The sequence below is a fragment of the Chiloscyllium punctatum genome, chromosome 26 (genome assembly GCF_047496795.1).
Source record: "Chiloscyllium punctatum isolate Juve2018m chromosome 26, sChiPun1.3, whole genome shotgun sequence".
Lineage (NCBI taxonomy): Eukaryota > Metazoa > Chordata > Chondrichthyes > Orectolobiformes > Hemiscylliidae > Chiloscyllium > Chiloscyllium punctatum.
Genome location: NC_092764.1, coordinates 64431572 through 65008287, shown reverse-complemented (window position 1 = coordinate 65008287; position 576716 = coordinate 64431572). Strand labels below are relative to the sequence as shown.

The 576716-nt window shown below is 44.1% G+C and overlaps 8 protein-coding genes across 12 annotated transcripts; 5 read left to right on the top strand and 3 right to left on the bottom strand.

Annotated features, from left to right (window-relative positions):
• Positions 1 to 126761: 126761 nt before the first annotated feature.
• LOC140453143 (glutathione S-transferase A-like) lies at positions 126762 to 143293 on the bottom strand. The gene is made up of 6 exons (XM_072547565.1): positions 143043 to 143293; positions 142763 to 142828; positions 138244 to 138349; positions 135441 to 135559; positions 133544 to 133632; positions 126762 to 127092 (listed from the first exon to the last, which is right to left on the bottom strand). Exons 1-6 carry the CDS (start codon positions 143208 to 143210, stop codon positions 126960 to 126962), a joined length of 681 nt encoding a protein of 226 aa, XP_072403666.1. The 5' UTR covers positions 143211 to 143293; the 3' UTR covers positions 126762 to 126959.
• A 1843-nt stretch (positions 143294 to 145136) lies between these two features.
• dnaaf1 (dynein axonemal assembly factor 1) lies at positions 145137 to 272095 on the top strand. 5 transcript variants are annotated; one of them, XM_072547560.1, is made up of 19 exons: positions 145137 to 145219; positions 164101 to 164178; positions 170773 to 170941; positions 178303 to 178370; positions 179199 to 179367; positions 181322 to 181395; positions 185197 to 185368; positions 186117 to 186190; positions 196799 to 196970; positions 213635 to 213726; positions 216771 to 216992; positions 218630 to 218796; positions 226445 to 226566; positions 237962 to 238128; positions 249186 to 249524; positions 252507 to 252616; positions 253781 to 253843; positions 258066 to 258453; positions 271800 to 272095. In XM_072547560.1, exons 1-19 carry the CDS (start codon positions 145204 to 145206, stop codon positions 271904 to 271906), a joined length of 2769 nt encoding a protein of 922 aa, XP_072403661.1. In that variant the 5' UTR covers positions 145137 to 145203; the 3' UTR covers positions 271907 to 272095. The 5 variants fall into 5 exon arrangements, with proteins under 5 accessions (XP_072403661.1, XP_072403662.1, XP_072403663.1 ...); XM_072547561.1 differs by lacking the exon at positions 145137 to 145219 and adding an exon at positions 158729 to 158756; XM_072547562.1 differs by lacking the exon at positions 145137 to 145219 and adding an exon at positions 159631 to 159668 and having other exon boundaries at positions 258066 to 258135.
• A 4375-nt stretch (positions 272096 to 276470) lies between these two features.
• On the top strand, positions 276471 to 369695 carry LOC140453140 (septin-7-like). Its single transcript, XM_072547558.1, has 13 exons — positions 276471 to 276629; positions 284730 to 284832; positions 318967 to 319073; positions 325439 to 325539; positions 329497 to 329631; positions 331426 to 331543; positions 341242 to 341334; positions 345640 to 345736; positions 359028 to 359079; positions 362689 to 362814; positions 363546 to 363681; positions 364520 to 364665; positions 368223 to 369695. Exons 1-13 carry the CDS (start codon positions 276594 to 276596, stop codon positions 368260 to 368262), a joined length of 1290 nt encoding a protein of 429 aa, XP_072403659.1. The 5' UTR covers positions 276471 to 276593; the 3' UTR covers positions 368263 to 369695.
• Positions 369696 to 395292: 25597 nt separating this feature from the next.
• Positions 395293 to 396330, bottom strand: LOC140496201 (monocyte chemotactic protein 1B-like). Its single transcript, XM_072595701.1, has 3 exons — positions 396261 to 396330; positions 395645 to 395768; positions 395293 to 395492 (listed from the first exon to the last, which is right to left on the bottom strand). Exons 1-3 carry the CDS (start codon positions 396328 to 396330, stop codon positions 395390 to 395392), a joined length of 297 nt encoding a protein of 98 aa, XP_072451802.1. The 3' UTR covers positions 395293 to 395389.
• Positions 396331 to 405199: 8869 nt separating this feature from the next.
• Positions 405200 to 405837, top strand: LOC140496200 (monocyte chemotactic protein 1B-like). The gene is made up of 3 exons (XM_072595700.1): positions 405200 to 405269; positions 405424 to 405547; positions 405700 to 405837. The coding sequence occupies exons 1-3, from the start codon at positions 405200 to 405202 to the stop codon at positions 405800 to 405802; spliced, it is 297 nt and encodes a 98-aa protein (XP_072451801.1). The 3' UTR covers positions 405803 to 405837.
• A 101025-nt stretch (positions 405838 to 506862) lies between these two features.
• On the bottom strand, positions 506863 to 509143 carry LOC140496199 (eotaxin-like). The gene is made up of 3 exons (XM_072595699.1): positions 508790 to 509143; positions 507913 to 508021; positions 506863 to 507810 (listed from the first exon to the last, which is right to left on the bottom strand). The coding sequence occupies exons 1-3, from the start codon at positions 508872 to 508874 to the stop codon at positions 507597 to 507599; spliced, it is 408 nt and encodes a 135-aa protein (XP_072451800.1). The 5' UTR covers positions 508875 to 509143; the 3' UTR covers positions 506863 to 507596.
• Positions 509144 to 533593: 24450 nt separating this feature from the next.
• LOC140453137 (C-C motif chemokine 3-like) lies at positions 533594 to 535862 on the top strand. The gene is made up of 3 exons (XM_072547554.1): positions 533594 to 533910; positions 534695 to 534803; positions 534906 to 535862. The coding sequence occupies exons 1-3, from the start codon at positions 533826 to 533828 to the stop codon at positions 535000 to 535002; spliced, it is 291 nt and encodes a 96-aa protein (XP_072403655.1). The 5' UTR covers positions 533594 to 533825; the 3' UTR covers positions 535003 to 535862.
• Positions 535863 to 555761: 19899 nt separating this feature from the next.
• LOC140453139 (eotaxin-like) lies at positions 555762 to 559155 on the top strand. Its single transcript, XM_072547557.1, has 3 exons — positions 555762 to 556148; positions 557946 to 558054; positions 558157 to 559155. Exons 1-3 carry the CDS (start codon positions 556064 to 556066, stop codon positions 558251 to 558253), a joined length of 291 nt encoding a protein of 96 aa, XP_072403658.1. The 5' UTR covers positions 555762 to 556063; the 3' UTR covers positions 558254 to 559155.
• The last annotated feature ends 17561 nt before the right edge of the window (positions 559156 to 576716 follow it).

The following is a 576716-nucleotide window of genomic DNA, read 5'->3' as shown; positions in this document are numbered from 1 at the left end:
ATGTCTCTGTCTGCCTCATATTTCTGTGATCCCAATCCACATTATGTGTTTTGGCACCTATTTTCATTTCAAGGTTCAGGTCTGTTTGTTCAAAGGACTGAAAGTAATATCAATCTAATTATGTCCTTGGAGGATTTGCTTGCTATGTATAAAGACTCCTTGAGTTGGTGATGGCTTTAAGTAAAGGTTGGATGATTTTACACAAAAAATGAAGTATCCTTTCAATCTGGTACCAACACTCGCTGATGTTGAGTTCATTTACTGCCCTGTGCTTGTAGCTATTGGCATATCCGGTAAGTAACATCTGTCCACATTTGTGTAACTAATCAACTGTTTTTGTTTTGAACATGATGAATAATCTAAGCACTCAAAATATTACCATTTATGAGAAGTGTTTCTCTTCCTAAACTGTTCATTCAACATTACTTCACCATCTTTTTCAAACTCAGCTATGAACCAATTGGGAACCCTGCCAACTGGAGTGATACTTTTAAAAAAAATCCTTCATGATATTCTTTCACATCCTTATGAGTGATATTCATTTGCACTTTGATTAAAAGAACAAAACCTAACATGCTGATGTCAAATTATCTAATGTGCTTGCTGTGCGTAATCCTATTTTAGATAATTTACTAAACGTTCAAATAATGAAAACACTCAATAGTGATTGATTAGACATGGAAACTTGCGGCTTTGTGAACAAAGTCAACATATTGCATATTTCTTTACCAATTGAAAACAAAAGACTTAGGGGCTTGAATGATAAAGGAAAATAATTTAAGTTTACAATTCACAGTCCATTGACACTGCTTCATTGTTGGTGGAAAAGCCATTTCCACTGATTACAAATTCATGCCTTTGGATCAAACAGGTAAGTGATATTCAGACCACAGCCTCGTCAGCCATGATCCGATCCAATGTCTTTTGACTCAAGTGCTGAATGGACAACTTACGCTCCTTTGTACTTTGGTGTCAGACAAAGAATTTACCATTTCATTATTCTCTCTTGGGATGTGGGCATTGTTGGGTGGCCAGCATTTATTGCCTATCCTGGGTTGCACTTGAACCACTGTTGATTTGCCCACAATTGGCAATTCCAGGATTTTGACCCAACGACAGTGAAGGAAGTGTGATATATTTCCAAGTCAAGACGGTGTGTGGCTTGATGGAGAACTTGCAGGTGCTGGCATTCTTATGTATCTGTTGTCCTCATAAGAATTAATGGAAGTAGTTCTGATTTTTTCGGTATTGTGTAAGAATCTTGGACAATCTTCTGCAGTGCATCTTGTAGATAATACACAGGGTAGCGACAAAACTTTAGTGGTGGTGACAGTGAATGCATATCGATGGCACCAAATTTGCAGACTGTTTTGTCCTGGATGGTGTCAAGTTTCTTGAGTGTTGCTGGAGCTGCAACCACCCAGGCAAACGGAGAGTATTACATCATGCTCCTGAATTATGCATTGTACATTGGCAACTAGCTTCGGGAGTCAGAAGCTTTAAGTTACCCACTGCAGTATTCCAAGCCTCTTATTTACTCAATTAACCATTATTTACTCAATTTCCATGGTAAGTCCAATTGAGATTTTGGTCAACAGTAACTCGAAAAATATTGCTAATAAAGAATTTTGTGATTGAATGTCAAGGTTTGGTGGTTTAATTTTCTCTTATTGGAGATGGACATTTCTGGTGCAAAGTTACATTTTCACTTGTCAGCCCAAGCCTAGATATTGTTCAGCTCTTGTTGCATTTGAACATGGACCACTTCAGTATCTGAGGAGTAATGAATGGTGATGAACATTGTACAGGCATCAGATTAACTACCTTGTGATGGAGGGAAGGTCATTGATGAAGAAGCTGAATTTGCTGAGCATGTGATCTTAATAGAACTGTTGATGACAGCTTCTTTCATTTTATTGAAGATCGATAGTGGACTGCCTGGGCCATAATTGGCCAGGTTCAATCTGTCCTGCTTCTTATATGCAGGACATACTTGGCCAATTTTCCATATTGTCGTGTAGGTACTAGTGTTTTGATTGAACTGGAACAGCTTGGCTGAAGTTCTGAAGCACAAGTCTTTTGTGCAACTATTGGAATGTTGTCAGGACTTTGCAGTATCCAGTGTCTCCAACTGTTTCTTGATATTAAGTGCACTGAATCAAATTGTCTGAAGACTGGAATCTGTGGTGTTAGGCACCACTGCAGCAAGCCAAGATAGATTGTATGCTTAGCATTTCTGGTGAAAGGTTGTTGTGAATGCTTCAGGCGTATCTTTGAATATCTGGGCTCTTCCATAATTGAGGATATTTCTGTAGGCTCCAACTGCTCCAGTGAATTTTTTAACTTGTCCAGCACAATGCATTTCTGGAAATGGTAGATTTGGCCCATTGACTGTGGGATCACTTAGCTGTTTCTCTCACTTGCTGCTTATGTTGTTTGGCATGCAAGTAATCCTGCTTGGTAGCTTTTCCAGGTTGACAACTCCTTTTTTGGTGCGCTTGGTGCTGCTCCTGCACTGTCCACTGGATTTGGGCTGAACATCTGGCATGATGGGAATGGTCGAGAGGGAGACTTATGTCTGATTCTGACGCTGCTGGTGGCCAAGAGCAACTCATGAATGACCATCTTGAGTTGCTTGATCTTTTGAAAGTCTGTCCCATGCAGCACAAAGACAATGGTCTGCAGCACGATGGAAGGTATTCTCAATGTCAAGATGGGATATTGTATCCACAAGGACTGTGCGGTGGTCACTCTTACAGGTACTGCCATGGACCGATGTACCTGCAGCAAGCAGATTGGTAAGGATAAGATCAAATAGATTTTTCCCTTTTGGTTCCTTCACCACTTACCACAGAGACAGTCTAACAACAGTATTAATTAGGACAAAAACAGGTCAGTCAGTAGTGCTGAGCCACTCGTGGTGGTGAACATTTAATTTCCCTGCCAGGATACAAATTGAGCTCTTTTCACCCTCAATGCTTCCTCTCAATGTTATTCAAGAGGAGGAGAAAGTGAGGACTGCAGATGTTGGAGACCAGAGTCGAAGAGTGTGATGCTGGAAAAGCACAGCCAGTCAGGCAGCATCTGAGGAGCAGGAGAATTGATACTTCAAGCTTATGCCTGAAACATTGACTCTCCTGCTTCTCAGATGCTGCCTTACCATTTGTGCTTTCCCAGCACCACACACTTTGACTTATTCAAGAAGAGATATATTAATTCATCAGATGAGTGAGAACAGCAGGAGGTTAGCTTACCCATGTTTAATCTAATTCTTTGCGATGTCATGATATCCAGAGTCAATGTTGAGCATTTCCAGGGAAACTCCCTCCTGACTGCATACCAGAGTGTCACCACCTCTATTGGGTCCTGTATTATTGGTTACAGGACATATCCAGGGATAGTGATAGTAATGTCTGCAACATTCTCTGCAATGAAATATCTGGGGACTATTCAACCATGTTTTTAAAAATGATCTTTTTCAATTTTTGACAACTGTGTAAAAAAATCTTTTTTTCAAAACATTGCCTGTGAAAAACACCTGTAGAATCAGATTTAATTATCAAATATTTGATGCAGAAAATTCAACAGAACATCTGCTCAAACTCATGTATTAAACCTATCCACCTAGTTTTATTTTGTTTTTGCAGTTAATGTGTGATCCTCTCTCGGAGAGCATGCGGTCTCACTAAGTGTATGACACAGTACCTGATAGCAAAGGCGACAGCAGACATCCTCGTTGTCATCGCTGAAGTGATGCTGAGGTGGCTTATAATGTATTTCCCAGTATCTTTCTTGGATATTACTCATGTCTGTAGTTTTGTGATGGTGCTCATTCCTGCAACAACAATACATTCTGTCTGGTTGACTGTTGCTTTCACCATTGATCGATTTGTGGCTATTTGCTGTCCGACACTGAAAACCAAATACTGCACTGAGAAAACTGCAGCTGTGATTATTGGAACAGTGAGTGTGCTGAGCTATTTGGAATGCATTCCCTGGTTTTTCAAATTCAAATCCAAATATATCTTCAATAACCTGCCATGGTTTTGCATCACAAAACAAGAGTATTACACTTCAATCTTTTGGACAGTATATGAAATGTTCCTTCTAGCCCCTTTCTTGCCATTTGTTTTTATTCTTCTTTTGAACACTCTGACAGTCAGGCATATTGTCGTAGTAAGCAAAGCCCGCAGGAGACTCCAGAAGGACAGGGACAGGGAGATGCCCAGTGACCCAGGGATGGACAAACGCAGAAAATCCATTGTTTTACTCTTTGCTATCGCAGGCAGCTTCATTACTTTATGGACCCCTTCTGTGGTGTGTTTCCTATATCGACGAATTGCAGTAATGCATGATTATTCTCCACTTTCCCCAACTGCAGGTACCATCGCATACCTGCTCCAGCTCCTCAGCACATGGACTAACACTTGTATATACACCGTGACCCAGAGCCAGTTCCGAGAGCAGCTGAAAACTGTTGTGAAGCTCCCTTTCAGTCTGATTCTCAGATCCATCTAACAGTAAATGCCATAGTTTCCACGCATTTCATTTAAATTCCATCCCATATATCATCTTACAGCCGAGCTGAGTACCTCTGAGCCCACAACAGAGGTAATCAGGGTTTTGATCACTGCACAGAGATCAGAAAAAATCTTATTCATTTTTCTTAGTAATGTGGAGGAGCAGAGGGATCTTGGGGTCTATGTTCATAGATCTTTGAAAGTTGCCACTCAGGTGGATAGAGCTTGTAAGAAGGCCTATGGTGTATTAGCGTTCATTAGCAGAGGGATTGAATTCAAGAGTCGTGAAGTGATGTTGCAGCTGTACAGGACCTTGGTTAGGCCACATTTAGAGTACTGTGTGCAGTTCTGGTTGCCTCATTTAGGAAAGATGTGGCGGCTTTGGAGAGGGTGCAGAGAAGATTTACCAGGATGTTGCCTGGAATGGAGAATAGGTCGTACAAGGATAGGTTTCAATATGACCCGCATCAGCCTTGGGTGACTGTGTGGATTTTGTACATTCTCCCCGTGTCTGCGTGGGTTTCCTCTGGGCAGCCCAGTTTCCTCTCACAGTCCAGTGATGTGCGGGCCAGATGAAGTGGCCATGCTAAATTGCCCATAGTGTTAAGTACATTAGTCAGGAGTTAATATAGGGTAAGGAAATGGGGTTTGGTGTGTTAGTCTTTGAAGGGTTAGTGTGGACCTGTTGGGCAGAAGGATCTTTTTCCATACTGTAGGGAATCTAATCTAATGTAATCATTATCTGAGGAGTTGCCAATCTGTTGGCAATATGCAAACATCAGCAATCATCCCCACTTCGAATGGAGGAAGCGTCCTTCGTGAAAAATTACTACTGCATGTACATGTTTGCAGGTGATGGTTAGCATAGAGAGAGGATGTCAAATGAACAGTCAGCACACTTGAGACAAACTGTTCCTTTCCAATCTGGCAAGGCTGTGCCATAGGGCTTCATGATTATCATTCAAGTTCAACAATTTCTTATCGATATTAATGACTTGGATGAAGTGACCAAGTGCTTTGTCATCAGATTTGATACACATACTGGTTGGTTAGAAAATACTTTGTAAAGATACAGAGTCTGCAGGGTGATAGAGATAGGTAAAGTGGCTGGATGAAATTTGTGAGATAGAGCTCAATATGGGAAAACGTGCAGTAGTCAACAATGACAAGAAGAATTAAGGAACAAAACATTAATTAAAAGAGCATTTTCTAACAGAATGCTGCTGTACAGAGGGACCTGATGCAATGTAAAAGAATGACAAAAAATAAAGCATTCCAATACATCATGTATTTGCTTCAGAATGCAAATGGTATATTGGCTGTTATTGCACAGGATAAAGGGTACAAAAATTGGGAGATCTTGCTACAATTGTACAGAGCATTGGTGAGACAACAACTATAGTATTAATAGAGTTTTAATATCTCTAATTAAGGTGGGATATACTTATGTGGCAAGCAGTTCAGAAGATGTTCAGTCAGCTGATTCTTGCAGGTTATGTATTGCATTATGTGGGGAGAAAATTCAAGAGTTCTTCCATGAAATGGTGACATCACTCTTATGGTCAGTATATATTACCTTCACAAATTGCTTTGGAGAGGTCAATGGTGATCTGGCTTCGTTAATGACTGCATGGGCCACAGAAGTGTCGGTTAGTCAGTCCCAGGATTTGACAGAGTGACATTGAACACAGTCATATAATTCCATATCAGAGTGATGTTCCTATATATCTGCTCCCCATATCCCTCATCGTGGTCACATATTTTGAAGGTGTTGTTGAGGAAACCACCATGAATTGTTACAGTGCATCTTGTCAATGGTGCACACTGCTGCTAATGTGTTGCTCTGTGAGACTGAGTGAATATTAAAAAGATATTCATCAGAGTTCAGAGAAAATGAAGAAACAAGACTAAATTTGTTGAAATAAAGAAAGCTATTTTTAATATATTCACTTTGAGATGTGGGCATCAATGGCTGGGCCAATAATTATTACCTGTTCATTCTTGCCCTTGAGAAGGTGTGGTGAGCTTCCTTCTTGCATTGCTGCAGCCTGTGTTCTGTAAGTAGATCCACAAATGTTAATAGGAGCTATGACAATGACAATGAAGGAACAGCTATGTATTGCCAAGTCAGGGTGTTTAAGGGCTTCGAGAAGAACTTCTAGGTTCCCATATAACTGGTACACCCATCTCTCTGGAAACAAGTGATTATGGGTTTGAAAGATGCTGACTAAGCATCTGTCATGAATTTCTGCAGTGCTCTTGTAGAAAATATCTCATTGCTGCTACTGAGCATCAGTGGTGGAGGGAGCGAACCAATCAAAGTGTTCAACAAGGCACCTCATGGGAGACTGGTTAGCAACATTAGATCTCATGAAATACAGGAAGAACTAACCATTTGGATACAGTACTGGCTCAAAGGTAGAAGACAGATAGGGGTGGTAGAGGGTTGCTTTTCTGACTGGATGCCTGTGACACCAGGATCGGTGCTGAGTCCATTTCTTTTCATCATTTATTTAAATGATTTGAATGTGAACATAGGAGGTACAGTTGGTAAATTTGTAGATGATACCAAAATTATAGGTGTAATGGATAGTGAAGAAGATTACCTCAGATTACAACGGGATGTTGACCAGATGGGCCAATGGGCTGAGAAGTGGCAGATGATGTTTCATTCAGATAAATGCGAGGTGCTACATTTTGGGAAAGCAAATCAGAGCAGGACTTCTACACTTAATGGTCAGGTCCTATGGAGTGTTGCTGAACAAAGAGACCTTGGAGTACAGGTTCATAGTTTTTTGAAAGTAGATTTGCAGGTAGATAGGATAGTGAAGAAGGCATTTAGTACGCTTTCCTTTATTGGTCAGAGCATGTTGTCGTTGTACAGGACATTGGTTTGGCAGTTTTAATCTCCTTCCTATCAAAAGGATGTTGTGAAACTTGAAAGGGTCCAGAAAAGATTCACAAGGATGTTCCAGGGTTGGAGGATTTGAGCTATTGAGAGAGGCTGAATAGGCTGGGACTATTTTCCCTGGAGCGTCGGAGGCTGAGGGATGACCTTATAGAGATTTACAAAAATCATGAAGGGCATGGATTGGATAATAGACAAAGTCTCTTGCCTGAGGTGAGGGAGTTAACAATTAGGGTTTTAGGGTGAGAGGGGAAAGATATAAAAGGGATCTATGGGGTAACTTTTTTAATGCAAAGAGTGTACGTGTATAGAATGAGCTGCCAGAGGAAGTGGTAGAGGCTGGTTCACTTATAGCATTTAAAAGATATCTGGATGGGTATATGAATAGGACAGGTTTAGAGGGATACAGGCCGAGTGCTGGAAAATGCGTCTAAATTAGTTTCAGATATCTGATAGCGTGGATGAGTTGGACTGAATGGTCTGTTTCTGTGCTATACATCTCTATGACTCGAAGTGGGCTGCTTTATCCTTCATTGTGTCGAACGTCTTGAGTGCTGTTGGAGCTGCACTCATCCAGACAAGTGGGAATTCTATCACAATCCTGACTTTTGCATTGTAGTTGGTGGACAGGCTTTGTAGAGTCAGGAGGTAAGTTACTCTGCAGTATTTCTAGCCCCTGCCCTCCTGTTGTAACCACTGTATTGAAGTGACTAGCCCAGTTCAGTCTTTGGTCAGGTGTAAACTCCAGGAGTTTGATTGCAGAGAATTTAGTGTTGATAATGCTATTGAGTGTGAAGTGCAAGTGATTCGATTTTCTCTTGTTACAGATGGTCATTGCCTTGCAAATGTCATTTCATTTTTCAGTAAAATCCAGATATTGACCAGTCTTCATCCATGTCTTTGTGCGCTGCAAACAGTGTGGGAAGTAAAGTTTACATACCACTAGGAAATAAATGGCCTCAGCAGTCTGTTAGATCCTTGCGGTGGACTCATCTATGTGGTGCAAACAGGTTCCTCTCAGTGTAACAGTGGTGGATCAATTGTAAAATCACTAGGTCACTATGTCTCAGAGTATGAGTATTGAGGTTTGAATTTGAAGAAATAGGCTATGTCACATTTGGATTAGTAGGAGAAACAAGTGTGCATTCGGTAGCCTTGTAACATAATCTGAATGTGGTGTAAACATTTCAATAGACTGTAACAATGTAATATTGTTGGATCAATGGAATAATTGATGACACCAATTGTAACACCATCAGATTGCAGAAAGCATCGAGATTGTCTCAGGTTAATCGTTTCCACTTAATAGTCTGAAAACCAGGGTGGACTGTCTTAGTGGAGAGACATCGGAAGATCAGAATGCAGGGAGCTATTTCATCCATTGAATATGCCCCATCATTTGATTAGAAAGCTTCCTGTCCAGATGCATCACATATAACTGTGTAAGGCAACCGTTTTAATGTGATCATAAGAAACTGCAGAGTGTTGTAAACACAGCCCAGTCCACCACAAAAACCAGCTATCATTTGACTGACTCCGTCTACATTTCTTGCTGCCTCAGGAAAGCAGCCAACATAATCACAGACCCTGCCTTATACTGTCATGCACCATCTTCTATTGGGTAGAAGATATAAAAGTTTGAAAGCAATAACCAACAGATTTAAGAGCAGCTTCTTCACTGCTGTTATTAGACTTATGAATGGACCTTTCACAAATTAGAGCTGATCCTTCTACACACCTTCTCTGTAGCTGGAACACTATATTCAGAATTCTGTTCTATTACGATGTATTTGTTATGTTATAATTTGCCTGTTTGGCACTTAAACAATACTTTTCACTGTACCTCGGTACATGTGGCAATAATAAATCAAATCAAATCAGATCATGACTGGTCATTGGTATTACTGTCCAAATCATGTTCCATACACAAATACCTTGCTCTCATTAGGGGAATGAGAACATATGAGTAAATATAGTACTACTTTTAAAGGCACACAGATGACAGACAAAATTGTAATGGACAAGAGACCTGAGTATTTGCTTACAAGGTGCATTGTCGGTACAGGATATATGAAGCAAGTTGGTAAAAAGAGAAATTGAGTACCTGTAGATTTATAAATCAAAGCACACCTAGTTTATTGTTACAGGTCTTTTTTTTATCACCTTCCTTATCTAAGTAAAGGTGTGACATTGGTAGTTTTCCAACCCTGTATGACTTTTCGTGGATCTCAGGATTCTTTGAAGATTGCTATCAATACATCTATGATTTCTGTGGTGAATTTTCTTAGTATCCCAGGATGCAGTATTCAATGCTACGTTGGGTATAAGTTTAAGGACTCTGTGAGGTTGTGGAAGAGATTTACTGCTTATACGCGGGATGAGGAACTTCAGTGAAATGATGAGACTGCAGAAGTAGGGCCTGTTTTTCAGAGTCTCTTCAGAGGAATTGGATGGAACTAGTCAAGACCATTGTATAATCAAGTGGGTGAAAGTGAGGACTGCAGATGCTGGAGATCAGAGTCGAGAGTGTGGTGTTGGAAAAGCAGAGAAGGTCAAGTAGCATCTGACGTTTCAGGCATAAGCCCTTCATCAGGATTCCTGATTGTATAAGCAATAAGAAGGAAATGTTCAGACTGTAGTAGCCAGAAAACCCAGGGGAATGTAATTGAAGTGAAAGGGAGCTAGAGATCAATATATTTACTCACTGAGTTGTTGCATTGTGGACTGACTGGATGGTGGAGACTGGCATGACTAACTTCCTGAGGGGAAATGGATAAGTCCTTGAAAAGAACATAGAACATAGAACATAGAATAATACAGCACAGAACAGGCCCTTCTGCCCATGATGTTGTGCCGAACATTTGGCCTAGCTTAAGCACCCATCCATGTACCTATCCAATTGCCGCTTAAAGGTCGCCAATGATTCTGACTCTGCCACTCCCATAGGCAGCACATTCCATGCCCCCACCACTCTCTGGGTAAAGAACCTACCCCTGACATCCCCCCATACCTTCCACCCTTCACCTTAAATTTATGTCCCCTTGTAACACTCGTTGTACCCGGGGAAAAAGTTTCTGACTGTCTACTCTATCTATTCCTCTGATCATCTTATCAAACTCTATCAAGTCACCCCTCATCCTTCACCGTTCCAATGAGAAAAGGCCTAGTAATATGTTCTGACAAATATCCAGGCTGGAGCTGAAAAGTAACGAGAAAAATCATTCCACACAAGTAGCATGCTTTCCTTCATCTGACAGGGTATTGAGTATAAGAGTTGGCAGGTCATGTTACATTTGTGTAGGACTTTGTTTCGACCATATTTGGAATATTGCATACAGTTCTGGTCGCCACATTGCCAAAAGGATGTGGATGCTTTGGAGAGGTGTTAAACAGGTTCATTAGGATGTTGCCTGGTATGGAGGGCACTAACTATGAAGAGAGGTTGAGTAGATTATGATTACTTTTATTAGAAAAAACAAAGTTTGAGGTAGGACCTGATTGAGGTCTACAAAACCATGAGAGGTAGAGACAGGGTGGATAATAAGAAGCTTTTTACCAAGAGTGGGGGATTCAATTACTAGGGGTCATGAGTTCAAGATGAATGGGGAAACGTTTAAAGAAGATATGCATAGAAAGTTCTTTACGCAGATGGTGGTAGGTTCCTGGAATGCATTACCAGTGGAGGTGGTAGAGGCAGGCACGATTGCATCATTTAAGATGTATCTAGGTCGCTACATGAATGGGCAGAGAGCAGAGGGATACAGGTCCTTAGAAAGTAGGCAACAGGTTTAGATGGAGCATTTGAATTGGTGCAGGCTTCGAGGGTCAAAGGTAATTGTCTTTGGTCTTTGTTCTTTGAATAGTGTGACAAGTAACTCACTCCCAAATCCTCAGAGCCTGCCCACCATCTACTGGTACAAGTCAGAAGTCTGATAGAAATTTCCCCACTAGTCTGGATGAGTGCAGCTCCACCAACACACGAGAAGCATGACACCATCGAGGAGAAAGCAAATTGGTTAATTGGCACCATATCCACAAGCATTAACTCCCTCCATCACCGATGTTCAGAAGCTGCAGTATGCACTATGTATAAGATTTAAAGAAGACATTCACCAAAATACCTGAAACTACATCTTCCAAACCCATGACTACATCCATCTAGAAGGACAAGGGAATCATATATATTGGCAACATCACAACCTGCAAGTTCCCCTCTCAGTCAATCAACATCCTGACTTGAAAATATATCTTTACTATTGCTGGGTTAAAATCCTGGACTTTCCTCCCTAAGGTCATTGTGGGTTGACCTACAGCATATGATCTGCAATTGTTCAATAAACCCTCTCACCACCATTTCTCAAGGGCAACAAGGAACAGGTAACTAATGTTGATCATCCACATCCCAGAAGTGAATTTAAAAAGTGAAATCCACATATTCTACATTTACTATTACCCTTTCACTCCTTGTTAAACTGATTGTATTATGACTTTTCTAAATGTTCTGCTCCTATGTCCTGAACAATGGATTCAAACATTTTCTGATGTTAGACTAACTAGCCTATCGTTCACTGCTGTCTGTCTCTCTCCTGTCTTGAGCAGAAGTGTACATTTTGTACTTGTCTAATCCATTGGGTCTTTTCAAACATCTAGAAAATTCTGTAAAATTGTAACAAACACATTAGATATTTCTAAAGCCATTTCATTTAAGCCTGTTTTCAGACCCAGGAAACTTGTCGGTATTTAAGTTGATTAACTATTTCCAAGTTTGTTTGTTCAGTTGATTTATGATTCTTTGGAATTCAACTCCATATTACACACTTTTTTCAACTATTCTAAGGATACCCTTTGCACCTTCTGTTGGGGAGACATTGATTGCACTGTCGCACAATCAGAGGATGAATGTTATCTTTAGCTGCTATTTTCAATTGTATAAACCTGTAGATATTTTAACATCTGTCTATGGTCCTTACTATTTCCTGACATTCTAATTTCCCATAATTCATTATTATTTTAGTCATTTTCCACCATTCAATGGGATCATGGCTGAACTCTGACCAGGTTGATTTCTGTCCCATATGAACAGATAAATTTGGGTAACAACAGTACATCAATGTCAACTTTAATCTGGTCAAATGTGAGGTATAGCGTTTTGGAAGGTTTACTGTATGAAGGAAGTCTACAGTAAATGGCAGAACACTTAGAAGCATTAATATACAGAGGGATGAAGAAGATGGCAACAGAAGTAGATAGTGCAGTCAAGAAGGTGTGTAGCGTGCTTGCCTTTATTGGTTGGTACATGGAGTATAAAAATTAGTAAACGATGTTGCAGCTGTAGAAACTTTTGTGAGGCCACATGTGGAATATTGACAGTTCTGGTCTCCACACTGCCAGAACAATAGAACCATTCAGCACAACACTGACCATTCTGATGAAAGCAGATAACAGGCAGGAAGCTGTGAAATCAGCAACACAGATGTCAAAGGCAGAAATTGGTGCTCATTTTTTTCAGCAATTCAACATGATTCTGATTTTGAGAATGATATTCACTCTGGGTGAAGCGGCAACAAGATATTAGCGTTGGTTCAGTAGGTCCTCCTGTTTCAACCTTGTTCTCATCAGAAAGGGAAAGGAGTACTGACATCACAGTGATAACAACTGATGATTAAAGGAAAATATTTTACAGCTTTTACTAGAGCACCATTGGCTTCGAAAATGTGCAAAAATCTCCAAACTTTTCAAATTGTTCAGGGTTAGTGCTTATAAAAATGGAAAATGTTGGAAACGCTTTGAGAAGTCATTAAACTGAAATCTTAAGTATTTCTCTCTCCATGCAATATAACTGACCTCAAGAGTGATTTTGACTAATTTCTGATTCGATTTCAGATGTCCAGCATCTGCTGTATTCCACTTTTGTGTTAGGCTTAGAGCTTTTTGCTTTGGGAGTTCAACAAAATATCCAAAAGTCGATTGGATGAACAACATTCTGGAATAAAAGCCACTCCCATTGTTCATCCAAACTGGTAAGTTCCAGTCCATAAGCCGATTAACTAAAGTTTGTTCAAAAATTCTGATGAAGTTGCACTATGGCATGAATGTCCTGTCAATAACGTGGTCACTAAAATTGCAAAGTAACAGTTACTCCATTACTCTTGAACTCTTAAATACAACATATAAAGTCAGAAGTGTTCTTACAATCATTTCTCTTGATCGATATCTGTCTCTTTTGTTTTCAGTTTAATGTTTCTCTTGTATTTCCTGTGTTAAACTTGGTTCTGTAATGTGTTTAGAACTGATTTTTTATCGTGTTAATTCTTTTTTTTCATGATAATCTCTAAATGTTTATTTATTCACAGAACTCCAACTTAAAATAACCCTGTTTTCTGCTTCATGGAATATCTCTGCTTTCCTCTGTGACTGTCCCTTCCTTCGAGGAGTTTAATTGTACCCTCACTCTTCATTGGCTCGTTTGTTCATTTTGGTAATGGTGAGAATGACAATAAGAAATCAATGAGCCATCTGACATTGAGATGCTGTTGAGTTGTAGAGGTTAAATCAAAGAAAGGATCACAATTTTTCACACACCCCCACTCTGTTACTCATGACCTCAGTGTGCTCAATCTTCAAGTAATCTTTCTTTCTCTCAATCATTAAATCCTTCTAAGTCAGAATTAATGTTTATTCTGATGCAAGTTGTCTCTCACAGATATGTTTGTTAAAAGAACTGTAACTAATATCAATAATCATCCATCCAAATTCTTCCCCCGGAGGGCATCTTTTATATATATAAATGATGATCACAATTCCAGATAAGCTTGGTCTTATCGCTTTCCTCTGAGTATGAAGTATCCATTCAATCTGTTTCCAACACTCGCTGATGTTGAATTCATTTATTGCCCTGTACTTGGGGCTATTGGAATACCCAGTAAGTTACTAATACCTCTTCAGCCTTGTGTAATTAGGCAAATATTTCTGCTTTGACTGCAATGTATAACACAGAAGCAAATTGTGCTCTAAACTGTGTCAGAATATAAAATGGCATCGTGTTTTGAAGCAAAATTATTTGCTTCTCTCTTGAATATAAAATCTGTAATGAGCCAGTAATATGTTGATTTTTAAGAATGTACATCCTTGGTAAATTTATTGCTGACCATTGTGTTATATTTACGAATATAAAACCATGATGTTTTATTTTAACAGGTTAATATTGTGCTAATCACAAAATATAATTATTGGAATGTTAATTGACTCATTCACTGCCTGTGGACAACCTTGTTTCAAATAATTGAAAATTATTTAAAATACTATGACTAAACTATTTACCAGTTAAGCTGACATTCATGACAGCAGTGTATCAGTGGCTGTGAGAGAACAGAGAAAGATGATGTATGAATGTTTTAGTTTCAGGCTGGGCTAGATATACAACTGCTTGTGATTAATATCACAATGTTCCTCTAAATAAATTCAATTCAAATTAAGTAGAAAATATGGGATCAGTTAAGTGGAAACAAATTGTACAATGTTAGAATCATCCTGGATGGTGAGAAATTAATGGAAATACAAAATATATTTTAAAGATGGGAAACAAACTGAGAAGAGTGTTAATAAGGCACTTGATTTTCTTGGCTTGGTTGTAGCAGATTAGGGTTAATAAGTGATGAAGGTTTACTAAATAACAACAATAATTGAAAAGCACTGATAAAGACCTGCTGTCAGATATGCTGGTTTACTTAACATTTATTAATCGCTAAGATCAGTTCAAATGGATCCAGGTCAGTCAGTGAAATAAGGTTGATGACTACTCAGTTAATGGCCAAGTGTTCTCAATTTTCTTTAAATATACATTTGGTACCAGAGGACTGATAGGTCCAGGAATTGGACCAATGCTGTTGGCATTACACCTGCATTGAAAACCAGCCCGACAGACAACATTAGCTAACTGACTTTCAACCTGAGAGGGAGATAAAGTATATTCCAGCCTCATTGATTAGATTGTGATGGTAATCCAAGAAACTACAAGCCATGCTGTTAGTTTATGATGCAATCAAAAATGGTGGTGAAATTGTCACGAATAATTGCAGATATTCAGTGGACGCAACAGGTAGTTGTCCATCACTGTTGAGTAATGCACATCACAACAAATTGAAAGACTGAAGCAAGTTATTGCCACATCAAAAAGAGAGGACACAGCCATTAAACTGAGTATTGATCATATTCCCATAGATATTCCTTCAGAGGATGGTCTGATGTTCTGAAGAAAAACTGGAAAAAGCAAATTATGTTTGACAGCTTTGAATGGAGTAAATGAGTAAATCACTGATGCAAGATGCTTATTACCATGTACATAATAGTTTAATACAAAACAACAATGCACATATTAGACACAGTTTCTGACCAAACCAAGAGAGAACAGTGACAGATCCAGACTTGAGAACACGGGTAAGGTAGGTATCAAGTGAAGAGGATGTAGGTTCCCAGGTAGGTAAAGTTTTAGATAGATATAGGGGAAAGGTGCCAAGTAAGAAGGGTGCAAAGAAGATTTACAAGGCATTGTCAGAACCAGGAGGCCTGAGTTATAGGGAGAAGTTGGCCAGGATAGGACTTTATTCCTTGGAACATAGCAGGATGAGGGGGTGACCTTATTGAGGCGCATAAAATCATGAGGGGCATAGTTGGATGAATGCATATAGTCTTTTCTCCAGGGATCGGGAATTGAAAACTAGAGGACATAGGTTTAAGGTGCGAGGGAAAGATTTAAGAAGGACCTGAGGGGCAACTTCTTCACACACAGTGTGGTGTATATATGGAAGGGGCTGCCAGACAAAGTGGTTGAAACTGACACAATAGCAACATTTAAAAATCATTCGGACAGGTCCATGTACAGGAAGGTTAAAGAAGGTTATGGACCAAATGCTGGCAATTGGAACCAGCAGAGTGGGCACCTTGGTCAGCATGGACCACATTGGGCTGAAGGGCCTGTTTTAATACTGTATTACTCTATGATTCTATGTGCACAGGGCAGGGTGCCAGGTAGGCGAATTGTCAGGAACATGAGGTAGGTGCCAGGTGGGGTGCAAGGTAGGTAGTGTGTCAGGTACATCAGGTGCCGAGAGTTAAAATGAACAGGGTTGTGAACGATAGTTGGGAAGCATTTTTTTAAAGATGGTAAGGAAGGAGATTCCGATAACTGATGGAGTGGTGTGGTGACGTCAGGTCTGGAGCAAGAGCCTGTTAGTTCTGGCTGTCAGAGATTGTTAAGTCTCAAGTATGGTGTGGCATACAGTGGGATCAGGGAGATAATGCACCACACATCCGTGGGAAGTATGGGAGATATTGGAGAAGGCAGCAGGGGAGGGTAGGGGTCAGATCTCGTGGGATGCGGGAGCTGTGTCTTGAAGTATGCTGGATCCCAGAGTTAAGAGAGTAGATGTAGACTCAGGCTCTCAGGTTTCTGTAGGGTGTATGTACATGTCAGTCTGTCACCATGTGCATGTGGTGGACACACACACGTATGGAGATGGGGCAGTTGTGAATGCATGTTGTAATTTGTGAATTCAGTTGATTAGTTTGCTCAGGATTTGGATTAGGTATTCAACAGCCTAATGTTTCTTGAGTTATTATTTCCTTAACTACAGGTGGACCCCCTAAAGTCTCCAAGATAAACAAAGGTTTTAAGAGATTCCAGGCTTATGGGAATTTCCAGTGGAATCATCAATCTCTAAGTCTGTGATCCTGGGGACTCAACAAGGTCTCAAACTGAATCTCTATCCACACTTTAGAAAGAATTCTCTGACCTGTGAAAAATCCAGGAAAAAATGTGGTATTTCTCTCGGTAATGGCATTAAGTTGGTCAACTGAACATTCCTATTTTCATCTGTCTGATATCTGAACCACTGAACAATGTACATCTATTTCTAAAGATTAACTTTTCGTGGTTTTTTTTGTGATTAAATATAAGCATTTTAATTTTTCCGACTAAGGACACATATGCAATAAAAAGGTATTTTCACATATCATGTGCACAAAATTAACACTTCTGTTGTAAAACTAAAGCATTGCACTTCTGGAGTAATTTTAACCTTTTATTTAACAGTTAACTTGTTGGCAATCACAATCCTCTCACACAAAACCTGTGGACTCTCCAAAAGTGTCAGTCATTACCTGGTGGCAATGGCTGCGGCAGATCTTCTGGTCGTCATCACTGACGTAATGTTGAGATGGTTTATCATTTACTTTCCAGTTTCTTTCCTGGATATTACTCCTGTCTGTAGTTTGGTAGAAGTCCTTATGTTTGTCACCACAGTCTGTTCAGTTTGGCTCACAGTTGCTTTCACCTTTGATCGATTTGTGGTTATTTGTTGTAAGAAGCTAAGAACAAAATACTGTACTGAGAGAACAGCACTTATGGTTATTGGAACAGTGAGTGTGCTGGGCTGTTTGGAAAGTATTCCCTGGTTCTTCAAATACAGAGCTAAATACACCTTCAATAACATGGAGTGGTTTTGCATCACAAAACCAGAATATTACACTTCAATCTTTTGGACTGCATATGTACTTCTCCATCGCTTTCTAACACCTTTAGTGCCATTCCTTTTGATAGTTCTCTTTAACATTCTGACAGTCAGACACATCTTCATGGCAAGTAAAGCCCGCAGGAGACTCCGGGTGGAAACGGAGAGAGAGGGTCCCCATGACCCAGAGATGGAAAGGCGCAGAAAGTCCATCATTTTACTCTTCGCTATCTCAGGCAGTTTCATCCTGTTATGGATGGGCAATGTTGCATGTTTCATCCATCAGCGAATTGCATTTGTGTACAATTTATCTCAACCTTCAGCCTCTATGGGTACAGCTGCATACCTGCTCCAGCTCCTCAGTACCTGCACAAACACTTGCATCTACACAGTGACCCAGAGTCAGTTCCGAGAGCAGTTAAAGATAGTTGTGAAATACCCTTTCAGTTTGATTTTCAAAGCTATCAAACTATGAAGACTTCTTTGACTATTGTTACTTTCAGAATTCATTTTGATCTTCTCATAAAAGATTTATTAAATTTTATTGCAAGCATGGAAAAGGCAGTGAATTATGGCAGCAATTAAGAGGAAGATCCAGAGACAGAAAGCATGAGTTAGAGGAGAAAGTGAGAATATTACCTAAAGAAAGTCAGGTCTGCAAAAAAAAAGTTCTGGACACAGGCTGCATTTATTAGAGCAGGAGTACGGGAGCAATCCCTGTTGGTTCTAACAGCGAGCAAAAAGGGAATCCATAGAGTCATAGAGGTCTGCAACACAGTGTGTGTCTGTGTAGTTCAAAAACAACCACCTATTCGAATCCTACTTTCCAGCAATAGGCCATGGCCTTCTGTGACTTGCCATATAACTATTTCCGAAATGTTCAGAAGGTTTCTGCTTCTATCATGCTTACAAATAGTCAGTCAATGTCAGTTGGAGGGTCAAGTGAATGGAAAACCAGAGGCAGTCAGCATCACTCAGTACAGCTGACCCACCCAGTGTCACCAGGAGCAGATCAGGTGTGTTCTGAGAGAAAGCAAAGACTGACATCTTAGGAAAGCAAAGCAATAATTCATTGGTGGATCTTTTGCTCGAGGATATTCAAATTGTTTTAGAAAATATGCATGAAAGTTATTCAGAATAAGGTTCACAAGCAATAATAATGACGATTGATCATAGTGCTTTATCTTGATAAATAATAAATTGTATGTTTATCTTATTCAAAAGAAATAAAGGCTTTGGAGATTTAAGGTGTAATGTTAATAATTCTGATAACAGGCATTAATTCATAAATTATGTCATTGCAAACTTAATTAGTGTGCAAAGCATGAGGCATGTTGTGATTGTGGAATGTGGGATTCACTGGACAACAATGTGATCCAGGACACCCATCATTGCAATAGGGTTTAAAACTGGCATAGTTTCAAATCAGGCTTTATGGCCTGGTGGCCAAACTACAATTGCTGGGACATAGAGTTAGAAGGTTACTTGCGCACCTTTTGCAATGAGGTGGGTACATTTCTTTTCAGATCGTGACTTGTTCTTTGGCTTATCTGGGAAGTGATTGTGTGACTGCAGCGAGGCAGTTGAACAGGAGTGGGACAGGAGTGTAAGATACTCACCCTCTGCAACTATCCAACAGCTTCCAGTTAGTTACAGATTGTTTGAATGAGAGCAAGAGGTGCTGTGTGGATTAGATAATTGACCATTACACCATGATACAGGAAGTCATTCAAGTTGGGATAGCGAATGCTTATGTTATGTTGACTGCAGACAATGGAGTGATGGTGGGGACGGGCTGTTGATGCAATAACTTGCAGCAAAGGAAGCTGCCCAAAAAAGGTCACTTGCCCGTCCTGCCTCAGGGATGAGGACATCTACTCAGAACTGAAGACACACAAAGTGGGAGGATGGGGATCCAGTCATTGTGATCGTGGAGATAACAAGGATATAGGCAGAATAAAGGAAAAACATTCAGCATTGTGAGAACAAGAAGGTGGGCACCAAATTAAAGGAATGTTTTAGTTAATAATTTCTGGAATATTACCTGAGCCACATGCATATTGGAACAACGCTAGTAAATTAAAGAAGTGAACGCAAATCCCAAATACTATGAAATGTAAGTATGTTTTGTTTCTTGGAGCACTGTCACGAATATTGATGAAAGAAGGGTCCATGCCACAAGGATGGTTTAAAACTGAACAAAGATGGGAACAGTGCTATCACAAGCCACATAATTAGCGCCACGGAGAGAGCTTTAAAGCAAACAGTGAGGCAAGGAAAGCAACTTGGAGGGATATTGCAAACCAAAGAACAGGGACAAGGCTGCAGAGAATGGCATTAAATGGGAAATTGTAAATGGACCATGGCAAGGTGGAGATCAAAGTACAAGTCTAAGAGTACATCAACAGACAAGGATAGACATTCTAAAGCATTGAAAGGAAATCTAAAGGTTATGTATCTGAAAGCACAATAGCGTTCAAAACAGATGAGCTAATATTACTGTTATGAACATGTGGATGTACTATACCTTGAAGAGAATTAAAAGCTAGCAAAAACTACATGACAGCACCAAATGATCTGAAAAAAAATGTAATGTAACATTGATTAGCTGTTTACCTGAAGATAAAAACAAAATCAAATTGGCCAATCAGTTTAAATTATACCCCAAAACACCCACCCCCAATCAAGTTTGAATTGAGTATATTGACATTCTTAAAAGCCAATGACACAATCTGATATTTTGAGGGTCTAAGACCAGGGAAAATTAAACAGTTGAGAGGAGAACTGCCAAGCTACCAGCATGTAAAATCTGCCTGAAAAATAGCTCTCTTAAATGTACCTTTATAAAACAGTGAAGCAGAATTCCCAAGAAGAAGAAAAAGAGACAGAAATACAAAGAAGAAAGAAATGCTGTCTAGTTTTGAGTTCAGAAGTTTTGTTTTCTAAATCTTAATTAGGAGATTTATCGGACTAGTATTGTGGAGAGGTAAGGTAAAAGATAAGTTAGAGGAAGGAGTTGTAAATAATTGTTCATTGATTATTCTCTGTTATACTTTAAGAAATAAAGTTGTTAATTTTTACTTTAAATAGTTCTTGGCCTCTTGAATTTTGACAAATTACTGCACGGGATAGGTCTTTTCTGTGTTGCTCATTTAAATTAAGCAGATGAGTTTACCCCGTGTCGTAATAATTACAAACACAATAAATTATAATCAGATCATCATAATTATTATTACAACTTATAAATACTATCTTATATACCACACTATTTTAAATAAAATATCTTAACAACTGTCTTGCCACATTCAATATACACAAGAACTATTCACCCATAATCCAATGACAGAATACTCAATTCTATGTCAATGCATCACAGTACTTTAAATGATGAATATCATTCTTCCCCAGTGCAATTAGACCATTTGGCCCATTGTGTCTGCTCCATCATTCGACAATAGATGACATGTTTCTCAACTCCATTGCCCCACCCACTACCAGTAACCTTTAATCCGCTTACCAATTTAAAAAAAAACAAGCTATTGCTGTCTTAAAGATACTCAATAGCGTGGCCTCTACAGCCTTCTATGGAAATCAGTGCCACAGATTCAGCACCCTCTGGCTGAAGAAGTGTCTCCTCATCACAGTTCTGAATGGTCATCGCTTCACTCTGTGCCTTTGGGTCTTAGTCTCTCTGACGAAGGGAAATATCTTCGACACATCCATTCTATCCAGGCCGATAGTGCTCGAGCTGTATTGGTATCATGTTATTGTTTGCTCTTAAATTAATCATTTTTACAAGATTAAAATGTTGGAGACAACACAGAAACTTCAAACTGAGCAATTTGTCATGAGGCCAGTGGCAGACAATATTGCAGTGAAAATTGGTAAAATTATTTATAACTGACACATGCCTCTGTCTGGGTTTTCTGCCAAACTTGTATCTGAGGGTTGGGCCATTAATTTCTCCTGGATTAATCCCCATTAATTCATAAATCATTGGAATGGTGTGCAGTTTTCCTCTGTGGGAGAGCATTCCAGGAGATTTAGCTACTTGCACCACTTGCTATCAGAGGCATTAGGAGGATTTGCAGTTTGACAATCAATTTGTCTCACTACATTACAAACAAGTTTTCCAGGGCTAATAGTCCATAAAACCATCAGATACAGTCGTATAATTCAGCCAACAGGCTGATCCAGTCTCTTACACTACTTGATCATGGCTGAAATGTTCCTCAATCCTATCCTCCTGCCTTATCCCTGTAAATTTTGACTGCCTGACTAATCAAGTACCTTTGTCTTAAATATACTCAGTGTTTTGGCTTCCATAGCCTTCAATGGCAATGAGTTCCATAGGTTCACCACATTCTAGCTGAAGGGTTTCAAGGTGATATTTTGTTAATTGAATTTAAATGGCAATAGCCCTGTTGGAATTTAAACTTGTGTCCATGAGCATGGCCTCTAGCATTATACTGCCAGCTATGCCTTCGCCAAGGTACTATGGTTCCTTTACAGGGCTAAGTAGAAACAGCATGATTGGATTAATTGCATAGCTTGACCAAGGAGCTACAATGGATCCAAAGATTCAAATAGCATCCTTTATGTTGCCAAACAAAAGGATATGGAAATTTCACTGGACAATGAGTTTCCACAGGGGCAATGTGAACTGGACATCATATGAGCATACCATCCCTCCAGCCTGCACCGCTATTCAAGAAGATCACAACTGATTAGTTTCTGATTCAAGTTCCATACCTACATGCACCCTTGATTCATTTGTCTAACAAGAATCTATCTACTTACATTCTAAAAATACTCAGTGACCCCTCTTTCATCGCCTTCTGAGACTTCCAAGACTGTATTATCTCCTGAGAGAAAATTCTTCACCTCACATCTCCTTCCTGAAAGTCTAACCCCCAATATTAAAACAATGCCCCCTAATTCTGAATTGATCCACATACTTTCCACAACCACCTTATTAACATTTACTGTGTTCAATGTTGCAATCATTGTTTACAGACAGACAGAATAAAGCCATGTGAGGTACATTTCACCACAGGTATGGAACCGATTTCTGTAGTTTCATACATTTCTCTATTATACCGTCTGCTGCCTGTTGCTAGATATGGAAGGGGTTGAAAGTGTGATCTCTACTTCATTGTACATGGTATAAAGATGGTACAGGTTTAAACAATGGCATACAATCATCCGTTATGTTATCACTTTACTGTTGAGAGAGCTGGGGGTAGTTGAAAAAGTATAAGATACTTCATTCTGTAAGTTTAAGGCAAGAATTGGTGTAGCACGGTGGCTCACAACACCAGAGACCCAGGTTTGATACCAGCCTGTCTGTGTGGAGTTCGCGCATTCTCCCCATGTCTGCGTGGGTTTCCTCTGGGTCCCTCTCAAAGTCCAAACTTGTGCAGGTTAGGTGAATTGGCCACACTGTTTGGCTCTGATCTGTTGTCCACATTTTCCCGTTATCAGTGACTGTCACATTCAGCAGAAGATCAAAAATAGCAGGAGTCAGCTCTGCGCTTGCATACCAACTAGCCGACTAGAATGGCACAAAGTGCACACATGTAATAGCAGGGGGCGTGAGTCTTTGACAGAGCCACACATCACAACCTATTTTCACTGGTATTTTGTGTTTATTTTCTGACAAAGTGTTGGAAGAGCTTCCTCAGTCAGATTATTACTACCCAGTTCGACAAGATTTTAAGGGGTGCCCTTCCTACCCAATGCTCAGCTGCTGGGAAACATCTCTATTGTTTGTGGCAGCTCCTCGACAGCTGAACATTGGGAGAGCGGCAGAGTGGACCAGTGGAAATCTTCCTTGACGGCCATCAATATTGATGCTTGGAGTTTGGATCAAATTGCTACACGGTGGAAGATCACCCGGCTCATGTCACCGTGTTGTGCCTTCCAGCAGCCAGAGACTTTGCTCCTGTACCAAGATGACTTGGATCACATTGTTGACTTGATTGACTGCTGAGGTCAGGTGACGAATGCTGAAAGATTGGAACCAATCTTCCTGGTTCCAAGTTCCCCTTCCACTGACACTAATCCTAAATCTCATGCAGAATATATTCATTGTCAGTAATGGAAGATGTTGCAGATCCACAGCCTTTAAATAGGTAAAGAATAAGAGTCATATAATAGGAAAACAGACACTTTGGCCCAAAACATCCACACTGAAAAATGTTCCCAATGTAGGAGAAAGTGAGGACTGCAGATGCTGGAGATCAGAGTCAAGAAGTGTGGCATTGAAAAGGGCATTCCTGTTGAAGGACTTATGCCCAAAACTTTGATTCTCTTGCTTCTTGGAATCTGCCTGGCCTGCTGTGCTTTTCCAGCACTACACTTTTTGAACATGTCCCCAGTGTAAACTAGTTCCTACTGACTGCTCTTGGCACATATCATTCTAAACCTTCCTGTTCATGAACCTATCCAAATGTCTTTTTAACATTCTAACTGGATCCATCACTTTCTCTGCCAGTTCATTCCACACATGAACTACCCTGTGTAAAAACATTGCCGCTCATGTCATTTTAAATCTTTCTTCTCTCACTTTAAAAATATGCCCGCTAAGTTTTGAAACCCCCACCCGAAGAAAATATCCTTGTCATCCAACTTATAAAACCATGAGTAGGATAGATAAACCCCATTAAGGTAACCCCACAACCAGCTGAAAAAAGCCTTTCCAGTTTATATCTCAGACTCTCCCTTCGCAGCAACGTCCTGGTAAAACCTTTCAGAGCCCACCCCAGTTTAACAATATCCTTCTTAAAACAGTGCCACCGGAACTGCCAGCAGTACTCCAAAAGAAGCCTCACGAACATCTTGTAAAACTTCAACAGGACATCCAAATTCATATACCATAAGGTCTGAGCAATGAGGGCAAGCGTACTAAACAAGATTTAACTATCCTGTCGAACTGCAATGCAAATTTCAAAAATAATGCACCTGAATCCTTAGGTCTCTCTGTTCTACATCAGTACCCAGAGAATAGCGAGGACTGCAGATGCTGGAGAGGCAGAAACAATAGGGTGTGTTGCTGGAAAAAGCACAATAGGTCAAGCATCATCCAAGGAGCAGGAGAATCGATGTTTCAGGCAGGGATGAAGGGCTCTGCCTGAAATGTCCTCTCTCCTGCCAAATGTCATCACTACCCAGGGCCCAACCATTCGTTGTATAAGTCCTGCCCTTGTTTGTATTATCTCACATTTATTCAAGTAGACTCCATCTGCTGCTCCTTGGTTCATTAACCCAATTGATGCAGATCTCTTTGTAATTTTGTAATCTTAGATAATCTTATTCATTGTCCAGTAAACCACAAATTTTCATGTCATCTCCAAACTTATTAACTATGCTTCCTATATTCTTATCCAAATCATTTATATAAATGACAGACAAAAGTGGACCCTGTGGAACACAGGCCTCCAGTCTGAAAAACAACTCTCCACCACCACCCTCCTACCAGAAACCCAATTTTGTATCTAATTAACAAGTTCACCATGAATTTGATGTGATTTAATGTCACTAATTTGTCGATTATGCGATGATACAAATATTCCTGCCAAGAGCCCTGCAATTTCCTGCCTCCCTTCCTGCAAGTTCCTGGGATACATTTGATTGGGTCCCTGAGATATATCTATTGTTATGTTTTCTAAGATCTCTGGCAATTCTTCTATCATGTAAACTGCTTTCAAAACATCATTATTGAATTTTCTGAGTTCTCTCACCTCCACATCTTTCTCGACAGTCATTCATTCAATATCTCTCCCATCTCCTGGGTTTCAATACAAAGATGACCGTGTTGATCTTTAAGGAGTCCTCTTCTCTCTCTAGTTTCTTTTGTGCTCTTAATATACTTGCGGAATCTTTTTAGATTATCTTCAATCTTATCTGCCAAGGCTATCTCATATATCCTCTTTGCGTTCCTAATTAAGAATGGTCCTGTACTCTTTATATGTGTGAAAAGATTCAGTTGATCCTAGTGTCTGTATTTAATATGTGATTCTTCTTTATTCTTGACTAGAACTTCAGTACCTTTGTTCATGCATTGTTCCCTAATCTTACCAACCTTGTCTTTCACCCCAACAGGAACATGCCTCTGAACCTTTGTTAAGGCACTTTGATGGCCTCCCACTTGTCACAGAGCAAAGACATATAAAGGAGAAAAGGCAGGAGATGGTAAAATGGTTGTTGCTGCCTGACAGAAGCGGAGAAAAATTGGTTTGCATTTGAAAGACAGGGAACACCCTGTTGTGAGAGAACTCAGAATCCAATGATCTCTGATTAAACATCAGGAGTCATCTCTTTAGGACCAAGATGAGGCAAGTTTGTTCAGAGGGTCATGAGCTTTTGGAACTCTGGTTCCACCAGCGTTTGGCAAAGTGACACTTTGAATCTTTTGCCAACAGAGTTAAGTTAGATTGTTGCTCAGTAAGGTGATGAAAGGGAATTGTGGTTAGTTGGGAGGGTGGAGTAATTATATCAGCTGTGATCATATTGATGAAAGATTAGGTTTGAGTGGTTAATGGACCGACTGCTACTCCGAGTTTACATGTTTGCAGTAAATGAGATAAAGACTATGTTTTCTTTCAAGATTGATTCTGGAATAATGAACACTTTGAGCAAAGGAGAATGTGACCTGATAGCGTCCTGTCTATCACTTTGTTTCAAGTGTGTTGTCTTGAATTTAAGGGAGTGGAGGTGAGGATATACCAGGGAATAGACAGAGTAATGGTCTTAATGTGTTCTGGGTTAACTGAACAAATCAGCAGCTACAGATTTGTATGAGATGTTGAGGCAGATGATCAAAATTGACCAAACAAACAGATTTTAAGGAGCATCTTTTAAGGGAAAAAGGCAAGGGAGAGGATTGGGGACATCGAGGAAGGAACTTGGAAATTAAGGTAGAACAGAACTTGCTGGAAAAAAGCAGCAAGTCTGGCAGTATCGTTGGAGAGAAAGCAACTGAACCTGATATATTGATTTTGCTTTCTCTCCACACATGTTGCCAGACCTTCTCCAGCCATTTCTGTTTTTATTCCAGATTTGTTCTGTTTTAGTATATTGAAGCTTAGGGTTTTGGCAATGGCCAGTAGTGTGCTGTATATAGTGAGTCAGAAAGTAAAATCCAGGGTTGAATAAGTTGGAGACATTATACTGTGGGAGTTTAAAGAAGTATGTTAAATACAAGTATAAGCTGAGTTGAAATGGACAACAGTTCAGGATAAGGCAGTGATAAATGCAGTATCTGAGGGTGGAAATGCAGTAACTGAGGAGTTAATGGAGGAAGAGAAGAATTGGAGGTGCACAGGAGTGAATAAATAAGGAGAGGTATGCTAACAAAAGGAATGCAACGTAAACAGGCATCAGACTGTGTGATAACAATGACAATGGTGGTTATTTGGGGAAGGGCACCATTGGTTGTTGGTTTGAGCGTGTGCTGCCATTCTACATCATGGCTGATCATCTCCTCAATAGCATTTTCTCACACTATCTCCATTTTCCTTTCTGCCATTAGTCTTCTGAAACTCATTGAATTCTGATTATAACAGGCTCACTGACTGAGCTTCCACAACCCTCTGGGATAGGGTGTTCCAAAGATTCATCTGAGATTTCAAAGACGGCCTCATCGATTCTACTGCTCCTCAGCTGCTGCCTGACCGTCTGTGCTTTTCCAGCACCACACTCTGACCGAGTTCCAAAGATTCATCAGTCTTTATGTGAAAAAGTTTTAATGCCTTCCACTAGTGTTACAAACCAGGGCAAACATCCTATCAATGTTCAATGAGTAGAACATGCATCGAACATAAACAGTACAGCACAATACAGGCCCCTCGGCACATAATAATCTAAGATCAACCTAACCTACACACCCCTCAATTTACTGCCATCCATATGCTTGTCCAGCAGTCACTTAAATGTCCCTAATGTCTCTGACTCTACTACCACCGCTGGCAGTGCATTCCACGCACCCACTACTCTCCGTGTAAAGAATCTATCTCTGACATCTCCCCTTACCTTCCTCCAATAACGCTAAAATGATGGCCATTCATGTGATAGCCATTTCTGCCCTGAGGAAAAGCCTGGCTATCTACTCTATCTAGGCCTCTCATTACTTTATACAACTCGATCACGTCACCTGTCTTCCTTCTTCTCTCCAGTGTGAAAAGCCCGAGCTCACTCCACCTCTCTTCATAAGACATACCCTCCAGTCCAGGCAGCAACCGAATAAATTACCACTGTATTCTCTAAAGCATCTACATTCTTCCGAAAATGAGGTGACCAGAACTGGATACAAGTGTGGTCTATACAGAGGTGTATAGAGCTGCAGCAAAACCTCACGGCTCTTAAAATAAATCCCCCTGTTATTTAAAGACAAAACAGCATACACCTTTTTAACAACCCAATTACATTGGGTGACAACTTTGAGGGATCTATGGATGTTGATCCCAAGATGCTGGTCTTCCTCCATGCTGCCAAGTATCCTGTCTTTATCCTGTATTCAGCATTCAAATTCGACCTTCCAAAATTAATCACTTTGCATTTATTCAGGTTGAATGCCATCTGCCACTTCACAGCCCAGCTTTGTATCCTGTCAACATCTTGGTATGATGGTTGAAACATCTTGTTTCAACATCTTGAAACAGCCCTCAGCACCATCTACAACACCACCAACATTTGTGTCATTGGCAAACTTACTAACCATTTCTTCATCCAAGTCATTTAGGAAAACTACAAAGAGCAGAGGCCCAAGAACAGATCTCTGCAGGACACCACAGGTCACCGACCTCCAAGTGGAGGACTTTCCATCCAAAACCACTCACTGTCTTCTCTTGCCCAGCCAATTCTGTATCCAAACAGCCAAATTTTCCTGTACCCCGTACTTTCTAACTTTCTGAATGAACGTACCGTGGGGAACCTTATCAATTCCAATCCTCAGACTTGTATTTTTCTTGGCCAATCTGTATGTTTCTTTCTTAGATTGGATTCTTTCTCTAATTTCTTTTGTAAACTACAGATTGGCTGTCTTACCCATTTTTGCTTTTGTGCTGCATAGTAACAAACAGCTGTTGCAGTTCTTCCATGTATTCTTTGAATGTGTGCCATTGCCTATCCACAATCATTCCTTTAAGCAATTCTCTTCAATCTACCAAGACCAAATCACATCTCATATTCTAATAGTTTCTTTATTAAGATTCAACATCCTAATCTCTGAATCAACTATCTCACTCTCTACCTTAATTAAATGAAATCAGTTGCATCAGTCTCCATGAAGTTTCCTTTGAAAGGAAATGTAAAAAGGAATCTCCTGGAAAGGGAGAGAGAGATAGTCAGCCACAGATTAGAGGCCATTCTACAGATGGACAATCACAAAGGAATGCTGCTGGGTCATGTAATACATTTGTAGGTGCAGCATTAGGAGAAAAAACATTAATGACCTATGAGGATATCACACGTACGCCCGAAGTATAAACGATAACATTGTTGCTCAGAAATTAGCAAGTGACAATTCTTATTTATATTAAATGAAATTTAGACACTTTGAATAATTTCGTCAATGGGAAAAGAGAATAAGAAGAACAAAGAAAAAAACAAAGAAAATTTACAACCCAGGAACAGGCCCTTCGGCCCTTCAAGCCTAAGCCGACCCAAATGTACTGTATAAACCTGTCGGTCAATTCCTAAGCATTTGTATCCCTCTGCTCTCCACCCACTCATGCATTTGTCTAGATGCATCTTAAATGAATCTACCGTGCCTGCCTCTACCACCTCTGCTGGCAACTCGTTCCAAATGCGCACCACCCTCTGTGTGAAGTACTTGCCACGTGTAAACTTTCCACCTCTCACCTTGAAAGCATGACTCTCATTATTGAATCCTTCACCCTGGGAAAAAGCTTTTCTCTATCCACCCTGTCTATACCCTTCATGATTTTGTAAACCTCAATCAGGTCCCCCCTCTATCTCCTTTTTTCTAATGAAAATAAACCTAACCTACTCAACGTCTTTCATAGCTAGCACCTTCCATACCAGGAAGGTTTAATTGAATTCATTCCACAAATTTCAAAAGTGTGTTTGGGAAGGGGTTGTCAAACAACCCTATGGGAGCTGTCGCAGTGCTGAGAGAAGCAGACATCTGATGGGGTCAGGTGTGGAGCAAGACAATCGCTTTGGCCTGGATGGTGTCACACATTTTGAGAGCAGTTGAAGATGCACTCGTTTAGGCAAATGGGAAATTGAACACACATAAAGATAGTCATTTGGCAATACAAGACCTGAACATCGCTGAAGAAACATCCATGTCCTGGTAGGTTTTATTTTGCACTTATCAGGACAACTCACAAGACATCTCAACGGAAAGTGTAAAGAATATTTCAACTGCATCAGAGGAGATTGATAAAGTATTGGGGAATCAATAGCTAAAAGTGTCTATTTGCCTCTAAGGTTTGAACTGGGTGCCACAGACATGGCAGACCAAAGGTTGCAGTGACTTTGGGAATCACAAGTTAAAAGATTGCAGGTGCCGTTACCTAACCTTGGAGTTGTTCTTGTCTCATCTTCTCCCGTGTATTTGAACTGGCCTGTTTTCTTCGAATTAATAGAACATTGTTAACTGCTTTGCTTATCTGATTTTGACTATGTGAACATGACTAGATGCAGTAACATTAAATCATGTGGGGCTTGGGAAATGTATACTAGTCACGCACATGAGGTGCTATTAAATGTACTGCTTTTAAGCTCAAGACAGAGATCTGCTGAGAATTCCCCAAGAGATAGCTTGAAGGCTCTAGCTCTCTCACCGACTGAGCTGAAATAAAGAGTATGTTGAAACTGAAACTTTTGTGTGGTCTGGAATGTTTTAAGTCAACATTTTGAAGCTGTGGGTGGCATGGTGGCACAGTGGTTAGCACTGCTGCCTCACAGCGCCAGAGACCCGGGTTCAATTCCCTCCTCAGGTGACTGACTGTGTGGAGTTTGCACATTCTTCCCGTGTCTACATGGGTTTGCTCCGGTTTCCTCCCACAGTCCAAAAATGTGCAGGTTAGGTGAATTGGCCACGCTAAATTGTCCAGGGGCAGGGGTAAATGTAGAGGGATGGGTGGTGTGGACTTGTTGAACCAAAGGGCCTGTTTCCACACTGTATGTAATCTAATCTCAACATAGGGAACGTTACTCTGGGCTGAATGAGTGACCGAGAGTTAGAATCGAGCCAAATAAATTGTAGACGCCTCGAAGTGTTTTACCTCAGATCACTCTTTGTTTTCGGACAGACGATCTGCCCCTCACCCAGTAAGACTGGTATTATAATTATAATCACCTTTTTACACCTCAATTTGGATTGACAAAAATAGTTTCACTGAAATTTCTGTTTTGCTTTGCAATTCCTTGTGGATTTTACCCAGAAGGGTTGAATTCTTATTTTAAATTACAGAGTGAAGTACTTCAACAGTAAACTGATTACATAATGGACAATGATATGTCATTGTTTAAACCTATACCATCTTTATATCACGTAAACAGTGAAGTCGAGGTCACATGTTCAATCCATCCTATATCTGGAAAAGTAAATAGACTGTATAATAGAGAAATGTATAATACTGTAGAAATCAGTTCCATATCTGGTAAAATGCATCTCACATTGATTTATTCTGTGTCTCTGTCTGTAAACAACAATCGCAGCTTTGAAGGCAGTAAATGTTAACAAGGTGGATGTGGAAAAGTATGTGGATCAGTTCAGAAATTAGTGCCACTGTTTTAATGTTAGAGGAACCCTTTCAGGAAGGAGATGTGAGGAGAAGAATTTTCTATCAGAAGGTAATGCAGCTTTAGTGTCTCAGAAGGCAATGAAAGAGGAGTTACTGAATATTTTTAGAATCGAAGTAGATAGTGTTATGACACAGAAGATTTAATTAAACCAAACATCCAGAAAAGCTTGTCTTGCCTCATAATCTGTTAAAAATGCGAGTGATAGAGAACGCCCAAATTCCACTCTTTAAAGAAAAAAAATCGCAATTTATGTTTCAAACTCTAATAGCGAACATTAAACCAAAATAACCTATTCTCAAATCCAAGCCACCCCCCTTCTCTTAACAACTTACAATCTAACTCCAACTCTGTAAAAATTATTCCAATAAGACACTAATTAAAATTACATTAACATAGTCTCAAAACCACACAGGCTCTTTCTCCTTCTGTGTCTTCACTCTTCAGGCTGCTGGTCTCTACTTGGTCATCGTTTTTCTTTTTACTGCGAATGTGTTTTACATGCTTTAGGGCAGCACAGTGGCTCAGTGGTTAGCACCGCTCCCTCATAGCACTAGAGACCCGGGTTCGCTTCCAACCTCTCTGTATGGAGTTTACACATTCCCCCAGTATCTGTGTGAGTTTCCTCCAGATGCTCTGGTTTCCTCCCAGAGTACAAAGATGTGTAGATTATGTGAATTAGATTAGATTACTTACAGTGTGGAAACAGGCCCTTCGGCCCAACAAGTCCACACCGACCCGCCGAAGTGCACCCACCTATACCCATTCCCCTACATTTACCCCTGCATCTAACACTACAGCGTGGCCAATTCACCTGACCTGCACTGCCCCGCCGAAGCGCAACCCACCCATACCCCTACATCTACCCCTTACCTAACACTACAGGCAATTTAGCATAGCCAATTCACCTGACCTGCACATCTTAGGACTGTGGGAGGAAACCGGAGCACCCGGAGGAAACCCACGCAGACACGGGGAGAATGTGCAAACTCCACACAGTCAGTCGCCTGAGGCGGGAATTGAACCCAGGTCTCTGGCGCTGTGAGGCATTGACCATGCTAAATTGCCCATAGTGTTAGGAAAGCACAGTTTAGGTGCATTAGTCAGGGGAAATGTTGAGAATGTAATAGGGGAATGGATCTGGGTGGGCTTGTTAAGCCAAATGACCTGTTTCCACACTGTAGTGATTCTAATTCTCATTCACATGAAAGGCATCTTCGATAGAGTGTGTTTTCTGATTTCTTTCAGAGCAAGACATTCGATCGGCGGTGAGCTCTCTGGCAGTTTCTCTGTCTACAGCGTTAAAAATCACACAACACCAGGTTATAGTCCAACAGGTTTAATTGGAAGCACACAAGCTTTCAGAGCGTCGCTTCTTCATCAGGTGATATCTGATTATACTTTATTTGTGGTTGTAATATCAGCTAATCTGTTTTGAATGCTATGTGCTTTTAGATACATAGTCTTTAGATTTCCTTTCACTGGGTTGGAATGTCTATCCCTATCTATTGATGTACACTTAGACTTATATTTTGATCTCATTCTGTCATGGTGCATTTATAATTTTTTCATTTAATGCCATTCTCTGCAGCCTTGTCCCTGTTCTTTGATTTGCAATATCTTTCCAAGTTGCTTTCCTTGCCTCACTGTTTGCTTTAAAGATCTCTCCGTGTCCCTAATTATGTGGCTTGTGATAGCACTGTTCCCATCTTTGTTCAGTTTTAAACCATCCTTGTGGCATGGACCCTTCTTTCATCAATATTCGTGCCAGTGCTCTAAGAAACAAAACATACTTACATTTCATAGTATTTGGGACTTGTGATCACTTCTTTAATATTATTTACCTTGTTCCATCTTGCATGTGGCTCAGGAAATATTCCAGGAACTATTAACTAAAATGATCTGATAATTTGCCTAGTTTCTTATTTGTACAATGCATCATGCTTTTCCTTTATTCTGCCTATATCCTTGTTATCTCCACTATCACAATGACTGGATCCCCATCCTCCCACTCTGTGTGTCTTCAGTTCTGAGCAGATGTCCTCATCCCTGAGGCAGGACGGGCAAGTGACCTTTCTTGGGCAGTCTCCTTTGCTGCAGGTTATTGCATCAACAGCCGGTCCCCACCATCACTCCATTGTCTGCAAACACTGCAACATAAGCATTTACTACCCAACTTGATTGACTTCAGGTATCATGGACACAATGGTCAATTATCTAATCCAAACAGCACCTCTCGCTCTCATTCAAACAATCTGTAACTCGCTGTTGCATAGTTGCAGAGGGTGTGTATCTTACACTTCTGTCCACTCCTGTTCAACAGCCTTTCTCACAGTCTTACAGTCATTTCCCTGAGATGCCAAAGCACAAGACACTATCTTAAGGAATGTACCCACCATATTGCAAAGGTGCCCAGGTAACTTTCTAACTCTGTCTCCCAGTAATTGTAGTTTGGCCACCAGGCCATAAAACCTGATCTGAAACTATTCCAGTTTTTAATCCTATTGCAGTGGTGGTTGTCCTGGATCACACTGTTGTCTAGGAGATCCCACATTCCACAATCACAACATGCCTCATGCGTCTCAACCCAATTAAGTTTGCAATTTATGAATTATTGTCCATTATCAGAACTACTTACATTACAACTTAGATCTCCAATGCCAATAAACTGTATTGCTTTTCAATAAGATAAACATTCAAAGTATTATTGATCATGATGAAACACTGCAATCAATCATCATTACTATTGTTGTAAACTTTATTTTGAACAACATTTATTCATATATTCTAAGATATTTGAATGTCTTCAAGCAAAATATCCAATAACGAATTATTGCTTTGCTTTCACAAGATGTCAGTCTTTGCTTTCTCTCAGAACACACCTGATCTGCTCCTGGTGACACTGGGTGGGTCAGCTGTGCGGAATGATGCTGGCTGCCTCTGGTTTTCCATTAACCTGAACCTCCAACTGACATTGACTGACTATCTGAAGCATGTTAGAAGCAGAAACCTTCCGACCATTTAAGAAATAGTTAAGTGTGCACTTGCGATGCCAAATCATAGAAGGCCATGGTCAATTGCTGGAAAATAGGATTAGAATAGGTGGCTGTTTTTGAACTGCACAGACACACACTCTGCTGCAGATCTCTACAACTCTCTGGATGCCCTTTTTACTCACTGTTACAACTGATAGGGATTGCACTCGTACTCCTTCCATCGGCCACCCTAACAAATGCAGCCTGTCTCCAGAACTTGTTTTTGCAGACTTTACTAACTGATACTGACTTTCTTCTGGTCCAAATCTCACAGGTTCCTCAAACTAACACTGACTGTGAGCAAATGCAAATATCTTTCAATGTGAGCAAATGCGAGGTCTTGCACTTTGGAAAAAAGAATACAAGCATGGACTACTTTCTAAACGGTGAGAAAATTCGGAAAGCCAAAGTACAGAGGGATCTGGGAGTGCTAGTTGAGGATTCTCTAAAGGTAAACATGCAGGTTGAGTCCGTGATTAAGAAAGCGAATGCAATATTGTCATTTATCACAAGAAGGTTGGAATATAAAAGTACCGTTGTGCTACTGAGACTTTATAAAGCTCTGGTTAGGCCACATTTGGAGTACTGTGTCCAGTTTTGGTCCCCACACCTCAGGAAGGACATACTGGAACTGGAGCATGTCCAACAGAGATTCACACGGATGATTCCTGGAATGGTAGGTCTAACATACGAGGAATGGCTGAGGATCCTGGGATTGGAAGCATTGGAGTTTAGAAGATTAAGGGGAGATCTAATAGAAACTTACAAGATAATACATGGCTTGGAGAGGGTGGACGCTAGGAAATTGTTTTCTTTAGGTGTGGAGACCAGGACCCGTGGACACAGCCTTAGAATTAGAGGGGGTCAATTCAGAACAGAAATGCGGAGACATTTCTTCAGCCAGAGAGTGGTGGGCCTGTGGAATTCATTGCCGCAGAGTGCAGTGGAGGCTGGGACGCTAAATGTCTTCAAGGCAGAGATTGATAAATTCTTGATGTCACAAGGAATTAAGGGCTACGGGGAGAATGCGGGTAAGTGAAGTTGAAATGCCCATCAGCCATGATTGAATGGCAGAGTGGACTCGATGGGCCGAATGGCCTTACTTCCGCTCCTACGTCTTATGGTCTTATGGACTGCTGCTGTATCTTCCTTTAACTTGCTGCCATAATTCATTACCTTTTCCCTGCTTGCAATAACTTTTAATAAATCTTTTCCCATCAGATCAAAATGAATTCAGATAATAACAAAAATCAAAGAAGTCTTCATAGTTTGATAGCTTTCATAACTGTCTTTAACTGCTTTCGGAACTGACTCTGGGTCACTGTGTAGATGCAAGTGTTTGTGCAGGTACTGAGGAGCTGCAGCAGGTATGCAGCTGTACCCATAGAGGCTGAAGGTCGAGATAAATCATACAGAAATGCAATTCGCTGATGGATGAAACATGTAACATTGCCCATCCATAACAGGATGAAACTGCCTGAGATAGCGAAGAGTAAAATGATGGACTTTCTGCACCTTTCCATCTCTGGGCCATGGGGACCCTCTCTCTCCGTTTCCACCCGGAGTCTCCTGCGGGCTTTACTTGCCATGAAGATGTGTCTGACTGTCAGAATGTTAAAGAGAACTATCAAAAGGAATGGCACTAAAGGTGTTAGAAAGCGATGGAGAAGTACATATGCAGTCCAGAAGATTGGAGTGTAATATTCTGGTTTTGTGATGCAAAACCACTCCATGTTATTGAAGGTGTATTTAGCTCTGTATTTGAAGAACCAGGGAATGCTTTCCAAACAACCCAGTACATTCACTGTTGCAATAACCACAACTGCCATTTTCTCAGTGCAGTATTTTGTTCTTAGCTTCTTACAACAAATCGCCACAAATTGATTAAAGGTGAAAGCAAACTGAACAGACTGTGGTGCCAATAATAAGCACTGCAACCAAACTACATACAGGAGTAATATCCAGGAAAGAATCTGGCAAGTAAATGGTAAACCATCTCAACATTACATTGGTGATGACAACCAGAAGATCTGCTGCAGCCATGGCCACCAGGTAATGATTGATACTTTGGAGAGCCCACAGGTTCTGCGAGATAGGATTGCGATCGCCAACAAATTAACTGTTAAATAAAAGGTTAAAATTACTGCATGAGTACAATGCTTCAGTTTCATAACAAAAGTGCTAATTTTATGCACATGATATCTGAAAACCTCATTTTATTGGTAGGAGAAATGAAAATGCTTATAGTTTATTACAAATAAGAAGAGAAAAGTAAATCTTTAGAAATTGATGTACATTGTACAGTGGTGCAGATATCAAACTGATGAAGATAAGAATGTTCATTTGACCAATTTAATTCCTTTCCCGACAGAAATACCACATTTTTTCCTTGATTTTTCACCGGTCAGAATACTCTTTCTGAAGTGTGGATAGAGATTCAGTCTGAGACCTTGTTGAGTCCCCAGGATCACAGACTTAGAGATTGAAGATTCCACTGGAAATTATCATAAGCCTGGAATCTCTTAAAACTTAGTTTATTTTGGAGAATTTATGGGATCCTGTTGCAGTTAAGTAAATAATGATTCAAGAAACATTAGGCTATTGAATACCTAACCTGATTCCTGAGCAAACTAGTCACCTGAGTTCACAAATTACAACATGCATCCAGAACAGCCCCATCTCCTTGCGTGTGCGTGTCCACCACATGCACATGGGGACATACTGACATGTGCACACACCCTACAGAAACCTGAGAGCCTGAGTCTACATCTACTCTCTTAACTCTAGGATCCAGCATACTTCCTACTTCAAGACACAGCTCCCGCATCCTCCGAGATCTGACCCCTACCCTCCCCTGCTGCCTCTCCAATATCTCCCATACTTCCCACGGACGTGTAGTACATTATCACCCCGATCCAAATATACCCCACACTATGTTTGAGACTTAACCATCTCTGACCACCAGAACTAACAGGCACTTGCTCCAGACCTGACGTCATCACACCATTCCATCAGTTTCCGGCATCTCCTTCCTTACCATCTTTAAAAAAATGCTTCCCAACTATCATTCACAACGCTGTTCTCATTAACTCTGGGCACCTGATGTACCGGGCACACTACCTACCTTGCATCCCATTTGGCACCCTACCCCATGTTCCTGACAATTTGCCTACCTGGCACCCTGCCCTGTGCACATAGAATCATAGAGTAATACAGTACAAAAACAGGCCCTTCAGCCCAGTGTGGTCCATGCTGACCAAGGTGCCCACTCTGTTAGTTCCAATTGCCAGCATCTGGTCCATTCCTTCTTTAACCTTCCTGTACATGGACCTGTCCAAATGATTTTTAAATGTTGCTATTGTGTCAGTTTCAACCACTTTGTCTGGCAGCCCCTTCCATATATGCACCACTCTCTGCGTCCTCAGCAGATCCTTCTTAAATCTTTCCCCTCACACCTCTAGTTTTCAAACCCCCATCCCTGGAAAAAGACTATATGCATTCATCCAAATATGCCCCTCATGATTATATGCACCTCAATAATGTCACCTTATCCTGCTATGTTCCAAGGAATAAAGTCCTTTCCTGGCCAACCTCTCTCTGTAACTCAGGTCTCCTACTCCTGACAATGCCTTGTGAATCTTCTTTGCACTCTACTTACTTGGCACCTTACCCCTGCACCGATCTAAAACTTTACCTACCTGGGAACTATCTCCCCCTCACCAGGTTCTCACATTGGCTTGGTCAGAAACTGTCCAGTATGTGCATTGTTATTTTGTACTAGAATATTATGTACATGGTAATACGTACCTTGCATCAGTGATTTTTCATTCACCCCACTCAAAGCTGTAAAACACAAGCTTCCTTTTCCAGTTTTTCTTCAGAATATCAGGCTCTACTCTGAAGGAATATCTATGGGAACTATGAGGAATACTCAGTTTGATGACTGTGGCCTCTCTTTTTGATTGGCAAATACATGCTTCAGTCTTTCAATTAGTTGTGATGTGCATTGCTCAACATTGATGGATAACTAACTGCTGTGTCCTTTATTAATCTACAATTATTCATCACAATTTCACTACCACTTGATCCCATAAAAAGCTCACAGCATGGATTGTAGTTTATTGGATTAATATCATAATTTACTCAATGAGCGTGGAATATACTTTACTTTTCTCTTATGTTGGAAGTCAGTTAGCTAAGTTGGCTGGAGGGCTGGTTTTCAATGCAGGTGTAATGCCAACAGCATTGGTCCGATTCCTGGACCCATCAGTTCTCTGGTGCCAAATGGATATTTAAGGGAGATTGAGAACGTTTGGCTATTTACTGAGTCGTCATCATCCTTATTTCTCTGACAGACCTGGACCCATTTGAACTGATCTTAGAGATTAATAAACTTTAAGTAAACCAGCGTATCTGACAGCAGTTCTTTATCAAAAAGAGAAAATGCTGGAAAATCTCAGCATCTGTAAGGAGAGAAAAGAGCTGACGTTTCGAGTCTCACTGACCTTTGTCATAGCAGTTCCTTATCAGTGCTTTTCACTGATTGCTGTTTATTATTAAACCTTCTTCACTTATTAACCTGAATCTGCTACAAGTAAGCCAATTGCCTTATTAACAGTCTCCTCAGTTTGTTTCCCACCTTCAAAATATATTTTATGTTTATTTTCAGTTCTCACCATCCAGTGGTGATTCCAAAATTGTAAATTTGCTTCCAATTAACTGACCGCAGCTTTTCTAACTAAGACCATTTGAATTGAATTTGTTTAGAGGGAGCAATGTGATACTAATCACAAGCTGTTCTATATCTTGCCCAGCCTGAAACTAAAACAATTATACATCATCTCTCTCTGTGTTCTCACAACCACTGATGCATAGCTGTCATGAATGCCAGCTGAACTCGTAAATAGACATAGATATAGAAAAGTACAGCAGAGAACAGGCCCTTTGGCCCACGATGTTGTGCTGAGATATAATCATAATGTAAAATACAGTAACAACCTACGCACCCCTCAACTCACTGTTATCCATGTGCATGTCCAGAAGTTGCTTAAATGTCCCCAATGACTCTGCTTCCACTACCACCGCTGGTCCACTACCATGCATTCACAACACTCTGTGTAAAACTCCTACCTCTAACGTCTCCTTTATACCTTCCTCCTAATATCTTCAAACTATGACCTCTCGTACCAGTCAATTCTGGACTGGAGAAAGGTCTCTGGCTATTGACTCCATCTATACCTCTCATTATTTTGTGCACCTATATCAGGCCTCCTCTCTTCCTCTTTCTCTCCCGAGAGAAAAGTCTGAGCCTAAGATTTGTCATAGTAATTTAAATAATTTTCACTTATTTGAAACAGAACTGTCCACAGGCAATGAATGAGTCAAATAATATTCCAATAATTATATTTTGTGATAAGCACAATATTAACTTATTAAAATAAAACATTATGATTTTATCGACTTAAATATCACACGATGGTCAACAATAAATTTACCATGGGCAGTGCATTCTTAAAATCAACATAATACTGACTCATAACAGATCTTGTACTCAAGAGAAAATCAAGTAATTTTGCTTAAAAACATGATACCGTTTTATATTCTGACACAGTTTTGAGCACAATTTGCTGCTATGTTATGCATTGCAGTCAAAGCAGAAATATTTGTCTAATTACACAATGCTGAGGAGGTATTAGTAACTTACTGGGTATTCCAATAGCCCCAAGTACAGGGCAATAAATGAATTCAACATCAGTGAGTGTTGGAAACACATTGTACTCCGGATACTTCATACTCAGAGGAAAGCGATTAGTCCGAGCTTATCTGGAAATGTGATCATCATTTATACATAGAAAAGATGTCCTCCAGGTGTACAATTTGGCTGGATGGTTATTGATATTAGTTACAGTTCTTTTAACAAACATATCTGAGAGAGACATGTTGCATCAGCATAAACATTAATTGTGAAGTAGAAGGGTTGAAAGATTGAGAAAAATAAAGTGAACTTGAAAATTGGGTACTTTGAGGTCATGAGTAACAGAGTGGGGGTGTGAAAATTAGTGATCCCTTCTTTGGTTTAACCTCTGCAACCCCAACAGCATCTCAATATCAGATGGCTCATTTATTTCTTATTGTTATTATCACCATTACCAAAATGAACAAGTGAGCCCAATAAAGAGTGAGGGTACAATTAAACTCCATGAAAGAAAGGACAGTAGCAAAATAAAGCAGAGATATTCCATGAAGCAGAAAACAGGGTTACTGAAAGATGGAGTTCTGCGAATGAATAAACATTTAGAGATTATCATGAAAAAAATATAGGATTCACACTTTAAAAAATCAGTTCTAAACACAAGAAGTACAAAAGAAACATGAAACTGGGAACAAAAGAGACAAATATAGATCAAGAGAAATAATCGTAAGAACACTTCAGTCTTTATATGGCAGATTTAAGAATTGAGGCATAATGGAGTAACTGTTAGTTTGCAATTTTAGTGACCTTGTATTGACAGAATGTCCACGCCATAGTGTGAATTCATCAGAGCGTTTGAACAAACTTTATTTGTTTAATCAGCTTGTAGACTTGAATGTACCAGTTTGGACAAACACTGGGAATGGCTTTTAGTGCAGAACCGGGTTGATTACCGAATCAACCCTCGCACATTTTGTTGAACTTCTGACCCTAACACTAAAGTGGAATACAGCAGATGTTGGAATCTGAATTTGTATCAGAAAATAATCAAAATCACTCTTGAGGTCAATTATGTTGTGTGGAGAGAGAAATATTTAAGATTTCAGCATAATGACTTTTCAAAGTGTTTCCAGCATTTTCTATTTTTATGAATCATAACGCTGAACAGCTGAAACGTTTGGACATATTTTTTAAACATTGTTGAAGGCAATAGAGCCTGGTAAAAGCTGTAAAATATTATCCTTTAACCAACAGCTGTTATCATTGAGACTTAAATGCTGCTTTCCCTTTCTGATGAGAACAAGACATTGGGTTGAAGCAAAATGCCCTTCTTGCCAACCCAACCAGAGTGAAGACCACTCTCAAAATCAGAATCATGTTATTAGATTACTTACAGTGTGGAAACAGGCCCTTCGGCCCAACAAGTCCACACCAACCCGCCGAAGCACACCCAACCAGACCCATTCCCCTACACCTCGCACTACGGGCAATTTAGCATGGTCAATTCACCTAATCGGCACACATTTGGACTGTGGGAGGAAGCTGGAGCACCCAGAAGAAACCCACGCAGACACGGGGAGAACGTGCAAACACCACACAGTCAGTCGCCTGAGGCAGGAATTGAACCCGGGTCTCTGACGGTGTTCTGTAGCTGAAAAAACCAGCACAAATTTCTTTCACCAGCCGTTGATACTGACTGTGCTGCTGATTTCACAGCTTCTTGCCCATGATCTGCTTTCATTAGATCTTTCAGATTTTGCTGCAGCTGGTTGCTGGAAATAATGTTTGGAGGCACCAATTGATTTAATTATTGCAGGAAAAAAATAAGTGAATGTAATTTTGCGAATCTCCCTGCCACAGATTAAATGTTAATTTTACCACTATTTTTGGAGGCCTTAACATATTGAGCATTCATGGTTTGGATACATTAATTGAATGTAAAAAATAGTATGAGGAGGTTAGCTATTAAAACAAGAAACTCATCTCTGAATGAGCAGCCCACACCGAAATTCAGGATAAAGTAATGGAATAAAGTGTATGTAAAGTCAGAAACCACTGAACACCCTGCAGGGATGATGGTCCATATTCCTCTCTCTCTATACAATTCCTTGGGTCTTCCTTCAGTGGGAGGATTACCTGGTGAATTCCCCTATCACAAGGTTTATACCATCATCAAACTTCAAACAACTGTTTCAGCACAGAATCTAGGATTTAAACTGAGATGCATAGTCAGTGATTTAAATAGTTTCTTCTGCAGGATCACAGCTTTTAAACTTTCATATAAACAGTGCATGATCTTTTCAACACTGCCTAGACTTCCATCAGGTCACCCCTCAGCCTCCAATGTTCAAGGGAAATCAATTCAAGTTTTGTCGAATCTCTCCTCATAGCTAATACCCTCCAAAGCGTAATATCCTGGTAAATATTTTCTGTAGCCTTGGGACTTTTTCCACTGAAGCGTAGGAGTTTGAAGGGTGACCTTATGGAGGTTTTTAAAATCATGAGGGGCAGAGATAAGGTGAAAAGCAAAGATCTTTTCTTGAGGGTAGGAGAACTCAAAGTTAGACGGCATTTTTTTAAGCTGAAAGAAGAAAGATTTAAAAGGAATGTGTGGGGGAATTTTTCTTCACACACAAGCGGATTTGTATGTGGAATGAATTATCAGAGGAAGTTATAGATGTGGGTACAGTAACATTTGAAAGACGTTTGAACGGGAAAGCTTGGGAGGGATATGCGACAAATATAGGAAGTGGGACGAATTTAGTTTGGAAAATCTTGTTCGGCTTGAGAGAGTTGGACCAAAGGGTCGGTTTTGTGCTGTATGATTCTATCCTTCTGGTAGTGTGGTGAGCAGAACTGTCAATATTTCACATGTGGCCCAGCAAAGGTTTTCTACAGCGGCAACATGGTCTGCCAATTTTTATACTCCATGCAATAAATGACAAAAGCAAGCATAGAACATAGAACATAGAAAACTACAGTGCAGTAAAGGCCCTTTGGCCCTCGATGTTGCGCCGATCCAAGCCCACCTAACCTACACTAGCCCACTGTCCTCCATATGCCTATCTAATGCCCGTTTAAATGCCCATAAAGAGGGAGAGTCCACCACTGCTACAGGCAGGGCATTCCATGAACTCACAACTCGCTGAGTAAAGAATCTACCACCCCTTAATTTAAAGCTATGCCCCCTCGTAATAGCTGACTCCATACGTGGAAAAAGGTTCTCATGGTCAACCTTATCTAAACCCCTAATCATCTTGTACACCTCTATCAAGTCACCCCAAACCTTCTTTTCTCCAATGAAAACAGCCCCAAGTGCCTCAGCCTTTCCTCATACGATCTTCCCACCATACCAGGCAACATCCTGGTAAACCTCCTCTGCACCCTTTCCAGTGCCTCCACATCCTTCCTATAGTTTGGCGACCAAAACTGCACACAATACTCCAGATGCGGATGCACCAGAGTCTTATACAACTGCAACATAACCTCAGAACTCCAGAACTCAATTCCTCTACCAATAAAAGCCAGTACGCCATATGCCTTCTTCACAGCACTATTTACCTGGGTGGCAACTTTCTGAGATCTGTGTACATGGACACCAAGATCCCTCTGCTCATCCACACTACCAAGTATCCGACCATTAGCCCAGTACCCCATCTTTTTGTTACTCATACCAAAGTGAATCACCTCACACTTACCCACATTGAACTCCATTTGCCACCTTTCTGCCCAGCTCTGCAGCTTATCTATATCCCGCTGTAACCTGCCACATCCTTCCTCACTGTCAACAACTCCACCGACTTTCGTATCATCCGCAAACTTGCTCACTCAACCTTCTAGCCCCTCCTCCAGGTCATTTACATGTCTTCTTGACCACGATATCTACTTCTGTTGCCACTTTCAGGGAAGTGTGTACCTCTATCTCTTAATCTGCTTCATAGAATAGAAATTGTAGAATCCCTACAGTATGGAAACAGGCGTTTAGCCCAACAATTCCACACTGACCCTCTGAAGAATAACCCACTCAGACCCATTCCCCTACCCTATAACTCTACATTTACCCCTGACTAATACACCTTACCTGTACATCTTTAGACTGTAGGATGACACCTACGCAGACACAGGGAAAATATGTAAACTGGGTTTGCCCAACCAACCAGGCTTCTGCTCAACTCTGAGTCACTGTGCCACCCATGAGTTCATGGATGCTATGTGACTTCACCTTTTGTAAGAGCCTTCCTTGAGGAACCTGTCCAAAGGCCTTGCGCTGAAGTCTATGTTGACATCTACTGTCCTGCCCTTAACAATCAGCTTTGTTACTTCCTCAAAATATTCAATCAAATTTGTGATACATGAATGCCGGCTGACCACCCCCCTCCCCCCTGCCCATCCCGCCAACTAAAAGTCATGCTATTACTAATAATTCCACACTTTTCAAAAATGGAGAAAATGTTTCAAACTCTACTCTACATAGAGTAATCACTGATTTTGTTTTGCACTAAATTTAACATTGATGTCTTGTTTTTATCCAAGGTTATTTGGTCATATGGGATAAATGTGCATATATCAACCTGTGGTCAGAATTCACCCATGATCTCGTTGAATGGTGGAAAATGACTAAAATAATATAGAATTGTGAGAAATTGGAATATCAGGTAAACAGGAAGGACCATAACCAGGCTTTAAAAATATCTACAAGGTTTATACAAGTGAAAATAGCAGCTAAATATAACATTCATCCTCAGATTGTGCGACATTGCAATTTATCTTTCCCCAGTCGAAGGTGTATAGGGTATCCTTAGATTAGTTGAAAAAAGGGTATAATATGAAGTTGAATTCCAAACAGTCATAAATCTACTGAGCCAACAAACTTGGAAATAGTTAATCAAATTAAATATAAGCAAATCCACTGGGCCTGATAACGGGATTAAATGAAATGTATTTGTTGCAATCTTACAGAATTTTCTAGATGTTTGAAAAGCCTCAATGGATTGGAAAAGTACACACCTAACACGTCTGCTCAAGGCAGTAGAGAGACAGACATTAGGGAACGATAGGCTAGTCAGTCTAACATCAGAAAATGCTTGGCTCCGTTTTCCAGGACAATGTAGCAGGACATCAGTTTAACAAGGGGGATTAATGAAGGGGTAGTAGTAAATGCAGAATATGTGGATTTCACTTTTTTTATTTACTTCTGGGATGTGGACATTGCTGTTTGGCCAACATTAGTTACCTGTTCCTTGTTGTCCTTGAGAAATAGTGGTGAGAGGGTTTATTGAATCATTGCAGTTCATATGCTGTAGGTCAACCTTATGGAGGAATTTCCAGGATTTTAACCCAGCAACAGGAAAGATATATTTTCAAGTCAGGATGTTGAGTGGCTTAGAGGGAAGCTTGCAGGTTGTGCTGTTGCCAATGTATATGATTCCATTGTCCTTCTAAATAGATGTAGTCATGGTTTTGGAAAATGTAGTTTAAGAGTTTTGGGTGAATTTCTGCTTTGCATCTAACACATTGTACACACTGCAACTACTGAGCATCGGTGGTGGAGGGAGTTAATGCTTGTGGATGTGGTGCCAATTAACCAATTTGCTTTGTCCTGGATGATGTCAAGCTTCTCGTGTGTTGGTGGAGCTGCACTCATCCAGGCCAGTGGAGCACATTCTTTGTGACTTGTATCAGTAGATGGTGGGTGGCACAGTGGCACAGTGGTTAGCACGGCTGCCTCGCAGCGCCAGAGACCCAGGTTCAATTCCCACCTCGGCAACTGTCTGGGTGGAGTTTGCACATTCTCCCTGTGTATGTGTAGGTTTCCTTGGGTGCTCCAGTTTCCTCCCACAGTCCAAGGATGTGTAGGTTAGGTGAATTGGCCACGCTAAATTGCCTGTAGAGTATGGTAAAGGGGTAAATGTAAGAGAATGGGTCTGGGTGGATTGCTCTTCAGTGGGTCAGTGTGGACTTGTTGGGCTAAAGGGCCTGTTTCCACACTGTAAGTAATCTAATCTAATGGTGGGCAGTCTCTGGAGATTTTAGGGTGAGTTACTTGTCACACTATTCAAAGAACAAAGAGCAAATAAAATTACAGCACAGAAACAGGCCCTTCAGCCCTCCAAGCCTGCGCTGATCCAGATCCTCTATCTAAACCTGTTGCCTATTTTCTAAGGATCTGTATCACTCTGCTCCCTGCCCATTCACGTATCAGTCTAATACATCTTAAATAATGCTATCGTGCCCAACTCTGAATTGTCTGCTGGCAATTCAGGCCCCCACCACCATCTGCATAAAGAACTTTCCACACATATCTCCCCTAAACTTTTCCCTCTCACTTTAAACTCATGAACCCTCGTCATTGAGTCCCCCACTCTGGGAAAAAGCTTCTCCATTTCTCTCACAGGTCTCACTTTGAGAAACACCTTTCCACTGCTTCTCTCTGTCTCCTGTTGCCCAGCCAGCTCTCCATCCATCTACCTAGTACACCCTGGACCCCATGCGACTTCACTTTCTCCATCAGCTTACCAGGGGGAACCTTACCAAACACTTTACTGAAGTCCATGAATATGATATCTACAGCCATTCCTTCATCAATCAATTTTGTCACTTCCTCAAGGAATTTTATTAAGTTGGTAAGACATGACCTTCCCTGCACAAAACCATGTTGCCTATCACTGATAACAGCATTTTCATCCAAAAGGGAATACACGACTGACGTCTACCACTGACATCAGGATCTGTTTACAGGCTTGTAAATCTATCTCACGCTCACTGTTGGGAGGCCAGTAGTATGACCCCAACATTGTTACTGCACCCTTCCGATATCTGTGCTCTGTCTATATTGTCTCACTCCTCAAGTCCTCCATGGTGCCCTCCTTCAGTAAATGTGTTATCCTCTCTTACTAGTAATGCAATTTCTCCACCCCTTTTACCACCCTCTCTATCCCAATTCAAGCATCTATACTCTGGGATATTTAGTTGCCAATCATACCCGTCCCTCAATCAAGTCTCAGTAATTGCAAAAACATCACACTCCCAGGTTCTACTCCAAGCTCTAAGTTCACTTCCCTTACCGACTACACTTCTTACATGTAAACAAATGCACCTCAGACCACGTGTCCCTTTGTGTTCATCGTCTGCTCCCTGCCGACTCTTACCCATAGTCACGCTGACTTCATTATCTAATTCCATACAGGCTTCAGTTACTACCTCATTACTGTCCACTAGCCTCCTCATTTGGCTCCCATCTCCCTCCCCAACAGTGTTAGCAAAAGCATCCTCAAGGACATTGATTCCAGTCCGGCCCTGGCATAGACCATCCGATTTGTAATAGTACTACCTTTCCCAGAACTGCTCCCTAAGTCCCAAAAATCTGAACCCCTCCCTCTTGCACCATCGCTCAAGCCACACATTCATCTTGCCTTTTGTTTCATTTCTACTCTAACTAGCACATGGCTAAGTCCAGTTGAATTTCTAGTCAATGATAACCCCCAGGATGTTGATAGTGGGGGATTCAGTGATGGTGACACAATTGAATGTCAAGGGGTTTTGCTTAGATTGTCTTATTGGTGATGGTCATTGCCTGTGACTCTACTTTCAAGAAGCTATGAATCTGCACTCTAAGATCTCTTTGTTCAGCAGCACTCCCTCGGTCCTTACCATATGTCAGAGGATAAGTTCAACCACTGGAGTGTTTGCCCCCTGATACCCGTTGATTCCAGTTTGTTCGGGCTCCTTGATGTCACACTCAGTTGAATGCAGCCTTGATGTCAAGGACTAGTCACTTTCACCTCACCACTAGAATTCTGATTTGGAGATGCTGGTGTTGGACTGGGCTGTACAAAGTTAAAAATCACACAACACCAGGTTATAGTCCAACAGGTTTAATTGGAAGCACACTAGCTTTCGGAGTGACGCTCCTTCGTCAGGTGATAGAGGAGGGCTCAATCGTAACACAGAATGTTACGATTGAGCCCTCCACTATCACCTGATGAAGGAGCGTCGCTCCGAAAGCTAGTGTGCTTCCAATTAAACCTGTTGGACTATAACCTGGTGTTGTGTGATTTTTAACTAGAATTCTGCTCTTTTATCCATTCTTGAATCAAGGTTGTAATGAGGTCAGGAGCTGAATGATCCTGGAGGAACCCAAACTGGGCATCAGTGAGAAGGTTATTGCTGAGCAGGTGCTGCTTGAAGTTGCTGCAAGTTGTGGAATATGAGTGTTCAATCCTATTGCCGGAATGATATCAGGGCCTGGAGCCTTTGCAGTATCTGGTATCTCCAACCATTTCTTAATATCACATGGAGTGAATCGAATTGGCTGAATATTTGTATCTGTAATGCTAGGGACCACTGGAGGAGGCCAAGATGGATCATCTACTCAGCACTTGGGGCTGAAGGTTGTTGCATACGCTCCAGTCTCATCTTTTGCGCTGACCTTCCATCATTGTGGATGGGGACATTGCAGTGATTAAAGAAGGCAGCTCACCACCACCTTCTCAAGGGCAAATAGGGATGGCCTATCAATGCTGGCCAGCCAGCGATGCCCAAGTCCTACTAATGAATTTTTTAAAAATAATAATTTGTGGAACCTCCTTCTCCCATGAGTCATTTAATTGTCCATCACCATTCATGATTGAATGTGGCAGGACTGCAGAGTTTAGATCAGATCCGTTAGTGGTGAGATCACTTTGTTCTGTCTCTCACTTGCTGCTTCTGTTCTTTGGCAAGCAAGTATTCCTGTTTGGTGGCTTCACCAGGTTGACACCTCATCTTCAGGAATGCCCAATGCTGCTCTTGGCATGCCCTGCTGCACTCTCCATTGAACCTGGGTTGATCCCCTGGCTTAATGGGAATGGTTGAATGGGGAATATACTGGCCATGAGGTTACAGGTTATGCTATAGTGCAAAACTGATACTGTTGATGGCCCACGGCACCTCATGGATGTCCAGTCGAGTTGCTAGATCTGTTGGCAGTCTGTCCCATTTAGCACCGTGATGAAGGTTATTCTCAATGTGAAAGTAGGACTTCATCTCCACAAGGACTGTGCGGTGTACGCTCTTAGCGATGCTGTCTTGGACAGAGGCATCTCCAGCTAGGAGGTTGCTAAGGATGACATCAAGTATGTTTACCCCTCTTTATGGTTCCCTCACTACTTCTCACAGATCCAGTCTAGCAGGTATCTCCTTGAGGACACAACCAACTTGAACTGTGGTACTGCTGCTGAAAAACTGTTAATGGTGGATATTAACATCCCCCAAGGGGGATGTGCCCTTGCATCTTCAGTGCTTTCTCAAGGGTTGTTCAACATGGAGGAGACTGATTGATCAGCTGAGGGAGGATGGTTCATGGTAATCAGCAGGTGGTTTCCTTGCCCATGTTTAACCTGAAGTCATGAGACGTCATGGGATCTGGAGTCAATGTTGAGGAATCCCAGAGCAACTCCCTCCAGACTGTATTCCACTGAACCATCACGTCTGTTGGGTCTATTGTAGAGTCATAGAGTCATAGAGATGTACAGCATGAAAACAGACCCTTCGATCCAACTCATCCATGCTGACCAGATATCCTAACCTAATCTCGCCACATTTATCAGTACCTGGCTAATATCCCTCTAAGCCTTTCCAAATAAGATACCTTTTAAATGCTGTAATGGTATCAGCACCGACCACTTCCTCTGGAGCTCATTCCATACATGCACCACTTTGTGTATGAAAAAGTTGTCCCTAGGTCCCTTTTATATCTTCCCCCTCTCATCCTAAACCTATGCTCTCTAGTTCTGGATTCCCCCAATTCAGGGAAAGGACCTTGTCTATTTATCCTATCCATGTTCCTCACCCCTCAGCTTCTGACACTCCAGAGAAAACAACCCCAGTCTATTCAGCCTCTCCCTCTGGCTCAAACAATCTAACTCTGTCAACGTCCTTGTAAATCTTTTCTGAACCCTTTCAAGTTTCACAACATCTTTCTGATAGGTAGGAGAACAGAATTGTATACAACATTCCAAAAGTGGCCTAACCAATGTCGTGTACAACTGCAACATGACCTCCCAACTTCTGTACTCAATGCTCTGACCAATAAAAGAAAGCATACCAAATGCCTTCTTCGCTATCCTATCTACCTGTGATTCCACTTTCAAGGAACTATTAACCTGCACTCCAAGGTCTCTTTGTTCAGCAACACTCCTCAGGACCTTATCATTAAGTGTATAAGTCCAGCTCTGGTCTGCTTTTCCAAACTGTAGCACCTCACATTTATCTAAATTAAACTCCATCTGCCACTCCTCAGGCCATTGGCCCATCTGATCAAGATCCTGTTGTATACTGAGGTAATCTTCTCTGCAGTTGACTACATCTCCAATTTTGGTGTCATTTCAAAAGTACTAACTATACTTCCTATGTTCGCATCCAAATCATTTATATAAATGACGAAAAGCAGTGGACTCAGCACCGATCCTTGTGGCACCCCACTGATCACAGGCCTCTCCTCTAAAAAGCAACCCTCCACCACCACCCTCTGGTTTCTACCTTCAAGCCAAAAGGCTAGTGCTCCCTGTATTCCATAAGATCCAACTTTCATGACCAGTCTCCCATGAGGAACTTTGTCAACTGCCTTACTAAAGTCCATATTGATCACGTATACTGCTCTGCCCTCATCAATCCACTTTGTTACTTCTTCAAAAAAACTCGATCAAACTCAAGAGACATTATTTCCCACACACAAAACCATACTGACTATCCCTAATCAGTCCTTGCCTTTCAAGTACATATAAATCCTATACCTCAGGATTCCCTCCAACAACTTGACCATCCCCAATGTCATGCTCACCAGTCTGTAGTTCCCTGGCTTGTCCTTACCACCTTTCTTAAATAGTGGCACCACATTAGCCAACCTCCAGTTTTCTGGCACCTCACCTGTGACTATCAATGATACAACCATCTCGGCAAGAGGCCCAGCAACCACTTCCCTAGCTTCCCCCAAAGTTTAAGAGTACACCTGATCAAATCTTGGGGATTTAACCACTTTTCTGCACATCAAGACATCCAGCACTTCCTCCTCTGTAATATAAACATTTTTCAATATGTCACCATCTATTTCCCCAGATTCTATATCTTCCATGTCCTTTTCCACAGTAAACACTAATACAAAATACTCGTTTAGCATCTCTCCATCTCCTACAGCTCCACAGCTGCCTTGATGATCTTTGAGGTGTAATTTCATGAGTATGTTTATATCACACTGTTGTTTGACTAGTTTCTGAGCCAGTTCTCCCAACTTTGCCACTAACTCCCAGGAGCACTTTACAAGATTGTCTTTTCCAGTCCCTACGTCAACACCAGGTGATCCATCGGATTTCCTTTCTTTGAGACTTTATCATGATTGGTACATCGGCAGGGCTTGCAAGGTGATTTCAGAGGGCAATTAGGCAGGCCAGGTGAGGATAACAAATTTCCTTCCTTGAAAGGCACTAGTGAACTAGATGGGTTTTTCTGACAGTCAACAATGATTTCATGGTTATCAGTAAATACTTCCTGATTTTGTTTTTACTGAGTTCAAATTCTATCATCTGCCATTAGCTGGATTCAAACCCAATCTTCATGGCCCAGAAGATTAACTGAGTTTCTACATTAATAGTCTACTTGAGGCCATCACCTTCCCTGATTTGGAATATGTGCAAAAAATTGAGAATTACCTCTCTTTTAGTGGTAGCTATGTTGGTGCAGACTCCATGAGCTGAAGAACCCTTTCTGCACTGTCTGAATCTATGAATCTATAAACCTTACGAATGTGAGAGAATACATCCCAGCTTATAAAACCTCTGTTATGAAATCTGCAGAATGAGTCTTTGTCTTTGCTTCTCATACTGTCCATATTCAGGTATCTGCCTCCATGTGATCACACAGCACAGGGCTGGACATCAGTTTTCATTTGCTATGAATGTGTGTGATTATTCTACCCATTGTCAGGGCAATATCAATCCAGTTCCAACTGATAACAGCGTCCAGAAATCTGTCCTGATGTGATAACACTACATAGATCTGAAGGTCATTCTCAAGTTGAGAACACAATTGATATAGGAGAAAGTGAAGATTGCAGATGCTGGGAATCAGAGTCAAAGAGTGTAGTGGTTGGAAAAGCATAGCCACTCAGGCAGTATCTGAGGAGCAGGAGAATCGACATTTTGAGGTTAAGCTCTTCATCAGGAAAGTTATTCATTTCTGATGAAAGCTTATACTCGAAACATCGACTCTCCTGCTCCTCAGATGCTACCTGACCAGCTGTGCTTTTCCAGCACTACACTCTTCAAGCACAATTGATATGTTACAGACCATTTAATAAAGATGTCTTTTTTCAGAGAACAGAATCACTTTGAAAACACTGTTCAGTTCTAAACATGGTACATTGTTAACAATGTCCTGCTCAGTGAATAAATCTGATGATGATACTGTCCAGGTCCTGAGAACACTTTGCATTTGTTAACACTGTCCATCCCTGAAACTCAGCTCAGTAATGAGAGAGGTATCCATTTGATAACACACTCAATGCCTAAAAATGACACTCTGTTGGATAGCACTGACAATTAAACACTGTTTGAAGCACCGACAGGTATGAATGTCTCTCTACTATGGTTAGAACAGCCCAGTGGTGGCTATCGGTCTCTCTTTGAAAGCACTATGAAGCTACAGATGTGACTGTATCTGAATGCAATGTCCAAATCCTGCGATAAGTCATCATTAGAATTCCCAGGACAGAATTCTCCAAAATTAGAATTCCTACAGTGTGGAAACAGGTCATTTGGCCCAACAAGTCCACGCCAACCCTCCAAAGAATATCCCACCCATTCCCCTACGCCTATTACTCTAAATTTCCCCTCATTAATGCACCTGGCCTACACATCCCTGAACAATATGGACTGTGGGAAGAAACCAGAGCACCTGGAGAAAACCCATGCAGACACAGGGAGAATGTGCAAACTCCACCCAGTCACCCATGGCTGGAATCAAACCCGGATCCCTGGTGCTGTGAGGCAGCAATGCTAACCACTGAGCCACCATGCCATAATTCTTGTAAAACTTCTCATCTATGTCACTTTGTAACAGTCAAAACTTTTTTAAAAATTAAATATGGAGATTGTTCATTATTTCCACAGTTCATTGGGAGAATTTCCAATACTGTTTCTCAGTTTTATTATCTAAGCTGTCCATTAATAACAAGTAGCAAGCAGAGAAGTATGTACCATGTCCAGTGTAAAAACAAAATGTTTAAAAAGAAGCAATGAAGTTCTTTTTATCTATATATCTCCAAATGAAGAGAACAACCTCCTTTTCGTAACACTCTTTAGGTCAGAGATTTCAAACTCCATTTGCTTGGAATGTCAGTCCTATCAATGAGTCTCTGTTTGGCCAGTTTGGGACATCAATTGTCATCTGACAGGAATGATGAGGTCTGGAAATAGGTCACTCCAATGTGGCAGTGGCCATTTCCAGACTGCAGGCTCCTTTAGCATCAACCTTCAGTTGATTGTTCTGTCCAGCTTTGGGATTCAGTCACTATTCATGAGCACAGCAAATATCTGTGATGAATAACTATTTTATGAATACAGTATTCTACAGCTAGTCCCCAAGTCAGCTTCCCCAATTTGTTATTCTTCCAAATAGGGTATCTCAAACCATTACACTCCTGCATGAGGAAGGATGAACTGACTCCCTCAGGTTATTCACCTATGCCTCTTGATTTGTCACAATGAAGGGTAATTTTAAAAGAATCCCTTCCATTTTGGATACCTTTCTCTCAGAACAAAATGAACTTATATTTTAAAAGGAGCAATTTAGCAAGGCTTTCTTGAACGAACAAAAAATGCAACCCTCCCGAAATGGAGAACAACAGGAAATATAGCACTGGGTTTCATACCGACCCCAGTCACTCACCTCAGCTAGCTGTTGTCTATAATAACAGGTGCCTGGCTGTGAGTTACAGACCGGAATCTAATCTAGGAGCTTGGGATGGTTGGTCCATTGAGTCTACACTAACCTTCCAAAGAAATACCACCCAGACCCACATTTCCCAGTGAGGCAAAAAGGGAATGGACAACCATCCGGCAAAATGAAAGTTTCAGGAGAGAAGTATGGGAGTCATTCCTCTCTCAAACAGTTATACCACCTCTGAGGGAGTTGCTTTCTGGGAAAATCTGTACATCTCTATGAATCCATGACTCTGTAAATGATGGACCAAGGAAAGGGGTTAGATTCTTGAGGCATTGCGTCACTTTCAGGAGAGGTTGAGGCCTATCTAAGCCTTATGGGCAGACCTAGGACAAATATTCTTGCCCGGGTTTTTGTTAGTTCTGTTGGTGACAAGTATGGCAGGCTGATGGGAACCAAAGTGCTTATATGGGGCAGATTCAGACCAGGAAACGAGAGATAGAACATTAGTTAGTGACATGGCCAGTGATTCGGAAAGACCAAAGAAATAAGGGTTAAAAAGCATCTAACAAAGTTAATTGATGGGGTTGAGCTGCTTATATTTCAATGCAAGGAGTATTACAAAGCAGATGAACTAATGCCACCGGTAGACACGTCAGGATAATGTTGTTACCATAGCAGAAACCTGGCTCAAGGAGGGGCAAATTTGGCAGGTCAATTTCCCTGGTTATAGAGCTTTCAGGCAGAGTAGAGCGGGTGACAAAAAAAGGAGGGGGTGCAGCAGTATTGGTTGAAGAATCAATTACAGTTTTGTAATTCTATACTAAACATGAACAAATGAGGTTTTATGGATTGAATTCAGGAATTAAAAAAGGACAGTCACACTACTGGGAGTTTACTACAGACTCCCAAATAGTGACAAGGAGCTTGAAGAAGCTATATAAGACAAATTATTGCCTGTAAAAGTAAGAGGGCAATAAGGCAATAATACCAGGAGAGTTTAACCATCTCAATATCACCGATATTTCAAAAAACATAAGGGGCATTGAGGGTGAAAAATTTCTGTACTGTGTGCAAGAATGTTTAATCAATATGTGACAAGCCCAATGAGATGAGATGTAATTCTAGATTTAGTTTTGGGAAATAAAAGATGAGCAAGTAGGTGAACTGACAGTGGGGTGAACGCATCAGGGATAGATGCCACACTTCAATTAGATTTAGTTTTATTATGAAAAATAGCAGAAATAAATTAGAAGTAAATGTTTTTAACTGGGGGAAGGTAAATTCTACACAATTAAGGTGTGATTTGGCTGAGGTGATCTGAGTAGGACTGCTCAAGGATAAATTGCGGTAAATGTTATGAAGGTGTAGGTGTGTACTGTACCTTTAAGAGAGAGAGGAAGCCAGCAAAGACTGATTGAAAGCACACACTGTCCTGAACAAGGTAAAAATGTAACACTTGGTTAAAACAAATAGCTGGTGCTGTGTTGCAATGGAGCAAAACCAAATTGAAATTTGGCCAATCAGTTTAAATTATGCCTCAGATACCAATATCCAATCGAATTTTCACTTTACTGTTTGGGATGACATCAAACCAATGAAATGATTTGATGTTTTGGGGTATAAAACTGGACATTTTGACCTGTTAAAGAGAGAACTGCAAAGAGTGCCTACAAGTTTAGGATGCTAGCTGAATTGGTCTCTGAAAGGTACCTGTCCATACGAAAAGTTATGCAGCAGAGGACCAAAGAAAATATGACCCAGGAAAGTTGACCATGCTGGCTGGTTTTGACATGTAATGTTTTTTGTAAATCTTAATTTTATTTTGTGTTGGAGTAGTATTGTAGAGTAGGAGGTAACAGATAGGTATCTTTTTAAAAGAAAGGAGTTGCTTTAATGCCTTCTGTTGACTCAAAGGATAAAATGGTTAACTTTTTTTTTTAAATTTAAATAGTGAAATCTTGGGTAGTTCCTTGCCTCTGAAACTTATCAGATTATGGTGCAAATTGAGCTTTTGTGTCTGGTTTAAATTAGCAGAGGGGTTTACCTTGTGTTGTAACAGTTTGGGAGCTCTTGTCTGTGATTTGGATAAGTTTAGACAGATCCAGTCTGAGATTTGAATAGATTTGGGGTGTGAAGAAGCCCAGTAGACTAGAATACTTGCAGGTTAGTGTCCTACCTACCTAAACAAAATGTAGGTGAGACCACTTGTTTAATTTTGGTTACTTGTAGTTGGTTCAATTAAAACTGAGAAATGGCTCTTAAAATGCCAAAGAGGTTTTGGGGTTTGATGATTCCTAATTTTTCCTAAAGTTTTAGAATTAGCAAAGAAGTAAGAATTGGGTTTAACTGAGGACAAAAAGCAGAAATTTGTAAGGGAATTACTCCCTCATTTAGGTGTGTTAGAGAAACAGATGAGCAGTAGAGTTTTTAAAAATTACAATTGAAGACAATGGAGTTGGAACACAAGGTTCTGAGCTGAGCAAAAGAGTTTGAACTTGACTAGTTGTGACTTAGTCAGCAAAGTCAACAGGATGGAGATTAAAAGAGAAAGCAAAGTCAAAACTCTGCCACATTTTGAAATGTTGAAGTTTTTTTAATCTGAAATGGCTAGGCAGATGGAGTAGTCTGAGGTATTGTGGGTAATGCTAGTTCACACTAAACTGGTAGGCTGAGCTAGTGAGGTACTTGCTGTGCTGTCAGATAAAGGATCAAGAGATTATGAAGTGGTCAAACAGGCCATTTTAAGTGCTTATGAGTTGGTACCAGAAGTGTATAGACAGTACAGAAACAAAGAAGGAACCAGCTCAGACTTGTGTTGCGTTTGAAAGAATAAAACATCTTGATAGATGGGTGCAGGCCTAAAGATGGATAAGACTTGAGGCTCAGATTATTCTGCTTGGAGTTTTAAAACTTTCAGAGATGGTAGGAATTGACCGGGAGGAACTGTAAGTTCAGGAAGTGAGTAGCAGAGCTTGCAGATGAATACATCTTGGTGCGTGAGACAAGCTTCTGGCCAGAATGTCATCCTGTGAGGGATAGAAGTTAAGAGACGGGGGGAGATCCTATGCTACGAAAGTGTAGTAAACACTTAGTGTTCTCCACAGGATTAAAAAAACCCAAGGAGGAAAGTCTTGGGTGTTTTTACTGTGGTAAAGCAGTAAATTTAATGTCAGTGCTGGTCATTAAAGAAACCAATGGGGGGGGAAAGGAGGAGAATGTGGTAGAAGAAGCTAAGCCAGTGGCATTCATGAAGTTAGTAAAGGAGACTCAAGGCACTGCAAGAGAGTGCAAGGCCTAAGCAGGGCCTGGGTATGAAGTTAGGACCTGATCTCTACAAAGAATTTACCTCTGGGTAAAGGTTACTAAAAGAACAGGGAGAAGGGCAGGAAGTTATAATTTTGATACAGGATCTAACCACTTGCTGATAATAAGGGATGAGCAAATGTGCACTTTCTGATCTGTTTACCAAGAGTGTGGTAATTTGTGGGATAGATTGGACAAATTTAGCCTTCTCCTATGTAAGGTAGTGTTTGAGTGCCAACTCGAGACTGGGGAAAGTACAGTGGGAGTGATTTGACAGTCAGTTCCAGGAATTCTGTTTGTTCTTGGGAATGACTGGCAGGATCCAAGCTGGGAGTGACACCCCTTGTTGTAGAGAAGCCCAAGCAACACCAAGAATGAGGAAACAAAAGAAAAACACTGGTATTTTCCCAGACTATAGTAACAAGCTCCACTATGCTAAATCTCAGCACAAAGCAAAAACTAGAGAGAAAGATGGAGTTGAGGTTCAGTTAGCAGACACCCTGTTTGACATAATGGTGCAGAAAACACCTGAACAGGCAGAGTTAGACAGAAGTGTTTAGTCCTGAAAGGCTGATGGACTTGCAGCAGCACAATGAAATGATAAAAGATATGTGGATGCATACTCCAAAAAGGAGAAGAATATTCTGGAGGGTTATTTTCTGAAAGATAGAATCCTAAGATGAAAATGGAGAGCACTGCAGGTTAGTGCAGAGAAGAAATGGGTCCAAGTGCACCAGGCTGTTGCCAATAACATACAGAAAAGATGTGTTCAGGTCTTCTATGAACGACTTGTAGGAGGCCACCTAGGAGCACAGAAGACTCTGGCTAAGGTACAAAAACATTTCTAGTGGCCTAGAATGCAGTGTGGATAACTCTTGCTGTACATGTCATCCATGCCAAATGGTTGGTAAGCCATAGGTGGTAAAAAACCAGCACTTTGTTGCCAATTCCTGCATTCAAGAATCTCTCACGTCAATTATAATTGATTGTGTAGATCCCCCTCCTAAGAACTAAAAATGGGAACCAGTACTTGACCATAACAGATGTGCCTACCAGACTTCTGGAGGCAATTCTGTAATGGGATATCAAGGTTAAACCTCTGGTAGAGGAGTGAGTAGCTTTCTTTATGTAGTATGGGTTACCCACTGAAATTCAGTTGGACCAAGGGTCAAACTTTACTGCTAAGCTATTTAAGGAGGTTATGGATAGTTTAGGTATACAGCACTTGATCCAGTAAGGATCATCCTGAATCCCAGGGAGCTTTAGGAAGGTGGCATCAGACAATGTATACTGTCAGGATTACCAGAATGATTGGGATAAATATATCCTGTTCATATTGTTTGCCTTCAGAGATGCCACAAACAAATCTACTGTTTTACTCCCTTCAAGTAAATATTCAGTATGGAGTGAATGGCCCTTTGAAATTAAAGAAAGCGACACGTGCAAAGTCTGGGGTCTCTCTTCCCTTGTGCATTAGAGGTAAGGGAGAGACTAAATCAAGTAGGTGAGTTAGGTACAGTGCCTAAAGGGGTTCAGCATAAAATGAAGCCAGTGGCAGATAAAAACTTGGCTGTTTTCCCATGGGGGTAATGTGAGTTATTGTAACCAGTGGTGGGAGATCCCTTCAAGTCACGTTTAATGGTCCCTGTCAAATTGAACTAACAGGTATGGCAAGTGAATATGCTGACACCTTATTCTCAGAACTGGGGCAACAGGTGTTAGTTACTGCCCCCAGAGTCTGGAATCAAATCCAGAATATATTTTTAAAAATGAAAAGTGCTCTGAGTGAGATGAGTGAACTATCTGTCTCAGGAGCAAAGAATGCAGTTGAAAACTCATACTGCAGTATGAGGACATATGTAGGGATCAGATGGGGAGGACAAATGCTATTCTACATGAAGTAGATATAGGGGTATTGTTATTGCAACAGCATCCCCTATTGGTTTAATCCTTTCAAAGCCAGCCCAGACAGGAGGAGGCCATCCTCAATGAGGGCATCGAACCAAGTCAGAGTGAGTGCAGCTCACTGAGCATAGTTCCCAACCCAGATGGGTCTCAATAATTTTGCATAGATTATGAGAAGGTCAATGCTGTTACAAAATTGGACTTGTAATCAATTCCTAGGTTGGAGGACTGCATCAAGAAAGTTAGACAAGCCAGTTACATCAAGTTGGACTTGCTGTGTGGTTACTGGCCGTACTTTTAGCAGAGATGGCACAAGGAACTTCTGCATTTGTAAGCCCAAATAGGCTATATCGATTCAGTGATGCCCTTTGGAATGAAGAACGCACCCACCACATTTTGAAGACTCATCTACAGAGCTGTAGATGGGTTAACAAACTGTCCAGTCTATTGGATGATGTAGTGATCTTTAAGTCTTGGAAAGTCACATGGTACACAGAAGCAAAACTGGTGATAAACTTAAAGCAGAATTTGCAAAAGCAGGTGATGTTCTTGGGGCATAGCATCAGTCATGGAATGCAAAGACAAAGGCCACTGAAGAATTTCCATGACCAACCTTGAAGAGGTGCTTTGATTCTTAAGACTCAACAAAAATTCTAAGTTTGTTCCAAACTTCAGCAGTGTAGTGACACTGTTAAATGAAGCAGAACATTGTTTCAGTGGACAGAACAATGCCAAGAGTTTAGATCAGAATGGTACTGGAAAAGCACAGCAGGTCAGGCAGCATCTGAGTAGGAAAATTGTTTTGTGCAAAAGCCCTTCTCCTGATGAAGGGCCTCTGCCTGAAATGTCAATTTTCCTGCTTCTCAGATGCTGCCTGACCTCCTGTGCTTTTCCAGCACCATTCTGATCTGAACTCTGGTCTCCACTGTCGGCAGTCCTCACTTTTGCCTAGCACAATGCCAAGAGGTATTCAACCACTTAAAAGCAATATTAGTCATCACTAGTTTTAGCTACCCCAACAAAGTTGCTATCTGTGACTCCAACAGGAGTTGGAGCTGTACTGCTACAGAAAGATGATGGTATTGAACTGCAAGTTGGTTACTTGTTTGGAGAAACTCAACATCTACCAGAGGAAATACTCCATGTTCAATAAAACTATTGAGTTTGATACTGGCTTTGCAACATTGTTACCGATACACACATTAAAATGTGTCAGGGATAGTTGTGCATAAGGGTCATTATCCTCTTACATGCTTGGAATGCTTTAAAGACAACACAGACTATTACATTGAAGTCTTGAATCAGATTTCTAATATCCAAATTGTATATATTACAGGTTGTAAGAATGTAATTACAGATGTGTTATTGTGGATTTAACTGCATAACATCTCATCTATACTTTCAATGTTTTGTGTATGTGGGAAGAAGTTAATATTAACTTAGATTAGTCATATGTATGACATGGTATTGTGGTTAAAGAATAGAGGGGAAAAAATGAAGTCATTTTTCATTATGATGGCCCCTTTTTTATAAGGGGGAGGGGTTATGAAGGTGTAGGTATGTACTCTACCTCTAAGAGAAGAAGCTAGCAAAGACTGACCAAAATGTAACATTTGGTTGAAAAGAAATCGCTGGAGTTGTGTTGCCATGGGACAAAAACAAATTGAAATTTGGTCAATCAGTTTAAATTATGCCTCCGATACCACCATCCTATTGAATTTTACTGTTCAGGATGACATCAAACCAATGAAATAATCCAATGTTTTGGGGTATAAAAACTGGACAATTTGAACAGTTGGGGGAGAACTGCAACCATAAGAAAGTTGTGCACCAGAAGGCAAAAAGTTGAGAGGAGGATTGACTTAAACATGTTTGTTTTTGGTAAATCTTAATCAGGGTTTTGTTATTGGACCAGTATTGTAGAATGGGAGGTAAAAGATAGGTTTAAGATAAAGGAGTTTGCCTCCCTCCTCCTGACATAAAGAACAGAATGGTTAAATTTTACTTCAAATAGTGAAATCTGGGTAGTTCTTTGCCCCTCAATTTAATTTGTCGGGTTTATATTAACAGAGGGGTTTGCTCTGTCATAACAACAAACTTGTGGGAGGCACTAAAGTGAGATCCTCAGGGCACAAAGCAGACATCCCCTCCAAAAATAAGAATGTTGCTGCTCTGTCTCGACCCCCATGGTTATCTACAAAAATACTCAACACTACAGACAGCCTTGAAGAATATAGAAAGTATAGGGATCAAGTGGAAAAAAGGAAATCAGAGGGTATGAGAAACATTAGCAAACAGAATAAAGAGCGAAATTGTAGTTACAGGAAAAAGTGGGACCTGTCGGAGATGAAGGAAACGTGTGAAGACAAGGATGTGGGAAGAATTTTAAATGAATTTTTGTCTCTATTCACGCATGAAAGGGGTGATGTGGATATAGTAATCCATGAGTAGCAGTATGAAAGATTGGACAAAACAATCATCATGAGAGAGGACGTGTTCGAGATGGAATCCTTCAAAGTGGATAAATCAAGGTCAGATGGATTACTTCCTAGGTTGATAAAGGAGGAAATAATAGATGCTCTGAGGATTACTTTCTAATCATCACAAGCTGGAAAGTGGTTTCAAGTAGTGTTGGGATCCATGCCGTTTGTTTTATGTATGAACAATTTAGACTTGAATGTAGGGGGCACAATTACGAAACTTGCAGATGACAGAAATTGGCTGTGTAGTGACTAGAGGATAGTTGTAAGCTTCAAAATGATACAGATGGGTTGGTGGTTGGGCAGGAAAGTGGCAGATAGAGTTCAACTCTATATGTGAAAACACATTAAGGAGGTCAAACAGTAAAAGGGAATAAACAATAAATGGGAATATACTGAGAGGGGAAGATGAAGTGATAGATTGCGCTTCTATGGCACATAAGCTCTAAATGTAGCAGTACAGGTAGATAAGGTTGTGAAGAAGGCATATGGAATGCAGAGATATAGAATACAATAGGCCTACCTTTGTATCAGACATGACTAATGCTGCAACTATTGTGTGCAGTTCTGATCACCAACTTATGAAAAGGATGTAATTGCTGTGGACAGAGTGCAGAGATTTACTGCAACATTGCCAAGGCTGGAAATGTAGTTACAAGGAGAGATTGGAAAGTTTAGAGTTGTTTGTCTTGTAACAGAGAAGACTGAGGGGTGACATGATTTAAGGTATACAAAATTGGGAGGATTGAGTAGACAGCAGGAACCTGTTTCCCTTGCAGAGTTCAGAAACCGGGGTCACAGATTCAAGCTAAGTGACAGAAGGGTTAGAGGGGATATGAGGGAAAATATATTTAATGCAACATATGGGTATCTGGAATTCACTGCCTGAATTAGTGGTGGAGGAAAAGACCCTAAACTCCTTCAAAAGGTGCTTGGATCTGCACCTTGAAGCTCTACGCTGCAGGGATGTGTGCTGTGTGCAGCAAGCTGGCACTAGAAAGGGCATCTGGGTATCTTTAGGTCAGCAGAGATTAGTTGAATCAAACGGCCTCATTCAGTGCTGAATCACTTTTCTTATGTTCTAAAGGCAGTGGATGATGGATCACTTGTTAAATTAATCTCCTATTTAAAATTTTGTCAGAAAAAAGGTATTAAGGAGTATGTGTCTTGAGATATAACTTACATAATTTACCTTAGCAGGTATGTGGTGTTAATCCACAGATCAGCCACAATCTGATTGCATGGGGAAACAGGCTTGAGGGGCTGAATCACCTATTCCTATGTTCTAAAATGGGTGACCCTTTACTCTGAGATTATGCTGTCTGGTTTTAGACTCTCCTACAAGAGGAATCAAATTCTCATCAGCAATTGTCCTGTCAATTAATCTTATTGAAACATAAGATTGCCAGTCATTCTTCTGATCTCCAATGAGGACAAACTCCAGCATGGACACAATGGGCTGAAGGATGTTTTTTTCAACTTGGAGTATTCCAGGACTCTCAGAATTCACATGTAGAGTGCCTGATCATTGTATAAAGAATCCAAGTGGCTTTCTCTTCCTCATGTGTTGTAGTGTCTGTAGTTCAGTTTCCAGTTCAACCAACTTTGGCTCAGAATTTATGAACATCAAAGATTTGCTGCTGTGTTTGGTCTAGAACAATTGGGATCCAGGAGTTCCCACATACTGCAATTATGACACATCGCCCACCCTAATGTGTTCTAAGAAACTACAAACTTTTTTTGTATTCAATTGTATGTACTTTTTTACATTGTATAGGAACATTCAGTGACATGTTTGAGTTTAGTACATAAGGGTGTGGACTATGATTTGGTTTGTGGGTCAACTGTTTTGTTTGGTTTAGGTCAGTGCATTTTTCTGAGCTGGATGTGTACAGTGTCACCAATCAGTAATAAAGCTGTGTTGAATATTAACAATGCAGGCTAGATCAATGTTGTCACTACACAAATATACAAGGGTCCCCAGTTTACAAACATCAAACTTACAAATACTCATATTAACTCATACTTACAATGAGTCTAAGGAAGGGTGAAGTTTAAAGACTAGACATAGGAATATTTCCTGTGCTTATGCATAACTGCTTTACCTTGATCTGCATTGTGTTCCAACCTGCGTACGGATCAACTTGTGAACGGTCTCTAGAAAGTAACACAGGAACAGCCTGCAGTTAAGATTGGAAAATGAAATATCTGTGCTGAGTGCTGACAGCTTAGTACAGGTGAATGATTATTTTTGGTGAGGCCCTGATGGTTTTCCATGTAATCTCCAAGCTTGGCTCGGAGAGGTTAGTTAATTTCAAACTTGACACAAGACCACAAAGTGTGGGGGAGGGTAGTCAACTATGTACCCTTGAGCTTACCACATTTGTCAGCAACATGAATGACCCAATAGTGTTTTTAAAGACACACTTTTCTTTTTTCTTGATTCCCACTCCAATGCTTCCCTTTACTCCCTTATAAATCAAAAAAGCTACCAAACCCGATCTTGACCATGTTCAATAACACAGCCTCGACTGCTTTCTAACAGCAAAGAATTCCTAAGCTGAATGATCCTCAAAAGTATTATCCTCCTATTCATCTTAAATGGGAAATCCCTTATCTTTAAACATTGTGACCTTGTCCCAGATTCTTTCTGAGAGAAAGCATCTAGTCAACATCCAGCTGCCAAACCCCATGGAATTATTATTTCAATAAGATCACCTCTCATTCTTCTCAATCGTCATGAGAATTGATCTAACCTCTTCAAAATAATCCAAAAAAAAACCTGTTGATTCCAGGAGTCCATCTTGTGAAGCTTCTCCAAGGCAAGTCTACCCCTCCTTAATAAGGAGACCAAATTTGTGTGACATATTCTATATATCTTATAGAGAGGCCTTTCATATTCCATCCTGGTTTCAATAAATCCCCAACATTCCATTTGGAATCCTAATGACTTGTACTTGCATGCTACTTAATTTGCATGCACCAAGAGATCAACAGATCCCTCTGCAGTCTCTCTCTGAAAGAAACTTACAAACTTGAATCTACAAATTTGTTTTGTATTTCTGCCAACAAAATTATTGCCCACTTGGCTTTACCAGAAAATGTCCAACTGAACCTCTGAGACAGGAGCTGTCATAGCCGAAGGAGTTCATTAGGCAGCAGCGGAATGGATCAGTCCTCAACAGTGCCCACATTTAACTGCAGTAGCTGATGGGCCACATGGTTTAAAGGTTCTAGCACCTTACTGACCGCTACTGAGAGAAGGTAGATGGGTAAAGTTAATAAGGTGGTAAAGTGACAGTTAGGTGGGGTTAGAATATCAGTGGGATGTAGCATCCAGGTGCCAAGTAAAGGGAAGTGGAGAGTAAGGTGGCAGGTGAATAAAGGGGTAGGACAGAGGAGTGGAGATGGGTGAGAGAGAAAGCTGGTCGGTGAAAAAGGGGCTAGTGTAGCAGGTGAATAGAGATTAGGGTGGCAGGTGTGCTGGGAGAAATTATACAAGTTAGGAATGGGTATTGTTTCCCAGCTCTGCAGCTTATCATTGTCCCTCTAGAACCTACAACATCCTTCAGCACTATCCACAACTCCGCTGACCTTAGTGTCATCCACAAATTTATTTACCCATCCTTCTATGCCCTCATTTAGGTCATTTATAAAAATGATAAATAGCAGTGGCCCAAAACTGATCCTTGCTGTACACCACTAGTAACTGAACTTAAGGATGAACATTTTCCATCAACAACCACCTTTCAGTTAGCCAACTTCTGATCCAGATTGCTAAATCACCCTCAATCCCATGCCATCATATTTTGTGCAAAGCCTACATGGGAAACATTATCAAATGCCTTGCTGAAATCCATATACACCACATCAACCACTTTATCATCATCCACCTGTTTGCTCACCATCTCAAAGAACTCAATAAGTTTTGAGACCTGATCTACCCTTCACAAAATCATGTTACTGTCCCGAATTAACTTATTCCTCTCTAGATGATGATAAATCCTATCTCTCATAACCTTTTCCAACATTTTACTGTTGTGAAGGTGTAGAGATGTACTGTACCTTTAAGAGAGTTGAAAAATCCGCAAGGACTGACAAAGCACAGAGTCCTGAACAAAGTAAGAATGTAACACTCAGTTGAAGCAAATAGCTGCAGCTGAGTTGCCATGAAAAAAAAATCAAATCCGGCCAATCAGTTTATGCCCCAAGATACCAAAATCCAATCAAATTTGATTTTAGTATTTTGATAGTATTAAAACCAATGAAATAATCCAATGTTTTGGGGTATTAAACTCAACATTTTAAACAGTTAGAGGAAGAACCACCAAGGGGACTCATCTATTTGCACACTTTCCAGAGTTGCTAAGACTTCTTCCTTGTGAACGTCAATCCCGTGTAGTCTAGCCTGTATCTCAGTATTTTCCTCTACAACGTTGTCTTTTTCCAAGGTGAATACTTACAAAAAATATTCAGTTAGTCTTCCCCTATCTCCTCGGACTCTACATGCAGCTATCCTTGATTGGCCCTAATCTTTCTTGAGTCATTCTTTTATTCCTGATGTACCGATATAAAGCTTTAGGGTTTTCATTGATGTTACTGCCAATGACTTCTCCTGTCCCCTCCTGGCTCTTCTTAGCCCTTATCAAGGGTATACAATAGCTGTTAATTGAAAACACTCCACATTTCAATTGTGCCCATCCCCTGTAGTTTCCTTTCCTATCCTATGCATCCTAAATCTTGCCTAATCATGTCATAATTGCCTTTCCCCCAGCTATACCCCATGTCCTGTGTGTGGTATATACCTATCCCTCTCCGCTAAAGTAAACATAACTGAATTGTAGTCGCAATCACCAAAGTGCTCACCACCCTCCAAATCTATCACCTGGCCAGGTTTATTACCCAATACCAAATCCAATGTTGCCTTGCCTGTTGTTGGCTTGTCTACATACTGTGTCAGGAAACCATTGTGCACATCATTCTGACCTATCCAATGGACTAAAGTAGTGATCGTAATATGATTTTCTAAATGCCCTGCTTGGTATTTCCTTGGTAATGGATTTCAGCATTTTCCCAATGGCAGAAGTTGGAACAACAAGAATATATAGTTTCCTGCTCTCTGTTTCCTTTATTTCTTGAACAGGGATATTGGCAGTTTTTCAAAATCTAATGAAAGTTAAAAGATTATAATCTTTGAATCTACTATCTATCTGGCTACTTTTTGGGGGAACAAATCCTTGATGCAGGTCCAAAGGATTTGTTGCAGTTTAGTTCCTTTATTTTCCCCAATGCATTTTTCTCACGAATGTCAAACGAAAGAGCAGATAGCAGTTTCACCCATAGAGAACAGTGGAAACCAAGGTCAAAGAGGTCATAAAGGTTCAGAAGGAAAGTGTTACAACCAACCCAAGAGTTGTGTATTGGAGAAGTATTAATCAGACTTTCTGGTAACTTGACTTTCAGCCTGTGCCTGAGGATGTGCTGTTTATACCTCTCTGATATGGCAACAGTGAAGGGTCTTGGTGCAACCCCATTGGATGTCTTGAACTCAGCTCATGACCCCATTGGCCAATGGCTACAGAATTTTAAAGGAAGTTCTGGAGCAAGAGGATAAAAACACATCAGAAATCTACCTGCTCAGTGCAGACTCACAGCAAGACACATAACAGAAGACTTGCAACAACCCAAAAAGGTCTGGAATAAATGTGTCCCTGATCTGCGAGAGCCATTTTTGTGAAAGAGAGCTAGCTCTCTGTCAGGGAGGAAGGAGATTCTAACAAACATGTGGACTGTTGTGAGTAATGTCTGTTCTCAGATGTTTAGTGCTAGATAAAGAGTACATATTGTGGGAATTTGGGAAGTGATCATATGGTCTTTTTAATAAAGAATATTTTGCCATTAAATCAAATTGAACCACAAACCGAATTCTGTATCCCTTTGCCCACCTCACCAACAAGAACACTTGTGTAAAAGAAAATTGATTGAAAGCATGAACAGCAATATCATTTTGATAACTACCTTTAGTTAACTTTAAGATACTAGTTTTTGACCAAACAGTCTCATCTTTATTCTGAATATTATTATGATCCCATTTTATGATATTACTGGATAGGTCAGAGTCAATAATGAAACCTAGCTTGCTAGATCATAAATATAATTTTTGTGGTTGGTTACTGTGCTGGTAAGTCCCTGAACATGTACACATTGGGCTGTAAATGTTCTTTCACAACAGAATATTTCCAATGAGATCATTATTTATACATTCTGGATTAGTGGTGCTGGAAGAGCACAGCAGTTCAGGCAGCATCCGAGGAGTAGTAAAATCAACGTTTCAGGCAAAAGTCCTTCATCAGGAATACATTATTTATACATTCTGAGAAAATATCATACATAAACTCTATGAATTGAGCTTTGCATATTGGCATTGCTGCTTTAAGTGATATTATCTGTGAGATGCATATTGACATGTCATTTAGTGAAAGAGAATATTGGATTTCAAATGACAGTACGGGTAGTTTTAAATATGGGTTTACCTTGTATATAATGCAGCTAAGCAGTATTTCTGTGCTATAGGATGAAGTCAAAGTCAATTATTTGTTTAGTTTGAATTTTAACAGTACAGGCTATATCACTGAAATGAATGTGTTGGATTCTGACTGTCCAGTTGAGATCACTGATCTCTAATGGGTTGTTTTTTGTGTGTAGGTCAAATGGGTCATGGCATTGGGTTCAATGAAATCGGTTCTGTGCCTGGATTAGATATTGACCATGTATGTAGATTCAATGAAGTGTCTGTGCTGGATCTTGGTGATGAATGTAAAATTCACTGGGTGTCTTGTTTGATACTGACAGTATACATAAATTCTGGGTTTATTGCTAATGGTGATATACTGGATCAGTGTTAGGTATTGTCAGTGTAGATTTGAACAATGATGTATCTGGATTAAAGATGATTGAATAAAATAGGACAAGGTTTGATTCGGTGACAGAGAAGAACAAGGAACACTTCAAAATGCAACTTCTAAATTAATACAAGACTTAACTTAGAACAATATGGTTCAGTGACATCCAGTTTGGGTTTCGCCAGGATCACTCATCTCCTGATCTCATTACAGCCTCGGTTTAAACAAGGACAAAAGAGCTGAATTCCAGAGGTGAGAGTGACAGCCCTTGACATCAAGGCCACATTTGACTGAGTGTGGCATCAAGGAGCCCGAACAAAACTGGAATCAATAGGTATCACAGGGCAAACACTCTGCTGGTTAGAGAGATACCTGACACAAAGGAAGATGGTTGTTGTTGTGGAGGAACATCTCCAGGATATCTCTGCAGGAGATCCTCAGGGTAGTGTCCCAGGCCCAACAATCTTCAGATGCTTCAATGAACTTCCCTGTGTCATAAGTGGGGATGTTCGCCGATGATTGCACAGTGTTCAGCACCATTCGTGACTCCTCAGATACTCAAGCAGTGCATGCTCAAATGCAATAAGATCTTGGGCTGACAAGTAGCAAGTAACATTTGTGCCACACACATGTCAGATAATGACCATCACCAATAAGAGACACTAACTACCGTCCCTTGACATTCAATGGTATTACCATGGCTGAATTTTCTACTGTCAACATCCTTGGGGTTACCATTGACCAGAAACTCCACTGGACTCACCACATAAACACCGTGGCTCCAAGATTTAAGGATACTGTGATGAGTAACTCACCTCCTGACACCCCAAAGTCTATCCACCATCTCCCAATACACAAGTCAGGAGTCTGATGGAATATGCCCCACATGCCTGGATGGGTGTAGCCCCAACAACACTCAAGTTGCTTGACACATTCCAGGAAAAAGCAACCTGCTTGATTGGCACCACACTCACAACATTCAATCGCTTCACCACTGCAGCTCAGTGGCAGCACTGTGCACTACAAGACACAATGCAGAAATTCACCAAAGACAGCACCTTCCAAACCCACGATCACTTCCATTGAGAAGGACAAGGGCATCAGGTACTTGGGAACACCAACACCTGCAAGTTCCCCTCTAAACCACTCTCAACCCTGACTTAGAAATATACTGGCATTCCTGCATAGTTGTTGTGTCAAAATCCTGGAATTCCCTCCCTGCCAGCATTGTGGGTCAAACAGCAACAATTCAAGAAGGCAGCTCACCGCCACCTTGTCAAGGGCAAATAGGGATGGGCTATCAATGCTGGCCAGCCAGCGTCATCCAAGCCCCACAAATGAATAAAAAAAAGCTTGCTGAAAAACAAGCAGAATTGAATGCAAAATATTCATGGCTATAAATTATTCTGGAAAAAGGGAGCAAAGAAATGAAGGAATCATGCCCATTTTGATTAAGGAGGACATATTATTCTGGAAAGAGAAGATCTTTTGAAAGCTTAAAGGCAGAATCCATTTGGTTAAAGCTAGAACAATCAGTGTACCATTATCCAACTGAGTATGTTTCATTGGTCATCATTCAGAAAAAAAACTATATCAGACAGGAAAATATGGGAAGAATGTGCAAACTTGTAGTTATAATGGAGAACTTAATCTGTTGTCAATGGATAGTAATAGCAAAATAAGGGGTTGATTAGCTGAATTGGCTGGACAGCTGGGTTGTAATGCAGAGGAACACTAACAACATTGGTTCAATTCCCACACTGGTTGGCTTACTGTGAAGGGGTCTCTTTCCCAACACCTCCAGAGGTTGCCCGAGGCACCTCAGGTTAAAGTACCACCAATACTCTCCCTAATGAAAGAGCAGCCAAGTCTGGTAAAACTATGGTGAGTTTATCTTTAATAGTGAAGTGTCAGAGGAGGAGAAGACTTTCTGATGAATTTTATAAATTAATACATCTCTGGCTTAACAAGAGAGAAGAAAATGCTGAAATTGATTCTGGTAAAGGGGGTAGATCAAATCCATCAATGTTCAGGACCGAGTTATTTAGAACAGAGTTATTTAGAAGAACTATACTATTATCAAGTTTTTTGGCTGGTCATGGCTATGCAGACAATAGACAATCCAGAGTAGGAATAATAAATGGAAGATGGACCATCATTAGTGGGATCAGGAATGACAGTCAAAATCTAATAGATCTAATGGCACCGTTAAAGTGGATTTAGTTCAAGTTCAATCAGGGCACATTCCCGTATCAGGAAAAGTAGAATCAATATTATGCTGAGGTCCGGTATGGACTATGTAGCCACTCTCATACGCACATTGCCCATCCACCTCTCACTATATCTCATACATCTCCTACTCTGTCCCCTCCTGCCTCTCTCTCTCTTTCTCTTTGTTGTCTCACTAACTTCATTACTTATTTTAAAAATTCAATGAAAAGTAATGAAACAGAGCAGTGAACATGATTTATATGGATGTCAATAAGGCATTTGACAAGGTTCCTCATGGTAGACAGGTTAGCAAGGTTAGATTGCATGGAATACAGGGAGAACTAGCCATCAGGATACAGAACTGGCTCGAAGGTAGAAGGTGGTGGTAGAGGGTTGCTTTTCAGACTGGGGGAGCCTGTGACCAGTGGTGTATCACAAGTATCGGTAATGGGTCCACTGCTTTTCATCATTTATATAAATGATTTGGATGTGAAAATAGGACGTATAGTTAGTAAGTTTGCAGATAATACCAAAATTGAAGATGCAGTGGATAGCAAAGAAGGTTACCTCAGGGTACAACGGGATCTTGATCAGATGGGCCAATGGGCTGAGGAGTGGCAGATGGAGTTTAATTTAGATAAATGTGAGTTGCTGCATTTTGGAAAGGCAAATCAGGGCAGGAATTATACATATAATGGTAAGGTCCTAGACAGTGTTGCTGAACAAAGAGACCTTGGAGCACAGGTTCATAGTTCCTTGAAAGTGGAGTCGCAGGTAGATAGGATAGTGAAGAAGGCATTTGGTATGCTTGTCTTTACTGATCAGTGCAAGGAGTATAAGAGTTGGAAGGCATTTTGTGGCTATACAGGACATTGGTTGAGCCACTTTTGGAATATTGCATGTAGTTCTCATCTCTCTGCTACAGGAAAACTGTTGTGAAGTGTGAAAGGGTTTAGAAAAGATTTAGAAGGGTGTTGCCAGGATTGGAGGGTTTGAGCTATAGGGAGAGGCTGAATAGGATGGGGCTATTTTCCTTGCAGTATCGGAGGCTGAAAGTTGATCTTATAGAGGATTATAAAATCATGAGGGGCGTGGATAGGGTGAATAGACAAGGTCTTTTCCGGTGGAGGGAAATTCCAAAACTAGAGGGCATAAGTTTAAGGTGAGAGGGGAAAGATTTAAAAAGGACCTAAGAGGCAATGTTTTCAGGCAGAGGATAGTGCGTGTATGGAATGAGATGCTGGAGGAAGTGGTGGAAGCTGGTACAATTACAGCATTTAAAAGATATCTGGATGGGTATATGATAGGAAGTGTTCAAGGGAAATGGGCTAAATGTCGGCAAATGTGACTAGATTTATTTTAGATATCTGGTCGGCGTGGGTGAGTGGGACCAAAGGGTCTGTTTCCATGCTGTACCTGTCTATGACTCTCTAACTCTGACTCCATCACAAATCTCTCTCTCCCCAGTTTGTTATGGTCCTTCTGTGATACCAGTTCCTGCCTGTCTGGATGTACATGTTTCCCTGTTCTCTGTGATCAAATGCTGTTTCCTCACTGGAAGACTTGTTGACTTGGAACAGATACTGACTAGATTCGTCGCTAGTTTTATAAGTCAGGTTGCATGTGAACAATATTTACAATCCTGTCTCTTGCCCCTGTGTGGATCTCCCTGGCATTGACAACTAAAATCGATATTCAAGATCTAATTCCATTCCAAATTTTCCCATCAACTGGTCATCTCAGTGATAAATATTGGTAATTTATGGTTTCATTGATAGAAATTGCATGGCTGAGTTTTAAGAGATTTCTCCCATCTGTTCTGCACACATTTAAACAACAGATTATATCATCCCCTGACAGCAGTTGTCAGTGGGTTGTGTGTAACTGACTGTCAGTAATATGAAGGATGATGTAAGATTCCTCTCTCTCCTTGTCCCAGTAGGGTTTTCCTCTCTTTTACAAATAGCAGCTCCCTCAGTGCATCACCAGAGAAGAACTAGGAATATGATGAGACTGAGACTGGAGTTTAGTCTTAAAGTGTAAATGACTGACTGCAACAGCAATCCACATGGACAATGGAGCTCACACAAACCCGAATGATTTTCTATCCAATTCTTGCTACTGTTGCTGTGCCAGGTCAGTGACTGTGTTCTTGCTCTTCCTGATTGTGTAAGGTTATTATATTCACCTGTATGTCAGTGTGCCATTTATGAGACCCAGCTTAAGGATTTTCCTGTTACGTTTGCTCAACCCCTTTACGCTAGTAGTGGCAATGGCAGTCTCCAAGGTAAGACTGCTGCCTAGTGAAATTTTTGGGAGTTTGGGATACAGATCAGCTACGGGCCGCACATAACCAAGAGAAAGTAGTTATGCTGTGTGTGTTACCGTGATGTGGAGTGCTCTGTCTGATGGGTCTGTTGGAGACAGATTCAATAATAATGTTGAAGGGAGATTTGCATAAATATTTGGAAGAGACATTTTGTGCTTTATCATTCTGTACTTCAAGTATTAATAATTAATGGATACAATGTAGAAATTTTAGAAATCAGGGCAGGAGAAATGACTTCAAAGAGAACGTGCGGGCTGTGGAATTCACTTCCAGAGTCAGTGACTGAGGCAGAAATTAGCTCAATATTTTGAACTAGATTCTGAGGTGAACAAATGAGATAGGGCTAAAAACAGATTAGAGCCTACCATTAAATTTGTCTTTATTAGTTGAAGCCTAGAGATTGAGAGCAGGCAGGTAACGCTGAAACTGGTGTAAAATAATGGTGAGAGTACAGCTAAATTATTGTGTGCAATTCTGGAATCTGCATTGTAGGAGAAATGTGATAGCACTGGAGAGGGTGCAGGGGAGATTTACCAGGATGTTGGCTGGGCTGGAGTGTTCTAATTATGAAGAGAGATTAGACATACTGGAGTTGTCTTCATTCCAGCAGAAGAGATTGAGAGGGGACATGATTGAGATATATAAAATTATGTGGAGAATAGATAGGGTAGACAGAAAGCAATGTTCCCCTTGATGGAAGGATCAGTGACCACGCGGCACAGATTTAATGAAAGGAACAGAAGGTTTAGAGGAGATGTGAGGAAAAGCTTTTTCACCCAGTGGGTGGTAAGAATTTGGAGCTCACGCCATCTAAGCATGATTGAATCAGAAACCCTCAGAACATTTCAGAAGTATTTACAAGTGCACTTGTAGTACCAAGGCATACAAAGCAATGGGCCAAGTGCTGGAAAATGGGAATAGGGAAGTGATTGTTTTGGACGGGTTCAGATGCTGTTCTGTAAATCTCTATTACAGTCTATGGCTAATAAAGTGTGCAATTCGGAATGTTTCCTTGAGTGCGAGGTAAGGCTGGCCTTGTGTGGAAGGGCTGCTTTGTCTGAATTCTTGAATCACAAAAACACACTTTATTTTATTCACTTACGGGAAATGAGCATCGCTGAGTGAACCAGTATTTATTATCCATCCCTAGTAGCACTTGAGGTGGTGCTTGGAAGCTGCCTTCCCACACCACTATTGTTCCTTGTGCTGTGTGTATACCCACAATCCCCTTCTAGGGACAGAATTCCAGGATTTTGACTCAACAGCAGAGAAGGAATGATGATATATTTCCAAGTCAGGATGGTGAGTGGCTTGGAGGGAAACTTGCAGATTGTGGCATTCCCATGTATCTGCTCCTCTTGCATTAGTGAATGGAAGTTATCATGGATATGGAAGGTGCTGTCTAAAGTATTTTAGTGAATTTCAGCAGTGCCTTTTGTAGAGAGTACATACTGCTGCTACTGAGAGTCAGTAGTGGATGTTTCTGGATATGCTGTCAGTCAGTGGGTTGCTTTGCCTTGGATAGTGTCAAGCTTCTTGAGTGTTGTCAGAGCTGTACTTGCCCAGGCAAGAGGGGACTATTCCATCATAATCCTGATGCGTGCCTTATAGCTGGTGGACAGATTCTGGGGAGTTAGGAGGTGAGTTACTCTTGGTAGTATTCCGAGCATCTGACCTGTTCTTGTAGTGATTGTGTTTCTATGGTGAATCCAGTTCAGTTTCTGGTCAATGGCAACCTCAAAGATGTTGGTAGTGGAGGATTCAGTGATGATAACACCATTGAATATGAAGGGGAGGTAGTTAGATTGTCTCTTATTGGAGATAGTACTTGACTGGCATTTGTGTCGCACAAATGATACTTGCCACTTGTCAGCCCAACCCTAGATATTGTCCAGACCCTGTGGCATTTCAACATGTATCTGAATATCCTCAGTATCTGAGGAATCACTAATGATGCTGAACATTGTGCAATCATCAGCAAACATCTCCACTTCTGACTTTGTGATGGAGGGAGGGTGATGAAGCAGCTGAAAATGGTTGGACCTCAGAAATTATCCTGAGGAATTCCAGCAGAGATATTCCAGAGGTGAGAACCAATAACCATAACCATCTTCCACTGTGCCAGGCATGACTCCAACCAGTGAAGAGTTTGCCTCCTAATACTCATTGATTCCAGTTTTGTTAGGGGCCCTTGTTGTCACATTCAGTCGAATTTGGCTTTGATGTCAAGAACTGTTAGTCTAACCTCACCTCTGGAATTCAGTGCTTTTGTCCATGTTTGAGCCAAGACTGTAATAAGGTCAGAGGCTGAGAGCCCTGCTGAACCCAAACTGGGTGTCAGTGAGCAGGTTATTGCTGGCAGGTACTGTTTGATAGACTGTTGATGACACCTTCCATCACTTTATTGACAATCAAGAGTAGACTGATAGGACAGTAAGTGGGTTTGGATTTGTCTTGCTTTTTGTATACAGAACAAATATGGACAAATTTCCATGTTGTTGGTGTTATTTCTGTACTGGAAGAGCTTGGCGAGGGGAGCAGCAAGTTCTGTAGCACCAGTCTTTAGTCTAACTGCTAGAACATTGTCAGGAACTATATCCTATCCAATGCCTCCAACAATTCTTTGATATCATGGGGAGTGAATTGGCTGAAGAACCGCATCTATGATGTTGGGGACTGCTTGAGGAGGCCAAAATGGACCATCCATTCGGCAGATTACTGCAGATGCTTCAGCTTTATCTTTTACACTGATATGGTGGGGTCTTCCATCATTGAGGATGGAGAAATTTGTAGAGCCTCCTCCTTCAGTGAGTGTTTTAATTGTCCACCACCATTCCCAATAGGACTGCAGAGCTTAAGTCTGATGCTTTGATTGTGGGATTGCTTAGCTGTCTTTCAATTGCTGCTTATGCTGTTTGGCATGCAGTAATCCTATTTGGTAGCCTCACCAGGTTGACATCTCATTTTTAGGTAGGCCAAGTGCTGCTCCTGGCATGTCTTCCTACACTGAGTGGGGAATATGCCAGGCCATGAATTTGCAAATTGTGCTGGAGTACAATTGATGGCGCACAGTCCCTCCTAGATGCCCAGTCTTGAATTGCTAGATCTGTTGAAAGTCTGCACTGAAAATGTGTTGCTGGAAAAGCGCAGCATGTCAGGCAGCATCCAAGGAGCAGGAGAATCGACGTTTCGGGCATGAGCCCTTCTTGAACGTCTTTCCCATTTATCATGATGATAGTGTCACCCAACTTGATGGAAGGTATTCTTACTGTGAAGACATGTCTTCGACTCCAAAGGTTGTCACTTTTACTGATACTGTCATGGACATTTGCATCTGCAGCTGGCAGATTGGTCAGGGTGAGGTCAAGAATATGTTTTTGCCTTTTGTTGGCTCCTCCACCACCTCCACCACCTCCACAGACCCAATTTAGCAACTATGTACTTTAGCACGTGACCAGCATGATGAGTCGTGCTGCTGCCAAGACACTCTTGGTGGTGGACATTGAAATTGTCCACTCAGTGTACATTCTGCATCCTGCCACTCAAAATGCTTCCTCCAAGAGTTGATCAACCTGGAGGAATACTGATTCATCAGTCAAGGGAGGACAGTGCATAGCAAACAGCAGGAAGTTTCCTTGCCCATGTTGAACTTGAATCCCTGAGACAATACATCTCTCAATACAAATTCAGAAAATATTTTCCCAACATTCTTGACTAGCATGAAGTGACAGTAAGAATTATGACAGCATGTTTTGTATTTAAAATAAAATAAAATCTCTAATTTCAGTTACTTATCCCTTCATGGCATGTATGCCGGCATTTATTGACCGTGCTTAATTGCCCTTGAGAAGATAGTGGTAAGTTGCCTTCTTGACCCATTATAGTCCATGTATCATAGGTTGACCCACAATGCCCTTAGAGAGGGAATTCCAGGACTTTGAGCCAGTAATATTGAAGGAATTATGATATATTTCCAAGTCAGGATGAAGAGTAAATTATTTCCATGTATGGAGTCAGCTATTACGAGGGGGCATAGCTTTAAATTAAGGGGTGGTAGGTAGAGGACAGATGTTAGGGGTAGATTCTTTACTCAGCGAGTCGTGAGTTCATGGAATGTCCTGCTAGTAGCAGTGGTGGACTGTCCCTCTTTATGGGCATTTAAACGGGCATTGGATAGGCATATGGAGGATAATGGGCTAGTGTAGGTTTGGTTGGCTTGGACCGGTGCAGCATCGAGTGCCAAAGGGCCTGTACTGCACTGTATTTTTCTATGTTCTATGTTTAAATTGGAGGGGAACTTGTAGTTTGTAGTGTTCCCACGTATCTGCTGACCACGTATCCTCAAGATGGCAGTGATTGTGGGTTTGGAAGACAATGTCTCAGAATCTTTGGTCAATTTCTGTAGATAGTACATACTGCTGCTCGTGCATGTTGGTAGTGAAGGGAGAGAATGTGATGGATATAGTGTTAATCAAGCAAGCTGCTTTGTTCTGGATGGTGTTGTGCTCCTGGAGTGTTGCTGGAGCTGCACCTTTTCAGGCTCCTGACTTGTGCACTGTAAATAGTGGACAGAAACTGGGGAGTCAGGAGATAATTTACTCAGTATGAAATTTCCAATCTTTGTATGCAAACTCCTGGTCCAGTTAAGTTCCTGGTCACTGGTCATGCCCAGCATGTTCCCAGTGGGAATAGAATATCAGGGGGAAATGATGTGTTTTTCTCTTGATGACGACGCCCATTACCCCACATTCACTTGCAGCTTATCAGTGCAATCTTGAATATTCTCTATGCCAGAACACGTGAATAAAGACTGATTCAGTGTCTGAGGAGTTGTGAAGAGTAATAAGTATTTAAGTCATTAGCAGTTTCTAATCAAAGGTCACTGAAGCAGCAGCTGAAGATGAGGAATGAACCCAAAAAACACATTGTTTATTGTGATTGGAAACTAAGGCTAACTTTGCTGCTTGCATGACAGTTCTGGAATTTTCTAGACAGCTTTTTCCCACCTGTGACAGGACTGTAATGTCAGGACCAAGGGGAGTGCTGAGCTCACACTTGCCCACAGTGAAATTGGTGACACAATCTTTCAGGCGATGGTCTCCAAACTGGCACCATCCGAGTTAAGAAGTTTTTTCCATTATTCTCATTGAGTCCAGTTTTGCTAGGGCTCCTTGAGGTCATGAATTGTTATAGACCATAGACAGAAGGAAGCCATTCAGCCTATTGTATCCATGCCAGTCAACCAAGATCTGATTACACAAAACCAGTTTTCCAATTCTTGGCCCATAGTCCTGAAGGGTATGGCAATCCAAGTGCATGTCTAAATACTGCTTAAATGTTTCAAGAGTTATTGATTCAAACACTCTTTTAGACAGTTCTTTCCAGTCTCCCACCACCTTCTAAGTGAAAAAATATATTGTCAGCTCCCCTCTGAGCCTTCTTTTTTTTAATCTCAAATCTATGGCTCTGGTTATTGACCAGAATACTCATGAGAAAAGTGCCTTACAATCCACCCAATCCATTCCCCTTGTAATCTTACATACCTCTATTAGGTCTCTAATTTAAAGTTTATTGCTAGGAGGAAGATCACCCCATAGCTCAGACCTCCAGCTCAGGCAGTACACTGTCTTGATATTAAGGGTGAAAGTGAGGGCTGCAGATGCTGGAGATCAGAGTCAAGATTAGAGTAGTGCTGGAAAAGCACAGCAGGTCAGGCAGCATCCGAGGAGCAGGAAAATCGATGTTTTGGGCAGATTCCTGACGAAGGGGTCCTACCCAAAACATCGATTTTTCCTATTTCTCGGATGCTGCCTGACCTGCTGTGCTTTTCCAGCATCATTCTAATCTTGATATTAAGGGTGGTCACTGTCCCCTTCTTCTGGAGTTTATCGCCTTTCTTCTTTTAGATTAGATATGTAATGAGATGTGGAACTGAGTGAACTGAGCCAAACCAAACTGGGCATTGCTGAGAACACTATTGCAGAGTGAGTCCTTGTTGATAACACTGTCAAAACAATCCTCCACGACCGTCCTGATTGAATGAAAACAATTTAATATCTATTTGGCATTCTTTTTACGGGAAGGATATAACTACACAACACTTCACTTTTTGGGTAAATGCTATTAATTTAGCTGTAAGGAGCATCTTATCTCACTCTGGAGCAGAAGTCTCCAGTACTGTTATTGTGCATCATACTCTTTGCCAAAGTCCCTGTACTCAATCATTTCTTAATATCATGTGCAGGGAATTGAGTTGGTGACACACCGACAGCTTCATTTTGGCACCTCAGAGGGAGGTCAAGATGAATCTTCCACTCAGCATTTCTGGCTGAAGATGTTTTTAAAAGCTTCAGACTTCAATACCATTGTCTCCTTGGGAAATGAATCACCTTTTGACTAAATTGTCAAGTTTGGTAATCAATCTCTAGTGAATATTGTAAGAATGATCTCTGTTCTCATTAAAAAGTCTTGTCCAATTTTCATCACCAGTCTGATAAATAATTCTATTGATTCTGTTTCTGTTTCCTTCCAGCTAACCTATTAGTGATTCTGATCCTACTGCGTGGAAAGTGTGGTCTCGCCCTATGTATCACCTGCTATCTGGTGGCTATGGCATCAGCTGATTTAACCGTTATTCTTACTGATGTGATCCTGAAGCAGATTATTCCACTTTATTCAACAGATCCAATTGCAGAAAACATCACCCTGTGTGGTCTCATTGACTGCCTCACTCATGCAGCCACAGACCTTACTGTCTGGTTCACAGTAGCTTTTACCTTTGATCGATTTGTAGCCATTTGTTGTCGGAAGCTGAAAACTAAATATTGTACCTGGAGAACTGCAGTGGTGATTATCGGAACAGTGACTGCCCTGAGCTGTCTGAAGAATATCCCTTGGTATTATCGGTATGATCCTGTTTATCTATTTTTCATACCTCTGTTTTGTATGGTTAAATTCAGCTACTACACCTCACCCCTATGGAAAACATTCAGTTTATTTCACAGTTTGACTACCCCATTGCTCCCATTTGTTCTGATTGCGTTCCTCAATGCTCTGACTGTCCGGAATATTTTGCTGGCGAGTAAAGCTCGCAGGAGGTTGCGGGGTCAGGAGAACCAGTATGATCCAGAAATGGAGAACCGCAGGAAGTCTATCCTCCTTCTCTTCAGTATCTCTGCCAGCTTCATATTGCTGTGGATGACACAAGCTGTGTACAGCATTCATGAGCGAATTACATTAAACCACATCATTGATCGGCTTCTCAAAAACCGCCTTCCATTTGTTATTGGATACATTGGGCCAATGCTTCAGCTCCTCAGCTCCTGCAGCAACACCTGTATTTATGTCGTGACCCAGAGCAAATTCAGAGAGGATTTGAAGAATGTGCTCATTTATCCCTTTCTCCTTGTTCAGTCGCTACTGAAATAACAACTGGAGCTGGCCATTCTCCTGATTCCACTTCACGTTCCATTCCCAAAGGCCTCACACTCTCTGCTAAAGCAAAACATCACTGGAACAATGAGAATCATGTGCCAATTTACAAATTGTGCAATATTTGACTTGGTACCTACAGAATGCTGATTGATGCAAATTTCTTCACTTTCATCTTTATTATCAAACAGCTGAAACAAAATGAAACTCGGTAAAATTATACAGAAAGAGACGTTCAACCTTTATCTTCGTATCACTGTAAGTGGGTCAACACTTGTCCTCTTGTTCTCCCAGCTGGCTATAATTTCTGATGCTGCATTCATTTTACTTGCCCCCCTTTAGACATTTTGAGTCAAAAAGTGTGGTGCTGGAAAAGCAAAACCAGTCAGGCAGCATTCAATGAGCAGGAGAATCAAATGATGAAGGGCTTATGCCTGAAAGTTCAACTCTCCTGCTCCTCAGATGCTGCCTGACCTGCTGTGCTTTTCCAGCTCCACAATTTTCGACTCTGACTCTCCAGCATCTGCAGTCCTCACTTTCTCCTAGTCCTTTACACATTTGACAGTCTGTGGTTAAGACTCATTTCTGCAGCAGTCTATTGCACCAGCTGACTCTGTACTTCTGCCTATAGTGACAACTGACAGCGACGGTAAGCCATTTGTATTAACAGCAGACATTATATTTGTCTGTAGTGACTGATGACATTGTATAACTGCCTGCAGTGAGGGATGACATTGTACGACTGCCTATAATGGCAGATGACAATGTATTGCTCCTTAGTGACAGATGACACTGTACAGCTGCCTGTATTATTGACCTTCATTCTTCAATGACAAACTTCACAGAATCAAGGAGATGTGCACCACAGAAGGAGACAGTTCAATGATCATACTACTTTCAGCTGAAAAAATTTCTCTAGTCAACCTAGCAGTGAAGGTAGGTAGTGGTTTAATGGTAATGTCACTGGCTTAGTCATCCAGCACTCCAACTTAATGTCCTGGAGACACGGGTAGATGGTGAAGTTTGAATTCAATGGAAATCTGGAATATAGACATAACCACTGTTGATTATCATCAAAGCCCATCTGGTTCAATAGTATCTTTTAGGAAAGAAAATCTGCCATCTTTACGTTTTCAGGCCTACATGTCACTCCAGAATCACAGCAAAGCGGTCAGCTTTTAATTGCCCCTTTGGACAATTAGGGATGACCTAGCCACTGCTATCCACATCCCATGAATGAATAAAAGAAAATTCTTGCTTTTGGCTATCGCCTTGTAGGCTATGTATTCAAAGGAGTATCTCAGCACCTTTTGAAATGTGCAGAGGAATTCTGCTTCAAGCACCATTTCAGACATTGAGTTCCATATTCCTCACCATAAGTTTGCTATGAACATTCTAAACTGCTCCATAATTCAACTACTTTCAACTTTATGTCTATGACCCTTGATCATCAAACTCTCTGCTGAGGGAAAAAGAGTTCCTGTCCACTCAACCTCACTTCCACCTAGTTTTACAGACCTTTTTCTAAAGAAAGAAACTCTATCTATTTAAACTTCCCTCATTGTTGCAATTTTTTCAATTTTGGTAGTGTCCTCTGAAATCTCCTCCTCGAACTGTGCAGTGTGGTCATGGTATGTTTCCATGCACTGACCAGAAATTAACACAGTGCACTTACGGAGTCACAACTCAGGTCTTTTCTGGTTTGAGTGTACCAACCGTCCTTACATTCCACATCAGATTTCCAAAGTGAGGGCTGGGCCCCTGAGGACCACTGTAAGCTGAAAATATGGATTTGTGATGCAGTGGCAACGTCCAACACCCCCACCTCCACCCCATGCTCTCGTTATTTCTCTCCACCAATCCTCCCAGTACTCCCCATCCACCACTCCCTCATGCTGCTCACTGAGTGGTTGAAACAATTATCAAGCCTCTTAATGCTGTTCCAATGGGGAAAAGGTGTGGGTAGCTCTCTTCTACACTGAGAAGGTAGAAGTAGAAGTAGGCCATCTGGCCCTTCAATCCTGTTCTTTCATTCTATATGACTTATCATCCACCTATTCTCACTTTTCCCCCATATCCTTTGATCCCTTTATCCCTAAAAACTATACCTAATCCCTTCTTGAAACCATTCAATGTTATGGCCTGAGCTACAGAGGCCCTAACCACCCGACACCTGGAGGAAGAACACCTCATCTTCCACCTTGAGCCCCTCCAACACACGGGATCAATGTGGATTTCACCAGTTTCCCCATTTCCTCTCCTCCCACTTTATCCCAGTCCCAACCTTCCAATTTGGCACCACCCTCTTGAACTGTTCTACCTGTCCATCTTCCTTCCCATCTATCTGCTCCACACTCCTCTCTGACTTATCACTCTCACCACCCCCCACCTTCATCTATCATAATTCCAGCTGCTTTCCATCCAGCCTCACCCCCCGCCCCCCTCCCTACAAGCCCCTGGCCCACAAGCCTAATTCATAATAAAGGACTTATGCCTGAAACACCTGAATTCCCAGGATTATCCTTATTTCCTTTCTCGAACAAGGGAAGAACATTTGCCACCTTTCAATCATCTGACACTACTTCAGTAGATAGAGAGGAAGCAAGATAATCACCAAAAGCACAGCAATCCTTTCTATCACTTCCTGTAGTAACCAAGAGTATATTCCATCTGGCCCAGTGAATTTATCTATCCTTATGTTTTTCAAAACTTTCAGCACATTCTTCTTCTTAATATCAACCTGTTTCCTGCTGTCCTGAGAAACATCAAGGTCCCTCTCTCGAGTGAATACTGGAGCAAAGTATTCATTAAGGACCTCCTCTGACTCCAGGCGCAAGTTCCCTTCACTATCCCTGACCATTCCTACCCTGTTCAGGGGACCCAGGTTCAAATCCCACAACAGATGGTGGGACTTGAATTCAATTTTTAAAAATCTGGAACTAAGAGCCTACTGATGACCATGAAACCATTGCCGATTATCAGAAAAGTCCATCGAGTTCACTAATATCCCTCAGGGAAAGAAATGCCATCCTTACCTCATCTGGCCTACATGTGAGTCCAGGCCCATAGCAATGTGGATGACTCTAATCTGCGGTCCAGGTAATTAGGGATAGTCTAGCCAGCAATGCCCACATCCCATGAATGTATTAATTTTAAAGAAACTGACTAAATGTTACCTTGCATAACTAACCATTCGTCCCAAATTCTCATCCAAATTATTTACATAAATGATGATTAATAATGGACACAGCACTGATTCCAGAGGTACACCACTGGACACAGGCCTCTAGTCTGAAAACCAATCTTCTTCCACCCACGCCAGTCGAGCCAATTTTATATCCAGCTGGCTATCTCTCCCTGGATCCAATGAGATTTAAACTTGTTCAACAACCTACCATGTGGTACCTTGTCAAAGGTCTTGCTAAAGTATATGTAAACAATGTCTACCTCACTGCCCTAATCTACTTTCTTGGTCAATTAAAAAAGTCAATCGAATTCATGAGACATGATTTCACATATACAAAGCCATGCTGACTATCCCAAATGAGTCCTTGCCTCTTCAAATGCCTGTCAGTCCAGTCTGTCAGAGTCCTGTTGAACGACTTACCCACCAAGGACATTAGGCTCACTGGTCTGTAGTTCTCAGGCATTGTCCTGCAGTCTTTCTTAAATAATGACACAACATTAGCTACCTTCCAATCTTCAGGCACTTCACCCACGGCTGTCAATGATACAAATATCTCATAGAGTCATAGAGGTGTACAGCATGGAAATAGACTCCTCAGTCCAACCCATCCACGCCGGCCAGACGTTTCAAAATAATCTAGTCCCACCTGCCAGCACCCGGCCCATATCCCTCGAAACCCTTAGGGTTAGCACTGCTGCCTCACAGCAACAGGGACCTGGATTCGATTCCTGTCTCCGGCGACTGTCTGTGTGGAGTTTGCACATTCTCCCCGTGTCTGTGTTGGTTTCCTCCTGGTGCTCCGGTTTCCTCCCACAGTCACAAAGATGTGCAGGCCAGGTGATTTGGCCATGCTAAATTGCCCAGTGTTAGGTGCATTAGTCAGACGGAAAATGGGTCTGGGTAGGTTACTCTTCAGAGGTTCGGTGTGGACTTGTTGGGCCAAAGGGCCTGGTTTCACACTGTAGGGAATCTAATCTATTCATATACCCATCCAAACGCCTCTTAAATGTTGCAATTCTACCAGCCTCCACCACTTCCTCTGGCAGCTCACTCCATACATGTACCACCCTCTGTATCCAAATGGCTAGTTCTCCCTGTATTCCATGAGACCCAAACTTGCTAATCAGTCTCCCATGGGGAACTTTGTCGAACGCCTTACTGAAGTCCATATAGATCACATCTACCACTCTGCCCTCATCAATCTTCTCTGTTACTTCCTCAAAAAACTCAATCAAGTTTGTGAGACATGATTTCCCACGCACAAAGCATGTTGACTTTCCCTAATCAGTCCTTCCAAATACATGTACATCCTGTCCCTCAGGATTCCCTACAACAACTTGCCCACCACTGGTGTCAGGCTCATTGGCCAAAGCTCCCTGGCTTGTCCTTACCATCCTTCTTAAATAGTGGCACCATGTTAGTCAACCTCTAGTCTTCCGGCACCTCACCTGTGACTATTGATGATACTAATATCTCAGCAAAAGGCCCAGCAATCACTTCTCTAGCTTCCCACAGAGTTCTCGGGTACACCTGATCAGATCCTGGGGATTTATCCACCTTTACCCGTTTCAAGATATCCAGCACTTCCTCCTCTGCAATATGGACATTTTGCAAGATGTCACCATCTATTTCCCTACATTCTATATCTTCCATATCCTTTTCCACAGTAAACACTGATGCAAAATACTCATTTAGTATCTCCCCCATTTACTGCGGCTCCACACAAATTACCTCCGCTAATATGAAACTTGAAAGGGTTCAAAAAAGATTTACAAGGATGGTGCCAGGGTTGGAGGCCTTTAGCTATAGGAATAGGCTGGGGCTGTTTTCCCTGGAGCATCAATCCTGATGGGTGACCGTATAGAAGTTTATGAAATCATGAGGGGCATGGTTAGGGTAAATAGTGAAGTTCTTTTCCCTGGGGTGATAGTGTCCAAACCTGGAGGGTGTAGGTTTAGGGTGAGAGGGGAAAAGATTTAAAAGGGACCTAAAGGGCAATTTTTCATACGGAGGGTGGTGTGTGTATGGAATGAACTGCAATAGGAAGTGGTGGGGCCGGTACAATTACAACACTTAAAAGGTAGTTGGATGGGTATATGAATAAGAAGAGTTTGGAGGGATATGGGACAAAGCTGGCAAATAGGACAAGATTAATTTAGCATATCTGGTTGGCATGGACAAGTTGGACTGAAGGATCTGTTTCTGTGCTGTACAGCTCTCTGGTTCTATGTCTCTACAGTGGACCATGTAAAGCTGGCAATCATTAATAAATAATGGCTTTTGTTCAGTTTGTTTTCTCAGATTGATAATTATCTCAAGATTATTTTCAGTCTTTCTGCATGCACTCAACTTTGTACGAGATTCTGTCAATGATTGCCACTTGTCATTATGTCCCTCCAGTCACTAATTGTGTGAGATTTGTATACTGTGTAAACTGAGTATTATTCACTGACTATTATGGTTGTATTTACAGATTGCCCAGAATATGAAGTGTTAGGACTGAGACAAATGGTGCTGCCAATTTGAGAATATTTACTGAAATACCTGATCGTGCTGAATCAATAAAGCAAATAATACAGACTAGCTCCTATCTCTTCAAATCATTTCATATGCTGCTCAAACATATTTTTCCAAAAGCTGGTTGTACGTTACATCACTCGGGAAGGCAAGGTGAGAAAAAAACTACCGGAAATTGGATAGATATCGAAGGAATAGATAATTGAGATGGATTAAAATTCTACATGGCACAGTTGGGTTAAACAGTGAGACAACTCACAAGGAGTCAGTGAGTCTTATAGCACGGAAACTGACCCTCGGTTCAACACATCCATGCCAAGCAAGTTTCATAGAACATTGAACATTACAGCGCAGCACAGGCCCTTTGGCCCTTAATGTTGCACCACCTGTGGAACCAATCTGAAGCCCATCTAACTTACACTATTCCAATCTCAGCCATATGCCTATCCAATGACCATTTTAATGCCTTTAAACTTGGCGAGTCTAGAACGATTGCAGGAAGTGTGTTCCACACCCCTGCTACTGTCTGAGTAAATAAACTACTTTGACATCTGTCCTATATCTAACACCCCTCAATTTAAAGCTATGTCCCCTCATACTAGTCATTGCCATCCGAGGAAAAAGGCTCTCCCTGTCCACCCTATCTAACCCTATGATTATCTTGTATGTCTCAATTAAATCACCTCTCAACTTTCTCTCTACCGAAAGCAGCCTCAAGTCTCTCAACCTTTCTTTGTAAAACTTTCCTTCCATACCAAACAACATCTGAATAAATCTCCTCTGAATCCTTTCCAAAGCTTCCACATCCTTCCTATAATGCGGTGACCAGAACTGTATGCAATACTCCAAGTGCGGCTGCACCAGAGTTTTGTACAAATGCAGCATGACCTCTTGGTTCTGAAACTCAATCCCTCTACTAATACAAGCTAACATACCATATGCCTTGATAACAACCCTATCCACCTGTGTGGCAACTTTTATGGATCTATGTACATGGACACTGAGACCTCTCTGCTCATCTACACTACCATGAACCTTATCATTAGCCCAGTATTCTGCATTCCTGTTACTCCTTCCAAAGTGAATCACCTCACACTTTTCTGCATTAAACTCCATTTGCCACCTCTCAGTCCACACTAAGTTAGTGACATTTACCTGCATTTGGCCCGTATTCTTCTAAACCTTTGCTATTCATGTACTTAATCCAAATGTCTTTTTTACATTGTAACTGTACCTGCATCTTCCAATTCCTCTGGCAAGTCATTCCACATATGAAGCATCCACTGAGTGAAAAGGTTGTCCCTCAGGACCCTTCACATCTTTATCCTCTCATCTTAAAATTATGCCCTCTAGTTTTGATCTCCCCAACCCTCGGGAAAAGACCTTTGCCATTCACCTTGTTTTATGTCCATCATGACTTTATAAACCTCTGTAAGGTCACTTCTCAACTTCCTGCACTCCAGTGAAAACATTCCCAGCTTATCCAACCTTTCCTTCTAACTCAAACCTTCCAATCCCTGTAAATCTTTTCTGCACCCTCTCCAATTTAATAATATCCTTCCTATAGCAGGGTGACCAGAATTGTACACAATACTCCAAAAAAGTGGCCTCATCAACATCCTGTACAACTGTGACATGACATTTCAACTCTTAAATGTAATGGTCTGAACAATTAAGGCAAACATTCCAAACTTTTTTTTTAACCAGTATGTCTGCCAATGACACAACTTTTAATGAACTATGTACCTGAACCCCTCAATCTCTTTGTTCTACAAAACTCCCCGGGGCCCTCCCATTTATTGTGGTCTTTACATGTGCATGCAATTAACAGAACAGCATTGTGGTTCAATCAGCAAGCTGTCCGAGGTAGTCTTAGGCTCTGCCACTTCACCTGATCCACAGGAACACAGAAATCACCTTCACATGACTGCAGCACGGTAAGTGATCAGCAAGGATCCGCCTTTGACCAGAGATCTCTACAGGAAGAATTTGAGGGATATGTCACTTAAACATCTTAAAATGACCAATGATGCAAGAAATGGATCAATAAATAACTTGGAAAAGATACAGATGGCTGTAGACAGAGGTAGAAAGAAAGGCCACGATAGAGAAGGAATGTCTGTACCTATTCAGAGCTGCCTGATTCCTCCTGTCCCATTGCTGCTGATGGATGATTTTGTTTCAGATTCTCCTGTCACCATCTCTGGGACAGACTTTATTCACCTTCACCAGGTCCTGGATTATCACAATTAGCTGGTATCTTCCCTGTTCTTACAAATCCATCCATACATCAGGATTTTTTCCAGGATACAGTGGATACATGACCCACCCCCTACTCTTGGAAAGCTGCCCTACCAGTGCTTGACTAGACATGTATATATTTGAATAGGTTTCCAACCCACTTGGTGACCCACTCCAAAATCATTCTGACATTTAGTGAAAATTCAAGACCCATAGACATCTCCACGCCCTCATCCTCAGGCCTGGCATTTCAAATTCATCGGAAGATTCTGACATGATTAAATATTCCCAGAAGGTTAAACTGAAACTCAATCCAGGCATATCTGAGATCAACTCAAACAACCAAATCCCTGTAGCCCCCAACTGACCCATTCTAGGCGAGGTCCTATCTTCATTTACCATTTTCCCCCATGCCCATTGCAACCCCCTCTGGAATCCCACTTGCAAGTCCTACACACTTTTCCCTGGACACCTCATTTCTAAGCAAAGATCAACTCTCCCTGTGTTTCAAACTTTGTGCCCTTCTCCCTGCATGCTTTGCCACACGTGTACCCCAAATACCCACTCTGTAGTGTCCCTCCACATGACTGAACACTCAGTGTGGGTCCCTCCCCATGCATGATTGCGATCCATGTAAGACCGCACTCACATGCTCCATGCACCTCTTACATTGGCTCCCACATTCTGCATTCCTCTGTCTTCCATGCCCATGTGCCCGTCTTGCACAATGCAGCCACTTGATGACACACAAGACAGCAATAAAGACTTAAAGAAGGCTAGTAAGATGTCAGCTACCTTTCAACTTCGATACAGATGAGCAGGGCCAGATCAACCTGTTTCCAGAGCAGCAAGTCGATGCAATGAGCTTTAAGTAAAGCTTCCAATAAGTTTGATGTACAGGTCTTGGTGAGAGATGAAGCAATACAGATGCATTATGTCATTGACCCCAGCTAACAGTACCAATGGACAAGTCAGTTCCCAGAATGAAACCTGGCTTAGTAGATCAGCTACTTAATTCTTCCGGCTCATTAATGTAGTGTTAGTGACTGAAACATAATCACAAAGGCTTCAAAAGTACTTTAACAATGGAACACAAGCTTCTTGCACAAGAAAGACAACATCATTCTTACAACAATACACAAATATATGTAGCTATATGTACATATGAGTTAGAAAAATCTTAATGCAAATATCAAAACAAAATTTCAAACTGTTGCCACCTGTATTGTTAGGCTAAAGATGCCAAATGGATTCTTTAAGGTTTCATCAAAATGAAAGAACAAACACATGCACTTTGTTACAAGGCAAATTTATTAGCTTAATCTAGTTTAGATATATGTAAACTAATGAACAAATCTATGAGCTTAAACTACTTTAGACATGTTCAACAAGCAAGTCTCACTGCCTTCTGCCCACTGGGGAACTCTTGGGTGACACTGATACTTGGAGCTCTATCTCAGTTTCCAGGGCATTGGTCCTCAAACCTCAGTCTGATGGTGAAGGTCCAGGGTCCTGGTCCAATACTGAAAGCCCCACAAGTGGAACGCTGTCCCTGACATTAATACTATTCTGGTTATGTGTTGTATCACCTTTTCATAATACCTTCAGTACTTTTCCATCCCTCAAAGATAGGTGTAAAAACAAATCCAGGTGGCCGCGTGTAGGCTGCACAAATGGACAATCCTGTCTGCCCCTCAAGTTTCCCCCCGTTAGGCCAGGCTGTTTCTTCATTAGGTCTATTTTTCACGTACTTCTTCACTTTACTTCAATTGCTCATTGTCATGTCCAATCAACTCTTAATGTTTAACCCTTAATCATCTGATTTGCTGATATCATTTTTTATCCTAATACTACATCATTCTTTATAGAAACTCAAGTCCAGAGTAATGACATAGCCAGTCATAAACTCAGGAGTATAAATATCTTTAGCTAACACCACGGTCACATACTTTTTGAGCAATGTTGGATTTAGATGATTCTTCCAAAATGATTTGCTGACAGTGTCATAGAGTCATAGAGTCAGACAGAATGGTCTAAACAGTCCATGCTGAATGTAATCCCAAATTAAACCAGTCTGGACCATGGTAGACAAGCAGGAGGCTGAAAGAACACAGCAAGCCAGGCAGCATCAGGAGGTGGAGAAGTCAACGTTATTGGTGTAACCCTTCTTCAGGACCGGGCGTGGGTGTAAGGGGAGCTGCAGATAAAGGGAGGACGAGAAGTGAGGGGAGGGGGCAGAGTGGTGAGGTAGGCAAAGGTGAACACGGGTAGAGGGTATGACCTGGTTGGTCAATGAATCCAGTTGGTAGCTGGAAGGAAGGGTAGGTCAGAGGAATAGAAGGGAGGGAGAAGGGCTGGAAAGGGGGATGGGAAGGAAGGTTATTTAACATTGGAGAACTCAAAGTTAAGTCCTCTCGGCTGCGGGCTGCCCAGGCAGAAGATGATGTGTTGTTTCTCCAATTTGGAGTCTCAGTCTCCTCGATGGAGAGAAGACCACATCGGGAGCACTAGATACCGTAAACCAGGTTGGAGGAGAGGCAAGGGAAGCTCTGTCTCATCTGGAAGAACTGTTTGGGACCCTGGATGGAGGTGAGGTGGGTGATATGCCAGTAGGTTTTGCATATTTTACTGTTGCAGGGGAAGGTACCTGGGGGTTTGAGAGGGGGTTGGTGGGGAGAGTGGCACAAACCAAGGATTGGCGAAGGGACCAGTCCTTGCAAAAGACAGAGAGGGATGGGGAGGGGAAGATGTTCTTGGTGGTGGGGTCTAGTTGGAGTTGGCAGAAGTGCTCAAGGATGATATGTTGGATGCAGAGACTTGGGATGATAGGTGAGGACAAGGGGGACTCTGTCTTGACTACATTTAGAGGAGTGGGGTGGTTCAGAACAGTAGAGTGGGGAATGGAGGAGGTGCAGTGGAGGGCTAAGTGGATGATAGAGGGGGGAAAAGTACATTGTTCAAAATAGGGAGACATATGGGATGCTTGAGAGTGGAATGTCTCCTCGTTCGAGCAGATGTGGCAGAGGCAGAGAATTGGGAGAATGGGATGGAGTTCTTGCAGGATGCTGGGTAGGATAAGGTGTAGTCCAGGTAGTTATGGAAGTCTGTGGGTTTAAAATAAACATCCTTCTGGAGACTGTTGCCGGAGATGGAAATGGTGAGGTCAAGAAAAGGGAGAGAGTGTTCGAGATGGAGCAAGTGAATTTGAGGGCAGGGCAAAAGTTTTAGATTATCTACAGTGTGGAAACAGGCCTTTGGCCCAACAAGTCCACACCAACCCACCCAGACCCATTCCCCTACATTTACCCCTTCACCTAACACCATGGGCAATTTAGCATGGCCAATTCACCTAATCTACACATTTTTGGACTGTGGGAGGAAGCCCACGCAGACACGGGGAGAATGTGCAAACTCCACACAGTCAGTCACCTTAGGTGAGAATTGAACCTGGATCTCTGGCACTCTGAGGCAGCAGTGCTAACCACCGTGCCACTGTGCCACCCACTTTGTTTAAAAAAATATTTTCTGAACCCTTTCAACAACACCTTTCCTACAGTAGGGAGGCCAAAATTTTTAGAAGTTGTGGGTGAAGCCGATGAACTGTTCCAGTTCAGCCTCGGTGCACGACGCTGAACCGATGCAGTCATCGATGTAACAGTGGAAGAGTTGGAGCATTTTGCCTATGTAGGTACCAACGGGGGACTGTTTAATGTAGCCAACAAAGAGTCAGGTGTAGCTAGGGCCCATCCGAGTGCCATATCCCTCCAAGCCTTTCCTATTTCATCCATGCACATATCTTTGAAAACTTGTAATTGACCTGCACACAACACTTCCTTAGGAAGTTCATTCCACACACAAACAGCCTGTGTAAAAAATTTGCTTTGTGTCTTTTTAAATCGCTCTTTTGCCTAAAGATGTGTCCCCTAGTCTTGAATTCCCCCATCCTTGGGAAAAGCTAACTACCATTAACTCTATCTATATCCCTCATTATTTTATAAACTTCCTTCAACTCACCTCTCAACCTTCTACACTCCAGTGAAAAAGTCTCAGCCTACCCTGTGTTTCTTTACAACTCAAACCTTTTACACCTGGCGACATCATAGTAAATATCTTCTGAATCCTCTCCAGCCTAATAATATCCACCCTATAACTCAGCAACTAGAACTGGACACAGTATTCCAGAAGAGGCCTCACAAAATGTCCTGTGCAACCTCAAATGACATCCCAATTTTAAAAAAACCTTCAGAGAACAAGACCAACATCAATCAGCTTCACTTTAAAAAGTAATCCAAATTTCAAAATGGATCATGCCATATATTACACACTTTTCATTACAAAAGAATGACCCTGAGATTTAAAAAGTTCAGCTCTGAGCATTGACAAATCCTGGGAGTGCTCAAGCGTAGAAAATCATGGGATGATCTGAGCACAGTGAGGATTTGGGATTTATACGTGTATATGAAATGGGAGGAATAGTAGACCTTTCAGCCTCTCAAGCTTAAAAATGTGTTACTGGAAAAGTGGAGCAGGTCAGGCAGCATCAAAGGAGAAGGAGAATCGACGTTTCGGGCATGAGCCTGAAGAAAGGCTTATGCCCGAAACATCGATTCTCCTGCTCCTTTGATGCTGCCTGACCTGCTGCGCTTTTCCAGCAACATATTTTTAAGCTCTGATCTCCATCATCTGCAGTCCTCACTTTCTCCTTTCAGCCTCTCAAGCCTGCTCTGCCATTCAGTACATTCATGGCTGATCTGTTCGTGTTTCAAATACTATATTCCTGTCTATCTCCAATAATCTATGATTCTGCTGCCTTAAAAAAAATTAATGGTCCCCAACTCCACTGCCTTCTGAGGCAGACAATGGTGCACAAGCATTTGGGAAAGAAAAAAAATCTTTTCATCTCTGCCCTGAAAGGGCTAGCCCTAATTTTATATAGTGGACCCTAATTCTGGAGTGACCCAGAAGAGGGAACATCCTTTTCAAATCCACCTTGTCAAGACTGTTCATGATCTTACAAACTTCAATCAATCTCTCCTCACTCTTCTAAATGCCAGAGGAGACAAGCACAGTCTGACCATATAAGACAACCCAGTCAGCGTGGTTTTGTGCGTAGGAGAAAATGCCTCAACAAATTTGTTAGAGTTCTTTGATGAAGTGACCAGGAAGGTTGACGAGGCTAAGAAATGGCAAATAGAGTTTAATATAGATAAGTGTGAGGTATTGTGTTTTGGAAGGTCAGGTCAAGGTCAGAGTTTCATGGTGAATCGTAGGGCTTTAAGGAATGTACTGGAACAGAGGGCCCTTGGAGTTCAGGTGCACAGTTCTCTAAAAGTGGAGTACAGGTAGACAGGGCAGTGAAGAAGGCTATTGGCACACTGGCCTTCATCAGTCAGGGCACTGAGTATAGAAGTTGGAAAGTTACATTGCGGTTGTACAGGACTTTGGTGAGGCCGCACTTGGAATATTGTGTTCAGTTTTGATCACCTTACTACAAGAAGGATGTTATTAAACTGGAAAGGGTGCAGAAGAAATTTACAAAGATGTTGCCAGGATTCAACAGTCTGAATTACAGGGAGAGGTCGGTCAAGCTAAGACTTCTTTTCTTTAGAGCAAACGAGACTAAGATAGGATCTTATAAAAGTGTATAAGATCATAAGAGGCACTCAGTCTTTTTCCCAGAGTTGGGGAATCAAGGACTAGGGGACATCAGTTTAAGGTTAGAGGGGAAAGAATAAAAGGGAACCTGAAGAGCAACTTTTTTTCACACAGAGGGCAGTACCCATATGGAATGAGCTGCCAGCAGAAGTGTTGAGGTGGGTACATTAACAACATTTAAAAGGCGTTTGGACAAATATATGGATAGTAAAAATTTCAAAACCAGACTTAGTGACTTCAGCCTGCAGCATCCCTTTCATTGTAATTTTGCTAAGTTCCTTCCTCCCTTCTGCCTTCTGATTTCTTGGGTTTTTTGTTTTGCATTCTCAATGGTGAAGACAGAAGTGATTTTTTTGTTCACTTTATCCACCATTTCTTTCTTGTCTATTATGAGCTCCCAATTCTCATTCACGGGGTAACTGACACTCATTTTGCTCACTCATTTCCTTTTAAACTACTCATTGAAAGAAGGCTATCCACTCTTACATTTCTGGCTAACTTGCTCTCATGCTCTTATACCTTCTTCCTGATTAACCTTTCATTCTCTATGTTCTTTATAATCTGACCAATCATCTGAACTTTCACTCATCTTTACACTGTTATATGCTCCTTCCTTAAGTTTAATGCTTTCTCTAATTTCTGAAGTTAACCAAGGGTCCTCCCTTTTGAATTTCTTTTTCAAATTTGAGTATTGAATATTGACAGGGTAACTGAAGAGTGTGATGCGTTTTTCTCAGATGTTGACTGCATATCAGGGCAATGATGTTTTTGTGTTGAATATCAACAGTGTAATGAGCAAAGTGATGAGTTTGTATCAAATATTGTCACTGTAGCTGACAACAGTGTTATGTTTTTGTCAAATATTGTCACTGTAACTGGCAGGGATGTGTTCATATTTGATGTTGACAGTGCAAATGTGAACAGTAATTTGATTGCTTCTGATTTTGTCAGTGAATCTGAAGACTAGTGATGTGTTTGTGTTGGACATTGACAATATAACTGAGGACATTGATGTGTCTGTCAGATAATGACGATACAACTGACGACATTAATGTGCTTGCGTTGGGTACTGAGAATGTAACTGAGAAAAGTGAAGAGCTTATGCTATATGCTGATCGTGTAATTGAGGACAATGGTATGTTTGTGTCAGATATTAACACTGTAACGGAACAATAATATGTTTGTGCTGGATATCGAGAGTGTTGCTGAGAACAATGATGTGTTTTTCTTGGATATTGACTGTGTAACTGAGGACATTAATTCCTTTATGTTGCATATTGACAGTGTACTTGAGCACAGTGATGTGTTTGTGTAGGATATTGACAATTTAACTGCTGATAATGATGTGTTTCTGTCAGGATATTGGCACACTAACAAAGGACAGTGATGTGTTTGTGTTGGGTTTTGTCATAGTAACAGAGGACAGTCATAAGGTTGTATTTTATATCGAGTCTAACTGAGAACAGTAATGTGTTTTTGATAGATATTGACTGTGTAACTGAGGACAGTGATTCATTTATGTTGGATATTGACAGTGTGCTTGAGCACAATGTTGTGTTTGTGTTGGATATTGACAAAATTACTGCTGATAATGATGTGTTTTTTTTCAGATATTGGCACATTAATGAAGGACAGTAATGTGTTTATGTTGGGTTTTGAAATAGTAACAGAGTACAGTAATGTGATTGATTCTGAGGGTATAACTGAGGACCAGAAAAGAGTTTGTGTGGGATATTCACAGTGTAACTGAATACAGTGATGTGCTTTGTCAGATACTGACAGTGTAACTGAGGACAGTGTCTAAAAGTGTGCTGGAAAAGCATAGCTGATCAGGCAGCATCTAAGGAGCAGGAGAGTCGACGCTTTGAGCAGAAGCTTTTCATCAGGAATGTACAGGCTGACTCTCCTGCTCCTCGGATGCTGCCTGACCAGCTGTGCTTTCCTAGCACCACACATTTCGACTGATTTCCAGCATCTGCAGCCTCACTTTCTCTGAAGTGAGGAAAGTGACGTGTTTTTATTAGGTATTGACAGTTTAACTGAACATAGTGATGTATTTGTTTCAGATATTAACTACAACTGAGGACAATGATGTGTTTGAGTCAGATACTGACAGTGCAGCTGACAACATTGTGTTTGTGTCAGATATTAACAGTGTAACTTGGCACAGATAATGTGTTTGTGCTGTATGTTGACAGTGCAAATGTACATAGTAATTTGATTGTGTCAGACTTTCACTGTGACTCTGAACACTAATGATGTGTTTATGTAGGATATTGCCAATTTGACTGAGGACAGTGATGTATTTGTGCCAGATTCTGACAGTGTAATTGAGAACAATAATGTGTTTGTTTTTGATACCGACTGTAACTGAGAATAGTGATGTGTTTGTGCTGGATATGAGGGACAGTGATGGGTTTGTGTTGGATATTGGCAGTGTACCTGAGGACATTGATGTGTTTTTGTTGGATATTAACAATGTAGCATGAGATCTTTAATGTTTTTTTGCAGATATTGACAATGTAACTGAGGATAAGTGATTTGTTTATATTGGGTAATGACAGTCCATTTGAAGATAGTGATAATTGTATTGGAAATTGATAGTTTAACTGAGGACAGTGAAAAGTGTTTGCCTGATATTGACAATGTAATTGAGTACAGTGATACATTTGTGTTGGACATTACAAAGCAACTGCAAATAGTGATGTTTGTGTTGGACACTTGCACAGTAACTAAAGACAGTGTTACATTTGTTTTGGATATTGACAGTGTCACTGAATACTGTGATGTATGTGTCAAGTTGTGACAGAATATCAGAGGAGAATGATATGATTATGTTGGATATTGATCATGTAGTTAAGGATCATGATGTATTTGTGTCAGACATTGAAAGTATAACAGAAGACACTGTTGAGTTTGTGTACTTGAGGACAGTGATGTTTTGGAAACCTTTTCTGTGAATGATGAATTTTGTTACATGTGGCTGAGTCAGTCTGTCACTCCCAGTTTTGATATCTGTCTTTACCTGTCTCTTCTATTTTTGCTCTCCCTCCATATTCCTTTCACGTCTTAGATTCCTGGTCTCTCTCTGCAGTAAGATCAAACTTTTTTTAGTCCAAAATTCCTCCTTCTCTAACTAAACATGTGGTTATACACCTCAACGTTAAATATCATCAATTTGTGATTTCATGGAAAGGAATTACATGGCCGAATTTTGCAAGATTTCTCCACCTGTTCTACACTCACTTAAAAAGCAGATGATATAATCCCTTGATAGCAGTTGCCAGGCTGCAGTGTGTAACTGACTGTCAGTAATATGAAGACTGATGTAAGATTCATCTCTGTCTTTCTCCCTGTCCCAGTAGAGCTTTACTCACCTTTAGAAATAGCAATTCCTCCATACATCACCAGACCGGGACTAGGAGTCGAAATGAGATTGGGACTGATTTTGGGTGTCAGAGTGTGAGTGACTGACTCAACCCACATTGACAATGGAGCTCACACAGATTCGGAAGATTTTCTATCCTATTCTCGTTGCTATTGCTATCCCAGGTCAGTGATTCTGTTCCTGTTCTTCCTAATTGTACATAGTTATTGTCTTTACCTGTCTGTCAGTGTGCTGCCGATGAGACCAGCTCAAGGATTGTCCCATTATGTTCACCTAACTCCCTTTCACAAATGATATTGCTGCTTGGACCCATCTGTTAATGTAATCAGAGGGTTTGGAAGCCATGGGGCCCTTGTGTTCTTTTATCAATTTTGAATGGAGCTGAAAATGACTTGTGGACTTTGGATAGCTTGTGCTGAAAGGAAAAGACTAAAAAAATGTTGTTTGTTTGTGAGGCCAGGCCTGGAGGCTAATTTCAGTTTGAGCTTTGATTAAGAACGTTCTAACAGACACAATGAGCCCCCCAAAAGAGCATTGTGTTTAAACAGACATCTGAAGTTAACCACTTGGGAATTATTTCCAGTACGTCAGGAGAGACTCTATGTTCAAGGAGATGGCAGTAATTGAATGGTAATTGAGATCTCGGCAAGTCAATCAGTTAGGGTGGAGCTGGAATTAAAGTTGTTTTTTGAATTATGTTTTCTGAGATGCTGCTAAGGCAGAATGAAGATTTGAAAGCTCCCTGCCTAATCTGATATACCAGCTTCTAGAAGCCCATACAGTAAAAAGCTGAGTTAGAAATATTGGTGCCTTTGTCTGGGTGAACTGAGAAGTTGACTCTGATCAACCTTTCACAAGAAAACATCAATGCCCAGAGTATTAGATTAGATTACTTACAGTGTGGAAACAGGCCCTTCGGCCCAACAAGTCCACACCGCCCCGCCGAAGCGCAACCCACCCATACCCCTACATCTACCCCTTACCTAACACTACGGGCAATTTAGCATGGCCAATTCACCTGACCTGCACATCTTTGGACTGTGGGAGGAAACCGGAGCACCCGGAGGAAACCCACGCAGACACGGGGAGAATGTGCAAACTCCACACAGTCAGTCGCCTGAGGCGGGAATTGAACCCAGGTCCCTGGCGCTGTGAGGCAGCAGTTCTAACCACTGTGCCACCGTGCAATAGGGATTGAATATAAAAGGGATGTTTTATTCCAGTTGTAAAGCTTATTGGTTAACCACACCTATTTGCATTAATATGTCATTATGAATCCAGTTCAGATTCACACTCAGAGTGATTCAGTTTTGGATTCAGATTAATTCAGATTCAGTTGGGGATCTGGTACTGAGGAAAAGGACACATTGGTGTTTGTTCTGTTTGTTTTACCTGCAATAGCTGCTGAAGGTTCTGTTGATGACTTTGTGGATATTGAAACTCCTGTAACTTTAATTATCTAAATTAGTGACTGTCATAAAGCTAAGGTTGACCCCTCTATGAGAAATAAAACTGAAACACCCAAAGAGGAGTTCCTCACCCTGTAGTCTGTAAAAAGAGTGTGAAAAGTGGTGTAGCCTGCTTTTCAACAACTTCTAGTGGTTAAATAAAAGAAATCCCTGGCACTCACTTCAAAATCAACAAATAGCAATTTATTTATCTAACTCTAACAAATTAACTAAACTATTAACAAACTGAATAATTCCCTTCTAACTACTAACTATTGCCAAATAAAACAGGATTCTAATGGTATGATGTTCCAATAAATTTAAGTCCCACTCATATACAAAATAAACCGAATTTGAATTTAGTCTCTCAAAATTACAGCCAGGTTGTATGTCATTTGGAATATTCTGTGCATCCTCTCTTGATTCTTCTGTCAGGAACACCTCCTCCATCAATTCTACCATCAGGAACACCTGCTACATCATTGGTATTGTTCTTATTTAGATGGTGCTTTCTCCAATACATAAGATGACTGTGAGAGTCAGCGATTCTCCCTCGAAAACTGAGGGCTGTTAGTTCTGGCAGATGGCAGTCAATTCTGGGGTCTTCGTCCAACTGTCTCCTTCTTTTATATCCTTGATGAGTATCAATATTTCTTACAATAGGATTCATCCTATGTTGTCCAAACCATCAAATTTAAATTTAATAGGTTTTTTGGTTTCTAAGTGCCTGGTTCAAATTGATTGGCTCAATTCAAAAACCTGTTGTCTTGGTAAAAACTGCTTGACCTGTTAACTGTATGGCCTTTTGATACAAATGTTTCAGTTCAGGTTTTCCATGAACTAGACATCCACTTTAACTGTAAGCACTGAAAAAAAACCACATCTTTTAAAGGATCCATTAAATGCTTTCCCCCACCAATTCACACATTTTACATTTTTAAAAATACCAAATTCTAACTTCCTGCCTCCGAATCTATAAATACTCTACGCAACGTCTCCTTCGCAACACTGATCAGCCAATCATGAAATTATTAAATATGACTCACCACTTGCCTCCCCAGGGCCATTAGAGATGGGCATTAATGCTCACAAACCATGAAAGAATAATAAATATGGCCACTGCTATTGTCCTTCTGGGAAGATCTGGTGTATTGCTACAATACATGTTGTGGATGGAATCTACTGCATACTGATTGAAAATTTAAGGTGGTGGATTAACTGCTTTGTTCCAGATCCTGTCAGTCTCTCCCTCTCTCTGTCTCCCTCTCCACCACCACCGCCCCCCTCCTCCCCTCCCCCCCCCCCCCCACCAACACGCTCCTCCTTTCCCTGTTTCCCCATCTAACCCCCCACTGTCTGTTCCTCTTCTTCTTTAACCCAACCTGCTTCTTTATATTCATCCAGGGCAAAGCAGTCCACTTCAATGGCGCCACATCCACAAGTATCCACTTCCTCCAACACCAAAATTCAGTTACAGTAGTGTGTATTATCTCCAAGATGCACTGCAGAAATTCACCAAAGGTCCTTAAAAAGCACCTTACAAACCCATGACCATTTCTATCTAAAAAGATAAGTGCAGCACCACCTGCAAGTTTCCCTCCAAGCCATTCACCATTCTGACTTGGAAATATATCATAATTTCTTCATTGTCACTGGGTCAAAATCCTGGAGTTCCCTCTCTAAGGCAATATGGATCTACCTACAGCATATGGACTGCAGCGATTTAAGAAGGCAGATCACCCCCACCTCCTCAAGGGCAACAAGGGACAAACAATAAATACAGCCAGCAATACCCTATGTCTCACAAGTGAATAAAAAAGATAATCATTCACACCTCTTGGTCTAAAATACATCTAATTATACCTGAAGAATTTAATTGAAATTGAACATAAATGCAGTGCCAAACCCTGGAGTCACCAGCTCCCTTTTATATAACCATGGAAAGTTTTAGAAACTACAGCAGAGGGGTCAGCTTTTCTGAAAGTCCTCGCAAATTGTATCATATCCCCAGCTTGGATTCATGTCTCTCATACCCATAACCAACACCTAAACTATCAATTACAATTTTGAAAGTTGCCCCATCGAACCATTGTGGGGGGCACGGTGGCACAGTGGTTAGCACGGGTTCAATTCCCTCCTCAGGCGACTGACTGTGTGGAGCTTGCACATTCTCCCCGTGTCTGCGTGGGTTTGCTCCGGTTTCCTCCCACAGTCCAAAAATGTGCAGGTCAGGTAAATTGGCCACGCTAAATTGCCCGTAGTGTTAGGTAAGGAGTAGATGTAGGGGTATGGGTGGGTTGCGCTTCGGCGGGGCGGTGTGGACTTGTTGGGCCGAAGGGCCTGTTTCCACACTGTAAGTAATCTAATCTAATTGTTTTTTCAGCGTAAGATACATCATGATTTCAATCCTGGATAACCAGCTTGAGCTTTCCATCCTTTGTTCCCTTTTACAGAAACCCCATCAATAAAATACTTTCTCTACATCTATCTCACGAAATGTTTTGATCATTTGAAAGAACTTGAAAGAATCTTGTCCTCCAGAGGTGATCTGACCAAGCCTCTGTGCAATGTCATTATTAATCTCTCTGCTTCATCTCTGTCCCCCTGAAAACATTCCATCAACCTTTTAGATTACTTTTTGCATCCATCATACATTTTTCTGGTATGCATAATCATAAATTTCTCTGCTCCTAACTGCTGACCATTAAAGCAAACATTTCATTTCAACTGACATGAAATTGATAGCCCCCAAATTTCACATAGTGATCTCGTTGTGTTGCCCACTGTGATTAGTTTCCTTTTTTCTGTTGTGTGCAATTTGTGCTATGAACCAGCACTTGGTAATCATGGTAACATTCAATGGATATAGCACTGTAAGTGTTTGCTGCATTTGATTATTCCAAAACATTAGTTACATTCAATTCTGTTTCGAAATAGGGCAGATCCAGTTGAAATGGTTCAAAAAGGTCACTTAGTGTTGTTGTTCATTGTGCTGTTAGAATCAACTGAGCATGAGTTATGTAAAGTTGGGGCTGTTAAACAGTTCTGTACAGCGAGAGATCAGGGATGTCTGAGGAGTTGTGACGGGGTTGAAAGAAGCCAATTCACTAAAAGTGCAGTCATTCAGAAAGTGTGGTTTGAAACTGCAGAAGCAATTTTCACTTTGTACATCTGAGTCAGGTAGAGATCAGGGGAATTAAATCCAATGTAGTACCAACTGAATGAAGTTTGGTGATAAGCTTGAGTTGTACCTGTGAGTAAAGTGCAAATTCCAAGAAGCTAAGGGAGCCATAGCCCCAGGAAAGTCCCAGAATATGGTTAAAAATCACACAACAACAGGTTTATTTGGAAGTACAAGCTTTCAGAGTGCTGTACCTCCATCAGGTAGCTAGTGGGGCAGGATAATAGGACACAGAATTTATAGTAAGAGGTCAAAATGATTTGATGTATTGAACAAACTAGGTTGCCAATAAGTCTTTAAACACTTAGAATGATTTGCAGATTTCAATTCATTCATATGTAAATCCCAGAACTTCTTTCAAGTCACATTCCCAAGATAACTTAAGATTTTACAAAAAAAGTGACGTCTCAGCTCAGACAATGCAATAAAGATCTGAGCTTAGAGTCTGTCTGTATTCCAACCTTGAGTCAGACCGGTTCTATTTTCCAAAGTAAGAATTTATAAAATATCATATGGACTGACTAACTGCAGATTATGTGCTTTTTGAATAAAATAGAATGTATCTGCAAATGCAAATTTACCCCAAAGACTCTTATATGTGTATGAATGTGTGTGAATGACTGAGAGAAAGCAAGAGAGAGAGAGAGAAAGAGAAGAGAGTCTGTTTGTGTGTGTACGTGTGTGTGTGCCCGTGCACACGTGTGCATGTATAAAGCATATGCCTGTGAGAGGGTGTGCGCATGAGATGGGATCTACGCGAGTGTGTAAGAGTGTGTGTTTGTTTATGTGTGGTGTATATGTATAGTGTAGTGGAGTCACCTGTAGTGTGACATGAACCCAAGATCATGCTTGAGGCCAGTCTCATGGCTACAGAACTTGGCTATTAGTCTCTGCTTGGTGACTCTGTGCTTTGTGTATCCTGAAGTCTGTCTTGGAGGATGGTCACCCAAAGATCCAATGCGAATGTCCCTGACCGCTGAAGTGTTCTCTGACTGGGAGGGAACATCCCTGTCTGGCAATTCTTGCACAATGTCCATTTGTCCATTGTTGTAGCTTCTGCCTGGTCTCGCCAATATACCATGCCTCAGGGCATCCTTGCCAGCAGTGTATGAGATAGACATTGGCCAAGTTACATGAATACCTGCCGCGTACATGGTGGGTGGTGTCCCCACGTGTAATTGTCAATACTCTGACACGTCTTGCAGTGGTTGCCGTAACAGGGTTGTATGGTATTATGTTCAATGTTGTCCTGAAGGCTGGTAAGTTTGCTGTGGTCTATTATGATTTGGCGGTTGTTTAAAGGTGAGGCATGGAGGCATAGGGAAGGTATTGGCAAGGTGCTCAGCCTCATTCATAATGTGTTGCAGACTGCGAAGAGCATGACGTAGTTGCTCTGCTCCTAGGAAGTACTGAACAATGAAGAGTACCCTATTGACCATATCCCATGTCTGTCTCCTGAGGAGATCATATTTTTTCTCACTGTGGCATGTCAGAACTGGCAATTGATGAGAACAGGATATGATGCCCAACTCATCTATCGCTGTTCTAATGTGCCACAGCAGTCAGTCCATGTGACATTTTATAAATTCCTACTTTGGAAATGGAATCGGTTTGACTCAAGGTTGGAATACCTCAGAAGACTCTAACCTCACATCTTTAATACATTGGCTGAGCTGAGGTGTCACCTTTTTTGTAAAACCTTAAGTTATCTCGGGAATGTGAAATGAAAGAAGTTCTCAGATATACATACTAAGGAAGTAGCAGTGCTCTGAAAGCTTGTACTTCCATATACACCTGTTGGACTATAACCTGGTGTTGTGATTTTTAGCTTGGTTTACTTCACCTTAAAACTTGAATATCCAACTCTCGGTCTCTAGTTAAGTAATTCCTGTAACTAGGTAACCATGACCAATTGGGGGAAACAGGTCTTTTGTCCACAATCTATGTCATCACACTCAATAAACAATACATTTCATAATATTATCATCAGTTTGTTTTACTAATTATCATTGTTACAGGACCATATCAAACACCATCACGGAAACAAAATTCATAGAAGCTCTGCTGTCCTCCACGCAAACAATCTCCTCAACAAAATCAACAAGTTTACCCAGGTATTATCAAACCTCTGCAAAGCCACGTTGACTCATGTTGATCATATTATACTTGTAGACATCGGGGCAGCCTCCCTGACATTTCTAGTAACTTTCCAAGACAGTTGCTTTCCCTCCTGTACTTCTTAAATGTGACATTAGTCATTTTCCAATCCAGGGAGCTCTGTAACATTATGACTCACTCATCTGTAATTTTGTGGTCTTCTTTTTAATTCCATAGTTTGAACAGAGCATGGATACTTGTTTGTGCCAAGGACCTTTAGTTTTCTATTACATTTTTAAAATGCAAGTTAAATACATTGACAAAGTGTAATATCAAGGAACTGTAGAAAAACTGGACTCAATGAAAATCAAGGGATTTCCAGTCAAAGCTGACATGTAGGAAGATGGTTGTGATTATTGGAGGTCAATCACCTCAGCTCCAGGATATCACTGCATTCGTTGCTTAGTGGAGTGACAGAAATGTGAATATTTGCCAATAATTGCACAATATCCAGCACCATTTGAAACTCTTCAGATACCGAAGCAGTCTATGTTCAAATGCAGCAAAATCTGGACAACACTAAGGCTTGTGCCAAAAAAATGGCAAATGATATTTGTACCAGACAAATGCCAATGAATTATCCCCGAAAAGAGAACATCAGCAACTCTTGACATTGACATCACTGAATCCCTCACTATTAACATCCTGGGGGTTACTATTAAGTAAAAACAATGACTGCAGATGCTGGAAACCAGATTCTGGATTAGTGGTGCTGGAAAAGCACAACAGTTCAGGCAGCATCTGAGGAGCAGTAAAATCGATGTTTTGGGCAAAAGCCCTTCATCAGGAATACAGGTGAAGGGCTTTTGCCCGAAATGTCAATTTTACTGCTCCTCGGATGCTGCCTGAACTGCTGTGCTTTTCCAGCACCACTAATCCAGAATGGGGGTTACCATTGACAAGAAACTCAACTGGACTAACCAAATTAATACAGTGCCAACAAGAGCAGGCCAGAGGCTAGGAATCCTGCAGCAAGTAACTCAGCTCCTGATTTCCCAAAGCCTGTAAAAGATATATAGAGTCCCTATAGTTTGGAAGCAGGCCATTTGGAGGCCATCCCACCCAGAACCTAGTCCTGTAACCTTGCACTTCTCAAGGCCAATCCAGCTAAACTGCACATCTTTGGAGTGTGGGAGGAAACCAGAGCACCTGGAGGAAACCCATGCACAACACAGGAAGAATGGGTGACTATCTTATGTGTTGTTTGCACAATGGTGGAATAAAACCAGGGACCCTGGCACTGTGAGGTGGCAGAGCTAATCACTGACTTACTGTGCCACGCTATGTCAGAAGTGTGATGGAATACTCCCTACTTGTCTGGATGGGTGCAGTTGCAGAAGCTAAATACCATCCAAGACAAAGCAGCCCCTTTCCTGACGTCCATTCCACAGACTTCAGCATTGACTGATTGGTTAGGCCACTTTTCGAACATCGTGTGCAATTCTGGTCTTTTTCCTATCGGAAGGATGTTGTAAAACTTGAAAGGGTTCAGAAAAGATTTACAAGGGTGTTGCCAGGGTTGGAGGATTTGAGCTATAGGGAGAGGCTGAACAGGCTGGGGCTGTTTTCCCTGGAGAGCCATAGGCTGAGGGGTGGCCTTATAGAGGTTTACAAAATCATGAGGGGCATGGATAGGATAAATACACAAAGTATTTTCTCTGGGGTGGGGGAGTCCAGAACTAGAGAGCATAGGTTTAGGGTGAGAGGGGAAAGATGCATAAGGAACCTAAGGGGAAACTTTTCTCGCAAAGGGATGTGATGACAGAGGAGGTGGTGTACCATGGTTCAATTACAACATTAGGATGGGTATATGAAAAGGAATAGTTTAGAGAGATATGGGCCAAGTGCTGGCAAATGGGTCTAGATTTATTTAGGCTATCTGGTTGGCATGGATGAGTCAGACTGAAGTGTCTGTTTCCATGCTGTACTTCTTTCTGACTCTATAACTCTATGACTTGCTTCACCAGTGTCATACCATAGCCACAGTGTGTACCATTTACAAGAAACACTATAATAATTCAGCCAAGTTCCTTAGACAACATCTTCCAAACATACAACCTCCATCATCTAAAAGGACAAGGGAAGCAGATAAATGGCAAAACCATCAACAGCAGTTCCCCTCTGAATAGCACACCATCCTGATGTAATACTATAGATATAATTGTTCCAATTCAAGTCCACAAGTTCTATAGGCAAGGCAATGGCCTAGTGGTTTTATCACTGGACAGTTAATCCAACAACCCAGGTAACGTTCTGGGGACTCAGGTTCAAGTCCTAGTACGGTAGATGGTGGAATTTGAATTTAATAAAAATCAGGAATTGAGAGTCTAACGATGACCAAGAATCAATTGTCGGAAAAACCTATCTGGTTGACGAATGCCCTTTAGGGAATGAAACTGCCATCCTTAACTGGTTTGGACTGCATGTGACTCTAGACCCACAGCAATGTGGTTGACTCTTAACTGCCCTCTGGGCACTTAGGGCTGGATAATAAATGTTGTCTAGCCAGCGATGCCCTCATCCCATGAATGAACAAAAATACATTCATTACCCACTCATTAACTTATGTCCAGGCATGTATAGGTGAATTTGGTTAGCTATGGTAAATGCAGGATAATAGGAATAGGATAGGGCGTGGGTCTGTGTAGGATGCTCCTCAGAAGGTCAAAGTGGATTTGATGGGCTGAATGGCCTACTTCCACATTGTAGTGATCCCATGATATCCATCACTATTCCACTAGGACCCTGGCATTCCTTAAGACTATATTGCATTACAAGACACGGCTAGGCTCCATGCCATTATTCCTCAGTGTCACTGGTTCAAATCCTGGAACTCGAATCTTAATGGAATTGTGGGTATCAGTGCACCATGAAGACTGCTGTGGATCAAGATGGCAGCTCATTTTCACCTTTCCAAAGGCAATTATTATTCTTGCATCATTCCACATTCTCAAGTCTAATCTAACCCGTTCCCTGGTTGATTCCAGAAAGTACTGTTTGATGAAAATGTCCTAACTCACCCTCTAGCCTACTTTATCAATTTGATTTATCCCGATTTGACTTTCCTGATGAAGGGCTTATGCCCAAAATGTCGATTCTCCTGCTCCCCGGATGCTGCCTGACCTGCTGTGCTTTTCCAGCAACATACTCTCGAATTTGACTTGTCCAGTCAATATGAAAATTTCAATTCCCCCGATTATTGTAACTTTTTTTAAAAGACCCTAGTGTTGGAACAAAGAAAATTTACAGCCCAGGAACAGGCCCTTCAGCCCTCCAAGCCTGAGCCAATCCAAATGTACTGTCTAATCCTGTCGGTCAATTCCTAAGCATCTGTATCCCTCTGCTCCCCACCTACTCATGCATCTGTCCAGATGCATCTTAAATGAATCTACCGTGCCTGCCTCTACTGCCCCTGCTGGCAACGCATTCCAAACGCCCACTACCCTCTGTGTGAAGTACTTACCACATGTATCTCCCTTAAACTTTCCACCTCTCACCTTGAAAGCATGACGTCTCGTTATTGAATCCTTCACCCTGGAAAAAAGCTTATCTCCATCCACCCTGTCTATACCCTTCATGATTTTATAAATCTCAATCAGGTCCCCCCTCAATTTCCTTTTTTCTATTGAAAATAAACCTAACCTACTCAACATCTCCATAGCTAGCACCTTCCATACCAGGCAATATCCTCGTAAACCTTCTCTGCACCCTCTCCAAAATGTCCACATCTTTTTGGTAATGTGGCGACCAGAACTGTACATAGTATTCTAAATGTGGGCCGAAGCAATGTCTTATACAATTTTAACATGACTTGCCAGCTCTTATGCTATATGCCTTCTTGACTACTCTATCTACCTGTGCAGCAACCTTCAGATACAATGGACCAGCACTCCCAGATCTCTCTGCCCATCAACTTTTCCCAAGGCTATTCCATTCATTGTATGATTCGCCCCAGAATTAGACTTGTCTAAATGCATCACCTCACATTTGTCTGGATTGAAAGCCATCTGCCATTTTTCTGCTCAACTCTCCAGTCTATATCCTCCTGTATTCTCTGACAGTCCCTTATGCTTTCTGCCACTCCACCAATCTTTGTGTCATCAATGTTCATTGAGGTATACTCAGTGTAGCTGCTCAGAGGACAAAACCAATTTCTACTCTATTCCTTTGCTTTTCTCATCCACAAACTGATTCTACGTTTTGATGCATCAAAGTAAACTAATTTCTCACTCCAGAATTGATAACATCCTTCATTAACAGCCCCAACCTTTTCATGTGTGTATACTCTGTCCCTTTCTGTCACAATTGGTTAACAATAACCTGCATCATGCCTTGTCCTTTATTTTTAACATTCCAATGTTTTGCTTATATTCTAACAGTGATTGAATAAACGAGCTTGATCTGAAGCTCGTTCCATACCTCTTGTTTGACCAGAGCGTCATTAGTTTTGATATTATGTGAAATAAATCAAATTGACTGCGCACTGGTGAAGTTAATTGCGTGATCCAAGGTGAATTATTCCCTCAACATTTCTGATTGGTTTTAGTTGTGAAGGATTCAGGCATTGGCAGCACAAATGTATACAGATAAGCCTGATTTCATAGCATTGATGGATTTAAAGATTTGTTAATTCTGTATGTGAACGCAGCAGAGGAAATTGTTGATTCCTTTGAATGCAATATCTAATTTTTGTTACTACTCTGATCATTTTTTCTTGCTATTATTCTGATTTCTCACAGTCAACCTGCTGGTGATTTTGATCCTATTGCGAGGAAAGTGTGGTCTGTCCCGATGTATCACCTGCTACCTTTTGGCTATGGCATCAGCTGATCTAACCGTTATTCTCACTGATGTGATAATGAATCAGATCATTCCACTTTATTCCACGGTACTATTTTCAAATGACATCACCCTGTGTGGTCTCATTGACTGCCTCACTCATGCAGCCACAGACCTTTCTGTCTGGTTCACAGTGGCCTTTACTTTTGACCGATTTGTAGCCATTTGTTGTCAGAAGCTGAAAACTAAATATTGTACCTGGAGAACTGCAGTGGATTATCGGAACAGTGACTATCCTGAGCTGTCTGAAGAACATCCCTTGGTATTATCGATATGATCCTGTTTATCTCTTTATCATACCTTTGTTTTGTATGGTTAAATTCAGTTACTACAGCTCACCCCAATGGAAGGCCTTTGACCTCTTACATCGCATCACTACCCCATTGCTCCCATTCGTTCTGATTGCGTTCCTCAATGCTCTGACTGTCCGGAATATTTTGCTGGCGACTAAAGCTCGCAGGAGGTTGCGGGGTCAGGGTGATAAGGAGAATCAGAAAGATCCAGAAATGGAGAACCGCAGGAAGTCTATCCTCCTTCTCTTCAGTATCTCTGCCAGCTTCATATTGCTGTGGATGACACAAGCTGTGTACACCATTCACGAGCGAATTACATTAAACCACATCATTGATCGGCTTCTCAAAAACCGCCTTCCATTTGTTATTGGATACATTGGGCCGATGCTGCAGCTCCTCAGCTCCTGCAGCAACACCTGTATTTATGTCGTGACCCAGAGCAAATTCAGAGAGGATTTGAAGAATGTGCTCATTTATCCCTTTCTCCTTGTTCAGCCGCTAGTGAAATAACAGCTGGAGCTGGCCATTCTCCTGCATTGGAACTGATTCCATTTCACGTTCCATTCCCAAAGGCCTCACACTCTCTGCTAAAGCAAAATATCACTGGAACAAGCAATTTTAAAGTCAGTCTAATCAGACCTCGCTTTGAGCTTGCACAATGCTGACTGGCACAGTTGAGAAGATTTGGAAAACAGAATTCATTGCTTTAATATAAAATTAAACCAAGCCGAAAGCAATGAGCAAAGAAGAAAAGTACATTTCATGTCATTATTACCCTAAATGACAGTTCCTGGCTTTTCTGCACCCAACTGTTTCATGCCGCTTTGAATTATGTTTAATTCCTTTCAAACATTTGGAAATGTGTGCAGAGACCTGCCAGTCCCTCAGTGTCCTGCCGTTAGCAGCTTCAGCCCACCAATCCACCCTCCACTCCTGACACCTTCCCTTGCAGCCGCAAGAGCTGTCAAACCTGCACCCACACCTCCATCCAAGATCCCAGAGGATCCTTCAACATCCAGCAGAGATTTTCCTGCACACCCAAACACCTCATCTGCGGTGTCCATTGCTCTTGATGTGGTGAGACAGGACACCAATTTGTGGAACATTTCAGTGAACATCTCTGGAACACACGCACCAAACAAATACACCACCGTCTGGCCGACTACTTCAACTCCCCATCCCACTCCACCAAGGACTACAAGTCCTGGGCCTCCTCCACTGCCAAATCCAAGCCACCCAAAGCCTGAAGGAAGAACACCTCATCCTCCACATTGGGACCTTCCAACCATACAACATCAACATCAACATCACCAGTTTTGCATCTCTCCTCCACGAAATCCCAAATCCAACCCTCCAACTCGATACTGCCCTTTTGAACTGTCCTATCTGTCCATCTTCCTTCCCACCTATCCACTCCACCCTCCCCTCTGACCTACCACCTTCACACCCCACCTGCATCTACCAATCACCTTCCCAGCTGCCTTACCTACAGCCTCATCCCCACCCCTCTATTTATATTAGCCCTCCCATCCCCCCATTCCTGTTGAAATACTTATGACGAAAACGTCGATTCTCCTGCTCCTTGGATGCTGCCTGACCTGCTGTGCTTTTCCAGAGCCACACTTTTCGACAGCTTCATCCATTGTCAGCTTATGCTTTATGATGTGTTTTCCAGTTAATGTTTTGCCTTAACTCACATATTAGTATTTGAAAATCTAAAAGTACCCTATGCATTGTGACTGTACTAATGAATAGAACTCCTAATTGAGGCAGAATCGAGATAATAGTGAAATATGCGCTGCAGCCTGATCAATGTGAGACACACCTCACTTTAGGCTCCTACAGAGTAAAAGCACAAGACTACAAAGCACACGTTATCAATAATCATACTGTCAATCATTGTTGATGCCTGCTTGCAGTAGTGTGGGTGTTATACTGTGGGCATCCCCTGGAAACCAAGAATGAATTTCTTGCACCAGAAAGTTGATCAGTGAGATAAAGATACTCAAAAAGGTGCAGAGGAAGTTTATCATAATATTACCAGGGTTGACTGAGTTCAGTTATGAAGAAAGATTGTATTAGTTCAGACTCCTGTGATGACCAGAGATGATTTTGAGGTCACCTCAGATATATTTTCAAGACTCTGAGGAGTTTTGAAATGGAGAATTATTTTCTCTGGTAAGGTGATCAGATCTTGAGTGGAGATTATGTGGATTTGGAATGTTAGATGGAAAAGGGGTAAAATAGGCTCTCGAAATAATGTTAAAAGGGATTGGGCAAATATTAGAGGATGAGAAAATAACAGATAGAAATAATAACAGATTCAGACTTTTCTATAAGTTTCTATGATTCTGTTTGAGTAATCAATGTATTTGACTCTAAATTCCTTTCTGTCTTTCTGTGTGGACAGATTTTTTAAATGAATGTTTGCCAACTATTAACACTGATATGTGAGATTGGTATGTCTTACAAAGATGAGTATTAGTTTGCTCATTAGAATTTATATTTACTGATTGGTCAGAATGGAAAGTATTGGAACTGGAATAAAAGGTGCTGCCAATCTGATTGTAATATTAAATCATATTATTGTACAGGACCAATAAAACTCAACTACAACCTAGCTCTGTAGCATTTTATATTCAGATAGTGGTCATTACTCATTATACTGCATTGAAACCAGTCTTCCTATACCCAACACAAGCCCTGATCATTGTGTGGCTTCCTTCCTTTGCTCCTTTAAGTTCTGCCTGGCTCATGTCAACTCTAAATGATACCTCTTGATTCTGTCTCAGCTCTCTCAGCCAATGTCTGGTGTTCTTTATTTCAATCTGATTATTGTTCTACTTTTATAAAATAAAGAGTGTTGGAAATCTAAAACAAAAACAGAAACTGTTGGAGCCTGGCAGTATCTGTGGACAAAAAAATAGAGGTAATGTTTCGAATCCAGTGCCCCTTCTTCAGAATTATTCTGTGGCTACTTTGGTCATTGCAAGTCTATCTGAAACCTATTGTTTCTCCAACCGTGGGATATAGGTAAATTAATGTTACTTCTGCAATTCTGCAATTCCATTTTACAAAGTAAATGAGCTCACACCAGTGTGTAATTGTTTTGGCCAAGAGCTGAGTCAACAAGAATGGAAAAGATGTGGAGGAAATATATAATTGTTTTTGTATTAGCTAAAATTGTATGCCAGAATGAAACGTGACTACAAAACAATGGTAGATATTACGGGCAAATAGATAAGATGTTGTGAGGGGATGAAGTTAAGCTAGATACGCCTGTACAAACAGTAGGTATAAACATCTGTTTCCCACTTTTACAGAGACAGAGGAACAAACCCCAATTAAAAGGGTCATAGGGATCAGAACGGCCTCGGGAAAGGCACAGATGGAGGGGGTAGATAATGATGAAGAAAGAATATGCCTAACAATGACCAATAGCGGGATGAGGTCAAACGGCCTTGTGAGGCCAGAAATAAGCATTTTGTCACAGACAAGGCCGGATAAGGCAAGAGATAAACAGGAGTAATGGGTGCCGGTCTTAGGGAAGTGGAAGATATAAACAGGGGAGGAGCAATGTAAAACAAAAGAGACCAAATTATATAAATATTGTGTATGAATTGAATTTGGGGTGTGCATGTCCTCTGCCTTATAGGCACTGGATATCACACCCACTTGCAAGTGTGAAATAAATGACACTACTGATTCAGATCTTGTCTCGGACTAAAATTATTGAAGTGTGTGAGCTTTGTTTCTCACAATTGGGAGCTTGTCCAGGATGTTCTTCCATCGCCGGGGGGAGTGGCTGGCCCTGGACACTGGGAAGACGTATCCCGTTCCCCATTGAGGAGCGGTCTCATGTCCCGGTTTGGTCCGCTCCCTTGGGCGACTGGTACAGGTCCCACAGGACAGACATCTGAATCAGACAGTGATAGGAGCTCGATAGAAAATATGGCGAAAAGAGGCCAGGCAACTCTGTGCACAGACCAAGGTAAGAAAATTGACTTTTAAGTTTTGCCTTGGTGGCTGGGATTGAGTTTTAGTAGTTAATAAGGGACTAATGAAGGAACTCAATATGGGTTGTGCCATGGGTAAGGAAAAAGCCTCCGGGAAAACAAAAGAAGAAAAAGGCAATGGAAATGGAGGCGGGGTCCCTTACAACATACCTCCAGAAAGTCCTTTGGGCAGGATGTTGTGGAATTGGAAAAATAATACTTGTACAAGGGAAAAAGATGATTAAATATTGTTGCTTTGTATGGGCTAAGGAATCCATTCTTCGTCCCACCGTCTTCTGGCCAAAATACAGGTCGGACGAAGACTGGGTTTGTAAATATCTGAATTTATTTATCAATGAGTGAGAGAGAGAGAGAATGAAAAGGGCTGTACAGCTGGTAGAAAGTTTAACCCTTTGTGATTCGGTTTGAATGCACATTTGTTTGTTGGTGATTGAATGTTTGCGTTTTATTCCCTGGAGCTTGAGTTCCAGGACTGTTTTGAATCTGATTTTTATTATGGAAACTTAACATGATTTCTTTAAAGGTTAAGGATTCTGTAGAGATTATGAAAAAAAGAATGATAACTCCTGTTCGTTTTGCAGATCATGACTGCCTTACTGTCAGTTTCTAACTAATCTCTTTTATCTTTACATAAAAGCGATTTACGGAGGACAGTTGAAGTTTCAGTTCAACATTAGATTGTAGTAAAAACAAAATTCTATGGTTAATATCTGTGACCTTGGATTCGGCCATTGTTCATGCATTAGACGTTTTTTTTAACTTGAATAGACAAATTAGTTAAAGGCAGCTCTGATTATTTCACGACCTATAGTATTGTAATTGAGCAATGATTGGTCAGGACTACTTAAGAAAACTAATTTTTGATTTAAATTAAGGGACTAAAACTGGGTGATTACAGTGGATTTCAAAATTGGGAAATGTATGCATTTTACATTTTAAATATTAAATACTGAATAAATGAACGTAAATATATAAATATATTTACAAGTTTGGAACAGGCTTTAAAGTTAGTCAAGCATGAATTGATGAATTGGTGTTTGTAGTTATGGGGAGCTAGAAATATTGCAATATTTCTTTAAGAAAGAAAAAGGGTACTTATACGGGGAGCAGCCATTAAAATATGGGACAGGGAACACCCGATTGGAGATGGGGATGCTGGCCAGGGAGAGACGAAGTTTCCCCTCAGAGACCCCCAGTGGGAAGATCAAAACCCGGAGCATTAAGAAAGAATGAGGGAATTGAAAGACCTGGTTCTAAAAGGAATAAGAGAGGCAGTTCCGAAGTCACAGAATTTGACTAAAGTCTTTGAAGTTAGACAGGAGAAAGATGAGACTCCCTCAGCTTTCTTGCAGAGATTAAGAGACTCAATGCGGAAATATTCTGGAATGAACCCTGAGGACCCAGTGGCACAGGGTCTTTTGAAAGTACATTTTGTGACAAAGGCATGGCCAGACATACAGAGAAAGATACAGAAGATAGAAGGGTGGAGTGAAAAGCCATTAGATGGATTGTTAAGAGAGGCACAGAAAGTGTTTGTAAAGAGAGAGGATGAGAGACAAAAACAGAAGGTGAAAATGATGGTAGCTACGGTTGGTGAGGTTGTTAAGAAAAGAATAGAACCAATATTAGGCAACCAGAGCGGCGGGTGGCAGCATGTAGGACAGAGAGGAAGAGGGAGAGGGAGAGGACAAGGGGGAACATTTGACAGAGGGTTTGAGCAACAGGGGCAGAAATGGCAGTCTCCACAGGCAGGATGCTATTATTGCGGAAAGATAGGGCATTTTAGGCGGGGGTGTCCTGATCTACAAAGGGAAGAAAGGGCAATTCCGCTTATGAATTTTGATGAAGAATAGGGGTGTCAGGGGTTCCTGCCCTCGGAGTCCCACCAAGAACCCTTGATAAACCTGAAGGTCGGACCCTGTAGGAAAGAGATAGTCTTCCTATTGGATACGGGGGCAGCATGGTCATCACTGAATTTTAAACCAAAGAAAGTAGAAATGTCAACACGGTCAATTACTGTTTCGGGGGTAAAAGGGGAAGGCGTTACTGTTCCAGTATTTGAACCTATGATGATAGAAGGTCCTAAGGATAGGGTCACAGGGGAATTGTTGGATATCCCTGATATAGGAAGTAACTTACTAGGGAGAGACTTAAGAGTCCTAAGAGACTCTTAGGACTTGGGATTGGAATTCAGGAAAAAGAATTAGTTGTACAAATGGCGATGTTGACAGTGGATGTGGAGAGAGAAATAGACCCTATTGTATGGGCTAGGGAAGGGAATCGTGGCAAACTACAGATCCCTCCCCTTCTAATAAATTTAAAAAGGAAAGGGGACATTGTCTGTGAGCGACAATATCCCATTTCCATAGAAGGTAAACGAGGACTGCAGCCAGTAATTGAGGGACTGATTAGAGATTAAGTAAGATCCCCCATGACCACAAATGGTTTAGTGTGATAGATTTAAGGGATTCCTTTTGGGCTTGTCCCTTGGCGGAGGAAAGATTTAGGACTATCCCCCTATGAAATCTTATTTGGATTACCTTACTTGGGAACGAATGGAGAATTGCCAATTCCCGAAACTAAAGGTTTGTTCTTAAAGAAGTATATACTGGGCTTGTCCTCCTCTTTGTCTTTCCTCAGGAAACAGGGTTTATTGGCACAGACTCCACCCCTTGAATTCACCGTTTATCCCATCCAGCCGGGCGATTGGATCTTAGTAAAATCATGGACAGAGACTAAATTGCAGCCGGACTGGGAAGGGCCGTACCAGTCTCTTTTGACCACCGAAACAATAACGAGGGCAGAGAAAGGCTGGATTCACTACACTCGGATCAAAGGGCCAGTGGACCATCCAGTTGAGGAAGAAGTCTGGACAGCCGAATCAATGCAAGACCCACTGAAACTCAGACTAAAGAGACTTTGAGTAACTGATTATACAGTGGTGACGCGAGCGCGGGATTACTTCTGTAGGATTGTATATTAAGTCCTTTTAAGTTTCAGCATGATGTTTTAAGTACTGGGAATGCTTAGAGTTACGATGCTAGCCCTCTTAGTATTGGGATTTTGTCAAATATCATTTTCATATGTATTATTAACAGTTCCTGAGTCTGATAATCCACAAGTAATAAACGCTGATGTATGCAGCTTAGTAAATTGTGGTGATGTAGATAATCAGGGACAGTACCACAGCTTTGAGATACATCTTAAGTCCTATGGGGATGGCCTTGGGGATGGTTCTTGGTATAATGGTCTCGTCACAGTACACCAGACCCCCTTCCGACCAGCTCGCGATTGTTCCGATAAAAAGCGTAACCCAATATACCTGACAATAAGGAAAACCAGCTGGCACGAAGCGGTTCTGGGGGGGGGGTGGGGCACCTATGAGATACAATGAAATGAAATGTTTGGGATAGAAATGAAAGTAAATGGGAAGGATTTCTTGGGCTGTTGTTTTCAAATTAGTGTAGGACAGGGAAAACGGGTAGAACTACTGGGTAAGAAGATACAACCTTTCACCCCTCCCGATGATCCTAAAGTAGTAAAAATTGTAGAGGTAAAGGACTTGAAACAGACCATTGAAATAGAAACTGGGTACGGGGGTGCAAATGCCTGGGTTGAATGGGTAAAGTATACTGTAAAAAGTCTGAACAAGAGCATTTGCTATGCATGTGCCTCCGGTCGGACAGTGGCCCAGGTGGTTCCCTTTCCGCTCGGGTGGAAGCGAGACAGGAAGGGCATGAAATGTATGATAGCCCTGTATCAGGATGAGACTGCATGGAATGATAGGAATTGTACCTCCCTATCTCTGATGTTCCCTCCCTTGGAGAAGAAAGATACAAAAGTCCCCCTCACATTTTCCGCCGCAGTTGGAAAGCACATGTTGTGTGTGCGTAGATGAGGTACAAGTTGGTCGAGAGATTTGGGGAGCTGAAATTATGTACAGAGATTAAGAATGTTACCGAAACGGAGAAAGGAGGGAACTACTCAGCACTGAAGGTTCCCCGAGCGGATCTGTGGTGGTACTGTGGAGGCAAAATATTTCCTCCACAGTACCACCGGATTGCCTCTGGATTGGAGAGGGATATGTGCAATTGTACAATTGGCAATTCCATTTACCCTGGTATTTGAGAAGGAAAAGATAGTAGTGACAAAGGGAAGGGGTAAGAGATTACTGTTAGACACTTCTTTCGATGGCAGGATTTATCTAGACTCTGTAGGAGTCCCTAGAGGGGTACCTGACGAATTCAAGGCTCGTAACCAGATTGCAGCAAGCTTTGAGTCAGTCCTTTTTTGGTGGGTAACAATTAATAAAAATGTAGATTGGATAAATTACATTTTCTATAATCAACAGTGATTTATAAATTATACAAGAGATGTGGTTAAAGGAATATCAGAACAGCTTGATGTGACAAGTAGGATGGCATGGGAAAACAGAATGGCCCTTGATATGATTTTAGCAGAAAAAGGGTGTGTGATGTTAGGAAGACGCTGTTGTACCTTTATTCCTAATAACACTGCGCCTGATGGTTCAATTACTCGGGCCTTAAGGGGATTGACTACCTTAGCAGAGGAACTGGCTGAGAATTCAGGAGTAGACACATCTCTCACGGGATGGCTTGAATCCTGGTTTGGAAGGTAGAAGGGGGTGGTGGTTTCCATCCTTATTTCCCTGATAGTAGTAGTCGGGGTGACCATTGGCTGTTGTATCATACCCTGTATACGAGGGCTCACCCAAAGACTGATTGAAACAGCCTTGATGAAACAGGTGCCCCTAAAAGAAAAAGGCAGAAGAACTTTATCGACTAAATAATGAGGAGATGAGTGAGACCAAGATGGATGAAATCTCCGGAATGATGCTTGCGAATTTCGGGGGCGATGCTTAAAAGAAAAATGCAGAAGATAACAAATGATAATTAAAGAAAAAGGGGAAATTGTGGGATATAGGTAAATTAATGTTACTTCTGCAATTCTGCAATTCCATTTTACAAAGTAAATGAGCTCACACCAGTGTGTAATTGTTTTAGCCAAGAGCTGAGTCAACAAGAATGGAAACGATGTGGAGGAAATATATAATTGTTTTTTGTATTAGCTAAAATTGTATGCCAGAACGAAACGTGACTACAAAACAATGGTAGATATTACGGGCAAATAGATAAGATGTTGTGAGGGGATGAAGTTAAGCTAGATACGCCTGTACAAACAGTAGGTATAAACATCTGTTTCCCACTTTTACAGAGACAGAGGAACAAACCCCAATTAAAAGGGTCATAGGGATCAGAACGGCCTCGGGAAAGGCACAGATGGAGGGGGTAGATAATGATGAAGAAAGAATATACCCAACAATGACCAATAGCGGATGAGGTCAAACGGCCTTGTGAGGCCAGATTTAAGCATTTTGTCACAGACAAGGCCGGATAAGGCAAGAGATAAACAGGAGTAATGGGTGCCGGTCTTAGGGAAGTGGAAGATGTAAACAGGGGAGGAGCAATGTAAAACAAAAGAGACCAAATTATATAAATATTGTGTATGAATTGAATTTGGGGTGTGTATGTCCTCTGCCTTATAGGCACTGGACATCACACCCACTTGCAAGTGTGAAATAAATGACACTACTGATTCAGATCTTGTCTCGGACTGAAATTATTGAAGTGTGTGAGCTTTGTTTCTCACACCAACAAAAAAACAAAATGTTAAAGATGTAAAAATCGAAAGACATAAAATGTTGATGAGATTTGACAGGTCAGGCAGCACTTATGCAGCCAGAACAATAGTTAACAAGTCAGATTGATGACATTTCTTCAGCACTGCTGCTTCTTTCCATCTGCTGATTTGGTCTGCCTCCTGTTCCTTAACCCTACCTCCTGTTCTTTAACCCGGCCTCCTGTTCCTCATCCCTGCCTCTTGTTCCTTAACCCGGCCTCCTGTTCTTTAACCCTACCTCCTGTTCCTTAACCCTGCCTCCTGTTCTTTAACCCAGCCTCCTGTTCTTTAACCCGGCCTCCTGTTCTTTAACCCTGCCTCCTGTTCTTTAACCCGGCCTCCTGTTCTTTAACCCGGCCTCCTGTTGCTTCAACCTGCCACATTTTGCTTCAATCTGCCTCTTGTTGTCTCAGTCTGCCTCGTTTGGGTTTATCCACATCTTATTCCTTCAGTCTGCTTTCTATTGGACCAATATAATCTTACTGGTTTAATCTGCTTCCTATTGAGTCACTGTGCCTCCTGTTGGTTCAGACAGGTATCTGTTGGATGAATCTGCCAGCTGTTGGTCCATTCTGCATCCTGTTTATTCACTCTGGCCTCCTTTTACTGCACTCTGCCTCCTATTGGATCAGTCTAATTCCTATTGTTTTAGTTTGCTTCCAGTTGATTCTGATAAGGGCAACCCATTCAAAACATTATCTCCGTTTGCCTTTTACAGATGGGGCAAGACGTGTTATGTTTCTCTGTCAAATTCTGTTTTAGTTACAGATCTTCAGCATTTATAGTTCTTTATTTAATTCGATGCTCAATTCCTTCAGTCTGATTCCTGTCAGTTCATTCTGCCTCCTTGTTGCTTCAGCTGATTTCTTGTTGACTCAGTCGCCTTCTGTTGGTTTAGTCAGCCACCTGTTTGATAAAAAAAACCCAAAGAACTGCAGAGGCTGGAAATCAGAAACAATAAAAAACAAAAAGAACAAAGAACTGTGGAATTTCTGGAAAACCTCAACAAATCTGGCAGCATTTGTGGAGAGAAAGCAGAGTTAAAATTTCGGGTCCAGTGAGCCTTCATCAGAAGGATCAGTCTGTTGGCTCACTCTGCCTCCTGTTGATTTGGAGATGCCAGTGTTGGAGTGGAGTGGACAAAGTTAAAGTGCTTCAAAAACTAGTGCTTCCAAATAAACCTGTTGGACTATAACTTGGTGTTGCGCAATTTTTAACTTTGTCTCTTGTTGGTTCACTCTGTCTTTGTATTGGTTCATTCTGTCTCCTGTTGGTTCCGTTAGCCACCTCTGCCCACTGTTTGTTTAGGAACTAAGAGAAAGGAAGGACTGCAGATGCTGGTTTCTCGAAAGTGGAATCACAGGTAGACAGGATAGTGAAAAAGGAGTTGGGAAGTCTTGTTGCAGCTGTACAGGACATTGGTTCGGCCACTTATGGAATATTGCATTCAAATCTGGGCTCCAAAGTATACAAAAGATTTGTAAAACTTGAAAGGGTTCAGAAAAGAATATTGCTGGGATTTTTTTTAAGATTAGATTAGATTCCCTTCAGCCCAACAAGTCCACACCCACTGTCCAAAGACTAACCCACCCAGACACCAACACACCTAACACTATGGGCAATTTAGCATGGCTAATTCACCTGCCCTGCACATCGTTGGACAGTGGGATGAATCTAGAGCAAGCAAAGGGAACCCATACAGACATAGGGAGAATGTGCAAACTCCACCCATTGAGGGAATTGATCCCAGGTCCTTGGTGCTGTGAGGCAGCAGTGCTAACCATTGAGTCATCATGCCACCCTGTTTGGAAGGTTTGAGCTATAGGGAGAGGCTAAATAGGCTGGAACTATTTTCCCTGGAGAGTCAGAGGCTGAGGGGTGACCTTATAGAGGTTTATAAATCCATGAGGGGCATGGATAGGATAAGTAGTCAGTGTCTTTTTCCCAAAGTAGAGGAGTCCAAAACTAAAGGCCATAGGTTTAAGGTGAGAGGGGAAACAGTTAAAAGTGACCTAAGGGGCAACTTTTTCATGGAGAAAATGTGTGTATGGAATGAGCTGCTAAAGGAAGAGGTGGAAGCTGGAACAAATACAGCATTTGACATTATTGTGAAGATCTGTAGCTCGAGTTGGTGGTTGGAGTCATTGGCTGGTTTGCTGAGCTGGTTGATTTTTTGGAAATGTTTTGTTCCCCTTTTAGGTGCTGTGTAGCCTTTATATGAAGCACTATTCTGAATATCCACGGTTCTGTCTCTTATGGTGGGCGGTCCTATTTCCAGATTTATACTGTAGTGGTCTGTAGATGGGGTCTCTTTTATTCCTGATGAAGGACTTTTGCCCGAAACGTCGATTTCGAAGCTACTTGGATGCTGCCTGAACTGCTGTGCTCTTCCAGCACCACTAATCCAGAATCTGATTTCCAGCATCTGCAGTCATTGTTTTAACCAGGGAATGAATATCAGGCCTCCAGGAACTCCTGAGCTTGTCTGTGTTTTGCCTGTCCCTGTTGAATTGGTGTCCTTCATTATCGGTGTGTATTGATATGAGGAAGACCTGGTTGTGTCATTTTGTTGCAAGTATTGCTCATGTATTCTGATGGTGAATTTCCTGCCTGTTTGTCTTATATAATATTTCTTGCACTTACTGTATGTAGTGGGTATGGAGTCTCTTGTCTTGGATGATAGCTGGTGAGGTGTGACTGTTGGTTTGTGGGCTGTCATTATTCCCAGAAGATGTAAGAGTCTTGTAGTCAGTTCTGAGATGTTTCTAATATAGCATTGGGTGGTCAGTGTGTTGGGGCGCAGAGTCTTCCTGTATGCTTGGCATCGGTGGATGAAACTGTTAAGGTACACATTATTCACAGCGACTTTTTAAAAGGTGTTCCTCTTTTTTGTGAAGCTCTGGGGTGTTGCAGTGTGTTATAGCCCATTAAACAGAGTCATGACACAGCTCTGTTTGTGGACATTATGGTAGTTACTGTTGTAATTAAGAATCTGGTCTGCGTTTGTAGCCTTTCTATACACCCTGGTAAGGAATCCATTGGTCGTTCATTCCACCAGTATGTCACAGAACAGGAGCTGGTTGTGGTTCTCTTCTCTGGCAAACTTGATCCCCGCAAATGTGCTATTAATAAGGTGGTGTGTGCTTTCCAACTTGGACTGTTTGATGATAACAAAGGTACTATCCACATATCTGATCCATAGTTTGGGCTGGACCTTGGGAAAGTCTGTGCTTTCTAGTCTTTGCATTACTGATTCAGCAATAAGCCCAGACTTGGTGAGCCCATGGGTATCCCATTGATTTGTTCGTACACCTGGTCATTAAAGACAATATGCTGACCATGCACTATCGTTGCTGATGGTTTCACTGGCAGTCTGGGTTGTGGATTTGTATAGAAGTGTGGCCAGTATTTACTTCACCAGTGTAATGTTAGTAGAGGTGAACAGCACTGTAATGTTGAATGAGACCATCATTTCATCCTTATTGATTTTTATATCTCTGTTGAGGAATCCCTGTTTTGAGTGGATGGAGTGTGTTGAACCCGCGACAAGATAGTTCAGTCTGTGGTGTAGCACTTTGTTGGTGTGCCTGCGTCACCAGTGTCTGAGGGGGAGGTCTGGTTTGTGCACCTGGGGAGTCTGTAAGAGCCGGGTGTTTGAACCTTCAGGCTTGCTGTGAGTTTAGTCCAATTGCTGCTGGTTCTAGTTTACTTACTGTTGCTTTTGTTTACTTCCTTTTGGTTCCATCTATTTTCTGTTGGTTCAGTTTGACTCCCATTATTTCACTCTACCTCTTGGTTCATCCTATTTCCTGATTCTTCAGTCTACCTCCTATTTGACCAATCTGCCTCCTACTAGTTCAGATTGTTTCCTTTTGGCCCAGTCTCCTTCTGATTAGAGGGTTAAATGTAGTGAGGAGAAGATGACAGAGGCATGTTGGTTAGTGAGTAGAGGGTGATAGGGGAATGTAGGTCAATGAATAGAGGGTGATACAGGAATGTAGATTAGTAGTGGAGTTTGATAGTGAAATGTAGTTCATTGCATAGAGGTTATAGACTAACACAGTACAGAGTTACAGAATAATGTAGATCATTTAATACAATGTGATAGAGGAATGTAGGTCAGTGAGTATACAGTGATGAGGGTATATAGGTCACAGAATAGCGGATAGGAGAATGTGGGTCAGTGAGTAATGGGTAATAAAGTAAGTCAGTGAGTAGAGGGTGTAAGGGGAATGTAGGTCAATGAGTAGAAAGTGATACTGTAATATAGTTAGTAAAAGGTGATCGAATAATATAGTTCAGTGGGTAGAGGTTATTGAGTAATGCAGGTCCGTGAGTAGAAGGTTAGAGAATGTAGATCAATGAGTAGACTGTGAATAAGAAGTGCTGATCAGTGAGTAAAAGGTGATTTGATTTGATTTATTATTATCACATGTACCTAGGTACAGAGAAAAGTGTTTTATGTGCAGTGCAGGTTGTACCATACAAAGTGTACATGATAGTAGAAAAGGGCGAGGAATACAATGTTACGTTTGCAGAAAAGGTATACCGAGAGTGGGATCAACATTAAATTTAAGGCTTATTCAAAAGTCAAATAACAGCAGGGAAGAAGCTGTTCTTGAATCTGGTTGTACATGTATACAAACTTTTGTACCTTGGAAGAGGGTGGAAGAGAGTGTAATTGGGGTGGGAGGGACTTTACATTCGTTCCTTTCCCGAGGCAGTTGGAAGTGATAGGTAGGATGAATGGATGGAAGGCTGGTTTGCATGATGGACTGGGGCTATGTTCACGACTCTCTGTAGTTTCTTGCAGTCTTGGGAAGAGCAGTTGCCAAACCACGTTGTGATGCATCTAGATAGAATGCTTTCTATGATGCACATATAAAAATTGGTAAGAGAGTAGGGGAATAAACCTCAGTAAGTTAAAGATGACAAAGGAATGTCAGTCAGTGAGCAGATAGAGATAGGAGAATGCAGGTCAGCAAGTAGATGTTGTTACAGTCACCTAGGTGAGGGGTAATATAAGTCAGAGATTAGAGACTGATACATTAAGGTAGGTCAATGACTAGATGGTGTTACGATAATGATGGTCAGTGAGCAAAGGGTGACTGATGAATACAGGTTAGTGAGTAGAGGGTAATAAGGGAATCTGTCCACGAGAAGAGGGTAACAAGAATATCAGTCAATGAATAAAGAGGGTTAGGGGAATGTAGGTCAGTGAGTAGAGGGTGAGTAAAGGAAAATGTAGGTCATTAAGCTAAAGATGTTTAGGGATAATGTATAGAAGGTGATAATGGAATGTAGATCAACGATTACAGAGTGATAAACTGATGTGCATCAGTGAGTAGATGATAAAAGAATGTAGTGAGTGAGTAGACAGTGATACAGTAACGTAGATTCAATGAGTAGACAGTGAAAGAGGAATGTGGGTCAGTGAGTAGAGAGTGACACAGTAATGTTGATTCAGTGAGTAAAGGTAAATAGAGAAATGTAGGTCAGTGCGTTGAGAGCACTTGGTGAATATAGGTCAGTGAGTAGATGGTGTTGAGGATTGTAGCTCAGTAACTAGAGGTGATATGGGAATATCAGTCAGTGAGTATAGGGTGTCTGGGGAAAGTGAGTACATGAGTTAAGTGATAGACTAATGTAATTCAGTGAGTAGAGGGTGATATGGGAATGTAATTCAGTGAATAGAACATGACAGAGGATATATAATCACAGATAATAGGCTGATAGAGGAATGTACGTCAGTGACTGAAGAGGGTGTTTAGAGATAGACTAATGTAGGTCAGTGAGTAGAAGGTAATAGAGAAATGTCATTCAGTGAGTACAGGATTACAGACTGATCTACATCTGTGAACAGGTGATAGAGGAATGTTGGTCAGTGAGTAGACAGTAATACAGTAATGTAGATTCAATGTGTAGATGAAGAGAAACTACGTCAGTGAGTAGAAAATGCCACAGTAAAGTCGATTCAGTGGGTAGGGGGGTGATAGAGAAATAAAAGTCAGTGACTAGCAGGTGATACAGAAATGTAGGTCAGTGAGCAGTGCATGTCAGTGATTCATGGGTGTTGCAGTAATGTAGATTTGTGAATACAGGTTGATAAAATAATCTAGTTCAATGTGTAGAGGGTGATAGAGTAGAGTAATGTAGGTCAGTGAATAGAGGGTACATTTTTTGTACTCATGACACATAAACATTGGTTGGCCAGATAACTATTGCCTGTCCCAGGTCAGCTGCGTCCTTGAACCACTACAGTCCGTATATTGACTCAGAATGCCATTAGTGAGAGAAATCCAGGATTTTAACACAGCGACAGTGAAGGAGTGGCAAGATATTTCCAAGTCAGGGTGCTGATTGGCTTGGAGGGGAACTTGCCCAGGCAGTGCTTTTCCCACGTGTCTGCTGCCCTTGTCTTTCTGGCTGGTAGTGGCCTTGCATTTGGAAAGTGCTGGCGAAGTATCTTCAGGGAATTTGCAACAGTGCTGTAGAATTACAAAGTCCATCAACAACTTGGAAAGCTGCATTCTGATAATGGTATTGCATTCAGTCAGCACTGTCACAGAAAATGATGTAACTATTGGGTTACTCCAAGTTAGACCAACAAAATGGCAGCAGAGAATTCAATGCAAGGGAATCCGTACTGGAACAGCACATTCCATTGGCATTTTGGGGGTGAAGTCCCAATTAACAGCTCTTATTTTGTAAGAATGATGTATATGACTGGGTAAACTATTAATTCTCCTGTAGTAATTGTCTCTGCTAGAAATGGCTGTTGGAATGGTGTTATTAAGTTCCTCAGTGGCACTTTGCTGATTTACTGTGTGGGACTAGATTGTTAAAATGGGCTTCATCGTAGTCTCTCATCATGTGAAAATGAAACAGAAATCAAGAACATTAAACAACAGGTTAACTATCAGCCAGGAAGGACCTCCCACCATTACAGATTTATCACCATCCTTACTGTAAAAGGCACCCTGGAGAGGAGGGAGTGACTTCCAATGGGCTCTCTGACTGGCCCCCTGTAATGTCAATGGAACATTCCCAGAAAACAGTCTTGACTTTGGTAGTGCATTAGAGTGTGGGAAGATAATATTTCTCACCACAAATATACCTGTGAAGGAAAAGTATATCATTCAACACATTTCATATCAAGTCTGTATTTTTGCTACAAAGTACCTTTTCTTATTAACAATGATTGTACCTTGACACCCAGATATTGAAATGTATATAGCTCATCCGTCTGATATGTTTAATAAAACCAACAGTCCCAGGAGTAAACAAGACAAATTAGAATTTGCCTCTCTGTGAAACAGCATGTACTGTATCAAAAACAGTATAATAAATGGTATGATGACCACTCTGTTCATAGGGGATATGTCATTTTAGTCAGAACAGGACAGTGCTAGATGGCAGCTCAGACCTCTTTCAAGGGGTCCAGAGTTGGAGGAGTGTCCTTCCAGTGAGGGGGCCAGGTCGCCTGGATACTGGGTCGCTCCTTCACTCGATTGTAATAATCAAGCAGGTATGGATATCTCTTCTGCGACAGTCTACAATCCAAAGTTCATAAACAAGCGTTAAGAGTTTTAGCATTACAGGTTTTAAATCAAGTCATCTTGTCTTCAGAATTAAGACACCACTTTCCAGGCACCCACCGTGCTGAATGTAGAAAACTTTCCTTGCAAACCTTCTTTAAACATCTTGCCCTCTCACCTTAAACCTATGCACTCTCGTATCTGACATTTCCACCCTGGGAAGAAAGAAACTCTTGACTATCAACCCAAACTATGCCACACAATTTTATAATCTTCAATCAGGTCAACCCTTGGCCTTCACAGCTCGACCAAAAACAATCCAGGTTTGTTCAACCTTTCTTATAGCTAATACACTCTTATCCAGGCAACATTCTGATGGACTTCTTTTGCAATCACTCCAAAGCCTCCATATCCTTCTGGTAGCAATTGTAATGAGGTCAACCAGATGGATCTCAGAGTATGAGTTCCCTGTTTGGAACAGATTAATATCCCCAGTTAGGGAACCCTGGCTGAAAAATAAAAACAGGAGTGGCAGACATCCTGTTTACTCTGACAGCGTGTTCAGAGGGAGCTGGATTAGTGTCATGTATTGTGCATATGTGAATAAAGAGTGGCTTGGTGACACGATAGCCTCCTCTGTGGAGTTATTTCAATAGCAACAAGAGTAAAGCATGCTCTGGAAGGGATTTGCTTGCAACAGCCATCTTTGAGTTGGGGGTAAGCCTTTCTGGCATCATGCCAAGTTTGGGAAACTTGACTCATTTGATCCTGCCAAAGATTGACCCAGTATGTGGAAAGAAAGTGCTACTTTTGCCAGAGAAATCAGAGGCAGGTGAAAAGTAACAAATACAGCTGACAACTTTTTCCATTATTAGAAGCCTAACTTTCCAAGGCATCAGATATTAAAACCTTTCAAGAGTTGACAGATTTAGTTAAGGAATATTATGATCCCAAACCTCCTCTAATTCTGAAATATTATCAGTTTTACTCGGCAATTCCAGAAGAACTAAATCAGTCAGGACTTCTGACGAGGTTAAAATCGACTGGCAGAGGCATATGACTTTGGTTTAACCCTTAATGAGATGCTGACAGACTGTCTGGTATGTAGGATTAATGATGTAACCATGCAAAAGCGCCTACTAATCCAACTGGACTTCGAAACAGGCATGAAAACTGGTTTTACCATTGGAAAAATACAGGAAAAGGAGTATATGAGTTGCAGGGTTTTCCAATGGAAGTAGACACCCTCGCAAATCCAACTGAGCTTGGGGAATACTATTTATGTGAAGGCAATTGCATAATCTCAGTTAGCATATATCCTGAACAGAGGGACTCTAGGTCAACCGCAGCAAAACCAAGCCTCGTCTAAATGTTAAAATTTGGATCCAGTCTGGCAAGACATTGTGGTTGCTGCAGGTAAATAGACTCAAGACAGCAAAAGAGTCCCACTAGACTTGAGTGGAGTAACGGAACTCATAACCATGCAGGAGAGTGCACACCTTGGAAAATCCAACTACATCTGGGATGGAACAGTTAAATGGCTCAATAACATTCAAATCAGAACCAAACAAAATAAACATGGGGTTAAACAGACACCTGGTTCTACTGGAGAACCGTTTCAGTGATTGCAGAACCAATCTTCAACAAAATTCTCTCTGGACTCCAACCCTCAAGTTTGTGCAAGGCCTTGTCAGACTGAGAACCAATTCCAGGGAACCTATATAGATAGAGGGTAGGACTTTGCTCCTGGTCTCTTATGATTGTAGTAAGAGGTTCAGGCTCGACCTTGATGGGGCAAATTTAGTTGAGAAAGAGTCACCGAGTGCAGGACAGTGACTTAGAGGTCAGCACTGCCCCAGCCCCTTGCTCACAGCACTAGGGTCCCAAGTTTGATTCTAATCTGGGTAACTGTGCAAATTCCACACACATTCTCCCAGTGTCTGTATTTCCTCCCACAGTCAAAAAATGTGCAGGTTAGGTGGATTGACTATTGGAAATGCAGAGTTACAAGGATAGGATGCAGGGAGTCTGGATGGTATGTGCTGCAGAGGATCAGTGTGGACTCAATGAGCTGAATAGCCTGGTTCCACACTCTATGCATGCGAGTGGCTGCCTGAATAAAGTCCTAAATAATTTCCCTAATGTTTTTCAGGAAGGTTTAGGGACTACCAAAGGAACCAAGTCCACTTGCATGTTGAATGGAAGTAATTCTATGATTCTGCAAGGCCCCACCCACTATCATTTGCCAGAGGCAGAAATCAGAAGGCTGGAAAGCAAAAGAATCATCAAACCAGTCAGTCTGCAAAATGGCGAGCATCCATCATATAGATTGTGAAACCTAATGGCTCAGTTCACCTTTGTGTGATTTTAAACATAGCAAACAGCTTTTTGCAGCTAGGTAAATAGCCAATCCCTTGTACAGAGGATTTATACACAATGCTTGTGGGGGGGTGGGGGTGGAGAAAGTGTTGTCTGTGATGAAGCTGGACATGGGCCATGCGTACTTGTGATTCTGATTAGATGAAGATTCTATGAAGTATGCTACAACTAATATCCATAAGGGTTTGTTCCAATATACAAGGCAGCCATTTGGGGTATGGTCAAACTGTGCCATTTTATAGCAGACAATGGAGAACATTTTACAATGTCTACCACAGATCACAATTTATCTAGATGACTTGCTAATTAGAGGGAGGACTAATAAGGACGACTTAGACAATTTGGACCTTGTCCTTAGATGTTTCGCTCACATGGGTGTACGCCTTAGAAAGGAAAAGGTGTGCTCAAGACACCCCAAGTAACCCACTTAGGTAATAGATTGGACAAAACCAGGTTACATCCATTGGAAGATAAAGTGAGGGCAATCAAAGGTACCCCGGCCCCCGCGTCTTTCCTTTGGCTGGTGAATTATTAAAGAAAGTTCATACATAATCTAGCCTCCATCCCAGCACCTTTACATGAACTTTTAAAAAGAGTAAGTCTTGGAAATGGTCACAAAGCCAAGCCATGGCTTTCAAGGAAGTGAAGAAGCTACTATCATCCTCTAAAGTGTTCACACCCTATGATCCCAAGCGAGATCTGGTAATAACATGCGCTGCCTCCCTGTACAGCATCAGGGAAGTATTAGCTCATAGGTGGCCCAATGGAAAGGAATGGCCAGTCGCAAATGGATCCAGGACTTTGGCTAATGCAGACCGTAAATACCTCCAGATAGAAAAGAAAGGTTTGGTGGTCATTTTTGGAGTCAAAGTGCCAACAATACCTCTAACAGACATATATTTGTAATAATAGTAAACAACAAAGCCTTTGCTAGACCTACTGAAAGAGGACAAGGTTGTGCTGCCCGTTGCTTCAGGTCAAATCCAGCAGTGGGCTCTACTAGCAAATGCATATAATTACAAGTTGGAACACTGTCTGGGAGGCCAAGTAGTAAATGTGGGTGCATGAGCTGCACCCCCCCTGGCAGATACACCATCAGTGGTATTGCCATCGGAAAGTCTGTAATCATTTTAAATTTTCTGGACACACTTCCAGTCCACAGCTGCCAATATCACACTTTTACTGACCTGGTCCTAGCAAAATTGAAACAGTTGGTAGTGATATGGAAAACAAAGGAGCCATCACAACCAGAACTAAAACCTTTTTTAGACCCAGAGGGACCAGATCACAGTACAGGCATACTATTATGTGGAGCAAGAGTGATTGTGCTGAGCAGAGTTTGCTTACAGATACTGGCTCAACTCCACCAGGGTATCCAGGGGTTTTCAAAAGGAAAGTGTTGGTGAGAAGTTATGTCTAATGGCCAGGATTAGATGAGGCATTAGTGTCCAAAGTGCCAACAAGGACAAAACTTACCACCAGCAGCTCCTCCAGATAAACCCTGGACTCGATTACACATTGACTATGCATGGGCTCAATGTTCATAGTCATTGTGGATGCCCACCCAAAGTGGCTGGACATGCACAGAGTCCATTCGCCAAACACAAGGATGCTGACAGAAAAACTGCGGGCATCGTTTACAATACACGGACTTCAGAAGTGTTGATCACAGATAACAGGTGATCATTTACCAGCAGGGAACTGGAGTATTTCCTAAAATCAAATGGTAGTCATTAAGAGAGGACAGCTCCAAACCATCCATCATCCAATGGTCTGACAGAAAGAGCAGTTAAAAACTTCAAAGGCAGGCTTAAAGTAACAATTTATGGTGTCATTAGAAACGATACAGTCTTGGTTCCTCCTATTTGATTATAGGACCACTCCTAAAGCATCTATAGGGACAGCTCCAGCACAGTTGCCAACAGGCAGAAAACCCAAACTTGAGTTTTTTTTGCAGAAACAACAAGATTGATGAAAGTAGAGCAATGGACTATATGGACCTCAGTAAGCTGTTCAACAAGGTTCCGTATTGCGGACTGTTCAGCAAGGTTAGAAGTACAGGGAGACCAGCCATTTGGATACAGAACTAGCTCAAAAGGTGGGTGACAAGGCAGGTTGTAGAGGGTGGTTTTCCAAACTTGAGGCCCGTGACCAGTGGTGTGCCACATGGATCAGTGCTGGGTCCATTTTTGTCATTTACATAAATGATTTGGATATGAACATAGGAGGTATGTTTAGTAAGTTTGCGTGACAGCAAAATCGGTGGCATAGTGGACAGTGAAGAAGGTTACCTCAGAGTACAGTAGGACTTTGATCAGGTGGGCTGATGGGCTACAGAGTGGCAGTTAAAGTTTAATTTAGAAAAAATGTGAAGTGTTGCATTTTGGAAAGGCAAATCAGGGCAGGACTTAAAACACTAAGTGGGGAGTGTGGTTGATCAATGAGACCTTGGAGTGCAAATTCATAGTTCCTTGAAAGTAGAGTTGCAGGTAGATCGGATAGTGAAGGCAGCGTTTGGTATGTTTGCCTTTACTGGTCAGTGCATTAAGTATAGGAGTTGAGCATCATGCTGCGGCTGTACTGGACATTGGTTCGGCAATTTCTGGAATACTGCATTCAATTCTGGTCTCCCTGCTAGGAAAATTATTATGAAAGGGTTGAAAAGATTTACAAGGATGTTGCCAGGATTGGAGGGTTTGAGTTATAGGAAGAGGCTAAATAGACTGAAGCTATTTTCCCTAGAGCATCAGAGGCCAAGAGGTGACCTTAGAGAGGTGTATAAAATCATGAGAGTCATAGATAGGGTAAACAGACAAGGTATTTTCTCCTCCCAGGGTAGCAGAATCCAAAACTAAAGGGTTTAAAGGTGAGTGTGGAAAGATTTAAAAGGGACCTAAGGGCCAACGTTTTCATGAGAGGGTGGTGCACATATAGAATGAAGTGCCAGAAGAAATGGTAGAGGTTGGTACAGTTAATTAAGTTAAATCTGATCTTCCCAGACATGGTGGTGGAAGCTGAAATCAAAACAAGAATACCAATGCCGGAGAGAAGACTCTGCTAAGTGAGAGAGAGTTTACTTCAGTTTGGTGTAGGAACCAAGGGAATAGCATGATTAAGAGACATGGTCGACACAAAGTCAGGTTCAGTGACATATAGAGTTCAGGTAGGTCCGACAGTCCTAAGCAAGCCATAAACCATATGAAAGCTGCAAACTTACAAATGGTGTCCAGCTCCTCGACAGCCTTTCTAACTGTTCCAAAATGCATGGGGTCTCCCTCTCTGTCAAGCATTGAAGATACCTCAGAATCGGAGATAGACACGGCAGATGCCATCGCCTTGACTAAAGAGGACACAAAGGTCTCAGACAAGGCCCTAGCAATCTTCTCTTTTGTCTCCCTCAGTATCCTGGGATAGATTTCATCAGGCCAGGGAGACTTATCTACCTTACTGTTTTTCAAGGCAATCAACTTCCTTCTTAATATCGACATCCCCAGAATATCAACATACATATCCCTAACCTCACCATTATCTCTATCCTTGTCTTTGATGAATGTCAATGTGAAGTACTCATTTAGGACCTCACCCATTTCCTCTGGTTTGCTATGAATCTACCCTTTCCACAGTTATTCTCTTACCCCTAATAAGCATGTAAAATGCCTGGGCATTCTCCTTAATCCTACTTGCCTCAGTTAAAAATGACACAACAACAGGTTATAGTCCAACAGGTTTATTTGGAGGTACAACTTTTCGGAGGGCTGCTCCTTCATCACCTGATGAAAGGAGCAGCACTCTGAAAGTTTGTACCTCCAAATAAACCTGTTGGATTATAACTTGGTGTTGTGTGATTTTTAACTTTGTCCAGCCCAGTCCAACACTGGCACCTCCATATCATGGCTACATGCCAAGGACATTTCACTACCCCTTCTAGTCTTCTTAATTTCTAGTTTAAAATTATTTTCTGCTTCCTTTATCCTCCCTGAGGGCCTTGCAGGAATGAGTACTGTACCTAACCCTTGAGATATTGAACCAAGACAGAGGTTTCTATAGAGATATTTCACATTCAACAATAAAACTGTCAGTAACTTACCCAAATCGGACACACAGGGCCAGCTGTGGGAACAGCATGACATCAGCCATGGTGAAGTTTTTCCCCGCTATATATGATTGGGGTCCCATCTGAAGACAATAAAAAGGGAGAGATTATATCTGTTCACTGATAAACCAAAAGCATTAGCTCTCTCTGTCAGACAGTTCCAATTCTAAGTGCTGAGGATCTACTGCCACCAGTTCTGCCTGGAACTGCTATAGAATGGCCCCAGCATAGGGAGATGGAATTGGATACAATGGACAGTAACAGAAATCCAATTTTGCCAACAACTAGATTAAAATCAATTCCTATTCCCTCTGCAGTTGAATACAAAGGGGAAACAGGAGTGTCTGCACAGTTTTACCCAACACAGAAAATGATAAGAATCATAGAATCCCCAGTGTGAAAACAGGCCATTTGGCCCAACAAGTACACACTGACCCTCTGAAGAGTGACCCACCCTTACCCTATTACTCTATATGTACCCCTGACCTAACCTACACATCCTTGAACGTTATGGACAATTTAGCATGGCCAATTCACCCAACCTGCACATCTTTGGGCTGTTGGAAGAAACTGGAGCACCTAGATGTAACCCACGCAGATACGAGGAGAATGTGCAAACTTCACACAGCGAGTCGCCCAAGGCTAGAAATAAACCCAGGTCTCTGGTGCTGTGAGGCAGCAGTGCTAACCACTGAGTCATCATGCTGCCATGAAAACACTCAGAAGATCCCATTCATTTATGTCCAGCCATACTTAGATACACCCATCAGTAAAAAGAAAATGAAGGCAATTATAAATTTTGACATGAACATCACATTAAAGTTGGAAGCCATTTGCCATCAGATTACTGAACATGATGATTCATACTCCAATTGCACACTGTGCTGCCAAGGCTCAAACTGCAAACTATAGAAGAATTTTGGGTTCGATTATGGAAATATCACAGCACACGTATCTGAATGGCACATATTTTACTCTCATTAGTTTGGCCACATTTGGAATGTTGCATGCAGTTCTGGTCATCACATTACCTGAAGGATGTGGATGCTTTGGAGAGGATGCAGAGAAGGTTTACCAGGATGTTGCCTGGTCAGGAGGGCTTTAGTTACGAGAGGCTGGATAAACTCAGATTGTTTTCATGGAAAGACAGAGGCTGGGGCGGGGCCATCCTGATGGAGGTCTACAAAATTATGAGAGACAGAGATAGAGTGGATAGTCAGAGGTTTTTGACCAGGGTGGAAAGGTCAACTACAAGAGCATAGGTTCAAGGTGAGAGGGAAAAGTTTAAAGAAGTGCAGATAAAATTTTTTTACACAGTGCTCAGAATGCACTGCCAGTGGAGGTGGTGGAAGCAGATACATTAGCAATGTTTAAGGCGCATCTTAATAGACACATTAACAGGAGGTGAACAGAGGCATAGCAACCATATATAGACAGTTAGTAGCAGGTCTAAGTAAGGATTAGGAATTGATGCAGGTTTGGTGGGCCGAAGGATCTGTTCCTGTGCTACGTTGTATTGTATTATATTACATTATGCCAATCATATCCAAGGCATGGTTTTGAAGTCAGTCCAGGCCAACAGGATGCAAATCTCCTGCTAACTGACCGCAGGAAACTTAGTCAAACAGGACTGGTCAGTTTCAATCCCATTCCACTTGCGACGTGAAACAGGATTGGTCAATCTCAAACCCTCCCCCTCATTGAGGACAAATGATCAGTCCTCAGCAAAGACCTTACCTTCATCCCCCTCCTCCAAAGCTCATGTATCATCCCAAAGGTGGGGTGTGTCGAACTGAATACAATGCTACAGGTTGTTTATAACCCCCACTCTATACTGAAGCATCACTTGCTGCTCATTGTATTGCAGTTCCCTTTGAGATAAGAAACCTACCTTCCCTAGATATCCTTCCCAGAGGGTAAACTCAGATGTCAAGGCAGCTTTATTTCTTGCCAGGGCACTTTCATGTCGCTCAGGTTCTGGAACCCTCCAATTGTAGAAAGCATAATCAGCTGCAGATACAATAACAATTCAATTAGAATGGATTCTGCTCCCCAGTACATCCAGAAACCCAATCCCTACTGGATACTGTTCCATTCTCACTGTTAATCAGATGAGTTACTCACTGCTAACTATCAATTTGGAACAATTCTTGCAACATAAACAAGGAAAAACAACTCTCTTGCCTTTCCAAATAATCAGCTCCCAACTGGGAAAGCAGTGTACATGAAAATATAATTGTCTGGACCAGAGGTGTTTGCTGGGTGTTGCTAAGGAAGATTGTAAGAGGGACTTCTGAGGCCACAGATTGGCAGGAGTTGGGTCCAGCTTCAGGGAAATGGTGAAGACAGGACTGTGTCTGGTAAACCATTTCACAGATTCATATAGCGCAGAAAAGGCCCTGCACCAACATATCTACCACTAAAAAGGTACTAAGTAAGGACTGCAGATGCTAGAGGTCAGAGTAGAGTGTGCGGTGCTGGAAAAGTACAGCAGGCCAGGCAGAGAATCTCCTGCTCCTCGGATGCTGCCTAACCTGTGCTCTCAACTACCACTAAAGGTGCGCTAAAGTGTTATGATACTTGAAGTACTCATCCAGTACCTTCCCAGGCAGTACATTCCAGATTCCCACTGAGTGAAGAAGTTCATTCCCCAAATCCCCTCCGAATCTCCTGCCCCTTACCCTATCGTGATTGACCCCGCAACTAAGGGGTACAGCTGCTGTCTGCTCACCCTGTGCATATCCCGCATAACCTTATATAGCTCAATCATGTGTCCCCTCAGTCTTCTCTGCTCATTAAAAAAAAATCCATGCCTATCTAGGTTCTCCTTATAGCTCAATTTTCCCATTCCAGCTAACATCCTGGTGAACCTCCTTTGTAGCCCATCTAATGCTATCATAACCTTCCCGTAGCGAGGTGAACAGAACTGCACACAGTACTCCAGCTGTAGCCTGACCAATGCTGTATATATTTCCAACATTACCTCCTTGTTCTTATACTGAATTACTCTATTTGGATCCTTAACCCACGGAAGCTCTTCCTGTTTTTATTCTAAACAAAGTGTGTTGTGTGCAGCGACTGTGCAAGTGGGTTTCTGAATATTCCTTTACCATGTTCATAAACTTTTGACAAAGTTTCACACATGAGCTTTAATTTTGCTGACTAATCTCATGGTATCTTATTGTACTGACACGGATAGAACACTGGTTGGCAGACAGGAAGCAGAGACTTGGAATAAACGGGTTCTTCTCAGAGAGGCAGGCAATGGTAAAGCAGGATGCCACAGCTAGGACCTCAGCTATTCATGATATACATTAATGATTTGTATGAAGGAATAGAATGCCAGATCTCCAAATTTGCAGATGACACTAAGCTGGGCAATAGTGTGTGCTGTGAGGACGGTGTCAAGAGGCTGCAGGGTTATTTGGATAGACTGGCTGAGTGGGCAAATACAATATAATGTGGATAAAGGTGAGGTTCTCTAATCACAAATTCAGATTTTCATCTGTATGGTGGCAGTTTAGGAAAACGTGAGGTGCAACGAGACCTGAGTGACATGGTGGAACAGTTAATGAAGATTGGCACGCAGGTGCAGCAGGCAGTGTGGAAAGCTAATGACATGCTTCCTTCATAACAAGAGGATTTGCGTATCAGAGTAGGGATGTCTTGCTACAGTTATGCAGGGCCTTGGTGAGGCCACACCTTGAGTGTTTTATGCAGTTTTGGTCTCCTAGTCTGAGGAAGGACATTCCGTCTATTGAGGGGGTCCAGCGAAGGTTCACCAGACTGATTCCCAGGATGGCAAGACTGACATATAAAAAAATACTAGGTCGACTGGGCTTGTATTCACTGGAATTTAGAAGAATGAGGAGGATCTCACAGAAACATAAAATCCTGATGGGACTGGACAGGCTAGTTGCAGGAAGAATGTTCCTAATGCTGGGGAAGTCCAGAAAAAGGAGTCACAGTCTAAGAATCGGGGTAAGCCATTCAGAACTGAGATGGGGAAGAACATCTTCACTCAGAGTTGTGAAGCTGTGGAATTCTCTCCCACAGGAAGCTGTTGGGGCCAGTTCATTAGATAGGTTCAAGTGGGAGCTGGACGTGGCCCTTGCAGTTAAAGGTATCAAGAGACAGAGGGAATGGGATACAGAGATTGCATGATCAGCCATGGTCATATTGAATGGTAGTGCAGGCCCAAACGGGCCTACTCCTGTACATATTTTCTATGTTCTTATCCTCCCTTTCCTTCTACCTTGTTCCACCTCAACCATCACCAAATTTACCGTCCCTCAGCATCCTATGCTCCCTCTCCCTATACACTTATTTGCCATCTTACCCTCTTTTCCTTCTGGACTACTCTAAATTTTGTACCCCCCACTTTCCTCAGTCCCCTCTACCTCCTTCCTGTCTCACTCTCTCATTTCCCTCTCACCTGCCTCTTCTCCATCACTCCTCTGTCCCTCTACTCCATACTTTCCTTTCCCCTCATTCCAACAATATCCAGCATCACCCAACCTCCCACCACATGTTCCTTCCACTTCACTCTCCCCAACAATATCTAGGATCCAACAACAACCCTAACCCTACTCTAGTCTGTCCACCTCCTGAAATCCACTGCACAGAACACGAGTGAGTTGCCCAGGCTGAATGAACTGGAACAGTGATAAAATGGTTCAGAATGAGGAACTTACCCATCTTCTGATGCAGAGTTAGAACCTCAAACATTCTCTGGTAAACCAGAGCCTGTTCTGCTGGTGCGTCTGGGATCAGTTGGTTGCCTTGGGATTTATACTGACTCTGTAAGACGAGGAGGAGAGAAATGGGAAAGAAAGACCAGATAAACATGCAAAGCAATCCTGAGGAATATTTTGTTGAGAGCTATTTGAATACATTTGCTTTCCTGTTCATGTAGTTAGCTAGGGCACAAACTCCCAGACATCTGGTCATTTCTGCACCAGGACCTGGTTTATCTGGCAGTAATGGTTAAATTGGCAGAGATAAGGTTGCTAACGCCACAAGATATATTTCACAATGTATCTGATATTTCACTGGTCTAATGGCTTTAACAATGGTCGAAACTCAATTATATCACATGGCATGAATAATTCCTTATATAAGCACAAGAATATTCCAGCCAGTTTTAATTGAGTTTTGAAATTAATTTGGATGTTGGTGTACGATTTGATGGAACATAAGAAAAGCAACCAATTTAGGAATTGATTTACGCCTAACTGGTGTTGGCTTGGTTAATACAGCGATGCACTTTACCAGTCCTGAGAATATTGCTGGGGGAGAGGAAAAGAATACTTTACCTACCATTTGAGAAAAAGTACTAGGGAAATTAATTGGGCTAAAGGCCAATGAATTCCCTGGGCCTGATGCATTGCATCCTAGGACTGTAGAGGAAGCAGTGATAGTGAATGTAATGATAGTAATAATGGTGGTAATCTTCCGAGAGTCCTTGGATTCTGGAAATGTTCCAGAGGATTGGAAAAATGCCAACATAACACATTTAATCAACAAGGGAGGCAGACAAAAACATAACTGTAACTTCATGTCAACTCAGATGAAGAGTCATCTAGACTCGAATGTTGGCTTACTGTCTCCAATGGATGCTGCTTGACCCACTGTGACCTCCAGTATTTGTTGTTTTCAGAACAGATAACTATAGCTCAGTTAGATTAACATTTGTCACAACCTTTATAAAGGATGCAATAACATTTAGAAAAATGTAATATGATCAGAGTCAGCATGACTTTATGAAGGAGAAATCATCCTTGACAAATTCATTACTTATTTGAGGTGGGAACAATCAGGACAGATAAAGGTGAACTAGTAGATGATTATTTGGATTTCCAAAAGGCATTCAATAAAGGGCGACACAGTGGCTCAGTGGCTAGCACTACTGCGACCTGGGTTCAATTCCAGCCTTGGGCGACTGTCTTTGAGGAGTACATGCATTCTCCCTGTGTCTGCATAGGTTTCCCCCGAATGCTCCCACAATCCAAAGATGTGCAGGTCAGCTGAATTGGCCATGCTAAATTGTCCACAGTGTTCAGGTTAGGTGCAGTAGTCAGGGGTAAATGTAGAGTAATAGAGTAGGAGAATAGGTTTGGTGGTATACTCTTCAGAGGGTCAGTGTGGACTTGTTGGGCCGATGGCCTGTTTCCATTCTGTAGGGATTCTATTATTCTACTGCATATAAGGTTACTTAATATGATTAGAACTTATGGTGTTGGGGATAATAGATGAGTATGGATAGATAATTAGCTAACTAATTGAAAACAGATTTGGGATAGAGTGGGCAGATTTAGGCTGGCAACCTGTAATTAGTGGGGTCACAGGGATAGGGTGGGACAGAATGGTTTACGATGTGCTAATGATTTGGAAGAGGGAAGCAAATGAACGGTTGTCAAGTTTGTAGGTGGCACAAAAAGTAGGTGGGAAAACAAGCAGTACACCACAAATAGTTTACATGGGGCTATTGATAGCTAAGGTGAGTGGGCAAATTCTTGGCAGGTGAAATATTGGATGGGAAAATATGAGGTTATGCACTTTGGCAGAAAGAATTTTTTAAAAAGCGGATTATTATTTTAAATGGAGACTGACTGTAGAAAGGTTTCACACAAAAGGATTTAGGGATCCTCATGAATGAATCACAAAAAGCTAGTATCCACGTTCAGCAGGTAACAGGGAAGGCAAATGGAATTTTGGCCTTTAGTGGAAAGGAAATGGAATATAAAAATAAATCTTACTAAAACTTCACAACACATTAGTCAGGCAAAATCTAGAAAAATGGGAACAGTGTTTGATCCCCTTATCTAGTAGGGATATGCTGGCATTTGAGGCATTCTAGAGAAAGCTCAGTAGGCCTTTAGTTATGGAAGAATTTTCTTTATGAAGAGAGATTAAGTTGGGTTTGTATTCATTGGAGTACAGAAGAATGAGAGGCAAACTTATTGAAACTTGAAATATTCTTAGAGGGTACAGACAGGGTAGATGTAGAGAGGTTTCTTTCCCTTTATAAGTGTCCAGGACCAGAGGGAATAATTTTTGACCAAGCCCATTTAAGACACAAATGAGAAGGAATGGCTTCTCACAGAAGGCAGTGGAATCTGTGGAATTCTTCACTGCTGAGGGGTGTTGAGGCTGGGCCGCTAAGTATGTTCAAAGCTGAGACAGACAGACTTTTAATCAATAGGATAACAGAAGGAAGTGGAGTTGAGGATTACCAAGTCAGCCATGATCTCGCTGAATGAAAAACAGACTTGATGTACCAAATGGCTTAGTTCTGTTTCACCAAAGTTGACAAACATCTGAACCTGATTTTGAAACTCTATAAAGACTGTAAAAGACTCCAAATTCAGACTGCTACCTGTAACTTCATACATGCCTTTAATTTGGACCTGCGATACAACATAAACACCCTCCATGTAGGTCACTCACCAGGAGCTTGCACCGGCACCATAGTACAAAACTCAGTCCCATTGGGCTACCAATGCAGTCCAACAGCAGAAAACATCAGAAATAGTCAGCAGGTTAGGAAACGTCTTCAGGAAGAGAAAGACAGAAACACAGTTCAGGGTTCAGGTCATCAGGATGATCAAAAGTTAGTAAATGACCAGGTTTAAACCATGCACAGAAGCAGGGAAAGGAGAGGATGAAACATAAAGGAAGGTCAGAGATAGATGGGAGGCTGGAAAGATTAAATAATAGAAGGAATGATGGAAGCAGACAAAAGACAGACAAGGTGAGGGTTTCCACTGGATGGTCCCGTTTCCTCCCACAGTCCAAAGATGAAGAGCTCATTCCTGATGAAGGGTGTATGCTCGAAACATTGACTTTCCTACTCCTCAGAAGCTGCCTGACTGGCTGTGCTTTTCCAGCATCACACTTTTTGACTCTGATCTCCTGCATCTGCCATCCTCACTTTCCCACAGACAAAGATGTGTAAGTTAGGTGGACTGGCCATATCAAATTGCCCATAGTGTTCAGGGATGTGTAGATTAGGTGTGTTAGCCATGGGAAATGCAGGGTTACAGAAATAGGGTCATGGGACAGGTCTGGGTGTGATGCTCTTCGGAGGGTTGGTGTGGACTTGTTGGGCCGAATGACCTGTTTCCGCACTATGTGGAACAGGAGTAAATGGGAAAACAGAATACTTGTCAGGAGCTGCAATGACATGTCTCAGGTGAGGGGTGAGGTTGAGAAGTTGGGTGACCGCAGCCAGGATGGTAATTGAACTTGCACTTTAGAGCTGGTGTCACTCAATTACAAAACACCATCCAGCTGATTGAGTTAACTCAATCCCTTATTATTTCCGGAGAACGGTCAGTGCTCTCATCTCCTGTGGTTATCTGCCTCCAATACAACTTACCCTAATCTCACTTCAACCTTTTTCCCCCAAGGTCATGAACAAGATAGGTGTGGTACTCCAAACCTTTCAACCTGTTCCTGTTGGGACACATTCTTTCCTACCTCAACTCCCACATTACTTCCTGTCCAGTCTCACCCTGCCAATATCCGAGGATGTTCTGAAATCTTTTGTTTGTTCCCAATCTACTGGAACACCCCTCTTCCCCACCCCCCTCCACACACACACCCACCCAATGGGACCCCCCTCTCTCACCTCTGTCCCCTCTCTCACCTCTGTCCCCAGTCCACTGACCGTGTCAGCGCCACTTCTCACCATGAGCTGGAAAAATTTATCAAATTTGATTCCAGTTTAGGAGACAGAAGTATAAAAACTGGGAAGTGACATGCTGGCTTTGGGTTAGGGATTCAAAAGGAGCTCCAGCAGCATGTTCTAGAAACAAAGAACTGCGGATACTGGAAATCGAAACAGAAATGGCTGGCGACTCTCAGCAGCTCTGGCAGCATTTGGAAGGAGAAAGCAGAGTTAACGTTTCGGGTCCCTTCACGCTTTCTCTACAGAGACGCTGCCAGACCTGCTGACTCCTTCCAGCAGTGTGTCATTCCACTGTTCCTCCCTAGCTCGGAGGTAGCTCAGTGACTGCCTTAGCTACTCCCACATGGGAGGCTTTACAGCAATTCTCCATTTTCAACAATCTGCGCATTTTACTTCGGTGCAGGTTTGGCACTTCCGTGAACCAGCAGGGAGAGCCCTGTGGGGTCTCAAATCCCAGACTGCCTAAACTTGAGAGGACTGGAACTTGACGCTGTGTCTTGTTTCGATCCGCTGATTCTTACCTCCAGGTACATGCAGGCTGCGAAAGACTCGTTCACAATGTTCCCGTTGTGCTTGAAGCTTGGGAGCTGCAATATATTTTTAAAAAGAGGGCTAATTACTCCACAAGGTCGAAAATCCCGCACAGGTTTCACCTCCAGAATGACTTGAAAGTGGTGGCTTCCGAAGTAAAGTTTCACAACAGCGAGCTGGGCACTTGTACTGGACTAAAACCGACTACATTTGATTACAGGCTCCGAATCGATTAGAGAATCCTGTTGAGATTATTAAAACCCGCCTTACCTGTCCTCTGGGGTTCAGAGCCAGCACCTCCGGTGACTTGTGTTCCTGCTTGTCAAAACACAGCAATTTCTGCGGGATCCCAAATAGTTTCTTCTCTTGCAAGGCGATCATGATTCTCCAGCAGGGAGGGGAGCCCGAACCCCAGTACAAGATAGTGTTGTCGGCCATTGTGCAGCTCACTCACTCACGAACTAACTAGTTACTTAGCTAACACGCCGTCTCCACGCCGAGCCCTTTTCTGCAAAGTCATCACCCCACCCACCGTTTTATGAATTTATGGTCAGCTGATCAGCAACAATATCGCAATTCAGGAAATGACATTGCAAAAATAAATTCAATAAAAAATTGTGCGTCCATTCACCTGGATTAAAAAGTGCAAAGGACTTTCACTTCCATTGATAAGGTTATTTTGCTGACAGCGACTCAGTGAGAGAGAACGGGGCTACCTGGTGGTTTATTAGAAACGCACTACAGTATAACACCTCGGAGCAGGAGCCCATCGAGTCTGATCCGCAATTCAATGAGATAATGGTTGATCTGATAAGCCTGGGCTGCACTTTCCTGTCTTTTCTCCCCAACCCTTGATTTAATTACTTATTAAAAATCTCTCAGCTATGAAAATACCTCACCTCAACAGCCCTGTAATGACTTCCACAGCTTCACAATCCTTGGAGAAGAATTTCTCTGTTTAAATGGGCAATCCCTTATCTGGGATTATACCCTCTGGTCCTACACTCTCCTAAAAAAACCAAACAACTTTTCCACGTCTACCCTGTCAAATCCTCCAACAACATTGTATGTTTCAACAAGGTTGCCTTTCATTCTTCTAAATCCCAATGAACACAGGCTTGATCTTCGTAATCTCTCTTTATAGAACAATCTGTCCTAGTGAACCTTCTCTGGGTGCCTTCCATTGCCAGTATTTCTTTCTTGAGGTAAAGGGCCCAAAACTATTCACAGTATTCCAGCTGTGGTCTGACTAGTGCTTGGTGTGGTTTGGGCAAAACAGCCCTATTTTCATACTCCATTCCCCTTGCAATCAAGATGCATATTCCATTTGACTTCCCTATTACCTGTTGAACTCGCACAGTATATATGCTGAAGATTTTACAATTAAACAAAATGTTTGACCATAAATATCATGCAGTGATCAATTATCACTTTCTGTTATTGAAACATAGGGACACTCTGCATGTGCCATAAGACCCATGAACCTGCTCAGACTTGTTACAACACATCTCTGGGACCTGAACCTAGACCTTCTGGGCTCAGAGAAATGGAGATTACGACTGCATCACAAAACCATCCACCAGCTCCCGCTCCTCTCTCCCAACCCTAAAGAACTGACGCAGGAGTACAGCATGGTTCTGCATGATCACTTGCTAGTGGTACCTAGTGAAAATAAACCAGAATGGTCTCACACGGGCAAAGAATTACACAGGTCACTACGAGTTTTGGCAAATGGTGTTAGGACCAACGTTTTGAGAAGAGGCATTCTGTCTGTCCCCATACCAACTGAGTGCTTGAAGGTTGCTCCAGACTTTCCGATGGTAACAGAAATGCATTCCAGCCTGTACATTAGTGTTCAGTTAGCTATGAGGGGAACAGTGGGATAATGCATCAATGAGGAAACTGAAACCCAAGGAAATAAATCAAACCAATGTGACTGAAAAGACACATATCATCTAAATAATAAGTGTTATCAAAGTAACATGCAGCAATTACTCTGTGGCTTAAGGAGGATCTGCAGAAAAAGAAACAAAGTTCACATTTCAGGTCAATGACTTTTTATCAGATTGGAAAAGTTAAATAGGTTTTATAACACAACAGGAGAAATGGGAGGGGAGAAAGGAGGAAGACATTAAATCGTAAACAAGCAAGGCAAAAGGAGATGGTAACAGAATAAGTAAAGGTGTTAATGGAAAAAATACAGAGTTGTTGCTAAACGCTGTGGAAGAAATTGTACAATCCCAATTGAATTTTCATTAACTTTCTGCATCAATCAATGTGGAGTCAGCAAACCATTTTTAAACTTCTTGCAGGGGATGTGAGTTATGTTGGCAAACTAGCATTTGTTGCCCATACCTAACTACCCTAGAACTGATTGGCCATGTCAGAGGTCAGTCATCAGTCAATTACATCACTGTGAGGCTGGAGTGAAATGGAGGCCAGACCAGGTAAGGACGGTAATTTTTTTTCCTTAATGGATGTTAGTGAATCCGATGGATTGTGACAATATTTGACAATGGTAATATGGTCCTCATTCGATATTCTTTACTTTGAATTCCAGATTTTTAAATCAAATTCAAATTTCACCATCTGCCATGGTAGGGTTCAAACCCATATCCCCAGAACCTTACATTTGGGTTACCATAAGACATGGGAGCAGAAATGATAGCATTCGGCCCCTTGAGTCTGCTCTGCCATTCAATCATGGCTGATAAGTATCTCAACCCCATTCCTCCGCTTTCTCCCCACAAACCTTGATCCCCTTGACAATAAAGAACCTATCTATCTCTATCTTAAATATACATAATGACCTGGCCTCCACAGCCTTCTGTGGCAGTGAATTCCACAGATTCCCCACTCTCTGGCTGAAGAAGTTTCTCCTTATCTCCATTCTAAAAGGTCTTCTCTTTACTTTAAGGCTGTGCTGTTTTGGTCCTAGTCTCGCCTACCAATGGAAACATCTTACCAACATTCACTTTGTCCAGGCTGTGCAGTATTCTGTAAGTTTCAATTACATCCCCCCTCAATCTTCTAAATTTGATCAGGGATAGAGTCATAGAGATGTACAGCATGGAAACAGACCCTTTGGTCCAACCCGTCCATGCAGACCAGATATCCCAACCCAATCTAGTCCCACCTGCCAGCACCTGGCCCATATCCATCCAAACCCTTCCTATTCGTATACCCATCCAAATGCCTCTTAAATGTTGCAATTGTACCAGCCTCCACCACATCCTCTGGCAGCTCATTCCATACACGTACCATCCTCTGCATAAAAAAGTGCCCCTTAGGTCTCTTTTATATCTTTCCCCTCTCACCCTAAACCTATGCCCTCTAGTTCTGGACTCCCCGGCCCCAGGGAAAAGACTTTGTCTATTTATCCTATCCATAAGCCCTCAAACGTTCCTCGGGCGTTAAGCCTTTCATTCCTGGGATCATTTTCATGAACCTCCTATGGTCCCAATCCAGGGCCAGTACATCCTTACTGAGGTATGGGGCCCAAAGTTGCTCACAATGATCTATATGTGTTCTGAACAAAGCTTTACAAAGCCTCAGAAGTAGATCCTGCTTTTATATTCTAGTCCTCTTAAAATAAATTGACAGGATGGGCTGAGAGGTGGCAGATGGAGTTCAACCTGGATAAATGCGAGGTGTTGCATTTTGGAAGGTCGAATTTGATAGCTGAGGACAGGATTAAGGATAGGATTCTTGGTAGTGTGGAGGAACAGAGGGATCTTTGGATGCAGGTACATAGATCCCTTAAAATGGTCACCCAAGTGGACAGGGTTGTTAAGAAACCATATGGTGTTTTGGCTTTCATTAACAGGGGTATTGAGTTTAAGAATCGTGAGATCTTGTTGCAGCTCTATAAAACTTTGGTTAGACCGCACTTGGAATACTGCATCCAGTTCTGGTCGCCTTATTATAAGAAAGATGTGGATGCTTTGGAGCAGGTTCAGAGGAGGTTTACCAGGATGCTGCCTGGACTGGAGGGCTTCTCTTGTAAGGAAAGGTTGACTGAGCTCGGACTTTTTTCATTGGAGAAAAGGAGGAGGAGAGAGGACCTAATTGAGGTATACAAGGTAATGAGAGGTATAGATAGAGTCGATAGCCAAAGACTATTTCCCAGGGCAGAAATGACTAACACGAGGGGTCATAGTTTTAAGCTGGTTGGAGGAAAGTATAGAGGGGATGTCAGAGGCAGGTTCTTTACACAGAGAGTTGGGAGAACATGGAATGAGTTGCCAGCAGCAGTTGTGGAGGCAGGATCATTGGGGACATTTAAGAGACTGCTGGACATGCATATGGTCACAGAAATTTGAAGGTGCATACATGAGGATCAATGGTCGGCACAACATCGTGGGCTGAAGGGCATGTTCTGTGCTGTACTGTTCTATGTTCTATATTCTATGTTCTAAATGCCAGCATTGTATGGTTTAAAGAATGAATCAAACATTGTATTTGCCTTCCTAACTACTGACTCAATCTGCAAGTTTACCTTCAGAGAATCCTGGACTAGAACTCTCAAGTCTCTTCACATTTCAGCTTTCTGAATATTCCCTCCATTTAGAAAATAATCCATGCCATTAGTCAGGACTTGTCCAGTGACTTAACCATGTTGCCACTGCTTCCCTAAACTAAAACACATGAAACGTGCTGCCTTTTAAAGCTGCACAACTGAAACTTTAAAAAAAACCCACAACCATAAAAGATAGCGAATAAATGTTTAGGAATAAATCACTGTGTCAGGAACCAGTGCACACTCCAGTCCCTGACATACCTACAGCTCATGGAAGGTGTGAAATGTAATGAGAGACACAGACATTGCAACTGGACTTTAGAAGACGCAGGCAACCAGAGGAGTCCCTCCACTTCCCACTAGGCCTGTCCAATATGAACTTGGAAGTGGACATGTTGCTTATGCTCAGCTTCGTGATCCCCACTCCACAAAAGGTTGCTAACTGAAAAACTGGAAACATTGACTTCTCCACCTCCTGATGTTACTTGGCGTACTCTGTTCTTCCACCCTCCTGCTTGTCTCCCTTGGGTTCCAGCATCTTCAATTTTTTTTGTCTCTAGCTATATGGAGACCAGGGGGTGCTGTTGAAATCTGGTGTGCCAGCCTCTACCTTGCAGTGGTTTAGTGTCAACCCTCGCCACCAGAGAACATTAAGCTGTTTATTCCAGGACTTTCACTGACTTCACCTTCTCTGCAGATTTTACTTTTGTAGCTTCCCACATCATTGTCCTCCAAGCCTGCGTAGCCTGCTTCTACCTCCTTACCAAAATCCATAAACAGGATTGTGGCACACCCATCATTTCAACTGGTTTCTGCTTCACTGAATTTATTTCGAGGTGTACAAACTAATGAGAGCAATAGATAGAGTCAATAGCCAGAGACTTTTCCCAGGGCAGGATTGACTGGTATAAGAAATCATAGTTTGAAGATATTAGGAGGAAGGTATAAAGGAGAATCAGAGGTAGGTTCTTTACACAGAGAGTTGTGAATGCATGGAATACATTGCCAGTTGAGGTGGTGGAAGCGACGTCATTGGGCAAATGTAAGCGACTGCTGGACATGCACATGGATAGCGGTGAGTTGAGGGGTGCGTAGGTTGTTACTATATTTTACATTAGGATTAAGTCTCGGCACAACATCATGGGCCTAAGTGCCTGTTCTGTGCTGCACTTCTATGTTCTATTTCTTCCTCCAAGACTATTCTTGTTCTCACCTCATCCAGACTTTTCCTACTTACGTTCATGACTGTTCTGACACTTTACATTGCAAATTGTGAAACTGGTTTCCTGGCTCCAGCCACCTCGCCATTACCCTTTTCATGCAATCCTTCAATAAGCCCTGCTTCATCAGCATTTTTGACAAGCTTAGAAATAAATTGCACACCTACCTTGAAGTATTTAGAATATCAGCTTTTGGATGAGTGCACAATACTTCTTAACAGATCAAATGTGTAAGTGGGGAGAACATTGTCAGTGCAATTGAATACAGTTGAGTATCAAGGGCCACACATACAAAAAAGAACTGGGCATGAGACTAACTCCTGAAATGATTGTGCATGAATCTAAAGAACTGAACCCCAAAAAATATCCAACTACAGATCGGAATAATCAACAAGTCCACAGAGATACTTGTGGTGAAGGGGGTATAATGGAAATCAGATCAAATACTGTTAAAAATAGTCAGGACTCTGTTCAGACTAGACATTAAATAAGGTGTTTACACCAGTGAATATTCAATGTGGTTGATAAAGAGATAACCACATGCTAAATCAGCCAGTAGAAAACTTACACAGATTTACAACTCTTTTATTGTTAAACTATAATTCAGTACAAACACCCATTTCTCCTCTTTTCTACTGGATCCTCTAACAATCCAGACACCAACTCCCCGGTTGGGAAAAATCCAACCACTTTATTTATCGACAGAGAGATGTGAGAGATATAAAGTCTGTTATCAGTAGTTTTTAATGTGTCAATGATACAGAGAGAGTCCCGCAGAGGGCACTGTGTGAAAGCAATTGAGAAGAGAGCATCTAGCCTATCACTGAGCAGTAACTGAACAACTGAAACAAGTCCAAAGTTAAAAATCATACAACACCAGGTTATAGTCTAACAGGTTTAATTAGGAGCACTAGCTTTCGGAGTGCTGCTCCTTCATCAAATGGTTCATCACAACCACCTGATGAAGGAGCGGCACTCTGAAAGCTGGTGGACTATAACCAGGTGTTGTATGATTTTTAACTTTGTACACCCCAATCCAACTCCGGCATCTCTAAATCAAAACAAGTCCAGGTTGTTAGGGTCATACAATTCGGGTCCCATTAGTTTAAACAGTGCTGCTATTATGCAGTTTCATTATAATACCGGGTTGCACTAGAATGGAACTACTGCGTTATTGCAGAGCTGACTGTCCATGGTAGTCATTGTTGATGAGATGTAGCCTTACAAAGGTGGCATTGTACAAGATAATGCAGCAATCGATCTAAAGAAGGGTCACTGGATTCAAAATGATAACTCTGCTTTTTCTCCACAGATGCTGTCAGACCTGCTGAGATTTCTCAGCAAATTCTGTTTTTGTTTTGGATCTTCAGGATCTACAGTTATTTATTGCTTTTTTGTTCAGCAATCAATCAAGTTGATTTTAACAGTTTTGAAGGAAGACAAGTCACTTCTGACTTTAACCAAGATAGCATCAATGCTTTGGGGGTGGTCTGAATGTAGACTGCGTTTAATGTGCTGTTACCCACTCGGTGAATCAGGCAGAAGACAAAATATTTCAATGCAAACATCAATTCCTATTCTTCCTAAGAGGTCCTTTCCCTATCTAGAAGCCAACTGCCACACTGGGGAAAAACCTTGCTTTTTAGTACAAACACCATTCAGCTTCACGTGCTCTCAATCAATCTGGAGTTGTTCTGATTTGCTCATAAAGTGACCTGCATTTCTTATTGTCAATGTAGCCAGATCCATCTTGAGATAAACAATCGAGGCTTTCAATGCTGGGGAGTTTCACTCTGTCTGAGATGCCTAGTGATGGATGAAATGTCAAAGAAAGCCTCATCTGCCCCATCAGTAGGATGTTAAAGATCCCATAGCAATAAAAGCAGGGGATTTCACCCTAGTGTTCTGGACACTATTAATGCAACTTAACAATCACACAGATTTTTTGATCACAACTGTTGCTGCTCACGGGAGTTTTCTGTGCTCATTGAAGTTGTCAGATTTCCTACATCACAACAATAATTCATTGTGAAATTTTGATCATATTCACCAAGTGAAATGTGTCCACCTCTGGTCACACTGCACCTTACGTACCATGTTCAGTTCTGGTCAGACCCCTTCAATGACCAGTTTCCTTCAGAATCATACCAGAATTTAATACCCATTTTACCTAGTGTACAAAACTCCCAACTGTCAGTATTATTACCAATTTCATATTGCCCAGCTTTTTTAGGCTGATGATGATACTGTGATCTGGATGCAATAACAGAATAATTAGAATATGGTGACTGGTGGATGTTACCATTGTCTGATTCATTCTCCTGTTCCTCTCATGGGCAGCTGAATATATTGTCCAGGATGTAGGTAAGTGTTATTTTCAACATTCACAGTCAGCATTTCCCATTCATGATGATGACCTGCTTGTAACAATATTAACTCTGATCCCACCAGTCATATTGTAAAGCTCCTTAGAATTGTAGTACACTTTTTATTGTGTCTAGTGTCCCATCTCCTCCCCAATTTTACATCAATCAGCACAAATGTATCACCTATCATCATTACCTCGAAAAGTCCGTGCTAGAAGCTGTCTTGTGGCATGCGAGTAGTGTCCCTGTCCTTAATTTTGGAAGCCTAGGCTCAAGTTCCAGCAGCACCAGAAATATGTAATAATATCTCTGAACAGGTTGATTAGAAAATAGGCCAAATAAAAAATTTAAATTGATGCCAACATGATCCTTGGTATCTGTCATTTTCAAACTGTTGATCTTGTTCCATGTCTTTAACTGCCTGCCCATACTTGAATTCATTCCAAAACAGGTGTAACTGTTTATTCAAGTCCCTGACGCATCCATAGATTTTACTGTTAAGTGGTCACCATATTCTAATTATTCTGTTATTGCATCCAGATCACAGCATCAGTCTTACTGGCAATTATTCATTCTAGCAATTAAATGGCTTGACCAATTATTACTTCCAAGGGTGTGAGTCCCATATTCTTATTTAGAATTACTGGAAAGAGTATCAAGATACATAGCGAGAATGTTACCCACTTTTCCCAACTCCTGTATCATCTCTGTTGTGGAGTTTTAATGTTCGATTCACGGTTTAAATCATGCAAGAGCTCTATGGATATGGTACGTGAAATTTTTGTTGAATTTCTATTTGCTTGCATACTTTCTTAATGACCTTACCTGTGAAATGGATCCTTTGGCCTGAATCCATTTGGGTGGGAAATCCGACTTGGATATGAGTTCCTCTGCTAATATTTTTGCTACATATAACTCAGAACATAAAGTGTTGGAATTTTCCATCTACCAGGTAAACCAAACTATGTTGTTTGTAAAGTAGGTGCACATGATACTCATTTTTTAGCCCAATTTTTCCCATTCCGAAACTCAATTCCTCTATCAATACAAGCTACACATTGTATGCCTTCTTAACAACTCTATCAACCCGGGTGTCAACCTTCAGGGATCTATGTGCATAAACATAGAGATCTGTCTGCTCATCTACACGACTAAGGATTTTACCATTAGCCCAGTTCTCTCTATTCCTGTTGCTCCTTCCAAAGTGAATCACCTCACAATTTTCTGCATTAAACTCCAATTGCCACTTCTCAGCCCAGCTCTGCAGCTTATCAATGTCCTCTTGTAACCCACAACATCCTTTGGCACTATCCACAACTCCACTGACCTTAGTATCATCTGAAATTTACTAACCCATCCTTATGCACACTCATCTCGGTCATTTATAAAAATGACAAACAGCAGTGGCCACAAAACAGATCCTTGTGGTATACCACTAGTAAATGAACTCCAGGATGAACATTTTCCATTAACCACCACCCTCTGTCTTCTTTCAGCTAGCTAATTTCTGCTTCAAATCGCTAAATCACCCTCAATGCCATGCCTAGGTAGGCAATAGCCTACTGTGGGGAACCTTATCAAATGGTGTGATGCTGGATGTGGTTCTGGAGAAAGAAGCTTGACAAGTTTTGATGTGACATCTTCAGACTGTTGCACCATTTCGACAACAGCGACCACATGATATAGTTCAAATCTGTTGGTGACAAGAATAAAGTTGGCCTGCAAAAGCTGGCTTTGGATTGGGGGGAGGGCAGATTTTATTTTATAAAGCAGAATCTGGCCACACTAGACTGGGACAATTCCTTGAGGGCACATCTGCATTGGAGCAATTGGGGGCATTCAAAAAGGAGCTGGGAAGAGCTGGTCAAACATGTGTACTTTAGAGGGAGATGGAGGAGCAGTAAGTTCAGAGAATCCTGGATGGCTGGGACAATCCATGACTGGACAAAGACTTTTAGCAAGTCCAAAGGTAGCAATTCAGCTGTTGAATACATGAGTACAAGTAGTGCAGGAGGGAACTTATGAAAGCAATTAGAAGCGCAAACAGACGCATGAGAAAGGACTTGTGAACAGGATTAGGGAGAATCCTAAGATACTTTCTCAATACATTAAAGGGAAGAAGTTAAGCAGAAAAAAAGTAGGGCCCATGACGGACTAAGGTGGCAACCTGTGTGTGAAGCCACAGGATATTGGAAGGGTATTGAGTGAATACTGCTCTTCATCTTCAGACTGGTAAAGAAAAAGGGTAGGTGTGGAATTTAAGAAAGGGGATAATGAAAAACCTACACAGTTTGGAAATGGGAGCTATTGCAGTATCTGTTCATCTTAAAAACAGACAAATCCTCTGACCTGATGAACTGCATGCCATGCTGCTGTAGGAGACAAGGTAGGAAAGTGCAGGGGCTCTGATACAAATTTTTAATTCCTCTCTAGCCATGGGGCAAGTGCCAGAGGACTGGAGGATGGCTAATCTCGTTCATCTTTTTAAGAGGGCTGGTAGAGCTCAACCAGGAAATTATAGACTGGTGAGTCTCACATTAGTGGAATTGGAGAAAATACTGAATGAGCACATTGATACCCACTTGGAAAGGCATGGGTTAATTAGGGAAAATTTGCTTGGCTTTGTCAGAGGAAGGTCATGCCTGACAAATGTGTGACAATTTTTTTGAAAATGTGATGAAGTGTGTCAATGGGGAAAGTTCAGTTAATCAAGTTAATTTGAATTTCAGCAAGGCTTTTGACAAAGTCTCACAATGGAGGCTGATTGAGAAGGTTAGAACACATGGAATCAAGGGAAACTTAGCAAGATGGATCAGAAACTAGCTTAATAATAGGACACAAGGGTAGTGATAGAAGGCTGGGGGTTTAAGTGTCTGAGGGCTAGTATACAACAATGTACTGCAAGTAATGGTACCATAATATAATTACTTTCGTATCCAGGCTTTGTACTTTTAAAATACCTGATACTCAATATACTCCAAATTTTCACAGTAGTGTCTTATACTGAGGTACATTATTAATAAACAGCTTGGTCGCTTCACAATCATTTATTTTCAAAGGGATATCTTGTTTTTAGCCCATCATTGTGCTGTGACACTGACAGAGAGATTCAGGAGTTCTTGAAGGTGCCATGCTGTATCCGAGAAACAAAATTAAAATTCCTACATCCTGCTTCAGGAAGAATGGGTTAATTAATCCTAATGTCTCCCAAATTCAGAAACCCCAAATTTATAATCTATTGAGCATTATAAATTCTCAAGTCTTTTTAAGTAAATTCTCTGATTTAAATGGGGTGAGGCAAAAGTATTGGATGTTATTACATGATCACCCTCATCCTTCCTTCCGTGGGCGGCACGGTGGCACAGTGGTTAGCACTGGTGCCTTACAGCTTCAGAGTTCAAATCCCGTCTCAGGCGACTCTGTGTGGAGTTTGCACATTCTCCCCATGTCTTCGTGGGTTTCTTCCGGTGCTCCAGTTTCCTCCCACAATCCAAAAAAGTGCAGGTTAGGTGAATTGGCCATGCTAAATTGCCCATAGTGTTAGGTGAAGGGGTAAATGTGGGGGGGGGGGGGGGGGGTCTGGGTGGGTTGCGCTCCGGCGGGTCGGTGTAGACTTGTTGGGCCGAAGGGCCTCTTTCCACACTGTAAGTAATCTGAAAAAAAACAAGATTGGAGCCATGTGTACTCGTTTTCAGAACAAGGGGAAAACTACACTCCTTGTAATTTCGAATTTTACTTTCAAATTCTTTGACAGACGTTTTCAAAGAAAATTATACTTCAAATGTTTCAAAATTCCAGTTTTTTTCTCTAAAGAATCGATTCACACCAATTGATATTTAAGAAGAGCAAATTTTACTATCCAGAGTTAAAGATTCTCGCGGGCAACCAGGGACAGGTGATTAATTCTGGTCAGCCAGCAATACCCACACCCCACAAGTAAAGTAATATTAAAATGAAATTTGGATGGAAGTTCACTCTGACAAGAGAATGAAATTACAGAATTGCCAATTCAATTTTAATAATTCTGAAGTTTTTTTTATTTAGAACATTTTTTATTAAACTAAATAGCACAGAATTGTAAGGGAAAGAGGAAATAAATTGGTGTCATTTGTTGAATCTGCTTTCTTCAATTGGCTTTATACAAATGTAATTAAGGAAGAAATTTCTCACCAGAAACCTTTAACATTCTGACTCCAAATAAACATTTTGCAGTTATTGTTTTAAAGACCGCTATTAGCTCTTTCAAGGGACCATAAGGCCATAAGAAATAGGAGTGGAAGTGTGAGAAACAAAGCCCACTCACTTCAATAATTTCAGTCCGAGACAAGATCTGAATCAGTAGTGTCTTTTATTTTACCCTTGTAAGAGGGTGTGATGTCCACTGTCTACAAGGCAGGGACACACACACACACACACACACACACACTGAATTCAACGAATACACGATATTTATGTAAGTTGGTTCCTTTTTTTATCCCGTTGCTCCTCCCGTTTACATCTTCCACTTCTCTAAGACCGGCACCCATTACTCCTGTTTATCTCTTGCCTTATCCAGCCTTATCTGTGACAAAATGCTTATTTCTGGCCTCACAAGGCCGTTTGACCACATCCTGCTGTGACCCATTGTTAGGTATATCCTTTCTTCACCATTATCTACTCCCTCCATCTGTGCTTTCCCCAACCATACTGACCCTTATGACCTTTTAATTGGGGTTTGTTCCTGTGTTTCTGTAAAAGTGGGAAACAGATGCTTATAACTACTGCTTGTACAAGCATATCTGGCTTAACCTACATCCTCACAGCACCTTATCTATTTGTCTGTAACATCTACCATTGTTTTACAGTCACGTTTCACTCTTGCATACAATTTTAGCTAATACAAAAACAATTAGGTATTTCCTCCACATAGTTTGCATTCTAGTTGACTCAGCTCTTAGTTGATACAATTACACACTGGTGTGAGTTCATTTACCTTGCAGAAGTAATTATAATTGCAGAAGTAACACTACCACAGAAGTAAGGTCATTCGGCTCATCGAGTCTACTCAAAGGGACATATCACCACAACCTCAAAATTTTAATCAATTTGCTTTGCACCACAATTCTTCTTTTTATCTTGGAGAATCATAATAACATGTTAAAATCCCATCACTGAATATTTCACTTAAGTCTGCCTTCATAGGTTTTTTTTTAAACTGACACGCCTGTATAACACAATCACAGCCACACTTTCCTAACTCCATTTCCCATCGAGATATGAATTCTGATAAGTTACAAAACTTATCTCCAGAAAAAAAGCAGAAGCTATATATAAAACATTTAAAAAGCAAAGAACAAAAATACACAAAACCTGATCACACAGGGTTAACATTTAGTTCAGTGACTTCAGGCACTCAAGATATTCATACTTACTATCCCAATGAAATTTAAGAACATTCTTGCAACTTTTCTTTTACACAATGAAGCCTTCTAATCACTTTCCTCCAATCTCAGATCTTAACTTTATGCCTCAAACTTTGTTGTTGCAGGAAAGGGACAGAAATGTTTATATTTATGATTAGATATGCCAACCAAAGCAGAAGTTTCCCTCCTCCATTTTGGCTGTAGCAGTCAATTGGAGCAGCAGGAATTAGAATTTCAAGATAAGAGAAGGTAAAGCAAAGAGCAAAAGAGGGGATGAGAGAGACAGGATGGGGAAGAATGTGGACAAGAAACAGAAAATAGAGAGAATTTCAGGAAAAACAGCAGAAATGGGAGCTTGAGCCAAGACAGCTTGACCTTATGATAGACTCCTACTATGTATCTTGATCATATTAATATCACAAATTTAAGGCAATTTTCTCATTTAGTTCTTAAATTTGGTGAGAGAGAGATGAAAATTTTCAACTCTTTCAAGTGGGTAGCACAACAGTCCAGCACTTGCCGTTACTGTGGAGATAGTCTCCATTTCATCCTTGAGGATAGTATCACTGATTAGGAGGCCGCAAAGAATGATATCCTTCTTTGGCCAGTTTGTGCCAAAGGCATACCATCAAAAATTCCATACCATCAGAAAATGATCTAATCAGGTATAACTGGAATTTGAAAGGCTTAAGCAACTTGCTTTTGACCAGTAAGTATGACACTTAAAATCGAGCCTCTTACAAAACAAAACTCCCCAAAATGGTAGAGCACTGGAGAGTGTTGTTGAACAAAGACCTAGCAGTGCAGGTGCATAGTTCTTTGCAAGTAGTAGACAGGATGGTGAAGGAGGCATTTGGCACACTTGCCTTCATTGGTCAGTGCACTGAGTATAGGAATTTAGATGTCATACTGCAGCAGTTGTTTAGTGAGGCCACTTTTGGAATACTACATTCAATTGTGGTCTCTCTGCTATAGGAAAGATATTGTTAAATTTGCCAGGGTTCAGAAAAGATTTACAAGGATGTTGCCAGGGTTGGAGGATTTGAGCTATAGGGAGTGGCTGAATAGGCTGGGGCCATCTTTCCCTGCAGAGTCAGAGACTGAGGGGTGATCTTGCAGAGGTTTATAAAATTATGACATCATGGGTAGGGTGAATAGCCAAGGTATTTTTGTCCCCCAAGTAGGGGAGTTCAAAACAAGAGGGCAGAGGTTTAAGGTGAGAGGCAAAGATTTAAAAGGGATATCAGGGGCAACTTTTCCACACAGCAGATGGTGCATGTATGGAAATGAACTGCCAGAGGAAACAGTGGCCACAGGTACGATAGCATTTATATGGATATATGAATAAGAAGGGTTTAAAGGATCATGGGCCAAATGAGATTAGATTAATTTAGGACATATGGTTGACATGGATGAGTTGGACCAAAAGGTTTGCTATATGACTCAATAAATGATTAGGTTGTCAGTTTGCTCGATGAGCTGGTGGGTTTGTTCTCAGACATTTTGTGACCATGCTAGGTAACATCATCAGTGAGTCTACAGCAAAGCACTGGTGTTTTGTCCCATTTGCCATTTATGTGTCTTGGTTTGTTGTGGTGGGTGATATCACTTCTGTTTCTGAAAGGTTGGTAAACAGGGTCCAAAGCTATATGTTTGTTAATGGAGATCCGGTTTGAATGCCGGGCCGGTAGGAATTCCCGTGCGTGTTTTTATTTGGCCTGTCCCAGAATGGACGCACTGTCTAAAAATGATTTTCACTGAGTAGTTTAAAATCTCTCCCCCCCCCCCCCCGCCATTAAAAAAAAGAGGAACAGTGAGTGAGTGGTCCAGGCAGAGAACCACATTTGCTGATGATTATGAGTCGATCCACAAACCCCTGTTCTAGAAGACATCCTCCCCAGTCACCCCAAACCAACTGGAGAAGGTAGAGATGGAGGCAGTGACAGAAAACTGAGCGATGGCCTTGCAGTCAGTGACAAGGGGCTGGTAAAGAAGGTTAAAGGAGAGGAGAATGCACAGACCTGTATGTGACATGGATAAATTCGAATCTGTGTTTGTAAATGTGGACATATGTATGGCATGACCAAATGTACAGACCATCAAATCATTTTATGAATAAAGTATATTTTTGAAATAAAAAAAATAAAGGAGAGGAGACTCTTTACCTGTGGGTCTACCTGCAGTACAACCTGCACTGTGAGGATTCACTGACCTACTCCTAGGCAGTAACCAGTAGTCTCCGAGAAGCCTAATGATGTTAATAAAAGGTCAAAGTAACCTAGAAACAGAAACCCCTTACTAGAAGCTGCCTGCCCGTCCCGGCACTGCGCGTGCGTACAGTTGGCAACGGGGGAGGGGGCGGGGCCAGAACGGGCTGGTGCCGGGGGCGGGGCGGGTGCCGCGGGGTGTTGTGGGATGTTTGACGGTTTGTTTCCTTGGCAACCAGTGGCGTCCTGAACTCGAGAGCGAGGAAGAGAGTGAGTGTGAGAGGGGGGACGAAAGAAGAGGGCAGGAGGGGATGGATGGGGTTGTAATGGACGGCGTGGAGGGAGGACATTGCGAGGACAGGCGTGTAATGACAAAGACAAGGGTGTGATAGAGAGGGGAGAGCAATGGGGAGGTGGCTAATGGGAAGGGGTGGGCTGATGGGGGGGGGGTAATGGGAAGTGGGAGGAAAGGAGGAGCAGGCAGATAAAGGTGAGGAGGGTAGGGTGTAATGGAATTGTAACCGGGTAGGAGGTTAGAATATGAGGTTAATGGGAGGGGTGTAATGTGGAGGAGGGTGGGGGCGAATGGGGAGGAGGGAGGGAGGGTATAATGAGAAGGAGGGATGGGTGATAATTGGGAGGGGTTAATAGATGGTAGGGAGGCCTTTAATATGGAGCTAGGGAGGACCAGGTGGGTAATAAGGAGAAGAAAAGTGGGGCAATGAGGAAGAGGAATGTGGAGGGGATAATGTGATAGTTAGGAGGAGGGTAAGGGATTCTGTTAATGGAGAAGAAAGCAAGAGGATGAAAAGGTATGGGGATGGACTGGTAACAGAGGAATGAAATTAGATTACTTACAGTGTGGAAACAGGCTTTTAGGCCCAACTAGTCCACACCGCCCCGCCGAAGCGCAACCCACCCATACCCCTACATCTACCCCTTACCTAACACTACAGGCAATTTAGCATGGCCAATTCACCTGACCTGCACATCTTTGGACTGTGGGAGGAAACCGGAGCACCCGGAGGAAACCCACGCAGACACGGGGAGAACGTGCAAACTCCACACAGTCAGTCGCCTGAGGCGGGAATTGAACCCGGGTCTCTGGCGCTGTGAGGCAGCAGTGCTAACCACTGTGCCACTGTGCTGCCCACAAAATGGAAGATTGGTTGGTGTGGAGGGGTGGGTGGTAATGGAAAGGTTGGGAGGGATGATTATAAGAAGGTGGGGAGTAGTGTGTAATGAGGAGGGGAGGGAACAGGTTAATTGGGTAGATGGGAGTGGGTTATGGGGAGGAGGAGAGAAGAGTCATGGTAATGGTGAGGAAGGGAGAGGAGAGGATGAATTGGGAGTAATGAGGTGAGGGTGGTAACAGGGAGGTGGATGATGGGGAGGAGGGAGTAATGAGTAACATTGAGGGAAGATGCAGAGATAGGAACAAAGTGAGGAAGTGTGGGGGACAGCTGGAAGGAGATAGATTGTCAAAAGGAATAGAGTGAGGGACAGGGACATGGATGGAATTGAGGAAGGGGCATGAGCTAAGTAAGGGAGGATATGAGGCCAGAGGTAAGAAGGGTGTGGGGCAAGGTTAGGAAGGAGGGCGTCAGAGGAAGGAATAGAGTGAAGGAGAGAGGAGAGCCATACAAGGATGGGAGAGAGGGAGCAGAGATCAGAATATTCAAGAAGACTGATTCAGCCTCCAGCATTAGCTATGGAGTAGGCAAAGTTGGTGATCAGGAAACTGAGCAGGGAATGAAGGCAGCAGTTTCAGTCTTCCAAGTGTTTAGTTGAATATCATTTCTTCTGTATTATGACCGTATGAGTTATAAGTGGTTGTTCGTTCCTCTGCACCATTGTTTGATAAGATCACAATTGATCTGGTGGTGTTTTCTACTTTCAACCTTTTCTTTTATGTCTGTCGCTTATGATGTTTGATTCCCACTTCAATCAATAATGTATCAAATTTGACCCTGAAAGTATTCAGTACCCAACCTCCTCTATGCCCTTTTTTCTCCCCTAAATATCCACCCCACAATGTTGTGCTGAGCATAAACCCAAATTAAACAAATCCCTTTTGCCTGCCCTTGGTCCATATCCCTCCATTCCTTGCAAATTCATGTGCTTGTCTAAACATCTTTTGAAAGCCCCTGTTGTATTTGCCTTCAGCGTTGCTGCTGGCAGCGTGTTTCAGGAACCTACCTATCTCTAAAGTAAACTTTTCCTTCATATCTCTTTTGAACTTTTCTCCCCCTTAGCTTAAATACATGCCGACTTGTGTTAGACTTTTCAGTCCTGACTGTCAACCCTATCTATGCCTCTCATAATTTTATAAACCTCTGTTGTGTCTTCCCTCAGCCTCCATGACTCCAGAGGAAACAATCTTAGTTTGTCCAGCCTCTCCGTGTTCTGTTTAGTAAGATCACTGCTGAGTCATCTAAACTCAATTGGATATTGGCAACCTTTGTGAACTGAGAGAAGGACAGCGTGTTACTTCAAAGGGACATTTACAAGTTGGTGGTGATAGTGAGAGTCAATGCAAAGAAGTGAGAGGTGATGCAATTTGATTGGAATAACATTAAAGGACAACATAAAGTAAGGGTATAAATGTAAAGGGAGTGCAGAAGTAGAGGGGTGAGGGTGTATATGTGCGTGGCTTGCAGGACAGCACAGTAATCGTTTAGTAAAGCAGACACTGTTCTCAAATTTAATACTAGAGGCACGGAGTACAAGAGCAAGGAGGTGATGTTGAACTTGTACAAGACACTTGTTAGACTACAGCTGAAGTGTTGTGTATAATTCTGGGTGCCAAATTATGGGGAGGGTGCAGAAGTGATATGCAAGAATGGTTCTAGGAATGGGATACATCAGTTGTGAGGCTTGATTGAAGACATTGGGGCTGTTCTCTGTGGAAAAATGCTGAGAGGAGATTTGATAGAGCTTTTCAAAATCAGGATCAAACTGGATAGAGTAGGTTGAGAGAAACTGCTCCCACTCGTGAAAGGAAAGAGAAAGACTGGGCATAGATTTAAAGTAAAATGCAAATAAAGCAAGGGTGATGTGAGGAAAAATCTGAATACACCAAGTCTGGAATGCACTACCTGTAAATGTAATGGAGTGAAGTTTGGTTTAGGCATTCAAGTGGGCACTGTATGGTTGTTTGAATAGAAACAGTATGTATGGATGTGGGAAAAGCAAGAGATTGCACTCGGTAATATAACACGTGCAGGCATAGAACAAAGAACAGTACAGCACAGCACAGAACAGGCCCACCAGCCCACGATGTTGTGCCGACCATTGATCCTCATGTGTGCACCCTCAAATTTCTGTGACCATATGTATGTCCAGCAGTCTCTTAAATGTCCCCAATGACCTTGCTTCCACAACTGCTGCTGGCAACGCATTCTGTGCTCTCTCAACTCTGTGTACGTAACCTCTATACTTTCCTCCAACCAGCTTAAAAAATGACCCCTCGTGTTAGCCATTTCTGCCCTGGGAAATAGTCTCTGGCTATCGACTCTATCTATACCTCTCATTATCTTGTATACCTCAATTAGGTCCCCTCTCCTCCTCCTTTTCTCCAATGAAAAAAGTCCGAGCTCAGTCAACCTCTCTTCATAAGATAAGCCCTCCAGTCCAGGCAGCATCCTGGTAAACCTCCTCTGAACCCTCTCCAAAGCATCCACATCTTTCCTATAATAGGGCGACCAGATCTGGACGCAGTATTCCAAGTGTAGTCGAACCAAAATTTTATAGAGCTGCAACAAGATCTCATGACTCTTAAACTCAATACCTCTGTTAATGAAAGCCAAAACACCACATGCTTTCTTAACAACCCTGTCCACTTGGGTGGCAATTTTAAGGGATCTATGTACCTGTACACCAAGATCCCTCTGTTCCTCCACGCTGCCAAGAGTCCTATCCTTAATCCTGTACTCAGCTTTCAAATTCGACCTTCCAAAATGCATCACCTCGCATTTATCCAGGTTGAACTCTATCTGCCACCTCTCAGCCCATCTCTGCATCCTGTCAATGTCCCGCTGCAGCCTACAAAGCCCTCTATACTGTCAACGACACCTCCAACCTTTGTGTCGTCTGCAACTTGCTGACCCATCCTTCAAACCCCTCATCCAAATTATTAATAAAAATTACAAACAGTAGTGGCCCAAGGACAGAGCCCTGTGGAACACACCACTCACCACTGACTTTCAGGCAGAATGTTTTCCTTCTACTACCACTCGCTGTCTTCTGTTGGCCAGCCAATTCTGTATCCAGACAGCTAAGTTCACCTGTATCCCATTCCTCCTGATGTTCTGAATGAGCCTACCATGGAGAACCTTATCAAATGTCCATATACACCACATCCACAGCTCGACCCTCATCAACCTTTCTAGTCACATCCTCAAAGAACTCTAAGGTTTGTGAGGCATGACCTGCCCCTCACAAAACCATGTTGACTGTATTTAATCAAGCCATGCTCTTCCAGATGGTCATAAATCCTATCCCTCAGAATTCATTCTAACGCCTTGCAGACGACAGACGTGAAACTTACTTACTCTGGCATGATGGGCCAAATAGCCATCTCCTGCACTGTAAGAATTCTGTGATAAGACAACTTCTTTATTACTCCTGAAAGTAGTCAAGTAAACCTCTGAACAGCTGTGTATTTGTTTGGCTTTGCAATGTATCTGATTGCTGGCATTGCAATATTAGTGAATCTGCCTGCCTTTTCACTACTGCTGAATCTGACTGCATCCTTTTCATATTGGTGATTCTGTCTCCAGTCTTTTTGTCATATGGGTGTATTTGACTGCTGCCTCAGCAGTATTGATATATTTGATTGCAGTCTTTGCAATACTGGTGTATCTGACTGCTACCTTTACAATATTGGTGTATCTAATTGCAGCCTTGGTTGATTTGACTGCTCCTTTGCAATATTGGTGTGTGCAGTTATAATGCAGCATGGGTGGATCTGACTGCAGCCTTTGCAGTCTTGGTGGATCTGACAGGCCACTCCATTTGCGACATTGGAGCATCTAGGAGGAGGCTCTCTTTGTGGTGTCAATATGTCTAGTTATTGTTCTTGCAGTATTGTATGATTTTAGTTGTGTGGCCACAATTGTAATTGTGGTGTTATCTGTGCTGAATCAGTTTATTACTCTGGCAATATTCCCTGTATTGAGTAATTATTTGTGCCTTATCGCCCATATAGTGTTGCGAGCCACTTATGGTCTCGCTATCAATGGGCGATCCCATAATTGTTTTTCTACTTTGCCAATGTGAACGATTATTTTACAGTAGTATATCAATGGGCTTTTCCAAACCATGTTGGTGTCCATGGGTTACTATCTTCATTCCCCTGCTACCCAGTTTACAGATGTTCTTCTCACTTGCTGCTGTCCACATAGACAACTAGAACACCACTGATCTCCTATCATGTGTTCTGATTGTAAGAGAGCATTTTTGAGGTCTTTGTGCACAAAGCGAACATAGTTAAAACATCTCAATGTTTTATTTGATAAAAGGTACACCACTGATTTTGAAGGAAAGAATATTACTTCATAATAAAACATTATTTGAAAATCAACTTAATGCTCCTTTTTTGTTGTTGATTCAGTTACAGATCATTTATTGATGCTAATATCTTCAACAATGGGAGACAGCACAGAACAAACAGAGTTTGAGGGTCACCAGGGTGAGTAAAAGGGAGCAGCTTTTAGAAATGATGGACACCTTTGGACCTAAACAGCTACCACACAGTAGTTTGTGTCAAAGGCACAAGTGTCTCCATTGAAATTTTTGCCCCACTCATTACAATAATGTGACTGTGATGTGGGTGGAGCATTCCCAATAGACCTAAAAGCAAAGTGCTGAAGAAGCTGCACCAAGGTAGCAGAATTTGTGGAGAGAGAAACAGTTCTGAATCCAGAAACTACAGAGAATAACAATCGATCCATCACAACCTAGAATAATATTTAAAATTTTCTTAATGCTCTTAATTTAGAACATAAATTTGTAAATGTGTGCTATATTCGATCACAGAGTATATCCAAGTTTTTTTTACGGATTTAGTTAAGAGAAAGTTCGGCAACGGTAATTTGCTTAAATGTGGATGTGTATTAATAATGTGTATAATAATGATAAGAGTAATAAATGAAAAGAAAAGAGAAAAAGCAACAAGTCTCATGCCTTTTTGCCCATCGATGGCTGGTTTGGAGATTGAGTTTGCTCCTGGTCCAAGGTGATGTCCCTGTCTCAGAATGAAGCTGTCTCTCATATAATCTCAAAAACACAGTGCTGACACAGTAACGGAACAAAAACAAGTTGCTGTACCATCTTCAGCCTGTAAAAGGAATATTCACAGGACTCGTTCAATGTTGTGTAACTGTTGACTATCACAAACAATTTTAACCTTTCAGCCTCGACAATCAATTTTTCATCCAGCTGTCATCGAGTCATAGAGGTGTGCAGCATGGAATCAGACTCATCAGTCCAACTCGTCCATGCTGAATAGATTTTCCTGACCTAATCTAACCATTTGCCAGCACTTGGCCCATATCCTTCCAAACCCTTTCTATTCATATACCCATCCAGGTGCATTTTAAATGCTGTAATTGTACTGGCCTCTAGCAGCTCATGGCATACACAACCCACCCTCTGAGGGAAAAAGTTGCCCCTTAGGCCCCTTTTATATCTTTCCCCTCTCACCCTAAACCTATGCCGTGTAGTTCTGGACTCCAACACCCAGGGAAAAGACCTTGTCTATTTATCCTATCTATGGCCCTCATGATTTTATAAATCTCTATAAGGTCACCCTTCAGCCTCTGAAGGTCTAGAGAAAACAGTCCCAGCCTATTCAGCCTTTCCATCTAGCTCAAACCCTCCAAACTTAGCAACATCCTTGTTAATCTTTTCTGAAACTTTTCAAATTTCACAACATCCTTCCAATAAGAATTGCATACAATATTCCAAAAGTGGCCTCACTAATATCCTGTACAGCTGCAACATGACCGCCCAACTCCTATACTCAATGCTCTGACCAATAAAGTTAAAAATCTCACAACACCAGCTTATAGTCCAACAGGTTTATTTGGAAGCACTAGCTTTCAGAGTGCCGCTCCTACATCAGATGGTTGTGGAGAATAAGATTGTAAGACACAGAATGTATAGCAAAAGTTTACAGTGTGATGTAACTGAAATTATATGTTGAAAAAGACCTGGATTGTTAAGTCTCTCATCCTTTAGAATGTGCATGTTGGTTTCAGTTCTTTCATATGTAAACCACAGAACTTTTTTTAAAAGTTACATTTTCAAGTGAATTTTAACAATTGGTGTCATGTTGGCCCAGATAATGTATTGAAAGTGTTAACACCCTGTGTGAGGCTGCCTGTGCCACAATGGTCAGACTGATTCTAATATAAATAAGGATTTATAGAATCTTACATGGATTCTTGCAATTTTTGAGCAAAGTAAAATGTGGGGTGAATTTGCACTTGCAGAATTACATTTTATTTTGCTCAAACACTTCCTGAAATCTCCTCTAAGCCTTCTACCTCTTATCTTAAATCTAAATACCCCATTTATTGGCTCCTCTGCTAATGAAAAAGTGCCTTCCTGTGCTCCTCATAATCTTATATATCTCTATTATGTCACTTCTCAACCTGAGGTACTCCAAGAAAAACAGCCTTAATTTTTCTTCATAGCGCAGGCTATCTACTGAGGCAATATCCTGGTACATCTCCTTAGCACCCTCTCCACTGCAATCACATTTTTCTTAGAATGTGGTGACCAGGACTGCACATAGTATGGCCGTTGTGGCCTAACCAGCATGTTACATAGTTTATAACCCTAAGTCTAACCTCCTTGCTTTTGTATTCAATGTGTTGGCTAATAAAGGCAAGGAGTCAAGAGTGTGGTGCTGGAAAAGCATAAGGGCTTACGCCCAAAACATCAATCCTCCTGCTTTTCAGATGCTGCCTGATCTGCACTTTTCCAGCACCACACTCTCAACTCTGATCTCCAGCATCTGCAGTCCTCACCTTCTACTACTGAAGGCAAGGATGCTATCTATATGCCTTCCTACCCACATCTACCTGCAACCTTTGGGGATTTGTGTAGGTCTGTCTAATCTTCAGTACTTTCCAGAATTCTTCCAGTAATGGGCTAATCCCTTGCCTTGATAGTTTTCCCCAAGTACATTACCTCACACTTTCCTGGGTTGAATTCCATTCATCACTGCTTTGCCCACCTGAGCAGTATATTACTTTCCTTTTGCAGTTTACAGATATTCTTCTCACTATTTACTGACCTGCCAGTTTTTGTGTCATTGGCAAACTCTTTGATTATACCACTTAAAATTTAGTCCAAATCATTAATGAATACAAACAGCAAAAAGTCCAGCTTTCAGCACCAAACCCTGCTGAATCACACCAGTAACAGATGTCCAGTCACAGAAACATAAGCCAATTTTGGATCCTATGTACCACTTTGCCTTGAATCCCATGGGCTCTTACTTCCTCAACCAGTCTATCATGAGAGACATTATCAAAAACCTTGCTAAATAAAAAAACATGTAAACCATATCAAATGTATTATCTTCATTAACGGTCTGTTACCTTCTCAAAAACTTTAATCAAATTTGTCAAACACTGATCTTGCCAGGTGTAGAAAGTTTGAGTTATTGATATGGGCCAGGCCAGACCCCCCTCAAACTATTTTGAGAAGTTAGCCTCGATCCTAATGTTTTCTTATTTTAAAGGCAGATGTGAAGTGGGTGTTCCGGATGTGATACAGCTGGTCAAACCACTCGGATTTAAGCAAATAGAATTTATTGAAGCATGAACAAAAAAAATAGAAATTTAGAATAACTTAACTGTTGGAAAACCTAACTGACCCGATACAGTAATGATTACTAATGAACTGTTCTAATACAGTAACTCTGATAAACACACCTCTTGGAAAAAAGGTAAATTCAAACACAGATTCTTACAGGTAGGAGGGAACAACGTCCAGATAGAGATTTCAGAAGAAAGTCAGAAGAATTCTTTACTGAAGCTTGAAACATTCCTGGGCTGTCACGTCTTGTCATTTGTCCAAGTGCATTTTAAATGTTGTTAATGTACTCCCTCAACCACTTCTGCTGGCAGCTCATTCCATATGCATACCTCCCTCAGATTCCCTTTTATTCTTTCCGCTCTAACCTTAAACTGATGCCCTCTAATCCTCAATTCCCCAACACTGGGAAAAAGACTGAGTGCATTCACCCTATCCATGCCTCTCATGATCTTTAATAGCTCCATAAGGTCCTCCCCTCAGTCTCCTACGTTCTAAAGAAAAAATGTCCTAGATTCTCCCTACAACGCAGACCATTTAATCCAGGCAACGTCTTTGTAAATTTCTTCTGCACTCTTTCCAGTTTAAAAACATCCTCCTTATAGTAAGGTGACCAAAACTGAACGCAATACTCCAAGTGCAGCCTCACCAGTGTCCTGTACAATTGCAACATAACTTCCCAACTTCTATACTCAATGCCCTGACTAATGAAGGCCAGTGTGCCAAAAGCCACCTTCACTGCCCTGTCTACCTGTGATTCTGCTTTCGGAGAACTGTGAATCTGAACTCCAAGGGCCCTCTGTTCCTCAACATTCCTTAAGGCCCCACCATTCACCATGAAACTCCTGCCTTGATTTGACTTTCCAAGTTGCAAGACCTCACACTTAATATATATTAAACTCCATTTGTCATTTCTCGGCCTACTTCGCCAGCTGATTAAGGCCCTGCTGCAATTTTTGATAACCTTTCTCACTGTCCATGATACCACCTATTTAAGTGTCCTCCCCAAACTTCGCAATCATGCTATTCTACATTCTCATCCAAATCATTGGTATAGATAACAAACCGCAATGGACCCAGCACTGACCCCTGAGGCACTCCACTAGTCACAGACCTCCAGTCCGACAAGCATACATCCACTAATACCCTCTGCTTCCTACTATCAAGCCAATCTTAAATCCAATTTGCCAGCTTGCCCTGGATTCCATGCGATCTAACCTTCGAGAGCAGTCTGTCATGTGGAACCTTGTCAAAGAGATTTTAAAAGAGTTAATATTTTTACACAGAGGGTGGCTTGCATGTGGAATGAACTTCCTGAGGAAGTGGTGGATGTGTGTATCATTACAATGTTTAAAAAATATTTAGATGGATGCATGAATAGGAAAGGTTTGGAGGGATTTAGGCCAGGTGCAGGCAAATAGGATTAGGTTGGGATTATGTTTGGCATGAACTGGTGGGGCCAAAGGGTCTGTTTCTATGCTGTATGACTATTTGTCTATGACCTTCACTTAACATTCTGACATATCCCTTACTCAAGTTTGTGAGAAGGTTTGTAGCTCGGGTGCTCGTTGTTGTGGTTCTGTTTGCCGAGCTGGGAATTTATGTTGCAGGCATTTCGTCCCCTGTCTAGGTGACATCCTCAGTGCATGGGAGCCTCCTGTGAAGCGCTTCTGTGTTGTTTCCTCCAGCATTTGTAGTGGTTTGCCTCTGCCGCTTCCGGTTGTCAGTTCCAGCTGTCCGCTGCAGTGGCAGGTATATTGGGTCCAGGTCGATGTGTTTATTAATAGAATCTGTGGATGAGTGCCATGCCTCTAGGAATTCCCTGGCTGTTCTCAGTTTGGCTTGTCCTATAAAGTAGTGTTGTCACAGTCAAACTCATGTTGCTTGTCATCTGCATTTGTGGCTACTAAGGAAAGCTGGTCGTGTTGTTTCGTGGCTAGTTGGTGTGCCACAGTAGCCACACACGCAGATGACAAGCAACATGAGTTCGACTGGGACAACACTACTATTATAGGACAAGCCAAACTGAGAACAGCCAGGGAATTCCTAGAGGCAGGGTAATCATCCACAGATTCTATTAACAAATACATTGACCTGGACCCAATATACTGGCCACTGCAGCAGACAGCTGGAACTGACAACCCGGAAGCAGCAGAGACAAACCACTATAAATGCCGGAGGAAACAATACAGAAGCGTTTCACAGGAGGCTCCCAAGCACTGAGGATGTCACCTAGACAGGACAAAATGTTTGCAACACAAGTTCCCAGCTCGGTGAACAGAACCCCACAACACTATCCCTTACTTTCGCAAAATTTGATAATGTGTTGCATTTCTTTCCCAGGGAGACACTCCACCTCATGCCTGTCGCAATAACCCTATAATATACACCACAATCCTGTACAATAACATTCTTTAATATATCTCGCACACATTATTGAAATGTTGTATGATAGATGTTAGAGAGCACTATAACATTAGTGGGCGGCACAGTGGTTAGCACTGCTGCCTCACAGAATCAGAGACCCGAGTTCAATTCCAGCCTCAGGCAACTCTCCCCATGTCTGCATGGGTTTCCTCCGGGTGCTCCAGTTTCCTCCCACAGTCCAAAAATGTGCAGGTTAAGTGAATTGGCCATGCTAAATTGCCCGTAGTGTGAGGTGTAGGGGAATAGGTCTGAGTGGGTTGCTCTTCGGAGGGTCAATGTAGACTTGTTGGGCCAAAGGGCCTGTTTCCACACTGTAAGTAATCTAATCTAACTAACAGTAAATAAGACATGCCTGACACTCTGTTTCAGGAAAACAACCAACATACTCCTTGGCTCTGAATGTAATGCACAACACACTCTGAGTAATATTTGCTGCTACAACCTAATCCTGTCTCAATACCATTTTGTGATCTAGCAGCCAATTCTATGAGTCATGTGAACAAAGTTTTCTGATATATCGCACACCCTCTCAATAAAGAATGCTGTTCCTTCATTAAAATAGTTACCTCTCACTTTTGTCAGCAGTAGAAATGTGAGCAAGTTAACAGATATTCTGTCTATTTTATTCATTCAGACTTTGGCAGCATGGTGGCTCAGTGATTATAGCACTGCTGCCTCACACCGCCAGGGGACATGGGTTCAATTCCCCCTTAGTTGAGTGTCTGTGTGGAGCTTGTACATTCTCTCCATGTCTACATGGGTTTCCTCCCACAGTGCAAAGATTAGGTGGATTGGCCATGCTAAATTGCCCATAGTGTTCAGGGATGTGCAGGCTAGGTGGGTTAGCCATGGAAAATATAGGGTATGGGAGTTGGGCCTGGCTGTGATGCTCTTTGAAGGGTCGGTGTGGACCAGTTAGGCCGAATGACCTGTTTCCACATGCTTGGGATGCTATTCTATGATCCAGCACTTATTCTGATTGAGAAGAGCACAACTCACAAAACCCAGTTTCATGTTAATATATTTTTAGTAAATGAGCAACTCACCTGCAGTGAAGAAACCGAGACTTTGAGAAGTGAAGGAGAATGTAAACTGCAGAAAGGTGACCAGTTGCATGATCAGAAAGGAGCAGATTGTCTGGGGGTACATGAACTCAACTCTACAAAACCTCAGGAGAAAGCCAAGGACTCAGGATCCAGGTGAGGAATTTGTCCTATATTACAATAATGTCCTGTAGTTGAAAATGGATAAGATTATTATTTAACTTCAAAAGCCTTATTGATTGTTCATCTTAACACATACTTTACATTAAATTATTGATGGTATAGTTCATTATATTAGAGAATCATTTCCCACAGAAACAGATATTGTGTCTATTGTGCCACTTTGAAAGTGATATTCAAAGTTGTCCCATTTTCCTTGTAACTGTCTTGCATGTTAGTATTTATGCAATTATGCAAGAATGTAAGAAATAGAAGCAGTAGGTCTCCTTGCCCCTTGAATCTAATTCATCATTTAATAAAATCACAGCTGATCTGATTGTGGTCCCAACTCTACTTTCCTTCTTGGTCCTCAATGACTTTTGACTGCCCTGTTGATTTAAAATCTAACTCCGCCTTTGAACATTTTCAATGAATGGAGAATTCCAAAGTCTGATGATCCTCTGACAGAAGAAATTCCTCCCCAGTTCCACTGTAAATGGGAGTTCCCCTCTTTTAAAATTGCTTCTTAGTTCTCTATTTCTCCATAAAAAGAAACAACCTCTCAGCATCAACCCTGATGGATCCCTTCAAAGATCTTACACATTTCATGAAACTCCTCTGGGCCTAACCTGCTGAAGTTTTCCTCGTAAAATATCCCTCTATCTCAGGGATCAGCCTAATGATTCTTCTCTAAACTGCTTCCAATGCATGTATACCCTTCTTTAAGTAAGGAGACCAAAGTGGCACTTAACACTGCAGCCATCATCTCCCATTCCCTGTATGGTTGAGCAAGCTATCCCTGCTTCTATACCTTATTCCTCTTACAATAATGACAAACATTCCATTTGCTTTTATAATTACTTGCTTTAGCCGCATGGCCAAATTTTTGTGATTCATATATAAGGACACCCAGATTTGTCTGCACTGCATTATTCAAAAGGTTTCTCGCTATTTAAATAATGTGTTGCTTTTCTATTCTCCCTGTAAAAGTGGGCAACATTATATTACTGCATATTACTCTTCATCTATCCAATGCTGCTCATTCACTTTAAATTTTCAAAATCCATCTGCAGACTTGTGGCTTCCACACATTACTTTCTTAGTAATATTTATACAAACAAATGTGGCCACAATATACCTGAATTCTTTAATCAAAGTCAGTAGTATAGATGATAAAAAGTTTGGGGACTCCCCCCCCCCCCCCCCCCCCCCCGCACCAATCTCTGTGACATTCGTAGTTACAACTATCCAATTAAAATTAATTAATTTACCCTCACCCTGCTTCCTGTTGGGAAGCTGAACTTCACTCTTGCTAATATTGTCCTCCACGAAAGTGAGGACTGCAGATGCTGGAGATTAGAGTCAAGATTAGAGTGGTGCATAGAAATGCACAGCAGGTCAGGCAGCATCCAAGAGCAGGAAAATTAATGTTTCGGGCAGGAGCCCTTCCTGATGAAGGGCTCCTGCCCAAAACGTCGATTTTCCTGCTCTCAGATGCTGTCTGACTTGCTGTGCATTTCCAGCACCACTCTAATCTTGACTAATATCCTACTCCCAATACCATGTGTTGTTAAATTGTGCACCAACCTTTAATTAGGCACCTTATTGAATGCTTTTTTGGAACATCCAAGCACACTGTACATACCTACTTGTTTCTCGTTATCCATCCTGTTTGTTTTATCCTCAATGAGCTATATTAAATTTGTCAAACAAGATTTACATTTCATAAAATCATGCAAAATAATATCGATCTGATCTTTTTAAAATGATCTTCTAAATGACCTGCTCCTGCTCCTTTCGTTTCAAAATGGGAAGAGCTGAAATTTCTGGATTCAACGTTAATTCTATCTCTCACTCACCACAAATGCTGCCAGACCTGCTGAGTTTGTCTAACATTTACTGTTTTTATTTCAGATTTCCAGCATCTACAGTATCTTCCTTTTAGTTTAGTGCTTCCTTTATAATAGATTCCAACATTTTTCCCAATGACAAGACGTTAGACTAACTGACCTATGGTTTACTGCTTGCTGTCTCCCTCACTTCTAAAAGTGTTCCATCGTTGGGGGGTGTTCCATTGGTACTTTTCCAAACCACTGGAATATTACAAGAATTTTTTTGTTCAGCCTGTTTCTCAGTATTAATTCCCCAGTCTTGTTTTCTAAGAGACCAACAAATCTTTTCCGTTTTGATGTTTTTGCTGTAATTTTTTATATTTCTTGCTACTTTACTCTTATACTGTAATTTTGCATTCTTGGTCATTTTTGGTCATCCTTTGCTGCTTTCTAAATTTTGCCTAGTCTTCTTTTTATCATTAATCTTTGCAGCATTGTTTACCTTTACTTTCAATATGATGCCATCATAATCATGGACGTTGCATGCATCTCACACTGTTTATTTATCAATGGAAAATGTCTTTGTTGCATTTAATGAAATATTGGCTCGATGGCTCAGTGGTTGGCACTGCTGCCTCACAGTGCCAGGGACCCGGATTCAATTCTCGCTTCGGGCAACTGTCTGTGGAGTTTGCACATTCTCCCCATGTCTGCGTGAGTTTCCTCCGGGTGCTCCAGTTTCCTCCCACAGTCCAAAGATGTGCAGGTTAGGTGAATTGGTCATTCCAAATGCACATGGTGTTAGGTGCAGGAATAAATGTAGGGGAATGGGTCTGGGTGGGTTGCTCTTCGGAGGGTCGGTGTGGACTTGTCGGGCCGAAGGGCCTGTTTCCACACTGTAGGGAATCTAATCAATCTCTTTGTATGTCTCTCACTGATTTACTACAGAGCTGTCTTTTAACCTATTTCCCTTCCACTTTAGTCAATGCTTTCTTTATACCCTTGTAATTGCTTGCTGGTTTTAGACACCAGCTTCAAATCTGAATTTCCCATGCTAAAACTGAATATGAATTTCAAGCATGTTATCACTCCTACTTGGGTGTTTTTTTACAATGAGGTACTGAATTAATCCAAATTCATCTCACATGTCTCAAATGGTCTGTTCCCTGATTGGTTCCAGTACGTATTGTCCCAAAAAGACTTTCTCAAATACCTTCCCCAATTGATTCGTCAAATCTATATGAAAATTTAAATTGCCAACTATCATTGTGGGGCAGTATCTTTTTTACAAGACCCATGATTTCTTCATTTATTATTTACCATGTGATGTAGTTGCTGTTTCACAATTTAGAAGCCACTCTTACTAGTGACTTCTTTCCTTTACAATTTCTTAACTCAGCTCAAACAAATTCTGTCCTTTGTCCTTCTGAGCCAAGATAATTTCTTACCATTTTGCTGATCCCACTTCAAAAAATTCCCTTTTGTGAGTTGCTATTCCGTAGGACCATAGAATGGTTGCAGCATCAAAAGAGGCCTGTTGTCATTGTCAGCCTTCTGCAGACAAAAGTGCAGCTCCATCCCTGCATTTGTGTCGTAGAGTCATAGAGATGTACGGTACGGAAACGGACCCTTTGGTACAACTCATTCATGCCGAGCAGATATTCCAATCCAATCTAGTCCCACCTGCCAGCACCCAACCCATATCCCTCCAAGCCATTCCTATTCATATACCCAAGCAGGTGCCTTTTAAATGTTGCAATTGTACTAGCCTCCACCACTTCCTCTGGCAGCTCATTCCATAGATGTACCACCCTCTGTATGAAAAGGTTGCCCCTTAGGTCTCTTTTATATCTCATCCCCTCTCACCTTAAACTTATGCCCTCTAGTTCTTGACCCACCCACCCCAGGGGAAAGGCTTTGTCTATTTATCCTATCCATACCCTTCATGATTTTATAAACCTTTATAAGGTCACCCCTCAGACTCTGACGCTCCAGGGAAAACAGCCCCAGCCTGTTAAGCTTCTCCCTATAGCTCAAAACCTCCAACCCTGGCAACATCCTTGTAAGTCCTTTCTGAACCCTTTGACGTTTCACAATATCTTTCCGATAGGAAGGAGACCAGCATTGCACGCAATATTCTAAAAGTCGCCTAACCAATGTCCTGTAGAGCCACAACATGACCTCCCAACTCCTGTACTCAATACTCTGACCAATAAAGGAAAGCATACTAAACGCCTTCTTCACTATCCTATCTACCTGCAACTCTACTTTCAAGGAGCTATGAACCTGCACTCCAAGGTCTCTTTGTTCAGCCGCACTCCCTAGGACCTTACCATTAAGTGTATAATTCCTGCTAAGATTTGCTTTCCCAAAATGCAGCACCTCGCATTTATCTAAATTAAACTCCATCTGCCACTCCTCAGCCAATTGGCCCATCTGATTAAGATTCAATTGCAATCTGAGGTAACCTTCTTCACTGTCTACTGCACCTCTAATTTTGGTGACATCTGCAAATTTACTAGCTATATCTCTTGAGCTCACATCCAAATTATTTATTTATATAAAAATGATGAAAAGTAGTGGACTCAACACTGATCCATGGGGCACTCCACTGGTCACAGGCCTCCAGTGTGAAAAAAACAACCCTCCACCACCACTCTCTATCTTCTACCTTTGAGCCAGTTCTGTATCTAAATGGCTAGTTCTCCCTGTATTCCATGAGATCTAACCTTGCTAACCAGTTTCCCGCGGGGAACTTGTCGAATGCCTTACTGAAGTCCATATAGATCACATCTACCACTCTGCTCTCATCAATGCTCTTTGTTACTTCTTCAAAAAAACTCAATCAAGTTTGAAACATGATTTCTCATGTACAAAGCCATGTTGACTATCCCCAATCAGTCTTTGCCTTTCCAAATACTTGTACATCCTGATCCTCAGGATTCCCTCCAACAACTTGTCCACCACTGTTGTCAGGCTAACTGGTCTATAGTTCCCTGGCTTGTCTTTCCCGCCCTTCTTAAACAGTGGCACCACGTTAGCCAATCTTCAGTCTTCTAGCACCTCACCTGTGACTATTGATGATACAAATACGTCAGTAAGAGGCCCAGCAATCACTTCTCTAGCTTCCCACAGAGTTCTCGGGTACACCTGATCAGGTCAGGGGGATTTATCCACTTTTATGTGTTTTAAGACATCCAGCAGTTCCTCCTCTGTACTATGGACAGTTTTCAAAATGTCACCATCTATTTCCCTACATTCTATATCTTCCATATCCTTTTCTACAGTAAACACTGATGCAAAATACTCATTTAGTATCTCCCACATCTCTTGTGGCCCTACACTCTTGCTGATCTTTGAGGGATCCTATTCTTTCCCTAGTTACCCTTTTTTGTCCTTAAAGTATTTGTAAAAACCCTTTGGATTCTCCTTAACTTCTCCTTAACTCTATTTGCCAAAACTGTCTCACGTCCACTTTTTGTCCTCCTGATTTCCCTCTTAAGTATACTCCTACTGCCTCTATACCCTTCTAAGGAATCACTCGATCTATCCTGTCTATATCTGACATATGCTTCCTTTTTTTTCTTAACCAAATCCTCAATTTCTTTAGTCATCCAGCATTCCCTACACGTACCACCCTTTCCTTTCACCCTAACAGGAACATACTGTCTCTTGACTCACTTTATCTCATTTCTGAAGGCTTTCCATTTTCCAGCCGTCCCTTTACCTGTGAACATCTGTCACAGTTAGCTTTTGGAAGATCTTGCCTAGTGCAGTCAAAATTAGCCTTTCTCCAATTTAGCACTTGAACTTTTAGATCTGGTCTATCCTTTTCCATCACTATTTTAAAACTAATAGAATTATGGCCGCTGGCCCCAAAATGCTCCCCCACTGACACCTCAGTCACCTGCCCTGCCTTATTTCCCAAGAGTAGGTCACGTTTTGCACCTTCTCCAGTAAGTACATCCACATACTGAATCAGAAAATTTTCTTGTACATACTTAACAAATTCCTCTCCATCTAAAACCTTAACACTACGGCAGTCCCAGTCTATGTTTAGAAAGTTAAAATCCCCTACCATAACCATCCTACTATTCTTACAGATTACCAAGACCTCCTTACAAATTTGTTTCTTAATTTCCCGCTGACTATTAAGGGATCTATAATACAATCCCAATAAGGTGATCATCCATTTCTTATTTTTCAGTTCCACCCAAATAATTTCCTGGATGTATTTCCGGGAATATCCTTCCTCAGTACAGCTGTACTGCTATTCCTTATCAAAAATGCCACTCCCTGTCCTCTCTTGCCTCCCTTTCTGTCCTTCCTGTAGCATTTGTATCCTGGAACATTAAGCTGCCAGTTCTGTCCATCCTGAGCCACGTTTCTGTAATTGTTATGATATCCCAGTCCCCATGTTCCTAACCATGCCCTGAGTTTATCTGTCTTCCCTGTTAGCCGTCTTGCATTGAAATAAATGCATCTTCCCGACTCCCTAATTTTCTTTTCTACTTAGATAATTATCCTATTCTCAAAGTTCAAGGCTGAAACTACTTTCACTAACTCTTGGGCAATGCATTCCAGTTCCCAGCTACTTACAATGTAAATAAATGTTCCCTTGTGTTACCTTTTGCCAATCACTTTAAATTGGTGTCTTTGGATTCGGAGGTCTTCCACAAACGGGAACATATTTTCCTTTGTTCTAATTTCAGATCGCTAGTGATTTTAAATACCTCTAACAAATCTCGATACAATCTTGTATTCAGTAATTTGCACACATAAAGCTTAAGATTCTTCTTGCTCTGGTAATCTCATAAGAATAATATCTTTTGTAAAAAAAAATTGCCTCATCTTGTTCTACCTACCAAAATTTATCACTTTGCAGTTCTCTGCAATAATTTATCTCTTATTTTTCTGCCCATTCCACCATCCTGTTCATGCCTTGCCTAAAGGACGAGTGAATCAGATGATTTTCACAACAATCAGTAATGGTTACACAGTCACTATTTAGCCAGTTTATAATTTCAAACTTTTATTCAATTTTTGCCATGTGCCATGGTGAGATTTGAATCCATGCTACCAGAATATTACTTTGAGGTCCTGGATTATTAGTCTAGTAATGTTACCACTCTGTGACTGCCTACCAGTTGGGATGATGAAGGCATCAGAGGTGGATGACATGCGCTGCACTTAGCAAGGATGTTGGATGAATTGAGCTTTGTGAAGAATGATTGAGTCTGAGAGGTCAGTATAAGGGCATTTGAAATGAAAGCCTTCAATTGATGAAGGGGTTAATCAATTTATTAAAAACAGAAAACAAAGTTCAGAGCAGATGAGGTTAATTCAGATAGTCTGAATAAAATGTTTTGATAACAGCAGTGTCATTTATGTTATTAATCAACCACATAGATCACGAGCATTACTGATCATTATTTAGTTCAAAGATGGTAGATTGTTGGTGATGAAGAGGAAACATCTAGTTCATGATGAAGCATTGTAATATTCCTTTTGCTGTTTAAATCACAGCTCAATTATTCCAGCACTCACCTTGTCAGCAATGGGAGATGGGGCAGTGCAAACCGAGAATCACCAGGGTGAGTAAGAGGACACTGCTTTTAGAAGTGATGGTCACATCTCTGGATTTAAGTGGCATAATGAGGATGCAGTTTTAAATATTCTTTCATGGATGTGAGTGTCCTGGCAAGGCCAGCATTTGTTGCCTTGAACTGGGGGGGTTTGTTAGGCCATTTCAGATGACAGTTAAGCGTCAACGACCTTGCTGTGTATCTGGAGTCACAGGTAGGCCAGACCAAGTAAGGATGGCAGAGATGCCACCTGTTAAAATCTTCTCCCATTCATTCATTTGTGATTTTGGCACAAGATTTGTGTTTGACAATCCATTATTTACCCAATCATTCTTTAACCTTGATTGTGGTGTATTGTGAGTATTATCTCTTCCTTGGTTCTGAATAAAATGGAAACATTTTCTACAAAAACTGCCAGGAATATGAATTGGTAATTGAGCGATGGCTGTGAGGCTGAAGCAGCGACAGAAAACATTTTCAACTTTGCATCATGGGCTAAACACCAAGATTGCAGTCAAGAAAATGCCAAAGCCATAGCTAAGTTTCAGAAATTTCTATTTACTAAGTCAGTGAATATTACAGTAACACTTTGAGGTATGTCCCATAGTTCTCTTCATATTGAGCCCTAACATATCTGTCAACACTCTGGATAAAATCGCATAATATATGCCACTTATCTTCCTTATTCTGTCTGATCTGTCCTACCCTGCTCTTATTATTATTGATGTGGTTTCCATCACTTTCTTATACTTTGACACCAGCACGTTATCTGTCAGGAAGCTGAGAACAATCCCAAAAGCCCAGCTTTCTATCAGCCTCATGACAATGTATTTTCAGGAACTGATCAGCTGTCCTGCAATGAAGAAACAAAACCTGTGAGAAGTGTAGGAGAAAGTAAACTGCAGAAAGGTGAGCAGCTATATGATCAGGAAGGAATGGAGAGTCTGGAAATACATGAACCTAACTTCAGAAAAGCTCAGGAAAAACGAAAGGACTCAGAATACAGGTGAGAAGCTGTTTCCATGAAGTAGAGAGTAGATATTAATTGGTTTTAAATGGGTTTTGCAAGATGTAATAGTGTACTGCAGGAGTCAGTACTAAGGCCTCAAGTGTTTAAAATTTATGCAAATTACTTGGATGACGGGACTGAAGATGTGGTTACTAAATTTGTTAAGTACAAAAGTAGACAAAAGGAGGCTACAAAAGGATATAGACAACTTAAGTGAGTGGTAAAGATCTGGAAAATGTGAGAAAATGTGACAATATTGATTTTGACAGACCAATAGAAAATAAGCATTTTATTTAAATGGTGAGAGGTTGCAGAACTCTAAGATTCATAGGATCTGGGTGTTCTAGTGCATAAATTACAAAAGGCTGGAATGAATATTTAACATGTAATTAGAAAAACAATACAATATCATTTTATGAGAGAGGAATTAAATATAATAGGGAGTTCTTCACTGGTACAGGACACTGTTGAGACCACATCTGGAGTACTGTGCAATATTTCTGTCCTTGTTGAAGGAAGGATGTAAATGTGTTAATTGCAACTCTGAGAAGACCTATTAGACTATTTCTTGGAATGTGTGAATTATCTTATGACAAAAGATTGGACAGGTTAGGCTTGTTTTCATTGGAGTTTACAAGTGGAAAAGTTGACTTAATTTAAACTGTAAGATCCCAAGGTGCCTTGATTGGGTGTACATGATGAGGATGTTTCCACTTGTAGGAAAAGTCTAGAACTAAGTGGTAAGCATTTAAGACAGATGAAGCCAAATGTTTCTCTCAGCGGATTGTGACCTTTTGGGACACTCTTTCTCAGAGCCAGTGGAAGGAGAATCTTTTTTAAGGCAGGGGTGACAAGGGGGTGAACGTTGATACTTTTAGATATTCAAAGCTTCAAGGTGTATGGAGAGAAAGTGAGAATATATTGAGATAGATGATCAGACATAATCATCATATATGGTGGAGCAGGCTCAAAGGGATGAATGGCCTACTCCTGCTTCTAGTTTCTCTGCATCTATATAGGTAGGAATGTGGATTTGAAGTTACAATCAGGTCAACCGTGACCTTATTAAGTGGTGAGCAGAGTCAAGGGTCCAAATGGCCTATTCCTTAATCCTAACTCCCATGTTCATCTGTGTTGGTCTCAGATTCCAACAGTATCCTGTTACGGGGGAGAGACTAACCTTGTTGATTGCCTTGTTAGGCACTTAATCTTCAGTTGAACGATTTTCCCTTTGCCTTGCATTTTGGCATTTCTTTCCAATTCCTATGTGTAACCTACTATTCACCTGTAAGTTATGAAAGATAAGGAATGCTGTAGTGATAGCGATGGTCACATAGAGTAGAGTAAGGGTGGGTGGAATGAGCCTCTAATATTAGTTTTGAATGGACTGTGAACAGCAGCAGTGAAGAAATCAGGATAAGAAATGGGTGTGCTGAAGTTAAAAAGGATATTGGATTTAGATTAGTTTTAGATGAGTTGAGGATTGTAGGCATCACTTAATGAGATTGTGGCTAATCCACTAATCCTTAATTTCACTTTCTTGCCTTTTCTCCATGACTCTTTATTCTCTTAGTGATTTAAAATTGTCTATTTCAACCATTGATATACTTAATGACCCAGCCTCTACAGCCATCTTGAATAAGTAATTTCATAGAGTCATGGTTGAGCTAGGGAGGCTAGTTTCAAGAAGTTGATGAAGGGATTTATCAAGCTTTAAAAATAGAAGAGAGTTCAGATCGGACACGATGAATTTACACAGTCTGATAAAATTGTTTCTCATAACAGCAGTGCAATTGGTGTCACGCCTGAGAAATCCTTGTAAAATTGTCCTGAAATTAGAATCACTGATCCTTCTTTAGTTCAGAGATGTTAGACTGTCAAGAATAAAGACCAAAGACCAAGCTTGTCATGAAATATTTTAATATACCTGTTCTTACTGTTCAAATCACAGCTCAGTTATTCCAGCAGTCCTGGTGTCAGCAATGGGAGATGGTACCGTGCAAACAAACACCGAGGATCATCACGGTGAGTAAGAGTGAGCAGAATTTAGCTGCTAGTCACACATTTAGTCACATTTAAGTGCTTCCAAGGAAGGCATGGCATGCCTCCCATTGACACAGTCTCTCACCCCAATCATTTGTGTTGTTGGCAGAGCATTTGTGATAGACATTCCATTGTGACAGACCCAACCAATAAAAGACACTCTAAACACCACCCTTCACATATTACTCTCACTGAATCCCCCACTGTCAACATCCTTGGGGTTACCATTGACCAGAAACTCAACTGAACTCACAACATAGACACAGTGGCTGGAAGAGCAGGTCAGAGACTAGGTATACTGCAGTGAGTAATTCACCTCCAGACACCCCAAAGTCTATCCACCATCTACAAGGCACAAGTCGGATGTGCAATGGAATACTCCCCACTTGCCTGGATGGGTGCAGCTTCAACGACACTCAAGAAGATTGACATCATCCAGGACAAAGCAACCTGCTTGATTGACACCACAGCTACAAACATTCAATCCCTCCACCACCGGCGCTCGGTAGCAGCAGTGTGCACTATCTACAAGATGTACTGCAGAAGTTCACCAAAGATCCTTAGACAACACCTTCCAAACCCACGATCACTTCCATCTAGAAGGGCAAGGGCAGCAGGTACTCGGGAACACCATCACCTGCAAGTTCCCCTCCAAGCCACTCACCACCCTGACTTGGAAATATACTGCCATTCTTTCACAGTCATTGGGTCAAAATCCTGGAATTTCCTCCATACCAGCATTGTGGGTCAACCCACAGCAAGTGTATTGCAGCGATTCAAGAAGGCAGCTCACCACCAACTTCTCAAGGGCAAGGAGGGATGGGCTATCAATGCTGGCCAGCCAGCAATCCCCAAGTCCCAGAAATTAATAATAAAAAGTCTTTCTTTAACCTTGACCAGTGTGTAAGTGTGGGCATCAGCACTTCTGGATTTCCAAACAGAAGGGAAATATTGTTGATTAAAAACTTCAGGGAACATGAATTGAGAATTGACTGACTGTTTTCAGGCTGCATCAGTTACAGACAAAACTCCATCCATGGAGCAAAATTACGAGTTGCACATATCCAAAACAAGAAATACTGTAGCAATGTCTACTGGGCAAATAAATATCCCTAACCCCTCACAATACTACTCCAGTATATATTACACTTCCAAGGAACACATATTAATACACACTATATACCTTCACAATAACTTTGTATAATCTATGTTGTACTTCTGCACAGTAACATTTGTACATCCAGCACCTATCCTCAGAATGCTGTCTGACAGACTACATTTATTATGGTAGCATGTTCTGGTGTATCTTACATTTCTCTTAGTAAAAGGCACAAACATACCCCCCCGATTACCTTGTAAAAGATCCAAGGGATTTACCACACCTCAGTAATATGCTTCCTGATACACCTGATTCCTGCCACATTCGTCCTTATTTTCATTTGTTGGAGAGAATCCTGAGGGACAGGATTTACATGTTTTAGAAAGGCAAGAACTGATTAGGAATAGTCATCATGGCTTTGTGTGTGGGAAATCATGTCTCACAAACTTGATTGAGTTTTTTGAAGAAGTAACAAAGAGAATTCATGAGGGCAGAGTGGTGGATGTGATCTATACGGACTTCAGTAAGGTGTTTGACGAGGTTCCCCATGGGAGACTGGTTAGCAAGGTTAATTCTCATGGAATACAAGGAGAACTAGCCATATGGATGCAGAACTGGCTTGAAGGTAGAAAACAGATGGTGGTGGAGGGTTGCTTTTCAGACTTGAGGCCTGTGACCAGTGGAGTGCCGCAAGAATCGGTGCTGGGTCCACATTTAAATAAATAATTTGGATGTGAACATAGGAGGTATAATAGTGAGTTTGCAGATGACACTGAAATTGGAGGTGTAGTGGACAGTGAAGAAGGTTATCTCAAAGTACAATGGAGGTACTCAGTTGGGCCAATGAGCTGAAGTGTGGCAGATGTAGTTTAATTGAGATAAATGTGAGGTGCTGCATTTTAGAAAAGCAAATCAGAGCAGGACTTACACACTTAATGGTAAGGTCTGAGGGAGTATTGCTGGGCAGCACGGTGGCACAGTGGTTAGCACTGCTGCCTCACAGCGCCAGAGACCCGGGTTGAATTCCCGCCTCAGGCAACTCTCTGTGTGGAGTTTGCACATTCTCCCTGTGTCTGCATGGGTTTCCTCCGGGTGCTCCGGTTTCCTCCCACAATCCAAAAATGTGCAGGTTAGGTGAATTGGCCATGCTAAATTGTCTGTAGTGTTGGGTGAAGGGGTAAATGTAGGAGTATGGGTCTGGGTGGTATACGCTTCGGCGGGTCGGTGTGGACTTGTTGGACTGAAGGGCCTGTTTCCACACTGTAAGTAATCTAATCTAATCTAATGAACAAAGAGACCTTGGAGTGCAGATTCATATTTAGGCCACTTTTGGAATATTACTTGCAATTCTGGTCTTCTTCCTATTGGAAGGATGTTGTGAAACTTGAAAGAAGTCAGATAAGATCTACAAGGATGTTGCCAGGGTTGGAGGATTTGAGCCATAGGGAGAGGCTGAATAAGATGGGACTGTTTTCCCTGGAGCGTTGGAGGCTGAGGGGTGACCTTACAGAGGTTTATAAAATCATGGGGAGCATAGATAGGATAAATAGACAAAGTCTTTTCCCTGGGGTGGGGGAGTCCAGAACTAGAGAGCATAGGTTTAGGGTTACAGGGGAAAGATATAAAAGGGACCTAAGGGGCAACTTTTTCTCAAAGAGGGTGGTGCTGAGCTATGGAATGAGCTACCAGAGGAAGTGGTGGAGGCTGGTACAGTTACAGCATTTAAAAGGCATGTAGATGTGTATATGAATAGGAAAGGTTTAGAGGGATATGGGACAAGTGCTGGCAAATGGGATGAGATTAAGTTAGGATAGCTGGTTGGCATGGACGAGGTGGACCAAATAGTCTGTTTCTGTGCTGTACATTTCTATGACTCTATAACTGATTTATATGGAGAGGTTGGACAAGCTAGTCTCCTAACCTCTTTTTCTCTTTAGAGGTGAGGAGACTGAGAGGGCATCTGATAGAAGTGTTTAAGATCATGAGAGGCATGGATAGGGTGAATGCATTGTGTTTTTCCCAGCGTTGCGGAACGGAGGACTAGATGGCATCAGAAAGTCATAGAGATAAACAGCACAGGAACAGACCCTTTGATCCAACTCATCCATGCCACAGTTTAAGGTTAGAGGGAAAAGAATACATTGGAACCTATAGGGCAACCTTTTTACAGAGTTGTATGCATATGAAATGAGATGCCAGCAGAAGATGTTGAGGCAGGTACATTATCAACATGTAAAAGGCATTTGGACAAATACATGGATAGGAAAGGTTTAGAAGGATATGGGCCAAGTGTAGGGAAATGGGATTAACCTGGATCGACATATTGGTCAACTTGGACCAGTTTGGACCAAAGGGCCTGTCTCCGTGCTGTAGGATTCTATGACTCTACCCGCTGATATAGCCCAGTTTTAACTTAGTATCTTTGGTAATGTACATCACCTTAGTCTGTAGGCTTCTGTAAATAACCTACTTGTCTCTCAATAGCACTATCATAACGCATAACTGCTCAGTAACACAGTTTCATCCCAGGCCTTCTCACATTAAGACTGTCATGTCTCACTCTTCCTAGCAGTACTCACACTACACTGTGTGCCCATCTCATTTCATCTCCAGCACATGTATTGGATGGGGAGAGCACAACACAAAGCTCAGCATCTGTTAGCCTTGTGCTAATCTATTTTCAGAAAATAAGCAACTCTCAAGTGGTGAAGAAGCAGAGCCTGTGAGAAGTGAAAGTGAAAATAAACTGCAGAAAGGTGACCAGTTGCATCATCAGGAGGGAATGGACAGTGGAGAGGTGCATGAACTCAACTCCAGAAAACCTGAGGAGAAAGCCAAGAAGGACTCAGAATCCAGGTAATGAGTTTGTCCTGGTAAACCTGAGTCAGTAATGGATTGAATAATGTCCTGCAGTTGGGATGATTCATTAATTTCAAAAACTTTGTTGATTTTTCTTTAGGACACCTATTTTTACTTAATTCTTGACAGTATATTTCATTATTCAAAGGATCATCACCACAGAAGCGATCCGTTCTTTTTACACTGGTTCTTTGAAAGAAATATTCAAAGTCGTTCTATTTCCTTATTGTCTCCCTATAGTTTTCCATTTTTGTGTTTGCATTTTAGGACTTAAGCAACATTTTTTGTAAATTATGATTTCAGTGTAAAGTATGAATGGTGAGAAGTGATTTGGAAGAGAGGCTGGAAGGAGTTGAAATGAATTTTGAGCTAAATACAGACAGTCACTGAGGGACAATGGCAAAAAAAGAGATTAGGAGTGAGTAATGGGTGCACTGAATTTGGTAAAGATATTAAATGTAGAGTTTGAAATGACTGAATTTGGAATTGAGAGTATTTAGAAGTTGCTGAGTGAAATGAGCACAGTTACAAGTAGAGAATGAGTGAGATTAATTTGAGTGGCTGAGGAAAGTGTTTATAATTGGTGTTAACCAATGAAACCAAACAGGCCTGGGAAACTCTGTAAAAGTGTTCTGAGATTAGCATCACTGATCATACTTTAGTTCAGAAGGGTTTGACTATTTGTAATGAAAGTAGCTTATCATTAAATGTTTTAATATTTCTTTTGTTGCTGTTTAAATCACAGCTCAGTTATTCCAGCAGTTGCCTTGTCAGCAATCAGAGATGGAACAGTGCAAACAGAGTCTGAGAATCCCCACGGTGAGTAAAGGGAGGAGCTTTTAAAAGCAATGGTCGCACCTTTGGAATTAAGTGGCTGCTACACATCTTTTGTCAAGGGTACAAAGGCTTCAGTTGACACCATCACTCACTGAATTTCTTTATCATGTAAGCAGAGTATTTACAAAAGATACTCTATCATTTACCCAGTCTTTCTTTTAATCTTGATTGTGTGTGTGTAATGTGGGTATCGATTTTATGAATCTAAAAACAATACTATTGCTAATGCTAGAAATTGACTCATTTTTGGGACTATAATGAGTTATGAAGTCATCTTCAATCTTGCATCGTGTGAAGAGAAGTAGACCAGGAGAAAGTGAGGACCATTTGACAGACATTAGCCATTTGGCTCCTCCAGCCTGCTCTGCCATTCAGTAAGATGATGATTGATCGCTTGGTGTTTCAATTCCATATTCCACACACCCCCAATAATTTTTGATTCCATTACCTAACACAAATCTATCTATCTTCATCTTGGAAATGTTCAATGACGTCATCTCCTTCTGAGACAGTGTTCCAATATTGCACAACCCTGTGAATGAAAAATAAACTTCATCTCTGCCCTAAAAATGGAACCCCTGATTTAAAACAGTGCCCCCTAATCCTCGTCTCTCATACAAGAGGAAACATACTTTCCACCTCCACTTCGTCAAGACTCCTTTGAAACATGATTAAGTCATCCTTCACTCCAGTGGAAACAAATCTAATCCGTCCAATTTATCTCAAGGAGACGACTGATGCTTCCAGGTATCAATCTAGCAAATTTTTCGGAAGTGTCTACAATGTATTTGCATCATGTCTTCCCACATTATACTCCATCTGACAGATGGAGTATAAATATCTATTACAAGCAACATAGGAACTTTTTACAACAGATTTTCTGACATATCTTTTCATCATCTGCAAATTTTGCTACCATGCCTTCCTTCCCGCAGGTAAGTCATTGATGTAAATTATAAAAGGTTGAGGCCCTAGAAAAGACAACTGTAGAACTCAACACATTACACCTTGCCCATCAGACGAGGACCCATTTATGTGTAAGCTCTATTTTCTGAGAGTCATGCAATCATCTATCCAAAAATAGAAGAAATTGCTGGAAAAACTCACCAAGTCTGCGAGCATCTGTGGAGACAAAGCAGAGTTAACGCTTCTGATCCAGTGACCTTTCTTCAGAATCATCTACCCATATTGATCAGTTAACCCAAAGACCATGAGCTTTTATACCCCACTTTCCTCAGCCACTCAAATTAATCTCACTCATCCTCTTCTTGTAACTGTGCTCATTTCACTCAGCAACTTCTAAATACTCTCAATTCCAAATTCAGTCATTTCAAACTCTACATTTAATATCTTTACCAAATTCAGTGCACCCATTACTCACTCCTAATCTCTTTTTTTGCCATTGTCCCTCAGTGACTGTCTGTATTTAGCTCAAAATTCATTTCAACTCCTTCCAGCCTCTCTTCCAAATCACTTCTCACCAGTCATACGCTGTAGGAGCAGACATAAGCCATTCAGCTCATCAAATGTGCTCGGCCATTTAATGGCTGATCTGATAATCCTCAACTCCACTCTCCTGCCTTTTTGCCAAAATATGAATCAAGGAGTAGCAATAAGGAGGGCTGATATCTTGGAAGGGTCATCAAATGATGCTTTGTGGGTAGAATTTCAAATTAAAAAGGGTGCAATCTCACTGGTTGGTGTGTATTTAGACCCCCAAAGAGTCAGTTGTAAATTGAGGAGGGGATATGTAGTCAGTTCACTAAGGAATGTGAAAATAATAAAAGGATACTTCTATTAATGGATTTTGGCTATCCTAATATTAATTGGGATAACCATAGTATAAGGGTTTAGAGGGGGAAAATTTTTTGAAACGTATATTGGAGAGCTTTTTTTGTCAACATTTGGATTATCGTACAAGGGATGGTGCAGTGCGGAGTCAAATTCAGGGGAATGATGCTGGACAGGTGTTCAAAGTGATGGTGGAGACCAATTTATGATGGCGACCACAACACCTTATGTTTTAAGTTTGTTATGCAAAAGGAGACAGACAGTCTGCAAGAAAGGGTATTGGATTTGGGTAAAGCAGGACCTGTCCAAAACATACTGAGCAACTATATGAGACTAAATTTATAGCAGTAGAATGGGAAGCATTCAGAAAGAAATGGGGAGGTTACAGGTCCAATATGTTCCTTTTATGGTGAAATGTAGGAGCAACAAGCCCAAAAAATCCTGCATGTCTAGAAATATTCAAAACTGGATAAAAAAGAAACCAGAGATGTGTAACAGGGAGCAAAGCACAATGGAGGCCCTACAGGAGCAGTGGAATAAATAAAAAACAATTTGGGGAGCAAAATGGAGGAATGAGAAAATGTTGACAGGCTACATTAGGGAGAACCCCAAAACATTCCACAAGTATAACAAGGGGAAGAGAATAACTGGGGAAAATGTAAGGTCTATTAAGAATCAGAGGGGCAATCTGTGTATGAAGCTGAAGCAAGCTGGTAGATGTTAAATATAAGTACTTCACATTTGTCTTGCTCAGGAGGAAGAGGATGCTCATACAGAATTCCAGAAGATTGAATGTGCAGTTCCTGGGCACTGACCTTCCCACAGTGCGGCCCTCCCTCAGCATTGACCCTCCGACAGTGCTGCACTCTCTCAGCACTCACCCTCTGACAGTGTGGCAGTCCCTAAGCACTGAACCTTCCACAGTGCGGCACTGCCTCAGCATTGACCCTCTGACAGTGCAGTTCCCCCTGTTTCCTGATCCTCTGACAGTGCACCATTCCCTCTGTACTGACCCTCCCACAGTGTGGCACCCCCTCTGTACTGACCCTCCCACAGTGCAGCACTTCCTTAGCACTGACCCTCCCACAGTGTGACGCTCCCTCAGCACTGACCCTTCCACAGTGCAGCGCTCCCTCTGCACTGACCCTTCCACAGTGTGGCGCTCCCTCAGCACTGACCCTTCCACAGTGCGGCGCTCCCTCAGCATGACCCTTCCACAGTGCGGTGCTCCCTCAGCACTGACCATCCGACAATGCAGCTCTCAGTACTGACCCTTGGATAGTGCAACACTCCCTCAGCACTAACCCTCCCACAGTGTGGCACTCCCTTAGCACTAACCCTCCCACAGTGTGGCACTCCCTAAGCACTATCCCTCCAACAATGCTGCACTCCCTCTGTACTGACCCTCAGACAGTGTGGCACTACATCAGTAATGACTATCCAACAGTGCAGCACCTTGTGATCAAACCTGTTTGAAGTTCACGCTGATATCTCCTGCAGTGAGACCTGAATGTACAATCTTTAGTCTGAAGGTATGACCCATACCCCGCTGCACTGTTACAGGGATTGGGGGTTACCTAGAACCTGTAGATGGATCGCTTTTATAAAAGTGTGATCTTTGAATCCCTCCTCATCCACATGAAAGTAATAGTTGTCATTGTCTTCAGCTCTGAGGTTATCAATCTTCAAGGAGCAATTCTTCTGCTCCAAGCCCCCAGTTATATTTGTACGTCCAACAAAAGTGGACATCCTATAATTGGGATCTTTGCTGTAGGCGATAGTGTATTTACAGTAGTACTAGTATTTAAACCAAGCTCCTTTCACGGCCTTGTAAGGGTGGGATGAAAACTCAAAGATGCAGGTTATAACCACACATGTCGAGAGTCTGTGGTGCTGGAAAAGCACATCAGGTCATGCAGCATCTGAGGAGCAGGAGAATCAACGTTTCCGGTTGGAGCCCTTCATCAGGACCACACACGGCCCACTGACAGCCCTCCGATCTACAGTTGGCATTATCCATTCTTCTGTCGTTACACCTGAATGAGAGAGAGAGAGAGAAAAAACAGAGAGAGGTATAGGACATTACAGAACCAATTACAATTATGTTGGGAAACAGTGCATAGAGGAACCTGACGGACATATTACATGGATATTAGCACATTAGATTTAGATTACCTACAGTGCGGAAACAGGCCCTTCGGCCCAACAAGCTCACACCGATCCTCCGAAGAGTAACCCACCGAGACCCATTCCCCTACTCATGCACCTATCACTATGGGCAATTTAGCATGACCAATTCACCTGACCTGCTCATCTTTGGACAGTGGGAGGAAGCCGGAGCACCCAGAGGAAACACGCAGACGCAAGGAAAATGTGCAAACTCCACACAGACATCGCCCGAGGCTGGAATCGAACCCGGGTCCCGAGCGCTGCTAGGCATCTGAATCTGGAACAGAAGTTGGCCATTTACGCCCTTGTTTATATTTCAGCATCCAATAAGGTCATGACTGATCTGTTTATGTTTAGAATTCCACATTCCCATCTGTCCTATCTATCCAATAACCTCTGATTTCCCCAGCCCAACAAGAATTTATCCCATCCTTTACAATATTCATTGTTCCCAACTCCTCCACTGTCTGAGGCAATGAGTCCCAAAGTCACACACACACACACACACTGTTTTAAAAAGATGACCTGTAATTTTAACACAGAGCCAAAGAAGTGGATAAAGCTCCAAGATCTGATCTAGTGTATTCTAGGATGCTGTGGGAAGTTAGGGAGGAATGGTCAGTGACCTACAGACCTGTGAATCTGACTTCGGTGCTGGGTAAGTTGTTGGAGGTGATTCTGAAAGATAGGATTTACACACTTTTAGAGAGGCAAGGAATGATTTCGGATAGTATGGTTTTGTGCGAGGAAGTTTTTTGAGGAAGTAACGAAAAAGTTGATGACAGCACAGCAGTAGACATTGTTTACTTGGACTTTAGTAAAGCCTTTGACAAAGTTCTGCATGGTAGACTAATTAGTAAAGTTGGATCACATGAGATTCAGGTTGAGTTTGCCAATGGGGAAAAAAAAGGCTGAACAGCAGGAGACAGAGTGGTGGTCGACAGTTGTTTTTCGGGCTGGAGGCCTGTCGCTAGTGGCGCTCCACAGGGATTGGCGTTGGATCCACTTTTGTTTATAATTTATAATAATGATTTAGATGAGAAAATAATATGGTTAGCAACTTTGTGTTGACACCAACGTTGGTGGCATCGTGGACAGTGAAGAAGGTTTTCGAAGATTCTAAAGAGATCTTGATCGATTGGGTCAATGGGCTAAAGTGTGACAGGTGGATTTTAATTTGGCCAGATGTGAGGTATTGCATTTTGATAAAACGAATAAGTGAAAGTCTCGTACAATTAATGGTAGGCCCTTGGGTAGAGTTGTAGAACAGAGGGACCTGCTGGTTCAGGTACATATTTCTTTGAAGTTTGTATACAAGGTGGATAAGAAGTGCTCATAGTATGCTTGCCTTCATTGCTCAGACCTTTGAGTATAGGAGTTAGAAATTCATGTTTACGTCGTACAGTGTCAGTACATCCAGCAAGGAAACTAAAACTGTTCACAGTTCTCCAGGTATGGCCTCACCAGCATGCTATACAACTGCAGAATAATATCCCTGTTATAAACTCCATCCCTCTGGCAATGAAGGACAATATTCCATTTGCCGCCTTAATTACCTGCTGCACCTGCAAACCAACCTCTTTATGATTCATGTATAAGGACACCTAGATCCTTCTGCACAGCAGCTTGCTGCAATTTTTCACCATTTAAATAATAGTCCATTTTGTTGTTATTCCCACCAAAATGGATGACTTCACATTTGCCAATATTGTACTCCATCCGCCACACCATTGTCCACTCATTTATCCATATCCCACTGCAGCCTTTCAATGTCCTCTGTGCACTTTGCTATACTACTTACCTTAGTGTCATCTGCAAACTTTGACATACTACACTTGGTCCCCAAATCTAAATCATTTTTGTAAGTTGTAAAGAATTGTGGTCTCAACATTGATCCTGAGGCACACTACTAGCCACTGATCTCCACCAGAAAAAACATTCATTTATCTAGGGAAGAATATTATAAACGTGGAAGACACTGTTCTAGGTTGCAACAAGACATTGATAGGATGCAGAGCTGGGCTGAGAAGTGGCAGATGGAGTTCATCCTGGAAAAGTGTGAAGTCATTCACTTTGGAAAGTCAAGTTTGAATGCAGAATACAGGGTTAAAGAAAGGATTCTTGGCAGTGTGGAGGAAGAGGGATCTTGAGGTCCATATTCACAGATGCCTCAGAGTTGCTACGCAGGTTGATAGGGTTGTTAAGAAGGTGTATGGTGAGTTGGTTTTCATTAGATGAAGGATTGAGTTTAAGAGCCACGAGGTTATGCTGCAGCACTATTAAGTCCTGGTTAGACCACAATTGGAATATCGTGTTCAGTTCATTATAGGAATAATGTGGAAGCTTTAGAGAGGGTGCAGAGGAGATTTACAGTATGCTGCCTGAGCTGGAGGGAACATCTTGTGAAGAAAGGTTGAGGGAGCTAGGGCATTTCTCATTGGACCGAAGAAGGATGAGAGGTGATTTGATAGAGGTGAACAAGATGATGAAAGGTATAGAGTGGATAGCTAGAGACCTCTTCTCAGGGCGGAAATTGCTATCACAAGGGGGTATAATTCTAAGGTGCTTGAAGACTTAGGGGAGATGTCAGAGGTAGGTACTTTACACAGAGAGTGGTTGGTGCGTGGACGGCAGTGACAATGGAGTCAGGTACATTAAGGGCATTTAAGCAAATCTTGGATAGGCACATGGATGATAGTAAAATGAGGGGTATGTAGGTTAGTTTGATGTTAGAATAGGATAAGAGGTCAGCACAAAATGGAGGACCGAAGGGCCTTATTGTGCTGTATTGTTTAATGTTCTTAATGTCAAACATGGAGGTGTGGCAATCAGAAATTATGATAGCAATCAGCTGCAACAGGACACTGTGTAGTAGAATGAGTAAATAGATGGCAGATAGGATTTAATACTGCAAAGTATTATCGAGTTATTGATAACAAACCTTATCGAGTTCTTTGAGGATGTGACTAGAAAAGTTGATGAGGGTCGAGCTGTGGATGTGGTGTATATGGATTTCAGCAAGGCATTTGATAAGGTTCCCCATAGTAGGCTCATTCAGAACGTCAGGAGGAATGGGATACAGGTGAACATAGCTGTCTGGATACAGAATTGGCTGGCCAACAGAAGACAGCGAGTGGTAGTAGAAGGAAAATATTCTGCCTGGAAGTCAGTGGTGAGTGGTGTCTTCCACAGGGCTCTGTCCTTGGGCCTCTACTGTTTGTAATTTTTATTAATTACTTGGATGAGGGGATTGAAGGATGGGTCAGCAAGTTTGCAGATGACACAGAGGTTGGAGATGTCGTTGACAGTATAGAGGGCTGTTGTAGGCTGCAGTAGGACATTGACAGGATGCAGAGATGAGCTGAGAGGTGGCAGATGGAGTTCAACCTGGATAAATGCGAGGTGATGCATTTTGGAAGGTCGAATTTGAAATCTGAGTACAGCATTAAGGATAGAATTCTTGGTAGTGTGGAGGAACAGAGGGATCTTGGTGTGCAGGTACATAGATCCCTTAAAATGGCCACCCAAGTGGGCAGGGTTGTTAAGAAAGCATATGGTGTTTTGGCTTTCATTAACAGGGGGATTGAGTTTAAGAATCGTGAGATCTTGTTGCAGCTCTATAAAACTTTGGTTAGACCGCACTTGGAATACTGCGTCCAGTTCTGGTCGCCCTATTAAAAGAAGGATGTGGATGCTTTGGAGCGGGTTCAGAGGAGGTTTACCAGGATGCTGCCTGGACTGGAGGGCTTATCTTGTAAGGAGAGGTTGACTGAGCTCGGACTTTTTTCATTGGAGAAAAGGAGGAGGAGAGAGGACCTAATTGAGGTATACAAGATAATGAGAGGCATAAATAGACTCGATAGCCAGAGACTATTTCCCAGGGCAGAAATGGCTAACATAAGGGGTCACAGTTTTAAGCTGGTTGGAGGAAAGTATAGAGGGGATGTTAGAGGCGGGTTCTTTACACAGAGTGTTGTGAGAGCATGGAATGCGTTGCCAGAAGCAGTTGTGGAAACAAGGTCATTGGGGACATTTAAGAGACTGCTGGACATGCATATGGTCACAGAAATTTGAAGGTGCATACATGAGGATCAATGGTCGGCACAACATCGTGGGCTGAAGGGCCTGTTCTGTGCTGTACTGTTCTATGTTCTAAAGTGTGAGGATGTGCATTTTAGCAGAGAGATGGGGAGAGGCCATATATTTTTATTAGCGCAGCTCTGAAGAGTATGCAAGGACAGATATCTGGAGTTCATTTGCATCGATATTTGAAGATGGCAGGACATATTGACAATGCATATTGACAGCCTTGCCTTTAATAAATAATTTGGTCACAACACTTTTTAGGCAGGATGTGAAGATTCCTAAGAAGGTACAGATGAGAGAGCAACATGGGACTCAAGAACAGGAGTAAGTCATCCAACACAAGGTTATGGCTAATTTAATTGTGGTCTGACTCCACTTGCCTGCCTCAATAATCCTTAGCTACCTTGTCAAACACACATCTTTCTAACTCAGCTTGAATAAATTGAATGATTCAACCCTCACTAAGTCAGTTGAGGAAAATTCCAAAGATCAGCTTTCCTTTGGATAAAAATTTCTCCTTTTCTCTATTTAGAAAGTGAGACCTCTTATTTTTAAACTGTGGTCTCCACCACAAGATGAAACATTTTCCAAGTAACAACCTTTTAAGCTTCCTCATTATCTTTGACCTTTCAATGATTTGGAAGTGCTGATGTTGGACTGGGATGGACAAAGTTAAAAATCAGAGCTGAAAATGTGTTGCTGGAAAAGCGCAGCAGGTCAGGCAGCATCCAAGGAACAGGAGAATCGACGTTTCTTCTTCAGGAAACTAAAGAAGGGCTGATGCCCAAAAGGTCGATTCTCCTGCTGCTCTTTTCCAGCAACACATTTTCAGCTCTGATCTCCAGCATCTGCAGTCCTCACTTTCTCCTTAAAGTTAAAAATCACTCAACATTAGGCTATAGTCCAGCAGGCATATTTGGAGGCACTAACTTTCAAAGTGCTGCTTCTTCATCAGGTGGTTGTACTGTATAAGATTATTAGACACAGAATTGAAAGCAGAAAGGTTACAGTGTCATGGAGCTGTAATGATGTATTAAACAAATTTGGATTAAGTCTTTTATCTTTTAGAATGTGATATGCTAGTTTCAGTTCTTTAATATGTAACTTCCAGAACTCCTTTTAAGTTACATTCTCAAGAAAGCTTTAGCTTTTCTAATAATAGGTGCCATCTCAGCACAGACAATGCATTGAAGGTGTGAGGTTAAAGTCTGTCTGTGTCTCAATGTTGTCGCAAACTGGTTCTATTTCTAAAGTGGGACTTACAGAATCTTATATGAATTTATGCAGTTTTTGAGCAAAATAAAATGCAATTCTGCAAATACAAATTCACCCCATAAACTTTTATGCATGTGCATGCAGGAGAGACAGAGTCAGTGTGGGTGTGAGTTCATGTGCACTTAAAATTCACAAACCTGACTCCCCAGTCAACCCATCGTCTCCGCCTGCTCCTACCCCACCAGACTTATTTCCTCATATCTTGACACTGTCATGTTCCCCTTGGTCCAGAAACTCCCCACATATTTTCAGGACACCACTCACACCCTCCACCTCTTCAATGACTTTTGTTTTCCCAGCCCCCAACGCCTCATCTTCACCATGGACATCCACCTCCAAGCCCTTTGATTCTTCTCCCCCTGCCAATCCAACAAGTAGCACAGCACCGACACACTCATTCATTTGGCGGAACTGGTGCTCACCCTCAACAACTTGTCCTCCAAATCCTCCCACTTCCTTCAGACCAAAGGAGTAGCCTTGGGCATCCAAATGGGTCTCAGGTATGCCTGCCTTTTTTTCAGATACATGGAACATCTTCTGCAGTTACACTAGCACCATCCTCCACCTTTTCCGCCGCTACATTAATGACAGTATCAACACCATCTTGTGCTCCCAAGAGGAGGGTGAGCAGTTCATTAACTTCCTAAACACCTTCCACCCTGACCTCAAGTTCACCTGGACCATATCAAACACCTCCCTCCCCTTCCTGGCCCTTTACATTTCTAGCAACCAACTCAACACGGACATTTAGTTCAAACCCACTAACTCCTGTAGCTACCTGGATTATACCTCCCACAGCTACCTGAATTATACTTCCTGCCACGCTCTCCCCTCCTTCGGTAAAACAACTATCCCTTCCTCCCAATTGCTCCGCCTCTTCTGTATCTGCTCCCATGAGGAGCAATTCCAAACCAGGACATCCCAGATGGCCTCCTATTTTAAGGACCACAATTTCACCATTCAAGTAATCAACTATGCCTTCCGCACATCTCCTCCACTTTCCACACATCCGCCCTCGAACCCCATCCCTCTCACTGCAACAAGGATAGAAACCCCCAGTTGTCACCTTCCACCTGACTAACCTCTGGACACAGTCCATTAATAGTATGAAACCCCTCACAACTCTTTGTCATATCAATACATCTTTGACCCCTCTATAATTATTTGGAATTGCTCACACACTGTGTCCATCCCATTTCAGCGAGGTGCCAGCACACTGAGTGGGGAAAGAGCGTTCACCTTGTAAGTTTTTTGCTAATGTATTTTCAGTGACTGAGCAAAGCTACTTCAGTGAAGGAACAGTCCCAGTCAGAAGTGAAGAACAAAATAAACTGCAGAAAGATGACAAACTGCATGATCAGGAAGGAACTAAAAGTCCAGAGCTACATGAACTCAACTCCAGGAGACCTCAGGAAAAAGTCAAGAAGGACTCAGGACCGAGGTGAGAAGCTTGTTCTGGAAAATTTGACCAATTGTGTTATGATTGATTGAGGTAACATTTTTTTTTAAACTTGCAAACACGTGTTGACACTTCTGTTTCCACACAATTTTAGTTGTCAGTTTCTTTTACAATATCATTGAATATTTCTATAAAGATAGTGGCTGCTGAGCCCAATCTGTTCTGTTGACTTTATTAAAGAACTGACCAATTCATGCTTTCCTGACAGCTTTAGTGTTTCAAGTGTCTATCCCACTCTGTCTTAGAAGTTCTTCAGATGGTATGATTTAAAGGAGTAATGGATGTGTGCAGTTCTGAGAGGAGTGGGGGCTTAAAATTTTGATTTTCTAGGTTGTTCAGCCACTGATAGTTGTTTCTTGACCTTCTGTGGAGAAAAGTGCCTCATTTTCACTTCTCGTATACCTTCTGCATGGTCACCACTGTCTGTTACTAGAATTGTAGAAATGGTGAAGAGGAGGTATTGATTGAGAACCTGGATATACATATGTAATAAGCAGTATGGCCAGTGTTTGCTGGGAGTTCTGAAAAAAGAACAGAAGGTGCTGGATAAACTCCACAGGTCTGGCAGATTCTGTGGAGTAGGAAACTGTGTTAACACTTCCAAACACACACTCTCTCTCTCCACAGATTTTGCCAGAATGATGGGTCTCTCCAATACTTTGTTTTTATTTCAGTATTTCCTTCAGTTACTTCCCTAATGATGTGCATTATAAGAATTTAATTAGCCACCTCCACAATGATTATCCTCCAGTTAGATATTGGAAGGGTTGAAGCTGTTATTTTGGACATGATTTAACTTCGTTTCTAGCCACCGATTCTATCATGCTTGATCCTGGGAACAATCTTTGATTATGTCAGTCTGTTCACAACCTTGGTGCCACATTTGAGCCTAAGAGAAGTTTCTGACTTCATGATTGTACCTTCATTAAAACTGTGTATTTCCACCACCAATGACTTTTGTCTCAGTTCATCTGCTATGGAAATTATCATCCATGCTTTTGATGTCTAAACTCAATTATTCCAATGCATTCTTGGCTGGTCTTACCAATACTACCTTCCGTAACCTTGACGCAATCCAAACTTCTGCTGCATGAACCTTAAATCAATAAGTTAGCAAGACTAGTTCCTTATCATCTCTGTCCTCATTGAACTACTTTAGCTCTCAGTCAAGCAGATTCTTGATTTTAAAATTGTCATCCTTATTTTCAGATCTATCCTAATGCTACCTTGCCACATCCATAAACACATTCAACCCCATAACTCTGAGATATCTACTCTGAATCTGGGCTGTAGTATTTCTGGTCTCTGAAGTTACACCTTCAGTTGCATCGACCCCAAGCTCTCGAATTCCCTACTTACATTTCTCAATTGCTTTCCTCCTTCAAGACTGCTCTTAAAACCTACCTCTGCTTGTCTAAGCTTTTAGTCATTTCCCCTAATAATACCACATGTAGCTTTGTATTTTATTTGTTTTGCAGTACTTTGTGAAGTAACCATGGTTGCTTTATTACATTAAAGATGATAAATAAATCAAAGTTGTTGTTGCCCTTTGATGAAACAGTAGTTCAGCATGTGGCATTACAAATTGTAGATATTACTGAAAGCTGGCATTGTTAATAATGAGCTTTTTGCCAGCTTCTACCAACTTGGCACCATTTGACATACAGTTTTGTCATTAGATTAGATTAGGTTACTTACAGTGTGGAAACAGGCCCTTCGGCCAAACAAGTCCACACCGAGCCACCAAAGCGCAACCCACCCACACCCATTCCCCTCCATTTACCCCTTCATCTAACACTACGGGCAATTTAGCATGGCCAATTCACCTAACTTGCACATTTTTTTTATTTGTGGGAGGAAACCGGAACACCCACGGTCATCTTCCATAATCTGTTGTTTGAACCTACTCATGTCCACATGTACTCGAGATCATCTATGATGGCACGCTTCTTCCTCAGTTGTGTTTCCCTGATTCTAGGGAACTATAGATAATCATTTCCTTTTGAGGGAAGTAAGGGAATTTTGGATTTTTGAATGACATGGGACTTCTTGCCATATGAGCACTTGCATTCTATAAAGATGAATGATTGAAAAGAGGACCATTTAGTACCATTAAATGTGAGATAAACCTCTTGAGGTAGGCAATGTAATTTACTAGAGTGGTATTGTCTGTAAGCAGTACATTGAGAAGGACTTTCCCTGATCTTGAGGTACGACCAGAGAAATGGTATAAATGGTTATAAGTTTTTCAAAAGCTGTCCGAGTGGAAAGAATGTGGATTGGAAACAATGCGTTGGTTTAGTTCCTTTTTGAATAGTGTGACAGTTGTTTAGGTGGGAGAGGTTTCATTAAAAGCTCCTGCCTTCCCCAGACATATTGAACAAACCTAAGAACACCTATCTTCAATGCCTGGGTCTATCCAGTCTAACCCTGAATGCAGCCTAGCAACACTTCACTAATGCATCATGAATTTTGGAAGCTAATGCTACTGCGAATTTATTCCCTCCCTAGCGGGTGCAGCTCCTTCAGATACGTTGCATACTATACTACTCAAAAGTCTGCATTCCCAACGCCCTTCAACTGCTGGCTTGTTTACAGAGGCTATAGATAAACTGAAGCTCCTTGCTCCAAACTGGATCTTCCTTTTTAATGAAATGTGTAGGAGGTGTGGTCAGTGAATGAACTTTGAGAGAAGAACATCTACCATACCACGTGTCCTGGGAACCTGCTAAAAGTTGTATTCATCATTTTCTTTCATAACTGGGCGGATTAAAATATAATGTGGAAAATTGGGGGGATATGCACTTTGGTAGGAAAAATAGAGGAGCTGAATAATATTTAATTGGAAAAGGCTGCAGGAAACTACACCATGGAGGGATTTAAGAGTCACTGCATGTAAATCACAAAAAAGCTCGCACACAAGTTCAGCAAGTACTCGGGAAGACAGATGAATGTTGGCCTTTGTTTCAAATGGAATGTAGTGTAAAAATTGGGAGATCTTGCTAAAACCATACAAGTTCACGTGTACTAGTTAGAACGCAGCTTGACCACTGTGAACAACTTTGGCCCCTAAGAAATGGTGTACTGGCATTAGAGGCAGTCCAGGGTTTAATCTTAGATCTGGAGGGGCTATCTTTAAGTAGTTTGGTCTTGTACCCGTTGGAGATTAGAATTTTTAGGGGACTTGAGGAAATAGATGTAGAGAGACTGTCTTCCCAGCTGGAGAATCCAGGACCAGAGGACATAATCTGAGTTAGGGGACCTTTAGAACAGAAATGAGGAAAGATTTCTTTTCCCCAAAGATAGTGAATCTGTGGAATACTTTACTGCAGAGGGCCACTGAGGCTTTGATATTAAATATGTTTAAGACAGATTTTTAATCAATAACAGAACCACGTGTTATAGGGCAAAGACAAGGACATTGAGTTGAGGGTTATCAAATCAGCCATGATCTTACTGAATAACAGGAAAGAATGAATGGGCATCTTCTCCTCCTGTATGATCTTTTCCATATTCACCTGAGGCTGGATTTTGTATGGTTGATGACATTCAAAACATGATAGCATTGCATAGTCTGACATTCAAAACATGATAGCATTGCATAGTCTGACATCATTATGAAGGCTCCCATGGTATTATTTGAAGAACAGATTGCTCTACTGATGTTCTGTACTTCTACATGAGCCAAGATTACTAAAACAAAATATCTGACACTTATCCAGTTGCTCTTTGTGGACACTCACCTTATACAATTTAAGAAAAAAGAAATAAGAGCAACAATAGCACATTTCATTACTTGAACTGCTCCCCTATTCAATATGATCATGTCTGTTCTTACTGCATGAGTCAATTTGTCCCCCTCCTCCCCATATCGCTCATTCTTTGCAAATTCAAAAATATATCTGTTTCAGCCTTAAATGTAGTCAGAGTTGTGGTCATCCAAACTCTTTGGAGTAGATAGTTCTATAGTTTCAGAACCCTCTAGTTGAAGCAATTTCTCTTCATCTCAATCCGAAATAATCATCCCTTATCTTGACGCTGCATCCTTGTGTTTTAGATGCTCCAGTTAAGGGGAACAAAATGTGTCTAATCTGTCAACTGCATCACAATCATCTATGTTTCAATAAGATAACCTCATGAGTGAAAGTTATTTGCCTTCTTTTCGTAGGAATTTATCTAGTGATTTTTTTCCCATTACTCTATTGCCTCCGTTATAAATATAACCTTTCTTAGATAGGGAAGTCAAATGTGTGCACAGTGCTCCAAATGTCATATCATTAAAGTTATGTACAATTGTATCAAAATTTCCTTTTCTTGCACTTCAATCAACTTGCAATAAAGTCCAACAGGCTATTTGTCTTCCTGTAATAAAACAAAGAACTGTGGATGCTGGGAATCTGAAACAAAAACAGAAAATACTGGAGAAACTCAGCAAATCTGGCAGCATCTGTAGAGAGAAATGCAGTGTTATCACTTTAAGCCCGGTGGCCCTTGTCAGAATTGAATGAAGAGGCACTGGACTTGAAACGTTAACTGTTTTTCTTTCTACTGATACTGCCAGACCCCTGTTGGGTTGATCTAGCATTTTGTTTTTATTTGTCTCTTTGACTTGTTGTATTTGCAAGATAATAATTAATGTTCTGTCATATTCAAAACTTATTGAATATTGACATTTAAAAGTTTCCCACCTTTTTAAAAACATATCCTGCTTTGCTGTTATTCTGAACAAAATGAGTAGTCTCACACATTGTTTTCCACCCAGTCACAGTTTTGATTTTCCAATCAAATAAGGATGTACCTGCATTGGAGACACTACAAAAAGCATGATTAAATTCACAAAACTATACCTTCTCAACCAAGTGGAGCATTAAGGATCACCACCACCTGCAAGTTCCTCACCAAGCCACTTACCACTCAGTCTTGGAAATATATTGCTGTGCCTTTGATGACACTGTGAAATTCTGGACCTTTCTCCTTAACAGGAGAAAGTATTGTAAGTTCCCACACCAAATAGACAACAACGGTTCAAGAAGGCAGTTCACCACCACCACCTCAGGAGCAGCTGGGGATGGGCAATCAAGATAGCTAAGCTAATGAAGTCCAAGTCCCATAAATCAATTCAAAGGTGTCCTACTGCAGCCTTTTACCATTCCTGCTCTGTTTAAAACTCAATGAAGTTTCAAAGTGCACACCAAACCATTATTGCTGTGACTGTCACTTTAGATTTCTGAATCTCCCTTTCACCTGATTCCTTCCTTCATAATAGTTAAAAACTTTGCTCTATTTGTACAATTCACCAAAACACTGATCGTATTCCAGTTTTAAATAGAAAACATCTCCATGGAACAGCTCTTTTATCACTGGTGCCAATGCCCCATGAATCAAAGCCATCTGAGCCATTTTAAATGATCTGATCTGACTTATCCCTATGCTAATCAGAATGTGGCTCATGCAACAATCCAGAAATTATTATCTTTGTGGTTCTGTATTTAATTGGAACCTAATTCCTTAAACTCTCTCAGTAAAACATTATTCATAGTTCTACCTATGTCAGTGTTTCCAATGTGGACCACAGGGAGCAGTTCCTTTCCCTGCTTTCTCCAGTCACAAGGATATGTTACTAATACTAGCATAGAGCAAGTGTCACAAACTTTGATATGCCTAGATATGATTGCAGAGAACAGTATCTGCCCATCAATCTATCTACCTCATCTATTCACTTAACGGATAGGAAGCAGTGAGAGGGTGTAAATGGGTCATTTTCAAATTGGCGGGCAATTAGAGTGCTGGTCTCAGCTATGTGCAATCCATATTAATGACTTGGATGAAGAGTCAGTCAGTAATGTATCTAAGTTTGCTAATGATATGCAGCTGGATGGAGAGGTAAGCTGTAGAAGAAATACATGGAGGTTGCAAGGAGATATGGACAGGTTCAGTGAGTGAGCAGGTGGGAACTGTGAGGTAGTTAATATTGGTCATAAAAATAAAATAAGAGTGTAGTCACACTTGCAATTGTTGATGCTCAAACGATGTGCTTGTACAGGGAGCATTGAATGTTATTATCTAGGTCCAGCAAGCAACTAGGGAAGATGAATGACGTGGTGTCCTTTATTGCAAGATTGGAGTATCTGAAATAAAGCAGCCTTGTTATAATTGTATGGGGCTTTGATAAGACCACATTTGGAATACTGTGTGCTGTTGTGATCTCCGTGATTGAAGAAGGATGTACTTCCATTGGAAACAGTACAGCGAAGGGTCACTAGATTGGTCTTTGGGATGAGATAGTTGTTTTATGTTGATAAGCTATGTAAATTGGGCTGCTACTCTGAAGTTTAGAAGACTTAGAGACAATCTCATTGAAACATACAATATTCTGACAGGGTTTAACAAATTAGATGCTGAGTCATTGTTTCTACTGGTTGTACAGTCTGAAACATTGGCACAGTGACAGGATAAGAGATGATCACTGAGGACAGAGACAAGGAGAAATTTCTTCACTCTTCCAAAGCTTTCCAAAAAACCCTGGATTGTCGAATAGTCCCTAGCAAGTTGTATGCATAGCACTCCTGTTCAAAGAAGGATGCAATCAAAAATGAGGAAATTGTTGACCAGTTAAAAACTAGACTACATTATTAACGAAGCGGTCGCAGAACATTTAGAAAATCATTCAGGCAGAGTCAACATAGTTTTGTGGAAAAGAAATTGTGTTTGACAAATTTAATAAGGTGCTTTAAGACGTAACAAACAAGGTGGATAAAGGAGTGCCAATAGATTTAGTATATTTGGATTTCCAAAAAGAAAGAAATAAGTAGTACATCAAAACTTAAATTAAGAGGTAAAAGCTCATACTGATAGCATAGATAAGGATTGGCTAACTACCAGGAAACAAAGTTGGATAAATGTGTTATTTTGAGGATGTTAGACTTTAGTGGATTGCCCAGGGACTAGAAATCTTCAATTATTTACAATTTACATTAATGACTTAGAAGAGACTAATCTACCCAAATTTGCTGGCGATACAAGAATACGAGGAAGTACAGAGGATCAGGGGACCTTGGTGTTGGAAGGATAGGGAGGGAAGGTGGTCAAGATGGTGTATGGGATTCTTGCATTTATTAGTCAAGACAATGAATACAAAAGCAAGGGGATTAAAATGGAGCTGTATAGTACATTAGTTAGGTCACAGCATGTGTACTGTGTGCCGCTCTGGTCGCCACTCTAAAGAAAGGATGTGATTACTGGAGAGGGTGCAGAAGAGATTAACCCAGGATGTTGCCTGGGCTAAAGTGAAGAGAGACTTGATAGGCTGGGGTTGTTTTCCTTGGAGCAGAGAATGCTGAGATGTACAGAGGTCTGAGGGCATAGCTGCAGCTCTATAAAACCCTGGTTAGACCAGACTTGTAATTATGTATCCAGTTCTGGTAGTCTCATTATAGGAGGGATGTAGATCCTTTAGTGATGGTGCAGAGGAGATTTACCAAGGTTTGTGAGAAGATTTGTAGCTCGGGTGCTCGTTATTGTGGTTCTGTTCGTCGAGCTGGGAATTTGTGTTGCAGACGTGTCGTCCCCTGTCTAGGTGACATCCTCAGTACTTGGGACCCTCCTGTGAAGCGCTTCTGTGATGTTTCCTCCGGCATTTATAGTGGTTTGTCTCTGCCGCTTCCGGTTGTCAGTTCCAGCTGTCCGCTGCAGTGGCCGGTATATTGAGTCCAGGTCGATGTGTTTGTTGATAGAATCTGTGGATGAGTACCATGCCTGTAGGAATTCCCTGGCTGTTCTCTGTTTGCCTTGTCCTATGATAGTACTGTTGTCCCAGTCGAATTCATGTTGCTTGTCATCTGCCTGTGTGGCTACTAAGGATAGCTGGTCGTGTCGTTTCGTGGCCAGTTGGTGTTCATGGATACGGATCGTTAGATGTCTTCCTGTTTGTCCTATGCAGTGTTTTGTGCAGTCCTTGCATGGGATTTTGTACACTACTTTGGTTTTGCTCATGCTGGGTATCAGGTCCTTTGTCCTGGTGAGTTGTTGTCTGAGAGTGGCTGTTGGTTTGTGTGCTGTTATGAGTCCTAGCGGTTGTAGTAGTCTGGCTGTCAGTTCAGAAATGTTCTTGATGTATGGTAACGTGGCTAGTCCTTTGGGTTGTGGCATGTCCTCATTCCGTTGTTTTTCCTTTCGGCATCTGTTGATGAAATTGTGGGGATATCCGTTTTTGGCGAATACATTGTAGAGGTAGTGTTCTTCATCTTTTTGCAGTTCTGGTGTACTGCAGTGTGTTGTGGTCCTTTTGAACAGTGTCTTGATGCATCAAGCACACAAACCAACAGCCACTCTCAGACAACAACTCACCAGGACAAAGGACCCGATACCCAGCATGAGCAAAACCAACGTAGTGTACAAAGTCCCATGCAAGGACTGCACAAAACACTACCCAATATACCAGCCACTGCAGCGGACAGCTGGAACTGACAACGGGAAGCGGCAGAGACAAACCACTATAAATGCCGGAGGAAACCTCACAGAAGCGACACGGTGGCACAGTGGTTAGCACTGCTGCCTCATAGTGCCAGAGACCAGATGACTGACTGTGTGGAGTTTGCACGTTCTCCCCGTGTCTGCGTAGGTTTCCTCCGGGTGCTCTGGTTTCCTCCCACAGTCCAAAAATGTGCAGGTTAGGTGAATTGGCCATGCTAAATTGCCCGTAGCGTTAGGTAAAGGGGCAAATGTAGGGGCATGGGCGGGTTGCGCTTCGGCGGGTCAGTGTGGACTTGTTGGGCCGAAGGGCCTGTTTCCACACTGTAAGTAATCTAATCTAATCTAAGCGCTTCACAGGAGGCTCCCAAGCACTGAGGATGTCACCTAGACAGGGGATGAAACGTCTACAACACAAATTCCCAGCTCGGCGAACAGAACCACAACAGATTTAGCAAGATTCTGCCTGGATTGGAGGGCATGTCTTATGAAGAGAGGTTGAGTGAACTAGAGCTTTTCACACTGGAGAGAAGATAGAAGTGTACAATGTAATGATACGCAGAGATAGAGTAGGTGGCCAGAGACTTTTCCCCAGGGCAGAAATGGCTATCACGAGGGGTCATAATTATAAGGTGATTGGAGGAAGGTATGGGGGAGATGTCAGAGGTATGTTCTTTACACAGAGAGTGGTGGGTGCATGGAATGCACTGCTAGTGGTGGTGGTAGAGTCAGAGATCAGGGATATTTAAGCAACTGTTGGAAAAACACATGGAGAGCAATAAATTGAGGGGTGTGTTGGTTAGCTTTATCTTAGATTAAAATAAATGCTTGGCACAACATCGTGGGCGGAAAGGCCTGTACTGTGCTGTACAGTCCTATATTCTATAAGGTAGATAGGGAGACACCATTGTGGGCTGAAGGGCCTGTTTCCACACTGTGGGGAATCTAATTAAACATTTTTGCCTTAGCAAAATGACCAATAACCAGAGCACACAGTTTTAAGGAGAAAAAGATTTTCAGGTGATTTGATGAAAATATTTTTCATGCACAGGGTTTCAGGTATCTGGAACTTGCTACCAAAAAGGGTGGTAGAGGCAAGAAATCTCAAAACATGTAAGAACTATTTCGATGAAATGCTCAAAATGCAATACTAGACAAGGATACAGGTGAAGTGCTGGAAAATGGGGTTACAATAGGTGGATGTTTGATGACCAGCACAGATAGGATGGACTATAGAAACATTTGCTCTGCTTTATGACTCTGAGTTCAGAGAAGTTTGTCGGGCTAAATCCTATGATAAAATCCCACAAGGAAAGATTGAGTAGATTGGCATATATTCATTGGGGTTTCGCTGATTGAGAGGTGATCTTATTGAAACATCAGATTTTAAGGGGGCAGAACAGGTTGGATGCTGAGATGAAATTTCCCTTCATGCATGATTATATAGTTAGGAAGTACAGTATTTAAAAATAAGGTCTCTCGTTTAAGGTGGAGATGAGTAGACATTTCTCCTCGTTGTGGTTCTGTTCGCCGAGCTGGGAATTTGTCTTGCAAACGTTTCGTCCCCTGTCTAGATGACATCCTCAGTGCTTGGGAGCCTCCTGTGAAGCGCTTCTGTGCTGTTTCCTCCGGCATTTATAATGGCCTGTCTCTGCCGCTTCCGGTTGTCAGTTCCAGCTGTCCGCTGTAGTGGCCGGTATATAGGGTCCAGGTCGATGTGTTTGTTGATAGAGTCTGTGGATGAGTGCCATGCCTCTAGGAATTCCCTGGCTGTTCTCTGTTTGGCTTGCCCTATAATGGTAGTGTTGTCCCAGTCGAATTCATGTTGCTTGTCATCTGTGTATGTGGCTACTAAGGATAGCTGGTCGTGTCGTTTCGTGGCTAGTTGGTGTTCATGGATACGGATCGTTAGCTGTCTTCCTCTTTGTCCTATGTAGTGTTTTGTGCAGTCCTTGCATGGGATCTTGTACACTACATTGGTTTTGCTCATGTTGGGTATTGGGTCCTTTGTTCTGGTGAGTTGTTGTCTGAGAGTGGCTGTTGGTTTGTGTGCTGTTATGAGTCCTAGTGGTTCCAGTAGTCTGGCTGTCAGTTCGGAAATGCTCCTGATGTATGGTAGTGTGGCTAGTCCTTTGGGTTGCGGCATGTCCTCGTTCCGTTGTCTTTCCCTTAGGCATCTGTTGATGAAATTGCGAGGGTATCCGTTTTTGGCGAATACCTTGTATAGGTGTTCCTCTTCCTCTTTTTGCAGTTCTGGTGTGCTGCAGTGTGTTGTGGCCCTTTTGAATAGTGTCCTGATGCAACTTCATTTGTGTGTGTTGGGGTGGTTGCTTTCATAGTTTAGGACTTGGTCTGTGTGTGTGGCTTTCCTGTAAACCTTTGTGGTGAATTCTCCGTTCGGTGTTCTCTGTACCATCACGTCTAGGAATGGGAGTTGGTTGTCCTTTTCTTCCTCTCTAGTGAATCGGATTCCTGTGAGTGTGGCGTTGATGATCTGGTGTGTGTTCTCTATTTCTGTGTTTTTAATTATTACAAAGGTGTCATCCACATATCTGACCCAGAGTTTGGGTTGAATTTGCGGTAAGACTGTTTGTTCTAACTTTTGCATTACTGCTTCTGCTATGAGTCCAGAGATTGGTGAGCCCATGGGTGTTCCATTGATTTGTTCGTATATCTGGTTGTTGAATGTGAAGTGTGTTGAGAAGCACAAGTTCAGTAGTTTAAGTATGCCGTCTTTGTTGATAGGTTCAACGTCCTGTTGTCTGTTATGTCTGTCCAGCAGGTTGGCTATTGTTTCCCTGGCTAGGGTTTTGTCGATAGAGGTGAACAGTGCCGTTACATCGATTGAGACCATAGTTTCTTCCTTGTCTATGTGCATATTTCGGATGACACCTTTGTAATAATTAAAAACACAGAAATAGAGAACACACACCAGATCATCAACGCCACACTCACAGGAATCCGATTCACTAGAGAGGAAGAAAAGGACAACCAACTCCCATTCCTAGACGTGATGGTACAGAGAACACCGAACGGAGAATTCACCACAAAGGTTTACAGGAAAGCCACACACACAGACCAAGTCCTAAACTATGAAAGCAACCACCCCAACACACACAAATGAAGTTGCATCAGGACACTATTCAAAAGGGCCACAACACACTGCAGCACACCAGAACTGCAAAAAGAGGAAGAGGAACACCTATACAAGGTATTCGCCAAAAACGGATACCCTCGCAATTTCATCAACAGATGCCTAAGGGAAAGACAACGGAACGAGGACATGCCGCAACCCAAAGGACTAGCCACACTACCATACATCAGGAGCATTTCCGAACTGACAGCCAGACTACTGGAACCACTAGGACTCATAACAGCACACAATCTAACAGCCACTCTCAGACAACAACTCACCAGAACAAAGGACCCAATACCCAACATGAGCAAAACCAATGTAGTGTACAAGATCCCATGCAAGGACTGCACAAAACACTACATAGGACAAAGAGGAAGACAGCTAACGATCCGTATCCATGAACACCAACTAGCCACGAAACGACACGACCAGCTATCCTTAGGGGGTAGCCACATACACAGATGACAAGCAACATGAATTCGACTGGGACAACACTACTATCATAGGACAAGGCAAACAGAGAACAGCCAGGGAATTCCTAGAGGCACGGCACTCATCCACAGACTCTATCAACAAACACATCGACCTGGACCCAATATACCGGCCACTACAGCGGACAGCTGGAACTGACAACCGGAAGCGGCAGAGACAGGCCACTATAAATGCCGGAGGAAACAGCACAGAAGCGCTTCACAGGAGGCTCCCAAGCACTGAGGATGTCACCTAGACAGGGGACGAAATGTTTGCAAGACAAATTCCCAGCTCGGCGAACAGAACCACAACAACGAGCACCCGAGCTACAAATCTTCTCCCAAACTTTGAATTTCTCCTCTCAAAGAAATCCAAGTGTGGGCTAAATTTTTTAAGTAAGTAATTGATGTACTCAAGGCTGAATTAGACAGATTTTTGAATTACAAAAGAGTCAAAACATATGATTGCGGCTTTTTACTGTCTCTATATCAGCCATATTCTTGAAAGACTGGTCGAACAGACTGAAGGCTGAATAGCTTAATACTGTTTCCATTCCTGATGATCTGATGACATTTTGCTGTCTTATATTGAAATCCACCTCTGACTTGTTCAGATTTCTTTTACATTATAAAGGACTTCTTCCAATCTTATCATTTTGAACTCTAATTTGTTGAAATGGGACACACCTTTCTACGTCAATGAAAGTTACCCCAAAAATATCCAACTTTACTTCTATTCTTACTTTACATGCTTACATTTCAAAAATACTTCAGTACCTATGAATTGCTCTGAGACATCTGTGGTTATGGACATGTTTTATTTTCTTTGGTTTTAAGGTACAGCAAATCCTCGATCCACAAAATTGCAAACTGCGAATTCACCTAACTGTGCCAAAAATAAGTAACAACAAAATTAACATTGGTGGGCCAGAAGTTACATATCTGCGATTTTTAACCTATTTTTACCAAGCTCCATATCACAAATTTCATCATTTGTGGGGTTTCTCAGGAACGGAGCCCTCACGGATATGGAGGAATGATTGTATAATATTTTGGATTAGTGGTGCTGGAAAAGCATAGCAGTTCAGGCAGCATCCAAGGAGCAGTAAAATCGACATTTCGGGCAAAAGCCCTTCATCAGGAATACAGGCAGAGTGCCTAAAGGGTGGAGAGATAAATGAGAGGAGGTTGGGGGTCCGATAAAAGTAGCATAGAGTACAATAGGTGAATGGGGTTGGGGATGGGGATGAAGGTGATAGGTCAGAGAGGAGGGGGGAAAGCCATGCGGCTGGTGCAGCCCTCATCCCCACGCTGATTAATAATGTCACTTCCGCCCCCATCATGGCTGCTTCCACAGCCACTTCCACCCCTCACAATTCCTCATGCACCACACATGACATCATTTCCACTCCTCACATCATTGCTGATGTCACACGCTCAGTGACTTCTGCACCCACCGATGCCACTCACCTGCGTTCTGCTGACATGCCCCCCACAGATCCCACTGTCACCATCCCTGCTCCCCAGAACCCTGAGGGAACACCACCCCTGCTCTTGACTCTACCCCCATTCCCCCCACCACCACACCCACTTCAGTTACAGGCTCCGCCCCCACTCCAAGCTCCATACCCACACCAGATCCCAGCTCCCAGCCCAGCCGAGTTTTCACCATCCCTCCAGACCTCCCCCTCACTGAGGACGAACAATCAGTCCTCAGCAAAGGACTCACCTTCATCCCCCTCTACCCACATATCAATGAATTTAATACATGCTGTGACGTCGGACACTTATTCCGCCGCCTCTGCCTCCGAGCTTAGTTTCACAATCAGGACTCCCGCTCACCTTCCAAGGACCCCTTCGCCCGCCTCCAACACACTCCATCCACCTGGACACCCCATGCTGGCCTGTTACCAGCCCTCAATCTCTTCATTTCCAACTGCTGTCAGGACATTAACTGCCTCAACCTGTCTACCCCCCCCTCCCCCACTCCAACCTCTCGCCCTCACAACGCACTGCCCTCCACTCCCTCTGCTCCAATCCCGACCTTACCATCAAGCCAACAGATAAAGGGGGTGCAGTGGTAGTCTGGCGCACTGACCTCTACACCGCTGAAGCCAGATGCCAACTCGAGGACACCTCCTACCGCCCCCTCGACCATGACCCCACCCCCATCACCAAACCATCATCTCTCAGATCATACAGAACCTCATCACCTCAGGAGATCTCCTCCTCACAGCTTCCAACCTCATAGTCCGGGAACCCCGCACTGCCCGGTTCTACCTCCTTCCCAAGATCCACAAGTCTGACCACCCTGGCCGACCCATTGTCTCAGCATGCTCCTGCCCCACTGAACTCATTTCTACTGACCTCGACACTATCCTATCCCCCCTAGCCCAGGAACTCCCCACATACGTTCGAGACACCACCCATGCCCTCCAACTCCTCCAAGACTTCCTGGGGGACTTCCCCGGCCCCCAATGCCTCATCTTCACCATGGATATCCAGTCCCTCTACACCTCCATCCGCCATGACCAGGGCCTCCAAACCCTCCACTTCTTCCTCTCCCGACACTCTCATTCATTTGGCCGAACTGGTCCTCACCCTTCACAATTTCTCCTTCGAATCCTCCCACTTCTTCCATACTAAAGGGGTAGCCATGGGCACCCGTATGGGCCCCAGCTATGCCTGTCTCTTTGTTGGCTATGTAGAACAGTCCATCTTCCGTAATTACACCGGCACCACTCCCTACTCTTCCTCCGCTACATTGATGACTGCATTGGCGCCACCTCGTGCTCCCGCAAGGAGGTTGAGCAATTCATCAGCTTCACCAACACATTCTACCCTGACCTTAAATGTACCTGGACCACCTCTGACACCTCCCTCCCCTTCCTGGACCTTACCATCTCCATTAATGATGACCGACTTGACACCGACAGTTTTTACAAACCCACCGACTCCCACAACTACCTGGATTACACCTCTTCCCACCCTACCTCCTGCAAAAATGCTGTCCCGTATTCCCAATTCCTCCGCCTCTGTCGTATCTGCTCCCAGGAGGACCAGTTCCACCACACAACACACCAGATGGCCTCCTTCTTTAGAATCTGCAATTTCCCTTCTCATGTGGTTAAAGATGCCCTCCAATGCATCTCGTCCACATTCCGTGCCTCCGCCCTCAGACCCCAACTGTAACAAGGACAGAACCCCCCTGGTGCTCACCTTCCACCTCACCAACCTTTGCATAAACCAAGTCATCCGACGACATTTCTGTCACCTCCAAACGGACCCCACCACCAGGGATATATTTCCCTCCCCACCCCTTTCCGCCTTCCGCAAAGAACGTTCCCTCCACGCCCCCCTACAACCCACCCTCCTGTCCTGGCGCCTTCCCCTGCCACCGCAGAAATTGCAAAACCTGCGCCCACACCTCCCTCACCTCCATCCAAGGTCCTAAAGGAGCCTTCCACATCCATCAATGTTTTACCTGCACATCCACCAATATCATTTATTGTATCCGTTGCTCCCGATGTGGTCTCCTCTACATTGGGGAGACTAGATGCCTCCTAGCAGAGCGCTTTAGGGAACATCTCTGGGACACCCGGACCAATCGACCACACCCTATGGCCGAACATTTCAACTCCCCCTCCCACTCTGCCGAGGACATGGAGATCCTGGGCCTCCTTCACCACCGCTCCCACACCATCCGGCACCTGGAGGAAGAATGCCTCATCTTCTGTCTCGGAACACTTCAACCCCAAGGCATCAATGTGGACTTTAACAGTTTCCTCATTTCCTCTTCCCCCACCTCACCCCAGTTCCAAACTTCCAGCTCAGCACTGTCCCCATGAGTTGTCCTACCTGCCTATCTTCTTTTCCACCTATCCACTCCACCCTCCTCTCTGACCTATCACCTTCATCCCACCCCACTCACCTATTGTACTCTATACTACTTTCTCCGTACCCCCACCCTTCTCTCATTTATCTCTCCACCCTTCAGGCACTCTGCCTGTATTCCTGATGAAGGGCTTTTGCCCGAAACGTCGATTTTACTGCTCCTTGGATGCTGCCTGAACCGCTGTGCTTTTCCAGCACCACTAATCCAGACTCTGGTTTCCAGCATCTGCAGTCATTGTTTTTACCCTGTATAATATTTTGATTAAGTTCCACTGACTGTTTTGCATGACTCCTCAATTTGTTTCTCTGAACTCTTGCACCAAAATCTTTCTGGTTTGCATTCAACGTTCACTATATTAAATCTTGCTTTGTGGTACTCACCATGCTTCCCAACCTCAAACATGAAGCCAACTCTGATGAATTGCTCAATACAAAAGAGACTCTGCTGTCATGGCTTCACTAACATTTCTGTGAGAAGTAATTCCTGCTGGTATCAGCATTTTCTCTCCTCACCAGCACAACGCACAAAAAATTTAAAATATTGTATTTTAACATGAAGAAGCTGCCCAAAACAGTAAAACGTGCACAGGACATTGGTTACATTCTCTCCTTCCTGTTTGACCTGTAAATCAAGACTTTGGTGAGAACCTGAAATATTTTTATCCTTAACTCGACAGAATGACAAAGCAGTTCCTGCGACGGCACTGTAAGGAGCAGAAGCTCTACCAGACACCTTACCTGAATGACACACTCTATTTGCACTTTAAAGGTTAGTGGAATTTTCATTTTTTCCAAACATTCTTAGCTACTAACTTCACAGCCTTGAGTTTCTTTTGTGTGCACAGCCTGGAGATTGGACCCAGAAACAAATTGAGGGGTCATGCAAAACAGTCTGTGAAAAGTAATCATTTACCAATCACAGTAAATCTCTGCCCATTTTAATTGTGACTGCTTGAAGTCTCATTGTGATTGTATCTGACAAAATGTATTGAAAATGAAAGCTCACAAATTCTCCTTCAATGGCCAAGTTTGATATGAATGTGCTTTCAATACTTAAGAAATTTAAATGGTCAAGTTCAAAACTGATCTGAAATGGATGTTTAGGGAAAGGACATCATAACCGTGTTATCGTTTGATAAAATTTATGTGATTGATGTGGTGGTTCAATTACAATCTTGTTTCCATCAAAATGGAGGCCAATATGAAACATTTAGAAATTAATTTTGATGTATTTAAAACAGTGCCTCCGAAGACAGCTGAAACAAAATATCTTGAAAAGAGTATAATCACAAACCATGGGGGGCTCTTGTGGTGCAGTAGTAGTATCCCTACGTATATTCAGGAGGCCGGATTTCAAGACCCACTCTGCTCCAAAGATGTATAATAATATTTCTGAATAAGTTGATCAGCCAAAAAAATGTAATCACAAATGAGGGGTCTTTGGTGGTGCAATTGTAGTGTCCCTACCTCTGGACCAAGAATCTCAGATTCAAATCCCACCTGCTGTAGAGGTGTATAATAACATCCCTGAATAGGTTTGTTAGAAAATATCTGCAGTCGCAAAGGACTATCAAGTTACTAGGCCTTGATTATGGTGTGTATAATGTCCTAGAACATAATAATAATCAGAATCAGTAAGCAGTGAAAGTGAATTCTCAACTGTTTATGTTTATTTAACTTTTTCAGTAAGTGGCCTTTTTTGATAGCATGTTAATTCAGATAATTATAAAGGGATATAATTCAAATTTTGCTTATTTCATATTTTTGCATGATGACCTGAATGACCATTTCTGTTCTAATAAGTCTTATATTTTAATCACAAATTTCGAGAAATTTATTTAAAAAAAAAGAAAGTCTGGCTCTGTTCTCTCTCAGGTTATCCATTCCTCCTTCCTGCTGTTATTATGAAGTTATTGGAGAATTAACAGCAGATGGTGGGATTTGAATTCAATAAAAACAATTCTGGAATTAAGAGTGAAATGATGACCATGAATCCATTATTGATTGTCGAGAAAATCCCATCTGGTTCACCAGTGTTCTTTAGGGAAGGAAATCTGCCATCCTTACCTGATCTGGCCTAAATGTGACTCCAAATCCAGAGCAATGTGGTTGACTCTTAACTGCCCTGTGGGCAATTGGGCATGGACAATAAATGTTGGCCCAGCCAGCAACACCCTAAATGAATAAATTGGAAAAAATAAATAAAGCTCTTGCCTGTTTGTTTTAATAAACTTGAGCTGAAGGAAGGTGTAGTGGAGTGAGGTAATGGAGTTCCCAGTGGTCAGTATTGGGATCCTTGCTTTTCCTGATATTTATTGATGGTCTAAACCTTGGTGTACAGGGAACAATTTCAAAGTTGTTCAAATTTCAAAATAAAACTTGGAAGCACCGTAAACTGTGAATTTCAAAAGGGTGTTGACAAGTTGGTGGAGTCAGCAGATAGTTGGCAGATAAAGTTCAGCTCAATGGTTAGCACTACTGCCTCACAGCACCAAGGTCCCAGGTTCGATTCCAGCCTTGGGCGACTGTCTGTGTGGAGTTTGCACATTCTCCCCGTGTCTGCATGGGTTTCCTCTGGGTGCTCCAGTTTCTTCCCATAGTCCAAAGATGTGCAGGTCAGGTGAATCGGCCATGCTAAATTGCCCATAGTGTTAGGTGCATTAATCAAAGGGAAATGGGTCTGGGTAGGTTACTCTTCAGACGGTCGGTGTGGACTGGTTGGGCCAAAGGGCCAGTTTCCACATTGAAGGGAATCTAATCTAATCTAATGCAAACAAGTATGAAATGATATATTTTGCTAGAAAGATTATGAAGAGAAAATACAAAAGAAAGGTACTACTCCAAAGGAGCAGAGAAATCTGGGAGAATATGTGCAGAGGTCGTTACTATTGGCCAGGCAGGTCGTAGAGTAGTTAATAATACATAAAGTAGCCCAGGCCTTATTAAGAAGGAGGTGGAGTACCACAACAAAGAGATCATGCTGAAGTTGGATTAGATGTATTTAGACCTCAGCTACAGAATTATATGTATTTCGGGCATCGGATATCAGGAATGATATGAATGCATTGGTGAGAATGTGGAAGAGGTGTAATAAGAATGGTGCTGAGGATCAGGAATGTTAGTTATAGTGTCAGAGATCTACGGCACAAAATGAGACTTCAGCCTATCACATAATGCAGGTCAAAAAGAACCAGTTAACCTGACTGTTCTAATCCCTTTTGCCAGCCTTCTTGCAAAGATGAATTGGAGAGGTCGGACTGTTCCTTGGAGAGGAAAAGGTTAAGAGGAAACTTTCTAGAAGTTTTTTCCAAGATATGGACAAAATAGATATGGTAAAACTATTCCTGCTCGTGAAAAGATTGAGTATGAGAGGGAACAATTTTGCAAAAGAAGCAAATGCAAACTTTTTTTGCATGGCAAGTAGTTAGGATCTGGAATACAACACTTTGAATCTTAATGGAACCGGGTTCAGTCTCCTCATTTAGGAGGGCATTGGATGCTTGTAAATTACTCATTTATTTTCCATTCACTCTGAATATTGAGGCTGGAGAAAGTTAGTAATTCAAGGAAAGAGCAGCTGGTCAGAAGATGCCTGAGCTAACTGAAGTTTTTAGGATAGATTTCTCTTTCGCTTAACAGCAATAATAAATTTTAATTTACACAGTTAGAGGTTAACTACATGTTTAAGGTGTGACAGAAGCCATTGCTACACTCTGTGCAATTCAGCTTTTAATCTGCATCCAATGTTAACTTCTCATACTAGATTTGAGTTTGATGAGCACTCGTCTTGTTTTTCTATACTGCCTGTTGTAGGCTTCTCCTGCATTGAGAATCTGGAGGAGTACACCGGCCTGAGGTGTCTGTGGCTGGAGAGTAATGGATTGTTACGGATTGAGAACTTGGATGCTCAGACCGAGCTGCGTTGCCTCTTCCTGCATCAAAACCTCATTCATAAAATAGAGAACCTGGAGCCACTGCAGAAGCTGGACTCCCTGAACCTGAGCAATAACTACATCAAAAGCATTGAAAATCTGTGTAAGTAAAGGGCTTGACTGTTCTGTCCCCATAAACATGAAATGCTCACAATATAAAGTGGGTGTTCACTTCTTATTACCACACTGTTCCTTGTCACACAGACTGACTCATTCTGAAGCCAGAGGAGAAAAACTAAATGGAAGTGATTGTCATTCTCACTGTAACTTGTGGTAGAGTTTCCATCACAGTTGTGCAAGTGACAATGCAAGTAAAAATAGTTTCCAAACTATTTTTCTCAGTATTCAGTTGTATAGAAGGGAAACTATGTTGGAGTGCAAGACAAATGATGTCCATTCTGTTGGGAGAGGCATAAGGAAAGTGGGCATTGTGCATGGGACAGAGGACAGGCTGAAGTACACATGGTTGGGAACAGGCAGGGATAGAGAGGGAAGCCATGATGTGTTTGCAGGTGAGCAGGAGAGTTGGTGCCAGATAGGAAGTGGCAGGGATAGGAGTGCATGGTGGTAATGTCAAGGAGGATGATTAAAGGCGCATGCAGTGGGGAGTGGAATATAAGGAATGGGTGAAATGTGAGCACCCAAGTAAACCTTACAAATTGCTTCCTATGTGTGTATTTCCTTTTTGTAATCTTTTAGCTCAGCTGATCACATGCAGTTTCTCTTCCAGCCTTAAATATTCAGTTAAAGACAGTGAGTGAACTGTGTCAGTTTCACACATTTACTCTCTTTCTCTCTCACACATACTCAGTCATTTACTCATTCACTCTATCTTGTTCCTTACCAAAGATTTCTATTTGACTCTCTCCCTTTCATCATTTTACAAAAGAATATTAAAAACAAAAGGTAGGAGTGGACCATGCAAATCCTCCAGCTACCTGAATTCCACTTTCCTATGCACTCTCCACAGACTGTTATTCCAAAATCTGTCTATGTTAACTTTTTAAAAATGGAGAATAGACAACTTTATGGATTTGACTGTTTCAAAGATCCACTACCCTTTGAGTGAAGAAGTGTCTCCTCAACGCAGTCCTAAGTAATCAACACTATATCCTGAGGCCATGGCCCCTTGTTTTAAATTCTCTTTGGCTAAGCTTCTAACTTGCAAAATTGGAAAGCTTTTCTATGTTTAGAAGTGCATATTGTTGCTGTAATTCTGCATATGTCAAGAGGAATAGCAACTATCTTATCTGTTTCCCAGGCAGGGATTAAGATTAGATTACTTACAGTGTGGAAACAGGTCCTTCGGCCCAACAAGTCCACACCGATCCTCCGAAGAGCAACCACCCAGACCCATTCCCCTACACTTACTGTTCACCTAACACTACAGGAAATTTAGCATGGCCAATTCACCTGACCTGCACATTTTTGAATTGTGGGAGGAAACCGGAGCACCCGGAGGAAACCCAGGCAGACACTGGGAGAATGTGCAAACTCTACAAAGACAGTTGCCTGAGGCGGGAATTGAACCCGGGTCTCTGGCGCTGTGAGGTAGCAGTGCTAACCACTGTGCCACAGTGCCACCCACAATGTTGACTACTGTGCTTTAATATCAGAGAGGGCAATTGGTCGTTGGTAAGTTGATGCATATCATCTGGTACTGCTTTCCCTGTGGTGTTTCATGGACGATTGTAACCAGTCTCCTTAATTCAAATCTATCATGATCTTTTGCCTTCTTAGCTTGCCTGCCAGCTCTCAAAACACTGCAGCTAGCTCACAATCGCTTGTCCACAGTGAAGGACATTGAACATCTGAAAGAGTGCCCCAGCCTGAGTGTCCTTGACCTTTCGCACAACAAGCTGACCGACCCTGACATCATCACTGTCTTTGAGGCGATGCCTGATTTGGTAAGTGAAGCTTATCTGTTTGTCCTGTAAATGTTAAATGCATTGTACTTTAACAATGCAATGTGCAGCACAAGCATCATCAATGTGGATTGAGTTTTATTCATGCTGAACGCAGACTTTAAATTTTCAATAGCATTTTAAAATTCGGAAGAATACGGATGCTGAGCTGGTATCCTCTAGGTGACAAGATGGTATGATATGTGAGAACCCTTTCAGTAAAGGATCTCAAGTTTAATTTAGATCATCCTGTTAATATTAAGTTATCATAGAATCCCTACTGTATGGAAACAGGCCATTAGGCCCAGCAAGTTCACACCGACCCTCCGAAGAGTAACCCACCCCTGACTAATGCACCTAATCCACACATCCTCGGAGTACATTTTTTTTATTATTCACCAGCTAACTCCGATTGACAATTAACAGTTTCTGTTGCATCTCCATGCCAATCCTGGTCCAATCAGTCAACACCTTCTCATACTGTATAAACTAGTGTTCCCTTGCAAAGTTTGCTATCAGTCCAATTTGTGCAAGATAAAAAGCTTTGACTTTGTGTCTCCTTGTAGCAAATGTTCCGTTTTAAGATGCAAAATACCACAAATAGACCAAACAGCATTTTAGCAGATTTCTGAGCAGATTTTTAAAAAGTAACAAAATCATGTAGCAAGATATTCAATCAGTAATTAATATTGAAGTCTGTCTACACAGGAAAGTTTAGCAAAAAGTAATGACAGAAGGAAGCGAAAAGTGAGAGAGATGAACAAAAGGTCTGATTGAATCTGGTATGTGTATGTAGACCTAAAGCCTATACCTATGCACACGATTCTGTGCAGCACAGAAGATCTGTACCTATTATTTCTAGGAGATATGCAGTCAGTCCTATCACGATCCATTTTTGCCTTTCCAAGTATTTATCTAATTTCCTTTTGATCAGCAATCTGAATTTGTATCCACCACAATATAAGGAAAGAGTGCTTCAGTGAAATAATTTCCTCATGTTGCCTCTGGTTCTTTTTCCAATCAATTTCACTGGAAGTTAAATCTGGTTGTGTGATTATCAATTCTTCAGTCGTTAGAAACATATACTATTTCTTATATTTAACCCGTAATAATTTTATACACTTCCATCAAATCCCCTCTAGTGTCTTGGCTATAAAAATAAATTATGCTTCCCTTCAACCCTTCATCCCCAGAGTAATAATACTATATTTCTTTTGAACCCCTTCTCCTCCTTCTGATACCCAGAATTGGAAACCATAGTCACATTGCGTGGAACTATTTTATGTAGGGCAGCAAACTTTCTTCATTTTTGCTTGCTGACCTCCTTTTATGAAGCTGGAAGTGTTGAGGTTTCAGTGTGATACGTGTCTGACTACAGTTTTGTCAGACAAATACATGCAAATTTGTTGTTGGCATTTTGCAGATAGCTCTGCTTCTTTGAACTTGTCTCTATGTCAAAATACTGCTTTACGTTGGGCTCTCCTTGAAGTTTTCATGAAAGGTACATTCTGATTTTAGAACAGAGTTCACAATCTGATGTTTTTAAACTCTGTTTTGAGTCCAGAGGCTGTAAAATACCTCATAGGAAGCTGAGAAACTGTTCCCTCAGCTTATGTTGGGCATAATTGATGTGGAGGTGCCAATGTTGGACTGGGGTGGACAAAGTCAGAAGTCACACAACACCAGGTTATAATCAAATAGGATTATTTAAAATCAGAAGTTTGCAGAGCGCTGCTCCTTCTTCAGCTGATGTCTTCACCAACTTTGAGCTTAATTGATATACCTGTAGCAGGCCTTGGACAGAAATGTGTGTGTGAGAGCAAGATAGCGAATTAAAATGGGAACCAACCAGAAGGTCAGAATCATTCTTGGAGACTGAAGAGAGGTGATCCACAAAGTGGTCCTCTACTGTGTTGGGCCACCAGTCTCTGCTTCACCTGGAAGGCATGTACAGAGCCTTTGAAGATGATCATATGAGTTAGAGTATGCTGATGGAAGTGGACACCCTCACCAGGTCAACTGAGGTTGGGGTATACCATGAGTGAAGGCAATTGCAAAGCCTCACTCAGGAAGTATCCTGAATAAAAGGACTCTGGGTCAGCCCACAGCAAATCCAAGATAAGTCACAGCCAAAGGATCGGGGCCTGCAGGCCATTGTAAGTGCTGTTGGTATATAGACTCAAGACAGCAAAAGAGTCCCGCTAATCCTGAACTGGTTAAGAGAACTCTAGGCTAGTATCCGGGAGAATGCACACCCTGGAAAGCTTAGAATAGTTAAACTGCTTAGCAACATCCAAATCAGAACCAATCAAAATAAACATCTGGTTAAATGGTCACCCAGTTCCAATGGAGATTGACATCAGTGTGGCTGTATCACTTATTGCAGAACCAGTCTTTTAATAAAATTCACTCTGTATTCCAACCTTTAAGGTAAAAACAATGACTGCAGATGCTGGAAACCAGATTCTGGATTAGTGGTGCTGGAAGACCACAGCAGTTAAACCTGCTTAAGACCATGGCTTGATGGAGAACCTGTACCGGAGAGCCTTTACAACTCCAGATCCGGTTTCTTGTGAGATGGAGCTAGTTTAGTTACCATTGATTGTAGTAACAGGCTCGGGCCCAAGCCAGATGAGCCTTTATTAACTCAACATTTTTTGAGAAAGATTCACCTTCATTAACTCAACATTTTTTGATTAGAAAATAGCTGCCTAGTAAAGTCCTAATGAAATACCTGGAGGATTTTCAGGAAGATCTTGCGATTATCAAAGGAGCCAAGGCCCCATTGCATGTTGACCAGGAATCAATTCCACAATTCTGCATGACCTGCCCAGTTCCATTTGCCTTGCATGTAAAAGTGGAGGCAGAAATCAGGAGGCTGCAAAGCAAAGAAGTCATCAAATCAGGACAGTTTGCGGAAGGGGTAACACTGAGTGTCCTGATTGTGAGGTTCGATAGGTGGGTTCACATTCTGGGGACTTAAAACAAATGACAAACTGCTTCTCACAGCTGGATAAATACCCAATCTCTCACAGATAGGACTTAAATGCAAAGTTGGCAGAGAGGAGCAGTCCTTCACAAAGCTGGACATCAGGCATGCCAACCTGCCATTGCAGTTAGGTGATGATTCCCAGAAATATGCTATAATTAATTTCCATAAGGGTTTATACCAATATATGAGACTGCCTTTTGGGGTATTGTCAGACTGTGTCATTTTTCAACAGACAATGGAGAACATTTTACAAGGACTGCTAATAACAGGGGGGACCTATGAAGAGCATTTACAGAGCTTGGATATAGCTTTAGATGTTTTTCCATGTTGGGCATACACTTTTGAAGGGAAAAGTGTGTTCTAGGCACCCCAAGTGACCTACTTTGGCTACAAGCTTGGACCAGGTTCCTTGACCTGGGGGAGAAGAGTGAAATAGCATCAGAAACGCTAATGCCGGACACAAGACTCCTCTAAACAAGAGGGGCAATTTATTTTAGGGGATGAAGTCGTCAAAGAAACCTCAGAGTCTAAGATGGATACAGTGGATATCGCAGTACCGATGCCTTCAATGCCTGAAGATGATGGTAATTTTTTTCCAAAACAGTCCAGGCACAGAAGGCAGTCTGTAGTCCAGTACACATGCCCCCCTGTATCCAAGGTTGAGTCAGAGATACTGGATCTGGTGCAAAAATGCCCCAGGAGAGGCTACAAGGGAAAGAACAGTCAACAGCCCAGGATTTAGAGATGGAGGGCTATAGTGATTGTTGCAAGGTCAGTTGGATCTTGCTGAATATGAGTTCCCTGATTGGGACTGTTAACCTAAGCAAATCGGGGGCCTTAGCTGACAGATACAAATGGGAACGTTTGGGGCACTCTTTGGCACCTTTCGCCTGGACTGGGAGGCCTGGGTTCAAGTCTCACCTGCTCCATAGGTGAATAACAGCATCTCTGAACAGGTTGATTGGGAAAAACAGGTTAAAAAAATAAAAACTTAAACTGAAGTGTGACAATTCTGTTCACTCTGAGAGCTGGATCGGAGGAAGCCAGACCGTTATCAAGTACTGTGCATATGTAAATAAAGTGTGAGTTGGTGAGGGAATGCCAGCCTCTTGTGTTATTTCAATTTCAATTTCAATTTAACTACCCCTTCCTATCTCTCTATTCTCCAACTCCACATTCCTTAGATCTCTGAGCTCCTCTAATTCTAGCCTCCTGAACATGATTTCAGTCATTTTTCCATTGGTAAGTGTGTTATCGGTTGCCTGGGCCCTAAACTCTGGAATTCCTCACCTACACGTTTACAACTTTCACCTTTGCCTTCCTTTTTTAACACCCTGTGTAAGCCTGACTTATTGATCAAACTTTTGAACTTTTGGTTGTATCATCTTCTCTGCCAAGGTGTATTTTTTTTAATGTAAGGTCTCTCCAAAAGCATCTTGGAACATAGGCATAGATTTCAGTGAGATCTTTGATAAGGTTCCACATGGTAGCTGCTCTGGAAGGTTAGATCACATGGACACCAGGGGGAACTGGCAAATTGGATGCATAATTGGCTTGATGGTAGGAAGGACAGTGTAATAGTGGAAGGATGCTTGTTGGACTGGAGGTCTGTGACTAGTGGAGCACCTCAGGAGTCAGTGCTGAGCCCATTACTGTTTTGTTATCAATGTCAATGATTTGGATGAGAATGTACAAGACACGATTAGTCAGCTTGCAGATGACACTAAAATAGGCGATATCATGGACAGCAAGGAAGGTTCTCAGAAATTGCAGCAGGACGTTGGTGAGCTAGGAAAATGGGCCAAGAAATGGCAAGTGGAGTTTAATATAGATAAGTTTGAAGTCTTACATTTTGGAAAGTCAAATCAAGGTAGGAGTTTCATGGTGAATGGTAGGGCATTAAAGAGTGTCAGCAAACAGAGGGACCTTGGAGTTCAGATGCATGATTCTCTGAAATCACAGGTAGGTAGGGCAATGAAGTTGGGAAGTCATGTTGCAGTTTTACAAGACGTTTGTGAGGCCAGACTTGGAGTATTGTGTTCAGTTTTGATCACCTTGCTATAGGAAGGATGTTATTAAACTGGAAAGAGTGCAGAAGGAATTTATGAAGATGTTGGCAGGACTCAACAATCAAAGCTATAGAGAAAGGTTGGACAAGCTAGGACTTCTTCCTTTAGGGTGTAGGAAACTGGGGTGGGGGATCTTATAGAAGTGTATAAGATCTTGAGAGGCATGGTTAGAGTGAATCCACCCAGGGTTGGGGCAAGGACAAGAGGGCATCAGTTTAAGGTTAGAGGGGAAAGAATAAATGGGAACCTGAATGGCAACTTTTGTATACAGAGGGTGGTACACATATGGAATGAACTACCAGCAGAAGTGGTTGAGGTGAGTACATTAACAACATTTAAAAGGCATTTGGACAAATTCATGAATAGGAAAGGTTAGAAAAATAGTGGCCCAGTGCAGGAAAAGGGGTTAGCATGAATGGACACTTTGGTCAGCATGGACCAATTTGGGTCAAAGGGCCTGTCTCTGTGCTATAGGTGTCTCTGACTCCATAAATGCAAGTTGAAGTTTCTAACTTAAATGCTTCCTGTTCTTTGTTCCTTCATTTTCTGCTCCATTTTGTTTCATTCCCACTTGAGTTCCTTCCATCTGTTGCCAACATGAAAAAAGGAAACAAGAGATGGTGAGCTTGTTGGAAGGAAAGAGAATGAAGAAAAAAGAAACAGGGTTAACAACATGCAGATGTGACATACCAGCAAACAAATTATCATGCATTTAATGTTTGAAACTGCCCCAAAGTTCTTTATAGGAGTGAGTTACATAAGATACAAAGACAGATTCTGCCCAAAGCTGTAAGTTCTGAAAGAGTATTTCAAAGGAAACGAGAGAGAGAGAGAGAGAGAGCAAGGTGGTGATGTTTGTAGGGGGATGGAGGGGGAGGTGGTGGTGGTGGGGTGGCATTTCAGGCTTTGGTGACCTCGTCAGCTGGAGACACAGCCACCAAAGGTTAAGGAGATGAAAATCAGAGTCAGTATTCCAAAGGAATCTCAGAGAGCTCGAGCAGGTTACCGAGATGGCTAGTGACCAGATCACGGAATGATTCATACTACAGAATAACAATTTTTAAATTTGCCAAAGTTAGAGCCATTGTGAATCAACAAATTGGTCAACTGGACAAGGAACAAGAAATAAGCTGATGTGATGGCTAAAGGTTAGAAAACAAGATAGACTAGACAGGAGGAGAAGGGAACTGCATTCTCTACATCTTTGACCACAAAATGTGGTACATATCATCTCTCCCTGATTAACCACATTGCTTTCCTCCTTTAACACACTGGAGGAGGGAGAGAGAGAAAGAGTATATAGATGCAAGGAATTTGGAAAACTCAAGAGGTTGGCAGAGAAGAAAGAAAAACTGGAGGAATTAAAAAAAGAGAGACTGAATAATAGCCTCACTGTGAAGACAGAGCACAAGAAAGGAGAGGAATACTTTGATTGAAATGCTGAGCAGATTGATCTGTCAGCATCTGTGGTTAGAGAAATAGAGTTAAGGTCACAAGTCAAATATGACTCTTTTACAGCTTCATGTTGTCTAATTTATCATGCCTTGTACCAAAAAGATCATCCATGTTCAATAGCTGTACTTTTGTATGAAGTTGAAGGTATGTACTGTACATTTAAGAGACAGTGAATGCTGTTCTGAACTGAGACCTTACAAACACCTGTTATGTGACTAGATTGCAGTCTCAGAGTGCACTGGAAAATTGAAAATATGTAACATTTGGCTGTGGAATAAGTGTGAATACCTGAGCTGGGTGCTGTGTTGATGGTTAAATTTGAATTGTCAATCAGTTTAAATTGTGCTCCAGGATACCAAAACCCAATTGAGTTTGAATTTATTGTTTTGCCAACATCGAACCAATGAGACAATTCAATGTTGGGGATGTAAAAATGCAGGTATTTTGCAAATTGGAGAAAGAGCAACTGCCTTCAAGAGAGACCCAAGAAATTAGGAAACACTCTATCAAAGGTGTCTTTTCATATGAAACATATTCACAATAAAAATAAAGAAAACAGCCCAGGGAGATCTTGAGCCGGAAGAAGACAGACACCAAAGATGACAGCCGCTGTGTGGTTTTGATATTAAGTCGATGTAATTTTAATAAGTGTCTAATAGGACAGCATATTGTAACAGAGTTGGAGGCAGACAATAAGCGGTTAAGAGAAAGGGGGCTTAGACTTGTGAATAGTTGTTTAATGTTCACTTTTAGAGTTAAAGAATAAATTTATATTATTTTCTTTAAATAGTGGAATTTGGGAGTTCTCTATCACTCATATTTTAACAGATTACGAGGCAAAGTGAGTTTTTCTGGGTGTTTGGTTTAATTAACCGAAGAGTTCACTGCTGTGTTGTAACACTTTCAAAACACTGAACGCATTCATAACTTGGTATTGTGTGTCTGAAGAGATGCTAGAAGATTTGTTATATAATGTTTATTTAATGACCTCGCTAAAAACTCTGCCTGCTGATTATGTTCCCTAGCTACAATGTTTCCATTCATTTCAGATGTGCGACAAGTAATGAGGTGTTGTGCAGGCTGATGTGTTGCCAGGCTCCTCTTTAAATCCTGTTTTTCATTCTGTTTTCTACAGCATGTGTTGAACCTTATGGGCAATGAAGTCATTAAGAAAATCTCAAACTACAGGAAAGTAGTGACTGTGCGCCTGCATCATCTGACCTACCTGGATGACAGACCAGTCTTCCCGAAAGACAGGTAGATGTCTGAAAGGCACTTGAGTTGGCTAAAGCCATGTGTATTCACTGCAAGAGTTAGCAGGAGGATCAAAAGAATGAACATAGGTCAGGTTAATGAGGACCCCATAGCTATATAATTGTAATCAGACTGAGTCATAAATAGCTGTAGCACAGATCCCTTATGTTTAAATACTTCTATCAAATCTCTTCTCAACCTTCTTTAAGAACACCAGCTTTACTGATCTATCCTCGTTTCTGGGACTGTTCTGGTGAATCTTTTCCGCACTGTCTTTGACTTTATTTCTAAAGTGTGGTGCCCAGAACAATCCTCCAATTTGTGAGCCAAACCAGTATTATACAAAGTTCAATCATAACTAGGAGAAAGTGAGGACTACAGATGCTGGAGATCAGAGCTGAAAAATGTGTTCCTGGAAAAGCGCAGCAGGTCAGGCAGCATCCAAGGAGCAGGAGAATCGATGTTTCAGGCATAAGCCCATCTTCCACAGCTACACTGGCACCACCCCCCACCTTGTCCTCCGCTACATCGATGACTGTATCGGCACTACCTCATTCTCCCACAAAGAGGTTGAACATCCACTTTACTAACACCTTCCACCCTGATCTCAAATTTACCTGGACTGTCTCAGACTCCTCCCTCCCCTTCCTAGACCTCTCCATTTCTATCTCGGGCAACCGACTCAACACGGACATTTACTATAAACCGACCGACTCCCACAGCTACCTAGATTACACTTCCTCCCACCCTGCCCCCTGTAAAAACGCCATCCCATATTCCCAATTCCTTCGTCTCCGCCATATCTGCTCCCAGGAGGACCAATTCCAAAACCGAACAACCCAGATGGCCTCCTCCTTCAAAGACCACAATTTCCCCTCAGACGTGGTTGACAATGCTATCCACCGCATCTCCTCCACTTCCCGCTCCTCCAAACTTGAACCACGCCCCTCCAATCGCCACCAGGACAGAACCCCACTGGTCCTCACCTACCACCCCACCAATCTCCAGATACATCATATCATTCTTTGTCATTTCCGCCACCTCCAAACAGACCCCACAACCAAGGATATATTTCCCTCCCCTCCCCTATCAGCCACTCCCTCCGCGACTCCCTCGTCAGGTCCACACCCCCACCAACCCAACCTCCACTCCTGGCACCTTCCCCTGCAACCACAAGAAATGCAAAACTTGCATTCACACCTCCCCCCTCACTTCCCTCCAAGGCCCCAAGGGGTCCTTCCATATCCGTCACAAATTCACCTGCACCTCCACACACATCATTTACTGCATCCGCTGCACCCAATGTGGTGTCCTCTACATTGGGGAGACAGGCCGCCTACTTGCGGAACGTTTCAGAGAACACCTCTGGGACACCCGCACCAACCAACCCAACCACCCTGTGGCTGAACACTTTAACTCCCCCTCCCACTCTGCCAAGGACATGGCGCCTCCACCACCAGACCATGGCAACATGACACCTGGAGGAAGAGCATCTCATCCTCCGCCTAGGAACCCTCCAACCACAAGGGATGAATGCAGATTTCTCCAGCTTCCTCATTTCCCCTCTTTTCCCCCCCCCCACCTTATCTCAGTCCCAACCCTCAGATTCATCACCGCCTTCTTGACCTGCAATCATCTTCCTGACCTCTCCGCCCCCACCCCCTCTCTGGCCTATCACCCTCACCTTAACCTCCTTCCACCTATTGCATTCCCGACGCCCCTCCCCCAAGTCCCTCCTCCCTACCTTTTATCTTAGCCTGCTTGGCACACCTTCCTCATTCCTGAAGAAGGGCTTATGCCCGAAACATCGATTCTCCTGCTCCTTGGATGCTGCTTGACCTGCTGCGCTTTTCTAGCAACACATTTTTCAGCTTTAATCATAACTTTCTGTCTCATTTTATAGAGCTGATGATCGCAGCCTTTCCATGCCTTCTTCAAAGTTTTTCACATGTACCCCAGATTTCTCTGTTCTTGCAGCTCCTTTTAAATTGTATTCTTTCATTTAGGTTGCGTCTTATTTCTCCTCCTAGCAAGAGGTATTGTTTCACATTTTTGTACAATAAATTTCAACTACCATGTCTTCCAATTTTACTAAGCTGTCTATGGCCTTCTGAACTCCACATCTATCCTTCTTTTAATGCACTATACTTCCAGGTTCTGTAGCATCTGCACATTTCAAATTTGAGCATCCAAGTTTAGATAATCAATATGAATCCATAAAAAGTGGTACTGAACCTGATTCCAGACTAACAATTGCACCCATCCTAACTGCTAACAATGGTACCCATTCTGACTCCTAATAGTAGTTCCCATCCTGACCCCAAACAATGGCATCCATCCTGACCCCTAACAGTGGTACACATGCTGACCCCTCACAGTGATACCCACCCCGAACCATTTTGGTTACAAACAACTGTTGATGATGATTCTGTTTCCCATTACTTAGCAAAATTGTCACTGCCTCACCTATTCATTGGTCTTAAATTTCCTGAAATGCTCACTTATTTGGCAGCTTGTCACTTTATCACCCACATTACTTGCACTATCCTTATCATTCTCTTCAGTACTTCATGCAAAGCTCAACAACTTGCCTGTAAAAGATCACTGCCAGCTTTCTTTATAGTTTCCATCTTTGATCAGGTGACTATTAATTTTGTTCTAAATCACCATTTCTGATAGCTTTCCCACCACTGAGGATAAACTGACAAGGCTATAATTGATGGGATTATATTTATATTCTTTTTGAACAAGGGTGTGACATTTTCAATTTGAGCCTTATACAAAAGGAGAACTGGAAATGTTTGGCCAATACCTCAGCAATTTCCTTCCTTTGCTCCTTCATTATTCTCAGGCCACCATAGCCAAATCAGATTTCACCTATCAGCTTTAAGGACATCCAGCCAATCAGTCTGTTGCTGAGACCTCTCCAATCTCACTGCTCCTTTTAACCTCAACTACATAGTGTCTCTCAGGTACAGCAATGGTCTGTCTGCTTATGGGATAGCTCCACTTTTGTTGTTCCTTTTAACCTCACTGCTACAGTTGCAGAGTCCTGCACAGATCCATCGTTGTCTGTCTGCTTCTTCGATCTTACTGCTGGCGTGGCTCCTTTTAAATTCACTGGGACCATTCCAGAATCCCACACAGGTTTCTTATCTATCTTGGAGCTTTAATCATTATAAGACTTCAAAAAAAAGCATCTGACCTAACTGGAGCAGCCAGTTGCCCAGTAAGATGTTTCTGCCAGTTCAGTTTTGAAAGCTGCTGCATCTTTTTGCAGCTCCAACGTTGCTTGAGTTACAAACACCTGCTACCATTGTTTTCCCTCTGTATCACCTTGGTGTCCAGCAGCTCCTACATGTTCCAGCTGCAACATATCACCTGACCTTCATCTCTGTTGTATTTCATTTAATTTATTAAGTAATCACTCTAGTATCTGTACTTTTTGTACTGTTTTGCTGGGGTCTCCAAATGTTTTAAGCACCGGATCACTTTTTGAATTTAAGTGCAGCCCTGGGTCTATCTTTAAGAAAATATCAAATAAACGGTTTATTTCTATAGTGACATGAATCTGAAATCACACATATAGAAATGTTCATTTTGTCCCCTACTATCAAATCTCAGTATACAGCCACAGGTGTGATACTATCTGGAGTGGATATGTTTCTCTGTTTAGATGTCCTTTGACCTGAGTTTCATATCAACATTATTTTGCACTGTAATTATTTCCATATGATCTCTATTACTTTGTAAATCAATTTGTAGATTCTGATAGAATTCGATAGCCAATCCACCAATATCTGCTTGGAGGAATGTATCAGAGACAAGTATATCATTACATCCATTTCTTGAAATTGTTAAATTCCTCTGCTAACTTTCTCAAATGTGCACAGGAGTTTTCTCGTGAAATTATTTTTCTTTATCTTTGATTATTTCTACTACTTTTTCTCCAGACTTGAGAAGGTAGGAGTATGTTATTTTTAACAGGGAGGACCCAGTTTCAATTTGAATGTGTTCAGAACACTAATGATATGTACTAAGTCGCTTTCCTTTCATGCAGTTTACACCTATTGTGGAACTGTTTTAACATTATGGCTATAAGGAACTCAAAAATGAGCAACCACTAATTTTTTGACAGCTCACTGCATACTTCATTCCTGGATTTTGGGAAAGTGATGAATTTGGGCATTAGATCTAAAAATCTTTGTAGAACTTTCCCTCGACTTAATTACCTCACAACAGGCTGGAGAGCTATTACTGTCAGCAGCATTGTAAGGATTTGAACAAGTGGTGCTGAAGGGCTCTTACTTGAATTGAGCTTATAATCTTAACAAGAACTTTTTTTAAATGAGAAAAGCCCATAATTTTACTCACTCAGACTTGCTGGTACAGTCTACATTGGTAATTGACAAAAGAAGGGAAATCAGTCTGATTTCTGAAAACTGCAATTCAGCCCTCATTGGGGCCAAAAATATACTATCAGCTGTGATGAAAACTAGTGTCTTAGTTAAAATGTTTTTCTCAACTACATACCTTTTGAATTTGTTGTAAACCTCTTGTTCTCTCTTCAAGGGCAAAAGATCCTAACAATCACATTTAGTTGTCATCTCCTTAAAAACCATGTACACAAAAACAATAAACTGGACTGTTAGTCATGTCAATGGATTGATCAAACTACATGAGAACCATTCACAGTCCTTCGGGTCCTGCTGTAGTTGCTGAAAGACATTTTCAGACAATGATCCAACATGGTATGCTATTGTGGAAGCACAAATGACATGCTGTGGAGAGTGCCTTATTATTTCTTTGCCCTTAAGGTGTTTGATAAAGAGTCAATAACAACAGTCATTTATTCTTTACTATCTGAGAAGGATTTCTTGTGGCTTGCCAGATGTTTGCTAGACATGAGGAGTGGCATTGCTAATCAGGGATAGTATCACAGGAAGGTTGTCAAGGAGGGTTTGAGTACTGAGTCAATATGGGTGGAAGTCAGAAACAGAAAAGGTGCAGTCACTTTTTTGGGAGTTTTCTACAGACCTCCCAATAGTAACAGAGACACAGAGGAGCAGATTGGGAGGCAGATTTTGGAAAGGAGCAGAAGTAACAAGGTTATTGTCATGGGTGACTGCAACTTCCCTCATTGATTGGAACCTTCCTCGTTCAAATAGTTTGGATGAAGCAGTTTTTGTCAGATGTGTCCAGGAAGGATTCCTAATTCAATATGTAGATAGGCCACTGTTGGATTTGGTGCTTGGCAACGAACTAGGCCAGGTGTCAGATCTCTCGTGGGAGAGTATTTCCCACAACTCCCTGAGCTTTACTATAGTCATGGAGAGGGATAGCAGCAGACAGTATGGGAAAGCATTTAATTGCACGAGAGGGAATTACAATGCTGTTAGGCAGGAACTGGGGCACCGGAATTGGGAACAGATGTTCTCAGGAAAATACATGATAGAAATAGGGAGGTTGTTTTGGGAGTGATAGTGTTAGATAGGTTTGTCATACTGAGGCATAGAAGGGTGACAAGGGATGCAGAACATCTAGTCAAGAGGAAGAAGGAAGCCTACTTAAGGTTGAGGAGGCAATGATCAGACAGGGCTCGAGTGGGTTATAAGGTAGCCAGGAAGGAACTGAAGAATGGACATAGGAGAACGAGAAGGGTGCATGAATAAGCTTTAGCAGGGAGGATTAAGGAAACCCTAAGGCATTCTGCACTTATGTAAGGAGCAAAAGGATGGCCAGAGTGAGGATAGGGCCAATCAGGGATAGTGGAGGGAACTTGTGCCTGAAGTTGGAAGTGGGGGGAAGTCCTTAATGAATACTTTGCTAGCAGTATTCAAGATTGAGAGGGACCTTTAATGTTTCTGATGACAGCATGAAACAGACAGGTTGATACTCAAACAGGTTGATGTTAAGAAGGGTGATGTGCTGAAAAGTTTGAAAAACGTAAGCAAGGCATTTGATAAGGTTCCCCATGGTAGGCTTATTTAGGAGGAATGGGATTCAGGGGAACATAGCTGTCTGGATACAGAATTGGCTGGCCAACAGAAGACAGCGAGTGGTAGTAGAAGGAAAATATTCTGACTGGACGTCTGTGGTGAGTGGTGTTCCACAGGGCTCTGTCCTTGGGCCTCTGTTGTTTGTAATTTTTATTAATGACTTGGATGAGGGGATTGAAGAATGGGTCAGCAAGTTTGCAGATGACACAAAGGTTGGAGGTGTCGTTGACAGTATAGAGGGCTTTGTAAGATGTAGCGGGACATTGACAGGATGCAGAGATGGGCTGAGAGGTGGCAGATGGAGTTTAACCTGGATAAATGCGAGGTGATGCATTTTGGAAGGTCGAATTTGAAACCTGAGTACAGGATTAAGGATAGGATTCTTGGCAGTGTGGAGGAACAGAAGGATCTTGGCCTTAAAATGGCCACCCAAGTGGACAGGGTTGTTAAGAAAGCATATGGTGTTTTGGCTTTCATTAACAGGGGGATTGAGTTTAAGAATCGTGAGATCTTGTTGCAGCTCTATAAAACTTTGGTTAGACTGCACTTGGAATACTGCGTCTAGTTCTGGTCGCCCTATTATAGGAAAGATGTGGATGCTTTGGAGTGGGTTCAGAGGAGGTTTACCAGGATGCTGCCTGGACTGGAGGGCTTATCTTATGAAGAGAGGTTGACTGAGCTCGGACTTTTTTCATTGGAGAAAAGGAGGAGAAGAGGGGACCTAATTGAGGTATACAAGATAATGAGAGGCATAGATAGACTCGATAGCCAGAGACTATTTCCCAGGGCAGAAATGACTAACACAAGGGTTCATAGTTTTAAGCTGGTTGGAGGAAAGTATAGAAGGAATTAGATTACATTACATTACATTACAGTGTGGAAACAGGCCCTTCCGCCCAACAAGTCCACACCGCCCCGCCGAAGCGCAACCCACCCATACCCATGTACTTCCAGCAGTGGTGGTAGAGTCAGATATATTAGGGACATTTAAGTGACTCTTAGATAGGCACATAGATGACAGTAAATTGAAGGGTATGTAGATTAGTTTCATATTAGATCAGGATAAAAGGTCAGCACAACATCAAGGACCAAAGGGTCTCTATTGTGTTGTACTGTTCTATGTTCTGGACGATTGATCCAAAAACTCAGCTATATTCTGGGGACCCGTGTTCAAATCCCACCACAGCAGATGGTGGAATTTGAGTTCAGTAAAAAATTATCAGGACTTAAGAATCTGCTGATGACCTTTGTCAATTGTCAGAAAAATACAGCTGGCTCTCTAATGTCTTTCAGCGATGGAACTCTGCCATCTTCACCTGCTCTACATTTGACTCCAGACTCACAGCAATGCGGTTGACTCTCAATCGCCCTCCGAAAAGATCCAGCAAGCCACTCAGTTGTATTAATCGATATAAAGTCTCAATAAAGGAATGATACCTGATGGATCACCTGGCATCAACGTAGGCACTAGAAAAAACAAAGCAGAAATATCCATGTCAACCCTGCAAAGTCCTCTTTACTAACTTCCAGGGGGCTCCTGCTAAAATCATGAGGACTAGTAAAACACTGGCCTGATATATTTACACTCACAGAATCATACAGACAATCTCTCCGACCCCACCATCACCATCCCTGGATATTCCTGTCAAAACCCAGCAGAGGTGGCAACACAGTGGTATACAATTTGCAGGCAGTTGCCCTGGGAGTCTTCAACATTGACTTGAGATCCAGTGAAGTCTGATGGCTTCAGGTTAACATGGGCAAAGAAACCTCCTGCTCATTATCATGTACTGCCCTCCATCAGCTTATGAATCAGCCCTCCATATTGAGCAACACTTTGAGGAAGCATGAAGAGTAGCAAGGGCACAAATGTACTCCGGCTGGGGATTTCAATGTCCATCACTGTGAGTGGCTCAGCAGCAGCACTAATGATCAAGCTGGTCAGTTCCTAAAGAATATTGCTGCTAGACTGGACCTGTAGCAGGTGGTGAGGGAGTCCACAAGAGGGAAAAACATACTAGACCTCATCCTAACCAATCTACTGGCTGCAGATGCATTTATCCATAACGGTGTAAGTAAGAGTGACCACCGCACAATCCTTGTGGAGACTAAGTTCCACTTCACACTTATTATATTGTATAACACTATCACTGTCCTAAATGGGACAGACCTCAAAAAGATCTAGCATCTCAAGTCTGGCCAAGTATGACGTGCTAGATCAGGTGGCATGGTAGTACAATGGTTAGCACTGCAGCCTCACAGTGCCAGGAACCTGGGCTCGATTATAGCCTTGGGTGACTCGGTGGAGTTTGCTCATTCTCTCTGTGTCTACGTGGGTTTTCACTGGGTGCGGCCAGTTTCCTCCCACAATCCAAAAATGTGCAGGTTAGCTGGATTAGCCATGGTAAATGTGGGGTTATTGAGATGGTGTGGGCCTCGGTGGGATGCACCTTGGAGGGTTGATGTAGACTTTATGTGCCAAAATGGCCTCTTTTTGCAGTGTAGTGGTCCTGTGCTATGAGCCATCAACTGCAGCAGAATTGTACTCCAGTACCTAATGGCCCAGCATATCCCTCACTTGATGATTGGCATCAGGCTAGGAGATCAACCCTGAGCTGCAAAAGAGCTGAATTCCAGAAGTCAAGTGATAGTGACAGCCCTCGACATAAAAGCTGTGTGTGGCACCAAGATGCCCCAGAAAAACTGGAATCAATGGATGTCAGGGACAAACTTTGTTCTCACTGCAGTCATTTCTGACATGTAGAAAGATGGTTGTGTTGGTTGAAGGTCAGTCATCTCAACTCGAGGACACCTCTGCAGGAGTTCCTCAGGATACTGTCTTAGGTTCAATCATCTTCACCAATGACCATCCCTCGATCATAAGTTTAGAAGTGGGGATGCTCACCAATGATTGCACAATGTTCAGCACCATTCTCTACTCCTCAAATGTTCAAGCAGTTCATATTGAAATGCAACAAGAACTAGACAATATCCAGGCAGTCACACTTGCAACAGACAAACGCCAGGCAATGATCATCTCCAATAATCTGGTTAAAAATAACACTACACCAGGTTATAGTCCAATACATTTACTTAAAAGTATAAGCTTTTAGAGCACTGCTCCTTTGTCAGGTAGCTAATGGGGCAGGATACATAGGACATAAAATTAAAAGTAAAAGATCAAATTTTATACAATTGTTGCGATGTATTAGACAAACCTAGATGGCTGTTAAGTCTTTAATCACTTTGACTAGGGATGCATTAACCTCCAGACAGGAATAATCCCTCCCTGTGGGGGAGCACTTCAGTGGTCAAGGACATTCGGCCTCAGATCTTTGGGTGAACCTCCTCTAAGGTAGACTTTCGGATGCAGAACAGTGCAGAGTCACCAAACTGAGGCTGATTGCTATGAGGAACCCATGAGGACAGCCTCTACTGGGATCTTGGCTTCATGTCAGGTGACCCCACCACACTATACACTCTCTCTCACACACTCACAGACATATTCTCTGTCAAACTCACACAAGCACACACACTCAACTCAAATTATATGGTATTGAAACTGCCAAGGTCTTGTTTCTTCTTTGGCAAAGTAGTACCGTAGTCCACAGGGTTTGATTAGATGACTTAGTGTGGAAACAGGCCCTTCGGCCCAACAAGTCCACACTGACCTGCCGAAGCGCAACCCACCCATACCCCTATATTTACCCCTTACCTAACACTGTGGGAGGAAACCGGAGCACCTGGAGGAAACCCACGCAGACACTGGGAGAATGTGCAAACTCCACATAGTCAGTCGCCTGAGGCAGGAATTGAACCCGGGTCTCTGGCGCTGTGAGGCAGCAGTGCGAACCACTGTGCCACCATGCCGCCCACTTTGCTTTAGGAATCCGGCATGGATAATCATACTCTGCTACTTTGTGTTTATATTGAGTCTAAAGATTTCCATAATGTCCTCGATGGCATGGTGGCACAGTGGTTAGTATTGCTGCTTCACAGCGCCAGAGACCCTGGTTCAATTCCTGCCTCAGGCAACTGTCTTTGTGGAGTTTGCACATTCTCCCCGTGTCTGGGTGGGTTTCCTCCCACAGTCCAAAAATGTGCAGGTTAGGTGAATTGGCCATGCTAAAAAATTGCCCGTAGTGTTAGATGAAGGGGTAAATGTAGGAGAATGGGTCTGGGTGGGTTGCGCTTCGGCGGGTCGGTGTGGACTTGTTGAGCCAAAGGGCCTGTTTTCACACTGTAAGTAATCTAATCTAATCTAGTGTGTAGGGATATATGCGATAAGTGGATTAGCCATGGAAAATGCAGGATTATAGGAATTGGTAGGGGTTGGGTCTGGGTGGGATGCTCTTTGAAAGGTCTGTGCAGACTAAATGGGCCAAATAGTCTGCTTCCACACTATAGGGATTTTATGATACTTTGAGTAGAGTCCTCCTTAATTTTCAATTCTTGATTTACATCTTCTTTTACTATTGATAAATACCAGAAGTTAAAATGCTGCTTAGATGAGTTCAGTCATATACTTTTCTCGTCAAAATCACAGACTACAAATGCCAACACCACTGATTCCATGTTCCCCACATGGTGCACTCAATCAAATTCTCATCAGATTCCCCTGAATTAAAGTATAACCATTATCTGTTTTCTAGTTGCATCAAACTCTATTAGATGGTAGCATTGAGTCAGAGTAGTGGGTTCTCTTCTGCAAAGGCTATTACAGAATAAGGTGGACTTTTATAATTGTTCAAGCAGTTTATGTATTCCTTCTATGTAGCGCCAGGTCATAAATCACAAGGTATCTGTTTCAATATTTAGCCACATAAAAGGGCAAAGACAGCAAGTATGTGGGAACACTAGTACCTCCAAATTCTTTTCCAAGTCAAGTTTCATCCTGAATTGGTACTATATTGTTATTCTTTCAATTGTCAAAGTAGGTGAAATCTTTAAAAATGTGTAAATAAACACCGTGAGACAACTTTCATTATACAGACCGCAGCAATTTGAGATGGCAGGAGCATCTAGGGATGAATAATAAATGCTGGACACCTCTTTAATGTACTTTATTAAAAATCTGTCGGAATGAGACAGAATCACACTGGATAAGGGGGGGAGGTGGAGAAGAGGGAGAGAGAGAGAGAAAGTGGCAAGTGGGGAAAGGTAGAAACAGGAACATAAAGTAAACTCTTGTCAGCCTGTGGTGTGCACTCTTGTGAAAAAAAATTGTCACGGTAGAAATTGAACTCTTGATCTCTTGACTTTGTGATATTCTGTTTGCATTTATGTAGAAATACTGAGAAGTTACAACATAAGAGCCGTTTGGCCCAACTAGCATCTGCCAGTCTTCACCATCTGCATGCTCAAATGGGCCTAAAAACTGTGCCGTTGATTTCTGACAGGGCATGTGCAGAGGCCTGGGCTCGAGGAGGATGGAAAGCCGAGAAGGAAGAAAGAATGCAGTGGGAAACGAGTGAGCGTAAAAAGATTCAGGACAGTCTCGATGCTTTATCAGTGATCAAGAGGAAGGCTGAGGAGAAACGTAGACTACAAGAAATGGAAGAACGAGGTAGAATCTGGCTTGATGTTGTCTGAGTTTCTTTAAAGGAGTTGCATAATTTTCACTCTTCATACTTTACACATGAAAACATTAAAGTCTAAGGTATTAATTGTTGTGTCCATTCTACAGCAGATGCATATTTCATGAATTAGATCACTGAGACCGGTGAGCTCTGAATGGTTTCCAACCTTCATGAATATTTGAAGCATCATTTACAATGTGCTTACCTTAAGCGCAAGTTCCTGTCATATAATGCACTCCCTAGGATAGTAACTGTAAAAGATCCAGTCCACCTCTTGAGCTAAAGGTAAAGTCAACACAGTCTTAACAGCCTAGCAATTTGTTCTAAATAGAAAGAGAGATAACTGGTGATGGTTGAGCTAAGAGTCACCATGCCTCAGGCAAAGGAATAGGTTGAGAATAAGAATCCTTCATGGCCTCAGCCAGTGTGGGAATTGAACTGAAACTGTTGGTATCACTCTACATCACAAACCAGCTAGCTAGCCAACAGAGCTAACTGGATCCCATACCATTTCGAAACATCTTTGTTTCTGTCAATTTCATTATGTCCAACAGGTACCACACTTGATCTCTCTCCATCTCATCCTTTCAAGTCCAAGGACCCATTACAATGACTCATTTCTCTCCTATGAAAAGCTGTGCTCTCTTTTTGCATTGTTTATTTGGTTTTGGAATTCCATCTACCTTGTACATTAGATTGGAGTCTTGAGATGGTGCTGATAGCACTTTCACGCTTCTATTCCATTTCAAATTGTCCAGCCCTTTGGGCTGGGTGTGAGATTTTACACCAGGTTTGTTCCATAAGGAAATAGGTCACTGACTCAGGGAAAACTATCACAGTCATAAAGGAGCCTTCCAATAACAGCCTTGTGGGCACTCTGTTGGTATATCAATCTTATCCTTTGCCATTCCACCAAAAGTGCCAGTAGAAATTGTATCTTACTGTCCTGCAAAAAAACACTATCCTATCATTCCTTTTGCAAAGAAAGCTGTTTTAGCCTACCCTCCCTGCCAATCACCCATCCTACATCAGGGATTCCAGGTGAGCCCTACTCTCCTGTGCTGCAGGTCCAGTGTGAAACACAGTTTTGGTAATTCAAATGAGTCCTACTCTCCAGTGTCCAGGTGAGTCCCTCCATTCAGTGTTGGGAATCTGGGAGAAGCCCACTTCCAGTGTTCGAATTCAAATGAGCCCTGTGGGATCTCTACCACAAAACGTATATCTGATGTCCTTTGGACAGATGCTTATAGCTCCCTTTTGTGTTTGGATGAGATGAAAACATGGTTGCAAGCAGGACTTGGTGTTTGTTTACAGCCACATAGCCAACCAATTTTCAACAACAGTCAAGGTTCCTATTTCAGAATCCCAACATTATCAATACAAATAAAAGAGCTCTATTATGGTCGCTTCTCACTTGATACTTCTTGGTCAATGTTTAACTTCAATAAAGTGACTTAGAAGAGGAATTTCAACTCAATTTTGTACACTGCTATTACAGGCCTCTCTCTCTTTCTCCATAAAATTAGGATATGTTTGTAGAGATGTTGAAAACTTCTAGAAATAACATTCCCTCAAGATTTTGTTTTATTTATTCACAGGCCGTGGGCATCGCTGGCTGGGCCAGCATTTATTGCCCAACTCCAGTTGCCTATAAGAGGGTGATGGTGAGATGCATTCTTGAATGCTTGCAGTCCATTTCCTGTTGACCCACAATGCCAAGAGAGGGAATTGCAGAATTTTCATCCAGAGACACTAAAGGAACAGTGATATATTTTCCAAGTCTGAATGGTAGGTGGCTTGGAGAGGACTTGTAGGCGGTATCACATGTATCTGCTGCCTATGTCCTTCTAGAAGTGAGTAATCATGGGTTCAGAAGTTGTTGAATAAGAAACCTAGATGAATTTCTGCAGTGTGTCCTGTAGATGGCACATACTGTTGCTACTGAGTGTCAGTGATGGAGTGAGTATATGTTTGTAGATGTTGTCACGGTGGCTCAGTTGTTAGCACTGCTGCCTCACAGCGCCAGGGACCCGGGTTCAATTCCCGCCTTGGGCAACTGTCTGTGTGGAGTTTGCACATTCTCCCCGTGTCTGCATGGGTGTCCTCCAAGTGCCCCGGTTTTCTCCCACAGTCTCAAAAATGTGCAGGTTAGGTGAATCGGCCATGCTAAATTGCCCATAGTGTTAGGTGCATTCGTCAGGGTTGAATATAGAGGAATGGGTCTGGGTGCTCTTCGGAGAGTTGGTGTGAACTTGTTGGGCCAAAGGGAATCTAATCTAATCTAATCTACTTGAATAATTGGGGCTCTTTCTGGGGTAGGTGGGACCTCTATAAGCAGGATGGTCTTAATCTGAACCAGAGGGGTACCAATATCCTGGGGGGGGAATTCGCGAAGGCTATTGGGGTGGGTTTAAACTAATCCTGCAGGGGAATGGGAACCAAAATTGTAGGGAGGTCCGAAATCAAGTTTCAGAAATGCAAGATGGCACTGGCAAGCAAGAAGTTGGTTTGAAGTGTGTCTACTTCAACACCAGGAGCATCTGGAATAAGGTGGGTGAATTTGCAGCATGGGTTGGTACCTGTGACTTCGGTGTTGTGGCCATTTCAGAGACATGGATAGAGCAGGAACAGGAATGGTTGTTGTAGGTTCCAGGATTTAGATGTTTCACGAAGAACAGAGAAGATGGTAAAAGAGGGGGAGGTGTGGCATTGTTACTCAAGGACAGTATTACAATTGCAGAAAGGATGTTTGGGGACTCATCAACTGAGGTAGTATGGGCTGAGGTTAGAAACAGGAAAGGAGAGGTCACCCTGTTGGGAGTTTTCTATAGGCCTCCGAATAGTTCCAGAGATGTAGAGGAAAGGATAGCAAAGATGATTCTCAACAGGAGTGAGAGAGGCAGAGTAGTTGTCATGGGGGACCTCAACTTTCCAAATATTGACTGGGAACACTATAGTACGAGTACTATAGATGGGTCAGATTTGTCCAGTTTGTGCAGGAGGGCTTCCTGACACAGGATGTAGACAGGTCAACAAGGGGCGAAGTCACGTTAGATTTGGTACTGGGTAATGAGCCCGGCCAGGTGTTAGACTTGGAAGTAGGTGAGCACTTTGGTGATAGCAATCACAATTCCATTGTGTTTACTTTAGTAATAGAAAGGGATAGGTGTATACCACTGGGCAGGAGTTACAGCTGGGGGAAAAGCAATTACGATGCGATTAGGCAAGATTTAGGAAGCATAGGATGGGGAAGGAAACTGCAGGGGATGGGCACATTAGAAATATGGAGCTTATTCAAGGAAAAGCTCCTGTGTGTCTTAGACAAGTATGTACCTGTCAGGCAGGGAGGAAGCTGTAGAGTGCGGGAACCGTGGTTTACGAAGGAAGTGGAATTTCTGGTCACGAGGAAGAAGAAGGCTTATGTTAGGATGAGATGTGAAGGCTCAGTTAGGGCGCTTGAGGGTTACAAGGTAGTCAGGAAAGACCTAAAGAGATAGCTCAGAAGAGCCAGGAGGATACATGAGAAAATTTTGGCATATAGAATCAGGGTAAACCCCAAGGCTTTCTATAGGTATTTAAGGAATAAAAGAATAATGAGAGTAAGATTAGGGCCAATCAAGGATAGTAGTGGGAAGTTGTAAGTGGAGTCAGAGGAGCTAGGGGAAGCAATTAATGAATATTTTTCAACAGTATTCACTCTAGAAAAGGACAATGTTGTCGAGGAGAATACTGAGATACAGGATACTAGACTAGGTGGGATTAAGGTTCACAAGGAAGAGGTATTAGAAATCCTGCAGAGTGTGAAAATAGATAAGTCCCCTGGGCTGGATGGGATTTATCCTAGGATCCTCTGGGAAGCCAGGGAGGAGATTGCTGAGTCTTTGGAATTGATCCTTAAATCTTCATTGTCTACAGGAATAGTGCCAGAAGACTGGAGGATAGCAAATGTGTTTCCCCGTTCAAGAAGGGGAATAGAGACAACCCTGGTAATTATAGACCAGTGAGCCTTACTTCAGATGTTGGTAAAATATTGGAAAAGGCTACAAGAGATAGGATTTATAATTATCTAGAAAATAATAATTTGGTTAGGGATAGTCAGCGCAGTTTTGTGAAGGGTAGGTCGTGCCTCTCAAACCTTATTGAGTTCTTTGAGAAGGTGACCAAACAGGTAGATGAGAGTAAACCGGTTGATGTGGTGTATATGGATTTCAGGTAAAAACAATGACTGCAGATGCTGAAAACCAGATTCCAGAATAGAGTGGTGCTGGAAAAGCACACCATTCAGGCAGCATCCGAGGAGCAGGAAAATCGACGTTTCGGGCAAAAGCCCTTCATCAGGAATACAGGCAGAGTGCCTGAAGGTTGGAGAGATAAATGAGAGGAGGGTGGGGGTGGGGAGAAAGTAGCATAGAGTACAATAGGTGAGTTGGGGTGGGGATGAAGGTGATAGGTCAGGAGGAGGGTGGGTGAAGGTAGCAAAGAGTACACTGGGTGGATGGGGGTGGGATAAAGGTGATAGATCAGAGAGGAGGGTGGAGTGGATAGGTGGAAAAGAAGATAGGCAGGTTGGACAAGTCATGGGGATAGTGCTGAGCTGGAAGTTTGGAACTGGGGTGAGGAGGGGGAAGGGGAAATTAGGAAACTGGTGAAGTCCACATTGATGCCCTAGGGTTGAAGTGTTCAGAGGCAGAAGATGAGGCGTTCTTCCTCCAGGCATTGGGTGGTGAGGGAGCGGCGGTGAAGGAGGCCCAGGACCTCCATGTCCTCGGCAGAGTGGGAGGGGGGAGTTGAAATGTTCGGCCATAGGGCGGTGTGGTTGATTGGTGCGAGTGTCCCGGAGATGTTCCCTAAAGCATTCTGCTCAGAGGCGTCCAGTCTCTTCAATGTAGAGGAGACCGCATCGGGTGCAATGGACACAATAAATGACATTGGTGGATGTGCAGGTAAAACGTTGATGGATGTGGAAGGCTCCTTTAGGGCCTTGGATGGAGGTGAGGGAGAAGGTGTGAGCGCAGGTTTTGCAATTCCTGAGGTGGCAGGGGAAGGTGTCAGGACGGGAGGGTGGATTGTAGGGGGGCGTGGACCTGACCAAGTAATCACAGAGGGAACGGTCTTTGCGGAAGGCGGAAAGGGGTGGGAAGGGAAGTATATCCCTGGTGGTAGGGTCAGTTTGGAGGTGGCGGAAATGTTGGTGAATGATTTGGTTTATGCGAAGGTTGGTAGGGTGGAAGGTGAGTACCGGGGGGTTCTGTTCTTGTTATGGTTGGAGGGGTGGGGTTTGAGGGCGGAGGTGCGGGATGTGGATGAGATGAATTGGAGGGCATCTTTAACCACGTGGAAAGGGAAATTGCAGTCTCTAAAGAAGGAGGCCATCGGGTGTGTTCTGTGGTGGAACTAGGCCTCCTGTGAGCAGATACGTCGGAGCTGGAGGAATTGGGAATACGGGATGGCATTTTTGCAGGAGTAGGGCGGGAAGAGGTGTAATCCAGGTAGCTGTGGGAGTCGGTGGATTTGTAAAAAATGTTGATGTCAAGTCGGTCATCATTAATGGAGATGGAGAGGTCCAGGAAGGGGAGGGAGGTGTCAGAGATGGTCCAGATAAATTTAAGGTCAGGGTGGAATGTGTTGGTGAAGTTGATGAATTGCTCAATCTCCTCGCGAGAGCACGAGGTGGCGCCAATGCAGTCATCAATGTAGCAGAGGAAGAGGTGGGGAGTGGAGCCGGTGTAATTACGGAAGATGGACTGTTCTACGTAGCCAACAAAGAGACAGGCATAGCTGGGGCCCATACGGGGTGCCCATGGCTACCCTTTTGGTCTGGAGGAAGTGGGAGGATTCGAAGGAGAAATTGTTAAGGGTGAGGACCAATTCAGCCAAGGGGTTCGATAAAGTTCCTCACAGTAGGCTATTGTACAAAATGCAGAGGATTGGGATCGTGGAAGATATAGCAGTTTGGATTAGTAATTGGCTTGCTGAAAGAAAACAGAGGGTGGTGGTTGATGGGAAATGTTCATCCTGGAGTCCAGTTACGAGTGGTGTACCGCAAGGGTCGGTGTTGGGTCCACTGCTGTTCGTCATTTTTGTAAATGACCTGAATGAGGGCGTTGAAGGGTGGGTTAGTAAATTTGCAGACGACAGTAAGGTCGGTGGAGTTGTGGATAGTGACGAGGGATGTTGTAGATTACAGAGAGACTGCAGAGCTGGGCTGAGAGGTGGCGAATGGAGTTTAATGCGGACAAGTGTGAGGTGATTCACTTTGGTCGGAGTAACCGGAATGCAAAGTACTGGGCTAATGGTAAGATTCTTGATTTGGAGATGCCGGTGTTGGACTGGGGTGTACAAAGTTAAAAATCACACAACACCAGGTTATAGTCCAACAGGTTTACTTGGAAGCACACTAGCTTTGGAGCGTCGCTCCTTCATCAGGTGGTAGTGGAGGGCTCAATCCTAACACACAGAATTCATAGCTGAAAATGTGTTGCTGGAAAAGTGCAGCAGGTCAGGCAGCATCCAAGGAACAGGACAATCGACGTTTCGGGCATAAGCCATTCTTCAGGAATGCTCCTATTCCTTGGATGCTGCCTGACCTGTGCTTTTCCAGCAACACATTTTCAGCTCTGATCTCCAGCATCTGCAGTCCTCACTTTCTCCACACAGAATTTATAGGTAAGATTTTTGGTATTGTAGATGAGCAGAGAGATCTCGTTGTCCAGGTGCACAGACCCTTGAAAGTTGCCACCCAGGTTGACAGGGTTGTTAAGAAGGCATACAGTGTTTTAGCTTTTCTTAATAGAGGGATCGAGTTCCAGAACAGCTGTACAAACTCTGGTGCGGCCGCACTTGGAGTATTGTGTACAGTTCTGGTCACCGCATTGTAAGAAGGATGTGGAAGCTTTGGAAAGGGTGCCAGAGGAGATTTACTAGGACGTTGCCTGGTATGGAGGGAAGGTCTTACAAGGAAAGGCTGAGGAACTTGAGGCTGTTTTCGTTAGAGAGAAGAAGGTTGAGAGGTGACTTAATAGAGACATATAAGATAATCAGAGGGTTAGATAGGGTGGACAGGGAGAGCCTTTTTCCAAGTATGGTGATGGCGAGCACGAGGGGGTATATCTTTAAATTGAGGGGTGATAGATATAAGACAGAGGTAGTTTCTTTACTCAGAGAGTAGTAAGGGTATGGAATGCTTTACCTGCAACGGTAGTAGATTCGCCAACTTTAAGTACATTTAAGTCGTCATTGGACAAGCATATGGACATACATGGAATAGTGTAGGTCAAATTGGTATGACAGGTCAGCGCAACATCGAGGGCCGAAGGGCCTGTACTGCGCTGTTATGTTCTATGTACTTTGTCCGTTATGATGTAAAGCTTCTTGAATGTTGCTGGAGCTGCGTTCATCCATGCAAGTGAGTAATATTCCATCATACTTCTGACTTTTAGACAGTGGACAGGCTTTAAGAAAGCATGAGGTGAGTTACTCACTGCAAGAATCCTGCTTTGTAGCCAATATCTTTATATATGGCTATTCCAGTTCGGTTTCTGGTCAATGATAACCCCCAGGATGCTGATAATGGGGGATTCAGCGTTAGTGATCCATTGAATGTCAAAGAACAATGTTAGATACTCCTTCATTGGAGACAGCCATTGTGTGGTGTTCATTTTACTTTGTCACTTGTCAGCTGAACCCAGGTCTCGCTGCATTTGGACACCGAATGTTTCAGCATCTGAGGAGTCGCAAATGGTGTTGAACACCGGGCAATCATTGGCAAACATCCCCAGTTATGACCTGAAGATGGTTGGACCATGAAAACTATCCTGAGGAACTCTTGCAGAGATGTCCTGGAACTGAGATGACTGACCTCCAATAACCACCGCCATCTTCCTTTGTGCCACGTATGATTCCCATGCTAGATAAACTACATCCCAAGTCCATCAGAGAATATTGAAGATCTCAATGAAACTTAACTCAACTGTTTCCAAACACATCCATTTTAAAATTACACTCTACAAGCTGAAAGAAGGTTTGTAGATTCCATATCAGAAAAGAGACAAATAAAGTAGCAGGAAATATTGATATTTCAACAGGAAAGCATAGAAAATTATAATGTTACTAAGAAGTGATTTCACTAAGTTACAACACACAATAGAAGGTCAAATCATTCCTCTTGAGTAGGCAGGGAAACCCAATTTACCATCCCAGTTGTACTAAGTGTCCAAAATGACAAAGCAGATGGACCTGGTATATTAGATGAACAAATCAGTACCATTCACAATTCATCAACTACTGAGGCAGACAATGTTCAAATGCAACAAGCTCTGGACAATATCCCGGCTTGAGATGACTAGTGGCCAGTAACATTCGTGCCACACAAGGAACAATGACCATCTCCATTAAGAGACAGTTTAATTACTGCCCCTTGACATTCAGTGGTGTTGTCATCACTCAATCCCTTACTGTCAACATCCTTGCAGTTACCATTGACCTGAAACTCAGGTGGACTCACCACATCCACAAATGGCTACAAGATCAGGTGAGAGGCTCCGAAAACAATGATGAATAACTCCTCTCCTGACTCCCCAAATCCTGTCCACTATCTACAAGGCATTGTAGTGTGATGGAATACACCCCAGTTACCTGGAAGGGTGCAGCTGCTGCAACATTCAAGAAGTTTAACACCATCCTGGACAAAGCAACCCACTTGATTGGCACTGAATCTACAAAGATCCAATCCCTCTACCACCAAGTAGTAGAGTGGTCGATCTACAGGATGCACTGCAGGAATATACCAAAAATCCTTAGACTGCACCTTCTAAATCCATTGTCACTTCCATCAAGAAGATTAAGGACAGCAGATATATGAGAACATAACAACCTGCAAATTCATTCCAAGCCAATCACCATTCTGACTTGGAAATCTATTCATTGTTGCTGGGTCAAAATCTTGGTATTCCCTCCCTTACTGCATTATCGGTCAACCTACAACATGTGATCTGCAGTGATTCAAGAAGGCAGCTTACCATCACCTTCTCAAGAGCATCTAGGGACAGGAAATAAATGCTGACCAGATAGCCATGCCCACATCCTACCAGTGAATCTTAAAAAAAATTGGACCTTTGGCTGTATAGGCTGTACAATATGTCCAACAATTGCTTCGCAGCTCACAAACTTCAGACTGTAGAAGTGACCAAGATACTGGTTGTTCGTTTGCTCGCTGAGCTGGTAGATTTGTTCTCAGATGTTTCGTCACTGATCAGTGAACCTCCAATGAAGCGCTGGTGTTCTGCCCTGCTTGCTATTTATGTGTCTTAGTCTGTTGTGATTGGTGATATCACTTATGTTTCTTTATCTGACAGGTTGGTAAATGAGGTCCAAATCGATGTGTTTATTAATGGCATTCCGGTTTGAATGTCATGCCTCTTGGAATTCCTGTGCGTGTTTTTGTTTAGCCTAACCCAGGATGGATGTATTGTCCCAGTCAAACTGGTGCCCCTCTTCGTCTGAGTGTATGGATACTAGTGATAATTGGTCATGTCTTTTGGTGCTCATGTATCCTGATGGCTAGTTTCCTGCCCGTCTGTCCTATGTGATGATCAGTGACAGAATCAGCCTTTGTGACTTATCCATGGTATATAACAGGATCACTCATCTCATTCTTGCACAAAACTTATTCCATATAACCAAAGGTACTAGATTAACTGAGCTGATAAGCAACATGCTAGCCATCAGGTATTTATTTTTTAATTGAAATGGGAAGAGAAGCAAATGACACTGAAAAATATTTCACCTTCATGTAATATTCTCAAACTGTGCTGTTCAATGTGTATTACGAACATCATGTCTATTCCTTCAGCTGAAAGAAAACACAGAAATTGCTGGTGAAATACAGCAGACCTGGCAAATTCTATGTAAAGAAAGCAGAGTTAACGTTTTGACTCTTCATCAGAGCTGTTCACAGCTGGGAATATTAATTCAGCTACCAGAAGACCTCCTCAGCAGTTGCAGAGCTTTTACTGGCTGTCTGAAACCTACTAGACTGAATAATCTATACCTGGAACATTGCTGCACCTGTTGTAAGGAGACAAGTTACATTAAGAGTAGAACAGACAAAGCAGACTAATGACTTTCATCAACCTCTCTTCCAGAAAAATGTTTAACTCCAGGACACAACTTCTTACATATTGTCCAGCCCCTAGATTGTAACCCTTACAACTATTATCTTCTCATTGGATAAGGCCTCTACAAAAAAAGGCACATAAATTGCGTCCCAACAGCAGCCAGTGAAATATAACTTGACTGTGCCACAGTCACTTTGGGACTGGTGTGAGCCTTTGCAAGGCCTCATGTACTGATGTGAGGATGCAGCCAAATTAATTCTGTCAACTGTGACTGTGGGAAGCTGTCAGCTCCAAGAATATCTTCTACGGGCAGAGATGTTTGCACATCTGCAAGGCATCAATTCTCAAGCTAAAGCCTATACACAATATTGGTGAGAGAGGGTTTAGCAATGTGACAAAAAAAAATCCACCATACTTATACTTGCTGACCAGGAAATGCATCCATTTTAAAAGTTATCATCAGTGTACTTGAACTCCTCCATTACCTTGCTTCTCCCCATCCCTGCAATCTACTTTAGATCTATGATCTTTAAGAACACTGCGGTTCTGGTTTCATGTATTTTTCCTAATTGCCTAGTCACCACTTTTAGCAACTGTGTCTTTGGCTGTCAAAGCTCTAAGTTCCCTCCCTAAACCTCTGCATCTAGGTCTGTCCTCTTCTCAGTTATTCCTTAAAACTTACCCTGTTTGACCAAGCTTTTAGTAACCTGTGTTAATATCATTTTATATGTCTTATTGTCCATTTTTGTCTGATTAATCTCTCATTAGGGTATCGTGGAATGTTTGATCATACAAAATGGTGCTATATGAATCCAAGTATTACAATGAGACATACACAGGGCGCCTCCACTTTTACTTGGAATTCAAAAATTCACAATTCTCCGAAAGCTTGTTTTTTTCACCCTATAATTCCACTTTTTAAATTCCAGGTGAAGATTCTAATTCCAAGTCCAATGATCCTGAGATAATTCCGTGTTATTCAAGTTTTGAAAGCCAGCAAAAGATCGAAACGTTTGTGAATGATGTTGTGAAAATCCAGGAGGAGATTCTGGAAGACCAGCAGCAATTGGCTGAAAGAAAAACTGAGACAGCTACTGAGAACCAGCCAAAAGGATCCAGTACAAGGATAGTAGACCAAGCTGCTTTAACTTGCAGTTTGGACAGAGGGAATAGTACTGAGTTCGCGCAATCAGAAGAACAGGTTTTCTCACCATCACTGGATCCTTCTGACCAGTTGCAGAGCACAGTCTTCAACAGTAATATTGCAGGTTAAAGTATTTTCAACTTACTTCTTAGAGTCATGGAGATGTACTGCATGGGAAACAGACCCTTCAGTCCAACTCGTCCATGCTGACCAGATATCCTAAATGAATCTGGTCCCATTTGCCAGCACTTGGTCCATATCCCTCTAATCCCTTCCTATTCATACACCTATCCAGATGCCTTTAAATGTTGTAAATGTACCAACCTACACCACTTTGTCTGGCAGTTCAATCCATCCACACAGCACCCTCTGCATGAAAAAGTTACCCCATAGGTTCCTTTTAAGTCCTTCCCCTCTAACCCTAAACCGATGCCCTCTAGTTCTTGACTCCCCCAACCCAGGGAAAAGACCTTGTCTATCTATTTGTCCTATTCATGCCCCTCATGATTTTAGAAACCTCCAAAAGATCATCCATCAGCCTTCAACGCTCGAGGAAAAACATCCCCAGCCTGTTCAGCCTCTCCCAATACCTCAAATCCTCCAACTTTGGCAACATCCTTGTAAGTCTTTTCTGAGCCCTTTCAAGTTTCACAACATCTATCCTATAGGAGGGAGACCAGAATTACACACAATATTCCAAATTGGCCTAACCAATATGCTGTATAGCTCCCAACTCCTATACTCAATGCACTGAACACTAAAGGAAAGCATGCCAAATGTCTACTTCACTAAACTATCTATCTGAGACTCCATTTTCAAGGAAATATGAACCTGCACTCCTAGGTCTTTGTTCAGCAACACTACTTACCATTAAATGTAAAAGTCCTGCCCTGATTTCCCTTTTCAAAATGCAGTTTCTCTCACTTATCTAAATTAAATTCCATCTGCCGCTCCTCCGTCCATTGGCCCATCTGATCAAGATACTGTTATACGGTGAGGTAACCTTCTTTACTCAGAGAAAGTGAGGACTGCAGGTTTTGGAGATCAGAGTCAAAAGGTGTGGTGGTGTAAAAGCACAGCAGGTCCGGCAGCATCCGAAGAGCAGGAGAGTTGACGTTTCGGGCATTCTTGATGAAGGGCTTATGCCCGAAACGTCGATTCTCCTACTCCTCAGATGCTGCTTGATCTGCAGTGCTTTTCCAGCACCACACGTTGCAACTCCAACCTTATTCACTGTCCGCTACACCTCCAGTTTTGGTGTCATTTGCAAAGTTACAAACTATACCTCCTATGGTCACATCCAATTCATTTATATAAATGACAAAAAGCAGTGGACCCAGCGCCAATCCTTGTGGCACATCACTGGTCGCAGGTCTCCAGTCTGAAAAGTAACCCTCCTTCATCACTCTTTGTGTTCATATCTTCAAGCCAGTTCTTTATCCAAATGGCTAGTTCTCCTTGTATTCCGTGACCAAACTTGCTAACCAGGTGTTTTAAAAACTTAATAGTGTTTTAAAAATAGTGAAACATGCAAACGTTTGATTAACAGCAAAAATCAAATTATTTAAGGTATTAAAGGTTGATATTAATGAAGATGACATACAGCATAGGAAGGAATATTTACTTAGCTATCCTTTGTAACTGGGCAAAAGTGAGGACTGCAGGTGCTGGAGATTATAATCTAGAGTGTGGTGCTGGAAAAGCACAGCAGGCCAGGCAGCATCTGAGGAGCAGGAGAATTGATGTTTTGGGCAAAAGCCCCTCAACAGGAATGAGGGCTTTTGCCAGTCCTCAGTTTCTCCTAGTGAAAAAGGTTACCTTACAGTACAATGGTATCTGGATTAGATGGGCTAATGGGCGGAGGACTGGCAGATGGAATTTAATTTAGGTAAATGCGAGGTGCTGCATTTTGAAAAGGCAAATCAGGGCAGGACTTATACACTGAGTTGTAAGGTCTTTTGTCCTCATTCCTGATGAAGGGCTTTTACCCAAAACATTGATGCTCCTGCTCCTCAGATGCTGCCTGACCTGCTGTGCTTTTCCAGCACCACACAATCCTTTGTAATTGGGACAATGTAGGTCGGCAAGCACAAAGGTGGTAGATGAACAGAATTCAATGTAAGGATATTGATGACAGAGTTTGAATGATCTGAGATTTATGGAGACGAGAAAATGGAATGCTGCCACAGAATGCACTGGAGTCATCAGAGCAAGAGATAACAAAAGAAGGGATGTGGATTCAGCACTAGAGTGAGAAACAAGCAGTGTAAAGCACAGATATTGAATTTGCAAGGGTTGCATGTTGCCCTTTTTTTTAAACCAGTGGCATGTTGTTCCACCAATGTAGATGTCACTTGAGAAATTGCAAATGATCGTATCTGTGTGGCAGTATCTATGGAAGTGAAACAGAGTTAACTTTTTGAGTCTGATATGAGTCATATCAGGTTTGAAACAATAATCCTGTTTCTTGCTCTGCAGATGCTGTGTGACTTAGAATCATAGAGTGATACAGATATACAGCATGGAAACAAGACTCATCAGTTCACCTCGTCCATGCCAACCAGATATTCTAACCTAGTCTAGTCCCATCTCCCAGCACTTGGCCCATATCCATGTAAACCCTTCCTATTCATATACCCATCTAGATGCCTTTTAAATGCTATTAATTGTAGCAGCCTCCACCACTTCCTCTGGCAGCTCATTCCATACACATACCATCCTGTGAGTGAAAAAGTTGCCCCTTAGGTCCCTTTTATATCTTTCCTCTCTCACCCTAAATCTATGCCCTCTAGTTCTGGACTCCCCCACCTCAGGGAAAAGACCTTGTCTATTTATCCTATCTATGCCTCTCATGATTTTAGAAACCTCTGTAAGATCACCCCTCAGCCTCTGATGCTCCAGGGAAAACAGACCCAGCCCATTCAGCCTTATTGCGTTTCTCTAGCACTTTCTGTTTTAATTCAAATTTCCAGCATCTGCAGCATTTTGCTTTTATTTGACTGTACCTGTGTGACTGTTTTAAATTTGTGACAACCATTACACTTGTTCCAGTCTGTAATTTTACATTACTAGGGGGCTCATGTGTCTTTTTCATCCCTGTTCTCAGACTCATCATCAAACAAGATGCCTGCTGAGAGGGTTCTAGTGACTGAACTGGCAAAGACAAACACCATAGAGACCATTTGCTTAGAAGAGGACAGGAAATTGTATATTGACGTGAGTCAAGCGCAAATGCAGAAATGATCAAAGCTAACAAAATTTAAATAGTTCTTTGGAAACGTTTTCGGATACGATCCAAGACCTACTGCAGAAGCACAAAATCACGGATAGGTGCGAACCCTTGGTGCCTGGTTGCCAAAGGTTTCCGAATATATGCTCGGGCCGCTGTAAACTGTGGGTAACTGAAACTGGCGGTCGACCTGTATTGCAGAACAGAAGGCTCTGAAGGATTGTTTCCTAATTTCACTCCTTAATGTCTATGATTAATATCTAATGGAATGCATTGGTTGTGTTTTAGTGGCAGTTCAACAGCTTCATAGGTACATCTAATTTTGTTAGTTTATTTTTATTTTTAAATGTTTTAAGATTGAATACAGTTTCTAAAACTAATACAATTTAAAATGGAATTCTCAACACTGTTAGTACAGTACAAGTAAAAAGTTGAAAAAGATTTTTTAACATACAAATCTTGAATCCGCTGATGGGTGAGTGCCAAACCGGAGGACACAGCTTAAAAATATGGGGTAGACCATTTAGGACAGAGATGAGGAGAAACTTCTTCACCCAGAGAGTGGTGGCTGTGTGGAATGCTCTGCTCCAGAGGGCAGTGGAAGCCCAGTCTCTGGATTCATTTAAGAAAGAGTTGGATAGAGCTCTCAAGGATAGTGGAATCAAGGGTTATGAAGATAAGGCAGGAACAGGATACTGATTAAGGATGATCAGCCATGATCATATTGAATGATGGTGCAGGCTCGAAGGGCAGAATGGCCTACTCCTGCACCTATTGTCTATTAATGTTCAAATCTGGAGATGCAAAGACTTTCTACAGTGAAGTGTGGTAGGTTTGGCAGCATGCACTATTATTAATGATGGAGATAAGCCCAATAAAGAAGTGTGGTGTCTAATATCCAATTTGTATAAAATCAAACAAGCAGAAAACTTGTCCTTCACAATGCCTTGTGTGATTAACAGCATTTTAAAAAATGTATTACTATTCTTTGATTTTAATCAATTTGTGTGTCCGGCGATGTTCCATGCATTTAAAATCCTCTTCCTGAATTTCTTGTATGATTGTAAATAACATATTTAAAAATCATATGTTTATCCAAATTCACATATCTGTTCAATTTTAATAGTCTACAGCTTCCTACTTCTTTATAGGATCTACCTGACCTAGAAGAACTGAGTGACTCATCAGAACCTGATCAGGCCTCAAGCTACAAGGTAAACTATTGCATTCTCTCCATTTTGCTTCAATTTGAGTTTTTCTAAATAATGGAATTTAGTAAGCTTACTATATTTTTCGATGATCTGCCTGTACAGCCATCAAATTAAAAATGTGACAAGCAAATTTAGTTCCTCTAGCATGTTCCACCAATCAGTGAGATTATAGCTGTTCCATGACCTAATGTGCTCCACATCCATTAATTTCTTAGCTGTCCAGAGTTGTGGCACATGCCTGCAGATATCAAATAACAAATTCAGAAACATGGATTTTAGCAGTGTGCTTCCAGCATATATTAGAGAATAAGGTTCAACAGCTCCAAATGGTTGAAGCAGTCTTCCGGCTGGCCTACAGCAGCCTGGTAGAAAAAAAATGCAAGGTCCCACACTCCAGGGAGCGTTTAGACTGCATCAGTAGAATGTAAATGTAGGGGTGTACAGGCTAGGTAGATTAGCCATGGGAAATGTACGGTTACAGGGATAGACTGGGTCTGGGTGGGATGCTCAGTGTGGACTTGATGGACCAAATGGCCTGCTTCCACACTATTCTATTCTATGATTCTATGACTCTGATATCTATCCCAGAATACTCTATCAGAAGGAGGCAAGGAAAGAGACTGCTGTGACCTTGTCAGAAATCTTTCATATCCTATTTCACCACAGGAGAGGTTCCAAAAGACTAGAGAATAACCAATTGTTCCGTTATTTAAGTAGGGCAATAGGGATAATCCAAGAAACTATTGGGCAGCGAGCCTTACGTCAGTGTCGGGAAATTATTGGAGAAGATTCTGAGGGACAGGATTTATTTGCATTTGCAACATAGATGGAAGCATTCACCTTTTGAAAGATCTATCCAATTATTGCCACTTCCCCCCTCGTTCCCTATATTCCTGCACATTCTCCCCCCTTCATGTATATATCCAATCTCTTTCAAATCAGTTTCTACTGCACGTTCAGATTATTAGAATATTCTGAGTAAAAAGACTCATCACCCTTGAGTGCTTTTGTCAATTATCTTAATGCATTCTAATTTCATAATAGATTTAATTTACTGCTATTAAATCTACAATGTCCTGTTTGCTATGAATTACTTAAATTATTTTCTCTATATTGAATAAATTTGTGTTGCAGACGTTTTGTCCCCTGTCCAGGTGACATCCTCAGTGCTTGGGAGCCTCCTGTGAAGCGCTTCTGTGATGTTTCCTCCGGCATTTATAGTGGTTTGCCACACACGCAGATGACAAGCAACATGAGTTTGACTGGGACAACACTACTATTATAGGACAAGCCAAACAGAGAACAGCCAAGGAATTACTAGAGGCACGGCACTCATCCACAGATTCTATCAACAAACACATCGACCTGGACCCAATATATCGGCCATTGCAGCGGACAGCTGGAACTGACAACCGGAAGCGGCAGAGACAGGCCACTATAAAAGCCGGAGGAAACAACACAGAAGCGTTTCACAGGAGGCTCCCAAGCACTGAGGATGTCACCTAGACGGGACGAAATGTTTGCAACACAAATTCCCAGCTCGGTGAACAGAACCACAACAACGCGCACCCGAGCTACAAATCTTCTCACAAATATTGAACAAAGCTACACATCCAGTTGATCTTTGTTTTGTTGTGTTTAAAGCTACAGCTTTTGTTTAGATATTTTAGGTTCGCATTTCTAATCTTTATCTTGATCTTTTTACTTATAATTGACTATATTCTCCTTTGCTTTTACCTTTGTTTTACATGCTGTTTTTTATTGATGTATGTTCATCTATTTCTACCTTCCGTACCAAGTTTTTATTACTTAAATTCTTGCTATTCACCACCCCACAGCTTTGCCCCCAACTTCTATTAAACTGTTCCACCTGTTCTTTAGTTTCCTTATGATTCAAATGCATTGCTCCCAACTTCACCAGAGCTGGTGCCAGTGTTCTTAAAACTGAATCCCCCCTTTCCTCCCCCATCCCTTCTCCACTACCTCACTTTGTGCCCACCAAATCCTTTAGCCAAATTGTGGCTTCAATTTCTACGTAGATTATTTACCACCAATACCTCCACTTCTGCTGTCTCCTAGACACCTCTAACTTGCAAGCAAGGAGTGTGGTTTAATGGTTATGTTCTGATCATTTAGGATGTAGGTTTGCTCGCTGAGCTGTAGGTTTGCATAGGGATAGTATAGGGAACTTGTGTGTGGAGTCTGAGGAGGTAGGTGAAGCCCTAACTGAGTTTTTTGCTTCTGTCTTTACGAAAGAAACAAACTTTGTAGTGAATGAAACCTTTGAAGAGCAGGTGTGCATGCTGGAATGGATAGAGATAGAGGAAGCTGATGTGCTGAAAGTTTTGTCTAACATTGAGATTGACAAGTCGCCAGGCCCAGACCAGATTTGTCCTCGGCTGCTTTGGGAAACGTGAAATGCAATTGCTTCGCCACTTGTGAAGATCTTTGCATCCTCGCTCTCTACTGGAGTCATACCTGAGGAGTGGAGACAGGCAAATGTAATTCCTCTCTTCAAGAAAGGAAATAGGGAAATCCCCAGCAATTACAGACCAGTAAGTCTCACATCTGTCGTCTGCAAGGTGTTAGAAAGGATTCTGAGGGATAGCATTTATGACCATCTGGAAGAGCATGGCTTGATTAAATGCAGTCAACACTGCTCTGTGAGGGGCAGGTCATGCCTCACAAACCTTATCAAGTTCTTTGAGGATGTGACTAGAAAAGTTGATGAGGGTCGAGCTGTGGATGTGGTGTATATGGACTTCAGCAAGGCATGTGATAAGGTTCCCCATGGTAGGCTCATTCAGGAGGTCAGGAGGAATGGGATACAGGGGAACTTAGCTGTCTGGATACACAATTGGCTGGCCAACAGAAGACAGCGAGTGGTAGTAGAAGGAAAATAGTCTGCCTGGAAGTCAGTGGTGAGTGGTGTGTTCCAAAGGGCTCTGTCCTTGGGCCTCTACTGTTTGTAATTTTTATTAATGACTTGAATGAGGGGATTGAAGGATGGGTCAACAAGTTTGCAAATGACACAAAGGTTGGAGGTGTCATTGACAGTATAGAGGGCTGTTGTAGGCTGCAGCAGGACATTGACAGGATGCAGAGATGGGCTGAGAGGTGACAGATGGAGTTCAATCTGGATAAATGCGAGGTGATGCATTTTGGAAGGTCGAATTTGAAATCTGAGTACAGGATTAAGGATAGGATTCTTGGCAGTGTGGAGGAACAGAGGGATCTTGGGGTGCAGGTACATAGATCCCTTAAAATGGCTACCCAGGTGGACAGGGTTGTTAAGAAAGCATATGGTGTTTTGGCTTTCATTAACAGGGGGATTGAGTTTAAGAGTTGTGAGATCTTGTTGCAGCTCTATAAAACTTTGGTTAGACCGCACTTGGAATACTGCGTCCAGTTCTGGTCGCCCTATTATAGGAAAGATGTGGATGCTTTGTAGAGGGTTCAAAGGAGGTTTACCAGGATGCTGCCTGGACTGGAGGGCTTATCTTATGAAGAGAGGTTGACTGAGCTCGGACTTTTTTCATTGGAGAAAAGGAGGAGGCAAGGGGATGTAATTGAGGTATACAAGATAATGAGAGGCATAGATAGACTCGATAGCCAGAGACTATTTCCCAGGGCAAAAATGGCTAACACGACGGGTCATAGTTTTAAGCTGGTTGGAGGAAAGTATAAAGGGGATGTCAGAGGCGGTTTCTTTACACAGAGAGTTGTGAGAGCATGGAATGTGTTGCCAGCAGCAGTTGTGGAAGCAAGGTCACTGGGGACATTTAAGAGACTACTGGACAAGCATATGGTCACAAAAATTTGAGGGTGCATACATGAGGATCAATGGTCGGCACAACATCGTGGGCTGAAGGGCCTGTTCTGTGCTGTACTGTTCTATGTTCTATGTTTGATATCCAGACGTTTCATTACCAGGCTAGGTAAAATCATCAGTGGCGACCTCCAAGTGAAGCAAAGCTGTTGTCTCCTGCTTTCAGGAAACTTCTGGATATCAAACCTACAGCTCAGCGAGCATACCTACACCCTAAACCTCAACCTGAGCTACAAACCTTCACAAGTTCTGATCATTGTTTCACTTAATGTGGCAGTAATGGCCATTTTGGTCAAAGTGAGATAAAGGGTCCCTGTGGTGAACAGGTACATCCGGGAAACAATAATTTTCTCAAATGTGTAACATAAAATTGAAATATTTCCCCTCTTCTTTCAGACTGTCTATCGGCCAAAGATTGAGATCATTGCTGCTGAATATGACAATAGTGAGTTGGACACGGGGGAAGGTATGGAAGGTCTCATTTGGAACATCACAGATGAAATAAATGAAGAAAGTTCAGCAGATCTAAAAGAGAATGAATGTGGAGATAAAACTAGCCAAAAGGAACTAAGTGAAATTTCAGAAGAAAAGTCTGCGACACAACTAACTACCAGCAAAATAGGAAACATGTTAACAAGTGAGAGAAATGTAGAGATAACAACACTTGAACTGAGTACTCCACCAGGGATACCTGAGGAAGACCAACCTACAAGAATACTCATAGGGGAAATCTCTAGCCAATCTGTAACTGAGAGCACTGATCAAATTAAACTACTGACTGAAGGTAAAAATACTGAGAGCAGGTAATGCTTTACCCCTGTATTATTTTTCCATGAGTGTTCTCTGGATCAGCCATTTATGTAACCAATGGCTGTTAGAGCAGACCAAAGGCAAGTGAATCTGTAACCAATCTGCTGCTTCCAATGCCTCAATCTTCCATCAACTTCCCAGACAACCATAAGTCAGGAATGTCTCGGAATGCTGTCTACTTGCAATTACAACAACTCTCAAACTTGACACTAATTAGCATAAAGTAGTCTAGGAGTAGTCAACTTGGCACCGCCCTCTTGACCTGTCCATCTTCCTTGAGAAAGTGAGGACTGCAGATGCTGGAGATCAGAGCTGAAAATGTGTTGCTAGAAAAGCGCAGCAGGTCAGGCAGCATCCAAAGAGCAGAAGAATCAACGTTTCGGGCAAGAGCCCTTCTTCAGGAAGGGTTCATGCCCGAAACGTCGATTCTCCTGCTCCTTGGATGCTGCCTGACCTGCTGCGCTGTTCCAGCAACACATTTTCAGCTCCGTCCGTCTTCCTTCCCAACTATCCACTCCACCCTCCTTTCCAACCTATCACCTTCACCCTCACCTTCATGTACTTCTCGCATTTCCAGCTACCTACCCCCGTCCCCACCCCCCTCCCATTTAACTCTCAGCCCCCTTGGGCCACAAGCCTCATTCTTGATGAAGGGTTTAAGCTCAAAACATTGATTCTCCTGCACCTCAGATGCTGTCTGACTGGCTGTGCTTTCCCAGCTCCACACTCTTCAGCTATAGTCTACCTGATTGGCACCTGACCTGAAACAAAATATTCCCTCCACCACTGATGCACAACAGCTTTTGTATGTGCTACCAAAAGTGTATAGCAATTCGCCAAGGCTTCATGAGCAAATTTCAAATTTCCCACCACTGTACAACAGTTGGAACAGCTGATGCATTTGAATAGAATCCTTCATTACTTCCTATCAAACCACACTATTATAACTTGGATATATACTCATCATTCATTCAGTATCATTGGGCTATGAACCTCGAACTAACTTGGCTGACCATATTGTAAAATTAATTCACTACACTGATGGAAATCACCAAATCATCTGTGGTACCTTTCACCTCTTACTTACCACCACTAAATCATCCATGTTTCTAATTAGTCTATTTGCAAAGCCCACTAATGGCAATGCAGTAACACTAAAGGTGTGGGAAAGGTAGAACAAGAGGAAAGGGATCAAATCAAAATGGACTTCGAAGGAAAAATAAGGCATTCCACCTCCTGCAATGGCCACCTGTCTCTAAGCATATTGAGTAGTGGTGGACACGGCCTGTTACATTTCCAAGACACCCATGCAAAAAGGTAGCTGCAGAAGAGGGGCAGACATTGGCAAGTGTGACCCCCTCCTGCTGCCTGGTCCTATTAATGGTCAACATGAGCTGGCCTAGGGGCAGGTCATAGAGTCCCACAACACAGAAATTGTATGCAAACCCTTCGGTTCCTCCAACTTCTCCACGCCCCTCCATACCAGATGCCCAAAGATCAGTTGTATGGGGCTTTAGGTGGACCTGAAAACACAACAAAGATTTTTCAACTAACTAAAAAGGGGTTGCAACCACCTACAACCAAAATGTACATGGCCCTGACTCCACAGCTCTGTAAAATAAATTGGTGAGAAGGTAGCAAAGAGTACAATAAGTGAATGGGGGTGGGGATGGAGGTGATAGGTCAGAGAGGAGGGTGGGGGAAGGTAGCAAAGAGTACAATGGGTGAATGGGGGTGGAGATGGTGGTGATAGGTCAGAGGGGAAGGTGGGAGAAGGTAGCAGAGAGTACTATAGGTGAAGGGGGATGGGGATGGAGGTGATAGGTCAGAGAGGAGGGTGGGGAAAGGTAGCAAAAGTATAATAGGCGAATAGAGGTGATAGGTCAGAGGGGAGGATGGAGCGGATAGGTGGGAAGGGAGATTGGCAAGTGGGACAGGTCATAAGGACAGTGCTGAGCTGGAAGGTTGGAACGGAGGTAAGGTGGTGGGGAGGAGAAATGAGAAAACTGTTGAAGTCCACATTGATGCCTTGGGATTGAAGTGTTCTGAGGCGGAAGATGAGGCATTCTTTCTCCAGGGAGCGACGGTGGAGGAGGCCCAGGACCAGGAATGCAAAATCCTAGAGATTACTTGGGAGAAAGAACTCTGCTTACTCCCAGAAATTTCAAGATTTGCAATATCAAAAGAATAGACGATCCTTTAATTAAGAGATTTCAGAACTGTAGCAGTGGACTAAAAACCCTTTGTTGCAACAGTAACCACTAACTAATGTTGATGATGTATGTTGCCCAAAATGTGGTATGTATGGACCACCCTGGAACTGATTTGTTCATGTAGAGAGAGAGACAATTTTCAGATTTCCTTCTCTGCAATATTAATGTAGTAGATATGGTGAGACAGCTCAACCAGCTAACTCAGTGTAAAGAGATTAACAGGTATCCTCAATTGAAATAATAGGATGTTATAAAATTTATACAACCGTATAAACTATGAGTCTGCAACTACAGAGCCACATGTAGCTCCTTAGTATATTATTTCTGGCTCCCAAACTTTAACAGCTGGATTGTTTTGATATACAATTGCTGATTTAAAAAAAAATTAAGTCAAGTACCAGAGGGTAAAAGACTAATCACTGTGTTGAAGTTTATGGTTTCAAGTGATTATGTACAGATTTAGGATTTTTTTGATTAAGGTAAATCCTGATCCTCAATCCTGAAAATTTCATTAATGCACAGTAGATGCAGAAAGATGTTCCCAATGACAGGGGAGTCCAGAACCAGGGATCACCATCTAGGATATGGGGTAAATCTTTTAGGACTCAACTGAGGAGAAATGTCTTCACTCAGAAAGCAATGAGTCTGTGGAATTTACTACCACAGAAAGCTGTCAAGGCCAAAACATTTTATGATTTCAGTAATGAGTTGGATATTAGCATTTGACTGAAAAGGATCAAAAGATATGAGGGGGGGAAGAGACCAGGAACACACTGCTGAGTTGGATGATCAACAATGATCATAACAGCAGAGCATACTGGAAGGGGTGAATTTCTTCTACTGTTCCTATTTTCTATGTTTCTATAACTATAGGGTAGCTATACTATTGGAACAAGTTGAGAACATAGAACAGTTCGAACCTCGATGTTGCGCCGACCTGTGAAACCGATCTGAAGCCCACCTAACCTACACTATTCCATTATCATCCATATATTTATCCAATGACCATTTAAATGCCCTTAAAGTTGGCAAGCCTACTATTGGTGCAGGCAGGGCATTCCACGCCCTTACTTCTCTCTAAGTAAAAAAACCTACCTCTGACATCTCTTCTATGTCTATCACCCCTCAGTTTAGAGCCATGTCCCCTCATGCTAGCCATCACCATCTGAGGAAAAAGGCTCTCACTGTCCAACCTATCTAATCCTCTGATCATCTTGTATGTCTCTATTAAGTCATCTCTTAACCTTCTTCTCTTTAACAAAAACAGCCTCAAGTCCCTCAGCTTTTCATCACAACACCTTTCCTCCATACTAGGCAACATTCTAGTAAATCTCCTCTGAACCCTTTCCAATGCTTCCACATCCTTCCTATAATGAGGTGACCAAAACTGTACGCAATACTCCAAGTATGGCCACATCAGCGTTTTGTACAGCTGCAACATGACCTCTTGGCTCTGAAACTCAATCCCTCTACCAATAAAACCTAATACACCAAACACCACTTTAACAACTCTATCAACCTGGGTGGCAACTCTCAGGGATATATGTACATGGACACAGAGATTTTTCCACTCATCCACACTACAGAGAATCTTACCATTAGCCCAGTACTCTGTATTCCTGTTACTCCTTCCAAAGCAAATCACCTCTCACTTTTCCGCATTAACCTCCATTTGCCACCTGTCGGCCCAGCTCTGCACCTTATCTATGCCCCTCTCTAACCTGCAACATCCTAACGCACTGTCCACCTACTTCAGTGTCATCTGCAAAGTTACTAACCCATCCTTGTATGCCCTTGTCCAGGTCATAGAGTCATAGAGATGTACAGCATGGAAACAGACCCTTTGGTCCAACTCGTCCATGCCGACCAGATTTCCCAACCCAATCTAGTCCTACCTGCCAGCACCCATCCCATACCCCTCCAAACCCTTCCTATTCATCTCCCAATCCAGATGCCTTTTAATGTTGCAATCATACTAGCCTCCACCACTTCCTTTGGCAGCTCATTCCATACACTTACCACCCTCTGCGTGAAAAAGTTGCCCCTCAGGTCTCTTTTATATCTTTTTCCTCTAGTTCTGGACTCCTCCACGTTAAGGAAGGGACTCTGTCTATTTATCCCATCCATGTCCCTCATGATTTTATAAACCTCTATAAGGTCACCCCTCCACCTTCGACGCTGCAGGGAAAACAGCCTCAGCCTATTCAACCTCTCCCTATAGCTCAAATCCTCCAACCCTGGCATCATCCTTCTAATTCTTTTCTGAACTCTTTCAAGGTTCACAACATCCTTCCAATTTGCACGCAATATTCCAAAAATGGGCTAAACAATGTCCTGTACAGCCGCAACACGTCCTCCCAACTCCTGTACTCACTGCTCTGGCCAATAAAGGAAAGCATACCAAATACCGCCTTCACTATCCTATCTACCAGCGACTCCACTTTCAAGGAGCTATGAACCTGCACTTCAAGGTGTCTGTTCAGCAACACTCCCCAGGAACTTACCATTAAGTGTAAAGATCCTGCTAAGATATGCTTTCCAAAAACGCACACCTCACATTTATCTAAAATAAACTTCTTCTGCCACTTCTCAGCCCATTGGCCCATCTGATTAAGATTCAGTTGTAATCTGAGGTAACCTTCTTCACTGTCCACTACACCTCCAAATTTGGTGTCATCTGCAAACTTACTAACTATTACCACTTCTAAATCATTTATATAAATGACAAAAAGTAGTGGACCCAGCATTAATCCTTGTGGCACTCCACTTGTCATCATCTCCAGTCTGAAAAACAACCCTCCACCATTACCCTCTGTCTTCTACCTTTGAGCCAGTTCTGTATCCAAATGGCGAGTTCTCCCTGTATTCCATGAGATCTAACCTTAATAACCAGTCTCCCATGGGGAACCTTGTCGAACGCCTTACTGAAGTCCATATAGATCACGTCAACCGCTCTGCCCTCTTCAATCCTCTTTGTTACTTCTTCAAAAAACCCAATCAAGTTTATGAGACATGATTTCCCACACACAAAATCATGTTGACAATCCCTAATCAGTCCTTGCCTTTCCAAATACATGTACATCCTGTCCCTCAGGATTCCCTCCAACAACTTGCCCACCACTGAGGTCAGGCTCACCGGTCTATAGTTCCCTGGCTTGTCCATGCCACCCTTCTTAAACAGTGGCACCATGTTTGCCAACCTCCAGTCTTCCGGCACCTCACCTGTGACTATCGATGATACAAATATCTCAGCAAGAGGCCCAGCAATCACTTCCCTCGCTTCACACAGAGTTTGAGGGTACCACTGATCAGGTCCTGGGGATTTATCTACTTTTCTGTATTTCAAGCATCCAACACTTCCTCCTCTGTAATATGGACATTTTTCAAGATATCACCATCTATTTCCCTACATTCTATACCTTCCATGTCCTTTTCCACAGTAAACACTGATTCAAAATACTCGTTTACTATCTCCCCCATCGCGTGCGGTTCCACACAAAGTCCGCCTTGCTAATCCTTGAGGGGCTTATTCTCTCCCTTTTGCCCTTTACGTATTTGTAAAAACCCTTTGGATTCTCTTTAACTCTATTTGCCAAAGTTATCTTGTGAGCCTTTTTTGCCTTCTGATTTCCCTCTTCAGTATACTCCTACTGCCATTATACTCTTCTAAGGATTCACTCTATCTATTCTGTCCATACCTGACATATGCTTCCTTCTTTTTCAGAACCAAACCCTCAATTTCTTTAGTCATCCAGCATTCCCTATACCTGCCAAGCTTTCCTTTCACCCTAACAGGAATATGTTGTCTCTGGACTCACTTTATCTCATTTCTGAAGGCTTCCCATTTTCAAGCCGTCCCTTTACCTGTGAACATCTGCCCTCAATCAGCTTTTGAATGTTCTTGCCTAATACCGTCAAAATTAGCCTTCCTCCAATTTAGAACTTCAATTTTTAGATCCGGTCTATCCTCTTCCATCACTATTTTAAAACTAATAGAATTATGGTCGCTGGCCCCAAAGTGCTCCCCCACTGACACATCAGTCACCTGCCCTGCCTTATTTCCCAACAGTAAGTCAAGTTTTGCACCTTCTCTAGTAGGTACATCCACGGATTGAATCAGAAAACTTTCATGTACAGGCTTAGCAAATTTTTCTCTATCTATACCCTTAGCACTATGGCAGCTCCAGTCTATGTTTGGAAAGTTAAAATCCCCTACCATAACCACCCTGTTATTCTTACAAATAACTGAGATCTCCTTACAAATCTGTTTCTCAATTTCTCTCTGACTATTAGGGGGTCTATAGTACAATCCCAATAAGGAGATCATCCCTTTCTTATTTCTCAGTTCAACCCAAATAACTTCCCTTGGTGTATTTCCGGGAACATCCTTCAGTATAGCTGTAATGCTATCCCTTATCAAAATCGCCACTCCCCCTCTTTCTTGCCTCCCTTCCTGTCCTTCCTGTAGCATTTGTATCCCGGAACATTAAGCTGCCAGTCCTGCCCATCCCTGAGCCACATTTCTGTAATTGCTATGATATCCCAGTCCCATGTCCCTAACCATGCCCTGAGTTCATTTGCCTTCCCTGTTAGGCCCCTTGCATTGAAATAAATGCAGGTTATCAGTCCTACCTTGTTCTCTGCTTTGTCCCTGCCTGCCCTGACACACTTTTTTTCTCAACTGTAGTAGTCTCAGATTGATCTCTTTCCTCACTATTTCCGTTGATCCCACCCTCTCCCCGCCCCCCCCACCTTACTAGTTTAAATCCTCCCGAGCAGCTCTAGCATATCACCCTGCCAGTATATTAGTCCCCATCCAATTCATGTGCAGTCCGTCCTTCTTGTACAGGTCACTTCTACCCCAGAAGAGATTCCAATAATCCAAAAATGTGAATTCTTCTCCCATACACAGCTCGTCATTTATAAAAATGTCAAACAGCAGTGGCCCCAAAATGGATCCTTGCAGTACACCACTAGTAACTTGCCAATTTCTGATCCATACTGCTAAATCACCCTCAATCCCATCCCTCTATTTTCTTCAGCAGCCTATCATGGGGAAACTTATCAAATGCTTTACTGAAATCCATCTACACCACATCACCGCTTTATCATTATCCACCTGTTTAGTCACCTTCTCAAAGAACTCAACAAGGTTTGTGAGGCATAACCTTCCCTTCACAAAACCATGTTGAGTATCCCAAATCAAATTATTCCTTTTTCGATGATTATAAATCCTATCTCTTATAATCCTTTCCAACACTTTACCCATAACCAAAGTCCGGCTCACTGGTCTATAATTACTAGGGTTGGTCTCTACTCCCCTTCTGGAATAAGAGCTCAACATTTGCTATCATCCAGTCTTGTAGACAATGACGACATAAAGATCAAAGCCAAAGGCTCGGCAATCTCCTCCCTGGCTTCCCAGAGAATCCTAGGATAAATTCCATCTGGCTAAGGGGACTTATCTATTTTCATACTTTCCAGAATTGCTAACACCTCCTTCTTATGAACCTCAATCTTGTCTAGTCTAATAGCTTGTACCTCAGTATTTTCCTCAACAATATTGGCTCTTTTCCATGTGAATACTGACAAAAAATACTTATTTAGCATCTGTCCTATCTCTTCGGACTCCATGTGCAGCTTCCCACGTCTATCCTTGACAGGCCCTAATTTTCCTCTCATCATTCTTTTGAATATACCTATAGAAATCTTTAGAGTTTTCCCTGATCCTACGTGCCAAAGACTTCTCATGACCCCTCCTGGCTCTTCTTAGCTCTCCCTTTACATCTTCCTGGCTAACTTCTAACATTTAAGCACCTGAACTGAGTCTTCACATCTCATCTTTACATAAGCCTCCTTCTTCCTCTTGACAAGAGCTTCAATTTTTTGCGTAAACTATGGTTCCCTCACTCGACCACTTCCTCCCTACCTGGCAGGTACATACGTATCAAGGACACGCAGTAGCTGTACCTTGAACAAGCTCCAAGTTTCAATTGTGCCCATCCCCTGCAGCTTCATTTCCCATCCTGTGCATCCTAAACCTTGCCTAATTGCATCATAATTGCCTTTCCTCCAGCTGCAACTCTTATCCTGCGTTATACACCTGTCCCTTTCCATCACTAAAGTAAAACTTAACTGAATTGTGGTCACTATCACCAAAGTGTTCACCTACCTGCAAATCTAACACTTGGCTCGGTTCATTGCTTAGTACCAAATCCAATGTGGCCTCACCTATTGTTGGCCTGTCTACATACTGTGTCAGGATATATCCTGTACACGCTGGACAAAAACTGACCTATCTAAGGTACAAAGAACAAAGAAAATTTACAGCCCAGGAACAGGCCCTTCGGCACTCCAAGCCTGAGCTGATCCAACCGTACTGTCTAAACCTGTCGGTCAATTCCTAAGCATTTGTATCCCTCTGCTCCCCACCTAATCATGCATCTGTCCATGGTACTCAAATCATAGCATTTCCAGTCAATATTAGTAAAGTTAAAGCCTCCATAACTATTACCCTGTTATTTTCGCTCCTATCCAGAATCATCTTTGCAATCCTTTCCTCTACAACTCTGGTTGTTTTCTATACTCCGAAAAGTTCCAAACAGGATGACCTCTCCTTTCCTGTTTTTAACCTTAGCCTATACTACCTCAGCAGACGAGTCCTGATTATGACCATTTATACATACTCTGTTTTCTGCCGGTCAGCACAAACTTCTGTCCAGGCTAATATGTAACCCCCCCATCATGAGCTTTTATTTTCTACAATAACCTTTCATGTGCCACCATGTGAAAGACTTTCCAGAAATCCAAGTGGAGAAGATCTTCAGGATTCTGTTTATCCACAGCATGTTACTCCTTCAAAGAATGCTGATAAATTAGTTAAACATTCTTTGCCTTTGAAAACACCATGCCTTCTCTTCTCGAATCTTTGAGATCTTTGAATTGTGCTTGCATAATTTTTTTAATGGTGAATTCTAATATATTCCCACAACAGGCATAAAGCTAACTGGCCTCCAGTTTTCTGCTTCTCTCTTCCTTAGATAAAGGGATATTTGCTAATTTCCAGTCTAGATTAGATTCACTACAGTTCTTGTGGTTCTTTTCGCCGAGCTGGGAATTTCTGGTGCAGACATTTCGTCCCCTGTCGAGGTGACATCCTCAGTGCTTGGGAGCCTCCTGTGAAGTGCTTCTGTGATCTTTCCTCCGGCATTTGTAGTGGTTTGTCTCTGCCGCTTCCGGTTGTCAGTTCCAGCTGTCCGCTGCAGTGGTCAGTATATAGTGTCCAGGTCAATGTGCTTATTGATTGAATCTGTCGATGAGTGCCAAGCCTCTAGGAATTCCCTGGCTGTTCTCTGTTTGGCTTGGCCTATACTAGTAGTGTTGTCCCAGTCGAACTCATGGTGCTTGTCCTCTGCGTGTGTGGATACTAAGGATAGCTGGTCGTGTCGTTTCATGGCTAGTTGGTGTTCATGGATGCGGATCATTAGCTATCTTCCTGTTTGTCCTATGTAGTGTTTTGTGCAGTCCTTGCATGGGATTTTGTACACTACGTTGGTTTTGTTCATGCTGGGTATCGGGTCCTTTGTCCTGGTGAGTTGTTGTCTGAGTGTGGTTGTTGGTTTGTGTGCTGTTATGAGTCCTAGTGGTCGCAGTAGTCTGGCTGTCAGTTCAGAAATGCTCCTGATGTATGGTAGTGTGGCTAGTCCTTTGGGTTGTGGTATGTCCTCATTCCTTTGTCTTTCCCTTAGGCATCTGTTGATGAAATTGCAGGGGTATCCGTTTTTGGCAAATACATTGTATAGGTGTTCTTCTTCCTCTTTTTGCATTTCTGGTGTACTGCAGTGTGTTGTGGTCCTTTTGAACAGTGTTTTTCGTATCCTCTCGTGAAGGCAGAAACAAAATGCACATCTTGTTCATTTCATCTACCATTTCCTTATTTTCTACGATTAACTCACCATTCTCACTCTCTAGAAGATCAACATTCTCTTTACTTCCTACCTGTAGAAACACTTGGCATCTCTTTTTATGGATTAGTGGTGCTGGAAGAGCACAGCAGTTCAGGCAGCATCCTTTTTATGGTTTTAGTTCAATTTTTTTTCATAATCTAGTCTCTTCCTTAATTCTGACCAACGATCTTACATACTACTCATCTTGGTGAAGTTACATGCTTCTTTCTTAATTTGAAAGGTTTCTGTAATTTCCATAATTAACCACAGACTGTGGGTCCACCCTTTAGAAAGTTTATTTAGAGTCAGAATATACATATTCTGATTATTTTGAAATATCCCCTAAAATGTCTGCCACTGTGTCTCTATTTATCTGTCACCCTAGGCTTGTATCCCACGTCACAGCCAGATCAGTTATCACACCAGCATCGTTGCCTAAATCATAACCTATACCTTCTCCCCTTGAAACAGGATGTAAAATTCATATTGTGGTCACAGCTATCTACACTGCTTTAAATTTTGAGGTAATTAAATAAGCATAAAAATTCTTTTATTCTTTTTATTTTTAATGAGCATTAGAAACTTGTTATCATGAGAGCCTATTGCTTAAAAATGTGTAGAACTAAGTTAAAGTTCATCTTTTAGGTTATTTCATTGACAAAATTATAGTAAAACAGAATCACCAAATTACAATGGTACAGAAGGAGGCCATTCAGCCTATCATGCCTGGCCCGGCTCTATTATCTCGTGCTAATCTCCTCTGTTTTCCCCATGTCCCTGCACACTATCTAAATAAGCATCCAATGCCTTCTTTAATGCTTCAACTGATAGGACCATTGCTGAATCAAGGGAGTTTTGAAAATGAAAATCAACACATCAACTATCTTACTGGGCACTTTTTTAAGACCCTAGATTGAGGTCCAATCTTTGATGATTGTGATTTTCCTGAATTCCTCCCTCCCTTCTTTCAATTTCCTAACTTATTGCTGCTTCTTTGTTACTGTGTACTCTTTAGCAAAAAACGATGCAAGATGCATGTATAATTAATCTATTTCCTTATTTTTCATATTCATTCTGCAGTCTTATCTTCTATAGGACTAATGTTACTTTGTTAACTTTCTTTAAATACTTAGAAACTTTTTTTAATATTTCTGACTAGCTTTTTTGTGCTCCAATTTTTTCCTCCTTTTTCATTTTTAGTAATTTACTTTTTTTTTATGTTCCAAGCAATCTTCTGACCTGTCTCCTGTCTTTGCACAGTTATATGCTTTTTCTTTTAGTTTGATATGACCGTTAATGTGAGAAATGAAGCTCACTCACTTCAATAATTTCAGTCCGAGACAAGATCTGAAGCAATCAGTATGTTTATTATACGCTTGCAAGCGTGGTACCTAAAATAGACACGCAGAGTTTAGCGAGTACATATCTTATATAGGGTTCACTACTCCAAACCCGGTGCCCATTACTGTTGTTTATCTCCTGCCTTATCCGGCCTTGTGCAGAACAAAGTACAAGTTTTATTTGGCCATTTCACCACATCCTGCTGTGGTCCATTGTTAGATATATCCTCCTTCACTGCCATCTATTTCCCCCCCTTGTGACATTTCCTCCCATTCCTCAACCATATTGAACCTTATGACCTTTTAATTGGGGTTTTTAAAATTTTTTTCAGAAGTGGGAAACAGATGCTTATAACTACTGTTTGTCCAAACATATCTGGCTTAACCTACATCCTCACAGCACCTTATCTATTTGTCTGTAATATCTACCATTGTTTCATTCTTATATGCACACTTTAGATAATACAAAAACAATTATATATTTCCTTCACAGTTTTCATTCTTGTTGACTCAGCTCTTGGTTGAAACAATTATACACTGGTGTGAGTTCATTTATCTTGCATAAGAAATTATGATTGCAGAAGTAACACTACTTTACCTATATCCCACAGTTAACATTTCTAGTTAACCATGGGACCATCCTTTGGAATTTCTTTTACTTGCTTGAGACATATCTATTCTCTGCATATTGAACTTTCCCCTTTAAATGTCTGCCACTGCATCTTCATTGACTTAGCCTTTAACTTAATTTGCCAACTCAGTTTGGCCAGTTCTGGTTTCACACACTCATAATAACCCTTATTTGATTTTTTAAAAAATAGTCTTGCAACCTCTTTCAGTACTCAAACTGAATGTAAAATTCAATGTCAGTATGGTCACTGTTACCTCAGGGTGACTTGACTCTAAGATAATTAGTTAATCCTATCGCATTGCAACTGGACCAGGCTTAGTATAACCTTCTCTCTGGTCGGTTCCTTGAAGTACTGTTGAAAGATATTAGTCAGAAATCATTTAGGTTACCTTTGTCCATATGTCTTTTCCAGTCTATATGTAGATATGGGGCTCATTTAGCTCAAATGATTGGATGGCTTGTGTGTGTTCTTTTCCAGCACAACTCTCTCCACTGTGATGCAGCATGACTCCAATAGTCTGGGTTCAATTCCTGCACCAACTGAGGTTACCATGACTGTCAATCTCAACCCCCCACGCCCCCTCCTCCGTCTTGCCTGAAGTGGCTTGACCCTCAGGTTAAATTACCACTAGCCATACCTCTCGAATGAGAAAGTGAGACTATGGCAACTTTACTACTTTTAGTTTCATTTAAAGCAACTTTTTTTTAAAAGGAAGGTGATGCTTATACTCCATTGTCGGAATTTCATATTAGTGTGAGCTATCCCTCAAATTAAAGATGACATCAGCATTGTGGTTTCTCAGTGATGCATCTTTATGTGACTGAATATGTGGATTCTCAACACATAGACCTTTGGATAAAAGGGGCAGGACATACCATGAGGTACTAAGCTCCTTCCAATCATAAACATCATTGCTGTCATGCTTGAGGGAGAACTTCAAAGTATCTTTGTAGCATTTGCTTTGCCCTCCCCTAGAATGCTGCCATTTGGCAATCTTTAAAATCAGTTCTGTTTTCTCAACTCCCAAACATGATTTTACTGAGTGTTGGGAAAGGCTGTGTACATTGATGCTATGCTGTCGAGCAAAGGTTGTACAGCAAAATGCTGAGAGTTATTATTTAACTAGGCTGTGAAACAATAGTCAATGAGGTGTTTCCTTTCCTGATCAAATTTGTTAATATTTTCTAAGGAAATTTCACTCATCGTGGTCCTGAAGGAGAAAAAATTAAAGAAGAATTAGCAATTTTGGAGCTTGATCATATCCACACTGAAGACATTGAGTTTGGCCTGGATTGAAGAGCCCCAATATTTTATTGGTGATATCAACCAAAGAGAAAATACTCCAGTTTCAGGAAGATTTATTTAATGGCTGTAGGTTAAATGATAATTAATTTGCTTTGTTAAATGACAGTGTTTTGGGATGTTTTAAAATGTGCTGTTAAGTCTATTTTTGATTGTTATTTCAATAAATAAGTTTATTCCTTTAGAGGCCTGCAATATAACTTGGTGAAAACTCATTTCGCTCCCCTTATATCTGCTGATCAACCCTTGCTCGTTGACTGCTGCTGCCTCCAACCATCAGGTACACTGCCTACCCAAGTCTCAGTGTATACACCATGTTTGCCAGATTCTGCAAACTGAATCAATCAGGACAATGAGGCAGGAAAAGCCGCATTTGTTAATTTGAGATTATTTAATTTTACTGCAGCATTAAGAATAGTCAGGGGTTAACAGGAGAGAAGTATGAACTCTTCCTGTGAGCATTGAAAGTGCATGACAAACCATTGCAGCCTCTCCAACAACGATTTCCAACAAGTTACTTTTGTGTTGATTATTCATGATCGCTCGCCTCCCCAGCCCAGCCTCTCCGACCATGTCGCCATCTCAGTCGCCACCGAAGACACCGCTTCTGCGAACATCACACGGAACGTCAGTTTTGCTTCCCCTCCCCCGTGAGTGCCACTGTTAAAGTAAATTTTGGATGACACCAGCTTCAGATCCCAGACACTTTATTTCTGAAAACCGCGGGAGAGATCTAGAATGCCACCAAAGGAGTCTGGCAGTCTTCCTATGGAAGCAATCCCTGATGAATCTCTGAACATTAAGTTTTTTTAGATTAGATTAGATTCCCTACAGTGTGGAAACAGGCCCTTCGGGCCAACAAGTCCAAACCGACCCTCCGAAGAGCAACCCACCCAGACCCATTCCCCTACATCTAACACTACGGGCAATTTAGCATGGCCAATTACCTAACCTGCACATTTTTGGACTGTGGGAGGAAACCAGAGCACCCGGAGGAAACCCACGCAGACACTGGGAGAATGTGCAAACTCCACACAGACAGTTGCCCAAGGTGGGAATTGAACCCAGGTCTCTGGTGCTGTGAGGCAGCAGTGCTAACCACTGCACTACCGTGATTTTTTACATCTTGTTCGAGTATGTATCACTGATACAAAGGATTCTGACATCACAGTGCAGAATACAAATCTCGTTAACAATATGGGTTTTTCACTCTCAATAGCTACAGATCGCTGCCTTCCTGTGATAATATTAAACCGCTCACAGCAACTTGTGACTGTACTGTTCTCAATCTCATGCTAATTGATAAAGGGGTAGATGATAGGTTTTAGTATCAGTAGTGTGGTTAGTCTTCACATATACTTCCTTGCCAGCTAACAAGAGTATGAATGGAAACAGAAGGTAGTTAATGGGATGTCTGTTCAGGGCTGACAGATCTAGGGGATGGGAGCAAAATACACATACTCCAGGCGGCTTTAGTGTTTCAGGAGCAGCCAGACCCCTGCTGTGATCTCTGGTCTCTGCTTGAGACTGGACAGGCATACAGTCGAATACATAAAGAATCATTCCAATAGGGGACCTTTAACCCTTGAATTCCCGCTGCCTCTAAGCACTAGGATAAGCCAGTGAAACAGAACATTTCACATTTCGGGGTTCACAAACTTCATCACCACTGAATACACTGCTTCTGCCTCTGTGACCACCCCTGTTTATATCACTTCCTCTGGTGACGTTGCCCATGACATCACCAATTATCCCATGACTACACCCACTCCAGAGACAAGTCTGCACCCCAACTCCCAACTCCAGCTCTATTTCTGGGCTGAGCTCCCACCTCTACTAGGTTTTTACAATCCCCTCAGAATGCCCCCTCACTGAATAATCAGTCCTCAGTAAAGGTCCCCCCCTTCATCCCACTACGCATCCAGCTAAACAAATTCCATACATGTTGCAACATCAAACGTTTCTTCCACCACCTCTGCGCTTTTTCCATCAACTCTTGTTCGTCCACTGCTGCTGCCTCCAATCATCAGGTACACTTCCTATCCAAGTCTCACTTCATGTGCCATGTTTTCCAGACACTGCCAACTGAATCAGTACCTCCCTTCAGAGAACCCCTTCTCCTGCCTCCAACATACTCCATCCATTTGGACACCCCGCCCTTGTCTGTGACACACCTTCTATCTCTTTATCTCCAACTGTGGCTGTGACATTGACCGCCTCAACTTGTCCACCCCTCTCACCTACTCCAACCTCTCACCCTCACAAAGCACAGCCCCCACTCCCTCTGCTCCAATCCCAATCTCACCATTAAACCAGCAGACAAGAGGGGAGCAGTGGTAGTTTGGCACACTGACCTCTACAACATTGAAGCCAAGCGCCAATTCACAGACACCTCCTCCTACTGCCCCCTCAACCATGACCTCATCTCCCATCACCAAACCATCATCTCCTAGACCATCCATAACTCATCACCGCAAGTGATCTCCCATCCACAGCCTCCAACCTAATGGTCCCAGAAACCCGCACTGCCTGGTTCTACCTCTTTCCCAAAATCCACAAACCTGACTGCTCTGGTCAACCCATAGTCTCTACCTGCTCCTGCTCCACTGAACCTATCTCCTCATATGTTGACAATGTCCTGACCCCTTGGTCCAGGAACTAACCACATACATTGAGGACACCACTCACGCACTCCACTTTCTGCATGACTTTTGTTACCCCGATCCCAATGCCTCACCATCACCATGGACATCCAGTCCCTATACACATCCATTATTTATGGCGAAAGTCTCCAAGCCTTCCATTTCTTCCTCTCCCAATGACCCAACTGGTACCCCTCCACCGATATACTCATTTGATTGGCAAAATGGGTTCTCATTCTCAACAAACTCTCCTTCGAATCCTCCCACTTCCTTCAGACCAAAGGGGTAGCCACAGGCACCTGCATGGGCCCCAGCTCAGCCTGTCTCTTCATCGAGTACATGGAACATTTCATCTTCTGCAGTTACACTGGCACCATCCCACACTTTTTCCTCTGTGACATTGATGACTGTATTGACGCCACGTCATGCTCCCACGAGGGGGTTGACTAGTTCATCAACTTCACAAGAACCTTCCACCCTGACCTTATGTTCACCTGGACTATCTCGGCCACCTCCCTCCCTCCCCTACTTGGACCTCTCTGTCTCCATATCTGGCCACCGACTCAACATGGATATCTACTTCAAACCCACCGATTCCCACAGCTATCTGGATGACACCACCCTCCTACAAAAATGCTATCCCTTATTCCCAATTCCTCCACCTCCGCCATATCTGCTCTGAGGAGGAGCAATTCCACTCCAGTACATGCCAAGTTGGTCTCCTATTTCAAGGACTGCAATTTCCCCACCCACGTGATAAACAATGCCCTCCAGTGCATCTTATCCACTTTCCAAACCTCTGCCCTTGAATCTCATCCCTCCAACTGCAACAAGGATAGAGCTCCTCCGGTATTCATATTCCACCCCACTAATCTCCAGATACAGCGTGTTATCCTCCAACATTTCTGCCATCTACAATCAGACACCACCACCAGGGATATATTTCCCACCCCACTCCTATCTGCGTTCCGCAGAGACCATTCCATGCGACTCCCTTGTTAGGTTCACGCCCCCCACCAACCCACCCTCCACTTGCCACCACAAGAAACCTGCACCCACCGCTTCCCCCCCCTCACCTCCATCCAAGGCCCTAAAAGATTCTTTCACATCTGGCAGAGATTTTCTTGCACATCCACACACCTCACCTACTGTGTTTGTTGCTCCCTATGTGGTCTCCTCTTCATTGGGGAAACAGGATGCCAACTCATGGAATGTTTCAGGAAACATCTCTGGAAATACAAGCAGCAAACAACCCCACCACCCTGTGAGCAACCACTTCAATTCCCCGTCTCACTCTGCCAAGTCCTGGGCCTTCTCCACTGCCAAATCCAAGCCACCCAACGACTGGAGGAAAAACACCTTGGGATTCCCCCAAGCACAGTACATCAACATCGACTTCACCAGTTTCCCCAACTCCCATCCATTCCCCCCATTCCCAGATCCAACCCTCCAACTCAGTACTGTCCTACCTATCTATTCCACCGTCCTTCATTTACACACTGACCACTCCATCTCATTGTCTAGTCCCTAAATTACATACTGACCACTCCATTTTGTTGTCTAATCCCTGGGTTACACACTGACCACTCCATGTTATTGTCCAGTCCCTCAAGTACACACTGACCACTCCATGTTATTGTCCAGTCCCTCAAGTACACACTGACCACTCCATGTTATTATCTAGTCCCTCAAGTACACACTGACCACTCCATGTTATTATCTAGTCCCTCGGGTATATTGTCCAGTCCCTCAAGTACACACTGACCACTTGCCGTGTCTCTAATGACTGTTTCAGTGGACTCTTGAGTGTTTCAGTGTACCCGCCGTGCCTGGTGCCGGTTGTGAGACGTGGTCCGTGAACCAATGAGGTGGCGGATCTGTGTGTGCGGGGCCCGCGCGGACTGGGTGTGGTTGGAGCGGGAGCGCGCCGAATTCTCGGGGAGAACGTGTCGCGGGTTTGGCCGCGAGAGCGCGCAGAGGCCGGAGCAGGAGCAGGCGCGGTGTGAGCGGCGGTGTCCGGGAGACCGAGCCCGAGGAGGATGATCGAGCGGCCCGAGGCTGGGGGAGGTGTCCCGGTGAGTGAGTGGGGGAGGGGCAGCGGAGGGCCCGTACCGTCAGGAACCCCCCCAACCACCGCGGGACACACCCAGAGCCAGCACAGCCACACACAGGGCACACCTACACCCAGGGTCACTCACAACCGCCCTCCCACCGTCTCCCCTACCCGGGGGGAGACTGTACACAACCCCCCAACACCCAACACCCGGGGGGAGACTGTACACAACCCCCCAACACCCAACACCCGGGGGGAGACTGTCCCCAACCCCCTCAGCACCCAAAACCTGGGGGAGGGGAAGGAGACTGTACACAACACCCAGGGGAGACTGTACACAACACCAGGGGGGGGAGACTGTCCCCAACCCCCAACACCAGGTGAGGGGGGGGGAACTGTACACAACCCCCCAACACCCAAGGGGAGACTGTCCCCAACATCCGGGGGAGACTGTCCCCAACTCTTCTCCCCCCCCCTCCATCCCCCAACACCCAGGGGGAGACTGTACCCAGACCCCCCCTCGATGTCTCATGCACATACCTGGGCACTACCCTAATCCCCCACCCAGAGGCAGTTCGTATGAAAATCTGACACTCTCACACAGCCTAAACCCCACACCCACAGCCAGAGCCAGACCTTATCAAAGCCCCACACCCACAGCCAAAACCAGACCGTATCCAAACCCCACAGCCAGAGTCAGACCGTACCAAAACCCACACACCCAGACTGTACCCAAACCCCACTCCCACACCCACAGCCAAAGTCAGACCGTACCCAAACTCTGCACCCACACCCAGACCGTACACAAACCCCACACCCACAGCCAGAACCAGACCGTACCCAAACCCCAATGTCATAGTCGGAGTCAGACCATACCAAAACCCCGCACCAACACCCAGACTCAGACGGAACCAAAAGCACAGACCCATTCCCAAACCCCACACCCAGAGGCAGAGCCAGACGGTACCCAAAGCCCACTCCCAGACCGTACCCAAACCCCACATCTACACCCAGAGCCAGGCCATACCCAAACCCTGCACCCACACCCAGACCTTACCAAACCACACACCCACACCCAGAGCCAGACCGTACACAAACCGCACGCCCAGAGCCAGATGGTACCCAACACTCACACCCAGAGCCAGACCGTACCCAAACCCTGCACCCACACCCAGAGCCAAATGGTTTCCAAACCCCACACCCACAGCCAGAACCTGACCATACCCAAACCCCAGACCGACAGCCAGAACCAGACCTTATCCAAATCCCACTCCCACACCCACAGCCAGAACCAGCCTGTGCCCAAACCCCACACCACACCCAGAGCCAGACCGTATCCAAATCCCAGACACAGCCACAACCAGACCACATCCATACCCCACAGCCACACCGTACCCAAACCCCACACCCAGAGCCAAACAGTACCCAAACCTCACTCCCAAACCCCACACCCAGAGCCAGACGGTACCCAAACCACGCACCCAAACCCAGAGCCAGACCGTATCCAAACCCCACACCCACAGTCAGAGTCGGACCATACCAAAATCCCGCACCCACACCCAGACACAGACGGTACCCAAAGCACATACTCACTCCCAGAGGTAGACCATAACCAAACCACGCTCCTACACACAGCCAGACCGTACCCAAATACCAGTTCCTACACCTAGAGCCAGACGGTTCCCAAACCCCACACCCAGAGTCAGATGGTACCCAAAGCATATACCCACACCAGAGCCAGACCGTAACCAAACCCCACACCCGCACCCAGAGCCAGACCGTGCCCAAATCCCACTCCCACATCCACACCGTATCCAAATCCCACTCCCACACCCACAGCCAGAACCAGACAGTATCCAAACCCCACACCCACAGCCAGAACCAGACTGTATCCAAACCCCACTCCACACCCAGAGCCCGACAGTACCCAAATCACGCACCCACTCCCGGAACCAGACCGTATTCAAACCACGCACCCATACCCAGAGCCAAACTGTATCCAAGCCCCACGCCCACAGCGAGAACCAGACCATACCCAAACCCCACACCCCACAGTCAGTCAGATCATACCAAAACCCCGCACATACTCCCAGAGCCAGACTGTACCCAAACCCCACACCCACACCCAGAGCCAGACCGTATCCAAACTCCACACCCACAGCCAGAACTAGACCATAGCCAAACCCCACACCCACAGACAGAACCAGACCGTATCCAAACCCCACAGACAGAACCAGACCGTATCCAAACCCAACCCCACAGTCAGAGTCAGACCATACCAGAACCGCGCACCCGCATCCAGACTCAGACGGTACCCAAAGCACATAGCCACAGCCAGAACCAGACCGTATCCAAACCCCACTTCCACACCCAGAACCACACCGTACAAAACCCCACACCCAGAGCCAGACGGTACCCAAACCATGCACCCAGAGCCAGACGGTACCCAAACCATGCACCCAGAGCCAGACCGTATACAAACCCCACACCCACAGCCAGAACCAGACCGTATTCAAACCCCACACCCACACCCAGAACCAGACCATACCCAAACCCCACACCCAGACCGTACCCAAACCCCACACCCACAGCAAGGACCAGACCGTACCCAAACCCTAGACCGACAGCCAGAACCAGACCGTATCCAAACTCCACCCCTACACCCAGACCGTATCCAAACCCCACAGCCAGAACCCAGACCGTACCCAACCCCACAGTCAGAGTCAGACCATACCAGAACTGCGCACACAGACTCAGATGGTACCCAAAGCACATACCCACAGCCAGAGCCAGACCGTACCCAAAACCCCACTCCCATACCCAGAACCACACCGTACCAATCCCCACATCCAGAGCTAGACGGTACCCAGAACCAGATCGTACCCAAACCCCACACCCAGAGACAGACGGTACCCCAACCCCACACCTACATCCAGAGTCAGACCGCACCCAGAGTCGGACCATACCCAAACCCCACTACCACACCCACACCCAGAGCCAGAGCCAGAACCAGACCGTATTCAAACCCCACAGCCAGAACCAGACCGTATCCAAACCCCACTCCCACACCCAGAGCCCGACAGTACCCAAACCACGCACCAACACCCAGAGCCAGACCGTATCCAAACCTCACGCCCACATCCAGAACCAGACCATACCCAAACCCCACAGTCAGAGTCAGACCATACCAAAACCCCGCACCCACACCCAGACTCAGATGGTACCCAAAGCACATAACTACTCCCAGAACCAGACCATACCCAAACCCCACAGCCAGAACCAGACCGTAACCAAACCCCACAGCCAGAGCCAGGGCAAGACCCCACAATCAGAGCCACACCGGAGCCAGACTGTAGCCAATCCCCATACCCAGAGCCAGACCGTACCCAAAGCACATAACCACTCCCGGAGCCAGACTGTAGCCAAACCCCACTCCCACAGGCAGAGCCAGACCATACCCAAACCCCACACCCAGAACCAAGCCATACCCATAACCCACACCCAGAGCCACACAGTATCCAAACCACACAGCCAGTGTCGGATTGTAGCCAAACCCCACACCCACACCCAGAGCCAGACTGTACCCAAACCCTATACCCACACCCGAGCCAGACAGTACCCAATCCCCACTCCCACACCCTGAGCCAGACAATACCCAAACCCAGCACCCACTCCTGGAGCCAGACCATACCCAAACCCCACACCCACACCCAGAGTCAGACCATACCCATACCCGGACCGTACCCAAACCGCACACCCATACCCACAGCCAGAACCAGACCTTACCAAAACCCCACATCCACACCCAGAGTCAGACTGTACCCAAACCCCATAGCCAGAATCAGACCGTACCCAAAACCCATTTCCACACCCAGAGCCAGACCGTACCCAAATCCCACACCCAGAACCAGATCCTGCCCAAAACCCACACCCACATCCAGAGCCACACAGTAGCCAAACCCCACGCCCAGAGCCAGAGCCAGACCGTACCCAAAGCACATGCCCACTCCCGGAGCCAGACCGCTGCCAAACCCTGTACCCACACCCAGAGCCGTAAGTAGACTGAATCCAAACTCCACACCCACAGCCAGAGCTAGACTGTACCCAAACCCCACACCCAGAGCCAGAGCCAGACCCAGACCATATCCAAACCCCACACCCACAGCCAGAACCAGACCATATCCAAACCCCACACCCACAGCCAGAACCAGACCATATCCAAACCCCACACCCACAGCCAGAACTAGACCATAGCCAAACCCCACACCCACAGCCAGAACCAGACCGTATCCATAACCCACACCCACAGCCAGAACTAGACCAAATCCAAACCCCACACCCACAGCCAGAACCAGACCATGACCATACCCAAACCCCAGACCGACAGCCAGAACGAGACCATATCCAAGCCCCACACCCACGCCCAGAGCCAGACCGTATCCAAACCCAACCCCACAGTCAGAGTCAGACCATACCAGAACCGCGCACCCGCATCCAGATTCAGACGGTACCCAAACCCCAGACCGACAGCCAGAACCAGACCGTATCCAAACTCCACCCCCACACCCAGACCGTATCCAAACCCCACAGCCAGAACCAGACCATACCCAACCCCACAGTCAGAGTCAGACCATACCAGAACCGCGCACACAGACTCAGATGGTACCCAAAGCACATACCCACAGCCAGAGCCAGACCGTACCCAAAACCCCACTCCCACACCCAGAACCACACCGTACCAAACCCCACACCCAGAGCCAGACAGTTCCCAAACCCCACACCCAGAGCCAGACCGTATCCAAACCCCATACCCACAGCCGGAACCAGACCGTACCCAAACCCCACACCCACACCCAGAACCAGGTCGTACCCAAACCCTCTCCCGGAGCCAGACCATATCCAAACCCACAGCCAGAACCAGACCATACCCACAGCCAGAACCAGACTGTATCCAAACCCCACACCCACAGTCAGTCAGACCGTACCAAAACCCCACACCCAGACTCAGATCGTACCCAAAGCACATACTCACTCCCAGAGCCAGATCATACCCAAACCCCACTCCTACACCCAGAGCCAGACCATACCCAAACCCCACACCCAAAGCCCATACCCACAGCTAGAGTCAGACCGCACCCAGAATCGGACCACACCAAAACCCCACTACCACACCCAGAGCCAGAACCAGACTGTATCCAAACCCCACACCCACTGCCAGAACCAGACCATACCCAAACCCCACACCCACAGTCAGAACCAGACTGTGTCCACTCCCCACACCCACGCCCTGAGCCAGACCATACCCATATTCAGTCAGACTGTACTCAATTTCCAAACCCTACACCCAGACAGTACCCAAACGCTATGCCCACAGCCAATCCCACACAGATTACCACTCCCAGTGAGAGACCTGCACCTAGAGCCAGGGGCCACATGTCCAGACTCTCAAAAAGAGCCTTAGCCTACTCCTCCAATACTATTCTACACAGGCAGATTTGTCCCCATGGTTACCATATTTCAGTGTTATACAGTGATGTGCAGTTTTGTTCAATACTGTGTCCCAGTGTTTTATAATGACACACTGCGTACAACAGTAGTGTCCCAGTGTTATACAGTGGCCAACTGCGTACAACAATACTGTGTCTCCGTGTTAGGTAGTGATTGACTTGTCTCCCTCTAGCAATGGATCCTAACTATAACATCATGACCATCCTGTCTCCACCATCACTGTGCCCCAAACCTTTACACAGATTGTTTCCACCTGGTGATACTCAGTCGCAAATTACTTCCCACGATTCATGTGCCCTTGAATGATAGTGACAAGGACTCCAACCACAAACCCCCACCCCTCCCCACCACCACCAGGCATTAGTGTACTCTGTGCTGATAGACCTGTCCCCACTATTACTGCACCCTCAGTAATATATAATGACACTTGTATTCCCAGCAGCACTTGATTCCAGTGTTACACAGCAATAGTCCTGACCCTTTCCAGTAGTGTACCCAAGTGTTATTGACAGACCTGTCCCTGTCATAAAATCATAAATTATTGCAGAGGCCTTTCAACCCATTGCCTACACAGAACCTACACTAAATCTGCTCTAATCTCACTTTCCAGCACTTGGTCCATAACCTATGTACTTTGAAAATGGTTGACAGGATTCCTACCTCAATTACCATCCCGGGCAGCTCATTACAAATTCCCACGATCCTCTGGAAGGAAATCCTTTCCTCCAGTACCCTGTAAACCACCTGGCTTTCTTCTTAAAATTATTCCCCCTTGTTCTTGACCCTTCATCTGAGGAGAACAGCTGCTTCTAATCACCCTATTCATAAGATGTTCATCATCTTATACAGGCAGTCTCCAGGTTGCAAGTAGTTTCCATTCTGAGTCTGCAAGTCAATTTGTACACAAGATAGCCATCATCCCGGGCAATGTAAATTTGTTAGGAAATGTTCATATGTTGGATCTTTAAAATTACACTCCATATAGGATCATGTTCATAAGTTGGAAATCCCCTTTACATCCTAATCAGGTACACTCTCTGCCTTCTCGGCTCTAAAGAAAACAACTTGAGCTTATCCAGGCTCTCTCCATTGTTGAAGTGCTCCATCCCAGGCAACATTCTGGTGAATCTCATCTGCACCTCCTCCAGTGAAATCCTATCCTTCCTGTCGCCCAGTGGCCAAAACTGTGCACAGTACCTAAACTGTGGTCTGACCAAAGTCCTGTACAGCTCTAACATAACCTCCTGGCTTTTATAATCTATGCCACAACTTAGCCTTATTGACCTGCCATGCCACCTTCAGGAATTTGTGAATAAGCACCCTAAGATCAGAGTTTCCTAGTGTCATGCCATTCATTGAGTATTCTCTTGTTCTGTTACTCCTTCCAATGTGCATTACTTTGTACTCAGGCTTACATTTGATGTGCCACTGAACTGCCCCTCTGACCAAACCGCCTTTATCCTCCTGGAATGTAAGACCTTCTTCATCAATATGGCCACCCAGCCAATATTTGTCATCTGCATGCTCATGCTCACTTATCACTGCTCCCCCCCCCCCTCCATTCTCATCTATATCCTTAGTGAATCCTCCCCCGTTCTCATCTATATCCCTAGTGAATGTCACAAACAGTACGGGACCCAGCGTTGATCCCTGTGGTAAATTGTTGGACACTGGCCTCCTGTCACCTGAATAGCCTTCTACGGTCACCCTGTAACTCTGGTCACCAAACCAATTTTAGATCCAACTTAATAAAAATTCAAAGAACTGTGGCTGCTATAAATCAGAAACAAAACAGAAATTGCTGTAGAAGCTCAGCAAATGTGGCAGCATCTGTGGAGAGAAATCGGAGTTAACATTTCATGTGGAGTGACCGTTCCTCAAGTTCTAACCGAAAACATTAACTATAACTTTTCTCCATAGATCTTGTCAGACTTGCTGAGCTTTTCCAGCAATTTTTATTTTTGTTTAGGTCCAACTTGTCAAGTAATCACAAATCTGATGTGCTTTGATCTTCTTTATCAGTCTACTGTGTGTGACCTTGTGAAAGGCTTTGCTGAAAACGAGATAAACTACAAAACTGAATTACCCTGATCTACACACTTGGTAACTTCCTCAAAATTCAGCACTATACTCTATTGTTAAAGAGAGAGAGATCACTTCCCCTCTGTATACCATTGTTATACAGTGGCAGACCTGTTCCAACTGGTACTGTGCCCCAGTGTCCTACAGTGTTAGATATGATTCTACCATTTCTATACTCTGTATATACTGTAGATCAGTGCAATTCATTGTCAGCCATGATCCCACCAGTACTGTACCTCATCGTTTTACAGTGAGAGATTTATTCTCACGAATACCATGCCCCATTCTTACATACTGACTTTGTCCCCACCAGTACTGTGTTCCAGTGTAATAGAGTACCAGAGTTGTTCCCACCAGCACTGTACACCAAAGTTATACAATGGAATGTCTCCCCACCAGGACTGTACTCCAGTGTTTTTCAGTGACAGATCGATCCTAACAGAGACCCATCAGCCCTGTTGGTTTTGAAAAGCTCATGTCTTCTCCTTTTTCTACATTGGTCTGAGAGAGGACTCTGTTCTTTTTCTGTTAGCATCCCCGTTCTCTGGAGGGATATGTTGGATTCGCAAATCTCCCGAATCAAGTATACCGCAAGTCAGTGAAACGGGGATTTGAGTTCACGCTCATGGTTGTGGGTGAGTCTTGGGACTGGTATTTGGAAATTACACCAGCTACACTGTGTGAAATAGAGTATTGTCAGAATCAGAAGCAGTACACACTCACTAAATATCAGGGTGAAGGGCGTGTGTGTTGTGTGAGGGGTGAGGGTGGGAGTAATTAAAGATAAAGATCCTCTGTGAGTGAGCAAGTGTATCCGGTTTCTGTGAGAATGCAGATGTTGGGGTTTGGGGGGTGCTCTTGGTTTGAGGGAGCACTCAAGATATGGAGTGAATGGGCCAGGAGAGCAAACTCCTGTTATGTGGTGGGGAATGTTGGGTTCGGGAGCTAATGTCTTGGTGAAGCTAACATCACAAGGGGCAACAGAATGTGGGTATTGCTGGAGTTTTTGGATCACGGGGGTGTGATTGGGTATGAGTGTCATAGAGGCTGAAATGGCAGTGACGTCCAGAAAAGATGATTTCAGTATAGCTGAAAAGCTGCATTGATATCTTTTAAAGGACAATGTGGAGGGCTTCAGAAAGTGGGGCTCGACCAAGGTATGTTTTGATGCAGGACGGTTGCAGACATTTGGTTATGAGGATGACAGAGGACACAAAGAATGCTACTGTCCTAGCAGGAGTTACTGCAGGCAGCAGCTGGAATGCCTTTGGCATTTATCATCAGAGATGTCAGGGGTGGATTCTTTACCCAGAGAGTAGTGGGGGCATGGAATGCGCTGCCCGTGGGAGTGGTAGAGTCAGAATAATTGGCGACCTTTAAGCGGCATTTGGATAGGTACATGGATGGGTGCTTAATCTAGGTTAGAAGTTCGGCACAACATCGTGGGCCGAAGGGCCTGTTCTGTGCTGTATTATTCTATGTTCTATGTTCTATCATGTTTGATGTGGCATTTTGTCAAATGCCTTCTAGAAATCTAAGCACAGAGCATCCACTGGTTTCCCTTCACCTATGTTTCTTGTTACTTCCTTAAAGAACTGTAATAAATCAGTCAAACAGATTTCCATTTCACAAAACCATGCAGACTCTGTCTACTTGTATGAACATTGTCTCAGTGTTGTGCTGCAACTTATAATAGAGTCCAGCATTTTTCCTTTGACCAATGTTCAACTAATTGGTCTGATTGTTGCCCATTTTCTGTCATCTTCCTTTTTTTCTTTAATTGAGAAGTAACATTCATTATTTTTAAATCTAGATGTTTGATAGAATAGAATTTGAGGAAAAAGATATATTTTGGCACTTTTTTGTCTTGCACTCATCAAGACAATTTGCAAGAAATATCAATTCATGGAGAAAACGTGCTGTGTGAGAGAAGAGTACTTATTGGTTGGCAAGTGAACTCTGGTAAACTCTAGTATTTGATCCACTCTTCAAACTGAATCAGAAATTCAATTGTTGTATGATGACTGTTAGCTTGCCTTAACTAAGAAGTCATAAATGAATCTATCTCCTTGAACATTGTATATCTATTATAGACTACTCTCTGGTTCACTGAGGAGCATGCTGCTCTAAGAAATTCCTAAAACTCTTCTTGAATCTGTTATCTAAGCTGCTTTGCCAGTCTGATTCATCCATTATATGTATTGATTAAAATCACCCATGATTATTGTCATGTCTTTCTCAGAAGTCTCTATCATTTCTTATGTATCCCATTTTACAGTATGGTTGTTGTTAAAGGATGGCAAGTGACTTCAAATTTACTTATTCTTCTGTCTGTCCAAACTGATTCTAAACCCTGATCTTCAGAATGAAATAGTTTCTCTATACTACCAATGCCAGCCTTAATTAACAGAGCCATCCTCTTCCAACTTTTCCCTACTTCCTTTCCTTTCTGAATGTCACATAGCCTTGAGTAGTTATTTCACTGGTTTTGTTCTCTTGCAGCCATGTCTCTAAAGGCTATTAAATCATATATATTTATTTCAAGTTGCACTGTCAGTTCATTTAATGAATGCTACACACATTCAAGTACAGATCCTTTAGTCCTGTCTCTTTACTACTTTTGGAATCTCTAGCCCTATCTACTGTCACGCTCTTAGGTTTGGATGCTTGTCCATTTCCATCCCACTCTGATTACCGTTTCACTTATTTCTCTAGTCTCGTCATCTCTATTTCATTTCCCAAATTTGAACCCTTAAACCCTCTTGTTAAAAACCTGACCAGGATACTGATCTCATAATGGTTCATATAGACTGATCCAGTTTCATCTTTTCCCAGTGTTGCTACCTACGCCCTACAAATTGAAACTTGCCTGTGAGTCATGCAAAAGAGAGTTTGGCAAGCTCAGTGCAGGAGAGTCTAGGAGTAGGGGGTCATAATCTCAGTCACCCATTTTACAACAGAGCTGAAGAATTTCTTCCATCAGAGGATAGTGTATTTGTGGCATTCTTTACCACAGACGGCTGTTGAGGCTGACATTTTGTATATTCAAGGCTAGGACAGACAGATTTTTAGTAAAGTGTATTGGAAAAATGGCAGGAATGTGGAGTTGAAGATTATCATTGACTGTCGTGGAGAAAATGTAGAGAATCACCAGGAGACACGGAGAGTTCTTCAAGGAGTAGGTCTTTTTTCAAACAAAAAACTGTGACACTCAGCAAATTCTCAGGGGCCGTGGCTCTTTATACCTTGGTTTTATCATGTTTTTGTTAGCTTATCAGCATGCCCAACTGTGTTAATCAGAATTACCTCACTCCAGCTATACAATAAACCAATGATGTTAGTTCCCATTATCTCTCTACTTCTGCCACTAAAGTTTTTCCTACATTCTACTTAATATTGTTCTAATGTCATGATTAGATATTTCACTTCAAGGGTCTTAAGCAGGCTGACTCTACTAACTATTAATTAAATATTTAATGTCATGTCCTAAATATTTATTGTCACAACCTGTCCCAACCTGTCATGATGATATTTAGCAGGCAAGGTTGTTGTTATCTCATCCTGCCATAGTGACCTTTCAGCACCAACTTTACTCTGCTCCTTGGTGTAGGAGCATTCGAGTATTCTTATCCCATCCTGCCACAATGACCTTTTGACTAGTGTAGCATTCCACAGACTCCTTGCAACAGATTGCCAGTGGTCTTCATGCTTTAACCCTTCCCATTGCTTTTATGCTCTTTATTTTCCATAACTGGCAGAGCCTTGTGTCTTACTCCTGTAGTTTTACGAAAGGGATTCTGTCAGTTCTGTTCCGTTACAGAAACCAGATTCAACCACTTCCTTAATAAATTCTTTTCAAGCATTGTCTGGCAGAGCTAAATCCTGAAGAAAATCATAATTTAAACAGTACATTTCAATTAAATGGTAAATGCAGCGAAAGTTAGATTTTAAAAAGGCATTGGCCTGGATTTTCCAATGATCTAATGCCTGAGTAAGTATTCAACTTTAGCTCGTACAGTCCAAGTTACACTCCCCCCAGGTATCCAATAACTGTCAGATTCTGACCTGACTGCCAGGATGTGAGCCTTGCCACATCCTTACCTTTCTCCTCACTCTCCCCATTCCAAAACCTGAACACAACAGTCTTCCCTCGCCTGCACTGGTCCCATCCCTTCCCCACCCCCTCTGCCAGACTTGATTTCTCCTACCCAACCCAAACAACACTTGACTCTGTGTGAATCACATTTCAGTAGTAGGGTATCCCAATCCCATGTTGTCAACCATGCGTTGAGTTCATCTGCCTAGCTCACTAAACGTAAAGTCCGCCTTCCCCCCCCCCTCACCAAACTCTTATTCTATCATGAGCCACGCTCCTTGTCCATCGTTCCCATCGCTATGGCTTATGAGGAAAGACTGAACAGGCTGGCGTAGTAACCGCTAGAGTTTAAAAGAGTAAGAAATTACTTGCTTGAAACATTGAAGATTCTAAGGGATCTTGACAGGGTAGATAAAGAATGAATGTCTCTTGTGGGAGAATCTAGAATTAGGGGTCACAATTGATAATGAGACATGAAAACAAATGAGAGTTTTTTTCCCTTAAAGGTTGAGTCTCTTTGGAACTCTTCATGCAGAAGAATTTTGAATATTTTTAAGGTAGAGGTGAATAGTTTCTTGTTGAGAAAGGGGGTGAAAAGTTAATTGGTTTAGGTCGAAATGTGGATTTGGGTTTACAATCAGATCAGCCATTATCTTATTGAATGAAGGAGCAGGAGAAGTCATAGAAGCAGATATGACAGCAAGATTTAGAAGGTATTTAGACATATGAACAGGTAGGGAATAGAGGGATGCAGGCAGATAGGGTTAGTCTAGAATGGCATCATGGCACAGAGATGTGTCTGTTCCTGTGCTGTGCTGTTCTAAGTACTATATTAGCACATTTTTATGTAAACTACTATATCGTCAATGACCCTGAATGTTGGCAGGTCCTTGAAAACTCAACATCTGCTGTATTTCCCTTAGTTTGCTGAAACTTTGCCAAAATTTAAATCAGTGAGTCAAGCATAAACTGCCTCCAATATTCATAAACCCCAGACATTGTTTTCACTCACATTTAACTTAAATTTCACCAAGTTGACTTAATCGCCTGTTACTTCCTGAGAGATTGTTTTCCCCCTTTCTTTAACAATTCTTGTCTGTCAGTCTTTTGGCACAATTCCCAGTTCCAAACATTTTTGGAAAATTTATGATTACCATTTCTATAATTTTCCCTTAAACCAAATAGGGAGGGATTGACAATCTTGTGTTTAAATAGTATCTTTCACCACAACAGACCGTGCCCAAGCACTTTACAGCTGAAGAAGGGGTTTTCCCCCGGGTGCTCCGGTTTCCTCCCACAGTCCAAGGATGTGCAGGTTAGGTGAATTGGCCATGCTAAATTGCCCATCGTGTCCAGGGATGTATATCTGGGCACATTACTCTGGGGAAATGTAGAGCAATGGAGCAATGGAGTAAGGGGGAATGGGTGTGGGTGGGATACTCTTTGCAGAGTCGATGGAGATTTGATGGGCCAAATAGCCTGTTTTAGTGTTTTTACGATTGTAGTCATTATTGTAATGTTCGAACCTCGGCAGGGTGTTTGCACACAGCAAGAGCCTACAACAGTGACATGTATTCATTATAACACTCAGTGATAATGCTACTTATTCAGATTTTAGTGATGCTGGCTGTAGGATAAATATACACCAGAACACCATTCTGAGATTAATATTTTTAAAGACAGGCTGTTTTCTTGTTGTTAGTTTCATTGTTTTTATGCAAATCTTCAACTTCTCTGGCAGGTTTCCTAAAAACCTTGTTCACTCCATCCTGTGTAAACGGGAGCCAAGTATTTAAGAACTGTTCCTCAGACAGTACAAGATGGGCCAATCGACGAAGCCCTTTTTAGCTTTCCTTTTCTTTTGAAAAAAAGTCAGCATTTCCCTCTATGATGCCAACAATGCATTCATCTTCTATATTTTAGTCTTTCCAATCTCCTTGCTGCCTTTATTTTCCACGAGTTCCTTTTGTCATTGTTTTTAGTACGGCACAATGGTTCAGTGGTTCGCCCTGCTGCCTCACAGCGCCAGAGTTTGATTCCACCCTCAGGCAATTGTCTGTGTGGAGTTTGCACGTTCTCCCTGTGTCTGCGTGGGTTTCCTCCCACAGTCCAAAGATGTGCATGTTAGGTGGATTGGCCATGTGAAAAGCCCCCATGGTGTCCAGGCTAACTGTGGTAAATGTTGAGTGTGAATAGACTGCTGTGCAGAAGGTCGGAGTAGACTCGATGGGCCATGTGCCCTCTTTCTGCACTGTGAGGAATCTATGCTCTACATGCTGTGGAGCCCATGCCATTTATGATTCTCAGTACTCCTTACTGTAGGAGTACATTTAAACTGTGCATCATCTGTCTAGTATTCAAATATCTCCTGCTTGCCCTGTTTTATTTTTCCAATTCATCTAGGTATAATCCCTCTGAGTAACGGTTCAGTTGCCTGACTTCCTGCTCACCTTATCATTGAATTCCTCAATTCAATTTGATTCTTGCATACTTTAGTCATATTTAGGGGAAGTGATGCTGTAGTGATAATGTCACTTGACTGGTCATCCAGGACCCCTGGCTAATTTTCTGGGAGCTAGGGTTCAAATCCTACCAGGACATGTGTGAAATTTGAATTCAGTAAGAACTTGGACTATTGTAATTAGTATCAATTGTCATAAAGACCCTTCTTCTTCAGGAAAGTTCTTCAGGGAAAGAAATCTGCCACCACCCTTGTCTGATATGGTGTACATGTGACTTCAGACTCAGTGTGGCTGACTTTTAACTGCTCTCTGCCAATTTCTAATTGTCCAATAAATGCTGACCTAGCCAAAGATGCCCATGTCCAATAACTTTTGAAAAAATTGTCTCCTCTTATCTCGCCTTAATTAAAATCGACAAGCAGGTCCAGCAACTTCCTCCTCAAAAAGAAAGTACTGCACCTGAAATTAAACGGAGTGCTGGAGAAATTCTGGAGTTCTGATAGCATCTCTAGAAGGGGAGGTGGAGTTCACATTTCAATATGAGTGACTTCTTCAGATCTGGACTCAAGTAGAAATGTGACAGGATTCATGCTGTTGAAAGTGAGGTGGTGGGGGCGAGTGAGGAATAACAAAAGAGAAGGACTGGAATACAAAAGAGGGTGGGATAAATAAATTAACAAAGATGTCCATAAGACCAAAGAGTCATCGAAACAGAAATAGCCCATTCAGCCACCATTCAATGAGATCGTCGCTGGTCTGATCACCCTCAACTCAACTTTCTTGCCTTTTCCCCAAAACCTTTGATTCTGTTACTGCTTAAAAGTCTGTCTAACTGAACCTTAAAATGTTTAACCACCCAGCCTCGACAGCCTTTTGATGGCCCACAGATTCGCAACCTTCTAACAGAAGAAATGCCTTATCTACATCATAAATGTGTGACCGGTTATTCTGAGATTATATCCTCTAGTCCGCGACTGTCCCAGGAGTGAAAACAATCTTTACATGTCTACCCTGTCAAGTATCTTGTACATTTCAATAAGATCACTCATTCTTCAAATTTCAACAAGTACAGGTTCAATCTACTCAGCCTCTCCTCAGAAGAATGCCAGTTCATACCAGGTATCAGCCTAGTGAACCTTCTCTGGACTGCCTCCAATATAAGCGTCACGGTGGCTCAGTGGTTAGCACTGGTGCCTCACAGCACCAGGCACCTGGGTTCAATTCCCACCTCAGGCAGCTGTATGGAGTTTGCACATTCTCCTCGTGTCTGCATGAGTTTCCTCTGGTGCTCAGGTTTCCTCCCACAGTCCAAAGATGTACAGGTCAGGTGAATTGGCAATGAGAAATTAGTCAGGAAGCATTAGTCAGGGGAAATATTGGGTAGGGTAATGGGTCTGGGTGGGCTACTCTTCAGAGGGTTGGTGTGGACTTGTTGGGCCAAATGGGCTGTTTCCACACTATAGGTAAGGGGCCCAAAACTGTTCACAGTATTGCAGCTGTACCTTGTATAATTTTAGCAAAGCCTCCCCTACCTTTATGCTCCATTCACTTTGGAATAATGGCTAATGTTCCATTTGCCTTCCCAATGACCTTGGATGCTAGCTTTTTGTGATTCCTGCCTAAGGACTGCCAAATTCGTTTGTTCTGTTGCTTTGTCATTTGAATGGTACTCGCTCCTCTCATCTTCTTGTTAACATTGGATAACCTCACATTTCCCCACATTATCTGTTATCTGCCAAGTTTTTGCTCACTCACTGAACCACCGCATATTTCTCTGAAGACACTTTGTGCTATCCTTTCCACTTGCCTTCCCACCTATTTTTGTGTCATCTGTAAAACTTGGCTCCGGTACATTCACTTTTTTTATCCAAGTCATTTATATGTTCTAAATAGCTGGAGCTCTAGCATCCCTGTGACACACCAACAGTTATTCGTTGCCATCACAAAGTGACCATTCAGCTTCCAACTGTATTTTATTAACTAGCCAAGTCTATATCCATGCTACTATAGTACCTCCAATGCCATGGGCTCTTATTCTGTAGTATAATGAATGGTACCTTATGAAAAACCTTTTGAAAATCCAAATATATTACATATACTGCTTTTCTTTATCTATTCTATTACTACTTCAAAGAATTCTAGTAAATTTGTCGGGCATGCTTGAAGCCATGCTGACTACTCTTCATGTTATGTATTTCTAAATGCTTTGCTATACATGCTTTACAATAGTCTAAAATTTTCTCAGTATCAAGCATTAACTGCTCTCTAGTTTAATTTATTTTGTCACCTATCCTTTATTAAATAAAGGTGTTACTTTGTCATGATATGAAGGGCCAAGGCAATGGAAGTGATCATAAAGATACAAAGCATTGGTTCAGAGGGAAAGTGAATGACCAAATAACACATCGCTCCATCCACAAGAAAAATCATGAGACACAAGTTTAAGACCAGCATGTAGCAAAAAAATAGCAGCATTGAAAAGGTGGAAAGAGTTTTTTTTGTCTGATGTTGAGTCCAGGAGCTAAAAATGTCCAAACAGAAGATGAGGTTCTGTTCATGGGCCTGATGTTGGGCTTTGCTGAAACTCTGCATCTGACCGTGACCAAAAATTTGAGCCTGAGAGCAAACTGGAGAATCGCGTTCACAAACAACTGGAAGGTCAGCATGATGCTTGCAGATTGGGTGGAGGTCTCTGAAGGCAATCACCCAGTCTGCGATTGGTCTCCCCAGTGTCCTGGTGACAACATTGTGAACACAGGAAACTAGATTGAATAATGCCCAAGTAAATCATTGTTTGGGACTTTGGACTGTGAGGTGGAAGAAAGGTAAGTGTTATACTGCAGAGGAAAGAGAAGAGAAGAATCCCTTCGGAATGCTGATGTCTTTGGTAGTGACATCGTGCTGGAGCTGTTAGAAATGATGGAGGATAATCCTTTAAATACAAAGCTGTTGGGATGGAAAGTGAAGGGTAGGGGAACCTAATTTCACTTCTGGGAGGGATGGTAAGCTGTGAAAGCAGAAATGGCAACTTCATCTTTCAATGTACAACTTACTATTTAAGCCACAGACATATTCCGTGATGTCTTGACATTCTGACTAAAGCCCTTTTCTGAGCCCAGTTTGAATCCCCAATATTACAATTTAGTTTCTGCAAGGGATCTCTGTAACTGTTTTTGTCGTGTGGTTATAATTAATCAGACTGCCTGTGCCACCTTTTTCTTTCTCACTCTCTCCTCTGGTACTGATATTTAGGTGTCAGTTCAGCTTGGTTGGAGCCAAGCTTCCATCAAAATGGCATGGTGATGTATTAGTGTCATTCTAAAGTTCCACCACTTACTTCAGTGACATTCCATAGTTCTATCACTTACTTCTAATCCTTTACCAATTCATAAATGATCTATTCTTCCTTTCATAAGTTAGAATGCCTTTTGATGCTTGACTCATCATAACTGCAGCTGACTGGCTAATCACAGTCCTTTACTCTGTCCCCCAGTATGCATAATTTTCTTTTTTTTGATCTAGTTCCTGTTTAAATGTTGGAATATCTGCATCAATGCTGAAATATTGTTTGCTTTTTGAAGATTCCTCTCGATTTACCCAGGTTTTGCATTATGGTTTAGGGGAATAACTGGTTTTGTTCTCATCACCTCAGTTAGTGGGTGATGCTGTCATAGTAATAATAGCTTTGGCATTTATATTTATATGTCAAGTGTTACAACGTGCACAGAAGCAGAGTTAGAAATAGTCATCAGTTTACATAATAATTGACAAAATCATAAAGATTAAATTTAATGTCAAAAAGACAAGAAAAGTATTGAATTCCTAGACACCGCAGTATTTAAATTGATACAAGATAATAATCACAGCTTTACAAAATTTATTTTCTAAACTACTGATACATTTTTTTGACATGTGAAAAGCTATCACCATTAGTGCACTTTCTGCAAACTGCTGAGGTCACAGCTGATGTATTTCCATTGCACATGCATAAAGTTGGATCATTTTACAACCCCATTTGTTTTTCTGATCTAAATTTGACAATTCAGTGTTTATTGCATTTGGATCAACTATACCTTTGTAAATGTTGTAGCTCGTGAACTGACACAACCTTAAACTGGAGATATCGTATTCATTTACAAGGCATTCATCATCCAAACAAGTTTAGGTTTTCTTAGAGCCCAGTTGGTGAGGATGTCCTCACCTCGCAGCCTCCTCCTCCTCCGTCTTGCCTCTCGCTGCCAGCTCCTCCCCACTTTGTCTCTTGCAGCCTCCTCCCTTGTCATGTTTCTCGCCACTTCCCTTGCACCTTACAGCTTATTTTTCCTCAATAACCCCTTCCTTTTGCTTCCTCCTCTTCCCCCATCCCACCTAATAGCCTCCTCCTCTCTTAAACCTTCTTGCAGCCACCTCCTCCTGCCCTCCCTCTCTTTCCGTCAAGCCCACCCTCCCTTTAACTCTCATCTTGGAGACAAAATTCATGGATCAATAAAAGTGAAAGTCCCCATGAGAATGTGTATCTGGTATGAGCAGGTCGCGAAAGAGTTAAGTTTTGGGTTTTGTGAAACGAGGTTCAGCTGAGCATGGCTCAGATCAGATAAGAACTTGCAGTTAACACTGGGGTGCTGAAGGCAAGAGCAATGGGTTAACAAGGTGGAAAAGCATTCATTATGTAAAGCCATTTATCAAGATGAGGTAATATTCACTATGTGAGGTCAGTTTAACAAGGTGGGAAGTATTCATTATGTGAAGCCAGTTATTCATTGTATGACAGCAGATGGCTTAATCTTTTCTATTGACACTCTCTGATTTTAATGGTAACCTAATCAATGTGTGTTGCCTTATCTGGATGCTCCTCCCTATAAAATGACTATATAGTTCATTGAGAAATTGCTCTTTCAGAGAAGACTCATGTCTCTGTGCACATGGGCGATCGTCTCTGTCCCTCCAGGACCGGAATAAAAATGGTAGTAAAACTACTGTGTCTCTGAGCGTTTTGCTTCGACTGAGGGGGGGAAACGGGGCGATACCCATGTACTAACAAAAGGTTGGTCCTTGCCACACCCTGGCCCCCAGTGTGAGATACACCAGTGACTCCCCAAATGTTTGTTTGGATATTGTATTCCTGAGGTAGTTAATGTGGGTTTTTCACTTAAAGTGCAGGAGGAGTTGTTCCTCTGATTCCTTTCATCCAGTGAATAGGGTTGGCATTTCTCTGTTTGGTTATCCCTGAATAAATTTTCCCAAATCATTTGGGGATGGGGATTTTCAGGGTCAGACCTTGCCCCCATTCTGCATGTATGTTGAGCATTGCTACCAATTAGTCATTAATGTCTACAGTACAGAAAATTTCCCTTCAGCCCATCATGCCTGTGTCATTCAAAAGCAACCATCTAACTGTTCTAATCCCAATTCTAAACCACCTTCCCTCGTCATGCAATTTACTCCTGTTCCATATCTGCCAAGTGTGGTTTCCTCCTAAAGTGTTGATTCGCTCTGTAGACTTATAGACCCTTTGAGCTGAAAGAATCCCATCAATCAAGATCCCCAGTTTGAGTTGTCCAAATTGGAAAGCGTTCTTGCCACAATGTCCCGTTCGTCCCAGGTTGATGTAACCTCTACATACTTTAATCTGATCTCCAGTCCACTGCCCTTGATCAATGTGAATCATTGACCATCTGGTCTTTCTATTCATCCCATTATGTCTCATTTGATTGGCTGACACTGTTTGAGAATTTTAATTCTGTTATTTGCTGAATCCTGCAATAGTTGTTAGCCCTGCATATGCTGGAATTGTCACATGAGCCAAAATGACACAGGGTGGTGTGTGTATGGAATGTCAAAGTGATAGATGCTATTTAAAAAGCATCTGGATGGGTAAATGAATATGAAGGGTTTAGAGCAATATGGGACTAGATTCATTCAGGATATCTGCTTGTCATGTACAACTCTGTTTCCGTGCTTATATTACTTTGACTTAGATTTAATGCACTTCCTCGTTATTGTATTTGAAGAGGAAGATTGGCAAGTTCTTGGTTTAAAAATTCATTGGAAAAAGCGCAGCCTCGGGCAGTTGGCTACAAATGTCTAGAGTGAGACTTGAACCCACAGCCTTCTGATTCAACAGCAAGAATATTCTTTGGGAGAGGAGATGGCCTCGTAGTATTTTTACTGAACTATTCATTCAAAAGACCCAGGTGATGTTCTGACCTTGGTATGTGGTGGAGTTTGAATTCAACTAAAATTCAAGATCTCAACATGATCATGAAGCCATTGTCAATTGGCAGAAAAACCCATCTGGTTCATAATGCCCTTTACAGTATTAAATCTGTTGTTCTTATTTGGTCTGGTCTATATGTGACTCCAGACCGACAGTAACGTGGTTGGTTCTGGGTAATTAAGGGTGGATGATAGCCTAGTCAGTCGCGCCCGCATTCTGGCAATGCAAATTCACAGGGCAGACACAGGTCTGCAGGAGCAACTGTATCAAGAAGTGAATTGGTCTCCCTCAGTCTTAGCTGACACAGATCTTACTGAACAATCTGATGTAGCAGATTGCAGAAGCTATCACCTTCATAGGGAGCTGATATCCACAGATCTGAGTGACTAGACAGCATTGAAACATATTTTGTGCAGCTCATCCTGCGGGGACACAGCTTCCAAATACCAAGTATGTTGATCCAGTGAGTCACAGCTTTGCAAATAGTGTATAATAAGTGACTTGGTGTTCCTGAGATAAAATGCACAATAAACACAGTGTCACAGTGTACTAAGCAATCTTCTCCCTCTGTAGCCTCCAATGCTGTTTGTTTTCTGTTGTTCAGACCTCTTCATTCCTCCTGTTTGGCCGGAAGGTTTTTCTTGGATGCATGTGCTGGAAAATTTGTGTTTCAGTTCCAGGAATACAGCAAGCAACACTGGTAGGAGTGTAACCTCAGTTGTGTGCTCTTGGATCTCAATCATCGAATAGAATCCTTAGTGTGGAAACAGGCCATTTGGCCCAACAAGTTCACACCAACCCTCCAAAGAGTATCCCACTCACACCCATTCCCCTACCATTCTGTGTACAGATTTAGTAAGGTTACTAGGTTTTTTTTCAGTAGTCTCTTTGGAAATTCAGAACAGTGGGAATGGATGTTAGGACAGTTGGATGCTCCTCCTGTAGAATGTGGGAGGCACTGTGTCCCTGCTGACTTCATCTGCAGGAAGTACACCCAACTCTAACTCCTTGGAAACCAAGTTAGGGAACTGGAGCTGGATGAACTTTGGATCATTTGGGAGGCTGAGGGGGAAATTGAGAGGAGTTACAGGAAGGTACAAGAAGAAGGTAGATTGCTTGCTGTGCAGGGATCCCCTGTGTTCATTCCCCTCAGCAATAAGTGTACCATTCATGGTGTACAGCTCTCTGGCACAGAGTCTGTCCCTGTTGCTCAGAAGGGAAGGGGTGGGGGGGAGAAGAGTCAAGCGTTGGTCATTGGTTGGGGGGGTGGGGGGGGAGGGGAGACTCCATAATTAAGGGGTCAGATAGGAGGTTCTTTGGGAACGAGAAAGACTCACGGTTGGTGTGATGTCTCTGATCATGTTTTCAGGATCCTTGAGGGGGAAGGGGAATAGCCCCAAGTTATTGTCCACATAGGCACCAACGACATGGGTAGGAAAAGGGATGGGGATTTAAGGCAGAAATTCAGGGAGCTAGGGTGGAAGCTGTGAGCTAGAATGAACAGAGTTGCTATCTCTAGTTTGTTACCTGAAGCAAGGAGTAGGGAGAGAGAGGAGTTGAACACGTGGCAACAGGGATGATGCAGGACGGTGGGATTCAGATACCTAGATAATTGGGGCTCGTTCAGTCGTAGGTGGTATCAGTATCCTGGGGAGGAGGGGCGGATTTGCTAATGCGTTTTGGAAGGGTTTAAACTAATTCAGCACGGGAATGGGAACTTGAATTGGAGCTCCAGCCTACGAGATGTTGAGAGTAGTGAGGTCTTAAATAAGGTTTCTAGGTCGCAGGAGTGTACCGGTAGGCAAGACGGTAGTTCAAAGTGTGTCTACTTCAACGCCAGCAGCATCCGGAATAAAGTGGGCGAACTTGCAGCATGGGCTCGTACCTGGAACTTCGATGTTGTAGCCGTTTCAGAGACGTGGGTAGAGCAGGGACAGGAATTGTTTTTGCAGGTTCTGGGGTTTAGAAGTTTCTGTAAGAACAGGGAGGATGGTAAAAGAGAAGGAGGTGTAGTACTGTTAGTCAAGTACAGTATTACGGTGGCTGAAAGGACATTTGAGGGCCCATCTACTGAGGTAGCATGGGCTGAGGTTAGAAACAGGAAAGGAAAGGTCACCCTATTGGGAATTTTCTATAGGCCTCTGAAAAGTTCCAGAGATGTAGAGGAAAGGATTGCAAAGATGAATCTGGATAGGAGTGAAAGGAACATGGTAGATGTTATGGGGGCCTTTAACTTTCTTAATATTGACGAGAAGCACTATAGTTCAAGTACCTTAGACAAGTCAGTTTTTGTCCAGTGTATGCAGGCTGGTTTCTTGACCTTATGGAGACAGGCCAACAAGGGGCGAAGCACATTGGATTTGGTACTAGGTAATGAACCAGACCAGGTGTTAGATTTGGAGGTAGGTGAGCACTTTAGTGATAGTGACCACAATCTGTTACGTTTATTTTAGCGATGGAAAGGGGTAGATATATACTGCAGGCCAAGAGTATAGCTGGGGGAAAGGCAATCATGATGTAATTAGGCAAGATTTAGGATGCATAGGATGGAAAAGGTAACAATAGGGGATGGGCGCAATTGAAGTATGGAGCTTGTTCAAGGAACACCTACTGTGTGTCCTTGATAAGTATATACCTGTCAGGCAGGGGGTAAGTGGCTGAGCGAGGGAATAGCGGTTTAATAAAGAAATTGAAGCTCTTGTCAAGAGGAAGATGGAGGCTTATGTAAAGATGAGACATGAAGGCTTAGTTAGGGCATTAGAGAGTTACATGTTAGCCAGAAAAGACCTAAAGAAAGAGCTAAGAAGAGCCAGGAGTGGGCATAAGTCTTTGGCAGGTAGGATCAAGGAAAACCCTAAAGCTTTCTATAGCTATGTCAGGAATAAAATAATGACTAGAGTTAAGTTTTGAGTTTTGTGAAACAAGAGGATCAGCTGAGCATGACTCAGATCAGATAGGAACTTACAGTTAACACTGGGGTGCTGGAGGCAAGAGCAAAAGGTTAACAAGGTGGAAAAACATTCATTACGTAGAGCCATTTAACAAGATGAGGTAACAGTCACTATGTGAGGTCAGTTTAACAAGGTGGGAAGTATTCATTATGTGAAGCCAGTTATTCATTGTGTGACAGCAGATGGCTTAATCTTTACTATTGACACTTGCTGATTATAATGGTCACCTAATCAATATGTATAGGAGAAAGTGAGGACTGCAGATGCTGGAGATCAGAGCTGAAAAATGTGTTGCTGTAAAAGCGCAGAAGGTCAGGCAGCATCCAAGGAGCAGGAGAATTGACATTTCAGGCATAAGCCCTTCTTCAGGAATCAATGTGTATGTTGCCTTATCTGGATGCTCCTCCCTGTAAAATGGCTATATAACTCATTGAGAAACTGCTGTTTCAGAGAAGACTGTGAACTTGTGTCTCTGTGCACATGGGCGATCATTCTTGTCCCTCCAAGTTCCAGAATAAAGATGAAGGAGGTAAAATTATACTGTGTCTCTGAAAGTTTTGCTTTGACTGAGGTGGGGGAAAACTGGATGACAGAGTAAGATTAGGGCCTGTTGAGGACAGTAGTGGGAAGTTGAGTGTGGAGTCCGAAGAGATGAGAGACATTAAATGAATATGTTTCATCAGTATTCACCCAGGAAAAAGGCAATGTTGTCGAAGAGAATACAGACTATTAGACTAGACGGGATTGAGGTTCATGAGGACGTGTTAGCAATTCTGGAAAGTGTGAAAATAGCTAAGTCCCCTGGGCCGGATGGGATTTATTTTAGGATTCTATGGGATGCTAGGGAGGAGATTGCAGAGCATTTGGCTTTGATCTTTGTCATCATTGTCTACAGGAGTAGTGCCAAAAGACTGGAGGATAGCAAATGTTGTCCCCTTGTTCAAGAAGGGGAGTAGAGACAACTCTGGTACTTATAGACCAGTGAGCCTTACTTCGATTTTGGGTAAAGTGTTGGAAAGGATTATAAAAGATAGGGTTTATAATCATCTATTAGATGGAAACAGGCTATTTGGCCCAGCAAGTCCACACCAACCCTGTGAAGAGTAACCCATCCAGACCATTTCCCTACCTTATATTTACCCCTAACTACTGCACCTAATACTATGGGCAATTTGGCATGGCCAATTCATCAAGCCTGCACATCTTTGGACTGTGGGAGGAAACAGCAATACCTGGAGGAAACCCACACAGACGCAAGAAGAATTTCGCCCGAGGTGGATTCGAACCTGGGTTCCTGGCGCTGTGAGGCAACAGTGCTAACCACTGAGCCACCGTGCTGCCTCAGAAAGGAACAGTATGATTAGGGATAGTCAACACGGTTTTGTGAAGGTCGTGCCTCACAAACCTTATTGAGTTCTTTGAGAAGGTGTCTAAACTGGTAGATGAGGGTAAAGCGGTTGATGTATATATGGATCTCAGTAAAGCATACGATAAGATTCCCAATGGAGAAAATAGAGGGATGGGATTGAGGGTGATTTAGCGGTATGGATCAGAAATTGGCTAGCTGAAAGAAGACAGGGTGTTGGTTGATGAGAAATGTTCACCCTGGAGTTCAGTTACTAGTGGTGTACTGCAAGGATCTGTTTTGGGGCCACTGCTGTTGTCATTTTTATAAATGACCTCTATGAGAGCGTAGAAGGATGGGTTAGTAAATTTGCGGATGACACTAAAGTCAATGGAGTTGTGGATAGTGCGGAAGGATGTTGCAGGTTACAGAGAGACATAGATAAGCTGGAGAACTGGGCAGAGAGTTAAAATGGAGTTTAATGTGGAAAAGTGTGAGGTGATTCACTTTGGAAGGCATAACATGAATACAGAGTACAGGGCTAATGGTAAGATTCTTGGTAGTGGGATGACCAGAGAGATCTGTGTCCATGTGCATAGATCCCTAAAAGTTGCCACCCAGGTTGGAAGGTTTGTCAAGAAGGTGTATGTGTGAGAATTTTTATTAATAGAGGGAGAGTGTTTTGGAGCCATGAGGTTATGCTGCAGCTGTACAAAACTCTGGTGCGGCCGCACTTGAAATATTGTGTACAGTTCTGGTCACTGCATCATAGGAAGGATGTGAAGCATTGGAAGGGTTCAGAGGAGATTTACTCGGATGTTGCCTGGTATAGAAGGAAAGCCTTATGAGGAAAGGCTGAGGGACTTAAGGCTGCTTTTGTTAGAGAGGAGGTGGTTCAGAAGTGATTTAATAGAGACATACAAGATGATTAGAGGGTTAGATAGCGTGGACGATGAGAGCCTTTTTCCTCAGATGGTGGTGACTAACATGAGGGGACATAGCTTTAAATTGAGGGGGAGTATACAGATTCTTAGAGTAGTAAGGGCATGGAATGCCCTGCCTGAAACACAAGTGGATTTGCCAACTTTAAGGGCATTTAAATGGTCGATGGATAAATATATGGATGATAATGGAATAGTGTAGGTTAGATGGGCTTCAGACCGGCTTCCCAGGTCGGTGCAACATTGAGGGCCGAAAGGCCTCTACTGTGCTATATTGTTTTACGTTCTGCCCTTTTACTCTACACTTTCCCCTGACCACTACACCTAACCTACACATCCCTGAATACTACGGGCAATTTAGCATGGCCAATTCACCTAACCTGCACATCTTTGGATTGTGGGTGGAAACTGGAGCACCCAGAGGAAACCCACGTAGACACAAGGAGGATGGGCAATCTCCACACAGACAGTAGGCCAAGGCTGGAATCGAACCCAGTTCCTGGCACTGAGGCAGCAGGGCTAACCACTGAGCCACCATGCTGCCCCACGTATATTTGGCTGGTATTTAGTAAATCTTGTGATACAGACAGGAAGAGACTGCACTGCTCCCCATGTCTCATTTGACTGAGACTGGAACGGTCTAAAACAGGGTCGGAACAGTGACTGGTTCTGATAAATTACATGGTGTTTGAGATGGGGACATTCCAGAATAAGAACATGTATTGCCAACTTGTTGTAAACATACCACTAACATTGATCGCTGTCATTGCATTGCAATATTATTGAAAGCATTCTTCCTTTTAAGTAGTAGTTTCTAATATGTTTTCAGTTTGTTTTCCTCTAATTTGATAACCACTTCATCTGCGCCTGATTGGATTAGAGGTAATATTTGTAGCTGCCTAGAATATTTAGACTGATTTAATTGGAAGCACTAGCTTTCGGAGCGCTGTTCCTTCATCAGGTGGTTGTCACCTGATGAAGGAGCAACGCTCTGAAAGCTAGTGCTTCCAATTAAACCTGTTGGACAATAACCTGGTGTTGTGTGATTTTTAACTTTATACACCCCAGTCCAACACTGGCATCTTCAAATCTAGAATATTTGGCAATGGCTTCTGTTCCTTTCCAGCTCCTGCATGTTACCTTCAGAGTGCCCAATATCACCCTCTGCACCTTGCTGCTCTCCCAGGGGTTTACCACCTGGGTACCCTCACTGAGTGAGAGGTGAGCACATGAACCCATATCCTTCTAGTAAACCAAGACTGCCTTTTTTAAAAAAAAAAATGGTCCTACTGGACTCGAAGCATTAACTCTGTTTCTCTTTGCATAGGTACTGCCAGACCAGCTGACTTTTTCCAGCACTTTGATTTTATTACTGCCTACTTCCTTGATGTTACAATGTACCAACTTTGAGTAGTACCAGAGTGTATTTTATATTCATCTAAAAAAGTAGACCATGTTTAGTGCCTTCTCTGAATAACAGTACCTACAACAGTGTGGCATCTCCTCGGTGCTGCACTGTACTGTTCACCTGCACGATACATTCATTTGTCTCTCAAAATAATACTTGAAACCATGACACACTGAATCACACGAGGTAACACACAGTAGGCAATGTATTATATGTAGCATAAGGGACAGGAGGCGGAGTGTTATGTTTAAGATCAGGGTGTAATGGAGCAGAGCAGAACTCTCAAAATATTTTAAAAAGGTAGCCTCAACCCTAACATTTTCTTCTTTTAAAGGCAGATGGTGTGATGCAGCTGGTCAAAACAACTCAGCTTTAAGCAAAGCACAATTTATTTAAACACTACAGTTGCAACATAAACAGAAGAAAATGGAATTTAGACGAACCTAACTATTGGATGCAGCAACTTAATTAAGGAACTGTTCCAATTCAGTAACATCCCATGAACACACCCCTTGGCATAAAGGTAATTTGAAACACAGATTCTTACAGGCAGGAGGGAACAACATCCAAAGAGATTTCAGAGAGAAAGATTTTTAAAAAAGGCTGTCGGGAAACATTACTGAAGTTTGCAACCTTCCCTGGACTCTAGCTACTTGTGACTGCCACAGCTAAATCAAACTAACAAAAAGCCTGAACTGGGAGAACTGGCCACTGCTAAAATGAGCTCTTGCTAAGCCTCTTGCACATCTGCCTTTACAACCTCCCTTTTAAAAAAAACTGACAAAATAATCTTGTTTAAGTGGCAGCATTGTCACAAGGGACATATATAGGATAAAGAATATATCAGGTAACAGGATGACTTGAGACATTTTACATACCATTGTGTATTTTTAAATGTAATCACCATTACTTTTTGAAAACACGGCGACCAATTTGTACAAAGCTGAGTTCAGAACCAATATCTGAGAGATAATTTCCGATATCAGCATCCCAGGGAAGTAACTCTGGAGAAATACTGAATGGGTCGCCAACAGGGAAATTGAAGGTTGACTTTTCCTGAACTTGCAAATGATGAGGGCAAGTTGTTTTTGGAAATGCAGAACAGTCTGATTGTACATTCAGGGAGATATTGGAAAGCTGCCATATTGACAGTTGAGTACATATGAGGAATTGAACCTGCTCAGTATCTAGGTATAGACTGTGAACATCCACTCTCTGGTTGTTGGAATATGTCTTTGGAGACCCGTATCTTCTACAAAAGCTGGACCTTGGTAAAATTCAGTTCACTTGAAATCTCTGGGTAAAGTAACTTATTGTCCATGCAAAACATTCTTCCAAAAACTGCATGGCATACTGCCTTCTACAGAGATGTATTTTAACCCTTTATGAGCTGACTCTTCATATTAATAAGTATTGTGAAAGTATTTTACTGTGACTTCAGTGCGCATATTGTACTGTAAGTGAATTAATTATCTTCAGTTCGAACATCACAGTTTGACAGTGTGATATATGTTGGCTATCTGGATTAGACAAGACAAACTGATGTGTGTGTGAGGAATAGGGGAAAGCCATTCAACACTTGGAGTCTATTCAGCCTTTAATTAGATTATGGTTGACCTGTCAGAGGGAGTTATAAATCCAAAGAGACGCTGCCACCTTCACAGCAAGTTTGAGAAGACAGTCTTTATCACAAAGATAGGTAAGAGAAGTAAGTTGTGAACAGGACAGAAGGAAGCTACAAAAATAGGTTGGGAATCGGCAAGTATTTAGCCAGTGGAATGTAATATGGGAAAGTGTAATGTCATTTGTATTTGGCAGGCAAAATAGGTATCCTCCATGGACAGCACGGTGGCTCAGTGGTTAACACTGCTGCCTCACAGCACCAGGGACTCAGGTTCAATTCCAGTCTCGGGCAACTGACTGTGTGAAGTTTACACACTCTCCTCTTGTCTGCGTGGGTTTCCTCCAGGTGCTCCGGTTTCCTCCCACAGCCAAAAGATTTTGCAGGTTAGGTGAATTGGCCATGCTAAAATTCCACATAGTGTTCAGGGGTAGTGTAGGGTAGTGTAGTTAGGTGCATTAGTCAGAAGTAAGCATAGTGAAGGGAAAATGGGTCTGGGTGGGTTTCTATTCAGAGGGTCGATGTGGACTTGTTGGGCTGAAGGGCCTGTTTCCATACTGGAGGAATTCTAATTCTCATGAATGAATCACAAACAGTGTGCAGGTATAGAAAGTATTCCAGAAAGCAAAGATAACATTGTCATTAATCATGAAGGGAATTGAATACAAAAATACTTGTGCAAAGTTCACTGTTTATGTATTAGATTAGATTACTTAGTGTGGAAACAGGCCCTTCGGCCCAACAAGTCCACACCAACCCGCCAAAGTGCAACCCACCCAGACCCATTCCCCTACATTTACCCCTTCACTATGGGCAATTTAGCATGGCCAATTCACCTAACCTGCACATCTTTGTAACTGTGGGAGAAAACCGGAACACCTGGAGGAAACCCACACAGACACGGGGAGAATGTGCAAACTTCGCACAGTCAGCCGCCTGAGGCGGGAATTGAACCTTGGGTCTCTGGCGCTGTGAGGCAGCAGTGCTACATATGTTTCAGTTATCCAAGACATTGATGTTGCCACGTGTGGAATTCTGTGTGCAGTCTTGGTCATCTTATTTAGAGAAGGTTTTCTAGACTAATAGCGAGAATGGGCAAGTTAACATTGCTACTTTAGATGCAGTTTAGAAGAGTAAGCGGTGACTTGACTGAAACGTAAGATTCTGAGGGGACCTGACAGTGCAAATGTGGCGGGGATGTTTCCACTTGTCTAATATTTTAGAACTAGTGATCACTTTAAAAGTAAGGGATTGCACATTTAAACAGATGAGAATGTTTTTCTCATGGAAGGCTGAGCATTTTGTTTCTAAGCTCTGCTTCCATCACCTTTTGAGGAAAGAGAATGTTTTGAATATTTTTAAGGCAGAGGTGGATAAATTGTTCAAGGGAGTGGAAGGTTATCGGGGGTAACTGAGAATGTGGAGTAATCAGATCAGCCTTGTTCATAAATGGCAGAGTAAGTTCAAAGGCTGAGGGGCCAACTCCTGCTTCTAAGCTGATTTTATTTTAAATGATATTTTACATCTTTCAGACTTGATTCCAAGACGGTTTTAATTGAAATCTCATCTCCCACTCTTTCCCCAAGTTCTCTTCTCATGTCAATTCCTTTGGGTGAACTTTATAAAGTTGTTAGCTGCAGAATCATGGCCTGGTGATTTTATTGTCTCCAGTGAGAAAGCTTGTCAAGGCCGCAAGAGTTTCAGTGGAATGAAACTTTCAACACCGATGTACTCCTTCCCTCCCTCTCCCACCCTTCACCTCTCTGGCTCCGTTTCACTTGAGAGCTATTGCAAAGTGAGATGGTTTTATTGATTAAACAGAGCTCACTGATAGTTTTGGACTGTCCAACTCATAATACAAGTCCGCTACCCACTCTTTTCTGCTGAGCGATGTTACAGTAGTTTCAGACTGAGCTGCTGATTTGTATCTCCAAAAACAAAGAAAATTTACAGCCCAGAAACTGGCCCTTCGGCCCTCCAAGCCTGAGCCGATCCAAATGTACTGTCTAATTCTCATAGAGTCATAGAGATGTACAGCATGGAAGCAGACCCTTCGGTCCAACCAGTCCATGCCGACCAGATATCCCAACCCAATCTAGTCCCATCTGCCAGCACCTGGCCCGTATCCCTCCAAACCCTTCCAATTCATATACCCATCCAAATGCCTCTTAAATGTTGCAATTGTACCAGCGTACACCACTTCCTCTGGCAGCTCATTCCAGACATGTACCACCCTCTGCATGAAAAGATTGCCCCTTAGGTCTCTTTTATATCTTTCTCCTCTCACCCTAAATCTATGCCGTCCAGTTCTGGACTCCCCAACCCCAGGGAAAAGACTTTGTCTATTTATCCTATCCATGCCCCTCATAATTTTGTAAACCTCTATAAGGTCACCCCTCAGCCTCCAACGCTTCAGGGAAAACAGCCCCAGCCTGTTCAGCCTCTCCCTGTAGCTCAGATCCTCCAACCCTGGCAACATCCTTGTCAATCTTTTCTGAACCCTTTCAAGTTTCACAACATCTTTCCGATAGAAAGGAGACAAGAATTGCACGCAATATTCCAACAGTGGCCTAACCAATGTCCTGTACAGCCGCAACATGACCTCCCAACTCCTGTACTCAATACTCTGAACAATAAAAGAAAGCATACCAAATGGCTTCTTCACTATCCTATCTACCTGCTACTCCACTTTCAAGGAGCTATGAACCTGCACTCCATGGTCTCTTTGTTCAGCAACACTCCCTAGGACCTTACCATTAAGTGTATAAGTCCTGCTAAGATTTGCTTTCCCAAAATGCAGCACCTCGCATTTATCTGAATTAAAGTCCATCTGCAACTTCTCAGCCCATTGGCCCATCTGGTCCAGATCCTGTTGTAATCTGAGGTAACCCTCTTTGCTATCCACTACACCTCCAATTTTGGTGTCATCTGCAAGCTTAATAACTGTACCTGTTATGCTCGCATCCAAATCATTTATGTTATTGACAAAGAGTCATTTATGTTAATGACAAAGAGGGCCCAGCACCGATCCTTGTGGCACTCCACTGGTCACAGGCCTCCAGTCTCAAAAATAACCTTCCACCACCACCCTCTGTCTTCTACTTTTGAGCCAGTTCTGTATCCAAATGGCTAGTTCTCCCTGTATTCCATGAGATCTAGTCTTGCTAATCAGTCTCCCATTGGGAACCTTGTTGAATGCCTTACTGAAGTCCACATAGACTGCTCTACTGCTCTCCCCTCATCAATCTTCTTTGTTACTTCCTCAAAAAACCCAATCAAGTTTGTGAGACATGGTTCCCATGCACAAAGCCATGTTGACTGTCCCGAATCAGTCCTTTCCTTTCCAAATACATGTACATCCTGTCCCTCAGGATTCCCTCTAACAACTTGCCCACCACCAGCATCAGGCTCACTGGTCTATAGTTCGCTGACTTGTCTTTACTGTCCTTCTTAAACAGTGGCACCACGTTAGCCAACCTCCAGTCTTCCGGCACCTCACCTGTGACTATCGATGATACAAATATCTCAGCAAGAGGCCCAGCAATCACTTCTCTAGCCTCCCACAGAGTTCTCGGGTACACCTGATCAGGTCCTGGGGATGTATCCACCTTTAACCGTTTCAAGACATCCAGCACTTCCTCCTCTGTAATCTGGACGTTTTGCAAGATGTCACCATCTATTTCCCTACAGTCTATATCTTCCATATCCTTTTCCACAGTAAATACTGATGCAAAATATTCATTTAGTATCTCCCCCATTTTCTGTGGCTCCACTCAAAGGCCGCCTTGCTGCTCTTCGAAGGGCCCTGTACTGTCCCTAGTTACCCTTTTGTCCTTAATATATTTGTAAAAACCCTTTGGATTCTCCTTAATTCTATTTGCCAAAACTATCTCATGTCCCCGATTTGCCCTCCTGATTTCCTCCTTAAGTATACTCCTACTTCATTTATACTCTTCTAAGGATTCACTCGATCTATCCTGTCTATATCTGACATATGCTTCCTTCTTTTTCTTAACCAAACCCTCAATTTCTTTAGTCATCCAGGATTCCCTATACCTACCAGCCTTCCCTTTCACCCTGATAGGAATATACTTTCTCTGGATTCTTGTTATCTCATTTCAGAAGCCTTCCCATTTTCCAGCCGTCCCCTTATCTGCGAACATATGCCTCCAATCAGCTTTCGAAAGTTGTTGCCTAATACCATCAAAATTGGCCTTTCTCCAATTTAGAACTTCAACTTTTAGATCTGGTCTATCCTTTTCCATCACTATTTTAAAATGAATAGAATTATGGTCGTTGGCCCCAAAGTGCTCCCCACTGACACCTCAGTCACCTGCTCTGCCTTATTTCCCAAGAGTAGGTTAAGGTTTGCACCTTCTCTAGTAGGTACATCCACATACTGAATCAGAAAATTGTCTTGTACATACTTGAGAAATTCCTCTCCATCTAAACCTTTAACACTATGGCAGTCCCAGTCGATGTTTGGAAAGTTAAAATCCCCTACCATAGCTACCCTATTATTCTTACAAGGCGATCTCCTTACAAGTTTGTTTCTCAATTTCCCTCTGACTATTGGGGGGTCTATAATACAATCCCAATAAGGTGATCATCCCTTTCTTATTTCTCAGTTCCACCCAAATAAATTCCCTGGATGTATTTCCGGGAATATCCTCCCTCAGCACAGCTGTAATGCTATCCCTTATCAAAAATGCCACTCCCCGTCCTCTCTCGCCTCCCTTTCTATCTTTCCTGTAGCATTTGTATCCTGGAACATGAAGCTGCCAGTTCTGCCCATCCCTGAGCCATATTTCCGTAATTGCTATGATATCCCAGTCCCATGTTCCTAACCATGCCCTGAGTTCATCTGGCTTCCCTGTTAGGCCCCTTGCATTGAAATAAATGCAGTTTAATTTATTAGTCCTACCTTGTCCCTGCCTGCCCTGATTGTTTGACTCACTTCTGTTCTCAGCTGTACCTGTTTCAGATCAATCTCTTTCCTCGTTATCTCTCTGGGTCCCACCACCCCACCTTACTAGTTTAAATCCTCCCAAGCAGTTCTAGCAAATTTCCCTGCCAGTATATTAGTCCTCTTCCAATTTAGGTGCAATCCGTCCTCCTTGTACAGGTCACTTATACCCCGAAAGAGATTCCAATGATCCAAAAATGTGAATCGTTCTCCCATACACTAGCTCCTCAGCCATGCATTCATCTGCTCTATCCTTCTATTCCTGCCCTCACTAGCTCATAGCACTGGGAGTAATCCAGATATTACTACCCTTGAGGACCTCCTTTTTAAATTTCTGCCTAACTCTCTGTAATCTCCCTTCAGAGTCTGAACCTTCCAATGTGTACAATGATCTTCTGCTGGCCCCTCTCCCCTGTAAGAACATCCTGCACCCTCTTTGAGACATCCTTGATCCTGGCACCAGGGAAACAAAACGCCATTCTGTTTTTTCTCTGCTGGCCACAGAAACGTCTGTCTGTACTTCTGACTACAGAATCCCCTTACACAATTGATCTCTTGAAAGCCGACTTACCCCTCGTTGCATTCGAGCCAGTCTCAATACCAGAAACTTGGTTGTTCGTGCTACGTTCCCCTGAGAATCTATCACCCCCTACATTTTCCAAAACATCATACCTGTTTGAAATGGGTATATCCACAAAAGACTCCTGCACTAGCTGGCTTACCTCTCTTACCCTTCCTGGAGTTAACCCATCTATGTGACTGTATCTAAGACATCCCCCCCCCCCTTCCTATAACTGCCATCCGTCACATACTGTTGCTGTTGCAAATTCCTCATCGCTTCTATCTGTCTCTCCAACCAATCCACTTGATCTGATAAGATTTGCATCCAACAGCATTTATGGCTGATATAATCCGCAGTAACCCTTAAACTCTCTTTAAACTCCCACATCTGACAAGAAGTACATCTCACTGCAAAGGCCATTTTTGCTCCTTCACAATCTACAGACCCAGAAAATAACACCATCTTATTCCTCTACAAACACTGCCCCAGGTTAAATTAATAGCTATGGTTTATATTTTAAGTTTAATCAAGAGACTTGTCTCCAATAACATATCATCAAGAAAAGACCCACTGTACTCACTACTACCTGTTGGTCAATTCCTAAGCATCTGTATCCCTCTGCTCCCCACCTACTCATGCATTTGTCCAGACACATCTTAAATGAATCTACCATGCATGCCTCTACCACCTCTGCTGGCAATGCATTCCAAATGTGAAATACTTACCGCATGTATCCCCCTTAAACTTTCCATCCCTCACCTTGAAAGCGTGACCTCTCATTATTGAATCCTTCACCCTGGGAAAAAGCTTGTCTCTATCCACCCTGTCTATACCCTTCATGTAAACCTTAATCAGGTTTCCCCCTCAATTTCCTTTCTTCGAATGAAAATGAACCTAACCTACTCAACCTTTCTTCATAGCTAGCACCTTCCATAGCAGTCCTCCCCCTGCCTCTTTAATGAGGAGCCTCTGGGTCAGCATTCAGGGATGAGAATTTGGAAGCGCTGGGGGGTGGTGACGGTGCTGTATTAATTCTCCTCAGCAATGACAGTGTTCCTGTCCATTTTGTGCAGGTGGATTCACATTGCCCTTTCATGATATTCATTGAGGTACAATTGATTTAACGGCTGATTACCAAGCCTGGAAATTATTAAAAGTGGACATTGCGGTACTGCATGACATTCAATTTCCACTTATATTGAAACACATCTACCTTTAGCCTGACCACAAGTGTTGTAACTTGTGTTTTGGTTTTGGAATAGTAAGCAAATTAACTGCCACATCAAAAACCAGGAATAAGCAAATGTTCAGGAGGTGCAACAGAGACTTGACAGGTTCAGCAATATCTTTTGTGATAATAATAGCAGAGGTGATGTGAATTAAATGGGACCATCTCTGAGGTTCGGGAACAGAGAAACCTAAAGATTCCCAAATCTAACTCATTGAGGGTGGCAGGTCAAGTTGAGACACTGTTAAAAAGCATAACAAGAGTTTAGAAGACTGAGAGGAGATCTGATTGAGACATATAAGATTATTAAGGGATTGGACACTCTGGAAGCAGGAAACATATTTCCGCTAATGGGTGAGTGCCGAACCAGAGGGCACAGCTTAAAAATACGGGGTAGACCATTTAGGACAGAGATGAGGAGAAACCTCTTCACCCAGAGAGTGGTGGGTGTGTGGAATGCTCTGCCCCAGAGGGCAGTGGAGGCCCAGTCTCTGGATTCATTTAAGAAAGAGTTGGATAGAGCTCTCAAGGATAGTGGAATCAAGGGTTATGAAGATAAGGCAGGAACAGGATACTGATTAAGGATGATCAGCCATGATCATATTGAATGATGGTGCAGGCTCAAAGGACAGAATGGCCTACTCCTGCACCTATTGTCTATAAGGAATTCTTGGCTTCATGAAAAAGGCAAAGAGCACCGCAACAAAGTAATTGATGCAGAACCTTTGTAAGCCACTGTCTAGTTGCCATTCCTGATGAAGGGCTTTTGCCCGGAACATCGATTCTCCTGCCCCTCGGATGCTGCCTGACCAGCTGTGCTTTTCCAGCACCACACTCTCGACTCTAATCTCCAGTACGTGCAGTCCTCACTTTTGCCTAGCTGTACTATCATGGCCAATTGTAATACTCACCAATAAGGAAGGACGTTACAGCCTTGGAAAAGTTTATGCAGGAGATATTTCAGGGATGAGAGCTGTCACTCCTGCAGAGAGACTGGTGATATCTGATTTGGCTTTGCTCAGAGCTGAGGGGCATCAGAGGAGATTTAGTGCAGGTGTTGAATACCGTATACCAACATACAAATCAGCGCAGAAGTAAGCCTTTCAACCCCTTGAGCTTGCTCCACCATTCAAGAAGATCACGCTCATTGACCTTAAATCTGCATTCTTGCATATCACTGATCGCTCTTAACCCCTATGAGCCCTTTTACCCCTCTATTATAAAAATTATTCAATAGCTCTGCTTCCAACTCCTTTTTCAAGAAGGGAGCTGCAAAGACTGGTGACCCTCAGAAAATTGCCTCATCCTTGTTTTTAATAGGTGATCTGTAGTTCTAGATTCTCCAGTAGAGGAAGTATCCTCTCCACATCTGCCCTATCCAGTCCTGTGGATGAATCAAATCCCCCGTTACTCTTCTAAACCGCATCAGATACAAACCTAGCCTGTCCAATTCTTCCTCATCAGACATACCTCTCATTCCAGGTTCCAGGCCTATAGGAACCCTTCTCTGAATTAACCCCAGTGCATTTTGCATCCTGCCATCCTTCCAGCTCAATATTTCTCTGGGAGAAGGTGGTGCTTTTGATTGGGTAGTTAAAGATAAACTCTTATCAGTGGCAAAAGTTGCTACAAACTAGAAAACCCAGAATGAAGGTAATTGGTAAGAGAACCCAACCAGGAAGGCCCTGCCTGAAAGGGTTTTTTTTTGTATCCGCTTTGGGTATCATCAGCTGGACCAGCATTTGTTACCTATCTCTAGTTGCCCTTGAGACGATGGTGGCAAGCTGCCTTCTTGAACATCTGCACTCCTGGGCAGTTTATCACATTGTCGGGTAGACGCCAATAAATATTGTGGCTGTACTAGAACAGCTTGACTGGGAGATACACCTGGTTCTGGAATAAAAGCCCAGAAAATAGAAGTAGGCCATGATCATGTTGAATGATAGAGTGAGGATCATGGCCTGTTATCTATCTTAGTGCTGCATTCCTGCTCGCTCCTTGTATTTCTTGACACTGTTTGTGTCCAGAAACTTATCCATTTGTCTTTTTAAATATATTCAGTGACAGTCTCCTCCACCTTTTGTATTTGCTGGAGAATTCCACAAGTTGACCACTCTCCGAATGGCGAACGTCCTCCTCCTCCTCCATTTGAAATGGCTTTCCTTGTATCCTAAGACCTTGTCCCCTTGTTCTGGGCCCCTGACTGGGGAAAATATCTTTTTGCTTCAAGTCTTGCCTGTTTGTTTAGAATTTCTGTGCATTCCAGTAATATCCCTTGAACATTCCAAAACTCCAGTGAATGCAGACCAGTTTAGATTAGATTACTTAGTGTGGAAACAGGCCCCCTCAGCCCAACAAGTCCACACGGACCCTCCGAAGAGGGACCCACCCAGACCCATTTCCCTCTGACTGATGCACCCAACACTACAGGCAATTTAGCCAGGCCAATTCACCTAACCTGCGCATCTTTGGACTGTGGGAGGAAACCGGAGCATCCAGAGGAAACCCACGCAGATGCAAGGAGAATGTGCAAACTCCACACAGAGTTGCCCGAGGCAAGAATTGAACCCAGGTCTCTGGCGCTGTGAGGCAGCAGTGCTAACCACTGTGCCACCGTGCCGCCCATTTGACCCCATCTTCTCATAACAAACCTGCCAAATCAGGGATCGGTCTGGTCAACTTTCATGGCACTCCCTGAATGGCAGATACATCCTTTCAGATAGAGACAAAAACTGCACACACTATTCCAGCTGTGGGCACACGAAGACCAATGTTTAACCTCAGCTTGCTCTTGTATTGAAATTTAGCCATGATCATATTGAATGGAAGAGCAGACTTGAGGGGTCAAATGGCCTATTCATACTCATGTCTTCTAACAAACCATCTTGCAATGAAGGTCACATATCATTTGTTTTCCTAACTCTATGCTTGCGGTCCGTTAAATGAAACCAGCAGATGTGATGTATTCACGTGACAATACAAATCAAAATCTAAATTCTGATTTCCACAAGATGTTTAAGCTACCCTGCAAGGCTATTTAGTGCATTAAGAGCCCATGAAGTTGGGGATTTGGTATGGATGAGAATTGACTAACAAATTGAAGCAAGTTGGGAATAGGGGGATGTTCTCAGGATAGGAACCTTTTACCTAGTGGAGTGCAACAGAGGTCAGCTAGGACCACTGTTATTTACACTACATATAAATAATGAATGATGAAATTAAACTTAACATACCATTGCCAAGTTTGTAGCTGACTGAAATAGATGGGAAGGTTAATGCAAAGGTTGGTAGGGTGGAAAGTGAGGACCTGGGGGAGTTCTGTCCTTGTTACAGTTGGAGGGGTGGGGTTTGAGGGCAGAGGTACGGGATGTGGATGAGATGCGTTGGAGGGCATCTTCAACCATGTGAGAAGGGAAATTGCAATCTCTAAAGAAGGAGGCCATCTGGTATGTTCTGTGGTGGAACTGGTCCTCCTGGGAGCAGATACGGCGGAGGCGGAGGAATTCGGAATACAAGATGGCATTTTTGCAGGAGGTAGGGTGGGAAGAGGTGGGAGTCGGTGGATTTGTAAAAAATGTCAGTGCCAAGTCGGTCATCATTAATGGAGATGGAGAGGTCCAGGAAGGGGAGGGAGGTGTCAGATGGTCCAGGTGAATTTAAGGTCAGGGTGGAATGTGTTGGTGAAGTTGATGAACTGGTCAACCACCTCGCGGAGCACGAGGTAGCGCCGATGCAGTCATCAATGTGGCGGAGGCAGAGGTGGGGAATGGTGCCGGTGTAACTACGGAAGATGGACTGTTCTACGTAGCCAACAAAGAGGCAGGCATAGCTGGGGCCCATACGGGTGCCCATGGCTACCCCCTTTGCTCTGGAGGAAGTGGGAGGATTCAAAGGAAAAATTGTTAAGGGTGAGGACCAGTTCAGCCAAACTAATGAGCGTGTCAGTGGAAGGGTACTGTTGGGGATGTCGGGACCCTCTATTCCTGATGAAAGGCTTTTGCCCGAAACATCGATTTTCCTCCTCGGATGCTGCCTGACCTGCTGTGCTTTTCCAGCACCACTCTGATCTAAACTCTGGTTTCCAGCATCTGCAGTCCTCATTTTTGCCTATAAGTAGATGAGAAGGCAAGTGTGAGGATGACTCAAATCTACAGAGGAATATAGACAGGCTGAGCGAGTATGCAGAATTTTGGCAGTTGAATATAATGCAGGAAAATATGAGGCTATGCATTTTGGCAGGAGAATAGAAGAGCTGAGTATTATTTAAATGCAGAAAAACTGTAGAAAACTACAGTGTATAGGGATTTGAGGATCCCTGTCCATGAATCTCAAACTAGCATCCAAGTTCAGTGGCTGATGTGGACAGCAGATGGAATGTTGGCTTTTATTTCAAATGAGGTATAAAATAGGGAGGTCTTGCTAGAACTAGACAAGGGCATTAGTTAGGCCACAGCTAGAATACTGTGAACAGTTTTGGTCCCCTTATCTAAGGAATGGCATGAGAGGCAGCCCAGAGAAGATTCACTGGATTGATTTCAAATCTGGGTGGATTTTCCTGTGAGGAGTGGTTGGGTAGGTTTGACTTCTGTTCATGGATGTTCAGTAGAATGAGGGATAATCTTACTGAAACATAAAAGATGATGAGGGTACTTGACAGACTAGATGCTGAGAGGTTGTTTCCCCTGCATCGGTGAGTCTAGGACCAAAGAGCAGCATTTCGGGTAAGGCGTCACTTGTTTAAGGTAGAGATAAGGAAGATGATCATCTTGTGAAAATCTTTACCACAGAGGGCTGTTGAAGATGGATCATTAAATACATTCAAGACAGATTTTTAATCAATAAGGGAATCAAGGGTCATGGGGATAAGACAGGAATGTGGAGTTGGAGATTTGCCTTGATCTCATTGAATGTTTAAGGTAGTGATTCATAGATTTCTGAATACCTGTGGCTTAGATGATGATCGGAATGGGGTAGGTAAAAGACTTGAAATATTTGATCAATCCCAATTGTTTTGAATGGCTAGGCAAACTCAATGTGCTGAATAAACTGAATTGCCAATCTTATTCCTCAACCCTCCCTACCTTACCATCATTCCACATGGCCAGTTAATCAGTCCAGTTCACTCTGACTTCATCAGTCAAACTCAGTAAATGTTAGTCTCTAACATCAATATCTAAGACCCCCTATTTAGCACCTATATTTGGACACTATATCAGATTATGTAAGAAGCCAAGTAATAAGCGTGGAAGTAGACCATTTGGCCCTTCAAACATACTCTGTCATTCAGTGTTATCAAGACCAATCTTAGGTTTCAACAAAGCATTTTCCAGTCCGTTCCCCATATCCCTGCTTCCCTTGAAGACCAAAAATCTGTCTAGTTTATCTATGATCTCTTTTATTTAGTAATGAATTACCACAATCCAAAGAGTTACAGTTCTCTAGGTAATTAGATTTCTCTTCATCTCAGCCTTAATTATGAGCCCCTTATCACAATCCTGTGCCTTCCCCACCCGCTGCTGTAGATCCCTGAGTCATTGGAAGCAATCTCGTAGTAACCACCTTGTCACACCACTTCAGGTTTGTGTGCTTTAGTCGGGTCACTTCTCTGTCTTCAAAATTCAAAATAATATCGACCCAAGTCCATTCAACTTGTCATAATAGGACAGCTCATTCCAGTGACCATTTTAATAAAGTCTGTGCCTTCAGTGCAATTCTTACCTTCTAAAACATATTGAGATGACACCTGCGGACAGTCCAGCTGATAGGTCTCACCAGTACTGATCTCTGGCCTGGCACACTGTCAGCTCCTTGCTACTGTTATTTACTGCTTTGCATCTACTGTGACTTCTTTATTGATACCAGAGTAAATGCAAATACGTTGTTCTTAATAATTGGGACTCCAGTGAAGCTGGCTGACAGCATTTGAATTCTTAGAGGTAGCATTCTTGGTAATATTATAAATTTTGAAGGTCATCCAGATCTTCAAAAGGATATGGAGAAGTTGGTGGGATGAGTGGATAGGTGTCAGGTGCATTTCAATGTAGAGAAATGTGAGTGATTTCTTTTCCTATACATGCAGACAATGTATAATGAAAGATCCAACACTAAAGGGAGTGAAGGAGAAGAGGGTCACATGTAGATAAGTCATTGAAGGTGGCAGTGCAGGTAGAGAGAGTGATTAATAAAGCCTACTGTGTTCTGGGCTCTATTCATAGGAGTACAGAGTACAAGAGCAAACAGGTTATGTGTCTTATCCAAAAATAACATGTTCAGCCTCAGCTGGAGTAGTTCTGGACACCATCTTTAAGAAAGATAGAATGCAGAAAGGATTCATGAAAATAGTTTCAGGGATGAGGAAGATACAAAAATAGATTGGTGAATTTGTGCTTGTTTTTCTTGGAGAAGAGAAGGTTGAGAGGAGATTAATTGAGATGTGTAAAAATCATATGGAGCATGTACAGAGTGGATGGGAAGAAACTTCCCACTTGTGAAATGATTGAGAATGAAGTTCAAGGTAGTTAGTAAAAGAAATAAAGAAAACAGTTTCACACTGAGTGGTTCAGATCTGGAATGTACAGTCTTGAGAGTGGGGAGGCATTTGGGAAAGAGCTAGACTGTTACTTCAAAAGAAACAATATGCAGAGTTGTGGTAAGAAGGCAGGACAGTGGCAGCAAGTGAGATTCTCATTGGACAGTTGATGCAGAATGGCCTGTTGTGATGTAATCCATTCTGTTGACTGGATGTGCTTCCCACATTGTCTGAACTCATTATGTTATGGGAAGCTTACAGCAGGGAGAGTTTTTACTTCAGAACAAACACTGTTCTTGTAGCTTCCTGAAGCACCCTGCCATAAACTCTATTTTCTGCTGCAGGAACTAAAGGTCTGGATGCTAAGTGCCATATCTTGATGATGAGCTCATTCTCATTGGGTTGTTGTTGACTGATCTTCACCTTTTTATCTTCCCTAATAGGGGAATCAGGACTTGGCAAATCAACTTTGATCAATTCGCTCTTCCTGTCAGACTTGTACTCCAAGGAATACCCTGGGCCCTCCCTCAGGATCAAGAAGACTGTCCAGGTGAATGATGTTTTCATGTGCAGGTGTGCACCTGTGTGTTCGTGGGCATGTGTTCACGTGGGTTTGTACAGATTGGTTTGTGCACATGTGTGTGTGTGTGTGTGTCCACGTGTATAATTGTTGGCTTTCTGAGCAGGCTGAGACCAATCAGCTCCTCTGGCCCATTCATCCATTCAATGATAGAACAAAGTAAAATACAGTACATGAACAGCTCCTTCGGCCTTCCAAGCCTGCACCGATCCAGATCCTCTATCTAAATCTGTCGCCTATTTTCCAAGGATTTGTATCCCTCTGTTCCCAGCCCATTTATGTATCTGTCCAGATATGTCTTAAATTATGCCATCATTTAAATGGGCGGCACAGTGGTTAGCACTGCTGCCTCACAGCGACAGAGACCTGGGTTCAGTTCCTGCCTCAGGCGACTGACTGTGTGGAGTTTGCACATTCTCCCCGTGTCTGCGTGGGTTTCCTCCGGGTGCTCCGGTTTCCTCCCACACTCCAAAAATATGCAGGTCAGGTGAATTGGCCATGTAGTGTTCGGTGAAGGGGTGAATGTAGGGGAATGGGTTTGGGTGGGGTTGCTCTTCGGAGGGTCGGTGTGGACTTGTTGGGACGAAGGGTCTGTTTCCACACTGTAAGTAATCTAATCATGCCTGTCTCTGCCATTTCCTCTGGTCTCAGTTCCAGGTACCCACCACCGTCTGCATAAAGAACTTTCCACACACATTTCCTTTAAGTGTTCCCTCTTTCACCTTGAACTCGTGACCCCTAGTAATTGAGTCCCTCACTCGGGTGGGGTGGGGGCGGGGGGGAGGTGGGAAGCTTCTTACTATCCACCCTGTCTATACCTTTCATGATTTTGTAGACCCCAGTCAGGTCCACCCAAAATCTTTCTTATGAAACTAATGCTAATCTACTCAACCTCTCTTCATAGCTAACGCTGTCCATACCAGGCAACATCCTATGAGGTCATAGTTGATCTGAACCTATCATTCTTGGAATGATACACGTTTACCACCAACTGAGTGAAAAGCGTATCCTAAATGGCCTACCATCTATCCTGATACTGTGGGCTGTGGTTCTTGATTCCCTCAATCAGGGCAATCATTGTTCCTGCACCTAATGTGTCCATTTCTGGTGGAATTTTATAGTTTTGATCAGTTCCTCTCATTCTTAAATCCAACAAATACAGGCTCAATCCAACCAAAAGAGAAAATGCTGGAAAATCTCAGCAGGTCTGGCAGCATCTGTAAGGCGAGAAAAGAGCTGACGTTTCGAGTCTTACTGACCCTTTTTCTCTTTTGGTCTCAGTCCAACCAATCTCTTCTGATCAGATAGTCCTACAAAGCCCCTGTACTCCTACTATGGCAGATATATCCTCTGTTCGGTGGGGAGACGAAAACTATGCAATCCTCCGGGAACAAAAACAGAAATTGCTGGAAAATCTCAACAGATCTGGCAGCATCTGTGGAGAGAAATCATAGTTTTAGGTCAGTTGACCCTTCACAGCACTAATGGTAGTGAGGAAAATGTTGTTTTAATGCTAAAGATAGTGTGGAGGGAGGGGGTCAGCAGTAAACAATGGGCAGAGATCAAGCCCAAAGAGATGGAAGAACAGTTGGACAGACAAACGAGTGGAGAGCCGCCAGTTTAGGAGAATGAATGGCTGCTAATGGAGACTATTAGTGCTTTGTGTGAATAATGGGTTGTGTATAATAGCAGCTGAAAATGTGTTGCTGGAAAAGCGCAGCTTGTCAGGCAGCATCCAAGGAGCAGGAGAATCCTGAAGAAGGGCTCATGCCCAAAACGTCGATTCTCCTGCTCCTTGGATGCTGCCTGACCTGCACTTTTCCAGCAACACATTTTCAGCTCTGATCTCCAGCATCTGCAGTCCTCACTTTCTCCTGTGTGTAATAGCAGACCATGTGATAACGAGGTGAAAGTGAGTACTGCAGATGCTGGAAATTAGAGTCAAGAGTGTGGTGCTCCTTGGATGCTGCCTTACCTGCTGTGCTTGTCCAGCACCACACAAGTGATAACAAGACCTGGTGTGTCGGGGTTGGTGTAAGGATATGGAGAAGGTACCTCATGCCCTAACATTGTTGAACTTGCTGTTAAGTCCAGAAGGCTGTAGAGTTCCCAAGTGGAAAATGAAGTGCTGTTCTTTCAGTTTGTGCAGAGCTTCACTGAAGCATTGCAGCAAGTCTGAGACAAAGATTTTGGCCAGGGAACAAGGTGGCATGTTGAAATGGCAAGCATCTGGAAGCTAGTGGGTTTTTGTTCCTGGACAGAACATTAATGTTCTGTGAAGCAGTCAGCCTGTATTTCATTCCTCTAGTATAGAGGAGACCTCATTATGAGACGCGAATACTCACCAGAGTAGAATGAGTGAAGTGCACCTGGAAGGTGTGTTTGGGTCTTTGGATATTGAGGAAGAAGGGAGTAAATGTGCCAATGTTACAATTTCTGCGGTTGCAGGGGAAGGGGCTGTGGAGTTTTGGATGGTGGTGTGAAAGAGGAGTGGACCAAGGTGATCCAGAGATAAGGGTCCTTGTGAAAGGCTGACATGATGGGAGGGGAATGTGTATCTGGGCATGGCAAAAATGGCAGCAAATGATCCTGTTTGCGTGGATGCTGGTGGGCTGATAGGTGAAAACAAAAGGTACCTTTCACTGTTGTGCACATCGAACCCGGCTGAGGGTCCTGTCAACTACGGTGCTGGAGAATTCTCGGCTAAGGAAGAAGGCGGACTTGGAAAATCAGGTGGGTTGATGGTGCTAAATTGCCCGTGGTGTCCAGGAGTCTACAGACTAGGTGGTTTATCTGTGGAAAATAGTGTTACAGGTTGCGGGCTGGGTCTGAGTGGGATGGTCAGTGTGGAATTGATGGGCAAAATGGCCTGCTTCCATGCTGTAAAGATTTTGATTTCAGAGGCCCCTTTATCTATGTTGGCATCAAGACAAAAGATAAAAGAGAGGAACTGGGAGAAGGGAATACTCTTTACAGGAAGTAGGATGTGAGGATGTGTAGTCAAGATAACTGGGGGTGTCAGTTGGTTTTTCGTGAATTTCTTTTTTGCAATCTTCCAGGTGTGACCTCACCAAGGCCTTCTGTAATTTCAGTAAGACATCCCTACTTCTAAACTCAAATCCTCTTGCAATGAAGACTAACATACCATTTGTCTTCCTAATGTCTTGCTGTAGCTGCCAATTTGGTGGGCAAGGACACCCAGATCCAGACTCCCCAATATATCACCATTTCAATAATACTTTATCTTTTGCTTTTCACACTTCAGCGTAGAACTGACATAGCCACAGAGACCAGCAGCCCACTGACAGAGATTATTTAATTTTGATAAATGTGAGGTGCTGCATTTTGGGAAGGCAAATCAGGGCAGAACTTATACACTTCATGGTAAGGTCCGAGGGAATGTTGCTGAACAAAGAGACCTCATAGCCCCTTGAAAGTGGAGTCAAAGGTCGAAAGAAGAGTGAAAAAGGCAGTTGATATGCTTGCCTTCATTGTTCAGTGCATTGAGTATCGAAGTTGGGAGGTCATGTTACAGCTGGAGAGGTTAGGCTACTTTTAAAATACTGTATTCAGTTCTGCTCTCCCTGCTATAGGAAAAATGTTGTGGAACTTGTAAGGGTTCAGAAAAGACTTAAAAGTATGTTGCCAGTGTTGGAAGCTTTGAGCTACAGGGAGAGGCTGAATTTTCTGGGGCTATTTTGCCTGGAATGTCGGTGGCGTGATAAAAGTTTATAAAATCATGAGGAGCATAGACAGGATGAATAGCCAAGGTCTTTTCCCTAGGGTGCGGGAGTCCAGAACTAGAGGACATAGCTTTAAGTTGAGAGGGACCTCGGGCAACCTTTTCTGAGTGGTGCATGTATAGAACGAGCTGCCAGACGAAATGTGGAGGCTGGTGTAATTGCAACATGTAAAAGGCACCTGAATTGGTATAAGAATAGGAAGGGTTTAAGAGGGATATGGGCCAAATGTTGGCAAATGGAACTAGATTAATTTAGGATATCTAGTCGGCATAGACGAGTTGGACTGAAGGGTCTGTTTACGTGCGGCACAGCTCTATGACATTATGTGAGAAACCAAGATATAATTGTACATAGGGAGAGACAGACTAGCACCCCATAGGCAGACAAAGAAGGAGACATCGAGAGCAGCAGTTCCACACACAGTCAGAAACAGACTGACACTCCGCCGAGAGAGACAGAAGCAGAAATGAATGTAATACAGCCAGGTTTGCGGATGACACAAAAATAGGTGAGAAAGCAAGTGGTCAGGAAGACGCACAGAATCTACAGTGGGATACACGGGGGAAGCACGATTATCCGAACAAGATGGGCAGGCACTATTTCGTTCGGATAATCGATTGTTCAATTAATCGATTAAATGCCATTCCTCTGGGGGCTCGGAGTTTTTAAAGTCTGCTCCCCATTCAGGAGACGAGGTAGTAGCACAGCGCGTGCGAGACCCCACCCCCAATTCCACTCCCCAACCCTGTCCGACGCTGCCCCCATGCCCCCCCAACACCGTCCTACACCACCCCCCACAGTGCCCCCAACACCCACCCCTCCCAGCCCATCAAATGCTGCTCCCCCCAGCCCCGTCCAACACTGACCCCCCGCCCCCTCTCCGGGACAGCCGGACTGTACACCAACAACAAGACTGCTGCTCTTGGAGTTGCCTTTGTGTGGTAAGTCTCCAAATAGCGCGTGCATGTACGCGCACATAAGTTTTTACTGCAACGTTTTGACAGGTTCCACCTTTGCCCCGTACAGGACAATGTTGGAGAGATTATGTGGGGATGGGGAGAGGAGGGGAGGTGGTTTAGGGTATACCCCTCTGCAGAAACTCCAGGGAAAGTTTAGGGAGAGAGAGAGGGTAGACAGACAGTCATTTGGAGACAGTGCCTATCTAATCACCTTAAACAAAAGACACGATGACTGTTGGAAACCAGTCTTTGATGTAATGTTTCCATTGGGACCTTGAGATCTCCTTCGGATAATCTGGTTTTTGGATAATTGGTATTTGAGTAATCGAGGTTCCCCTGTAGACAGGTTAAGTGAGTGGGCAAAAACAAAATGAGTAGGACGGAATATAATGTGGGAGAATGTGAGGTTATGCACTTTGGCAGGACAAGTAAAAGCTGAATATTATTTAAGTGAAGAAAGCTGCAGCACAATGATTTTGGAGTCCTCTTGCTTGAATCACAAGAAACTAACATCCAAGTTCAGCTGATAATGGGGAAGACAAATGAAGTGCTGACCTTTATTTCAAAGGAAATGGAGTAAAAAAGAAGAGCATTGTTACAATATTGATAGGTCTGTTGAGGTAGGCAACAATCAGGTAAAGGAGAAAGTGAGGACTGCAGATGCTGGAGGAATTCTTCAGGAATGAGGGCTGATGCCCGAAGTGTCGATTCTCCTTCTCCTTGGATGCTGCCTGACCTGCTGCGCTTTTCCAGCAACACATTTTCAGCAACAATCAGGTAAATGCAGTGTAACGCGGGCAAATGTGAAATTGACCATTCTGGCAGGAAGAATAAAAAAGGAACATATCAACTAAATGATGAGAGATTGCAGAACTCTGAGATGCAGAGGGATCCGGATGTTCTAGTGCATGAATCAGTATGCAGGAACCGCAAGTAATCAGGAAAGTAAGTAGAATGTTATGGTTTATTGCAAAGGGAATTGAATAACGGCTTAAATCTGGGCAGATGGATTTAAAACAAAAACCTACAAAAATAGATTATCTTCAAGTTTAAGAGCTCTATGGTGAGATCACCTCTGTGTGTACAGTTTTGTGCCTCTTACTTGAGTAAGGATCTAAGTGCTTTGGAAGCAGTTCAGTGAATATTTGCCAGATTAATAACTAGAGTGGGCAAGTTGATTTATAAGGAAAGGCTGGATAGACGAGGCTTGTAACTCCTGGCATTTAGAAGGATAAGATTTGACTCGATTGAAACACAAGATCCTGAGGGATTTGACGTAGTAAATGTGGTGAGGACGTTGTCGCTGTGCAAGAATCAGGAACTAAAGGTCACCATTTAAATTCAGTACAGAGATGAGACTTTTATTTCCTCAAAGGTCATGAACGAAGGGATGGAAGGTTATCGGGTAGAATGTAGATTTCTGTTTATGATCAGATCTGCAATGATCTTGATTGGTAGGTAGGGTACGCTCAAGGCCTACTTGAATGGCCTACTTCTCATCGGTATGTTTGTAAACCAAGGAGGCAGGGTCTCCATGAATTACTGGTTGGCAGCATTCTGCATCGTGCTCACACCACTATAATAGCTGATGCTTTTCTTAATGGTGACCTCAATGCAGTTTCTTTATTTCCAGGTTGAACAGGTAAAGGTTCTGGTTAAAGAAGGTGGTGTGCAACTCACACTGACTATTGTTGATACCCCAGGATTTGGAGATGCAGTGGACAACAGTAACTGGTAAGTTTGTAACCCTGACAGAAGGTAAAGTATCGAGCATTTCATCTTGCTCCACCCTCACCTCAGTGAGAATCACTGTCTTTCTCACCACCTTTGGAATATCCAAATAAGCATGGCTGCATCCAACAAACCAGATCTTCAGAAGAAGATCTGAAGAAATATAATTTCTGATCTTTTCTATGTCTGTAACTAATTTGTCATAAGTCATATTGAAAAGATCCTGTGCTGGCATCAAAGTTCTGCTTTCATATATTAGATTAGATTAGATTAGATTACTTACAGTGTGGAAACAGGCCCTTCGGCCCAACAAGTCCACACCGCCACGCCAAAGCGTAACCCACCCATACCCCTACATCTATATCTACATCTACCCCTTACCTAACACTACGGACAATTTAGCATGACCAATTCACCTGACCTGCACATCTTTGGACTGTGGGAGGAAACCGGAGTACCCGGAGGAAACCCACGCAGACACGGGGAGAACGTGCAAACTCCACACAGTCAGTCGCCTGAGGCGGGAATTGAACCTGGGTCTCCGGCGCTGCGAGGCAGCAGTGCTAACCACTGTGCCACCGTGCCGCCCACTGCTGTGCATCCTGGGTGGACATCATTTGTATCTTTTCCCATGCCTTAATTTTTAAGATTTGGAGATGCCGGTGTTGGACTGGGGTGTACAAAGTTAAAAATCACACAACACCAGGTTATAGTCCAACAGGTTTAATTGGAAGCACACTAGCTTTCGGAGTGACGCTCCTTCATCAGGTGATAGTGGAGGGCTCGATCGTAACACAGAATTTATAGCAAAAATTTGCAGTGTGATGTAACTGAAATCATACATTGAAAAATTGATTGTCTGTTATGCCTTTCATCTGTTAGAATACAGTGATAGTTTCACTTCTTTCATGTGTAAAACACAAAACCTTTTATTAAAAGTTGCATTCTCGGGTTAGCTGTTAACAATGGTGATAGCGAGACAATGTGTTCAAGGTGTTAGTCCCCTGTGTTCTCTGTCTATGACCTGATGTTTAGATTGATTCTAGTCTAAAAAGTGAGATAACAGAATTTTACATAAATTCAAGCAGTTTTTGAGCAAAGTGCAATGTAACTCTGCAACTACAAATTCACCCCACAAAATATATGTGTGTGTGTGTGTGTGTGTGTGTACGTGTCTGTCTGGGGTGGGGCTTGTGAGTGTGAGAAAGTGTGTGTGTAGTGAGTGCAGAGTGTCTTAAGTCTGTGTGGGGGTGCATGTGGGAGTGTGGGTGTCTGTGTGCGCGTCTGTGTGTGTGTGTAACACACTTTCAAGGAACTATGAGCCTGCACTCCGACGTCTCTTCGTTTAGGTAGTGTTCTGGGGACCTGAGTTCAGATCCTCCTTTGGCAGATGATAGCATTTGAATTCAGTACAAATCTGGAATTAAGAGTTGTTGATTGTTGGGAAGAACCCATCTGGTTCGCTATTTTATTTTAGGAAAGAAACATAGAACATTACAGTACAGTACACGGCCTTCGGCCCTCAATGTTTTGCCAAACTGTGGACCCAATCTGAAGTCCATCAATCCTACACTATTCCATTCTCATCCACATGCCTAATCAACGACCACTTAAATGCCCTTAAAGTTGGCAGTCTACTACTGTGCAGGCAGTGTGTTCCACACCCCCTACTACTCTGAGTAAAGAAACTACATCTGACACCTGTCCTATATCTATCACCCCTCAATTTAAAGCGATGTCCCCTCGTGCTAGCCATTATCATCCAAGGGATGATCCACCCTGTCTATCCTTCTGATTATCTTACATGTCTCAATTAAGTCAGCTCTCAGCCGCCTTCTCTCTAATAAAAACAGTCTCAAGTCCATCAGCCTTTCCTCGTAAGACCTTCCCTCCATACCAGGCAACTTCTAAGTAAATCTCCTCTGAACCCTTTCTAAAGCGTCCACAACCAATCTAATCCTTCCTATAATGCAGTGACCAGAACTGTGTGCAATACTCCAAGAACCAGATATTTGTATCATCGAAATGCATAGTAAAATTAACGCTATTCTGGATAAAGCAATGAAAAATTAGACAAGGTCTGAACTTGGATCAGTGGCAAAATCTCTAACTAATGAATGTTGGGAGGCAGGGGAATTGACGATGATGAATTCAGAGACATATGTTTCAATATGAGCAAAATAGTGATGAATATGGCAATACCATTTGTAACTTTGCTGACAGTTGACATAATAGGCCCAGCGAAGGTTATTGGTATAGATGGAAAAATGATCATTGCACAAAGGGAATTAAACTGGTCAAGATGCTTGGCATGGATTATAAATTTGCAGGTTCCGAAGTAGTTATAGAATATAGTGAGGAGTCAGGTACTACCTATAAGCCAATGTTACACAACTATAAGATTTAGACTGCCACAATTTATGGTTTATCTCATGATGGACAGACTATTTCTGATGTACTGGATGAGGGTCAGGGGCTTAGGATCATGGGGTTAGCAGGGGGGGAAGTGGGGGGATCAAGGAGGAGGAGTAATACCTCAATAACAATTCATTGTTGGATAATGTAAAATGAAAGAAATTTGGGAATGGAAAAAGATTTGAAAGTATTCTAAAAATAAAAAAGGTGATCTGTCCTCATTTAATAGGGTCTGAAGGAGTACCTGAGGCCTAATGAACTGAGGGAATCGGTGATGGATTTTTAAAAATTCACTCATCAGATCTGGGCATGGCTGGCTGGCCAATGTTTATTGATCAACCCTAGTTGCCCTTGAGATGGTTGTCGTGAGCTGCCTCCTTGAATTGCTGCAGTCCACAGGTACATACTGTTGATCTGCAGTGCCCCTAGGGAGGGAATTCCAGGATTTTGACCCAGTGATAGCGAAGGAGCGACAATATGGTTGTGAAGACGGTGAGTGGCTTGGAGGAGAACTTGCAGGGGTGCCGTCCCATGTATCTGCAACAATTATCCTTCCAGTGGTCATGGGTTTGGAAGGTGCTGTCTATAGATCTTTGATGAATTTCTGAAATGTATTTTGTAGATAGTTGTGACAGTGTGCACTGAGCATTGGTAGTGGAGGGAGTGAGTGCTTGTGTACGTGATGCCATTCAAGTGGTCTGCTTTGTCCTTCGTGGTGTCAAGCTGCTTGAGTTGGTGTTACAAACATCCAGGAAAGTTGGAAGTATATTATTGGTTAATTAAGTTTGAATTGGTTGTACAAATATGGCAAGCTAGTAATCAGTGGGCTGAGAATTTTATGGGGTTTGGCTAATTGAAATAAAGTTCTCACTAAAAATGTGGACTTGAATTCTGTTTAAAGTTTTTACTTTTTGGAATGTGACATGAACTAATCGTAGATGTCCCTCTTGTCTAGCTGTTGACAGCCATTCATCAGACTTTTGTGTGACATGTGGATAGCTGCTAGATCTTGTCAAGGACTCAGCCTGTTCGAACACCAGAAACCTTTATCTAAATAAATGTGTGTAACACTCCCTAGGCTTTAATTTCCATTTCTCCCCTTGTGTTACTCCACATCTTCCATCCTAGCGTCCAACCTCCCAGTATCTTGACTTGATTTTCTTTTCAACGTTTTGGGAGAAGATTTGAAGCTCGGGTGCTCATTGTTGTGGTTCTGTTCGCCGAGCTGGGAATTTGTGTTGCAGACGTTTCGTCCCCTCTCTAGGATTTTCTTTCCTGCCTCCTTCCTTTACTCAAATGATTCCAAGCACAAGAGTAAGAGATTTCTTCTCAATGTACTGGTCACTATCTCTCTGCCAGCATCACAGACCTGTCTTCTGGTATTTATCTGCATCCTGTTTGAGCAAGTTCTTTGCCTCAGCCAGCCAAATGTCATTTAGTGGATTTGGTCACAGTTTTTGAGAGTGAGCACAGGTCCTGGGGTGTGCTATTCACACAGTGGTCCTTCCACTGAATGTTTCATTGCTTCTCTCTGTTCTTGTGCAGTTGGCAGCCAGTCATCAATTACATTGACAGCAAGTTTGAAGATTTCCTCAATTCTGAGTCACGAGTTAACCGCCGCCAAATGGCTGACACCCGTGTTCATTGCTGTTTATACTTCATTGCTCCATCTGGGCATGGGTGAGTGCTGCATCTGGGAAGGAGTAGGAGGAGTGGGAGGGGGGGTGCGGGAGCGGAGTGGGGCGGGGGTGGGGGGGGCGGAGCGGAGGGGAGGGGAGGGGAGGGGAGGGGAGGTGGGTTGGGGGGGGAGGGGGAGCGTCTTCTTTGTCAACTGCACGATGGTTGGGGAGGAGAATTCTCATCCAGAAACACAGGAATGGCTGGTTTTGATCAATCTGACCCTACTGCAAAGGGCTAGTATAGGTAGGAAGAACCAAAGTGTCCCTCTAGAAACGTATATTCCTCTGGCCAGTGAATTTGTGAAATATGAATGCTGTAAAAATAGAAGTTGCTTTTTGCCATGATCCACGATTATTTAATCACTGAGAAGCCAATGTACTAATGGTCATGAGGGTGGTTTGGGTAGAGAATGGGCTGATGCATAGAGTTATTAAATCAAGAGTTTTTGACCTAACAGATATGAAGACAGTTTTAATCCTTATCCAATCCGGTGCCACTCCTGTTACAGGAGTGTTTGATGGGACCACTCTGGAGGCAGCTTTACTTTTGACCTACAAGAGGAAAGGGAGATTTACTGAATCTAATCCCTTGCTGCACTTCTCCAGGGAGTGTTTGGATACAGTGTAGAAGGAGATTTGCATAAATATGAAACTTTAAGAGTTAAGCAAACTTCAATAATCATATCTGCTGCTTTATTCATTTTTGTGCCAGTTACAGAGATATGAATATATTTTAAAAAGTTTAATTGTTTGTTTAGCATGGGCTTTGCTGGCTAGGCCATCCTTTGTTGCCCATTCTCGAATACCCCTTGGGAAGGTGGTGGTGAAATAAAATGGGGTCACATTTGAATACCCTTTCTGAAGCACTGCCACAGAGATCTGCTCTGTATGTGCATGAGTCAGCAAGATGATATTCACTTGTTAGTGTGCACTTGATCTTCTATTACTAACTGCATTGAATGCTGAACTCATTTTGGTGATTTGATGCAGATATATTGGTCCACTATCTTCACAGTTAAAGAAATAAACAAAGTGCTCCTCACTTGAAATCTAATAATTCCACATGTTTCAAATGACCTACAGGTATTTGAATTTCATTAGATATTATCAAGAGAGCACTAGCACTCCACAATGCCCTATCAGAAATAAAAGATTACTTTTGCCTTTGATGACTCTGTTCCCTGTAGCCATATAAATTCTGTGGCTACAGATGCAGGCCAGAGGCAAGGAATCCTGCAGCAAGTAATTCACCTTCTGATTTCCAAGAGCTTGTGCACTATTGTCAGTAGTGTGATGGAGTATGCAGATTTGCCTGGACAGGTGCAGCTCCAACAATACTCCAACTTGACACCATCACACAAAGCAGCTATCTTGATTGTCACCACCTCCACTGGCGTCTAGTCCCTCCACCACCAATGCTCAGTAGCAACAGTGTGTACCATCTACAAACTACACTCCAGAAATTCATCAGAGCTTCTTGAATAGCATTTTCCAACCCCATGTAGAAGTCCAAATGCAACAGATAGATGGGGACACCACCATCTGCAAGTGCCTCTCCAAGCCATTCACTATTGTCTCTCTCTCTCTCACACGCACACTTTCTTTGGTGTTACCAAGGTAGAAATCTGAACTGCCTCCCTGACAGCACTGAGGGTGTACCCACGCCACATTTGTGAGTTGCAGAAGTTTAAATGCAAGTAGATGCTGGCAGTCAGTTAGAGGAGAATAGTGTTTGTTATACTTTGCTACTGTATCCTGTTGTAGCTCTCACTTAAATGCTGGTGCTGTCTTCCAGGCTGAAGCCTTTGGACATTGAATTTATGAAGCGTTTACATGACAAGGTGAATATTATTCCACTCATAGCTAAAGCAGACACCCTCACCCCTGAGGAGTGCCAACACTTCAAGAAGCAGGTAATTACGACAAGTCATCTTTATATCGTGTGTCTTTAATGTGGTTAAGCTTCTCGATAAACTAATAAGGTGGGGATGTGGGACCCAGGGAGATAGTGAGGAAAGAGCGTGGTTAGGAACATAGGACTGGGATATCACAGCAATTACGGAAACATGGCTCAGGGATGGGCAGAACTGGCAGCTTCATGTTCCAGGATGCAAATGCTACAGGAAAGATAGAAAGGGAGACAAGAGAGGAGGGGGAGTGGCATTTTTGATAAGGGATAGCATTACAGCTGTGCTGAGGGAGGATATTCCCGGACATACATCCAGGGAAGTTATTTGGGTAGAACTGAGAAATAAGAAAGGGGTGATCACCTTATTGGGATTGTATTATAGACCCTGCAATAGTCAGAGGGAAATTGAGAAACAAACTTGTAAGGAGATAGAACATAGAACATAGAAGAATACAGCGCAGTACAGGCCCTTCAGCCCTCGATGTTGCGCCGATCAAAGCCCACCTAACCTATCTGTAAGAATAATAGGGTAGTTATGGGAGGGGATTTTAACTTTGCAAACATCGACTGGGACTGCCATAGTGTTAAAGGTTTAGATGGAGAGGAATTTCTTAAGTGCGTACAGGACAATTTTCTGATCCAGTATGTGGATGTACCTACTAGAGAAGGTGCAAAACTTGACCTACTCTTGGGAAATAAGGCAGAGCAGGTGACTGAGGTGTCAGTGGGGGAGCACTTTGGGGCTAGTGACCATAATTCTATTCGTTTTAAAATAGTGATGGAAAAGGGTAGACCAGATCTAAAAGTTGAAGTTCTAAATTGGAGAAAGGCCAATTTTGATGGTATTAGGCAAGAACTTTCGAAAGCTGATTGGAGACAGATGTTCGCAGGTAAAGGGATGGCTGGAAAATGGGAAGCCTTCAGAAATGAGATAACAAGAATCAGACATTCCTGTCAGGGTGAAAGGAAAGGCTGGTAGGTATAGGGAATGCTGGAAGACTAAAAAAATTGAGGGCTTGGTTAACAAAAAGGAGGAAGCATATGTCAGGTATAGACAGGATAGATTGAGTGAATCCTTAGAAGAGTATAAAGAAAGTAGGAGTATACTTAAGAGTGAAATCAGGAGGGCAAAATGGGGACATGAGATAGCTTTGGCAAATAGAATTAAGGAGAATCCAAAGGGTTTTTACAAATATATTAAGGACAAAAGGGTAACTAGGGAGAGAATAGGGCCTCTCAAAGATGAAAGTGAGGACTGCAGATGCTGCAGATCAGAGCTGAAAATGTGTTGCTGGAAAAGCGCAGCAGGTCAGGCAGCATCCAAGGAGCAGGAGAATCAACGTTTTGGGCATGAGCCCTTCTTCAGGAAGAAGGGCTTATGCCCGAAACGTCGATTTTCCTGCTCCTTGGATGCTGCCTGACCTGCGCTTTTCCAGCAACAGATTTTCACCTCTCAAAGATCAGCAAGGCAGCCTTTGTGTGGAGCCAGAGATACTAAATGAATATTTTGCATCAGTATTTACTGTGGAAAAGGATATGGAAGATATAGACTGTAGGGAAATAGATGGCGACATCTTGCAAAATGTCCAGATTACAGAGGAGGAAGTGCTGGATGTCTTGAAACGGTTAAAAGTGGATAAATCCCCAGGACCTGATCAGGTGTACCCGAGAACTCTGTGGGAAGCTAGGATTGCTGGGCCTCTTGCTGAGATATTTGTATCATTGATAGTCACAGGCGAGGTGCCGGAAGACTGGAGGTTGGCAAACGTGGTGCCACTGTTTAAGGAGGGCAGTAAAGACAAGCCAGGGAACTGTAGACCGGTGAGCCTGACCTCGGTGGTGGGCAAGTTGTTGGAGAGTATCCTGAGGGACAGGATGTACATGTATTTGGAAAGGCAAGGACTGATTCGGGATAGTCAACATGGCTTTGTGCTTGGGAAATGATGTCTCTCAAACTTGATTGCGTTTTTTGAAGAAGTAACAAAGAGGATTGATGAGGGCAGAGCAGTAGATGTGATCTATATAGACTTCAGCAAGGCATTTGACAAGATTCCCCATGGGAGACTGATTAGCAAGGTTAGATCTCATGGAATACAGGGAGGACTAGCCACTTGGATTCAGAACTGGCTCAAAGGTAAAAGACAGAAGGTGGTGGTGGAGGGTTGTTTTTCAGACTGGAGGCCTGTGACCAGTGGAATGCCACAAGGATCGGTGCTGGGCCCTCTACTTTTTGTCATTTACATAAATGATTTGGATGCGAGCATAAGAGGTACAGTTAGTAAATTTGCAAATGACACCAAAATTGGAGGTGTAGTGGACAGCAAAGAGGGTTACCTCAGATTACAACAGGATCTGGACCAGATGGGCCAATGGGCTGAGAAGTTGCAGATGGAGTTTAATTCAGATAAATGCGAGGTGCTGCATTTTGGGAAAGCAAATCTTAGCAGGACTTATACACTTAATGGTACGGTCCTAGGGAGTGTTGCTGAGCAAAGAGACCTTGGAGTGCAGGTTCATAGCTCCTTGAAAGTGGAGTCGCAGGTTGATAGGATAGTGAAGAAGCGTTTGGTATGCTTTCTTTTATTAGTCAGCATATTGAGTACAGGAGTTGGGAGGTCATGTTGCGGCTGTACAGGACATTGGTTAGGCCACTGTTGGAATATTGCGTGCAATTCTGGTCTCCTTCCTATCAGAAAAATGTTGTGAAACTTGAAAGGGTTAAGAAAAGATTGACAAGGATGTTGCCAGGGTTGGAGGATCTGAGCTGCAGGGAGAGGCTGAACAGGCTAGGGCTGTTTTCCCTGGAGTGTCGGAGGCTGAGGGGTGACCTTATAGAGGTTTACAAAATGATGAGGGGCATGGATAGGGTAAATAGGCAAAGTCTTTTCCCTGGGGTTGGGGAGTCCAGAACTAGGGGGCATAGGTTTAGGGTGAGACGGGAAAGATATAAAAGAGACCTAAGGGGCAACTTTTTCACACAGAGGATGGTGCATGTATGGAATGAACTGCCAGAAGATGTGGTGGAGGCTGGTACAATTGCAACATTTAAGAGGCATTTGGATGGGTATATGAATAGGAAGAGTTTGGTGGGATATGGGCCGGGTGCTGGCAGGTGGGACTAAATTGGGTTGGGATATCTGGTCAGCATGGGTAGGTTGGACCGAAGGGTTTGTTTCCATGCTGTACATCTCTATGACTCTATGCTGTGCTTCTTACTAACACCATCGGGCCATATAGGGCGATGGGTTCATCAATCAAAAGTGCAGTTTAACAACTTCTAACAAGTATGTTAAAGGAAGGTGGTGAGGTGCGGGCAGAGTGCTGCAGAGCTTGGGCAAGACAGTGAAGGCCAGCTGCCAAACATGAGAGAATGGCAGCTCAATGTTCCAGGATACAGGACCTTCAGGTGAGACCAGGATGGAGCTAAAAGAGGAGGTGGTGACACAATTTTGGTCATGGAATCTACTACAGCAGTAAGAAGTGATGACATCTTAGGAGGCCCTCAAATGAAGCAATATTGGTTGAACGTAAAAACCAGAAAGGAACAATCACATATCAGGAAGTGTACAATAGGCCCCCTAACAGTCCAAGAGGCTGAGGAGAGCAGAGATCTTGGCAAATTTCATGCAAGTGATGAAAGTAATACATTAGTTCAGCGAAGAGATTCATTTTGGAAGGTCGAGTTTGAATGCTGAATACAGGATTAAAGACTGGATTCTTAGCAGTGTGGAGGAACAGCAAAATGTTGGGGTCCATGTACATAGATCCCTCAAAGTTGCCACTCAAGTTGATAGGGTTGTTAAAAAGGCATATGGTGTTTTGGCTTTCATTAACAGGGGGATTAAGTTGAAGAGCAGTGAGGTTTTGCTGCAGCTCTATAAAACCCTGGTTAGACCACACTGGGAATATGTTCTGGCTGCATATTATAAGAAGGATGTAGATACTTTAGAGAGGGTGCAGAGGAGATTTAGCAGGATGCTATCTGGATTGGAGAGCATGTCTTATGAAGAGAGGTTGAGGGAGTTAGGCGAGTTGATAGCAGTGTACAAGGTAATGAGGAGAATGGATAGAGTTGATGGCCAGAGATTTTTCGCAAGAGCAGAAATGGCTATCATGAGTCATCATTTTAAAGTGATTGGAATGAGGTACAGGGGAGATGTCAGGAGTAGGTTCTTTACGCAGAGAGTGGTGGGTACGTTGGATGCACTGCCAGCGGTTGTAGTAGAGTCAGAGACATTAGGGACATTTAAGCGACTGCTGGACAAACACATGGATGGCAGTAAATTGAGGGGTGTGTAGGTTAGGTTGATCTTAGATTGAGATAAATGCTTAGCACAGCATTGTGGGCCAAAGGGCCTGTACTGTACTGTGCTGTACTGTTCAATGTTCTATGTAATGCAGATACAATTATTGTCTGCAAAAGTCTCTGGCTATCTACTCTATCTGTGCCTCTCATTACCTTGTACACCTCCATCAAGTCACCTCTCTTCCTTCTCTCCGCGTGAAAAGCCTGAGCTCACTCAACTTCTGTTGATAAGACATGCCCTCCAAACCAGGCAGCATTGTGGTAAATCTCCTCTGCACCCTCTCTAAAGCAACTACATCCTTCCGATAATGAGGTGACCAGAACTGGACACAATATTCCAAGTATGGTCTAACCAGGGTTTTATAGAGCTGCATCAAAACCTCGTGCTACTTAAACTCAAAATCAATCCCCCTGTTAATGAAAGTCAAGACCAGCAACTTGGGTGGCAACTTTGAGGGATCTATGTACGTGGATCCCAAGATCAGGTTGTTTCCTCCAAACTGCCAAGAATTCTGTCTTTAACGCTGTACTCCGCATTCAAATTCGACCTTCCAGAATGAATCACTTCACATTCATCCAGGTTGAACTCCATCTGCCACTTCTCAGCCCAGCTTTGCATCCTGTCAATGTCTTGTCTTAGCCTGCAACAGACCTCAACACTATCTACAACACCGCCGACCTTTGTGTCATCGGCAAACTTACTAACCCACCTTTCCACTACTTCAACCAAGTCATTTATGAAAATTACAAAGAGCAGGATACCACTGGTCACCGACCACCAGGTGGAATACGTTCCATCCACTACTACTCAGTCTTCTTTCAGCCAGCCAATTCTGTATCCAGATAGCCAAATTTCCCTGTATCCCATACCTCCTAATTTTCTGAGTGAGCCTACCATGGGGAACCTTACCAGATGCCTTACTGATCTCCATATACAGCACATTTGCTGCTCAACTTCCGTCAACTTGTCACATCCTCAAAAAACTCGATAAGGCTTGTGAGGCGTGACCTGCTGACTATCTTTAATCAAAGTATGTTTTTCCAAATTGTCATAAATCCTATCTCTCAGAATCCTTTCCGGTATCTTGCTTTCCATAGACGTTAGACTGACAGGTCTGTAATTCTCAGGGATTTCCCTATTCCCTTTCTTGGAACAGAGGAACACCATTTGCCTACCTCCAATTAGCCGGTACTACTCCCATGGAGAGTGAGAATGCAAAGATCGTCGCCACAGCCGCAACAATCTCACTTCTCGCTTCTTGTAGTAACCTTGATTATATTGGGTCTGGCCCTGGGAACTTATCTACTTTGATGCTTCCCAGAATTTCCAGTGCATCCATTTTCTTAATATCAATCTGGTCCACAATGTTCTCACTATCAACAAGGCCCCTCTCATGAATACTGAAGCAAAACTCATTACATTCATAATTGTTCTGGAAAAGGACAAAGATGGCCCGAAATCATACTAAAGTGGAAGAAGTCTGCTTTTAATAAGTTCAGATATGATTTGGCCGTAGTGGACCTGGAAGTAAACCTGTCACAGAACAGTGGAAAGGTGGAGCCATCAAATCCTGTGAACTCTGGATGTTGAGGGATATACAGTGTTGGATTGACAAAGAAGGAGAAACCTTTGAAAGGTACCAAGGGCTCAGAGCAGCACAACTCCGGAGGAGTATTGAATATGCAAGAGGAAGCTTGAAAGGAAGATTAGGAGAGCTAAAAGTGGACATGAAAGGATACTGGCAGGCAAAATAAATGAAAGTCCTAAGTTGTTTTACAGGTACATTAAGGATAAAAGGGAATTGAGGGAAAGAATAGGGTCTATTAAAGGACCACGGTGGTAACTTATACCTGGAGCCAGAGGATGTAGGTAGGCTTCTAACTGAACATGTGTTGGTATTCACAAGTGCAAGGGATAGCTATAGAAATCAGGGAAATAGTCTGTGGTACAACTAAAGAGATTAGCATCAACGGAGAAGGTGTTCTGAGTGGCCTGACAGGCTTAAAACTAGTTAGATCTCCAAGTTATTGAGTGAGGCAAGAGAGGAAATAGCAGGAATGCTTGCAAACAATTTCAATTCCTGTCTCACCAATGAAGTGCCGTTATACAAGAAGGGAGCAAGGGATAAACCAGGAAACTAGGCACACTGTCTAACTCTATGGTGAGGAAACTATTGGAAGCAATTCTGAGCGACAGAATTAATCTCCATTTTGAAAGGCAGTGATTAATTAAGAACAGTCAGCACGGTTTTGTTAAGAGGGAGTGATTTCTGACCAATCTGACTGAGTTTGATGTAGTCTACTTGGACTCCAGCAAGGCTTTTGAAAAAGTCCCACATGAAACTGATTGTGAAGGTAAGAGCCCTTGGGTTGCAAGGAGATTTGAAAAATGGATGTACAATTGACTGAGTAGCAGAGTGGAATGGTTCAGGAGTCATCTTTGATTGCAGGTGTGTCTCCAGTCAGGCCCCACAGGGATCAGTGTTGGTGCTCTTGCTGTTTCTGCTTTACATAAATGATTTAGGCTTGAACATAGAAGAGTTGATCGTAAGTTTGCAGATTCTACAAAATTTGTGTGGGTGTAAATAGTGAGGTGATCCTTAGACTACAAGAGGATATAGACAGGCTGCTCAGCAGAAAATGGAATGCAGTTTGGATAAATGTGAAGTGATGCCCTTGAGAATGACAAGCAAGGCAAGAGAATACATGAGCGGTGGGGCCCTGGGAAGCACCAAAGTTTACAGGGACCTTGCTGTGCATATCCGGTGGTCCTTTAAGGTATAAGGACAAGTGGATAATGTGATTAAGAAGTTACATGATATATTTATCTTTATTAATTGAGGTAGAGTGTTTAAGAACAAGGGGGTTATGCTGGAATTACATAAGACTTGGTTAGACAATAATTGTGTGCAATTCTGAATCCACATTATACAGGAGGAATGTGATAGTGCGAGAGAAAATGCAGCGGAGATTTACCAGCATGTTGCCTAGGCTGTAAAGTTTGTTATGAAGAGAGATTGGAGAGTGTGGGTTGTTTCCTTAGAGAAGAGGAGATTGAGAGGGGTCATGACTGAACTGTGAAAACTAAGAAGGAGAAACTTTCTCCTTGTTGGAGGGATCAGTGACCAAGGGGAAGAGGTTAAAGGTAAGGGGGCAGAATGCGCTTAGAGGAGATGAGAGGAAAACCTTTGTCACCTAAGAGGGTGGTGAGAATCTTGAACTCTCTGCCTGTAGGAATGGTAGTATCAGTGACCTTTGTAACATTTAAGAAGTCTTTAGGTGTGCACCTGTGATGCCACTACAAGTGTATGGGCAAGTACTGGAAAACGGGATTATAATTATGCAAGTTAGCTCGCTGAGCTTGAAGTTTTGTTTTCAGATGTTTCGTCAGCATGTCTAGGTAACATCATCAGAGAGTCTCCGGTGAAGTGTTGATGATATGTCCCGTTTTTCATTTATAGATCTTGGTTTCTTATGGTGGGTGATGTCATTTCCAGTTTTCCTTTCAAGGGAAGGTAGATAGGATTGAAATCGATGTGTTTATTGATGGACTGCTGGTAAGAAAGCCATGCCTCTAAGAATTCCCATGTACATCTTTGTTTCACCTGTCCTAGGATGTGTGTTGCCCCAGTCAAAGTGGTGTTCTCCTTTGTCTGTATTTAAAGAAACTAGTGAGAGTGGGTTGTGTCTTTTGATGGCCAGTTAATATTCATGTATCCTGGTGGCAAATTTCCTGCTAGTTTATCCGACGTAATGTTTTTTTTTACAGTTCTTGCATGGTATCTTGTAAATGACATTAATTTTGCTGTTAGTATCTAATGGATCCTTTAGGTACATTAGTCCCTGTTTAAGTGCATTGGTAGGTTTGTGGGCTACCATGATGCCAAGAGGTCTGAGTAGTCTGGAAGTCATTTCTGGTATATCTTTGATGTAAGGTAATGTGGCTAGAGTTTTTGGTTGCGTTGTGTCTGCTTGTTTATGTTTGTTTAAGAAATTGGTGTAGGCAAAAGTGAGGACTGCAGATGCTGGAAACCAGAGTTTAGATCAGAGTGGTGCTAGAAAAGCACAGCAGGTCAGGCAGCATCCGAGGAACAGGAAAATGGACGTTTCAGGCAAAAGCCCTTCATCAGGAATAGAGGCAGGGTGGAGAGAGTTTCCTGTCTGACCTGCTGTGCTTTTCCAGCACCACTGTTTATTGGGTACCCATTTTTCTTGAAATATTGTATTGATATTTTTTAGATTAGATTACGTACAGTGTGGAAACTGGCCCTTAAACCCAACAAGTCCACACCGACCCGCCGAAGCGTAACCCACCCAGACCCATTCCCCTCCATTTACCTCTTCACCTAACACTACGGACTATTTAGCATGGTCAATTCACCTAACCTACACATTTTTCGATTGTGGGAGGAAACCAAAGCACCCGGAGGAAACCCACGCAGACACGGGGAGAATGTGCAGACTCCACACAGTCGCCTGAGGCGGGAATTGAACCCGGGTCTCTGGCGCTGTGAGGCAGCAGTGCTAACCACTATGCTACCATGCCACCCGGTTCTTTTTTTCTTCTGCTTTTTGTAGTTCTTGAGTGCTGCTCATTGAAATAATGTCTTGATGCAGCTCTGTTTGTAAATGTTGGGATGATTGCATCCAAAGCTAAGTATTTGGTCTGTGTTTGTTGTTTTTCTGTAGACGCTGGTTTTGAAGCTTTCCATTAGCTGTACGTTCAACTGTCACGTCTAGGAATGGGAGTCTGCTGTCGTTCTCCTCTTTTGTGAATTTTATGCCTGTCAGGATATTGTTGATGGTGTTGTATGGTTTCTCTAATTTGTTCCGTTTTGTGATTACAAAGGTGGCAAAAGCAGAGTTTGAGTTGGATAAATGGGAGGGCAGTTTGTTCAGGTTACTGTATTACTGCTTGCACTATGAACCCTGATCTTGGTGATCCCATAGGTGTTCTCTTAACATGTCAATGGGTGAGAATTCTTAGAGGCATGGCCTTCTAACCAGAACTCTATCAATAAACACATCGATTTAGATCCTATCTACCTTCCCATGGAAAAAAGAACCGGAAATGACATCACCCACCTTAAGAAACCAAGCCCTATAAATAGAGAGGCAGGACATACCACCTGCGCTTCACCAGAAACACTCACTGGTGACGTTTCCTAGTGTGGTGATGAAACGTCTGAATACAAACCTTCAAGCTCAGTGAGCTAGCTTACAGAATTATCATCAACATGAGCTACAAAATTTCTCAAAAATTGCTATTATAATACTTGGATGGTTGTTTTTGACTGGCACAGATGCGATAGGCCAATGGACCTTTCTCTGTGTTGTAGATCTTCATGGTTCTATGACTCCATGTCAAGGTTTGAGATGTTGTTCTCTTTGAACAGGTAATGAAAGAGATCAAGGAGCAGAACATTAAGATTTATGAATTTCCAGTTACTGAAGATGATGAAGATAATAAATTGATAAAGAAGTTTAAGGTAAGTTGGTTTTCTCATCATGTGCAGAAATCCATAGCTCACTGTGAGTGGTTGTCAGTCTCCACACAGCACTGACTAACCCACACACCTCACTCAGAGCATGCTACTCTGCACAGCACTGACTAAACCACACACCTCATTTAGAGTATGCTACTGTCTGCACAGCACTGACTAAACCACACTCCGAAGTGACAGCTTGTCAGTCTCCACATAGCACTGACTAAACCCCACACACACTGAGAACATGCCACTCTCTGCACAGCAATCTATTTCTAAGATGAATCCTTTTTCTGATCAATTAATCCCTCTTCTCCTATTTATACTGTTTACTATGTCACCTTACTAATAGTTCCTCCCTTCTCAACCATGTTAGTTACCCTAAACATTCAGTGAGGTTTGTTGATATAACCTATACTTTTCCTGTCTCTGATCTGCTTATTCTTGTCCAGTCAGTCAGTTATTCCAGACACGCTTTTCAAGGTTGGTCTGATCACAACTGCTGTCAGCCTCAATATGATAACATCAATTGTGGCCTCACCAGCATCTTACATAGTTGTAGCATAGCCTTCCTGCTGTTGAATTCTATGCCTCAGCTAATAAGGATATCCCAAATGCCACCTTAACAACCTAGTCTACATGTCCTGCCACCTTCAAGGATCTGTGCAATACGCCTAAAGGTCCCTCTAATCTTCAGTACTTTGAAGGGTCATACCTTTCATCATATAATCTCTGACCTTGATAGCCCATGTTAAGGCATTGACGTGCTCAGAAAATGCGGAGTTCATGGTAGTTTCCTCCCAAGATGGGGATGATTATTCATGTCCAAAGGATTTTTGGATTTCACCTAACAAGCATTGATATGGACTGTAGCCCCCAACAATTTATTGTCAGTTCTTCATTCTGTCCACGCCACTGTTAGTTTTGAAAAAGCACAGCAGGTCAGGCAACATCCGAGGAGCAGGAGAATCAATGTTTCGGGCATAAGCCCTTCATCTGGAATGAGGTTTGTGGACCGAGGGGAAGGTAGGTAAGAATGCAATAGGTAGATGAAGGTCGCGGAGAAGGTGATATGTTGGAGAGGAAGGTGGAGCCAATAGATGGGAGAGACGAAGGACTGATCAAGAGGGCAGTGCTGAATTGGAGGTTTGGGACTGGGTTAAAGTAGCGGGAGGGGCAATGAGGAAACTGGTGAAATCCACATTAATCACGTGGGGGATGCAGGGTCCAAGCCAGAAGCTGAGAACATCTCTGGGACATCCGGACCAACCAATCCCCCACACCCCTAGAGCTGAACACCAACTGCCCCTCCCACTCCATCTAGGCCCAGATTCTGGGCCTCTTCCATCGTTAAACCCTAACCAACCAATGCCAGGAGGAAGGACACCTCATCTACCATCTTGGGCCCTGCCACATCTACCACACAGGACCAATGTGGATTTCCTCTCCCCTCACCTTGTCCCAATGCCAAGCTTCCAAGTCTGCACCACCCTCTTGACCTGTCCATTATCTTCCCGATCTATCTGCTCCATCCTCCTCTCTGACCTATCACCTTCTCCCCCACCTTTAAATATCTATTGCATTCTCAACGACCTCCCCCCACCGCCCCCCCAACACACACACACACCCATCCCCCTCCCATTCCAATTTATCTCACAAGCCTCATTCCTGATGAAGAGCTTATGCCCAAAACGTCAATTCTCCTGCTCCTTGGATGCTGCCTGACCTGTTGTGCTTTTCCAGCACCACACTCTCGATTCTGATCTCCAGTATCTGCAGTTTTCACTTTCTCCACTGTTAGTTTTGCTAAAACTTACTGAGGTATTGATTAGATTAGATTTCCTACAATATGGAAACAGGCCCTTCGGCCCAACATATCCACACTTACTCTTCGAAGTGTAACCCGCCCAGACCCATTCCCCTACCCTATATTTACCTCATGCACCTAACACTATGGCTAGTTTACCTGACCTGCACATCTTTGGATTGTGGGAGGAACCCGGAGCACCTGGAGGAAACTCTCACAGACACAGAGAGAATGTGCAAACTCCACACAGACAGTCACCCGAGGTGAGAATCGAACCCGGGTCCCTGGTGCAGTGAGGCAGCAGTGCTAGCCACTGAGCCAGCGTGCCACGCTGTATCTTGTCTATTGTTCATCAATTTCTGATAAACTTCATTACAGAAGGGGTATTCTGCTGCTGTGTTCATTACCACAAAGTTCACATCTTTTCATGGATCTTGAAATTGCTCATTCAGTTGGGAATTTAGCCAGTGCCTCCACTGCAGTCCCTATCCATTGTTTCATTATGTTTTCCACAATCCCTTTTTATTCTTTGCTATGTTATTGCAGATTGATGCACTCAGTTGATATGTCTATGAAGTATACGGTGTAATTTTCTTTGAGGTAAAAACAATGACTGCAGACGCTGGAAACCAGTTTCTGGATTAGTGGTGCTGGAAGAGCACAGTAGTTCAGGCAGCATCCAAGGAGTTCTGGATTAGTGGTGCTGGAATTTTCTTTGTCAGTTTAGCTCGTACCTTCAAATCCATTGCTACAACTTCATTGGAGTCTGTTGCTCATGAGAGATTCATTATGGGACAGGATGTTCTTTTTTTTTAACCCCCACAATTATCACATTTAATTCTGATCTCTTCAAAAAATTTAGTTAGTTTAAATCTCTTATTCCTACACATTTTAGTGTTTTTAACTTTTGAGAAGATGACTGGGCCAACTGTTGGTGAAGTTTTAAGATCATTTCTTTTTGTCCCCTTCAACTCCTAAGCTCAGTGCCAATGACATTTCTTTGCTATTTTGATTAGAAAAGTTAGGCCTTACTAAAGGAATAATTATAGATTGTGTAAGCTGAAAATCTACTGACCTCCCAAAATCAATTGCTTTGCCACTGCTATTTTACATACAGTTATCGTGTTTTCATTGAGTTAAGTGTGTTGTGATTCCCAACCTTGAAGCAGGTAGAACTCTCAAACTCTTGATGTTTCTTTCGTCCTTATTAACTACAGAATTTTGATAATGCTCTAACCAATGCACTCCACACCTTGGGCATGTATTCACTGACAAGCAGCATTTTTATAATTTGAGCATTCATCTCCTTGTGGCCAGTACAATGCCTTCAGTTTGATTGATATCACCCCTCCCCCCCTTTTCCTGCAGCTTCATTTTGAAACCCTCGCTGTTCCATTCAGGAAATGATTGCATCGTAATGTCTCGAGCTACAGCCAAAAACTCTTCACCATTCCCATGCATTCCTGGGCTTCATTCTTCCCTTGTAGTTTCCTGATTCCTGCCTTATGTCCTAACTGCCAAAGTTGTGTTTATCTTTGCTGCTTTTAGTTATGATCCTTCTTTGCTGTTGACGCTTGTGTTCAGTGTATGGGCAGGCTCAAAATGCAGCTACAATTGAATCCCTTTTTTTGTGTTGCCATTTGTGTCAAGAAGGTTGCTAAAAATTAGTGTTTTCCCAGGAGTTTTTGTAAAGCCTCTGATATCTGTTCTGAAGCATCTTTCTTTCTGAAAATCTAACTGAAGTTAATATTCTGGACCCACTTATGTTCCACACCTTAGCACAGTCAAATAATTTAAAGATAAAAATTGAGTTAGGAGATTTTGTAATCACTCAAACTCTTGTTAAATTTCATTATATATTCTATGAAGTATCTCTCCAGCTTTATAAATTTATTCAAGTCTGACTATGACTAGTTCATTTACCAAGTCATTAGAAATTTTTCCGTAATTTTTAATAAATTTCCAAACCTTGGTGAAAGGTCGTGCCCCGACACATGACACTTGGCTTTAACTATTTTCTGTAATTCATACATTGTCATGTTATGTCTCGATGATATCTTAATTTCCAATCACCACCTGTAGGGAACCATCCTATGCTACCACTATACATAGATTGCAACACAGCTAATGAGAAATCAAGGCACATTTTTTCTTTGGAGCGAGGCACAGTTTTTTTTTCTCTTGCTGCATCTCTCTGCTTTCATCCCACAGCAGTGTCGCAGCTGGCCCCGATCTGTATGTGCTCATAGACAGTTAATATTCACCAGCTGTTCCTCTTGACCTTAACAGTGACATGAATAAATCTTAATATTGTGACTGAGCAGGCATGTTTTCAGAGATGTGGATCTGACTATGACTGGAAGCCATGTTGAAATGGATCTTCCACAGCTGGAGCCAGGATTTGATTTTGAGAGCAGTGTTCTCTGCCCCATTGCCCCTGCTGCGGATTCTGCTGTAACCAAGTAGAGATTGAGGGTAATGATGATCTTTGCTCTCTGTAGGACCATGTACCACTGGCAGTCGTTGGAAGTACTCTCGTCTTTGAGGTCAATGGGCGAAAGGTTAGAGGTCGCCAGTATCCATGGGGAGTTGCAGAAGGTAAATGTTCTGTTGGTTTCAGCTTTGGAATTTACGCATTTTATATAATTATGTCCAAGAACCAACCAGCAATCAAGCCCATGGGCCATCTCCAGACAGCACCACTCTTCCAGATGTGACTTCAGGACCAGACCTTCAGTTATGACACTCCCCACCCCACCTTTTACTTCCCCCTCAGCACCAGGCCATCAGTCAGGGGTAGGCAATGGCCTACAGGTATTATTGTTACATTATTAATCTCGAGACCCAGGTAATGTTCTGAGGATCTGGGTTCGAATCCCACCTTTGCAGATGGTCAAATTTGGATTCAGTAATAATCTGGAATTAAAGTCTAATTATGACCATGAAACCATTGCTGGATTGTCAGGAAAAACCTGTCTGGTTCACTAATGTCCTTAAGGGAAGGAAATCTGCCATCCTTCCCTGGTTTGGCCTACATGTGATTCCAGACCACTCATTGAATGATTGATTCTTAATTGTCCTATGGGCAGTTTGGGGATGGATAATAAATGGTCTAGCCAGTGACACATTTGTCCCATGAATCAATATTTTAAAAAAGTCACGACCCTCCTTCCTTTCTCAGGGTCAGGCCTCCATTCATGATTACTCCCTTCCTTCTCACTCCCGAGTGGCTGTTATATCCTAAGCAGTTGTTTCCAACTGAGTTCTGTACCTGTTTCCTTCTCCGTTTTGATTTTACATGCCTGTAAGTTTCATCAGAGCGTCCTGCAAATCATACTTTCAAACAGCTTTTGTAAGCTCCTCCTTGGCCTCCACACCAGAGCATCTGCACGTTAAGACTCCAAGCTGACATCTTCCAGTCAATACCAACATTTTTCCAAGCTGGGTCCCCCCTCTATTTTATGGTTACTATCAGGATTTTTGAAGTCTTGCTGGGCAGTCCTGGCTATAGGCATATGCAAACTCAAATTACATTCAAGAATTCATTTTGACTGTCTGTATGGACCCCAGTACAGTATTGCTATTTCTATGCTTTCTGTAGACCCACAATGCCAGTATTGAGGAAGTTCCAGAATTTGACCCACAGTGCTAAATTTCTAAGTCAGAATGCTGTGGGGATTGGAGGGGAACTTGCATGTGTATTCCTAAATGGAAGTGTTCATGGGTTTGGAAGGTGTTCGCTGAGGTGCCATGGTGAATTTCTGCAGTGAATCTTGTAAATAATACATGTTCCTATTACTGAGCATCAATGGCAGAGAGAGTGGATGTTGAACATGGTGGCTGGGGTGACAGTCAAGTCAGCTGCTTTATCTTAGGTGAAGATTAAGTCCAGTATTGCTGCTGATGCTCATCAGCTCATCATGGATACCTTGTTTTGAGTTGATACATCTGTTTGAAATCTATCCCACTCCGCTCAGGCATGGACAGTCTACCTCTGTGACAGATAAGACTGGTGAAGTCAAACTTATGTGGGTTTGCCCTCTTGCTACTTTGTTCCCTGCCACTGACTCAGTCTACCAGCTGTGGTCAGCACAGTCAATAATGGTGCTGAACCACACTTGTGATGGTGAGCAATGAAATCAATTGAAAACATGAAATGTAATGTGGAAGATGTGAGATTATCTACTTGGAAGAGGCTGACAGTGTCGATGTACAAAGGTGTCCTTGTCGATAAGTCATTGAGGGCTAATATGCAGGTGCATCAATCTATTAGAAAGGCTAATGGTATTTTGGTTTTTATCACAAGAGGATTTGAATGGAGAGGTAATTGCATCGATTGTGTTGTAGCTTAGTTGCACATAGCCCCTGAAATACTATGTGCAGTTTTGGCTTGCATAGAGTAATGCAATGAAGGTTCACCAGACTTGTTCTCGGGCTGGCAGTGCTGTTCAGAGTAGAAATTGGGCAAACTGGGTCTTTGGTCTTGTGAAACCCACGTAATATTTAAAGGGCTACATAGGGTGGATGCAGATAGATGTTTCCTGTTTTGGGGGTCTAAAACTAGGGGCCAGAATTTAAAAGTAAGGGGGAGACCACTAGGAACACAAAGTATTTGTTTTACTCAGAGGATAGTGAAACCTTTGGAATTCTCCAGCAGAGGGGGCTGTGGAAGCTCAGGTGTAGAGTATGTTACGTTTGAGATTGGTGTTTACTAATCCGTCGGTGGTACAAAGGAATAAATTCTTTGGATTATGTGGAGAAAAGGCACTGAAGTGCTCGATCAACTAGGATCGTATTGATTGCAAAGAAGACTTACGAGAAAATACGAACAGTTAACATCAAGAGAAATCCCAAAGTGTTCTACAGGCATATGCATAGTAAGAGTTGTTACAACAGGAGCAGAGCTGATGAACAACCACAAAAAAGGGATTTGCTAAGGTGTCAAATAAATACATTTTGCATCTGACTTTACAAAAGAGGCAAATACTACTAAGGCCATTGTGACAAAGGAGGAAACTCTATCTGTAAAAAGAATGAGGCCATAGATTTCGAATAACATGCAAATGTTATGACCAAAAAAAACATTTTCACACAAGTAATTAGGTAAATGGAGTACAGTCAGTTCTGCTATAACGTGGTGGTTATGTTTTTGTGCAATTCTGTGTTATAAGAAAATTACATAATACCATTTAGACTAATGGGACCATGATCCCATTATAACCAATACATGTTTTAAAACTTCGCGCTTTAGAAACAGTGCCCTCAATTTGTCAACCGTGTTATAGCAAATTCATGTTAGCGAAATGTGCATTATAGCAGAACGACCTGTACACTGCCTGGAAGTATGCTGGAGGCAAGCTCAGCTGAGGCATTCAAGAGGGCATTGGGTGTGTCTTTGGATAGAAATAGTGTACAGGGATATGGGGGCAAGGATCTAGGTAATAGAACTGGTGTATGCACGAATGGACTGAATGGCCTCTTTCTGCACCTTACCGATTCTGTTTGTTCAGGTGTGTTTGATTTACAGCCAAGATACCAGGACACTGCTGTGCTTGTCTAATGTGTTATCATAATTATTTGGATAGAAGTAGTGGTTGTAAGTATGGGGAAAATGCAGGAGATTGGCGTTAAGTAATGATGCCCATTTTAAGAGTGCACCTTCTGCACTGTAACAAGTTTGTAATTCAGTGAAGAATGGAGCAAATCTGATTGGCTGGATGGCTGATTCCTTTCCTCATGACAAAAGAGCAGAATTCCAGAAGTGAGGCGAGAGTGACTGCCTTGATATCAAAGCTATCTTTAATCAAGTGTGGCATCATGGAACCCTATGAAAACTGCAGTCAGTGGGAATTGGGGGATAATTTTGTGAATGTTTGTTAAACAAAGGGATTGTGGGTCAAAAGCAGGTATACCGAGTTAGGCCACAGATCAGCCATAATTTCATTGAATGGCAAAATGGGTTCAAGGGCTGAATGGCTTACACCTGTTGCTATTAATTCTTTGCACAACTGATGATCAGTAGCAACAGTATATATCATCTACAACGTGTGCCACAGAAATTCACTGTCGCTGCTGAGACAGCACCTTCCAAACCCACAACCACTACCATCTCTAAGGACAATGGCAACTGATACATGGAAAACCACCTCCTGTTTCCCTTCAAGCCATCCAAACTTGGAAATATATTGCTGTTCTTTTGTTGCTTAGTCAAAATCCTGGAATTCCCTTCCGAGCAGCATCGTGGTCTAGGCTGTGGTTCCAGAAAACAGTTCACCACCTTCTCAGGGCCAACTACAGATGGGTAATAAATGGCACATCCCATTTTAACAAAAAGACCAATATGTTTATCAGTGTACAGAGATCAGAGGTGAATGAAGGGATTAAAATGTGGCCTTTGTGTGGAGCCGCAGAAAATGGGGGCGATATTAAATGAGTACTTTGCATCAGTATTTACTGTGGAAAAGGATATGGAAGATGTAGGGAAATAGATGGTGACATCTTGCAAGATGTCTATATCACACAGGAGGAAGTGCTGGATGTCTTGAAACAGGTAAAGGTGGATAAATCCCCAGGACCTGATCGGGTGTACCCTAGAACTCTCTGGGAAGCTAGAGACGTGATTGCTGGGCCTCTTGCTGAGATATTTGTATCATAGGTAGTCACAGGTGAGGTGCTAGAAGTCTGGAGGTTGGCTAAGGTGGTGCCACTGTTTAAGGAGGGTGGAAAGGACAAGCCAGGGAGCTATAGACTGGTGAGCCTGACGCCAGTGATGGGCAAGTTGTTGGATGGAATCCTGAGGGACAGGATGTACATGTATTTGGAAAGGCAAGGACTAATTAGGGATAGTCAACAAGGCTATGTGTGTGGGAAATCATGTCTCACAAACTTGATTGAGTTTTTTGAGGACGTAACAAAGAGGATTGAGAGCAGAGCGGTAGATGTGATGTATATGGACTTCAGTAAGGTGTTCAACAAGGTTCCCCATGAGAGACTGGTAAGCAAGGTTAGATCTCATGGAATACAGGGAGAACTAGCCATTTGGATACAGAACTGGCTCAAAGGTAGAAGACAGAGGGTGCTGGTGGAGGGTTGTTTTTCAGACTGGAGGCCTGTGACCAGTGGAGTGCCACAAGGATCGGTGCTGGGCCCTCTACTTTTTGTCATTTACATAAATGATTTGGATGCGAGCATAAGAGGTACAGTTAGTAAGTTTGCAGATGACACCAAAATTGGAGATGTAGTGGACAGTGAAGAGGGTTACCTCAGATTACAACAGGATCTGGACCAGATGGGCCAATGGGCTGAGAAGTGGCAGATGGAGTTTAATTAGATAAATGCGAGGTGCTGCGTTTTGGGAAAGCACATCTTAGAAGGACTTAAACACTTAATGGTAAGGTCCTAGGGAGTGTGGCTGAACAAAGAGACCTTTGAGTGCAGGTTCATAACTCCTTGAAAGTGGATTAGATTATTAGATTAGATTAGATTACCTACAGTGTGGAAACAGGCCCTTCGGCCCAAGAAGTCTACACCAACCCGCCGAAGCGCAACCCCGCCTACCCCTTCACCTAACACTACGGGCAATTTAGCATGGCCAGTGCACCTGACCTGCAGGTCTTTGGACTGTGGGAGGAAACCGGAGCACCCGGTGGAAACCCACGCAGACACGGGGAGAATGTGCAAACTCCACACAGTCAGTAGCCTGAGGCAGGAATTGAACCCAGGACTCTGGCGCTGTGAGGCAGCAGTGCTAACCACTGTGCCACCGTGCCGCCGGTAGTCGCAGGTAGATAGGATAGTGAAGAAAGTGTTTGGTATGCTTTCCTTTATTGGTCAGAGTATTGCGTACAGGAGTTGGGAGGTCATGTTGCGGCTGTACAGAACATTGGTTAAGCCACTGTTGGAATATTGCGTGCATTTCTGGTCTCCTTCCTATCGGAAAGGTGATGTGAAACTTGAAAGGGTTCAGAAAAGATTTACAAGGGTGTTGCCAGGGTTGGAGGATTTGAGATACAGGGAGAGGCTGAACAGGCTGGGGCTATTTTCCCTGCAGCATCGGAGGCTAAGGGCTGACCTTATAGAGGTGTACAAAATTACGAGGAGCATGGATAGGGTAAATAGGCAAAGTCTTTTCCCTGGGGTTGGGGAGTCCAGAACTAGAGGGCATAGGTTTAGGGTGAGAGGGGAAAGATATAAAAGAGACCTTCGAGGCATCTTTTTCATGCAGAGGGTGGCACGTGTATGGAATAAGCTGCCAGAGGAAATGGTGGAGGCTGGTATAATTGCAATATTTATTTGGATGGGTATATGAATAGGAAGGGTTTGGAGGGATATGGGCTGTGTGCTGGCAGGTGGGACTAGATTGGGTTGGAATATCTGGACGGCATGGACAGGTTGGACCGAAGGGTCTGTTTCCATGCTGTACATCTCCATGACTCTATAACTGAATGATAGTATCTTGCACTTATTTTCTGTGATTGATTATTGTCACGTGTACCAAGATACAATGAGCATTGTTTCATGTGCTATACAGGCAGGTCATATCATACAAACTGCATCAGGGTAGCAGAACAGAGTGCAGAATGCAGTAATACAGCTGCAGAGAGAGATCAGAATTAACAGCAGAAAAGAAGCTGTTCTTGAATCTGTTTACATGTATATTCATTTTTTTCCTACCTTCTGCCTAATGGAAATGTTGAAAGAGTATAAATGGGTGGTGAGGGTGTGTTTGATTATATAAGTTGCTTTTCTGAGGCAGCAAAAAGTGTGGACCGAATCAGTGGCTGATTTGCATGATGGACTCAGTTGTGTTCATGACTGTATGTAGTTTCTTGTCTTGGAAGAACAGTTGCCATACCATGGTGTGATGCACCTGGTTAGGATACTTTTTATGGTGCATCTGTAATAATTGGTAAGAATCTTTGTGCACATGCTGAATTTTCTTAGCCTTCTGAGGAAGTTGAGACACTGTGCTTTCTTGACCATCGTGTTGACTTGGGTGAACCAGGAGAGATTGTTGGTGGTCATCCCTTCAAGGAACTCGACGCTCTCGACCCTTTCCATCTCAGCATCACTGATTTTTGCAGAAGGAGCATGCCCTGCACTCTGCCTCCTGAAGTCAATGACCAGTTCTTTTGTTTTGCTGACGTTGACGGACAGCTTGTTGTCTTTATACCTTGTCGCTAAAGGTTCCATCTCTTTCCTACATTCTGTCTCCTCATTGTTTGGGTCCCAACCTACAGTAGTGGTGTTGTCAGCAAATTTGTAAATGGAGCAGGAGTAGAATTTGGCCAGTCATGAGTGTGTAAGGATTATAGTAGGTAGCTGAGTGCATAGTCTTCCAGGCCTGTGGTGTTGAGAATTATAGAACATAGAAAAATACAGCGCAGTACAGGCCCTTTGGCCCTCGATGTTGCGCCGATCCAAGCCCACCGAACCTACACTAGCCCACTATCCTCCATATCTATCCAATGCCCGTTTAAATGCCCATAAAGAGGGAGAGTCCACCACTGCTACTGGCAGGGCATTCCATGAACTCACGACTCGCTGAGTAAAGAATCTACCCTAACATCTGTCCTATACCTACCACCCCTTAATTTAAAGCTATGCCCCCTCGTAATAGCTGACTCCATACGTGGAAAAAGGTTCTCATGGTCAACCCTATCTAAACCCCTAATCATCTTATACACCTCTATCAAGTCACCCCTAAACCATCTTTTCTCCAATGAAAACAGCCCCAAGTGCCTCAGCCTTTCCTCATACGATCTTCCCGCCATACCTGGCAACATCCTGGTAAACCTCCTCTGCACCCGTTCCAGTGCCTCCACATCCTTCCTATAGTATGTCGTCCAAAACTGCACACAATATTCCAGATGCAGCCGCACCAGAGTCTTATACAACTGCAACATGACCTCAGGACTCCGGAACTCAATTCCTCTACCAATAAAAGCCAGTACGCCATATGCCTTCTTCACAGCACTATTTACCTGGGTGGCAACTTTCAAAGATCTGTGTACATGGACACCAAGATCCCTCTGCTCATCCACACTACCAAGTATCCGACCATTAGCCCAGTATCCCATCTTTTTGTTACTCATACCAAAGTGAATCACCTCATACTTACCCACATTGAACTGCATTTGCCACCTTTCTGCCCAGCTCTGCAGCTTATCTATATCCCGCTGTAACCTGCCACATCCTTCCTCGCTGTCAACAACTCCACCAACTTTCGTATAATCCGCAAACTTGCTCATCCAACCTTCTAGCCCCTCCTCCAGGTCATTTATAAAAATGACAAACAGCAATGGTCCCAAAACAGATCCTTGCAGAACACCGCTAGTAACTGCACTCCAAGATAAACCTTTACCATCAACTACTACCCTCTGTCTTCTTCCAGCCAGCTAATTCCTAATCCAAACCTCCAACTCACTCTCAATGCCATACCTCCGTATTTTTTGCAGTAGCCTACCATGGGGATCCTTACCAAACGCTTTACCAAAATCCATATACACCACATCTACCACTTTACCCTCATCCACCTCCTTAGTCACCTTCTCAAAGAATTCAATAAGGTTTGTGAGGCACGATCTGCCCTTCACAAAACCATGCTGACTATCCTTGATCACATTATTCCTATCCAGATGTTCATAAATCCTATCCCTTACAATTCTCTCTAAGACTTTGCCCACAGCAGAAGTGAGGCTCACCGGCCTATAGTTACTAGGGTTATCCCTACTCCCCTCCTTGAACAAGGGAACCACATTTGCTATCCTCCAGTCTTCTGGCACTATTCCTGTAGACAACGAGGACATAAAAATCAAGGCCAATGACTCTGCAATCTCCTCCTTTGCTTCCCAGAGAATCCTAGGATAAATGCCATCAGGCCCAGGGGACTTATCTATTTTCACCCTTTCCAGAGTTTCCAACACCCCTTCCCTACATACCTCAAAGCCATCCATTCTAATTAATTGTGACTCAGTATTCACATCGGCAACAATGTCCTGTTCCTGAGTGAATACTGACAAAAAGTATTCATTCAGTGTCTCCCCAATCTCTTCAGCCTCCACACGCAACTTCCCACTACTATCCTTGACTGGACCTATTCCTACCCTAGTCATTCTTTTATTCCTGATATACCTATAGAAAGCCTTTGGGTTTTCCCTAATCCTACCAACTAAGGACTTTTCGTGTCCCCTCCTTGCTGCTCTTAGCTCTCTCTTCAGATCCTTCCTGGCTACCTTATAACTCTCAATCGCCCCAATTGAATCTTCACGCCTCATCTTTACATAGGCCGCCCTGTTCCCTTTAACAAGGGATTCCAATTCCTTATTAAACCACGGCTGCCTCACACGACCCTTTCCTCCCTGCCTGACAGGTACATACTTATCAAGGACACTCAATAGTTGCTCCTTGAACAAACTCCACATATCGATTGCGCCCTTCCCTTGAAGCCTACTTTTCCAAGGCACGCATCCTAAGTCGTGCCTCACCGCATCATAATTTCCTTGCCCCCAGCTATAACTCTTGCCCTGCAATGCACACTTATCCCTCTCCATCACTAGAGTAAAAGTCACTGAATTGTGGTCACTGTCCCCAAAGTGCTCACCTACCTCCAATTCTAACACCTGGCCTGGTTCGTTACCCAGAACCAAATCCAGTATGGCCTCACCTCTTGTTGGCCTGTCTACATATTGTGTCAGGAAACCCTCCTGCACACATTGGACAAACACCGACCCATCTAACGAACTCGAGCTATAGCTTTCCCAGTCAATATCAGGAAAGTTAAAGTCCCCCATAACAACCACCCTATTACTTTCACTCTTTTCCTGAATCATCCTCGCAATCCTTTCTTCTACGTCTCTAGGACTATTAGGAGGCCTGTAGAAAACTCCTAACAGGTTGACCTCACCTTTCCTATTCCTAACCTCAGCCCAAACTACCTCAGATGGCGAGTCTTCATCCATCGTCCTTTCCACCGCTGTAATACTATCCTTGACAAGCAATGCCACACCTCCCCCTCTTTTACCCCCATCTCTGACCCTACTAAAACATTTAAACCCTGGAACCTGCAACAGCCAATCGTGTCCCTGTTCTACCCATGTCTCCGTAATAGCCACAACATTGAAATCCCAGGTACCAACCCACGCTGCAAGTTCACCTACCTTATTTCGTATACTTCTTGCATTGAAGTATACACACTTCAAGCCACTTTCCTGTTTACAGGCACCCTCCTTTGAGATTGATGCCATGTTTCTAACCTCCCTACACTCCAGGTCCTGCACCCTAAAGCTACAGTCAAGGTTCCCATGTCCCTGCAGAGTTAGTTTAAACCCCCCCAAGAGCACTAGCAAACCTCCCCCCGCCCCCCCCCCCCCCCCCCCCCAGGATACTGGTGCCCCTCAGGTTCAGGTGTAGACCATCCTGTTTATAGAGGTCCCACCTTCCCCAGAAAGAACCCCAGTTATCCAGATACCGGAATCCCTCCCTCCTGCACCATCCCTGTAGCCACGCATTTAACTGTTCTCTTTCCCTATTCCTCGACTCTCTATCACGTGGCACGGGTAACAGACCAGAGACAACAACTCTGTTCCTCCTAACTCTGAGCTTCCAACCTAGCTCCCTGAAAGCCTGCCTAACATCCTCAGCCCCCCTCCTACCTATATCGTTGGTGCCAGTGTGGACCACGACTTCGGGCTGCTTCCCCTCCCCCTTAAGGACCTGAAAACATGATCAGAGACGTCACATACCTTTGCACCTGGGAGGCAACATACCAAACGTGAGTCTCTCTCGCCCCCACAAAACCGCCTATCTGTACCCTGAACTATCGAGTCCCCAATTAGTATTGCTCTGCTCTTCTCCACCCTTCCCTTCTGAGCAACGGGGACAGGCTCCGTGCCAGAGGCCTGAACCCCATTGCTTACCCCTGGTAAGTCGTTCCCCCCCCACAAGTACCCAAAACGGAATACTTGTTCTTGAGGGGAATGGCCGCAGGGGGTCCCTGCACTGGCTGCTTCCTCCCAGTCCCCCTCACTGTCACCCATCTGTCTGCAATCTTTGGAGTTATTACTTCCCTAAAGCTTCGATCTATGACCCCCTCTGCCTCCCGAACGATCCTAAGTTCATCCAACTCCAGCTCAAGTTCCCTAACACGGTCTTGGAGGAGCAAAGTTATGTTGGAGGAGGTGTTGTCGTCTAATGCTGATTATGATTGGTGAGTCAGGAAGTTAAGGATCCATTTACAGAGACAGGCGCTGAGACCTAGGTCTCTGAGTTTGGAGATTAATTTGTTTAGAATTATGGTGTTGAAGGAGGAACTGTAGTCAATAAGTAGGAGTCTGACCGATATCCTTGTGATCCAGATGTTCCAAGGATGAGTGTAGAACCAGCGAGGTGGCATCTGCTGTGGACCTGTTGCATTTATAGGTGAGTTGCAAAAGATCAAGGCAATTTGGTGGGCTGGAATTGATGTGATCCATGACTAATCTCTTCATAATTATGGAGGTCAGAGTCATCAGGCGGTATTTATTGAGACAACTGCATGGTTTTTCTTTGACACTGGGATAATGGTGATCTTCTTGAAGCAAGCGGGGACTTCAGACAGTCGTAAGAACAGATTAAAAATATCTGCGAATAATCCCGCAAGCTGGTCCGCACAGGATCCAAATGCACAGCTGGGTACTCCAATTGGACCAGCTGCGACGTGCTCAGTGAGGCAGAGGAAAATGGTGCCAGATGGTGGAGACTCGTCATGCTTCCATTGGAAAGACGGGAGCTCTTATACTATCCTTGGAGGTAGGTATGGTGGTATTAGGTCTACAGGCCAGCCTCAGAAAGCTGTCAGTGTTACTTCAGAAAAGAAGTTTACAATCTTGTATGTCAGTGCCACTTGTCTTATACATTGGTCTGATTAACATCCACCAAAGTTAAAAATCACCCAACACCAGGTTATAGTCCAACAGGTTTATTTGAAAGCACGAGCTTTCAAAGTGCTGCTTCAACCACCTGATGAAGGAGCAGCACTTCGAAAGCTAGTGCTTCCATATAAACCTGTTGGACCTGGTGTTGGGTGATTTTTAACTTTGACAACCCCATCCAACACCAGCTCCTCCAAATCATAACATCCATCAAACAGTGAATATAAGCAAAGTACTGAAGATGCTAGAGATTCGAAACAAAAGCAGAGAATTTTGGACAAACTCAGCAGGTCTGGCAGCTGTGGAGACCGAAAGAATTAATATTTTGAGTCTGACATGACTCTTCATTTATATTATAGAATCCTTACAGTGTGGAAACAGGCCAGTTGGCCCAACAAGTCCACACCGACCCTCCAAAAAGTACCCCACCCAAGTCCATTCCCCTACCCTATTACTCTACATTTCCTCTGACTATTGCGCCTAGCTTATGCATCCCTGAACACTATGGGACAATTTAGCATGGCTGATTCGCTTACCCTGCATGTCTTTGGATGTGGGAGGAAACCGGAGCGTGCACAGGAAACCAAGGCTGGAATCGAATCCAAGTTCCTTGTGCTGTGAGGTAGCAGTGCTAACCACTGTGCCACTCTAAATTTACTTTACCTTCCTCCACAGATGCAGACTGACTGAGTTTCTCCAGCGTTCTCTGTATATAATCAGTGTACAGAGATCTGGTTTGACATTGATGAATAGTTGCTTAATAATTGCAATCCTGTGCATTCAGTGTTTTGCCCCCTTCAGAACCAGATTGTTGAACCCTTGTGAACTGTTGTTACAATTCAAAAAAGCTGCAACGTAACCAGCTAACTGTATACATCAGCTACTCCCACTGAACTGTTTTTAATAAGTTCACACCTGTCTATCTGTGTGAGATCTCCACAAAAATGTCTCATACAGGCAACCTGGAATCTGTTTGACTAAGTTTGATGACACCACAACTGTAGACGTTGAACTTCCCAAACGTGGTGCAGCCCAGAATGTCAGAAACATGTCCATAAATGGCAAAGATTCAATTTCAAAGTTGCTACCTGAGTGCTGAATCAAGTGCAATTTCCATTTCAGCATTGAAGAACAGTGACTGGCTGAAAACCACATACCATTTCAAATGAGAGATAAAAATGGTAATCTTGTTTTGCTGGCACATGGTTTTATTTTTCCTGTTTGTTTTTGCATCTCATTTCAAAATGACTCATGTCAGGCTTACTGAGTGTTTACAGAGTCAGTTTAAGAGACTACAACAACATATGTTTATCTTGTCCTAACTGAGCAGTAATCTGAGCTTTACAGCCTCTTGTCATTTTCCACACAGTGCAATAGTATTTCTGTCTCAGCTGTCATGTGATAACACATGCATCTTTGAATGTCCAGTTGGATGTAGTTAGTTGTAGAGAAATTGCTATTGCAGAGAAAGCCAGCGACGAGTCAGGAAGGAGGGCTGGTGTCAGCTCAGGTGAGAACTCTGAGCAGCTGTGAGCAGAGAGTCGCAAAGGAGTGAAGGGGGTTAGAGAGAGCTCAGGACAGGGTGTGGGATCCAAGAGAGCCTGTAGTGGGAGCATACATAGAGACTCTTAGGATGGTCCTGTGTGCAAAGACTGGTGCACAGATGGTGATTGAGGGGTTCTGAAGGGGTGATTGGCAGGGCAGTGGGGAGGATGTGGTTTGAGGTTGGTAGTGAAAGATAAGGTGCGAGCCACTATTGGCATCAGATGAAGGGCACGCACCTTTGAAGAGAGCGATTGCAGCAAAACAGTAGATGTACTCCAAGCTAAAGTATTTGTGTCCATGGTTGATTCTCGCCAGCTACTGCAGTCTCTCGGGGTGGAGTGGATGTGTTGTGGAGGCGTTTGGTGTCCTGATGTATGAGGCTTTCTCTGGACTGAGGTTGTTAACATTTACTCTTTTTTTCCAATCTTTTCCAGTTGAAAATGGAGAGCACTGTGACTTCTCTCTTCTGCGCAACATGCTGATCAGGTAAACCCTCTCGCTGACCAATGACAAACCTTGCTTTTTCTGTCTGATTCTTCTATCTCAAGAAGTAAGAGTGGGAGCACACGGAAGAACTTGTCAATCCTGCTCCCCATTTCTGTCCTAAATGATTGTCTCCTTATCCTTAGATTCTGCCCCCATGTTCTAGATTCACCAACAAAATGAAAGCAATCTCTTTGTGTGTCCCATCAGTACACTTCCTGTGGGTTTCTGTGTTGCCCCTCACTCTTCTAAACATCAGAGAAAATATCTGTTTACTTGGCCTCTCCTGTGGGGCAACCGTCTTATCCTAAGGGCCAATCAAGGGAACCTTCATTGAAATATATTCTTCCTTAAACATGCAAACGTGTGGTCTCTCCAAAGGTCCATACAATTTGAAGAAAACTTCTTTATTCTGGGTGCACCGATTTCTTTGCCATAAACACCAATGTGCCATTTATTTTTCTGCTTGCTGTACCTGCATGCTGACTTTCCAAGTTCCTTGAATGAGTACACCCAAGTCCTGAAACTTCCAAGCCTTTAAGTATTCTATGTTTCTGATCTCCCCAGATTATATTTCCAACAGCTACCTTGTTGCCGACTAAGTCAACCTTCCTATGTCCTCCTCAGAGCTTCCCTTCACAGTAAACATTGAAACATTGCTTTCAGATTCTTCTTTGAAATCATTAATATAGATTGTATAAAGCTGAAGTCTGAGCACTGACTGTGTTGATACTCCATTACTTAACAACCAATTTGAAAATGCTCCATTTGTCTCAATTCTCTGTTGCCTCTCTGTTAATTAGTCTCCATCCTGAATAATATGCTCAAACTCCCAGGGCCCTTACCATCCGGTTGTGCAGCACCCCTTTGAATACCTTTTAGAAAACCACATATGCCACATCCACTGGATCCCCATTGTCGCTAATCGGTTTTTTACTTCCCATTTACTAATATGGTTGTATCTATCATAGGTTGCATCTATCATAGACTTGTGCAATAAAGTCTTCATTTTGCCTAGTTCTGTATCTCTGGGTGGTTGGTGGTGGTGGGTGGGGAAGCTCCTGCCTCTGGGTGGTTGGTGGTGGTGAGTGGGGAAGCTCCTGTCTCTGGGTGGTTGGTGGTGGTGGGTGGGGAAGCTCCTGTCTCTGGGTGGTTGTTGGTGGTGGGTGGGGAAGCTCCTGTCTCTGGGTAGGTGGTGGTGGTGAGTGGGGAAGCTCCTGTCTCTGGGTAGGTGGTGGTGGGTGGGGAAGCTCCTGTCTCTGGGTAGGTGGTGGTGGTGAGTGGGGAAGCTCCTGTCTCTGGGTGGTTGGTGGTGGTGAGTGGGGAAGCTCCTGTCTCTGGGTAGGTGGTGGTGGTGAGTGGGGAAGCTCCTGTCTCTGGGTGGTTGGTGGTGGTGAGTGGGGAAGCTCCTGTCTCTGGGTGGTTGGTGGTGGTGAGTGGGGAAGCTCCTGTCTCTGGGTGGTTGGTGGTGGTGGGTGGGGAAGCTCCTGTCTCTGGGTGGTTGGTGGTGGTGAGTGGGGAAGCTCCTGTCTCTGGGTGGTTGGTGGTGGTGGGTGGGGAAGCTCCTGTCTCTGGGTAGGTGGTGGTGGTGAGTGGGGAAGCTCCTGTCTCTGGGTGGTTGGTGGTGGTGAGTGGGGAAGCTCCTGTCTCTGGGTGGTTGGTGGTGAGTGGGGAAGCTCCTGTCTCTGGGTGGTTGGAGGTGGTGAGTGGGGAAGCTCCTGTCTCTGGGTGGTTGGTGGTGGTGGGTGGGGAAGCTCCTGTCTCTGGGTAGGTGGTGGTGGTGAGTGGGGAAGCTCCTGTCTCTGGGTGGCTTTTTTATAAGTGCTTTGGATGTGAATGTTGGAGGTATGGTTAGAAAGTTTGCCATAACATCAAAGTTTTTGGTGTGGTGGACAGCCAAGAAGGTTACATCAGAGTTGCTGATGAAGTTTAATTTAGATAAATGTGAGTTGCTAAATTTTGGCAAGGTCAATCAGGTTAGGACTTCATAGATGAATCCCTACAGTGTGGAAACAGGCCATAATCCCAACAAATCCACACCGACCCTCCGAAAAGTAACCCACCCAGACTCTACATTCACCCCTGACTAATGCACCTAACCGACACATCCCTGAACACTATGGGTAATTTACCATCGCCAATTCATCTAGCCTGCACATCTTTTGTGATTGTGGGAGGAAACCGGAGCACCTGGTGGAAACCCACGTACACATGGGGCGAATGTGCAAACATTACACAGAGACATATGCCCGATGCTGGAATGAAACTCAAGTCCCTAGTGCTGTGAGACAGCAGTGCTAACCACTGAGCCACCGTGCCACCTCTGCACTTAATGGTAAGATCCTATGGTGTTTTGCTGAACAATGAGACCTTGGAGTGCAGGCTCAGAGCTCCTTGAAAGTGGCGTCGCAGGTTGGCAGGGTAGTGAAGGTGGTGTTGGGTCCATTTGCCTTTATTGGTCAGTGCATTGAGTATAGGATAAAAACAACGACTGCAGATGCTGAAAATCAAATACTGGATTAGTGGTGCTGGAAGAGCACAGTAGTTCAGGCAGCATCCAATGAGCAGCGAAATCAACGTTTCAGGCAAAAGCCCTTCCTGATGAAGGGCTTTTACCCGAAACGTTGATTTCGCTGCTCTTTGGATGCTGCCTGAACTGCATTGAGTATAGGAGTTGGGTGGTGACATTGTGGCTGTACAGGACTACATTTAGAATACTGCATTCAGTTCTAGTCTCCTAGCTATAAGAAAGATGTTGTTAAACTCGAAAGGGTTCAGAAAAGACTTACAAAGATTTTGCCACGTTTGGAGAGTTTGAGCTGTAAGGAGAGGCTGAATAGGCTGTGGCTGTTTTCCCTGGAACTTGATTGCTGAGGGATGACCTTACAGAGGGGCATGGATAGGGTGAATAGTCATGGTCTATTCCCATGGTAGGGGAGTCCAGAACTAGAGGTTTAAGGTGAGAGATGAAAGATTTTAAAGGGAACTAAGGGGAAACCTTTTCATGCAGAGGGTGGTGCTTGTATGGGATGAACTGCCAGAGAAAGTGGTGGGGCCTGGTACAATTACAACATTTAATAGGTATTTAGATGGGTATATGAATAGGAAGAGTTCAGAGGGATATGGACCAAATGCTGGTAAATGGCCTCAGTGGCTAGCACTGCTGCCTCACAGCACCAGGGACCTGAGTTGAATTCAGGCCTCAGGCAACTGTGTGGAGTTTGCACATTATCCCCGTGTCTGCGTGGGTTTCCTCTGGGTGCTCCAGTTTCCTCCCACAGTCCATAGATGTACACATTTGGTGGATTGTCCATACTAAATTGCCCATAGTGTTCTGGGATTTGTAGGCTAGCTAGATTAACCATGGGGAAAAGAGATGCAAGATTACAGGAATAGGGTGTGGATGGAATGCTGATTGGAGGAAAGGTGTGGACTCAATAGGCCAATATAGCTTGCTTCCACACTGTAGGGGTTCTATGATTCTAAATGGGACTAGATTAATTTAGGACATCTGGCAGGCATGGATGAGCTGGACCCAAGAGTCTTTTTCCATGCTGTACATCTCTATAAATCTCTGTAATCTGAATAATGTGCTTTTATTTTTAATCACAGGACACACATGCAAGATCTGAAAGATATCACCAACAATGTCCACTATGAGAATTACCGGAGTCGCAAGTTGGCTGCAGTGACTGGTAATGGGATCGATGCCAGTAAGACGAAGGGACCCCTCACTAGGTCAGTCTTATAATGGACCTTTGTGAGCTCATGTCCTTCCAGAGGTGAGCTGCTAACACAGTCTATCACTAAATCTAACTGGGTGCACAGTAAAGCAAATTGAGGTATTAGCAACTCTTCAACTTCCGCAAAGCCACCAGCAGAGCATGTCGCACATTTCCTTGTATCTGCTGTCATCTTGGCAAGCAATTCAGCAGACCAACACGTTCCCTGGCCCAGTGCAATGTTGACTTTTAACTGCTCTCTGAAATGGCTGCAACAAGCTACTCCATTGTCATGAGCAGCTCTCGAAAATTCAGCAAAGGTATGAAGCAGGCACACTACCTGACAGTAGAAATTGCAGAGGCACAGCCAACCCGGGCAACCTCCACACTATCCCCCAGAGGCTTGGACTAGAATTGGGAGGTTAGCACATGGTCCAGTCAAACAACAGCCAGACAGCCAATCGGATTTTACAGCACTATGAATATCCCCTGGGGAATTACAGTGCAAGGGGAGTGTTTGGGCTGGGTTTCCTGTGGACTGTGCAAGGGGACTATTTGGAGGATGCTTCCTGTGGACTTTTGGGAGGAGGCCTGTATCCTGTGGACTGTGTGTGGCGTGGGGTTCCTGTGGACTGTGTGAGGGGAGTATTGGGGGATGTTTCCTGTGGACTGTGCAAAGGGAGTATTGGGTGGTTTTCTGTGCATTGTGTGGGTGAACTCACCCTAACATGCCATGTTGAATGGCAGGAGTCCATTGGCTGAAATGGAGGATGAACGTCGGGAGCATGTGGCCAAAATGAAGAAAATGGAGACAGAGATGGAGCAGGTCTTCGAGATGAAGGTTAAAGAGAAAAAGCAGAAGCTTAAGGACTCTGAAAATGAGGTACGACATTGCACCCGTCTTTGACTCGACCTCACTTCTATTCTCTCTCTCTCTCCTCAGTCTCTTTCTCTCTCTCTCTCTCTCTCTCTCTCTCTCTCTCTCTCTCTCTCTCTCCCCTCCAGTCTCTCTCTCTCTCCTCAGTCTCTCTCGCACTAGTGACTCGCCCTCTTACGTGCACGTCTCCGCCCGCCCCCTCGCCCGTCCCCACAAATCCGCGACCCACATCTCGCCTGCCACCCCTACCCGCCCCCCCCTCGCCCGTGAGCGTCTGTCATCTCTCTCTCTCACTCGTGTTGTCTGTCCCTCGTGTGTGAGTCTCTCTCATTCGCGCGCGTCGCTCTCTCTCTGTCTCTCTCTATCGCTCTCTCTCTCTCTCTCGCGCGCGCCCGGTCGTCTCACCTTCCCCCTACGCCCTCCATGCTTGCGTCTCTCTCCCCTTGCCCTCAGGTCTTTGCACTCCTGCCCTCGCCTCTTTGCCCTTCCCTCCCCTCCCTCGGGTCTCCCTCTCTGCCTCTCCTCTCTCCACTCGCTTCCTTGTGCTTGTCTCCTCGTGCATTCCATCTTGTCCCTTCCTCCCACTCATTTCTTCGCTCCTGTCACTCCATTTCCTCCTCCCATCTTCCTATTCCCTACCCTGGTACCCAGCCCCAATATCATCCTCCTCCCCGCCAATGTGCACACCCTTTTTATTTTCTCTCTCTGATTTCACTGTGAACCAACTGTATTTGTGTCTGCCCCCTCAATATGTGCTGAGTCTGTGCTTGGACTCTGGATTACTGTGTGCCTGTATTGTGCTCAGGCTCAGTCTGTCATGCTGTTCTCTGACTCCTAACTGTAGCTGCAGCGTCGGCATGAGCAGATGAAGAAAAATTTGGAGGCACAATACAAGGAGCTTGAAGAAAAACGTAAGCAGTTTGAGGAGGAGAAAGCAGCCTGGGAGATGGAGCAGCGTGTATTGGAACAGCAGAGGCTCGATTCATCAAAGTGAGTGCAACTGAGCATGTGCTAGAGACAGGGGCGAGTGTGGGAGAAAATACGTAGGATGGGGAGAGCATGTGCATCCTGGTCAAAGTAGAGTGTGTGTGAGGGTCAGAGAGGGGGACATGGACAGAATTCGTGAGACAGCAAAAACATGAGCAAGCAAGCAGCTGTGGAGAACTTTTTCATTGACTACCTCTCGCTCAGCTCTCCAACCTTGCCCTCCCTCACCCCCTTGCTCACCCCCTCACACTGTTGTGGAGCAGTTATGTGGTCAATTGGCTTTGACACGATTCCATACCAGAGGTTAGTAAGGAAAATTAAAGCTCAATATATTGGAGGTAATGTATTGACATGGTTTGCAACTGGTTGGCAGACCAGAAGCAGAGAGTTGGAATAAACCAGTCCTTTTCAGAGTGGCAGGCAGTGATGAGTGGGGTGCTGTAGGGTTTGTTGCAGGGATCACAGCTGTTCACAATATACGTTATATATTTGGGCAAAGGAATTGAATGCCTTACCTACAAATTTGCAGATGACACTAAGTTGGGTGACTGTGTGTGCTGTGAGGAGGATGCTAAGAGGCTGCAAGCTGTCTTGGACAGACTGGCTGAGTGGGTAAATACTTAGCAAATACATTATAATAAAGCTCCGCTTTGGTCACAAAATGGCAAGACAGATTATTATCGGAATGGTAGTAGTTTAGGAAAAGCTGAGGTGTAGAAAGACGGGGGGGGGGCGGTGTCATAATGGAACAGTTAATAAAGGTTGGTATGCAGGTGCAGCAGGCAGTGAGGAAAGCTAATGATGCGCTGTCCTTCATAGCGAGAGGATTTGAGTATCAGAGTAAGGATGTCTTGCTACAGTTATACACAGGACTTTGAGGCCACACTTGAGTAATGCGTGCAGTTTTGGTCTCCTAGACTGAGGAAGGATAGACTTGCTATTGAGGGAGTTCAGTGAAGGGTCACCAGACTGATTCCCAGGATGGCAGCACTGACGTGATGAAAGACTGGATCAGCTAGGTTTGTATTAGCAGGAATTTAAAAGAATGAGAGCAGATCTCATAGAAACAGAAGAAAAACATACAGGAACAAAATCCTGACGGGACTAGAACAGGGTAGATGTCAAAAGAATGTTCCCAATGTTGAGGAAGTCCAGAACAAGGGGTCACAGTCTAAAAATCAGGGGCAAGCCATTCAGGGCTAAGATAGGGAAGAATTTCTTCACTCGGTTATGATGCTGTGGAATTCTCTCCCAAAGGAAGCTGTTGGGGCCAGTTCATTCAATAGATTCAAGAGGGATGTGGCCCTAGTGTCTAACAGGATTCAGGGGTATGGGGAGAGGGCAGGAGTGGGATACTCAGGTTACGTGATCAGCCACGAATAGTGGTGCAGGCTTGAAAGGCCAAATGGCCTACCCCTGCAGCTATTGTCAATGTTTCAATGGTTCAAGTTCACCAAGGTGTGTTAAAACAACAACTGGGTGTAATTATATTCAGGGTCTTAATTACTCGGATATTTATTGGGGTGACGATCATATAAAGGATTTATAAGGGATAGATTTCTTGAAAATGTCAGTATGTAGATACTGCTACAAGGGACAGTGCGCTACTGAACCAAATTCTGGGGAATGAAGCCAGAGGTGACAGTGGGGGCATCATTGAGTGATAGCGACCCATGCTGTATGTTTTAAATTGCTTCTGGAAAAAGAGAAAGGGATTTGGATTTGGATTAGGCAGATTTTGTTAAAATAAGGCAGGACCTGGCCAAAATAGACTGGGAACAGCTACCTGAGGATAAATGTACAGCAGAACAGTGGGAGGCGTTCAAAAAGGTGGGGGAGGCAGTGAAGTACAGACCCAACATGTTCCCTTTAGAGTGAAATGTTTAGCAATAAGCCCAGAGAACCCTGGATATATCGGAATATTCAGGACCGGATAAAAAAGAAAAGGGAGATGTGTATCTGGTACAAAGGGAACAAAAGGAGCTCAAGAAAGTAATTAGGAGGAAGCATTAAAAAATACCGACGACATGATTAGAGAGAATCCCAAGATATTCTATCAATGTAGCAAAGGGAAGAGAATAAGCAAGGGAAGAGTATAACCATTTGGGTCTAAGGGGGAAATATGTGTGAAGCTGGAGGATATTGGGAGGGTGTTAAATAAGTGCATCACATTATGCTTCATTCAGGAGGAGGGTGATGTAGTTACAGAATTCCAGATGATGAACTGAGATTCTTGAGCAGAAGTGAGGAGGTCTTGAAGGTTTTGCTAGATTTACAATGATCAAATCCCTAGGTCCAGGTAAGTTAGAATATAGTACATAGAATAATACAGCACAGGAACAGACCCTTCAGCCCATCATGTGTGCTAACCATGATGCCATTCTAAATTAATCCCATCTGCCTAGACATGGTCCATATCCCTCGTTTCCTGTTAGTTCGTGAGTCTGTCAAAATACCTCTTAAACTTTGCTAATATATCTGCTTCTATCACGTCCCCTGGCAATGCGTTCCAGACATCTACCATCCTCTGTGTTCCATTTAATTAAAAAATTGCCTTGCACGTCTCCTTTTAACTTGCCCTCTTGTCTTAAACATGTGCTCTGTGGTATTTAAAATTTTCACCCTGGGAAAAAGTTTCTCACTTACCACCTTCTCTGTGCCACTCACAATTCTATATACTTCTTAAAGGTTGCCCTCATCCTCCGATGCTCTAGTTAAAGCATTCCAAGTTTGTCCAACTTCTCTTTCTAGCTAATACATTCCAATGCAGGTAATATCCTGGTAAGCTGCTTCTGCACCGTGTCCAAAGCCTCCTCATCCTTCCTACAGTGCAGCAACCAGAACTGCATCCACTACTTCAAAGTAAAGTTTTGTACAGCTGCGACATGACTTATCAACTTTTATACCTAATGCTCCAACTGACCCATGCTAGCCTTACGCCCTTATCCACTTGTGTTGCCACTTTCACGGAGCTGTGGATTTCGACCCCGAGATCTCTCTGTATTTCTTTGCTGTTAAGGGATTGGCCATTTACTGTATGCTTTCCTCTTGCATTCCTCACTATCTGTGACTCCACTAATTCATCAGCAAATTTGCTAATCAGACCATTGAAAAATTCATTCAAATAATTTGCATTGCAATGGACATTGATAGGGTAAATAGAAAGTAGCGGTTCTCCCAAAGGATCAATGACAAGGGGGCATAAGTGAAAGGCGGAAGGTTTGGAGGGGTTTTGAGGAAGTTTTGCTTTCACTCAGAGGATAGTCAAGTTCTTGAATGTGCTGCCTGGAGGTGGGAAACTTCAAAATCTTTAAAAAGTACTTGGATCACCATTTGAAATGTTGTAACATTGAAGGCTATGGGGCTAGTGCAGGGAAGTAAAGTAGATAGGAGTATGTTTTTGGCAGTACAGACTCAATGGACAGAAGGGCATTTCCTGGTCTGTGTGATTCTATGAATCCCCTCTACCCTTGTGTACCCCTCCTTCCCTAGCCCTCGCATGTGTCTGCATTCAGTGTCTGAGTGAATTAAGCTGACAGCTTTCTCTTTAATCCCCTCAGAACAATGGAGAAAAACAAAAAGAAAGGCAAGATTTTCTGAGGTTTATTGTCCGAATATTTCTGGCTGACATCATTATCCACCCTGCAGCTTCTGGGCGTCAATAAATGCCACTGATCACACATTTCCAGAACTGTCTTTGTCCTACCGGACTGCTGATGAAATGGTGAATATACACCAGATCAAGACCACACGCTTCTTCACTGAGCCTCTTGATGTAGTTAAACTCCATGCTGTTTGGTGTCTTGCAGGGTGAGGAGGATTGTTTGTGTCTGCCAACACTATAATCTTGCTCACACTAGCCTGCCTCTAATCAGAGTCAAGTTTTAGCTTCCAAATTCCTGTCTGCTTGCTGTGCTCTGACACCTTCCTCACTTTCAGCACGTAACTCATAGCAAGGCCTGGGCAACTCCAGTTGCTGCTTTCCCTGAATCCTCAGACATTGCCAGGAGTTCATCTGGTTGGTGTGCGATGAAGGGGTTCGCAGTGTTTGGGGATGGAGATTGCTAGCATTTCTTCCCCGCTCATACGGATTGGGGATGGGACTTAACCGTCTACAGTTCAATCACTGAGCTGTTACTGAGAGAGAGGGTGGAGCCCATACAGTCACCGTACACGTTGACCAATCCACAGAGCAACTGTGATCAATTCCTATTTGTGGTCAGGTTTTAGTGAGTAAGCCCAAGATCTTGTATTTACACTTGAGCGCATGAGAATTACTCGTGATTCTCTCTGTGTAAGCTCTTTGCCTCTTGTTTCCCAGTGACTCTGTGAGGGTTTTGATGCTGTGCATGATTGATGTTGTGTAACTGCTCCCTCGCCCTCCTGCTGAACTCTTGTCAGGTTTTCTATAAGCTTAAACAGCATGGGACAATGTGCTTTGTCACTGGCCTGGTGTTCCTACCCAGTGCAATGGTGTGATTGTGCTGCAGCTACAGACCACCTTGGAAATCCTGTTTCACCTATTACTGAAGGTTTGTGATGTTTTACTGTCCTTTTCATCAGTTTATTCAACATGGAGAGTCTGCAGCCATGGCTTTTCACATCACAGCTTGGAGGACACTTCCTTTCTTTTTCCTTTCCTTCTCCCTTATTCCTTGCCCATTCCTTCCTTTGCCGTTCCCTCCCCATCTCTCCCTCATTGCGCCCTTACCACCCTGACATCCCCATTTCCTGCAGGATTCCTGCCCCGTTCCCTTTCACGCACTGGCCAGAGCATGTTGCTGAGGGTGCCGTTGCTCTTCTTGGAGACAGGCTGGAACTGACTGGGATTGATCAGTGTACGCCCCACCCTTGGGCTCCTACCCACCCCCCAGTGTTTGGGGGTTTTGAAGGAGTGATTGAAATATTGACTCAGACTCTTCCCCCTTTTGAGGCATTTATTATAAGTTTTAAAATGTAAGCTTCACTTTGATATTTTGTAACCATCACTGCCATGTATGTAAAGCAATGATTAAAGTCTCCAGTATCAACTAGTCATATTTCCAGCTGAGTGACATGTCTCTGTTATTGTATTTTACAGCACAGGACTGTACACATGCAGTCACACTTACATGCAAGGTCACACACTGTTGCTCTTGCACACGTGGTCATACAGTTTTGCTTTCTCACACATGCACACAGACATCTATTTGCACTTGCACAAGGTGGGTAGTAATGCAATACTACTGCAGAAGTAATGAAGGAACCCAGGTAAGCCCAACATACTTCTCCTTACTAGCGTTTGGGAATGAGTGCCAAAGTTAGGAGAGCTGTCTTGCAGATTAACATAGAAAATAGGAGCTGTTGTAGGCCTTTTGACTCCTTGAGCCTGCTTTGCCATTCAACACAAACATAGTTGATCATTGAGCTCAATACCCTAACCCTGCCCACCCCTGTATCTCTTGATATTTTTATAGCCACATGAGCTATATTTACATTCTTGAAAACGCAGTGTTTTGGTTTCAACCATTTCCTGTGGTAGACGGTCCCCACTTTCTGGGTGGAAAAAATTCTCCTCATCTCAGCCCTAAAAGGTTTGTCCCTTATCTTAAACTATGACCCTTGGTTCTGGACGACTCACCACCAGAGCATCCTTCTTGCATCTAACCTCTGTAGTCATGTACGAATTTTAAAGGTTTCAATGAGACCTCCTTCATTCTTTTAAACTCCGGTGAATATAATCCTAACCGACTCAAACCCCTCTTCATGCATCAATCCTGACGTTGCAGGAATCGAGTTTTAATCCTTCACTGCTCTCCCTCTGTAGAAAGAGTCCTCGAGTAAGGAGACTAAACTACATGCAATATTTCGGGTGTGGCCTCACCAATGCCCTGTTTAATAGCAGCAAGATATCTTTGTTCCTACTGGAATCTTCTCACTATGAAGGCCAGCATGCAGTTTGTTGTCTTTACTGCCTGCTGCAATTGCATGCTTACTTTCAGTAGCTGGTGCATGATTAGATTAGATTAGATTAGATTACTTACAGTGTGGAAACAGGCCCTTCGGCCCAACAAGTCCAAACCGCCCTGCCGAAGCGCAACCCACCCATACCCCTACATCTACCCCTTACCTAACACTATGGGCAATTTAGCATATCCAATCCACCTGACCTGCACATCTTTGGACTGTGGGAGGAAACCGGAGTACCCGGAGGAAACCCACGCAGACACGGGGAGAACGTGCAAACTCCACACAGTCAGTCGCCAGGTCTCATTGAATATTCCCATCTCTCAATTTACAGCCATTCAAATAATAATTTGGGTACCTATTTTTGCCACCAAAGTGGATAACCTCATATCTATCCACATTATGCTGCATCTGCCATACATTTACTCACTTACTCCAAATCACATTGAAACATTTCGGCATCCTCCCAGACAGCTCACCCTTCCACTCAGGTTTGTGTCATCTGCACATTTTGGAATATTACATTTAGTTTCTTCATTTAAATAATTTAACATATTAGGACCCCAGGTGTTCGTAATGTACCAATCCCTGCTATACACCACTAGTCACTACCTCCCATTCAGAAAAAGGCTTGTTTTTTCCACGTATTTGTTTTCTGTCTGCTAATCACTTTTCTATCAACATACTACTCCCCAATCCCGTGCATGTTAACATTTTATGTGGGACTTTGTCAAAAGTCTTCTGAAATTAAACCGCATCTACTGGTTCCTCCTGATCAACTTTACCAACTATGTTCTCAAAAGCATTCTGGTACATTTATCAAGAATGATTTCCCTTTTGTAAAGCCATGCTGACTGTGTCTGATTCTACCACTGTTTTCAATGTGCTCTTCTTTAAAATCCTTGATAAACTTGAACATCTTCCCACTTTTGATGTCAGACTGACTGATCTATAATTCCCTTTTTATCTCTCCACCCCTTTTTCCATGCAATCTGTTGGAACTGTTCCACTGTCTAAAGAATCTTCAGGAGATGACTACCAAAGCATTCACTATTTCTACTGCCACTTCCCTAAGTATTCTGGGAATTTATCAGCTTTCAATTCCATCAATTTCTCCAGCATATTTTCTCACTAAATACAGAATTGTTTCAGCCTTTGACCTGCTGCAGTCAGTGGCTGTGCAGGAGAGTTTGACCAATCTATATTTGGAGGAAGTCTCTGCTGGTTCTTGGCTGAGTATTTTAATAATTTAGTGACTGTGTGCAGGGAGTGAGAAGTGATGATCAGTTGGGTTTTGTCAGCAAACATGAAAGTCTACATCTTCCAGATTATGTCATTGGGATGTAGTATGAAGTTGAGAAATAAGAACAGATCGATCTTTGAGATAAGTTTGGAGCAGGAAGCGAAGCCATTAATCATCTGACTGCAGTGAGACAGATAATAAGAAAAGCAGCAGAAAGCAATCGCCCCGTACCTGAACAGGGGTTTGGAGCAGGATGGGGGTAGTCACTGTCAAAGGCTGCAGACAGGTCAAGAGTGTCACACAGGATGGTATTTGTGGTTTTAGGAATTGTTCCTATACTGTGACAGGCAGAATCCAATCGGAAGGAGTCACACATGAAGTTCCAGGAAAGATTGAGACCAATTTGGAAATCAGAAGTACATTTAAGGACTTTGGAAGGAGTTAGAGGGGGGAATGGTAGTTTGTAGAAATCTGGTCAATGCTTGCATTTTTCGGGGGGGGGGGGGAATTGACAAATGTAAAGCATAAAGGGACATAGCTGAAGAGGGAGAATGGGAAGTGAGGGAAAATTGTGTGGTCAACAGTTTGTGAAAGTGGTTAAGTGAGCAGGAGGTGGCACTTCTGAGCAGGCAGAAAGTGATGTTGGACAGCATCTTCCTCTTCCCTCATATCTTGGTTATTTGTAACAGGTCAATGTTTTAGATAGTGTTTCAAATCCCTCTGTTTCTGCAACTTCAGAATGTGGAGACAAACCAGTTTTTTGGTGAGTTTGCATTAGTAGGACATATTAGCATCTGTTTTACATAGCAGCCAAAATACAAATACAGCAATCCTCAGACTAACACACACACAAGAAAAGATTAACTTTATAGATGATGTCAAAAATCACGCAACATCAGGTTATAGTCCAACAGGTTTATTTAAAACCACCAGCTTTCAGAACCCCTGTTCCTTCCTCAGGCAGCTAGTGGAAGAGAACACATCAGGCACAGAATTTGTAGTAAGAGATCAAAGGGTCATACAGTGAATGTATTGAACAAATCTGGATGGCTATTGAATTTGCAGAATGTTCTATTTTGTTCAAAAAGCACACAATCTGGAGACAGTCAATGTGGCATTTTATAAATTCCTACTTTGGAAGTAAAGCCAGTCTGGCTCCATGATGAGGTACAAACAGGCTTGAAATGTGGCCTCGTATCTCAAATGCATTGTCTGACCTAATGTGTCACCTTTATTCTGATAAAACCTGGAGTTATCATGGGGTCAATGACTTGAAAGATATTCTGGGATTTACATTTTAATCAATCGAAGTCTGCATCTCCATTCTAACTGATTAAAGACTTAATAGCCATCTCGGTCGAACCTGCTGGGCCTTTTGATAAAGTCATGTCTGATCTGACTATAACCTCCAATCTACATTCCTGCCAACCCCTTGCTTAACACCAATCTATACATCTGTGCCTTAAAAATATACAAAATCTTCACGAATATGCCAAATATTCTCTGCTGCTTTGGTCTCCTTACCAGGGGAAGATATTCTGACTATGGAGGGACTGAGTCCTGGGGTGGCAGAACTGATGTATGAAGACAGACTGGATCAGTTAGGTTTGTATTCACTGGAGTTTAGAACAATGAGGGGGATCTCATAGACATTTATAAGTTTCTAACAAGACTAAAAAGGTTAAAGCAGGAAGGATGTTCCTATTGATTGGGGAATCCAGACCCACGGGTCATAGTCTAGGCCATTTTGGGCTGAGATCAGGAGAAATTTCCACCCAGAGTGTGGTAAGCCTGTGGAATTCTGCCACAGAAAATGGTTCAGGCTAAAACATTGAATACTTTCAAGAAGGATCTAAATCTAAGGGGAGAAAGTGGAATAGGGCAACATCGTGTAGTGGACAGTGAAGAAGGTTACCTCAGATTACAACAGGATCTTGATCAGATGGGCCAATGGGCTTGAGAAGTTTAATTTGTGAGCGGCATAGTGGTTAGCACTGCTGCCTCACAGCGCCAGACACCTGGGTTCAATTCCTGCCTGAGGCAACTCTCTGTGTGGAGTTTGCACATTCTTCATGTGTCTGCGTGGCTTTTCTCCGCGTGCTCCAGTTTCCTCCCACAATCCAAAAGTGTGCAGGTTAGGTGAATTGGCCATGCTAAATTGCCTGTAGTGTTAGGTGAAGGGGTAGGGGAATGGGTCTGGGTGGGTTACGCTTCAGTGGGTTGGTGTGGACTTGTTGGGCCGAAGGGCCTGTTTCCACACTGTAAGTAATCTAATCTAATTGATCTATACAGCACAGAAAAGGCCCTTTTGCCATTGAGTCTGTACCACTAAAAAAAATGCAACCACCTACTGTAGTCCCACTTCCTCACATTAGGCTCATCAGCATAAATGTTATAAAACTTTGTGTTCATCTAAGTACTTTGTAAACGTTGTGAGATTTTCCACCTCAACCAGCCTCCCAGGCAGTTCATTCCAGACCCCCACTACCCTAAGTGTTAAAAATATTTTGTTCAAATCCCCTCTAAACTTCCTGCCTTTCACTTTAAAATGGTGCCCTTTGTTAATTAACCCTTCAACTAAGAGGAACAGCTGGGTTTTTTCCACCCTCTCCATGCCCCTCATAATCTTACACACTTCTATCAAGCCCCCTTCCACCTTATCTGCTCCAAAGCAAACAACCTCTCTTCATAGCTGAAATGCTTCATCCCAAGCAACATCCTGGTGAATGTCCTCTGCACCCCTATCAGTGCAATCACATCTAGTGTGGCGACTTGAACTGCACACAGTATTCCAGCTGTTGCTCAACCAAAGTCTTGAACGAATACTATTCTTCATACAAGTGTACTTATAGAGTCATAGAGATGTACAGCACAGAAACAGTCCTTTCAGTCCAACTCATCCATGCTGACCAGATAATCCAACCCAATCTAGTCCCACCTTCCAGTACCTAGCCCATATCCCTCTAAACCCTTCCTATTCATATACCCATCCAGATGCCTTTTAAATGTTGCAATTGTACCAGCTTCCACCACTTCCTCTGGCAGCTCATTCCATACATGTACCACCTCTGAAAAAGTTGCCCCTTAAATCTCTTTTATATCTGTCCCCTCTCAACCTAAACCTATGCCCTCTAATTCTGGACTCACCCAACCCAGGGAAAAGACTGTCTATTTATCCTATCCATGCCCCTCATGATTTTATAAACCTCTATAAGGTCACCCCTCCGCCTCCGACGCTCCAGGGAAAACAACCCCAGCCCGTTCGGCCTCTCCCAATAGCTCAAATCCTCCAACCCTGGCAACCTCCTTGTAAATCTTTTCTGAACCCTTTCAAGTTTCATAACATCTTTCTGACATCTTTGTCATTCCTCTTATTATCTTATAGATTAGATTACTTACGGTGTGGAAACAGGCCCTTCGGCCCAACAAGTCCACACCGACCCGCAGAAGCACACCCAACCAGACCCATTCCCCTACATTATCTACATTATTTATCAATATCACAAATAATAAGGGACGCAGCATTGATCCCGTAATATGTATGATACTGCACACTGGCCCTTTGTCACACAAACAGCATTTTACCACCGAGTACTGTGATGATCAGCTACGATCATACTGAATGGTGAAGCAGCCTCAAAGATCTAAATGGTCTAGTTCTGCTTCTGTTTTCTATGTTTCTATCCCAGGGTCTGAGCCTACAACGTTCAAGTACCTCTCAATTCTTGTTGCACCTTTCCCACCAATGATCCTTGGCTTCTTATATTGATCTTTACCAGAGCCTTGTGAAAAACTGTAAACCCTGTATACCGTACATTTGATTAGATTACTCACGGTGTGGGAACAGGCCCTTCGGCCCAACAAGTCCACACCGACCCGCCGAAGCACAACTCACAACTCACAAGCTACATTTATCCCTTTTTAACTAACATTATGGGCAATTTAGCATAGCCAATTCACCTGACCTGCACATCTTTGGACTGTGGGAGGAAACCGGAGCACCCGGAGGAAACCCACGCAGATACGGGGAGAATGTGAAAACTCCACACAGTCGCCTGAGTTGGGAATTGAACCCGGGTCTCTGGCGCTGTGAGGCAGCCCACATCCTTTGGCTCGACTCAGAGACACTTTGTGGAGGATTGAGAGAGCAGCTTAAAGGCACTCTATCAGATGTTATGTCTAGGGTAATAATGACGTGAACACAGTATCTGGAAGTCAGTTCATCACAAAGATGGGGCAGAGGTGTGATCAGCTGCCTGTGTCCCTTTTGCAAGCACTGTCAATGTTCTGAAGAGAGGGGAGTGAGCACATTGTGGGGTGAACAGAATAGGGTGTGTGGATGGGTGAAGTGAGGGAGGGCACTTCCTCCAATCTCAGCCTCTGAATAATCCAGGTCCTGGTGAAGGATTAACTGGTCATTTCTGATATTCTATTCCTTGTCCTCAAGTTGAGTGAGTCTAGCCAGAAAGCTCATCCTTTTCAGCGTTTGCTTCACAACTACTTTATTTCTGTAACAGCTATAACAGTTGGAGGCATCACCGTGGTATAACCAACTCTGAGTCATGTATAGCAGGTTTCAAGCCAATGTCCAAAACACTGGGCCAAAGTATCAGGTTTTGCTGCAAGTTGAACTGAGGCCCAGCTAGATTTGGTGCTCTCCTGGAGTTGCTACAGGTTGATGAGCAAAGAGTATGGTGTCAGAGGTTTGAGCTTCGACAGGTACCACACAGACCGATGATGCCCATGGCTCAGGGGCAGAGTTTGTAATGGCGCCTGAAGAGATTGGCTTCCCAATTTATAATTGAACCAGTTCTAATCCTTAGGAAACGTGCACTGAGCTGGAGCTGAGGTAAGCTTACCTGTGTGTCCTGATATTTCATATGATGTTGCAGAGGGACACTGTAGGGAAAGGGGAGTGGGGCAAGGATCAATTTTTGGGAGATACCAGTGATTATGGTGCAGGAAGACAGTTCTGAGTGGAACTAGGTGAGTACAGCCCCAGGCACCTAACTTGAACCTGGAGATAAAAACGGTCCTTGAATATCAGTTAGTCAGAGAGAAACTGCACCTTTAAAAAAGAGTTTGTAGAATCATTTGATTGGGCACTGATGCAGTGGTGGTGTTGAGTGACTGGGAGCTGTCTGGGGTACTTCAGGTTTTAATTGAACAACATGAAACAGTCTGCAAGATCTGGAGGCTGTGCCCTGGAAATTCACAAAAACACAACTCCTCTGATTTGGAAATTCAGTGAGTTGGACAGCTGCTCATCGCAGAAAGTGTCTGAATATTTAGTGATTATTGTCAAGTGACGTTATTGAAAATCACAGCGGATCTCCCTCTGACTGCTTTCACTGCATCCTCTCTGCGTTCTATTGCTCGATCCTGCACCCATTCACCTTCTGGATTAGCGCATCAAGCAGTTCGCTACTGTTTAGAATCTGTGAAGCAGAAAGGGTACATGGTGGTGGCTCACTTCAGATCTCAGCAGATTACAATATAGAAGAGGATTTCTCCAATGCCAACACAGTGCTATGAGTCTTGGACAAAAAGAGCCTTCCAGAAAACAGTGATCAATACTCTCACAACAGCAGCTTGGAAACAATAAAGCTGGGAACTCTTGCTCACCTTTCGGCTTCTAGGCAATGCAGTTTTGATGTAACGCTCACAGCACAGAATACCCACCAGAACACTAGGAGCTGAAACAGAAATTATCAAAGCAATGGGAAATCAGTTATCACAGACTGTCATTACCTTGAGAAGAGAAAGTTCAGATTGACGATGAAAGATTTCAAACAACCTTCAACTAACATGGAGCAACAATCAGTGAGCACCAAAGTAGGTTCAACCAATCAATCAAGGATTCAAATTATCTTCTGGACTGGGTTCTGGTAAGACTGACATTGCAAAATGTGGCCAGTGTAGGTCAGACTGAGCTTGAGTCCTCAGTTGTGATCTGACTGGAACATGAGAGAGTTCAGAGATGTTTAGGCCTGATGTCTGTAGAAGCACTTGCTGTGTTATTTCCTGAACATACTTGTTCACAGGTTCCAGAGCATGAGCTAGTCCTAGATTTCCAATCGAGAATTAGTTTGTTTGAATCTGATTTGCCCTCACTACCTTGAAACAGAATCAGGGAACTCAGGAAAGTCTGCACTATTTGGACTTCTCTGCCTGGAGAGAGAGTCAAAGTGAAGACTGCAAATGCTGGAAAGTCAGAGTAAAACCATGGTGCTGGAAGAGCACAGCAAGTCAGACAACATCTCAAAGACTCAAAGAGATGTACAGCACGGAAACAGACCCTTCGGTCCAACCCGTCCATGCCGACCAGATATCCCAATCCAATCTAATCCCGCTTGCCAGCCCCTGGCCCATATCCCTCCAAACTCTTCCTATTCATATACCCATCCAAATGCCTCTTAAATGTTGCAGTTGTACCAGCCTCCACCGCATCCTCTGGCAGCTCATTCCATACATGTACCACCCTCTGCGTGAAAAAATTGCCCCTTAGGTTTGTTTTATATTTTTACCCTCTCACCCGAAACCGCAGCCCTCTAGTTCTGGACTCCTTGACCCCAGGGAAAAGACTCTGTCTATTTATCCTATCCATGCACCTCATGATTTTATAAACCTCTATAAGGTCACCCCTCAGCCTCCAATGCTCCAGGGAAAACAGTTCCAGCCTGTTCAGCCTCTTCCTTTAGCTCAAATCCTCCTACTCTGGCAACATCCTTGTAAATCTTTTCTTAACCCTTTCAAGTTTCACAACATCTTTCCGAAAGGAAGGAGACCAGAATTGCATGCAATATTCCAACAGTGGCCTAACCAATATCCTGTACAGCTGCAACATAACCTCCCAACTCCTGTACTCAATACTCTGACCAATAAAAATCATACCAAATGCCTTCTTCAATATCCTATCCATCTGCTACTCCACTTTCAAGGAGCTCTGAACCAGCACTCCAAGGTCTCTTTGTTCAGCAACACTCCCTAGGACCTTACCATTAAGTGTATAAGTCCTGCTAAGATTTGCTTTCCCAAAATGCAGCACCTGACATTTATCTGCCACTTCTCAGCCCATCTGGTCCAGATCCTGTTGTAATCTGAGGTAACCCTCTTCACTGTCCACTACACCTCCAATTTTGGTGTCATCTGCAAACTTACTAACTGTACCTCTTATGCTCGCATCCAAATCATTTATGTAAATGACAAAAACTAGAGGGCCCAGCACTGATCCTTGTGGCACTCAGGCCTCCAGTCTGAAAAACAACCCTCCACCACCACCCTCTGTCTTCTACCTTTGAGCCAGTTCTATATCCAAATGGCTAGTTCTCCCTGTATTCCATGAGATCTAACCTTGCTAATTAGTCTCCTATGGGAAAACTTGTTGAACGCCTTACTGAAGTCCATATAGATCACATCTACTGCTCTCCCCTCATCAATCTTCTTTGTTTCTTCCTCAAAAAACACAATCAAGTTTGTGAGACATGATTTCCCAAGCACAAAGCCATGTTGACTATCCCGAATCAGTCCTTGCCTTTCCAAATACATGTACATCCTGTCCCTCAGGATTCCCTCCAACAACTTGCCCAACACCAAGGTCAGGGCTCACCAGTCTATAGTTCCCTGGCTTGTCATTACCACCCTTCTTAAACAGTGGCACCACATTTGCTAACCTCCAGTCTTCTGGCACCTCACCTGTGACTATCAGTGATACAAAAATCTCAATAAGAGGCCCAGCAATCACGACTCTAGCTTCCCACAGAGTTCTCAGGTACATCTGATCAGGTCCTGGGGATTTATCCACTTTTAACCGTTTCAAGACATCCAGCACTTCCTCCTCTGTAATCTGGACATTTTGCAAGATGTCACCATCTATTTCCCTACAGTCTATATCTTCCATATCCTTTTCCACAGTAAATACTGATGCAAAATATTAATTTAGTATCTCCCCCATTTTCTGTGGCTCCACACAAAGGCGGCCTTGCTGATCTTTGAAGGGCCCTGTACTCTCCCTAGTTACCCTTTTGTCCTTAATATATTTGTAAAAACCCTTTGGATTCTCCTTAATTCTATTTGCCAAAGCTATCTCATGTCCCCTCTTTGCCCTCCTGATTTCCCTCTTAAGTATACTCCTACTTTCTTTATACTCTTCTAAGGATTCACTCAATCTATCCTGTCTACATGTATGCTTCCTTCTTTTTCTTAACCAAACCTTCAATTTCTTTAGTCATCCAGCATTCCCTATCCCTACCAGCCTTCCCTTTCACCCTGACAGGAATATACTTTCTCTGGATTCTTGTTATCTCATTTCTGAAGGCTTCCCATTTTCCAGCCGTCCCTTTACCTGCGAACATCTGCCTCCAATCAGCTTGCGGAAGTTCTTGCCTGATACCATCAAAATTGGCCTTTCTCCAATTTGAACTTCAACTTTTAGATCTGGTCTATCCTTTTCCATCATTATTTTAAAACTAATTGAATTATGGTCACTAACCCCAAAGTGCTCCCCCACTGATACCTCAGTCACCTGCCCTGCCTTATTTCCCAAGAGTGGGTCAAATTTTGCACCTTCTCTAGTAGGTACATCCACATACTGAATCAGAAAATTGTCCTGTACGCACTTAAGAAATTCCTCTCCATCTAAACCTTTAACACTATGGCAGTCCCAGTCGATGTTTGGAAAGTTAAAATCCCCTTCCGTAACTACCCTATTATTCCTACAGATAGCTGAGATCTCCTTACAAGTTTGTTTCTCAATTTCCCTCTGACTATTGGGGGGGGGTCTATAATACAATCCCAATAAGGTGATCATCCCTTTCTTATTTCTCAGTTCCACCCAAATAACTTCCCTGGATGTATTTCCAGGAATATCCTCCCTCAGCACAGCTGTAATGCTATCCCTTATCAAAAATGCCACTCCCCCTCCTCTCTTGCCTCCCTTTTTATCCTTGTAGCATTTGTATCCTGGAACATGAAGCTGCCAGTCCTGCCCATTCCTGAGCCATGTTTCTGTAATTGCTATGATATCCCAGTCCTATGTTCCTAACCATGCCCTAAGTTCATCTGCCTTCCGTGTTAGGCCCCTTGCATTGAAATAAATGTAGTTTAATTTATTCGTCCTTCCTTGTCCCTGCCTGCCCTGACTGTATGACTCACTTCTGTTCTCAGCTGTACCCATCTCAGATCGATCTCTTTCCTCACTATCTCCCTGGGTCCCACCCCCCACCCCCCACCTTACTAGTTTAAATCCTCCTGAGCAGTTCTAGCAAATTTCTGTGCCAGTATATTAGTCCCCTTCCAATTTAGGTGCACACAAGACTCTGGCATATGTCCTTCAGGAATGTGGGGGGAGGAAAGTGGGCGGAGAGATAAATAGGAGGATGGGGCTAAGTGAGGAAGATAGCTGGGAAGGTGTTAGGTGGATGCAGGTGGTGGGGGTGGTGATTATGATACGTTGGGGGGGAGCAGATAGGCGAGTAGGAAGGTGGACAGGAGGGAAGAGGGATCTGGGATGAGGTGAGGGGAGGAGAGATTTGGAAACTAGTGATGTCGACGTTGATTCCTTGTGGTTGAAGAGTCCCAAGGTGGAAGACGAGACGTTCTTCCTCCAGTAGCTTGGATTTGGTGGTGGAGGAGGCGCAGGGCTTTTATGTCCTTGGTGGAGTTGGAAGGGGAGTTGAAGTGGTCAGCCACAGGAGGTTGGGGTTAGTGGGTGCGTGTGAATGCCAAGAGATGTTCCCTGAAATGCTCCACAAGGTGGCATTCTGTCCCCGCCTGGAAGAGGGAGGGTTTTTGACAGTTGCACAAGTATGAATACAGAATCTGGGACATTATTTCAAGCAAATCTGCTAAAGGGAAGCAATATGCGTTTAAGTTAATGAATAAAAAACAGTTGGAGTACAATTAAGAGAGTCCCTTCCTCCAGAGAGTGCTCGAAGTTGGAGATCATATCCCAGCCTGAGCAGTCCAGGGGAGAGACTGGGGATATTTTCAGAAAGAACAGAGTTCCTGGAGAGCGCTGAGTTGATGGTTTGCTCTGTAATTGCTGATTGTCATGTACACCCAGATCTTAAATCTGAATGCCACTGATTGGAGCATAGGCTAGAAACTGAGTCGCAGAGAATCACAAGAGAGAATGAATGAACAAATGAAAGACTGGCCTGCAGAGAGTTGCTGGGCACAGATGCTGGGGCTGAGAGCAATGTTGGCAAGGAGCAGCTTCACTGTGGCTGAGCTGGAGAATGTCTGTGGGTGCACTGTCTGAATCTATCTCACTCGCCTTTTTTATTGTGGCTTGATTTATACAAGAAATTAGTCACACCATCACAGCTATTTTTAGGTTTTTGACTCAGTTGCAATTTCTACCACACCTCCCCACAGCCATCCGGGGACATTTGTGGAGTCACAGGCTTCGTGACAGAGAAAGCCATAGACTCCCAGAGTATACAGACAGGCCGTTTGGCCCAAATGGTCCACACCAACCAAAATGAACATCAATTCTATAACCCCATTTCCCTGCACTTAGTCCATATCCTTCTCACCCTTTCCTATTCATGTATTTGTCCAAATGCCTTTTAAATGTGAATGTACCCACTTCAACCACTTCCACTGGCAGCTCATTCCATATGTGTACCACCATGTGTAAAAAACAGTGAAACTCCATTTCCTAATGATCAGCTCACTTCTGCAGCTGATCAAAGTCCTACTGCAATTTCTGATAACCTCCCTCACTGTCCGCAATACCTCCTATTTTAATGTCATCTGCAAACTCACTAATCATGCCTTGTATATTGTCATCTAAATCATGGATATGGATCACAAACAGCAATGGGCCCGGTATCAACCCCTGAGGGATTCCACAGCCTGATAAGCATCCTTCTAATTGTGTATCCAATTTGCCAGCGCCCCCAGATTCCAATGCGATCTAACCTTCCAGAGCAGCCTGCCATGTCAAACCTCATCAAAGGCCTGACTGAAATCCATATAGATGCGTCTACCGCCCTGCCCTCGTCAACCTTCCTGGTCAATTTATCAAAGATCTCTAACAAAATTGTGAGGCATGATCTCCCATGCACAAAGCCATTATTCCGAATCAAACCCTGTCTTTCCAAATGCATGGATGTGTTAACTCTCAGAATCTTTTCAAGTAACTTACCTACCACAGATATTAAGCTTACTGGTCTGTAATTCTCAGGTTTTTCTTTGTAGCTCTTCTTGAATAAGAACACAACACTTGCTACCCTCCAGTCTTCTGGAACCTAACCAGTGACAAACGATGCAAAAATATCAGCCAGGGCCCCCACAATTTCTTCTCTAGCATCTTGCAGTGTTCTTGGATATACCTGGTCAGGACCAGGAGATTTTTCCACCTTCGTACATTCTAAAATATCCAACACCTCCTCTGTTGTGATATGGACTGTCCCCGAGATTCCTGATGAAGGGCTTATGCCCAAAACACGATTCTCCTGCTCCTCAAATGCTGCCTGGCCTACTGTGCTTTTCCAGCGCCACATACTTGACTCTGTCCTCAAAATATGACTACTAACCTCCCCAAGATATGACTCCTAACCCCCCCAAGTTTTCAATCTTCATGTCTTTCTCCATGGTCAGCACAGAGGAGAAATATTCATTAAGAACTTGGCCCATTTCCTGCAGTTCTACACATGCATGTCCACTTTGATCCTTGAGGAGTCCTATTCGCTCCCTAGTTATTCTTTTTCCTTTAATATATTTAAAGAAGCACTTTGGATTCTCCTTAATCTTCTGAACCAAGGCTATCTCAGTCTCCTTTTGCCTTTCTGATTTCCTCCTTCAGTAAACTCATGTACCCCTATATACCTCTAGGGATTCCCTTGATCCCAGCTCCCCGTACCTGACCCATAACTACTTTGTTTTTCTCATCAAAGCTTCAATATCTCGTCATCTCGGGTGCCCTAAACCTGTCAACCTTGCCTTTTACCCTCAGGAATGTATACACCTCAAACTCTAGCTGTCTCATTTCTAAAGGTCTCCCACTTGCTGGAGGTCCCTTTGCCTGCAAACAAATCATTCCAATCAGTCTGTCTAACTCCATCAAGACCAAAACTATTTACAGCCCAGGAACAGGCCTTCGGCCCTCCAAGCCTGAGCCATTCCAAATCCACTGTCTAAACCTGTCACCCAATTCCTAAGCATCAGTATCCCCACCTCCTCATGCATCTGTCCAGACGCATCTTAAATGACTCTCCCATGCCTGCCTCTACCACCTCTGCTGGCAATGCATTCCAGGCACCTGGCATGAACCTCAAAATGTACCTTGCTCCAATTTAGAAGTTGAACCTTTGACCCTCTCCGTAGGTATTTTAAAATTAATAGAACTACAGTTGCTGGTCCCAAAGTACTGTTACCTCTGTTGCCTGTCCTGCCCTATTTCCCAAGAGTAGGTTGAGTTTTGCCCTTTCCCAAACAGGACCCTCTGTATATTGCTTGAGGAAACTTTTATGAATGCACTTAACAAACTCCCCCCACCTCTTCTAAGCCCTTAATGCTCTGGCAGTCCCAGTCTATGTTAGGAAAATTAGAATCCCCTACTTTCACAACTTTATTGCTCCGGCAAGTCTCCCTAATCTCTCTGCATATTTGTTCCCCTAATTCCCATTGACTATTTGGGGGGGCTATAGTACTACCCCAAAAACATCGCCATCCCCTTCATATTTCTTAGTTCCACCCCCAAACTTTCACTGGATGATTCTTCAGTTATTTTGCCACTGATTACTGCTGTGAAACTCGCTTTAATCAAAAATGCAACTTGCGCCTTCCCTCCTTCCACCACCTCTCTCCTGCCTAAAGCACCTGTACCCTGGCACATTAAACTGCCAGTCCAGTCCCTCCCTTAGCCATGTGCCTGTCATGGCTATAACATCTCAGTGTTAACAATGGTTCCAATGGAAGCCCAAACTGTCAGCAACAATCAATCAGATTGAGCCTCAAAGAAGATAAGGATTATTACAGGGAATTGTGAGGTGGAAGAAAAGACAAATGGAAGGTGAGGAGTGGATTTAAATGAGTATTAGATTACTTACAGTGTGGAAATAGGCCCCTCGGCCCAACAAGTCCACACCGACCCTCCAAAAGAGCAATCCACCCAGACCCATTCCCCTACATTTACCCCTTCACCTAACACTATGGGTAATTTAGCATGGCCAATTCACCTAACCTGCACATCTTTGGACTGTGGGAGGAAACCAGAGCACCCGGAGAAAACCCACACAGACACGGGGAGAATGTGCAAACTCCACACAGACAGTGCCTTCTAAATACTAACCACCGTGCCACCCATACGTAGTGGTTGCTGAGTGAGAATTAGCAATAGGTTTACAGGGAAGTTGTTCGAACTCTTAAAGATGTATGAGTAACCAGAAGTGAGATGAGCCAAAATTATTCACTTCTGTAATTAATGTGTTAGACTGATGTGAAAAGACAAATTTCACACAGAGACTCCAGTAATCTTTTAGTCAATATCACAATATCAAAATCAGAATAGATAATCCTTTAACTTCAGGCAACTAACGATAAAGTAATACCCTTCCTGCAGCCCACACAAATTGTAAATCCCAGGTCTGCACTCACATTTTCCCCTGCAATGACCTCAGGTGACTGAACAACATAGAGTGGGAATATCCTGGTGATTGCTGCATGAAGGGAACAGGGACCGTTAGACTCTGCACTGTGGGCTGAGTAGTGGGAGTTCGGTCTAAAATTGAAAATATCAAACACTCTGTGTGGTTTGCAGTCTTGGTTCTTATCATTTCTGTCATATCAAAATGTGCTTGTGATTATACAAAGTCTAATTGCCATTCTCCAGTGGAAGAGCTGAGGTCATTGCGTGAATGAATTCTGAGCCTCTGCAAACTTTATTGTTCTGATAGTATAAGTGTGAACCACTCAGTCTTTTCCCCATGGTTTGAGACAGTGGAAGGAGTGGAGAATGTGTGAGCTACTCCCACAACTCTCAGCCCACAATGAAATCCCCCTCAAATCCCTGACCAAATGTGAAAAACCAAACCTGAGAAATGTGACTGCCTCCTGGAACGGTGTCCACGTAACGATCCTGTTCCCAGATGCATTGTAAACTCAAACACTCAGACTCCAGCTCATCAACTTTGAGATGGAGCTATTTGGACTACAGTCACTTCTTGCAGATATGGATCCCACTGGCATCTACCAACTCCCTCCTGCTGCAGCCGCAACACATCACTTTTCTCGCCATCTTTGCCAGAAATGGTGGTAGCGTCAGATAGATTCAGGATATTTAAGCGACTCTTGGATAGGCACATGGATGATAGTGAAATGTAAGGTATGTAAGTTAGTTTGATCTTAGAGTAAAACGGTGACACAACACTGAGAACTGAAGGGCCTGTTCTGTGTTGCAGCTGCTGCTGCTGTGCGAGTCCACAGATGTGCGGGTGAAGTGAAGTGGCCATCAGAAATGCAGGCTTACAGGGGTCTGGGTGGGCTGCTCTTTGGAGAGTCAGTGTGCACTCAATGGGCCGAATGGCCTGCTTCCACACTGCAGCGATTCTATGATTAATTTTGCTGTCACTCCTGGTGTCTGACAAGGTATTTGCTAAAACCCGTCTCCACAGACAAATCATGTTCCTCAGTGACTGCCTCCTGCTCAGGATCACCGCTTCTCATGTTTTGAATCTACTCAGGATCACCGTTGTCTCTGTGATATTCAAATTTCCACAGACAGCTGTTCCTGGCGTATCCTGAAGACCACATTCAGTGCCATACATCGTCATTCGCACACACTTGAGCTCCCTCTCCCAGAGCACCACCTTCTGCTGGCTCAGGGTTGCACCACTCCCCAGTTCCACTTCATCTCCTAGCTTATTTGCCAGGTTAACAAGAAATCTTTTCTTTCCCTTTGAGGCATCAGGGCATAAGATACAACGCAGAGATAGCCAGGGTCCTCTGGAACCTTCCTCCCCTCTCCTTCCCTCTGACTCCATCCCCTCTTCCCAACCCCATGTCCTGTCATGTATTTACTATCCCTGCTGATCTTCTGATGCTAAACAAACTGTCCTCAATAAAGGTTTCAGTTCCATCCCTCAGCGTTCCTACCGTAACGAATTTCAGTCAATGACAGGACATTGAACTCTCTTTCCGTTGCCTTCACCTCTGTGCCTGTTTCTTTAAACAAGAGCCGTCTCCCCAGCCCACAGCCCCTTTACCAACCTCCAACACACTCCCTCGATCTGGACACCTCTTTCTGGCCATTTACCAGCACTTGATCTGTTCATTGAGAACTGTCGAAATGACGTTGGTCTCCACAAGGTCTGTGCTGAAAATGTGTTGCTTGAAAAGCGCAGCAGGTCAAGCAGCATCCAAGGAACAGGAGAATCGACGTTTCGGGCATAAGCCGAAACGTCGATTCTCCTGTTCCTTGGATGCTGCCTGACTTGCTGCACTTTTCCAGCAACACATTTTCAGCTCTGCTCTCCAGCATCTGCAGTCCTCACTTTCTCCTTCTCAATGTCTGTGCCTCCTTCACCCATTCCAACTGATTCTCCTGGGAACTGATTGGCCTGCATGCTCTCAGTTGTCTGATGGACTGACCTAGACATTGCAGAGGCTGAGCACCAACTCTCTGATGCCTCCCCCCATCTCCCCATGGACCATGACCCACAATGAAACATCAGGTCACTGTGTCAGTTAACCTCATTTCTTCTGGTGATCAGAGCCCTCACTGCCTCGAAGCTCATCGCCTCCAAACTCTGCACAGCTCACTTCCAGCCCCTTTCCAAAATCCCCAAACCAGACTGCTCAGACAAACCCATTGTTTCTGCCTGTTGATTCCCCACAGATCACATCTCTTCCTATCTCAATTCAGTTTTTGCTTCCCTTGTCCAGTCCCTTCCCACTTACGTCTGTGATTCCTCTTTATGGAAGGAATAACATAAAGAGGATGTTATTTTTATCATCCTGTTCAGAATTTCCCGTTCAGGGGCTCCAGTCTCCCCCTCTTTATCACGGACGTGCAATCCCTTTACACATCCATCCCCCATCAGGATGGTCTCAGGGCTGTCCATTCTTCCTGGGAAAAAGGCTGAAACCATCCCCATCTACCACCACTCTCCTCTGCCTGGCCGAGCACATCCTCACCCTGAACAACGTCTCTTTTAACTCCTCTCACTTTCTTCAGGTTAGAGCTGTGACTGTGAGTACCCACATGTGTGACGATGCTATCACTTTAATCAGGTTGTTTTGTCCTTGGGATGTTTTTCAGACAGATCGTAAAGGAAAAGATGCTGAGGGCTCCAATAAGAGTCCAGGTTTAACAATGGCGGGGGAGTAGCCAGTTCCCCCATCTCGGACGTTTTCTTGTTTGGTTTCGCTGTGGCAAGTACAAGATGCCGGAGACCAGGAAAGGTTGCAAACTTCAGCAGCTGATTCCTGACTGACTTCTCTCTGAAATCTCTTTGAATATTGTTACCTCCTACCTGTAAGAATCTGTGTTTCAATTTACCTTTCTCTCAAGGAGTGTGTTTATGGAATGTTACTGGATTGAAACAGTTCCTTAGTTAAGTTGGTGTATCGAGATGGTTAAGTTTCCAATAGTTAAGTTATTGTGTTGATTTTGATTGTGTTTCAACTGTGATGTTTAAATAAATTCTGCTTTGCTTAAAGCCAAGTGATTTACAGTCATAGAGATGTACAGCACGGAAACAGTCCCTTCGGTCCAACACGTCCATGCTGACGAGATATCCCAACCCAATCTCGTCCCACCTGCCAGCACCCGGCCCACATCCCTCCAAACCCTTCCTATTCATATACACATCCAAATGCCTTTTAAATGTTGCAATAGTACCAGCCTCCACCACATCCTCTGGCAGCTCATTCCATGCACGTACCACCCTCTGTGTGAAAAAGTTGCCCCTTAGGTCTCTTTTATATCTTTCCCCTCTCACCCCTCTAGTTCTGGACTCCCCGGCTCCAGGGAAAAGACTTTGTCTATTTATCCTATCCAAGCCCCCCATAATTTTGTAAACCTCTATAAGGTCAGCCCTCAGCCTCCAACGCTTCAGGGAAAACAGCCCCAGCCTGTTCAGCTTCTCCCTGTAGCTCAGATCCTCCAACCATGGCAACATCCTTGTAAATCTTTTGTGAACCCTTTCAAGTTTCACAACATCTTTCTGATAGGAAGGAGACTGGAATTGCAGTGGCCTAACCAATGTCCTGTACAGCTGCAACATGACCTCCCAACTCCTGTACTCAATACTCTGACCAATAAAGGAAAGCATACCAAATGCTTTCTTCACTATCCTATCTACCTGTGACTCCACTTTCAAGGAGCTATGAACCTGCACTCCAAGGTCTCTTTGTTCAGCAACACTCCCTAGGACCTTAACATTAAGCGTATAAGTATAAGCTAAGATTTGCTTTCCCAAAATGCAGCACCTCACATTTATCTGAATTAAACTCCATCTGCAACTTCTCAGCCCATTGGCCCATCTGCTCCAGATCCTCTTCTAATATGAGGTAAGCCTCTTCGCTGTCCACTACACCCCCAATTTTGGTGTCATCTGCAAACTTACTAACTGTACCTCTTAAGCTCGCATCCAAATCATTTATGTAAATGACAAAAAGTAGAGGACCCACCATTGATCCTTGTGGCACTCCACTCGTCACAGGCCTCCAGTCTGAAAAACAACCTCCCACCACCACCCTGATCTACTGCATCACACCTGGAATAGCCACACCACATCTTCTTTGAAAATAAGACAAAATTAGAGTCTAGGCTACTTTTTAAAATATCTGGAGGGATTCTGGCCTGGTCCATAATACACAGCTCCAGTTATGCCTCTCTCTTTGTGAGCTATATGGAACAATTTGTTCCAGTCCTATTCCAGCCCACACCTACAGCACTTTCTCCAGTCTATCAATAGTATCATCGGTGCTGCTTCCCTTTCTTACCCGGAATTCACAAGGTTTATTAATTTCGCTTCCAATTTCCACCCCACCCTCACCTACACCTGGTCCATCTCTGTCTCCTCCCTTCCTTTCCTCGACATCTCTGTTTCCATTTCTGGGGATAGGCTGGCCACCAATGTCCCCACAAACCTATGGAATCTCACAGATACCTTGCCTACACAATCTGATAAAGGGCTCCTGCTTGGACCTTCCTGAGCACCCTGTCAACTATGGTGCTAGGGAATCCTTGGTTGAGGAAGAAGGTGGACATTTTGGATGCTCCCATGTCGAAGACGGTATCATTAGCACAGCTGTGATAGAAATGGAGGAACTCAGAGTATGGAATACAGTTCTTCCATACTGAGGATATATAGGCAAGATTAGAATGATGCTGGAAAAGCACAGCAGTTCAGGCAGCATCCAAGGAGCAAGAAAATTGACGTTTTGGGCAAAAGCCCTCCTCTTTCCTGATGGAGGGCTTTTGCCCGAAACGTCAATTTTCCTGCTCCCAGGGTGCTGCCTGACCTGCTGTGCTTTTCCAGCACCACACTAATCTAGACTCTGGTTTCCAGTATCTGCAGTCCTCACTTTTGCCCCCCTTCACTCAATCTCATCGATAAACATTTGCTGTTCATGATATGGTCTTCTCTACATTGGGGAAACAAAGGGTAGACTGGGTGACTGCTTCACAGAACACCAGTGTTTTCCACCAGACAGACCCTGAACCTCCCATTGGCTGTCACTTCAATGCACCACCTTGGCCCCTCCTAACATCTTTGTCTCAGGCTTGTTGAAGTGCTCCAGTTAGACTCAGCACAAGATGGACGAACAGCACCTCATTTTCCACTTGGGAGCACTCCAGCCTTCTTGGACTCAATATTGAATTCAATGATTGTAGAGCATGAGGTGCCTTGTCCTTAACCCAACCCCGGCACACCAGACCTTGTTATCACCAGGTCTGTTTTTACACACAACCCATTGTTAGCCACTAATAATCCCCATTGGCCCTTCACTCTCCCAGGCTGACCGGTATCCATTTATTTGCCAGTCCAACTGTTCTTTTTTCTCTTTGGGCTTTATCTCCACCTATCGTTCACTCTTTATCTCCTCCGCCCACATTAGCCACTCCATTAAAAACAACTTTTTCCAAGCTAGCATCAATTCTGAAGATGGGTCACTGGACCTGAAACGTTAATTCTGATTTCTCTCCACAGGTGCAGCCAAATGTGCTGAGATTTTCGAGCAATTTCTATTTTTGTTTCTCATTTCCAGTATCAGCAGTTCTTGTGGTTTGTAATTTATGTGCAAGGTTTGTCAGTGACGCTGGGGTTATTCCCCATGGAACGAAGAAGATTGAGGGGAGATGTGATCAAGGTGAATGGAATTGTTGGTTTGGATCCCAATCGACAAGTAAATCAATGGGGTGACCAGAACTGTACACAATATTCGATGTGGGGCCGCACCAGCGTTTTGTATAGTTGCAGCATGACATTGCAGCTCCGGAACTCAATCCCTCCACCAATGAAACCTAACACACCTTATGCCTTCTTAACAGCACTCTCCACCTGGGTGGCAACTTTCAGGGATCTATGTACATGGACTCCAAGATCCCTCTGTACATCCACACTACCAAGAATCTTTCCATTGACCAAGTACTCTACCTTCCTGTTTTTCTTCCCAAAGTGCTTCACCTCACATTTAGCTGCATTGAACTCCATTTGCCACCTCTCAGCCCAATTCTGCAGTTTTATCCAAGTCCCCCTGCAATCTGTAACATTCTTCCACGCTGTCCACTACTCCACCGACTTTAGTGTCGTCTGCAAATTTACTGATCCATCCACCTATGCCTGCGTCTAAGTCATTTATAAAAATGGCAAACAGTAATGGTCCCAAAACAGATCCTTGTAGCACATCACTAGTAACTGGACTCCAGGCTGAATATTTTCCATCAACCACCACTCGCTGCCATCTTTCAAAAAGCCAAACTGCTAAATCATCCTCAATTCCATGCCTCTGTATTTTCTCCAACAGCCTACCATGTGGAACCTTATCAAAGGCTTTACTGAAGTCCTTGTATACCACAACAACTGCCCTACCCTCATCTACATACTTGGTCACCTTCTCAAACAACTCAGAGGTTTGTGAGACACAACCTGACCTTGACGAAACCATGTTGACTATCTGAAATCAAATTGTTGCTTGCTAGATGATTATAAGTCCTATCTCTTATAATCCTTTCCAAAACCTTTACTACAACAGAAGTAAGGCTCACTGGTCGATAATTACCTGTGTCATCTCTGATGCCCTTCTTGAACAAGGGCACAACATTTGCAATCCTCTGGTACTAAACCCGTAGACAATGATGACTCAAATATCAAAGCCAAAAGCTCCGCTATCTCCTCCGTAGCTTTGCAGATAATCCTCAGATAAATCCCATCCGGCCCAGGGGACTTGTCTACTTTCACTCCTTCTAGAATTGATAAAACCTCTTTGTAACTAACCTCGATCCTTTCTAGACTAATATCTCCTATCTCATTCTTCTCCTCTACAATGTTCTCCTTTTCCTGAGTGAACACCAATGAGAAATGTTCGTTTAGCACTTCTTCGATCTCCACAGGGTCCACACTCAACTTCCCACTTCTGTCTTTGACTGGCCCTATTCCTACCCTAATCATCCCTTTATTCCTCACATACCTATAGAAAGCTTTAGGATTCTCCTTTATTCTCTTTGCTAAAGACTGCTCATGTCCTCTCTTTGCTCTTAAACTCTCTCCTTAAATTCTTCCTAGCTCATCTGAATCTCTCCATCTGAACCATCTCACCTCATCAACACATAAGCCTCCTTCTTCCGCTTAACAAGGGATATAATTTCTGGAGTAAACCAAGGTTCCCTGACCTTATCACTTCCTCCCTGCCTGACAGGGACATACCTATCAAGGACACGCAATATCTGTTCCTTTAACCAGCTCCACATTTCAATTGTCCCCATCCCCTGCATTTTACTGCCCCATTCTATGCATCCTAATTCTTCCCTAATCACATTATAATTGCCCTTGCCACATCGATAACTCTAGCCCTGTGGCAAGTACCTATCCCTTTCCATCGCTAAACTAAATGTAACTGAATTATGGTCACTCTGTCAAAAGTGCTCACCAGCCACTAAATCAGACACCTGGCCTGGTTCATTACCAAGCACCAGATCCAGTGTGGCCTCCCCTCTTGTCGGCCTTTCGACATACTGTGTCAAGAAACCCTCCTGTTCACATTGGACAAAAACTGATCCATCCGATGTACTAGAGTTATAGCATTTCCAGTCTCTGTTGGGGAAGTTAAAGTCCCCCATAATGACCATCCTGTTCCTTTCACTCCTGCCTGGAATTGATTTGCCAATCCTCTCCTCCACTTCCCTGGAACTCTGCGAAGGCCTATAAAACACGCTAAGCAGAGTTTGCCAGGTTATAACCTCTCAATTAATAACCTCTCAATTAATACTCATAGCTTTAACTAACAAACACTGTACACATACTCACTCATCTAATAAACCACCCTCTCTGTTGGTACTCCCCCAAATTAGATTGATCGAATCCCTGCTGGAAGACTGGAAAATTCCAAATATTATAGCCTTGTTCAAACAAAATTGTAAAGATAATACAGGCAATTCCAGACCAGTCGGTTAAAGTTCAGTGATAGGGAAACTTCCACAAACAATTATTTGGAATAGGATCAGAAGTCACATGGAGAAGGATGGGTTGATTAGGAACAGTCAGCATGGATTTATAAAAGGGAAATTGTGTCTAACTTACTGAAAATGTTGGAAGAGATAGTGGAAAGGGCTGATGAGAGTAACACTGTTGCTTTGGTGCACGTGGCTTTTCTGAAAGTGCAGGACCACACACCAGCTTTGAGGAAAGTTATAAGTCATGGTGTAAAAGGGACAGTGTTGAAGTCAATACAAAATTGGCTGAGTGATGGGAAATAAACAGTCATGAACAATGGAGACTTTTCATGTGGAGGCAGGTTCATATTGGAGCTCCCGGGACTGGAACCCTTGCTTTTCCTGATGTAAATTAATGGTAATGATACATTAAGTTTAAAGGGGTTGTAGGGACAGAGGGCACTGGGTGTGAATGTGCACAGATCATTGAAGGTGGCAGGACAGGTGGAGAGAGCAGTTAATAAAGCAGACAATGTTCTTGACTTATACCAGGGTCATGGAGTACAAGGTGTGACACTTGGAGACCCCAGCTGAAGTATTGTGTGCGGTTGTGCGTGTCACTATAAGAAAGACATGAATGCAATGGAGAGAGTTCATAAGAGGGTCACAAGTCTGGATGAGGAACGTCAGTTATGTGGATGGGCTGGATAGAAAAAGGCTGACAGGAGATCTGATACCGGCTTCCACACCTCTGAGGGGGCAGGAAGGGTTAGACTTGGAAACGCTGTTGATGTTCGATAATGAATTGAGGATAAGAGAGCACAGATTTAAAGCGATCTAGAAATGAAACAAGGGTGAGGTGAGGAGAAGGTTTTTAGTCGGAATGTATTGCTTAGAAATATAGAGAAGGCAGATTCAGTTGAGGTTTTCAAGAGAGCATGAGATAATTATTTGGATAGAAACACTGGGTAGAGTTACAGAGAAAAAAACATGGGGTTATCACTCTCTTCTAATTCTCATTTGGAGAGTCAGTGTGCAGGCAATGGTTGAATGGCTGAAACAGCCTCTCAGCATTTAACCTGTCAAGCCCTTTCAGAATCCAATGTTTCAATGAGATCACCTCTCAGTTTTCTAAATTCCAGTCAGCAGAATCCCAACCTGTTTAGCCTTTGCTCAGGAAACAATCCCTCCATCCCGTGGAACACTCTCGGGAACCTTTTCTGAACTACCTCCCATGAGTACCAAAACTGCTTATGGTACTCCAGATGTGGTCTCACTAGCAACTTGTGCAATTGCAGTAAGTCAGCAAACAGCAAGGGCCCTGATCCCTGTGGGACCACTGGACACAGACTTCTCGTCAGAAATACACCTCTCAACTATCCCCCCTGCTTGACCTCCCCGTGACAAAACCATCTAGTTGTTCTTGATTAATCTCTCCCTCTCCAAACGCAGATTAATTCTGTTCCTCAGAATTGCCTCTAATCAGTTCCCTACCACTGGGGTCAGTTGTGAGGCGGGGACAGGCAGACTCAAAGCTCTGAACTGCCGGAATTCCTCACATCCGTTTAGCTTCCATTGGCTGGAGTGGCCAGGGAGGATGAAATTCACAAATCACCAATGACAAGCTTGGGTTTGAAGGTGAATTAACTTTATTGGAAGACATTTGGGCAATTCAATCCACACAGAGAAAACTGACAGAAACCACAGACAAATCAACAGACCGTAGCTCATCAATTATCCAAAAAGAAATATTCTATACGTACAATGCAAACTCTATATAATCTTTATATACTCTTTTTGATAATTTATAAAGCTGCAGAACACCAGCTGCAGAAATTTTAAAAAGTTTCAGTTGATACAAAAGTTTGTATATGTTCAGGATCAGATGTTGTCCAGCATCACCAAACCCCAGGGGTTATTGAAGATCAGGTTCAATCCATTTCAATCCCCTGTTTGTCCAGCTCTGTCAGTCGATCCTGCACCCACGGATGTTTCGGATCTGCACACACCAGGCGACCAGCTACGGTCTGGAATCTGTGAAGTGGAAAAGGCAAATGTCAGTGGCGGCTCACTCCTGATCCCAGGACAGAATACAATGTAGAAGGAGTGGATTTCTCCAACTACAATCCCAGTGAAGCGAGTCTCAGACAGAAGGAACCTTTCAATGAGCAGGAATCAATACTCACATGATAGCGTCGTGGGAACAGTAGAAAGAGCTGGGAGTGTTTATGTAACTCACAATACGGGCTAGTGGCAATTCTGTTCGGATATAACGCTCACAGCACAGCGTACCCACGGGAATACTGGGAGCTGAAACAGACAAGTGGAGAAAGCAATGGGAATTCAGGTATCACAGACTGTCACAATATTTAATCATAAATTACATTCATTCCCAAGTCATGCTGAGCCCAATTGAGAATGAACTGCAGAGTGAATGAGATTAAATTCCCTACAGTGTGGAAACAGGCGCTTCATCCCAACACCGACCCTCTGAAGAGTAACCCACCCAGACCCATTCCCCACCTAACACTATTGGCAATTTAGCACAGCCAATTCACTTAACCTGCACATCTTTGGACTGTAGCAGGAAGCCCACACAGACTGTCACCTGAGGCTGGAATTGAACCCAGGTCCCTGGGGCTGTACAGTAGCAGTGCTAACCAATAAGCCACAGTGGGGATTCAGTTATCACAGACTGTCACAATATTTAAACATACATTGCATTCTTTCCCAGGTCACACTGAGCCCAATTGAGAATGAACTACAGAGTGAGTGACAGTGAGAGAAGAATGAATGACTGACCTGCTGAGAGCTGTTGAGCACAGATGCTGACGGTGAGGCCAAGAGCAACGATGACAAGGAGCAGTTTCATTGTGTCTGAGCTGGAGAGTGTCAGTGAGTGCACTGTCTGTATCTTACTTGCTCGGACCTTGTCTGCTGTTACATTTATACAGGAAACTGGTCACACCGTCACAGCTATTTCTGGAGTTTGACTCAATGTCAATTTCCACCACTCTCCCCAGAACCATGGGGGGAATTTTGTGGACTCATAGGTTTTCTGATGAGGTTAAAGGTGGTTCCAATGGAAATCCAAAGTGTCAGCAACAATTAATCAGATTGAACCTCAAAGAAGATAAGGATTCTGGGGGCTGGGGTGATGAGGGGAAAATAACGGCAAATGGAAGTTGATTGAAACAAGGTCTGGTGGTTATTGAGTGAGAAATCCATAGCCTCATACAACACAGAAAAGACCCTTCGGCTTATTAAGTCTGCACTGACATAATTACCACTAAAGGTGCACGAATGTCTTGCACTTGTCCCATATCCTTGTATCTTGTGATATTTGAAATGCTCAGCCAAATACTTTTTAAAGGTTACCAGGTTTCCAGCCTCCAGGAAGTGCATTCCAGATTCCCACCACCCTCCGACTGAAAATGTTTTTTTTTCCAAATCCCCTCTGAATCTCCTGCCCTGTACCCTAAAACTATGCCCCCCTTGTGATTGACCCCTCAACCAAGGGGAACAGCAGCTCTCCACTCACCCTGTCCATCTTATACACCTCAATCATGACCCCTCTCACTCTTCTCTGCTCCACAGAGATCAATCCAAGCCAATCAAATCCTTACAGCTCCATTTCTTCATCCCAGACAACATCCTGGTGAACCTCCTCTGTAACCCCTATAATGTTATCACATTTTTCCTGTGTTAATGTGACCAGAACTGCACATAGTACTCCAGTTATGGACTGACCAAAGCTCTGTACAACTCCAACATTGTCTCCTTGTTCTTATACTCTGTGTCATGACTGATGAAAGCAAGTGTCCCTAATACCTTTTTAACTTTCCCATTCACATCCTCTGCCGATTTCAGGGATCTGTGAACAATTATGCTCAGATCTGCGTGTTCTTGTAAACTACCCAGTGTCCTGCCATTCATCAATTATTCCCGCAACTTGTATCTTCTTCCCAAGTGCAATACTTCACACTTATCAGGGTTAAGTACCACCTCCCACTGGTCTGCCCCCTTACCAACCCATCCATACCTTCCTGTAACCCACCCGATCTTATATACCTCTATTTAGCGCCCCCCCTTCCCCACCTCCCCTCAGTCTCCTACGCTCTATAGAAAAAGTCCTAGCTTGTCCAGCCTCTCCCTATAATTCAGTCCCTTGAGTCCAGGTCCCATCATTGTAAAATCCTTCTGCACTCTTTCCAGTTTAATAACATCCTTCCTATCGCAAGGTGGCCAAAACTGAACACAATGCTCCAAGTGCGGCCTCACAGACATCCTGTTATAACTGCAACATAACTTCCCAACTTCTCTACTCAGTGCCCTGACTGATGAAGGCCAGTGTGCCGAAAACCTCCTTCCCTGCCCCGTCTGCCTGGGACTCCACTTTCAGAGAATCATGTACCTGAACTCCAAGGTCCCCCTGTTCCACCCCACACCTTTAATGCCCTACCATTCACCATGAGACTCCTGCCTTGATTTGACTTTCCAAAATGCAAGACCTTACACTTATCTATATTAAACACTATTTTCCATGTCTCGGCCCACTTCCCCAGCTGATCAGGGTCCTGCTGCAATTTCCCTCACGTCCCTCACTGTCCATGATATCTCCTATTTTAGTGACATCAGCAAATGCTCATTCCCATTGGATAAATCAGTGGGTAAAATCCTCAACAAATACTTTACCTCAGGATTCACAATGGAGAAGGACATAGTGGGTGGCGAGTCTCGGGAGGAATATGTTGATATTCTGTGACATCGTGAGATACAAAAGGAGTTGATGAGTGTTTTAAAAAGCATTAAGGGAGACAAGTCTCCAGGACCAGATAGTATCTATCCCAGAGTGCTGAGGGAAGCAGGTGAGGAAATTTCTGGAGCTTTGTACAAGATCTTTCTATCCTATTTAGTCACAGGAGATAGAACATAGAAAAATACAGCGCAGTACAGGCCCTTCGGCCCTCAATGTTGCGCCGACCGAAGCCTACCTAACCTACACTAGCCCAATAACCTCCATATGCTTGTCCAATGCCCGCTTAAATGACCATAAAGAGAGAGAGTCCACCACTGCTACTGGCAGGGCATTCCATGAACTCCCAACCCGCTGAGTAAAAAATCTACCCCTAACATCTGTCCTATACCTACCACCCCTTAATTTGAAGCTGTGTCCCCTAGTAACAGCTGACTTCATTAGCGGAAAAAGGTTCTCACTGTCAACCCTATCTAAACCCCTCATCATCTTGTACACCCTATCAAATCTCCCCTAAACCTTCTTTTCTCCAATGAGAAAAGCCCCAAGTGCCTCAGCCTTTCCTCATACGATCTTCCTACCATGCCAGGCAACATCCTGGTAAACCTCCTCTGCACTCGTTCCAATGCCTCCACATCCTTCCTATAGTATGGCGACCAAAACTGCACACAATACTCCAGATGAGGCCGCACTAGAGTCTTATACAACTGCAACATGACCTCAGGACTCTGGAACTAAATTCCTCTACCAAAAAAGGAGGTAAAAACAATGACTGCAGATGCTGGAAAGCAAATACTGGATTACTGGTGCTGGAAGAGCACAGCAGTTCAGGCAGCAAGAAGGGCTTTTGCCCGAAATGTCAATTTCGCTGCTCATTGGATGCTGCCTGAACTGCTGTGCTCTTCCAGCACCACTAATCCAGTATATCCTCTACCAATAAATCCCAGTACACCATATGCCTTCTTCACAGCACTATTTACCTGGGTGGCAACTTTCAAAGGTGCCCCAGTGGATTGGAGAATAGCCATTGTTGCTCCTTTGTTGAGAAGTGCATTAGGGATATTCTGGATATTACAGGGCAGCGAGCCTTACGTCAGTGGAAGGGAAATTGTTGGAGAAAGTTCTTAGTGGCATAGTGTACAGATGATGGTTTCTCTACCAACATCAGCAAAATGAAGGAGCTGGTGATTGAGTTCAGGAGGACATGCTGGCCCCTGTGTGGATCAATGGTGCTGAAGTGGAGATGGTCAAGACCATCAATTTCTGGGGGTGATGATCACCAACAATCTGGCCTGATCCACCCAATGGTCAAGAAAGCACAACAATGCCTCTATTTCCTCGTGATGCTAAGGAAATTCAGCATATGCACAAGGATGCATCAATCGTTATAGCTGCACTACAGAAAGCATCCGATCTGGATGCATCATCGTGTGGTAAAGCATCTATTCTTCCCAAGACTGGGTGAAACTCCAGAGAGTCATGAAGATAGCCCAGTCAACTATACAAATTCGCCTTTCATCCATTGACTCTGTCTATGGTACCCCTTACCTCAGGAAAGCAACCAACATGATCCAAGGCTCCTCCCATCCCGGTGATTCTCTCTCCCACCCTCTTCGATCACGCAGGGGAGATAAACATTTAAACATTTAAATACCCACTCATATAGATTCAAGAACAGCCTTTTCCCCCTCTGTTATCAGACCTTGCAAATGTTAATACTGATTCTCTCTCTCTCCTTCACTATCAGTCTCTCTCACTCTTTCTCTCTTTCTGCACTGTCCAGGACAAAGGAGTCCACTTGATTGGTTCCACATCCACAAGCATACACTCCCACCACCACTGATGCTCAGTAGCAGTAGTGTGCACTGTCTCCAAGATGCACTGCAGAAATTCACTTACGATCATTGGACACCATTTTATGGGAATGTCACCACCTGCAAGTTCTCATCTTAAGTTGGAAATATATTGCTGTTCTTTCAATGTCACTGGGTGAAAGTCCTGTAACTCCTGCCCTAAGGGCATTGTGGGTCAACCAACAGCACATGAACTGCAGTAGTTCAAGAAGGCAGCTCGCTACCACCTTCTCAAGGGAAAATAAGGTTGGGAAATAAATGCTCGCAAGTTAGCAATGCCTATGTCCCATGAGTGAATTTGAAGCAAAATTCAGGGTATAAACTATCAGTAAATAATAGGAAGACAAAGGGTCCCAACACTGATCTCCACTAACCCCAAATGTCACTCATTCGGAAAGCATCTATTGATCACTATATGTTTCCTGCCACTCAGCCAATTTTGCTATTGCCCCTTTTAATCCTGTGCACTAAACCTTTTCTCACAAGTCTGTTTTGTGACATTGCACCAAACACGTTTCAAAAGTCCATATTATACCAAATCAATAGCATAATTCTGATTAACCTTTTGTTACCTCTTCAATAATTCAGCAACTTAAGTTAATCTTAACCAATCCACCTTGGCTTTCCTTCATGAAACCATGATAGTCCATGTTATTAACTTTGCCCTGAATTCATGTTGTTGGAAGTTCCAGAATCACCAAAGTGAAGATGGACAGAGATGTACCCATATGGAATGAGCTGCCAGTGGACGTGGTTGAGGCAGGTACATTAACAACATTTAAAAGGCATTTGGACAAATACATGGATGGGAAAGGTTTAGAAGGATATGGGCCAAGTGTAGGGAAACGTGGATGGACATTTTGGTCAGCATGGACCAGTTTGGACCAAAGGGCCTGTCTCTGTGCTGGAGGATTCTTTGACTCTATGAGATGGATTTTGGCGTCTTCATCCATGGATCACAAAAATTATCATCTAAGTTCAGTGGGTGTTGGGAAAGCAAAGGGAATGTTGGCCTTTATTTCAAAGGAAATGGAAGCTAAAAATCAGAACTAAAACTATACAAGGCACAAGTTACACCGCAGCTGGAATATGATGAAAAGTTTTTTTTCTGCCTATCGAATGTATCTTTGCATTTGACGCAGTATAGAGAAGGTCCATGCGGCGGATTGTGAGTATGGAGGAATATTCTGATGAGAAGCGATTGAGTAAGTTGACCCTGCACTCATTGGGGTTTAGAAGAACAAATGTTGACCTTCCTTAAACACGCAAGATTCTCAGGGGACTCAACAGGTATATGCAGAAAGGTCTCCCTTTGTGGGAAAGTCTAGGACCAGAGAGTATCATCTCAGAATGAGGGGTTTCCCATTTAAAACAGATGAGAAGGAATTTCTTCTCTCAACAGGTAATGAATCTGTAGAATTTTTTTTACTGTAAAGGGTTACAGAGACTGGATCATTAATTAAGGCTAATTGGACAAATTTTTGATCAGTAAGGAAATCAATGCTTATAGAGAAAAGGCATGAAATCAGAGTTGAGGATAATCAGATCATCAATGATCTGTTTGAACTCTGGAACCAAATTGATGGGCTGAATGGGAGAAAGTGAGGACTGCAGATGCTGGAGATCAGAGCTGAAAATGTGTTGCTAGAAAAGCGCAGCAGGTCAGGCAGCATCCAAGGAGCAGGAGAATCAACGTTTTGGGCATGAGCCCTTCTTCAGGAACTGATGCCCGAAACGTCGATTCTCTTGCTCCTTGGATGCTGCCTGACCTGCTGCGCTTTTCCAGCAACACATTTTCAGCTTTGATGGGCTGAATGGCCTATTTCTGCTCCTACATTTGAGTTGCTTGAAATCTCCCAACATCAAAAGTACTTTGCTTTCATGTGGACAAGGAAACCTTCTGCTGATTACTACAAACCATCCTCCCTGATGAGTCAGTTCTTCTCCATGTTAAATAACACATGCAGGAAGCACTGTCATTGGCAAAGATGCAAAATCTACTCTCGCTGATGGATTTCAATCTCAACCACCAAGTGTGGCTTGGCAGCAGCATTACTCATCGAACTGGTCAGGACCTAAAGAAGATAGCTGCTAGACTGAATCTGCAGCAGATGGTGAGGGAACCAACGTAATGAAAAACATACTTGACCTCATCCTTAAACATTTGCCCACTGCAGATGGATCTGTCCATGTCAGTGTCAGTAAGGTGATCATTGCATAGTCCTTTTGGAGACTCCTTTAATCTTACTCTTTTTATATTTATAGTTATAGAGTCATACAGAACAGAAACAAACCATTTGGTCCAAATTGTCCCTGTCAACCAGATATCCTAAACAGAACTAGTCCCATTTGCTAACATTTGGCCCAGATCTCTTGAAATCCTTCCTATTCATATACTCATCCAGACAAATTTTAAATGGATGTAGAACCCCAACCCGAGGTACAAATCTTCTCAAAACCTGCCTTTTTAAGTGTTGTAATTGTGCCCGCCTTCACCACTTCTTCTGGCAGCTTATTCCATCTGTGCACCACCCTCTGCATGAAAACATTGCCCCTCAGGATCTTTTTAAATCTTTCCCTTCTCATCTTAAACCTATGGCCTCTATTTTAGGACTCCGCTATCCTGGAAAAAAGACTTTGGCTATTCATCATATTCATACGCCTCATGATTTTATGAACCTCTATAAGGTCATCCCTCAGCTTCTGATGCTTCAGGGAAAAAAGCCCCAGCCTGTTCAGGATTTCCCCACAGCTCAAACCCTCCAATCCTGGCAACACCCTTGTAAATCTTTTCTGCGTCCTTTCAAGTTTAACAGCATCTTTCTGATAGCAGCGAGATCAGAATTGAATGCAGTATTCAAAAAGTGGCCTAACCAATGTCCTGTACAGCCACAACTCGACATCCCAACTCCTATACTCATAGAAGTAACCAATAAATGCAAGTGTACCAATCACCATTCTCACTACCCTGTCAACCTGAGACTTCAAGGAACAACGAACCTGCACCCCAAGATCTCTGTGTTCGGCAACATTCCCTAGAATCCTACCATGAAGTGTATACGTTCACCATTGATTTGCCTTACTAAAATGCAGCACCTAACATTTATTTAAATGAAACTGCATCTACCATGCCTTAGCCCACTGATCCAGTTGATCAAGATCTCACTGTATTTCCAGATAATCTTATTCGCCCAACACTACACCACCAATTTTGGTATCATCTGCAAAATTACTAACCATTCCTCCTACATTCACATCTAAATCATTTATGTAAATGACAAAAAGCAGTGGACCCAACATTGATCCTTGTAGCACACCATAGGTTACAGGTCTCCAGTCCAAAAAATAACCCTCCATCACCACCCTCTGTCCCTTACATTGAACCAATTTTCTATCCAAATTACTGGCTCTGCCTGGATTCCATGTGGTCTAACCTTGCCATCCAATCTACCGTGCAGAACCTGATCAGTGATAAGGAAACTATTGGAAAAAATTCTGAATGAGCAAATTAATACCTACTTGGAAAGGCATGTATTAATGAGAGATAATCAGCATGGCTTTGTCAGAGGGAGGTCATGCCTAACAAATTTGTTAGATTTTTTTTGAAAATGTGTCCAAGTGTGTGTATGAGAGAAGTTTAGTTGCTGCAGCGTACATGGATTTGACAAAGACCCACATGGAAGAATCATTAAGAAGGTTTACAAACAAGGAATTGAGACAATTTTGCCCGATGACTCAGAAACTGGCTTAGTAATCAGACACAAAGAGTAGTGATAGAGGGCTGCTGAGTGACTGGAGGCTGGTGTCCAGCGGTGTACCACAGGGATCAGTACTAGGACCCTTATTGTTTGTTATATACATAAATGATATAGATGACCATGTAGGGGGAATATTAAGCAAACTTGCTGATAACAGCAAGATTGGTAGAATGCTTAATAGTGAAGTTGTTGGTTACAGGAAGGTATAGATGGGTTGGTCAGAGGGGCAGACCAGTGGGAGGTGGTACTTAACCCTGATAAGTGTGAAGTATTGCTCTTGGGAAGAAGATACAAGTTGCGGGAATAATTGATGAATGGCAGGACACTGGGTAGTTTACAAGAACACGCAGATCTGAGCATAATTGTTCACAGATCCCTGAAATCGGCAGAGGATGTGAATGGGAAAGTTAAAAAGGTATTAGGGGCACTTGCTTTCATCAGTCATGACACAGAGTATAAGAGCAAGGAGACAATGTTGGAGTTGTACAGAGCTTTGGTCAGTCCATAACTGGAGTACTTTGTGCAGTTCTAGTCACATCAACACAGGAAAAATGTGATAACATTATAGGGGTTACAGAGGAGGTTCACCAGGATGTTGTCTGGGATGAAGAAATGGAGCTGTAAGGATTTGATTGGCTTGGATTGATCTCTGTGGAGCAGAGAAGAGTGAGAGGGGTCATGATTGAGGTGTATAAGATGGACAGGGTGAGTGGAGAGCTGCTGTTCCCCTTGGTTGAGGGGTCAATCACAAGAGGGGCATAGTTTTAGGGTACAGGGCAGGAGATTCAGAGGGGATTTGGAAAAATAAACATTTTCAGTCGGAGGGTGGTGGGAATCTGGAATGCACTTCCTGGAGGCTGGAAACCTGGTAACCTTTAAAAAGTATTTGGCTGAGCATTTCAAATATCACAAGATACAAGGATATGGGACAAGTGCAAGACATTCGTGCACCTTTAGTGGTAATTATGTCAGTGCAGACTTAATAAGCCGAAGGGTCTTTTCTGTGTTGTATGAGGCTATGGATTTCTCACTCAATAACCACCAGACCTTGTTTCAATCACCTTCCATTTGCCGTTATTTTCCCCTCATCACCCCAGCCCCCAGAATCCTTATCTTCTTTGAGGTTCAATCTGATTGATTGTTGCTGACACTTTGGATTTCCATTGGAACCACCTTTAACCTCATCAGAAAACCTGTGAGTCCACAAAATTCCCCCCATGGTTCTGGGGAGAGTGGTGGAAATTGCCATTGAGTCAAACTCCAGAAATAGCTGTGACGGTGTGACCAGTTTCCTGTATAAATGTGACAGCAGACAAGGACCGAGCAAGTAAGATTCAGACAGTGCACGCACTGACACTCTCCAGCTCAGACACAATGAAACTGCTCCTTGTCATCGTTGCTCTTGGCCTCACCGTCAGCATCTGTGCTCAACAGCTCTCAGCAGGTCAGTCATTCATTCTTCTCTCACTGTCACTCACTCTGTAGTTCATTCTCAATTGGGTTCAGTGTGACCTGGGAATGAATGCAATGTATGTTTAAATATTGTGACAGTCTGTGATACCTGAATTCCCATTGTTTTCTCCACTTGTCTGTTTCAGCTCCCAGTATTCCCGTGGGTATGCTGTGCTGTGAGCGTTATATCCAAACAGAATTGCCACAAGACCGTATTGTGAAATACATAAACGCTCCCAGCTCTTTCTACTGTTCCCACGACGCTATCATGTGAGTATTGATTCCTGCTCATTGAAAGGTTCCTTCTGTCTGAGACTCGCTTCACTGGGATTGTTGTTGGAGAAATCCACTCCTTCTACATTGTATTCTGTCCTGGGATCAGGAGTGAGCCGCCACTGACATTTGCCTTTTCCACTTCACAGATTCCAGACCGTAGCTGGTCGCCTGGTGTGTGCAGATCCGAAACATCCGTGGGTGCAGGATCGACTGACAGAGCTGGACAAACAGGGGATTGAAATGGATTGATCCTGATCTTCAATAACCCCTGGGGTTTGGTGATGCTGGACAACATATGATCCTGAACATATACAAACTTTTGTATCAACTGAAACTTTTTAAAATTTCTGCAGCTGGTGTTCTGCAGCTTTATAAATTATCAAAAAGAGTATATAAAGATTATATAGAGATTGCATTGTACGTATAGAATATTTCTTTTTGGATAATTGATGAGCTACGGTCTGTTGATTTGTCTGTGGTTTCTGTCAGTTTTCTCTGTGTGGATTGAATTGCCCAAATGTCTTCCAATAAAGTTAATTCACCTTCAAACCCAAGCTTGTCATTGGTGATTTGTGAATTTCATCCTCCCTGGCCACTCCAGCCAATGGGAAGACTGGAGGCTAAACGGATGTGAGGAATTCCGGCAGTTCATAGCTTTGAGTCTGCCTGTCCCCGCCTCACAACTGACCCCAGTGGTAGGGAACTGATTAGAGGCAATTCTGAGGAACAGAATTAATCTGCGTTTGGAGAGGGAGAGATTAATCAAGAACAACTAGATGGTTTTGTTACGGGGAGGTCAAGCAGGGGGGATAGTTGAGAGGTGTGTTTCTGACTAGAAGTCTGTGTCCAGTGGTCCCACAGGGTTCAGGGCCCTTGCTGTTTGCTGACTTACTGCAATTGCACAAGTTGCTAGTGAGACCACATCTGGAGTACCATAAGCAGTTTTGGTACTCATGGGAGGTAGTTCAGAAAAGGTTCCCGAGAGTGTTCCGCAGGATGGAGGGATTGTTTCCTGAGCAAAGGCTAAACAGGTTGGGATTCTGCTGACTGGAATTTAGAAAACTGAGAGGTGATCTCATTGAAACATTGGATTCTGAAAGGGCTTGACAGGTTAAATGCTGAGAGGCTGTTTCAGCCATTCAACCATTGCCTGCACACTGACTCTCCAAATGAGAATTAGAAGAGAGTGATAACCCCATGTTTTTTTCTCTGTAACTCTACCCAGTGTTTCTATCCAAATAATTATCTCATGCTCTCTTGAAAACCTCAACTGAATCTGCCTTCTCTATATTTCTAAGCAATACATTCCGACTAAAAACTTTCTCCTCACCTCACCCATGTTTCATTTCTAGATCGCTTTAAATCAGTGCTCTCTTATTCTCAATTCATTATCGAACATCAACAGCGTTTCCAAGTCTAACCCTTCCTGCCCCCTCAGAGGTGTGGAAGCCGGTATCAGATCTCCTGTCAGCCTTTTTCTATCCAGCCCATCCACATAACTGACGTTCCTCATCCAGACTTGTGACCCTCTTATGAACTCTCTCCATTGCATTCATGTCTTTCTTATAGTGACACGCACAACCGCACACAATACTTCAGCTGGGGTCTCCAAGTGTCACACCTTGTACTCCATGACCCTGGTATAAGTCAAGAACATTGTCTGCTTTATTAACTGCTCTCTCCACCTGTCCTGCCACCTTCAATGATCTGTGCACATTCACACCCAGTGCCCTCTGTCCCTACAACCCCTTTAAACTTAATGTATCATTACCATTAATTTACATCAGGAAAAGCAAGGGTTCCAGTCCCGGGAGCTCCAATATGAACCTGCCTCCACATGAAAAGTCTCCATTGTTCATGACTGTTTATTTCCCATCACTCAGCCAATTTTGTATTGACTTCAACACTGTCCCTTTTACACCATGACTTATAACTTTCCTCAAAGCTGGTGTGTGGTCCTGCACTTTCAGAAAAGCCACGTGCACCAAAGCAACAGTGTTACTCTCATCAGCCCTTTCCACTATCTCTTCCAACATTTTCAGTAAGTTAGACACAATTTCCCTTTTATAAATCCATGCTGACTGTTCCTAATCAACCCATCCTTCTCCATGTGACTTCTGATCCTATTCCAAATAATTGTTTGTGGAAGTTTCCCTATCACTGAAGTTTAACCGACTGGTCTGGAATTGCCTGTGTTATCTTTACAATTTTGTTTGAACAAGGCTATAATATTTGGAATTTTCCAGTCTTCCAGCAGGGAGTCGATCAATCTAATTTGGGGGAGTACCAACAGAGAGGGTGGTTTATTAGATGAGTGAGTATGTGTACAGTGTTTGTTAGTTAAAGCTGTGAGTATTAATTGAGAGGTCAGGGCTTCAGTAGAAGTATTAAGGAAATGTAGCATGTGTAGAATTAGTAAACAATGGAAACGCACATCTCTAAGAGAGAGATGGTGATGGAAAAGGAGAGGGGCACTTTGATGGGAAAGTTAAAATGTTTGTTTTGGAGGTTGTAGTCAAGTTAGAGGCGAGGCTAGGGTATTATGCGGGAATTATGTAGTGACTAGATCCTACTTGCAGTTTCGATACTTGCAGTCTTATCTTTGAGTTCTGGTGGGTATGCTTCAATAGGTTTGAGAGGAAAGTGGAAAAAAAATGTGTCCTTCAACCCCTCTGTGATTTTCTCAACTCTATGAAAGGGGTTTAGCATTAATAAGGAGGTGGACTTTGTCTGAAACGTATGAACATACAATACAGTTTCAGAAGTTGACTGTTCAGCCCCTCAAATCCACTTCACCGTTTGGTAAGCTCATGCTGGAGTTTGAAATTCCACATTCCTGTCTATCCCCTGTCACGCTTGATTCCCCTGCCCAACAAAGTACCCAGTCTTAAAAATACTCAATGACTGTGTTTCTACTGCCCTCTGAGGCAGTGTTCCAAAGTTGCACACCATTCTGAGAGAAAATAATCTCATCTCTGAAAGGGGTAAGCCTAATTTTAAAACTGTGTATTCTTGTTCTGAAGTGCCCCACTAAAAGAAACATCCTTCACATGTACACCTTGTCAAGACCATTCAATTAAGTTATCCTCAGTCTTCTATACATCAGTGAAAACAAGTCCAGCTTATCCAGACTATTCTCACAAGGTAACCCACTGATACTAAATATCAACCTCGTCAATCTCTTCTGAAACACCACCGACGCATTTACTTCCTTCTTTAAATAAAGAGACCAGAACTGGACACACATTCAAGATGTAATCTTACCAATGCCCTGTACAACTAGGCAGCGTGGTGGCTCAGTGGTTAGCACTGCTGCCTCAAAGCGCTAGGGACCCAGGTTCAATTCCCACCTCAAGCAACTGTCTGTGTGGAGTTTGCACATTCTCCCCGTGTCTGCATGGGTTTCCTCTGGGTGCTCTGGTTTCCTCCCACAGTCACAAAGATGTGTAGGTTAGGGTGGATTGGCCGTGCTAAAGTGCCTGTAGTGTTAGGTGTATTAGTCAGGGGTAAATATAGGGAGGTGGGCTGAAAACTGAAGTCAACTGTTTTCTAAACTGAAAACAGAAATTTCTTCCCTTATTTCACAGAGTCTAGAAAATCTCTGCAGCATTAGAGGACACTGGTTTGTGTCCACTTCCCTCTCAAACCCATTGAGGCGTACCCATCAAAACTCAAAGATGAAACTGCAACAGTATCCAGACTCCCGTGTCTGAAGGTTTCTCCTGTCAGTAAGTGGTTACCTAGAAATAGGATCACCGCAGTCATGGATGGCATTCATTCAGCCAAATCTCAATGTTTAAAATCTTGACCATTCTCCTCCTTGATCCTTGTATTTCTTTGAGTTGCTTTCCTTTACTCAATGAGGAAATGATTCCTCATCTCTACTTCCACCTCCATCATGGATAGAGAGTTCCACGTCATTATGACTCATTGTGGAAAAAGGTTCCTCTTCACCATCCCTTGCATGTCCTCACCAAAACGTCCCATCTGTGCTGTCCAATTCTTGGACGACCAGCTGATGGGGAGTGTGTTTACTTGTCGATTGGGATCCAAACCAACAATTCCATCCACCTTGATCACATCGCCCCTCAATCTCCTTCGTTCCATGGGGAATAACCCCAGCGTCACTGACAAACCTTGCACATAAATTACAAACCACAAGAACTGCTGATACTGGAAATGAGAAACAAAAGTAGAAATTGCTGGAAAATCTCAGCACATTTGGCTGCACCTTTGGAGAGAAATCAGAATTAACGTTTCAGGTCCAGTGACCCATCTTCAGAATTGATGCTAGCTTGGAAAAAGTTGTTTTTAATGGAGTGGCTAATGTGGGCGGAGGAGATGAAGAGTGAACGATAGGTGGAGATAAAGCCCAAAGAGAAAAAAGAACAGTTGGACTGGCAAATAAATGGATACCGGTCAGCCTGGGAGAGTGAAGGGCCAATGGGGATTATTAGTGGCTAACAATGGGTTGTGTGTAAAAGCAGACCTGGTGATAACAAGGTCTGGTGTGCCGGGGTTGGGTTAAGGACAAGGCACCTCATGCTCTACAATCATTGAATTCAATATTGAGTCCAAGAAGGCTGGAGTGCTCCCAAGTGGAAAATGAGGTGCTGTTCGTTCATCTTGTGCTGAGTCTAACTGGAGCACTTCAACAAGCCTGAGACAAAGATGTTAGGAGGGGCCAAGGTGGTGCATTGAAGTGACAGCCAATGGGAGGTTCAGGGTCTGTCTGGTGGAAAACACTGGTGTTCTGTGAAGCAGTCACCCAGTCTACCCTTTGTTTCCCCAATGTAGAGAAGACCACATTGTGAGCAGCAAATACTCACTAGACAAGACTGAGTGCAGTGCAGATAAAGAATTAGTTCACCTCGAAGCTGTGTTTGGGCCCTTGGACACTGAGGAGGGAGGAAGTTAATGGGCAGGAGTGGGGAGTGGGGGAGGGTTGGGAGTGAAAGAGGTGTGGACCAGGAGGGAACAGTCCTTGCGGATGGCTGACAGGGGATGGGAGGGCAGGGGAATATATGTCTGGTGGTTGCATTCTGCTGGAGGTGGCAGTAATCGCAGCTAATGGTCCTCTGGATCTGGATCCTGGTGGGGTGGTTGGTGACGACATGGAGCACACTGTCACTGTTGTAGGAGAGAAGGGAGTGGGTGAGGGCTGAAGTGTGTGAGATGGCCTGGACCTTGCTGAGGGCCCTGACAACTACAGTGCTGGGGAATCCTCAGTTGAGGAAGAAGGTGGACATTTTGGATGCTCCCTTGCCAAAGATGGCATCACTAGCACAGCTGCAATGGAAACGGAGGAACTGAGCGTATGGAATACATTTCTTCCAGAAAGCAGGGTGTGAGGATATATAGGCAAGATCAGAGTGGTGCTGGAAAAGCACAGCAGGTCAGGCAGCATCCGAGAAGCAGGAAAATTGACATCTCATGCAGGAGCCCTTTATCAGATTATATAGGCACGGTAACTGTGAGATTCCATAGGTTTGTGGGGACATTGGTGGCCAGCCTATCCCCAGAAATGGAAACAGAGATGTTGAGGAACGAAAGAGAGGAGACAGAGATGGACCAGGTGAAGGTGAGGGTGGGGTGGAAATTGGAAGCGAAATTGATAAACCTTGTGAATTTGGGGCGAGACAGGGAAGCAGCACCGATGATACTATTGATAGACTGGAGAAAGTGCTGTAGGTGTGGGTTGGAATAGGACTGGAACAAATTGTTCCATATAGCTCACAAAGAGAGAGGCATAACTGGAGCTGTGTATTATGGACCAGGCCAGAATCCCTCCAGATATTTTAAGAAAGTAGCCTAGACTCTAATTTTGTCTTATTTTAAAGGCAGATGTGGTGTGGATATTCCAGCTGTGATGCAGTAGATCAAATCACTTGGCTTTAAGCAAAACAGAATTTATTTAAACATCACAGTTGAAACACAATCAAAATTAAATGGAAGTTAAAATAACTTAACTATTGGAAACTTAACCATCTCGATACACCAACTTAACTAAGGAACTGTTTCAATCCAGTAACATTCCATAAACACACTCCTTGAGATAAAGGTAAATTGAAACACAGATTCTTACAGGTAGGAGGTAACAATATTCAAAGAGATTTCAGAGAGAAGTCAGTCAGGAATCAGCTGCTGAAGTTTGCAACCTTTCCTGGTCTCCGGCATCTTGTACTTGCCACAGCGAAACCAAACAAGAAAACGTCCGAGATGGGGGAACTGGCTACTCCCCCGCCATTGTTAAACCTGGACTCTTATTGGAGCCCTCAGCATCTTTTCCTTTACGATCTGTCTGAAAAACATCCCAAGGACAAAACAACCTGATTAAAGTGATAGCATCGTCACACATGTGGGTACTCACAGTCACACTTCTAACCTGAAGAAAGTGAGAGGAGTTAAAAGAGACGTTGTTCAGGGTGAGGATGTGCTCGGCCAGGCAGAGGAGAGTGGTGGTAGATGGGGATGGTTTCAGCCTTTTTCCCAGGAAGAATGGACAGCCCTGAGACCATCCTGATGGGGGATGGATGTGTAAAGGGATTGCACGTCCGTGATAAAGAGGGGGAGACTGGAGCCCCTGAACGGGAAATTCTGAACAGGATGATAAAAATAACATCCTCTTTATGTTATTCCTTCCATAAAGAGGAATCACAGACGTAAGTGGGAAGGGACTGGACAAGGGAAGCAAAAACTGAATTGAGATAGGAAGAGATGTGATCTGTGGGGAATCAACAGGCAGAAACAATGGGTTTGTCTGGGCAGTCTGGTTTGGGGATTTTGGAAAGGGGCTGGAAGTGAGCTGTGCAGAGTTTGGAGGCGATGGGCTTCGAGGCAGTGAGGGCTCTGATCACCAGAAGAAATGAGGTTAACTGACACAGTGACCTGATGTTTCATTGTGGATCATGGTCCATGGGGAGATGGGGGGAGGCATCAGAGAGTTGGTGCTCAGCCTCTGCAATGTCTAGGTCAGTCCATCAGACAACTGAGAGCATGCAGGCCAATCAGTTCCCAGGAGAATCAGTTGGAATGGGTGAAGGAGGCACAGACATTGAGGAGGAGAAAGTGAGGACTGCAGATGCTGGAGATCAGAGCTGAAAATGTGTTGCTGGAAAAGTGCAGCAAGTCAGGCAGCATCCAAGGAACAGGAGAATCGACATTTCGGCTTATGCCCGAAACGTCGATTCTCCTGTTCCTTGGATGCTGCTTGACCTGCTGCGCTTTTCAAGCAACACATTTTCAGCACAGACATTGTGGAGACCAACGTCATTTCGACAGTTCTCAATGAACAGATCAAGTGCTGGTAAATGGCCAGAAGGAGGTGTCCAGATCGAGGGAGTGTGTTGGAGGTTGGTAAAGGGGCTGTGGGCTGGGGAGACGGCTCTTATTTAAAGAAACAGGCACAGAGGTGAAGGCAACGGAAAGAGAGTTCAATGTCCTGTCATTGACTGAAATTCGTTACGGTAGGAACGCTGAGGGATGGAACTGAAACCTTTATTGAGGACAGTTTGTTTAGCATCAGAAGATCAGCAGGGATAGTAAATACATGACAGGACATGGGGTTGGGAAGAGGGGATGGAGTCAGAGGGAAGGAGAGGGGAGGAAGGTTCCAGAGGACCCTGGCTATCTCTGCGTTGTTGTATCTTATGCCCTGATGCCTCAAAGAGAAAGAAAAGATTTCTTGTTAACCTGGCAAATAAGCTAGGAGATGAAGTGGAACTGGGGAATGGTGCAACCCTGAGCCAGCAGAAGGTGGTGCTCTGGGAGAGGGAGCTCAAGTGTGTGCGAATGACGATGTATGGCACTGAATGTGGTCTTCAGGATACGCCAGGAAAAGCTGTCTGTGGAAATTTGAATATCACAGAGACAACGGTGATCCTGAGTAGATTCAAAACATGAGAAGGGGTGATCCTGAGCAGGAGGCAGTCACTGAGGAACATGATTTGTCTGTGGAGACGGGTTTTAGCAAATACCTTGTCAGACACCAGGAGTGACAGCAAAATTAATCATAGAATCGCTGCAGTGTGGAAGCAGGCCATTCGGCCCATTGAGTGCACACTGACTCTCCAAAGAGCAGCCCACCCAGACCCCTGTAAGCCTGCTTTTCTGATGGCCACTTCACTTCACTCGCACATCTGTGGACTCGCACAGCAGCAGCAGCTGCAGCACAGAACAGGCCCTTCAGTTCTCAGTGTTGTGTCACCGTTTTACTCTAAGATCAAACTAACTTACATACCTTACATTTCACTATCATCCATGTGCCTATCCAAGAGTCGCTTAAATATCCTGAATCTATCTGACGCTACCACCATTTCTGGCAAAGATGGAGAGAAAAGTGATGTGTTGCGGCTGCAGCAGGAGGGAGTTGGTGGATGCCAGTGGGATCCATATCTGCAAGAAGTGACTGTAGTCCAAATAGCTCCATCTCAAAGTTTATGAGCTGGAGTCTGAGCGTTTGAGTTTACAATGCATCTGGGAACGGGATCGTTACGTGGACACCGTTCCAGGAGGCAGTCACATTTCTCAGGTTTGGTTTATCTCGAAGAGAGAGTGGGAGAGAGAGAGCGAGGGAGAGAGAGCTGGGGGGGAAAGAGAGGGGAGAGAGAAAGAGGGAGGGAGAGACAGAGGTAGACAGAGTCGGGGAGAGAGAGAGAGAAAGAGCGAGTGGGGAAGAGAGAGAGGGGGGAGGTGGAGATAGAGAGGGAGAGAGGAGGAGAGAGAGGGAGAGAGAGATGGAGAGGGAGGCAGGGAGGGAGAGAGACAGAGACGGAGAGAGAGTTCAGTATTAACATATGCAACGTCCATTCAAAAGTCTGATAACAGAGGGGGAAAAGCTGTTCTTGAGTATATATGAATGTGCATTTAAATGTTTATCTCCCCTGTGTGATGGAAGAGGGTGGGAGAGAGAATCACCGGGGTGGGAGGAGCCTTGGATCATGTTGGTTGCTTTCCTGAGGTAAGGGGTACCATAGACGGAGTCAATGGATGAAAGGCGAATTTGTATAGTTGACTGGGCTATCTTCATGACTCTCTGGAGTTTCACGCTGTCTTGGGAAGAATAGATGCTTTACTACACGATGATGCATCCAGATCGGATGCTTTCTGTAGTGCAGCTATAACAATTGATGCATCCTTGTGCATATGCTGAATTTACTTAGCATCACGAGGAAGTAGAGGCATTGTTGTGCTTTCTTGATCATTGGGTGGATCAGGCCAGATTGTTGGTGATCATCACCCCCAGAAATTGATGCTCTCGACCATCTCCACTTCAGCACCATTGATCCACACAGGGGCCAGCATGTCCTCCTGAACTCAATCACCAGCTCCTTCATTTTGCTGATGTTGGTAGAGAGATCGTCATCTTTACACCGTGCCACGAAGTACTCAATCTCTTTCCTATACTCTGTCTCGTCATTGTTTGAGATCTAACCTACAGTGGTGGTGTCATCAGCAAACGTGGAAGTGGAGTTGCGGTGGAATTTGGCCACTCAGTCATGACTGTATAAGAAGTACAGTAAAGGGCTGAGTATGCAGCCTTGCAATGTACTGGTTTGATTCTGGTGGGAGAGGTGTTTTGATTGCAACCGAAGGGTCAGACAGTCGAGGATCCACTGAACAGAGGGGAGAGCTGAGACCAGGGTTTCGAAGGTTGGGGATGAGCATGTTTGGAAATATGGTGTTGAAGGCAGAGCTGTAGTCAATAAGTAGTCGTCTGCCGTAGGTATCCTTGTTATCCATATGTTCCAGGGATGAGTGTAGGGCCAGGGACATGGCATCTGCAATGCACCTCTTGCGAAGGTAGGCAAATCATAAAGGATAAAGGCAATCAGGTAGGCTGAGCCATGACTAACCTCTCGAAGCACTTTGTAATTAGAAAGGTCACAGCTACCAGGTGGTAGTTATTGAGGCATGTTGCATGATGTTTCCTCAACACTGGGATGATGGTGCTCTTCTTGAAGCAGGTGGGGAGTTCAGGTTGAAGTCAGGAGAGGTTAAAGATGTCTGGTGAGTTCCTCACTGCAGTATCCCTAGCCTCTGAACCTGCTGTTGTGTTTATGTGGTGAGTCCACTTGAATGTTTGGTCAATGGTAATCACCAGGATGTTGACAGTGGAATCGAATAATGGTAACACCATTGAATGCCATGAGGTGGACATTAGATTGTTTCTCTTGGAGATGATCGTTGCCTGTACTGGTGTGATGCAAATGTTCCTTGCCACTTGTCATCCCAAACCTACATATTATCCAGATCTTGTTGTATTTGAACTGGACTGCTTCAGTATCTGAGGAATCGTGAATGGTGTTCAAGTGTAACCAATCTCACCTCATATCTAATATCCTCCAAACCAGGCAACATGCTGGCTAGCCTGTTCTATCTCCAAAGCCTCCACATCCTTCTGGTCATGTGGTGACCAGAACAGTCAGCAATATTCCAATTATAACCTCACTAAAGATCTATATGATTTGCCAATGTTTTACTGTATGCCCTGATTGATGAGAACAAGCATTCCATATCCCTTCTTGACCAACTTCATTGCCACTTTCAGGGAACTGTAGACCTGTATGCCGAGATACCTCTGTATGTTGTTGCTTGTAAGGGTTCTGACATTTATTGTACACTTCCATCCTGCACTCGACCTTCCAAAATACATCACTGTTTATTTGTCCAGATCAAACTCTATCTGCCATCTCTCCACGCCCATCTCCAGCCAATCTTTACCCTGCTGTATCCTCTGGCAATCTTTCTTACAATCAGCAGTTCCTCCAGTCTTTGTGCTCATCTGCAAACTTACTAATGAGACAAATAACAGGGGTCCCAGTACTGATCCCTGTGGGACCAGCCTGTTTGCAGACCTCCAGTCAAATAAACACCCTTCCACTGCTACTCTTTGCTTCTATGACAAAGTTAGTTCTGTATCCATCTTACTAGCTCATCACGGATCCCATGTGGCTTCTGTATCTTTTGTAGCCTGCCATGAGGAACCTTTTCAAAGGCCATGTTAAAGTCCACATGGACAATACGTTCCTCTCTTCCCTCATCAATCATCTTTGTCAGTTCCTCAAAAAACTTAATCGAGTCTGTGAGACACAATCTCCCTCACACAAAGCCATGCTGCCTATTGCTAATAAGTTTACATGTTTTCCAAATGTAAGTAAATCCTGTCCCTAAGAACTTTCTCCAACAATTTCCCTTCCACTGACGTAAGGCTTGCTGCCCTATAATTTCCCGAATATCCTTATGGCCCTTCTTAACAAAGGAATAATGATGGCTATTCTCCAATCCTCTGGGATATCTCCTGTGACTAAATAGGATAGAAAGATCTTGTACAAAGCTCCAGAAATTTCCTCACCTGCTGCCCTCAGCACTCTGGGATAGATACTATCTGGTCCTGGAGACTTGTCTCCCTTAATGCTTTTTAAAACATTCATCAACTCCTTTTGTATCTCACGATGTCACAGAATATCAACATATTCCTCCCGAGACTCGCCACCCACTATGTCCTTCTCCATTGTGAATCCTGAGGTAAAGTATTTGTTGAGGATTTTACCCACTGATTTATCCAATGGGAATGAGCATTTGCTGATGTCACTAAAATAGGAGGTATCATGGACAGTGAGGGGCGTGAGGGAAATTGCAGCAGGACCCTGATCAGCTGGGGAAGTGGGCCGAGACATGGAAAATAGTGTTTAATATAGATAAGTGTAAGGTCTTGCATTTTGGAAAGTCAAATCAAGGCAGGAGTCTCATGGTGAATGGTAGGGCATTAAAGGTGTGGGGTGGAACAGGGGGACCTTGGAGTTCAGGTACATGATTCTCTAAAGGTGGAGTCCCAGGCAGACGGGGCAAGGAAGGAGGTTTTCGGCACACTGGCCTTCATCAGTCAGGGCACTGAGTAGAGAAGTTGGGAAGTTATAACAGGATGTCGGTGAGGCCGCACTTGGAGCATTGTGTTCAGTTTTGATCACCTTGCGATAGGAAGGATGTTATTAAACGGGAAAGAGTGCAGAAGGAATTTATAAGGAAAGTGCCAGGACTCAAGGGTCTGAATTATAGGGAGAGGTTAGATAAGCTAGGACTATTTTCTTTCGAGCGTAGGAGACTGAGGGGGTGATCTTATAGAAATGTATAAGATCATGAGAGTCATGGATAGGGTGAATGCACTCAGTCATTTTCCCAGGGTTGGGGAATTGAGGAGTGGAGGGCATCAGTTTAAGGTTAGAGGGGAAAGAATAAAAGGGAACCTGAGGGGCAACATTTTTATACAGAGGGAGGTATGCATATGGAATGAGCTGCCAGTGGTAGTGGTTGAGGTGCGTACATTAACAACATGTAAAAGGCATTTGGACAAATACATGGATAGGAAAGGATTAGAAGGATATGTGCCAAGTGCAGGGAAATGGGGTTAGCTTGGGTGGACATTTTGGTCGGCATGGACCAGTTTGGGCCAAAAGACATGTCTCTGTGCTGTAGACTCTATGACCTTAGGACTCTGTCTGTGTTCACCTCCTTTTCCTATATTTTCTTTCACATGGCACTGGGAGGAATCCAGAGATTGCTCCTTCTGCTGCTAATTTCCAGCCTTGCTCCCCACATTCTGCCTACTGACAGCATCCTTTTACCTGACTGGCTGGTACCAAACTGAATCATCTAGTCCTTCCAAAGACAGCAAGTACTGGCAGTTTGATGTGCTAAGTGTGCCACATGCTGGGAGTATGAGAAGGGATATCTTGTGCCTGCCTGGGGGCTAATCGCAACAGAGACAGACTCATAAGACAAAGAGATAAAAAGCACACAGAATTTCAGGGGAAATTAGTAACAGTCAGGCAGTCCAATCATGTTATCTGATATTTACATGAGGTGTTTGTGGTTACACAAAATCTAATTGCCATTAGTGGAAGAGGTGAGCTCATTGAGTGAATTTTGAGCCTTGATCTGCAGCTCTCTTGTTCTGATCATATCAGTGTGAACCACTCAGGTCTTTGCCCACGGGCTGCTCTGCCAAATTGGGACAGTGGAAGGAGTGGAGAAGGCATGAGGTCCTCCCACTGATCACAGCCCACAGTGAAATCCCCGACAGCCCCCTCACCAGCTCAAGCAACAAGCACGCGCCCCCTGTCCTCCCACTGTGTCTATATCAAGGCATTTTATTCAATCACCTGGGCTCTGAGACTGACTGTGTGGAGTTTGCACATTCTCCCTGTGTCTGCGTGGGTTTCCTCCGGGTGCTCCGGTTTCCTCCCACAGTCCAAAGATGTGCAGGTCAGGTGAATTGGCCATGCTAAATTGCCCGTAGTGTTTGGTAAGGGGTAGATGTAGATGTAGGGGTATGGTTGGGTTACGCTTCGGCGGGGCGGTGTGGACTTGTTGGGCCGAAGGGCCTGTTTCCACGCTGTAAGTAATCTAATCTAATCTAATCTATACAATACAAGTGGGGAATATGGGATTGACAATTTGTGCGGGCTACAGGAAGGCTGATTTCTGCAGTTCCATGTGTGTTGGTACATGAGTGCGTGTGCGCATGTGTGTATGTAACTGCATTTGTGAGTATGAGCGTGAGTCTGAGTGTGTGAACATGTCTGTGAGTCTGAATTTGTGAAGGGGTGTGTGTCAGAGTGAGAGTGAATATGTGAGAATGTGCGTGATGGTGGGATTTGAGTGTGTGTGACATGGTGCATGTGAAAGGGTGGGTGAGTGATGGTGAATGTGTGAGGGTGAGTCTGTGTGAAAGAGATTACATATCAATGCGAGTGGATGAGGATGAGGCTGAGTGAGGGTGAATGAGTGAGTTAGTGTGTGAGTGAGTGAGTAAGTGAGCTTGTGTTTGGGTAAGTGTGAGAGTGAGGGTGAGTGTGAACGAGGGAGAGGGCATATGACTACGGAAGTGAAGATGTGTGTGAAAAAGTGTGAATGAAGGTGAGTGGTAGTGTGCGTGAAGGTGAGTGTGAGTGAGTGTGTGAGTGAGTGTGTGTTAGTGAGGATATGTGAGTGAGGGTGTGTGAGTGAGTATGTGAGTGTGAGTGCGTGAGGGTGTATGAGTGACTGTGAGTTGAGGTGAGTGTGTGTGTGAGTGAGGATATGTGAGTGAGGGTGTGTGAATGAGGGTGTGTGAGTGAGGGTGTGTGAGTGATAGTGTGTGAGTGAGTATGTGAGTGTGAGTGTGTGAGGGTGTATGAGTGACTGTGAGTAAAGGTGAGTGTGTGTGTGAGTGAAGGTGTGTGAGTGACTTTGTGATTGAGTGTGTGTGAAGGTGAGTGTGAGTGAGTGTGTGTGTGAGGGTGTGTAAGTGAGTGTTAATGTGTGGGTGAGGGTGAGTGTGTAGTGAGTAAGGGTGAGTGTAAGTGTGAATATGAGTGAATTGATTTTGTACTTGGTGCGAGGTTGATTGGTCATCCCCAATCTTTCAGCTGGCAGCTCCAGACAGTACTTCTTTACCAAGCTCCTGATCCTTCACCAAGCTGTTGTTCCTTTAACAAGTTGCAGATCCTTTCCTAAGTTCCTGATCCTTTACCAAGCTGCTGATCCATGACCAAGCTCCTGATCCATTATCATGCTCCTGATCCTTTACCTAGCTTTTGATCCATTACCCAGCTCCTGATCCATTCCCAAGCTCCTGATCCATTACAAAGCTCCTGATCCATTACCAAGCTCCTGATCCATTACCAAACTCCTGATTCTTTACCAAGCTCCTGATCCATTACCAAACTCCTGATCCATTACCAAGCTCCTGATCCTTTACCAAGCATCTGATCCATCACCATCTGGTGATCCGTTATCAAGCACCTGATTCATTACCAAGCACCTGCTCCTTTACCAAGCTCCTGATCCATCAACAAGCTCCTGATCCTTTCCCAAGCTGCTGATCCTTTACCAAGCTCCTGATCCATCAGCAAGCTGATGATCCTTTACCAATCTCCTGATGCTTTTCAAAGCTCCTGATCCAGTACCAAGCTCCTGATCCATTACCAATCTCCTGATCCTGTTCAAAGCTCCTGATCCATTACCAAGCTCAGGATCCATTACCAAGCTGCTGATCCATCACCAAGCTCCTGATCCTTTCCCAAGCTCCTGAACCATTACCAATCTCCTGATCCTTTACCATGCTCCTGATCCTTTCCCAAGCTCCTGAACCATTACGAAGCTGCTGATCCATTACCAAGCTGATGATCCTTTACCAATCTCCTGATCCATTTCCATGCTCCTGATCCTTTACCAAGCTCCTGATCCATTACCAAGCTCCTGATCCATTTCCAAGCTGCTGATCCATTACCAAGCTGCTGATCCATTACCAACCTCCTAATCCATTTCCAAGCTGCTGATCCATGACCAAGCACCTGATTCATTTCCAAGCTGCTGATCCATTACCAAGCACCTGATTCATTACCTAGCTACTGATCCTTTTCCAAGCTCCTGATCCATTATCAAGCTCCTGATCCATTACCAAGCTCCTGATCCTTCACCAAGCTGTTGTTCCTTTAACAAGTTGCAGATCCTTTCCTAAGCTCCTGATCCTTTACCAAGCTCCTGAACCATTCCCAAGCTCCTGATCCTTTACAAAGCTCCTGATCCATTGCCAAGCTCCGGATCCATTTCCAAGCTGCTGATCCTTTCCTAAGCTCCTGATCAATTACCAAGCAGCTGATCCATCACCAAGCTCCTGATCCTTTCCCAAGCTCCTGAACCATTACCAATCTCCTGATCCTTTACCATGCTCCTGATCCTTTCCCAAGCTCCTGAACCATTACGAAGCTGCTGATCCATTACCAAGCTGATGATCCTTTACCAATCTCCTGATCCATTTCCATGCTCCTGATCCTTTACCAAGCTCCTGATGCATTACCAAGCTCCTAATCCATTTCCAAGCTGCTGATCCATGACCAAGCACCTGATTCATTACCTAGCTACTGATCTTTTTCCAAGCTCCTGATCCATTATCAAGCTCCTGATCCATTCCCAAGCTCCTGATCCATTACAAATCTCCTGATCCATTACCAAGCTCCTGATCGATTATCAAGCTCCTGATCCTTTACCAAGCACCTGATTCATTACCAAGCTCCTGATCCTTTACCAAGCATCTGATCCATCACCATCTGGTGATCCGTTATCAAGCACCTGCTCCTTTACCAAGCTCCTGATCCATCAACAAGCTCCTGATCCTTTCCCAAGCTGATGATCCTTTACCAATCTCCTGATGCTTTTCAAAGCTCCTGATCCAGTACCAAGCTCCTGATCCATTACCAATCTCCTGATCCTTTTCAAAGCTCCTGATCCATTACCAAGCTCAGGATCCATTACCAAACTCCTGATCCATTACCAAGCTGCTGATCCATTACCAAGCTCCTGATCGATTATCAAGCTACTGATTCTTTACCAAGCTCCTGATCTATTACCAAACTCCTGATGCATTACCAAGCACCTGATCCTTTACCAAGCTCCTGATCCAATACCAAGCTGCTGGTTGTTTACCAAGCTCCTGATGCATTACCAAGCTCATAATCCATTTCCAAGCTGCTGATCTATTATCAAGCTCCTGATCCATTACCAATCTCCTGATCTATTACCAAGCTCCTGATCCATTACCAATCTCCTGATCTATTACCAAGCTCCTGATCCATTGCCAATCTCCTAATCCATTACCAAGCTCCTGATCCTCAACCAAGCTCCTGATCCATTACGAAGCACCTGATTCATTACAAAGCTCCTGATCCTTTACCAAGCATCTGATCCATCACCATCTGGTGATCCTTTACCAAGCGCCTGCTCCTTTACCAAGCTCCTGATCCATCACCAAGCTCCTGATCCTTTCCCAAGCTGATGATCCTTTACCAATCTCCTGATCCTTTAGCAAGCATCTGATCCATCACCACCTGGTGATCCTTTACCAAGCGCCTGATCCATCACCAAGCTCCTGATACTTGACCAAGCTCCTGCTCCTTTACCAAGCTGCTGAGACTTTACCAAGCTCCTGATCCATTACCAAGCTCATGATGCATTACCAAGCTGCTGATCCATCACCAAGGTCCTGATCCTTTCCCAAGCTCCTGAACCATTACCAATCTCCTGATCCTTTACCATGCTCCTGATCCTTTCCCAAGCTTCTGAACCATTAAGAAGCTGCTGATCCATTACCAAGCTGATGATCCTTTACCAATCTCCTGATCCATTTCCATGCTCCTGATCCTTTACCAAGCTCCTGATCCATTACCAAGCTCCTGATCCATTTCCATGCTGCTGATCCATTATCAAGCTCCTTATCCATGGCCATGCTGCTGATCCTTTACCAAGCTGCTGATCCATTACCAAGCTCCTGCTCCATTACCCAGCTTCTAATGCTTTACCAACCTCCTAATCCATCACCAAGCTGCTGAACCTTTACCAAGACCCTGATGCGTTACCAAGCTCCTAATCCATTACCATGCTCCTGATCCATTTCCAAGCTGCTGATCCATTACCAAGCACCTGATTCATTACCTAGCTACTGATCCTTTTCAAAGCTCCTGATCCATTATCAAGCTCCTGATCCATTACCAAGCTCCTGATCCTTCACCAAGCTGTTGTTCCTTTAACAAGTTGCAGATCCTTTCCTAAGCTCCTGATCCTTTACCATGCTCCTGATCCTTTCCCAAGCTCCTGAACCATTACGAAGCTGCTGATCCATTACCAAGCTGATGATCCTTTACCAATCTCCTGATCCATTTCCATGCTCCTGATCCTTTACCAAGCTCCTGATCCATTACCAAGCTCCTGATCCATTTCCAAGCTGCTGATCCATTACCAAGCTGCTGATCCATTACCAACCTCCTAATCCATTTCCAAGCTGCTGATCCATGACCAAGCACCTGATTCATTTCCAAGCTGCTGATCCATTACCAAGCACCTGATTCATTACCTAGCTACTGATCCTTTTCCAAGCTCCTGATCCATTATCAAGCTCCTGATCCATTACCAAGCTCCTGATCCTTCACCAAGCTGTTGTTCCTTTAACAAGTTGCAGATCCTTTCCTAAGCTCCTGATCCTTTACCAAGCTCCTGAACCATTCCCAAGCTCCTGATCCTTTACCAAGCTCCTGATCCATTGCCAAGCTCCTGATCCATTTCCAAGCTGCTGATCCTTTCCTAAGCTCCTGATCAATTTCCAAGCAGCTGATCCATCACCAAGCTCCTGATCCTTTCCCAAGCTCCTGAACCATTACCAATCTCCTGATTCTTTACCATGCTCCTGATCCTTTCCCGAGCTCCTGAACCATTAGGAAGCTGCTGATCCATTACCAAAATGATGATCCTTTACCAATCTCCTGATCCATTTCCATGCTCCTGATCCTTTACCAAGCTCCTGAACCATTACCAAGCTCCTGATCCTTTACCAAGCTCCTGATCCTTTACCAAGCTCCTGATGCATTACCAAGCTGCTGTAACTTTACCAAGCTACAGATCCATTACCAAGCTCCTGATCCATTTCCAATCTCCTGATCCATTACCAAGCTGCTGATCCATTACCAAGCTCCTGATCCATTACCAAGCTGCTGATCCATTACCAAGTTCCTGATCGATTATCAAGCTACTGATTCTTTACCAAACTCCTGATCCATGACCAAGCTGCTGATGTATTACCAAGCTGCTGGTTGTTTACCAAGATCCTGATGCATTACCAAGCTCCTAATCCATTTCCAAGCTGCTGATCCATTACCAAGCTCCTGATCCATTACCAAGCTCCAGATCGATTACCAAGCTCCTGATCCATTCCCAAGCACCTGATCATTTACCAAGCTCCTGATCCATTACAAAGCTCCTGATCCATTCCCAAGCTGCTGATCCTTTACCAAGTTCCTGATCCATTGCCAAGCTCCTCATCCATGACCAAGTTGCTGATCCATGATAAAGCTCCTGAACCATTACCAGCAGCTGATCCATAATTAATCTGCCGATCATTTACCAAGCTCCTAATCCATTTCCAAGCTGCTGTACCTTTTCCAAGCTTCAGATCCATTACCAAGCTCCTGATCCATTACCAATCTCCTGATCTATTACCAAGCTGATGACCCTTTCCCAAGCTCCTGATCCATTACCAAGCTCCTGATCCTTTCCCAAGCTCCTAATCCATTTCCAAGCTGCTGTACCTTTACCAAGCTTCAGATCCATTCCCAAGCTCCTGATCCATTAACAATCTCCTGATCTATTACCAAGCTGATGACACTTTCCCAAGCTCCTGATCCATTACCAAGCTCCTGATCCTTTCCCAAGCTCCTAATCCATTTCCAACCTTCTAATGCTTTACCAACCTCCTAATCCATCACCAAGCTGCTGAACCTTTACCAAGCTCCAGTCCATTACCAAGCTCCTGATCCATTACCATGCTCCTGATCCTTTACCAAGCTCCTGATCCTTTACCAAGCTCCTGATGCATTACCAAGCTCCTAATCCATTTCCAAGCTGCTGATCCATTACCAAGCACCTGATTCATTACCTCGCGACTGATCCTTTTCAAAGCTCCTGATCCATTATCAAGCTCCTGATCCATTACCAAGCTCCTGATCCTTCACCAAGCTGTTGTTTCTTTAACAAGTTGCAGATCCTTTCCTAAGCTCCTGATCCTTTACCAAGCTGCTGATCCATGACCAAGCTCCTGATCCATTATCATGCTCCTGATCCTTTACCAAGCTTTTGATCCATTACCAAGCTCCCGATCCATTCCCAAGCTCCTGATCCATTACAAAGCTCCTGATCCATTACCAATCTCCTAATCCATTACCAAGCTCCTGATCCATTATGAAGCACCTGATTCATTACCAAGCTCCTGATCCTTTACCAAGCATCTTATCCATCACCAAGCTCCTGATCCTTTCCCAAGCTCCTGAACCATTACCAAGCTCCTGATCCATTACCAAGCTGATGATCCTTTACCAATCTCCTGATCCTTTAGCAAGCATCTGATCAATCACCATCTGGTGATCCTTTACCAAGCTCCTGATCCTTTACCAAACCGCTGAACCATTACCAAGCTCCTGATCCTTTACCTAACTGCTGATCCATTACCAAGCTCCTGATCCTTTACCAAACCGCTGATCCATTACCAAGCTACTGATCCTTTACCAAGCTCCTGATCCATTACCAAACTCCTGATCCTTTACCAAGCTCCGGATCCATTATCAACCTCCTGATCCATTACCAAGCATCTGATCCATCACCATCTGGTGATCCTTTACCAAGCGCCTGAACCATTCCGAAGCTCCTGATCCATTACCAAGCTGCCAATCATTTACCAAGCTCCTAATCCATTTCCAAGCTTCTAATGCTTTATCAACCTCCTAATGCATCACCAAGCAGCTGAACCTTTACCAAGCTGCTGATCCATTACCAAGCTCCTGATCCTTTAGCAAGCTGCTGATCCTTTAACAAGCTGTTGATCCTTTCCTAAGCTCATGATCCTTGACCAAGCTCCTGAACCATTACCAAGCTCGTGATCCTTTACCAAACCGCTGATCCATTACCAAGATACTGATCCATTACCAAACTCCTGATCCATTACCAAGCTGCTGATCCTTTACCAAGCTCCTGATCCATTACCAAACTCCTGATCCATTACCAAGCTGCTGATCCATTACCAAGCTCCTGATCGATTATCAAGCGACTGATTCTTTACCAAGCTCCTGATCCATTACCAAGCTCCTGATCCATTACCAAGCTCCTGATCCATTACCAAGCTCCAGATCCATTACAAAGCACCTGATTCATTACCTAGCTACTGATCCTTTTCAAGGCTCCTGATCCATTACCAAACTCCTGATCCATTACCAAGCTGCTGATCCATTACCAAGCTCCTGATCGATTATCAAGCTACTGATTCTTTACCAAGCTCCTGATCCATTACCAAGCTCCTGATCCATTACCAACCTCCTAATCCATTACCAAGCTCCTGATCCATTACCAAACTCCTGATCCATTACCAAGCACCTGATCCTTTACCAAGCTCCTGATCCAATACCAAGCTGCTGGTTGTTTACCAAGCTCCTGATGCATTACCAAGCTCATAATCCATTTCCAAGCTGCTGATCCATTATCAAGCTCCTGATCCATTACCAATCTCCTGATCTATTACCAAGCTCCTGATCCATTGCCAATCTCCTAATCCATTACCAAGCTCCTGATCCTTTACCAAGCTCCTGATCCATTACCAAGCACCTGATTCATTACAAAGCACCTGATCCTTTACCAAGCATCTGATCCATCACCATCTGGTGATCCTTTACCAAGCGCCTGCTCCTTTACCAAGCTCCTGATCCATCATCAAGCTCCTGATCCTTTCCCAAGCTCCTGAACCATGACCAAGCTCCTGATCCATTACCAAGCTGATGATCCTTTACCAATCTCCTGATCCATTTCCATGCTCCTGATCCTTCACCAAGCTCCTGATCCATTACCAAGCTCCTGATCCATTTCCAAGCTGCTGATCCATTATCAAGCTCCTGATCCATGACCAAGCTGCTGATCCTTTACCAAGCTCCTGATCCTTTACCAAGCTCCTGATCCATTGCCAAGCTCCTGATCCATTTCCAAGCTGCTGATCCTTTCCTAAGCTCCTGATCCTTTCCCAAGCTCCTGAACCATGACCAAGCTCCTGATCCATTACCAAGCTGATGATCCTTTACCAATCTCCTGATCCTTTATCAAGCATCTGATCCATCACCATCCGGTGATCCTTTACCAAGCGCCTGCTCCTTTACCAACCTCCTGATCCATCACCAAACTCCTGATCCTTTACCAAGCTCCTGCACCTTTACCAAGCTGCTGAGACTTGACCAAGCTCCTGATCCATCACCAAGCTCCTGATCCTTTCCCAAGCTCCTGAACCATTACCAATCTCCTGATCCTTAACCATGCCCCTGATCCTTTCCCAAGCTCCTGAACCATTAAGAAGCTGCTGATCCATTACCAAGCTCCTGATCCATTACCAAGCTTCTAATGCTTTATCAACCTCCTAATCCATGACCAAGCTGCTGAACCTTTACCAAGACCCTGATCCTTTACCAAGCTCCTAATCCATTACAAAGCTCCTGATCCATTTCCAAGCTGCTGATCCATTATCAAGCTCCTGATACATTACCAAGCTCCTGATCCTTCACCAAGCTGTTGTTCCTTTAACAAGTTGTAGATCCTTTCCTAAGCTCCTGATCCATTACCAAGCTCCTGAACCATTCCCAAGCTCCTGATCCTTTACCAAGCTCCTGATCCATTGCCAAGCTCCTGATCCATTTCCAAGCTGCTGATCCTTTCCTAAGCTCCTGATCAATTACCAAGCAGCTGATCCATCACCAAGCTCCTGATCCTTTCCCAAGCTCCTGAACCATTACCAATCTCCTGATCCTTTACCATGCTCCTGATTCTTTCCCAAGCTCCTGAACCATTACGAAGCTGCTGATCCATTACCAAAATGATGATCCTTTCCCAATCTCCTGATCCATTTCCATGCTCCTGATCCATTTCCAAGCTCCTGATCCATTTCCAAGCTGCTGATCCATTATCAAGCTCCTGATCCATGACCATGCTCCTGATCCATTACCAAGCTCCTAACCTATTACCAAGCTGCTGATCCATTACCAGGCTCGTGATCTATTACCAAGCTGCTGATCCTTTACCAAGCATCTGATCCATCACCATCTGGTGATCCTTTACCAAGCGCCTGAACCATTATGAAGCTCCTGATCCATTACCAAGCTGATGATCACTTATCAAGCAGCTGATCCATTACCAAGCTCCTGATCCATTACCAAGCTGCCAATCATTTACCAAGCTCCTAATCCAATTCCAAACTTCTAATGCTTTATCAACCTCCTAATCCATGACCAAGCAGCTGAACCATTACCAAGCTGCTGATCCATTACCAGGCTCCTGATCCTTTCGCAAGCTGCTGATCCTTTCACAAGCTGTTGATCCTTTCCTAAGCTCATGATCCTTGACCAAGCTCCTGAACCATTACCAAGCTCCTGATCCTTTACCAAACCGCTGATCCATTACCAAGATACTGATCCTTTACCAAGCTCCTGATCCATTACCAAGCTGCTGATCCTTTACCAAGCTCCAGATCCATTACCAAGCTCCTGATCCATTCCCTAGCTCCTGATCCATTACAAAGCTCCTGATCCATTACCAAGCTCCTGATCCATTACCAAACTCCTGATCCATTTCCAAGCTGCTGATCCATTACCAAGCTCCTGATCGATTAACAAGCTACTGATTCTTTACCAAGCTCCTGATGCATTACCAAGCTCATAATCCATTTCCAATCTCCTAATCCATTACCAAGCTCCTGATCCTTTACCAAGCTCCTGATCCATTACCAAGTACCTGATTCATTACCAAGCTCTTGATCCTTTACCAAGCATCTGATCCATCACCATCTGGTGATCCTTTACCAAGCGCCTGCTCCTTTACCAAGCTCCTGATCCATCACCAAGCTCCTGATCCTTTCCCAAGCTCCTGATCCATGACCAAGCTCCTGATCCATTACCAAGCTGATGATCCTTTACCAATCTCCTGATCCTTTACCAAGCATCTGATCCATCACCATCTGGTGATCCTTTACCAAGCGCCTGCTCCTTTACCAAGCTCCTGATCCATCACCAAGCTCCTGATCCTTTCCCAAGCTCCTGAACCATTACCAAGCTCCTGATCCATCACCAAGCTCCTGATCCTTTCCCAAGCTCCTGAACCATTAAGAAGCTGCTGATCCATTACCAAGCTGATGATCCTTTACCAATCTCCTGATCCATTTCCATGCTCCTGATCCTTTACCAAGCTCCTGATCCATTACCAAGCTCGTGATCCATTTCCAAGCTGCTGATCCATTATCAAGCTCCTTATCCAAGACCATGCTGCTGATCCATTACCAAGCTGCTGATCCATTACCAAGCTCCTGATCCATTGCCAAGCTTCTAATGCTTTACCATCCTCCTAATCCATCACCAAGCTGCTGAACCTTTACCAAGACCCTGATGCGTTACCAAGCTCCTAATCCATTACCAAGCTCCTGATCCATTTCCAAGCTGCTGATCCATTACCAAGCACCTGATTCATTACCTAGCTACTGATCCTTTTCCAAGCTCCTGATCCATCAGCAAGCTCCTGATCCATTACCAAGCTCCTCATCCTTCACCAAGCTGTTGTTCCTTTAACAAGTTGCAGATCCTTTCCTAAGCTCCTGATCCTTTACCAAGCTTCTGAACCATTCCCAAGCTCCTGATCCTTTACCAAGCTCCTGATCCATTGCCAAGCTGCTGATCCATTACCAAGCACCTGATTCATTACCTAGCTACTGATCCTTTTCCAAGCTCCTGATCCATTATCAAGCTCCTGATCCATTACCAAGCTCCTGATCCTTCACCAAGCTGTTGTTCCTTTAACAAGTTGCAGATCCTTTCCTAAGCTCCTGATCCTTTACCAAGCTCCTGAACCATTCCCAAGCTCCTGATCCTTTACCAATCTCCTGATCCATTGCCAAGCTCCGGATCCATTTCCAAGCTGCTGATCCTTTCCAAAGCTCCTGATCAATTACCAAGCAGCTGATCCATCACCAAGCTCCTGATCCTTTCCCAAGCTCCTGAACCATTACCAATCTCCTGATCCTTTACCATGCTCCTGATCCTTTCCCAAGCTCCTGAACCATTACGAAGCCGCTGATCCATTACCAAAATGATGATCCTTTACCAATCTCCTGATCCATTTCCATGCTCCTGATCCTTTACCAAGCTCCTGATCCATTACCAAGTTCCCGATCCATTTCCAAGCTGCTGATCCATTATCAAGCTCCTGATCCATCACCAAGCTCCTGATCTATTACCAAGCAGCTGATCCTTTACCAAGCATCTGATCCATCACCATCTGGTGATCCTTTAACAAGCGCCTGAACTATTACGAAGCTCCTGATCCATTCCCAAGCTGCTGAACCTTTACCAAGCTCCTGATCCATTACCAAACTCCTGATCCATTACCAAGCTGCTGATCCATTACCAAGCTCCTGATCGATTATCAAGCTACTGATTCTTTAACAAGCTCCTGATCCATTACCAAACTCCTGATCCATTACCAAGCTCCTGATCCATTACCAAACTCCTGATCCATTACCAAGCTGCTGATCCATTACCAAGCTCCTGATCGATTATCAAGCTACTGATTCTTTAACAAGCTCCTGATCCATTACCAAGCTCCTGTTCCATTACCAAGCTGCTGATCCATGAACAAGCTCCTAATCCATTTCCAAGCTCCAGATCCATTTCCATGCTGCTGATCCATTACCAAGCTCCTGCTCCATTACCCAGCATCTAATGCTTTACCAACCTCCTAATCCATGACCAAGCTGCTGAACCTTTACCAAGACCCTGATGCGTTACCAAACTCCTGATCCTTTACCAAGCTGCTGATCCATTACCAAGCACCTGATTCATTATCTAGCTACTGATCCTTTTCCAAGCTCCTGATCCATCAGCAAGCTCCTGATCCATTACCAAGCTCCTGATCCTTCACCAAGCTGTTGTTCCTTTAACAAGTTGCAGATCCTTTCCTAAGCTCCTGATCCTTTACCAAGCTCCTGAACCATTCCCAAGCTCCTGATCCTTTACCAAGCTCCTAATCCATTGCCAAGCTCCGAATCCATTACCAAGCACCTGATTCATTACCTAGCTTCTGATCCTTTTCCAAGCTCCTGATCCATTATCAAGCTCCTGATCCATTACCAAGCTCCTGATCCTTCACCAAGCTGTTGTTCCTTTAACAAGTTGCAGATCCTTTCCTAAGCTCCTGATCCTTTACCAAGCTCCTGAACCATTCCCAACCTCCTGATCCTTTACCAAGCTCCTGATCCATTGCCAAGCTCCTGATCCTTGACCAAGCTCCGGATCCATTATCAAGCTCCTGATCCATTACCAAACTCCTGATCCATTACCAAACTCCTGATCCATTACCAAGCTGCTAATCCTTTACCAAGCTCCTGATCCATTACAAAGCTCCTGATCCATTACCAAACTCCTGATCCATTACAAAGCTCCTGATCCATTACCAAACTCCTGATCCATTACCAAGCTGCTGATCCATTACCAAGTTCCTGATCGATTATCAAGCTACTGATTCTTCACCAAGCTCCTGATCCATTACCAAACTCCTGATCCTTGACCAAGCTCCGGATCCATTATCAAGCTCCTGATCCATTACCAAACTCCTGATCCATTACCAAACTCCTGATCCATTACCAAGCTGCTAATCCTTTACCAAGCTCCTGATCCATTACAAAGCTCCTGATCCATTACCAAACTCCTGATCCATTACCAAGCTGCTGATCCATTACCAAGTTCCTGATCGATTATCAAGCTACTGATTCTTTACCAAGCTCCTGATCAATTACCAAACTCCTGATCCATTACCAAACTCCTGATCCATTACCAAGCACCTGATCCTTTACCAAGCTCCTGATCCAATACCAAGCTGCTGGTTGTTTACCAATCTCCTGATGCATTACCAAGCTCATAATCCATTTCCAAGCTGCTGATCCATTATCAAGCTCCTGATCCATTACCAATCTCCTGATCTATTACCAAGCTCCTGATCCATTACCAATCTCCTGATCTATTACCAAGCTCCTGATCCATTGCCAATCTCCTAATCCGTTACCAAGCTCCTGATCCTCAACCAAGCTCCTGATCCATTACCAAGCACCTGATTCATTACCAAGCTCCTGATCCTTTACCAAGCATCTGATCCATCACCATCTGGTGATCCTTTACCAAGCGCCTGCTCCTTTACCAAGCTCCTGATCCATCACCAAGCTCCTGATCCTTTCCCAAGCTCCTGATCCATTACCAAGCTGATGACCCTTTCCCAAGCTCCTGATCCATTACCAAGCAGCTGTACCTTTACCAAGCTTCAGATCCATTACCAAGCTCCTGATCCATTACCAATCTCCTGATCTATTACCAAGCTGATGACCATTTCCCAAGCTCCTGATCCATTTCCAAGCTCCTGATCCATTACCAAACTCCTGATCCTTGACCAAGCTCCGGATCCATTATCAAGCTCCTGATCCATTACCAAACTCCTGATCCATTACCAAACTCCTGATCCATTACCAAGCTGCTAATCCTTTCCCAAGCTCCTGATCCATTACAAAGCTCCTGATCCATTACCAAACTCCTGATCCATTACCAAGCTGCTGATCCATTACCAAGTTCCTGATCGATTATCAAGCTACTGATTCTTTACCAAGCTCCTGATCAATTACCAAACTCCTGATCCATTACCAAACTCCTGATCCATTACCAAGCACCTGATCCTTTACCAAGCTCCTGATCCAATACCAAGCTGCTGGTTGTTTACCAATCTCCTGATGCATTACCAAGCTCATAATCCATTTCCAAGCTGCTGATCCATTATCAAGCTCCTGATCCATTACCAATCTCCTGATCTATTACCAAGCTCCTGATCCATTACCAATCTCCTGATCTATTACCAAGCTCCTGATCCATTGCCAATCTCCTAATCCGTTACCAAGCTCCTGATCCTTCACCAAGCTCCTGATCCATTACCAAGCACCTGATTCATTACCAAGCTCCTGATCCTTTACCAAGCATCTGATCCATCACTATCTGGTGATCCTTTACCAAGCGCCTGCTCCTTTACCAAGCTCCTGATCCATCACCAAGCTCCTGATCCTTTCCCAAGCTCCTGATCCATTACCAAGCTGATGACCCTTTCCCAAGCTCCTGATCCATTACCAAGCAGCTGTACCTTTACCAAGCTTCAGATCCATTACCAAGCTCCTGATCCATTACCAATCTCCTGATCTATTACCAAGCTGATGACCATTTCCCAAGCTCCTGATCCATTTCCAAGCTCCTGACCCATTACCAAGCTCCTGATCCTTTACCAAGCATCTGATCCATCAACATCTGGTGATCCTTTACCAAGCGCCTGATCCTTTACCAAGCTCCTGATCCATCACCAAGCTCCTGATCCTTTACCAAGCTCCTGCTCCTTTACCAAGCTGCTGAGACTTTAGCAAGCTCCTGATCCATTACCAAGCTGATGATCCATTACCAAGCTGCTGATCCATCACCAAGCTCCTGATCCTTTCCCAAGCTCCTGAACCATTACCAATCTACTGATCCTTTACCATGCTCCTGATCCTTTCCCAAGCTCCTGAACCATTACCAATCTCCTGATCCATTTCCATGCTCCTGATCCTTTACCAAGCTCCTGATCCATTACCAAGCTCCTGATCCATTATCAAGCTCCTGATCCATTACCAAGCTCCTGATCCATTATCAAGCTCCTTATCCATTACCAAGCTCCTAATCCATTTCCAAGCGGCTGATCCATTACCAAGCACCTGATTCATTACCTCGCTACTGATCCTTTTCCAAGCTCCTGATCCATTATCAAGCTCCTGATCCATTACCAAGCTCCTGTTCGTTCACCAAGCTGTTGTTCCTTTAACAAGTTTCAAATCCTTTCCTAAGCTCATGATCCTTTACCAACCTCCTAATCCATCACCAAGCTGCTGAACCTTTACCAAGCTGCTGATCCATTACCAAGCTCCTGATCCTTTACCATGCTCCTGGTCCTTTACCAAGCTCCTGATCCATTACCAAGCTGCTGTACCTTTACCAAGCTACAGATCCATTACCAAGCTCCTGATCCATTACCAACCTCCTAATCCATTACCAAGCTCCTGATCCATTACCAAACTCCTGATCCATTACCAAGCACCTGATCCTTTACCAAGCTCCTGATCCAATACCAAGCTGCTGGTTGTTTACCAAGCTCCTGATGCATTACCAAGCTCATAATCCATTTCCAAGCTGCTGATCCATTATCAAGCTCCTGATCCATTACCAATCTCCTGATCTATTACCAAGCTCCTGATCCATTGCCAATCTCCTAATCCTTTACCAAGCTCCTGATCCTTTACCAAGCTCCTGATCCATTACCAAGTACCTGATTCATTACCAAGCTCCTGATCCTTTACCAAGCATCTGATCCATCACCATCTGGTGATCCTTTACCAAGCGCCTGCTCCTTTACCAAGCTCCTGATCCACCACCAAGCTCCTGATCCTTTCCCAAGCTCCTGATCCATGACCAAGCTCCTGATCCATTACCAAGCTGATGATCCTTTACCAATCTCCTGATCCTTTACCAAGCATCTGATCCATCACCATCTGGTGATCCTTTACCAAGCACCTGCTCCTTTAACAAGCTCCTGATCCATCACCAAGCTCCTGATCCTTTCCCAAGCTCCTGAACCATTACCAAGCTCCTGATCCATTGCCAAGCTCCTGAACCTTTACCAAGCTCCTTCTCCTTTACCAAGCTGCTGAGACTTTACCAAGCTCCTGATCCATTACCAAGCTGATGATCCATTACCAAGCTGCTGATCCATCACCAAGCTCCTGATCCTTTCCCAAGCTCCTGAACCATTACCAATCTCCTGATCCTTTACCATGCTCCTGATCCTTTCCCAAGCTCCTGAACCATTAAGAAGCTGCTGATCCATTACCAAGCTGATGATCCTTTACCAATCTCCTGATCCATTTCCATGCTCCTGATCCTTTACCAAGCTCCTGATCCATTACCAAGCTCCTGATCCATTGCCAAGCTTCTAATGCTTTACCAACCTCCTAATCCATCACCAAGCTGCTGAACCTTTACCAAGACCCTGATGCGTTACCAAGCTCCTAATCCATTACCAAGCTCCTGATCCATTTCCAAGCTGCTGATCCATTACCAAGCACCTGATTCATTACCTAGCTACTGATCCTTTTCCAAGCTCCTGATCCATCAGCAAGCTCCTGATCCATTACCAAGCTCCTCATCCTTCACCAAGCTGTTGTTCCTTTAACAAGTTGCAGATCCTTTCCTAAGCTCCTGATCCTTTACCAAGCTCCTGAACCATTCCCAAGCTCCTGATCCTTTACCAAGCTCCTGATCCATTGCCAAGCTCCTAATCCATTACCAAGCACCTGATTCATTACCTAGCTACTGATCCTTTTCCAAGCTCCTGATCCATTATCAAGCTCCTGATCCATTACCAAGCTCCTGATCCTTCACCAAGCTGTTGTTCCTTTAACAAGTTGCAGATCCTTTCCTAAGCTCCTGATCCTTTACCAAGCTCCTGAACCATTCCCAAGCTCCTGATCCTTTACCAAGCTCCTGATCCATTGCCAAGCTCCTGATCCATTTCCAAGCTGCTGATCCTTTCCTAAGCTCCTGATCAATTACCAAGCAGCTGATCCATCACCAAGCTCCTGATCCTTTCCCAAGCTCCTGAACCATTACCAATCTCCTGATCCTTTACCATGCTCCTGATCCTTTCCCAAGCTCCTGAACCATTACGAAGCCGCTGATCCATTACCAAAATGATGATCCTTTACCAATCTCCTGATCCATTTCCATGCTCCTGATCCTTTACCAAGCTCCTGATCCATTACCAAGCTCCCGATCCATTTCCAAGCTGCTGATCCATTATCAAGCTCCTGATCCATGACCATGCTGCTGATCCTTTACCAAGCTCCTGACCCATTACCAAGCTCCTGATCCATTACCAAGCTCCTGATCTATTACTAAGCAGCTGATCCTTTACCAAACATGTGATCCATCACCATCTGGTGATCCTTTAACAAGCGCATGAACTATTACGAAGCTCCTGATCCATTACCAAGCTGATGATCATTTACCAAGCAGCTGATCCATTACCAAGCTCCTGATCCATTCCCAAGCTGCTGATCCATGACCAAGCTGCTGATCCATTACCAAACTCCTGATCCATTACCAAGCTGCTGGTCCATTACCAAGCTCCTGATCGATTATCAAGCTCCTGTTCCATTACCAAGCTCCTGATCCATTACCAAGCTCCTGATCCATTACCAAGTACCTGATTCATTACCAAGCTCCTGATCCTTTACCAAGCATCTGATCCATCACCATCTGGTGATCCTTTACCCAGCGCCTGCTCCTTTACCAAGCTCCTGATCCATCACCAAGCTCCTGATCCTTTCCCAAGCTCCTGATCCATGACCAAGCTCCTGATCCATTACCAAGCTGATGATCCTTTACCAATCTCCTGATCCTTTACCAAGCATCTGATCCATCACCATCTGGTGATCCTTTACCAAGCGCCTGCTCCTTTACCAAGCTCCTGATCCATCACCAAGCTCCTGATCCTTTCCCAAGCTCCTGATCCATGACCAAGCTCCTGATCGATTATCAAGCTACTGATTCTTTACCAAGCTCCTGATCCATTACCAAACTCCTGATCCATTCCCAAGCACCTGATCCTTTACCAAGCTCCTGATCCATTACGAAGCACCTGATTCATTACCAAGCTCCTGATCCTTTACCAAGCATCTGATCCATCACCATCTGGTGATCCTTTACCAAGCGCCTGATCCTTTACCAAGCTCCTGATCCATCACCAAGCTCCTGATCCTTTACCAAGCTCCTGCTCCTTTACCAAGCTGCTGAGACTTTAGCAAGCTCCTGATCCATTACCAAGCTGATGATCCATTACCAAGCTGCTGATCCATCACCAAGCTCCTGATCCTTTCCCAAGCTCCTGAACCATTACCAATCTCCTGATCCTTTACCATGCTCCTGATCCAATACCAAGCTGCTGGTTGTTTACCAATCTCCTGATGCATTACCAAGCTCATAATCCATTTCCAAGCTGCTGATCCATTATCAAGCTCCTGATCCATTACCAATCTCCTGATCTATTACCAAGCTCATGATCCATTACCAATCTCCTGATCTATTACCAAGCTCCTGATCCATTGCCAATCTCCTAATCCATTGCCAAGCTCCTGATCCTTTACCAAGCTCCTGATCCATTACGAAGCACCTGATTCATTACCAAGCTCCTGATCCTTTACCAAGCATCTGATCCATCAACAGCTGGTGATCCTTTACCAAGCGCCTGATCCTTTACCAAGCTCCTGATCCATCACCAAGCTCCTGATCCTTTACCAAGCTCCTGCTCCTTTACCAAGCTGCTGAGACTTTAGCAAGCTCCTGATCCATTACCAAGCTGATGATCCATTACCAAGCTGCTGATCCATCACCAAGCTCCTGATCCTTTCCCAAGCTCCTGAACCATTACCAATCTCCTGATCCTTTACCATGCTCCTGATCCTTTCCCAAGCTCCTGAACCATTACCAATCTCCTGATCCATTTCCATGCTCCTGATCCTTTACCAAGCTCCTGATCCATTACCAAGCTCCTGATCCTTTACCAAACTGCTGATCCATTACCAAGCTACTGATCCTTTACCAAGCTCCTGATCCATTACCAAACTCCTGATCCTTTACCAAGCTCCAGATCCATTATCAACCTCCTGATCCATTACCAAACTCCTGATCCATTACCAAGCTGCTAATCCTTTACCAAGCTCCTGATCCATTACCAAGCTCCTGATCCATTATCAACCTCCTGATCCATTACCAAACTCCTGATTCATTACCTCGCTACTGTTCCTTTTCCAAGCTCCTGATCCATTATCAAGCTCCTGATCCATTACCAAGCTCCTGTTCCTTCACCAAGCTGTTGTTCTTTTAACAAATTGCAGATCCTTTCCTAAGCTCCTGATCCTTTACCAAGCTCCTGATCCATTATCATGCTCCTGATCCTTTACCAAGCTTTTGATCCATTACCAAGCTCCTGTTCCATTCCCAAGCTCCTGATCCATTACCAAACTCCTGATCCATTATCAAGCTCCTGATCCATGACCATGCTGCTGATCCTTTACCAAGCTCCTGATCCTTTACCAAGCTCCTGATCCATTGCCAAGCTCCTGATCCATTTCCAAGCTGCTGATCCTTTCCTAAGTTCCTGATCAATTACCAAGCAGCTGATCCATCACCAAGCTCCTGATCCTTTCCCAAGCTCCTGAACCATTACCAATCTCCTGATCCTTTACCATGCTCCCGATCCTTTCCCAAGCTCCTGAACCATTACGAAGCTGCTGATCCATTACCAAGCTGATGATCCTTTACCAATCTCCTGATCCATTTCCATACTCCTGATCCTTTACCAAGCTCCTGAGCCATTACCAAGCTCCTGATCCTTTACCAAGCTCCTGGTCCTTTACCAAGCTCCTGATGCATTACCAAGCTGCTGTAACTTTACCAATGTACAGATCCATTACCAAGCTCTTGATCCATTACCAATCTCCTGATCCATTACCAAGCTGCTGATCCATTTCCAAGCTCCTGATCCTTTACCAAACCGCTGATCCATTACCAAGCTCCTGATCCTTTACCAAACCGCTGATCCATTACCAAGCTACTGATCCTTTACCAAGCTCCTTATCCATTACCAAGCTCCTGATCCATTACCAAACTCCTGATCCTTTACCAAGCTCCGGATCCATTATCAACCTCCTGATCCATTACCAAACTCCTGATCCATTACCAAGCTGCTAATCCTTTACCAAGCTCCTGATGCTTTACCAAGCTCCTGATGCATTACCAAGCTGCTCTAACTTTACCAATGTACAGATCCATTACCAAGCTCTTGATCCTTTACCAAGCTCCTGATCCATCACCAAGCTCCTGATCCTTTACCAAGCTCCTGCTCCTTTACCAAGCTGCTGAGACTTTAGCAAGCTCCTGATCCATTACCAAGCTGATGATCCATTACCAAGCTGCTGATCCATCACCAAGCTCCTGATCCTTTCCCAAGCTCCTGAACCATTACCAATCTCCTGATCCTTTACCATGCTCCTGATCCTTTCCCAAGCTCCTGAACCATTACCAATCTCCTGATCCATTTCCATGCTCCTGATCCTTTACCAAGCTCCTGATCCATTACCAAGCTCCTGATCCTTTACCAAACTGCTGATCCATTACCAAGCTACTGATCCTTTACCAAGCTCCTGATCCATTACCAAGCTCCTGATCCATTACCAAACTCCTGATCCTTTACCAAGCTCCAGATCCATTATCAACCTCCTGATCCATTAACAAACTCCTGATCCATTACCAAGCTGCTAATCCTTTACCAAGCTCCTGATCCATTACCAAGCTCCTGATCCATTATCAACCTCCTGATCCATTACCAAACTCCTGATTCATTACCTCGCTACTGTTCCTTTTCCAAGCTCCTGATCCATTATCAAGCTCCTGATCCATTACCAAGCTCCTGTTCCTTCACCAAGCTGTTGTTCTTTTAACAAATTGCAGATCCTTTCCTAAGCTCCTGATCCTTTACCAAGCTCCTGATCCATTATCATGCTCCTGATCCTTTACCAAGCTTTTGATCCATTACCAAGCTCCTGTTCCATTCCCAAGCTCCTGATCCATTACCAAACTCCTGATCCATTATCAAGCTCCTGATCCATGACCATGCTGCTGATCCTTTACCAAGCTCCTGATCCTTTACCAAGCTCCTGATCCATTGCCAAGCTCCTGATCCATTTCCAAGCTGCTGATCCTTTCCTAAGTTCCTGATCAATTACCAAGCAGCTGATCCATCACCAAGCTCCTGATCCTTTCCCAAGCTCCTGAACCATTACCAATCTCCTGATCCTTTACCATGCTCCTGATCCTTTCCCAAGCTCCTGAACCATTACGAAGCTGCTGATCCATTACCAAGCTGATGATCCTTTACCAATCTCCTGATCCATTTCCATACTCCTGATCCTTTACCAAGCTCCTGAGCCATTACCAAGCTCCTGATCCTTTACCAAGCTCCTGATCCTTTACCAAGCTCCTGATGCATTACCAAGCTGCTGTAACTTTACCAATGTACAGATCCATTACCAAGCTCTTGATCCATTACCAATCTCCTGATCCATTACCAAGCTGCTGATCCATTTCCAAGCTCCTGATCCTTTACCAAGCTCCTGATCCATTACCAAGCTACTGATCCTTTACCAAGCTCCTTATCCATTACCAAGCTCCTGATCCATTACCAAACTCCTGATCCTTTACCAAGCTCCGGATCCATTATCAACCTCCTGATCCATTACCAAACTCCTGATCCATTACCAAGCTGCTAATCCTTTACCAAGCTCCTGATGCTTTACCAAGCTCCTGATGCATTACCAAGCTGCTCTAACTTTACCAATGTACAGATCCATTACCAAGCTCTTGATCCTTTACCAAGCTCCTGATCCATCACCAAGCTCCTGATCCTTTACCAAGCTCCTGCTCCTTTACCAAGCTGCTGAGACTTTAGCAAGCTCCTGATCCATTACCAAGCTGATGATCCATTACCAAGCTGCTGATCCATCACCAAGCTCCTGATCCTTTCCCAAGCTCCTGAACCATTACCAATCTCCTGATCCTTTACCATGCTCCTGATCCTTTCCCAAGCTCCTGAACCATTACCAATCTCCTGATCCATTTCCATGCTCCTGATCCTTTACCAAGCTCCTGATCCATTACCAAGCTCCTGATCCTTTACCAAGCTCCTGATCCTTTACCATGCTCCTGATCCTTTACCAAGCTCCTGATGCATTACCAAGCTGCTGTAACTTTACCAATGTCCTGATCCATTACCAAGCTGCTGATCCATTTCCAAGCTCCTGATCCTTTACCAAACCGCTGATCCATTACCAAGCTCCTGATCCTTTACCAAACTGCTGATCCATTACCAAGCTACTGATCCTTTACCAAGCTCCTTATCCATTACCAAGCTCCTGATCCATTACCAAACTCCTAATCCATTACCAAGCTGCTAATCCTTTACCAAGCTCCTGATGCTTTACCAAGCTCCTGATCCATTATCAACCTCCTGATCCATTACCAAACTCCTGATCCATTACCAAGCTGCTAATCCTTTACCAAGCTCCTGATGCTTTACCAAGCTCCTTATCCATTACCAAGCTCCTGATCCATTACCAAACTCCTGATCCATTATCAACCTCCTGATCCATTACCAAACTCCTGATCCATTACCAAGCTGCTAATCCTTTACCAAGCTCCTGATGCTTTACCAAGCTCCTGATCCATTACCAAGCTCCTGATGCATTACCAAGCTCCTGATCCATTACCAAACTCCTGATCCATTACCAAGCTGCTGATCCATTACCAAGTTCCTGATCGATTATCAAGCTACTGATTCTTTACCAAGCTCCTGATCCATTACCAAACTCCTGATCCATTACCAAGCACCTGATCCTTTACCAAGCTCCTGATCCATGACCAAGCTGCTGATGTATTACCAAGCTGCTGGTTGTTTACCAATCTCCTGATGCATTACCAAGCTCCTAATCCATTTCCAAGCTGCTGATCCATTACCAAGCTCCTGATCCATTACCAAGCTCCAGATCGATTACCAAGCTCCTGATCCATTCCCAAGCACCTGATCATTTACCAAGCTCCTGATCCATTACAAAGCTCCTGATCCATTCCCAAGCTGTTGTACCTTTACCAAGCTTCAGATCCATTACCAAGCTCCTGATCCATTACCAATCTCCTGATCTATTACCAAGCTGATGACCCTTTCCCAAGCTCCTGATCCATTACCAAGCTCCTGATCCTTTCCCAAGCACCTAATCCATTTCCAAGCTGCTGTACCTTTACCAAGCTTCAGTTCCATTACCAAGCTCCTGATCCATTACCAATCTCCTGATCTATTACCAAGCTGATGACCCTTTACCAAGCTCCTGATCCATTACCAAGCTCCTGATCCTTTCCCAAGCTCCTAATCCATTTCCAACCTTCTAATGCTTTACCAACCTCCTAATCCATCACCAAGCTGCTGAACCTTTACCAAGCTGCTGATCCATTACCAAGCTACTGATCCTTTACCAAGCTCCTGATTCATTACCAAGCTGCTGTACCTTTACCAAGCTACAGGTCCATTACCAAGCTCCTGATCCATTACCAATCTCCTGATCCATTACCAAGCTGCTGATCCGTTACCAAGCGCCTGAACCATTACGAAGCTCCTGATCCATTACCAAGCTGCCAATCATTTACCAAGCTCCTAATCCATTTCCAAGCTTCTAATGCTTTATCAACCTCCTAATCCATCACCAAGCAGCTCAACCTTTACCAAGCTGCTGATCCATTACCAAGCTCCTGAACCTTTAGCAAGCTGCTGAACCGTTAACAAGCTGTTGATTCTTTCCTAAGCTCATGATCCTTTACCAAGCTCCTGAACCATTACCAAGCTCCTGATCCTTTACCAAACCGCTGATCCATTACCAAGCTACTGATCCTTTACCAAGCTCCTGATCCATTACCAAGCTGCTGATCCATTACCAAGCTCCTGATCCATTACCAAACTCCTGATCCTTCACCAAGCTCCGGATCCATTATCAAGCTCCTGATCCATTACCAAACTCCTGATCCATTACCAAACTCCTGATCCATTACCAAGCTGCTAATCCTTTACCAAGCTCCTGATCCATTACAAACCTCCTGATCCATTACCAAACTCCTGATCCATTACCAAGCTGCTGATCCATTATCAAGTTCCTGATCGATTATCAAGCTACTGATTCTTTACCAAGCTCCTGATCCATTACCAAACTCCTGATCCATTACCAAACTCCTGATCCATTACCAAGCACCTGATCCTTTACCAAGCTCCTGATCCAATACCAAGCTGCTGGTTGTTTACCAAGCTCCTGATGCATTACCAAGCTCATAATCCATTTCCAAGCTCATAATCCATTTCCAAGCTCCTGATCCATTACCAATCTCCTGATCTATTACCAAGCTCCTGATCCATTGCCAATCTCCTAATCCGTTACCAAGCTCCTGATCCTTCACCAAGCTCCTGATCCATTACCAAGCACCTGATTCATTACCAAGCTCCTGATCCTTTACCAAGCATCTGATCCATCACCATCTGGTGATCCTTTACCAAGCGCCTGCTCCTTTACCAAGCTCCTGATACATCACCAAGCTCCTGATCCTTTCCCAAGCTCCTGATCCATTACCAAGCTGATGACCCTTTCCCAAGCTCCTGATCCATTACCAAGCTCCTGATCTATTACCAAGCTCCTGATCCATTACCAAGCTCCTGATCCATTACCAAGCTCCTGAGCCATCACCAAGCTGCTGAACCTTTACCAAGCTGCTGATCCATTATCAAGCTCCTGATCCATTACCTCGCTACTGATCCTTTTCCAAGCTCCTGATCCATTATCAACCTCCTGATCCATTACCAAGCCCCTGAGCCATCACCAAGCTGCTGAACCTTTATCAAGCTGCTGATCCATTATCAAGCTCCTGATCCATTACCAAGCTCCTGATCCATTATCAAGCTCCTTATCCATTACCAAGCTCCTAATCCATTTCCAAGCTCCTGATCCATTGCCAATCTCCTAATCCATTACCAAGCTCCTGATCCTTTACCAAGCTCCTGATCCATTACTAAGTACCTGATTCATTACCAAGCTCCTGATCCTTTACCAAGCATCTGATCCATCACCATCTGGTGATCCTTTACCAAGCGCCTGCTCCTTTACCAAGCTCCTGATCCATCACCAAGCTCCTGATCCTTTCCCAAGCTCCTGATCCATGACCAAGCTCCTGATCCATTACCAAGCTGATGATCCTTTACCAATCTCCTGATCCTTTACCAAGCATCTGATCCATCACCATCTGGTGATCCTTTACCAAGCACCTGCTCCTTTACCAAGCTCCTGATCCATCACTAAGCTCCTGATCCTTTCCCAAGCTCCTGAACCATTACCAAGCTCCTGAACCATTACCAAGCTCCTGATCCATTGCCAAGCTCCTGATCCTTTACCAAGCTCCTTCTCCTTTACCAAGCTGCTGAGACTTTAACAAGCTCCTGATCCATTACCAAGCTCCTGAACCATTACCAATCTCCTGATCCTTTACCATGCGCCTGATCCTTTCCCAAGCTCCTGAACCATTAAGAAGCTGCTGATCCATTACCAAGCTGATGATCCTTTACCAATCTCCTGATCCATTTCCATGCTCCTGATCCTTTACCAAGCTCCTGATCCATTACCAAGCTCCTGATCCATTGCCAAGCTTCTAATGCTTTACCAACCTCCTAATCCATGTCCAAGCTGCTGAACCTTTACCAAGACCCTGATGCGTTACCAAGCTCCTAATCCATTACCAAGCTCCTGATCCATTTCCAAGCTGCTGATCCATTACCAAGCACCTGATTCATTACCTAGCTACTGATCCTTTTCCAAGCTCCTGATCCATCAGCAAGCTCCTGATCCATTACCAAGCTCCTGATCCTTCACCAAGCTGTTGTTTCTTTAACAAGTTGCAGATCCTTTCCTAAGCTCCTGATCCATTACCAAGGTCCTGATCCATTGCCAAGCTCCTAATCCATTACCAAGCACCTGATTCATTACCTAGCTACTGATCCTTTTCCAAGCTCCTGATCCATTATCAAGCTCCTGATCCATTACCAAGCTCCTGATCCTTCACCAAGCTGTTGTTCCTTTAACAAGTTGCAGATCCTTTCCTAAGCTCCTGATCCTTTACCAAGCTCCTGAACCATTCCCAAGCTCCTGATCCTTTACCAATCTCCTGATCCATTTCCAAGCTGCTGATCCTTTCCTAAGCTCCTGATCAATTACCAAGCAGCTGATCCATCACCAAGCTCCTGATCCTTTCCCAAGCTCCTGAACCATTACCAATCTCCTGATCCTTTACCATGCTCCTGATCCTTTCCCAAGCTCCTGAACCATTACGAAGCCGCTGATCCATTACCAAAATGATGATCCTTTACCAATCTCCTGATCCATTTCCATGCTCCTGATCCTTTACCAAGCTCCTGATCCATTTCCAAGCTCCCGATCCATTACCAAGCTGCTGATCCATTACCAAGCTCCTGATCTATTACTAAGCAGCTGATCCTTTACCAAGCATCTGATCCATCACCATCTGGTGATCCTTTAACAAGTGCCTGAACTATTACGAAGCTCCTGATCCATTACCAAGCTGCTGATCCATTACCAAGCTCCTGATCGATTATCAAGCGACTGATTCTTTACCAAACTCCTGATCCATTACCAAGCTCCTGATCCATTACCAAACTCCTGATCCATTACCAAGCACCTGATCCTCTACCAAGCTCCTGATGCAATACCAAGCTGCTGGTTGTTTACCAAGCTCCTGATGCATTACCAAGCTCATAAACCATTTTCAAGCAGCTGATCCATTACCAAGCTCCTGATTCATTACCAAGCACCTGATTCATTACCAAGCTCCTGATCCATTACCAAGCTGCTGAGACTTTACCAAGCTCCTGATCCATTACCAAGCTCCTGATGCATTACCAATCTCCTGATCCATTACCAAGCTGATGATCCATTACCAAGCTGCTGATCCATCACCAAGCTCCTGATCCTTTCCCAAGCTCCTGAACCATTACCAATCTCCTGATCCTTGACCATGCTCCTGATCCTTTCCCAAGCTCCTGAACCATTAAGAAGCTGCTGATCCATTACCAAGCTGATGATCCTTTACCAATCTCCTGATCCATTTCCATGCTCCTGATCCTTTACCAAGCTCCTGATCAATTACCAAGCTCCTGATCCATTTCCAAGCTGCTGATCCGTTATCAAGCTCCTGATCCATGACCATGCTGCTGATCCTTTACCAAGCTCCTGATCCTTTACCAAGCTCCTGATCCATTGCCAAGCTCCTGATCCATTTCCAAGCTGCTGATCCTTTCCTAAGTTCCTGATCAATTACCAAGCAGCTGATCCATCACCAAGCTCCTGATCCTTTCCCAAGCTCCTGAACCATTACCAATCTCCTGATCCTTTACCATGCTCCTGATCCTTTCCCAAGCTCCTGAACCATTACCAAGCTCCTGATCCTTTACCAAGCTCCTGATCCTTTACCAAGCTCCTGATCCATTGCCAAGCTCCTGATCCATTTCCAAGCTGCTGATCCTTTCCTAAGTTCCTGATCAATTACCAAGCAGCTGATCCATCACCAAGCTCCTGATCCTTTCCCAAGCTCCTGAACCATTACCAATCTCCTGATCCTTTACCATGCTCCTGATCCTTTCCCAAGCTCCTGAACCATTACGAAGCTGCTGATCCATTACCAAGCTGATGATCCTTTACCAATCTCCTGATCTATTTCCATACTCCTGATCCTTTACCAAGCTCCTGATCCATTACCAAGCTCCTGATCCTTTACCAAGCTCCTGATCCTTTACCATGCTCCTGATCCTTTACCAAGCTCCTGATGCATTACCAAGCTGCTGTAACTTTACCAATGTACAGATCCATTACCAAGCTCTTGATCCATGACCAATCTCCTGATCCATTACCAAGCTGCTGATCCATTACCAAGCTCCTGATCCTTTACCAAACCGCTGATCCATTACCAAACCCCTTGATCCTTTACCAAACTGCTGATCCATTACCAAGCTACTGATCCTTTACCAAGCTCCTAATCCATTACCAAGCTCCTGATCCATTACCAAACTCCTGATCCTTTACCAAGCTCGGATCCATTATCAACCTCCTGATCCATTACCAAACTCCTGATCCATTACCAAGCTGCTAATCCTTTACCAAGCTCCTGATGCTTTACCAAGCTCCTGATCCATTACCAAGCTCCTGATGCATTACCAAGCTCCTGATCCATTACCAAGCTCCTGATGCATTACCAAGCTCCTGATCCATTACCAAACTCCTGATCCATTACCAAGCTGCTGATCCATTACCAAGTTCCTGATCGATTATCAAGCTACTGATTCTTTACCAAGCTCCTGATCCATTACCAAACTCCTGATCCATTACCAAGCTCCTGATCCATTACCAAGCACCTGATCCTTTACCAAGCTCCTGATCCATGACCAAGCTGCTGATGTATTACCAAGCTGCTGGTTGTTTACCAACCTCCTGATGCATTACCAAGCTCCTAATCCATTTCCAAGCTGCTGATCCATTACCAAGCTCCTGATCCATTACCAAGCTCCAGATCCATTACCAAGCTCCTGATCCATTCCCAAGCACCTGATCATTTACCAAGCTCCTGATCCATTACAAAGCTCCTGAACCATTCCCAAGCTGCTGTACCTTTACCAGGCTTCAGATCCATTGCCAAGCTCCTGATCCATTACTAATCTCCTGATCTATTACCAAGCTGATGACCCTTTCCCAAGCTCCTGATCCATTACCAAGCTCCTGATCCTTTCCCAAGCACCTAATCCATTTCCAAGCTGCTGTACCTTTACCAAACTAGAGTTCCATTACCAAGCTCCTGATCCATTACCAATCTCCTGACCTATTACCAAGCTGATGACCCTTTACCAAGCTCCTGATCCATTATCAAGCTCCTGATCCTTTCCCAAGCTCCTAATCCATTTCCAACCTTCTAATGCTTTACCAACCTCCTAATCCATCACCAAGCTGCTGAACCTTTACCAAGCTACTGATCCTTTACCAAGCTCCTGATTCATTACCAAGCTGCTGTACCTTTACCAAGCTACAGATCCATTACCAAGCTCCTGATCCATTACCAATCTCCTGATCCATTACCAAGCTGCTGATCCGTTACCAAGCTCCTGATCCATTACCAAGCTGCTGATCCTTTACCAAGCATCTGATCCATCACCATCTGGTGATCCTTTACCAAGCGCCTGAACCATTACGAAGCTCCTGATCCATTACCAAGCTGCCAATCATTTACCAAGCTCCTAATCCATTTCCAAGCTTCTAATGCTTTATCAACCTCCTAATCCATCACCAAGCAGCTCAACCTTTACCAAGCTGCTGTTCCATTACCAAGCTCCTGATCCTTTAGCAAGCTGCTGAACCTTTAACAAGCTGTTGATCCTTTCCTAAGCTCATGATCCTTTACCAAGCTCCTGAACCATTACCAAGCTCCTGATCCTTTAGCAAACCGCTGATCCATTACCAAGCTACTGATCCTTTACCAAGCTCCTGATCCATTACCAAGCTGCTGATCCTTTACCAAGCTCCTGATCCATTATCAAGCTCCTGATCCATTACCAAACTCCTGATCCTTGACCAAGCTCCGGATCCATTATCAAGCTCCTGATCCATTACCAAACTCCTGATCCATTACCAAACTCCTGATCCATTACCAAGCTGCTAATACTTTACCAAGCTCCTGATCCATTACAAACCTCCTGATCCATTACCAAACTCCTGATCCATTACCAAGCTGCTGATCCATTACCAAGTTCCTGATCGATTATCAAGCTACTGATCCTTTACCAAGCTCCTGATCCATTACCAAACTCCTGATCCATTACCAAGCTGCTAATCCTTTACCAAACTCCTGATCCATTACAAAGCTCCTGATCCATTACCAAACTCCTGATCCATTACCAAGCTGCTGATCCATTACCAAGTTCCTAATCGATTATCAAGCTACTGATTCTTTACCAAGCTCCTGATCCATTACCAAACTCCTGATCCATTACCAAGCTCCTGACCCATTACCATGCACCTGATCCTTTACCAAGCTCCTGATCCAATACCAAGCTGCTGGTTGTTTACCAAGCTCCTGATCCATTACCAATCTCCTGATCTATTACCAAGCTCCTGATCCATTGCCAATCTCCTAATCCATTACCAAGCTCCTGATCCTTCACCAAGCTCCTGATCCATTACCAAGCACCTGATTCATTACCAAGCTCCTGATCCTTTACCAAGCATCTGATCCATCACCATCTGGTGATCCTTTACCAAGCACCTGCTCCTTTACCAAGCTCCTGATCCATCACCAAGCTCCTGATCCTTTCCCAAGCTCCTGATCCATTACCAAGCTCCTGATCCATTACCAATCTCCTGATCTATTACCAAGCTGATGACCCTTTCCCAAGCTCCTGATCCATTACCAAGCTCCTGATCCATTACCAAGCTCCTGATCCATTACCAAGCTCCTGAGCCATCACCAAGCTGCTGAACCTTTACCAAGCTGCTGATCCATTATCAAGCTCCTGATCCATTACCAAGCTCCTGATCCTTTACCAAGCTCCTGATCCATTACCAAGCTCCTAATCCATTTCCAAGCTGCTGATCCATTACCAAGCACCTGATTCATTACCTCGCTACTGATCCTTTTCCAAGCTCCTGATCCTTTACCAAGCTCCTGATCCATTACCAAGCTCCTGATCCTTCACCAAGCTGTTGTTCCTTTAACAAGTTGCAAATCTTTTCCTAAGCTCCTGATCCTTTACCAAGCTCCTGATCCATTACCAAGCTCCTGATCCTTTCCCAAGCTCCTAATCCATTTCCAAGCTTCTAATGCTTTACCAACCTCCCAATCCATCACCAAGCTGCTGAACCTTTGCCAAGCTGCTGATCCATTACCAAGCTCCTGATCCTTTACCATGCTCCTGATCCTTTACCAAGCTCCTGATGCATTACCAAGCTGCTGTACCTTTACCAACCTACAGATCCATTACCAAGCTCCTGATCCATTACCAACCTCCTGATCCATTACCAAGCTGCTGATCCGTTACCAAGCTCCTGGTCCATTACCAAGCTGATGATCCTTTCACAAGCTCCTGATCCTTTACCAAGTTGCTGATCCATGATAAAGCTCCTGATCCATTACCAGCAGCTGAATCATTACCAATCTGCTGATCATTTACCAAGCTCCTAATCGATTTCCAAGCTGCTGTACCTTTACCAAGCTTCAGATCCATTACCAAGCTCCTGATCCATTACCAAGCTCCTGATCCATTACCAAGGTCCTGATCCTTTTCCAAGCTCCTGATCCATTACCAAGCTCCTGATCCATTACCAAGGTCCTGATCCTTTCCCAAGCTCCTACTCCATTTCCAAGCTTCTAATGCTTTACCAACCTCCTAAACCATCACCAAGCTGCTGAACCTTTACCAAGCTGCTGATCCATTACCAAGCACCTGATTCATTACCTCGCTACTGATCCTTTTCCAAGCTCCTGATCCATTATCAAGCTCCTGATCCATTACCAAGCTCCTGTTCGTTCACCAAGCTGTTGTTCCTTTAACAAGTTGCAAATCCTTTCCTAAGCTCATGATCCTTTACCAACCTCCTAATCCATCACCAAGCTGCTGAACCTTTACCAAGCTGCTGATCCATTACCAAGCTCCTGATCCTTTACCATGCTCCTGATCCATTTCCAAGCTGCTGATCCATTATCAAGCTCCTGATCCATTACCAGTCTCCTGATCTATTACCAAGCTCCTGATCCATTACCAATCTCCTGATCTATTACCAAGCTCCTGATCCATTGCCAATCTCCTAATCCATTACCAAGCTCCTGATCCTTCACCAAGCTCCTGATCCATTACCAAGCACCTGATTCATTACCAAGCTCCTGATCCTTTACCAAGCATCTGATCCATCACCATCTGGTGATCCTTTACCAAGCGCCTGAACCATTACGAAGCTCCTGATCCATTACCAAGCTGCCAATCATTTACCAAGCTCCTAATCCATTTCCAAGCTTCTAATGCTTTATCAACCTCCTAATCCATCACCAAGCAGCTCAACCTTTACCAAGCTGCTGATCCATAACCAAGCTCCTGATCCTTTAGCAAGCTGCTGAACCTTTAACAAGCTGTTGATCCTTTCCTAAGCTCATGATCCTTTACCAAGCTCCTGAACCATTACCAAGCTCCTGATCCTTTACCAAACTGCTGATCCATTACCAAGCTACTGATCCTTTACCAAGCTCCTGATCCATTACCAAGCTGCTGATCCTTTACCAAGCTACTGATCCATTATCAAGCTCCTGATCCATTGCCAAACTCCTGATCCATTACCAAACTCCTGATCCATTACCAAGCTGCTAATCCTTTACCAAACTCCTGATCCATTACAAAGCTCCTGATCCATTACCAAACTCCTGATCCATTACCAAGCTGCTGATCCATTACCAAGTTCCTAATCGATTATCAAGCTACTGATTCTTTACCAAGCTCCTGATCCATTACCAAACTCCTGATCCATTACCAAGCTCCTGATCCATTACCAAGCACCTGATCCTTTACCAAGCTCCTGATCCAATACCAAGCTGCTGGTTGTTTACCAAGCTCCTGATGCATTACCAAGCTCATAATCCATTTCCAAGCTGCTGATCCATTATCAAGCTCCTAATCCATTACCAATCTCCTGATCTATTACCAAGCTCCTGATCCATTACCAAGCTGCTGATCCATTACCAAGCTCCTGATCCTTTACCAAACCGCTGATCCATTACCAAGCTCCTGATCCTTTACCAAACTGCTGATCCATTACCAAGCTACTGATCCTTTACCAAGCTCCTGATCCATTACCAAGCTCCTGATCCATTACCAAACTCCTGATCCTTTACCAAGCTCGGATCCATTATCAACCTCCTGATCCATTACCAAACTCCTGATCCATTACCAAGCTCCTGATGCATTACCAAGCTCCTGATCCATTACCAAACTCCTGATCCATTACCAAGCTCCTGATCCATTACCAAACTCCTGATCCATTACCAAGCTGCTGATCCATTACCAAGTTCCTGATCGATTATCAAGCTACTGATTCTTTACCAAGCTCCTGATCCATTACCAAACTCCTGATCCATTACCAAGCTCCTGATCCATTACCAAGCACCTGATCCTTTACCAAGCTCCTGATCCATGACCAAGCTGCTGATGTATTACCAAGCTGCTGGTTGTTTACCAACCTCCTGATGCATTACCAAGCTCCTAATCCATTTCCAAGCTGCTGATCCATTACCAAGCTCCTGATCCATTACCAAGCTCCAGATCCATTACCAAGCTCCTGATCCATTCCCAAGCACCTGATCATTTACCAAGCTCCTGATCCATTACAAAGCTCCTGAACCATTCCCAAGCTGCTGTACCTTTACCAGGCTTCAGATCCATTACCAAGCTCCTGATCCATTACCAATCTCCTGATCCATTACCAAGCTCCTGATCCTTTCCCAAGCACATAATCCATTTCCAAGCTGCTGTACCTTTACCAAACTTCAGTTCCATTACCAAGCTCCTGATCCATTACCAATCTCCTGATCTATTACCAAGCTGATGACCCTTTACCAAGCTCCTGATCCATTACCAAGCTCCTGATCCTTTCCCAAGCTCCTAATCCATTTCCAACCTTCTAATGCTTTACCAACCTCCTAATCCATCACCAAGCTGCTGAACCTTTACCAAGCTACTGATCCTTTACCAAGCTCCTGATTCATTACCAAGCTGCTGTACCTTTACCAAGCTACAGATCCATTACCAAGCTCCTGATCCATTACCAATCTCCTGATCCATTACCAAGCTGCTGATCCGTTACCAAGCTCCTGATCCATTACCAAGCTGCTGATCCTTTACCAAGCATCTGATCCATCACCATCTGGTGATCCTTTACCAAGCGCCTGAACCATTACGAAGCTCCTGATCCATTACCAAGCTGCCAATCATTTACCAAGCTCCTAATCCATTTCCAAGCTTCTAATGCTTTATCAACCTCCTAATCCATCACCAAGCAGCTCAACCTTTACCAAGCTGCTGTTCCATTACCAAGCTCCTGATCCTTTAGCAAGCTGCTGAACCTTTAACAAGCTGTTGATCCTCTCCTAAGCTCATGATCCTTTACCAAGCTCCTGAACCATTACCAAGCTCCTGATCCTTTAGCAAACCGCTGATCCATTACCAAGCTACTGATCCTTTACCAAGCTCCTGATCCATTACCAAGCTGCTGATCCTTTACCAAGCTCCTGATCCATTACCAAGCTCCTGATCCATTACCAAACTCCTGATCCTTGACCAAGCTCCGGATCCATTATCAAGCTCCTGATCCATTACCAAACTCCTGATCCATTACCAAACTCCTGATCCATTACCAAGCTGCTAATACTTTACCAAGCTCCTGATCCATTACAAACCTCCTGATCCATTACCAAACTCCTGATCCATTACCAAGCTGCTGATCCATTACCAAGTTCCTGATCGATTATCAAGCTACTGATTCTTTACCAAGCTCCTGATCCATTACCAAACTCCTGATCCATTACCAAGCTGCTAATCCTTTACCAAACTCCTGATCCATTACAAAGCTCCTGATCCATTACCAAACTCCTGATCCATTACCAAGCTGCTGATCCATTACCAAGTTCCTAATCGATTATCAAGCTACTGATTCTTTACCAAGCTCCTGATCCATTACCAAACTCCTGATCCATTACCAAGCTCCTGACCCATTACCATGCACCTGATCCTTTACCAAGCTCCTGATCCAATACCAAGCTGCTGGTTGTTTACCAAGCTCCTGATGCATTACCAAGCTCATAATCCATTTCCAAGCTGCTGATCCATTATCAAGCTCCTGATCCATTACCAATCTCCTGATCTATTACCAAGCTCCTGATCCATTACCAATCTCCTGATCTATTACCAAGCTCCTGATCCATTGCCAATCTCCTAATCCATTACCAAGCTCCTGATCCATTACCAAGCTCCTGATCCATTACCAAGCTCCTGAGCCATCACCAAGCTGCTGAACCTTTACCAAGCTGCTGATCCATTATCAAGCTCCTGATCCATTACCAAGCTCCTGATCCTTTACCAAGCTCCTGATCCATTACCAAGCTCCTAATCCATTTCCAAGCTGCTGATCCATTACCAAGCACCTGATTCATTACCTCGCTACTGATCCTTTTCCAAGCTCCTGATCCTTTACCAAGCTCCTGATCCATTACCAAGCTCCTGATCCTTCACCAAGCTGTTGTTCCTTTAACAAGTTGCAAATCTTTTCCTAAGCTCCTGATCCTTTACCAAGCTCCTGATCCATTACCAAGCTCCTGATCCTTTCCCAAGCTCCTAATCCATTTCCAAGCTTCTAATGCTTTACCAACCTCCTAATCCATCACCAAGCTGCTGAACCTTTGCCAAGCTGCTGATCCATTACCAAGCTCCTGATCCTTTACCATGCTCCTGATCCTTTACCAAGCTCCTGATCCATTACCAATCTCCTGATCTATTACCAAGCTCCTGATCCATTGCCAATCTCCTAATCCATTACCAAGCTCCTGATCCTTCACCAAGCTCCTGATCCATTACCAAGCACCTGATTCATTACCAAGCTCCTGATCCTTTACCAAGCATCTGATCCATCACCATCTGGTGATCCTTTACCAAGCACCTGCTCCTTTACCAAGCTCCTGATCCATCACCAAGCTCCTGATCCTTTCCCAAGCTCCTGATCCATTACCAAGCTCCTGATCCATTACCAATCTCCTGATCTATTACCAAGCTGATGACCCTTTCCCAAGCTCCTGATCCATTACCAAGCTCCTGATCCATTACCAAGCTCCTGATCCATTACCAAGCTCCTGAGCCATCACCAAGCTGCTGAACCTTTACCAAGCTGCTGATCCATTATCAAGCTCCTGATCCATTACCAAGCTCCTGATCCTTTACCAAGCTCCTGATCCATTACCAAGCTCCTAATCCATTTCCAAGCTGCTGATCCATTACCAAGCACCTGATTCATTACCTCGCTACTGATCCTTTTCCAAGCTCCTGATCCTTTACCAAGCTCCTGATCCATTACCAAGCTCCTGACCCTTCACCAAGCTGTTGTTCCTTTAACAAGTTGCAAATCTTTTCCTAAGCTCCTGATCCTTTACCAAGCTCCTGATCCATTACCAAGCTTCTAATGCTTTACCAACCTCCCAATCCATCACCAAGCTGCTGAACCTTTGCCAAGCTGCTGATCCATTACCAAGCTCCTGATCCTTTACCATGCTCCTGATCCTTTTCCAAGCTCCTGATGCATTACCAAGCTGCTGTACCTTTACCAACCTACAGATCCATTACCAAGCTCCTGATCCATTACCAACCTCCTGATCCATTACCAAGCTGCTGATCCGTTACCAAGCTCCTGGTCCATTACCAAGCTGATGATCCTTTCACAAGCTCCTGATCCTTTACCAAGTTGCTGATCCATGATAAAGCTCCTGATCCATTACCAGCAGCTGAATCATTACCAATCTGCTGATCATTTACCAAGCTCCTAATCGATTTCCAAGCTGCTGTACCTTTACCAAGCTTCAGATCCATTACCAAGCTCCTGATCCATTACCAAGCTCCTGATCCATTACCAAGGTCCTCATCCTTTTCCAAGCTCCTGATCCATTACCAAGCTCCTGATCCATTACCAAGGTCCTGATCCTTTCCCAAGCTCCTACTCCATTTCCAAGCTTCTAATGCTTTACCAACCTCCTAAACCATCACCAAGCTGCTGAACCTTTACCAAGCTGCTGATCCATTACCAAGCACCTGATTCATTACCTCGCTACTGATCCTTTTCCAAGCTCCTGATCCATTATCAAGCTCCTGATCCATTACCAAGCTCCTGTTCGTTCACCAAGCTGTTGTTCCTTTAACAAGTTGCAAATCCTTTCCTAAGCTCATGATCCTTTACCAACCTCCTAATCCATCACCAAGCTGCTGAACCTTTACCAAGCTGCTGATCCATTACCAAGCTCCTGATCCTTTACCATGCTCCTGATCCATTTCCAAGCTGCTGATCCATTATCAAGCTCCTGATCCATTACCAGTCTCCTGATCTATTACCAAGCTCCTGATCCATTACCAATCTCCTGATCTATTACCAAGCTCCTGATCCATTGCCAATCTCCTAATCCATTACCAAGCTCCTGATCCTTCACCAAGCTCCTGATCCATTACCAAGCACCTGATTCATTACCAAGCTCCTGATCCTTTACCAAGCATCTGATCCATCACCATCTGGTGATCCTTTACCAAGCGCCTGAACCATTACGAAGCTCCTGATCCATTACCAAGCTGCCAATCATTTACCAAGCTCCTAATCCATTTCCAAGCTTCTAATGCTTTATCAACCTCCTAATCCATCACCAAGCAGCTCAACCTTAACCAAGCTGCTGATCCATAACCAAGCTCCTGATCCTTTAGCAAGCTGCTGAACCTTTAACAAGCTGTTGATCCTTTCCTAAGCTCATGATCCTTTACCAAGCTCCTGAACCATTACCAAGCTCCTGATCCTTTACCAAACTGCTGATCCATTACCAAGCTACTGATCCTTTACCAAGCTCCTGATCCATTACCAAGCTGCTGATCCTTTACCAAGCTACTGATCCATGATCAAGCTCCTGATCCATTGCCAAACTCCTGATCCATTACCAAACTCCTGATCCATTACCAAGCTGCTAATCCTTTACCAAACTCCTGATCCATTACAAAGCTCCTGATCCATTACCAAACTCCTGATCCATTACCAAGCTGCTGATCCATTACCAAGTTCCTAATCGATTATCAAGCTACTGATTCTTTACCAAGCTCCTGATCCATTACCAAACTCCTGATCCATTACCAAGCTCCTGATCCATAACCAAGCACCTGATCCTTTACCAAGCTCCTGATCCAATACCAAGCTGCTGGTTGTTTACCAAGCTCCTGATGCATTACCAAGCTCATAATCCATTTCCAAGCTGCTGATCCATTATCAAGCTCCTGATCCATTACCAATCTCCTGATCTATTACCAAGCTCCTGATCCATTACCAAGCTGCTGATCCATTACCAAGCTCCTGATCCTTTACCAAACCGCTGATCCATTACCAAGCTCCTGATCCTTTACCAAACTGCTGATCCATTACCAAGCTACTGATCCTTTACCAAGCTCCTGATCTATTACGAAGCTCCTGATCCATTACCAATCTCCTGATCTATTACCAAGCTCCTGATCCATTGCCAATCTCCTAATCCATTACCAAGCTCCTGATCCTTCACCAAGCTCCTGATCCATTACCAAGCACCTGATTCATTACCAAGCTCCTGATCCTTTACCAAGCATCTGATCCATCACCATCTGGTGATCCTTTACCAAGCGCCTGAACCATTACGAAGCTCCTGATCCATTACCAAGCTGCCAATCATTTACCAAGCTCCTAATCCATTTCCAAGCTTCTAATGCTTTATCAACCTCCTAATCCATCACCAAGCAGCTCAACCTTTACCAAGCTGCTGATCCATAACCAAGCTCCTGATCCTTTAGCAAGCTGCTGAACCTTTAACAAGCTGTTGATCCTTTCCTAAGCTCATGATCCTTTACCAAGCTCCTGAACCATTACCAAGCTCCTGATCCTTTACCAAACTGCTGATCCATTACCAAGCTACTGATCCTTTACCAAGCTCCTGATCCATTACCAAGCTGCTGATCCTTTACCAAGCTACTGATCCATTATCAAGCTCCTGATCCATTGCCAAACTCCTGATCCATTACCAAACTCCTGATCCATTACCAAGCTGCTAATCCTTTACCAAACTCCTGATCCATTACAAAGCTCCTGATCCATTACCAAACTCCTGATCCATTACCAAGCTGCTGATCCATTACCAAGTTCCTAATCGATTATCAAGCTACTGATTCTTTACCAAGCTCCTGATCCATTACCAAACTCCTGATCCATTACCAAGCTCCTGATCCATTACCAAGCACCTGATCCTTTACCAAGCTCCTGATCCAATACCAAGCTGCTGGTTGTTTACCAAGCTCCTGATGCATTACCAAGCTCATAATCCATTTCCAAGCTGCTGATCCATTATCAAGCTCCTGATCCATTACCAATCTCCTGATCTATTACCAAGCTCCTGATCCATTACCAAGCTGCTGATCCATTACCAAGCTCCTGATCCTTTACCAAACCGCTGATCCATTACCAAGCTCCTGATCCTTTACCAAACTGCTGATCCATTACCAAGCTACTGATCCTTTACCAAGCTCCTGATCCATTACCAAGCTCCTGATCCATTACCAAACTCCTGATCCTTTACCAAGCTCGGATCCATTATCAACCTCCTGATCCATTACCAAACTCCTGATCCATTACCAAGCTGCTAATCGTTTACCAAGCTCCTGATGCTTTACCAAGCTCCTGATCCATTACCAAGCTCCTGATGCATTACCAAGCTCCTGATCCATTACCAAACTCCTGATCCATTACCAAGCTGCTGATCCATTACCAAGTTCCTGATCGATTATCAAGCTACTGATTCTTTACCAAGCTCCTGATCCATTACCAAACTCCTGATCCATTACCAAGCTCCTGATCCATTACCAAGCACCTGATCCTTTACCAAGCTCCTGATCCATGACCAAGCTGCTGACGTATTACCAAGCTGCTGGTTGTTTACCAACCTCCTGATGCATTACCAAGCTCCTAATCCATTTCCAAGCTGCTGATCCATTACCAAGCTCCTGATCCATTCCCAAGCACCTGATCATTTACCAAGCTCCTGATCCATTACAAAGCTCCTGAACCATTCCCAAGCTGCTGTACCTTTACCAGGCTTCAGATCCATTACCAAGCTCCTGATCCATTACCAATCTCCTGATCCATTACCAAGCTCCTGATCCTTTCCCAAGCACATAATCCATTTCCAAGCTGCTGTACCTTTACCAAACTTCAGTTCCATTACCAAGCTCCTGATCCATTACCAATCTCCTGATCTATTACCAAGCTGATGACCCTTTACCAAGCTCCTGATCCATTACCAAGCTCCTGATCCTTTCCCAAGCTCCTAATCCATTTCCAACCTTCTAATGCTTTACCAACCTCCTAATCCATCACCAAGCTGCTGAACCTTTACCAAGCTACTGATCCTTTACCAAGCTCCTGATTCATTTCCAAGCTGCTGTACCTTTACCAAGCTACAGATCCATTACCAAGCTCCTGATCCATTACCAATCTCCTGATCCATTACCAAGCTGCTGATCCGTTACCAAGCTCCTGATCCATTACCAAGCTGCTGATCCTTTACCAAGCATCTGATCCATCACCATCTGGTGATCCTTTACCAAGCGCCTGAACCATTACGAAGCTCCTGATCCATTACCAAGCTGCCAATCATTTACCAAGCTCCTAATCCATTTCCAAGCTTCTAATGCTTTATCAACCTCCTAATCCATCACCAAGCAGCTCAACCTTTGCCAAGCTGCTGTTCCATTACCAAGCTCCTGATCCTTTAGCAAGCTGCTGAACCTTTAACAAGCTGTTGATCCTTTCTTAAGCTCATGATCCTTTACCAAGCTCCTGAACCATTACCAAGCTCCTGATCCTTTACCAAACCGCTGATCCATTACCAAGCTACTGATCCTTTACCAAGCTCCTGATCCATTACCAAGCTGCTGATCCTTTACCAAGCTCCTGATCCATTACCAAGCTCCTGATGCATTACCAAACTCCTGATCCTTGACCAAGCTCCGGATCCATTATCAAGCTCCTGATCCATTACCAAACTCCTGATCCATTACCAAACTCCTGATCCATTACCAAGCTGCTAATACTTTACCAAGCTCCTGATCCATTACAAAGCTCCTGATCCATTACCAAACTCCTGATCCATTACCAAGCTGCTGATCCATTACTAAGTTCCTGATCGATTATCAAGCTACTGATTCTTTACCAAGCTCCTGATCCATTACCAAACTCCTGATCCATTACCAAGCTGCTAATACTTTACCAAGCTCCTGATCCATTACAAAGCTCCTGATCCATTACCAAACTCCTGATCCATTACCAAGCTGCTGATCCATTACCAAGTTCCTAATCGATTATCAAGCTACTGATTCTTTACCAAGCTCCTGATCCATTACCAAACTCCTGATCCATTACCAAGCTCCTGACCCATTACCATGCACCTGATCCTTTACCAAGCTCCTGATCCAATACCAAGCTGCTGGTTGTTTACCAAGCTCCTGATGCATTACCAAGCTCATAATCCATTTCCAAGCTGCTGATCCATTATCAAGCTCCTGATCCATTACCAATCTCCTGATCTATTACCAAGCTCCTGATCCATTACCAATCTCCTGATCTATTACCAAGCTCCTGATCCATTGCCAATCTCCTAATCCATTACCAAGCTCCTGATCCTTCACCAAGCTCCTGATCCATTACCAAGCACCTGATTCATTACCAAGCTCCTGATCCTTTACCAAGCATCTGATCCATCACCATCTGGTGATCCTTTACCAAGCGCCTGCTCCTTTACCAAGCTCCTGATCCATCACCAAGCTCCTGATCCTTTCCCAAGCTCCTGATCCATTACCAAGCTCCTGATCCATTACCAAGCTCCTGATCCATTACCAAGCTCCTGAGCCATCACCAAGCTGCTGTACCTTTACCAAGCTTCAGATCCATTACCAAGCTCCTGATCCATTACCAAGCTCCTGATCCATTACCAAGGTCCTGATCCTTTTCCAAGCTCCTGATCCATTACCAAGCTCCTGATCCATTACCAAGGTCCTGATCCTTTCCCAAGCTCCTACTCCATTTCCAAGCTTCTAATGCTTTACCAACCTCCTAAACCATCACCAAGCTGCTGAACCTTTACCAAGCTGCTGATCCATTACCAAGCACCTGATTCATTACCTCGCTACTGATCCTTTTCCAAGCTCCTGATCCATTATCAAGCTCCTGATCCATTACCAAGCTCCTGTTCGTTCACCAAGCTGTTGTTCCTTTAACAAGTTGCAAATCCTTTCCTAAGCTCATGATCCTTTACCAACCTCCTAATCCATCACCAAGCTGCTGAACCTTTACCAAGCTGCTGATCCATTACCAAGCTCCTGATCCTTTACCATGCTCCTGATCCATTTCCAAGCTGCTGATCCATTATCAAGCTCCTGATCCATTACCAGTCTCCTGATCTATTACCAAGCTCCTGATCCATTACCAATCTCCTGATCTATTACCAAGCTCCTGATCCATTGCCAATCTCCTAATCCATTACCAAGCTCCTGATCCTTCACCAAGCTCCTGATCCATTACCAAGCACCTGATTCATTACCAAGCTCCTGATCCTTTACCAAGCATCTGATCCATCACCATCTGGTGATCCTTTACCAAGCGCCTGAACCATTACGAAGCTCCTGATCCATTACCAAGCTGCCAATCATTTACCAAGCTCCTAATCCATTTCCAAGCTTCTAATGCTTTATCAACCTCCTAATCCATCACCAAGCAGCTCAACCTTTACCAAGCTGCTGATCCATAACCAAGCTCCTGATCCTTTAGCAAGCTGCTGAACCTTTAACAAGCTGTTGATCCTTTCCTAAGCTCATGATCCTTTACCAAGCTCCTGAACCATTACCAAGCTCCTGATCCTTTACCAAACTGCTGATTCATTACCAAGCTACTGATCCTTTACGAAGCTCCTGATCCATTACCAAGCTGCTGATCCTTTACCAAGCTACTGATCCATTATCAAGCTCCTGATCCATTGCCAAACTCCTGATCCATTACCAAACTCCTGATCCATTACCAAGCTGCTAATCCTTTACCAAACTCCTGATCCATTACAAAGCTCCTGATCCATTACCAAACTCCTGATCCATTACCAAGCTGCTGATCCATTACCAAGTTCCTAATCGATTATCAAGCTACTGATTCTTTACCAAGCTCCTGATCCATTACCAAACTCCTGATCCATTACCAAGCTCCTGATCCATTACCAAGCACCTGATCCTTTACCAAGCTCCTGATCCAATACCAAGCTGCTGGTTGTTTACCAAGCTCCTGATGCATTACCAAGCTCATAATCCATTTCCAAGCTGCTGATCCATTATCAAGCTCCTGATCCATTACCAATCTCCTGATCTATTACCAAGCTCCTGATCCATTACCAAGCTGCTGATCCATTACCAAGCTCCTGATCCTTTACCAAACCGCTGATACATTACCAAGCTCCTGATCCTTTACCAAACTGCTGATCCATTACCAAGCTACTGATCCTTTACCAAGCTCCTGATCCATTACCAAGCTCCTGATCCATTACCAAACTCCTGATCCTTTACCAAGCTCGGATCCATTATCAACCTCCTGATCCATTACCAAACTCCTGATCCATTACCAAGCTGCTAATCCTTTACCAAGCTCCTGATGCTTTACCAAGCTCCTGATCCATTACCAAGCTCCTGATGCATTACCAAGCTCCTGATCCATTACCAAACTCCTGATCCATTACCAAGCTGCTGATCCATTACCAAGTTCCTGATCGATTATCAAGCTACTGATTCTTTACCAAGCTCCTGATCCATTACCAAACTCCTGATCCATTACCAAGCTCCTGATCCATTACCAAGCACCTGATCCTTTACCAAGCTCCTGATCCATGACCAAGCTGCTGACGTATTACCAAGCTGCTGGTTGTTTACCAACCTCCTGATGCATTACCAAGCTCCTAATCCATTTCCAAGCTGCTGATCCATTACCAAGCTCCTGATCCATTACCAAGCTCCAGATCCATTACCAAGCTCCTGATCCATTCCCAAGCACCTGATCATTTACCAAGCTCCTGATCCATTACAAAGCTCCTGAACCATTCCCAAGCTGCTGTACCTTTACCAGGCTTCAGATCCATTACCAAGCTCCTGATCCATTACCAATCTCCTGATCCATTACCAAGCTCCTGATCCTTTCCCAAGCACATAATCCATTTCCAAGCTGCTGTACCTTTACCAAACTTCAGTTCCATTACCAAGCTCCTGATCCATTACCAATCTCCTGATCTATTACCAAGCTGATGACCCTTTACCAAGCTCCTGATCCATTACCAAGCTCCTGATCCTTTCCCAAGCTCCTAATCCATTTCCAACCTTCTAATGCTTTACCAACCTCCTAATCCATCACCAAGCTGCTGAACCTTTACCAAGCTACTGATCCTTTACCAAGCTCCTGATTCATTACCAAGCTGCTGTACCTTTACCAAGCTACAGATCCATTACCAAGCTCCTGATCCATTACCAATCTCCTGATCCATTACCAAGCTGCTGATCCGTTACCAAGCTCCTGATCCATTACCAAGCTGCTGATCCTTTACCAAGCATCTGATCCATCACCATCTGGTGATCCTTTACCAAGCGCCTGAACCATTACGAAGCTCCTGATCCATTACCAAGCTGCCAATCATTTACCAAGCTCCTAATCGATTTCCAAGCTTCTAATGCTTTATCAACCTCCTAATCCATCACCAAGCAGCTCAACCTTTGCCAAGCTGCTGTTCCATTACCAAGCTCCTGATCCTTTAGCAAGCTGCTGAACCTTTAACAAGCTGTTGATCCTTTCCTAAGCTCATGATCCTTTACCAAGCTCCTGAACCATTACCAAGCTCCTGATCCTTTACCAAACCGCTGATCCATTACCAAGCTACTGATCCTTTACCAAGCTCCTGATCCATTACCAAGCTGCTGATCCTTTACCAAGCTCCTGATCCATTACCAAGCTCCTGATGCATTACCAAACTCCTGATCCTTGACCAAGCTCCGGATCCATTATCAAGCTCCTGATCCATTACCAAACTCCTGATCCATTACCAAACTCCTGATCCATTACCAAGCTGCTAATACTTTACCAAGCTCCTGATCCATTACAAACCTCCTGATCCATTACCAAACTCCTGATCCATTACCAAGCTGCTGATCCATTACCAAGTTCCTGATCGATTATCAAGCTACTGATTCTTTACCAAGCTCCTGATCCATTACCAAACTCCTGATCCATTACCAAGCTGCTAATACTTTACCAAGCTCCTGATCCATTACAAAGCTCCTGATCCATTACCAAACTCCTGATCCATTACCAAGCTGCTGATCCATTACCAAGTTCCTAATCGATTATCAAGCTACTGATTCTTTACCAAGCTCCTGATCCATTACCAAACTCCTGATCCATTACCAAGCTCCTGACCCATTACCATGCACCTGATCCTTTACCAAGCTCCTGATCCAATACCAAGCTGCTGGTTGTTTACCAAGCTCCTGATGCATTACCAAGCTCATAATCCATTTCCAAGCTGCTGATCCATTATCAAGCTCCTGATCCATTACCAATCTCCTGATCTATTACCAAGCTCCTGATCCATTACCAATCTCCTGATCTATTACCAAGCTCCTGATCCATTGCCAATCTCCTAATCCATTACCAAGCTCCTGATCCTTCACCAAGCTCCTGATCCATTACCAAGCACCTGATTCATTACCAAGCTCCTGATCCTTTACCAAGCATCTGATCCATCACCATCTGGTGATCCTTTACCAAGCGCCTGCTCCTTTACCAAGCTCCTGATCCATCACCAAGCTCCTGATCCTTTCCCAAGCTCCTGATCCATTACCAAGCTCCTGATCCATTACCAAGCTCCTGATCCATTACCAAGCTCCTGAGCCATCACCAAGCTGCTGTACCTTTACCAAGCTTCAGATCCATTACCAAGCTCCTGATCCATTACCAAGCTCCTGATCCATTACCAAGGTCCTGATCCTTTTCCAAGCTCCTGATCCATTACCAAGCTCCTGATCCATTACCAAGGTCCTGATCCTTTCCCAAGCTCCTACTCCATTTCCAAGCTTCTAATGCTTTACCAACCTCCTAAACCATCACCAAGCTGCTGAACCTTTACCAAGCTGCTGATCCATTATCAAGCACCTGATTCATTACCTCGCTACTGATCCTTTTCCAAGCTCCTGATCCATTATCAAGCTCCTGATCCATTACCAAGCTCCTGTTCGTTCACCAAGCTGTTGTTCCTTTAACAAGTTGCAAATCCTTTCCTAAGCTCATGATCCTTTACCAACCTCCTAATCCATCACCAAGCTGCTGAACCTTTACCAAGCTGCTGATCCATTACCAAGCTCCTGATCCTTTACCATGCTCCTGATCCATTTCCAAGCTGCTGATCCATTATCAAGCTCCTGATCCATTACCAGTCTCCTGATCTATTACCAAGCTCCTGATCCATTACCAATCTCCTGATCTATTACCAAGCTCCTGATCCATTGCCAATCTCCTAATCCATTACCAAGCTCCTGATCCTTCACCAAGCTCCTGATCCATTACCAAGCACCTGATTCATTACCAAGCTCCTGATCCTTTACCAAGCATCTGATCCATCACCATCTGGTGATCCTTTACCAAGCGCCTGAACCATTACGAAGCTCCTGATCCATTACCAAGCTGCCAATCATTTACCAAGCTCCTAATCCATTTCCAAGCTTCTAATGCTTTATCAACCTCCTAATCCATCACCAAGCAGCTCAACCTTTACCAAGCTGCTGATCCATAACCAAGCTCCTGATCCTTTAGCAAGCTGCTGAACCTTTAACAAGCTGTTGATCCTTTCCTAAGCTCATGATCCTTTACCAAGCTCCTGAACCATTACCAAGCTCCTGATCCTTTACCAAACTGCTGATCCATTACCAAGCTACTGATCCTTTACCAAGCTCCTGATCCATTACCAAGCTGCTGATCCTTTACCAAGCTACTGATCCATGATCAAGCTCCTGATCCATTGCCAAACTCCTGATCCATTACCAAACTCCTGATCCATTACCAAGCTGCTAATCCTTTACCAAACTCCTGATCCATTACAAAGCTCCTGATCCATTACCAAACTCCTGATCCATTACCAAGCTGCTGATCCATTACCAAGTTCCTAATCGATTATCAAGCTACTGATTCTTTACCAAGCTCCTGATCCATTACCAAACTCCTGATCCATTACCAAGCTCCTGATCCATTACCAAGCACCTGATCCTTTACCAAGCTCCTGATCCAATACCAAGCTGCTGGTTGTTTACCAAGCTCCTGATGCATTACCAAGCTCATAATCCATTTCCAAGCTGCTGATCCATTATCAAGCTCCTGATCCATTACCAATCTCCTGATCTATTACCAAGCTCCTGATCCATTACCAAGCTGCTGATCCATTACCAAGCTCCTGATCCTTTACCAAACCGCTGATACATTACCAAGCTCCTGATCCTTTACCAAACTGCTGATCCATTACCAAGCTACTGATCCTTTACCAAGCTCCTGATCCATTACCAAGCTCCTGATCCATTACCAAACTCCTGATCCTTTACCAAGCTCGGATCCATTATCAACCTCCTGATCCATTACCAAACTCCTGATCCATTACCAAGCTGCTAATCCTTTACCAAGCTCCTGATGCTTTACCAAGCTCCTGATCCATTACCAAGCTCCTGATGCATTACCAAGCTCCTGATCCATTACCAAACTCCTGATCCATTACCAAGCTGCTGATCCATTACCAAGTTCCTGATCGATTATCAAGCTACTGATTCTTTACCAAGCTCCTGATCCATTACCAAACTCCTGATCCATTACCAAGCTCCTGATCCATTACCAAGCACCTGATCCTTTACCAAGCTCCTGATCCATGACCAAGCTGCTGATGTATTACCAAGCTGCTGGTTGTTTACCAACCTCCTGATGCATTACCAAGCTCCTAATCAATTTCCAAGCTGCTGATCCATTACCAAGCTCCTGATCCATTACCAAGCTGCTGATCCATTACCAAGCTCCTGATCCATTCCCAAGCACCTGATCATTTACCAAGCTCCTGATCCATTACAAAGCTCCTGAACCATTCCCAAGCTGCTGTACCTTTACCAGGCTTCAGATCCATAACCAAGCTCCTGATCCTTTACCAAACCGCTGATCCATTACCAAGCTACTGATCCTTTACCAAGCTCCTGATTCATTACCAAGCTGCTGTACCTTTACCAAGCTACAGATCCATTACCAAGCTCCTGATCCATTACCAATCTCCTGATCCATTACCAAGCTGCTGATCCTTTACCAAGCATCTGATCCATCACCATCTGGTGATCCTTTACCAAGAGCCTGAACCATTACGAAGCTCCTGATCCATTACCAAGCTGCCAATCATTTACCAAGCTCCTAATCCATTTCCAAGCTTCTAATGCTTTATCAACCTCCTAATCCATCACCAAGCAGCTCAACCTTTACCAAGCTGCTGTTCCATTACCAAGCTCCTGATCCTTTAGCAAGCTGCTGAACCTTTAACAAGCTGTTGATCCTTTCCTCAGCTCATGATCCTTTACCAAGCTCCTGAACCATTACCAAGCTCCTGATCCTTTACCAAACCGCTGATCCATTACCAAGCTACTGATCCTTTACCAAGCTCCTGATCCATTACCAAGCTGCTGATCCTTTACCAAGCTCCTGATCCATTACCAAACTCCTGATCCATTACCAAACTCCTGATCCATTACCAAGCTGCTAATACTTTACCAAGCTCCTGATCCATTACAAACCTCCTGATCCATTACCAAACTCCTGATCCATTACCAAGCTGCTGATCCATTACCAAGTTCCTGATCGATTATCAAGCTACTGATTCTTTACCAAGCTCCTGATCCATTACCAAACTCCTGATCCATTACCAAGCTGCTAATCCTTTACCAAACTCCTGATCCATTACAAAGCTCCTGATCCATTACCAAACTCCTGATCCATTACCAAGCTGCTGATCCATTACCAAGTTCCTAATCGATTATCAAGCTACTGATTCTTTATCAAGCTCCTGATCCATTACCAAACTCCTGATCCATTACCAAGCTCCTGACCCATTACCATGCACCTGATCCTTTACCAAGCTCCTCATCCAATACCAAGCTGCTGGTTGTTTACCAAGCTCCTGATGCATTACCAAGCTCATAATCCATTTCCAAGCTGCTGATCCATTATCAAGCTCCTGATCCATTACCAATCTCCTGATCTATTACCAAGCTCCTGATCCATTACCAATCTCCTGATCTATTACCAAGCTCCTGATCCATTGCCAATCTCCTAATCCATTACCAAGCTCCTGATCCTTCACCAAGCTCCTGATCCATTACCAAGCACCTGATTCATTACCAAGCTCCTGATCCTTTACCAAGCATCTGATCCATCACCATCTGGTGATCCTTTACCAAGCGCCTGCTCCTTTACCAAGCTCCTGATCCATCACCAAGCTCCTGATCCTTTCCCAAGCTCCTGATCCATTACCAAGCTCCTGATCCATTACCAAACTCCTGATCCATTACCAAACTCCTGATCCATTACCAAGCTGCTAATACTTTACCAAGCTCCTGATCCATTACAAACCTCCTGATCCATTACCAAACTCCTGATCCATTACCAAGCTGCTGATCCATTACCAAGTTCCTGATCGATTATCAAGCTACTGATTCTTTACCAAGCTCCTGATCCATTACCAAGCTCCTGATCCATTACCAAGCCACCTGAGCCATCACCAAGCTGCTGAACCTTTACCAAGCTGCTGATCCATTATCAAGCTCCTGATCCATTACCAAGCTCCTGATCCTTTACCAAGCTCCTGATCCATTACCAAGCTCCTAATCCATTTCCAAGCTGCTGATCCATTACCAAGCACCTGATTCATTACCTCGCTACTGATCCTTTTCCAAGCTCCTGATCCTTTACCAAGCTCCTGATTCATTACCAAGCTCCTGATCCTTCACCAAGCTGTTGTTCCTTTAACAAGTTGCAAATCTTTTCCTAAGCTCCTGATCCTTTACCAAGCTCCTGATCCATTACCAAGCTCCTGATCCTTTCCCAAGCTCCTAATCCATTTCCAAGCTTCTAATGCTTTACCAACCTCCTAATCAATCACCAAGCTGCTGAACCTTTGCCAAGCTGCTGATCCATTACCAAGCTCCTGATCCTTTACCATGCTCCTGATCCTTTACCAAGCTCCTGATGCATTACCAAGCTGCTGTACCTTTACCAACCTACAGATCCATTACCAAGCTCCTGATCCATTACCAACCTCCTGATCCATTACCAAGCTGCTGATCCGTTACCAAGCTCCTGGCCCATTACCAAGCTGATGATCCTTTCACAAGCTCCTGATCCTTTACCAAGTTGCTGATCCATGATAAAGCTCCTGATCCATTACCAGCAGCTGATCCATTACCAATCTGCCGATCATTTACCAAGCTCCTAATCGATTTCCAAGCTGCTGTACCTTTACCAAGCTTCAGATCCATTACCAAGCTCCTGATCCATTACCAAGCTCCTGATCCATTACCAAGGTCCTGATCCTTTTCCAAGCTCCTGATCCATTACCAAGCTGCTAATCCTTTACCAAGCTCCTGATGCTTTACCAAGCTCCTGATCCATTACCAAGCTCCTGATGCATTACCAAGCTCCTGATCCATTACCAAACTCCTGATCCATTACCAAGCTGCTGATCCATTACCAAGTTCCTGATCGATTATCAAGCTACTGATTCTTTACCAAGCTCCTGATCCATTACCAAACTCCTGATCCATTACCAAGCTCCTGATCCATTACCAAGCACCTGATCCTTTACCAAGCTCCTGATCCATGACCAAGCTGCTGATGTATTACCAAGCTGCTGGTTGTTTACCAACCTCCTGATGCATTACCAAGCTCCTAATCCATTTCCAAGCTGCTGATCTATTACCAAGCTCCTGATCCATTACCAAGCTCCAGATCCATTACCAAGCTCCTGATCCATTCCCAAGCACCTGATCATTTACCAAGCTCCTGATCCATTACAAAGCTCCTGAACCATTCCCAAGCTGCTGTACCTTTACCAGGCTTCAGATCCATTACCAAGCTCCTGATCCATTACCAATCTCCTGATCTATTACCAAGCTGATGACCCTTTCCCAAGCTCCTGATCCATTACCAAGCTCCTGATCCTTTCCCAAGCACCTAATCCATTTCCAACCTTCTAATGCTTTACCAACCTCCTAATCCATCACCAAGCTGCTGAACCTTTACCAAGCTACTGATCCTTTACCAAGCTCCTGATTCATTACCAAGCTGCTGTACCTTTACCAAGCTACAGATCCATTACCAAGCTCCTGATCCATTACCAATCTCCTGATCCATTACCAAGCTGCTGATCCTTTACCAAGCATCTGATCCATCACCATCTGGTGATCCTTTACCAAGAGCCTGAAACATTACGAAGCTCCTGATCCATTACCAAGCTGCCAATCATTTACCAAGCTCCTAATCCATTTCCAAGCTTCTAATGCTTTATCAACCTCCTAATCCATCACCAAGCAGCTCAACCTTTACCAAGCTGCTGTTCCATTACCAAGCTCCTGATCCTTTAGCAAGCTGCTGAACCTTTAACAAGCTGTTGATCCTTTCCTCAGCTCATGATCCTTTACCAAGCTCCTGAACCATTACCAAGCTCCTGATCCTTTACCAAACCGCTGATCCATTACCAAGCTACTGATCCTTTACCAAGCTCCTGATCCATAACCAAGCTGCTAATACTTTACCAAACTCCTGATCCATTACAAACCTCCTGATCCATTACCAAACTCCTGATCCATTACCAAGCTGCTGATCCATTACCAAGTTCCTGATCGATTATCAAGCTACTGATTCTTTACCAAGCTCCTGATCCATTACCAAACTCCTGATCCATTACCAAGCTGCTAATCCTTTACCAAACTCCTGATCCATTACAAAGCTCCTGATCCATTACCAAACTCCTGATCCATTACCAAGCTGCTGATCCATTACCAAGTTCCTAATCGATTATCAAGCTACTGATTCTTTACCAAGCTCCTGATCCATTACCAAACTCCTGATCCATTACCAAGCTCCTGACCCATTACCATGCACCTGATCCTTTACCAAGCTCCTGATCCAATACCAAGCTGCTGGTTGTTTACCAATCTCCTGATGCATTACCAAGCTCATAATCCATTTCCAAGCTGCTGATCCATTATCAAGCTCCTGATCCATTACCAATCTCCTGATCTATTACCAAGCTCCTGATCCATTACCAATCTCCTGATCTATTACCAAGCTCCTGATCCATTGCCAATCTCCTAATCCATTACCAAGCTCCTGATCCTTCACCAAGCTCCTGATCCATTACCAAGCACCTGATTCATTACCAAGCTCCTGATCCTTTACCAAGCATCTGATCCATCACCATCTGGTGATCCTTTACCAAGCGCCTGCTCCTTTACCAAGCTCCTGATCCATCACCAAGCTCCTGATCCTTTCCCAAGCTCCTGATCCATTACCAAGCTCCTGATCCATTACCAATCTCCTGATCTATTACCAAGCTGATGACCCTTTCCCAAGCTCCTGATCCATTACCAAGCTCCTGATCCATTACCAAGCTCCTGAGCCATCACCAAGCTGCTGAACCTTTACCAAGCTGCTGATCCATTATCAAGCTCCTGATCCATTACCAAGCTCCTGATCCTTTACCAAGCTCCTGATCCATTACCAAGCTCCTAATCCATTTCCAAGCTGCTGATCCATTACCAAGCACCTGATTCATTACCTCGCTACTGATCCTTTTCCAAGCTCCTGATCCTTTACCAAGCTCCTGATCCATTACCAAGCTCCTGATCCTTCACCAAGCTGTTGTTCCTTTAACAAGTTGCAAATCTTTTCCTAAGCTCCTGATCCTTTACCAAGCTCCTGATCCATTACCAAGCTCCTGATCCTTTCCCAAGCTCCTAATCCATTTCCAAGCTTCTAATGCTTTACCAACCTCCTAATCCATCACCAAGCTGCTGAACCTTTGCCAAGCTGCTGATCCATTACCAAGCTCCTGATCCTTTACCATGCTCCTGATCCTTTACCAAGCTCCTGATGCATTACCAAGCTGCTGTACCTTTACCAACCTACAGATCCATTACCAAGCTCCTGATCCATTACCAACCTCCTGATCCATTACCAAGCTGCTGATCCGTTACCAAGCTCCTGGTCCATTACCAAGCTGATGATCCTTTCACAAGCTCCTGATCCTTTACCAAGTTGCTGATCCATGATAAAGCTCCTGATCCATTACCAGCAGCTGATCCATTACCAATCTGCCGATCATTTACCAAGCTCCTAATCGATTTCCAAGCTGCTGTACCTTTACCAAGCTTCAGATCCATTACCAAGCTCCTGATCCATTACCAAGCTCCTGATCCATTACCAAGGTCCTGATCCTTTTCCAAGCTCCTGATCCATTACCAAGCTCCTGATCCATTACCAAGGTCCTGATCCTTTCCCAAGCTCCTACTCCATTTCCAAGCTTCTAATGCTTTACCAACCTCCTAAACCATCACCAAGCTGCTGAACCTTTACCAAGCTGCTGATCCATTACCAAGCACCTGATTCATTACCTCGCTACTGATCCTTTTCCAAGCTCCTGATCCATTATCAAGCTCCTGATCCATTACCAAGCTCCTGATCCTTCACCAAGCTGTTGTTCCTTTAACAAGTTGCAAATCCTTTCCTAAGCTCATGATCCTTTACCAACCTCCTAATCCATCACCAAGCTGCTGAACCTTTACCAAGCTGCTGATCCATTACCAAGCTCCTGATCCTTTACCATGCTCCTGATCCATTTCCAAGCTGCTGATCCATTATCAAGCTCCTGTTCCATTACCAATCTCCTGATCTATTACCAAGCTCCTGATCCATTACCAATCTCCTGATCTATTACCAAGCTCCTGATCCATTGCCAATCTCCTAATCCATTACCAAGCTCCTGATCCTTCACCAAGCTCCTGATCCATTACCAAGCACCTGATTCATTACCAAGCTCCTGATCCTTTACCAAGCATCTGATCCATCACCATCTGGTGATCCTTTACCAAGCGCCTGAACCATTACGAAGCTCCTGATCCATTACCAAGCTGCCAATCATTTACCAAGCTCCTAATCCATTTCCAAGCTTCTAATGCTTTATCAACCTCCTAATCCATCACCAAGCAGCTCAACCTTTACCAAGCTGCTGATCCATAACCAAGCTCCTGATCCTTTAGCAAGCTGCTGAACCTTTAACAAGCTGTTGATACTTTCCTAAGCTCATGATCCTTTACCAAGCTCCTGATCCATTACCAAGCTGCTGATCCTTTACCAAGCTACTCATCCATTATCAAGCTCCTGATCCATTGCCAAACTCCTGATCCATTACCAAACTCCTGATCCATTACCAAGCTGCTAATCCTTTACCAAACTCCTGATCCATTACAAAGCTCCTGATCCATTACCAAACTCCTGTTCCATTACCAAGCTGCTGATCCATTACCAAGTTCCTAATCGATTATCAAGCTACTGATTCTTTACCAAGCTCCTGATCCATTACCAAACTCCTGATCCATTACCAAGCTCCTGATCCATTACCAAGCACCTGATCCTTTACCAAGCTCCTGATCCAATACCAAGCTGCTGGTTGTTTACCAAGCTCCTGATGCATTACCAAGCTCATAATCCATTTCCAAGCTGCTGATCCATTATCAAGCTCCTGATCCATTACCAATCTCCTGATCTATTACCAAGCTCCTGATCCATTACCAATCTCCTGATCTATTACCAAGCTCCTGATCCATTGCCAATCTCCTAATCCGTTACCAAGCTCCTGATCCTTCACCAAGCTCCTGATCCATTACCAAGCACCTGATTCATTACCAAGCTCCTGATCCTTTACCAAGCATCTGATCCATCACCATCTGGTGATCCTTTACCAAGCGCCTGCTCCTTTACCAAGCTCCTGATCCATCACCAAGCTCCTGATCCTTTCCCAAGCTCCTGATCCATTACCAAGCTGATGATCCTTTCCCAAGCTCCTGATCCATTACCAAGCTGCTGTACCTTTACCAAGCTTCAGATCCATTACCAAGCTCCTGATCCATTACCACTCTCCTGATCTATTACCAAGCTGATGACCCTTGCCCAAGCTCCTGATCCATTACCAAGCTCCTGATCCATTACCAAGCTCCTGATCCATTACCAAGCTCCTGATCTATTACCAAGCTCCTGATCCATTACCAAGCTCCTGACCCATCACCAAGCTGCTGATCCATTACCAAGCTCCTGATCCATTATCAAGCTCCTGATCCATGACCAAGCTCCTGGTCCTTTCCCAAGCTCCTAATCCATTTCCAAGCTTCTAATGCTTTACCAACCTCCTAATCCATCACCAAGCTCCTGATCCTTTACCAAGCTCCTAATCCATTTCCAAGCTGCTGATCCATTACCAAGCACCTGATCCTTTTCCAAGCTCCTGATCCATTATCAAGCTCCTGATCCATTACCAAGCTCCTGATCCTTCACCAAGCTGTTGTTCCTTTAACAAGTTGCAAATCTTTTCCTAAGCTCCTGATCCATTACCAAGCTCCTGATCCATTTCCAAGCTCCTGGTCCTTTCCCAAGCTCCTAATCCATTTCCAAGCTTCTAATGCTTTACCAACCTCCTAATCCATCACCAAGCTGCTGAACGTTTCCCAAGCTGCTGATCCATTACCAAGCTCCTGATCCTTTACCATGCTCCTGATCCTTTACCAAGCTCCTGATGCATTACCAAGCTGCTGTACCTTTACCAAGCTATAGATCCATTGCCAAGCTCCTGATCCATTACCAACCTCCTGATCCATTACCAAGCTGCTGATCCATTACCAAGCTCCTGATCCATTACCAAGCTGATGATCCTTTCACAAGCTCCTGATCCTTTACCAAGGTGCTGATCCATGATAAAGCTCCTGAACCATTACCAGCAGCTGATCCATTGCCAATCTGCCGATCATTTACCAAGCTCCTAATCCATTTCCAAGCTGCTGTACCTTTACCAAGCTTCAGATCCATTACCATGCTGATGATCCTTTACCAATCTCCTGATCCATTACCAAGCTCCTGATCCATTACCAAGCTCCTGATCCATTACCAAGCTCCTGATCTATTACCAAGCTCCTGATCCATTACCAAGCTCCTGATCCATTACCAAGCTCCTGATCTATTTCCAAGCTCCTGATCCATTACCAAGCTCCTGATCCATTACCAAGGTCCTCATCCTTTTCCAAGCTCCTGATCCATTACCAAGCTCCTGATCCATTACCAAGCTCCTGATCCTTTCCCAAGCTCCTACTACATTTCCAAGCTTCTAATGCTTTACCAACCTCCTAATCCATCACCAAGCTGCTGAACCTTTACCAAGCTGCTGATCCATTACAAAGCTACTGATCCATTACCAAGCACCTGATTCATTATCTAGCTACTGATCCTTTTCCAAGCTCCTGATCCATCAGCAAGCTCCTGATCCATTACCAAGCTCCTGATCCTTCACCAAGCTGTTGTTCCTTTAACAAGTTGCAAATCCTTTCCTAAGCTTTACCAACCTCCTAATCCATCACCAAGCTGCTGATCCTTTACCAAGCTGCTGATGCATTACCAAGCTGCTGTACCTTTACAAAGCTACAGATCCATTACCAAGCTCCTGATCCATTACCAATCTCCTGATCCATTACCAAGCTGCTGATGCGTTACCAAGCTCCTGATCCATTACTAAGCTGCTGATCCTTTACCAAGCATCTGATCCATCACCATCTGGTGATCCTTTACCAAGCGCATGAACCATTACGAAGCTCCTGATCCATTACCAAGCTGCCAATCAGTTACCAAGCTCCTAATCCATTTCCAAGCTTCTAATACTTTATCAACCTCCTAATCCATCACCAAGCAGCTGACCCTTTACCAAGCTGCTGATCCATTACCAAGCTCCTGATCCTTTAGCAAGCTGCTGATCCTTTAACATGCTGTTGATCCTTTCCTAAGCTCATGATCCTTTACCAAGCTCCTGAACCATTACCAAGCTCCTGATCCTTTACCAAACCGCTGATCCATTACCAATCTACTGATTCTTTACCAAGCTCCTGATCCATTACCAAACTCCTGATCCTTGACCAAGCTCCGGATCCATTATCAAGCTCCTGATCCATTACCAAACTCCTGATCCATTACCAAACTCCTGATCCATTACCAAGCTGCTCATCCTTACCAAGCTCCTGATCCATTACCAAGCTCCTGATCCAATACCAAACTCCTGATCCAATACCAAGCTGCTGATCCATTACCAAGTTCCTGATCGATTATCAAGCTACTGATTCTTTACCAAGCTCCTGATCCATTACCAAACTCCTGATCCATTACCAAGCTCCTGATCCATTACCAAGCACCTGATCCTTTACCAACCCCTTTATCCATGACCAAGCTGCTGATGTATTACCAAGCTGCTGGTTGTTTACCAAGCTCCTGATGCATTACCAAACTCCTAATCCATTTCCAAGCTTCTAATGCTTTACCAACCTCCTAATCCATCACCATGCTGCTGAACATTTACCAAGCTGCTGATCCATTACCAAGCTCCTGATCCTTTACCAAGCTCCTGATGCATTACCAAGCTCCTAATCCGTTTCCAAGCTGCTGATCCTTCACCAAGCTGTTGTTCCTTTAACAAGTTGCAGATCCTTTCCTAAGCTCCTGATCCATGACCAAGCTCCTGATCCATTATCATGCTCCTGATCCTTTACCAAGCTTTTGATCCATTACCAAGCTCCTGATCCATTCCCAAGCTCCTGATCCATTCCAAAGCTCCTGATCCATTACCAAGCTCCTGATCCATTACCAAACTCCTGATCCATTACCAAACTCCTGATCCATTACCAAGCTCCTGATCCATTACCAAACTCCTCATCCATTACCAAGCACCTGATCCTTTACCAAGCTCCTGATCCAATACTAAGCTGCTGGTTGTTTACCAAGCTCCTGATGCATTACCAAGCTCATAATCCATTTCCAACCTGCTGATCCATTACCAAGCTCCTGATCCATTACCAATCTCCTGATCTATTACCAAACTGATGACCCTTTCCCAAGCTCCTGATCCATTACCAAGCTCCTGATCCATTGCCAATCTCCTGATCCATTACCAAGCTCCTGATCCATTACCAAGCTCCTGATCCTTTACCACGCTCCTGATCTATTACCAAGCATCTGATCCATCACCATCTGGTGATCCTTTACCAAGCGCCTGCTCCTTTACCAAGCTACTGATCCATCACCAAGCTCCTGATACTTTCCCAAGCTCCTGAACCATTACCAAGCTCCTGATCCATTACCAAGCTGATGATCCTTTACCAATCTCCTGATCCTTTTCAAAGCTCCTGATCCAGTACCAAGCTCCTGATCCATTACCAAGCTCCTGATCCATTACCAAGCTCATGATCCATTACCAAGCTGCTGATCCATTACCAAGCTCCTGATCCATTACCAAGCTCATGACCCATTTCCAAGCTGCTGATACTTTCCTAAGCTCCTGATCCTTTACCAAGCTCCTCAACCATTACCAAGCTCCTGATCCTTTACCAAACTGCTGTTCCTTCACGAAGCTCCTGATCCATTACCAAGGTCCTGATCAATTACCAAGCTCCTGATCCATGACCAAGCTGCTGATGTATTACCAAGCTGCTGGTGGTTTACCAAGATCCTGATGCATTACCAAGCTCCTAAGCCATTCCCAAGCTCCTGATCCATGACCATGCTGATGATCGTTTACCAAGTTCCTGATCCATTTCCAAGCTGCTGTACCTTTACCAAGCTTCAGATCCATTACCAAGCTCCTGATCCATTACCAATCTCCTGATCTATTACCAAGTTCCTGATCCATTACCAAGCTGCTGATCCATTACCAAGCTCCTGATCCATTACCAATCTCCTGATCTATTACCAAGCTCCTGATCTATTACCAAGCTCCTGATCCATTACCAAGCTCCTGATCCATTACCAACCTCCTGATCCATTCCCAAGCTGCTGTACCTTTACCAAGCTGCTGATCCATTACCAAGCTCCTGATCCATTACCAAGCTCCTGAGCCATCACCAAGCTGCTGAACCTTTACCAAGCTCCTGATCCATTACCAAGCTGCTGATCCATTACCAAGCTCCTGATCCATTACCAAGCTCCTGATGCATTACCAAGCTGCTGATCCATTGCCAATCTCCTAATCCATTACCAAGCTCCTGATCCTTTACCAAGTACCTGATTCATTACCTCGCTACTGATCCTTTTCCAAGCTCCTAATCCATTATCAAGCTCCTGATCCATTACCAAGCTCCTGGTCCTTCACCAAGCTGTTGTTCCTTTAACAAGTTGCAAATCCTTTCCTAAGCTCCTGATCCATTACCAAGCTCCTGATCCATTACCAAGCTCCTGATCCTTTCCCAAGCTCCTAATCCATTTCCAAGCTTCTAATGCTTTACCAAGCTCCTGATCCATCACCAAGCTGCTGAACCTTTACCAAGCTGCTGATCCATTACCAAGCTCCTGATCCTTTACCATGCTCCTGATCCTTTACCAAGCTCCTGATGCATTACCAAGCTGCTGTACCTTTACCAAGCTACAGATCCATTACAAAGGTCCTGATCCATTACCAACCTCCTGATCCATTACCAAGCTGCTGATCCGTTACCAAGCTCCTGATCCATTACCAAGCTGATGATCCTTTCACAAGCTTCTGATCCTTTACCAAGTTGCTGATCCATGATAAAGCTCCTGACCCATTACCAGCAGCTGATCCATTACCAATCTGCTGATCATTTCCCAAGCTCCTAATCCATTTCCAAGCTGCTGTACCTTGACCAAGCTCCTGATCCATTACCAAGCTCCTGATCCATTACCAATCTCCTGATCTATTACCAAGCTGATGACCCTTTACCAAGCTCCTGATCTATTACCAAGCTCCTGATCCAATACCAAGCTCCTGATCCATTACCAAGCTCCTCATCCTTTTCCAAGCTCCGGATCCATTACCAAGCTCCTCCTCCATTTCCAAGCTTCTAATGCTTTACCAACCTCCTAATCCATCACCAAGCTGCTGAACCTTTACCAAGCTGCTGATCCATTACCAAGCACCTGATACATTACCTAGCTACTGATCCTTTTCCAAGCTCTTGATCCATTACCAAGCTCCAGATCCTTCACCAAGCTGTTGTTCCTTTAACAAGTTGCAAATCCTTTCCTAAGCTCCTGATCCTTTACCAAGCGCCTGAACCATTACGAAGCTCCTGATCCATTACCAAGCTGCCAATCAGTTACCAAGCTCCTAATCCATTTCCAAGCTTCTAATCCTTTACCAACCTCCTAATCCATCACCAAGCTGCTGAACCTTTACCAAGCTCCTGATCCTTTACCATGCTCCTGATCCTTTACCAAGCTCCTGATTCATTAGCAAGCTGCTGTACCTTTACCAAGCTGCTAATCCTTTACCAAGCTCCTGATCCATTACCAATCTCCTGATCCATTACCAAGCTGCTGATCCGTTACCAAGCTCCTGATCCATTACCAAGCTGCTGATCCTTTACCAAGCATCTGATCCATCACCATCTGGTGATCCTTTACCAAGCGCCTGAACCATTACGAAGCTCCTGATCCATTACCAAGCTGCCAATCATTTACCAAGCTCCTAATCCATTTCCAAGCTTCTAATGCTTTATCAACCTCCTATTCCATCACCAAGCAGCTCAACCTTTACCAAGCTGCTGATCCATTACCAAGCTCCTGATCCTTTAGCAAGCTGCTGATCCTTTAACAAGCTGTTGATCCTTTCCTAAGCTCATGATCCTTTACCAAGCTCATGAACCATTACCAAGCTCCTGATCCTTTACCAAACCGCTGGTCCATTACCAAGGTACTGATCCTTTACCAAGCTCCTGATCCTTTACCAAGCTCCGGATCCATTATCAAGCTCCTGATCCATTACCAAACTCCTGATCCATTACCAAACTCCTGATCCATTACCAAGCTGCTAATCCTTTACCAAGCTCCTGATCCATTACCAAGCTCCTGATCCATTACCAAGCTGCTGATCCATTACCAAGTTCCTGATCGATTACCAAGTTCCTGATCGATTATCAAGCTACTGATTCTTTACCAAGCTCCTGATCTATTACCAAACTCCTGATCCATTACAAAGCTCCTAATCCATTACCAAGCACCTGATCCTTTACCAAGCTCCTGATCCATGACCAAGCTGCTGATGTATTACCAAGCTGCTGGTTGTTTACCGAGCTCCTGATGCATTACCAAGCTCCTAATCCATTTCCAAGCTGCTGATCCATTACCAAGCTCCTGATCCATTACCAAGCTCCTGATCCATTCCCAAGCACCTGATCATTTACCAAGCGCCTGATCCATTACAAAGCTCCTGATCCATTCCCAAGCTGCTGAACCTTTACCAAGCTCCTGATCCTTTACCATGCTCCTGATCCTTTACCAAGCTGCTGATTCATTACCAAGCTGCTGTACCTTTACCAAGCTGCTAATCCATTACCAAGCTCCTGATCCTTTACCAAGCTCCTGATGCATTACCAAGCTGCTGATCCTTTACCAAGCTCCTGATCCTTTACCAAGCTGCTAATCCATTACCAAGCTCCTGATCCTTTACCAAACTCCTGATGCATTACCAAGCTGCTGATCCTTTACCAAGCTCCTGATCTATTACCAAGCTCCTGATCCATTACCAAGCTGCTGATCCATTACCAAGCTCCTGATCCATTACCAAGCTCCTGATGCATTACCAAGCTGCTGATCCTTTACCAAGCTCCTGATCCTTTACCAAGCTGCTAATCCATTACCAAGCTCCTGATCCTTTACCAAACTCCTGATGCATTACCAAGCTGCTGATCCTTTACCAAGCTCCTGATCCTTTACCAAGCTCCTGATGCATTACCAAGCTGCTGATCCTTTACCATGCTCCTGATCCTTTACCAAGCTGCTAATCCATTACCAAGCTCCTGATCCTTTACCAAACTCCTGATGCATTACCAAGCTGCTGATCCTTTACCAAGCTCCTGATCCTTTACCAAGCTCCTGATCTATTACCAAGCTCCTGATCCATTGCCAAGCTCCTGATCCTTTACCAAGCTCCTGATGCATTACCAAGCTGCTGATCCTTTACCAATCTCCTGATCTATTACCAAGCTCCTGATCCATTACCAAGCTCCTGATCCATTACCAAGCACCTGATTCATTACATAGAACATAGAACATAGAACATAGAACATAGAACATAGAACAACCTAGCTACTGATCCTTTTCCAAGCTCCTGATCCATTACCAAGCTCCTGATCCTTCACCAAGCTGTTGTTCCTTTAACAAGTTGCAGATCCTTTCCTAAGCTCCTGATCCTTTACCAAGCTCCTGATCCATGACCAAGCTCCTGATCCATTATCATGCTCCTGATCCTTTACCAAGCTTTTGATCCATTACCAAGCTCCGGATCCATTCCCAAGCTCCTGATCCATTACAAAGCTCCTGATCCATTACCAAACTCCTGATCCATTACCAAGCACCTGATCCAATACCAAGCTGCTGGTTGTTTACCAAGCTCCTGATGCATTACCAAGCTCATAATCCATTTCCAAGCTGCTGATCCATTATCAAGCTCCTGATCCTTTACCAAACTCCTGATCCATTACCAAGCTGCTGATCCATTACCAAGCTCCTGATCCATCACCAATCTCCTGATCTATTACCAAGCTCCTGATCTAGTACCAAGCTCCTGATCCATTACCAAGCTGCTGATCCATTACCAAGCTCCTGATCCATTACCAAGCTCCTGATCCATCACCAATCTCCTGATCTATTACCAAGCTCCTGATCTATTACCAAGCTCCTGATCCATTACCAAGCTCCTGAGCCATTACCAAGCTGATGATCATTTGCCACGCAGCTGATCCATTACCAAGCTGCCGATCATTTACCAAACTCCTAATCCATTTCCAAGCTTCTAATGCTTTACCAACCTCCTAATCCTTCACCAAGCTGCTGAACCTTTACCAAGCTGCTGATCCATTACCAAGCTCCTGATCCTTTACCAAGCTCCTGATGCATTACCAAGCTCCTAATCCATTTCCAAGCTGCTGATCCATTACCAAGCACCTGATTCATTACATAGAACATAGAACATAGAACATAGAACATAGAACATAGAACAACCTAGCTACTGATCCTTTTCCAAGCTCCTGATCCATTATCAAGCTCCTGATCCATTACCAAGCTCCTGATCCTTCACCAAGCTGTTGTTCCTTTAACAAGTTGCAGATCCTTTCCTAAGCTCCTGATCCTTTACCAAGCTCCTGATCCATGACCAAGCTCCTGATCCATTATCATGCTCCTGATCCTTTACCAAGCTTTTGATCCATTACCAAGCTCCGGATCCATTCCCAAGCTCCTGATCCATTACAAAGCTCCTGATCCATTACCAAACTCCTGATCCATTACCAAGCACCTGATCCAATACCAAGCTGCTGGTTGTTTACCAAGCTCCTGATGCATTACCAAGCTCATAATCCATTTCCAAGCTGCTGATCCATTATCAAGCTCCTGATCCATTCCCAAGCACCTGATCATTTACCAAGCTCCTGATCCATTACAAAGCTCCTGATCCATTCCCAAGCTGATGATCCTTTCACAAGCTCCTGATCCTTTACCAAGTTGCTGATCCATGATAAAGCTCCTGAACCATTACCAGCAGCTGATCCATTACCAATCTGCCGATCATTTACCAAGCTCCTAATCCATTTCCAAGCTGCTGTACCTTTACCAAGCTTCAGATCCATTACCAAGCACTCTCCAGTCCCCTGGTACCATTCCTGTTGACAGTGAAGACGAAAAGTTCATTGCCAATGGCTCTGCAATTTCCTTTCTTGCTTCCCACATAATCCTAGGATATATCCCGTCAGGCCCGGGGGACTTGTTTATCCTCAAGTTTTTCAAAATGCCCAACACATCTTCCTTCCTAACAAGTATCTCCTCTAGCTAACCAGTCTGTTTTATACTCTCCTCTTCAACAATACGGTCCCTCTCATTTGTAAATACTGAAGAAAAATTCTCATTAAAGACCTCTCCTATCTCTTCCGACTCAATACACAGTCTCCCACTACTGTCGTTGATCGGACCTACCCTCATTCTCGTCATTCTCATGTTTCTCACATATGCATAAAAGGCCTTGGGGTTATCCTTGATCCTACCCGCCAAAGATTTTTCATGCCCTCTCTTAGCTCTCCTAATCCCTTTCTTCAGCTCCCTCCTGGCTATCCTGTATCCCTCCAACACTCTGTCTGAACCTTATTTCCTCAACCTTATGTAAGCCTCCTTCTTCCTCTTTACAAGACATTCAACCTCCCTCATTCAACATTCAACTATAGAAAATGAAAATGTTGGTGAGGAAGATACAGAGATACCTGCATCTAGACTAGAAGAGATTGAGGTTCACAAGGAAGAGGTATTGGAAATACTGCAGAGTGTGAAAATAGACAAGTCCCCTGGGCCGGCTGGGATCGATCCTAGGATCCTCTGGGAAGCAAGGGAAGAGATTGCCGCATCTTTGGAATTGATCTTGAAATCATCATTGTCTACAGGAATAGTGCCTGAGGACTGGAGGATAGCAAATATGGTTCCCTTGTTCAAAAAGGGTAGTAGAGACAACCCTGCAATTACAGACTAGTGAGTCTCACTTCAGTTGTTGGTAAAGTGTTGGAAAAGGTTGTAAGAGATAGGATTTATAACCATCTAGAAAAGAATAATCTGATCAGGGACAGTCAGCTTGGTTTTGTGAAGGGTAGGTTGTGCCTAACAAATCTTACTGAGTTTTTTTACAAAGTCACCAAACAGGTAGATGAGAGTAAACCGGTTGATGTGGTGTATATGGATTTCAGCAAGGCGTTCAATAAGGTTCCCCACAGTACACAATTATACAAAATGTGGAGGAATGGGATTGTGGGAGACATAGCAGTTTGAATCAGTAATTGGCTTGCTGAAGGAAAACAGAGTGTTGTAGTTGATGGAACATGTTCATCTTGCTGTCCAGTTACTAGCGGCGTACCGCAAAGGTCAGTATTGGGTCCACTGCTGTTCGTCATTTTTATAAATGACCTGGATGAGGGCCGAGAAAGGTGGGTTAGTAAATTTGCAGACGACACTAAGGTCAGTGGAGTTGTGGATAGTGACGAGGGATGTAGTAGGTTTCAGAGAGACATAGATAGGATGCAGAGCTGGGCTGAGTGGTGGCGAATGGAGTTTAATGTGGACAAGTGTGAGGTGATACACTTTGGACGGAGTAATTGGAATGCAAAGTACTGGGCTAATGATAAGATTCTCGGGAGTGCAGATGAGCAGAGAGATGAGCAGAGCCACCCAGATTGACAGGGTTGGTAAGAAGGCATACCGTGTTTTGGTCTTTATTAATAGACGGATTGAGTTCCAGAACCAGGAGGTTATGCTGCAGCTGTACAAAGCTCTGGTACCGCCACACTTGGAGTATTGTGTACAGTTCTGGTCACCGCATTATAAGAAGGATGTGGAAGCTTTGGAAAGAGTGCAGAGGAGATTTACTAGGATGTTGCCTGGTGTGGAAGGAATGTCTTACGAGAAAAGGCTGAGGGCCTTGAGGCTGTTCTCGTTAGAGAGAAGAAGGTTGAGAGGTGACTTAATAGAGACATACAAGACAATCAGAGGGTTAGATAGGGTGGACAGGGAGAGCCTTTTTCCAAGTATGGGAATGGCAAACACGAGGGGACACAACTTTAAAGTGAGGGGAGATAGGTATAAGACAGATGTCAGAGGTAGTCTCTTTACTCAGAGAGTAGTAAGGGTATGGAATGCTTTGCCTGCAACGGTAGTAGATTCGCCAATTTTAAGTACATTTAAGTCGTCATTGGACAGGCATATGGACGTACATGGAATAGTGTAGGTGGGATGTCAGATTAGTATGACAGGGCGGCGCAACATCGAGGGCCGAGGGCCTGTACTGCGCTGTTCTATGTTCTATGATCAACCTGGATGGAGTAGATAGAAACTGCTTCCACTTGTGAAAGAGAAAGGAAGGAGTGGGCATAGATTTAAAGCAATGGTGATGTGATGAAAAACCGTTTTAACACACTGAGGAGTTCAGGTCTGGAATATAGTCCCTGGAAATGTGATGGAGGCAGCTTAAACTGAGGCATTCCAGAGGACACTGGATGGTTATTTGCATAGAAATGGTGTGCAGGGATGGACGAAAAATGTAAGATTTTAGCATTGGATGACAAAGCCAGTGCAGGCATAATGGGCTGAATGGCCTCTTTCTGCATCGGTACAACTCTGTGTGTTCACTTTGCAGCCATGACACCAGGAAATCGCTGTGCTTGCCTCGTGAATGCTGTCACTGTCTGCTTTCACCTGCTTTTCCTCCTGGCCAGGTTGAATGGCTGTCTCCCTCTTCAGACCCTTTGTGGCATCATGACATGTTCAACAGGGGGATCTTTGATGCAGTGCACAGCACGTACAGCTGGATAAGAGCTGGGATTAGAGAGCTGAGGAATCTGTCACTTTTACATGCGCACAACATCAGGGATCCTCACTAATCCTTGATCCCATGAGAAAGGGACAAAAGATAATATCTGTTTCAGTACACACCGAAGAGTTTCAGAATAAAGAAGGTTAAAATGTGCAAACTGTGGCAATGAACGTTTCACTCCTTACAATGTGATAAGGAGAAGACAAATGGTTTCAGCCATGTTGGATCAGCGAGAAACAAGGGCCACAAACAGGTAGAAGCATCTGATTCCCTCCCAGAGGACATCAGCTCCAACAGCACAGAACAGCCTCAGTACTGACCCTCCGACAGTGCAGCACTCCCTCAGTACTGACCCTCTGACAGTGCGGAACTCCCTCAGTACTGACCCTCCGACAGTGCGGCACTCCCTCAGTACTGACCCTCCGACAGTGCGGCACTCCCTCAGTACTGAGTCACCAACAGTGTGGCACTCCCTCAGTACTAACTCTCTGACAGTGTGGCACTCCCTCGGAACTGACTCACCAAAAGTGCCGCACTCCCTCAGTATTAACAATCTGACAGTGCTGCACTCCCTCAGTACTGACCCTCTGACAGTGCGGAACTCCCTCAGTACTGACCCTCTGACAGTGTGGAACTCCCTCAGTACTGACCTGTGACAGTGCAGAACTCCCTCAGTACTGACCTTGTGACATTGTGGAACTCCCTCAGTACTGACCCTCTGATAGTGCTGCACTCCCTCAGTACTGACTCACCGACAGTGCCGCACAACCTCACTACTGCGTCACCGACAGTGCTGCACTCCCAGTACTGACCCACCGTCAGAGCGGCGCTCCCTCAATAATGAGTCACCGACAGTGAGGCACAACCTCAGTACTGACTGACCAACAGTGTCACCCTCACTCAGTACTGACTCACCAACAGTGCCGCACTCCCTAAGTAATGACTCACCGACTGTGCGGCATTCCCTCAGTACTGGCTCACCAACAGTGCAGCACTCCCTCAGTACTGACTCACCGACAGTGCTGCACTATTTCAGTACTGACTCACCGACAGTGCTGCACTATTTCAGTACTGACACACCGACTGTGCTGCAATCCCTCAGTACTGACTCACAGACAGTGCTGCACTCCCTCAGTACTGCCTCACCGGCAGTGCTGCAATCCCTCAGTACTGACTCACCGACAGTGTGGCACTCCATCAGTACTGACACACCGACAGTGCTACACTCCTTCACTACTAACTCACCGTCAGTGCTGCACTCCCTCAGTTCTGACTCACCGACAGTGCGGAACTCCCTCAGTACTGACTCACCGACAGTGCAGCACTCCCTCAGTACTGACACACCGACAGTACTGCACTCCCTCAGTACTGACCCTCCGACAGTGCGGCACTCCCTCAGTACTGACCCTCCGACAGTGCGGCACTCCCTCAGTACTGAGTCACCAACAGTGTGGCACTCCCTCAGTACTAACTCTCTGACAGTGTGGCACTCCCTCGGAACTGACTCACCAAAAGTGCCGCACTCCCTCAGTATTAACAATCTGACAGTGCTGCACTCCCTCAGTACTGACCCTCTGACAGTGCGGAACTCCCTCAGTACTGACCCTCTGACAGTGTGGAACTCCCTCAGTACTGACCTGTGACAGTGCAGAACTCCCTCAGTACTGACCTTGTGACATTGTGGAACTCCCTCAGTACTGACCCTCTGATAGTGCTGCACTCCCTCAGTACTGACTCACCGACAGTGCCGCACAACCTCACTACTGCGTCACCGACAGTGCTGCACTCCCAGTACTGACCCACCGTCAGAGCGGCGCTCCCTCAATAATGAGTCACCGACAGTGAGGCACAACCTCAGTACTGACTGACCAACAGTGTCACCCTCACTCAGTACTGACTCACCAACAGTGCCGCACTCCCTAAGTAATGACTCACCGACTGTGCGGCATTCCCTCAGTACTGGCTCACCAACAGTGCAGCACTCCCTCAGTACTGACTCACCGACAGTGCTGCACTATTTCAGTACTGACTCACCGACAGTGCTGCACTATTTCAGTACTGACACACCGACTGTGCTGCAATCCCTCAGTACTGACTCACAGACAGTGCTGCACTCCCTCAGTACTGCCTCACCGGCAGTGCTGCAATCCCTCAGTACTGACTCACCGACAGTGTGGCACTCCATCAGTACTGACACACCGACAGTGCTACACTCCTTCACTACTAACTCACCGTCAGTGCTGCACTCCCTCAGTTCTGACTCACCGACAGTGCGGAACTCCCTCAGTACTGACTCACCGACAGTGCAGCACTCCCTCAGTACTGACACACCGACAGTACTGCACTCCCTCAGTACTGACTCACCGATAGTGCGGCACTCCCTTAGTACTGACTCACCGACAGTGCTGCACTCGCTCAGTACTGACTCACCGACAGTATGACACTCCCTCAATAATGACTCAACGAGAGTACCGCACTCCCTCAGGATTGACTCAACGACAGTATGGCACTCCCTCAATAATGACTCAACGAGAGTACCGCACTCCCTCAGGATTGACTCACAGAAAGTGTGGCACTCCCATAGTACTGACTCACTGACTGTGCTGGACTCCCACATCAGTACTTACTCACCGACAGTGCCGAACTCCCTCAATACTGACTGACCGACAGTGCGGCACGCCCTCAGCACTGGCTCACCGACAGTGCTGCACTCTCTCAGTACTTACTCACAGACAGTGCTGCACTCCCACAACACTGACTCACTGACAGTGCTGCATGCCATCAGAACTGACTCACCGATAGTGCTGCACTCCCTCAGTGCTGACTCACCGACAGTGCGAAACTCCCTCAGTACTGACTCACTGACAGTGCGGTACTCCCTAAGTACTGACTCACCGACAGTGCTGCATTCCCTCAGGACTGACTCACTGACAGTGCGGTACTCCCTCAGTACTGATTCACCAACAGTGCGGCATTCCCTCAGTACTGACTCACCGACAAAGCCGTACTCCCTCAGTACTGACACACCGGCAGAGCTGCACTCTTTCAGTGCTGACTCCCCGATAGTGCTTCAGTCCCTCATTACTGACACACAGACAGTGTTGCACTCCCTCAGTACTAAGTCACCGTCAGTGCTGCACTCCCTCAGTACTGACTCACCGGCAGTGCGAACTCCCTCAGTACTGACTCACCGACAGTGCTGCACTCCCTCACTACTGACTCACCGACCGTGCAGCACTCCCGCAGTACGGACTCACCGACAGTGCGAACTCCCTCAGTACTGACTCACAGACAGTGCTGCACTCCCTCAGTACTGACTCACCGACGGTGCTGCACTCCCTCAGTACTGACTCACCGACGGTGCGGAACTACCTCAGTACTGACTGACCGACGGTGCGGCACTCCCTCAGTACTGACTCACCGATATTGCAGCAGTCCCTCAGTACTGACTCACAGACAGTGCTGCACTCCCTCAGTACTAAGTCACCGTCAGCGCAGCACTCCCTCAGTACTGACTCACCGGCAGTGCTGCACTCCCTCAGTACGCACTCACCATCAGTGCTGCACTCCCACAGTACTGACTCACCCACCGTGCGGCACTCCCACAGTACTGACTCACCGACAGTGCGAACTGCCTCAGTACTGACTCACCGACCATGCGGCACTCCCTCAGTACTGACTCACAGACAGTGCTGCACTCCCTCAGTACTAACTCACCGTCCGTGCGGCACTCCCTCAGTACTGACTCACCGACAGTGCTGCACTCCCTCAGTACTGAGTCACCGTCAGTGCTGCACTCCCTCAGTACTGACTCACCGACAGTGCGGCACTCCTACACTACTGACTCACCGACAGTGCGGCAGTCCCCCAATACTGACTCACCGTCAGTGTGGCACTCCCTCCGTACTGACTCAACGAGAGTGCCGCACTCCCTCAGCATTGACTCACCAACAGTGTGGCACTCCCTCAGTACTGACTCACCAACAGTGCAGCACACCCTCAGTACTGAAACACCGACTGTGCTGCAATCCCTCAGTACTGACTCACAGACAGTGCTGCACTCCCTCAGTACTGCCTCACCGGCAGTGCTGCAATCCCTCAGTACTGACTCACCGACAGTGTGGCACTCCATCAGTACTGACACACCGACAGTGCTACACTCCTTCACTACTAACTCACCGTCAGTGCTGCACTCCCTCAGTTCCGACTCACTGACAGTGCGGAACTCCCTCAATACTGACTCACCGACAGTGCTGCACTCCCTCAGTACTGAGTCACCGTCAGTGCGGAACTCCCTCGGTACTGACTCACCGACAGTGCAGCACTCCCTCAGTACTGACACACCGACAGTACTGCACTCCCTCAGTACTGACTCACCGATAGTGCGGCACTCCCTTAGTACTGACTCACCGACAGTGATGCACTCCCTCAGTACTGACTCACCGGCAGTGCTGCACTCCCTCAGTACTGACTCACCGACAGTGCTGCACTCCCTCACTACTGACTCACCGACCGTGCAGCACTCCCGCAGTACGGACTCACCGACAGTGCGAACTCCCTCAGTACTGACTCACAGACAGTGCTGCACTCCCTCAGTACTGACTCACCGACGGTGCGGAACTCCCTCAGTACTGACTCACCGACGGTGCGGAACTACCTCAGTACTGACTCACCGACGGTGCGGCACTCCCTCAGTACTGACTCACCGATATTGCAGCAGTCCCTCAGTACTGACACACAGACAGTGCTGCACTCCCTCAGTACTAAGTCACCGTCAGCGCTGCACTCCCTCAGTACTGACTCACCGGCAGTGCTGCACTCCCTCAGTACGCACTCACCGTCAGTGCTGCACTCCCACAGTACTGACTCACCCACCGTACGGCACTCCCACAGTACTGACTCACCGACAGTGCGAACTGCCTCAGTACTGACTCACCGACCGTGCGGCACTCCCTCAGTACTGACTCACAGACAGTGCTGCACTCCCTCAGTACTAACTCACCGTCAGTGCTGCACTCCCTCAGTACTGACACACCGACCGTGCGGCACGCCCTCAGTACTGACTCACCGACAGTGCTGCACTCCCTCAGTACTGAGTCACCGTCAGTGCTGCACTCCCTCAGTACTGACTCACCGACAGTGCGGCACTCCTACACTACTGACTCACCGACAGTGCGGCAGTCCCCCAGTACTGACTCACCGTCAGTGTGGCACTCCCTCCGTACTGACTCAACGAGAGTGCCGCACTCCCTCAGCATTGACTCACCGACAGTGTGGCACTCCCTCAGTACTGACTCACCAACGGTGCAGCACTCCCTCAGTACTGACTCACCGACAGTGCTGTACTATTTCAGTACTGACTCACCGACAGTGCTGCACTCCCTCAGTACTGACACACCGACTGTGCTGCAATCCCTCAGTACTGACTCACAGACAGTGCTGCACTCCCTCAGTACTGACTCACCGGCAGTGCTGCACTCCCTCAGTACGCACTCACCATCAGTGCTGCACTCCCACAGTACTGACTCACCCACCGTGCGGCACTCCCACAGTACTGACTCACCGACAGTGCGAACTGCCTCAGTACTGACTCACCGACCGTGCGGCACTCCCTCAGTACTGACTCACTGACTGTGCTGGACTCCCACATCAGTACTTACTCACCGACAGTGCCGAACTCCCTCAATACTGACTGACCGACAGTGATGCACTCCCTCAGCACTGACGCACCGACAGTGCGGCACTCCCTCAGGACTGATGCACCGACAGTGCGGCACTCCCTCAGGACTGATGCACCGACAGTCCGGCACTCCCTCAGTACTGACTCACCAACAGTGCGGTATTCCTACATACTGACTCACTGACAGTGCGGCACTCCCTCAGTACTGACTCACCGACAGTGCGGTATTCCTACATACGGACTCACTGACAGTGCGGTACTCCCTCAGTACTGATTCACCAACAGTGCGGCATTCCCTCAGTACTGACTCACCGGCAAAGCCGTACTCCATTAGTACTGACACACCGGCAGAGCTGCACTCTTTCAGTGCTGACTCACCAATAGTGCTTCAGTCCCTCATTACTGACACACAGACTGTGCTGCACTCCCGCAGTACTGACTCACAGACAGTGTTGCACTCCCTCAGTACTAAGTCACCGTCAGTGCTGCACTCCCTCAGTACTGACTCACCAACAGTGCTGCACTCACTCAGTACTGACTCACAGACAGTGCTGCACTCCCTCAGTACTGACTCACCGTCAGTGCTGCACTCCCACAGTACTGACTCACCCACCGTGCGGCACTCCCACAGTACTGACTCACCGTCAGTGCTGCACTCCCACAGTACTGACTCACCCACCGTGCGGCACTCCCTCAGTACTGACCCTCTGACAGTGCTGCACTCCCTCAGTACTGACTCTCCGACAGTGCCGCACAACCTCACTACTGCCTCACCGTCAGTGCTGCACTCCCCAGTACTGACTCACCGTCAGAGCGGCACTCCCTCAATAATGAGTCACCGACAGTGTGGCACTCCCTCAGTACTGACACACCGTCACTGCTGCACTCCCTCAGTATTGACTCACCGACAGCGCGGCACTCCCTCAGTACTGACTCACAAACAGTGCCACACTCTTGCAGTACTGACTCACCGACAATGCGGCACTCCCTCAGTACTGACTCACAGACAGTGCCGCACTCACTCAGTACTGACTCACCGTCAGTGTGGCACTCCCTCAGTACTGACTGACCAACAGTGCCACACTCCCTCAGTACTGACACACCGACCGTGCGGCACTCCCGCAGTAGACTCACCGACAGTGCGAACTCCCTCAGTACTGACTCACAGACAGTGCTGCACTCCCTCAGTACTGACTCACCGTCAGCGCTGCACTCCCTCAGTACTGACACACCGACCGTGCAGCACTCCCTCAGTACTGACTCACCGACAATGCGGAACTACCTCAGTACTGACTCACCAACGGTGCGGCACTCCCTCAGTACTGACTCACCGATATTGCCATAGTCCCTCAGTACTGACTCACCGTCAGCGCTGCACTCCCTCAGTACTGACTCACCGGCAGTGCTGAACTCCCACAGTACTGACTCACCCACCGTGCGGCACTCCCACAGTACTGACTCACCGTCAGTGCTGCACTCCCACAGTACTGACTCACCCACCGTGCGGCACTCCCACAGTACTGACTCACCGACAGTGCGAACTGCCTCAGTACGAACTCACCGTCAGTGCTGCACTCCCTCAGTACTGACACACCGACCGTGCGGCACTCCCTCAGTACTGACTCAGACAGTGCTGCACTCCCTCAGTACTAACTCACCGTCAGTGCTGCACTCCCTCAGTACTGACACACCGACCGTGCGGCACTCCCTCAGTACTGACTCACCGACAGTGCGGCACTCCCTCAGTACTGACTCACCGACAGTGCGGCACTCCTACACTACTGGCTCACCGTCAGTGTGGCACTCCCTCAGTACTGACTCACTTACAGTGCTGCACTCCCTCAGTACTGACTCACCGACAGAATGACACTCCCTCAATAATGATTCAACGAGAGTACCGCACTCTCTCAGTATTGACTCACCGACAGTGTAGCACTCCCATAGTACTGACTCACTGACTGTGCTGGACTCTCACATCAGTACTTACTCACCGACAGTGCCGAACTCCCTCAGTACTGACTGACCGGCAGTGATGCACTCCCTCAGCACTGACTCACCGACAGTGCCGCACTCCCTCAGTACTGACTTACCGACAGTGTGGCACTCCCTCAGTACTGACCCTCTGACAGTGCTGCACTCCCTCAGTACTGACTCTCCGACAGTGCCGCACAACCTCACTACTGCCTCACCGTCAGTGCTGCACTCCCCAGTACTGACTCACCGTCAGAGCGGCACTCCCTCAATAATGAGTCACCGACAGTGTGGCACTCCCTCAGTACTGACACACCGTCACTGCTGCACTCCCTCAGTATTGACTCACCGACAGCGCGGCACTCCCTCAGTACTGACTCACAAACAGTGCCACACTCTTGCAGTACTGACTCACCGACAATGCGGCACTCCCTCAGTACTGACTCACAGACAGTGCCGCACTCACTCAGTACTGACTCACCGTCAGTGTGGCACTCCCTCAGTACTGACTGACCAACAGTGCCACACTCCCTCAGTACTGACACACCGTCACTGCTGCACTCCCTCAGTATTGACTCACCGACAGCGCGGCACTCCCTCAGTACTGACTCACCGACAGTGCGGCACTCCTACACTGCTGACTCACCGACAGTGCCGCACTCCCTCAGCATTGACTCACCGACAGTGTGGCACTCCCTCAGTACTGACTCACTTACAGTGCTGCACTCCCTCAGTACTGACTCACCGACAGTATGGCACTCCCTCAATAATGACTCAACGAGAGTACCGCACTCCCTCAGTATTGACTCACCGAAAGTGTGGCACTCCCACAGTACTGACTCACTGACTGTGCTGGACTCCCACATCAGTACTTACTCACCGACAGTGCCGAACTCCCTCAATACTGACTGACCGACAGTGCGGCACGCCCTCAGCACTGGCTCACCGACAGTGCTGCACTCTCTCAGTACTGACTCACCGACAGTGCTGCACTCCCTCAGTACTGACTCACCGACAGTGCCGCATTCCCTCAGGACTGACTCACTGACAGTGCGGTACTCCCTCAGTACTGACTCAGACAGTGCTGCACTCCCTCAGTACTGACTCACCGACAGTGCCGCATTCCCTCAGGACTGACTCACTGACAGTGCGGTACTCCCTCAGTACTGATTCACCAACAGTTCGGCACTCCGCCAGTACTGACTCACCCACAGAGTCGTACTCCCTAAGTACTGACTCACTGACAGTGCTGCATTCCCTCAGGACTGACTCACCGACAAAGCCGTACTCCCTCAGTACTGACACACCGGCAGAGCTGCACTCTTTCAGTGCTGACTCACCAAAAGTGCTTCAGTCCCTCAGTACTGACACACAGATTGTCCTGCACTCCCTCAGTACTGACTCACAGGCAGTGCTGCACTCCCTCAGTACTAACTCACCGTCAGTGCTGCACTCCCACAGTACTGACTCACCCGCCGTGCGGCACTCCCTCAGTACTGACTCACCGACCGTGCTGCACTCCCACAGTACTGAATCACCCACCGTGCGGTACTCCCTCAGTACTGACTCAGCGACAGTGCTGCACTCCCTCAGTACTGAATCACCGACCGTGTGGCACTCCCACAGTACTGAAACACAGACTGTGCTGCACTCCCTCAGTACTGACTCACAGACAGTGCTGCACTCCCTCAGAACTAACTCACCGTCAGTGCTGCACTCCAACATTTCTGACTCACCCACCGTGCGGCACTCCCTCAGTACTGACTCACCGACAGTGCTGCACTCCCTCAGTACTGACTCACCGGCCGTGCGGCACTGCCTCAGTACTGACTCACCGACAGTGCTGCACTCCCTCAGTACTGACTCACAGACAGTGCTGCACTCCCTCAGTACTAACTCACCGTCAGTGCTGCACTCCCTCAGTACTGACACACCGACCGTGCGGCACTCCCTCAGTACTGACTCACCGACCGTGCGGCACTCCCTCAGTACTGACTCACCGTCAGTGCTGCACTTGCTCAGTACTGAGTCACCGACAGTGCGGCACTCCTGCACTACTGACTCACCAACAGTGCGGCAGTCCCCCAGTACTGACTCACCGTCAGTGTGGCACTCCCTCAGTACTGACTCAACGAGAGTGCCGCACTCCCTCAGTACTGACTCACCGACAGTATGGCACTCCCTCAATAATGACTCAACGAGAGTACCGCACACCCTCAGTATTGACTCACCGACAGCGTAGCACTCCCATAGTACTGACTCACTGACTGTGCTGGACTCCCACATCAGTACTTACTCACCGACAGTGCCGAACTCCCTCAATACTGACTGACCGGCATTCATGCACTCCCTCAGCACTGGCTCACCGACAGTGCTGCACTCCCTCAGTACTGACTCACCGACAGTGCCGCACTCCCTAAGTACTGACTCACTGACAGTGCCGCACTCCCTCAGTACTGACTCACCGACAGTGCTGCATTCCCTCAGGACTGACTCACTGTCAGTGCAGTACTCCCTCAGTACTGATTCACCAACAGTTCGGCACTCCGTTTGTAATTTTTATTAATGACTTGGAGGAGGGAGTCGAAGGGTGGGTCAGTAAATTTGCAGATGATACGAAGATAGGTGGAGTTGTGGACAGTGAGGAGGGCTGTTGTCGGCTGCAGAGGGACTTAGATATGATGCAGAGCTGGGCTGAGGAGTGGCAGATGGAGTTCAACCCTGCCAAGTGTGAGGTTGTCCATTTTGGAAGAACAAATAAGAATGCGGAATACAGGGTTAATGGTATGGTTCTTGGTCAGGTGGAGGAACAGAGGGATCTTGGGGTCTATGTACATAGATCTTTGAAGGTTGCCACTCAGGTGGATAGAGTTTGTAAGAAGGCCTATGGAGTATTATCGTTCATTAGCAGAGGGATTGAATTCAAGAGTCGTGAGGTGATGTTGCAGCTGTACAGGACTTTGGTTAGGCCACATTTGGAGTACTGTGTGCAGTTCTGGTCGCCTCACTTTAGGAAAGATGTGGAAGCTTTGGAGAGGGTGCAGAGAAGATTTACCAGGATGTTGCCTGGAATGGAGAGTAGGTCGTACGAGGATAGGTTGAGAGTTCTCGGCCTTTTCTCGTTGGAACGGCGAAGGATGAGGGGTGACTTGATCGAGGTTTATAAGATGATCAGAGGAATAGATAGAGTAGACAGTCAGAAACTTTTTCCCCGGGTACAACAGAGTGTTACAAGGGGACATAAATTTAAGGTGAAGGGTGGAAGGTATAGGGGAGATGTCAGGGGTGGGTTCTTTACCCAGAGAGTGGTGGGGGCATGGAATGCGCTGCCCGAGGGAGTGGTAGAGTCAGATTCATTGGCGACCTTTAAGCGGCATTTGGATAGGTACATGGATGGGTGCTTAATCTAGGATAGAAGTTCGGCACAACATCGTGGGCTGAAGGGCCTGTTCTGTGCTGTATTGTTCTATGTTCTATGTTCTACTGACTCACCCACAGAGTCGTACTCCCTCAGTACTGACTCACCGACAGTGCTGCATTCCCTCAGGACTGACTCACTGACAGTGCGGTACTCCCTCAGTACTGATTCATCAACAGTTCGGCACTCCGTCAGTACTGACTCACCCACAGAGTCGTACTCCCTCAGTACTGACTCACCGACAGTGCTGCATTCCCTCAGTACTGACTCACTGACAGTGCAGTACTCCCTCAGTACTGATTCACCAACAGTTCGGCACTCCGTCAGTACTGACTCACCCACAGAGTCGTACTCCCTGAGTACTGACTCACCGACAGTGCTGCATTCCCTCAGGACTGACTCACTGACAGTGTTGCACTCCCTCAGTACTATGTCACCGTCAGTGCTGCGCTCCCTCAGTATTGACTCACCGTCAGTGCTGCACTCCCACAGTACTGACTCACCCACCGTGCGGCACTCCCTCAGTATTGACTCACCAACAGTGCGGCAGTCCCCCAGTACTGACTCACCGTCAGTGTGGCACTCCCTCAGTACTGACTCAATGAGAGTGCCGCACTCCCTCAGTACTGACTCACCGACAGTATGGCACTCCCTCAATAATGACTCAACGAGAGTACCGCACTCCCTCAGTATTGACTCACCGACAGTGTAGCACTCCCATAGTACTGACTCACTGACTGTGCTGGACTCCCACATCAGTACTTACTCACCGACAGTGCCGAACTCCCTCAGTACTGACTCACCGACAGTGCGGCACGCCCTCAGCACTGGCTCACCGAGACAGTGCTGCACTCCCTCAGTACTGACTCACCGACCGTGCGGCACTCCCACAGTATTGACTCACCGACAGTGCGAACTCCCTCAGTATTGACTCACCGACAGTGCTGCACTCCCTCAGTACTGGCTCACCGACAGTGCTGTATTCCCTCAGGACTGACTCACTGTCAGTGCTGTACTCCCTCAGTACTGATTCACCAACAGTTCGGCACACCGTCAGTACTGACTCACCCACAGAGCCGTACTCCCTAAGTACTGACTCACCGACAGTGCTGCATTCCCTCAGGACTGACTCACTGACAGTGCAGTACTCCCTCAGTCCTGATTCACCAACAGTTCGGCACTCCGTCAGTACTGACTCACCCACAGAGTCGTACTCCCTCAGTACTGACTCACCGACAGTGCTGCATTCCCTCAGTACTGACCCTCCGACAGTGCCGCACTCCCTCAGTACTGACTCACCGACAGTGTGGCACTCCCTCAGGACTGACTCACCGTCAGTGCAGCACTCCCTCTGTACTGACCCTCCAACAGTGCCGCACTCCCTCAGTACTGACTCACCGACAGTTCAGCACTCCCTCAGTCCTTACCATCTGACAGTGCGCCACTCCCTCAGTACTGACTCAACGACAGTGCTGCACTTCCTCAGTATTGACCCTCCGACAGTGCGGCACTACCTCAGTACTGATTCACCTGCAGTGCGGCACTCCCTCACTACTGACTCACCAATATTTTAGAACTCCCTCAGTACTGGCCCTCTGTCAGTGCCGCACTCCCTCAGTACTGACTCACCAATGGTGCGGCACTCCCTCAGTACTGACCCTCCGACAGTAAGGCACTCCGTCGGTACTGACTACCGACATTGTAGCACTCCCTCAGTATTGACCCTCTGACAGTGCCGCACTCCCTCAGTACTGACTCACCAATGGTGCGGCAGTCCCTCAGTACTGACTCTCTGACAGTGCAGCACCCCCTCAGTACTGACCCTCCGACAGTGCCGCACTCCCTCAGTATTGATTCACTGACAGTATGGCACTCCCTCAGTACTGACTCACTGACAGTGCGGCACTCCCTCAGTACTGACTCACCTACAGTGTGGCATTCTCTCAGTACTGACTCACCGATAGTGCAGCACTCCCTCAGTACTGACTTACCGACAGTGCTGCACTCCCTAAGTACTGACTTACCGACAGTGCGGCACTCCCTCAGTACTGACTCACCGACTGTGCTGTATTCCCTCAGTACTGACTCACCATCACTGCTGCACTCCCTCAGTCTGACTCACCGACAGTGCAGCACTCCCTTAGTACTGACTCAAAGACAGTGCTGTACTCCCTCAGTACTGAATCACTGACAGTGGTGCACTCCCTCAGTACTGAGTCACTGACTGTGCGGCACTCCCTCAGTATTGACTGACCGGCAGTGTGGCACTCACTCAGTACTAACTCACTGACAGTGCCGCACTCCCTCAGTATGACTCACTCACTGTGCTGCACTCCCTCAGTACTGACTCACCGACACAGGTGCACTCCCTCAGTTCTGACTCACTGACTGTGCTGCACTCCCTCAGTTCTGACTCACCGACAGGGTGGCACTCCCTCAGTACTGACTCACCGACAGTGCTGCACTCCCTCCGTACTGACTCATCGAAGGTGCAGCACTCCCTCAGTACTGACTCACCGACAGTGCCGCACTCCCTAAATTCTGACTCACTGACAGTGCTGCATTCCCTCAGTACTGACTCACCGATAGTGCTGCACTCCCTCAGTACTGACTCACTGACAGAGCTGCATTCTCTCAGGACTGACTCACTGACAGTGCGGTACTCCCTCAGTACTGACTCAGTTACAGTGCTGCACCCCTTCAGTACTGACTCAACGACAGTATGGCACTCCCTCAGTAATGACTCAATGAGAGTCCCTTAGTATTGACTCACCAACAGTGTGGCACTCCCACAGTACTGACTCACTGACTGTGCTGGACTCCCTCATCAGTACTTACTCACGGTCAGTGCCGAACTTCCTCAGTACTGACTGACCGGCAATGATGCACTCCCTAAGCACTGGCTCACCGACAGTGCTGCACTCCCTCAGTACTGACTCACTGACAGTGCTGCACTCCCTCAGTACTGACTCACCGACAGTGCCGCACTGCCTAAGTACTGACTCACTGACAGTGCTGCATTCCCTCAGGACTGACTCACTGACAGTGGGGTACTCTCTCAGTACTAACTCACCGACAGTTGTGCACTCCCTTAGTACTGTCTCACCGGCAGTGCTGCACTCTTTCAATTCCAACTCACCGATAGTGCTTCAGTCCCTCAGTCCTGACACACTGACTGTGCTGCACTCCCTCAGTACTGACTCACAGACAGTGCTGCACTCCCTCAGTACTGACTTAATGGCCGTGCTGCACTCCCTCAGTACTAACTCGCCGTCAGAGCTGCACTCCCTCAGTACTAACTCGCCGTCAGAGCTGCACTCCCTCAGTACTGACTCACCGACCGTGCGGCACTCCCTCAGTACTGACTCACCAACAGTGCGGAACTCCCTCGGTACTGACTCAGCGACAGTGGTGCACTCCCTGAGTACTGACTCACCGACAGTGCCGCAATCCCTCAGTGCTGACTCACCGACAGTGCGGCACTCCCTCAGTACTTACTCACTGACAGTGCTGCACTCCTTCAGTACTGACTCACCAACAGTGCTGCACTCTCTCAGTACTGAGTCACCGATAGTGCCGCACTCCCTCAGTACTGACTCACCGACAGTGCGGCAGTCCCTCTGTTCTGAGACACCATTTTTGCGGCACTCCCTCAGTACTGACTCACCGACAGTGCCGCACTCCCTCAATACTGACTCAAAGACAGTGCTGCACTCCCTCAGTACTGAATCACTGACACTGGTGCACTCCCTCAGTACTGAGTCAACGACAGTGCGGCACTCCCTCACTACTGAACCTCTGACAGTGCTGCATTCCCTCAATACTGACTCACCTGCAGTGCGGCACTCCCTCACTACTGACTCACCGATATTTTAGAACTCCCTCAGTACTGACCCTCTGACAGTGCCGCACTCCCTCAGTACTGACTCACCAACGGTGCGGCACTCCCTCAGTACTGACCCTCCGACAGTACCGCACTCCCTCAGCACTGACTCTCCGACAGTGCGGCACTCCCTGAGTACTGACTCACCGGCAGTGTGCCACTTACTCAGTACCTACTCACCAACAGTGCTGCACTCCCTCAGTACTGACTCACCATCAGTGCTGCACTCCCTCAGTCTGACTCACTGACAGTGCAGCACTCCCTTAGTACTGACCCTCTGGTGGGTATAAGGTTGTGAGACACAGAATTTATAGCAAAAGTTTACAGTGCGATGTAACTGAAATTATGTATTGAAATATATAATATTTCAAATATAATTTCAGTTACAGCACACTGTAAACCTTTGCTATAAATACTGTGTCTTACAATCTTATTCTCCACAACCATCTGATGTAGGAGGAGTGCTCCGAAAGCTAGTGCTGCCAAATAATCCTGGTGGACTCTAACCTGGTGTTGTGTGATTTTTAACTTTATAAACAAAGGGTTCAGCTTATCAGAAATTGCAGCAGGACCTTGATCACCTGGGGAAGTGGGCCAAGAAATGGCAAATGGAGTGTAATGTAGATAAGTGTGAGGTCTTTCATTTTGATAAGTCAAATCAATTTAGGTATTTCATAGAAACATAGAAACATAGAAAAATACAGCGCAGTACAGGCCCTTTGGCCCTCGATGTTGCGCCGATCCAAGCCGACCTAACCTACACTAGCCCACTATTCTCCATATGCATATCCAATGCCCGTTTAAATGCCCATAAAGAGGGAGAGTCCACCACTGATACTGACAGAGCATTCCATGAACTCGCGACTCGCTGAGTAAAGAATCTACCCCTAACTTCTGTCCTCTACCTACCACCCCTTAATTTAAAGCTATGCCCCCTCGTAATAGCTGACTCCATACGTGGAAAAAGGTTCTCATGGTCAACCCTATCTAAACCCCTAATCATTTTGTACACCTCTATCAAGTCACCCCTAAACCTTCTTTTCTCCAATGAAAACAGCCCCAAGTGCCTCAGCCTTTCCTCATACGATCTTCCTGCCATACCAGGCAACATCCTGGTAAACCTCCTCTGCACCCGTTCCAGTGCCTCCACATCCTTCCTATAGTATGGCGACCAAAACTGCACACAATACTCCAGATGCGGCCGCACCAGAGTCTTACACAACTGCAACATGACCTCATGACTCCAGAACTCAATTCCTCTACCAATAAAAGCCAGTACGCCATATGCCTTCTTCACAGCACTATTTACCTGGGTGGCAACTTTCTGAGATCTGTGTACATGGACACCAAGATCCCTCTGCTCATCCACACTACCAAGTATCCGACCATTAGCCTAGTACCCCATCTTTTTATTACTCTTACCAAAGTGAATCACTTCACACTTACCGACATTGAACTCCATTTGCCACCTTTCTGCCCAGCTCTGCAGCTTATCTATATCCCGCTGTAACCTGCCACATCCTTCCTCACTGTCAACTCCACCGACTTTCATATCATCCGCAAACTTGCTCACCCAACCTTCTAGCCCCTCCTCCAGGTCATTTATAAAAATGACAAACAGCAATGATCCCAAAACAGATCCTTGCGGAACACCGCTAGTAACTGCACTCCAAGATGAACCTTTACCATCAACTACTACCCTCTGTCTTCTTCCAGCCAGCCAATTCCTAATCCAAACCTCCAACTCATCCTCAATGCCATACCTCCGTAGTTTTTGCAGTAGCCTACCATGGGGAACCTTATCAAATGCCTTACTAAAATCCATATACACCACATCTACTGCTTTACCCTCGTCCACCTCCTGAGTCACCTTCTCAAAGAATTCAATAAGGTTTGTGAGGCACGACCTGCCCTTCACAAAACCATGCTGACTATCCTTGATCACATTATTCCTATCCAGATGTTCATAAATCCTATCCCTTACAATTCTCTCTAAGACTTTGCCCACAGCAGAAGTGAGGCTCACCGGCCCATAGTTACTAGGGTTATCCCTACTCCCCTTCTTGAACATTTGCTATCCTCCAGTCTTCTGGCACTATTCCTGTAGACAACGAGGACATAAAAATTAAGGCCAATGACTCTGCAATCTCCTCCCTTGCTTCCCATAGAATCCGAGGATAAATGCCATCAGGCCCAGGGAACTTATCTATTTTCACCCTTTCCAGAATTTCCAACACCCCTTCCCTACATACCTCAAAGCCGTCCATTCTAATTAATTGTGACTCAATATTCACATCGGCAACAAGGTCCTGTCCCTGAGTGAATACTGATGAAAAGTATTCATTCAGTGTCTCCCCAATCTCTTCAGCCTCCACACGCAACTTCCCGCTACTATCCTTGACTGGACCTATTCCTACCCTAGTCATCCTTTTATTCCTGATATACCTATAGAAAGCCTTTGGGTTTTCCCTAATCCTACCAACCAAGGACTTTTCATGTCCCCTCCTTGCTGCTCTTAGCTCTCTCTTTAGATCCTTCCTGGCTGGCTACCTTATAACTCTCAATTGCCCCAATTGAACCTTCACGCCTCATCTTTACATAGGCCGCCCTCTTCCCTTTAACAAGGGATTCCAATTCCTTATTAAACCACGGCTCCCTCACACGACCCTTTCCTCCCTGCCTGACAGGTACATACTTATCAAGGACACCCAATAGTTGCTCCTTGAACAAACTCCACATATCGATTGCGCCCTTCCCTTGAAGCCTACTTTTCCAAGCCACGCATCCTAAGTTGTGCCTCACCGCATCACAATTTCCCTGCCCCCCGCTATAACTCTTGCCCTGCAGTGCACACTTATCCCTCTCCATCACTAGAGTAAAAGTCACCGAATTGTGGTCACTGTCCCCCAAAGTGCTCACCTACCTCCAATTCGAACACCTGGCCTGGTTCGTTACCCAGAACCAAATCCAGTATGGCCTCACCTCTTGTTGACCTATCTACATATTGTGTCAGGAAACCCTCCTGCACACATTGGACAAACACCGACCCATCTAACGATCTCGAGCTATAGCTTTCCCAGTCAATATCAGGAAAGTTAAAGCCCCCCATAACAACCACCCTATCACTTTCACTCTTCTCCTGAATCATCCTCGCAATTCTTTCCTCTACGTCTCTCGGACTATTAGGAGGCCTGTAGAAAACTCCTAACAGGGTAACCTCACCTTTCCTATTCCTAACCTCAGCCCAAACTACCTCAGATGGCGAGTCTTCATCCATCGTCCTTTCCACCACTGTAGTACTATCTTTGACAAGCAATGCCACACCTCCCCCTCTTTTACCCCCACCTCTGACCCTACTAAAACATTTAAACCCTGGAACCTGCAATAGCCAATCCTGTCCCTGTTCTACCCATGTCTCCGTAATAGCCACAACATCAAAATCCCAGGTACCAACCCACGCTGCAAGTTCACCTACCTTATTTCGTATACTTCTCGCATTGAAGTATACACACTTCAAGCCACTTTCCTGTTTTACAGGCACCCTCCTTCGAGATTGATGCCATGTTCCTAACCTCCCTACACTCCAGGTCCTGCACCCTAAAGCTACAGTTTAGGTTCCCATGCCCCTGCAGAGTTAGTTTGAAGCCCCCCAAGAGCACTAGCAAACCTCCCCCCAAGGATACTGGTGCCCCTCAGGTTCTGGTGTAGACCATCCTGTTTATAGAGGTCCCACCTTCCCCAGAAAGAACCCCAGTTATCCAAATACCGGAATCCCTCCCTCCTGTACCATCCCTGTAGCCACACATTTAACTGCTCTCTCTCCCTATTCCTCGACTCTCTATCACGTGGCACGGGTAACAAACCAGATACAACACTCTGTTTGTTCTAACTCTGAGCTTCCAACCTAGCTCTCCTGCACGCCTTTATAGGAAAAAACCTACCCAGGTAAGCTTGCACTACACCAGCTTCCGGGTCCACTCCGCACTTTTTTTTAAAAAAGACTTTCAAATTTAAACCGTTAAACAAACATCACCGAGCCTTCAAGCAGCCACTGCCAAACAGCCCTTACCTGTTCCGCTGAGAGAGTGAGTATGGTGAATGATAGGACCTTAAGGAGTGTACTGGAACAGAGGGCCCTTGGAATTCAGGGTTCCTTGAAAGTGGAGTCAAAGGTAGGCAGGGCAGGGAAGGAGGCTTTTGGCACATTGGCCTTCATCAGTCAGGGCACTGCGTATAGAAGTTGAGAAGTTATGTTGCAGTTATACAGGACATTGGTGAGGCTGCACTTAGAGTATTGTGTTCAATTTTTGATCACCTTGCTATAGGAAGCATGTTATTGAACTGGAATGAGTGCAGAAGAAATTTACAAGGTCTCAAATGTCTGTGTTGCAGGGAGAGGTTGGACAAACTAGGACTTTTTTCTTTAGAGTATTGGAGACTGAGAGGGGTCCTTACATAAGTTTATAAGATCATGAGAGGCATGGATAGGGTGAATGTACTCAGTCTTTTTCCCAGGGTTGGGGAATCGAGGATTAGAGAGTTTAGATTAGTTTAAGGTGAGAGGGGAAAGAATAAAAGGGAACCTGAAGGGGCAACTTTTTTTACACAGAATGTGTATGCATATGGAATGAGCTGCCCGCAGAAGTGGTTGAGGCGGGTACATTAACAACATTTAAAAGGCATTTGGACAAATACATGGATAGGAAAGATTTAGAAGGATGTGGGCTAAATGCAGGGCAATGAGTTTAGCGTGGATGAACATTTTGGTCGGCACGGACCAGTTTGGGCCAAAGGGCGGGTCTCTGTGCTGTAGGACTCTTTGATTCTATGACCCTATGATGTCCAGTCATGAATAGTGGTGAACTATTAAACAACTCACTGGAGGAGGAAGCTCCACAAATACCCCATCCTCAATAATGAAGAGCCCTGTACATCAGTGCAAAAGGTAAGGCTGAAGCATTTGCAACAATCTTCAGCCAGAAGTGCCGAGTGGGTGATCGATCGCAGCCTCCAACATCACAAATGTCAGTTTTCAGCCAGTTTGATTCACTCTGCATGACATCAAAAAACAATACTGAAGTGTTCACTCCCCTGGCTAAGTTGTTCCAATATTGTTACACTGACATCTTCCTGACAATGTGTGAAATTAGCCAGGCCTTTCCAGTCCACAGTGCTGGGGAATAGATAGAAATTTTGTTTAATTTGATATTTCAGTTTTTTTTTACAGTGGTTCTCTATCCTGATTCTCTCTTTTTCTTTATCTTGATGTCATAAACTTCTGATCTGTAATCGAGGAAATTCTCCAATTTGACTGACCGTTTCAGTAACTTACCATCACATTAACAAGATTTTTAAAAACACATTTGCTTTATTAATCCAGATTTCATTTAGGAATCAGACTGCTGCAAGTCATCCCAGGAGGTGTAACAATGACAATTTTTTATAATGACCTTCCCTGTGTTAGATAGTTGGGCAACCCTTTTGTAGTCACCACAATTAGTCTGTAAAGACATGGAGGAGAAGACAGGACGATCCTATTGATAACAGGAGACATTTGGGTCTGGCTGAGATGAAGAGGCCAGTTTGTTGTGGATTCAAATGTGTATATGGAAACATAGGAGCAGGAGTATGCCTTCAGCCCTTCAAGCCAGTTCGACCATTCAATCAGCTCAAGGCTGAGCTGTGGCCTAACTTCCTTTGGTGCTTGAGCCTTAATATCTTTGCTGATCAAAAATTGTATCCTTCTCAGATTTAACATTAACAACTGAACCAGCATCCCACTCCCATTTGTGGAAGAGAGTTCCAAAAACAGTTTTTGTTGGTAGAAGTGCCTTCTAACAGCTGTCATAAATGGCCTGGCCTGAATTCTCAGACTACGCATCCCAGTTCTAGAATCCCCAATAATTTATCGTTATCTACCTTGTCTTTTTCTGTTAAGATCTTAAAGACTTCTGAATTGTGGAGAAAATGGCCACATTTGTACAACCTTTCCTCATTAATGAATGGCTGAAGTTATCATTCTTGTAAGCCGAACCTGTGGTCCCTCCAAGACCACTGTATTCTTCCTAAGGTGTGTTTCCCAGATATGCTCAACTGGGGCATAAGCAGCGTATACCCACAGCGTGGGCAAAATGATCTGATTGCATGGACTAAATTTGACGGAAATATATTGAAATGTATGTAAATGAGCAAGCTCTATTCTGACCCTTCCCCCAATTCTCAGCCAATCAGCTCAGCTGTCTTAGTCTCTGAATGTAAAACAACCAATGGAAGGTGACAGTGAAAAATGGCAGGAAATTCAAAGCTGTTTCTCATGTGCATGAAACCTGAAAGGTGAAAAATGAAGCTGCTGAGTGACAGGAAAACCAGAGAGAAATTTTCTTCAGAAACAACCTTTATTTCATTGTCACAGTTTCAATGGATAAAGAGCAGGAGGTGGGAATTCAGTAAGGCAATGAGGGAGAGGAAAGAGAAAAATCACAATCATTCTGCGATTACTAATGGAATTAGAGTAGTTCTCAGGGAGTCTGACAGACAGTCCCCACTCCTAGAGATTGACCAAGCCCAACCAGCAAAGACTGACCTACCACCAACCTCAGAGATTGGCCCCATTCTCTGTATACGCACATTCCCACCTCCAGAGTCTGATCCAAATCCCAACCCCAGAGATTGACCTAACCCCCACCCCTGAAAAAACCCTCACTGTGCCCACCTAGCCCTTAGGTGGAAGGGAATGGTTGAACAAAGGAGAAAGTGAGGACTGCAGATGCTGGAGATCAGAGCTGAAAATGTGTTGCTGGAAAAGCGCAGCAGGTCAGGCAGCATCCAAGGAACAGGAGAATCGACGTTTCGGGCATGAGCTCTTCTTCAGGAATGGTTGAACAAACCCCACTGAGTATAGAGACCGACAGCTTCTGGGATGATCCTGGGATCAGCTGGACATTTGCTGGAATCTTGTCCAATGTCAGACTAATTGTTCCCTCAGTCTGTCTCATTGGTGTCCAGTCACATTTCCCCTGTTCCATTAAGAGTCTTCACACTCAGTCTGACGATTAGAGTATACATGGGGAACGTTAATTAGTTACTGCCCACAGTCTTTCATGTTAATGAGCACAGCAACAGGAATATTGCAAGTGATCGGGGAATCAGTTTGTGGATCCACCTTCTCCATTCTGCCTGTCCCCCAGTGTAACACCAGTCAGTCCAACACTCCATGTGTTTCCAGTGGATTGAAAGATTGTGCTTTCAGTGGGTTCTTCTCTTCCAATCCCCAGTTTCTTCTCCAGAAATGCCACTGCATCTTGAACCCATTTCTCACTCGCTCTCGTACAAATTCTCATCTTCCTCCTATTTGTGAAGCTGAAAGAGTGAGATGAGATTATGATTATCAGAGAATCACAGGCACCAGCTCCAACCCTTTCATTTCCTCAGACTGTGATAAAAACACCTTGAAACACTCACATGATGGAGGGGGTGGAGCAGCCAACTGTCCTGGTGAAGCTTACGAGTCGTTTATGAGGAATGCGAGTGGTCTTAAAGTTCTCACAGCAATCGACAGTCACAGAGCCAGCTGCAATGTGGAGGAGGAGGAATGGAGACAGTGAAACCATGAGCACATTCACAGCACATTCTCACACAGTCACCGTATCCTACACGTCTTCACCTAGAAACACTTTGAGTGACAGACCATTCAGCCCATCTGCTCCCTACTGCAGTTTCAAACCCTTGCACAGGCCTTGTTCACCCCATCCACATATCCTGCTATTCCTCTCTCGTTTATGTGTTTATCCAGCTGCTCTTTAAAACATCTCAATGTTATTCCCATCAACCACTCCTTCTGGACTTATATCATATTTTCTCGGCAGGTGAAGGACGTTCTCCTCAATTCCCAATGCGATTGATTCGGGACCGTTTAATTGGATCATTCCGAGTTCTGCTCGCTGTCACAAGTGGAAACATCTTCCCCATATCAAACCCCCTGGACACCTGCAAACCCTCTATCAAGTTTCTTGTCAGATTTCCATGTACTTGAGGAAAGTCTCCCAACCATTTCCACACAAGGAGGTAGAAATTGACAAGGATTGGACAGACAGAGCAGGAGAGATTAACCCATTGATTCATTCTAGCAAACAGCTGGTACCAGCTGGATGGGCTAAGTGGTCTCTCTCTCTCTCTCTCTCTCTCTCTCTCTGTTATGTTTCTATTTGGAATCATTGGCCCACATTGAATCATTGCATTGCATAAGTAACACAAATAGTCCATAGAAACCAGCAGGGGCTCTGGAACCTCATTCTCAGGTTCTGAGCAAAGATTGGGAAGAAGGAAGCCTCTCTCTTACCTGGAGCTGCAGCCACACCATCCTGGATCGAGCAGATTGCCAGTGCTCCTACCACAACGGCAGCTACCCACAGTGCTGTCCTCATCCTGGTCTGGTTCACCCTGGGAGTGTTCAGTGTTGAAGAGGGAGTGTGGCTGATGACAGAGCTGTCACCTCCTGCTTTATATCCTGGAGAAACTGCACCCAGTCAGCAATATGGACACCCCGTGAAACTTCCCCAGTGCCCCAGCAATGACAGCTCTCCCTGGAATTGGTCCTCCATGGCTGTTCTCCCTGAAATGGGAAGTTCATGTTGTTCTGTGAATGGGATTCTTGGAGACAGGAGCACGAGCAGCTGGATCCTCTGAGGTCAGTTTTTCTCAGCAAACTGTCATCTCGATTTCCTCAGCCCAGCCCCAACTTCCCTCTCCGGGTGAGAGAGAGAGAGACAATGAGAGCAATCGAGCTTCCTGATTGACTGAATCCCCCTCGGGGAAGCAGCTCAGAGCAGGAAGTGAGATTGACATCAAAATACCTCACTGCAGGAGGAAAAGGCAGGGACAGTTGCATTTACATAACACCTTTCCCAATTCAGGACCTCTCAAATCCTTCACAGGCAATGAGGACATTTTCAACAGAAGTCATTGACAATATTGTAGGAGAGACAGCAAGAAGTGTGTACACAGCAATACTCCACAAGCTAGACTGTACTCATCACCTGACACTCAATCATTGGCAAGCGCCTATATCAGTTGAGGCTTGGATTCTAAGAGCAGGGAGGTTATGTTGGAGCTGTGCAGGAGTTTGGTTTGGCTACACCTGGAACATTGTGTACAATTCTGGTCACTAAACTGTAGGTTTGCACTGGAGGGAGTGCAGAGGAGATTCACGATGAAGTTGCCCGGGGTGGAGTATTTCAGCATTGAAGAGAGGCTGGATAAGCTTTCTTTGGAGGAGTTGAGTGTGGATCTGATGGAGGTGTGCAAAATTATGAGTGGCATTGACAGGGTGAATAGAAAGCAATTTGTATCATCGATAGTCACAGGTGAGGTGCCGGACGACTGGAGGTTGGCTAACGTGGTGCCACTGTTTAAGAAGGGTGGTAAGGACAAGCCAGGGAACTATAGACTAGTGAGTCTGTCATCAGTGGTGGGCAAGTTTTTGCAGGGAATCTTGAGGGACAGGATGTACATGTATTTGGAAAGGCAAGGACTGATCAGGCATAGTCAACATGGCTTTGTGCGTGGGAAATCATGTCTCACAAACATCATTGAGTTTTTGAAAAAGGAACAAAGAGGATTGATGGGGGCAGAGCGGTAGATGTGATCCTCCTCTTGCTTATCTCTCCACCCTTCAGGCTCTCTGCCTGTATTCCTGATGAAGGGCTTTTGCCCGAAAATTCGATTTTACTGCTCCTCGGATGCTGCCTGAACTGCTGTGCTCTTCCAGCACCACTAATCCAAAATCTGGTTTCCAGCATCTGCAGTCATTGTTTTTACCTTTTTATCTATATGGACTTCACTAAGGCATTCGACAAGGTTCCCCATGGGAGACTGGTTAGCAAGGTTAGATCTTATGGAATACAGGGAGAACTAGCCATTTGGATACAGAACTGGCTCAAAGGTAGAAGACAGAGGGTGGGGGTGGAGGGATGTTTTTCAGACTGGAGGCCTGTGACCAGTGGAGTGCCACAAGGATCAGTGCTGGGCCCTCTACTTTTTGTCATTTACATAAATGATTTGGATGCAAGCATAAGAGGTACAGTTAGTAAGTTTGCAGATGACACCAAAATTGGAGGTGTAGTGGACAGCAAAGAGGGTTACCTCAGGTTACTACAGGATCTTGATCAGATGGGCCAATGGGCCGAGAAGTAGCAGATGGATTTTAATTCAGATAAATGCGAGGTGCTGTATTTTGGGAAAGCAAATCTTAGCAGGACTTATACACTTAATGGTAAGGTCCTAGGGAGTGTTGCTGAAAAAAGAGACCTTTGAAAGTGGAGTCGCAGGTAGCTAGGATAGTGAAGAAGGCGTTTGGTATGCTTCCTTTTATTGGTCAGAGTATTGAGTACAAAAGTTGGGAGGTCATGTTGCAGCTGTACAGGACATTGGTTAGGCCACTGTTGGAATATTGCATGCAATTCTGGTCTCCTTCCTGTCAGAAAGATGTTGTGAAACTTGAAAGGGTTGAGAAAAGACTTACAAGGATGTTGCCAGGGTTGGAGGATTTGAGCTATAGGGAGAAGCTGAACAGGCTGGGGCTGTTTTCCCTGGAGCATCGGAGGCTGAGGGGTGACCTTATAGAGGTTGACAAAATTATGAAGGGTATGGATAAGATAAATAGACAAAGTCTTTTCCCTGGGGTCAGGGAGTCCAGAATAAGAGGGCATAGGTTTAAGGTGAGAGGGGAAAGATATAAAAGAGGCTTACGGGGCAACTTTTTCACACAGAGGATGGTACGTGTATGGAATGAGCTGCCGGTGGCTGGTACAATTGCAATATTTAAGAGGCATTTGGATGGGTATATGAATAGGAAGGTTTGGAGGGATATGGGCTGGGTGCTGGCAGGTGGGACTAGATTGGGTTGGGATATCTGGTTGGCATGGACGGGTTGGATCGAAGGGTTTGTTTCCGTGCTGTACATCTCTATGAGTCTATGACTCTATAACGGTTCCTCTTCATTGAAGAGTCAATGATAAGGGGGAATGATTTTAAGGTGGAAGGAATATGAGGACACATTTTTCACAAAGTGGAAGGTAAGGGACTGCAATGCCCTGCCTGGGAGGATAGTGGAAGTGGGAAACCTCACAATCTTTCAAAAGTACTTGGATGAGCACTTACATTTCATAGTATTCAGGCAATGGGCCTAATGTGGGGAAAGTGGGATTAATATAGATGTTAGTATAGTTGCTCCGGTCCGAAACGTCGATTTTCCTGCTCTTCGAATGCTGCCTGACCTGCTGTGCTTTTCCAACAGCACTCTAATCTAAAAATCACACAACACCATGTTGTAGTCCAACAGGTTTAATTGGAAGCACACTAGCTTTTCGAGCGACGCTCCTTCATCAGGTGATAGTTGGAGCGTTGCTCCGAAAGCTAGTGTGCTTCCAATTAAACCTGTTGGACTATAACCTGGTGTTGTGTGATTTTTAACTTTGTACACCCCAGTCCAACACTGGCATCTCCAAATCACTTTAATCTAGACTCTGATCTCCAACATCTGCAGTTCTCACATTTGCCTAGTTAGCATAGTTTTGGCAGCACAGATTGATGGTCTGAAGGGCTTCTTCTGTACAGTAGGATACTCTGAATCAGTTTTAATGATGTGGATTGAGGGATAAATGTTATCCAGGAAATCAGGAAGAGCTGCCTTGCTCTTCTTCATCATCCACCCAAAGGCTATTTTTCATTCAGGGGAGATTACAGACAGAGTTTCTCTGTCTCAGTACTTTTTGCCTGTCCCTAGATGCCCTTAATAAATGGGGAGGAGCTGCCTTCTTGAACCGCTGCAGTCTGTGTGCTGTAGGTTGACCCACAATGCCTAAGAAAGAGAATTCCAGGATTTTAACCTAGTGACAGTGAAAGAACATTAATATATTTCCAAGTCAGGATGGCGAATGGCTTGGAGGGAACGTGCAGGTGGTGGTGTTCCCACATATCTGCTCTTGTCCTTCTGGATGGAAGTGGCCATTTGTTTGGAAGATGCTATCTAAGGATCTTTGCTGAATTTCTGTATTGCATCTTGTAGATAGTCAGACTCCTGACCTGTGGCTTGTAGATGGTGAACACTCTTCAGGGAGTCAGAAGCAACATTCCCTCAAAGTTGCATGTGCAGCCACTCTGAGGTTCTGTGAACAGTGACTGACACACTAATTGTAGCATTGATTGCCAGTCCTGGAAGTCGCTGCCTCAGACTGGACTCAAAGGAATGTGTAGCTGGAAAGAAAATGGGAGAGAATGCTGGTCAGATGGTGAGCTACTTGCTGCAGAATTCTGAGCCTCTGTCTTGTAACTGCTGTATTTATATGGCTAGTCTAGTTGAGTTTCTGGTTAATATTAACTCCGAGGATGTTAATTGCGGGGGATTCAGTGATGGTAACACCATTGAATGTCAAAGGGCAGCACTTAGATTGTCTCTTATGGTGATTGTCTGGCATTTATGTGGTATGAATGTCATTGCCATATGACAGCCCAAGCCTGGATATTGTCTCAATCTTGTTGCATTTGAACACGGGCTGTTTCAGTATCTGAGGAGTTGTGAATGGTGCTGAACATTGTATAATCATCAGAGAACATCCCCACTTCTGATCTTCCTGACTAAAGAGCTGAGTGGCTCAGGGAGTTCAGGGAGAATCAAAGGAGACAGTCCACACTCTATGACTTTCAATTTCCAAATGTCAAATGCTGTGGGGCATAGGATTTAAGGTTAGAGGGTTAAATTAAAGACAGATATGCAAAATACGTTTTTCACACAGAGGGTGATAGGTGCCTGGAATGCACTGCCAGGGTAAAAGCAGATATGATAGCAATATTTAACAGGCATTTAGCAAGGCACATGACAAGCAGGGAATAGAGGGATCAGAACCAGGTGCAGTTAGATAGGATTAGTTTAGAATGGCATCATGGACGGCCCAGGTGTGGTGGGGGTGGGCTGAAGGGCCTGGTCCTGTGTTGCACTGTTCTATATTCTATGTTCTATCTTTCCTCCATACCACTAGTCAGGGTGACCTGGGCCCCAAGACAGTAAGAGCTGGCAGGATATTGAACTGTGGGAGCTCAATGTGCAGGCATATCCTCCAGCTGAACATGTCTATGGAGTCAGGAGAGTATAGGGACAGGAGATCTGTCCTGTGATGCTCCAGCCACTGTCCCGAGACCACATTATAGAGCTCACTAACTCTCTGAGGGACAACAAACTCACTGCTCAAAACCAGTTGATTCAACTCTTAAAGATAGTTGGTGTATATGAACTACTCAGAACCACAGAGAGGGAGAGAGAGAGAGTTGCTGTGATTTCAGAGCTAATGGAAATCTCCCTACATCTATGTTTAATGTCCCTTTCACTCACTGAGTTATAAGAACAACCCTTCAGAGAAGCAGTCACACAGAAATACAGCAATAAAGTAGAAAGCGGAAAGGGAATCACTACAAACTGTGCCTGAAAATCTCAAGCTGCAGCTTTCACTTCCCCACCTGAGGCAGTCAGAGTTTCAGCAAATCCAAGAGTTCAAAAGCAGAGCAGCTCCAAGTCAGAAGCATTTGTGGCATTTTTCAGCTGAGTGTTGAAAATCTTCGCCTCCCCCTGAGCTCCCCACTGTCAGACTCCCCACTGTTGGATTCCTTTTCCTCTTTCTGCTTCATTGCTCTATTTCTGTGCAACTGCTTCCCTGAGGTTTGTTCTTGTAGCTCAGTGAGTGAAAGGGACATTAAATCTAGATGTAGGGAGATTTCCATTAGTTCTAAAATCACAGGAACTCTCTCTCTCTCCCTCTCTGTGGTTTTGAGCAGTTCATATACACAAACTATCTTCAAGAGGTTGAATCAGCTGGTTTTGAGCAGTGAGTCCATTCTCCCTCAGAGAGGTAGTGAGCTGTATAACGTGGCCTCGGGACAGTGGCTGGAGCATCACAGCTCAGTGGGTGCCATTACATCCCAGAGCCGGCTGAGCTTCAAGAAGACAACTCATCACCACCATCTCCAAGGCAACCACTAAAAGATGGCACTGCCAACAATGCCTATGTTCTGCAAATGAATAAAAATGTCACTGATTAACTTCAATTCAATCCACTTATATCAAGAAATGTCTGAAGACACTGGAAACTACATAGTACCCTGCCAACATTACTGAAGACCTATACATGAGAACTACCCAAGCCTCTGGTCAATCTGTTTCAGTACAGTAACAACACTGGGATCGTCCAAGCAATGTGCTGAGTTTGGCTTCCTCCAGAGCCACTCAGCTCCTGACCTCATTATAGCCTTGGTTCAGACATGGATAGAAGGGCTGAATTGCCGAGGTGAGGTGAGAGTGACTGCCCTTAACATCAAGGCTGCATTCCACCGAGTGCAGCATCAAGGATCCCCTAGCAAAACCGAATCAATGAGAATCAGTGGGCAAACTCTCTTGTGGTTGGAGCCATATGTGGCACATAGGAAGGTGTTTGCTGTTGTTGGAGGTTTGTCATCTCAGCTGCAGGATATCTCTACAGGAGTTCCTCCGGATAGTATCCTAGGCCCAACCATCTTCATCAATGCTTCACATGCTTCATCAATTACCTTGCCTTTGTCATAAGGTCAGAAGTGGGCATGCTTGCCAATGATTGCACAGTGTTCAGCACTGTTCACAACTCCTCAGGTGCTGAAGTAGTCCATGTTCAAATGTAGCAAGATCTGGACAATATACAAGTGGAAAGTGACATTAATGTCACAGAATGCCAGACAATGAGAACTCCAATAAGACAGAATCTAACCTTCACCCTTGGGTATTTATTACTATCACTGAATACCCCACTATGGCTAGCATGGATTAGAAACTTGACTGAACTCACCCCATAAATGCAGTTGCTACAAGAGCAGGTCAGAGGCTAGGAATACTATGGTGAGTAACTTACCTCCTGACTCTCCAAAGCTTGTCCATCATCTACAAGACACAAGTCAGGAATGCAATGAAATACTCTTGACCTGCTTGGATGGTTGCAGCTCGAACAACACTCAAGAAGCTTGACACCATCCAGAACAAAGCGGTGGATTGGTACCATATCCACAATTATTACCTAACATGGTCTGAAGGAATACCTGGGACATAACAGACAAGGAAACAGGTGACAGATGTATTAATGAAGAGTTAACTGGATGTGAATTAAGGGTGGCATGATGGCTCAGTGGTTAGCACTGCTACCTCACAGTGCCAGGGACACAGGTTCAATTCCAACATTAGGCAACTGTCTGTGTGGACTTTGCACATTGTCCCTGTGTCTGTGTGGGTTTCTGCCAGGTACTCTAGTTTCCTCCCATAGTCCATGGGAAATGCAGTGATAGGGTAGGGGACAAAAAAGGGAATAGGGATAACCCCGGGAATTACAGGCCAGTTAGTCTTACTTCTGTGGCAGGCAAAGTAATGGAAAGGGTACTGAGGGATAGGATTTACGAGTATCTGGAAAGACACTGCTTGATTAGGGACAGCCAGCACGGATTTGTGAAGGGTAGGTCTTGCCTTACAAGTCTTATTGAATTCTTCGAGGAGGTGACCAAGCATGTGGATGAGGGTAGAGCAGTGGATGTAGTGTACATGGATTTTAGTAAGGCATTTGATAAGGTTCCCCATGGTAGGCTTATGCGGAAAGTCAGGAGGCATGGGATAGAGGGAAATTTGGCCAATTGGATAGAAAACTGGCTAACCGGTCGAAGGCAGAGAGTGGTGGTAGATGGTAAATATTCAGCCTGGAGCCCAGTTACAAGTGGAGTTCCGCAGGGTTCAGTTCTGGGTCCTCTGCTGTTTGTAATTTTTATTAATGACTTAGATGAGGGAGTCGAAGGGTGGGTCAGTAAATTTGCAGATGATACGAAGATAGGTGGAGTTGTGGACAGTGAGGAGGGCTGTTGTCGGCTGCAGAGGGACTTAGATATGATGCAGAGCTGGGCTGAGGAGTGGCAGATGGAGTTCAACCCTGCCAAGTGTGAGGTTGTCCATTTCGGAAGAACAAATAAGAATGCAGAATACAGGGTTAATGGTAGGGTTCTTAGTCAGGTGGAGGAACAGAGGGATCTTGGGGTCTATGTACATAGATCTTTGAAGGTTGCCACTCAGGTGGATAGAGTTTGTAAGAAGGCCTATGGAGTATTATCGTTCATTAGCAGAGGGATTGAATTCAAGAGTCGTGAAGTGATGTTGCAGCTGTACAGGACTTTGGTTAGGCCACAGTTGGAGTACTGTGTGCAGTTCTGGTCGCCTCACTTTAGGAAAGATGTTGAAGCTTTGGAGAGGGTGCAGAGAAGATTTACCAGGATGTTGCCTGGAATGGAGAGTAGGTCGTACGAGGATAGGTTGAGAGTTCTCGGCCTTTTCTCGTTGGAACGGCGAAGGATGAGGGGTGACTTGATAGAGGTTTATAAGATGATCAGGGGAATAGATAGAGTAGACAGTCAGAAACTTTTTCCCCGGGTACAACAGAGTGTTACAAGGGGACATAAATTTAAGGTGAAAGGTGGAAGGTATAGGGGAGATGTCAGGGGTGGGTTCTTTACCCAGAGAGTGGTGGGGGCATGGAATGCGCTGCCCGTGGGAGTGGTAGAGTCAGAATCATTGGCGACCTTTAAGCGGCATTTGGATAGGTACATGGATGGGTGCTTAATCTAGGTTAGAAGTTCGGCACAACATCGTGGGCCGAAGGGCCTGTTCTGTGCTGTATTGTTCTATGTTCTATGTTCTATGTTCTATGTTCTATGTACAAGTTAGGTGGATTAGTCAGTGTTCAAGGATGTGTAGGTTATGTGTATTACCCATGGGAAATGCAGTGATAGGGTAGGGGGATATTCAGTTTGGATCCTTTGAGCCAAATGGCCTGTTTCCACACTGTAGGGATTCTATGATATGCAATGTAGGGAGTTAATGGGTTTGAATTATATAAATGTAGGGAGTTACTAATCAGTGGGTTTGAATTTTATGAACAGTGGCTAACTCAAATTTAGCTCTTACATGATATTGTGGACTTGAATTCTGTTAAAAACAATTATCTTTTACTGAGTAACTCTGAAGTCTTCCCAATTTGCCTTGCTTTGTTGTTTTTGACAAAATTCATCACCTCATATTTTATAGATTCATATAGCACAGAAAAGGCTTTTCAGCCCATCGAGTCTGCACCAAATGAATCACTCTAAAACATGCGAATTCCAATTTGATTTTAAATGATTTATTGTGACGTGTACCTACGTACAGTGAAAAACTTTGTTTGTGAGCAGTTACAGGCAGATTACAGTAAGTCAGGACGTACAGATCATGGGGTGAAAAGACTTGGACAGAGTGAGGCTTATAGGTTACACCACATAGAACATACACAAGGCAAGATCAACTTTGGCAAGATCGACATTATTTGAATTTAGAGATTCAAATTTAGACATTCATCAGTCTAATAATGGCTGGGAAGAAGCTTTCCTTGAATCTGCTGGTGCACATGTTCAATCTTCGATATCTACTGCTTGACTGAAGAGGTCATAGGAGAGCATTATCAGGGTGGGATGGGTCTTTGTTGAGAGTGGCAGCATTTCCACGGCAATGAGAGGTGTAAATGGAGTCCAAGAATGGGAGGTTGGCTTCTGTGATGGTCAGGGCCATGCACACAACCTACTGTAGTTTCTTACAGAAATGGTAAGAGCATTTGCCTTACCCAGACAGTATCTTTTCTAAAGGTTGGTGAGAGTCTTTATGGACATGCCAAATTCCTGAGCCACCTAAGGAGAAAGAGGCATTGTTATGCCATCTTGACCATTGCATCTAAGAGGCGAGTTTGTCAGTTATTGTCAACTTGATGCTCTCCACCCTCTCAACCTCTGCTCCATTGATATCAATGAGGGCGTGTCCTCCTCCTTTCTTTCTGAAATCAATGATCAGTTCTTTAGGTTGCTGACACTGAAAGAGAGAGAGGTTGTTATCATTGCACCATATCACCAAGCCCTTTATCTCCTTCCTATATCCTGACTCATCATAGTTTGATATCCATCCCACCACGGTTGTATCATCATCAGACTTGGAGATGGCATTCATTCAGAATTTGGCTACACAGTCAAAGTCAGGGCCAATATTATAAAGGAAATTAAGTAAGCAAACTAGGGTAAAGGAAGCACAGTTAGCATAAGGGAAGTAAGTCAACAGTATTCCCACATAAACCTAATTTTTTTTTAGATATTTTCAAGGTGCTTAAAATAAGTGAAGGCAGGGAGTGCACAACCATCTTTTTTTAATCATTTGTGGGACGTGAGTTGCCTTTGACTGGTCAGCATTTATGGGCCAACCCTAGCTGCCCATGAGAAGGTGGTGATGAGCTCCCAATTTGAACCACTGCAGTCCACCTGCTGTGAGTCGACCCACAATGGCATTCATGAATGTGGGTGGCCAGCATTTATTGCCTGTCTCTAGTTGCCCTTAAGGTGGTGGTGAGCTGTATGCCACATGCTGTGAGTTGACCCACAATGCTCTTAGGGCGAGAATTCCATGATTTTGACCCAGCGACAGTGAAGGAACGGTGATATATTTCCAAGTGATATATAACCAGTGACTGGCTCAGAGGGGAACTTGAGATGGTGGTGCTCACATGTATCTGCTGCCCCGTCCTTCGAGATGGAAGTGCTCGTGGGTTGAGGACCTTCAACTTGTCTCATCACATCCTCAAAGAACTTAATAAGGCTGGTGAGGCATGGCCTGCCCCTCACAAAGCCATGCTGACCATCTTTAATCAAACGATGTTTTTCCACATAGTCATAAATCCTATCTCTCAGAATCCTTTCCAGTGCCTTGCTTACCACAGATGTTAGACTGGCAGGTCTGTAATTCCCAGAGATTTACCTATTCCCTTTCTTGAACAGAGGAACAACATTCACCTCCCTCCAATCATCCGGTACTATTCCCGTGAAGAGTGTGGATGCAAAGATCATCACCACAGGCACAGCAATCTCATTCCTCACTTCCCTTAATAACCTTGGATATATCCAGTCAAGCCCTGGGCACTCATCTATCTTGATGCTTCCCAGAATTTCCAGCACATCCACTTTCTTAATATCAATCTGTTCAAGCCTATTAACCTGGTCCATGGTGTTCTCACTATGAAAAACGTCCCTCTCTCTAGTGAATGCTGATACATAAAACTCATTACCCAGGAATAAGTATATTCCCTCTTTATGTAATGTATTTACTAATCCGACAATCACTGCACCTGATACGTATAGGGTAGAGATTATACTTAAGATGGAAAAAAAGAGGGCAAGAAGGTGACATGAGACAGCTTTGGCAAATGCGGTCAGGAGAATCCAAAAAGATTTCACAAATACGTTAAGAGCAAAAAAGTAACGAGGGAGAGAATGGGGCCTCTTAATGATCAACAAAGCCATCTATGTGTGGAAGCACAGCAGATGGGTGAGGTATTAAACAAGTATTTTGTGGCAGCATTTACTCTGGAGAAGAACATGGAGATCTTGAGAAAATAAATTGTGATATCTTGAAAAATGAAATATTACAGAAGAGGAGATGCTGGATGTCTTAAGATGCATAAAAGTGGATAAATCCCCGGGACCTGATCCAATGTACCCTGGAACTTTGTAGGAAGCCAGGGAAATGAATTCTGGGCCCCTTGCTGAGATATTTGTATCATCAAAAGCAACGGGTGAGGTGCCAGAAGACTGGAGGTTGACTGACATGGTGCCATTATTAAAGAAAGGCTGCAGAGAAAAGTCAGCGAACTGTAGACTGGTGAGCCTGACAGCAGTGGTGCTCTCTGATTTCTCTCCATAGATACTGGCAGGCCTGCTGAGCTTCTCCAGCAATTCCTAATTTTGTAATAAGTTGACCTTTTTGGAATCATAAGTAAAAGTACCAGTACCCTCTCTAATAGATGTAATAGACTGGGGGGGGGGGGGGGGGGGGGGTGCTCTTCTTCCCAGCCAGATATGCCAGGTAATCACTTGGCTTTTCACCAAGCTCAAATAACCTTTGTTTCACAAAAGAGATCTCTCTCTTTGCTGTCTGAGTAAGCATGGAGTTCAGAGCAGCCTGAAGAGCTGTGATCTGCTGTAACTTAATCACAGATGGACTGTCAAAGTACGCAGTCTCAGTTGCCTTCAGCCAGCCCTCAAGCATATGCTGCGGTCCCCCTCCTGTCATTTTCAACTTGCTGAAGAAGAGATAATTATGCCCCTTGCATAGGCCTTGGCAGTATCCCAAAGCACTGACAGCATATTGGCCATACCTGAATTGATATCCAAGAACACTTCTAAGGCTCGAAAATACTTTCTTTCTCTTAATCAGTGAGTGACGCCCCTTAATATTCCAGGTGCACCATTTAAACTAACAACTAGCCATAGCCATCTGAAACAGCCTGTGACCCCCAAGAGGAAGAACCCTACTCACAATGCACTGAGCAGAAACAATGAAGGACTCATAGAGTCTAAAAAACACCACTACAGAAACTACCAAAACAAATCATCCAAAAACTACGCCTACAATAAACCAATACAAAAAACAGAGAATAGGAGACTTACCCCTTGCCCATAGGAGGCACTCACACTTACTCACAAACACCTCCATGTCTCCTTTTTGCTGAAGCCACGGCCCAGACCCAGACAAACCAAAAGTAAAGAATACATAAATCATTCAAACTAAGAAATTACAAGTTGGTATTACACCCATCCCACCCATACATCGACCCCCGTTATTACTGGTAAAAATCAAACCAAAATTCATCAAACTACAGCATTCTCTGTGAAAGTGCTTGTGATGATGACTGGAAGAGGAAAGGGCAGTGGGAAAACTCGCGCCAAGGTAAAGTCTCGGTCGTCCCAGGCTGGCCTGCAGTTCCTGGTGAGCCGTGTTCACAGGCTCCTAAGATAGGGCAACCATGCTGAGGAGCGGCATGGTGGCTCAGTGGTTAGCATTGCTGCCTCACAGCATCAGGGTCCCAGGTTTGATTCTAGCCTTGGGTGACTTTCTGTGTGGAGTTTGTATATTCTCCCCGTGTCTGCATGGGTTTCCTCCGGGTGCTCCAGTTACACCCCACAGTCTAAAGATGTGCAGGTATGGGGTGAATTGGCCATGCTAAATTGCCCAGAGTGTTAGGTGTATTAGTTAGAGGGAAATGGGTCTGGGTGGGTTACTCTTCGGAGGGTCAGTGTGGACTGGTTGGGCCAAAGGGCCTATTTCTATACTGTAGGGAATCTAATCTAATCAAAAACAAAAGAAACTCTGACTATGCTCCCCAAACCCTAAAAAAGTAAGAAGGGAAGAGAAAACAAACATAGTAAAGGGACAAAACCAGACGAACAGAACAAACAACAGAAAACAAAAGGAACCATTATTGTCCATATTGCTTGAACCAGCCAGTCTATTTTAACGTGTCCAAAAAGTCCTTTGCCTTTTCTGACGAATCAAAGACAAGCACAAACCTTCCATGGCTGAAACGTAGCACAGCTGGGTACCTTACGGAGTACTGAATATCCAAATCCCTCAACCTCGTCTTTACTTCATTAAAGGTCTTCCTCTTCTCGATCACAGCCGCAGAAAAGTGCTGAAGAAACATAATCCCTTGTAATTCAGGGCCTGTGGATCCTTCCCCATTGTTCTGGAAGCTTCCAATATATTTTGCTTGCCTCTATAAAACTGGAATCACACTCGGACCGGATGGGGGCGCCGGTCCAACCCAGGCACACCACAACCTGGTGAGCTCGCTCGATCTGCAGCCAGTCTGCCTCGCCTTCCCATCCCAAGAACTGCGGCAGTCATTGCTCAAATAAGTTGACTGACTGATCCCCTTCTTCTCACTCCAGCAGCCCAATAACATGGATATCCTTCTTCCAACCTCGATTTTCGAGGCGTGTACCTGCTTCTCCAGTGCCTGGATCCATCCTGCCAAGGCCACAGTCTCCAATGCTGCGGTCCATCGCTCAACCTCCTCCTCCCACTGACCGAGACACTGTTTCTCCTGCTCATGCTTTTGCAGCATGACCGAGATCGGTTCCAGCCTGGTCGGGGACTCCACCATCACTGACTCAATCTTTTCTTGGAGTTTGTCGAACTCTGAAGCCAGACTCTGCTGAGCAGCTAAGTCCAAAGGGGCTTCCATGGAGGTGAATGCTGGGGCTGTGGGTGTGTCTGTTGCTGCAGGGGCATACCCTGCACGTTGCAATCCACATGGCCCTTTCCCTTTAGTCACCGTCCCTAATCACTAAAAAGAATATATAAAGATTCTAGGAACTTAAAACTACCAAAGCAGCTAGTAAGGGGAGGGTAAAAGTACTATTTTGCCTGAGTTGTGGTGCAGAGCTCAGCAAAGCAGACCTGTTAAATCGCCGCCATCTTCAATCTCCCTGCTTGATCACGTATTTCTAAATGCTCTACTATTACATCCTTTAGACTAAACTTTAACAGTTTCCCAGTGAGAGACTAATGGCCAATGGAAATATGCGTCAACCACTGGCACAGGGAACAGGAACAATAGTTACAGTCTTTTTTTTTGTTTCTACGTGTGCCCGGTAGGACTTTTATTTCTTGCTGATGCTGAATTGACCCTGAGAATTAAACCTGTGACCCGGAGGACCTGACTTCTGCAGAAGCTTTAGGTTGCATGGTGGCTAGCACTGCTCCATCACAGTGTCAGGGATCCAGGTTTGATTCCACTGTCTGTGCAGAGTTTGCACATTCTCTCCGTGTCTGCGTGGGTTTCCCCTGGGTCCTCTGGTTTCCCACACAGTCCAAAGATGTGCAGGTTCGGGTGGATTGGCCATGCTAAATTGCCCAGAGTATTCAGGGATGTGTAGGCTAAGTGGGTTAACTATTGGAATTGCAGGGTTACAGAGTAGGGGTGGGTCTAGCTGGGATGCTCAGGGTCAGTGTGGACTTGATGGGCCAAATGGCCTGTTTCTGCACTGCGGGAATTCTATGAGCTCCCACCAGTTCCTCTGAAGGAGTTCATTATATTAATTAATTGACAATAAAAAGCTAGTCACAGCAATGGTGACCATTAAATTTATTGTATACATCCATCTGGATCATTAGTATCCTGTCGGAAAGGGAAGCTGCCATCCTTCCCCAGTTTGACCTATACATGACTCAAGCCCACAGTGATGTGGTCGACTGCGAAATGGCCAAGGGCTCACGGTAATTAGTGAGGGGTCATAAACGCTGATTGCCCAGGGACGCCCCCTTCCTGGGATCAAAAAGAACAATAGCAAAGGGAGTGATGGTGAAATGGGATTGGTGAGAGTTCGGATACAGGCAGCAGGGCTTTGGATGAACAGAACATTTCGACAACTGGGACGTGGAGTTAAGAGGTGAGATGGGTTTGGAAAGTGGAGTGCCCAGCTGAGGGGCTGGGGCCAGGGGATTCTGGATTGACACTGTGGTAGAAGCACTAGACTGTGTTAATGGTGGGTTGGATATGGATCAGTAATACATTCAGAATCTGATTTGAGAGCTGTGTTGTGAAGAGAATGCATGTCATTCTGACCCAAATGGGTCTTTTTAATATGATTGACAATGGTATCACAGTCATCATTAGAATCTTAACTTTATCAAATTCAAATTCCATTCTTGCTTGGGCTTCTAGAACATCGCCTGGGTCTCTGGAATAACAGTCCAGTGATCATACAATTAGAGACCGTCGCCTCTCCTGAGTTCAAAGTGATGAAGTTGAATTACTCCATTTTGTGTCCCCTCTCCATTCTGACTGGGTCTGTGAGCTCAGAACGTCTAAGATGTGCTAAATCTGGGGATTATTTCCTGGAGCTGCTCTCGGAATTCCTGGATCAGAAACTCTGGCTGCCTCAGGTGGGGAAGTGAAAGCTGTAGCTTGTGATCTTCAGGCACAGTTTGAACTGATTCCCTTTCCTCTTTCTAGTACATTGCTGATTCTCTGAAGGGTTGTTCCTGTTACTCAGTGAGTGAGAGGGACGTTAATTATAAATGTAGGGAGATTTCCATTAGCTCTGAAATCATAGGAACTCTCTCTCTCTGTCTCTCTGTTTCCGAACAGTTTGTACACAAAACTGTCTTCAAGTGGTTGAAGCAGCTGGTTGTGAGCAGTGAGTTAATAGTACAGATCTAAGTCTGGTCTGTCCACTCTCCCACAGAGAATCAGTAAGCTGTTTAAACTGGCCTCAGGTCAGTGACTGGGGCAGTACAGGCCAGGTCTCCTGTCGCTACACTCTCCTGTCTCCATAGATAAGAGGAGATCGGTTAGTGTAATGGTCACAGCCCATGGTTTGATTGGAATAGCACAATCCAGAATGAAACATTGCCTCATATTTCACAAGTTTTTTGTTCTTATTTTCTGAGCGTAGTTACTGTCACATGGGCCTGAAGCTTCGGGCTTCTTTTTTTGGCGACAAGTCAGTTTTGTCCAATTTAATGGAGGCTTTCTCTCTGCAAGGCCTAATATGGTCTCAGCCTGTACTACCAAACTCACCTCATACACTCACTCCCCCAGCCCTCTTGAGGACCCCCTCACCTGAGTTTAGCCTCATTCTTTCAACCGCCTTTCCCAAAAGAATTCACCATTCACCTGACATCCTCCAAAAGACCAGCATATCTTGTTCAAAAACAGAAATCACTGGAAAACCTCAGCAGGTCTGGCAGCATGTGTGGAGAGAAAGCAGAGTTAATGTTTCAGGTCCAGTGACCTTCCTTCAGAACTGAATATAGCTCAGAGAGGGTTGATATATATTCTACACAAGGGGTCGGGGGGATGAGTAAACAGTAGATGGAAAAGGAGCCCACAGGAAAAGGAACAGTTGGACAAAGGAATGGGAGAATCGGTAGTTGCTATGGGGGCTGTTAGTAGCTGACAAAGGGTCATTTGTGATAGGAGCTCATGTGGCCTGGTATATGAGGGTTTGGGGGTAAGTGCATGGGAAAAGGTGCTCAGGCCCTAAAGTTATTGAACTTGATATCAAGTCCAGAAGGCTGCAGGGTCCCCAACCTGAAAATAAAACACTGTTCTTCCAGCTTATGCTGAGCTTTGCTGGAGCATTACAGCAAACCTGAAACAGAGATGTTGGCCAGGGAACACTGTGGTGTGTTGAAGTCACAGGCAACAGGAAACTCAGGGGCATTTTGCAAACAGAATGTAAGTGCTCCGCAAAACAGTGAACCAGTCTACCCAGTGTCACCACCAACTCCTCCATACCAGGCCTTTTCACATGGGCTCTTACCACAACCATCCCATTGGTCTCCTTTAGCAGCTACTGATTCTCCCGATCCTTTATCTAATCCTTTGTCTACACAACTGTTGTTCTCTCTCTATGAGTTCCTTCTCCCCTTATTGTTTATTCCTCCCCATTCGCCCACACCCCATCTTCAACATATACAACAATCTTTTCCCAGCTACAGTCAATTCCAAAGAATTGGACCCAACTCTGCTTTGGCTCCACAGATGTTGCCAAACCTGCTGAGTTTCTTCAAGCGACTTCTGGCTTTGTTTCTGATTTCTAACATCCACAATTCTTTGTGTTTGTTTCTTTCAGTATGTCTTGTACCTGCACCATCTTTAAAAGGCAATTGTTCACCTGGGCAAGTGTTAGCAATCTGGTGTACTGGCACTGAAGCCACAAAGCCACACTTCCCACAGCATATGGATTACACTCCCTCATACACACAACGCCATTCTCCCAGCCTTTCATTGTACAACCAGCAGGCCTCACAGTTTAGTTACACTTAGCTACCTTCTGTCTATGCACTCTCTCTACATCACTACTTTTCTGTTCCTAGTGCCCACTGAAGACCCTCATCATGTCATTGTCCAATAAGGGAGCATCATATACAGACAAGCAAACAGACAGTTCAAACCTGAGCTTTTATTTAGACAACAAAAGGGAACACAAACAAAATCAAAAGAAGCTGCAGTTCACCCCCCACATTCCATGATGATCTTCCATAGCCAGCTGTCATCGACTGGAACTGGGTGTCAATCAGCTCCTGTCTGCCCTGGAGTGCCCAGCGCATCTGAACATTCTCATTGACAAGAAAAGCCTCCTCCTCATGTCAATGGCATTACCCTCTCCTCTTTGGAGGACTACTCCCATTCCTCAGTTCCTCAGAATTCAGCACATTGACTAGATGTCTGCTCCTTTTGTGCTGAGTATAGCATGCCAGGTGCTGTGGCACTCAAGGTCCAAAATATGCTGGAGGACCATCTCACTGACTCAGTCATGAACCTTATACAGATTCCCAGTCTTTTCTGATAAAATTCTTTAAACATTAATGTTAGAAGTTAGTTATAGAAGGAGAAATTAGAACTGATAGGGTTGTAACAGTGTTTCTGGTTTTTGATCAATATGGGAATCTTAGGTTACAGAGAAATGCAGCAAGGAAGACATGAGGAATGTTGGACCAGCCATGATTCCGTTCAATGATGGTGCAGGCTTGAAGGGCTGGATTTCTGTTCCTATTTCGTATGGTCTTATTATGGTCTTCGGTCATTGGCATTACCTTCATTGAGATGCTTTCATTCAATTTCTAAGGACCAGTATGATCTTTGACCTGCATCTGATCCTTAAACACCTTCACTCTGCATTACAAATTGATGATATAATGATTGTACAGCGGGTCCCTGATTCATGAACATCAGCTTATGAGCACTTGTACCTATGACTGCAATATCATGCAGGAGTATAATCTTAAAGATCCATTATGAAAACTTATGACCTTATATTGTCTTTTAATGGGTTCCGACTTGGACTCGAGAATGAACCCATTCGCAAACTGTGGACTGCCTGGAAATTAGACTTAGTTGTGTTTCAAACACCTGTATTTGCTCCTTCAATGTCTCAATGTCCAGCAAACAGGGGGCCTATGCTTTTGCTCATCAAATAGACATTGTCCATTTGTATTTCACATGTAGAAAATAGAAAGTGATGGGACATCAGCATCCACCCCTGCTCCCCGGGGCCCCCACGTACCCTTTGACTGCACACGACTCCAATGGCCCATTTCTATCCATGCCCCCATATGAAGTCCCACCAGTTTGAACCTGACCTCCATCTGCCCTTCCTGCACTCTGAACTCTGACATTACACCTTCATGATGCCCACCATCACCCTCTAGACTCCACCAATGGAGGTGACAGAGCTGGTCACTGCTAATAGAACATAGAACATAGAACATAGAACATTACAGCGCAGTACAGGCCCTTCGGCCCTCGATGTTGCGCCGATCAAAGCACCCCTAACCTACACTAAGCCACTATCCTGCATATAACTATCCAATGCCCGCTTAAATACCCATAAAGAGGGAGAGTCCACTACTGCTACTGGCAGGGCATTCCATGAACTTACAACTCGCTGAGTGAAGAACCTACCCCTAACATCAGTCCTATATCTACCCCCCCTTAATTTAAAGCTATGCCCCCTTGTAATAGCTGACTCCATACGTGGAAAAAGGTTCTCACTGTCAACCCGATCTAACCCCCTAATCATCTTGTACACCTCTATCAAATCACCCCTAAACCTTCTTTTCTCCAATGAAAACAACCCCAAGTGCCTCAGCCTTTCCTCATAGGATTTTCCTACCATACCAGGCAACATCCTGGTAAACTTCCTCTGCACCCGTTCCAGTGCCTCCACATCCTTCCTATAGTATGGCAACCAAAACTGCACACAATATTACAGATGCGGCCGCACCAGAGTCTTATACAACTGCAGCATGACCTCAGGACTCCGGAACTCAATTCCTCTACCAACAAAAGCCAGTACGCCATATGCCTTCTTCACTGCACTATTTACCTGGGTGGCAACTTTCAGAGATCTGTGTACATGGACACCAAGATCCCTCTGCTCTTCCACACTACCAAGTAGTCTACCATTAGCCCAGTAATCCATCTTTTTATTACTCTTACCAAAGTGAATCACTTCACACTTAGCTACATTGAACTCCATTTGCCACCTTTCTGCCCAGCTCTGCAGCTTCTCTATATCCCGCTGTAACCTGCCATATCCTTCCTCACTGTCTACAACTCCTCCGACTTTCGTATCATCCGCAAACTTGCTCCCCCAACCTTCTAACCCTTCCTCCAGGTCATTTATAAAAATGACAAACAGCAATGGTCCCAAAACAGATCCTTGCGGAACACCGCTAGTGACGGCACTCCAAGATGAACCTTTGCCATCAACTACTACCCTCTGTCTTCTTCCAGAGAGCCAATTCCTAATCCAAACCTCCAACTCACCTTCAATGCCATATCTCTGTATTTTCTGCAGTAGCCTACCATGGGGGACCTTATCAAACGCCTTACTAAAATCCATATATACCACATCTACCGCTTTCCCCTCATCTACCTCCTTAGTCACCTTCTCAAAGAATTCAATAAGGTTTGTGAGGCACGACCTGCCCTTCACAAAACCATGCTGACTATCCTTGATCACATCACTCTTATCCAGATGTGCATAAATCCTATCCCTTACAATTCTCTCTAAGACTTTGCCCACAACAGAAGTGAGACTCACTGGCCTATAGTTACTAGGATTATCCCTACTCCCCTTCTTGAACAAGGGAACCACGTTTGCTAGCCTCCAGTCCTCTGGCACTACTCCTGTCGACAAAGAGGACACAAAAATCAAGGCCAATGGCTCTGCAATCTCCTCCCTTGCTTCCCAGAGAATCCTAGGATAAATACCATCAGGCCCAGGGGACTTATCTATTTTCACCCTTGCCAGAATTTCCAACACCTCTTCTCTACATATCTCAAAGCCATCCATTCTACTTATTCGTGCCTCAGTATTTATATCGACAACAATGTCCTGTTCCTGAGTGAATACTGACGAAAAGTATTCATTCAGCGCCTCCCCAATCTCTTCAGCCTCCACACGCAACTTCCCATTACTATCCTTGATTGGACCTATTCCTTCCCTAGTCATTCTTTTATTCCTAACATACCTATAGAAAGCCTTAGGGTTTTCCCTAATCCTACCAACTAAGGACCTTTCATGTCCCCTCCTTGCTGCTCTTAGCTCTCTCTTCAGGTCCTTCCGGGCTACCTTATAACTCTCAATTGCCCCTATTGAACCTTCACGCCTCATCTTTACAAAGGCCGCTCTCTTCCGTTTAACAAGGGATTCCAACTCCTTATTAAACCACGGCTCCCTCACACGACCCTTTCCTCCCTGCCTGATAGGTACGTACTTATCAAGGACACTCAATAGTTGCTCCTTGAACAAGTTCCACATATCAATTACGCTCTTGCCTTGGAATCTACTTTTCCAATCCACACATCCTAAGTCATGCCTCAACGCATCATAATTTCCCTGCCCCCAGCTATAACTCTTGCCCTGTAGTACACACTTATCCCTCTTCATCACGAGAGTAAAAATCACCGAATTGTGGTCACTGTCCCCAAAGTGCTCACCACATGTATCAAAACACACGTACCAACAGATTCAAAAACATCTTCCCCATAATTATTTGACTTTTTAATGGACCTCTCAAATGTTAAATTTAATGTTGATTTTCCTCTTTATGCACCTTCTCTGCAGACAGAACGTTGTATTCTTTACTCGGTTCCATTGTCCTAATAGACTTTGTTTGATATGATCTGCCTGTGCTGCACGCAAAACAAAATTTTCCACTGTACTTTTTAGGTATGTGTGGCAACAATAAATCAAATCAAATCACCCATAGTGTACCACCCCTAACACCTTCCCCCTCATCATCCTTGACCCAACCCGACAGATGCCTCTGTTTCTCCTTTGCCCAGTCTTGACTTTTGACAAGGAGTCCTCTTTGCCCCTACAGCTCCCCCTTGCACTCTGGCTCAAGACGTTGACTGACTTCAAGCAGCCCCTTGACATGAAGGAGCAGATGCCTCTCCGATGGCTATGTTTGCAGCTCATTGGCTGATGGGATACAATTCCCAGTGACTGCTGCTGGATCTACATGGCTGACTGCTGCCCACTGCCCTCACTGTTGTCAGACACATCCCATGACCAGCTCCGCATGGACGACTGACCGTGGCCAAACAATTGTGACCGATGGTACCAGGACCATCTGACTGGCAATAGACCTCCTTCCCATTTAGGCTAAAGACTAGTGTCCACCTACTTTATAAGAGGGCCACTTGAATAAATGTGCAGTGAGTTTGCCACATGCTTTCAGTGTTAAGCCGATGTTGCCAGTTAAGCTGACGTTCACCAAGCTGCTTCCCACTCCCCGGACAGATCCCCATTGACAAGAAGCCCATTAGTGCGTCTGTGCTAAAGGGTACATCACTATGGCAGCATTTTTGCTCTGGCTGAAGCACCAAAACAGTCAAAAGCACAGCTCGGCAAGGCCAAGCAGGGATGCTGCCAGAATGAAGGGAGCGTGAGTGCTCAGAGAATAAGTGAGCAGCCCTGAGGGGCAGCCTGGTCTAGTCTGTGAGCTAGTAGATGCCCCTACACAGGGAGCTCCTGCTGCAGCCTCTCAATGCTGGTGTCCCTGCAATCAAGCTGTGAGCTTCTGAAGCAGCCTACATGTGGATAAGGGAGGTGCCCTGTTTTTCGCGAGAGGTTGGCAGATGTCAGGTACCAATGTTGTTGGATGAGATGTGCTTAGGGCTGGTGCCTGTGGATCATGCCCCAAGCTGTTTGGTGCTGACTAGCATGGATGGTCTTCTCAGTCAGCAGTGAGCTGATGTCAAAAGGGCACTCACCTGGAATCCATGGCAAGAATTCTCGACATTGGGACTGCTCATAATGGGAAGCAGGATGGGACGCGATATATTAATGAGGTGAGCTGTTCACTTAGTGAGTCACCCAGTCATAGACGTAACAAAGAAACAGATCGGTCCAACTCATCCATGCCGAGCACATTTCTTAAACTGAATAAGTCCCATGCCCCAAACTGCATTTGACCCATATCCCTCTAAACCTCAGCTATCCAAGTACCTGTCCAAATGTTTTTTTTCATTTTATAACTGGACTCGCCTCTACCACTTCATCTGGCAGTTTGTTCCATAGACCCTCTGTGTGAAAATGTTGCCCCTCAGGTCCTTTTAAATCTTGCCCCGCTGACCTTAAACCTATGCCCTCTAGCTATGGACTCCCCTTCACTGGGGAGAAATCCTTAGCTATTCACCTTATCCATGCCCCTAATGATTTTACAAACCTCTATAAAATCACCCCTCAGCCACCGATGCTCCAGAGAAAGAAGTCCTAGCCTATCCAGCCTCTCCTTATGACTCAAACCCTCAGTTACATCCTGGAAATCTTTGTTGCACCCTTTCCAGTTGATAACCGCTTCCCTGGAAAAACACCTTGCTCCCAGTTGCTTTGCTTCCACTGTATCTGCTCCCAGGAGGAAAAGTTCCACTCCAGGACATCCCAGATGGCCTCCTATTTCAGGGACCACAATTTCCCCTCCCACGTGATCAACAGTGCTCTTCAGCACATCTCCTCCACTTCCCGTACCTCCATCACTGCCAACCGCAACAAGGATAGAACTCCCCCTGGTCCTCACCTTCCACCCACTAATCTCTGGATACAGCACATTATCCTCCACCATTTCCCCCAACTACAGACAGACTCCACCACCAGGGAAATATTTCCCTTCCCACCCTTATTTGCGTTCCACAGAGACCATTCTCTCCACGACTCCCTTGTTAGGTCCACCTTCCCCCCCCGCCCATACCAAACCACCTTCTACATCCGGCACCTTCCCTTGCCACCTTCCCTGCACCCACACCTCCCCCAAAACCTCTGGCCAAGGCCCCAGAGGATCTTTTCACATCCAGTAGAGATGTTCCTGTATATCCACCCACCTCGTCTACTGCATCCGTTGCTCTTGATGTGGTCTCCACTGCATCAGGGAGACAGGGTGCCACCTTGTGGAGTGCTTCAGAGAACATCTCTGGGACACATGCACTAAACAACCTCAACACCTTGTGGCCGACCATTTCAACTCTGTCTCCCACACCCCCTCCTACTCCTTCAAGGATATACAAGTCCTGGGCCTCCTTCACAGCCAAATCATATTCACCCACCAACTAGAAGAAGAATGCTTCATATTCCGCCTTGGGACCCTTCATACACATGACATCAACATTGATATCACCAGTTTCCAAATCCCCCCTCCAAATCTTGGCTCTGCCCTCTTGACCTGTCCTACCTGTCCATCTTCCTTCCCATCTATCTGCTCCACCCTCCTCACCAATTATCACAATTACCCCTAACTGCATCCACCCAGTGCCTTCCTGCCTACCTTGCCCCCAGCACCTCTCTTTTTTATATCTCCTGAAGGGCTTATGCCTGAAATGTTGATTCTCCTGCTCCTTGGATGCTGCCTGACCTGCTGTGCTTTTCCAGTGCCACCCATTTCGACTCTTCCCACAGCAGTGTGACTCGAATTGTACACAGTACTCCAAAAGTGCTTCACCAATGCCATGTGCAGTTGTAACTTGACGTCCTGACTCATATACTCAATGCTCTGAAGTATGTGAAGACAAGCATACCAAATGCCTTCTTCACCACCTTGTCTACCTGGGACGCCACTTTCAAGGAACAATGTACCTCCACCCCTAGTTCTTTCTGTTCGGCAACATTCTACAGAGGTCTTAATGAGGTCATTAACATGCAATAATCCTTTTTAACAGGAAAGCTGCAGTAAAGTGCCTAATTGGAAAATTAGGTTGTTCCTTTAGTTTGTGGAGAGATTCTCCAGAACATTGTAATATTAAAATGAGATTAAGATAATTTATTGAACTGGTAAAGAACTGGGAGATCAGGGTCACTCATACAGACAGAGTGGAGGGGTTATGATAGGTCTCACCATAGTAAAGGAGACCGCACTGTGAGTAGTGAATATAGTGGTTAAGACTTAAACTACAATAGAACACACCTTCATCTGCAAGTTGTGTTTGGGGCCTTGGTCATTGAAAGCTATGTAAATGCAGCTGTCTCTGCCTTTTCCTCCTGCAGTGAGGTATTTTGATGTTAATCTCACTTCCTGCTCTGAGCTGCTTCCCCGAGGGGGATTCAGTCAATCAGGAAGCTCGATTGCTCTCATTGTCTCTCCCTCACCGGAGAGGGAAGTTAGGGTTGGGCTGAGATGACAGTTTACTGAGAAACACTGACCTCAGAGGATCCAGCTGCTCGTGCTCCTGTCTCCAAGATTCCCATTCACAGAACAACATGAACTTCCCATTTCAGGGAGAACAGCCATGGAGGACCAATTCCAGGGAGAGCTGTCATTGCTGGGGCACTGGGGAAGTTTCAGGGGATGTCCATATTGCTGACTGGGTGCAGTTTCTCCAGGATATAAAGCAGGAGGTGACAGCTCTGTCATCAGCCACACTCCCTCTTCAACACTGAACACTCCCAAGGTGAACCAGACCAGGATGAGGACAGCACTGTGTGTAGCTGCCGTTGTGGTAGGAGCACTGGCAATCTGCTCGATCCAGGATGGTGTGGCTGCAGCTCCAGGTAAGAGAGAGGCTTCCTTCTTCCCAATCTTTGCTCAGAACCTGAGAATGAGGAAAACAGGAAGAGTTTCCAGAGCTCATGCTGGTTTCCATCGACTGTTTGCGTTTCTTATTAGAGTTAATGTAATGATTCCTCCTGACTCCATTCAGAGACTGTGGGCCAATGTTTCCAAATAGAAATACAACAGAGAGGAAGAGAGAGACCACTCAGCCCATCAAGCTGCTACTAGATCTTTAATCAAGTGATTCAATTTGTTAATCTTTTCTGTTCTATCTGTCCAGTCCCTGTCAATTTTCACCTAGTGTGGAAATGGCTGAAGTCTAAGAGGAAACCTGATGGAGGGTTTGGAGATGTCCATGTGGTTTGATAGGCTGGATATGGGGAATATGTTTCCACTTGCAACAGAGAGCAGAACTTGGAATGATCCATTTAAACAGTCTCTAAATAATCCCATTGGGAATTGAGCAGAATATCCTTCACTCAGAGGCAGATTCAATAGTGTATTCTGAGACCAGAAGGAGTGGTCAACCTGAATAACATTGAGATGATTGAAAGAGAAGCTTAATATACACACATGGGAGAGAGGAATAGAGGGATATGTGGATGGGGTGAGAAGTCCTGTGCAAAGAGGGCTGGAAACTGCAATAGGGAGCAGATGGGCTGAATGGTCTGTCACTCAAAGTGTTTCTAGGTGAAGACGTGTAGGATACGGTGACTGTGTGAGAATGTGCTGTGAATGTGCTCATGGTTTCACTGTCTCCATTCCTCCTCCTCCACATTGCAGCTGGCTCTGTGACTGTCGATTGCTGTGAGAACTTTAAGACCACTCGCATTCCTCATAAACGACTCGTAAGCTTCACCAGGACAGTTGGCTGCTCCACCCCCTCCATCATGTGAGTGTTTCAAGGTGTTTTTATCACAGTCTGAGGAAGTGAAAGGGTTGGAGCTGGTGCCTGTGATTCTCTGATAATCATAATCTCATCTCACTCTTTCAGCTTCACAAATAGGAGGAAGATGAGAATTTGTACGAGAGCGAGTGAGAAATGGGTTCAAGATGCAGTGGCATTTCTGGAGAAGAAACTGGGGATTTAAAGAGAAGAACCCACTGAAAGCAAAATCTTTCAATCCACTGGAAACACATGGAGTGTTGGACTGACTGGTGTTACACTGGGGGACAGGCAGAATGGAGAAGGTGGATCCACAAACTGATTCCCCGATCACTTGCAATATTCCAGTTGCTGTGCTCATTAACATGAAAGACTGTGAATGGTAACTAACTAACTTTCCCTGTGTCTGGCCCAATCTTCAAAATAGTGAATACTGTTAATGGAACAGGGGAAATGTGACTGTACACCAGTGGGGCAGATAGAGGGAATAGTCAGTCTGACACTGGACAAGATTCCAGCAACTGTCCGGCTGATCCCAGGATCATCCCAGAGACTGGATCTCAGCACAGATAGTTGGGGCGGGTGTGTGGGTCAGTCACTGGAAGTGGCAGTAGGGGTCAGTGTTTTATTCTGGGGATGTGGGCATACACTGGGAGTAGGTAGGTGTCTTATGGCAGGATATAAGTCTGACTCTGGGAATATGGTTGTGAGTCAAACATTGGGGGTGGGGATTATAGATGGGTCTCTGGAGGCTGGCGTGGATCAGTGTCCATGGAATTTGAGTTGGGCCAGTAATAGAGTCCCAACAGTGTGGAAAAAGGCCACTCAGCCCAACAAGTTTATACTGATTCTCTGAAGAACATCCCACCCAGACTCAGCCTCCTATCCTATCCCTGTAACATTGCATTTCCCACAGCTAATCCACCTAATTTACACATCCCTGGACAGTAAGGACAATTTAGCATGGCCTAACCTGCACATCTTTGGACCATGAGAGGAAACTGGAGCACCCGGAGGAAACTCACGCACACACTGGGAGAATGTGCAAACTCCACACAGACCCAAGGCTGGAATCGAACCCAGGTTCCTGGCACTTGTGAGGCAGTGGTGCATGTAAACAGACTGCCTGAAAAATATTTTTTTTAAAATTGAACAGACTGAGCCACCATGCTACCATCCCTGGTGGGGATGTGTCTGTCTCTGGGGGTCATGTATAGGTCTGTGTATTGGGGAGGTGCATGACTTTGTGGCTGGGCTGGGGGTAAGTCAGGCAATATGGGTGGGGTGGGAGAGTCTCCGAGGGTGGTATGTGGGTCTATCTATGAGGAGGGGGGTGGGAGTGGTTGTAGGTTAGACAATTAAGATGGGGATTTGTCTGGGGTTTGGGACTCTCTCTCGGACTCCCTGAAAAGCCGTTCTCATTCCATTGGTAATCTCGGAATGGTTGTGATATTTACCTCACTGAATTCTGAGCTTTTGATCTTTATGCATTGAAACTGTGACAATAAAATAAATGTTGTTTCTGAAGGAAGTTTCTCTCTGGTTTTCCAGTCTCTGAGCAGCTTCATTTTTCACATTTCAGTTTTCTGCACAAAAGAAACTGCTTTGAATTTCCCACCAGTTTTCACCATCACCTTCCATTGGTCACAATCTATTCAGAGGGTAAAATACTGTCAGCTGATTGGCCGAGAATTGGGAGGGACAGTCAGAGGAGAGTCTGCTCATTTACATTTATATAAATTAGATATTATTTGTATATATTTACATTGTAGTTACATCACATTGAGTCCATGGGAGCAGGCCATTTGACCCAAACTGTGAGTGTGCACGTGTCTATCTACAAGAAACTGCCCTCCTCAACTCAATCACCAAAGTGTCCTGTTATCCCTGTCTGCCCAGTTGGATTCTCCCATCTCTTCCTCCATGTCTTGATAGACTAATGTGGTAACTACAAAAGGGCCTCCTGACTGTCTACCACAGGGAAGATCAATATAATTATCCTTCTCAAAGCCTCCTCTGACTTCAGGGCTCCAATCTCCAGAACAGAACAGGGTCATCCTCAGTTTGAAGCGACTGCCCAATCCGAAGGTTAAGTGAGTCAGGTTGATGAGCTGGGGATATTGGGAGACACTTGGCAATCTAATAATATAGAGATTCTGAAAGGCAGCTGAAAATAGCTCCTGAATTCTTGCTTCAGGATTTCGGATGGGACAGAGTGGGTGGATAAGGAGCTGGCTGACAGAACTGTGATCACAATATTGGCTAAATGAACAGTCCCAGCTATGAGGAGAGTTGGGTTCAGCTCAGCAGAGAACCATATAACTGCACATGGATGGAACTGAGGTACAAAGAAGGGGCAAACAAACGAACCGATTGAAGGAAGGGAGAGTGTGAATTACCAAGACACTGACAATCTTCTCAAAGTGGAAGATAAGGTTCAATGCAGAGGAAGAGAGATGGTGCACTTTGATCAGAAGAACATTGGAAGAGATTATAAAATAGAGGGTACAATTTGATTTGATTTATTATTGTCACATGTACTAACTTACAATGAAAGGTATTATATTACATAACCAGACAAATCATACCTTACCTAAGTATGTCAGAGGTATAGAAACAGTTCCACTATATCCAGCCCTCTCAGTGTCATAGAGTCATAGAGTCCGACAGCACGGACACAGGCCCTTTGACCCAAACTGGTCCGTGCCAGCCAATCCCAACCATCCACTCTAACCCTATTTACCTGCACTTGGCCCATATTCTTCTAGAGCTGAAAATGTGTTGCTGGAAAAGCACAGCAGGTCAGGCAGCATCCAAGGAGCAGGAGAATCGACGTTTCGGGCATGAACCCTTCTTCAGGAATGAGGAAAGTGTGTCCAACAGGCTACGATAAAAGGTAGGGAGGAGGGACTTGGGGGAGGGGCGTTGGAAATGCGATAAGTGGAAGGAGGTCAAGGTGAGGGTGATAGGCCAGAGTGGGGGTGGGGGCGGAGAGGTCAGGAAGAAGATTGCAGGTTAGGAAGGCGGTGCTGAGTTTGAGAGATTTGACTGAGACAAGGTGGGGGGAGGGGAAATGAGGAAACTGGAGAAATCTGAGTTCATCCCTTGTGGTTGGAGGGTTCCTAGGCGGAAGATGAGGTGCTCTTCCTCCAACCGTCGTGTTGCTATGGTCTGGCGATGGAGGAGTCCAAGGACCTGCATGTGGAGTAGGAGGGGGAGTTGAAGTGTTGAGCCACGGGGTGGTTGGGTTGGTTGGTGTGGGTGGTTGGTTCTAATCCTTTCCTTTCCATGTATTCATCCAAATGTCTTTTAAATGTAGTTAATGTACCGTCTCAGCCACATCCACTGGCAGCTCATTCCATATGCGTACTACCCTCTGCATAAAAAAGTTGCCCCTCAGGTTCCCTTTTATTCTTTCCCCTCTAACCTTAATTGTTGCCCTCCAGTCCTTAATTCCCCAACCCTGGGTAAAAGACTGAGCATTTTCACCCTATCTGTGCCTCTCATGATCTTATACACCTCTATAAGGGCGCCCCCTCAGTCTCCTACGCTCTAAAGAAAAAAGTCCGAGCTTGTCCAACCTCTCCCTATTACTCAGACCCTTGAGTCCTGGCAACATCTTTATAAATTTGTTCTGCACTCTTTCCAGTTTAATAACATTCTTCCTATAGCAAGGTGAGCAAAACTGAACACGATTCTCCAAGTGCAGCCTCACAAATGTCTTGTAAAGCTGTAACATAACTTACTCAGTGCCTTGACTGATGAAGGCCAGTGTGCCAAAAGCCTCCTTCCCTGCCCTGTCTACTTGGGACTCCACTCTCAGAGAAGCTTGCACCTGAACCCAAGATCCCTCTGTTCCACTACACTCCTTAATGCCCTACCATTCACCATGAAAGTCCTACCTTGGTTTGACTTTCCAAAGTACAACACCTCACACTCATCTACATTAAACTCCATTTGCCATGTCTCGGCCCCCTTCCCCAGCTGATCAAGGTCCTGCAATTTCTGAGAACATTCCTCACTGCCCATGATATCACCTATTTTAGTGTCATCAGCAAACTTACTAATCATGCCTTGTACATTCTCATCCACACAATTGATATAGAAAACAAAAGGTCATGGGCTCAGCACCTACCCCTGAGGCACTCCACAAGTCACAGGTCTCCAGTCTAACAGGCATCCTTCCACCAATACCCTCTGCTTCCTAGCATCAAGACAATTGCGTATCCAAATTACCAGCTTCGCCCCCACACACCCCCACACCACCCCCCCCCCCCCCCCCTCCGCGCACGGATTCCGTGTGATCTAACCTTCCAGAGCAGCCTACCACGTGGAACCTTATCAAAGGCCTGACTGAAATCCATATAGACTACAACTAACACCCTGCCCTTGTCAACCTTCCTGATCACTTCATCAAAGAACTCTAACAAACGGATGAGGCATGATCTCCCACGCACAAAGTCATGCTGACTACTCCTCATCAAACCCTGTCTTTCCAAATGCACGGCTGTCTTATCTCAGAATCTTCTCAAGTAACTTACCCACCACATTTGTTAGGCTCTAAAGAAAAGCCAAAGAACCATGGAAGCTGTAATTCAACAACTAAAACAGGGTCACTGGACTCAAAACATTATTGCTGCTTTCTCTCCACATATGCTGCTGAGCTTTTCCAATAATTACAGTTATTGAGTATGCTGTAACTTTCAATGAGATACCCCCTCATCCTTCTAAACTCCATCAAGTACAGTCACAGATTTCTAACCACTCCCCAAATGACAAGCCCTTCATCCCCAGAACCATTCTTGCAAACCATCTCTACCCGTCTCACCCACCCCCTGGCCTTCCATGCCCAACACCAGCGCATCTTTTCTTAGAAACAGGGCCTAAAACTACTCACAAGGTCCAAACAGAGCCTTGTACATCCTCAGCGATACATGCACGCTTTTGTTTTCTAGCCTGCTCAAAATGAATGCTAACCTTCCAAGCTGCCAACTGAACCTGCATGTTAACCTTAAGAGAATCCTGAGCTAGGAATACCAAGACTCTTTGTGCTCCAGATTTCCAAAGCCTTTCCCCATTTAGAAAATAGTTTACGTCTCTGTTCTTCCTGCCAAAGTGTATACTCTCACACTTTCCCAGAGTGAGTTCCATCCACCATTTCTTTGCCCACACTCCTAGCCTGTTCTACTGCAGCTTCCCTGCCTCTTCGCTAGTTGGCTTACACTCAATTTTTCATCTTCTCCCTGCTCATTGCTTTCCTAGATGTCCTTTGCTGGCTTTTAAAGGCTTCCAAATCCCTTGCCTTCCCACTAATCTTCACCACATTATATGCTTTTCCTTTTGCATTGATGCTGTCCCTTGTCAGTCATGGTTGCAGATGTCTGTTAGAGTTAGAGAGTCATAGAGATGTACAGCACGGAAACAAACCCTTCGATCCAACCCATCCATGCCGACCAGATATCCCAACCCAATCTAGTCCCACCTGCCAGCACCCGGCCCATATCCCTCCAAACCCTTCCTATTCATATACCACTCCAGATGCATTTTAAATGTTGCAATTGTACCAGTCGCCACCACATCCTCTGGCAGCTCATTCCATACATGTACCACCCTCTGTGTGAAAACGTTGCTCCTTAGGTCTCTTTTGTATCTTTCCCCTCTCACCCTAAACCTATGCCCGCTAGTTCTGGACTCCACCAACCCAAGGAAAAGACTTTGTCTATTTATCCTATCCATGCCCCTCATGATTTTATAAACCTCAAAATGGTCAACTCTCAGCCTCCGACGCTCCAGAGAAAACAGCCCCAGCCTGTTCAGCCTCTCCCCATAGCTCAAATCCTCCAACCCTGGCAATATCCCTGTAAATCTTTTCTGAACCCTTTCAAGTTTCACAACATCCTTCTGATAGGAAGCAGACCAGAATTGCACGCAATATTCCAACAGTGGCCTAGCCAATGCCCGGGACAGTTGCAACACGACCTCCCAACTCCTGTACTCAATACTCTTGACCAATAAAAGAAAGCATTTCAAGCACCTTCCTCATTATCATATCTACCTGCGACTCCACTTTCAAGGAGCTATGAACCAAGGTCTCTTTGTTCAGCCACACTCCCTCGGACCTCACCATTAAGTGTGTAAGTCCTCCTTTGATTTGCTTTCCCAAAATGCAGCACCTCGCATTTATCTGAATTAACCTCCAGCTGCCACTTCTCAGCCCATTCTTCTTCCTCGGGATGAATTTCTGCTGTGTTTCCTGAATTGATCCCAGAAACTCCTGCCTTGCAGCTCCACCATCTTCCTTGCTAGGCTCTTCTTCTAACTCCGGCCTGCTCCTCCCTCATGTCTTTGTAGTTATTTTTACTCAACTCTAATATCATTATATCTGATTCAATCTTCTCCATCCCAAACTGCAGGGTGAATTCTATCATTTTACCGACACTAGCACCAAGGGATTCCTTCACCTTAAGCTCCCTAATCGAGTCTGCTTCACCACACATCACCAAATCCAGAATTGCCTGTGTCCTAGTGGGCTCTACTACAAACTGCTCCAAAAACACCATCCTGAAGACAGTTCACAAATTCTTTTTCTTGAGATTTGCTGCCAACATAATTCTTCCAGTCCACCTGCATATTGAAATCCCTCGTAATTATTACCATAGTGATATTCCTACCTGCCATTTCTATTTTCTGCCTCAAATCCAGAGTACTTTTAGAGTACTGTGTACAATTCTGGTCACTCTGCTTTAGGGAAGATGTAATTATACTAGAAAGATAAATGAGCTTATATCTCAGATTGAAATTGGTGGGTATGATGTTATAATCATCACTGGGACATGGTTGCAAGGGGGTCATGGATGGGAGGGATACATGTCCCATCAAAAGTACAGGCAGGTGAGCAGAGGGATTTGCCCGAAGAAGATTTACATGGATGTTACTGAGACTGAAGGGTTCGAGTTATCAGAAGACACTGGGTAGGCAAGGGCTTATTATCCCTGGATCGTAGGAGGCTAAGGGGCCCCTTATAAATATTTATAAACTCATGCAGAGCATAGATAAGGTGAGTAGCCACGGTCGATTCCCCAGGGTAGGGGAGTCCAAAACTAGAAGGTGTAGGTTTAAGGTGTGAGGAGAAAAATTTAAAAGGGACCTGAGTGGCAACTTTTTCACACAGAGTGTGGTACATATATGGTACAAGCAGCCAGAGGAAATGGTAGAGGTGGGTACAATTACAACATTAGTTGAAGAGATAGTGGAGCTTTTAGTAGTGATCTTTCTGTTATCACTGGAGTCAGGGAAGATCCCAGAGGACTAGAAATTGCAAATGTAACCCCTTGTTCAAGAAGGAAAGACATTGAGTATAAAGGTAGACACGTTGTGCTGTAGCTTTATAGAACGTTAGTTGGGCCACACTTGGAATATTGCGCACAGTTCTGGTCACAAAACTATCAGAAGGCTGTGGATGCTTTGGAGGGGGTTCAGAAAACGTTTATCAGAATCTTACCGGGTATGGTGAATTTTAGCGATGAAGAAAGGTTGGACAGACTGGGTTTGTTTTCACTGGACTACAGGACATTGAGGGGTGACCTGAAAGGCAGTTATAAGATTATGAATGGTATGGAAAGAGGAAAAGGTATGTGACCTTTTCCCAGGATAGAGGCGCGGATTACTGTGGTTCAAGGTGCAGGAGGGAAAGTTTAAAGAGATGTGCAAGGCAGGTTTTTCACACAAAGGGTGGTGACTGCCAGAGGAGATGGAAGCAGACACAATAGTAGCATTCAAGAAGCACCTGGAGAAATACATAAATAGGAAGGGAGTAGAGGGATATTGAACCTGTCTGTGAGGACAGTTTAGTATAGAAGGGAAAATGGTGTCAGTGCAGGCTTAGACAGTCAAAGGGCCTGTTCCTGCACCAGGTCCCATTCCCCTCACACTGCACCAGGCCCCATTCCCCTCACACTGCACCAGGCCCCATTCCCCTCACACTGCACCAGGCCCCATTCCCCTCACACTGCACCAGGTCCCATTCCCCTCACACTGCACCAGGCCCCATTCCCCTCACACTGCACCAGGCCCCATTCCCCTCGCACTGCACCAAGCCCCATTCCCCTCACACTGCACCAGGCCCCATTCCCCTCACACTGCACCAGGCCCCATTCCCCTCACACTGCACCAGGCCCCATTCCCCTCGCACTGAACCAAGCCCCATTCCCCTCGCACTGCACCAGGCCCCATTCCCCTCACACTGCACCATGTCTCATTCCCCTCACACTGCACCAGGCCCCATTCCCCTCGCACTGCACCAAGCCCCATTCCCCTCGCACTGCACCAGGCCCCATTCCCCTCACACTGCACCAGGTCTCATTCCCCTCACACTGCACCAGGCCCCATTCCCCTCGCACTGCACCAGGCCCCATTCCCCTCGCACTGCACCAGGCCCCATTCCCCTCGCACTGCACCAGGTCTCATTCCACTCGCACTGCACCAGGCCCCATTCCCCTCACACTTCACCAGACCCCATTCCCCTCACACTGCACAAGGGCTCATTCCCCTCACACTGTACCAGGCCCCATTCCCCTCACACTGCACCAGGCCCCATTCCCCTAGCACTGCACCAGGTCTCATTCCCCTCACACTGCACCAGGCCCCATTCCCCTCACACTGCACCAGGCCCCATTCCCCTCGCACTGCACCAGACCCCATTCCCCTCACACTGCACCAGGCCCCATTCCCCTAGCACTGCACCAGGTCTCATTCCCCTCACACTGCACCAGGCCCCATTCCCCTCGCACTGCACCAGGTCCCATTCCCCTCACACTGCACCAGACCCCATTCCCCTCACACTGCACCAGGTCTCATTCCCCTCACACTGCACCAGGTCTCATTCCCCTCACACTGCACCAGGCCCCATTCCCCTCGCACTGCACCAGGTCTCATTCCCCTCACACTGCACCAGGTGCCATTCCCCTCACACTGCACCAGGTCCCATTCCCCTCACACTGCACCAGACCCCATTCCCCTCGCACTGCACCAGGTCTCATTCCCCTCACACTGTACCAGGCCCCATTCCCCTCACACTGCACCAGGCCCCATTCCCCTAGCACTGCACCAGGTCCCATTCCCCTCACACTGCACCAGGCCCCATTCCCCTCACACTGCACCAGGCCCCATTCCCCTCGCACTGCACCAGGTCTCATTCCCCTCACACTGCACCAGGCCCCATTCCCCTCACACTGCACCAGGCCCCATTCCCCTCACACTGCACCAGGTCTCATTCCCCTCGCACTGCACCAGGTCTCATTCCCCTCACACTGCACCAGGCCCCATTCCCCTCACACTGCACCAGGTCTCATTCCCCTCACACTGCACCAGGTCCCATTCCCCTCACACTGCACCAGACCCCATTCCCCTCGCAGTGCACCAGGCCCCATTCCCCTCACACTGCACCAGGTCTCATTCCCCTCACACTGCACCAGGCCCCATTCCCCTCACACTGCACCAGGCCCCATTCCCCTCACACTGCACCAGGCCCCATTCCCCTCACACTGCACCAGGTCTCATTCCCCTCACACTGCACCAGGCCCCATTCCCCTCACACTGCACCAGGTCTCATTCCCCTCACACTGCACCAAGCCCCATTCCCCTCACACTGCACCAGGCCCCATTCCCCTCACACTGCACCAGGCCCCATTCCCCTCACACTGCACCAGGCCCCATTCCCCTCACACTGCACCAGACCCCATTCCCCTCACACTGCACCAGGTCTCATTCCCCTCACACTGCACTAGGCCCCATTCCCCTCACACTGCACCAGACCCCATTCCCCTCACACTGCACCAAGCCCCATTCCCCTCACACTGCACCAGGCCCCATTCCCCTCACACTGCACCAGGCCCCATTCCCCTCACACTGCACCAGGCCCCATTCCACTCACACTGCACCAGACCCCATTCCCCTCACACTGCACCAAGCCCCATTCCCCTCACACTGCACCAGGCCCCATTCCCCTCACACTGCACCAGGTCTCATTCCCCTCCCACTGCACCAGGTCTCATTCCCCTCACACTGCACCAGGTCCCATTCCCCTCACACTGCACCAGGCCCCATTCCCCTCACACTGCACCAGGCCCCATTCCCCTCGCACTGCACCAGGTCTCATTCCCCTCGCACTGCACCAAGCCCCATTCCCCTCACACTGCACCAGGCCCCATTCCCCTCACACTGCACCAGGCCCCATTCCCCTCGCACTGCACCAGGTCTCTTTCCCCTCGCACTGCACCAGGTCTCATTCCCCTCACACTGCACCAGGCCCCATTCCCCTCGCACTGCACCAGGTCTCATTCCCCTCACACTGCACCAGGTCTCATTCCCCTCGCACTGCACCAGGCCCCATTCCCCTCACACTGCACCAGGCCCCATTCCCCTCGCACTGCACCAGGTCTCATTCCCCTCACACTGCACCAAGCCCCATTCCCCTCACACTGCACCAGACCCCATTCCCCTCGCACTGCACCAGGTCTCATTCCCCTCACACTGCACCAGACCCCATTCCCCTCGCACTGCACCAGGTCTCATTCCCCTCACACTGTACCAGGCCCCATTCCCCTCACACTGCACCAGGCCCCATTCCCCTAGCACTGCACCAGGTCCCATCCCCCTCACACTGCACCAGGCTCCATTCCCCTCACACTGCACCAGGCCCCATTCCCCTCGCACTGCACCAGGTCTCATTCCCCTCACACTGCACCAGGCCCCATTCCCCTCACACTGCACCAGACCCCATTCCCCTCACACTGCACCAGGTCTCATTCCCCTCGCACTGCACCAGGCCCCATTCCCCTCACACTGCACCAGGTCTCATTCCCCTCACACTGCACCAGGCCCCATTCCCCTCGCACTGCACCAGGTCTCATTCCCCTCACACTGCAGCAGGTCTCATTCCCCTCGCACTGCACCAGGACCCATTCCCCTCGCACTGCACCAGGCCCCATTCCCCTCACACTGCACCAGGCCCCATTCCCCTCACACTGCACCAGACCCCATTCCCCTCACACTGTACCAGGTCTCATTCCCCTCACACTGCACCAGGCCCCATTCCCCTCACACTGCACCAGGCCCCATTCCCCTCACACTGCACCAGGTCTCATTCCCCTCACACTGCACCAGGCCCCATTCCCCTCACACTGCACCAGGCCCCATTCCCCTCACACTGCACCAGGTCTCATTCCCCTCACACTGCACCAGGTCTCATTCCCCTCACACTGCACCAGGCCCCATTCCCCTCACACTGCACCAGGTCTCATTCCCCTCACACTGCAGCAGGTCTCATTCCCCTCGCACTGCACCAGGCCCCATTCCCCTCGCACTGCACCAGGCCCCATTCCCCTCACACTGCACCAGGCCCCATTCCCCTCACACTGCACCAGGCCCCATTCCCCTCACACTGCACCAGGTCTCATTCCCCTCACACTGCACCAGGTCTCATTCCCCTCACACTGCACCAGGCCCCATTCCCCTCACACTGCACCAGGCCCCATTCCCCTCACACTGCACCAGGTCTCATTCCCCTCGCACTGCACCAGGCCCCATTCCCCTCACACTGCACCAGGCCTCATTCCCCTCACACTGCACCAGGCCCCATTCCCCTCGCACTGCACCAGGTCTCATTCCCCTCACACTGCAGCAGGTCTCATTCCCCTCGCACTGCACCAGGCCCCATTCCCCTCGCACTGCACCAGGCCCCATTCCCCTCACACTGCACCAGGCCCCATTCCCCTCACACTGCACCAGGCCCCATTCCCCTCACACTGCACCAGGCCCCATTCCCCTCACACTGCACCAGGTCTCATTCCCCTCACACTGCACCAGGCCCCATTCCCCTCACACTGCACCAGGCCCCATTCCCCTCACACTGCACCAGGTCTCATTCCCCTCACACTGCACCAGGCCCCATTCCCCTCACACTGCACCAGGCCCCATTCCCCTCACACTGCACCAGGTCTCATTCCCCTCACACTGCACCAGGTCTCATTCCCCTCACACTGCACCAGGCCCCATTCCCCTCACACTGCACCAGGTCTCATTCCCCTCACACTGCAGCAGGTCTCATTCCCCTCGCACTGCACCAGGCCCCATTCCCCTCGCACTGCACCAGGCCCCATTCCCCTCACACTGCACCAGGCCCCATTCCCCTCACACTGCACCAGGCCCCATTCCCCTCACACTGCACCAGGTCTCATTCCTCTCACACTGCACCAGGCCCCATTCCCCTCACACTGCACCAGGCCCCATTCCCCTCACACTGCACCAGGTCTCATTCCCCTCACACTGCAGCAGGCCCCATTCCCCTCACACTGCACCAGGCCCCATTCCCCTCACACTGCACCAGGTCTCATTCCCCTCACACTGCACCAGGTCTCATTCCCCTCACACTGCACCAGGCCCCATTCCCCTCACACTGCACCAGGCCCCATTCCCCTCACACTGCACCAGGCCCCATTCCCCTCACACTGCACCAGGTCTCATTCCCCTCACACTGCACCAGGCCCCATTCCCCTCACACTGCACCAGGTCTCATTCCCCTCACACTGCACCAGGTCTCATTCCCCTCACACTGCACCAGGTCCCATTCCCCTCACACTGCACCAGACCCCATTCCCCTCACACTGCACCAGGTCTCATTCCCCTCACACTGCACCAGGTCTCATTCCCCTCACACTGCACCAGGCCCCATTCCCCTCACACTGCACCAGGTCTCATTCCCCTCACACTGCACCAGGCCCCATTCCCCTCACACTGCACCAGGTCTCATTCCCCTCGCACTGCACCAGGTCCCATTCCCCTCACACTGCACCAGACCCCATTCCCCTCGCACTGCACCAGGTCTCATTCCCCTCACACTGCACCAGACCCCATTCCCCTCGCACTGCACCAGACCCCATTCCCCTCACACTGCACCAGGTCTCATTCCCCTCACACTGCACCAGGCCCCATACCCCTCGCACTGCACCAGGCCCCATTCCCCTCACACTGCACCAGGCCCCATTCCCCTCACACTGCACCAGGCCCCATTCCCCTCACACTGCACCAGGTCTCATTCCCCTCGCACTGCACCAGGCCCCATTCCCCTCACACTGCACCAGGCCCCATTCCCCTCACTGCACCAGGTCTCATTCCCCTCACACTGCACCAGGCCCCATTCCCCTCACACTGCACCAGGCCCCATTCCCCTCACACTGCACCAGGTCTCATTCCCCTCGCACTGCACCAGGTCTCATTCCCCTCACACTGCACCAGGCCCCATTCCCCTCACACTGCACCAGGTCTCATTCCTCTCACACTGCACCAGGCCCCATTCCCCTCACACTGCACCAGGCCCCATTCCCCTCACACTGCACCAGGTCTCATTCCCCTCACACTGCAGCAGGCCCCATTCCCCTCACACTGCACCAGGCCCCATTCCCCTCACACTGCACCAGGTCTCATTCCCCTCACACTGCACCAGGTCTCATTCCCCTCACACTGCACCAGGCCCCATTCCCCTCACACTGCACCAGGCCCCATTCCCCTCACACTGCACCAGGCCCCATTCCCCTCACACTGCACCAGGTCTCATTCCCCTCACACTGCACCAGGCCCCATTCCCCTCACACTGCACCAGGTCTCATTCCCCTCACACTGCACCAGGTCTCATTCCCCTCACACTGCACCAGGTCCCATTCCCCTCACACTGCACCAGACCCCATTCCCCTCACACTGCACCAGGTCTCATTCCCCTCACACTGCACCAGGTCTCATTCCCCTCACACTGCACCAGGCCCCATTCCCCTCACACTGCACCAGGTCTCATTCCCCTCACACTGCACCAGGCCCCATTCCCCTCACACTGCACCAGGTCTCATTCCCCTCGCACTGCACCAGGTCCCATTCCCCTCACACTGCACCAGACCCCATTCCCCTCGCACTGCACCAGGTCTCATTCCCCTCACACTGCACCAGACCCCATTCCCCTCGCACTGCACCAGACCCCATTCCCCTCACACTGCACCAGGTCTCATTCCCCTCACACTGCACCAGGCCCCATACCCCTCGCACTGCACCAGGCCCCATTCCCCTCACACTGCACCAGGCCCCATTCCCCTCACACTGCACCAGGCCCCATTCCCCTCACACTGCACCAGGTCTCATTCCCCTCGCACTGCACCAGGCCCCATTCCCCTCACACTGCACCAGGCCCCATTCCCCTCACTGCACCAGGTCTCATTCCCCTCACACTGCACCAGGCCCCATTCCCCTCACACTGCACCAGGCCCCATTCCCCTCACACTGCACCAGGTCTCATTCCCCTCGCACTGCACCAGGTCTCATTCCTCTTCGATTCTCCCTCGGTGGAGATGGTCGTGATGTGTTACCTTCTTGTACCTCAGCGGTCTCTGGGGAGTAATGGCACCCACTGAGCTGTTTGGAAGGAGCTTCCAGGATTCCAGATTGGGGACCTCTGGGGAGGTTGGGTTAGAGAGAGAGCTGTGCTCACCTAAAAAATCTCACACAAGTTTCTGACATGGAGCTGCTCTGCTCCTGAACTCTCAGAATTCCTGGGTCCGAAACTCTGACTGCCTCGGGTGGGGAAGTGAAAGCTGCAGCTTGTGATCTTCAGGCACAGTTTGTAGTGATTCCCTTTCCTCTTTCTGCTTTACTGATGTGTTTCTCTGAAGCATTGTTCCTGTTAATCAGTGAGTGAGAGAGACATTAAATCTAGATGTAGGGAGATTTCCATTAGCTCTGAAATCACAGCAACTCTCTCTCCCTCTCTGTGTCTCTGAACAGTTCGGACACACAAACTGGCTTTAAGAGGTTGAAGCAGACCAGTGTGAGCTGTAGTTTCCTCAGACCTAAGCTGTTTAAACTGGGCTCAGGTCAGTGGCTGGGGCAGCAGAGGCCAGGTCTCCTGTCCCTGCAATCTGCTGCTTCCGTAGATATGTTCAGCTCAAGGACATGCCACCGATAGCTCCCGCAGTTCAATATCTTGCCAGCCCTTACTCCCTTGGAGCCCAGGTCACCCTCACAGAAGGGTGGGGACATAGAAAATAGAATATAGAATAGTACTGCAAAGGACCAGGCCCTTCAGCCCATCCATGCTGACCATGATGCCATTCTAAACTAATCCCATCTGACTGCACCTTGCCCATAACCCTCTGTTCCCTGCCTATTCATGTCCAAATGCCTCTTAAATGCTGCTATTGAATCTGCTTCCACCACCTCCCCCTGGCAGCATATTCCAGGCATCTACCACCCGCTATGTAAAGAAACCTGCCTCCCACATCTCCCTTAAACATTTCCACTCTCACCCTAAAGTTACCCTCTAGTATTTGACACTTGGAAAGAGAAAATCTCATAGAATGGACTATCTTTGGTTCTCCCTAAGTCTCTCTTCAGCCATATATCCCCTGAACCCTGTAATCTCTCTCCCCTATTCCCATCCAATAGGGTGGGGATGACCAGAAAAGAATGGCCTTCCCCATGTTCAGTTATGGGGAGAAAGTGACACAATAGGGCTGAGAAACATGATCGAATGGTGGAGCAGACTGAATGGGCTGAATGGCCTAATTTCTGCTCCTATGTCTTCTGGCCTTATGGCCTTGGTGTGTCCCAGTCTCCTTTCGTGTTAACTCAATTCCTAAACCCTGCTTTGCTGTAACTCCGGAGGTAAAATGGAGTTAAGGATGGGGCAGTCACTCTAGCTCCCTCCTCTCACCGTACACGGGAATAGAGTCTGTACAAAGTGCTGTTTCGCACTCACTCCCTCTCATAGACACTGCTCACTGGTTCTCTCTAGACCTGGCTATGTTAATATTGAATTACTAGTCACTTTGTAACCCCCAAAGTGATTAAACTAACCACATTTCCATGGTCTCCTCTCAGGGATCTCGCTTCACAGGGTGAGTCTGCCAGGGGGGGGGGGGGGGGGGGTGGGGGGGGTGTTTCTCCATGCTCTCCCTGACCTCGTCCTTAATGTTGTCAGTCGAGAGCAATGGGTCACTCTCAGATATTGGACACTATTGACACTGGTCGAAGAATTTGATAGAGATCTCCCCAATCTCAAAGCTGTTCACTTGAATCACTGTGTGTACTCCACTAAGATTATCAGAGCTCTCCCATTTCTCCTGAAATGATTATGTCTTGTTGCAACAAGGTATGACCACAACAATTAGATTAGATTAGATTAGATTACTTACAGTGTGGAAACAGGCCCTTCGGCCCAACAAGTCCACACCGCCCCGCCGAAGCGCAACCCACCCATACCCCTACATTTACCCCTTACCTAACACTACGGGCAATTTAGCATGGCCAATTCACCTGACCTGCACATCTTTGGACTGTGGGAGGAAACTGGAGCACCCGGAGGAAACCCACGCAGACACAGGGAGAATGTGCAAACTCCACACAGTCAGTCGCCTGAGTCGGGAATTGAACCCAGGTCTCTGGCGCTGTGAGGCAGCAGTGCTAACCACTGTGCCACCGTGCCGCCCACTAACTGTTCACCTCCCATACCTTCTACTTGTTGCTTTCCACCCCTCACCCTCTGCTGTCGGAAAGTGGAGTAAAGTCTACTCACTCTCTGTGGTTCTCACAGTTTGATGGCTCACTTCTTTCACTCTCTTTGTGGAGTATGATCCAGTCATGAATTAAGTCATTGGTCAGTCTTCATTTGCATTTGTTACATTGATTGCTCTGGGGTTTTTAGTTTTTAGCAAGATTGCTGGTAGCAAACCACATTTCAGTGGTGCTGTTTTCGAGTTTATTAAGGCTGTTACTAAGTCCTGATTTCTGGCAGAAGCACCTTTCGAGTTTCCATTGTTCTCTCTCCTTCACAGTCAGCTTGTGGATGGTGTGGTGTACTAGTCACATGGTGAAAACTGTAGTCTTGCTAAATGAGGAATCAGGAAAACCACATTTGACTTTCAAAGCTATTATTCAAAAGGATCTGATGTTGGAGTGAAGGCTGATAACCTCTCCACAATGGGAATAATCAACTCCAACACTCAACTAGATTTTCCCTCTGAAATGGAATAGGTTCAGGCTTTCTCCACTGTCCATGTGGGGCAGTTACTACATGACTGCTGATGGGTTGTGCGATTGTAAGAGAAGCTGGTGATTAGGGTGATGAACATGAGAGGGTTAATCAGAGCTAAGCTGAAGCTCCTAACACTCTAATATATAACAGCCAATGGATGGAGCATCAGCCAGTTTTAGGAAGTTTGGGGACTTTTAGAAGTTGTAATTATTAGAAAGTATGTTACCATCAGTACCATATTATCTGTACATAGTTATGAAGGTGGAATAAACTGTATCTTGTTGTCTCAGACAGTTTAGGCTCTGTCAAGATCACTAGGTTCAGGACGTCATTACAACCTTGGTTCAAACATGGACAAGACAGTTGAAATTTGGGGGTGAGTGACAGTAAGTGCCCTTGACATCAAGGCATTCAACCCAATGTGGCATCAAGGAGCCCTTAGTAAAATGGGAGTCAGTGGGTGTAAGGGGGCAAATCCGCTGCTGTTTAAGATCACATGTGTCACAGAGGAAAATGGTTCTGGTTCTTGGAGGTCAGACTCCAGGATATATCTGTAGGGGTTTCTCAGGGTATTGGGTGAGGCCCAACCATCTTCAGCTGTTTCATCAATAACCTTGCCATTGTGGCCAGATGGGCGCCTCAAAATGATAATGTTTAGGATGGATTTGATGAAAAATGGACTAGGACTAAAGCATGCTGGGAAATGGAAACCAGCCTTGACCAAAGTGACTGTGCTAATAAACATGCTGCAGAATCCAGACAGGCTGCAGCTACCAACAAACAGTTTGCAACAAACCTGGCAGCTGCAGACCTGATAATACACACCCGAATTTGGGTTTGAATGAAATCAGAGGAATGTCATCCTCAAGGCAATTGGAAACATTGAAGTGTATACCAGATATAGGTCTTACAGCCTCACTTGGAGGAGGCTATGTGCACTCAGTACCACCAGGAATGGATGCCGAAGGACGGCCCTGCCCTCAACATGCCAACGCTTAGTTGGGTCCGATCGATCAGGGTGGTTGAGTCTGATCGATCCATTGGTGAACTGTGAAGACCTGCCCAAAAGGGGACAAAACCTTGGAGTATAAGAATCACTGCAACAGCAAGCTCAGCGTGATAACTCGAGACCCACCACCGAGAAGAGAAGACAACCCTGAACTCATCGGGAGATGAAGGCCAGACAACATCACCACATGGAACAAGGCCAGCTCCTAGTGTTGTGGGATATGATCATCCCGAGTTAGGTTAAAGCACAAGATAGATTTATGGTGTAAATTGTTGGCTTATAGTGTACTTTGTTCTGATAGTATTCATTGTGTTCAATAAATAAATATTATTGTTTATTACTATTAAGAGTCGACTCAGTTCTTTGGTGAGATTTAAGAATTGAAACACATTGTGTGGCAGGTGCAACACCTCAGCCACAAGGTCAGAAGTGAGAATGTTCATTGATGATTGCACAATGTTCAGCACCATGCATCCCTCCTCAGATACTGCTACAGTCCATGTTCAGATGCAACAAGATCTGGATAATATCCAGGTTTGGGCAAACAAGTGGCAAGTGACTTTCATGACACACAAATGCAAGGCAAACACCATCTCCAAAAACAGACAATCTATCCATTGCCCCTTAACATTCAACGGTGTTACCATCACTGAATCCCCCACTATCCAAATCCTGGCAGTTACCATTGACTAGGAACACAAATGGACTCGCCGTATAAATAGAGTGGTTACACCAACAGGTCAGAGGATTGGACTACTGCAGCAAGCAACTCACCCCATGGCCAGTGTTCTCACCTACTTTCATCCAGCTATGCGCTCCTCTGAATCAATTTTGTGGCAGCGACTACCGGAATTGGCACTCAAAGCCACGATCAGTGTGCCAGTGCTGATCACCGTGCATGAAACCTTAGTGTGGCGGCACATGCAACCATGTAACTCCGAGCAAATGATGCTCCTGACTCCGGGAAGCCTGTTCACCATCTACAAGCCACAGGTCAGAGTAAGATGGAATATTTCCCACTTGCCTGGATTGGTGCAGCTCCATCGCTACTCAAGGAACTTGACACTATCCAGAATAAAGCAGCCTGCTTCTTTTGCACTGTAGTGATTGTAACGAGGTCAGCCAGGTGAACAGAATAGTACAGGAGTTCCCTGATTGGGGCTGTGAATCTGGGAGCCCTGGCTAACAAATAAAAGAGGAATGTCAGAGATTCCAGTAACTGAGGAGGAAGTGAGGACTGCGGATGTTGGAGATCAGATTCGAAAAGTGTGGCGCAGGAAAAGCACAGAGGTCAGGCAGCATCTGAAGAGCAGGGGAATCGATATTTTGGGCACAAGCCCTTCAAAAGGAATGTCAGAAACATTGACTTTCCTGCTTCTCGGATACTTTTCCAGCACCACCCTTTTTGATTCTGAAACCTGACTCTCATGAGGCAGCAATAAAGTCAAGGACAGTTCATGTGTAAATAAACAGTGACATGGAGATGGGATAACAGCTTCTGGGGAGTTATTTCAGGCACCCCATCCATAAACATTCACTCCCTTCAACACCAGCGCTCAATGGCAGCAATATTATTTATAAGATGCACTGCAGAAATTCACCAAGGATCCTTAGATAACACCAATTCAATCCGAAGGACAAGAGAAATAGGCATATGAGAACAACATGACCTACAAGTTCCCTCTAAGGCACTCACCATCCTGACTTGGAAACATATCGCTGTTCCTTCAAAGTCGCTGAGTCAAAATCCTGGACTTCCCTCCCTAAGGACATTGTGGGTTTAAGAAGGCAGCTCACCACCACCTTCACCAGGGACAATACTGGTCAGACAGTAAATAGTAGCCCAGTGAGGCTCTGTCTGTCATCTCCCCTGGAGGGAAGTCAGCCTTTGGGTGGATGATGAAGAAGAGCAAGGCAGCTCTCCCTGATTTCCTGGACAACATTTATCCCTCAATCCACATCATTAAAAATGATTCAGAGTATCCTACAGTACAGGAGAAGCCCTTCAGCCCATCAATCTGTGCTGCCAGAAATATCCTATCCCCGACATTATCCCACTTTCCCACACTAGGACCCTTGCCGTGAATGATATAACATTTCAAGTGCTGATCTAAGTGCTTGTTAAAAATTGTGAGGTGCCCCGACTCAACTGACCTCCCAAGCAGACTCTCAGCACTCTTTGGGTGACTGCTGTTTCCTCCAATTCCTTTGAAACCTCCTTCCATTCACTTGAAAATTATGTCCCTTTGTAATGGCTCTATCCACTCCGTCCATATCCCGATGAATCTGATCCATCTTGATCAGGTTTCCCTCCCAACACTCTCTGCTGCAAAGAAAACAATCCAGGCCCATCCAACCTCTCTTCATAGCCAAAACGCCATGCCCCAAGCAATAACCTGGTGAATCTCCTTTGCAATCCCCTCCAGTGCTATCACATCCTTCCGATAGTGTGCAGAGCGTCACACAGTAGTCCAGCTGTGGCCTCCTCACAATCCTGTACAGAACTGCCTGCTCTTATAATTAATGCCTCTACTCATACAGATCATTGTTAATGATTGATTGACAAATGATTATTACAGTGTAGTTTGTGGGATATTGCTGTGTATGCAGTTCCTGTTGTCTCTCATACAATTTTGACAGTGAATATATTTCAAAAGGTTTGCATAGACCATGCAGCATTTTGTGAGGTACTGAGTTGGGGAAAGGTGCTATGTAAATGCAACTGTCCCTGCCTTTTCCTCCTGCAGTGAGGTATTTTGATGTCAATCTCACTTCCTGCTCTGAGCTGCTTCCCCGAGGGGGATTCAGTCAATCAGGATACTCAATTGCTCTCATTGTCTCTCTCTCTCTCTCTCTCACCCGGAGAGGGAAGTTAGGGTTGGGCTGAGGGAATCGAGATGACAGTTTACTCAGAAACACTGACCTCAGAGGATCCAGCTGCTCGTGCTCCTGTCTCCGAGAATCCCATTCACAGAACAACATGAACTTCCCATTTCAGAGAGAACAGCCATGGAGGACCAATTCCAGGGAGAGCTGTCATTGCTGGGGCACTGGGGAAGTTTCACGGGGTGTCCATATTGCTGACTGGGTGCAGTTTCTCCAAGATATAAAGCAGGAGGTGACAGCTCTGTCATCAGTCACACTCCCTCTTCAACACTGAACACTCCCAAGGTGAACCAGACCAGGATGAGGACAGCACTGTGTGTAGCTGCCGTTGTGGTAGGAGCACTGGCAATCTGCTCCATCCAGGATGGTGTGGCTGCAGCTCCAGGTAAGAGAGAGGCTTCCTTCTTCCCAATCTTTGCTCAGAACCTGAGAATGAGGAAAACAGGAAGAGTTTCCAGAGCTTATGCTGGTTTCCATCGACTGTTTGCGTTTCTTATTAGAGTTAATGTAATGATTCCTCCTGACTCCATTCAGAGACTGTGGGCCAATGTTTCCAAATAGAAACACAACAGAGAGAGAGAGAGAGAGACCACTCAGCCCATCAAACTGCTACTAGATCTTTACTAAAGTGATTCAATTTGTTCATCTCGCCTTCTCTGTCTGTGCAATTCCTGTCAATTTTAACTTTCTAGTCATAGAGTCAGAGAGACATACAGCATAGAAACAGACCATTTGGCCCAACTCATCCAGATATTCTAAATTAATCTAGTCCCAATTGCCAGCATTTGGCCCATATCCCTCTAAAATTTCCCATTCATACAGCCATTGAGATGCCCTTTAAATATTGCAATTGTACCAGCTTCCAACCATCTCCTCTGGTAGCTCATTCCATACACACACTATCCTCTGCATGAAAAACATTATCCCTTTGGTCCCTTTTAAATATTTCCCTCTCACTTTAAACCTATGCCTTCTAGCTCTGAACTCCCCTGCCCGAGGGAAAGACCTTAACTATGCACTCTATCCACGCCCCTCATGATTTCATAAACATTTATAAGGTCACCCCTCAGCTTTCCGATGCTCCAGGGAAAACGGCCCCAGCTTATTCAGCCTCTCCAGATAGCTGAAATCCGCCAATCCCAGCAACATCCTTATAAATCTTTTCTGAATCCTTTCAAGTTGAACAACATCTTTCCTGTAGCAGAGAGACCAGAATTGAACACACAATGCCAAAAGTAGCTGAACCAATGTCCTGTACAACAGCAACATAACCTAACGCCTATACTCAGTGCAGTGACCAATAAAGGCAAGTGTGTCAAACATCTTCCCCACTACCTTGTCTACCTGTGACCCTGCTTTCAAGGGACTAAGAACCTGAACCTCAAGCTCTCTTTGTTCGGCAGAATTCCCCACGTCCTTACCATTACGTGGATCAGTGCTGCCCTGGTTTGCCTTTCCAAAATGTAGCATTTCATGTTTCTAGTGTGGAAATGGCCGGGAGACCTTCCTCAATAACACAGAGGTCTGAGAGGAGACTTGATGGAGGGTTTGGAGATGTCCACGGGTTTGATAGGTGGATATGGGAAAGATATTTGCACTTGTGATAGAGAGCAGAACTAGGAAAAATCTATTTACTGTAAACAGTCCTTAATCAATCCCATTGGAAGTGAGAAGAGTATATTTACCCAAAGGCTGGTTAGAAAATGGACTCAGAGAGCAGAAGGAGTGGTCAATGTGACTAACATTAGATTAGATTACTTACAGTGTGGAAACAGGCTCTTCAGCCCAACAAGTCCACACCAACCCAGACCCATTCCCCTACGTTTACCCAACACTATGGGCAATTCACCTAACCTACACATTTTTGGACTGTGGGAGGAAACCAGAGCACGCCCATGCAGAGAATGTGCAAACTTCACACAGTCATCGTGCCATCGTGCCACCCAAGATGTTTTCAAGAGAAGTTAGATATACAAAACAGGGAGCAGGATATGTGGATGGGATGAGTGAGTTCTGTGAAAGGAGAGTTTGAAACTGCAGTAGGGAGCAGATGGGCTGAATGGACTGGTTGCACTCAAAGTGTTTCTAGATGAAGACGTGTAGGATACGGTGACTGTGTGAGAATGTGCTGTGAATGTGCTCATGGTTTCACTGTCTCCATTCCTCCTCCTCCACATTGCAGCTGGCTCTGTGACTGTCGATTGCTGTGAGAACTTTAAGACCACTCGCATTCCTCATAAACGGCTCGTAAGCTTCACCAGGACAGTTGGCTGCTCCACCCCCTCCATCATGTGAGTGTTTCAAGGTGTTTTTATCACAGTCTGAGGAAATGAAAGGGTTGGAACTGGTGCCTGTGATTCTCTGATAATCATAATCTCATCTCACTCTTTCAGCTTCACAAATAGGAGGAAGATGAGAATTTGTATGAGAGCGAGTGAGAAATGGGTTCAAGATGCAGTGGCATTTCTGGAGAAGAAACTGGGGATTTAAAGAGAAGAACCCACTGAAAGCACAATCTTTCAATCCACTGGAAACACATGGAGTGTTGGACTGACTGGTGTTACACTGGGGGACAGGCAGAATGGAGAAGGTGGATCCACAAACTGATTCCCCGATCACTTGCAATATTCCAGTTTCTGTGCTCATTAACATGAAAGACTGTGGGCAGTAACTAATTAACGTTCCCCATGTATACTCCAATTGTCAGACTGAGTGAAGACCATTCATGGAACAGGGGAAATGTGACTGGATAACAATGGGACAGACTGAGGGAACAGTCAGTCTGACACTGACTCCAGCAACTGTCCAGCTGATCCCAGGATCATCCCACAGGCTTGAGTTCAGTACAGCCAGTCAGTCTGTCCCTGCCCTTACTGGAGTTTGTTTGCCTGTTCCCTTCACCCACACTGGGCAAATGTATTGTGGCATACCTTCAATCCTGAAGTGAGGGGCACTCTGAGCTGGGGGTCAGTCACTGTGGCTGGGGGTTGGAAATTGATTCTGGCAATGGGGAAAGTATATTGGGGGTGGGTGTGTAGGTCAATCTCTGTGGCTGGGTTGGGTAGATCAGTCTCTGGGGTTAAGAGTTGAATCAGACTCTGGGATGGATGTGGGTCAGGCACTGGAGGTGTGGATGTGGGTTTACGCTGGGGATGCTCATGTGGTTCTGTCTCTGGGGCTGGGTTAGGATAGTCTTTGCAGGTGGGGGTGCATCAGTCTCAGTCGGTGATGTATGGCTCTGTGTCTGGATATGGGTGTGCTTAGTCTCTGGGTGTGGGGGCTCTCTTTCAGACTCCCTGAACAGCACACTCTAATTCCATTACTAATCTCAGAATGGTTGTGATATTTCCCTTTCCTCTCCCTCATTGCCTCACTGAATTCCCAGCTTGTGATGTTTGTCCATGACAATGAAATAAAAAGTGTTTCTGAAGAAAGTTTCTCTCTGGTTTTTCTGTCTCTGAGAAACTTCATTTTTCAACTTTCAGTTTTCTGCACAAAAGAAACTGCTTTGAATTTCCTGCCAGTTTTCACCATCACCTTCCATTGGTCATTTTATATTCAGAGGGTAAAACAACTCAGCTGATTGGCTGACAATCGGGGGTATTGACAGAATAGAGTGTGCTCATTTACATACATGTAGATGTTATTTAAATATATTTACATCACATTTGCATCATATTTAGTGCATGAAATCAGACTATTTGGCCCAACCTGTGATTATACCCTGGTTATACCCCACTTGAGCAGTTCTGGGCATCACATCTTAGGAATGATACACTTGGAGGAACAGATATACAGGAGAAACTGAGGACTGTAGATGCTGGAGAATTAGAGTCAAAAAGTGTGGTGCTGGAAAAGCACAGCAGGTCAGGCAGCATCTGAGAAACAGGAGAGTCAACTTTCTGGGCACAAGCCCTTTATCAGGGTTTATAAAAATGACATCATGACTTCAGGGGTTCAATTATGAGGAAAGGTTATAGAAATTAGGTCATTTCCTCTATAATTTAGAAGGTTAAGGAATAATCTGATAGAAATGTTTAAGATATGAACAGGAAAGGTGGTGGGGGGGCAGATAAAGATAAACTATTTACGCTGGTTGGGGATTATCGAACTAGGCATATAATCTGAGAATTCGGGCTAGGACCATAAGGAGAGCTGTTAGAAAGCTTTTTATACACAAAAACTAGTAGATTTTTGGAAATCTCTTCTACCAACATCAATAGATGCTGGATCAGTTATTAATTTTAAATCTGAGGTAGATAAGCAAAGATATTAAGTCACAAGTACCAAGAAAACATATATGGAGTTATGCCACAAAGTAGCCATGATTTCATTGAATGGTTGGAAGAGGCCTGAGGGGCTAAATGGCCTATTCTTGTTCATATGTTTCCAAGTGCACATCTCTATCCACCACAAACTGTCCTCTTCATCTCAGTCAGAACCACATGTCTCTTGTTTTCGCTGTCTCCCAATGTAATAGTCCTGTCTTCTCCTCCATGTCTTTATAGACTAACTGTGGTAACGATAGAATGGTCACCCAACCATCTAACACAGGGGAGGTCATCATAAAAATGATCATCGTTCTGGCTGTAGCTCACGATATGACTGTAGCAGTCTGACCCCAGAATGAAATCTGGAATAATAGATCAAATGCACCTTGTAAAAATTCTTCAAAATGTAGTAGTCAGCTGGAGAATTTCTTCAACAACAGAAGTTGATTTTAAAAAAGACAAAAACAAAGAGGTTATCAGGATAGAGAACTACAGTAAAAAGAAAATTGAAATTATGTTTAGTTTAATATTTTAAGTTCCCCAATACTTTGCAGCAATTCCAATTCGGAGAAATTACACCTCTATATTAAATCACTGAGATTGACACAACTGATTCTCCTCAGATCTGGTGTGCGAGTTGTGAGATTTTCTTACATCAATACTCAGAGTGAGCTGGTTATAGCTGAGCAGGTAATGCCTAATGGCACTATAGAATATAGAAGATAGAACATTACAGCGCAGTACAGGCCCTTCAGCCCTCGATGTTCTGCCGACCTGTGGAACCAATCTGAAGCCTATTTAACCTACATTGTTCCATTTTATCCATATATTTATCCAATGACCTTTTAAAGGACCTTAAAGTTGGTAAGCCTACTACTGTTGCAGGCAGAGCATTCCATTCCCTTACTACACTCTGAGTAAGGAAAATACCTCTGACATCTGTTCTATATCTATCACCTCTCAATTTAAAGTTATGCCCCTTATGTCAGCCATTACCATCCAAGGAAAAAGACTCTCACTGACCACCCTATCTAACCCTCTGATTATCTTATATGTCTCAGTCACCCCTCAACTTCTTCTCTTCAGCAAAAACAGCCTCAAGTCCCTCAAACTTTCTTTATAAGACCTTCCCTCCATACCAGGCAACATCCTAGTAAATCTTCTGAACCCTTTCCAAAGCTTCCACACCCTTCCTATAATGCAGTGAGCAATACTCCAAGTGCGGCCACACCAGAGTTTTGTACAACTGCAGCATGACCTCATGGCTCCGAAACTCAATCCCTCTACTAATAAAAACTAACACATGTGCACCTTCTTAACAACCCTAGCAACCTGTGGCAACTTTCAGGGATCTGTGTACATGGACACTGAGATCTCTCTGCTCATCTACACTACCAAGAATTTCACCATTAGCCCAGTGCTCTGCATTCCTGTTGCTTCCTCCAAAGTGAATCACCTCACACTTTTCCACATTAAACTCCATTTGCCACCTCTCAGCCTACCTCTGCAGCTTATCTATGTCCCTCTGCAACCTGCAACATCCTTTGTCATTATCAACAACTCCACCAACCTTAGTGATATCCGCAAATTTACTAACCCATCCTTCTACACCCACATCCAGGTCATTTATAAAAATGACAAACAACAGTAGCCCCAAAACAGATCCTTGTAGTACACCACTAGTAACTGAACTCCAGGATGACCATTTCCCATCAAACACCATCTTTCAGCTTTCCAATTTCTTATCAAAACTGCTAAGTCACCCTCAATCCCATGCCCCTGTATTTTGTGCAATGGCCTACCATGGGGAACCTTATCAAATGCCTTACTGAAATCCATATACATCACATCAACTGCTTTACCCTCATCCACCTGTTTGGTCACCTTCTCAAAGAACTTAATAAGGTTTGTGAGGCATGACCTACCCTTCGCAAAACCATGTTGACTATCCCTAATCAATTTATTCCTCTCTAGATGATTATAAATCCTATTTCTTACAATCCTTTCCAACACTTTACCCACAACCGAAGTAAGGCTCACTGGTTTATAATTACCAGGGTTGACTCTACTCCCCTTCTTGGACAAGGGGACAACATTTGCTATCCTCCAGTCTTCTGGCACTATTCCTGTAGACAATGACGACATAAAGATCAAAGCCAAAGGCTCTGCAATTTCCTCCCTGGAATCTGAGGATAAATCCCATCCAGCTCAGGGAACTTATTTATTTTCACACTTTCCAGAATTGCTAACACCTCCTCCTTGTGAACCTCAATCCTATCTAGTCTAGTAGGCTGTGTCTCAGTATTCTCCTCAACAAAATGGTCTTTTTCCAGGGAAATGCAAAAAATATTTATTTAGCACGTGCCCATCTCCTCAGAATCTACACACAACTTCCCACTACTCTCCTTGATTGGTCCTAAACTTACTGACATCATTCTCTTATTCCTGACATAGCTATAGAAAGCTTTAGGGTTTTCCTTGATCCTACCTACCAATGACTTCTCCTGGCTCTTTAGCTCCCTCTTTATGACCTTCCTGGTGAACTCGTAATCTCAAGCACCCTAACTTAGCCTTCTTGCCTCGTCCTAACATAAGCCTTCCTGTTGACAAGAGATTCAACTTTTTTCGTAAACTACGGCTCCTTCACTTGACCACTTCCTCCCTGCTGCACAGGTACATAGCTATCAAGGACACGCAATAGCAGTTCCTTGAATAAGCTCCACATTTCAAGTGTGCCCATTCCCTGCTGTTTCCTTCCCCGTCCTATGCATCCTAAATCTTGCCTATTCACATCATAATTGCCTTTCCTATAGCTATAACTCTTGCCCTGCTATGTATATCTATCCCTTTCCATCGCTGAGGGAAATATTACTGAATTGTAGTCACTATCACCAAAGTGCTTACCTATCTACAAATCCATGTTCATTACCCAGTAATAAATCCAATGTGGTCTCACCACATGATGATGATGATTGAGAATAGAATGATAAAGCAGTAATTGATCGAGTTGAATTTGTCCTACTTTTTGTGGACTGGACATACCAGAGTAAATTTCCACATTGTCAGGAAGATGCCAGTGTTGTAACTGTATTGGAACAGCCTGGCCCAGGGAGCTGCAAGTTCTGAAGCACAAGTCTTCAGTCCTATTGCCAGAATGTTGTCAGGGACTATAACTTCACACTACACAGTGCTCTCAGTTAGTTTTTAACATTGTGCAGAGTGAATCAAACTGGCTGAAAACTGGCATCTGTGATGCTGGAGACCACTGGAGGAGGCTGAGATGGATCATTGTTAAAGATTGCTGCCTTGGTGTTTGCACTGACGTGCTGGTCTATTCAATCATTGAGGGTGGGGATATTTGTGGAACCGCCTCCTCCAGTGAGTTCTGTAATTGCTGCCCCTAATGCCCAGTCTTGAGTTGCCAGATCTGTTCAAAGTCTTTCCCACTTAGCATGACGATACTGCCACACAACAAGACAGGAGTTATTCTCAACATGAAGGTGGGACTTCAGCTTCACAAGGACTCTATGGTGGTCACTCTGACCGACAATGTCAAGAATGATTTTCCCTCTTGTTGGTTCCTTCACCATCTTCTGCAGACCCTGTCTAGAGGCTTTGTCCTTTCAGACCCGACCAATTCGAGCCACTGTCGATAGTGGACGTCGAAATACTCCACCCAGAGTACAGCTTGGACTCTTGCCACCTTCAGTCCAAGTATTATAAAGTCATAGAGTCATACAGCATGGAAACAGACCCTTCGATCCAACTAGAATCACTCCCAACAACCTCGACCACTGAAGTCAGACTCACAGGTATTTGGTTCCCTGGTTGTAAGGCTCGTCCTTACCATCCTTCTTCGACAGGATGCAACATTAGATACTATACATTCATCCAGAACCTCACCTGTAGTTAGAGATGATACAAATATATCTGGAAGGGGCCCTCCAAATCTTCCCTAACTTCCCACAACATCTTGGGATACGCTAGGTCAGGTCCCGGAGTTCTATCCATTTTTATACCGCCAAGACCTTCAACACTTCCTCTTCTATAATGTGAACTGTTCTTAAATATTTATTTACTTCCCTGAGTTTTCTCGCCTCCATTTCTTTCTCCACAGTAAAAACTGATGAAAAATATTCATTTAAAATCTCTCCCATCTGGAGAGGTTCAACACAGAGATAGCATCTTTGATTTTTAAGGTTCCCTGCTCTCTTTCTAGTTGCTGTCTTGTTCTTTGTGGAATCTCTTTGGATTATCCTTAACCATTTGTTGCCAAGTCTATCTCATATCTTCTCTTAGTGTTCCTGAACTCCCCAACACTCTTTATACTGTTCAAGAGACTTATTTGTACCCAGTTGCCTCAATCTAAGACATGATTCTTTTTGACTCTTGGCTAGAACCTCACCCATTGTTCATCCATTGTTCTCTAACTCCACCAGCCTTACTGTTCATTCTGACAGGAACATGATAACTTTGAAATCTCATTATCACACTTTTGAAAGCCTCCTGCTTCTCAGATGTCCCTTTATCTGCAAACAGTGTGTGTTTACAGATGCTGTTATTTTGGAACAATTGAATTTTGTAGTTAAACAATATATTATTTCATTAAGTATTTCAAAGGAGTTTTTAGATTAGATTAGATTCCCTACAGTGTGGAAACAGGCTCTTCAGCCCAACAAGTCCACACCAATTCTCCGAAGGACAACCCACCCAGAACCATTCCCCTCTGACTAATGCACCTAACACTATGGGTAGTTTAGCATGGTCAATTCACCTAACCTGCACATCTTTGGACTGTGGGAGGAAACCAGAGCACCCGGAGGAAACCCACACAGACACAGGGAGAATGTGCAAACTCCACACAGACAGTCACCCGAGACACCAGAGGAAAGACTTTGCCTGTTTATCCTATCCATGCCCCTCATGATTTTATAAACCTCTATAAGGTCACCCCTCAGCCTCCGATCCTCCAGGAAAAACAGCCCCAGCCTGTTCAATCTCTCCCTGTAGCTCAATTCCTCCAATCCTGGCAACATCCTTGTAAATCTATTATTAAACCTTTCAAGTTTCACAACATCTTTCTGATTGGAAGGAGACCAGAATTGCACACAATATTCCAACAGTGGCCTAACCAATGTCTTGTACAGCCACAGCATGACCTCCCAACTCCTGTACTGAATACTCTGACCAATAAAGGAAAGCATACCAAACGCCTTCTTCACTATCCTATCTACCTGTGACTCCACTTTCAAGAAGCTATGAACCCACACTCCAGGGTCTCTTTGTTCAACAACACTCTAGGACCTTACCACTAAAAGCATAAGTCCTGCTAAGATTTGCTTTAGAAAATAGAACATAGAACAATGCAGCACAGAACAGGCCTTTCAGACCTTGATGTTGCGCTGACCTGTAGACTATTCTCAGCTCGTCCCCCTACACTATCCCAAAATCATCCATGTGCTTATCCAAGGATTGTTTAAATCTCCCTAATGTGGCTGAGTTAACTTCATTAGCAGGTAGGGCATTCCACGCCCTTACCACTCTCTGTGTAAAGAACCTGCCTCTGACATCTGTCTTAAATCTATCCCCCCTCAATTTGTTGTTATGCCCCCTCGTACAAGCTGATGTCATCATCCTAGGAAAAAGACTTTCACTGTCTACCCTATCTAATCCTCTGATCATCTTGTATGTCTCTATCAAATCCCCTCTTAACCTTCTTCTATCCAATGAGAACAGACTCAAGTCTCTCAGCCTTTCTTCATAAGACCTTCCCTCCAGACCAGGCAACATCCTGGTAAATCTCCTCTGCACCTTTTACAATGATTCCACATCCTTTCTGTAATGGGGCGACCAGAACTGTATACAATATTCCAAGTGTGGCCGCGCCAGCGTTTTATATAGTTGCAGCATGATATTGCAGTTCCACAACTCAATCCCTCCACCAATGAAACCTAACACACCGTATGCCTTCTTAACAGCACTATCCACCTGGGTGGCAACTTTCAGGGATCTATGTACATGGACTCCAAGATCCCTCTGTACATCCACACTACCAAGAATCTTTCCATTGACCAAGTACTCTGCCATCCTGTTATTCTTCCCAAAGTGAATCACCTCACATTTAGCTGCATTGAACTCCATTTGCCACCTCTCAGCCCAATTCTGCAGTTTATCCAAGTCCCCCTGCAACCTGTAACATTCTTCCAAACTGTCCACTACTCCACCGACTTTAGTGTCGTCTGCAAATTAACTAATCCATCCACCTGTGCCTGCATCTAAGTCATTTATAAAAATGACAAACTGCAGTAGTCCCAAAACAGATCCTTGCGGCATACTACTGGACTCCAGGCTGAATTTTTTTCCATCAATCACCACGCACTGCCTTCTTTCAGAAAACCAGTTTCTAATCCAAACTGCTAAATCACTCTCAATTCCATGCCTCTGCATTTTCTCCAACAGCCTACCATGTGGAACCTTATCAAAGACTTTACTGAAGTCCATGTATAACACGTCAACTGCCCTACCCTCATCTACATGCTTGGTCACCTTCTCAAAAAACTCAATGAGGTTTGTGTGGCACAACTGCCCTTGATGAAACCGTGATAAAAACAATGACTGCAGATGCTGGAAACCCCACCCCGTTCCACCTTCCGCAAAGACCGTTCCCTCCATGACTACCTGGTCAGGTCCACACCCCCCAACAACCCATCCTCCCATCCTGGCACCTTCCCCTGCCACCACAGGAATTGCAAAACCTGCGCCCACACCTCCTCCCTCACCTCTATCCAAGGCCCTAAAGGAGCCTTCCACATCCATCAATGTTTTACCTGCACATCCACCAATATCATTTATTGTATCCGTTGCTCCTGATGCGGTCTCCTCTACTGGACGCCTCCTAGCAGAGCACTTTAGGGAACATCTCTGGGACACCCGCACCAATCAACCACACCGCCCTGTGGCCCAACATTTCAACTCCCCCTCCCACTCTTCCGAGGACATGGAGGCCCTGGACCTCCTTCACCACCACTCCCTCATCACCCGACACCTGGAGGAAGAACGCCTCATCTTCTGCCTCGGAACACTTCAACCCCAGGGCATCAATGTGGACTTCACCAGTTTCCTCATTTCCCCTTCCCCCACCTTACCCCAGTTCCAACCTTCCAGCTCAGCACTGTCCCCATGAGTTGTCCTACCTGCCTATCTTCCTTTCCACCTATCCACTCCACCCTCCTCCCTGACCTATCACCTTCATCCTCTCCCCCACTCACCTATTGTACTCTATGCTACTTTATCCCCATCCCCACCCTCCTCTCATTTATCTCTCCACCCTTCAGGCACTCTGCCTGTATTCCTGATGAAGGGCTTTTGCCTGAAACGTCGATTTTACTGCTCCTCGGATGCTGCCTGAACTGCTGTGCTTTTCCAGCACCACTCTAATCTAAGCCCTTGATGAAACCATGTTGACTATCTGAAATCAAATTGTTGCTTGCTAGATGATTATAAATCTTATCCATTATAATCCTTTCCAAAACCTTTCCTATAACAGAAGTAAGGCTCCCTGTGGGCAGCACGGTGGCACAGTGGTTAGCACAGCAGCCTCATAGCACCAGAGACCCGGATTCAATTCCCACCTCAGGCAACTGTCTGTGTGGAGTTTGCACATTCTCCGGGTGCTCCGGTTTCCTTCCACAGTCCAAAACTGTGCAGGTTAGGTGAATTGGCCATGCTAAATTGCCTGTAGTGTTTGGTGAAGGGGTAAATGTAGGGGAATGGGTCTGGGTGGGTTGCCCTTCAGAGTGCCGGTGTGGACTTGTTGGGCCGAAGGGCCTGTTTCCACACTGTAAGTAATCTAATCTAATCATAATTACCTGGGTCATCTCTACTGCCTTTCTTGAACAAGTGCGCAACATTTGCATTCCTCCAGTCCTCAGAATGCAGCAAAATGCAGCACCTCACATTAATCTAAATTAAACAAAGTGTGTTTTGCTTAAAGTCTGGTAGTAGGCCAATCAAATTACATCTGGGAAGACAGTGCCTTACACTTGCATTTATATAAAATTAAAAGTTTGGGTCTAGCTTATCTCCTGATATATTTTGAGGGGGTTTGGTCTGTGTCCACAACATTGCCTCGTTCATTTCATCCAGCCACTGTTAAGCATGTCAGACTACTCAGTACCTCCTCTCTCTCTCTCTCTCTGTTAATCTCTTTAGTTGCACCAGAGACCTACTCCCAGATTTCTATCCCAATATTATCCCTCTCACAAGTGAAAACTGGCCTAAGCTATTCATTTAGAATCTTGCCCTCCATATTCTGGGTTTATGCACAAGTTACTACTGTTGTCCTTAATGGGCCCTACTCTTTCCCTCATTATCATTTAGTCTCAAATTACAGGGGGATCCCCATTTACAAACATCCAACTTAAAAATGCTTGCACTTATGAACGTGGTTTTAAATACCCGACATACAAATATTTCCTTATATTTACAACTAGATCCCTTACATTGTCCTGCAATATGTTCCGATTTGTGTACAAATCAAATTGTGAAATCTAGAATGGAACCAGCAATGTGGGGGCTGCCAGCACCTGTAAAACACCTTGGGACTTTCCTTTACTTTTCCTGCCAGTATCATTAATAGTCCCCTTTTAGCTCTTCTAATCTTTCTTTGAAGTTTCCATTTCTACATCCTGTACTCTTGTAGGGCTTCTTGCTGTTTTGAGCCCAGGGTTCCTGCCATTAGCATCTGTTTTTCTGTTAAAACAATGGTGTCTATCCCTCAATATTTGGGGTTCACATGATTTCATAGTCCCACCTTTTCCTTAATTGGAACTTTTTTTCCTCTCCATTTCCTTCTTGAATGCAGCTCTCTCAGACTGATTTAACTGAAAGTATCCGCTCCCAGTTCATTCTGGCTAATTCATATTTGAACATATTAAAATCAGCTCTGTCCCAGTGAAGTTGATTTCAGGGTCATCCTATCCTTTTCCATAACATTTTTGAATCTTAAAGAGTTATGATTGCTGCCTGCAAAACATTTCCTCACTGGTCATTCGACCACTTTCCCAGCTTCATTACCTAAAACTAATTAAGTCCAGGACTGCCATTTCTCTTGTATGGCCTTCTACATTCTGGCTTAAAAACATGTCCTGGATGTATTTTAAGAATTGTGCTCCCTCCTAACCTTTCACACACTGACTATCTCAATTAATGTTGGGGAAGTTGAAATCCTCAATTATCACTACCAATCTTTCCTGAAGTTTGCTGATGTATCTGCTCTTGTATTCCTCTCAGACTGTCAGGGGGCCAATAGAATGCTCCCAGCAATGTGATTGCTCCTTGTTGGTTTTTATGTTCTACCGATATGGCTTCATTGGAGGGCCTTCTAAAATTGGAGGTGTAGTGGACAGCGAGTACAACAGGATCTTAATCAGATGGGCTAATGGGCTGAGGAGTGGCAGATGGAGTTTAATTTAGATAAATGTGGGGTGATGCATTTTGGATAGGCAAATCGGGACAAAACTTGTACACTTAACATAGAACATAGAAAAATGCAGCACAGAACAGGCTCTTTGGCCCGTGATGTTGAGCCAAGATTTAATCCTAATGTAAAATATTAGGATTAACAACCTACATACCCCTCAACTCACTGCTATCCATCTGCATGTCCAGAATGTCCCCAATGACTCTGCTTCCACCACCACCACTGGGAACGCATTCCATGCATTCACAACTCTCTGTGTAAAAAACCTACCTCTGACGTCTCCTCTATACCTTCCTCCCAATATCTTCAAACTATGACTTCTCATACCAGTCAATCCTGCCCTGGGGAAAAGTCTCTGGCTATTGACTCTATCTTTTCCTTTCAGTATTTTGTACACGTCTATCAGGTCTCCTCTCTTCTTCCTTCTCTCCAGAGAGAAAAGTCTGAGCCTATTCAACCTCTCTTCATAAGACAAGCCCTCCAGTCCAGGCAGCATCCTGGTAAACCTTCTTTGCACGCTCTCAAAGCCTCTGTATCTTTCCTATAGGACAGCGACCAGAACTGGACACAATATTCCAAGTGTGGCCTCACCAGGGACTTGTAGAGCTGCAGCAAAACCTCACGGCTCTTAGACTCTATCCCCCTGTTGGTAATGGCGAGGTCCTGGGGAGTGTTGCTGAACAAGAGACCTTGGAGTGCAGGTTCATAGCTCCTTGAAACTGGAGTCACAGGCAGATAGGATCGTGAAGAAGGAGCTTGGTATGCTTTCTTTTATTGGACAGAGCATTGAGTTTAGGAGTTGGGAGTGCATGTTGTGGCTGTACAGGACATTGGTTAGGCCACTGTTGGAATATTGTGTGTAGTTCTGAACTCCCTCCTATAGGAAGGATGTTGTGAAACTTGAAAGGGTTCAGAAAAGATTTACAAAGATATTGCCAGGGTTGGAAGATTTGAGCGATAGGGAGAGGCAGAATAGGGTGGGGCTGTTTTCTCTTGAGTGTCAGAGGCTGAGGGGTGACCTTATAGAGGTTTATAAAATCTATAGGGACATGGATAGGATAAATAGACAAGGTCTTTTCCCTGGGGTGGAGGAGTCCAGAACTAGAGGGCATAGGTTTTGGGTGAGAGGGGAACGATATAAAAGAGACCTAAGAGGCAACTTTTTCACACAGAGGGTGGTACATGTATGGAATGAGCTGCCAGAGGAAGTGGTGGAGGCTGGTACAATTACAGATTTAAAAGACATCTGGAAGGTTATATGAATAGGAAGGGTTTAGACAGATATGAGCCAAGTGCTGGAAAATGGTTAGGTTGGGATATCTGGCCGCATTTTTTGTGCTGTACATCTCCATGACTCCATGTCATCCCTCCATACGGCTGTAATAGATACCCTGATCAATATTATCACATCTCCTCCTCTTTTACTTCTTCCCTCTCTCACCTGAAGACCATATATCCTGGAATATTGATTGACTGAATGATTTATTGTTGTCCAGTGTGCTGAAATACAGTGAAAAGTGTTGTTTAGTGTGGCACTGTAAATAAACCAGAGATTGCTATCTTTTGGATCATGTTCATTAATCTTGACAATGTGTCAATCTCCTTCCCAGCTCCCTAAATGCTGCTTTCAGGACTTCATTTCTTTTCTTCACCCATGTCATTGATACTGGCATTGTACCATGGCTGCTGGTTGTTCATCCTCTGCCTTCAGAATACCCTGCAGCTGCTCTGAGACACCCCTGATCCTAACACCAGGAAGCAACATCCCATCCTCGAGTCTCCTCTGCAGCTACAGCAACGTCTGTCTCTTCCCCATACCATTGAAATCACTACCACTACCGACCTGCCATTCTTCTTCCTCCCCTCCTGGCTTGGAAAGGGTGGACGCTAGGAAATTTTTTCCGTTAGGCAAGGAGACTAGGACCCGTGGACACAGCCTTAAAATTAGAGGGGGTCAATTCAGAACAGAAATGCGGAGACATTTCTTCAGCCAGCGAGTGGTGGGCCTGTGGAATTTATTGCTGCAGAGTGCAGTGGAGGCCGGGACGCTAAATCTCTTCAAGGCAGAGATTGATAGATTCTTGATGTCACGAGGAATTAAGGGCTACGCGGAGAATGCGGGTAAGTGGAGTTGAAATGCCCATCAGCCATGATTGAATGGCGGAGTGGACTCGATGGGCCGAATGGCCTTACTTCCACTCCTATGTCTTATGGTCTTATGGTCTTGTGCAGCAGACCCACCCATGAAATGGAGATGATTAAAGGGGCCTTTTGCTCTACCTGCCTTCCTTTATTCTAACCGGTGGTTACCATGCCCTTTCTGCCTGTTCAGTTTTCACTTGTGGTATGAGCATGGCCCTGAATGTGCCCAGACACTCCACAATGAATTCAGCTGCAGCTCCAGCTCTGAAATACAGTTCACCAGGAGCTGCAGCTGGACACACTTCCTGCAAACATCTTCCCCAGGGACATCTGAAGCTTCCATGATGTCACACAGCACAGGAGGAGGATACAGCGGATGTGAGGTCTGCTGCTATAACTTTATTTAAGGACTGAAGTAACTCTCTTCTTGCAAAATAATAATTCTGCTTATGTGAGAGTAGTGTTAAATTAATTCCCTTACGCTAACTGTACTTCACTTACCCTACTTTGTTTACTTATTGTCCTTTATTATTATTGGCCCATACTTGCACGCATTCCAATTCCGAAGAAGGGTGGCTGGACTAGAAACATTATCCCTGCGTTCTCTCCACAGGTGCTGACAGACCTGCTGAGTTTCTCCAGCAATTTCTGTTTTTGTTTCTGATCTTCATTACCCACAGTTGTTTTTGTTGTAGTTTAGTTACTCCTATTGTCGCTAAGTCATCTCTTCTTCCAGAAAACAAGTCTATTGAAAATCATAAACAAATCAACCTACCACTTCCCTGTGGTTTCACTTGTTCTGATTTGTTTCCCCAATCAGTAGTGCTCTCAAAGTATAACCGTTAAAGTGTTCAGCTCAGTTGAGGTGAAGAATATGGTCTTATAAACTGCAAGCCTTAAAAACCCTTACAAATTATCAACAGAAAAAGAAAAAGCATCTTTTCCCTTGTGCACTGATCTCCTGCAGTGCATTAATATTCCAGCATCACACACTCATTCAGACTGTAATCTGGACATGCATTGATTTGTCTCTTGTAAGACCTGGACTACTTGACATCTCTGGTAATTCCATTAAACCCAAATGCTTCAATACATGTAATCAATAGTCTGCCTTCTTAACACTGCTGAAAATGTGTTGCTGGAAAAGCACAGCAGGTCAGGCAGCATCCAAGGAGCAGGAGAATCGACATTCCGGGCATGAGCCCTTCTTCGGGCTCATGCCCGAAACATTGATTCTCCTGTTCCTTGGATGCTGCCTGACCTGCTGCGCTTTTCCAGCAACACATTTTCAGCTCTGATCTCCAGCATCTGCAGTCCTCACTTTCTCCTTGAAGTTCTTAACACTGCTGGCAACTTCACCTCCAGTCTGTCGCTGACTCTTTTAGGTTCACTTTAGTCATGATGCACAAAATTACTGTGGAAACTTCTAACACTTTAACAATCTTTAACAAATTCTCATGCCAGCCTATGTCTGTACAGAAACTTGGTGTCAAATGACCAGCTCGATGGCATACCACAATCTATTTCAAGATTCACACTGTCTACGGGCCAATATCCTGAGTCCCAAAAGTGTGATTAGAATAGTGACATGGTTGGTTTTGATTGGCAGAGGTCTGATGCGTCAAAGGGCCTTTTTTTCTGTGCTACATACCCATGTGACTCTATGTGTACCAACCATTTACTTCCTGGACCCAGAAACTGGTGGTGTCACTAATAAGAAGAGGATAGCCTTGAACTACAGAACAATATAGCCAGTTGGTTACAAGCACTTAATAGAGGCTAAAAGAGTTAAAACATGTGTTGCTGGAAAAGCGCAGCAGGTCAGGCAGCATCCAAGGAGCAGAAGAATCGACGTTTTGGGCAAAAGCCTTTCTTCAGGAATGAGGAGGGTGTGCCAAGCAGGCTAAGATAAAAGGTAGGGAGGAGGGACTTGGGGGAGGGGCGTTGGAAATGCGATAGGTGGAAGGAGGTTAAGGTGAGGTGAAAGGCTGGAGAGGGGGTGGGGGCGGAGAGGTCAGGAAGAAGATTGCAGGTCAAGAAGGCGGTGCTGAGTCCGAGGGTTGGGACTGAGATAAGGTGGGGGGGGAGGGGAAATGAGAAACCTGCATTCATCCCTTGTGGTTGGAGGGTTCCTAGGCGGAAGATGAGGTGCTCTTCCTCCAGCCATTGTGTTGCTATGGTTTGGCGATGGAGGAGGCCAAGGACCTGCATGTCCTTGGTGGGGTGGGAGGGGGAGTTAAAGTGTTCAGCCACGGGGCAGTTGGGTTGGTTGGTCCGGGTGTCCCAGAGGTGTTCTCTGAAACGTTCCGCAAGTAGGCGGTCTGTCTCCCCAATGTAGAGGAGGCCACATCGGGTGCAGCGGATGCAGTAAATGATGTGTGTGGAGGTGCAGGTGAATTTGTGGCGGATATAGAAGGATCCCTTGGGGCCTTGGAGGGAAGTGAGGGGGGAGGTATGGGCGCAAGTTTTGCATTTCTTGCGGTTGCAGGGGAAGGTGCTGGGAGTGGAGGTTGGGTTGGTGGAGGGTGTGGACCTGATGAGGGAGTCGCGGAGGGAGTGGTCTTTCCAGAACACTGATGGGGAGGGGAGGGAAATATATCCCTGGTGGTGGGGTCTGTTTGGAGGTGGTGGAAATGATGAAGGATGATACGATGTATATGGAGGTTGGTGGGGTGGTAGGTGAGGACCAGTGGGGTTCTGTCCTGGTGGCGATTGGAGGGGTGGGGTTCAAGGGCGGAGGAGCGGGAAGTGGAGGAGATGCAGTGGAGAGCATCGTCAACCACATACTGGAATACTGGAAAGGATGAAAATAGATAATCCCCTGGGCTTGATGGCATTTATCCTAGGATCCTCTGGGAAGCTAGGGAGGAGATAGCGGAGCCATTGGCCTTGATTTTTAGGTCGTCGTTGTCTACGGGAATAGTGCCAGAAGACTGGAGGATAGCGAATGTGGTCCCCTTGTTCAAGAAGGGGAGCAGGGATAGCCCGAGTAACTATAGGCCAGTGAGTCTCACTTCTGTTGTGGGCAAAGTCTTAGAGAGAATTGTAAGGGATAGGATTTATGAACATCTGGATAGGAATAATGTGATCAAGGATAGTCAGCATGGTTTTGTGAAGGGCAGGTCGTGCCTCACAAACCTTATTGAATTCTTTGAGAAGGTGACCAAGGAAGTGGACGAGGGTAAAGCAGTAGATGTGGTGTATATGGATTTTAGCAAGGCGTTCGATAAGGTACCCCATGGCAGGCTACTGCAAAAACTACGAAGGTATGGCATTGAGGGTGCATTAGAGGTTTGGATTAGGAATTGGCTGGCTGGAAGGAGACAGAGGGTAGTAGTTGATGGTATAGGCTCATCTTGGAGCGCCGTTACTAGCGGTGTTCCACAAGGGTCTGTTTTGGGACCATTGCTGTTTGTCATTTTTATAAATGACCTGGAGGAGGGGCTTGAAGGCTGGGTGAGCAAGTTTGCGGATGACACGAAAGTCGGTGGAGTTGTGGACAGCGAAGAAAGATGTGGCAGGTTACAGCGCGATATAGATAAGTTGCAGAGCTGGGCAGTAAGGTGGCAAATGGAATTCAATGTAGCTAAGTGTGAAGTCATTCACTTTGGTAGGAGTAACAAGAAGATGGATTACTAGGCTAATGGTAGACTACTTGGTAGTGTGGATGAGCAGAGGGATCTTGGTGTCCATGTACACAGATCTTTGAAAGTTGCCACCATGGTAAATAGTGCTGTGAAGAAGTCATATAGTGTACTGGGCTTTATTGGTAGAGGAATTGAGTTCCGGAGTCCTGAGGTCATGTTGCAGTTGTATAAGACTCTGGTGCAGCCTCATCTGGAGTATTGTGTGCAGTTTTGGTCGCCATACTACAGGAAGGATGTGGAGGCATTGGAACGAGTGCAGAGGAGGTTTACCAGGATGTTGCCTGGCATGGTAGGAAGATCATATGAGGAAAGGCTGAGGCACTTGGGACTTTTCTCATTGGAGAAAAGAAGGTTCAGGGGAGATTTGATAGAGGTGTACAAGATGATTAGGGGTTTAGATAGGGTTGACAGTGAGAACATTTTTCCGCGTATGGAGTCAGCTGTTACTAGGGGACACAGCTTTAAATTAAGGGGTGGTAGGTATAGGACAGATGTTGGGGGTAGATTTTTTACTCAGCGGGTTGTGAGTTCATGGAATGTCCTGCCAGTAGCAGTGGTGGACTCTCCCTCTTTATGGTCATTTAAGCGGGCATTGGACAAGCATATGGAGGTTATTGGGCTAGTGTAGGTTAGGTAGGTTTCGGTCGGCGAAATATCGAGGGCTGAAGGGCCTATACTGCGCTGTACTTTTCTATGTTCTATGTTCTATATGAGGGGAAATTGCAGTCTTTGAAGAAGGAGGCCATCTGGGTTGTTCGGTATTGGAATTGGTCCTCCTGGGAGCAGATGCGGCGGAGGCGAAGGAATTGGGAATATGGGATGGCCTTTTTACAGGGGGCAGGGTGGGAAGAGGTGTAATCTAGGTAGCTGTGGGAGTCGGTTGGTTTATAGTGAATGTCCGTGTTGAGTCAGTCGTCCGAGATAGAAATGGAGAGGTCTAGGAAGGGGAGGGAGGAGTTTGAGACAGTCCAGGTAAATTTGAGGTCGGGGTGGAAGGTGTTAGTAAAGTGGATGAACTGTTCAACCTCCTGGTGGGAGCACGAAGTAGCGCCTATACAGTCATCGATGTAGCGGAGGAAAATGTGGGGGGTGGTGCGGAAGATGGACTGTTCCATATATCTGATGAAGAGGCAGGCATAGCTGGGGCCCATGCGGGTGCCCATGGCTACTCCTTTGGTTTGGAGGAAGTAGGAGGATTGGGAAGAGAAGTTGTTCAGGGTGAGGACCAGTTCAGTCAGTCGAAGGAGGGTGTCGGTGGAAGGGTACTGGTTGGTTCGGCGGGAAAGGAAGAAGCGGAGGGCTTTGAGTCCTTCGTGATGGGGGATGGAGGTGTACAGGGACTGGATGTCCATGGTGAAGATAAGGCGTTGAGGACCGGGGAAGCGAAAATCATGGAGAAGGTAGAGGGCATA

Bases quoted from the DNA above. Each gene is read 5' to 3' on its own strand.
- dnaaf1 (XM_072547559.1), top strand. From the start codon at position 159,644: ATGGAAGATTGGTTGGTGTGGAGGG. The intron at 216,993-218,629 runs GTAAGTAAAGGG...TTGCCTTCTTAG, and splicing joins CAAAAGCATTGAAAATCTGT to CTTGCCTGCCAGCTCTCAAA. The intron at 226,567-237,961 runs GTAGATGTCTGA...GATTTCTGACAG, and splicing joins CCAGTCTTCCCGAAAGACAG to GGCATGTGCAGAGGCCTGGG.
- LOC140453139 (XM_072547557.1), top strand. From the start codon at position 556,064: ATGAGGACAGCACTGTGTGTAGCTGCCGTTGTGGTAGGAGCACTGGCA. The intron at 556,149-557,945 runs GTAAGAGAGAGG...TCCACATTGCAG, and splicing joins TGGTGTGGCTGCAGCTCCAG to CTGGCTCTGTGACTGTCGAT. The intron at 558,055-558,156 runs GTGAGTGTTTCA...TCACTCTTTCAG, and splicing joins TGCTCCACCCCCTCCATCAT to CTTCACAAATAGGAGGAAGA.
- LOC140496200 (XM_072595700.1), top strand. From the start codon at position 405,200: ATGAAACTGCTCCTTGTCATCGTTGCTCTTGGCCTCACCGTCAGCATC. The intron at 405,270-405,423 runs GTCAGTCATTCA...TGTCTGTTTCAG, and splicing joins TGCTCAACAGCTCTCAGCAG to CTCCCAGTATTCCCGTGGGT. The intron at 405,548-405,699 runs GTGAGTATTGAT...TCCACTTCACAG, and splicing joins TGTTCCCACGACGCTATCAT to ATTCCAGACCGTAGCTGGTC.
- LOC140453143 (XM_072547565.1), bottom strand. From the start codon at position 143,210: ATGGCCGACAACACTATCTTGTACTGGGGTTCGGGCTCCCCTCCCTGC. The intron at 135,560-138,243 runs GTAAGTTCCTCA...TTGTATCTGCAG, and splicing joins AACTCTGCATCAGAAGATGG to CTGATTATGCTTTCTACAAT. The intron at 133,633-135,440 runs GTAGGTTTCTTA...TATTGTCTTCAG, and splicing joins GGGAAGGATATCTAGGGAAG to ATGGGACCCCAATCATATAT.
- LOC140496201 (XM_072595701.1), bottom strand. From the start codon at position 396,330: ATGAAACTGCTCCTTGTCATCGTTGCTCTTGGCCTCACCGTCAGCATC. The intron at 395,769-396,260 runs GTCAGTCATTCA...TGTCTGTTTCAG, and splicing joins TGCTCAACAGCTCTCAGCAG to CTCCCAGTATTCCCGTGGGT. The intron at 395,493-395,644 runs GTGAGTATTGAT...TCCACTTCACAG, and splicing joins TGTTCCCACGACGCTATCAT to ATTCCAGACCGTAGCTGGTC.
- LOC140496199 (XM_072595699.1), bottom strand. From the start codon at position 508,874: ATGAGGACAGCACTGTGGGTAGCTGCCGTTGTGGTAGGAGCACTGGCA. The intron at 508,022-508,789 runs GTAAGAGAGAGG...TCCACATTGCAG, and splicing joins TGGTGTGGCTGCAGCTCCAG to CTGGCTCTGTGACTGTCGAT. The intron at 507,811-507,912 runs GTGAGTGTTTCA...TCACTCTTTCAG, and splicing joins TGCTCCACCCCCTCCATCAT to CTTCACAAATAGGAGGAAGA.
- LOC140453137 (XM_072547554.1), top strand. From the start codon at position 533,826: ATGAGGACAGCACTGTGTGTAGCTGCCGTTGTGGTAGGAGCACTGGCA. The intron at 533,911-534,694 runs GTAAGAGAGAGG...TCCACATTGCAG, and splicing joins TGGTGTGGCTGCAGCTCCAG to CTGGCTCTGTGACTGTCGAT. The intron at 534,804-534,905 runs GTGAGTGTTTCA...TCACTCTTTCAG, and splicing joins TGCTCCACCCCCTCCATCAT to CTTCACAAATAGGAGGAAGA.
- LOC140453140 (XM_072547558.1), top strand. From the start codon at position 276,594: ATGATCGAGCGGCCCGAGGCTGGGGGAGGTGTCCCG. The intron at 325,540-329,496 runs GTAAGTTTGTAA...GTTCTTGTGCAG, and splicing joins GCAGTGGACAACAGTAACTG to TTGGCAGCCAGTCATCAATT. The intron at 364,666-368,222 runs GTGAGTGCAACT...TAATCCCCTCAG, and splicing joins CAGAGGCTCGATTCATCAAA to AACAATGGAGAAAAACAAAA.